The 576,716-nt window shown below is 35.4% G+C and overlaps 1 protein-coding gene across 2 annotated transcripts; it reads right to left on the bottom strand.

The window, feature by feature from the left end:
- Positions 1-236,284: 236,284 nt before the first annotated feature.
- Positions 236,285-492,524, bottom strand: LRFN5 (leucine rich repeat and fibronectin type III domain containing 5). 2 transcript variants are annotated; one of them, XM_033428422.2, is made up of 7 exons: positions 490,496-492,524; positions 416,565-416,655; positions 373,165-373,339; positions 250,973-252,377; positions 247,583-248,295; positions 241,702-241,745; positions 236,285-236,673 (listed from the first exon to the last, which is right to left on the bottom strand). In XM_033428422.2, exons 4-7 carry the CDS (start codon positions 252,355-252,357, stop codon positions 236,656-236,658), a joined length of 2,160 nt encoding a protein of 719 aa, XP_033284313.1. In that variant the 5' UTR covers positions 252,358-252,377; positions 373,165-373,339; positions 416,565-416,655; positions 490,496-492,524; the 3' UTR covers positions 236,285-236,655. The 2 variants fall into 2 exon arrangements, with proteins under 2 accessions (XP_033284313.1, XP_004270052.1); XM_004270004.3 differs by lacking the exon at positions 416,565-416,655.
- Positions 492,525-576,716: the final 84,192 nt, after the last annotated feature.

Raw genomic sequence — 576,716 nt, 5'->3', positions numbered from 1 at the left:
GATTAGAAATCAACACTGTTATGGGAAAATGAGCATAAAATTTGCTAACAGCTTTTCATCACCTACATTACGCATAAATACCAAAACAGTCATACATGTGACAGAGAGTATCTGCTTAGTTATCACAGTACTGAGATTCTCAGAAGTTTTTCATTCTAAATTTCATTTCAGAGGAACATCAAAATAATACAGCAGTAAAATTAAATAGCAATGAAAAATAATGAGAGAGGGGAAAGGCTATAGTTATATAAGCAAGAAAGTGTTAGAATGCTTTTAAGCGAGATTAGATATGCAATACATGGAAGGTCAATGAGGCAAATAGAAGTTGTACTAAAAGGCATAGATTTCAATATTGCCTGAACCTTTTTTGTAGGTGGATATAACGAAATCTACAACAGAAAGAGATAGGAAGAGGAAGAGATTATGTTTGAAAACATATGCTGATTGCATTTACCATGATTTCAAAAATAAGATATCTTTAAAAATGACATTGAACTCGTCATTATTAATGACCTAGTGTAAAATGTTTTCAAATTAACAATTATTTCTCTTTATTGTCCAAACCACTGCCTATAGGCATTTAACGCAGAATCATGTTATAGCAAAATGTCTGAATTTGTCATCAATCATCATCTTTGAGCTTCCATACTGTACTGATTCTCTCCATGAACACAGAGACTGAATTCTCAATATTTATTTAAATTGATATTATTTGCTGCACACTGTGTTATTCTAGAGAAAAAATTTTCAGTCACATATAGGAAAGTAGGCAGCTGATACTAATTCAAAAATACATTGGTAACTGAAAATCATTTTCATAAATGTTTTGATGCCTGTCTTTGGAAAATATACAGATTGCAGTATACCACCCTTTGAATTATATTTGAGTTTGTTCTCTGTAGTTACCTGATAATTAATAAGCTCTAGAGACATGGATTTTTAGGACAAAATTCCTACTACAAGGATCAGCTACACTATTTCTATTTGCTTCAAGACATAGTTGTGGTCTGCGGTCTAATTTTATCCTTGTCTGTATATTTCAAATCAATATTTGTCAGTATCGGTAACCATCTACATGCTAGAATTCTAATTTTTACCAGATAACAATATTTGCCAATTTCCCTGTCACCTAAAAGTCCACTTACCATGTCAGGCAGAACTCCTTCCTTAAAAAAGAGTTTGAAAATAATTATGATCTTTCATTTTTGCTTTGTATTTGTTTTTGCACCACTACTTTTAAAATTGAAGACCTAGTCTCCTTGATAAAATGTTTAGACTTAAATTTTAATCCCTCAAAATAAAACTTTCCCCAGGTCATGAGCTGTGAAAATATTTGATTTTTTTTATACACATAGAATTGAAAATAAGACTAAAATTGGAGCCCCTTACTTCCAAGGAGATGATTGTCTTTCTTCCAAAAATATAAATTATTTTGATCTAGAATTTTCTTGTCACTGTAAGAATAAAAAAAAGAAAAAAAGAATATAAAATACATAAAAGTACAAAAATATAAAAAAACATACAAAGCATTTTTGGTGTAGATTTACTGTGGAGAAACTTTGAGGAGAACACGGAAAAATATTTACTAGACGAGTCAAATGCAAGAAAATTAAGCTGATGTTAAATTTGATTTACGTTCCTCTAATGTGGGAATTATTACTGGGAACTCCGTGCAGATAAATAACTTTTCTGACGGTCCACAGTTCATTTTTCAAGGAATCTAATGAAACTAGCTCTTAAAAAAAAAAAAAAAAAACTACTGAAGAAAATAGTGTGCCAGAAATGACTTGTGTAGCATGAACATATTTTCCTTAACAAAATAAACAAATATATGGTCAACACTAACTTGGATACTGTAGAGAATAAAAAGTCTGAACCAATAAAAAGATACCAAGTGGAGGGCTTCCCTGGTGGCGCAGTGGTTGAGAGTCCGCCTACCGATGCAGGGGACACGGGTTCGTGCCCCGGTCGGGGAAGATCCCACATGCCGCGGAGCGGCTAGGCCCGTGAGCCACGGCCGCTGAGCCTGCGCGTCCGGAGCCCGTGCTCCGCAACGGGAGAGGCCACAACAGTGAGAGTCCCGCGTACGGCAAAAAAAAAAAAAAAAAAAAAGATACCAAGTGGAGAATGATTTGTAATTAATACAATTTTTTATCTTGAAATATAAATAACATTATGCACTGCCCCCAAAGTTAACCAATTCAGGTACTAGTTACCTCCCCACGTAATTCTGTTAATTTTTAATCATTAGGTATTTGATTCTTCACTGTTCATAAAGGGCTGTTAATGACATATTACCTAACTAAAGTCAGAAGAATACAACAGATAATTTTTGGAATCAGTGATTCTATAAGTAGAAGTCATTTTAAGAATTGTTTAGTGGATTGATACAAGTAATTTACAATAAACACATTAATTGCATATAGGGATGTGTGTCATGTTAGGTAGATGGCTTTGAAAGTTATGAGGTGTTGTTTTTTTTTTTTTGCTGTTGTTTTGTTTGAGAGTAAATAGAGAGCCTCTGTCACTGGAGTTAGGTGTGTCAGAAAATAGAGATAATATATAGACAGGTAGTGAGAGATTATCTCACAATAATTTTGGTAACTGAATGGAGAGTGTCAGGATGCCGGGTTTGCTATTTAGGTGATTTTCAAAGACTAGATGACACAAGGAAGTATACCATGCTTGGCGTTAGGAAGAACACGCCATGAATAATACCTGATCTATGACGTGAAGCTCTAGCTGTTGCAGAGAAAGGACAGGCATATGTTCAGTTACCCAAAGTAGATGTGCTAAGTGACATAAAAAGGTAAACCAAGGCCTCAGGAGAGGGGTATAAGGTGAAATAATTTATCTTGAAAAATGGAAGATTTTTACGGAGAGCGTGGCATTGGTGAAGTGTGCCGGAGAATATGTGGATGTAATTATTTACGGAATTTTAGGTAGAAAAGCTGTAAGAACAGAAATATGGATAAGAAAAATAAAATCTAGAGTATCATTAATAGTAGCAAGCCTGTACTGCTAGATATTGTCTTTGTGTTTTTAAAGAAATGGCCATGTGAACCAGAGCCAATTCTAGCTTGGTGGAATTCTCTGGTCAAAAATGAAATGTGACAAAAGCAGAAATGAGGTTTCTCATGTAGCTTGTAAATGAATAAAAATACAATCTCTAGTCATGTACTTTTTCTTGTTTTTGTTTCCACTGCTGGATAGAGTGGTCATGATGAAAAAAGATATCACATGAGCAAAGAAAATCAAAAACAGGAGTAAGAGGATATTTTTGTGATAGACAGTTACAAAAATAACCACAACTATGAGTTAAAGATATGTACTTAGGTTTGCCTTGATGGCAAAAAGCACGAGGCCTAGGGGATGGTACTCAAAATCATGCTTACTTACTTCTAATTTAAAATGAATGTATGTATCAGTTTTCATGCTTTCAAGAGATTCTGGTCAAAAATAAGTGACTTGGAGTCAGAGGACTCTTTAGAAAGAAACTTCCCAGAGTTTGGTTTTGATAAAGATCTCCAGTTTTTTGTTTTTTGGGGTTTTTTTTGTGGTACGCAGGCCTCTCATTGTTGTGGCCTCTCCCATTGTTGAGCACAGGTTCCGGACGCGCAGGCTCAGCAGCCATGGCTCACGGGCCCAGCCGCTCCGCGGCACGTGGGATCTTCCCCGACCGGGGCACGAACCCGTGTCCCCTGCATCGGCAGGCAGACTGTCAACCACTGCGCCACCAGGGAAGCCCAAAGATCTCCAGTTTTGACAAGATAAAGATATCCTGAACTTATCACCCCTCTCCCATAACACAGCCCAGTGCATGTGCAGATGAATATCTGAGCCCAAATGCATCAGGCTGTGGGACTTGGGGACAAAGGGAACTGCTGAAGATATGCTGATGATTACACTGCTTTCTGTGCTTAGAATAACAAAGTTCTTAGTCTCTGACCCAGGAACCTTGTTCCTTATGCCAATATCCATGAAACTGTGGCAGGTGGGTTTGTCAGCTTGCAAGTAAGGTAAGATACCAGACCCTTTGCAGTTCTTTATGTGGAACTAAGAGGATAAGTGAACTGGTTCCTAAGAGTACCCAATACACCCCTCCAGACCCACTGATCAGAGTCTCTGGGGGTAAAGCCTGGAAATCTGAAATATTATCAAGCTCCTCAGGTAATTCATACAAACATACTCCTTTAGCATCTCAATTTTAGTACATTATTCATTCTGTCAACTATTCAAACTAGATAATGTCTTTTTCTGTCAAAAGTGTAGAAAATCAGTGAATGCAGATTGCACAGAGGTTGGCACAGTACAGACAGCAGTATTGCAAAGTGAGGGTCTCCTCTGTCTCAGAGTTTAGCAGTTGTTAGACTTTTAACTAAGAATTTTTAACAAAGAATTTTCCCTAAGCCCCTTGTCCTCTGTTGATACGGGTAGAGTTCTCAGACTGATGCTGGAAATGCTCACTTGACAGTTCTTAGATATGGCAAAGTCATTATTCTCATTTACTTTGACCCAATGGCCAGAAGACGTGAATCTGATAGACACAAATTTTTTCTGATTTAATTCACCTTTTAAAAATTTCTTTCTCTCTCCATTACCTTGTTGCACATACTCCTGCTTCCTCTAGTCTGGAGTTAAATCATCCTTCTATTTTTCTATTTCCTTCTAGAGACTTTCTGCCCTGTCACAATTCAGTACTTTTGCATATCTATTTTATCCACTGTGTATGTATGTTTCGCTCCTGTTTACAGAAATTGGGCAACACCCAATCTACAAATAAAAAAATATCTTTATCAGAAGGCCTGAAATCTAAACAAGAGTAGGAATTCCTCTTACCCATCAGAAACTTATCTGGAGAAGGTACACTTGATGTTGTGGAGTCATATGTCAAGTTATTGTTCCCAAAGGAAAACCCGGGAGATGAATACTGCCTATTGCTGTAATAGGAAACCAATCTACTTAGTGCCCTGGATATTCAGATTGCTTATTCCAGCCACCTGGGTTGTCACCCCTAAAGCAGTTCTTCTATAGCTCTTGTTGACTTCAGTGGCTTTGAAATTAATAGACTGTTATCAATAACACATTTACAGTCTGCAATGGATAAAAAGGGATCATTTAAACATATTTTGGAGAAGAGCACACCGTATTTAATATAGTGTGGTAAAGCAGCACTAATGCCATCTTTCAGTGGTTCTTGCCAATTAAGTTGATAGTAAGGGTCACAGTGGTCAATGTTTATATATAAGGAATTTTAAAACCATCGAGGGCATTATCCAGTATGATCAACCCTCACAAAAACACTATAAATGAAACAAAATGAAAAAAATCCTGGAATGAATTTAAAATACTTTTAAGGAAAAACTGTTTCTGTATAAGGTCAATTATGTATTTCCTTTTTACCACCTACCAGGTTCTCAAGTTCAAGGTCTGATTTTTTTTTTTTTTTCAAATTCATGCTTTATGTTGCTGTGAATAAGTGAAAAGAAACATAGATTTTTGCTGTTCTATCTTTTTTCAAAATATCACTGGGCCTTCCTTAATCATTCATGAACTACTCAGTATTTATCATCTTGGCAGAGAAAGCAACATAGTTTGAGTTTACAATTAACTTGTTGGAAGTAAACAATCTTTAACCATCTTTACATCCTATCTAGACAGGTGAAAGGATAAAGAGCACAGAGTTATTAATAAGTAAACTGATCACACTTATAGCTTCCTAACATGGTAGAGTCTTACAGCAGAATGAAACAGACCATGAGATGTTTTTAATTCAGTGTGTTCTTATAATAGATTAATCACATATTCTCAATTAGGAAAGTGAGGAAATGGAATGGGACTTACCCCAAAGATTATAGTAAGTTGCATCTTGTTCTTACTGCTTTGTAGTTAATGGCATTTTATTTTATATAAAAGAAACATGAAAAATACAAATTTTCCCCAAATACCAACATATAGGAAATATTTTCCATTTACTTTATGTGATGTATCATATGTCTATCATGTCTTCTAAGAGGAGCAATGATTAGAATATTCTCCAATTTTAATTCAATAACTCTACTTCATGATTTAATTGTCTACAAATTTTTATGTTTTCATAAGAAAGATCCTTTAATTATACTAGAATTCATTTGAACAGAAATGTCCATATTACAACATTGCTAAACCTTGGGTTTTAATCTATTGACATTTAGATAATGAGTCAACAGATTTTCCCATCTAATATAATTCGATCATGTTAATAAGATCAACATAGGCAATGTTAGATAATTATTTTTAAGAGGTATTCATTAAAAATACATACCTTCTTAAAATATCCATTTATTCATTCTAACTTAATTCTATAAAGTCTGCTTATATTTTGTGAAGTATAGTAAACTAAGAGTTAATCATCTGCGTTCTGATGTCAGGGGTTGTATCAAGTAGACACTCTATAACTTAACAGTAGAGAAACCTCAAATAAATCACTGAAACTCTGAGTTTTGGTTGCCTGATATGTAGAAATAGTATAAGAAAAAGTGTTTCCCTCCAACGATAGTTTTAAGGCTGATGCCTGTGGTTAGTAGGGGGTTCTATCACAGTGCCTGGCATTTGGTGATTATTAATTATCATCAATTGGTATTTTTAACCTCATTGAGATGTATGAGCTAAAATTTTTCTAAAGAAAGAAATGGGGGAAGACAAACATGGATTTAGGAAAAAGGCTACAAATACAGATTCCAAGGACTTAAACTCCTGCTCTATGAAGGTCATGTGTTTACTTCACTCTGGGAAGCGAGGAGACCTCCTCCTTAGTCTTTCTTAGGCTGTTACTTTGAATAGTAGTCCAAGCTGAAAAAATACATAATTATATTTGGTAATGTATATTTCTATTTTCTAAAATATAAATTGTAGAGTAATACTTAAATTAAAAATTCACACGTGGGCTTCCCTGGTGGCGCAGTGGTGGAGAGTCCGCCTGCCAATGAAGGGGACACGGGTTCGTGCCCCAGTCTGGGAAGATCCCACATGCCACCAAGCGGCTGGGCCGGTGAGCCATGGCCGCTGAGCCTGCACGTCCGGAGCCTGTGCTCTGCAACCGGAGAGGCCACAACAGTGAGAGGCCAGCGTACCACAAAAAAAAAAAAAAAAAATTCACACGTGTGCATATTAGAAGATAGTCTACAAAAATGAAAGTGGGTGTGTTAAGGTGATAATGTTTACAATGATTTATCAAAATTGCTGTAATGGTCTTACGTGATTTCCTTTCTTAAATAATTTTTTTATAAAAACAAATATTTCAGTGCCCTCTTATCCCCTAATGTTTATAAAATATCTTTCAAATCTTAGGAACTTTAAGAGATTAATATAATACATCTAATCTGTGGAAAGAATAAGTCTAAGCGTGAACAAGTCCCTATTCTTCTAACATCATGGAGAGTATTAGCTACATTAAAAAAAACTATTAAAATTCATAAAAATCCATGTTTTCTAAGGAAAAGAGTGAAGTTTTAGCATATCTCACATTCAGCATGGGAGAAAAAGATCAGCAAAACACCTGCCAAAATGCATTTTATCTGTTTTATACTTATCAGTTTAAGAATCTTTTATATCATAACTTATGTTGAATTTATGATTCAGTTTGGACTTAACATAATATCTGGAGCTATATAAAATAAATAGAGTCAGAGAAATCATGTGAGGAAATGTTTTCATGTAACACAACAGAACCCCTGAAAGACAAATAAATGTGTTTAGGCAACTATCTATTTTTAGCCTATAAATCTGAAAAGTGTACTCTTATGAAACATTCCCAGGTATCTCTTGTTATATAAAAATGCACTCCTTCTCAATGGTTTAAAACAGTAACAATCATTTGTTTTGTTCCTGAGTCTGTGGGTGACAGGGCTCAGCTAGGCACTTCTCACTCAGGATGGCTCATACAATTGCCATCCAAAGGTGGCTGGAGTTGGGGAGATGCTGAAAACTTTCCCACTCATTTCCAGCACCTGATCTGGGAAAATCAAAGAGCTGACAGTAAGTACAGTGGGCCCTGTATATCCACCATTTCATGTAAGGGACTTAAATATCCATAGATTTTGGTATCCACGGGGGCTGCTGGAACCAGTCCGTGGATACCAAGAAACAACTGTACTTCTGGGGCTTCTCTAGCACCTCTCTTATCTCTGGATGGTCTTACCACTCCTTGCAGGGTAGCAGGACTTCCCATGTGGTAGCCAAAGGATCCCAGAGCAAGTGTCCCAAGAGGGATCAGCAGACTCTTCATTCATGACCTTATCTCACCTGTTCTTGGAAGGCACACTGCATAACTTCCACTGTATTCTGTTTGCTGAAGTTATCAAAAAGGGTTCACCCAGTTTTAAGGGGAAGGGACATTGTTCGTGACTTTTGTTGGAAGGAAGGTCAAAGAATTTGCAGACATGTTTTTAAACTACCTCTGAGACACCAATCAGCTTTATAGGATTAGACAGCTAGTACAATGAAAATGTGAGCTTGCAAAAATCCACAAGCCATCGTCTTTCAGAAATTGTTTCATCTGAAATGAGTCACTAAACAGCAATGTTCAGTCCACTGAAGCAGGATTTTCAGTGAGTTCCTAATGGTTGGACTCCTCAGCGTGCAGCAATTTTACTGAGCAAGCTAGTTCCTATCACCTGATGCTTCCTCTGCTTCCTCAGCAGCTGAGGCATCAGTTGTCTTGAATTTCACTTCCATTCAAAGCAAATAATGTGTTATTGACGGTGAGACATACATGCTTGGCATTTAGAGATCCTGCAAGGCAGCTGTTTTGTTTCTTTCAACATTAAACTGATTACAGAAGATTAAATATAATATTAGTTGGAGACCAAGCAACACAGGACTTGGCAGACTGTACAATTAGAGTTTTTAAAAAAGTGGTTAAAGAATATTATCCTTAGTCAAATGGCAAAGTGTTCTACAGAGTGGATTTTTTACAATGCAACCAACATCTGAGCAAAGTAACTATTGATATTTTTTTTTAAGTTGGCTGCCATTTAAATGGAGCAATTAGTTAAAGACAGAATAAGCAAAAATCTTGCAATGCAACTGCTGTTGGTGCCCTGTGACTAATTTAAATCTTTAAAAAGACACAGATTCTAAGTCTCTGGAGAAAAAGCTCAGAGGAAATTTATCAGGGCCGGTGTGCCTGAAGTTACAGGAGAAAAAAAGCTCCCTCCAGATCTGCCTTTTAAGGCTAATAACATTCTAATTATAGAGAGAGTATGGTTGCCGCTACCAGCTGAAAGCATTTTGTGGATTTAAAAAGCAAACTGAACTGAAGAAACACAGCTAAAGTAACTGTAACATCTGTGGTTCTCACAGATTTATTCAGCAGAAACCAAGGTATCCATTAAGGTGACCCAAACTATGAGGGGGTTATGTTATTTCAGGTATGATTAATAAATCATCATTTCACACATGACTATAAAAATGATTTATCCTGGACAATATCCCTCATCTTCTGGAAAATATCAAAAATTTAAAATCACTTCAAAGAGTTTCAGAAATAATACCTCATTATGAAGTGCTCCTAACAAACTTAAAATTTAATGGTATTGCCTCCTTTTCTACATTTGTTACATTTGACAAGTTGAGATAATTACTTGACTTCCATATTCATAATTACCTCTTATGCTATGGAGTTATTTTCAAAACGGAGTTTTCATGACTAAAAGCGTTACTCAGGAGTTCTTCATTTTAAAACTTGCTCTTAGTCTTAGACTATCCCTTGTCTTCTAAACTTTGCTTCCCTCATAATCTGTATGAGAAGGGCAGTTACATAATACAAAATGATGAAAATTTAAACCAATCATGAAATAAAAATAATCATAGTATTTATATATAAAACATTGTAAATGCTTCTTCCCTCTAAATGTGACATTGCAAACTGAGGGTCTATATTACATGGAACAAGAAGAAAGGATTAAGAAACCAATGATTCACTTTTCAGAGAACAATTTACGTGCATTGTTTCTACCTTGTAAAATGAGTTTTGGGATGTAAGAGTGGGACCAAGAGCAGAACTGAGGACCTAGACTCCTTTCCTGGGAAGCGAGAAGGCAACACTGAAGATTCTGGTAAATGTTGTGAGTTTTGACCCCTTTGTTCTGAGTTCTATATTTAAAGGATATTGCAGCAACGTGGTTGGACCTAGAGATTGCCATACTAAGGAAGTACGTCAGACAGAGAAAGATAAATACCATATGATATTACTTATATGTGGAAACTAAAATGAGAAAAAAATGAACTTATCTATGAAACAGACTCACAGACATAGAGAACAGACTTGTGGTTGCCAAAGGGGAGAGGGAGTAGAGGAGGGATGGATTGGGAGTTTAGGATTAGCAGATGCAAACAATTATATACAGAATGGATAAACAACAAGGTCCTACTGTATGGCACAGGGAACTATATTCAATATCCTGTGATAAACCATAATGGAAAAGAATATGAAAATGAATGTATATATATGTATAACTGAGTCACTTTGCTGTACAACAGAAATTAACACAACATTGTAGATCAACTATACTTGAATAAAATGAATTTTAAGAAAGTCTAAATATATGATTCTTTATATATTTTACATGACAACTTTCAAAATTCTTTACAAAAGGCACTGTAACTTGGTCACATTTTTTTTAATGATTAGAGGATATATCCAGGTTGTTGGGGAAATATAGTTAAAAACAAAATCTTATGACCCTGAAAATTCCACAAAGGTAAAAGAAAAAGATGTTTTGTTATTGAATAAGCATCAAAATCTGAATGTGATGCACAGCACAGGCAATTCACTAAAAGATTGCAAAGACAGAAAGCCTTGCTCTGCTCGAGAGTCCTGCATACCCTTTTATAGATCCAAACAGACACTACTCATTACATGTATGTTCAAGATACAAAACTAGTCCTCAAGTAAGAATTTCACAGCACCAGTTCTCACACAGTTCATCCCAAATTCCCTTGGTAATTGAGGTGACCATCTGTGTTAATTGGCTTCAACCAAAGGGGAAAAAGACAAAAAACTTTTCATATCTTTATGACAAAAAGTAGTTTTTCACTTGGAGCAAGGGGGCTACAAAAGTTAGGCTCCTATCCTCCCATAGAGACTTGGAGGTAGGGGAGATGGGGGTGGGAACAGCCTTGATGATTTCAAAAAACTGGTTCCCAGGACGCTGAGAAAGACACTTCTGAGTCCTAGAGCTAACCAGAGACCTATTTAGCTTCTAAAAAGATTTTCATACATTTCTAAAACCTAGGAAAGAACTTAGAAGTTTTCTAAAGTAAATGCTCTAAGAAAATGGAAGGAAGGTCTTTTTCCGTATTCTTAACAGGAAGAATTATGCCTCTTTATTTGTATTTGCCCTTACAAGGGAAAATGCATTCTTAGAACTGAGAGAAAAATGACCAATTATATGGTACAAATTCATCATTTATGGATGAAGGGACTAAGAACCAGAGGATTAAAGTGATTTTCTCTGAAAGGATAGGCCCCGATTCTCACTCCAGTGTGCTTTCCAGTCACCATGATTGCCTCAAGCAGGTTCCTCAACCACAAGAAGAAGAGATACCCCTAGAGTGAATTGTTCCCTCCTGTTTCATCACTTTTCTTCCAACTTTAAGCCTCTGCTCCATACATGAACTCCCCAATCTCCAATGCTCATACTTAATGCTCATGGTAATAGTACAAAATGGACAGACATACTCAGGCCCAGGTCTGTTCTTCCATTGGTTATGAGTTATGGCAGTAAAATTCCACATACTGCCAACTTTACAGGTGAACTTTAGAATGTGGGAAAGTAATGGAAATGGAAAGTCATACAAAGTTTTCTAATGCATATAGATCTTCATATTTATTCCCACAAAATAACTGATTACAAAAGACTCAACTTCATCTTACCCAAAGCAGAACAGTTGGTGCTCTCTATCGTGATGCTGCCACACCAACAACTTTGAGTTGTCATCCTCAGAGAGAAATTTTACTCTTACTATAATTATAGAAAGAAATGTAGGTTACCTGAATAGCAAGTATACGCATCTTTACATGTCCCTACCACTTGATAAATAAGAGGTAGAATCCATAAATTTAGAGGATTACTTCTGAATTTTAAAAGTCCTATTTCATCTTGGCTACATATGTTAAGAAGCCATACTTTTCTTTCGCTTTAAAGGGTTCCAGACAATTTTATAACTCTCCACCCAGCCACTGGGTTATTTAATGTATAATGCCAACAAAGCCACTAGTGTGGAACAAATTTACCTTAATTTCTCAAGTGTATATACATTATTTAAATGATCTGTCAAAAGAGGTATGGTTCAAACAAGGGCAGTATAAACTCACTGATTTTATTTAAAGTGAAGAACTGGGTCTTTTGCCAAATAGCCATAAAATGAGAGCCAAAAGCAGTACTGGAAGACAAACCTAATAAGTTAAAAAAATACCGATCCTCATAATGATGTAATTGTTTTTAATAAGCTGAGTTCCGTTTATAAAACCTGACATAAAAAGTAAAAGAGTTTGGAGTGATTGTTAGACAGTGCCATGAGCCAAGGAATACAGGCAGCCTCTAGAAACTAGAAAAAGCAAGGGAATGGATTTTCTCCTAGAGCCTACGTTGGGAAGGTAACCCCACTGGCACCTTGAGGTTAACTCCACAAAATCCATTTCAGACTTCAGATGTCCAGAACTGTAAGATAACATATTAGTGTTGTTTCAAGCCACTACATTCATGGTAATCTGTTACAGAAGCAATAGGAAACCAATATATTGTAGTAATGAATCCCATATTTGCCCATTAAAATTACCAAGCTGGTTACCATCATGGGCAACTCATTCTCAGTTCCACTCAATTCTAGAAATCAAGATAGAGAGCATGTATGTCAGAATTTTCCCACCTAAGGGGGATTGATAGGTGCTATGATATTTATCTACCAACTTGTACAAATCTTTTGTTGAGGGTAGCTCATGGGTGAAGGGACAGTATTGTAAATATCCCCTTGTGGTCTGACGTGTGGTTTATGGATTAGGCTCCCAGGTCAAAAAAAGCCCTGAGGCAAACCAATTGCAGGGGCTGACATTTGGAAGACAGGCCAGTGTACATGAAAATAATACAGGCACATGCAGCATTTAGTTCCACTCATGCCCTACATTACATTTACTCTATCCTGTCATTGATTATTCAAGGTAGTGGCTAAGTACAATTTCTTGGGGGAAAAAAAGGACTTTGGAGGGTTTATGTGACAACTCCTTTTTCTGCTTATCTACTGCCACAATGTATCCAAAAATATTAGGCAAAAGACAATTAAAATTAGTGAGATCCTTGCTGTGCTACATAATAGAGGCAACACTTCTGCTCCAGCAACTAGGACTCTGGTTCAAGGGGACCAAAATATAAGGGATGGGAGGCACAACCTTAAGTGAGAGGCTGATTGTGGTTTCCAGTTCAGTCTGTCCTCTGATACAAGGGAAGAAATTTTCTTTCAGCATGGTCACCAAGGCCTTCTGGTTTTTACACCATGCCCTAAGTTGTCAATTCCTTCCATCCAGGCTTCAGTGACATTTAACAACCAAAACGGTTCAGTCCTAATATTCACCACTGACCTCTTCTCCCTCAAATGCCAGACATACTGAATAAGCTAGTACACCTCATTTACTAGTAGCCACAAGTGTCAGCATTTTAATTCTGGTAGAACATCATGCCAGGGCTTATCACACTGTGGTGTTCTTACAGCCTTCTGGCTAGGGAGTGAAGTGATGCCATTCCAGAATTCTATCCTGAGAATCTGCTTCCTACATTCAGTTTCAACAACAATTATCTTAGCTTGGGTTCCCCCAGAAGGTGACCCTGTGACAAATATCCAAATGCAAGTAGTTTATTTGGGAAGTGGTCCCTGGAAACACCGAGGGTAGGAGCCAGGAAATGAGACAGGGAAGGGAGAGGAAGGCAGCTAGTAAAGAATGGATTAACAAACAAGTTACCTCTATGGGCATGGAGCTCAGTCCAATAGAGAAATTCTGGGAGCCTGTGTAGAACACAGGATTCAGGTTATCCCACTGAGGGGCAGTTGCTTGAAAGCTGCTCCAGGCATCACTAATTCTCTGTACTCTGGGCTGACTAAGCTTGGGGAGAAAGCTCTGCAGTGGAGAGAAAATTCTCAGGCAAATCAAAGTCTGTGCTCAAAGTTAGAAGTTTGATCAGTGTGCAAGGAAATGTTTAAGGATGATGACCAGATCTGCTATAGCCAATAATGCTGCTTCCTAAAACCTGCCAGTATAAACACCACCTTCCCTTGGGGATTCTTCTTCCTCTAATCCATCAACATATTGATAAAAATAACATATATAATCTTCTCTGCTTACGAATACAAATATATTTTTGTCTTTAATTTTTTTTGAAATTCCAGATTCCACACAAACGTCCTGAGTCCATCTAGAAATAGAGACCATTATTCCCAGCCCATTTCTGTGTTAGATTATCAGTGTAGCTATATCAGTATAGAAGTGTTAATCTAACCCTAAGCATACCTGCTGAACTGGGAATCACACATTGCCTGTGGTTACCTTGGAATTACAGGTTAAACTGATATCTGAATTTACCTTTACCAAGTTTCTTTGCTTCCTTTTCCAACAGCAGCAGTGATCTTACCTTAAACACTTTCTTTCTATCTACTTTTCCAAGACACTGATGGCTATAGAGAGTTTATACTAGCTGGGACCTACTTTGGTTACTGTGTCAAAAGCATAAGTAGCTGTTCTTTAGGAGACCTACATTTTTACTTTTTTTAAAAAAATGTAGTTTAACATTTGCTATAATAGAAATAGACTTCCTGCAGTGCCATTCACCAAGGTGGCTACTGATTCCAGTCTTTTCTCAAAAGCACTATAAGATACATTGACTTGTTGTCAAAATTCTTCCTTTTCAAATATTTTTCCAACCTTCTGAAACCTCAAAGCAAATATCAATAACCTACAAATACACAAAGATGACCTTTGGAGGACTCAAATTAAATATTTCTTTATTTTTCATGAAGGCTTCTCAACCGGTTTTATGAGATTGTCATTCTGAAAAGGTATTGTCCTTTCAATTTGTTCTCTAGCACATATATAAACAATTTTTTTGTATTTACATTTTGGGTATATTTCCATACAAATGCAAAAGAGACTAGAAAACATCTAGCTTTTTAAAATTTCAAGATGATAAAAATAATATCTTTCATCTATAGCAACTCAAATCAAATTTGGGGTTGGGTAAGTTTTTCTTCCTGAAAGCTTTCTCTTATGTACTGAAAATTTTAAATACAATCAAATCTACATGATGATGAAAGATCTGTGGAGTTTGCATATGAATGCATGATAATTTTTCCAGCTCAGCTAATAGTTAACCAAATAAATACACTTGAGTGGTAATATCTCCAGACTAACACCTAATAAACATTTGCTAATGTAGTTACTATTGAAATACAAATTTTAAAACATAATTACTAATAGCATATATGGTAGCCTGAATAATGTCCCCCAAAGATATCAAGGTCCTACTTCCTGGAACCTCTGAATGTTACTTTACATGGCAGATACGGAAAGACAAAAGACAAGGAAACAGATTTTCCTGCAACCCTCCAGAGGGAACCAGCCCTCCAATACTTTGCTTTTAGCATCATAAGACTCATTTTAGACTTCTGGTCTCCAGAAATGTAAGATAATAAATATGTGTTTTTTAAGCCACTAAGTTTGGTCATTTGTTACAGCAGCAATAAGAAACTAATATAGCACAAAAAGAAGTTATTCTGGGGTAGCAAAAAAACACATGATTTTAGTTGCAGAAATTTTCTTTCAAAGAGATGAAATTCCCAGAATATTTGAGTAAAAATGACTAGAACTCTGAGGAAAACTTCAGTTATAGAAAGCCTTCATACCTAACCTGTTCCCCTAATATCTTTTGTGACTGAAAATCTGGTGTTATCATATGGCCTAACCAGTGCTGATTTTAGGCAAAATGATAAAAATTGATTACACGTGTCTTCTACAACTTTTTCAGCCATCTTCTCTATACAGGCTACGCGGTCTCAATTCACTCTTTACCATTTTGTTCAGAAAGGATATGATACATTTATTCTCAGGAATACGCAATGTAGTGATGCCTGGCTTTTATTTTAATATAGGTCATATCCTTACCCTAGAATGGTGGAGTGTTTGATTATTTTACTGAGAAGTGGCAGACATCTCTGATTAGAGTTTTCCAAGGATCCCTAAAATCACATTTAAAAGGAAACTGCCAAATCTGCATCGATTCAAGTCCACCTAGGGCCAAATGAAGCGAGATCAACTCACAGGACCCTAGGTGATCAAGAGTACAAGAGATGTATTGCAGAAGCAAGAAATTAACTGTAAAGGCTTAGGTCTTAGATTTCTATCTATAAGTTACAGAGCCCTGACTTATTTCTTTCCTTCTGACAAATGTGGACCCTAAGAGAGTAAATTCTGGAAGAGTTTTGATGTCATATCAGGAAAAGACGACAGGTACAATGAAGAATAAGGGTATGAGCGGCTGCTTCCCAGGCCTAAGCTTTAGATAACACCGTCTCAGCCAATGAGGTGCAAGAGCATGCTAGATCAAAACGAAGTGTTTAGGATGGACTAAACCTGATGTTTTACTTCTTTATTAGTCCACAGTGGGTGGCATTGAAAGGTAATAAGGAAAATGGAGAATTTAGTAGGAGAAACTCAGGAAGGAGAAAGTAGATGACAAAATAAAATTCTAAGTAATCTTTATATTGTGTGACTTTTTGTTATAAGGAAGAGATGTGAACCAGTCTGTTAGCTTATACCATGGGGCTCATAATAGATTCATAACAAAAAGAATTATGAAAAATCAGCACCTAATGTGCCATTTAAAATTACCTTGAACCTGAGGAAATGAGGTTTATCTGACATTTTCTAGTTTCTATAAAGGTTTATTTTACTTTAGGTATATGGATAGGAGGAATAAGAATTAGGAATCAATGTGCATAAATTAGAGATACTCCAGGTTGAAACCAGCAAGTTGCTATAAAATGCATAGATCTGAGCATAGAGATTCAGGAGTTTTCTGGAGAAGGTGTTGTAAGGAAAGATGTGCTTTCATTTGGAGGGTGGAAACTACAGAATTTCAGAAAATATAGACTAGTTGGGGATTTTGTAATAAGGAATCCACATAGTTCTCAGGTGTTTTAACCCTTAGGCCTCATTTCTCAGTTCCAGTCTGGTTTGCTATATTCTTTACTTTGGTTCCCAGATATTAAATTTCATTTCTTTTCTTCCATTCTACCTCTTCTTTGGTCATATCCAGAAAATGAAGGATCAACTAGTAGGAAAAGAATAAAATCAAGGCAAAGCCTTAGTTCTCAATTTTCAGTGAAGTAAAAGAACTACTTAGTCATGCATTTACCTCTGCTAGCTAGTGGTCTAACACCTGCCTGAGAGGTTTATTCTCCTACAGAATCCACAGGGGAATTATGAGCTTGAAACTAGAAGGTGTATTTATAGATGTGTCCATAAGAATGGAATATATTGGCTCAATGCTGTATATACCTGGCATTGACATTGTAATTATTTGTTCCCTAGTCATAGATGGGACATTAGATTTTTTTTCAGAGAAGAGAATTATAAGAAGCTCTAAACATAAAGCAGGTCATATTATGACATGATATAAATCAGGATGGAGGATAGGAATTAAATCCAAAATGACTAAAGGATTCCAAGAATCTAGTTGTAATTCAAACAGTTGGGATAGCAGCCCTGGACAGAACATTTTCCAAATTTCAAGAGAAATTTGTATGAAGACATAAAAGTTTTTAAATGACACAAACTAAAACCTTTTACTTATAACCAATGTCTAAACTGTAGCAGAGTTTATGAAAATGACTGGTATTATGCTTCATTTCACCCCAAGAAGGTAAAAATATATTTAGTCCTCCCATTCCATTCCCAAACTATTTGAATACTATTAAGCTTTGTCATCAACAATCCACAAGAAAATTAGCAGTTTTACATATATTATGAATTTAGTTTAATGTGAGGTTATATGCATACTATTCTCATCCACTGTTCCCTAACTTCCTCCAGAAGTCCCACCTCCAAATATTCCTTAAACTTCAGAAGCAAAAACTGCATGGGAATTTTTTTTTTAAATAGATTGATTGATTGATTTAGGCTGCATTGGGTCTTTGTTGCTGCGCTCGGGCTTTCTCTAGTTGCAGTGAGCGGAGGCTGCTCTTCCATGCATGTGCGGGCTTCTCATTGCGGTGGCTTCTCTCGTTGCAGAGCATGGGCGCTAGGCACGAGGTCTTCAGTAGTTGTGGCAAGTGGGCTCAGTAGTAAAAACCAGCAGGTAAAACCAGTCTCTTAATCTACGCAGTGCTTTAAACATTTGCCAAATTAGGCTGGGCCTAAACCAGTGGGGGTCAGAGGTGGGAGACCTTTAAGCCCCTGAGGCCACTTCCTCTGAGCCTTTGTATCCAGCTGAGGCTAAGGAGGTGAAAAATTTAGCCTCTCAAGATGTTTTGACAATATCTTAATGTTTTTTTCAGAGACCTTCAAAATGGATCAGAGCACAGTATATTTTTCTATTTAGTTTACCCCAAGGCCACACTGTACATTCAACTAAGTTACACACCACTTTGTTTTTTATTTCTAATTATGTCAGCTAAGTAGTACAACAAACTCACAAAACAAGGTAATACAATGAGCACAGGATTGTCATGTAACTAATACATGCACACGCTCTCTCCCCGGCCACACACACTTGTCAATCTACCTACTTTCTATCTAGTGTGAAATGCCTCAAGTTTTCTAAAATTTTATAAAAACATAAGGGAAACATTTCCATTCCTTGATTCTCCTGTAAATCACTTTCTTGGTGATTTCATCTGTTCGACATGACAAAAACTCTGGAATTGGTATCTCGAAACCAGACTACACTACTAAAATTTCAACTCATATATCAATCGCAGTGTCTACGTCACATCTACATTTGGATGCCTAACAGACCTCTCAGATCTGACGTGCCTGTGGTCAGATTTGTCACCAAAGTGATCCCCAGTGAATCACAGCCCCATTATTCATGCCTCTGGAGGTCCCTGCCACATGGAGTTTGGGTGGGGCTGTGCAATATGTTTAATCCAATAAATGCAGAAGTAGTAGGTGGTGCTAGTTCAAGTCCTGAGCCTTATGAAGGCCTGGCCAGTTCTGCTTTTGTGCTTTTGGAGCCATAAACCATCCATCAAGTGGTCCAGCTACTATGCTGAAGAGACCAAGTAGAGAGACCACATGAGAAAGCCACACAGAGAGAAGCACACCTGGACACAGTGTCCCAGATTTCCAGCCACCCATATCAAAATACTAGACATTTGGGTAAAGCCATATTGGACATACCACCCCCAATCATCATTTGCCTATATCCTTAGGAGAAACTCAAAACATGACGGTCCAAAATTCATACGGCTGATCAGTCGTTCCTCAGAATTATGAAAAATAATCAAAAGACTCTTTTAAGCCAGCATGATATAGGGTGTTATTCATGTAGCAATCAGTAACCTTACCTGGATGCCTAAAGTACCTTCTCATTTGGATGCTTAAGAGACATTTTTAATGTGATGTGCTCAAGACAGAATCTTCTCCCCAGGCTTCCACACCCAGGCCTTTTCATCTCAGTTGATGGCAACTATTATTTTTTCTCTGTTGCCTTTAATTTCTCACACTATAATCTGTGAGATTTTTCTTCTGCCTCTATTTTCAAAATGTATCCAAATTCCAACGACTTTCTTCTACATTCAGAGCTAACACCCTGTCTTAAACCATAATCATCTTTACACTGGATTACTATGATAGCGTTCTAACGAATTTCCCTACCTTTACCCTTGGCCCCTGCAGTCTAATCACAACACACAGCGGTCAGGGTCATCCTTTCAGTAAAAAAGTCATAATGTCACTCTTCTCCCAAAAATCTCACTGCAAAAACCAAAGTTTATAGTGGCTTAGAAAGTTCATATAAGCTATCCCCGCCTCCAACCTTTCTGATTGTATTTATTTTCCCCACATTCACTCTGCTCCAGTCCTATTGAACCCCCTAATATTCTTCAAACTTGTCTGGTGCATTTGGAACTCAGGGCTTTTTCACCAACTCGTCTGCCTGGAATGCTCTTCCTCTATATACTTACAACACTAATTCTTAACACTCAAGAAATGTTCAGGGGCTTCCCTGGTGGCACAGTGGTTGAGAATCTGCCTGCTAATGCAGGGGACACGAGTTCGAGCCCTGGTCTGGGAGGATCCCACATGCCGCGGAGCAACTAGGCCCGTGAGCCACAACTACTGAGCCTGCGCCTCTGGAGGCTGTGCTCCGCAACAAGAGAGGCCGCGATAGTGAGAGGCCCACGCACTGCGATGAAGAGTGGCCCCCGCTTGCCACAACTAGAGAAAGCCCTCGCACAGAAACGAAGACCCAACACAGCAAAAATAAATAAATTAAAAAAAAAAAAAGAAATGTTCAAATGCCTCCTTCTTCATGAGGCCTACCCTGAACACTATTAAAATTGCATTCTTTTCCCCTAATACTACTGATACAAATTCCCCTTATGCTACTTCTTTTGTCTTTTTCTCCATACCACTTATCCAATATACTGAACAATTTATTACAGTGGTGGCTTTTCTGTCTCCTTGCTAGAATGTAAGTTAACTAAGGGCAAAAATCTGTCTATTGGCTCAGTGATACTCCCATAACACATTGTATGGCACAAAGTAGGCAATCAATAATTACTTGAATTAAAATGTGAATCAGTGCCAACATCTACAAAACTAAAATATTTGCAAACATGTTTCCTCACCTAGGTTTCTTCCTAATCTATTGAATTATAGCCAGAGAAGTATCACTCAGGTGTCTAGATGATGATTGAATTTCAACCTATGAAAGGCATTTTGGAATGTGAAGAAAAAAGACAGTTTTGAAAGACTATATATGAGCTGTTTTCAGTCAGATTTTTTTTTTCTAAACTTGAGGTGTTTTAGCAATTTTATAAGAGGAAAAGTGTTATTCACTGGGAAGAATTTAAGATAAAAAATATACCTGTATGTAGCACAGTTTCATGTTCTTTTAATATCTTTACAAATCATAGGTTTCCTACTAGATCTGAAAGTCCATGAAGACGATGGAAATATATGCATTTTTATTTCTCCTCAGAGTTAATGCATTAATCTCCCCAGATATGTAAGCTATAAACATCCCTGAAATGAAAGAGTGAATAATAGTTTTATACAGGGGATCAGGCTATTCACTCTGGGAAGTATGGCACTAATAATAAGAGAAAATAATTAAAAGGAAAAGTTTAAGTTCAGAAAACATTTTAACACGCAAGGTTAATTTTTAAAGATAATACATAGAGGAAAAATAACACAAAGGTATAGACAGTCAAATTCATCTAGTTTTAATATTAGAAGTTGAATGTATGTGTCTGCATTTTAACGATCAGAGACAAGTGTAAAATATTTTGTATTATAAATGTTTGTCAATAAAAATGTACATAACCTAAAGTATGTACAGATCATAAGAGTACAGTTCAATGAATTATAATGTGAAGAGGCTCTAGTAAGCATCACTCCGTGAATTTATAGAATGTTACCAGAACCCTAGAAGATGCTACTGTTTTACTGTTTTTGAACTTTACCTACATGGAATCACAGTGTGTTTCCTACTATGTCTCACTTCTTTGGCTAAGTATTACATGTGAAATTTATTCATGCAGTTGAGTTTGCTCTAGTTTATTGATTTTCATTGTTAAATACTGTTTAGTATGAACATATGGCAATTTATCCACTTAACAGTTGATGAACATTTGGGTTCATTATAAATTTGTTAAGTATAAATAATACTGCATGAACATTCTTATATGTCTTTGGTGCACATGTACCCAAATGTCTACTGGGTATTACAGTAGTTGCTGTGGTCTGCTGCCCAGATCCCCTCTTCAAAAAACTGAAGTGCTCATCATTCTGCCTATTGCTGGAAGAATTGACAATGAACAGTTATCAGATGAGCTCTTCTTGGAAACTCGCCATTCATCGACATGAGCTGCCTCCTGTGAGGTCAGGTCTACTTTTCATCAGCAGCCTGCATCCAGTGATTAGATCACATGTAGTTATAAAATCCTGGCAATAGAGCTCAAATTCTGGACAACTCTGAAAGGCCGGTGCACATCCAGAACTCCACATAGGGTGAAGTGGAGGTTTTTGTTGCAAACAGATTGCAGTTCAACTCTTTTTCCTCTGCCTGTACCTGTTTCTTTTGCTTCTTCACAAATGTTGATACTGAGAGCAATCCTGAATAGACTTCTTGCACACAAATGTCCACATCATAGTAGGCTCCCAAGGGAATGCAGTTTCCAAATGGTTGTACCAATTTACAATCCCCCTGGCAGTGTATAATTCTGTACCCTCTATCTCACCACCAACACCTGGAATTGTCCTTTTAAATATATTTTGTAATTTTAAATGAAGTTTTTAAAATTAGTAATGACTTTGGTGAATCACACATGAAATCAATTCATTTAGTAAAATAAAGCTCACTTACTACACATGCATTCAGAACTCTTGACCATTTTTAGTCAGTTGCTGGATGGTATTTATTGTGTGTACATTATGTCAATATTTCAAATTGGGTTGTTCAAATCTATATTCTTACCAAGTTTACTCTTTGTATGCTTGGCAGTCACTCTCTTGGCAGAGAGAGGTTTGCTAAAGTTCCTTACTGTTGTTATATAAATCTTACGTATTTTGAGACCATGTTGTTAGGTGAATAAAAACAACTATCATTACCTATTTATGATGGTGTTCCTTTCTTTAAAAACCTAATTTGTGTGATATTGGTACAGTGATAGCAACATTCTTTTGGATTATTGTCATTAGTTTCCTTTCACCTCTATACTTCAATCTTTTCTGAATCTTCATATTTAACATATGTCTCTAGATAGTGGCCCATTTTGTTTTTGTTTTTGTTTTTTTGCGGTACGTGGGCCTCCCACTGTTGTGGTCTCTCCCGTTGCGGAGCACAGGCTCTGGATGCGCAGGCTCAGCTGCCATGGCTCACGGGCCCAGCCGCTCCGCGGCATGCGGGATCTTCCCGGACCGGGGCACGAACCCGTGTCCCCTGCATCGGCAGGCGGACTCTCAACCACTGCGCCACCAGGGAAGCCCAAGATAGTGGTCCATTTTGTATATGGGCATGCCTATACACTTGCATATGTGTTTTACCTATTCTGACAATCTGTCTTAATTAGAATGTTTAGCATTTTACTCTTAATGTAGTTCTAAGTGTATTATGCTTTATATCTAGCTTGTTGTTTTTATTTGTTCCTCCTGGCCCTGCATTTCTAGTTTTCTCCTTTCTTGTCTTATGTTGGATTGAATATTTCTTTTAGTGTATCTTCCCTTATCTTAGTTTGATACTAACCCATTTACTATTCCTTCAATGGTTTCTCTAGATTTTGCAAATTGTAGCTTTAATTTATAAAACTCTAATATAATCAGTGTTTTACTTCCAATCAAATGCAAGTAACAAAATACTTTAAGTTCATGTGTACACCTCCTGATTTACATACTAGATTTGTCCTTTAATACATTTTATAAAATAATCACACACTGCTTCCTTTTTATCAGTGTAATAATTTTTAAATTTTCCAATACATTCAACTTTTTTATTCTTTAATGTACTTCTGAGCTTCCATCAAGGATCTTTCTTTCCAGCTGAAGAATACTCTTCATTATTTCCTTTAGTGAGGATTGGCTGGGGATAACAGTTGTTTCATTTGTCCAAAAATAAATTTATACTTAAGTTTTAAAAGGGTAAAATCAAGATAATTTGTATAAAGAAAAACATAATATCTCATAGATATACATTTTGATTAATTAATTAATTTACTAGATACTTCCTTGCATCCAGCACTCAGGTTAAAAAACAACATTGTCAACATCCCAGAAGCCTTACATCGTACTTTTTTCCAGTTGCTACTATCCTTAAGAGTAATCAGTGTGCTAATTTCTCACACCTTTTTTATGAAGTTCAACAAAGGCAAACTAATATATCATACACAAAATGTATCACAACTGATTTCTTTGGCTCTAAACTACCTTTGTATAATTCACTCATATTGTGTATGTAGTTATGGATCATTATTCCTCTTTGCTATATAGTATTTCATTGTATGATTATAGCTCTATTTATTTATTCTACTGCTGATGGACATTGGTCAGTTTTCAGTTTGCATATTGTATTGGTTTGATAGGGCTGCCGTAACAAAATGGAGGCTCGGTGGCTAAACAACAGATATGTGTTTCTCACAGTTCTGGGGGCTAGAAATCTAAGATCAAAGTTCTCGCAGGTTTGGTTTCTCCTGAGGCCTCTCTCTTTGGGTTACAGATGGCCATCCTCTAGGTGTGACCTCACGTGGCCTTTTCTCTGTGTATACTCCCCTATGTCTCTTCCTTTTCTTGTAAGAACAGCAGCCATATCGCATTATGGCACTATCCTTATGACCCCATTTAACCTTAATTACCTCTGTAAAGGTTCTGTTTCCAAATACAGTCATTATGTGGATGAGGACTTCAACACAGCTATTTGAAGGAAACACAATTCAGTCCATAAAAAGAGGTATATTACAAACTGCATTTTGGACATTCTTTTACATATTTTGGTGATCATACATACTTATTTATGTTTGATATATTGCTAAAAAAGGAACTTCTGGATTATATGATATCCGAATATTCAGCTTTAATTGATCTTCCCAGTGTTTCAAAGTGTCTGTAACAATATTCTTCCCACCAGAAGCACATGAGAGTTCTGGTTGCAAAACATTCTTAATCTACGTCCTTCCTATACAGTCTCTCCTATTCAGATTCCAATTACACCTGTTTCAGGCTTTTCTACTATTCCTGTGATAAACAGACTTCTAGGATGGCTCTGTGATTCTCATTTCCTTTTATCCATATCTTTGTGTAATTCCTTCCTCTTGAAGGAAGTGGAAATTGACTTCCTTCTAGACAAGAGAATATGGCAAATGTGATGGAATAGTCACTCCCATTATGATGTTACATTATGTAACACTTCACCTTAGGGGATGAGAGCAAGAGATTCTTCTGCTGGCCTTGAAAAATTAAACTGCCATATTGTGAGGAAGGGGCCTCCTGGGACAGGGCCACGTGGTAAGGAATTGGCAGAAGATCTCTAGAACCTGAGAGCAGTCTCTAGCCAATATTCAGCAAGAAATACGACTTCAGTCCTATAGCAAAGTGGAACTGGATTTTGCCAGTGACCACATGAACTTGGAAGAGGATCCAAGTGTTACAGAAAAAACACAGCTTGACTAATGCCTTGAGTGCAACCTTGTGAAACCCTGAGCAGAGGACCCAGCGAGGTGATGTTCACACTCTTGACTCCTAGCAACCGAAAGATAATAAATGTTTAAAGGCACCTTTGTGGTAATTTCCTGTACCAGATAACTGATAACTAATAGAATTCCATGCATTTCTTACATTTTTAAATACTTTTCATCCATTTAAATCTAGATTGCTTCTATGCTGATCTTTAACTCACTAGTTTACTCTTCATAATGCCTAATATCTGTCAACACAGCATTTGAGCTCTTGGTATTTTAATCACAGTTTAAGGATATATTAATGGGTTATATAAACCTAAGTTGTCAATTATTTTCTTTCAGCACTTTATATCAACCTATTCTGTTCTGATCTCCATTGCTTAAGGCCTCAGTCCAGTCTCATTTCTGTACCTTCAGAATACATAATTTTGTTTTGCCTGCTTTGAGATTTTTACTCTTTGGTTTTGCTCTTTGGTTTCCCTAAGTGTTATATGCCATTATGTGGTTTTATTTTTATTTATCTTGAGGATCTGTGGCATTTATTGATTCTTTGACTTGATATTTAATTGTTTAAATTTTTTCCTTACCATATTCTCTTTCTCCTCTTCTAAGACCTTAAGTGCATACATGTTAGACTTACACTGTACCCCATATGTCTTTTGCACAATTTTTTGTATCATTTATCCTTTTTCTTTCAATATTTTCTTCTGATATGCCTCACACAGTACTTACTTGCTTTTCAGCTATGGTGAGTTTTCTGTTAATTAACCTATTCATTGAATTTAAATTTCAATTATTGTAGCTTTCAGTTCTAGAATTTCCATTTGGTTCTTTTCAATAGTTTTTAGTTCTTAACTTAAACTCTCAATTATGTCTTTTATTTCTTTGATCATTTTAAGCATTTTTATCTTAAATTTCTCTAGATTTTACAACTGAAATTCATGTTTCTTTGTATGCCTGATTTTATTGAGTACCAGCCATTGTATATTTTTTAAATGTAGAGATAATTTGAGGTTTTAGATGAAGTTATCTTCATATTTTTGGGCAAGCATAAGAGTAGAGATTTACAGTGACAGTACACATTAAGCCTAGTGGTTAACCGTGGTTGCTCCTCCTTGGCCGGCCTACTCCAAATATTGCCCCCAGTGCTTGAATCCTTAAGAATACTCAGGTTTTCTACTTCTCAGACATGATTTTGGAACTGAAAAAAGCCTTGAACTAAAAGTAACACTAAATGCCAGAGTTCTTTCCTTTTTTCTTATACCTTGTCTCCATAATAGTAGTTCTTCAACACCTTTAAGAAAAATTAAAAAAAAAAATAATTTCCTCCAACTTTCCTAGCTGCTCTCAGTGGAGAGAGCTGGTTAAAACCACATTGTCTGCCACTGTCAGAAGTAGAACCTTAAAATAAGTATTTTAAAGAGCTCAATGACCAAATAATTATTCTTAGAAAAAGCTATGTATTCCAGGATATGTAAAATAATTTATTTGGTCCGGGTAAATAGGTAGCTGAAGCACAAAATAAGACATTAAAAGTTTTGGGAACGACTTGCATGTCTTGATAAGTGAAAATCAAAGTAGAAAATTCAACACTGTTGAAGCAAAAGAATGATATTTTCAAATATAGTTGTATAAAGGAAAAACATTCATATAGAGTGTTGTCCATTTATTCGCTTTCATAAGGCTCTACACATTTAGTCTCGGTTACTTTATAAACAATTTCAAGAAAAAAAGTTCTTCAGTATACCTGAATAATCCTTTCCCGATCAAAACAATATATATAAGTAATTAGAATGTTCTGTATTGAATGTTCCGCACATACATTGTAGTTAACATCAGACCTTAGAAATGTGTAGAAAACACATCTAAACTCTGATTTTTTCCTCTTAACCTTGTACACATATCAAAGCTACATGGGACAAATAGAAAGAGAAGCGAATCAAGTATTGATCATTTTAGGGCTCAAAGGATTCTAAAGTGGATAGCTCAACATTTGATTGAATAATTCCCTAGGGCATGACAAAAAAAATAAGTGAAGTGACTGCAGGATTTAGCTGTGCTGTTTTCTTTGATAAGTGACCTGTTCTTTGTAATAGTAGCACTTTGAACTGTTTCAGAGCAATTTAATAGATATTATCTTTTTGTCCTCAAGGTAGAAGAACAAGTATTATTTCCAGAGAGGTTAGGTGAATTGAGAACATCACAGAGCAAATTAGTACAGAAATTAGAAATAAATTCTTCTGATTTTGTGTTTTTCCATTATACCACATTTCCCCCCTGTAATGTTAGATGATGCATGACCAAATATTTACATAGAATGGTGAGAAAACTATTTTAACTTTCCCTTATACACAAACTCTACTATTAAAAACACTTCACTGCTTGTAAAAAAATATCTTGATACACTCAATCAAAACTTCAATGTGTTGTTCTCAGCACAAACAGCTGTTCAAGTATAATTCCAAAGGGACAGACAATATTACAAAGACATGCTCTAGAGTATCATAAAAGGAGAGATGAGGGAGGCAAAAGAGGGAAGAGCTGAAGCATATCAGGAAGGCAAGACAATTTCAGACGCCAATGGAAAGGCTAGAAAGTTGAAGTATCAGGTCTATAATATGCAGACTTTCTACAAAAAATCTAACTTTGGACTGTTCAGATTCTTGCAATAAAGACTTTCCCCTGCATCGGCAGGCAGACCTCTCAACCACCGTGCCACCAGGGAAGCCCTCAATAAAGACTTTTATTGGTTTGTTAGCCTTAATCAATATATCATTCTCCTGAAATATTCAAACACATTAGAATGACTTGGTTTCTTTAATGGCTCCCTTCATTCTTTCAACAATGAAAGTTATTTTTCTAGGCATGTGGGATGTATAAGCTCAAACTGTCCGATATTCTAGTTCTTTCTTTCTTCTTTTTTATTTTTGTTTACAAAGCCATCAATTGAACATCATTATATTATGATTTTATAAAGTCAATATTTGGATTGGCCATGTAATTGCTAAAACTTTGCTATTTTTTTCCTTACATCAAAGAAATTCCACATGCAATAATATTTCTTCCTAACATTATGTAGAAGATCCTGTATTGAGAATTTATTCAGTTAATCTAAAAATAGACTTATTCTGACTACAATATTAAAATAATTTCCTTGGTATATAGTTCTAACTTTACACTTTTTTTCCCTCTAGTTGAATGGTGAATGTGACTTTATTTCTATCATTACCATTGAGAAATCAATTGTTTGCCTACGAAGAGTGAAAATTAGTCATTTCTTTTTGACTGTTTTAAAGATCTTTTTACTTTTGACTTTCTGCAGTTTGACTATCATAATCTGCCATTGAGGTTATTTTCTAATTATATTTTTAGTTCTGGAAATTGGTTCTTTTTCCAATATGCTTGGCTATTTGAGTTGCCATTTTATATTTAAACTCATTTTATTTTATTAAACTATGAAATACATTTATAAGTGAATTCTATAATATTATACAATAATAGAAATGCAATCTCTTATGCATGATTGTGCAGTTGGTTATTTCTCTGGACTCTGTCAAGGTGGTTTATATTCCCATGTGGTTTTTGTTTGTTTTACTGTGAACCTTATCTTCCTTAAACTTTTATCTGTGGGTTTCTTTAAAGCCTGTATGTGAGATAACTCCACTGAGGATTTGTTACTGTTTGGAAATTTAAGCCACTGTATGCTAAACTTTTGGCTGGGCGTTGTTTAGGACACAGAGAAATATAAATTCCAGAGGGTTCCGGTTCAAGATGGCAGTGTAGAAAAATCCTGGACTCACATCCTCCCATGGACACACTCAGTCTACAGCTACATATGGAAAAATTTCCTCTTAAATTAAAGCCTGGCTCAGTGATGCCGACACATCAGGCAAATGAGAAGCTGAGGATTTGAACCCAACATTGGATGTTCCAACTTTTAAAACATAAAACAGAGATGAGCTCCTAAAAATATAACTTGGAAAACCAAGGGGGCTCCTGTCCAAGATGCATAAGACTGTGGTAATCTGAAAAACCACTCTAAAAGCCTCGCTCACACAGCTCACCAGACGCAGCTGGTTGTACCAAGACTCTAACTGAAGGAGGCTGAACTGCTTATGTTAAAGTGTCAGCCTGAGGGGCACGCACACCTAGGAGCCTGCTGGAACACTCTCTGGGGATAGAGAGTTGCAGGCCCTATATTTTCACTCTCACTTTGCTGTACTCCAGAGCACCAGTATCTCCTGGAAGGGAGCTTTTACACATGTCTGGTGCCCCAATTTTTGCTGCTTCTGCCTAGGTGACACTTCTTGAATCCTGGCTGGAAGCTGTGTTCCTGGTCTCTTGGGGCTAAAATAATGGATGTCACCCAGAAAGAAGCTCACACCCCTGTCTGGCAACCTCATTTTTCCTTCTACTGTTAGGGGATACTTCTAGATCACCTGGCTTTGTTGGCCAGCAGGGCTTATGCTTGTTGTCCAACAGTATGCATTTTCATACTTTTAAAAGCTGATGTCTAAATGTCTGGCTTCCAGTCATATTGAATCTAGATGCTGAGATCCTCCCCTTTGGGACAAATTACTGGTCTTGGCATATCCTCAACTCTTGGGAGCTATTACAAATATAATGGCTGCTTGGACTAGCACTAAGGTTTGAGAGAAAGCCAAGAGCTGAGGAAGGGTTGAAGACAAGCTTCACCTCCTACATGAGGTCTTTCCTTCAAGACTGGGAGAGATGGCTGTTTCATCTACAGTATAGACAACAACACAGAGTGTTGAACTAAATAAAGAAACAGAAGAATATGTTCCTAATTACACAAGATTAACCTCAGGGAAAAAAGAATGTTATGACACAAAAATAATTTACCTGATAAAGAGTAAAAAGTAATGGTCAGGACGGTGCTCATCAAATGGGGAAGGAAAATGGATGAACACAGTGAGAACTTTAACAAAGAGATAGAAAACATAAGAAAGTACTAGATAGAAGTCACAGAGGTACAGAATACAATAACTTAACTGAAAAATATACTAGAGGGGCTCAACAGCAGACAAGATGAAACAGAGGAAAGGATCAGTCAACCCAAAGAGCAGTGAAACTCACCCAATCAAAACAGAAAAAAAAAAAAGTAGCTTAAGGAACTATGTAGAAGGAGGGGAGAGAGATAATGGGGCAGAAATCTTATCTGAAGAAATCATGGCTGAAAACTTCCCTAAACTGGGCAAGGAAACAGACATCCAAATAAGAGGAACTCAAAGAGACCCACACCAAGACATTAACTTTTGATGTTTTAATTACAAAGACAAGGAGAGAATATTAAAATCAGCAAGAGAAAAACAACTTGTTACACACAAGGGAATCTCCATAAGACTATGAGCAGATTTCTCAGCAAAACCCTTGCAGGCCATAAGGCAGTGGCATAATATATTCAAAGCACTGAAAGAAAACAACCACCAAGAATTCTTTACCTAGCAGTGATATAACTCAGAAGTGGAGAAATAAAGAGTTTTCCATACAAGTAAAAGTGAAAGGAGTTCATTACCACTAAACCAGCTTTACAAAAATGTAAAAGGGACATCTATAAGATGAAAAGAAAAAGGCAGTAATTAGTAACAAGTACACATATGAAAGAATAAATCCTGCTGGTAAATGTAAATATATAGTAAAGGTAGTGGATTAATCACTTATAAAGCTAGTATAAAGGTAAAAAGACAAAAGTAGTAAAAAGAACTATAACTACAATAATTAGTTAAGTGATACACAAGATTAAACAATGTAAAATATGACATCAAAAACAAAATGTGAGGGAGGAGAGTAATCATGTTTATCTTTACAATGAGATCAAATGTAAGTTGTTATCAACTTTATAAATTAAGATATTATAAATATAAGATATTCTATGGAAGCCTCATGGTAACCACAAAGCAAAAAACTATTCTAAATACACAAAAGAGAGAATAAGGAATACAAACATACCACTGAATAAAGTCATCAAACCACAAAGGAAGAGAGCAAGGAAAGAAAAGGAATTACAAAACCATCCAGAAAGCAATTAACAAATGGTAACAAACACATACCTAATAACACTCACTTTAAAAATGAATGGACTAAATTCTCCAATCAAAAGACAGAGTGGCTGAATGTATTAAAACAACAACAATAACAACAAAAAAAAACAAGACCCAACTATATGCTGCCTATCAGAGAATCACATAAGCTTTAGGGACACACATAGACTGAAAGTGATAGGATGGAAACATATATTACATGCAAATGGTAATCAAAAAAGTTGGGATCATCATACTTATATTAGACAAAATTGACTTAAAGCCAAAGACTGTAGTAAGAGACAAAGATGGGCATCTCATGATAAAAGGGTCAATCCAATAAGATATAAACTTTCTAAGTATTTATGCACCCAACACAGGAGCATGTAAATATATAAAGCAAATATTAACAGGCCTGAAAGGAGAAGTAGACAGCAATACAATAGTAGTAGGGGACTTTAATATCCCTCTTACATCAATGGATAGATCATCCAGACCCAAGGTCAGTAGGAAATATTGGCCTTAACAGATATGTCGGAACAGATGGATCTAACATATTTACAGAACATTCCAATCAAAAGCAACATAATACACTTTCTTCAATTGCCAGAACATTTTTCAAGATAGATCACATATTAGGCTACAAAACAAATCTTAATTTAAGAGGACTGAAATTATATCATCATCTTTTCTGAAAACAATGGTATGAAAGTGGAAATTACATAAAGAAAACTGGAAAATTTACAAATATCTGGAGATTAAACAATGTGCTACTGAACAAAAAAAATAGGTCACAGAAGAAAACAAAACCTTGAGACAAATGAAAATGGAAATATAACAAACCAAAATTTGTGGGATGGAGCAGAAACAGTTCCAAGATGGATGTTTATACTGATAAATGTCTACCTCAATAAGCAAGTAAAGTCTAAGCCAACCTAACTTCACACTCCAGTGAGCTGGAAGAACAAAGACTAAATTTAGTAGAAGAAAGGAAATAACAGATATCAGAGAAGAAATAAATGCAACAGAGACAAAAAATTAAAAAGATAAAGAAAACTAAGAGCTGGTTCTTTGAAAAGATAAACAGAAGTGACAAACCTTTAACTAAACTCACCAACAAAAAGAGATAGACAGGACTCAAAATTATAAGTGAAAGAGGTGCTACAATTGATACCAGACAAAAATAAAGTATCATAAAGGACTATTATGAACAGCTATATGCCAACAAATTGGACAACCTACATGAAATAGGAAGATTTCTGGAAACACATCACCTATCAAGATTGAATGATGATGAAATAAATCTGAACAGACCATTTAGTAGTAAGGAGATTGAATCAGTAATCAAAAACCTACCAACATACATAAGTCCAAGATCAAGATGGCTTCACTGGTGAATTCTATCAAAGATTTAAAGAATCAATACCAATTCTTCTCAAACTCTTCCAAAAAATAGAAGAGTATGGAACTCTTCCAAACTCATTTTAAGAGGACAGCATTACCCTGATACCAAAACCAGACAAGGATGTCACAAGAAAAGTTACAGCCCAATATTCCTGAGGAGCATAGATCCAAAAACCCTCAGAATATTAGCATACTAAATTCAACAATACATTAAAAGAATCATACACCATGATCAAATGGGATTTCTCCCAGTGATATAAGGATGGTTCAATATCTGCAGATCAATGTGATATACCATATTAACAAAATTAAAGATAAAAACCATATGATCATTGCAATAGATTTAGAAAAAGTTTGGCAAAATTCAATATTCATTTGTAATAAAAACAATCAATAAAATGAATATAGAGGGGATGTACCTCATACTGTAAAAGGTCAAATGAAAAACCCACAGCTAACATCATACTCAGTGTTGAAAAGCTGAAAGCTAAGGTATCCTTGTCTAAGATGAGGAACAAAACAAGGACGCCTACTCTTCTCACTTTTATTTGACATATTATTGGAAGTTCTAGCCACAGAAATCAGCAAAGAGAAAAAAGACATCCAAGCTGAAAAGGAAAAAGCAAAGTTGTCATTGTTTCCAGATGGCACTATATACATAGAAACCTCTAAAGATTTTATTAAAGAAACTGTTATAATCAAATTCACTAAAGCTGCATCATACAAAAATCAATATGCAGAAATCTATTGCATTTATATACAGTAACAATGAACTATCAGAAACAGAAATTAAGATAATAATCCCATTTACAATTGTATCAAACAGAAAATACCTTAGAATAAATTTAATCAAGCTGGTGAATGATCTGTATGTTGAAAACTTCAAGACATTAATGAAAGAAGTTAAAGAGAAAAATAAATGGAAAGATTCTGTGCTCATGAATTGGAAGAATTAATCTTGTTAAACTACCCACACTACCCCAAGGAAGCTACAGATTCAATGTAATGCTTATTAATCTCAGTGGCATTTTTGACAAATAGAAAAAACAATCTGAAAATTTGCATAGAATTATAAAAGACCCCAAATAGCCAAAGCAATCCTGAAAAAGAAGAATAAAGCTGGAGGTATCATGCTCTTTGTTTTTAGACTGTATTACAAAGCCACAGTAATTAAAACAGTATGGTATTGGCATAAAAAGAAACACACAGATCAAGGAAACAGAATAGAGAGCCCAGAAATAAGCCTATTCTTATATGGTCTATTTTTTTAAAAGTAGTCAAGAATATACAACAGGTTAAAGAATCTCCTCAATAAATGGTGTTGGGATAACTGGATGGCCAAATGGAAAAGAATGAAACTGAGTCACTATCTTACACCATGCACAAAAATTAACTCAAAATGGATTAAATACTTAAATGTAAGATCTGAAACCATAAAACTCCTAGGAGAAAACATAGTAAGCTCTTCGACATAGGTTGTGGTGATAGTTTTTCTGAATTTGACACCAAAACCAAAAATAAACAAGTAGGACTACACCCCCACAGCAAAGGAAATAATTAAGAAAATGAAAAGACAACCTACCAAATGGGAGAAAAATATTTGCTAATCGTATATCTGATAAGGGGCTAATATCCAAAATATATAAATATCTTATAAAACTAAATACTAAAAATAACCAATCTCATTTTAAAAATGAGCAGAATATCTGAATAGACATTTTTTCAAAGAATTCGTACAGAGGACCAGCTGGCACATGGAAAAAGTGTTCAACATCACTAATCAGGGAAATGCAAATCAAAACCACAATGACGGACTTCCCTGGTGGTGCAGTGGTTAAGAATCTGCCTGCCAATGCAGGGGACATGGGTTTGAGCCCTGTCTGGGAAGATCTCACATGCCGTGGAGCAACCAAGCCCATGCACCACAGCTACTGAGCCTGCACACTCTAAAGCCCGCGAGCCACAACTACTGAGCCCACGTGCCACAACTACTGAAGCCCACACACCTAGAGCCTGTGCTCTGCAACAAAGATAAGCCACCTCGATGAGAAGCCCACACACCGCAGTGAAGAGTGTCCCCTCTCGCTGCAACTAGAGAAAGCCTATGCGCTGCAATGAAGACCCAACACAGACAAAAATAAAGAAATGAATAAATAAATTTATTAAAAAGAAAACACAATGAGATACCACCTTTCACCTGTCACAATGGTTATCATCAAAAAGACAAGAAATAAAAAGTGTTGGTGAGGATGTAGAAAAAATGGAACATGTGCACTGTTGGTGGGAATGTAAATTGGTACAGCCACTATGGAAAACAGTATGGAAGTTCCTCAAAAAGTTATATTAGAACTACTGCATGATCCAGCAATTCTACTTCTAGATATTTTTTTTTTAAAAAATGAAAAAACTAACTCAAAAAGATATGTGCCCTCTGCATGTTAATCACAGCATTATTTACAATAGTCAAGATATGGAAACAACCTAAGTTTCCATCAATGGATGAATGGATAAAGAAAATGTGATATATATATATATATATATATATATATATATATATGGTGGTATTTATATATATGGTATATATATTTGGCGTATATATGTGGTATTTATGTACGTATGAATAGAGTATTATTCAGCCATAAAAAAGAATGAAATCTTGACATTAGTGACAACATGGATGGACCTCAAAGGCACTATTAATTAAGTAAAATAAGTCAGACAGAAATACAAGTATTGTATGATCTCACTTTTATGTGAAATATTAAAAAACACAAAGCAAGAAACTAAGCTCATAAATACAGGGAATAGAATGGTGGTTCCCAGAGGTGGCGGTGGGGGATGGAAAAATGGGTCAAAGAGGTTAAAATGTAAAAACTTCCAGTTATAAAATATGTCATGAGCAAGTAATGTACAACACGGTGACTATAGTTAATAACACTGAATTGTATATTTGAAAGTTGCTAGGAGTACATTTTAAAAGTTATGACAAGAAAAAAATTGTAAGTATATATAGTGACAGATTTTAACTAGATTTATTTTGGTGATCATTTTGCAATATATTTAAATATCAAATCATTATGTCATACGCTGAAACTAATATATGTCAACTACACCTCAATAAAAATACATTGAAATACTTATAATAAAAAAGAAAGCATGCAATGTACAAGATTTAATATATTATGAACCTTGATAATGTAAAAGGATGGTACAGCCAAGAGCAGTGAGAAGGCATAAAAATGGACAGAGGAAAGTTGAAGTTGAGGGGTGATTATTTCCTTATTTTACATAACAGGGAGTTGGGTGGTATTATCTAAAGTCAGGTAAAAATAGCAGTATATTAGAATAATAAAAACAGGCAATAGTAGACTTCAAACTAGTAAAATTCTAAAATTGAGTGTTAAAACTGGTGGAGACATTGTTTAAAGACATAAAGAATGAGTGGTCTTGAAGATGGAACAGTAGAAATTACTGAACAGAAATAGATTGCATTAAAAAAAGACCCTCAGAAACCTGCTGAAAAATAAAAGATCCACCATTCATGTCATCAGAGACCCAGAAGGAGAGGAGAAAGAAGGTATTACTGCACAAGCGTTCAAAGAAACAATGCATAAAATTGTCTAAATTTCGCAAGTGACATAAATGTACATATTCAAAATGCTGAGCCAACACTAACAGGATAAACCTGAAGGAATCTGTGTCAAGACATTATAATCAAACTTCAGAAAAGTAGAGACAAAACAAATTCTTGAAAGCAGCCAGATAGAAGCAACAATTTACCAAGGGGAACATTTTTTGAGTTGCAGTGGATTTTTCATCATGAACTACAGAAGTCAGAAAGAAGTTTCAAAGCATTTTAAGTGCTGAAAGAAAAGTTGCGGCAACCCTGAATTTCATACCTGAAAAAATTATCCTTGAGGATTGAAGGTCAAATAAAGACATTCTCAAATGAAGGAAAACTTCGTTTGTCATCAAACAACTCTAAAAGAATGGCTAAATGAAGTTCTTTAAGCAGAAAGCACATGATAAAATAAGGAGTCTTGGAATGTCAGGTCAGAAGAAAAATGGGAATAGCAAATATAAGGGTAAATACAATGAATTTTCACTCTATTAATTATGTTTGATGGTCAAAGCAAAAACCATTATATTATTGGAAGTGCAGGGAAAAGAGAATCAAAGGGATACAACGTTTCAACACTACACAAACTCGTAAAATGTTGATACCAGTAGATCTTTGTGATGATGAAATTGTTCTGTATCTTGATTGCTGTGGTGGTTACACAAACCACTACATGATAAAACAGCATTTATGTATATATACACTGTACCAAATTTACTAGTATTTACATTGTTCTGTATTTACGTAGGCTGTAACCATTAGTGGATACTGGGTGAACGGTACAAGGGACCTCTCTGTCCTGTCTTTGCAGTTTCCTAGGAATCTATGTATTTAAAAATAGTTTAAAATAAGAAAATTAATATTTTTTCCCTATGGAATTATGCACTCCTTATAAATGTCCTAAGATAAAAGTCTTGTAAATCTCTGCATAAAGCATGTTAACAAAACATCTGCTTTCATTTGATGCTGAATACCAGTGTGTGTCAATTCCTAGCAGTTGGCCTTTACTAGTCATTTGTAGGTCATTTCCCAAGTGCCAGACACTGCTCTAGTCACCATTTCAACCGGATTGGTTAATGGATATCATTTGGTTGGTTTCACAGTTAACCCTTTGGCTTTAAGTACTTTCAATACTATGAGGGCATGACTTATGTATCTTGACTCCTAGGTATTTTCCTAACTCATTGATTTTCAAACTGTTTTTCTTTGATACCTACATGGTCTTTGGAGCGTCTCAGAAAGATGGATTGAGTTTCAGGGTTCCAACTCTCACCACTTTATATTGTAAACAAAGAATTTGTGTATATATATTTGCATAAGATATATTGTGAAGAAAGAATTTGCTGCTAAAATAGAAAGCAAAAATAAAACTATTTTTTAAACCAAAAATGCTAATAAAAGTCCCTTTTTTCTGATAACTATTTTCCCTGAAGAGTGAGTGGGAGATACATATTAAATGGGTTAGCTTGTCTTATCTCCTTTCTGATCCATTCTCCTGTTTTCATATCTGGTAATTTGATAATATCCAAATCATTTTTGAAACAGCTCTCTCTTTAGTACAAGCACTTTAGATAACGATAAAACCAACTTTTATTGGATTTTACGTTTTATCTTATTCTTAGTACCCAAATCAAAAGGAGACTGCCATTAGTTGCCTAGGATGGCAAGATTTAAAACCCTGGATCATTGCAATGAAATCCAGAATTAAGTTATGAGATAAAATTAGATGCCAAGAACTAGGAGAAATAGTGACAGTCAAAGCCTGCTCTTGGTGAAGAGGTCAGAAAGGTGATGGATCAGGTGCCTATTTCTTAGTAGAATCAGAATGGCGTTGATGGCCAAGTCCCCTGAAAGGAAGTCAGCCCCTTTGCCAGACATACACAGATCAACCTGGAAGTATCTGAACACCTTGAATCATAAGCCACTAGATGGGATAGATTTAGAAATCTTTTTCAGTATTGCTGTTTTTCTTGTAAATTCTGAAGCCTTCCAATTCACCTAAAGGAGCAGATGCAAATTATACCACTTTTGTTTCCCTCTCGGTAAATGACTGTCTCAAAATTGAAATAAATAAGCCACATATAAGTTTCAACTGAGTATCTATGGTAGTAAGTCATAAGTTATTTTCTTGCCTAATGGGAGCAAAACATTGATAATTAAAGTAAGAGATGCAATTGTAAATGATCAAAAAAGGAAGAATATGAAATTATAGACAGATTTTTAAATTACATATTAAATAGTAACATAGCCTCGGACATATGCTTCAGAGTGATCTATATCTTGAACTTTTGTGGAATTTGTACATATTCTTATTTTAAAAGTTAAATAACTATAAAATATGCATTATATTCTATAAAATGTAAATGTAAGACTTTAAAAATGTAATATTTACCAGGCACTTTACTATTTGTAACAAAGCACTTTCACTTTTTTCATCCCATTGGTCAGAACAAACTTTTGATGGAGTTATAATTAATCACATTTTAGAAATGGAAATTGACTGAGTCAGGAAATGGCTTGCCCATAGAAACACAGCTATACAGTGGTAAACCTGACCCAGGGCCTCATTTTTGTGCCTGGAATTCTCATATTCTTTTTAATCTATCAAAATATATGAAATATTAAAAATGAAAATCAATAAAACTATAACCTGAGTTTACCTAATAATTTTAAGCACATATGTATAAAATCAAATAAAGTTCTTTAATGTAGACAGCATAGAAAATGTTCAAATTGGGTAAGTCTGGGTAAAAGTAAAAAAAGAAAAAATAAGCTGTGTTTGGGTCAATGTTGATTACTATACATCAATGAACTGCAGGACCAAAAATAGTTGAAGTAATGCTGCTTGCAAAAGGAGTAAAACATGAAACTGCAGTCAAGAAAAAAAAAATGACTCTGTCAGTTTGCTAACACCTTCCATGTTTAGCAAGCTTGCTTTTTTTTTTTTTTATTAGCTAGAACTATACATGATCCTAGACTGAGACTATAGCAAGCAAAATGAACATCACTGGAGGATAAAGGAAACACATGAGAGTTAGTGTATATTAAGGATCATGAATCTTGAGCTCTTGTGACTTAAACAGGTCAAAAAATAAAATATTGATTGACCTTTGGTTTAATGTCTTGCAGACTATTTACTGGTTCAATGAAAGTTTTCCTTTATTTTCCTTCTCTCACAGCACTGTTCTAAATCATAGCTCTTCCTACCTTAAGCCTATAGCCTAACGATTTAAAGACCTGGAGGCCCAGAAATAACACAAGAGAACAGTAGGTAGAACAGAAATACATGGTGATATTTTCAGAAAAGAAAAAAATGAGTTAACTTCTATTTCCATCTTTTACCCAGACTGAGCAGAGACAGAGTTAAACTTCATCTTTACTGAATGAGAGATGTCCACAAATCTAGAGTTTTAGCAATTAAATGCTCAGTGTAGAGTGAACATGGATAAAACAAAAAGATTAAGAACATTAAGGGTTTTGTTTTAAAACACTGTGTGATCAGAAATCTAAAAAGTAATCATCTCCACATTTCTTAATCAGCAAGATTTTCATATCTGCAAAATGCTCATAGTAGTTGTACTTATGAATATAGTATACTTAGCAGTGGCTGGCCCAAAGGAAGTGCCTGATAATTGCTCTCGTCATCGTTACTAATAGGACTGTATCTGTCAAATATAAGGCCTGCTATAAAAAAGGAAAGTGTTAATCAAGAGCTAAACATATAGAGATCTTCAGGATCGTAGAGGAGTAAGACATGGAGATCACCTTCCTCCACACAAATACAACAGAAATACAACTACGTGTGGAACAGCTCCTACAGAACACCTACTGAACGCTGGCAGAAGACCTCAGACTTCCCAAGAGGCAAGAAACTCCCCACATACCTGGGTAGAGCAAAAAAGGAAAAAACAGAGACAAAAGAATAGGGATGGGACCTGCACCTCGGTGAGGGAGTTGTAAAGGAAGAAAAGTTTCCACACGCTAGGAAGCCCCTTCACTGGCGGAGATGGGGGTGGCAGGGAGGAAGATTCGGAGCCACGGAGGAGAGCACAGCAACAGGGGTGTAGAGGGCAAAGCAGAGAGATTCCCGCACAGAGGATCAGTGCCAAACATCACTCACCAGCCTGAGAGGCTTGTCTGCTCACCCGCTGGGATGGGTGGGGGCTGGGAGCTGAGGCTTGGGCTTCGGAGGTCAGATCCCAGGGAGAGGACTGGGGTTGGCTGCGTGAACACAGCCTGAAGGGGGCTAGTGCACTACAGCTGGCCGGGAGGGAGTCCGGGAAAAAGTCTGGAGCTGCCGAAGAGGCAAGAGACCATTGTTTCGGGGTGCGTGAGGAGCGGGGATTCAGAGCACCGCCTAAACGAGATCCAGAGATGGGAACGAGCCACAGCTATCAACGCGGACACCAGAGACAGGCATGAGACGCAAAGGCTGCTGCTGCAGCCACCAAGAATCCTGTGTGCAAGCACAGGTTACTATCCACACCTCCCCTCCCGGGAGCCTGTTCAGCCCGCCACTGCCAGGGTCCCTCCCGTGGTCCGGGGAAAACTTCCCTGGGAGAACACACAGTGCACCTCAGGCTGTTGCAACATTATGCCTGCCTCTGCCGCCGCAGGTTTGCCCCTCATTCTGTACCCCACCCTCCCCATGGCCTGACTGAGCCAGAGCCCCCGAAACAGCTGCTCCTTTAATCCCGTCCTCTCTGAGCGAAGAACAAATGCCCTCAGGCGACCTACACGCAGAGGCGGGGCCAAATCCAAAGCTGAACCCCAGGAGCTGTGCGAACAAAGAAGAGAAAGGGAAATTTTTCCCAACAGCCTCAGGAGCAGCGGATTAAATCTCTACAGTCAACTTGATGTATCCTGCATCTCTGGAATACATGAATAGACAATAAATCACACCAAAATTGAGGCAGTGGACATTGGGAGCAACTGTAGATTTGGTGTTTGCTTTCTGCATCTAATTTGTTCCTAAATTTATGTTTATCTTAGTTTAGTATTTAGAGCTTATTATCATTGGTAGATTTGTTTATTGATTAGGTTGCTCTTGTCCTCCTTTTTTTTTTAATATATATATATATTTTTTTTTCCTTTTTCTCTTTTTGTGAGTGTGTATGTGTATGCTTCTTTGTGTGATTTTTTCTGTATAGTTTTGCTTTTACCATTTGTCCTAGGGTTCTGTCTGTCCTTTTATTTTTTTAGTAGTTTTTAGCACTTGTTACCACCGGTGGATTTGTTCTTTGGATTGGCTGCTCTCTTTGTTCTTTCTCTCTTTTCTTCTTTCTTTTTTTTTTACTAACTTTTAATTTTTTTATTTTTAGTAATTATTTTTTTATTTTAATAACAATTTTATTTATTTTTTCTTTCTTTCTTTCTTTCTCCCTTTTTCTCTGACCTGTGTGACTGACAGGGTCTTGGTGCTCGAGCCAGGTGTCAGGCCTGTGCATCTGAGGTGTGAGAGCCGAGTTCAGGACATTGGTCCAGCAGAGACCTCCTGGCTTCATGTACTATCAAATGGCGAAAGCTCTCCCAGAGATCTCCATCTAAACAATAAGAGTCAGCTCCACTAAACAACCAGCAAGATACAGTTCTGGACACCCTATGCCAAACAACTAGCAAGACAGGAACACAACCACACGCATTAGAAGGGAGGCACCTAAAATCATAATAAGGTCACAGACACCCCAAAACACACTACTGGACGCAGTCCTGCCCACCAGAAAGACAAGATCCAGCCCCACCCACAAGAATACAGGCACCAGTACCCTCCACCAAGAAGCTTACACAACTCACTGAACCAACCTTAGCCACTGGGAGCAGACACCAAAAACAGCAGGAACTATGAACCTGCAGCCTGCGAAAAGGAGACCCCAAACACAGTAAGTTAGGCAAAATGAGAAGACAGAGAAAAACACAGTAGATGAAGAAGCAAGGTAAAAACCCAGTAAACCAAATAAATGAAGAAGAAATAGGCAGTCTACCTGAAAAAAAATTCAGAGTAATAATAATAAAGATGATTGCAAAATCTTGGAAATAGAATGGAGAAAATACAAGAAACGTTTAACAACGACATAGAAGAACTAAAGGGAAAACAAACAATGATGAACAATACAAAAAATGAAATAAAAAATTCTCTAGAATGAATTGATAACGCAATAATTGAGGCAGAAGAACGGGTAAGTGATCTAGAAGATAAAATAGTGGAAATAAATACTGTATGGAAGAATAAAGAAAAAGGAATGAAAAGAATTGAGGACAGTCTCAGAGACCTCTAGGACAACATTAAACACACCAACATTCAAATTATAGGGGTCCCAGAAGAAGAAGAGAAAATGAAAGGGAGTGAGAAAACATTTGAAGCAATTATAGTTGAAAACTTCCTTAATATGGGAAAGGAAATAGTCAATCAAGTCCAGGAAGCACAGAGAGTACCATACAGGAAAATCCAAGGGGAAACATGCCAAGACAAATATTAGTCAAAGTATCAAAATTAAAGAGAAAACATAAAAAGCACTAAGGGAAAAACAACAACTAACATACAAGGGATTCCCCATAAGGTTAAAAGTTGAACTTTCAGCAGAAATTCTGCAAGCCAGAAGGGAGTGGAAGGACATATTTAAAGTGAGGAAAGGGAAAAACCTACAACAAAGATTACTCTACCCGGTAAGGACCTAATTCAGATTTGACAGAGAAATTGAAACATTTACAGACAACAAAAGCTAAGAGAATTCAGCACCACCAAACCACCTTTACAACAAATGCCAAAGGAACTTCTCTAGGCAGGAAACACAAGAGAAGGAAAAGACCTACAATAAAAATCCCAAAACAATTAAGAAAATGATAGTAGGACATACATATCAAAAATTATCATAAATGTAAATGGAGTAAATGCTCCAACCAAAAGACATAGATTGGCTGAATGGATACAAAAACAAGACCCATATATATGCTGTCTACCAGAGAACAACTTCAGACTTAAGGACACATACAAACTGAAAGTGAGGGAATGGAAAAAGATATTCCATGTAAATGGAAATCAAAAGAAAGCTGGAGTAGCAATTCTCATATCAGACAAAATAGACATTAAAACAAAGACTATTACAAGAGACAAAGAAGGACACTACATAATGATCAACGGATCAATGCAAGAAAAAGATATAACAATTGTAAATATTTATACACCCAACATAGGAACACCACAATATATAAGGCACCTGCTAACAGCCATAAAATGAGAAATTGATAGTAACACAACTATAATAGGGGATTTTAACACCCCTCTTTCACCAATGGACAGATCATCCAAAATGAAAATAAATAAGGAAACACAAGCTTTAAATGATACATTAAACAAGACGGACTTCACTGATATTTATGACATTCCATCCAAAAACAACAGAATACACTTTCTTCTCAAGTGCTCATGGAACATTCTCCAGGATAGATCATATCTTGGGTCAAATATCAAGCCTTGGTAAATTTAAGAAAATTGAAATCATATCAAGTATCTTTTCTGACCATAACGCTATGAGACTAGATATCAATTACAGGAAAAAAAGTGTAACAAATACAAACACATGGATGCTAAACAATACACTACTAAATAACGGAGAGATCACTGAAGAAATCAAACAGGATATCAAAAAATACCTAGAAAGAAATGACAATGAAAACATGAAAACCCAAAGCCTATTTGACGCAGCAAAAGCAGTTCTAAGAGGGAAGTTTATAGCAATACAATCCTACCTCAAGAAACAAGAAACACCTCAAATAAACAATTTTACATTACACCTACATCAATTAGAGAAAGAAGAACAAAACAACCCCAAAGTCAGCAGAAGGAAAGAAAACATAAAGAAGAGATCAGAAATAAATGAAAAAGAAATGAAGAAAACAATAGAAAAAATCAATAAAACTAAAAACTGGTTCTTGAGAAGATAAACAAAATTGATAAACCATTAGCCAGACTCATCATGAAAAAAAGGGAGAAGACTCAAATCAATAGAAATAGAAATGAAAAATGAGAAGTAACAACTGACACTGCAAAAATACAGAGGGTCATGAGAGATTACTACAAGCAACTATATGCCAATAAAATGGACAACCTGGAAGAAATGGACAAATTCTTAGAAAATCACAACCTTCCAAGACTGAACCGGAAAGAAAAAGAAAATATAAACAGACCAATCACAGGCACTGAAATTGAGACTGTGATTAAAAATCTTCTAACAAACCAAAGCCCAGGACCAGAGGGCTTCACAGGTGAATTCTACTAAACATTTACAGAAGAGCTAACACCTATCGTTACCAAACTGTTCCAAAATACAGCAGAGAGAGGAACACTCCTAAACTTATTCTACAAACCACCATCACCCTGATACCAAAACCAGACAGAGATGTCACAAAGAAAGAAAACTACAGGCCAATATCACTGATGAACATACAGGCAAAAATCCTCAATAAAATACTAGCAAACAGAATTCAACAGCACATTAAAAGGATCACACACCATGATCAATTAGGGTTTATCCCAGGAATGCAAGGATTCTTCAATATACTCAAATCAATTAACGTGATACACCATATTAACAAATTTAAGGATAAAAACCGTATGATCATCTCAATAGATGCGGAAAAAGCTTCGGACAAAATTCAACACCTATTTATGATAAAAACCCTCCATAAAGTAGGGCATATAGGGAACTTACCTCAACATAATAAAGGCCATATATGACAAACCCACAGCCAAAATAGTTCTCAGTGGTGAAAAACTGAAACCATTTCCACTAAGATCAGGAACAAGACAAGGTTGTCCACTCTCACCACTATTATTCGACATAGTTTTGGAAGATTTAGCCACAGCAATCAGAGAAGGAAAAGAAATAAAAGGAATCCAAATTGGAAAAGAAAAACTAAAATTGTCACTGTTTGCACCTGACATGATACTATACATAGAGAATCCTAAAGATGCTACCAGAAAACTACTAGAGCTAATCAACGAATTGGTAAAGTAACAAGATACAAAATTAATGCACAAAATCCTCTTGCATTCCTACACACTAATGGTGAAAAATCTGAAAGAGAAATTAAGGAAACACTACCATTTACCACTGCAACAAAAAGAATAAAATACCTAGGAATAAACCTACCTATGGAGACAAAAGACCTGTATGCAGAGAACAATAAGACACTAATGAAACAAATTAAAGATGATACAAACAGATAGAGAGATATACCATGTTCTTGGATTGGAAGAATCAACATTGTGAAAATGACTACAGTACTCAAAGCAATCTAGATTCAGTGCAATGCCTATCAGTCTACCAATGGCATTTTTCACAGAACTAGAACAAAATATTCCACAATTTGTATGGAACACAAAAGACGCTGAATAGCCAAAGCAATATTGAGAAAGCAAAACGGACCTGGAGGAATCAGGTTCCCGGATTTCAGACTGTACTACAAAGCTACAGTAATCAAGACATTATGGTACTGGCACAAAAACAGAAATATAGATCAATGGAACAGGATAGAAAGCCCAGAGATAAACCCATGCACATATGGTCACCTTATCTTTGATAAAGGAGGCAAGAATATACAGTGGAAAAAAGACAACCTCTTCAGCAAGTGGTGCTAGGAAAACTGGAAAGCTACTTGTAAAAGAATGAATTTAGAAAACTCCCTAACACCATACACAAAAATAAACTCAAAATGGATTAAAGACGTAAATGTAAGGTCAGATACTATAAAACTCTTAGAGAAAAACATAGGCAGAACACTCTATGACATAAATCACAGCAAGTGCCTTTTGGACCCACCTCCTAGAGAAATGGAAATAAAAACAGAAATAAACAAATGGGACCTAATGAAACTTAAAAGCTTTTGCACAGCAAAGGAAACTATAAACAAGACAAGAAGACAACCCTCAGAATGGGAGAATATATTTACAAATGAAGCAACTGACAAAGGGTTAACCTCCAAAATTTACAAGCAGCTCATGCAACTCAATATCAAATAAACAAACAACCCAATCCAAAAATGGGCAGAAGACCTAAATAGACATTTCTGCAAAGAAGATATACAGATTGTCAAGAAATACATGAAAGGATGCTCAACATCACTAATCATTAGAAAAATGCAAATCAAAACTGCAATGAGGTGTCACTTCACGCTGGTCAGAATGGCCATCATCAAAAAATCTAGGAACAATAAATCCTGGAAAGGGTATGGAGAAAAGGGAACCCTCTTGCACTGTTGGTGGGAATGTTAATTGATACAGCCACTATGGAGAACAGTATGGAGGTTCCTTAAAAAACTACAAATAGAACTACCATATGACCCAGCAATCCCACTTCTGGGCATATAACCTCAGAAAACCAGAATTCAAAAAGAGTCATGGACCACAGTGTTCATTGCAGCTCTATTCACAATAGCCAGGACATGGAAGCAACGTAATTGTCCATCAACATATGAATAGATGAAGAAGATGTGGCATATATATACAATGTCATATTACTCAGCCATTAAAAGAAATGAAATTGAGTTATCTGTAGTGAGGTGGATGGACCTAGAGTCTGTCATACAGAGTGAAGTAAGTCAGAAAGAGAAAACCAAACACCATGTTTTAACACGTATATATGGAATTAAAAAAAAAAAAAGGTTCTGAAGGACCTACGGGCGGGAGCAGCGTAAAGTTGTAGATGTAGAGAATGCACTTGAGGACACGGGGAGGGGGAAGGGTAAGCTGCGATAAAGTGAGAGAGTGGCATGGACTTACATATACTACCAAATATAAAATAGATAGCTAGTGGGAAGCAGCCATATAGCACATGGAGATCAGCTTGGTTCTTTGTGACCACCTAGAGGGGTGAGTTTGGAAGGGTGGGAGGGAGACACAAGAGGGAGAAGATATGGGGATATATGTATATGTATAGGTGATTCACTTTGTTATAAAGCAGAAACTAACACACCATTGTAAAGCAATTATGCTCCAATAAAGATGTTAAAAACAAAAGAAGCTAAACATATGTAGTTACTTCTGCCATCTATGGGGAACGTTGTAATTATTTAGATTGATGATATAAAAATCTGTATTTATTCACCTTCTCTTTGGCATATTGGTCAATGGAGAGTGGGATATATAAAAATCTTTAATAGTTATTGTGTCTTGTGATTGATGATTATTAGTATAGCCCACTAATTAGTTCAAGGATACACAGAAGTGAGTAGCCATAGTGTGTAGGAGTAGAAAGTTAAATTGTGAAATGAAGACTGTAGAACCTAGTTTCAGTGATCTTCAGAGGGATAAGTATTCAGAAAATTATAGAGGAAGGCCATACGTGAAGGGAGTATTTACAGGAAGAAAGAAAGTCAAGCAATCTAATAATGGATAAATCCACAGTGCCCCAAAACTCAAGAAAATTCTGCCATGTGCATACACACACAGAGAGACACACACAAACACAAACCTTGGATGAGTTATGTTTGCCAAGGGAAATTAAATGCAAGATTCATGTCTCATCTGGAGCTATCAGCAGCAGAATGGTACACAGCTGGGGGGATTAAGTGATGCACTCAGTGATTCAATTTTATAGAAGCAGACATTTAAACCTAGAAGTGACTCAAAGAAAACTGCACCCTTCTCTGTCCTCCCTATACAATCTCCAGCATGACTGGAAGATCTCCAAATACCCATCAGCACACAATATGATTTAAGGTGATTTATTTGGACACTGAGGAAGAGTATCTTAGCTGGCATCTGAATTTTACTATCATGATTGAGTGTTTAAAATAGTTCACCTTGTATTCCTATAGTGGATGGAATTCTTCATCGTTTGTACTCCTCTTTCAAAAGTTCCAGTCATTGGTAGTAGTCGATTTTTACCTCCATTCTGATGTTTGTGTTTGTCTTTCTAATGTTTCCTGAGTAATGTAGGAGTGAGATTTTTCCCTGTTTCTGTGTCTCATTTACTGCTGTTGAGAACACCTTTTACTCTTCTTTCCTACTTAAGGCAATGTTATAAATATCAGGCCATTTGTTATCTTTTAGATGTGTTTGTATGTTTCATTATTTTTTCAACATATAAAGTCTTAAATTTAAATTGCTATAGTATTCAATTATATGAATCAAGAAAATGATTAAAAGGTAAGTGTATTTCTATCATTCTCTGCCATTTCATCACCCCAAAACCTAACCCCCTTTGATTGTTTATGCTACCTCCTTGAACTTCCCTGACCAGTTATTATTATCAAAGGAAATACGATTTGCCCTTTCACACCCCCAAAATAGTAACACTGTTAGTACAGGGACAGAGGATTTCATTATTTTTGAGTCCAGCCTGGCAGAGAAAGAGGCATGCAGTGCTGACTTGAATACCCAGGGTAGTGGAAGAAATGAAAATAGAGGAGCAGTACCAAGCAACATCAGGCGGTGGAGGATGGGTTAGCCAAGCAGAAGGAACATCAGATCTAGGCTAGTGAGGCTCATGAGTTCCTTAAGGAATGAAGAAATTGAATTGAGCGAGCAGAGCCTCAGCTTTAATGAATTTCCCTAGAGACTGTATTCCTTAATAGCAGTACAAAATTCTGCTCCAGGTTAATTCAATTTTGTGAAATATTGTGAAGAGACTAAGGCACAGGGAGACCAATAAAGCTTCATAGTTTCAGGAATTGAGATATAAGGTGTTACATTCATACATTTACTTGTTCAAAAGAGGTGAAGTGAATACCTACCATGTGCCAGGAATCACTCTAGAATTTTAGGTATGACAGTGAGTAAAATAGATGAGAACAGAAAAAGATTCCCACCTTCATGGAAATTATAGTTGTAGGAGATTAACAAAAAAAAAAGATGAAAAAAGGAAAGGGTAAAATCCAGAGCATTTTAGATGCTGCTGAGTCAAAGGAAAAAAGTGAAGAAAGGGATCAGAAGTGTTGGGGGCAATGCACTATGTATTGTGATTAACGTAATTCCTAAACTCTGACTACTGGATTAAATCTTAAGTGCTGATGTACCTACTGTTTATCACTTACATATCTTCTTTTGTTGTAGCACATTTCATAAGAAAAGTGTTTACAGAAACAAATTTATGGTTACCATTAGGGTTTGTCAATTGGTTCAGTTCTCTATCAAGTTTATATTTTATAAAAAATTGTTGACCTGCAATACTGAAGACTAATTAGAAGGGGGCTACATTGAAAACAAGGGATAATGAGTACACAAAATAGAAGCTCAAGTGATAACCAATATTTTAAGGACTGAAAGCAAAAATAGAATCCTCAAAGCAAGCAGAGAATTAATGACCAGAGTATTAGAAAAATGTAAGTATGTGAGGGGTAGGGAATCCCCAAAGGGAGGTACAGTTTCAAAATTGAGGAAGTGCTTAAGAGACACAAATGCTGAAGCATGTTCATGTAAGGAAAAAATGACCAAAAAATAATAGAAATTAGTCAAAATGAGGTAAGTGGGATCACTGGATTTGGCAATGTGAATGGACACCTTATGGAGAGTATTGCCCATCAAATTGTGGGACTAAAAAGAAGATTGCAGGGTGTCAAGTAGTAAATGAGAGTAAGAGCAACAGATAATAAAATACATAAAATTTTAAAAAGAAATCTATAACATGTACGGCAATATTCAGTTCAAATAAAGTATTTATCTTTATAGTATAGTCTGAAGTCAGGGAGCCTGATTCCTCCAGCTCCATTTTTCGTTCTCAAGATTGCTTTGGCTATTCGGGATCTTTTGTGTTTCCATACAAATTGTGAAGTTTTTTGTTCTAGTTCTGTGAGAAATGCCAGTGGTAGTTTGATAGGGATTGCATTGAATCTGTAGATTGCTTTGGGTAGTAGAGTCATTTTCACAATGTTGATTCTTCCAATCCAATAACCTGGTATATCTCTTCATCTATTTGTATCATTTTTCATTTCTTTCATCAGTGTCTTATAATTTTCTGCATACAGGTCTTTTGTCTCCTTAGGTAGGTTTATTCCTAGATATTTTATTCCTTTTGTTGCAGTGGTATATGGGAGTGTTTTCTTAATTTCATTTTCAGATTTTTCATCATTAGTGTATAGGAATGTCAGAGATTTCTGTGCATTAATTTTGTATCCTGCTACTTTACCAAATTCATTGATTAGCTCTAGTAGTTTTCTGGTAGCATCTTTAGGATTCTCTATGTATAATATCATGTCATCTGCAAACAGTGACAGCTTTACTTCTTCTTTTCCAATTTGGATTCATTTTATTTCTTTTCCTTTTCTGATTGTTGTGACTAAAACTTCCAAAACTATGTTGAATAAGAGTGGTGAGAGGGGGCAACCTTGTCTTGTTCCTGAACTTAGTGTAAATGGTTTCAGTTTTTCACCATTGAGGACGAAGTTGGCTGCAGGTTTGTCATATATGGCCTTTATTATGTTGAGGAACGTTCCCTCTATGCCTACTTTCTGGAAGGTTTTTATCATAAATGGGTGTTGAATTTTGTCAAAAGCTTTCTCTGTGTATCAATTGAGATGATCATATGTTTTTTCTACTTCAATTTGTTAATATGGTGTATCATATTGATTGATTTGCATATATTGAAGAATCCTTGCATTCCTGGAATAAATCCCAAAGCTACAGTAATCAAGACAGTATGGTACTGTCACAAAAACAGAAATATAGATCAACGGAATAGGATAGAAAGCACTGAGAAAAACCCACGCACATATGGTCACCTTATCTTTGATAAAGGAGGCAAGAATATACAGTGGAGAAAAGACAGCCTCTTCAATAAGTGGTGCTGGGAAAACTGGACAGCTACATGTAAAACTATGAAATTAGAACACTCCCTAACACCATACACAAAAATAAACTCAAAATGGAATAAACACCTAAATGTCATGCCAGACACTATCAAACTCTTAGAGGAAAACATAGGCAGGACACTCTATGACATAAATCACAGCAAGATCCTTTTGGACCCACCTCCTAGAGAAATGGAAATAAAAACAAATAAATGGGACCTAATGAAACTTAAAATCTTTTGCACAGCAAAGTAAATCATAAACAAGACAAAAAGACAACCCTCAGAATGGGAGAATATATTTGCAAATGAAGCAACTGACAAAGGATTAATCTCCATAATTACAAGCAGCTCATGCAGCTCAATATCAGTAAAACAAACACCCCAATCCAAAACTGGGCAGAACACCTAAACAGACATTTCTCCAAAGAAGATATACAGATTACCAACAAACGCATGAAAGAATGATCAACATCATTAATCATTAGAGAAATGTAAATAAAAACTACAATGAGATACCATCTCACACCAGTCAGAATGGCCATCATCAAAAAATCTACAGACAATAAATGCTGGAGAGGGTGTGGAGAAAAGGGAACACTCTTGTACTGTTGCTGGGAATGTAAATTGATACAGCCACTATGGAAAATAGTATGGAGGTTCCTTAAACAACTAAAAATAGGACTACCATATGACACAGCAATCCCACTACTGGGCATATACCCTGAGAAAACCAGAATTCAAAAAGAGTCATGTGCCAAAATATTCACTGCAGCTCTATTTACAATAGCCAGGACATGGAAGCAACCTAAGTGTCCATCAACAGATGAATGGATAAAGAAGATGTGGCACATATATGCAATGGAATATTACTCAGCCATAAAAAGAAACCAAATTGAACTATTTGTAGTGAGGTGGATGGAGCTAGAGTCTGTCATACAGAGTGAAGTAAGTCAGAAAGAGAAAAAGAAATACCATATGCTAAAACATATATATGGAATCTAAGGGAAAAAAAAAGGTCATGAAGAACCTAGGGGTAAGACAGAAATAAAGACACAGACCTACTAGAGAATGGACTTGAGGATATGGGGAGGGGGAAAGGTAAGCTGTGACAAAGTGAGAGAGTGGCATGGACATATATACACTACCAAACGTAAAATAGATAGCTAGTGGGAAGCAACCGTATAGCACAGGGATATCAGCTCTGGTGGCTTGTGACCACCTAGAGGGGTGGGATAGGGAGGGTGGGAGGGAGGGAGATGCAAGAGGGAAGAGATATGGGAACATATGTATAACTAATTAACTTTGTTATAAAGCAGAAACTAACACACCATTGTAAAGCAATTATACTCCAATAAAGTTATTTAAAAAATAAATAATTTTTTTAAAAAAGAATTTATCATAGCATTTGTATAAATGAGTTGTTGCCTAATGGCACTAATTTATTCATAGTGGACTCACAAATTGTTGTTTTATCAGATTTCACTCAAACTGTTGAACATCTACTATATGTATATACTGTTCAGGACTTAAAGATACAAAGGTGAATAAGATAAAGTCTCTTCCTTCTAGGTACTAATTGTATAGCTAGCCATCAGTGGTAAGGATGAGCAAAGAGCAGTTTATTATGCAGTGTAAAATATAGCTGTATAGAAAATACTCTGGGAGCATTGAAAAATGTGCTTAATATTTTTGTGTACTATAGAATAGGCAATTATTTAACTGTGATTTGAAAAATAAGATTTTTGCCAGACTTAGAAGAACGTGTCAAGAAAAAACAAATTCATACAAATGAAAGTGCATGGAGTGTTTGAAAATGGCAATTAGAATAGTTGGACCCTCTATAAGGTCTATGATATGTGCTTGTGTGTGCATGCATACGTGTGTATGTGTGCTGAAGTTAGGCTTAGGAGAAATCAGTAGAGGTAAACTGAAGCCTGATTTGTGAAAGCTTGAATGACATGGTAAAGTGTTTAATCTAGTCAAAATGTGGAAAGTTATCAGTTTTTAAAGTCAGGACAATGGCATGACCAAGATTGTGTTGTAGAAATATTCTTCTGGCAGCAGCTTGGAAGAGGAATTGAGGGAAAAGCAGGAGGTGGAGCTGGACTGTAAACAAGGAAACCAGTTGGAGGCTATTTTAACATTCCCATGAAAACCTGAATGCATTGAACCAAAGCAATGGCAGTGGGAATAGAAACTAGGGAACATAGGGGACTTCCCTGGTGGCTCAGTGTTTAAGAATCCGCCTGCCAATGCAGGGGACACGGGTTCGATCCCTGGTCCAGGAAGATCCCACATGCTGCAGAGCAACTAAGCCCGTGCACCACAACTACTGAGCCTGCTCACCTAGAGCCCGTGTTCCACAACAAGAGAAACCACCGCAATGAGAAGCCCACGCACCACAACGAAGAGTAGCCCCCACTCACCACAACTATAGAAAGCTCACGTGCAGCAGTGAAGATCCAATGCAGCCAAAAATATATTAATTAATTAATTTTAAAATATATATATAACAGCAAAAAAAAAAAAAAGAAAGCAGGGAACATAGATTAAAGAGGTATATGAGCTTGATTCAAACTGTGTTGGTAACTGACTGAATACTGGGGATGAGCAGCAAGGAAGATTACAAGATACTTGAGGTTTCCTACCTACTCCCAATTAACAGAAGAAAAAGATGAAGGCATGCTTGCTGAAAGAAGAGTGAGGACAAGATTATAAAATCATTTTTAGATAGAGTTTTGATTATAAAAATAATTTGTCCTATGTTGAACATTTACAATATAAAAGGAAAATAAGGATAACCTGACCCCCCAAAACGTCATGATGGTTAAAATAATGTTAACATATTTAATCTAGCTATTTTCTAGGCATAACTTTTAATATAAAGTCATACAACATTTTGTATCTGGCTTATTTTTTTTAAGCCTGCCACAATAATTCTTTGTAACCATGCCTCATATTTCTACATATTGAGGTTTAATAAGCCATATTCCCCTTCTAACATTAACACTAATGAAAATCTTGTACAAAAGGATTTGTTTACATTCAAGATTAGACTTCGAGATTATTCACACTGAAGATTAAAGATACATTTGTAGAAGTCAAATTATCCAGGTAAAAGAATTAAACACAAAGGAGGCAAGTGATGTACATGTTAAATATCCTTCCTGGAAGTACCTGACTTTTCTTACACCAACATGAATTGGAAGTTCTTTCTCACTTTTTTTTTTTCACTTACTAATTATTAGAATTTAAAAATTCAATATTTGAACATTTCAGTTTTCAATTTCAGTGACGCTGATTTGAGGTTGAATTTACTCATATTTACTCAATTTCCCCCCAATTATCTTTTATTTTTGTTTTTATATTGATTTGAAAGATTACTTTGTTATATAACTTTAACCCATTTATTGTCTTTTATATTTTCTTATACATAAAAGGATTAAAATTTAGGTTATTATTTTTGTTGTTGTTTCTCTCAGGAGTTTTAATAAAATGAGAAGAACAAGATCTTTACCTCATCTAAATTTCAAGTTTGCTTTTTTCAATGGATATTTCACCCTTGAATAAAGTGTTAAATTCACAGAAGTCACATGTGTTAAGATTATAGGTTTCATATAACTGAGAAAAGCCTTTAACATTCATGCATTTTTTATTCAATTTTACTTGATTATATTTAATGTCTTGGTTGATAATTATGGATCATTAAGCATATGATTATGATTTACATCTATTTAGATATTTAATATATAGCATATACTAGACTCCACTGTAGACATTTTGATGTTGGCCATTCTGACCTGTGTGAGGTGACACCTCATTGTAGTTTTGATTTGCATTTCCGTAATAATTACGAAGCTGAGCATCTTTTTATGTGCCGTTTGGCAATCTGTATATCTTCTTCAGAGAAATATCTACTTAGGTCTTCTGTCCATTTTTGGATTGGGTTGTTGGGTTTTGGTATTCAGCTGTTTAAGCTGTTTCTATAGTTTGGAAATTCATCTTTTATTAGTCACATCATTCCTGCTTTTTAATCTTAACGTGGAAGATAATGCAGTATGGGTAGAAAATAATTTTGGGAATTCAACATAATTTATCAAATTCTAACTGCTACTTACTAGATTTAGGCAGTTTACATAAACGATTTCAACCCCATTTCATCATTAAAACTGATAGCACAAAACCGCTCAAATATGACTTTTTAAGTATGTTATTATCTATAAGAACATGAAACATAGCAGGTATTCCAAAAATTGCCTTTCTACAATATTTCTTCCTTTCTCTTTCCCTGAAACATTTCTAGCAAGGGATGAAGAGTCTCAACTAAACAATAAGTGATTATAAGATGAATTTAATTTCATCATCAATTACCTGATTTGTTTTAAGAGTAAATAACCATGGTGTTAAGAAATGTGGGCACCTGTCCATTTCATATTTATTTATGATTTCAGTATCAGATATTGAATATAAAAAGAATTTAAATAGTTTTTCAATGTATTATTAATCTATTTAATGAGTGCCTTCATTCTTTTATTCTTTCATCCTTCCTTTCCTCCCTCACCCCCCCCGCAAAAAAAAAAAATCAATAGAATCATTGACTCCTTGTTTTTATCATCTCAGGAATCCAATCTGCTTTGAAATTTCTTTTGACAGTTAATACCAGATTTATTTTTAATTTTTTTAACCACCATAATGATTGCAGACAGTACACTAATTTTGTTGGAGTCAATAACTGAAGTCCAGTGGGAATGATTTTAGGATTTTCAATGTTGGTGGTAATGTATCAATTTTTCAGATGTGGCCATTACATGTTGCATTCATCTTTTTTTTTCCTACCAGTTTTTCAACTTCATAATAGAAATGTTTCATTTTGCCTTAAAATAGAAGTGATGGGCTTCCCTGGTGGCGTGGTGGTTGAGAGTTCGCCTACCAATGCAGGGGACACGGGTTCGTGCCCCGGTCTGGGAAGACTCCACACGCCGCGGAGCGGCTGGGCCTGTGAGCCATGGCCGCTGAACCTGCACGTCTGGAGCCTGTGCTCTGCAATGGGAGGGGCCACAACAGTGAGAGGCCCGCATACCGCAAAAAAAAAAAAAAAAAATAGAAGTGATATAATGTCAATCCCAAACTCTGTAACTATGCGCCCCAGCCCCCACCCTTCACTGCTATATTTAAGATGGATAACCAACAAGGACCTACTGTATAGCACAGGGAACTCTGCTCAATATTATGTAACAATCTAAATGAGGAAAAGAATTTGAAAAAGAATAGATACATGTGTATGTATAACTGAATCACTTTGCTGTACACCTGAAACTAACACAACATTGTTAATCAACTATACTCCAATATGGAATAAAAAGTTAAAAAAAAATACCATGGTACATTATGCTAAGTGAAATAAGCCAGTTACAGTAAGACAAATTCTCCATGATTCCTATCATATGAGGTATCTAGAATGGGGGGAGGGGGAAAGGAGAGTTACTAATCATAGAACAAGTTTTAGTCAAGCAAGATGAATCAGCTCTAGAGATCTGCTGTTCAACATTGTACCTACAGTCAACAATAACATATTGTACACTTGAAAAATTTTAAGAGGGTAGATCTCATGTTGTGTTTCCACAATAAACTTTTTTAAAAAAGGAAATTAGGGCTTCCCTGGTGGCGCAGTCATTGAGAGTCCGCCTACTAATGCAGGGGACATGGGTTTGTGCCCCGGTCCAAGAAGATCCCACATGCCATGGAGCGGCTGGGCCCGTGAGCCATGGCTGCTGAGCCTGCGCGTCCAGAGCCTGTGCTCCACAACAGGAGAGGCCACAACAGTGAGAGGCCCGCGTACCACATAAAAAAAGGAAATTAACGTTGGTACATTACTAGGAGATAAAATATATTAAAATATTATATAGTGTCTGGCCTTACGTTTAGGTCTTTAATCCATTTTCAGTTTATTTTTGTGTATGGTTCTGGGAGTGTTCTAATTTCATTCTTTTACATGTAGCTGTCCAGTGTTCCCACCACCACTTATTGAAGTATATTCTTGCCTCCTTTGTCAAAGATAAGGTGACTCTATGTGTGTGGGATTACTCTGGGCTTTCTATCCTTTTCCATTGATCTGTATTTCTGTTTTTGTACCAGTACCATACTGTCTTGATTACTGTAGCTTTGTAGTATAATCTGAAGTCAGGGAGCCTGAATCCTCCAGCTCCATTTTTCTTTCTCAAGATTGCTCTGGCTATTTGGGGTCTTTTTTGTTTCCATACAAATTGTAAAATTTCTTCTTCTAGTTCTGTGAAAAATGCCATTGGTAATTAGATAGGGATTGCATTGACCATGTAGATTGCTTTGGGTAGTATAGTCATTTTTACAATATTGGTTCTTGCAATCCAGGAGCATGGTATATCTGTCCATCTGTTTATGTCATCTTTGATTTCTTTCATCAGTGTTATATAGTTTTCTGAGTACAGGTCTTTTGCCTCCTTAGGTAGGTTTATTCCTAGGTATTTTATTATTTTAGAGGAAAACATAGGCAGAACTTTCTGTGACATAAATCACAGCAAGATCCTTTTGGACCCACCTCCTAGAGAAATGGAAATAAAAACAAAAAATAAACAAATCAGGCCTAATGAAACTTAAAAGTTTTGCACAGCAAAGGAAACCATAAACAAGACAAAAAGACAACTCTCAGAATGAGAGAAAATATTTGCAAACAAAGCAACTGACAAAGGATTAATCTCCAATATATACAAGTGGCTCATGCAGCTCAATATCAAAAAAAACAAACAAACAAATCCAAAAATGGGTGGAGGACCTAAATAGGCAATTCTGCAAAGAAGACATACAGATGGCCAACAAATAAATGAAAAGATGCTCAACATCACTAATCATTAGAGAAATGCAAATCAAAACCACAATGCGGTATCACCTCACACTGGTCAGAATGGCCATCATCAAAAATTCTACAAACAATAAATGCTGGAGTGGGTGTGGAGAAAAGGGAACCCTCCTCCACTATTGGTGGGAATGTAAGTAGATACAGCCACTATGGAGAACAGTATGGAGGTTTCTTAAAAAACTAAAAATAGGACTACCAGATGACCCAAAAATCCCACTACTGAGCATATACCCTGAGAAAACCATAATTCAAAAAGATACATGTGCCACAATGTTCACTGCAGCACTTTTTATAATTGCCAAGACATGGAAGCAACCTAAATGTCCATCAACAGATGAATGGATAAAGAAGATGTGACAGATGTTTACAATGGAATCTTACTCAGCCATAAAAAGGAACGAAATTGAGTTATTTGTAGTGAGGTGGATGGACCTAGAGTCTTCCATACAGAGTGAAGTAAGTCAGAAAGAGAAAAACAAATACCTTATTCTAATACATATATATATATATAGAAACTAAAAAAGCCATACTGATGAACCTAGGGGCAGGACAGGAATAAAGACTCAGACATAGAGAATGGACTTGAGGACACTGGAGGGAAGAGGAAGCTGGGATGAAGTTGAGAGTAACATTGACATATATACACTACCAAATGTAAAATGAATAGCTAGTAGGAAGCTGCTGCATAGAACAGGGTGATCAGCTTGATGCTTTGTGATGACCTAGAGGGATGGGATAGGGAGGGTGGGAGGGAGGCCCAAGAGGGAGGGGATATGGGGATATATGTATACATACGGCTGTTTCATTTTGTTGTACAGCAGAAACTGACACAACATTGTGAAGCAGTTATACTCCAATAAAGATGTGGGAATAAAATAAAAGAGAATGCAACAACAACAAAATATATATATGTATATACATATATATATACATATATACATAGATATATATAATACCATGGGATAGGTAACTAGCTTAAAAAAATAGAAGTGATAGACCTCTACTGTCTAGTTTTCACTGCTATATCTCAGAAATTCTTTGATATAGAATGAAGCATGCTTAAATGATTAAAGTTTACTGTGACCCCATGCAAGAAATTGAGTCAAGTGTATTTGTTTTGCTTCACTCCTGCCTTCCAGAATGTCTACCAAAGTAAGAATAACATTACTGACATTGGTATCATTTCTAATAAGAATACCAAGAAATTCTTAACTGCTTCAAAACATAAAACATAAAACTCAAAACATAAGAATCCTGGCCTCATAGAGTTTATGTTCAAGTGTAGCCAAGTTATGATTAGGAGACTACAGAAAAAAACAGACAGATAGTATAATGGACTGGAGGCTGCTAATTACTGAGGAAAAGGTACAGTAGGGAAGATGGAAAGAGTTCTGGGGAGGGAAAGGGTAAGCAATATAAACAGGGTGGTTGGGGGAGGTATCACTGAGAATTTGTATTTGAATAAAAATCTGATGGAAGGAATGAATTTCAGATAAGCGAATACCAGGCAGAGGGAAAGGCAAGTAAAAAGGCTCTGAGTGTTTGATAAAGTCCAAACAAGTGAGGCAAGCCTGGCCTGAATGACAGAAATAGGAGATACAATGAATAAGAAACATAAGAGAGTCATCAGAAATGTAAAATTTATGTGTAGGGCCTTGAGGAGCAATTGCTTTAACTGGGAATGACCTGAAGTCATGGGAAATATTTTAGTCAGGAAATGGGATGATTTAACATTTAACAGTCTTTTGGGCTAGTGCACAGAGAACACACTGAAGTGAGCTACTGCTATGATCTGAGTGAAGTGGTGGTATATTGGACCACATGGAGTTTAGACTAATGAAAGAGGTAAAGAGAAGTGATTGGAAAGTCCAGCTCAGAAGTGTTTATAGATGGTATGTGCGGTGTAAGAGAAAGACTGACTCCAAGTTTTGGCTCGAGAAAGTAAATATGAAATTGCCATTAATTTAGAACAGATAAGTGGATGAATAGGTTTGGATCAGGGAGATCAGGAGCTCAATACTAGACATGTATATATATAAGTACATACATATTCAGACACAAACTGGAGAGGAAAGTTTGTTTTTTGTTTTTGTGTTCAGTAGCAAAATCATGAGCTTTGAATTGAAAATGCTAAACTTTACCATTAGTTAACACTTATTAACTTCGTGACCGCAAGTGAAACTAAACTTCTGTCCCTCACTTAAATGATCTGGCCAAAGAATATAAAGCCATACATTTTTTATGTAATAATACCAATAACCATATTTGACTTTTACAGTGAATCTGTATGAAGTGGTTTTAGTACTTAATAGCCAGATTCCAAAATGACCCCCAAATTTTCCCCTTTCTGGCATTCACACTCTCCTGTAGTTCCCCCTCACACTGTACCAGGATTTGTCCATGTGATCAGCTGCGTACAATGGAAGTGATATATGTTTATTCTCAAAATTAGGTTATAAAGACTGGCTTCTGTCTTGGTTACTTCTGTCTCTGTGTTAAGTCAAGAAAATAGCAAGTGACATGCCAAAATTCAAAAGAAAATATTAAATACTAATTGAAATAAAATGTTCTAAAACGTCACTAGAGAAAGCATAAAGTAAATGCCAAAATTCTGTGATCCACAGTGGGATTATTCCCTTGTGATGTTGCTGTACAATATTTGTTTTAGTTTTGTCCTATTGATTTTTTAACAATATACTCTTCAATGCTACTTCAGACTCCTTCACAACTTTGTCAATCTCACACATCCATCTGTACGGTTCTGGCTTGTGCTACTGAGCAGCAGTCTGAATTTTTTCTGGACTTACAGGATTATTATATAATGTGAGTTGCTGAAAATAGCTTATAGACTTGTAGTACTACATTTTTAAGAAAATAAGGTAATCAGTAATCAAAAACCTCTCAACAAAAAAAAGTACAGGACCAGATGTCTTCACTGGTGAATTGTACCCAGCATTTAAAAAAGAATACCAATTCTTCTCAAACTCCTTCAAAAAATAGAAGAGGGAACATTTCCACACTTATATTATGAGGCTAGAATTAGCCTGATACCAAAACCAGATGAGGACATCTGAGGACATCATAAAGAAAATTCTAGGTCAACAAATCTGATGAATATAGATACAAAAGCCTTCAACAAAACATTAGCAAATTGAATCCAAAACTATGTTAAAAGGATCATACACCACAATCAAGTGGGATTTATCCAGGGATGGAAGGATGGTTCAACATCCACAAATCAATGTGATATATTACATCAACAAAATAAAAAAATAATTACCATAGATGCAGAAAACGCACTTGGCAAAATTTAATATGTACTTATGATAAAAACTCTCAAAATGTGTATAGAGGGGACATCTCTCAACATAATGAAGGCCATGTATGACAAGCCCACTGCTAAAACATACTTAAGAGTGAAAAGCTGAAAGCATTTCCTCTAAGTTCAGAAACAAGACAAAGATTCCCACTCTCACTAATTTTATTCAGAGGATTTCACTAAATAGTGAGTTATCAACATTATGTTTAGAACATAACTTACTGAATAAAAATATAAAGAATTGCTTTTCTGTGACAATATCAAATAAACATAGGAATGTTCCTATTACACAGAATATTCAATACCTATTTCCTGATGTTATACTTCTGTCAATAGATATCCAATAAATTCTATGTTTTACAGGTAAATATTCAGAGGGTAATTTGTACTTGGCCTATATAGTTAACAGTATTCACAAAATTGCATTATTTCTAGTAGGAATTATGTGAAGACATATATAAGCTATATACTTTAAAATTTTGGAAACAGAATATTAAAAATTCACAGGGCCACAAAACATAATGCATACAACACAAACGATAAAAAAGCATTTTAAAAAAAGAATTCAGAATAATGATAGTAAAGATGATGCAAAATCTTGGAAATAGAATGGAGAAAATACAAGAAACATTTAACAAGGACCAGGAAGAACTAAGAGCAAACAAGGAGTGATGAAAAACACAATAAATGAAATTAAAAATTCTCTAGAAGGGATCAATAGCAGAATAACTGAGGCAGAAGAATGCATAAGTGACCTGGAAGATAAAATACTGGAAATAACTACTGCAGAGCAGAATAAAGACAAAAGAAGAAAAGAATTGAGAACAATCTCAGAGACTTCTGGGACAACCTTAAAGGCCCCCGTATTCGAATTATAGGGGTCCCAGAAGAAGAAGAGAAAAAGAAAGGGATTGAGAAAATATTTGAAGAGATTATAGATGAAAATTTCCCTAATATTGGAAAGGAAATACTTAATCAAAACAAGGAAGCACAGAGAGTCCCATACAGCATAAATCCAAGGAGAAACATGCCAAGACACATATTAATCAAACTATCAAAAATTAAATAAAAAGAAAATATATTAAAAGCAGCAAGGGAAAAACAACAAATAACACACAAGGGAATCCCCATAAGGTTAACAGCTGATCTTTCAGAACAAACTCTGCAAGCCGGAAGGGAATGGCAGGACATATTTAAAGTGATGAAGGAGAAAAACCTACAACAAAGATTACTATACCCAGCAGGGATCTCATTCAGATTTGACGGAGAAATTAAAACACTTACAGACAAGCAAAAGCAAAGACAATTTAGCACCACCAAACTAGCTTTACATCAAATGTTAAACACATTTAGCAGGAAACACAAGAGAAGGAAAAGACTTACAATAACAAACCCAAAACAATTTAAAAAATGGTAAAAGGAACATACATATTGATAACTGCCTTAAATGTAAATGAATTAAATGCTCCAACCAAAAGACAAAGACTGGCTGAATGGATACAAAAACAAACCCATATATATGCTGTCTACAAGAGACCCACCTCACACTTACGGACACATAGAGACTGAAAGTGAGGGGATGGAAAAAGATATTCCATGCAAATGGAAATCAAAAGAAAGCTGGAGTACCATTTCCCATATCAGACAATATAGAGTTTAAAACAAAGACTATTACAACAGACAAGGAAGGACACTACATAATGATCAAGTGATCAATCCAAGAAGAAGATATAACAATTGTAAATATTTGTGCACCTAACTTAGGAGCACCTCAATACATAAGGCAAATACTAACAGCCATAAAAGGGGAAATCAACAGTAACACAATCATAGTAGGGGACCTTAACACCACACTTTCACCAATGGACAGGTCATCCAAATTGAAAATAAATAAGGAAAAACACAAGCTTTAAATGATATATTAAACAAGATGGACTTAATTGATATTTATAGGACATTCCATCCAAAAACAACAGAATACACTTTCTTCTCAAGTGCCGATGGAACATTCTCCAAGGTAGATCATATCCTGGATCAAAAATCAAGCCCTGGGAAATTTAATAAAATTGAAGTCATATCAAGTACCTTTTCTGACCACAATGCTATGAGACTAGATATCAAATATGGGAAAAAATCTGTAAAAAATACAAACACATGGAGGCTAAACAATACACTATTAAATAACAAAGAAATCACTGAAGAAGTCAAAGAGGAAATCAAAAAATACCTAGAAACAAATGACAATGAAAACACGTTGACCCAAAACCTATGGGATGCAGCAAAAGCAGTTCTAAGAGGGAGGTCTATAGCAATACAATTCTACCTTAAGAAACAAGAAACATCTCAAATAAACAACCTAACCTTACACCTAAAGCAATTAGAGAAAGAAGAACAAAAAGACCCCAACGTTAGCAGAAGGAAGGAAGTCATAAAGATCAGATCAGAAATAAATGAAAAAAAAATAAGGAAACGAGAGCAAAGATCAATAAAACTAAACACTCGTTCTTTGAGAAGATAAACAAAATTGACAAACCATTAGCCAGACTCATCCAAAAAAAAAGGGAGAAGACTCAAATCAATAGAATTAGAAATGAAAAACGAGAAGTAACAACTGACACTGCAGAAATACAAAGTATCATGAGAGATTACTACAAGCAACTATATGCCAATAAAATGGACAACCTGGAAGAAATGGATGCATTCTTAGAAAAGCACAACCTTCTGAGACTGAACCAGGAAGAAATAGAAAATATAAACAGACAAATCACAAGCACTGAAACTGAAATTGTAATTAAAAATCTTCCAACAAACCAAAGCCCAGGACCAGAGGGCTTCATATGCAAATTCTATCATATGCAAATTCTAAACATTTAGAGAATAGCTAACACCTATCCTTCTCAAACTCTTCCAAAATATAGCAGAGGGAGGAACACCCCCAAACTCATTCTACAAGTCCACCATCACCCTGATTCCAAAAGCAGACAAAGATGTCACAAAGAAAGAAAAGTACAGGCAAATATCACTGATGAATATCGATGCAAAGATCCTCAACAAAATACTAGCAAACAGAATCCAACAGCACATTAAAAGGATCATACACCATGATGAAGTGGGGTTTATCCCAAGAATGCAAGGATTCTTCAATATATGCAAATCAAGCAATGTGATACACCATAATAAAAACTGAAGGATAAAAACCATACTATCATCTCAATAGATGCAGAGAAAGCTTTCAACAAAATTCAACACCCATTTATGATAAAAACCCTCCAGAAAGTAAGCACAGAGGGAACTTTCCTCGACATAATAAAGGCTATATATGACAAACCCACAGCCAATATCATCCTCAATGGTGAAATACTGAAACCATTTCCACTAAGATCAGGACCAAGACAAGGTTGCCCACTCTCAGCACTATTATTCAACATAGTTTTGGAAGTTTTAGCCACAGCAATCAGAGAAGAAAAGGAAATAAAAGGAATCCAAATCGGAAAAGGAGAAGTAAAGCTGTCACTGTTTGCAGATGACATGATACTATACATAGAGAATCCTAAAGATGCTACCAGAAAAGTACTAGACCTAATCAGTGAATTTGGTAGAGTTGCAGGATACAAAATTAATTAGCAGGATACAGAAATCTCTTGCATTCCTATACACTAATGATGAAAAATCTGAAAGTGAAATTAAGAAAACACTCCCATTTACCACTGCAACAAAAAGAATAAAATATCTAGGAATAAACCTACCTAAGGAGACAAAAGACCTGTATGCAGAAATACTATAAGACACTGATGAAAGAAATTAAAGAGGATACAAACATATGGAGAGATATGCCATGTTCTTGGATTGGAAGAATCAACACTGAAAATGACTATACTACCCAAAGCAATCTACAGATTCAATGCAATCCCTATTAAACTACCACTGGCATTTTTCATAGAACTAGAACAAAAAATTTCATAATTTGTATGGAAATACCAAGGACCCTGAATAGCCAAAGCAATCTTGAGAACGAAAAATGGAGCTGGAGGATTCAGGCTCCCTGACTTCAGACTATGCTATAAAGCTACAGTAATCTAAACAGTATGGTACTGGCACAAAAACAGAAATATATATTAATGGAACAGGATAGAAAGCCCTGAGATAAACCCATGCACATATGGTCACCTTATCTTTGATAAAGGAGGCAAGAATATACAGTGGAGAAAAGACAGCCTCTTCAATAAGTGGTGCTGGGAAAACTGGACAGCTACATGTAAAAGGATGAAATTAGAACACTCCCTAACACCATACACAAAAATAAACTCAAAATGGATTAAAGATCTAAATGTAAAGACAGAGACTATCAAACTCTTAAAGGAAAACATAGGCAGAGCACTCTATAACATAAATTACAGCATGATCCTTTTGGATCCACCTGCTAGAGAAATGGAAATAAAGACAAAAATAAACAAATGGGACCTAATGAAACTTAAAAGCTTTTGCACATCACAGGAAACAATAAACAAGACAAAAAGACAACCCTCAGTATGAGAGAAAATATTTGCAAATGAAGCAACTGACAAAGGATTAATCTCCAAAATTTACAAGCAGCTCATGCAGCTCAATATCAAAAAAACAAACACGCTGATCTACAAATGGGCAGAAGACCTAAATAGACATTTTTCCAAAGAAGATATACAGATTGCCAACAAACACATCAAGGAATACTCAACAACATTAATCATTAGAGAAATGAAAATCAAAACTACAATGAGATATCATCTCACTCTGGTCAGAATGGCCAACATCAAAAAAGCTACAAACAATAAATGCTTGAGAGGGTGTGGAGAAAAGGGAACCCTTTGCACTGTTGGTGGGAATGTACATTGATACAGCCACTATGGAAAACAGTATGGAGGTTCCTTAAAAAACTAAAAACAGAACTACCAGATGACCCAGCAATCTCACTACTGAGCGTATACCCTGAGAAAACCATAGTTCAAAAGGAGTCATGGACCAAAATGTTCATTGCAGCTGTATTTACAATAGCCAGGACATGGAAGCAACCTAAGTGTCCATCAACAGATGAATGGATTAAGAAGATGTGGCACATATATAGAATGGAATCTTATTCAGTAATTAAAAGAAACGAAATTGAGTTATCTGTAGTGAGGTGGATGGACCTAGAGTCTGTCATACAGAATGAAGTAAATCAGGAAGAGAAAAACAAATACCATATGCTAACACATATATATGAAATCTAAAACAACAAAAAAAATGGTCATGAAGAACCTAGGGGCAAGACGGGAATAAAGACCCAGACTTACTAGAGAATGGACTTGAGGATACGGGGAGGGGGAAGGGTAAGCTGGGATAAAGTGAGAGAGTGGCATGGACATATATACACTACCAAACGTAAAAATATATAGCTAGTGGGAAACAGCCGCATAGCACAGGGAGATTAGCTCGGTGCTTTGTGACCACCTAGAGGGATGGGATAAGGAGGGTGGGAGGGAGACGCAAGAGGGAGGAGATATGGGGACATATAACTGATTCACTTTGTTATAAAGCAGAAACTAACACACCATTGTAAAGCAATTATACTCTAATAAAGATGTTTAAAAAAATGAAGAATAACAATTTCTTTTAAGAGTTAAATTATCAGATTCTAACAAGCAGAAGTGTATCCTTGGGTAAGAAAATATAGTAGCCAAGGGAGAAAATAGAGCATTGCTTTACACGTAGATTGTAGCTCTGTTTTCTTTGGCTTCCTCAGATTGGTGTTAGGTATGGCAGAGCCATGCCTCCTACTGTAGAACTCACAGGAGGTCAGATATTATGACTCCCTCCTCCCTTTCCTAAATTTTGTGTCATAAACTTGGGAACTGAAAGTTCCACTGGAGATTTTAAATAAAGAATGAAACCATGCAAAGAAACAAGAAAGTTCAAAAGTCATACCCTTGAGTTGCATTCCCTTGAGTTAGTGACACTTCTACTTCCTTTCTGTGTTCCATTTATTGAAATTTTATTGCATGTTTATCAATTCCACCCTTTTCTTTGTCGTAGTAAATTAATATATTTTTATTGCATTTTGGTGGAGTACTGCTAGACAAAGGAAATAAGTATGTATGGGAGATAACTACAATTAAACAGTCTCCTATATATGAAGTTTCTATCCTTATCATTTAAATATTTTCTGTTATCAATAAAAAACTTGTAAGATAATTTTAATCACTTTATTATTACATCAAATGGGTATAAAATATTTCAGTACTTAAACTACAAGTGTTGGAAGTTTTTGACTGTTGGACTTTTTTTTTTTTTTTTTTGCGGTACGTGGGCCTCTCACTCTTGTGGCTTCTCCCGCCGCGGAGCACAGGCTCCGGACGCGCAGGCTCAGCGGCCATGGCTCACGGGCCCAGCCGCTCCGCGGCATGTGGGATCTTCCCGGACCAGGGCACGAACCCGTGTCCCCTGCATCGGCAGGCGGACTCTCAACCACTGCGCCACCAGGGAAGCCCGGACGTTTTTGATTGTTCATAAACTCCTCCACTAAATGTGACATTAGGTTGGTTATTATTGTACATAAAGGGTTTCTTATGAAGAAAAGTATACTATGTGCTTAAAAACAAAGTTAAGTTACCAGCAGAGTATGCATAATTGAATGATCTTGATATGTATTGCCATTTCCTTCTCTGAAGAATTTTGTAATTTCCACTGCTACCCTAAGAAAGTGCTGCGGTGGTCAGTTGTGTAAGGTGATGCTATAAAACTCTATGGGGAGTCATTCCCATTATGGTCTATTTCAGTGGAATCCACTGGAGACAAAAAATTCCAACATGGAATTCCTTCTGATATTAATTTGTGAGGTGAACACCTAAATGGTCAATTTCTTTCCAAACAGATATTCAACTGTCACAGAATCATTTATTGAATAATACTTTTTCTTGTTAAACATAAAATAAACACAATTTTTTATTAAACTTATATATAAAATAGGTTCATTCCTGGGTGGGCAAGAATGACCCCCAAAGATGTCAATTCCTAGAACCTGTGAATGTGTTGCTTCACATGGTAAAAGAGACTGATAATTAAGTTAAAAAAATATTGAGATGAGGAGAATATCATTGACTTTCAGGCATGCCCAATGTAATCACAAAGGTCCTAATAATAAAGAGAAAGATGTAACTACAGAGAGCGACAGACACAGAGGAAGGGGCCATGAGTCAAGGAATATAAGCAGCCTCTAGATGCTAGAAAACGAATGATACAGATTCACCCCTCAAGCCAGGCAGGCAGGCCTGGAAGCCTATTTCAGACTTATTAACTCCAGAGCAGAAAGAGAGTAAGTTGTTTCAAGCCACCAAACTCATGACAATTTGTTACAGGCTCAATAGGAAATGAATACACTGTGTTATTAATTCCATTCCATTAAGTGGTACTGTCTAAGTGCTCTGAAGGCACACTATACTTCTACCATCATAGCAATTAACATCCGTTATACTAATTGCCTACTCGCTTTTCAATGCACCCAACTCCCAACACAAAGCAAAATATGGTAAGCTCTGAAGCAAGATCTTCTCCATTCTATACTTTATTTTCAATGCCCAGTAAAATGTAATACACATTGAGGGTAACTAATATTTGAATGAATGAATTGATCGCACTTTTTGATACTGTGAAGGTATTTTTTCATAAATTTCAATTTTTTATTGCTAACCTTAAAATACAACCTAAGCCATTTTAAAAGTTCTATAAAGAGGAAATAATCATTGTAAAGAAAATTTGTAGAGAAATGTTAGAAAGGTTTTATTTATATGCTAGATTTTATTATTGGATCAAATGAGACCATCAGAAAGTTTTGTAATTACAAGGTAGATTTGTAGCCTTCTCATTGTTTGTTTTCACTGATTTGATTTTTTGCATTTTTTTAAGTGAGGTAGACTATAAGAAATAAACTCATGCAAACTTTCCCTGCATGTGTTATTGGAATTTGTCTTGCCCTCTCATTGCTAAGGAAGTTTTGCTCTTTTGGCACTGTAATTGTGTGCTTGTTAGGTGTGGGCTGTGTTTCGCTTGGGGTTTATTTTGTTATCTCTGGCACACAAGAAATCTCCAAGTGATCATATTTCCATTTTCATTTTATCCACCATGAAAGATTATATCTAAGTTGCAACTCAAATTCAGTAACTATAGAGGACATAATCATTGTATAATTATAAATGCAGACTCAACATTTTCTTGAACTTATATTTAATATTAAACTATGTACATTATAGTTAAGTGAAATAATTTGTTGTCCAAAATAAAGACTATAAAATAAACTCCAAATTGAATATTACTGTAAAAAAGAGCTTTTGATGTCTACAGTTTGGCTTATAACTAGCCACTTTGCCAGATGTCTTAATTTTTGACAGTTTCACATTTTATTGGTTTCTAGATATGCACTTTTACTTACTGAATGATAATCTGAACGCATTACCTATTTTTATACCTTATTGTTTTAGAATTTGTGTTTAAGATAAATAATAGTGAACACAATGGTGATTTTTGTAAGCTTTGTAGAGAAACTCTTTTATGGACATCCATTTCTATTGCAAAACATTTATATTTACATTTGATCTTTAATTTTAAATGCTGTCCTAGTTCAAATGTGATCTCACAGGGGAAAGGAATAATACCTCTATTATTTTATTCAGCAAGCATTTACAGAACTCGGATCATAAGTCAAAGACGGTCAACAAATTCAGTTAAAAGTAACTGTCACTTCTCACAGGAAATTCACAAGCTACTTGACAATTGCAATACAGATTGCTGTGATCAACATCACTGATAATACATCTCAGATTATGGTTCTAATCCTGGACCAGCAGGAGAGCAGGAAGGTATAGAAAACTTTTCCTTGAATCCATCCTGTTTTAAGCTATATGTGCCATCGCTGTACTGTTCACAGTAATATGGCTGATTAACTGACAGTAAACTTGTATAGTAATATTTTTCCTGTAATAAAATTTAAGACTCTAGTTATCTGAGAGTTTAACTGTGAAAAATTGAATGTTAATTTTTTTCAATTCTTTTTCATTTAGAATTACCTGCTGATATCAGCCCTGATATTTTAACATGTTCATTTTTGGAATTAAACCAAAGAGAACAAGTATTATCATGGCAGCTTTACAAATGAGGCAGATGAGTATCAGGGAATTTGGATACTATGACCAAGGTTACATAAAATTAGAGTAGTTCATAGCATTTATATTGAACTATTATCACCATTCTAGATACTAATTATTTATTTACACTCTATTTTGCTTACAGTTTCCAAATTTATCTCTGTACCTACATAGTTGTTTCTTGAGGGAAAACTATGTTACATATACAAGTATGTTAAATATATAAATAGTGAATACACATGTAATATATACATATGATTATATACATAGGTATAGATATAAAAACACTTCCAGTTGAAAACAGTAAATGTCAAAAGCTTGTATAAAACTGAATTCCTCATTTGCTCCTCCAGACCTGAGCCACCTACAGTCTTTCTCATCTCAGTTATTGGCAAATTCATTCTTTCACTTGCTGAGGCCAAATCTGAGTCAACCTTGGAGTCTCTATCTCACACTTTGTACCCTTTCGATAAGAAAATACGGGGGACTCTATATTCAAAATGTATCCATTATTCCCAACACTTCTCACAACTCTGGTCCCCATTGTAGTCTATCTTCAAGAGAACAGCTATAGTGATCCTTTAAAAAAAAAAAACTATATCAGATTAGGATACTCCTCTGCATACAATTCATCCTTACTCCATAATTCAGTCAGAATAAGAGCCTCTTCAAGGCCCTGATCTTTCCTTCCCTTCCATCTGATAGCGTTTCCTACTATTCTCTTAAGGGTTCTGTGTTCCAGCCGTAACAGCTTATCTTACATTTCCTGGGACCTGCCAAGCATGTTCCCATCTTCAGGCCTTTGCACTTACTGACTCTGCTTGTACCACTCTGCTCCCCGATATCCAGATGCTAATTCCCTCACCTCCTTCAAGTCTTTGCTTAAATACTATCATTTCAATCATCATATGTAACATTGCACCTACTGTCGCATAGCATTTACCTGGTCTTTTTAGCACTTATTTTGAAAAATACTATCAAGTGTATAGTTTAATATTTTACATTGTAACTGAGGAGACATAGTAAGCTTCTTAAGAGCAAGAATTCTGATCTGGTTCCTTGACATAGCCCAAGGATCTGAATTGAGCTTGGCATAGTTAGGTTCTCTATTAGTACTGTATGAATAAGTGAATTTTAAAAGGTATTGTAATGTGGTAGTGCCTACTGGTTCCAATTCTGAAATAGTGAACATTTTAACAAAACATGATAAAGAATTCTCTTGGGAGATATTTTCTGAATGAAAAAAACCTGAAACAAGTATAGATCATTCTTTTAATGTTAAATATACAAATTATACTCATCTGACAATTTATAAAATTAAATCTTTTATATTGCAATAATTGGACTCTGCCCATACTTCAAATTTTCATCTCCAAATACCAAACTGAAAAAACTCATACAGCCTACTACCTTAGGAAGGTAAAAAAGACACCACTTGGTCCTTTCGATCATATAATCCTTGACCGTTTAGTTTCATGCAGTTTCAATAGCCATGTCTGCCAAACTGAATACAGAAAATCAATTCTACCTCCTGCCGTTGCTGCTCAGGACTATATCACTGAGCCTTTGAAAGGACACCTTCTCAAAAACGGCATGGGGTAAACTGCTTCCTAATACAAGTAAAACAACCTTGACTCTGAACATTACTTGGGGGTGAATCTAATTCTTCGGGCTCTTTGCTTCATTTTGAAAGAATTTTTCAGAGTTATAGATATAATCTCTCTGTCTCTCTCTCTCTCACACACACACACACACACACTCACACACACACCTGAAATAGGATTTTGGCTTACACTGCCTATAACTTTGCATTTTAAATCCAAGTACGATTCTTAAAAAATTGGCACAAATCATCCCTCCTCTTGTTCTTCTTCATTTTGCAACCAGAAATAACTGGACTTAAAGCCCTTACACTTATTCATGACTGCAAAATATGATTTGCCCTCTGAAGTGTATATTTCTCATGAAGGCCAGCAAAGCTGAAGTATTGACTTCTGCACTTGTTTGCTGTGGTTGTTTCCTCCTCAAACTCCATCATAATCATGCAGCTGTGTGTGTCTTTGAAAGCAACACACACTGCTTTTTATTTGGGTCGTTTAAAAGAAATTTGCCAGTATTAAGATGTTTGACTAATAGCTATATTTCTCAAATTTTCAAAAGCAATTCTGTCCAGCTGTCAGTTTTTAGTTTATTTTAAAAAGGAATATTTTTGCCACACACAATATCAACAGACCATGTGATAAAACTCAAGACCCATACTAAGAAAAATTCTACGTAAAATACAAATAGAAAATGAATACACTTAATTTAAAAATAAAAAGCAAATATCTTAATTGAGAAGACACTATGATAACCTTAAAATTAATAAGATAATTTGATAAAGTATCTGGCTCCAAGATCAGTATTAAAAATTTTTTATTCTGCACTATTTTAGCAAAAAATACTAACTATGGCAAAGGAAAACATTCAATTAAAATAACAATCAAAAGTTAAAACACTCGGGCATTAACTTAACAAAGAAGATATAGGACCTATATGAAGAATGATATTAAGAGATGCAACACATTATCTGAACAAACGGAAAGGTAGATCATGTTCTCAGATGAAAAGTCTAAATTTAAAATTGTCATTTTATCCTTTTAGTATACGAAGTTAGTAAAATTTCCATTTGAATTGCAATTGAGTTTCTTAGAATTGGGTTAAATGACCTTAAAGATCTTAGCCCCCAAATAGCTTTAAGAAATTAAAACAAAAGTGAGGGTCAGTTTGTCATGTGTCAACACACCTTATGAAGCCACTTTCATCACTTGGTAAGGGCCAAAGAACAGTCAAACATTGGGAAACTGAACACTTTCATCTTCCATTAGATAGAAAAATATATTCCAGTCTGTTTAATGAATTAGATGCCAAAAATTGAGCAAAAGAATCTTGCATGGAAAACTAAAATACTAAATTTATAATATAATAAGTACCTTACTTCAACACTACAAAATTATAAGCTACAAAGTGAACATGTGTAAGTGTTCTTTTAAAACTGTTTATGATGTATTCTCCACTATTATGGTTAAACAAATTTTTTAACATCTTTATTGGAGTATAACTGTTTTACAATGGTCTGTTAGTTTTTGCTGTATAACAAACTAAATCAGCTATACGTATACATATATCCCCATATACCCTCCCTCTTGCTTCTTCCTCCCACCCTCCCTATCCCACCCCTCTAGGTGGTCACAAAGCACTGAGCTGATCTCCCTGTTCTATGCGGCTGCTTCCCACTAGCTATCTATTTTACATTTGGTAGTGTATATATGTCCATGCCACTCTCTCACTCCCTTCCAACTTACCCTTCCCCATCCCCGTGAACTCAAGTCATTGTCTACATCTGTGTCTTTATTCCTGTCCTGGCCCTAGGTTCGTCAGAAACTTTTTTTTTTTTTTTAGATTCCATATACATGTGTTAGCATATGGTATTTGTTTTTCTCTTTCTGACTTACTTCACTCTGTATGACAGATTATAGGTCCATCCACCTCACTACAAATAACTCAATTTCGTTTCTTTTTATGGCTGAGTAAGATTCCATTGTAAACATGTGCCACATCTTCTTTATCCATTCATCTGTCGATGGACACTTAGGTTGCTTCCATGTCCTGGCTATTGTAAATACAGCTGCAATGAACATTGTGGTACATGACTCTGAATTATGGTTTCTCAGGTTATATGCCCAACAGTGGGACTGCTGGGTCATATGGTAGTTCTATTTTTTGTTTTTTAAAGAACCTCCATACTGTTCTCCATAGTGGCTGTATCAATTTACATTCCAGCCAACAGTGCAAGAGGGTTCCCTTTCCTCCACACCCTATCCAGCATGTATTGTTTGTAGATTTTTTGATGATGGCCATTCTGACTCATGTGAAGTGATACCTCATTGTAGTTGTGATTTGCATTTCTCTAATGATTAGTGATGTTGAACATCCTTTCATGTGTTTCTTGACAATCTGTGTATTTTCTTTGGAGAAACATCTACTAAGGTCTTCTGCCTATCTTTGAATTGGGTTTTTTTTTATTTTTGATATTGAGCTGCATGAACTGCTTGTAAATTTTGGAGATAAATCCTTTGTCAGTTGTTTCATTTGCAAATATTTTCTCCCATTCTGAGGGTTGTCTTTTCATAACGTGTAAGGTTTCTATTGCTGTGCAAAAGCTTTTAAGTTTCATTAGGTCCAATTGTTTATTTCTGTCCTTTTATCCATTTCTCTAGGAGGTGGGTCAAAAAGGATCTTGCTGTGATTTATGTCCTAGAGTGTTCTGCCTATGTTTTCCTCTAAGAGTTTGATAGTGTCTGGCCTTACATTTAGGTATTTAATCCATTTGAGTTTATTTTTGTGTATGGTGTTAGGGAGTGTTCTAATTTCATTATTTTACATGTAGCTGTCCAGTTTTCCCAGCACCACTTATTGAAGAGGCTGTCTTTTCTCCATTGTATATTCTTGCCTCCTTTATCAAAGATAAGGTGACCATATATACGTGGGTTTATCTTTAGGCTCTCTATCCTGTTCCATTGATCTATATTTCTGTTTTTGTGCCAGTACCATACTGTTTTGATTACTGTAGCTTTGTAGTATAGTCAGAAGTCAGGAAGCCTGATTCCGACAGCTCCGGTTTTCTTTCTCAAGATTGTTTTGGCTTTTCGGGGGTTTTTGTGTTTCTATACAAATTCGGAAATTTTTTGTTGTAGTTCTGTGAAAAATGCCATTGGTATTGTGACAGGGATTGCATCGAATCTGTAGATTGCTTTGGGTAGTATAGTCGTTTTCACAATGCTGATTCTTCCAATCCAAGAACATGGTATATCTCTCCATATGTTTGTATCATCTTTTATTTCTTTCATCAGTGTCTTATGGTTTTCTGCATACATGTCTTTTGTCTCCTTAGGTAGGTTTATTCCTAGGAACCTTATTCTTTTTGTTGCAATGGTAAATGGGAGTGTTTTCTTAATTTCTCTTTCATATTTTTCACATTAGTGTATAGGAATGCAAGAGATTTCTGTGCATTAATTTTGTATCCTGCTGCTTTACCAAATTCACTGATTAGCTCTAGTAGTTTTCTGGTAGAATCTTCAGGTTTCTCTATGTATAGTATCATGTCATCTGCAAATAGTGACAGCTTTACTTCTTCTTTTCCAATTTGGAATCCTTTCATTTCTTATCCTTCTCTGATTGTTGTGGCTAAAACTTCCAAAACTATGTTGAATAATAGTGGTGAGAGTGGACAAGCTTTTCTTGTTCCTGATTTTAGAGGAAATGGTTTCAGTTTTTCACCATTGAGAATGATGTTGGCTGTGGGTTTGTAATATATGGCCTTTATTATGTTGAGGTAAGTTTCCTCTATGCCTACTTCCTGGAAGGTTTTTGTCATAAATGGGTGCTGAATTTTGTTGAAAGTTTTTTTTTGCATCTATTGAGATGATCATATGGTTTTTATCCTTCAATTTGTTAATATGGTGTATCACATTGATTGTTTTACATATATTGACGAATCCTTGCATTCCTGGGATAAACCCCACTTGATCATGGTGTATGATCCTTTTAATGTGCTGTTTGATTCTTTTTGCTGGTATTTTATTGAGGATTTTTTCATCTATGTTCATCAGTGATATTGGCTTCTACTTTTCTTTCTTTGTGACATCTTTGTCTGGTTTTGGTATCAGGGTGATGGTGGCCTCATAATATGAATTTGGGATTTTCCTCCCTCTGCTATATTTTGGAAGAGTTTGAGAAGGATAGGTGTTAGCTCTTCTCTAAATGTTTAATAGAATTCTCCTGTGAAGCCATCTGGTCCTGGGCTTTGGTTTGTTGGAAGAATTTTAATCACAATATCATATTCAGTGCTTGTGACTGGTCTGATTATATTTTCTATTTCTTCCTGGTTCAGTTTCAGAAGGTTATGCTTTTCTAAAAATTTTTCCATTTCTTCCAGGTTGTCCATTTTATTGGTATAGTTGCTTATGATAATCTCTCATGATCTTTTGTATTTCTGCTGTGTCAGTTGTTACTTCTCCTTTTTCATTTCTAATTCTATTGATTTGAGTCTTCTCCCTTTTTTTCTTGATGAGTCTGGCTAATGGTTTGTCAATTTTGTTTATCTTCTCAAAGAACCAGCTTTTAGTTTTACTGATCTTTGCTATTGTTTCTTTCATGTCTTTTTCATTTACTTCTGATCTGACCTTTATGATTTCTTTCCTTCTGCTAACTTTGGGGTTTTTTTTATTCTTCTTTCTCTAATTGCTTTAGGTGTAAAGTTAGTTTGTTTATTTGAGATGTTTCTTGTTTCTTTAGGTAGGGGTGTATTGTTATAAACTTCCCTCTTAGAACTGCTTTTGCTGCATCCAGTAGGTTTTGGGTCATCGTATTTTCATTGTCATTTGTTTCTAAGTATTTTTTGATTTCCTCAGTGATCTTTTGGTTAGTAAGTAGTGTATTGTTTAGCCTCCATGTGTTTGTATTTTTTACAGATTTTTTCCTGTAATCAATATCTAGTCTCATAGCATTGTGGTCAGAAAAGATACTTGATACAATTTCAATTTTCTTAAATTTACCAAGGCTTGAGTTTTGACCCAAGATATGATCTATCCTGGAGAATATTCCATGAGCACTTGAGAAGAAAGTGTATTCTGTTGTTTTTGGATGTAATGTCCAATAAGTATCAGTTATGTCCATCTTGTTTAATGTGTCATTTAAAGCTTGTGTTTATTTATTTATTTTCATTTTGGATGATCTGCCATTGGTGAAAGTGGAGTGTTAAAGTCCCCTACTATGATTATGTTACTGTCGATTTCCCCTTTTATGGTTGTTAGCAGTTCCCTCATGTATTGAGGTGCTCCTATGTTGGTTGCATAAATATTTACAATTGTTATATCTTCTTCCTGGACTGATCCCTTGATCATTATGTAGTGTCCTTCTCTGTCCTTTGTAATATTCTTTATTTTAAAGTCTATTTTGTCTGATATGAGAATTGCTACTCCAGCTTTCTTTTGATTTCCATTTGTATGGAATATCTTTTTCCATCCCCTCACTTTCAGTCTGTAGGTCTGAATTGGGTCTCTTGTAGATTGCATATATATGGGTCTTTTTTTTGTATCCATTCACTCAGTCTATGTCTTTTAGTTGGAGTATTTTATCTGTTTACATATAAAGTAATTATCAATATGTATGTTCCTTTTACCATTTTCTTAATTGTTGTGGGTTTGTTATTGTAGATCTTTTCCCTCTCGTGTTTCCTGCCTAGAGAAGTTCCTTTAGAGTTTGTTGTAAAGCTGGTTTGCTGGTGCTGAATTCTCTTAGCTTTTGCTTGCCTGTAATGGTTTTAACTTCTCCATCAAATCTGAATGAGATCCTTGCTGGGTAGAGTAATCTTTGTTGTAGGTTTTTCCCTTTCATCACTTTAAATATGTCCTGCCACACCCTTCTGGCTTGCAGAGTTTCTGCTGAAAGATCAGCTGGTAACCTGATGGGGATTCCCCTGTACGTTATTTGTTACTTTTCCCTTGGTGCTTTTGATATTTTTTCTTTGCACTTAATTTTTGATAATTTAATTAATATGTGTCTTGGCATGTTTCTCTTTGGATTTATCCTGTATGGGACTCTCTGTGCTCCCTGGACTTGATTGACTATTTCCTCTCCCATATTAGGAAGTTTTCCACTATAATCTCACTAATCATATCATTCTTCCCATAACCGAGACATGGAACCCAGTATGCTTTAATGATCTTAGATGCTGTGGCCCTGTTTTCCTTCATTATCCTCCTGATTTCATCTTCTATTCACTCTGTTTAAGCTTCACTGGGACACCTCTGGTAGTTTCTCACCTTATGGCCATTTACCAACTGTTTTCTCTGTGTTACATTTTTTCCAGTTATAAACATGGCTTGCTCCCTCACCTCCTCTAAGGCTTATCTCTATGTCACTTTCTCAGGGAGGCCTACTGTAACACCCAATTTAGAACTGCACTCATCATACCTATCCCCATATTTACTATTTACAAAAAAAATTCCATATAGGTTTTAAAGGGAAAGGCAAAAATAGAAAATATGAACATCTACATATCTGTATGTCCTAAGAAAAGAGAACATGATTGTCATTAGACTTCAAACCTCAAGTTATAAAAGAAATAAAACTTCTGGCATCATAAATTTAAATATTTTGTGACAATAACCCCATAAGCTAAATTAAGAGACATTAAATTTGACTTTTACTCAGGAGGTAGCTGAGGTATTAATAGCCACAATTTGCAAAGAAATTTTTCAAATTAAAAATAAAACAAAACAAGTCCAATAGAGCATGGACAAAGGTTATAGATAAGCAATTTATAGATTAGCACAAACGGCCAAATAAACCTATGAAACAACAGGCAAAGGCAGTGTAGTCAGCAAATGACATCCCTTCAATTCTATCCCGTGGAAGTAAAATTACTTTGTAAAGATTTAACAAATGTATTCATGCACATTGCTATCCTTGGAGGATAAACCTAGAAGTAAATATTAATAAGGGGGGTGGGAGGGAGGGAGACGCAAGAGGGAAGACATATGGGAACATATGTTTATGTATGACTGATTCACTTTGTTATAAAGCAGAAACTAACACACCATTGTAAAGCAATTATACCCCAATAAAGATGTTAAAAAAATATATTAATAAGGGAACATATGAATATATCTTGGTAGGCACACACTATAGAATATTCTGTAGCCATTAAGAAAAGTGAGTTTAATACTCAAGTTGACTTGGTAGAGTTTTCATGAGTCTTTGTTGAGAAAAATAAGATGTAGAAACATAATTTAAGTTTGGTCGATTAATGGCTAAAAACCTACGTGTGTGTGTGTATGCATACATTTGTGTATAAGTGTTGTATATATATAATGTATGTCATATATAATACCAATTATATATATTTATATAAACATGAAGTTAATAGAGTAGTATGCATAGTACATTAACATGGTTCATAGAGGTGTATCTGAAGGTGAGTTGCTAAGGTAAATGGATTGCTGATATGGCAAAACAGTAAGGAGAGAGGTGGAAATAGATATAGGGAAAAATGAATATATCTAAACATGGAAAGTATGATTCATTGTTGAAAGCATGTGTGTATATTTGCATGACATTTTAAAAATTTTAAAGATGAGAAAGTTAGGCTTAGAAATATAAACATTAATATCAAAAATTAGTTGTTACCAGGTGATCTTTGAAGTACTTCTTCAAAGGAATACTCTTGATCAATATATTTTAAGTGAAATGATGAGTAAATGAATGTATTGCAAAGATCAATGAGAAACATGAACTAACAGAAAATAAAAAGCATATCAAACACTACAAAACCAGCAGACAATGATAAAGACTCATCATGAGGACATAACAGAACTATTCACTCATGTATCATAAAATTTTCACCAGTATTGTAATGAATAACAGTTGATACTTGTTAAACCTCACTCAGACATGTTTTCTATGTATATATACTTATTATTTTATATGATGTTCATATAATATACAATTTCGTTCCAAAGAATGAATTTAGATATTTCAGTGAGTTAAGTCTGATCTTATAATCCTAAATTCTGGATTCCATTTGAAAAACACTTAAAGCTTTGTTAAGAAGTATAACATGACCACATGCATCAAATGACCTCTGTATTCACTTACCCTTTGCCACGCTTAGGTTTTTAACTTTTTTTTTATGTCCCATGTATGTATCTTATATCTCAAGCTCAATGTATTTATCACTTTTAAAAATACTCTCATGCATAAATAAAGTCATTTATTATTTTGGAAAAGCATTTGTTTTAATGAACTCCAGTTCCAAAAAAAGTCCACATATACTTAAGTGACAATCTCATTATCTTAGAACTCAGAAAGATATAACTGAATTCTGAAGACATCAGTTCAATGTATTATTGGTTAATGAACCCTATACTGAAATAATTAGCAAGATGTAGTACTGGCATTTAATCAAAGTATGGCATCCTGAGTCTTATTTAGGTTGTTGATTCATTGCAAAACACATACAACAGAAAGTTTCACGCTGAAATAAAATTTTTCATAATACTCATAAGCTCACCTGCTTAACCCACTGTTGACTATTTTGCTAATTACTAATTAGCTAAAAATGCTCAGCACTATTAAGGGTCACATTTAAACTCACTGGCAAGTAATTGGAAGTTGAAGAGACTCTTACTCTTCTTTCCTTCTCCTTACAACTATTACAATTAACACCAGCTGAAAACTATTGTCATTGAAAAATGTTATCCACCTGCTGACAAAACTTCAATGACTACCCATTGTGTGTTCGAGTGAACTCCACAGCTAAACATTCACTGCTCTACACAGCTACGATTAACTTGGCAATCTTATTTCCACTGTTAGATCTCATGTACTTAGTATTCACTGGTCATACCCTATTCATTTCAACCTTTTAATCTTGCAGTGGAATTCCTTAATGCATGATTACCCACTCCTTCTGTATCTGATCCTACCTATCCTCCAGCTGCAGCTAATATGTAATTTCTTTCAGGAAGCTGTTTTTCTGCCTTTTGTCCATTGCTGCCTATGGATAATCCTCCTTTTTATTCTGATAGATATTTGTTTTTATCTCTCTTAAAGAGGGTTTCATATTCTGCTCTTTAATCCAACTATCAGCACAATTGCTTTAGTCCACCCCAACTAAACTGTAAGCTCCTGGAACAAAGTTATCCTGTTTCACCCAGATTTGTATTATATCTCACATAAGGCCTAGTTCAGTGCTGTGCATCTACTCAAAAGTCAATGATAAATGTTTTTCAGGACTAATAGAAAATTCTATTCTAGAATGCCAGCAAATATCTGGGCATGAAAAGATTAATGGACATTGAGTAGGGGTTCTGAGTTTCTTAGTATTATTAATTAAGGATTTTTTCCAGATCATTAAATTTTGTATAGCATTTTACTGTGGAAGAAAACACACTTATATCAACGCCTATAAATTTGTAGATATTGTATTAGAATTATAGTCTGCTTAATTTATACACAAGCTCCCATGTAAGTTATTTTCTGTGAGCTTAGTTCAAAAACTGTAAACAAATTTGAAGTTATTACTGTGACAAAGGTAAAATAATGATAATACAAGCTAGCCAAAATGGACCCAAGTTGTGTTTCCTCCTGACCAGGGTAACAGATGATACAGAATTTAAATTTAAAATCATCACCAAATTTTACACGTTTGAAATTTTAATAATAGGTATGAATATTTCCATGACATGTTATATATAGTAGCAGGGGAAAGATGTACTGAGTATCCTGGCAGACACTAGAACAGACCATTAGACCCTCATGAAAATTCTATGTGCTAGATATTTTCACTCCTTTTGCAGATGTGGAAAAGGGAAATTATACTCAAGGTCACACAACTAATGCATGACAGAGCCAGGATTAGGTCCCGAGTCAAAATCATATCAACCCTCTTTGTACAGTTTTTAACACACCTGGCCTACACCATGGCTGGCTTCTTAGCTTTCAGGCCTCAAGATGACCACTACCTAGTCAGAGAGACTGTCTCTGGACACGCTGGTTAATAGAATCTTTAGGGACGAGGGGAAGATGGCGGAAGAGTAAGACGGGGAGATCACCTTCCTCCCCACAGATACACCAGAAATACATCTACACGTGGAACAACTCCTACAGGACACCTACTGAACGCTGGCAGAAGACCTCAGACCTCCCAAAAGGCAAGAAACCGCCCCCCCCCACCACGTACATGGGTAGGACAAAAGAAAAAATAATAAACAGAGACAAAAGGATACGGACGGTACCTGCACCAGTGGGAGGGAACTGTGAAGGAGAAAAGGTTTCCACACAATAGAAGCCCCTTCGTGGGCAGAGACTGCGGGTGGCGGAGGGGGGGAGCTTCAGAGCCACAGAGGAGAGCACAGCCACAAGGGTGCAGAGGGAAAAGCGGAGAGATTCCTGCACAGAGGATCGGTGCCGACCAGCACTCACCAGCCCGAGAGGCTTGTCTGCCCACCCGCCAGGGCGGGTGGGGTTGGGAGCTGAGGCTCGGGCTTCGGTTGGAGCACCGGGAGATGACTGAGGTTGGTGGCATGAACACAGCCTGAAGGGGGCTAGTGCGCCATGGCTAGCCGGGAGGGAGTCCGGGGAAAAGTCTGGACCTGCCGAAGAGGCAAGAGACTTCCTTGCCTCTTTGTTTCCTGCTGTGTGAGGAGAGGGGATTAAGAGCGCTGCTTAAAGGAACTCCAGAGACGGGCACGAGCCGTGACTAAAAGCACGGACCCCAGAGACGGGCATGAGACGCTAAGGCTGCTGCTGCCACCACCAAGAAGCCTATGTGCGAGCACAGGTCACTCTCCACACCCCGCTTCCGGGGAGGCTGTGCAGCCCGTCACTGCCAGGGTCCCGGGATCCAGGGACAACTTCCCTGGTAGAACGCACAGCACGCCTCAGGCTACTGCAACGTCACGTTGGCCTCTGCCGCCGCAGGCTCGCCCCGCACTCCATACCCCTCCTTCCCCCCAGCCTGAGTGAGCCAGAGTCCCCGAAGCAGCTGCTCCTTTAACCCCGTCCTGTCTGAGTGAAGAGACACCCTCTGGGGACCTACACGCACAGGCAGGGCCAAATCCAAAGCTGAGCCCCTGGGAGCTGAGAAAAAAGAAGAGAAAGGGAAATCTCTCCCAGCAGCCTCAAAAGCAGTGGATTAAAACTCCACAATCAACTTGATGTACCCTGCATCTGTGGAATACATGAATAGACAACGAATCATCCCAAATTGAGGAGGTGGATTTTGAGAGCAAGATTTATGATTTTTTCCCCTTTTCTTCTTTTTGTGAGTGTGTATGTGTATGCTTCTGTGTCAGATATTGTCTGTATAGCTTTTCTTCTACCATTTGTACTAGGGTTCTATCCATCCATTTTTATTTTTTCTTTTTCAAAAAAAATTTTTTTTCTTAATAATTATTTTTTAGTTTAATAACTTATTTTATCTTACTTTATTTTATCTTCTTTCTTTCTTTCCTTCCTTCCCTCCTTCCTTCATCCCTTCCTCCCTCCCTCCCTTCTTTCTTTCCTTTCTTCCTCTTTCTTTCTTTCCTTCCTTCCTTCCTTCCTTCCTTTCTTTCTACTTTTTCTGCCTTTTATTCTGAGCTGTGTGGATGAAAGGCTTTTGGTGCCGCAGCCAGGAGTCAGTGCTGTGCCTCTGAGGTGGGAGAGCCTACTTCAGGACACTGGCCCACAAGAGACCTCCCAGCTACACATAATATCAAATGGCGAAAATCTCCCAGAGATCTCCATCTTAACACCAGCACCCAGCTTCACTCAACGACCAGCAAGCTACAGTGCTGGACACCCTATGCCAAACAACTAGCAAGACAGGAACACAACCCCAACCATTAGCAGAGAGGCTGCCTAAAATCATAATAAGTCCACAAATACCCCAAAACATGCAACCAGATGTGGACCTGCCCACCAGAAAGACAAGATCCAGCCTCATCCAACAAAACACAGGCACTAGTCCCCTCCACCAGGAAGCCTACACAACCCACTGAACCAACCTTTGCCACTGGGGACAGACACCAAAAACAACGGGAACTACAAACCTGCAGCCTATGAAAAGGAGACCCCAAACACAGTAAGATAAGCAAAATGAGAAAACAGAAAAACACACAGCAGATGAAGGAGCAAGATAAAAACCCACCAGACCTAACAAATGAAGAGGAAATATGTAGTCTACCTGAAAAAGAATTCAGAACAATGATAGTAAAGATGATCTAAAATCTTGGAAATAGAATAGAGAAAATGCAAGAAACATTTAACAAGGACCTAGAAGAACTAAAGGTGAAACAAGCAATGATGAACAACACAATAAATGAAATTAAAAATACTCTAGATGGGATCAAGAGTAGAATAACTGAGGCAGAAGAACAGATAAGTGACCTGGAAGATAAAATAGTGGAAATAACTACTGCATGGCAGAATAAAGAAAAAAGAATGAAAAGAACTGAGGACAGTCTCAGAGACCTCTGGGACAACATTAAATGCACCAACATTCGAATTATAGGCGTTCCAGAAGAAGAGTAAAAGAAAGGGACTGAGAAAATATTTGAAGAGATTATAGTTGAAAACTTCCCTAATGTGGGAAAGGAAATAGTTAAGTCCAGGAAGCACAGAGAGTCCCATAAAGGATAAATCCAAGGAGAAATACGCCAAGACACATATTAATCAAACTGTCAAAAATTAAACACAAAGAAAACATATTAAAAACAGCAAGGGAAAAACAACAAACAACACACAAGGGAATCCCCATAAGGTTAACAGCTAATCTTTCAGCAGAAACTCTGCAAGCGAGAAGGGACGGGCAGGGCATATTTAAAGTGATGAAGGAGAAAAACCTGCAACCAAGATTACTCTACCCAACAAGGATCTCATTCAGATTTGATGGAGAAATTAAAACATTTACAGACAAGCAAAAGCTGAGAGAGTTCAGCACCACCAAACCAGCTTTACAACAAATGCTAAAGGAACTTCTCTAGGCAAGAAACACAAGAGAAGGAAAAGACCTACAATAACGAACCTAAAACAATTAAGAAAATGGGAATAGGAACATACATATCGATAATTACTTTAAATTTAAATGGACTAAATGCTCTCACCAAAAGACACAGATTGGCAGTATGGATACAAAAACAAGACCCATATATATGCTGTCTACAAGAGACCCACTTCAGACCTAGAGACATATACAGACTGAAAGTAAGAGGATGGAAAAAGATATTCCATACAAATGGAAACCAAAAGAAATCTGGAATAGGAATTCTCATATCAGACAAAAGAGAATTTAAAATAAAGATTATTAGAAGAGACAAAGAAGGACACTACATAATGATCAAGGGATCGATCCAAGAAGAAGATATAACAATTGTAAATATTTATGCACCCAACATAGGAGCACCTCAATACATAAGGCAAATACTAACAGCATAAAAGGGGAAATCGACAGTAACACATTCATAGTAGGGGACTTTAACACCCCACTTTCAACAATGGACAGATCATCCAAAATGAAGATAAATAAGGAAACACAAGCTTTAAATGATACATTAAACAAGATGGACTTAATTGATATTTATAGGACATTCCATCCAAAAACAACAGAATACACATTTTTCTCAAGTGCTCGTGCAACATTCTCCAGGATAGATCATATCTTGGGTCACAAATCAAGCCTTGGTAAATTTAAGAAAATTGAAACCATATCAAGTATCTTTTCCAACCACAACGCTATGAGACTAGATTCCAATTACAGGAAAAGATCTGTAAAAAATACAAACATATGGAGGATAAACAATACACTACTTAATAATGAAGTGATCACTGAAGAAATCAAAGAGGAAATCAAAAAATACCTAGAAACAAATGACAATGGAGACGCGATGACCCAAAACCTATGGATGCAGCAAAAGCAGTTCTAAGCGGGAAGTTTATAGCAATACAATCCTACCTTAAGAAACAAGAAACATCTTGAATAAACAACCTAAACGTGCACCTAAAGCAATTAGAGAAAGAAGACCAAAAAACCCCAATGTTAGCAGAAGGAAAGAAATCATAAAGCTCAGATCAGAAGTAAATGAAAAAGAAATGAAGAAAATGATAGCAAAGATCAATAAAACTAAAAGCTGGTCCTTTTAGAAGATAAACAAAATTGATAAACCATTAGCCAGACTCATAAAGAAAAAAAAGGGAGAAGACTCAAATCAATAGAATTAGAAATGAAAAAGGAGAAGTAACAACTGACACTGCAGAAATACAAAAGATCATGAGAGATTACTACAAGCAACTCTATGCCAATAAAATAAACAACCTGGAAGAAATGGATGCATTCTTAGAAATGCACAACCTGCCAAGACTGAATCAGGAAGAAATAGAAAATATGAACAGACCAATCACAAGCACTGAAATTGAAACTGTGATTAAAAATCTTCCAACAAATAAAAGCCCAGGACCAGATGGCTTCACAGGTGAATTCTATCAAACATTTAGAGAAGAGCTAACACCTATCCTTCTCAAACTCTTCCAAAATATAGCAGAGGGAGGAACACTCCCAAACTCATTCTATGAGGACACCATCACCCTGATACCAAAACCAGACAAGGATGTCACAAAGAAGGAAAACTACAGGCCAATATCACTGATGAATATAGATGCAAAAATCCTCAACAAAATATAGCAAACAGAATCCAACAGCACATTAAAAGGATCATACATCATGATCAAGTGGGGTTTTTTCCAGGAATGCAAGGATTCTTCAATATATGCAAATCAAGCAATGTGATACACCATAATAAAAACTGAAGGATAAAAACCATACTATCATCTCAATAGATGCAGAGAAAGCTTTCAACAAAATTCAACACCCATTTATGATAAAAACCCTCCAGAAAGTAGGCATAGAGAGAACTTACCTCAACATAATAAAGGCCATATATGACAAACCCACAGCCAACATCGTCCTCAATGGTGAAAAACTGAAAGCATTTCCACTAAGATCAGGAACAAGACAAGGTTGCCCACTCTCACCACTCTTATTCAACATAGTTTTGGAAGTTTTAGCCATAGCAATCAGAGAAGAAAAGGAAATAAAAGGAATCCATATTGGAAAAGGAGAAGTAAAGCGGTCACTGTTTGCAGATGACATGATACTATACATAGAGAATCCTCAAGATGCTACCAGAAAACTACTAGAGCTAATCAATGAATTTGGTAACGTAGCAGGATACAAAAATTAATGCACAGAAATCTCTGGCATTCCTATACACTAATGATGAAAAATCTGAAGGTGAAATCAAGACAACACTCCCATTTACCATTGCAACAAAAAGAATAAAACATCTAGGAATAAATCTACCTAAGGAGACAAAAGACCTGTATGCAGAAAATTATAAGACACTGATGAAAGAAATTAAAGATGATATAAATAGATGGAGAGATATACCATGTTTTTGGATTGGAAGAATCAACACTGTGAAAATGACTCTACTACTCAAAGCAATCTACAGATTCAATACAACCACTATCAACCTGCCACTGGCATTTTTCACAGAACTAGAACAAAAAATTTTGCAATTTGTATGGAAACACAAAAGACCCCGAATAGCCAAAGCAATCTTGAGAACAAAAAACGGAGCTGGATGAATCAGGCTCCCTGACTTCAGACTATACTACAAAGCTACAGTAATCAAGACAGTATGGTACTGGCACAAAAACAGGAAGATAGATCAATGGAACAGGATAGAAAGCCCAGAGATAAACCCACGCACATATGGTCACCTTGTCTTTGATAAAGGAGGCAGGAATGTACAGTGGAGAAAGGACAGCCTCTTCAATAAGTGGTGCTGGGAAAATTGGACAGGTAGATGTAAAACAATGAGATTACATCACACTCCCTAATGCCATACACAAAGAGAATCTCAAAATGAATTAAAGGCCTAAATGTAAGGCCAGAAACTATCAAACTCTTAGAGGAAAACATAGGCAGAACACTCTATGACATAAATTACAGCAAGATCCTTTTTGACTCACCTCCTAGAGAAATGGAAATAAAACATAAATAAACAAATGGGACCTAATGAAACTTAAAAGTTTTTGCACAGCAAAAGAAACCATAAATAAGACCAAAAGACAAGCCTCAGAATGGGAGAAAATATTTGCAAATGAAGCAACTGACAAAAGATTAATCTCCAAAATTTATAAGCAGCTCATGCAGCTCAATAGCAAAAAATCAACAAACCCAATCCAAAAATGGGCAGAAGACCTAAATAGACATTTCTCCAAAGAAGATATACAGACTGCCAGCAAACACATGAAAGAATTCTCAACATCATTAATCATTAGAGAAATGCAGATCAAAACTACAATGAGATATCATCTCACATTAGTCAGAATGGCCATCATCAAAAAATCTAGAAACAATAAATGCTGGAGAGGGTGTGGAAAAAAGGGAACACTCTTGCACTGCTGGTGGGAATGTGAATTGGTACAGCCACTATGGAACACAACAGTATGGAGGTTCCTTAAAAAAACTACAAATAGAACTACCATATGACCCAGTAATCCCTCTACTGGGCATATACCCTGTGAAAACCATAATTCAAAAAGAATCATGTACCAAAATGTTCATTGCAGCTCTATTTCCAATAGCCCGGAGATGGAAACAATCTAAGTGTCCATCATCAGATGAATGGATAAAGAAGATGTGGCACATATATACAATAGAATATTACTCAGCCATAAAAAGAAACGAAATTGAGCTATTTGTAATGAGGTGGAGGACCTAAAGTCTGTCATACAGAGTGAAGTAAGTCAGAAAGAGAAAGACAAATACCGTATGCTAACACATATATATATGGAATTAAAAAAAAAAAAAAGAATGTCATGAAGAACCTAGGGGTAAGACAGGAATAAATACACAGACCTATTAGAGAATGGACTTGAGGATATGGGGAGGGGGAAGGGCAAGCTGTGACACAGAGAGAGAGTGGCATGGACATATATACACTACCAAACGTAAAATAGCTAGCTAGTGGGAAGCAGCCGCATAGCACAGGGAGACCAGCTTTGTGACCACCTAGAGGGGTGGGATAGGGAGGGTGGGAGGGAGGGAGACGCAAGAAGGAAGAGATATCGGAACATGTGTATATGTATAACTGATTCACTTTGTTATAAAGCAGAAACTAACACGATTGTAAAGCAATTATACTCCAATAAAGATGTAAAAAAAAGAAAAATAGAATCTTTAACTACCACTCTGCTTAATTTCTATGACCCTGGTTTCTTTCACAATATTCATGACTTCTTACTGTTTTGGCTCTTATAACAAAATACCACAAACTGAGTAGTTTATAAAGAACAGAAATGTATTACAGTTATGGAGACTGGAAGTCTGTGATCAGGGGCCAGCATGGTCAGGTGAGAGCCCACTTCTTGTCGGTCACAGATTTCCCATAGAAGAGGCAAGGGAGCTCACTCAGGCCTCTCTTATAAGGGTGTTAATCTTATCGATGAGGGCAGAGCCCTCAAGACATACTCACCTCTCAAAGGGCCCATCTACTGATAGCATCACATTGGGTATTAGGATTTGAACATGTGAATTTGAGGGGGACACAAATATTCAGACCACAGCAATGACCATCAGTATCTTACTTGTTTGTTTAGTTATCTGGTGTCTATATCTCCCAAGGAAACATAATATCCATGAGGACAAGGACTATTTTTTTGATCACTGCTACACCCGCAATGCCTAGACCAGTGGCTATGTTGACCAGCAACACTAATATCACCTGGAACTCGTTATAAATGCAAATTTGTGGGTGCCACCCAGGTCTACTAAATCAGAACCTCTAGGGAAGGGATTAGTAATCAGTGTGTGCTGTCTCAAGCCCTCAAAGTTATTTTGATGCTTGCTGAAATTTAAGAACCACTCGTCTAGAATAAGGCTTAATAAATGTGATGGGTAAAAAACACATATGAATGAATTTAAGTAACATAATAAGTAAAAATTTCAAATATATGTAACATAATAATATAAAAGAATATATTATGAAAATAAAACAGTAAAATAGTATAAACTAAACAATATCGTTTGTATATAATTGATTGAGATATATGTTAATACCATAGTTTTTTGTTGTTGTTGTTTTGCCTATCTCCCTCTCTTTAGCCACTGGGAATTCTAAGAAAAATAAACTTTGTATCCTTACAGGTGATTAGTCCCAACTTGAACAGACCAGATTAAATATGTAATTTCTGGCTCAATCGCTTGGTCTTAGTTTTCTTTCAAGAAGTATGAAGTTATGTGCTTCAGCACAGAGTGTGAAAAAATTAACCAAGCCCTGTTCTCAGTCCTTCTCATAGGCTGGCATTTGAAAGGCTACCTTTCATAAGATTGTTGAAGAACTGGTAAGGAATACCTGCATGAGCATCCCTGAAACTTGAATTCTGATGAAGAATGAAATTAATTAAATATACAGATTCAACAAGATTTAAATGATTTATGTGACTTCCTCCTGAAGCAGCAGATTCTCATTATAATAAAATTAGTTGAATTTCAAATTAATCAAGCAGGTCAATTACAAGACTATAGGACCAGCTAATCAGCTCCATCCTTGGGAAGTAGAATGAAGTTAGTTTTATAAATTATAAGGAAAATGATGAAATGCTTCAGTTCTGACACACAGAGCCCTTGCAGCTCAGTGCTTCTCTTCACCAATATGTCTTTACTGAATGATACAACATAGTATAATTATTTTTCTCTTTAATAAATGATGTAATGGCCTTATACATCACAAATATGGTATGGGATCCTATGTCTAAATTTAAGATAGGCTTTGAAAATAAAACAGTTTAAACAAGAATCAGTGTGCCAGAATTCGAACAGCTATTTGTCTATTTTTCAGTAACAGGCAGGCAGTGTCAACTGTAAGCAAAACGACTCGTTATTCTGAGTCTAGAAATAATTATATATGATGGCAATGATTTAGTATTCATTTAAGATATCTTGGTGAAGTATTTTTATCATCATTTGCAAATGAATAACGCAAAATCATCCAGGTTAGGTAATAAGAATAAGAAGGCAACAATATCTATGAGTTTGATTTTGTAAGGATTTTCTACCCCTGAGGTCTGCTCTCTTTGGGAATTTTCATGTTTTCCTGGAGTGTGAGTGCTGTACCCAATCACACCAACAAGGACTCCTTCAACACAGCCCCATCTCTAACAGTATGTCACCTCCACACCCCAGAGGCACACACTCCGTCTCAGTCAGAGTAACAAGGTCTGAAGAAATTTGAGAGAATCTTTTATTGTGAGTGGCATCATCACATTTTTTCTCTCTTTTTTTAATCAGTATGAAATGGCCTTTTATTTTCTTTTTTTAATTAATTTTTATTGGAGGATAGTTACTTTACAATGTTGTGTTAGTTTCTGCTGTACAGTGAAGTGAATCAGCTATATGCATACATATATCCCCTCTTTTTTGGATTTCCTTCCCATTTAGGTCACCACAGAGCACTGAGGAGAGTTCCCTGTGCTATACAGTAGGTTCTCATTAGTTATCTATTTTATACATAGTAGTATGTATATGTCAATCTCAATCACCCAATTCATCCCACCCTCTTTTTCTCTATTTCTAATGGGAAATAAAGTTTTAAATGTTTGTATATAAAGTATTTTTACTGTTACGTAACAATTATTTCTCACAAATCCCTTTTCTTCTTTACTACACATGACATTTCTGCATGTACACCCATTCAGTGACCAATTTTTACATTCCCAACACCTTCAGCCGAGAGGAGTTAGCTACTGCTAACTCCAGTAGGATTTCAGGCAATTTCAGGATAATATGAAGGTACTGATTTTGTTTCCATTCAAAATGCTTTACTGCCAGTTTGGATACACTGACTATTATATGATGCCAGGCCTTGATAGATTATTTGGAGTTGATACCTGTCACAGAATGTATTCATTTCTTTTTCATTAAATAAATTTAATTGAGTTACTTGCTACCAACTTGAATACTAATAAAAGTAGAATATTAATCACTTGCCATAGATTCAAATTTTGAAAGAGTTGTCAATATAACTTACCTCTTATCTTAAATACAATATATATATGTATAATTTATGTATATAAATTTTAAAGAGCTAATTTAGTCATGGTACTTTAAAAAAAATAACAGTAAGTACACCAGCTGTGAGGTAGTTGAGCAGGAGGTATTTAGTGGAAGATCAATTCATCTGTCTTGGCACCAACATGGAAAGGTTATACATGTTTCCTGCTTGTACTACACACACACACACACACACACACACACGTCATACATAAACAAACAACTTGAAGACACTCCAACAATCTCACCCAAAAGCAGACTAGATGCATTGTTTTAGATCATTTGTGGAAAGGGTCCTGCATAAATCAGTTAAATAAATCTCTTCAAACTTGACTAAAAGTGTGTTTACTTTCCCAGCAATAAGCTTTGAAAATGAAATCTCAAATAAAAATATTATACTTTAAAACTTATTTTTTCCAACAATGATGTAACTTCTTAGAAATGATTTTAAGACACAAAAATAAATGGTTATTTCCAGACACAAAGAAATAAGGGCAACTGATATAACAGAATTGGCAAGTACATCACTGCATACAAAATATTTGTGGTTCAACAGGACAACATTTTTGTAGCTTTTAGCAAACATTTATTTCACACTTACTTGTGTTAAGGGCTTATGCCTGGGATACACTGATGATCAAGATTCACAGGTTTCCTGGCTTTCTTAATCTTACGGTCTAGTAAGAAAGAGAGAACCAAAAAAAAAAAAAGTTTCTAAATATAACTTTATGGGAAATAGGTGATGTAAGTAAAAAGAAAAAAAAAAACCTAAAACAAAAAAAAGCAAACATGTTCATACCAACTAAGAAATAAGTTTGATCTGACACCATAAAATTTCCAGAAGAAAACATAGGCAGAAAGCTCATTAACATCAGTCTTGGAAATGATATTTTGGATTTGACACCAAAAACAAACATAACAAAAGCAAAAAAAAAAGAAAAGAAAGTTGGGGCTATATCAAACTAAAGAGTTTCTGCACAGCAAAGGAAACCATCAACAAAATGTAAAGGCAAACTACTAAGTGGAAGAAAATATTTGCAATCATTCAGCTGACAAGGGATTAATATCCAAAGTATATAAAGAACTCATACAACTCAATAGAAAAAACTAAACAATTCAAGTTAAAAAATGGGCAGAGTAACTGAATAGACATATTTTTTTTCTGAAGAAGACAGACAGACAGCTGACAGGCACATGAAAATATGCTCAACATCACTAACCATCAGAGAAATGCAAATCAAAACCACGATGAGATATCACCTCACACCTGTCAGAATGGCTATCATCAAAAAGACAAGAAATAACAAATGTTGTTGAGGATGTGGAGAAAAGGGAATCCTTGTGCACTGTTGGTGGGAATATAACTTGATGGAGCCACTGTGGAAAACAGGATGGAAGTTGCTGAAATCATTAAAAATAGAACTACCATATGATCCAGCAACTTCACTTTTGACTATTTATCCAAGGAAAATGAAAACACTAATTTAAAAAGGTATGTGGTCCCCCATGTTTATTGCAGCATTTTTTACAATAGCCAAGATATGGAACAACTTTAGTGTCTACCAATGGATGAATGAATAGTGTGGTACAGACACGGCTTGTTTTTTTATACTTTAAACTGTGCAATAAATTGTGCTTCACAGATAATGTATTTTCTACAAATTGAAGATTTGTAGCAACACTGCAGTGTCAGATGATGGTTAGCATATTTAACAATGAAGTATTTTTTTTAATTAAGATCTGAACATTGTCTTTTAGACACAATGTTATCACGCTGCTAATAGACTACAGTACATTGTAAACATAACTTTTATAAGCACTGGGAAACCAAAAAATTCATGTGATTTGCTTTATTGAGATATTCACTTTATTGTGATATTCGCTTTATAGCAGTGGTTTGGAACTGAACCGGCAATAACTCAGAGTTATGCCTGTACACACACACACACACACACAGCAGAATATTATTTGGCCATAAAAAAAAGAATGAAATTTTGCCATTTGTAACAACATGGATGAAACTTGAGGGCATTATTCTAAGTAAAATAAGCCAGGCATAGAAAGAAAAATACCCTATGATCTCACTTATATATGGACTCTAAAACAAAATAAAACAAAACACAGAGTTCATAGATACAGAGAACAGGTTGGTGATTGCTGGATGTGGGAAGGTGGGGAGTGGGAGAAATGAGTGAAGGGGGTCAAAAGGTATAAATTTCCAGTTAAAAAATAAGTAAGTCATGAGGATGTAATGTACAGCATGGTGACTCTAGTTATAAATACTATATCGAATATTTGAAAGCTGCTGAGAGAGCAGATCTTAAAGTTTTAATCACACAAAAAAAATTGTAACTAAAATATCAGGTCATTTTTACAACAAACCTTTTGCCCTGAATTGACAGGAAATAATTTTTTTTCTGGAAACAAAATAAATTAATTTAGAGATTTCAGAATAAAACAATAGGGATAGTTTACATACATCTCAAAATTATTTGCTTTTTACTTTGTAAATGAAGTACCCAGCTGTGTTTTAAAATGATTCTTTTGGACAAAGTAACTATACATACAACTTCTCACAAATTCATATAATCATTAAAGTTAGAAACACCTGAGAAGCTTATAAAATCATAATCTTCCAAAACCAGTTTCTGTTTGAGGCAAAATGCTTTCTGATAAGAGCACATTAAATTATTTTTAAAAATAAAGTTTATAAAATGTAAATTATCCTTCCTTATTTCTTTGACTTGAGTCCAACTACTTAGGTTTTCAGGGAAGAGCTGATGTAAATGAGAAAATCGTTTCCACAAATCTTAGCCCAGATGATTGTAGCTAGCTTTCTTTTTTCCAATAATGCTGAGAAATTATCATGAGAAAAAAAGTTCAAGCATCTACAGTAGAATAGGAATAATACTGAAAATCTTCTGTGAATGAAGACTATTTCTTTTCAAAAAGTGTACAGAAGAGTGAAGAATAAAATGAAGCAGTAATATGAGGGAAGGCACAGATCAGTTTCCCAGTTTCACTATAAAGGGTTTGACAAAAGAGCAAGTTACCTGTAAAATGCATTTTCCACATTTTACCTCTTTTCTAATCTATAAAATAATAAGGTAGCTGTAAATATAGGGTGTTGTAAAGAAAATGTAAAAAGAAATAGCATGTAAAGTATTTAGAACAATACATGATATAAAACAATGGTTATTTACTGAGCATATTGTAATTAAGCAACTATCTTAATACTAGATACAATCTATCTACTCCCTTGTTTTCATTCTCCCTAACAGAAATCTAGCTTTATTAGGATATCCACACTTTTCTACTCCCTGCCTTTGAACATTTGCTGCCAAGTGACCAGTTCCATCCCTAACCTCCTGAGAGATTTCTGATTGATCTGAAGCACTCATGGAGTTCTATTTTACCTGTCAGTGATTGGATTGGCTAGGAGTGAGGAATAAAATCTGTACAGTGACATGTTAGTGTAATTCTAGGAAAGGTTTACTCATTCTTTTTTTTTCTTTTAATAAATTTATATTTTTTAATTTTTGGCTGCACTGGGTCTTTGTTGCTGCATGTGGGCTTTCTCTAGTTGCGGCAAGTGGGAGCTAGTCTTCGTTGCGGTGTGCGGGCTTCTCACTGCGGTGGCGTCTCTTTTTGCAGAGCACAGGCTCTAGGGGGGTGGGCTTCAATTGTTGTGGCTCGCGGGCTCAGTAGTTGTGTCTCACGGGCTCTAGAGCGCAGGCTCGGTAGTTGTGGTGCACAGGCTTAGCTGCTCCACAATATGTGGGATCTTCCTGGAGCAGGGATTGAACCCGTGTCCCCTGCATTGGAAGGAGGATTCTTAACCACTGCACCACCAGGGAAGTCCCAAGGAAAGGTTTACTCATTTTTTCTTGTTGTTGTTGGTACGCGGCCTCTCACTGTTGTGGCCTCTCCTGTTGTGGAGGCTCCGGGCGCTCAGGCTCAGCGGCCACGGCTCACGGGCCCAGCCGCTCCGCGGCATGTGGGATCTTCCCAGACCGGGGCACGAACCTGTGTCCCCTGCATTGGCAGGCGGACTCTCAACCACTGTGCCACCAGGGAAGCCCCAACTCATTCTTAAAAAGGATACATTGGAAATGATTGCCTCTGAGCAGTGCCGATTCAGTATGAAATGCCTAGATTGGGGGGAGGGGTAGTAATATTGTAAACACAGGGGGAGGCATCTTTTTATGGAACTTCTATTGAGGTTGCTAAAATGGGCAAATGGAAAGAACTTGGGACTTTAATGACATAACTGTACCATATTTTATTTTAAGTTGTATAAAATAATACATTTCCTATTTGTGTAAGCCAGTATGAAATGGAATGTACTTTTACCAACTTAAAACCACAAACATCTGGGGACTTCCCTGGTGGTCCAGTGGTTAAGACTCCACACTTCCACTGCAGGGGGTGTGGGTTCCATCCCTGGTCATGGAACTAAGATCCCGTATGCCAGGTGGCATGGCCAAAAAAATTTTAAAAATAAATTAAATTAAATTAAAAAAGATGTATATTGTGTGAAAACAGTTTTAAAAAACACAAACATCTGAAGTAGTACATTATATTAGCAAAAATATATATTCAATACATATGAAAATTAGCATATATCCATATGTAATGAATACATTTTATAGTCTTCAAGTAAAGAGATCACACAAATATAATATTGGGATTTGCATTAGCCTGAATTCTTAAAACAGTAGTGTTACTGAGACTATTTTAAAATGTATACGTGCTTTAAGTAGGCTTAATTTTTAGTAATGGAGACTATTCTTTAAAAGTGCAAAAGTCCCTATTGGAAGTCATTCATTCTCACCTATAAACAACATAGTTCTTAGACTTTTTTTTCAAATTCAACAATGAATTCTTTTCACTGAGCATAATTTTCTTGAATAAGGAGTGTTCAGAACTTCTGATAGGCAACATGACTGGATCTAAACTGAGAAATACATAGTTTAATTCGTAGCTAGAAAACCAACCACTGAGTCTAATTGACCAGGGCATAAACTGCATTAAGGGTAATCTAAAGCCATGGAAGCAGCAAGCCTAATGAAACAAAGCAGTGGGTAGAAACAGTTAAGTGTGTTTTTTTTCCTTTTTTTTCTTTTTATTTAATTGAAGTATAGTTGATTTATAATGTTGTGTTAGTTTCAGGTGTACAGCAAAGTGATTCAGTTATACATGTATATATATTCTTTTTCAGATTCTTTTGCCTTATAGGTTATTACACAATATTGAGTATAGTTCTCTGTGCTAGACAGTAGATCCTTCTTGGTTATGTATTTTATATATAGTAGTCTGTATATGTTCATCCCGAACTCCTAATTTATCCCCTCCCCTTTCCCCTTTGGTAACCATAGTTTATTTTCTATGTAGATGCTAGATAGATAGATAGATTCTTTTCCTGTATAGGTTATTACAAAATATTGGGTATAATTCTCTGTTTCTTTACAGTAGGTCCTTTAAATGTACTTTACCTTTGTGTTGGGGTTCCATTTTATAGAATTCTCTAGGATGACTGTTCACCGTTCCTTCTTTCTCATTGCATAAACTGACACTCAGCTTTCCTTTGTGACACTCTCTTGGAGGCGACTCATTCTCCAACATTTTGCATTCTTCAGGATCTGATAATAGGATCAGTGTCTTCTTCACTTCTCAATGTCACTTCTAGATGATCCTCTACCCTTTCAGAAACCTCTGCTTTAAGACTTCCACTCCAGCTAAGATAAAGCAGCCAGCAGCAAGCCAAAGATCTAGGCGTGTATGGGAACTATTGCCATTTGATAAAGAATATCTACAAAAATCTTACTGAATTTTATTCTTGTCCTCCCAGTACCACAAGACTTCTAACAATTTTGTTGGAAACAGAGGGAGATTGAGAGCGTTGGGGGGAGGGGGACTAGACAACAATTAGAAAAAATGAATATGATAAAAAAAAAAATAAGTGAATCTGATTATATGGGAGTGCCTCTGAGGCTGTCAGAATTTGGGAAGACAGAATCCTAAAGCCATGAAGAGGTGAGTAAAAATGTGTAGCCACATATTTTGTCCTCTCATTCACCAATTCTGGGCATGAGGCAAGAGTCTGAGGATCTGGGCAATGAGCCCAGGAACAGGGATTATACTAAGAGGCAGAGAAAACGGCAGAGCTTTGGCAGTGTCACAGGGCTAAGGAGACAAAAATGAGAGATTTGAAGTGTCCAGATTGAGGTGGAAAGGAGAAGAGAACACCTAAGCCCAATGCTCATCTGGTTTTCCATAGCAAGATTTGTACTGAATTCTGAAACTGTCCGATACACAAAGCTAAGAAGCCAAACAGAAAACCTTAAGAGAGCAAAACAAAAATGTTGGAAGTCTTGTGGTACTGAGAGACAAGAATAGAGTTCAGGAGGTTTTTCGTAGATATTCTTTATCAAACTGTGAATGTTTCCCTACACTCCTGGATTTCTGAGAATTTTAATAGCAAATGGATGGTGAATTTTATCAAATGCTTTTTCTACATGGACTGATATAAACATATGATTTTTCTTCCTTAGCCTATTAACATGGTAGATTACACTGATTTTTGAGTATTGAACCAGTCTTTCATCCCTAGAATAAACCCTATTTGGTCGTGATATATCAGTATTTTTTATAATACTATATAAAATATAATAATATATTACTGAATTCAATTTGTTAATATTTTGTGGAGGGTTTTTACATATGGATTATTCAGGAAAAATGGTCTTTAGTGTTCTTTTTTGTACTGCTGTTGTCTGGTTTTGATATCAGGGTAATACTGGCCTCATAAAAATAAGTTGGAAATTGTTCCCTTCTCTTGGATTTTCTGGAAGAGACTGTGGAGAATTGATGTTAATTCTTCTTTAAATTTTCATACAATTACCCACTGAAACTATCTCAACCTGGAGAGTTCTTTTTAAGGAGTTTTTAATTATGATTGCAATTTCTTTAATAGTTCTAGTGCTCTTCAAAGTATTTTTTTTATGTTGTGTACATCATTGATAGCTTGTGCTTCTAGAGGAATTGGTCTATTTCATCTAAATTGACAAAGTCTGTGTATAGAGTTGTTTTCATTATTCCCTCATTAACCTTTTCATGTCTGCAGGGTCTGTAATGATATCCTATGTTCATGCTTGATATTGGTACACATTTGTGTCTTTCCTTTCTTTGTCAGTCTTGCTAGAAGGTTATTAATTCTATTGATATTTTTAAAGAACCAGACATTTTTTATTCCACTCATTTTTTTTTGTTTTCTTACTTTCAATTTCATTTGACTGATATCTAGCTTTTATTATTTCCTCGTTCTTCTTTTTATAATTACTTAAAATAAGACATAGATAATAGATGGAAGTCTGAGACATTTCTTCTTTTATAATATATGAATTACTGCTATATATTTCCCTTTCAGATAATGGAGAAAAAACTGGCAAGAGTTATTTCAATTTTATAGAAAGATTTTCAAAGCAACTCTTTCAATGAATAAACATCAACATGCTACCTCTAAAATTGCTATTATAATTTTACACATAAAATAGAACTTTGAAATAGCTTAGCTACTAGAACTGCCATTTAAGTACACTCAATATATCAAAATATGAAAGAATGCCTACTATATTCAGGACACTGTTGGGCATATAATAGTGAATAATAAATTGTTCCTGCTTTAAAAGACTATCGACTCTTTTTTTTTTCTATCTCCAAGGTATATTCATCTATTTCACTCTCTATCCATTTCTCTATTCACAGAACTCATATAAAAATCTGCAATAGCTTTCTAATGCGTTCCACTGTTTTACAGTTTATTCTCCACACAGCAGTAAGAGTGTTCTTTTTAAAAAAGGGGATAGGGGAAACAATATGGGTTATGTCACTTCTTTGCCTTAATTTTGCCAATTATTTTGTATTATATTTAAAATAAAATCCAATTACCATCCTATGACCTAAAGAGCACCAATAATCTGGTCTTGCCTTCTTCTCAGAAGAATTAACCTTCTTCTCAGAATTAATCTTGTAATTAAATTAATCTCGAATCTAGTAACATTCTCTTCTTTTTATTTCTCTCACATGGAAAGTCTTAGGGTCCTTTTACTCTGCTGTTCCCACTCCCTGGAACACTCTGACTTCTAATATTTGCCAGAAATCTGGCAACTTCTTTCACTCAGGGCTCATCTCACCTCAGATATTTTCTGTTTAGAGAGGCCTTCCGTTGACCATTTAATCTAATTTGGCCCTTTAAGACATCTTCTCTAACACAAATGTTTGTTGTGCTTATAACTGTTAACAATATTTTAAATCATTTTGTCCATTTAGTTGTTTTAATTACTGAAATTCTGTCTCTTCCATTTACCCTTTCCGTCTTTCTCATTTCTGTAATCTTGGCACTTAAAGCAGTTCCTTGTGTGAGATTAATACTCAGTAAAGATTAAATACAAGTATTATGCAGAAAAAGAGCCTACGCAAAATATTACAATGCAAGGCAAAATGTTATAAGTAAAATAAATGTAAAGTATTATCAAAGCACACGTACAGACTGTTGATTAGGAGGAGTGTGTTTAGAGTTCTAGTGCCGTAACTATTAACTGTGACTCTGAACAAATTAATGAACTTTCCTGTGACTTTGTTTCCTTATCAGTGAGATAGCAGCAGTAATTACACCATAGGGTTTTGTGGTTTAAATGAGATTTTACTTGTGAAGCACATGGAATGGTGATTGGCATTAATAAGGCCTCCATAAATATCCTGTACTATTAACATTAAATTTTTATATGTGTTATTATTATCATTAATGTTATCAAATAATAGAGAGATCCTTGGAATTGAGTAAATTAAAGTTTCAAAGAGGTTTTGGCATTTGAAGATAATATAAAAATTTGATAGGAGGGTTATAATCATAAAAGGAAGAATAAATGAATGAATGAATGGTGTTATATACAACATGTATATATCTCTATTTACAAATGTAACTTACATGCATATTTATATCTACCTATATACCATATGTCACAGGATACAAAATGCTATACAAAGCAAAACACTTCAATCATACCAATTCTGCTTAGGTAAATTCTAAGAAGAGAACATAACAAAATTAAACCCATAGGTCATTATTAGTCTATCTGCTATTTGGGGAGGAGAGGGGAAAGCCAACAACATAATTGGAATCAGGAGATATGTAATACTTCTGTTTATGCCTTTCCTTACTGTGGAACCTTGAGCAAGTAACTTAGGCACTAAGATGCTTCGTTTCATTATTTAAATAATAAAATAGCACTAAGAAGATGTACCCCACAGAATTAATGTGGAAGTTAAAGATATTGTACAGGTTAAAAAATTTAGCAGATGATAGAGTGAGTGACCAAATAGGCACTGGCAATAGTTTCACAGATGTGAATATGTACTAACCTTCTAGTAGCAGATAAAAATCAATGAAATATTTATCTTATTTTTATAATAGCTGAAAGATTGCATTGAAAATAAATTTCTACACACTACTTCATGTAAAATATTGATAGATAACTAATAAGGACCTACTGTATAGCACAGGGAACTCTATTCAATACTCTGTAATGACCTGTATGGGAAAAAAAAATCTAACAAAGAGTCGATACATGTATATGTATAACTGATTCACTGTGCTGTACACCTGAAACTAACACAACATTGTAAATCAACTATACTCCAATTAAATGATTTTTAAAAAGTATGTGTGTTCCATAAACAACAAGGATTTACTGTACAGCACAGGGAACTATATTCAATATCTTATAATAACCTATAATGGAAAAGAATCTGAAAAAATATATATATATAACTGAATCACTTTGCTGTACACCTGAAACTAACACAATACTGTAAATCAACTATACTTCAATTTAACAAAAAAGTATGTATTCTTCCATACCTTGTAAACTAAAACAACCCACATAACACAACATTTGCTCCAAAAAAATAAAATAAAATAAATTTCTACAAATGTTCTCATATCATCTTGTTATATATTAATATTGCAAAGAGAAAGAGAGTAAAGGAAGGAAAGAGAAAGAGACAGAAAGTGCAAACAGACAGGGAAGGAGAAAATAGACATTTGCAAGTATGCTCTTGGGATAGACAGGTAAAGATAATCTGATCTAAAATAGATGTTCAATAAATATATAGCGTTAAAAAGTATGATTTTATCTTGTTCTCATGTTACTAGCAATACTTCTCGTCTTAGTAGACACAGATAGCTTAAAAAGATTATTTGTATTGTCCAAGTTACTCATTAAGATGCTCATTTCCTTTTGAATTGTTCAGGAAAAAATGCAAATTTGTGTTTTAATCTCTCCACTTATTTCTTTTATTTTTTGCGGTACGCGGGCCTCTCACTGCTGTGGCCTCTCCCGTCGCGGAGCACAGGCTCCGGACGCGCAGGCCCAGCAGCCACGGCCCACGGGCCTAGCCGCTCCGCGGTATGCGGGACCCTCCCGGACCGAAGCACGCACCCGCGTTCCCTGCCTCGGCAGGCGGACTCCCAACCACTGCGCCACCAGGGAAGCCCATAATCTCTCTATTTTGAAAACAAGCTATTACTGCATTCTATTTTTGAGAGGACAAAAATAACAATGTTCTGACTGAATATCTCTATTTACATTTCTAATAGAAAACATAACTATTCTTTTGTCATCTTTAACTTTGAAATGGTAGCAACTGATAGTGAGCAAAATGCATATTTAAAAGCAAGATATTTTCTACAGTGCACTATGCCATAATTTAAACAGTTATGGTTTTATCACTGAATAAGCTGAAACTGTACTCATTCAATGTAAGGCAATGAAAATTTTTTGAATTTGTTTTTATTTTGGCTAATAGGACTACCAAAAATGAATTCTGTCCTCTGAAGATGCTACTGTGAGGGAATATGGCCACATTCATTCTGATTATACTGATTTAGAATTATGTAAACAATACTACTTAACAATTTTATACAATATAAGATCAGCATCTTGTTCCTTGTTTGAATTTCAATATGGTCAAATGAAGAATGGTTTAATAACATCTAGATACTAATCTAATGATTTTTCATGGAAATAATTGGACTATTTGGAGAGTTAAAACTCTGAGATCAATTTTGTACGTCTCAAGATGTATTTGTATATTCTCAAGGACTGTATAGACATGGTCTGCACAACAAAAATAATTATTCTACAGATTTGTTATTCTATTATGTTAGCAGTCATACAGTAGATTGCTAACATGCAGAAACAAGGTCATAACTTTTATTTTGTTTTTCTTCTAATTCTCTTGGCTTGTACTTTCCAAACAATGTTTAAAAAATAGAGGCAAAAACAGGCATCATAGTTATGTTTATTGGTTATCTTGCTGGTATTATACTATTAATATTATATTTAATAATTAGCTATTGGAAATGAAAAGTATCTAATGCTCTAGAAGGTATACAAATGAATATCTAATGCTCTAGAAGGTATACACCTCTACTTCAATGTGTTGTGTGTTTAGACTCGGCTCTATCCTGTATTTGACCTTACCAACAAAGACATATAGTCCATCCAGAGAGGAGTTCCAAGAGAAGGCATGTATCTCAGGACAAAACCCCTCTGAACAAACCTATATAACTCCTTTCTGTGTGTTTCAAATGGGACCATCCTATACTTTAGAATTTCATTTTGAGCTTATAATGCCTGGTAAATTATTCAGGTAAAAACTTCATTGTGTAGTATCCTCACCTTTGCTCCTGTGGATCCGCGCAATCTGTGGGGCGATGTGCATCAGTTTAACCAACATCTCAATGCCTTCTGTTCAGTGCAGTCTTCCTTCTAAAGAATTCCTTTCTGATTTTAACAGATGCCTTCTGGAGAAAATGTTTTATCCAGAAGGGGGGACTTCTTTCATTGAAGCACCGTTTTTGTCCAATTGGCAAAATGTTTTTCTCTGTCTTGCAGACTGCCATGCAAGTGGCCACCTACTCCACTTCCTGATTTGTTCTCCATGGCACAAAGGGTAAGTTCTCTGAAAAGAGGCAAGGGACATTTCTATACCTTAAAGCATGTCTGAATCAGGCTCTGATTCTAACTTTGTGCTTCTATGGTTGTCATTTATTCTTAGACAAAAGTAAATCCTGAATGGATATTATATATATATCTAAATATTAAAATTAATTTATAGGTTTTGAAAACAGGGGTTTGTAGATTCTGAAAAATCAGAAAACAAAACAGGTCTATAAGAAACTTTGAATTTTTATTAGAAGTTTGTGTTAGCTAATGTTGAATAAATCATAATAGAGAAACAGTGTTTCTGTGTAAAGCTGAGGAAAATGATCTGTGAAAAATATTTATGTACACGGCCATTCTATTCCATTGAGGTACAATGCAGGTGAGTATGAATTTGGATTCCAGTTGTTGCTAAGGATAAATACTCTTTATCCTACATTTTGATGGGACTAGGACATTTCTCCTATCTTAATTATAATGATTATAATCTGGTTCTACAGTGTCAACAAAATATCCAGCGCTGGGATTTTGCCTGTTGCTGTATTTGCCAGACTTTGCTATAAATCTCTGCAGCCGTCTCATTGTGTTTGGACTGTGATTGCCTTGTCATTCCTGCATTCTGACTGCAAAACACTAATCTCCTAAATTAGAAAATAAACACTTTCAGTTATAAAATACAGAAATGGTCTTATAGTATGCAAAGCTGGCACTGTGGCACAATTATAATTAATGCTTTGTCTCTTTAGACCAGTAATGATGAGTCAGATGATTAAAACAATACACACTGTGGGTAGGAAAACTCACTATATAAAAGTGGGAATTTTAAAATATGATCTATCTTCAAATTCCAGAATTTTGCAAGAAAATTTCATTCCTTCCTGGAAACTGAATGTTGATTGCTGAATTACATTCACTACACTTCTCCATCCAACATCATTTTCTGAAAATTATAATCTCATGTGACACACAAAAATTTAACACAAAGGTGATATTTTTGGATATACACTTTTACAAATAAGAAATTATCATTATCTTACTATTCCTCAAGTTCTTATTCTACTTCAAGCACTGCTCTAAGAATCTACCTGCATTGCTTTTTAATTCTCCTAAAAAAAGTAGGACATGCATGCTATTTATATACTAGTACAGATGAGAAAAGTGAGGAAAACAGATAATTAAATGTTAGGTTGAGCCATATGATATTATTTTGTAATTTAAAAAAATCCAAATATCAGCAGTTTTCTATGGCTCAAACTAACATAGAAATCAACATCAGCCAGGCTGCAAGTGACACAGTCAGGATACAGACATGGACAACCTGGCTCCTGACCAGGGCCAACTCTTCTAACATTAAGGCTTTGCTGTTCTTGGTCTTTTGTTGTTTCCTGGAGTCCCAATAAATCCCCTTCTTATCTTGGGTACTCTCTGGACCTACCTTCTTAGATATCTGCAAATTCTTTTCTGTCTTCTTTCAAAAACTTCTTTCTGACTTTGAATATATTTCCACAAATATTTACTGAATATCTACAAGTTATAAGGAAATTACAGGAAAGCTCATTAGACTTTCAGGTCATACAGACCTCTGTAATTTGGCTCTACCACAGGTCTTTGGGAAACTTATAATATTTTTGATCCTCAATTTTATCAACTATAAATTGAGAATGATAATGCCTGTTTTGAAGGACTCTGATAAGAATTAAAATTATAGAGAAAATAGAAGAAAGACTTAAAGAAACCAAGCTCATTTTATGAGGCTAGAATAATCGTAATACTAATACCAGGTAAGTACAATGCAAAGAAAAGAACATTATAGACCCATTTTACCTTTGAACTGTAATTCAAAAATCATAAATAAATTTAAATTAATATTAATTATTGATTAAATAAAATATTATATTAAAAATTTAAATATTAGCTGACTAAATCCAACAGTGTTCTAAAAAAATATTACTTTAGAATCAAGTACCTTTACATTTAAAATGCAAGGACATCTTAACATCAGAATAAATCTAATGACAATTTACCACATTAATAAGTTAAAAGTGAAAATCATATGACTACCTCAATAGTAGTGGTAAAAGTATTTTATATGCTCCAACACATATTTATGATGAAAAGTCTTAAAAATTAAAAATAAAAAGGAATGTTAACTTAAGAGTATTTACTAAATAAAAGCATAGCAAATATAAGATGCCCAGAATCATCACTACTGTTTAGCATAGTACCATTATCCCTGAGCACCAATATTACAGATGAAAATATCTAAATATTGGAAAATAAAATGACTCAAATTAACAAATGACTTGAAAATCTTTATAGAAATCTATGTTCAACAATTTTTTTATTATCAACAAAATAATTCTGCAGGGTTGTTAGAAATAAAATCAACTAATATAATGTTATAGTATCTCTTTATACCATAAATAACAAGTAGAAAATGGTTTTTATGATATCAGTTATAGGGATATTAAAAGACCTTAAAACTCTAAAAGGACATGAAAGATCATAAAAAAAAATACAAAGAGGCCCAAGTACTCAAGATATGCCTTACATTGAATGCAATCCCATTCAATATTGCAGTTTGATATTTTTAAGGAATTTAAAAAAACTTATTATAAAATTTATTTTAAAAAATAAAGACCCACAAAGAGCTAACTTAACCTTAAGAAAATTTAAAAAGAAGAGTAACAGGAGGAATTGCTTTATCACACATTAAAACATACTACAAAGCCATAATAATAAACATTGTTTAGTATTGGTGTACAAACAGAAAGTTATCTACTTAGACAAATAGAGACCTGAAAGAATGAACCTTAATATATGATTAAAATGAACCAACAATCCAATGATGAATGTATAGACTGCTCAAGGCATTGCATTTGGAAAGCTGGCTCATTACATGGAGATAAAATGAAACCCCTATCTAATACCACATTCCAGAGTGAACTGTAGATTGACCAAAGACCTAATGTGAAAGATAAAATTATAGTGCTTATAGAAGAATGAAAGAAATATCTAGAATCTGGATTTTTAAATAAATTTTCAAATATCAAATCATTAAAAATAGACACATTTAAAATTATAATGTTTATAGAAAAATGTAAGAAAGTGCCGGATCAAAATTTTTTAGCAAACTCAAATATACACATCATTAAAAATAGTAAAATTTCATCAAATCATAATTAATTATTTCTGTTCCATTAAAACACCACTATCAAAATTATAGAGACACAATGATAGGAGAAATTACTGTACATATTGCCAGTCAAAGGGGAAATACAGTATTCACTGTGCAAAAAAAGGATATTATAAAAAGGCAAGTACAGAAGAGGATTCCTTTTTTAAAAAAGCTAATAGTATATGAAAATAAATTCAAAATTATTATCAAGTTAATGACTGTTAAATAATTAACAATGGGATATCATTTTATACCTATTTGATTTGCTAAAGTAAAACACTGGGAAATGTCTAATATTGGCAGGATGAGAAACTACAGGAATTATTATGATTTGCTGCTCATGGACCCTGGGCAGCCATTCTGAAGAACAATCTGGACCTATGTGATCAAATTAAATACAAGCATATGTTATGGCCCATCAACTCTCTACCAAGGCATATTTTTCCTCAAGAAATTCCTACATAGCACCTTAAGAGGACATGTATAAGTTGCTTATTACATAGTTGCAGCTCACCTTGCATTGAAATGAAACTATGTAACTTATTCTAAATAACCACAGGAATGTAGGTAAAAGTGCTGTACATCACCTACTGACATGGCTTCTAAACTGCTCATGAAATCCTCTGGTTGCTTTTTCTTTGCTCATTTACAGGACACATGCAGAAAATCCAGTGAAAGATTTAAAAACTACTAGATACAATGAGCCTGCTAGACGAACATTAAAGAACTGATAGATTAAATCACCAACCACCGGGGTGCAAATCCACTCACTAACAGTCCCCTGGGCTGTGGTATGTGTGAGTTATTTTCTGAACCACTAACATTTAGCACATTATTTTTACCTCTGCATAGCCTAGCCTACCTAACAAATATGGGGGAGGGAGAGAAAACCATATAAGAAAATAACCTACAGGGACCAAGTAACATTACACAAACTTGGTGATAAATTTTAGTTGTAGCTTAAAGAATGATTAAGCTTTGGAGTTCTTGTCACTACAAAGAGTTTTAGTTCAAGGTAACAGCCTTTCTAAAGGATATATAGTATGTGAGTTCATAGTAGAAGGAAGAAATAACAAGTACACTAATATTTGTGTGCACAATTGGGATACGTTCAGTACAGTAGAGAAACATGGCTGGAAATCATGATTGGTCCAGATCATAGCAAAAATATTAAAATATTTTAATTCTTTGCTATGGTTTAATCTTATGTTTTGGTTAGCTATTGCTGTGAAATAAACTACAACAAAATTCAACACAACCATTTTATTCTGTTCACAATTTAATGAGGCAGGAATTTGGGAAGGACTTGGCTTGTTTGTTCATATCTGATCAACATGGGACCAGATGGAGCAGCTAAGACTGCAGGTTGCAGTTCCAGTGTATCTTACTCACTCATATGTCTGGAGCCTTGACGGTCTTTCTCTCTCTCATAGTATCCTTCGTCCAAGGTCTCCTCACATGCCTTGGGCTTCACAAAGCATGGCAATTTACACTTTTTACAAAGCAACTTGCTTTCAAGACTCAAAAAGTATAAAATTACAGGCCAGTTAAGGGCCTCTCCAGGAAGTAGTGCAGCATCAAGTCTACCTTATCTGATGGGTCAAAGCTGTAATACATACTAGATTCAAGTGGCTAAAGAAAGAGACTGGTTCTGATGGGAAACAGGCAAGGTCACATGAGTAGTGAGAAATACTGTTTTGTAAACATTTCTGATAAATGACCATGGCCATTAATAGAGAAGACATTAAAGGTTTTTGAGGATAGAAAGATCTTAACACTTATATTTTACGACTAAAATCTCTGGTTAATTGTGACAAAGAGATTAGTGGCAAAATACAGAAATAGGGAGGAGGGAGGGAAGAAAGAAGGCAGGCAAATTAAGAGGATATTACATATATTCCACATAGAAGTGGGTTGGGGCAAAGACCACAGTGATGAAAAAGTGTAAGTACAGGAACTACAGTGCAGGAAAACAATATTTTTTATAGAGTGAATGTGAAGAAGTTGGAGAAGTGAAAGATAACTTAAATTGTTTTTTATAATCTGGATGATTAAAAGAATAGAACAGAACAGTTGATTGATGTAGAGACACTTGGGAAAGAACAAGTTTGTTGGATCCGAAGTACTGTTTAAACAAAGAATGTTGCTGTCAAATTGTGCAATTGGCAACATAGGTCCAAAGATTCTACTGAGATGAAAGTCATCTGTAAAGGAGTGACAGTTAAGGTCATTAGACTAGATAAAAATCACATATGGGTAGAGTAATGAGAAAAAAGACAAGGCCTAAGGACAAAACACCTACTTAACTTTTTCAGCCTCTGTTTGGATGAAGGCTTTGAAGTTTTTTAGGTCATATTAATGTTGATTAATTTGGACATCAATCAGTCCTTGGCTACACAAAGCGTTTTAATTCTAATTTACACACCTGAGGTGTTTTCATGTGAAGTTATTTCTAAATTTTCTCAAATAACTTACCTTTCGAAGGCTATCATTTCTGAATCCAAGGTCTTGTATTACTTCAGAGGACTGTTATTAGAACATCATTATCTTGAAATTTTCAACTAATTTTTGTACTATTGTATTTGGCTTACAACAACTGGAAACAAAGCAAATTTTAAAAAACTGACTGGTAAGAAAAGAGTTAAAGTTCCAGATTTTGTCTATTATGATTCATGAAAACCCAGAAAAAATAATCAAACTTTATCATGAAAGTCATAAGTGATAAGCTTTTGAGGATTTTTATATGGAAGGCTGTCATGGTCTCAACTCTGTTTCATGAATCAAGAAAACTTCATTTACTTTTTACTTGCATTATAGTTTTTGTTCATCTTACTCTTAAAGTTGATTTTTAAAAGACTTTATCATCCTTTAAATATGTTTTTCCAATTGTTACTCTAATATTCTTGGAAGTCAGTATGAGAAAGGGTTGCGGTGAAAATTAGCCAGCATCATATGAAGTGGAACTTCAAAGCAGATGCGTTTGAAGCATTGAATTCAGATATTTCCTTTATTGACCATGTTTGTTTTAATAATTTTTATTATAGCTTAGACTAATGCCTGTTTCAAGCATAGTGTATCAAGTATTTCTGGCAATAGAAAGTGAATTCTGTATATAATCTAGAACCGATTTGTCTAAATTTCAGGACTCTGAATGAAGTACAGATAAATAACATGAAGCAAATGCTTATGTATGGTTAAAAAACAGTTTCTCAGAATTTCCTAGAGTTGCAGGATTTAATGTTAAAAATGCTTAATGTGCATTCTATATCAGGGATTTGATGACAGGAAAGATGGAAAGGTATTAGTGAAGTCATTATGGCAGGTACATTGATAAAATGTGATGACATATAGCCATTTAAATAATGAAGAGGAGAATATAAATTGAAGTAAAAACATTTAAGTTATATAGTTAATGAAAATATGGTTACCAAGTAGTAATTCTAGTTCAAGATGACTAATTGAACATGTTGAATGTTCCTTCCAAAATGTAAAAATGAAAACAATTAATCACAGCATGGGAAACAAAACCAATGCCACTAGCAAGGAAAGAAGAGAACCTATTTTGCAAGACATTTTCTTGATGAATACTTTAATATGTCTTAGATATTTATTTCTCTTGGGAGTGGAATTGTTGAGTCATGGTAAGTTCACATTAAATTATATAAGTAACTACCAAAATATTTTTAGAAAATATGTATGAGTCCCAGTTGCTCTATAGCCTTACCAACACTTGCTATCACAAGTTCTTTTTAATATTAGGGAATCTAATGAGTGTATAGAAGTGTCGTATTTTAGTTTTAATTTACATTTCTCCAAAGAATAATGAGGTTATTCACCTTTTATGTGTTTAATGTCCATTTTTATATCTTTTTTATGAACTGTATGTACAAACTTTTATCCATTTTGAATTGAATCATGTGTCTTCTTATTGAGTTATAAGAATTCTTATTATATTTGAATAGAAATGCTTTGATATATATGATATATATAATAAATATTAAATAGAAAATGAATATAAATATATAGTATTAAATAATGAATATTAAATACATAATGAATATTAAATGTATAATGAATATTAATCATATAAGTATAATGTGTGAAAATATGAAATACATATGCATTTTTCATACTAAGGGTATCTTTCAAACAGAAAACAGTTTTTAGCTTGATAAAGTGAAATGTAACTTTCTTTTTATAATTAGTGTTTTTGGTGTCCTGTTTATAAAATCTTTGCTTCTCATAAAGTCACATATATTATCTCTTATAAGATTTAGATGTTGGCTTTAAGCTTAAATGTATACTCCACTTTAAGTTAATTTTCATGTATGGTGTGAAATATGAGCTGAGGCTTGTTTTTCACATATCCGTATCCAGATATTCTGGCACAATTTCTAAGGAGACTACCCTTTCCATATTTAATTCCTTTGGTAACTTTGTCAAAAGTCAATTGAGAATATATGTGGAGACCTGCTTCTGAACTCTTTTTTCTGTTCCATTATTCTATATGTCTATACTTATAGTACTGCCAAATGTGTTAATTATTTTAGCCTTATAGTAAGTCTTGAAATCATGTGGTTTAAACATCTAACTTTGTTCTTTTTCCAAAATTTTTTGGCTATTTGACATTACTTGCATTGCCACCTATGCTTTACAATCATCTTGTCAATTTCCACTAAAAAATTGATCTATGGATCAATTTAAGAAGAACCAACATCTTAGTAACATTTAGTCTTCCAATCCATGATCAATGTATTTCTCTCAATATAGTGATACATTCTTTATTTCCTTTAGCAATGTTTTGTATTTTTCTGCAAAAGTTCTTTTACATATTGTGCTAAATTTTTTTCCTATTTCATGCTATTGTAAATAATATTTTAAGTTTCATAATTCAATTGCTCATTATTACTACAATTATATATATAAGTAGGAATTTATCACAGTGTAATAATATATAGAAATGCACTTGATTTTTTTGTGTATTGATATTTATTATGCAAACTTGCTAAATTCACTTACTAGTTCTAAGTAGTTTTTTTGTAGATTCATTAGGATTTTCTATGCTAAAGATCATGTCCTCAAAGTTTTTATATGTATACATTTTCAATATGTATTCATTTTATTTTATTTTTTTTTGCCTTATTAAACTTATTAGGACATTAACTGCAAGGAAAGTTGAATAGAAATGGAAAGAAAAATCATACTTGCTTAATTTCCTATCTTACAGAGAAATTACTCAATTTTTTACCACTAAGTATTTGTTTAGTTACAGGTTTTTGAAGAAGTCCTTAATCAGCTTCTGTTTTTAATTTACTGAGAGATTTTAGTCATAAAAGAAAGTTGATTTTATTAAGTGATTGTCTACATATATATGGAAATTTTATATAATTTTTTCATTATTCTTTTAATACTGAAATTCATTAACATTTTTATGTTCAAAGAATTCTCTTATTCTTTCACTATATGAAGAATGTATGATGAAATCCTCCTTTCATTCCTAATAATGATAATTTTGATCTTTTCTTTTTTCTTGATTAGTCTAGCTAGAATTTTACTAATTTTAATAATCTTTTAAAAGAAAGCTTTTACTTTTACTAATTTTGTTTGTCCATTTCTTCTTTCATTGACTTTTACTCCCTTCATTTTATTTCCTCCATTTGGTTTATTTTGAGTTTACTTTTAGTCTTCTTTTTCTAATTCTAAAGGAAGACGTTTAAATAATTTAAATCATTTTTTTCTTGTTTAATATAAATATTTAATGCTACACATTTTCTTCTTAGTATTGCTTTAGCATCATTCCATGAACTTTAATGATGATGTTTTTATTAACGTTTAGTTCAAATTTTTGAGTAGGAAAGGGAAGCCAAAGAACACTTCTAGATGTTAGAGCAATCAGGAAAACACATAGATACATGAAAGAGAAGGAAAGAACATGGAACTCAGAGCCTAAAATTCCAGTAGAAATCCTAACAAGAGTTCCCAAATGTAATATCAAATGAAATGGAGGGTAGAAAATAAAGAATTATTGCAACATATAATCAGGAGGTGAATCACTGAATAAAGAAGGAAGAAAAACAAAGAAAGAGGCTATAACAGTAATACTCCAGGTGAAATGGGATAAAATTCTAGGTCTGGGCTATGGCTATGAGGGTAGAAAAGAGATGACAATAGAGTCCTTTTTAAGGGAAAACAGAATTGTATTCTCATTTGTTTAATACCTTAAACTTTATTTTTATTCACTTACACTGCTACCATTATTATTTGCTCAGTTTTCATTCTTGCATGTCAGATCTTCTTTCTTAATTTTTCTCTCTTTGAGTATATCCTCTAAAAGTTATTTTAATATTTTTGTCTGAAAATATATCCTTTAGGACAGATTTTCTTAAAGTAATTTCTGAGGATACTGGGATACTTGAGACCATTTTAAAGAACTATCTTACTATTTTCTCACATTTTTGTACCTTTCTTATTGTATTATATTGATAGTGCAAAAGCAATGATGAGGACGCCTTGGCAAAAATCAAGGCATTGACACCAAATTGTTCTAGAAGCCATTGTATTCTTCACCTCTATATACAGCTGTAAATGTTAAATGCTAGATTCACTTTAAGATGTCCTTGATAAAGCATTAAATTATGAGCCCCAGCTTTCTCTTGAAACTACAAAATTGGTAATCATGTGTTAAAAATGAGGCATTAACCAACAAGGATATAGAGAACAGAAGAGGATAAAATAGCAATAAAACATTAAGATTTAGCGAGTAGATAGATATGTAGTACCTCCCTTAGAAAAGTTTTTTAATCTTCCCTTTTCTTTCATGGCCTTGACTGGTCAATTATTTAGTAAAATATCTCTCAGTTTTGATTTGAATAATGTTTTCTTGTGATTAGATAGGGACTGTTCATTTTGGCAAGAACTTTACAGGTAATGCACCCTTCTCAGTGTATAAATACACGATACTGATATGTTCTATTATGGCTAATGTCAAATTTGATTACTTGGTTAAGGTGTTGTCTGCAAGATTTACCTATAAAGTTATTCTTTTCTTTGCATTTAATAATTAAGTCATGAGAAGTTTCAGTGACACTATATAAATGTCTTGTTTCTCATCATAATTTCGCCAACTAGTTTTATCATGCAACAATGGATTTTGCGTGCTACAATTATTACTGTGATGTTTGCCTAATTATAGTTTTCTATTTTAATTATTTCTACATTTATTAATTGGAATTTTATTGTAGGGAAAAGTTGTCCCTACTCCACAATTTATTGGTTGATTGACTCATCTCGTTAATATCAATTTGACTTATAATTACTTTATTATATGGGTTCCATTTCAACTCTATCATTTATTTTGTTTCTAAAATTGTCTGAGCTTTGGTCATTTGTAGCTCCTTCATATTGGCTCCTGTGTCCTTTAAACATGCCTTCATCATTTCTGGAACACACAGTTACTTCCTGGCACTATAAAACATTTTAATCTCATCTTACGTTTCTCTGGCTCTGCTCTAGAGTCAAGTATTTTCTCTACAGATTCCTGCTTCTTTTATTTGAGAACAGCATTGGGCACTATGCATGTTTACTGCTAATGAGTTTTCATGCCTTTTAGGCCCCCTCAGTGGACAGAACATTATATTAATACATGCACATAAACATATCTACATTTATCTATCAATCCACCTATAGATAGATAGATAGACAGACAGACAGACTGACTGAGCTTGTATTTCTATGAATATCTCCAATTACAATCCAACAAACAGGGTTCATTCCAGACTCCCCATTTTCTTATTTGCTACTTTTTCTGTGACAGTAGAAGCATGGTTCTCATTATCTATGCTTACATATTTCTTAAATCCGAATATACCAAGAAAGTAGTTTTAGAACTGCTAGCCTATACCTCTATGAAAAATAAATTTAATAACTACACCATAATATTTTTATAGTTATTTTTGTCTTTAGCCTTACAGTTTACAGTCAAAATACTACTTTTCAATATTTCTTAGCTTTGTTCTTTTCTTCACCAATCCCTTCAGTATATATAACATATATTTGTATTACATTATTATATTTGTAATAAATGAGCTTTCTGCTCAATATTTATATCCCTTTTTTAATATAAAAAGTGTTACATTCTATATAAACCCTTACTTTTTTCAACTTAGCATCATATCCTAGAAATCACTCCATTTCAATTCATAAAAATCTTCCTCATTCTTTTTTACAGTTGCATAGTAATCCATTCTTTAGATATGTCATAGTTTATTAAAACACTATCCAATATATGAGCATTTAGGTTGTTCCAATTATTTGAGATACTTCAAAATGCTGAAATAAATAACATTTCATTGAGCAATTTTTTTTTCAGATTATGGGAGATGTATTATCATGGTAGATTCTTACAAGCAGAATTGCTCTGTCAGAGGTAAGCTTTCTCAGCAATTGTCAAATTTCCCTTCAGAAGGATTGTGCTGTTTAATATTCTAATACACAATTTATAAAACAGTCTATTTCCCTCCAAAAATGTATGGTCATAGTTTTAGATTTTCCAACTATTTTGTTAGCAAGAAAAGTTATTTCAGTATTGCTTGATATGTATTTCTCTAATTGTTAACAAGTTTGGAAATTTTGTCACGTCATCAGTTACTTTTACATCTTTCATTGAATTGAATTTTCATGTGTTTTGCACATTTTTCTCTGTGATTTTTTTGTGTGTGTGTGGTACTCGGGTCTCTCACTGTTCTGGCCTCTCCCATTGTGGAGCACAGGCTCTGGATGCGCAGGCTCAGCAGCCATGGCTCACGGGCCTAGCCGCTCCGTGGCATGTGGGATCTTCCTGGACCAGGGCATGAACCTGTGTCCCCTGCATCGGCAGGCGGACTCTCAACCACTGCGCAACCAGGGAAGCCCTGCTCTGCATTTTTTATGTAATTAAATTTATCATTACTTATTATCAAAATCTTTAGATTTGAGTCATACATAAAAAAGCATTCATCCATGTTTTCTAGTAGCTGTACAGATTAATTTTTTTTAACATTTAGATCCCTAATAAGTTTGGAATTTATCTTGTGCATAGCATGAAACATGAAATTTATTTACCTTTTATTCAAAATGGTTATCCAGTTTCCCCATACCATTTACTACAAAGCCCATTTTTCTCCCTGTGATTTGAGTGGCTAACTTTATCATATACTAAATCTCCATATATACTGGAAACAATTTCTTTTCTACTCCATGGATATACTTATAACTTCAGTCAGCAGTGTTACTATTATTTTTAAATCATATATGTATTATATACACAAACACACATATATTATGTAATATTTATTTCACTAAAAATAAAAGTAGCAGGATGGCAGGTTAATAAGATGTGGAGATCACCTTCCTCCCCACAAATACATCAGAAATACATTTACATGTGGAACAACTAGCAAGACAGGAACACAACACACCCCAGTAGAAGAGAGTCTGCCAAAAAATAATACTAAGGTCACAGACACCACAGAACACACCAACAGACATGGTCCTGCCTACCAGAAAGATAAGATCCAGCCTCATCCATCGGAACACAGATACCAGTCCCCTCAACCAGGAAGCCTACAAAACCCACTAACCCAACCTTAGCTACTGGGGAAAGACAACAAAAACAACGGGAACAACAAACCTCCAGCCTGTGAAAAGGAGACCCCAAACACAGTGAGGTCAGCAAAATGAGAAGACAGAGAAACACACAGCAGATGAAGGAGCAAGGTGAAAACCCAACAGACCAAAAAAATGAAGATGAAATAAGCAGTCTATCTCAAAAAGAATTCAGAGTAATGATAGTAAAGATGATACAAAATCTTGGATATAGAATGGAGAAAATACAAGAAACGTTTAACAAGGACCTAGAAGAACTAAGGAGCAAATAAACAATGATGGACAAAACAATAAATGAAATTAAAAATACTCTGGAAGGAATCAATAGCAGAATAACTGAGTCAGAAGAATGGATAAGTCACCTGGAAGATAAAATAGTGGAAATAACTACTGCAGAGCAGAATAAAGAAAAAGGAATGAAAAGAGTTGAGGACAGTCTCAGAGACTTTTGGGACAACATTAAACACAGTTGGAATGCAGTTAAAGTTAAAAATTTCTGTAATATGGGAAAGGAAATAGTTAATCAAGTCCAGGAAGCACAGAGATTCCCATAGAGGATAAATCCAAGGAGAAGCACAACAAGACACATATTAATCAAACTATCAAAAATTAAATACAAATAAAAAATATAAAAAGCAGCAAGGGAAAAACAACAAATAACATACAAGGGAATCCCCATAAAGTTAACAGCTAATCTTTCAGCAAAAACGCTGCGGTAGGACATATTTAAAGTGATGACAGGGGAAAATCTACAACCAAGATTACCCACCAAGGATCTCATTCAGATTCAACGGGGAAATTAAAACCTTTAGAGACAAGAAAAAGCTAAGTGAATTCAGCACCACCAAACCAGCTTTACAACAAATGCTAAAGGAACTTTCTAGGTAGGAAACACAAGAGAAGGAAAAGACCTACAATAACAAACCCGCAACAATTAAGAAAATGGTAACAGGAACATACATAAAGATAATTACCTTAAATGTAAATGGATTAAGCGCTCTGACCAAATGATATAAACTGACTGAATGGACACAAAAACAAGACCTGTATATATGCGGTCTACAAGAGAACCACTTCAGACCTAGTGACACATACAGACTGAAAGTGGGGATGGAAGAAGATATTCCATGGAAAACAAAAGAAAACTGGAGTAGCAATTCTCATATCAGACAAAATAGACTTTAAAATAAAGACTATTAAAAGAGACAAAGAAGGACACTACATAATGATCAAGTGATCAATCCAAGAAAAGATATAACAATTGTAAATATTTATGCACACAACATAGGAGCACCCCTATACATAAAGCAAGTGCTAACAGCCATAAAAGGGGAAATTGACAGTAACACAATAACACTAGGGGATTTTAACACCCCACTTTCACCAATGGACACATCATCCAAATTGAAAATAAATAAGGAAACACAAGCTTTAAATGATACATTAAACAAGATGGACTTAACTGATATTTATAGGACATTTCATCCAAAAACAACAGAATACACTATCCTCTCAAGTGCTCATGGAACATTCTCCAGGATAGATCATATCTTGGGTCACAAATCAATCCTTGATTAATTTAAGAAAACTGAATTTGTATCAAGTACCTTTTCTGACCACAACGCTATGAGACTAGATATCAATTACAGGAAGAAAAGTGTAAAAATACAAACACATGGAGGTTAAACAATATGCTCTTAAATAACAAGAGATCACTGAAGAAATCAAAAGAAAATCAAAAAATAGCTAGAAACAAATGACAATGAAAACACGACGACCCAAAACCTATGGGATGCAGCAAAACCAATTCTAAGAGGGAAGTTTATAGCAATACCATCCTACCTCAAGAAATAACAAACATCTCAAATAAACAACCTAACCTTATACCTAAAGCAATTAGACAAAGAAAAACAAGAAACAACCCAGAGTTAGCAGAATGAAAGAAATCATAAAGATCAGATAAGAAATAAATGAAAAAGAAATGAAGGAAACAATAGCAAAGATTAATAAAACTAACAGATTGTTCATAGAGAAAATAAACAAAATTGATAAACCATTAGCCAGACTCATTAAGAAAAAAAGGGAGAAGACTCAAATCAATAGAATTCGAAATGAAAAGAAGTAACAACTGATACTGAAGAAATACAGAAGGTCATGAGAGATTAATACAATCAACTATAGGCCAATAAAATGGACAACCTGGAACAAATGAACAAATTCTTAGAAAAGCACAACCTTCCAAAACTGAACCAGGAAGAAATACAAAATATGAACAGACCAATCAAAAGCACTGAAATTGAAACTGTAATTAAGAATCTTCCAACAAACAAAAGCCCAGGACCAGATGGCTACACAGGCGAATTCTATCAAACATTTAGAGAAGAGCTAACACCTATCCTTCTCAAACTGTTCCAAAACATAGCAGAGGGAGGAACACTCCTAAACTCATTCTAGGAGGTCACCATCACCCTGATACCAAAACCAGACAAAGATGTCACAAAGAAAGAAAAGTAGAAGCCAATATCACTGATGAACATAGATGAAAAAATCCTCAATAAAATACCAGCAAAAAGAATCAAACAGCACACTAAAAGGATCATACACCATGGTCAAGTGGGGTTTATCCCAGGAATGCAAAGATTCTTCAATATATGCAAATCAATCAATTTCACACACCATATTAAAAAATTGAAGGATAAAAACCATATGATCATCTCAATAGATGCAGAAAAAGCTTACAACAAAATTCAATATCCATGTATGATAAAAACCCTCCAGAAAGTAGGCATAGAGGGAACTTTCCTCAACATAATAAAGGCCATGTATTACAAACCCACAGCCAACATCATTCTCAATGGTGAAAAACTGAAACCATTTCCTTTAAGATCAGGAACAAGACAATGTTTTCTACTCTCACCACTATTATTCAACATAGTTTGGGAAGTTTTAGCCAGAGCAATCAAAGAAGAAAAAGAAATAAAATGAATCCAAATCGGAAAAGAAGAAGTAAAGTTGCCAGTATTTGCAGATGACATGATAATATACATACAGAATCCTCAAGATGCTACCAGAAAGCTACTAGAGCTAATCAATGAATTTGGTAAAGGAGCAGGATACAAAATTAATGCACAGAAATCTCTGGCATTCCTATACACTAATGATGAAAAATATGAAAGAGCAATTAAGGAAACACTCCCATTTACCACTGCAATAAAAAGAATAAAATACCTAGGAATAAACCTACCTTACGAGACAAAAGACCTGTATGCAGAGAACTGTAAGACACTGATGAAAGAAATTAAAGATGATACAAACAGATGGAGAGATATACTATGTTCTTGGATTGTAAGAATCAACATTATGATAATGACTATACTGCGCAAATCAATCTACAGATTCAATGCAATCCCTATCAAACTACCAATGGCATTTTTCACAGAAGTAGAACAAAATGTCACAATTTGTATGGAAACACAAAAGACTCTGAATAGCCAAAGCAATCTTGAGAATGAAAAACGGAGCTGGAAGAATCAGGCTCCCAGACTTCAGACTGAAGTACAAAGCTACAGTAATCAAGACAGTACGGTACTGGAACAAAAAACAGAAATATAGATCAGCGGAACCGAATAGAAAGCCCAGAGATATACCCATGCACATATAGTCACCTTAGTTTTGATAAAGGAGGCAAAAATATACAGTGGAGAAAAGACAGCCTCTTCAATGAGTGGTGCTGGGAAAACTGGACAGCTACATGTAAAAGAATGAAATTAGAGCACTCCCTAACACTATACACTAAAATAAACTCAAAATGGATCAAAGACCTAAATGTCATGCCAGACACTATAAAACTCTTAGAGCAAAACATAGGTAGAACACTCTATGACATAAATCACAGCAAGATCCTTTTGACCCACTTCCTAGAGAATCCTTTTGACCCACTTCCTAGAGAAATGGAAATAAAAACAAAAATAAACGATGGAACCTAATGAAACTTAAAATCTCTTTTTTTTTTTTTTTTGCGATACGCGGGCCTCTCACTGTTGTGGTCTCTCATGTTGCGGAGCACAGGCTCCGGACGCGCAGGCTCAGCGGCCATGGCTCACGGGCCCAGCCGCTCCGCGGCATGTGGGATCTTCCTGGACCGGGGCACGAACCCGCGTCCCCTGCATCGGCAGGTGGACTCTCAACCACTGCGCCACCAGGGAAGCCCCGAAACTTAAAATCTCTTGCACAGCAAAGGAAGTCATACACAAGATGAAAAGACAACCCTCAGAATGGGAGAAAATATTTGCCAATGAAGCAACTGACAAAGGATTAATCTCCAAAATTTACAAGCAGCTCATGCAGCTCAATATCAAAAAAACAAACACCCCAATCCAAAAATGGACAGAAGACCTAAATAGACATTTCTCCAAAGAAGATATACAGATTGCCAACAAACACATGAAGGAATGCTCAACATCACTAATCATTAGAGAAATGCAAATCAAAACTACATGACGTATCACCTCACACCAGTCAGACTGACCATCATCAAAAAATGTACAAACAATAAATGCTGGAGAGGTTGTGGAGAAAAGGGAACCATCTTGCACTGTTGGTGGGAATGTATATTGATACAGCCACTATGGAGAACAGTATGGAGGTTCCTTAAAAACTAAAAATAGAACTACCATATGACCCAGCAATCCCACTTCTGAGCATATACCCTGAGAAAACCATAATTCAAAAAGAGTCATGTACCACAATGTTCACTGCAGCTCTATTTACAATCGCCAGGACATGGAAGCAACCTAATTGTCCATCGATAGATAAATGTATAAAGAAGATGTGGCACATATATACAATGGAATATTACTCAGCCATAAAAAGAAATGAAATTGAGTTATTTGTAGTGAGGTGGATGGACCTAGAGTCTGTCATACAGAGTGAAGTAATTCAGAAAGAGAAGAACAGATACTGTATGCTAACACATATATAGGGAATCTAAAAAAAAAAAAAAAAGGTTCTGAAGAACCTAGGGGAAGGACAGGAATAAAGACACAGATGTAGAAAATGTACTTGAAGACACGGGGAGGGGGAAGTGTAAGCTGGGACGAAGTGAGAGCATGGCGTGGACTTATATATACTACCAAATATAAAATAGATAGCTAGTGGGAAGCAGCCGCATAGCACAGGGAGGTCAGCTCGGTGTTTTGTGACCACCTAGAGGGGTGGGATAGGGAAGGTGGGAGGGAGACACAAGAGGGAGGCGATATGGGGATGTATGTGTATGTATAGCTGATTCACTTTGTTATAAAGCAGAAACTAACAGAGCATTGTGAAGCAATTATACTCCAGTAAAGATTTTTTTAAAAATAAATTTTAAAAAAGTAAAAGTAATTTTTGAAAGCTACAGCAACCAACCAATAAACAAAAGCCAGAGAGCCACTGCTTTTCTAAACTTAGGTAAGTATTCAATACATATTGAAACAGTGTTAATAAAATGTTAACAGCGGATTTCTTCCTGTAGTCATTTTATTTCAAATGTCTTTGTTTCTAATCTGAGTGATGTATATTCATTTTCAAAAGAAATCTTCTCTTGTTACATGATATCATTATTTAGAGCAACAGCAGCTGGTCTTACTGAGCTCACTTGTGGTAAAATTCTGAGCATATGGCAATTTGAACTGCAAGATACATATTTTGTTTTGGAGCACAATGTGCATAACTGGACCTTTTTGAGACTAATAGAACTTTACACTCTCAGTTCATTAGCTTCAGTGAAACTTAATTATGTTTTTACCATCCAACATTAGGGATAAGTCCATATCTACACATGCAAACTAAAGTGAAGGTATTAGGCAAACATCTGGAAAATTTGAATATAAAAGTAATGCTATCTTCAACAAATGAATATTCTAAGGGGGCTTCTTGGCAAAATCTGCCGGTAACTGCCTTAGTTTTTTATTTGACTTAGCACTTGCAGCCACAAACTAGTAAAATATATTTGTGCAGTTGATTAATTTTATTTGTCAAATCTTTAATACTGCTTCATATAATATACTTTTATTATTGTTGAAATCGTAACTGATGTTTATACCAATTAAAATGTACTGATTAAAATATATTGAGGGGAAGAAAATATTAAAAATTAATTAGACATAATGTAAATTAAAAATACCTTGCCATTTCCAAGCACTTAAATCAGCTCAGAGTAGAGAGTAAAATTTCAAAATCTCCTCAGCCTTTGGGAACATACAACAGAGAAGAGTAAGATAAAACTACATACAAAAAAATGTTTTCAACGATTATAAAGTAATAATTAATTAGTTATTTTATACATAAGAAATAGTAAGTGACCAATATTTGAATTTGAAAGAATTAATATACTTATAGGTTGAATATAAATTTATATTTTGGCTTACAGACATGTTGCATAAAGTAGGAGATTCGACTGGAAGTAGTCAAGCTTTGGAAGGTCATATTAGGATAAACTTATAAGAATATAAAAATGGTGTGGTTCATCTCAATTGTATTATGACATTTGGAATACAGAAAACATTCTTTACAGAAGGCAGCACAGACCCTTTGAAAATAAAATATGTTCACATATTTTCTTCAAACACAATATATTCTGCCATATTAAAAGTACATTTATGTGTAGCTAATGTAAAAAAGTAATAAACAGAAACCTCAATTAAATAGAGTTGGGAGACCAGAAGGGAGAGCTCTCACATGGTGTGACTATCACATAAACCAACTGGAAAAAGAAAGACTCCTCTTCTTTCCTGACAAGGACACAGCCAATGAAAAGCCATGGGCTCTTTGTTTCCTACAGCTCTCCCAACTTCCTTTTCCTCTTTATAAAAGTATTCTTGGGCTTCCCTGGTGGAGCAGTGGTTGAGAATCTGCCTGCCAATGCAGGAGACATGGGTTCGAGCCCTGGTCTGGGAAGATCCCACATGCCGCAGAGCAACTAGGCCCGTGAGCCACAACTACTGAGCCTGCGGGTCTGGAGCCTGTGCTCCACAACAAGAGAGGCCGCGATAGTGAGAGGCCCGCGCACCGCAATGAAGAGTGGCCCCCGCTTGCCGCAGCTAGAGAAAGCCCTCGCACAGAAACGAAGACCCAACAAGCCAAAAATAAAATAAAATAAATTTAAAGTATTCTTTCCGCTTGCCATGGGGGAACTCTCATGTGGCTCACCATGGTTGCAGACCTCAACTTATAATTCTCTGCAGATCCCAAATAAACCCATCTTTTCTGGAGGAATACCTGGCAGCCTATTTGTTTAAAGTCAACGCTAAATTGTTTTTGATGTTTTTATTATGGTCAGATATACCCTTTCAAACCTTTCATTTTTAATAATCAAGGATGTGTATTATTTTATCATACATATGTTTTGAGCAAAGAATGGATAAAAAGAAAATGTATTTCACTGAGTCTAAGAAGCTTAACTATGTAAGAGGTAAGTGTATGAGTTTTATAATGAATTAATGTTAGTTTAACCATCAGCCCTTTGAAAGTAGTATTTGGGAAACAATATTACAGTTGACAGTAACACTTTTGCTGGCCAACTAAAAAGGTTGAAATAGTTGTCAAGAAGGTCCATTTGCCACTGCTGAGCCAAAGGAAAAGACTGAATATTTGAAGCACCATACTTCTGCCTGATTTGAATGCACAGAGAAAAAGCAGATATTCTAAAGCAACCAGTGTTTCACTTGAGGTAAAACTCAAAGCTTACTTTGGTTTTAGGATGTAAAAGAATGGTTAAAGTTATCTACTGCTGCATAAAAATTACCCCCAAATTAGGCACTTAAAACAACAATAAACCTTTCTCATTACACAATTTCTCTGGGACAGGAATTCTGGAATTGCTTAGCTGTACAGTTCTGGCAGTTTCTCTTACAAGTTTTGTTAAAAGATAAAATATTAACAATTTTTAGAGTTCATTTGAGCAAAAATTGATTCAAATTGGGGAGCATTCAATCTACCATATAGAAAGGAGCTTTTTGAGATAAATAGGGGAGGTTTAAGGATCAGTAAAAAAGGATAGGTGGGCTATGAATTGTTTCTAGGGCCACATTTCTGTTCCTGTAGAGACTCCATTTGTAAGAGAGGTACAGTTGTTTCTAATTCCACAAAAAATTAGGTGGCAACCTGAATGATGTCAAGAGGCTGACACACTCATCCAGCTGCATTATCCTCAATTTGAATCTTCATATCAGGGAGAAGATCTTCAACTAATACAGAAATCAAAAATTCCTATGTTATAGATTTAGAGCCGTGGATCATTGGAATGTTTCAGTAAATCCTTCCACAAAGGCTTCAGAATGCTTCTCTTTCCCTCTGGGTACACAGTTTCATTTTAACTTGGGGGAGAAGGTCTAAAAAATGCTCTTGTCAGGTTCTAAATACTAGCTTCCAATTTAGACAACTTCTGACCATACAGCTACTAAAAAGAAAAAAAAAAAACACCTTACAAATATCTTGTCAGGTTTTCAGCTGGGACAAACAGTAAATATTCTGGGCAGTATTAAACAACATTTAGATGCGAGAGTCATCCCTGAAAAGGATATATAGGATACTACCCTCCCAAGATCCAGAGTCAATCCCAAAGATAATCAAAATAAAGAATAACTTGGGGCAGTTCTCCTGACAGCTGAGTCTCCGGTAGGACCTCAGCTGCACATGGAGTGCAACGTACATTTTTGTCTGCCTATATATTGGGGGCCCCCAAACTGCTAGTTGCCAAGCCAAGTTCTCAGGACACAAAATAACACAAATAAGAAGGCAACTGTTGTCCCTGGGAGAGAAAGGATTGACAACCAATGGGCACCAAAAGCAAATTCACAAGTCAGAATTCAAAGATCTAATCTTTACAAATGTTTTTTTGTTTGATTGTTTTTGTTTCTTGCCAACACTCTGACTTCAGAAAAGAAAGGATAACATAAAATTTTACCTTCCTCTCAGGCCAGGAACCACAGATCTGGAAAACCCAAGTCTGGAAAACCAAAGTCTGGAAAACTGACTTTTGTAAGAATTCTCACCCTTTGCCCACTTTTGCCAGTTTTCCCAGGATCCCATTTGCAGGCTCCAGAGAGAATGGGGTGTCCCAGTAGGTCTCATTCTGATCACCAGAAACTGTAGGAAAGAAAAAATAATTTCCCCCCTATGTGCCTGGCTTAGACCCCTTTTTCTCTAGGGCACTTTGTAAATGAATAAGCTTATCTAGGTTAAAAGCTGTTCATTGTGGCCATTGTAATTCAAGTTTATCTTTGATATGGTTAACGTGCTTGCTTAGCCTTTATAAAATTTTCTTCACCTGAGGCTTCACACTAGATACAGTCCAGTTTAAGTCAGACCCAGACCAACCCTGGACCCTGTCCAGTTTCTAAACTGGATTCAGTTCAACCCCAGACCCAGTTTGGTTTCTAAGTCGAGCCCAGTCTGACTTTAGACTTAGTCCTTTTCCAGTCCCAATCTGGTTTCCAAGTTGGACCCAGTCCAACCCCAAACACAGTCCAGTTTCTATGTTGGACCCAGTCTGACTCTAACTGACTTCCAGACCCCATCCAGATAAAGAAATGCTCAAATAAAGCCTGAAATCTCATATGCAAAAGCTAGGATGCTAGAGGGATTTAACTCACAACCTCCAGAGGCAGTAAAAAAAAAAACAAACAGTGAGCTCAAGGGGTTCAAGAGGTACTTATACCTGGTTACTCCCTGTTCCTGGGGGTCATCGGAGGCCTGTGGTTCTCTCCTCTGACCCAAAAGTTTATCAAAAGATAAACTGAGGCATATTGAAAATTTCAAGATTTTATTTGAGCAAAAAATCTTTTTGAATTGGGCAGCATCCAATCTAGCAGATGGAAAGGAGCTCCAAGGAGCTATGAAAGACTTTTATAGGCAGAAGGGAGCAGGCATGGGAAGTTATACCTGCAAAAAATCAGGTTGGTTAGAGCAAGGTTGCTTTCCTTTAGGGGACTGCAGGGGTCTTTCAGGCAGATGACCTACCTGATGCTGATCAGGTGATTCCTGATTGACTGGTTTAAGATTCTATTTCTGGGACACTCAAAACTGTAATTAAGTCTCAGTTTCATGACATGGGACTTAAGAATAAGTGATTCCATGTGGGGCCTGTTGTCTTGTTTTTAACAGGTTGTAGTCAAGATATTAGCCTGGACCACTAATGTGAAGGCTTGATTGGGGCTGGAGGATCCATTTCCAAGATAGCGCACTAAAATGGCTGGTAAGGTGATGCCAGCTGTCCTCAAGAGGCATTAGTTACTACCATGTGGACCTTTCTGGCAGACTGTCTGAGGATTTTCACAAAATAGCAACTGGCTTTCTCTAGAGCCAGTGGTCCAAGAGAGAGCAGGGCAAAAGCTACAATGGCTATTTTGACCATGCCTCAGAAGTCACACTCTTTGACTTTCTCCATATTCTGTTACTCATTCAGGCCAGTACTATTCAAAGTTGGTAGAGACTATACAATGTTGTGAATACTAGCAGAAAAGAATCAATGAGGTATTTTGGAAGTTCCTACCACAGGTTGGGTGTTCAAGAAATCAATGTTATTATAAAATTTCTCTATTTATCACAGAAAAAGTGTAAAAAAATCCCTAAAACCCCAAAAATTAACTCTTTTCATCACTGTTTTAATTAAAAGTAGGTAATCATCAAGAAAATGCTTAATAATATGGTATGTTTTCTGAAATATTAAGGTGGTAAGAGAGACTAAATCATTAATTTGCAGTACTTATATTTCATGAATTGTATGTTTAGGAGTCTACTGATTATACAAATGTACAGCTCTAGGTATAAAAATGTTGCCCACTTAAATACATGCACATTGCCTCTATATCATAGCTGCCCTACTTAACTAGAACTATGAAGGCAAGTTCTTTGTCTTTTATTACTGCCTGGCCCATAGCACCTCCATATTGCTGTACACAGAAGGCACACAGTAAATGTTTGCTAAGTTGCATTAAAATTTTGGGACAAATCTTCTGAAAACAAATACATGAACATCCATGCTGGTCTTGCTAAAATGTATTGGCATTCAATAGCATGCCTATACAGACATTCAATACAAAAGTGTCTCAATGCCTGGTTTTTGTTGTTTTCAAACTGATTTGGAGATGGGCAAGTCTTATCCTAAGCAAATTATGGAGCAAGCAAAATTACTCTTCATTGCACTGATCTCCAAATCTTGGCTTATTTTTCCTTTTGTGGTAATCTCTCTCTTTAGTTGGGCTTAAAATTCATCTAAGGTGAAGAATTGTTTTGGCCCAGAGTCATCCTAATATCAAGCCCTGTGTCCTTCATCAAAGTCTAAAAGAATCTGACAGATCTATTTGTGAGCCTTTTGCATTCTCAGGGGGCTCTTTTTTTCTTCCCCAGGGGTGATTTTTCCTCTTCAGATACCCAGTGTTCCCTTTTCTTTAGCTACCTCTTTTGAACACAGAGAAATTCTGTCACTCTATCTGTCATGTTCACTTGTTAATTGGTGGATTTTTCTTTTAAATAAAATAGTTGCTGCCAATGTGTTACCTAAACCAGACAGTGCACTTCAAATGTTTCATCCCTGAGTGGAAAGTCTGATAGAATCCTTTAAAACATTCCTGTCAGCCATGGGAAGGTATTAAAATGGGTTATTCCAAGGTGTTTTCCAGCCAAAAGACACATACCAGGAAATAGCTTAGCCTGGGCTTCAGAAAGACCATTCTGGCTGCCACAGCTGCTGAAGACCTAAGTTACAACCTCTTCAACAGCCAGGATATTCCATATGCTGTCTACCTCTCACAGGTGTGTCATGCAGATCCTGTCATGACTTTCACACCTTTCTGTTTTGCCTGGCCAAGATGTAGGAAGCTTGCCCCCTTCTCTTCTAGACAAAGATCTTTTAAAAATACTGTGATTTTTAAACATTCTTCTACCTCTTTCTAAATTGATGATACCTATTTTCTTGCTTTCCAGATTACTTCTACTTCTGGTATTGAGTCTTTGAAAACAAAACGCGTTGTTGTGATGTGGCACATCTTCGTTAATAGATGTAATAGCACCATACCTATCATGAAAATAAATTATAAATATAAATGCATGCTAATTAATCAATCAGAAACAGTTACTTAGGTCTGAAGATTTTTTCCTGTGAAAATAGCAAACATGATAAACTTGGAAATTATTATGGGGTGAGAAAAATATAATAATACAAAAGAGATTAAGAGATAACATTTTCCAGCTGGATTTAGATCCAAGTAAAGAGAAAGAATTAGGTTCAGATAATGCAAGTGAACTGCCCAAGTGGATGTAGCTAAAAGTTTGAGCTTTATGTTCTGAAACATCCCAAATCACTACTTATCAGGTTCTCAATAATTTTCAAAGTATCTAAGATTCATGTGGAGACGGGGAGAGCAAGAGATCCTGAACTGAGTATTTATGTATGTAGAAAGGAGGGCCAGGAAAACCAAAATGAATGATGAGCCCACAAATAAGAAACAGTGGGGCCAGCCTTTAGCTATTGCCGTAAGAGGCCTAGGTCTATCAGTCAAGCAACGCGCAGAGGGGCTGCTATGTGCCAAGCTCTGTGCTAGGTTCCTACTCTCTCAGGTTTTACAGTCTAACAGAGATACAGAGAACCCAGAGACAAAATCAACCACAATACCTTCTGACAATACAACATAATGAAAGAAATAAGAATATAAGAAAATAGTTCCAACATAAATTATTTTTGGAAGCATTTGAAGAGAAATATGTGTTTGTACAACTAAATTATCAGAGCTTCAGAAGCAAGGCATCCAAAGAAGGGAAGCGGTGTCAAATATATTAGCAAGAGCTCATGTTTTAAGCCTTTCCTGAGAAAACAACTAATGTCTGTTTTTTTACTTCAATGTGGGGGAAAAATGGTAATCTTATGGACAATCATTTTCCTGACTTTCCACTTATGAAAGTCTATAATCAGTATTAACTCTTTAGTGTAACTGCCAAGAAACCTAAGTACAGTAACTTGAACAGCACTAAACATGGGTGCCTCCTAGTTTAGGTCAATCCAAGGGTGGTGAGCAGTCCCCAACACTGCGTAGCTCTTAGCACCATTTCTGAGCATTGCATTTCCTACTATGCAGCAAGTATTACCTGCCCATAATCTGTTTAGATGTTGTTCCTCAGGGCAGGGAACAATGAGAATTTCACATCTGCCCTCTGGTTTATTCCAGTGTGAGGACAATCAACAGCTAAGACTCCCTCCTAAGTGGGGAACAAAAAAAGAGAAAAAAAAGAAAAAACAGAAAAAATAGAGTTGAGCAGTACTATCCAACTTAATTTTCAGTGATGGTGGAAATGTTCAGACTTTATGCTGCCCAACAGAGTAGTTACTAACCACATGTGGCTACTGGACAATTGAAAGGTGACTAATAAGAAAAAAGAAGTGAAGTTTTAACAATTTAATTTTAATCAATTTACATTTAAAGAGCCACACATGGCTCTTAGTCACCTTATTGGACAGTGTGGTCTTAGAGGCATTAAACGCATAAAAACTAGGACAGTGATTCTCTGAATGTGGTCTGGGGACCTCTGAGACGCTTGGAGAACCCTTCATGGGGCCACAAAATCAAAACTATTTTTTATAAAAAATACTAAGAGGTTATTTGCTATTTTACTTCCATGCTTTCACAGTGACATTTTTCAGAGGCTACATAATGTACTATGCAGCAGAATGAATGCAACAACAGATCTGAAAACCCAACTAATTTTTCTTAAGCCAAACATTAAAACCAATAGAAAAAATGCAAAACAATGTCAGTTTCTACTTTTAAAAAATATAGTTATATTTTATAAAAGAATCTGTTAGCATATGTGTTAGTTATTTAAATAAATATTAAATAAATATATTTTAAATTATAAATTTTAATTTTTCATATGGTAAATATAAATAAATTATGTCACACAAACAAATCCCTTTGGAGTCCTCAATAATTTTCAAGAGTATAATGGGGTCCTGAGGTCCGAAATTTGAGAATAACTAGACTAAGAAAACCAATAATTTCACTGTCTTTTTCTTTTTTTGAGAAAAGAATTCCTTGTATGTTTAACAAAGTTTTGGGATAGTTTGCACTGGGGGATCCCTTGAGTATGACTGGGAATAGTCTAAAGCATCTTTAAATGTTTCCTGTAGCAATCAGTAATCAGCATCTCCTCCTGGGTCAGACTATATTTTAAAAAAAGAACAATTTTCCCATAACAGCCAAGCTACTCTGGAAGATGTCAGGCATACAGAGAATGAAATGATTTGATTTTTTTTAACACCAGTAAATTATCCAGCATCAGAATATCTGGTTTAATGAAGAAAAATTAAAACATATTAATTCCAGAGTTTTACAGGCACATCTATATCGTATGTAGATAGAAAACCATGCTATGCACTGTTTTGCACTGAATAGTTCCTGTACAACTAACACTCTTTTCTGGCCATGTACTGCCATCATGGACCAGAAAAACCACACCCTATTTAATGACAGCTTCAATTCCAAATTCAAATATCCATAGTCATTTTGCATGGAATATTCTCTAAATGTGCACCAATTGCTTTAACTGCACATTTATGAGGCTCCAAATTACTTCATAAAGTACTCCATTAATGAGTTAAATGTTCTACTTCTCCTAAAAAAGAATTACTTGTCTTTAGTTAAAGCTTGTGCTACCCTCTGGAAGTTTCAATTTTTGTTTTCCACTACTGTCTACAGCCCTGAATACACCCGTTGAGCTCTCTGATCAGTAGGGATTTGGGGTTATAAAACACCAGCTCTTGTTGATACATCCTGTGAAGGAGCCTCTAGATATCAACCTTACTAGTATGATACTGCCCTTAGACTTGAGCAACAGAGGCCACTGTCTGGGCCTTGCTGTATCAAAAGTCTTATTTTGGACTTACTCTGACCAACTCTGCACCACCAACCTCCACAGGAAAAAGAGTTGCAAGGTCAAGGGATGTATCCACCCCAAGAATGCATTCCCCATTTCTATACCATTCATACCAAAGGTCTCAGAATTATTTGCACAAATGACCCAAACCTTGTTTCTAGGGACCTTTTCTGGCCTCTCCCCTGAATCTTTCATGCCAAGGATGGTATGTGTATCCTTAAGCCCAGGGGATAGCCAAGGGGTCCCTTTAAGACCCAAGAGGTTTATAGGGTTTGAATACAGAGTTTGGGTGTTCAAGTGAAAGTATACATATAAATATCCGAGAGGTCCTTCCCTGTACCATATGGAACTTGATGTGGGAAGTGAAGGGGGAAGGATGTGGGTCATGAATACATTCTAGCATGGAACTCAAAAGAGTTGGAACTCGAATGATATGATATGTTTTAAAATGGTTTTTCTGAATTCTGCCTTGAGGGTAGAATTTGGGTTTATAGTAAATAGGACAGGCTGAGTCATGCTGCAGTGATAAACATCCGTAAACCTCAGTGATTTACAACCAGAAAGCTATTATTTGTTCTACATATATACTGCTCGTCAAAAGGGGGATAAAGACCATTACAGTTACTCAGAAAACCAAACCAATGGACTTGCTTCCATAACCAGAGTTTAAAGACAAGATATGACAAACATGCATTAGATCTTTAACCTTCTGCCCCTGAGTGACGCTATCATTTCTGCTCACATTTCACTGAACCGTGCAAATCACGTAACCCTGACTACATTCAACTGAGTAAAGAATTCCAACACTAAAATTTGTTCAAAGCAAGAGAACAGATTTTTTAGAATTCCTTGGCTCACCAACATTCTTCCCTTTTGGTCACAAATATTTTATTCACTCCCTTCCCCACATGCAAAATACCCTCATTCTCTTCCTAAGAGGGAAAACTCAAAAGTCCTGTCTAATACGATTATCAGATTAAAAAGCACAAAATCTAGTGTGCGTATCTATATAAACCTAGATGTGCCACTTCTCATCTACAGACCTAAGAAATATAAACAAAAAAAAAAACACAAAAAAAGTAATGTGATATACCCTCGCTACCCTATACCTGTTGGATTCACAGAAGAGGAATAGAATGACTGGAATAAACATTCCTATTTAGGAAGGGGAAAGATGGAAGGATGGGAGGAGAGGGGCACCTAGAAGCCACTGAACCATGGAAATGCCACACTTCCATTGAACAGTCATTGTGAGGGCTTTCTCCCTGAGAGTAGTTCTCCAGCCTATAGTTCTCAGGGGCCCTTGGCTCTGACCTTTATACACTATCCTCATTGGATACTTCTGAAGAAGTTATAAGAAAATGTGCCTTCATTGAGACCTGAGCAGCTTTCTGAGTTTCCTTTACCCTTAGAAGGTTTGAGACCCAGGAACTATTCTAAGTCTTTAACAGTCACAGTTTCACAGGCTGGTAGTTCTCTGACAGTGCAATTCTCTCAAAGATAGTCATTTCATTCCTATTTATTTTCAGTCAGTCAGCTCTGTGTGTCAGTCATCTCACTCACAATTCTTTTGCAGATGTGCCCTTCTCTCTGGACTTAATTGTGTGTATAAACTTAACAGATACCCTGGGAGAAGCACATTCCTAATATTTTTCTCTAGGCCTTCTAGTTCAACTGAAAAGATTTACTGGGTGAATAAACTCATTCAGAGATTTAAAAATGTGTCTGATGGTCACATTTTTGTTTTGGCCTTTACTGCTGCTATGCTGGATTTTAATTAGTATTTGTTTTTTAAAGGCCTTCACAGTTTTATTTTACTGCATGGAAATGGAAACCAGTTGGGTCTTTATTCTGCAGGTCTCCACATTTCTGAACTGTCTTTAATCCCTTTCATTCCTTCTTGTAAGTCAACCAATTATTTTATCTCTTTCCTGTTGTAACATGTCAAAATGAAGTCAAAAGTAAGAAACTCAAGTTACTAAGGTCATTTGCTTATTCTTTTGTGAGAAGCTACAAACCCACTGGGTTCAATATTCACTTTCCATGTTACCACAGGTTAGAATTTTACCACCACATAGCACAAATCAGCATCTGTCTAATAATATTTCCTTGACACCTCTACCCATGGCCATAACTAATGCCAAATATTTTGGGGTTTTGTTCTTGTGTTTCTGGCACCTTCTGGAAATATTTCTTTATCAGTCAGGATAGGCAACATTAATCTGGTTGCCAACCTGAAAGTCTGAGTGGCTTAAAGCAACAAAATTTATCTTTCTCTTATCCTACATATCTACCCAGAATTTGCAGTGGAGTGGAGCTTGTCATATGAACCCTGGTGAGTGAATTAAGGCAGCTCTATCAGTCACACTGGTTAAGGCTATTGCCCAGAAAGGATACATATCAATATTTATACATTTCACTGGCAAGTAAGTCACATGACCAAAATGTGAGTTTAAGTGGGGAGAAAAGTAAATTCCTACTAAATGGCCAATGTGAGAGACGTGACATTAGCAAAAGATCCTAATGAATACCACTGTGAGCAAGGATGCCACAAGGGAGACCATACAGAAAGTTACTGAAAAAAGTCAGGCATAAGATGGTCCTGGCATGGACCAGGGAGCATTATAGATGACAAGAAGTCCAAGTCTGGGTAAATTTTGAAGAGAGATTCAGTAAGTTTTGCTAATGAAATGGGGGTGATAAAGAAAACTAAGAAGTCAAGAATCAATCTAAAGTTTTGTCCTGAGCAAATAGGACAGAGTTGCCATTTACAGATATGAAGAAGATGTGAGAGAAGCCATATTGGGAGGTAATATCAAGAATTCAGTTTTGTGCATTTTAATTTTGAGATGCTTACTCTGCATTCAGTTCTATACACGTGTATGGGGTTCTGAAGAGAGCCTCTTCTCCTATGTTGGCTGTCTGGTTATACCTCCTCTTTAAATCTGAAACTGCATGGATCACTCTTCATCTGTTTTCTCAGTGTTCTTTTATCCACACACATTCCAATATTACAAGATTTATTATGTATTCCTACATTCAGTGACCCATAATACCTGCCAGGCTACAAGCTAATGGCATTAATTAAAAGTTCCTTATTATGTTCTCTTTAGAAAAATTGATCTCAAGGAAAGCAATCATTCTACAGCACTCTCAAAAGTTCTGGGTTATTTTTACACTATTAAACATGATTTCCTTTTTAAGCAGATCATGTCTCACTTATAAAGACAGAAAAATGCTCCTATATTATAACAACCCTTTTTAAAACACTTAGGGGCTCTGGAATTATCAAAATCAAATATGCCTTAAATGTCTCAGAAAACTTGAGCGCTTCTTGGGGTTTTTCACAGGGCTCTTTTAGCAAATGTGAAAAAACATTATTACCCATCCTACTGGCAATGATTATATGCAGCATGAAAAACAAATTTTAGTTGATCTCAAATAGAATGTTAACTCAATCATGCCTTTCAATTCTGGACACACATTTGCAGAAGTGGGATTATTGGGTCGCCTCCACAGTCCCTTCTGCCAAAATCAAGTTTTAGCACACTATTCCCCAGATTATTGGAATCTGCTTGTAGTCAGTATAAAAAACTGCAGCTTTGTAAATTTTTGTACAGGGACATAGATCAAATGTCACTCCAGTGGCTAAAAGTGATAGAAACTCTATTTATTATCCAGTTCCAGTTTGAATTAATGTCCCATAATTTCTGCTCATACATTTTTACTGAGCCTTCACCAGCCTCTTAAAAGTGCCTGAAACTTCTATGACACAGCTCAAACTCAGTTTTAGCCACATTCCCTGGGGTTCCACTGGCTTTGGTCTGGAGCTTTTGCTAATTTCCCAGCATCATCACCCTGTGGATGTTCACATTTTTTTTCAACAATAAGAAGGGATTTCTTGGTTGGATGGACTCAGAGCACACACTCATTTTGTCTATATCAGAAGAAAGTAGTCAAAATCAGTGGTAACATTCTGAGTCCTACAGAGCTTCACCCAATTCTATCTCAGTTTGAAACTCATAATTTTCTAATCCCCACTGTCTTCACCAGGGCTGCAATTGCACCAAAGCAACACTTAGTGTCTAACTCTCCCCTATGCATGAAGATGAGAACGTGGGTCAGAGACCTCATTCCAGCCACCCAATCTCATTTTTTATTTTGTTGTATTTTATGTTGATTTTCCTTAACTTTCTTCTCCTACACTGAAATTTGAATAAAATCAGGCCTTTTTGTTAGTTGAAGTTGACTACCATTTCCCTGGCCCTAAGCTGCTCATGTAAGCATGTGTTTGATCTTTGGTTTTAATGTCACTTATTTCCAGTACAGGCCACAATACTGGGGGAAAAAATCTAATCTCCTAAAACTGCAAGTTCTTTTATCCTTTCTCTGCTGGGTGCTGAAAAACTTATGCTTCCACAGAAATTTCTATCCTGCAGAAAACTTGTTCTAAATTCAGCAACCAGTCAAGCACAGGTGCAAAAGCCTTCCCAGCTCTCACCCTATGTTCCAACTTAAAGGATCTATCTCTGCATTACCCAGCTGTGTATCTCAATCTCTAAGGTGTTTTATTCTTTCATCTTTCCCCAAGGGTGTTCAGTATGCAGCCCAGATTTCTCCTTTCCAAGCACACCTCTCAACCATCTGAAAACAGTCTGAACTTTCTGTCATGTCATACTAATAATCACTCAGACATCTTTCCTTCCCCAGGAAAAAACAAAAACCACCATTCATTTCATATTAGATAAGAGGGATACATGAATCATCTTCCATCAGCAGTGTTTCTCCAATATTTCGGAATGGGACTCATTTCTAACACTATGAACCTAAGTTCCTGTGCTGTGCAGGAAACATCCTTTTTTTTTTTTTTTTTTTTTTTTTTTTTTGCGGTACGCGGGCCTATCACTGCAACGTGGCCTCTCCCGTTGCGGAGCACAGGCTCCGGACGCACAGGCTCAGCGGCCACGGCTCACGAGCCCAGCCGCTCCGCGGCACGTGGGATCTTCCCGGACCAGGGCACGAACCCGTGTCCCCCGCATCGGCAGGCGGACTCTCAACCACTGCGCCACCAGGGAAGCCCCGGAAACATCCATTTTTGATGTTATTCTCCGCAAGTGGGTCTGCTGGAAATGACCACCATCTTACACAGAGAAGGGATGTCCACTGCAGTTGCTACTTGTTCTGGCAGACTCCCTCTCCTGAGTACTATTCACAAAGAGTTTTGATGCTCTCCTTGACCTTCATTAAAAGTATACTTTAATTCTAGCAAGACAGACAATAGGCACAGGTCAGCAAGCCAAGACAGTAACTCTTGCCTATGGCCCTCCAGTTTTAAAAGCTTAAGATAAGAATCATATGCAACCTACTATTAAACAAACATGCCAGCATATGAAATCCAGAGGACGTTATAATAATAATAATAAACACAGTGTATCATGTTCCAGCACTACTTAAGTATTTTACATTTATTAACTCATTTAAGCTTCACAGCATCTTGTGAATTTAATCCTGTTATTTACCTAGGAAACTGAGGCAAAGAGAGGTTTAGTCATCTGCCCAAGGTCAAGCAGTTGAGAAGCAATAAAAATGGGATTCCAAAGAGACACATGCATTTTCTATGAAGTTGCTTTACAATCCAAATGAAGTCCCCCTTCCCCCAATGGGCATCAGGGAATCTGCCTATTCAGATCCCCTCCATCCTATGCCATTCCACTGCTTAACCTGTTACAGATACCAAAGTTCCTGTTTGCAGGCAATTCATTTCATCTATTTTTTTGTTGGATATTTGTTTCTTTGATGGAGCTATTGGGTTTGACCTCACTCAGATTTGATCATCCATTTCTCTTGCTATTAGTTACTACCTCTTTTCACTATCTTATCAAAATCCACTGAAAAGAAGAGGGAGGTATGGGTTGAAGAAACCCTGAACTGCCGCACAAAACTATCAAATATATGAGTGCATTTATGTGTATCAAGTGATTTGTCCAAAGTCACACAGTAAATAAGTGGTGGAGTGGAGCTTTGACCTCAGGTGGAATGGCCTCCACATCTGAGCAGTTACTCTGTAATAGAATCTACCGTATATGGTGGTTACTACATGTACAGCTCTTAGAAAAATACCTGACATATAGTAGGAACTCGGTAATTTTCACAATTATAATATTAAGGTGTGATTATTTGGTTGGCTTAAAAAAATATCATATTGTACCTCTTTCTCTGCATTTTCCTTGCATGTTTTCAGCTGCCCTTCTTACTTTCTCTCACACTGACAGGGAGCTCTGATTTTTCAAGGATATTCCACAATGCATTATCCAAATTACTGAAGCAATTCTGAAGGGTTACCTTGTGAAAGGATAAAGCCCAAGCTCCCTAACACCTGACTTACCCTAACTTCTGCAGCCTCATTTCTCACCAGTATCCTCACACTCTAGAATACCTAGCCATATCTTGGCCCCCTTACCCCTTACTCCTCCCAAAGCTGACACCTACCATCCTTCTTTAAAACACAACTCAAATGGCATGACCCCTGGCCCTGCCTCCCATGTAACCAGGACTGAGTGAAGACCCTTGCCATGTGCACGCCTTAGTGTATGAGAAAGGCACTTAATATTTCCCCTGGGGCTTCCCTGGTGGTGCAGTGGTTGAGAGTCCGCCTGCCGATGCAGGGGACACGGGTTCATGCCCCGGTCCGGGAAGATCCCACATGCCGCGGAGCCGCTGGGCCCGTGAGCCATGGCCGCTGAGCCTGCGCATCCGGAGCCTGTGCTCCGCAACGGGAGAGGCCACAACAGTGAGAGGCCCGCGTACAGAAAAAAAAAAAAAAAAAAAAAATTCCCCTGAAGCATGTATCATGCTATACAATAATAATCTGCTTATTTGTTGAACTTTCCATAAGCTCTTGTGCACTTCTCTGAGGCCAGGTATAGTCTGTTCTGTTTAGTATCAATAAAAGTCCTGACACATGGTAACAAGCAAAATATATTTATGGAATGAATGCATAAAAATTATTTAATGAATGTATTAAAATTGGTTCTATGGAAAAAACCCAATGTGGATGCTGGAGCTACAGTCTGGTTTTTTTTGTTATTTGCAAAGCTGAGTAGTCAATTATTGTTATGTAGCACTGAAGTACGCAGAAGGAGGGTATTGCTACTCAGAAGACAAATTCACAATCACTACCTGTGGTAGGTGAGCAGAGGAGACAGGATGCTGCCAGGCAAGGTCAAGAGATGAGCAATTTATCCTGGAGCTAAACGTTTTAAGAGAGATTTTCCATGATAGAGATAGAAATAGAGATGTGGGGTGAAGGGATGAGAGTGGAAAGGGAGAGAGAGGAGAGGAAATAAGGGGGGAGGGGAAAAAGAAAGGAAGTAAGGGAAGATGAGAAGGGAAAGAGGTAGGGAGGGAGGGAGAAAGGAAAGGAGGGGAAAATATTAAAAAGAAAGCTCTAAAGGTGCAATGGATGACAGACACAAGTATATGTTAGGATGAGGTAGTGTATCAGCCTGAAAGAGAGAATAACTAGGACTGTTTGGGAAAAAATGATTCTACAGAAGAGCCTAGTCAAAAAATATTTTTTTCTTGTTGTTTCTTTTATAAGAGTCTCTGTGGCTAAGCAAAGTCAATACTACAATGTCAGTGTCTCTCTCCCCTTTTCAAAGACAGTGCAGGTGATTCACTGAAATCACAAAAAGTCCTTTCTATGTGCCACACATGAAACAGTGAACAAGAAGGATACAATCTTTTCTTTAATTGTATTTATAGTTCAGCCAGGAAGTGGGAGGTATGAATTATTTATAATGTTCCAGGCATAGTGCTATGTTCTTTACATGCATTTTCTTCATTTAATTCTTAAAATAACCCACAGTACTGGTGTTATTGTTACATCCATTTTTCTTTTTTTTTCTTTTCTTTTTTTTTTTTTTTTGCGGTACGCGGGCCTCTCACTGTTGTCGCCTCTCCCATTGCGGAGTCCGGACGCACAGGCTCAGTGGCCATGGCTCATGGGCCCAGCCGCTCCGCGGCATGTGGGGTCCTCCCGGACCCGGGCACGAACCTGTGTCCCCTGCATCGGCAGGCGGACTCTCAACCACTGCGCCACCAGGGAAGCCCAACACCCATTTTAAAGAAGTTGAAAATGAGGCTTAGAGGCAACAGTTCTCAACCCCTGCTGAACGTTAGGAGAATAAAGGGGTCTGTGAAGCCAGAATCCAACTCCAGAGGTTAAGATTTATTTGACCTGGAATGCAGACTAATTATTAGTATATATTTTTAAACTAGGCAATTCCAAAATGAATACAATTTTGAAAACTTTTTTTATAGGCTTAGTTTATAATTTACCCAAAGTTTCTTTGCTAGTAAGTGGTAAGCCAGGACTCAAGACCCAAGTCCTTCTGATACCACACTTATCCTTGCTCCTTTGCTATGTTCTTATGCTAACATCAAAAGACAGTAAGAATGGAGCACTGTAGGCTGTTCATTGAAACAAATGCTTATTATTGGTTTATGATGATTTGGAATATTTGGAAAAAATGTATTAGTAGAATGGTATTGAAAGAAAGACATGCTAGACATAGGATAATATATTTCTCCTGGTTCCATGAGGAGGCTTGAATCAAGTTAAGGCTAGCGTTGCCACATAGTAAGCTGCTTCCTTCATGCCAAGGAAATTCCTGACACAAGAGACCCATAAGTGACATTTTACTCTATGGTCACCACCCTCTCTTCCCATCCAACAGGATATGAAATTGCATGTGCTCAGTGCCCTTTTTCATTCCTGAGTTTTAAGTGAAAAGTTCCAAGTGATACATTTCCAAGTGGTTGTCAAGAAATCCTTGATTGGGATACATTACAAGAATCTAATGGGAATAAAATAAAGGTTCCAAGGTAGATATTTTAAAAGAATGAAGTTTCTTTACAGGAATATTACGATTAAGAATGAAATTGATATCACATTTGGCAATACCACCACCAAAGATTCGACAACAGTGTAGAAATGCCTTCACAATTCTGGGGACAACCTGAAGGCATATAAACAATCTAGAATAAGCAAGAAAGATATTTATTTAAAACGTTTAATTTCTATTTGCCAGTTAATAAGAAGCATTAGGAGACTGATTCAACAAAACAGTTATTTTTGAAAAAGGAAAAGACATAGGGCTCTACCTAAGTTGGCTGTCCCTGAATCTGGCCCTGCCTCTAGTGGATATTTGCCTGAACTCTAACACAGGAAATGAACAAAAGGGATACCCAAGATGAGAGATCTGGCCTAGTGAATAAGCATTCATTTTGGGAATAAGAGCACCAATGGGTCTGAGAACATATGTGCAGGAAAAATATTGAACCGATAAAGTATTGGATGAATTTAAGCATTTAAAAATTATATTGGTAATATTTTAAACATCTGTTGGCACATTTGGGCAAGTAAAGCACAATGTTCATAGAATATTAAGTAAACACAGAACAGGTCAACTATTAAATCTAGAAAATGAAAATGTAAAAGAAAAAACTTGCACATATTATACATTACTATATATTATATAATATATATGCTATTTGGTTCAGTAGTGAATATCTACAAAATTATACCAACTTAAACATTGACTATTGATTTAATCAAACATTGTGAGAATGGGAAGGGGAAAAAAATAGGGAGGTCAAAAAAGGTAAATACTTATCTACTATAAAGTGAAGTTAATAAACATCTAAAACTAATAAACTGAGAAATATCATCATTATATGCATAATTTGAAACAGAGCAGTAAATAATAGAAGTGAAAATCATTAGAATCTCTAAAGAAAGGACCAGTATTATATTGAATAATATAGCATATATACATTTTTTGTTTAAATCCTTTTTATTATTTTTTATTATGTGCATAGGTTTCTTTAATAAATAAAATTTTATTTAACATAATTTAAAATATAAATCTCACCAGAAAATCATGGGACTCAATTGCTTCCTGAGATTCAAAGTCAGCCAAATTTTAGATCATTAGATAATGGGGTATTCAGAGACTGCACTGTTAAAAGTCTGTCAATTGATAGACAAACCCACAAACAAAAGAAGGGACAACTCTAAGTATAGACAAAGTAGTAACAAAATTGAATAGTCAATAAATGTTCATGACTGAGACACATAACTCATCTGTACTGGAAATACAGAATTTATGTAGGGGTAGAATAACAATACTAATGATAGCAACTAAAATTGTATACACTTTACAGTTTGCAAAGACCAGTTACATGTTATTTTACTATTTAAAATGCAATAAAAAATGTAAAGAGAAAAATGAGCTAATATGTGACAATAATTCAAATGAAGAGAGTAAAAACCAGTCAACATTCTTCTTTTGTTTCAATCATGTCGGTGTTTCAAGCCAAAAGCCTTCTAAAGACTGAAGTATTTGGATAATTTATTTATGTATACAAACTTATTTGTGAAGAGAATACATAGTCACAAACTCCCTTTCCCACTTGGATGAAAAAGAAAAATAAAATTAATTAGAAGAGATGAAAGCCCTCTAATGTGTGGCTAAATTACTCACTCTCCTTCTAATCTGAATACTAAATCATTCATCTCCTCTACATCTATGAAGGTTTACAATACAGTCTCCAACCACTTCAACAATATGTTGTGGCATCCCCCTCAAAAATGGTCTAAAATGGCTTTACTCTCAGTTACAGCATTTGGGATAGCCTTTGCCATTTGATTTCTGTCATCCTCTATAGGCTTTATTTGCATACATTAAACTGAATGAGATATTTCATATTTTTCAAAGTGAACTTGAACCAAATAACTGGAATGGAATGAAATTCTTTTTTCTTTTCCATTTCCTATTTCAGTGTCTGCCATGAAATATCAGGTGGCCCGTTGTGCACTTTGCTAGAGTCCAATCGAGGGCATCAAGCTGTTCAGCAACATGCAAATGAAATTCCCCTCACGATTGTGTTTTCCTGCACTTGGTTCAAGAAAGATGACAATGAAGTTTCATGTAAAGCCTTGTCACTGAAATATCAGGAAATTCATGTTTTTATTTCTCATAAATTTCTGGATGTGTTTTGAAACCAGAATAAATATCATTTATAAGAAAATTATTAAAAATTCCAGCTGTGAAATTGAAGAGGGAGAAAAATCCTGACTCCATTTAAAAGTCAAGAAAAGTGAATTCAAATTCTTTTGTTTCAAAATTGATCAAAACTGTGTTCTTAGTTATGGAAAGTCCTCCTCACGAGTCATCCACCACCAGAATCAAGAAAATATCTAAATAGGAGTTTAAAGTTCTAGTGAGAGAAGTCACTTTCTATTTTCATAGCACCTGAAAACAATGTTTAATGTGTCATTGTTTATTTCATAAGCTTTGTTCAACGTGCAAGACAGGAAAAATATGGAAGACTGAACACATCTCAGAAATCTTTCTACCCTACCAGAGCCCTGTCAACTAAATTCTCAAAGCTAAGGATGGGCAAGAATGAAGCCACCAATAAACTTATTCATGTCTGGATGCCCTAAGGGTCATTTAAGTCCCACAGAGGTTTCTGGACAATGATGTCATGGAGAGTGACAAGTGGTGTTTAGCCATCTTGCCTTGTACAGTTTCAGAACATTTCCACACACACCCAGGAATGGCAGAAGCAAGATGGAAAATAGTGGTCATGGACAGGATTTAGGAATATAAGAAGAGCCCACTATATGTAAAGTAGCATAGGCCATACAACTGAAGACGAACAGGAAGAGTACAGTGCCTTAAAGTAAATTGTTTCTATTTATCTACATTTAGCAGGATTGCTTAACTTTGATATAAATAGGCATGGTTATGTCAACATTCATAAGGCAGAATCAAGTATAAAAAGAAAACATTTTTACCATTTTATTTGTCATTGAAACATTTACATTAGGGATGTAAAATTGATGATCCTATGCATGAAAGTGAAAGATCACCAGTGTCTAAAAACCACAATACAATTAATATTTTATTTCTAAACTTAAACATATTTGAGATATAACTGAGGGTATAACATGCCAGGAAACCTCTCCCATCACACACACTAAAAGTACAATAAATAAATAACACAACAGTGCATACACTGAACTGTGTTTAAACCACAATAGTTACTACCAAGGAAAATACAAAATAAAAAATGTATTGAAATAGAACAAAGCACACCCAGACACACACACTTCAACTAATCTGAAACGATAAACATTGAGGGCCCACAAAATAGATCATATTAAACATGTTCTTTTCTAAAAGATGTTAAGATAGATTGCTTAAATTCAATTAATCAGTTACTGTCAAGTACTATTCCACACAAAAAGAAAGATCATTAAGTTTTGAAAAAGGACAAGCAACTGGGTATCTTTTGGTGCCACAAGAGTCCTGATGCAATATATTGGGGGAAATCTACTGATTCTCTTTGCTTTAACTATCCATTACATCCTAATATGGGGCCACTCCATTCTAACATAGTGCCGCTACAGCTGTGGTGTACTACTACTTATTAACATATGATCTCAGGCAAATCATTTAATCTCTCTTAATCTCTGATAAGTGGGACTAATGTAATTCACAAATATACGTAGTCTTGCTGAGGACAGAATTACATGTAAATGGTGAAAGTATGTTACATAAAGCCTATTGTCAAGTAGGTGATGGAGAAAAATATTCATTGAGTTTAAACCTATTATACCTTGCTGTGAAATTCAAAGGTAAAATAAAAGGGTAACATTCCAGATCCAACAAAAGTAATAAGGAGACACTCAACAAATGGTAGTTTTCACCATAATGTTTATCATACTTTTAAAAGATATGATCACTTTCTTCAATTAATGAGGAAGAGACAATGCTTATTCTTGGAAAATTAATGAAAAATAATAGCTAATAAGTAGTATTTAAAAACTACACATGCTACAGAAATTCAGAGAAGAAACTTTTAGTTTCAGTTGAAATAATTAAAGCCAGTTACTCAGGTATAATAACTATCAACTTCAGAGTATTTTACGTGTTCTAAATGTAGGTTCCATCACTAACCCATAGGTGCCCACACTAAAATCCTGAATTTTAAAGAGACTCTTCCATACGGATAAGTTATATCTGAGTCTATAAAATTGGAAGTTCATTCATTTTATGTAACTTCACAAGACAAACTAAATAGAAATCCAAGCTAGGTATGGGCAAGTGATGTGAGTGCAGAGAAGCTAAGCAGCAGAGGAAGCATTTCTTAAATTCATCAGAAGGTGTGAAAAATGTTTCATTTGTTTCCAACCATGTGTTCATCCTTTGAGGATACTGACTCTAGAGTGTGACCTTTTGGCTAAGATTTATCTTCAATTTGCTTTGTTTGCCTTCAAATATTAGTTATTATTCTTTTCCATGTGAAATATGATTAAGTTGCAAGTGATATATTTTAAAATATTGACTGCTATTAATATACCTTCTTCCTAATATTTATTACTGTTAATGTCCACCAAACATCAATGGGTGACAAGTTTGTGTTCATTGAAAGAAAAAATAAAGTTCTACCTTTGTATAAAATCTTAATCCATTGAACTCTCAGGATCAGTATAAAAATATATTAAGTAAAAATGCTACTGTTATATTTTATGTAAGCATTTTCAGGGGTTGGTGTAATATTAAATCATAATTCAGAAACATACTCAAATGACATTCTTTCTTATCAGCTTCCAGGTAAAATGAGTCCATGAATATAAAAAAAAATTATCTGTCCTTAGAAATCAGATGTTCTAAATAAACATTCCTCAGGATTGGAAAAGTTTCTATGGAGTCAGGAGAGATAAGGAAGATGTGTGAGAAGCACCTCCATCATTCACCATATGCCTCTTCCTTGCTGTGCAGCAAAGACCCCTTGATCTCTAACCTGTGCGGTCTCCATCTCTAGAGAAGCTCTCTCCACTAAAGACTATAGGAAAAGTCAAGCTCTACAAAAAGTCCTGCTTTTATGCAAAGACCTATCTCTACTTACTCTCAATATTTTGTAGCTATCCACTGGAGAGAAAGCTTGTTCTGGAGCATTTGTCAAAAAAAAAAAAAAAAAAAAAAAAAAAAAGAAGGTCGACCTAGCCAACTAAACTCCACAGTCAATCATATTTTACACCCCTATCCAGAGAAATCTAAGTCTGAAAGCTACCACAGGAGAGCTGATGAAATCATACCAAACTGGGTATGTTAGAATTTCCAGTTGACCTGCTATTGTGTTACTTAATGTGTAACATAACCACTATGTGCTATTCCTCCATGCTTTTAATCCATAAGTACAATGATAAAATGCATCCAGTAAGGTTATTATGAGAATTGAGAAAATACATGTGAAGTGATTAATGTCAGATATTGCACATGATAAATATTTAATAACTATTATTTTAATATTGTTATTAATGTTATTTTAGAATCTTATCATCTCCATAGTTGTACATTGTAAAACTTCCTTTCAAAATATTTGCAATAATATATACATGGTCACTGACATAAAAGACTACTATTCATCTGTCTCAGACTTAGAAAGGTGAAATTTGGTTACATTCTCTTCCTCACTAATTCTTATTACAGAAAATTTATTTAATGGGGGTCCTTTTATGAACATTATTTCCCTGTATATTAGAGAGATTGATTTTGCATGATATCTTACCTAAGCAGTGGATGAAGGATATATTCAATTCTGTCATAAAAGATGTCATAGATGTAAACCTGAAAACTGTATGACTAGAAAGAAAGAAAAAGAAACAAGGATACTAATTTAAAAATATTTTTAAAAATGAGGCAAGAAGAATAATTTTATGTTCTAAAAGAAAGCTTTTTACTAAAAGCTAAAATATGACTACAATATGGCAATTCTTTTTTTTTTTTTTTTTTTTTTTTGCGGTACGCAGGCCTCTCACTGTTGTGGCCTCTCCCATTGCGGAGCACAGGCTCCAGATGCACAGGCTCAGCGGCCATGGCTCACGGGCCCAGCCGCTCCGCGGCATGCGGGACCCTCCCGGACCGGGGCACGAACCCGTATCCCCTAGCATCTGCAGGCGGACTCTCAACCACTGCACCACCAGGGAAGCCCTATATGGCAGTTCTTGAAAAGGTATATTGAATACCTTTTCGAAAATGTAGAGCTACATATATTTACCACTTAAAATTTTGACTAAGTATTAATTATTTCTAAATGATAACATTAAAAAGTAATATTTATCATAAAATATATAAAATTGGGTACTTATGTAAATGAAAGATGAAGATAACTAATATATAGTTATACCATGTTTTACTACTAAATGTTATAGAGTATACACATACACACAAACACAAATATTAAAATAGTCACAATCTTTCCAATTCTATCAGTACTCTCATATTACAAAAAATTAGACAGAAATTAGTGCAGCGTATATACTTCAGTATGCAGTTTGTTATGTATATTTATGTGCCATATACCCATATTCTTCTTGGAAACTTTCTCTTTATTATGTGAAAAGCTTTATTATGTGAGCAAATACTAGAGATTAAGAATAGAGGATCTGGGGACTTCTTAATTGCTCATAGCATGACTTTAGATAAATCACTTGAATTTTCTGATCATCATTTGTAAAATAGGGAAAAATAATACCTTTCAATTTAAGTGAGAAAATAAAGTGCTTGGTATACTGCTTATACATGATAGTTGTTCAATAAGGGTAGAAGTCATATTGCATTAAAGCCCACCCTAATGATTTCATTTTTAACTTCATTACTTCTTTAAAGACCCTATTTCCAAGTATAGTCACATTCTGAGGTAGTGGGGGTTAGAATGTTAACAAATAAATTTGGAGGGGACACTCTTTACTCCACAACATTTATTTAATTAATTTTAAAAAACATGGTTTAATTTCTCATAGTTAAATTCCATTATATATTTTATATTTATTTTTTCTTGGAATTTAGTCTTTGCTTTAATCTTTCATAGCATCCACATGATGAAATTCTTTCTTTGATCATAATCAATTATGTTGAGACTAGTCATTCTTTTATGAAAATCTCTTTCATAGAAATAGAACTGACTTTTCACTTTCTCTCTGCTCTATTAGAAATATACCTAATTTAATCATAAACCAATTTTTCTTTTTACAATGCAATCTATTGCAACCTTCAAAAAATTGTTTTTTTAATGATTGACAAAAGTTATTTTATGTGTCCCTATAATTTTAATTTCATTAGGTATGAGATTTCTTGACAGAATACTTTGTTTGCCAATCATAAGCTCAAAGGCCTATTTTTTAATTTTGTGTATAAATTTTTTAAAAACAAGTTTGAGAATAATATGTATGTAGGTATAAAAAAAAGCCAGCAGAGATTGGAAATGCATTATAAACATATTGGCATTATATGCAATTATACTGGATAACTAGTTAAGAACTAGTTAAGAAGAGTTCAGTTCTGATTTGTCATTATAAAGGGACATAGAGTATATTAAGATACAGGCAGGGATGACCAAAGACAGAGTGGACATGAAAGTTACTTGTGCAAGGTCTCAAATTCTCTGAGGCTGTACACTTTAAATTCTCAATACTTTATAATGAGATTACATTATATATACAATCTTTGCATTTGTGTTTGATAAGCATTATTTGTAACATGTAAACATTCACAATTTTATGGCAACTTATTATATTTTAAACATGTCAAGTACCTAAAAATAGGGAAATTGTTTAGAATTCTTCCTATCTCTGTGATGCACTCATGTTAGCTGTATGTATGCTTAAGGCTATAAGAGAAACAAGGAAGTCCAGTAAAAGGTTTAGAACATCACACTGGGTTCCAGCATGGGATATGAGCCAACCTCAAGAGAAGTATAAATAATGCATTTATTTTAAAAATCATTTTACACAAACAATAGAAAGCTTGGTCTTGTATTATTATTATTCTTTTTGAATACTAAAGACTTATAGTATTTTAAAATCTATGATGAAAATAATTTTCCACATTTAAAAATTGTTCTTTTTAAAAAAAGAAGAAACTGGTAAAAGTATTAAAGAGTTGTAGAGTTGAGAGAAAGCAACATAAATTTAAACTTATTTTTTAATTTTTATAAAACTCATTCCATGGATAAGTGTGCTAAGGCATATTCATTCAAAGAGCAGGTAGTCCATGAGACCTATTAAATCCACCTCCTTTCTCTGCATTTGTGGACTTGGTTGCCACTTCTACTTGTAGACTACACTCTCCCTCCTCATTAGTTCTAGCCACCCCAACCCTCAAGGGTTGGGCTACATCCCATTTTTATCCCATTCTATGTTTAAGATTCAGTTTGACCGCACCATCTCCAGGAAATTTCATCTCCAGAAATTAACTTCATTCTACAACAATTTAGTTATCATAGTACTGTTCCTTTAAAGTATTAAGTGCTAAGTATTCCCGAATAATTTAAATATATATGGGGTACAAGTTAACCATTTTCATTTAAAATAATGCCAATGTAAAATATATTAAATTCATAGATTTTGAAATCACTGTCAATCAAGTTTCAGATTACCATGACATGTTAATCAAAGGAAAATATAAATTGATTTTATATACAAGTGTTCAGGACTATATTCATTTATTCAACAAATATTTATTTTCTCTGATTATTTGTTATGTGCTATACACCATGCTAGAAGTTGGGGAAATATTTTTTATTTACAGTAAAAATAAGGGAACTAGAGCAAACAATAATTTAGTTCAAAATAAATTAGCAACTTAATATATGGTACACTCTTTACTTGTTATTATTATATTAAAAGCCTGTTATTCAATAAACTTTGACATCAAAAGACTTAGCATTATGGATTACATCAACAAGAAGAGATTGTTCTCTGTAATGGTCTATAGTTAGGCCATTAAAATTTCTGGGCCAATAAAAGATTTTTATTCTAATAGTGAACATTTATTTTAAAAGGATAAGGTACAATTTAAAGGTTAAATAAATTAACTTCAGTATTTATAGCAATAATAAGAATATCAATATTTACAAATGCTTATTTCATACAAAGGATAAGCCAAGGAAAATACATGAATTATCTCATTTAATGTACATAATAACCTAGCTTCTCATTTCATATTTAGAAGCTAATTAATCTGCACATACATATATATGGATATAAAACAACCATGTTTATTTTTCTCCCTTGCCTACTATATAATAACCATTTCATATATACTTTTCTCATTGAAGAAGAAACAACATTTTTTAAGTAATTAAAATATCACATTTTCTAAAGAAATTATCTCTGGCTCACACTTAGGCATTAATAACTTGGGATGCATAGAGGAATCAAGTGGTATTTGATCAAATCATAAATCTCACTGAAGGCATTGAACTTTTAGAATTTGAATGGTGGGTGAAAACAGCTAAGGAAAAAAGGTCACCATTTTTTTTAAAGTGTTTAAAATGGTATTTCCACTGGTAAAAGCATAACCTGGGAAAAATAACAATACAGTAACTTTTTCATTTATATGAAAATGTTGTAATTTATATAGCTACTGTTATTTACATTGTTTTAAAAAGAACAAGCACTTAAGCACTAAATGAATTTAAAACATCAATTCCACTTAAGAGAATAGGAAAGAAGAGCCAAGAGTTTGTGGGAAGGTATGCTATAGTTTTATTTGGAAAAACTGGAAACAAACTTTACACTTATTTTGCTTTATGTTAATCAATATAGATATGCTCATGAACATAAAATTACAAAGATGATAAGTGCTATGAGTGAGAGTTACAGGCACTATGGAAAGTATAAAATGAGAGAATATTGTCTGGATGGTTAGGGAAGGCTCCCCTGAGGAAGTAGGTTTTAAATTGAGATTTGCAGATTGTGCTTTCTAGGTAAAAATAAAGGTTAAAATTTTTCTCTAAAGAAGAAATGGAATATGAAAAGTTGTATGACTTCAAGGACTTGATTAGAAGGAACACAAAGAAGGCTATTATGTTTTAAGTAGAGCAAAGAAGGGGGAATGACTAGATGAGCCAGAAGAATAGAATATTCAGAACCGTGTAGACCACATTAAAGAATTAGACTACAAAAACCAATGGGAAACAATGGAGATGCTTTATGAACTGACATAATCAGATTTTTTATTTGATAAAAATCACTCTGAAGGAAGCAAGATTGGTGATGGTAGACCAGTTAGGAGATAAAAGATGGTGGGAATGAATTTCAAGAGAAGTGGATAGAAGTGAGATAATTTAGGAGGTAAAATTCACATGGGGAAGGAGTTTGAATATGCAATGAGTGTGACTGAAATGTCAGTTAACTCCTAGGTTTTCTGGCCACTGAATGTTTATGTGCCTTAATGGTACGCAAGAGGAACCTTTCATAATGCTGAAAAGGCAGAGAAATCCTAAATGTGTGCACAGCTAATAACAGGGCTTGAAATACATAAAGCCAAACTTAACTAAAGGAAGAAATAGAGGAATCCACAATGAGGTGAAAGGTAGAGACTCTAACACTGGTTTTTCAATAACTGAACCAACAGGCAAAAAGTAAGTGGGATATACAGCTTAGTGACTGACAGAAGATAATCCCTGAAGGTAAGGAGAGCATTTTTGGTGTAGTGATGTTGGCAGTAATAAGCATATGGATTCTTTAGATAATTTAGTGATACACTGATTATCTAAAGGTCTTCACTTATTTTCATTTTCTGTGTTCTGATCTGCTCTTTTGCTGCATTTAAGGTAGACATCAACTCTGAAAATTCCTAGAATTACAAGATAACACTACTTACCCCAGGAGGCTGGGACACAAAAAAAGTTAACTAACAAATCAGCCTCAAACCAGACTCAAAGAAATCATCCAAAAAGGTTAAAAATAAAGTATTACCTTATTAAATCAATGTAACTCTATGGGTATCTCTTTAATGAGCTAATATTTGAAAAGAATCTGAATGAAACAGATTGATTTTTAGTATGATAAAGATGTTTCAACTAAGCAATTGAAAAATATCATTAGCAACACAGAAGTGTTGGACAAAGAGTACTTCCTAGCCCACAAAATAGCAAATTAGCCATAATTACTAATAATAGTATATGTGAAGGGGAAAAAAGACACTGTGAGAAAGGACAATTATCTATAATAAGATGTAGAAAATCTGGCAGTCCATGAGGTACAACAGGTGTATTATGTCAAGAAATGGGCAGACACAAGAGACACTGATCTAAGAAACTAAAAGTGTTTCATCAGGGATTATCTCTTGAAAGGCAGAAAGGATAGGATTCCCCATAACTTAGGAAAAATATTCCTCAATGCTATCAGTTCATCATTTTTCTGCTCCAAATCCATGCTCATACCCTGCTTACTTACTCAGCTTCCCCTAATATCATAGTGTTAGGAAAGCAGGTGCCATGCACACTGATTCTCTATCTGGCTTGAACATTTAACAAATTAGTATTCTGTTTTAAGTACTGGTTTCACATATAGTATGCTAACAGTGACCTTTCTTTGCATGACTACTCACCTATGAGTATCCCAATTAACTTTTTGGAAGATTAACTTCTGTTGGACAACACTGATAATTTACAGCCTTTTAAGACTATTGACTGGTCATTCTTTAAATGAAGGTCTTTACAATCAAACTAAGATGAGCCTTATTATTGGATGGGTGGACAAAAAAAAAAAAAAAGATGAGAGTGGATCCAATTCTTCTATTCCCATATCCTTGATATTAGGGTAGAAAATGCATTCCTCTAGGCCTGCTTATCCAGTTGTCTGGATATGGTTGATCACTCCTTTGCTATGCCACTACTACTTTCTCTCCCTTCCAGAGAAAGCTGGAGGATCAGAGACATAGATCAAGTCTCTGTCCATAGAATGGCTTTAGGCAAAGAACAGCAGTTTAGAGATTGTTAGGACTCAGAAATTTATAGTGACTCTCCAAACTTCTCTCCATCACATCAGAACTGATTTCTTACTGGTCCCTCTTCACCAAGGCAGTTACTTCAGCAGTTTGTGTGTGTGTGTGTGTGTGTGTGTGTGTGTGTGTGTGTGTGTGCATGTGTGCATGTGTATGTGTAAGAGAAATGGAGAGAAACCAGGGTGGAACATAGAGGTATGAAGGTGATTCAGAAGAGAAGAGCTTTTCTGAATCGACCTATTTCCTCCCAAGCAAGATTACAAGATAGAAGTCTCAATACCATTGGCTCAAATACTTCATCTTCCACCAGTTAAGCTCAATATTATTATAGCCTTAGTCTCCATTTATAAAAATGGAATAAACATCTAATACAAAGTATTTTACCATTTTACTAAATCTTGATATTAAATAAGGACAAGAATTATTTTTAAGTTTCTATATTTCTAATTTCAATCAATGTTTGTGCAGTTAGGTGAATTGACTGCTTAACTGACCATACTCAAATGTTAATATAGAATCACTGCCCATTTTGATGATGGTGGAAAGAGCCTCATCTTCTCCTATTTCATTAATGACTTGCATTAAAATATTCAAGGCAAGCTCAGAAAATGTAAGTCATGTGAATTTGGGAGGCATGATGACAGAATGATGCTCCAAGATCCTGACAGGTTCAAATGATGGGCCAAATTTAACAAGATGGATATAATCAAGATAATTATAAGGTTACACAAGGGATATCTTAGGGCCAAAAACCTAATTGCACATAAATGACTGGAAAGAAATGTGGCTTAGCAGCAAAAATACTGCAGAAAATTATAAAGCAGCTTAAGAGTTTCAACTGATACACTCTCAATATTAGTTGTCAATGCTGTGAGGTGAACATAAAAGCAAATTTCATCTTTTTATTTTTTGACTAAAAACAAACACTTATAACTTGATACTTTTTAGGGTTACCATACCGAGGTTATTTTCTTTTGTTATACAACCTGCCTTTTTAAAAATATTTAAGACAGAAGGAAACCCATTCAGACAAGTATGATAAATTAATAGAATTATAAGGCTTGAAAATGTTATTAAAATAGTTGAAAATTTCTGGATCTTTATCTTAAATGAAGGGATTTGTGTGGATAAGGTACTGATACTGTACAACTTTAAAAGAGACTAATAGGTAAAATCTTCAAAAAAGAACTAACTTTAACTTCTTTTAAAGTAAAAAAGTTCGGCAAATATTTGTAGATTGCTCACTATTTGCCAGGTGCTATGTAACTGAATCTCAGAATAGTTGTTACTTTGCTGATCTGACTATATCCAAAGTCTCTGATAACTTCAATTATCTTTTTTCTTATTATAGAAAGTTTTTCTAACTCTCATATGGGCCCAAGTGTTAAATGAGCCAGCTGAAAAGGCGATGTGTTTCCAAATACTGGAAATGTTCAGTCATGGGGTGAAAAACCATTTGCTATTTAATGAATTCTACTAAAAATACCATTCTCCTAATTTATCATCGTTACATATACAGTTCCTTTTAGTTAAGTGTGCTCAAAGCATCTCCATAAAGCTGCAGTTCTTTGAAGATTTTATGAATCTGTCATAACTAAACAAAAAACTACATTCAACCAGAGCAAGTGCCCAGAGTTAAGCCCTACACTAATGTTGATTCACTACTAACTGAAAATAGAAATTAAGGAAAAATAGACAATTTAAACTTTCAGCCTTCGCAACCTTGGTCAGAGAAACTCTGTAGCTATATATATGTATGTGTGTATATATATATATATATATATATATATATATATATACACACATGCACACATACATATATATATACACACACACACATATATATATACACATATACATACACATATATATCTCATACATACATACACGTATGCATGTGTATTCACTAGGATTCCTTCATAATTCCTTATTGTAGATGGTAATAATTATGATGCTTATAGATTATTTAATATGTGCCAGGTACTATAATTCTACTTATATTAACTAACATATTTAAGCCTCACAACAATCCCATGAGGCAAGTTTTACAGATAAAGTAACTGAGACATACACATCACTATATATTAAATATATAAACAAACAACAAAGACCTACTCTATAGCACAGAGAACTATATTCAATATCTATAATAACCTATAATGGAAAGGAGTCTGAAAAAGAATATATATATATATTTATATATACAGAAAACTGAATTACTCTTCTGTACACCTGAAACTAACACAACATTGTAAATCAACTATATTTCAATAAAAAAAAATTTTTTTAACGTTTCTGTTTTCAAAAAAAAAGTAAAAAGGACATAGAGATAATGAATTACTGTTGAAGGCCACACAAATAGAAAGTGCCCAAACAGGATTTAAACCAAGATGTCTTAAAGCTGAATACATGCTCTTAACCACTAAGGATACTGCCTCTCATAATTGTATGTCTTGGTATTCAAAATAACATATAACTTTAGATGTAAATACCTTAAATTTTGAATTTTAGTTTTCATTGAGTGAGCAGGTAAAAATCTAAATATTTAATATACAAATTTTTTAAATAATATAATTTATTTTGGATAAGTGCCAAGTATTTTGTTTTATATTTTCAGCCTTAAACTTATCTCCTACTGTCTTTATTTATTTAGCCATATGATATAGAATATCTTGTGATAATGTGTATAATTTCTACTAACCTATCTTATAAAAGTCTAATAAGATAAAATATGCTCAACCTAAATACTCAAGTCCGTATATGCTATACATAATAGAGAATTTTCAACAGGAATATTATAAAGTCTCTGCATACAAGAAGCATGGTATCTATTTGGGTAGATAAAGCTTGTAAAAATATTGCAAATCAATGTTAACATGCTGTAATTATAGAAAAGTACAAGAATAGAACAGAGTGCTTTGGGGAGGACATGTCAGGCACTCAGAGGGAAATGGTCCAGTGAAACTTGAGCAGTGTGTCAACTGAGAAAGGTTTTGAAAAATGAATATGGGTTTAGCAGCCAACAGAGACTTTATGCATAATAGGAGGAAGGAACTGTGTTTACAAAACATGATGGAATGAAACAGCTGAGTGAGCAATGGAAACTGTATATGGTTCAGTATAAGAGTAAAGAATGAGGAAGTCATAGTGGTGCAGGGCATGAGCCTGCAGAAACCTGAAGAGACTAGGCAACATGTGAGGAGGTACTAACACTCTATCCGGTAGACAGTGAAGATCCATACTGTGTCCCAGTTAGGAGAATGATATGTGGATTACTCTGTGGCTATGGCGTGTATGAGCTGGAGGTGGGGACAGGGGGAAAATCTAGCAGTAGTAAGAGCAATTATGAAGCTATGCTACTATTGTCTGTATGAGGGATGTTGAGGGCCTGAACTTAAATAACTGTAGGAAACATGGAGAGAATGGGAGTTAAGGAAATTTAAGTAGACCCGGAAGACCTGGCTTAGATAATTCGGGGGATGGTTGTACCACCAAATAAGATATCTGGCTTGGGTAATTGGAGGGATAGTCGTGCAAATAAACAGTTTTAAATATATGGCAAATTATTGTTTTGGTGGGGAAAAAAAGAAAAGACAAGCTCAGTACTAGAGTTTGAGGCAAACCTTGTGTCATTCACGAGAAATTTTAATATGTGAATCTGGCACCCAGGTGATAGATAAAATCAGTATTTCTGAAGATGTGGTTGATAATTTAAAATTATGCAACTTATTGCAATCACCCAAGCAAAGTAAATGAAAAATGAAAAGCCCCCCAACAAATATAAACTTATACACCAATGCAAAATTGATGATATTATTATTAAACACTTGCACAATGGGATTGATAACAGAAGAGGTGACTAATCCTTGGCTCCTTTGGCAGAGACAATGCTGCTATAATAATAATAACAAAGTACAAGTCTTAAGTTGCAGATTGAAACAGATGATGAGACAGGTAATTTATTTTGCTCAAATTCAGGCTTACCCTCGGGTTACCAGGGAAGAAATTGGAACTAAATTACTATGAGATTTAGGTCAAAGAAATACCATGAGCTCTTTTAGGGCAGAAATTCACTGAATTTTTGTGGACAGCCTACATAATCTTTTTTTTTTTTTTTTCACTTTATAGATCAGGCATGAGGAGAGCAGATATTTTTCTATTCGAACTAATTTATCCTGAAATGTTCCCCTATCAGCTTAATACTTCATAAACATTTCTTTTCAGTCCACAATGATTAATTAGAAAATGTCCAACTGCTACAGAATTGGTCAGACTGTACAAGCAGACAACACAATAGGATCCCAGTCACTAATATCTCATAGAATAAAGCTGTTCATTTAAAAAATAATAATAAACTCTGAACTGCTTAGAAAACCCATTGATGGACTTATAAAACCATATTTTCATAGAGTTCCCTTGCTTCTAGGAAGCAAACACTGTGATCTTTACAGAGGATGCCTTTAGTTCCTTCCTACAATTGTGTTGTTGACTAGTCCTACTACCAGAGTTAAACAGCTTCATTTGTGTAGCAGCCAGTTCTTTACCAATCAATGAACAAAGTATCTGTGCTTTGTAGTTTGTGCTTTATACTGTCTTACCTCTTTCAGCAACTACAGAAAAAAGATACAATGCAATCTTAGGTAGCAAATGTCTAAAGTTTAGTTGAAAAACTAAGTCTGCATATGAATACACATAAGAGATAGGTAAAATCAATTCCTATCTCCACTGAAAGTTCCGTGGAGAAAGTTCAAAAGACAACTGGAATAGCCAAAGAAAGCTTTGTGGTGGAGATAGACACTGGGAAAGGTTTGTATGATGTAAAAGGAGAGGAAAAGAATAAAAAAATCTCAGTTAACAACTGATCAAATGTTTTCAGATTATCATATTATGGTGGGTTTTAAAAGCCAGCCTAGGGAATATATAGTTAATGCAATAAAATATTTACATTTCTCAGTTTAATTTTCTGAAGATTTAGTTTCACCTATGAATAACTTTGTTTCCCCCTAAAAATTACAGTGCAAACTCTGCTCCATGTCATACAAATTACTCTGAGATCTAAATTTTATCTCTAAATCATAATTCATATTTACTCTGGAACAGTCAATAAATAATTTACTAATAACTTCGTTAAACACAATATACCCTAAACATCTTTAAAAGTTTGCCCAAGATTTCACATTATATGGACTATGTTCTTAAAATGTCCAATCTATAAAAATTATATCATCAGTAAAATTTCAGCTCTAATGCCACCTATACTGTTAAAATTTTCTTTTCTATAAATTATAATTATTTATTTCCTTTGATGTGAGATATGTATGTATATATTTATATATTTGTATGTATGTGTATACACTTATGTATACATCTAATATAGCATCCCTTAATTCAGCTCAATAATTCAACTGGAGGTTTGTGTGTTAATTTCCTCTCCTACGTTATAAACTTAAAGACTCATAATATTTTAAAGTTATTTTCTATAGCCTATAATGCTTAACACAAATTTTTCATGACAAGAACTGAAGAATATTTGTTAAAAACACATACATATATATACAGACATAGATACACATATATATTGGGTTGGCCAAAAAGTGCCTTTGGCTTTTAAGTAAAAACAAAAGACACATTTTCCATTTCACCAAGAACTTTATTGTACAACATATTCACCCTTTTGCTCCACTACCTTCTACCATTTTTCAGGCAACTTCGTAATTCCATCTTCCCAAAATTTTTTATCTTTTTGAGCAAAGAACTGTTCCAGGTACATTTTATAGTCTTCCAGGGAACTGAAATTTTTTCCATTAAGAGAATTTTGTAAGGACCTAAATAAATGGAAATCTGAAGGTGCAATGTTTGGTGAATATGGCAGATGAATCAGAACTTCCCAGCCAAGCTGAAACAGTTTTTGCCTGGTCATCAAAGAAACATGCGGTCTTGCATTATTCTGATGGAAGATTAAGAGTTTTCTGTTGACTAACTCTGGATGTTTTTCATCAAGTACTGCTTTCAGTTGGTCTAATTGGGAGAAGTACTTGCTGGAATTAATCATCTGGTTTTCTGGAAGGAGCTCATCATAGAGGACTCCCTTCCAATCCCACCATATACACAACATCACCTTCTTTGGATGAAGACCTGCTTTTGGTGTGGTTGGTGGTGACTCACTTCACTTGCCCCATGATCTCCTCCATTCTACATTGTTGTACAGTATCCGCTTTTCATCACCCATCACAATTTGTTTTAAAAATGGAACATTTTCATTGTGTTTAACTAGAGAATTGCATGCAGAAATACAGTCAGGAAGGTTTTTTTCACTTAACTCATGTGGAACCCAAACATCAAAGACATTAACATAAACAAACTGGTGTAAATGATTTTCAGTGCTTGATTTGGATATTTTGAGTATGTCAGCTATCTCCCGCATGGTATAACGTTGACTGTTCTCAATTAACATCTCAATTTGATTGCTATCAACTTCAACTGGTCTACCTACCCAACTGTGGAGTATCATCCAGTGAGAAATATTCAGTATGAAACTTCACAAACCACTTTTGACACATTCGATCAGTCACAGCACCTTCTCCATACACTGCACAATTTTTTGTTGCGTTTTGGTGGCTCTTTTACCTTTCTTGAAATAATAAAGCATAATATGCCAAAAATATTGCTTTTTTCTTCCATCTTCAATATTAAAATGGCTACACAAAAATTCACAATTTTAATGTCTTTTTTTAAATGCACACTCATATGACAGCTGTCACAATCTAAGAAAATTGTTTTGAATGAAGTTAAAGACAACTAAGTGCTACTAGAGCCATCTTATAGAAAAAAACAAACGAATATTTTGGCCAACCCAATACATATATACATTTACATTCAAAGCAGAACTTAATTCATGATCAACTTTTTCCATAATAGATTTTAAAATAAATCAATATGGACTTTACCAACTGAACTGATTATGATGACAACTGATTCAGATAAATCTATGATGTTTCAGAGAGCTAGGAAGACATCACAGTTCATAATTCCCCTTTCATAGAGGAAAGTTAATGGTAGGAAGTTTTTTCCCAGAAAAGTACTATAATTTCCAGCTGTTTGGCATTTAGGTCTGGGTTTGTGATTGGTTTTTGCCAATGGAATAAAAATGGAATTGATATCTGTTAGTCCCTGGTTTTAGAGGCAGGTGTTCCTTCTCTATGATCTCCTTCACTTTCCTTCCTCAAGCTGGAAACTATCATCAAAGCCTTGTGGATACCAAAGCTGGGTCCAGAGAATTCTCATGTGGACAAAGTGTAAGCCTCACCTAATCTTTCAGGGAAACTTTGAGTGTAAATTATACTTCACTGGACAGTGCTGGCCTTTTATATTTCCAAATCGATCCACCAGTCAGTAGTTGGCTAAGGACTACCCATGAGTGATATAACTCCCCCAGGCACTTCTGACTCTCTGTGGTAGGCACGGTGGTTCAAATAGCTCTTGGATATTTCTAAGCTACAGACCTTAGAATCAAAATAACACAGAAACTGACTCTCTGTGTATATAGGCACAGTGGTTCAAGTAGCTCTTGGATATTTCTAAGGTACAGACCTTAGAAGCAAACTAACACAGAAATTACCGTTTACATAGAAATGGTAAAAGAGACCTGAGGGCATCTGGGCAGAGCATGGATAGCATCTGCTACACATATTATGTAGACAAATCTCATCTGGCCACTATGAGCATGACTAAGAGCTCAGGTAGTACCTAATAAACCTTCCTACTCAGGAGAAGGTTCTAATCAGATATCAAGGATCTTCTTTATACCATTCTCAGAGCTATTAGGAAGACCAGAAATAATAACTGAAAATGATTGAAGGCATGGCTTTTCGCATTCACAGGCATTCGTATAGATATACATAGGAATAGATCATGTGAATCTACCCCAAAAGTAGCACAAATGGAAATCATTATTCACGGATTACTTCTAGTAATGGAATCAATTCTACCTCAGATCCCTGAAGAGGGGAGGGTTACCATTTAAGCCAACAGAGATTTTAGACATCCCTGTTAGACTTCTGGATTCATTTCTAACAAAAATAAAACTTAACCTCAAAAATTCATAGACATATGAAAATTTAGAGGGTCAGATGGTTCAAAATTAGTCTAGAGAATAAGGATTGGAAAGCATGCCCTTTATTTGCCCAAAGGTAGAAGAAATTTGAGACTTCATTAGCAATTATTTCATCAAAGAGTGACTACAACAGTATGAGTGACAGCAACTTTGAGTGAAAACCCACATAAGTCATGCCAGATACAACATCAACAACAGCAGGAGAATTAACAACCAGGGACTCTTCCCTCAATGCTAAACACTTGGACATAGTTGTGACTTCAATAAGGAGTCTGGTGATGGCACCAAGCCAGGAGCAATGGCAGCCTCAGAGGCTGAGAGAGTAGCAATAGCGTCTAGAGGAAGATTTCAGGAACCATGTTGGTTAGATTCCCAGTCACATATACATACATGGATATTTAGAGACTTTCAGAATGATGATAACAAGGCATTTAAAAAAATCATTGACTGGAGGACCTTCAAGATGGCAGAGAAGTAAGACTTGGAGATCACCTTCCTCCCCACAAATACACCAGAAATACATCTACATGTGGAACAATTACTACAGAACACCTACTGAATGCTGGCAGAAGACCTCAGACTTCCCAAAAGGCAAGAAACTCCCCACATACCTGGGTAGGGCAAAAGAAAAAAGAAAAAACAGAGACAAAAGACTAGGGACAGGACTGCATCTCAGGGAGGGAGCTGTGAAGGAGGAAAAGTTTCCACATACTAGGAAGACACTTCACTGACAGAGACGGAGGGTGGGCAGGGGGGAAGCTTCGGAGCCACGGAGGAGAACGCAGCAAGAGGGGTGCAGAGGGCAAAGTGGAGAGATTCCCACACAGAGGACCAGTGCCAACCAGCACTCACCTACATGAGAGGCTTGTCTGCTCACCCACTAGGGCAGGTGAGGGCTGGGAGCTGAGGCTCAGGCTTCAGAGCTTAGATCCCAGGGAGAGGACTGGGGTTGGCTACATCAACACAGCCTGAAGGGGGCTAGTGTGCCACAGCTAACCGGGAGGAAGTCCAGGAAAACCTCTGGACCTGCCCAAGAGGCAAGAGACCATTGTTTGGGGTGCACAAGGAGAGAGGATACAGAACACCACTTAAAAGAGCTTCACAAATGGGTGCAAGCCGCAACTATTAGTATGGACACAAGACAGGCATGAAACACTAACACTGCTGCTGCAGCCACCAAGAATCCTGTGTGCAAGCACAGGTAACTATCCACACCTCCCCTCCTGGGATCCTGTGCAGCCCTCCACTGCCAGGGTCCCATGATTCAGGGACAACTTCCTGGAAGAAAACAAGGCATGTCTCAGGCTGTTGCACTGACACGCCAGCCTCTACCACCACAGGCTCATCCCGCATTCCGTACCCCTCCCTCCCCTGGGCCTGAGTGAACCAGAGCCCCCTAATCAGCAGCTCCTTTAACCACCTCCAGTCTGGGTGAAGTACAGACACCAGAGGGCGACCTACATACAGAGGTGGGGCGAAATCCAAAGCTGAACACCAGGAGCTTTGTGAACAGAGAAAGGGAAATTTCTCCATGCAGCCTTAGGAGCAGCAGACTAAGTCTCCACAATCAACTTGATGTACCCTGCATCTGTGGAATACCTGAATAGACAACGAATCATCCCAAAATTGAGGCAGTGGACTTTGTGAGCAACTGTAGACATGGGGTTTTCTATATGCTACTGACTAGTTTCTGATTTTTATGTTTATCACAGTATAGTTTTTAGCGTATGTTATCATTGGTGGATTTGTTTACTGGTTTGGTTGCTCTCCTCGTTTTGCTTAATTACTTTTTTAAATTTTTTTACTTTAATAATATTTTTTATTTTAATAACTTTATTCTATTGCATTTTTTTTCATTCTTTCTATTTTTTCTCCATTTTCATCTGAGCTGTTAGGTTGACAGCGTCTTGGTGCTCCAGCTGGGTGTCAGGCCTGAGCCTCTGAGGTGGGAGAGCTGAGTTTAGCACACTAGACCACCAGAGACCTTCTGGCTCCACGTAATATTGATCAGCAAGAGCTCTCCCAGAGATCTCCATCACAACACTAAGACACAGCTCCACTCAACAACCAGCAAGGTACAGTGCTGGAAACCCCATGCAAAATGACTACAAGAAAGGAACACAACACCACCCACTAGCAGAGAGGCTGCCTAAAATCATAATAAGTTCACAGACTCCCCAAAACACACCAACAGACATAGTCCTGCCCACCAGAAAGACAAGATCCAGCCTCAACCACCAGAACATAGGCACCACTCACCTCCACCAGGAAGCTTACACAACCCACTGAACCAAATTTACCCACAGGGAGCAGACACCAAAAACAACAGAAACAATGAACCTGCAGCCTGCAAAAAGGAGATCTGAGACATAGTAAATTAAGCAAAATGAAAAGATAGAGAAACACACAGCAGATGAATGAGCAAGGTAAAAACCCACCAGCCCAAACAAATGAAGAGGAAATAGGCAGTCTACCTGAAAAAGAACTCAGAGAAATGATAGTAAAGATGACCCAAAATCTTGGAAGCAGAATGGATAAAATACAAGAAATGTTTAACCAGGAACTAGAAGAACTAGAGAGTAAACAAACAATGATGAACAACACAATAAATGAAATTAAAAATACTCAAGAAGGAACCAGTAGCAGAATAACTGAGGCACAAGAACGGATATGTGACCTGGAAGAAAAAATATTGGAAATAACTACCACAGAACAGAATAAAGAGAAAAGAATGAAAAGAAATGAGGACAGTCTCACAGATATCTGGGTCAACATTAAATGCACCAACATGTGAATTATAGGGGTCCCAGAAGAGGAAGAGAAAAAGAAAGGGACTAAGAAAATATCTGAAGAGATTATAGTTGAAAACTCCCTAATATGGCAAAGGAAATAATCAAGTCCAGGAAGCACAGAGAATCCCATACAGGATAAATCCAAGGAGAAACATGCCAAGACACATATTAATCAAACTGTCAAAAATTAAATACAAAGAAAACATATTAAAAGCAGCAAGGGAAAAACAACAAATAACACACAAAGTAATCCCCATAAGGTTAACAGCAGATCTTTCAGCAGAAACTCAGCAAGCCAGAAGGGAGTGGCAGAACATATTTAAAGTGATGACAGAGAAAAACCTACAACCAAGATTACTCTACCCAGCAAGGATCTCATTCAGATTTGATGGAGAAATTAAAACCTGTACAGAACAAGCAAAATCTAAGAGAATTCAGCACCACCAAACCAGCTTTACAACAAATGCTAAAGGAACTTCTCTAGGCAGGAAACACAAGAGAAGGAAAAGACCTACAAAAACAAACCCAAAACAATAGAGAAAATGGGAATAGGAACATACATATCGATAATTGCCTCAAATGTAACTGGATTAAATGCTCCAACCAAAAGATGTGGACTGGCTGAATGGATTAAAAAACAAGATCCATATATATGCCATCAACAAGAGACACACCTCAGACCTAGGGACACATACAGACTGAAGGTAAGGGGATAGAAAAAGATATTCCATGCAACTGGAAATCAAAAGAAAACTGTAGTAGCAATTCTCATATCAGACAACACAGACTTTAAAATAAAGACTATTAAAAGAGACAAAGAAGGACACTACATAATGATCAAGGGATCAATCCAAGAAGAAGATATAACAATTGTAAATATTTATGCACCCAGCATAGAAGCATCCCAATACATAAGGCAAGTGCTAAGAGCCATAAAAAGGGAAATCAACAGTAACACAATAACACTAGGGGAATTTAACACCCTGCTTTCACCAATGGACAAATAATCCAAAATGAAAATAAATAGGGAAACACAAGCTTTAAATGATACATTAAACAAGATGGACTTAATTAATATTTATTGGACATTCCAACCAAAAACAACAGAATACCCTTTCTTCTCAAGTGCTCATGGAACATTCTCCAGGATAGATCATATCTTGGGTCATAAATCAGGCCTTGGTTAATTTAAGAAAACTGAAACTGTATCAAATATCTTTTCCAACCACAATGCTATGAGAGTAGATATCAATTACAGGAAAAAAAGTGTAAAAATACAAACACATGGAGTCTAAAGAATACACTACTAAATAACCAAGAGATCACTGAAGAAATCAAAGAGGAAATCAAAAAGTACCTAGAAACAAATAACAATGAAAACACGATGAACCAAAACCTATGGGATGCAGCACAATCAGTTCTAAGAGGGAAGTTTGTAGCAATACAATCTTACCTCAAGAAACAAGAAAAATCTCAAATAAACAACCTAACCTTACACTTAAAGCAATTAGAGAAAGAAGAACAAAAAATACCCAAAGTTAGCAGAAGGAAAGAAATCATAAAGATCAGATCAGAAATAAATGAAAAAAAATGTAGGAAATGATAGCAAAGATCAATTAAACTAAAAGCTGATTCTTTGAGAAGGTAGACAAATTGATAAACAATTAGCCAGACTCATCAAGAAAAAAAGGGAGAAGACTCAACTCAACAGAATAGGAATGATAAAAGGGAAGTAACAACTGACACTGCAGAAATACAAAGGATCATGAGAGATTGCTACAAGCAACTATATGCCAATAAAATGGACAACCTGGAAGAAATGGACAAATTCTTAGAAAGGAACAACCTTCCAAGACTGAACCAGGAAGAAATACAAAATATAAAGAGACCAATCAAAAGCACTGAAATTGAAACTGCGATTACAAACCTTCCAACAAACAAAAGCCCAGGACCAGATGGCTTCACAGGCGAATTCTATCAAACATTTAAAAAGACCTAACACCTATCCTTCTCAAACTCTTCCAAAATATAGCAGAGGGAGGAACATTTCCAAAGTCATTCTATGGGACCACCATCACCTTGATACCAAAACCAGATAAAGAGGTCACAAAAAAAGAAAACTACAGGCTAATCTAACTGATGAACACTGAGGCAGAAATCCTCAATAAAATACTTGCAAACAGAATCCAACAGCACTTTAAAAAGATCATACACCATGATGAAGTGGGGTTTATCTCAGGAATGCAAGGATTTTTGATATACATAAGTCCATCAATGTGATACACCATATTAACAAACTGAAGGAGGAAAAACCATAAAATCATCTCAATAGATGCAGAAAAAGCTTTTAACAAAATTCAATGCCTATTTATGATAAAAACCCTCCAGAAAGTAGGCATAGAGGGAACTTACCTCAACATAATAAAGGCCATATATAACAAATCCACAGCCAACACTGTTCGCAATGGTGAAAAACTGAAACCACTTCCACTAAGATCAGGAAAAAGACAAGGTTGCCCACTCTCAGCACTATTATTCAACATAGTTCTGGAAGTTTTAGCCACAGCAATCAGAGTAGAAAAACAAATAAAAAGAGAAAAAAATAAATAAATAAAAATTTTAAAAAAATTTTTTTAAAAGAAATAAAAAGAACTCAAATTGGAAAAGAAGAATTAAAACTGTCATTGTTTGTAAATGACATGATATATACATAAAGAATCCTAAAGATGCTACCAGAAAACTACTAGAGCTAATCAATGAATTTGGTAGAGTAGCAGGATACAAAATTAATGAACAGAAATCTCTGGCATTCCTATACATTAATGATGAAAAAGCTGAAAGAGAAATTAAGGAAATACTCCCATTTACCACTGCAAAAAAAAGAATAAAATATCTAAGAATAAACCTACCTAAGGACACAAAAGACCTGTATGCAGAAAACAGTGACACTGATGAAAGAAATTAAAGATGATACAAACATTTGGAGAGATATACCATGTTCTTGGATTGGAAGATTCGACATTGTGAAAATGACTATACTACCCAAAGCAATCTACAGATTCAATGCAATCCCTATCAAACTATCAGTGGAATTTTTCACAGAAATAGAACAAAAAATTTCACAATTTGTATGGAAAAACAAAACCCCGAACAGCCAAAGCAATCTTGAGAAAGAAAAATGGAGCTGGAGGAATAAGGCTCCCTGACTTCAAACTATACCACAAAGCTACAATAATCAAGACAGTATGGTACTGGCACAAAAACAGAAATACAGATCAATGGAACAGGATAGAAAGCCCAGAGATAAACCCACGCACAGATGGTCACCTTATCTCCTGTAAAGGAGGCAAAAATTTACAATGGAGAAGACAGCCTCTTCAATAAGTCATTCTAGGAAAGCTGGACAGCTACATGTAAAAGAATGAAATTAGAACACTCCCTAATACCACACAGAAATAAACTCAAAATGGATTAAAGAACCAAATGTAAGGCCAGACACTATAAAACTCTTAGAGGAAAACATAGGCAGAACACCCTATGACATAAATTACAGCAAGATCCTTTTTGACCCACCTCCTAGAGAAATGGAAATAAAAACAAAAATAAACAAATGGGACCAAATGAAATTTAAAAGCTTTTGCACAGCAAAGGAAACCATAACCAAGATGAAAAGACAACCCTCAGAATGGGAGAAAATATTTGCTAATGAAGCAACTGACAAACGATTAATCTCCAAAATTTACAAGCAGCTCAATATCAAAAAATCAAACAATCCAATCCAAAAACGGGCAGAAGAGCTAAATAGACATTTCTCCAAAGAATACATGCAGATTGCCAACAAACACATGAAAGAATGCTCTACATCACTAATCGTTAGAGAAATGCAAATCAAAACTACAATGAGGTATCACCTCACACCAGTCAGAATGGCCATCATCAAAAAATCTACAAGCAATAAATGCCTGAGAGGGTGTGGAGAAAAGGGAACCCTCTTGCACTGTTGGTGGGAATGTACACTGATACAGCCACTATGGAGAACAGTATGGAGGTTCCTTAAAAAAGTAAAAATAGAACTCCAATATGACCCAGCAATCCCACTACTGAGCATATACCCTGAGAAACCATAATTCAAACAGGGTATCACAATATTCATTGCAGCACTATTTACAATAGCCAGAACATGGAAGCAACCTAAATGTCCATTGACAGATGAATGGATAAAGAAGATGTGGCACGTATAAACATTGGAATATTACTCAGCCATAAAAAGAAATGAAATTGAGTTATTTGTAGGGAGGTGGATGGACCTAGGGTTTGTCATACAGAGGGAAGTAAGTCAGAAAGAGAAAAACAAAAATACCTAGTCTAACACATATATATGGAATCTAAAAGAGAAAATATGTTCTGAAGAACCTAAGGGTAGGACAGGAATAAAGACGCAGATGTAGAGAATGGACTTAAGGACAGAGGGAGGGGCGTGGGTAAGCTGGGACGAAGTGAGAGAGTGTCATGGACATATATACATTACCAAATATAAAATAGATAGGTAATGGGAAGCAGTTACATAGCACAGGGAGATAAGCTCAGTGCTTTGTGACCACCTAGAGCAGTGGGATAAGGAGGGTGGGAGGGAGACGCAAGTGGGAGGGCATATGGGGATATATGTATACGTATAGCTGATTCACTTTGTTATACAGCAGAAACTAACACAACATTGTAAAGCAATTATACTCCAATAAAGATGTTAATACATATAAATATATATATAAATATAAATATATATATATAATTGACAAAAACCCTTCCTCAACTTTAAAAGCAATGAATGGAAAGACAGAAAATTGATTCCCGTGTGATTATTTATTGACTGTGAAAATAATGTAGCATTTCAACAGTATAACTAAGGCAAGGAAGGGTAAGAGCATCTGACAGTGTTGATAAAAATGGCAATGGAAAAAAAAATTTGTTTTTCACAAGGGTAGCCAGAAGATATCTTGGAAAACAATATTGTTCTAGGAGACAGAATTGTCTCACTTTGAACTAATGAGACTGATGAGATCACAAGGGAACTATTAGATTTTCTTAAATATAGGGCTCTACATATAGGATTAATGAGAATCCAGAACAAATGTAAGCCTCAGGAAAAGATATGAACCTCTGGGGCAAAATATAGCTATAATGGCCAGATGAAAATCTCTATTCTCTAAACTTCAAAACAGTGTTCTTTCAAGTATAATACTATTCATTGTTTTCTTTGATTTTGGTTCTGAGGAAATGGTTTGCTTAACCAAAGTGAAACAAAATGTAAGCTGGTAGGCAGTGGAAATAACTTGTGCAATTTTCTTAACCCTATAAGTTTGCTTTCCTTTTTCACATCAACTTTCCAGAAGGGAAAGCAAGAATAAAGTATTTTTTATTTTAAATCTATCCATATTAATATATCATTTTTTTCCAAAGTGAAATGTAATCACAATTTCTTAAACTGGATTGTTCAGCTTGCAATCATATATTAATAATATTATGTATTATGTATGTTAAGATATAATGTATAATATACATTATGTTTTATATATGTTAATAATATTATGAATGTATTATATTCTTTTTCCTATTAGAATCAATCTGGAAGATAGAATCATGTATAAAAACAGTTATTTTGACACTAAAATTCTTAGGACTTAATTCTCCATACTTATTTTTTACATTTCTTAGAATTTCTTTTTTTAATTGAAGTATAGTTGACTTAAAGAATTATATTAGTTTCAGGTGTACAACCTGATTCAATATTTTTATACATTACACAGCATATGAAGTTATTACAATATTAAATTTTCTTCTTTATATTAGTTATAATCACATATATTTACCCGATAATTTTAGGTTCTGTTTGTCTTTATCATTGTGAATCCTAATAGTATCATGCATTCATGGACTCTCTGACACCTTATTTTCCTATTCTACTCTACAAATCTTATAACTTTATACTCAATGATTGAATGGAATTAACCATTCTTTATGAGCAAAGCCTTCATTAATTTAGAAAACTATTTTTCAAAATTAATAGGTATTTGGATTTTTAAATACAGTGACTAAGATTATTTTAATATACAATAATTTACATTATACTTTTGTCAAAAATATATATTTATGTAATGTAGGTTATTACATAATAATATAGAATATAATATATAATAATATTTTATATATCACTCTTACTCATTTGTATCATAAAGTATTACTATATAAACAGAAAAATTTAAATGACAGAAATTTGGTTAATCTCAATGACAGCAGCAATTTACAATCAGATAGTGGATTTTATATATGAAGTATCTAAGCTCATGTGAGACATATCTGTAATTTGTACAGTATTTCTATTTTTAGGAATCCCTGTCCCCTTCTAATATTATTATATGGGAATCAGAAAACATTTATGGTCACTATGAATTCTGCAGTTATCATCCAAGGCCAATCAAATTTCATCTGCATCTCTACTTATTTATGCTCCTTCTTAGGCAAGGCAATATGTTCCAGAGGGTACAAAATTGGGTATTGAAAAGTTATCGCAAAGAGCTTGCGATATTAAAGTTTTACTTTAAATCAACTCAGGAGAAAGTGAAATAGATGAATTAAAGATCAAAAGAAAATGATATTACACAGCTTGGAGCTCATTTCATTAAAACTGTTTCATAAGATATCTACTCTGAAAGTTTCAATGACCCTGAGTTACATGTCAGATCACCTACTCCAAGCATGAGAGATTGAACTGAGCATGAGATTGGTTGTTTGGAGACTTTTCTTTTTCTGAAACTAAGATACTTCAGGCAAATCAATTCACTTTTGTCTAATATGAATTTCCACTTCTGCTATCCTTAATTTTATACATTGAAGAATTTGTTAAAAAAAAAAAAACTTTCAATCATGAAGGAAAACACGTTGCCAGCATTTTTAAATCTTGCAATATTGTTTTTATCTTGAGAGTTCCCTTCCCACTCTTTTTCCATATCTCTGGCATTTTTGTGCTGTTTGGCAATCATCCAAAAATTCCAGAGAATTCAGGTTTTATTGCACATATTGGATCCTCTAACAAGTCTTGAAGAACCCACATTTTTATTTCAAATAATGTAAGGATATATGCTTTATCCTCATCTCTAGAGTCATGTTTAAAGTGTGACTCTGGCACTGAGTCTAAAGTCTAGACAGGAGATGTGTTTTTAAATGGGGTGCTCTAGCTAAAAAGGTGTAAAGGAAGGAGATATCATTACACAAATTAATCAGTGTTGCTATCATTTGTCTTGAGAACGTAACATTTCTGCCATTTCTATATTCTATTTTCCATGCATGGTAGGTGTATTTGGAATGAGAAGGAAGACTAGGAGAGATTTTAGTAAAGTTTGACTATGCTAGAGCTCAAAAATCATTGCGAATTCCTCACCTTCTGAATCATGTTTGGACCAGGATATCATCTAGCTCCTCTGTCATAGGTTAGCACCATGTGGCTAAACAAATCTATGAAGCTTCAGCCAGTCAAATATTATTTGTCATAATTTACCTTAATGAAGAGTATAGGGCTTCCCTGGTGGCGCAGTGGTTGAGAGTCCGCCTGCCGATGCAGGCGACACGGGTTCGTGCCCCAGTCCGGGAAGATCCCACATGCCGCGGAGCAGCTGGGCCCGTAAGCCATGGCCACTGAGCCTATGGGTCCAGAGCCTGTACTCCGCAATGGGAGAAGCCACAATAGTGAGAGGCCCGTGTACAGCAAAAAAAAAAAAAAAAAAAAAAAAGAGTATACAATTTTCTTTAAAGAAGTGAACATGCTTCTTTAAAGAAAGAAGCATGGTATATATGGTATATATTCTATACCATAAAAGTGCTTTAGTCAAGTGGTTATATAAGTCCAGGTGACTTGACTGGCTTTTTCCTTTCCTGTGGAACTTCTGTACCAGAGCAGAAAACTGGACTGTGAATGTGGGATGAAAAGCTATCATGGGGATTCCAGATACAAGTGATTACTTATTTTTCCTGTTAACTAGAAAATGTCTTCATCTATGTTTTTTTCTTTACAAAGGGAGTGGTATGCCAGTGTAGTAGTAAAATATTATGAAATTGAATACACCCAATTAATGTTTTACCAGATCATGGAAGACCCCTTTCTTATTTCTAAGAATAATATTTTTGGCTTACTTAGAGCTTATAATTTGTTCAAGTGGACTTGCCAATAGTGTGTATGTGAATGTGTAAACACACACATATCTTTTCAGTTGTTGCCTAGCCCTTCTAATATTTGTAAATATCATCAGAGATCACAATAAAATGAAGTTTAGCAAACATTCACAGAAGTGGAAAAAGCCCTCGAGTTGTCATTTTTTGTCCTATTTACCAAGAAAATTGGAATTAAACCATCCATCTGTTTGGCTTCTTTAAAGATCTTATCTTATAGCTCTTCAGAGGAAAGATCTCTTTGGATACCTTTCATTTGTTTGAGAAATGATACTTTCAAAATATTTCCTTTATGTTTTAAATATTTTTTTCTTGAAGTTAATTTAATTTTTCCTTTATGTACTCACATATATGTACCTTTGTAACAGATTCAACATTTTATGTACTTATTCAACTTATTAAACCAAAGTATACTATATTTAAGCATGAAATTCAAAGTACACTATATTTAAGCATGATATTACATCTTAATATTTGTTCTGTCAAAGATATAAATGTATTTAATGTCAGTCTTTAATGTTGTTGTCCTTATGAACCTATTTCAAGACGTTACACTCAATTCTCTTTCTTCATTCTTCATTAAAGTACTATAAACTCTAAATGTGCAGTGATAATCCAAGATAATGCCTATTTATTACACCATTGGCAATGAAACTGACATCTCTTCATATTGTTAACCTTATATTCATTGACATCTCTATTCTTCATTTGATCAGATACAACAGGCTATAAAATGGAGATCAGTTAGAAGGATATTTTCAGAGATAAAATGAAACTTCTATTACAAGCTTAAAAGGGAGCATAGGCAAAGATATGGCTAAGAGAAAGCTCATAGTGTTTTAGGACATGACGGCATAGACTAATGACTAGCGATTGGGGGATACAGAGGCACATGCAGACAGTTTAGGTCAGTGAATCCTAAATAATCAAAAACCATAAAAGTCATTATAATTCATTTGAATTTAACTATACCAATAAAGAGGATTTTCCTTTTTTTCTCTGAGAAATAAAATCATACTCCAGCTGTATGATGGATGGGCTAGAGATATAACAGAGATGTTAACAGCAAGTTGTCTTAGGAAACCATTACTTTTGCAAAATTTTACCTCTACTCTCTTAGGGTCTTCAGCTGCATCTGAGAATTAAATTGACATAAAAGAGATTAATAGGAAAAATGTATACAAATTTATTTAACATAAGTTTTTGGTGACACAGGATCCTTCACAAGGAACTGAAGTTCCAAAGAAGTGGCAAACCTATATGCCTTTACAAAGTTTGAATAAAGAGAGGCAATTGTTGAAAAGTAACCAAAATATATGGGGTGGCTAAAGGAAGATAAGAGTTATTTTAACAAGATCTGCTTGTACAGAATTCTCTTGGCCTCTACACCCTGTCTCTGCTGATAAGAATGTTTCTTTCATCCTCTAGAGGGAGGACATTTTTCACATGGGAGTTTTATCTCCTGCTTTTAGAAAGAAAAGGGGAGGTCAGAATGCTTTTCTAATACCTGCTGTTTTTCATATGCTTTTAGCTCAAAATAATCTTTATGCCAAAGGGACATATTTTGAGGTGGTATATTCTGCCACCCTGTACTTTAGTAGAACACTTTACAAAAGATAAATTAAGAAAAACTAGGGGTCTGGCTTAGGGCAGCAGCAATGCAAGTGAAAGGGAGAAGATATGTGAGACAGGTTGTAACTGTTGTTGTGATTACATGGGGTAAGAAAGATTAGATATAGTAAATTATTACAAAGATTCTAATATAAAAAAGGAGATTAGTTGCTGTCCTACTAGTTAGGATTTAGAAGGCAGAACGAGTAAATGACTACCTGTAAAATATCTTGCTGGGGTTTTGATTGGGATTTCATTGATTTTATAAATGAACTTGGGTATAATAGACTGGGAAATGTTTTAAAATCACATATCTGATAGAGAATTTGCATCCAAAATATATAATGAACTCCTTAAAACTCAACAATAAGAAAACAAAACACCAGGGTATAGAGAAAAATGAACCCTTCTACACTGTTGGTGGAAATGTGAATTGGTACAGCTGCTATGGAAAATAGTATGGAGGTTCCTTAAAAAACTAAAAATGGAGCTACAATATGACCCAGCAATCCCACTCCTGGCATGTAACTGGAAAAAATTAAAACCCTAATTCCAAAAGATTCATGCACCCCAATGGTTATAGCAGCACTATTTACAATAACCAAAACATGGAAACAACCTAAGTGTCCATCAACAGATGAATGGATAAAGAGGATGTTGGACATATATACAATAGAATATTACTCAGCCATAAAAAGGAATGAAATATTGCCATCTTCAGCAACATGGATAGACCTAGAGAATATCATACTAAATTAAGTCAGAGAAAGGCAAATATTATATGCCATCACTTACATATACATATATATGTGTATATATATATGTGTGTGTGTATATATATATATATATATATATATAACTGAATCACTTTGCTGTACACCTGAAACACAATATTGTAAGTCAACTACACTTTAATTAATAAAAAGCAAAAATCCAATTAAAAGTGGGCAGAAAATCCAAACAAATAACCTCAACAAATAAGATAAGCAGGTGGCAAATAAACATATGAAAAGATACTCAATTTGTCATTGACATTACAAAATGAAACAACAATGAGATATGACTACACATCTATTACAATGGCTGAATTTCAAAAATCTGATAATACCAATTGCTAACAAGGATGCAGGGCTACAGAAACTCATTCATTGTTGGTGGAGATGCAGAATGATACAGCCACTTTAGATATAGTTTAGCAGTTTATTACAAAGCTAAATATAGTCTTATAATGTCATCCAGTGATTGTGCTCATAGGCATTTATTTAACTGGTTTGAAAAATCTATGTCCACCGAAAAACATGTACATAAATATTTAGAGCACATTTATTCATAATTGCCAAAAATTTGAGGCAAACACTTTTTAAGAGGTGGATCCTTACACGAACGTGGTATAATCCATACAATAGGAAACTATTCAGTGAAAAAGGAATGAGTTATCAATCCATAAAAATACACAGATGATTCTTTTTTTAAATTAATTTTTATTAGAGTGCAGTTGTTTTACAATGTTGTGTTAGTTTCTACTGTACAGCAAAGTGGATCAGCTATACGTATACATATATCCCCTCTTTTTTGGATTTCCTTCCCATTTAGTTCACCACAGAGCACTGAGTAGAGTTCCCTGTGCTATACAGTAGGTTCACATTAATTATCTATTTTAATCACAGTATCAATAGTGTATATATGTCAATCCCAATCTTCCAATTCATTCCACCCTCCTTTCCCCTTTGGTATCCATACATTTGTTCTCTACATCTGTGTCTCTATTTCTGCCTTGCAAACCAGTTCATCTGTACCATTTTTCTAGATTCCACATATATGTGTTAATATACGATATTGTTTTTCTCTTTCTGGCTTCCTTCACTCTGTATGACAGTCTCTAGGTCCATCCACGTCTCTACAAATTACCCAGTTTCTTAAATGCTTGTTGCTAAGTGAAATTAGTTTGAAAAGGCTACATACTGTAGCACTCCATTTAGCTGACATTCTGGAAAACAAAACTGTAGAAATGGTAAGTGATTGCTAGGGCTTTGGGAAGAGGGAGGTTTGAATAGGTGAAGTACAGAGAATATTTCAGAGCAGTGAAACCATTTATGATACTATAATCATGAATACTGACACTATGCCATTGTCAAAACACACAGAACCTTACAACACAAAGAATAAAACCATATATATGAAAATATTTTTTAAATCATTTAGGAAAGCACAGAGAAGCAGGGAATTCCAAGACAGAATACAGAATGTTACAAAAACAACTAACCATATTACAAATGAATGAAATAATTTCACTGAAGGGGTAGGGGGAAAATGTATTGACCCATGTACTTTTAGAAATAAGTAGTAATAGTAAGACCAAAGGTGAAAGGAACTGTACATAAACACTCTAACTGATAAAGTTGTGCCCCATGGGAGAACAATTACCAATTCTGAAACCACTGTACATGTATACTGGAATTTAAAATTTAAGTAAATAAATGGCAGATGATTGAAACCAGGTTGCTCACTGTAGAAGTACAAGGATACAGACAAGGAAGAGGAGAAGGCTAGAACCATCGATGTGGTAATGAGCTAAAGTCAGTTGAAGTTCCATATGAATTCATGTTAGCTTAACATAGATACAGATGGTTACATATAGAAGTACTTATAGATATGTGTATATACAAAGGTTAGTATACACACATATATATACTTGCCCTGGCAGCTGAGAGGGCCTAAAACCAATAACACACTAGTAGTCTTAATACCATTCTCCAAGAAAAGAAACCAGGGCTTCTTGGAGAAATAACTGGTTTTAGGACTGGGGCAGGAAATATACAAGATAAGCCTGTAGTATCTTTCAGTATCTGAAAGTGCTAAACACACACAAATATGATGGGTACAGAAGATACAGCAGACATCCCCCAATGGTCAATGATTTCAAAAAATGAAAAAAAATGTAAAGTACCTAATATATATAATAAGTATATATGAGTCACACTAAATAATTAAATAAAATTAATGTGGAGAATAAACAGAAATCCTGTGCAGAGAAATTCCAAATATTTTATGTAGATACTCTGAACTCAAAAAGGTGAAGCATATTTCCCACTCCTTATGTGTGGACTGTGAATAGTAAGTTCCAGTGAAAGTGTATATTATGGGAAAGGGGGAAAAGATAAGTCACAATAAGTACATATCATGATTTGATGCAATGAGAAGGGCACTTTATCTCTGTGGGATCCTCCCCCCAAATCTATAACCCAAAATATATAATCATGAGAAAAGGATAAGGAAAATCCCAAATGAGGAATATTCTACAAAATACCTGACTAGTGCTTCTCAAAATTGTCAAAGTCATTAAAAATAAGAAAAAGCCTAAGAAACTGTCATAACAACTAGGATCCTAAGGTGACAGGAAAGACTAAATGTGATGGGATAGGAACCTGGAACAGAAGACATTTGGTAAAAGGTAAGGAAATTTTAATGAAATGTGGACTTTACTTAATCTGTATTGGTGAATTTGTTGTGACAAATTCTCCTTACTAATGCAAGATGTTAACAAGAGAGGAAGTTGGTTGTGGAGCATATGAAAACTATCTATACTACACTTGCAACTTTTCTGCACATCTAAAACTATTCTAAAACAAAATGTTCATTAAAATGAAGAAAATGTTATACTAAGTTTATCCCCTCCTAATGAAGAATAAAATCAAAAGTTCCATGCTAAAGTGAGAATGTATCCAAAACCCAAAGGATCTTCACATTGAAACAGGATTCACTCTCCAAATGGTTGAATGAAATCTGGTGCCAGATGTTTAAAAATTATGCCACAACTAAAGATCTCACATGCCACAATGAAGATCCTGCATATCGCAACTAAAAGATCTGCATGCTGCAACTAAGACCCGGTGCAGCCAAATAAATAAATATTTTTTTAAAAGTATGTGAGACAGCAAGGTCAACTTTCTCTACTAACTTATATATGTAGCTTCAACTAAGTCCTCTTCTTCCCCAGTATAGTTGTTCTCAGTCAACCCAGCAGCCTGTCTTCAAACTAGAGTTTCAACATTCCTTCTTCAAAGTAGACCTCTTGATATAGAGTCTGAATAAAGTAAATGAGTTATAAGAACTAATTGTTAGTATATCATAGCCAATATAAGATCTGAACAAAGCTATCCATGCTAAATATAATCAAAATATAAAGAAACACAATGAACTTCCATATTAGGATACATGGGGGTTAAATATCCTAAAATTTTTTTAGCTGAAACACAGATAAACTTGCTACATAAAATAAAGTCATTGTAAATGATTGGATAAGACCTCAAAAATGTAATAGGATTTCTCTAAGGCTGGGAATACAAGAACAGAGGATAAAAGCCAACAATGCCTCTGACAAAATATCCTGAGGATATCCAGAAATCTGGAAGGTCTAAATATTCTGTGCCCCATGTAGAGTACAAAATCACAATGGAAAACACTCCATATAAAGGTGGGATATGGAAAAATTTGCCCAACAATTGCAGACTGAAGAGAAAATTTTCTTTCTCAGTCTTAGTTTTGTGGAAGGAGAAGAAAAATGCCTCCTTTGAGACTAGAAACATAGTATGTTGACAGAGTTTGGGAAACAAAAATCAGATTATCTGTGTAGCCTGAATCCTTCAAAATAATTCCATTTTAAAAAGAAAGAATTTAAAGTATAAACATCTGGTTAGATGATTGGCAAATGCACAACACAAATTCTCCATGGAATAAGGCCCTCTACAACAAGACTGTGGAATCAGGGAGTACTCATGAATGGAACTGTAACACAATAGGACACACACTTAAAAGAAAATATAAAACCTAACAAGTGCCAGTCAAGAAAAGTAAGAAATAGCAGATAATTCAAATAAATGAACCAATCTCCCACCTAATTCACCTAATAAAATGATCAGGTAGAAAATGTTAAAATAAGTATGGCTTAAGGAAATAGAAAAGAGAATGCAACATCCAAGCAAAAACCAATGATCAGGACTTTTTAAAATAAAAACTATAGAAACAAAAATTAAAATTCTAAGGAAATATTAATAGACTAGACACAACTCAAGATAAAAATATGAACATATTTCAGAATTCTTGAATGAGATCATGGAATAGAGAGTGGAGCAGGGAGAAAATATGCTGAGAGAGAAATGGCTGAGAATTATTCAGAGTAGATTCAATGGCAAAGATTCTTCATTTCTGGAAAGCTAAGAAATCCAAACAGAAAATAAAAATAAACTCAGAACATTTGCAGCCTTGCTGCAAAACAACACACAGAGAAGAGTCTTAAAGTAGATATAGGGTGAATAAAAAGATAGACTACTTCAAAAGAACTACATTGACAGTTACAGCCATCTCAACAGCAACAGCAGAAACCAGAGGCAATTTCTTCAATGTCGTATGAGAAAATGTCAAACTAGAATCCTTATGCCAAGTAAATTATTTTAGAAGAATGATTGTGAAATAAAAACAATTTATATATATATATATATATATATATATATATATATATATAAACAACAAAAGGATTACTATCAAGAAGCTCTCACTAATAGTTTCCTAAGAATATACTTCAAAAATAAAGTTCTGGGAAGCAAAAAGGATGAATAAATTTTTAAAAAATTTTTGTAAACATGAAGTTAAACATAAGCAAACTTTTACTGTATATATCAATAATAATATTTGATTTATAGAATAAAAAAGAGATAAAATTAAACGGTGAATAACAATAATAGGGGTGATCAGAATTACAGCATAGTGTATTTCAAATTAATGCAAAAATATTACCTAACTTTAAATGTTTAAGTAGGCATGTTAAAAGTTAATGGAAAAGTATAGAAATAAAACACATATCTTTCAAAACCCTAAAAGAGAAAAATGGGAACTGGGCAAATAACAACAATAAAAACCTAATTTAAAAGATATAGAAAAAAAAGCCAAAATATGATAACCCCCAAATCATACAATAGAAATAAATCCATATATTTTAGTAATTCAAATGAATATAAACATACTATTTTTTCAGTTGAATGCATAAATTATTATTTTAAAAAGTACTAACCAAGAAAAGCAAGTATAATCCTAATAAAATCACACTCCTATTACTTCTCTTCAAAGTATACAATTCTATCCAGCAGAGTTTGACAACTTAAACAAAAAACAAACAAACAAACAAAAAAGGTAAAAATTAGAATGAAAAAACAAAATTGTTATTATGGGCAGATGCTAAAATTGTCTATTTGGAAAACTCCAAATAATCTATAAATTGTTTTGGAATCAAGAAATATGACTACTGTTACTATCTGTAAGATAAGATCTGTAAACAAAATACACTATTTATACTAGTGATAGAAAATGCAGTTTATAGAATTTATAGTATTATTATATGTCATAATTTAAAATAACAACAAAGAACATAAGGTACTTCCATGAGAAAAAATTTGCAAAAGTAAAAAGAAAATTATTAAAATTTTAATTCAAAGATATTGAGTTACAAAATAATTATATTTTTATAGATATTGTAATAAATTATAAAGTCAATATTTCTAAATTTATATGAAGAGTCATTGTAATTCCAACCAACATTCCAACAAAATTATCATTGACTTGACAAGTTAAACTAAAATTACATGGAAACCCCAAAGTCAAAGAATATTCAATACATTTTAGACCAAAAAAAAAAAAAAAAAATTGACCTAGAAGAAATAAAGACCTTACAAAAAGAACACATTATGACATCATGTTGAGATTTGGATCAAGGTTGCAGAGTAAGAGGACTCAGAGATCACCTCCTCCAATGAACACATCAAAAATACATCTACATGGGAAAATTCTCACTGAAAACTAACTGGAAACTGGAAGACAGACTCCTTTACAACCAAGACTGCAAGAAAGATACACACGTACTTAGGGAGGAAGGGAAGAAAATCAGGTTGTGACATGTGCCCCTGGGAGGGGACTCAAAGGAAAAGTGAGATTACACAAGAGGACCCCAGCCTTGGGAGTGAGCAGTTTAAGCCACAGATTGGATGTCCCCATCCTGGGATCCTGTGAAGAGGAGGCAAGCCTCCTTAGCTGGTTGGAGGACTTCTGGGACTAATAGAAGGACTGTGGGAAGCTTGAACTCCACTCAGAGGAGTGTGTCTGTGCAGGACTGCCCCCAAGGAAGAGCTGAGAGAGGTCTGTTGGGTTTCCTGCAACTGTCTCATTAAACATCCCAGCACAATCCTAACAAATGGTCCAACCCTGCTCACTCTCTGTCACAGTGCAGCACTGGATGTGGGGTGCACATGACCAGGGAAAAGATTGGACTGTGAGATACAGAGGTGACCAGGTCCCTGGGGAAGGTGTGCTGGTGGCAGCCATTGTTGGCACCTAGTCAAGCAGCTCCTCAAAAACAGCCTAGAACTCTGATGGTGGCAGCTTCACCACAACTCACCCCCAACACTTGCCGAGAAGCCACAAATGTCTCATCTGCCCTGCAAAGATTTTCCACAACAGGGTGGGGGCAGCAGAGGCCACTGACAACAATTGACTATGAGGAACAAAGGAAACTTGTACCTGAGGGTGTTTCTGAGCAGAGCCACAGGTGCTGGCACAGGTAGGTCATTGAAACTCTGCAACGAAAATGAGCAGAGATCCCACACAAGCCCCACTTGCTTCCTTACTCCCCTGCAATGGGACAAGTGTTCCATGCAGGGAGAGAAAAAAATGCACACTTAAAGGGAACAGAGCCAACTCAACCCTGAACCTCAGGGCTTCTTCTCCATCAACTTGGGATTAGACCCTAGGTCTGACCTTAGGTCTGACCAGTGAAGGTCGCTGAGCAGAGGGGAAAGCCTGCATCACACCAGGTGCCAGCTCTAGCCCCTATATCTCTGGCACCACCCCCTTTTAAGGTGATAGCTATCAGCACACCCTGAGGAAAGATGTGACCTGTAACCATATCAAATCTCTCTCCCATCAAAAGCACTGGGCACACAAAGTTTGTATAGGGATGTTCCCACATAATATCACCCCTTCAATACCACAATAGGTAACTGTTTCACCTAAATTCATAGAGGCAGAGAAAGTTAAGCAAAATGAAAAGGCAGAGGAACTACTCTCAACTGAAGAGCAAGAGAAAACTCCTGAAAAAAATAAATAGTAAAGTATAAATAAGGAATTTACCAGAATTCAAAGCACTGTTAATAAAAATATTAACTTAATTAGGGAAAAAAATTGGTATACATAATAAACACTTCAATAAAATTAGAAAATACTAAAAAGACCCAATTAGAAATGAAGAATTAAATAGCTAAAATAAAAAACACACTAGAAGGACTAAGATGAATAACAGACTAAGTGACACAGAATACATAAGTGATATAAGTGATCCAAAAGATAGAATAATGGAAATCACCCAATCATAACAGCAAAAAGAAAAGCAAGTTTTAAAAATGAAAACAATTTAAGAGGTCTCTGGAATAACATTAAGCATATGAACATTCACATTATAGGGGTCCCAGAATGAGAAGAGAGAGAGAAGGGGATCAAAAAAGTGTTTGAGGAAATTATGGCTGAAAAATTTCCAAACCTGAAGAAAGAAACAGATATCTCAGTACAGGAAGGACAGAGGGTCCCAAACAAGATGAACCCAAAGAAATCCACACCAAGACATTTCATAATTAAAATGGCAAATGGTAAAATAAGGAGAAAATTCTAAAGAGAGCAAGAGAAATAGAAATACTCATATACAAGGGAATCCCCATAAGGCAATCATCTGATTTCTCTACAGAAACTTTGCATTCTAGATGAGAGTAGCATGGTATATTCAAAGTGGTGAGAGAGAAAAACCTGCAACCTAAGATACTCTATCCAGTGGGATTATCAACTGAATAGAAGGAGAGACATAGAAATTCTCAACAAACAAAAATTTTTTTAAAGTTCATCAATATTAAACCTACCTTAAAAGAAATGTTAAAGGGTCTTCTCTAAGTGGAAAAGAAGTAAGAGTCTATAGAAAGGGACAATCCCAATAGGAAAGTCCAATATATACTTATTTAAGTATCAACCACTTAAATAAGCCAGTGCATAGACTAAAGACAAAAATTGTAAAAGGAACTATAACTATAATAAACAGTTAAGTGATAAGCATGAAAGTGTAAAATTTGACATTAAAAACACAAAACGTAGAAGAGGGGAGTAAAAAAGTGTAGATCTTTTGAATCTGTTTGAAATTAAATGATTACCAGTTTAAAACAAGTAGACAAAGTTACGGGTCAATATATACGAACCCCATGGTAACCACAAATCAAAAACCTATAATATATACACAAAAACTAAACAGAAAGGAACCCAAGCATACTACTAAGGAAATCATCAAACCACAAGGGAAGAAACAAAAAGAAGAAATATAAACAGAGAAGAACTACAAAAACAACTAAAAACAAGTAATTAAATGGCTATAAGTACATACTTATCAATAATTATTTTAAATGTCAAGGGACTAAATGCTCTGATCAAAAGACATAGGGTGGCTGATTGGATTTAAAAAAAAAGATGCTTCTATATGCTGTCTACAGGAAATTCACTTCAGAGATAAAGGCACACATAGACTGAAAGTGAGGGGATTGAAAAATATATTTCCTGCAAATGGACAAGACAAGAAAGCGGGGGTGGCAATACTCCTATCAGACAAAATAAACTTTAAAACAAAGGTTAAAACAAAAGACAAAGAAGGGTATTATATAATGATAAAGGGATCAATACAAGAAGAGGATACTACACCCATAAACATATATGCCCCTATTACAACAGCACCTAAATATATAAAGAAAATACCAACAGACATAAAATTGGAAATTTTATGGTATTGGAAATTGGAAATATTATGGTATTATTGATAATAATACCATAAGAGTAGGGGACTTTAACACCCCACTTACATCAATGAACTGATCGTCCAGACAGAAAAGCAATAAGGCAACAGTGATCTTAAATGATACAACAGACCACTTGGACTTAATAGATATCTATAAGATGTCCAACCAAACTAGCAGAATACACATTTTTTTTCAAGTGCACATGGAACATTCTCCAGGATAGATCACATGCTAGGCCACAAAATAAGTCTCATTAGTTTAAGAGGATAGAAATTATATCAAAGCAGGTTTTCTGACCACAGGGTATGAAACTAGAAATCAATTACAGAAATAAAAATAGGAAAAGAACAAACACCTAGAGACTAAGAAACATGCTACTAAAAAACAATGGGTCAATAAAGAAATCAAAGAGGACATAAGATAATACCTGTGACAAATGAAAACGGAAACAACTGTTCAAAATCAAGGAGGTGAAAGACCTATATTCTGAAAATAGGTCTTTTTCAGAATATTGATGAAGGAAGCTGAAGATGATAAATTAAATGCAAAGATATACCATGCACTTGGATTGGAAGAATTAGTAATGTTAAAATGGCCATACGACTCAAAGCAATCTACCGATTCTATGAAACTTCCATCAGAATCCTCATACATTTTTCACAGAACTTGTACAAATAAGCCTAAAATTCGTATGGAACCACAAAAGACCCTGAATTGCCAAAGCAATATTCAAAAAGAAAAAAAAGAAAGAAGAACAAAGGTATAGGTATCAGACTTCAAACTATACTACAAAACTATAGTAATCAAAACATCATGGTACTGCCACAAAAACAGATATATAGGTCAATGAAACAGAAGAGATCCCAGAAATAAACCCATACAACTATGGTCAATTTGTCTGTGACAAAGGAGGAAAGAATATACAATGCAGAAAAGACAGACTCTTCAATAAGTGGTGATGGGCAAATTGGAGAGCTACATGTAAAATAATGAGATTAGAACATTTCCCCACATCTTATACAAAAATAAACTCAAAAATGATTAAAGACCTAAAAGCAAGACCTGAAAGCATAAAACTTCTAGAAGAGAACATGGGCAGAATACTCTATGACATAAAGGGTGGCAATATTTTTTGGATCTGTCTCTTAAGGCAAAAGAAATAAAAGCAAAAATAAAAAAATGGAACCTAATTAAACTTAAAAGTTGTTGCACAGAAAAGGAAAGCATCAAAAAATGAAAAGACAACCTACAGAATGGGAGAAAATAGTTGCATATGATATGACTGACAAGAGGTTAATATCCAAAACATACAAACAGCTCGTAACACTCAGTATCAAAAAACAAACAAGCCAATCAAAAAATGGGCAGAAGACCTAAATAAACATTTCTCCAAAGAAGGCATACAGATGGCCAAGAGGCACATGAAAAGATGCTCAACATCACTAATTATTAGAGAAATGCAAATCCAAACTACAGTGAAGTATCACCTCACACCAGTCAGAATGGCTATCATCAAAAAATCTACAAACAATAAATGCTGGAGAGGGTGTACTACTGGTGGGAATGTAAATTGATAGAGCCACTATGGAGAGCAGTATGGAGGTTCCTTAAAAAACTGCAAATGGAATTATGACCCAGCAATCTCACTACTGGGCATATACCCAGAGAAAACTATAATTCAAAAACACAAATGCACCCCAATGTTCACTGAAGCACTGTTTACAATAGCCAGGTCATGGAAGCAACCTAAATGCCCATCGACAGATGAATGGATAAAGAAGATGCGGTACATATATACAATGGAATATTACTCAGCCATTAATAGGAACAAATTTTGGTCATTTGTAGAGACGTGGATGGACCTAGAGACAGTCATACAGAGTGAACGAAGTCAGAAAGGGAAAAACAAATATCATATATTAACACATATATATGGTATCTAGAAAAATGGTACAGATGAACCAGTTTGCAAGTCAGAAATAGAGAAACAGACATAGAGAAAAAAACATATGGACACCAAGGTGGGAAAGGTGGGGTTGGATGAACTGGGAGATTGGGATTGACATATATACACTAATATTTATAACTAATGAGGACCTGCTGCATAGCACAGGGAACTCTAGTGTTCTATGGTGACCTAAATGGGAAGGAAATCCGAAAAAGAGGAGATATATGTATACATATGGCTGATTCACTACGCTGTACAGTAGAAACTAACACAACATTGTAAAACAACTATACCCCAATAAAAATTTAAAAATAATTTTTTTAAGTCTACAAATAACAAGTGTTGGTGAGGATGTGAAGGAAGGGGAACACTTGAACACTGTTTTCTGGGAGTGTAAATTGTTGTAGCCACTATGGAAAACAGTATGGAGACTCTTCAAAAAAATTAAAACTAGAACTACTATATGAGCAGCAGTTCCACTCCTGGGCATATATCCAGAAAAAAATAAAAACAGTATTTTGAAAAGATATATGCACCCCAATGTTCTTAGTAGCACTATTTAACATAGCCAAGATATGTAAGAAAGCCAACTGTCCATCAACAGATGAATGGATAAAGAAGATGTGAGATATATATATATATATATATATATATATATATATATATGCATGCAATGGAACATTACTCAGACATTAAAAAAAAATGAAATTCTACCATTGGCAGCAATGTGGATGAACCCAGAGAATGTTATGCTTAGTGAAAGAAGTCAAACAGAGGAAGACAAATACTGTATGTATGATATCATTCATATGTGAAATCTAAAAGTAATACAATGGTGATATAGATAGCAAAATAGAAACAGACTCACAGATATAGAAAACAAATGAGTCGTTACCAGTGGGGAGAGGGAAGGGAGGAAGGGCATGTCAGGGATATGGGATTAAGATACACAAACTACTATGTATGAAATAGATAAACAACAAGGATATATTGTATAGCACAGGGAATGATACCCATTTATCTTGTAATAACTTTTAATGGAGTATAATTTGTAAAAATACTGAATCACTATTCTGTATACCTGACTCGTATATTATAAATCAACTATACTTCAATTTAAAAAATGGTGAAAGACCACTGCATTAGGCTTAAAATTCAGATGTGATAGAAATTATTAAAGCAAAATTATATAATTATTTATACAATTAATAAAGGATTACCTCCTTAAAAAAAAAGGCATGTGTTATGATACTGACATGGTCATGGAGAAACAAATAAATGGCATAGAACAGGAAGCTAAGAAAAACATCCAAACATGTATAAAAGCTTGATATATGACAGAGGAGTCATTACACGTGGAGAAAGAATGAATTATTTAATGTGTTGATGGGACAAATGACTATTGATATAGAAAATAAAAACAAAGACCTAGGAAATGCCATGTATAGAATTTTATATTAATATGTAAATTCACAAATAAAAAAGGAAATACTTTAAAGAAAATATAGAGGTTTTTCTGCTTGATTTTTGGAATGGGAAGGATATCTTAACAAGATACATGATGCATAACCATAGAAACACAGACTGAACGTTTTGACACTGTCAAATTAAGAACTCCTCTCAATAAATAGATACCACAAAGAAAAATGAAGTTATAAGCCACTACCTGGAAAAAGATATTTTCAACTATTATAATAAAGAGTAAATATATGTAAAATTTCTCCTTCTTATGAAATCAGTTTCCCAAATATCATCTCCTTAGCATTGAATATCACTTAGCATAGAATAGATTGCTATTTTACATGGTATCAAAGTAAAAATGACAAATCCAGTTGTGGCAGAGCAAGGTATAAACATTTAGGAAGTCTAAAACAATCTAATATCGTAGGCCAAATATTAGTAGCGGATTGATTGCTATTCTCATCCAATGTAAGAGCCTGTAATCTATTAACATACTGCATATGGATTTCATGCTCTAGTTTATGGATGGGATTGGAAATCATTTCCTCCCTAGTAACACAGAAAGTTAGTGGTGTATATGATTTGATATCTGTAGATTGCATAGCAACACATTTCCTAAGTACTCCTGATGTGAAATTTAACTTGAAAATTACATTTGTATGCTCTAGCTCATGAACTTGACACTATTCTGAATATCACCATAGGTAAGTTATTCTCTGCATGGTATGGCTTTTGGAAGTTAATTAGAGATACTACATGATATCAGCTCCTTGTGAAATGTTGAAATGGAGATATGATACTCCTCAGGAAAACATTGTTCTGGCAGAGAAAATGAATAGATTTGTAGTTGATTTGTATGCTAGTGTTTGAGGTAAGGGTGAATGTTTCAGAGACAATTGCAATCATTTGCTCCTAGGTTCTGTGTCTGTTGTGACCTTCCTCCAGTGACTATACAATTGATAAAGAAGTTACAGGAATAGGAATTTTGAAGCTAATGGTAATTAAGAATAAAGGTAATGCCAGTAGCTCTGAGGGATCAGAGATCGAATTTCTTTTTAAATAAAAAAAGCCACTCTTACAAATCATGGCATATATAAGGCTGCATTGTACCTGATTCTGTTCATCTATATCTACCACTATACCATAAGCTCCATGAAACAAGGACTTTATCAGTCTCAGTGTCTGTTACATGGTAGGCACTCAATAAATATTTGCTAAATGAGTAACTGAATGATTAAATGAAATGATCTTTTCTCCTTGATGAACAGATTATACAGAAGCAAATATAAGGTTGACCAAAATAAGACAAAGATTCTTTTTTCAGTGATCTCTACTAGATATGCTATAATCAAATTTGCATTCTTAGAGCAGCATCAAAACACACTGCCAATAATGCTGTGGAAGGGGAGACAAGGCATTTAGGATTAGAATTATTTTTTTTAATTATTTAAAGTAGTGTTAAGATAAACAATGCAGTTTCAAAATGCTGTAACCATAAATGCCATGAAAAAAGTGAATGATTATTAGATATGGTACTTTGAGGCTTCTCTTTACATTGCAGTTTAAATGAGGCCAGGTAAGTGCAAGTTAATTATACAAATTTTACAAAGTACTCTTCAAATAATGGTGTTTTCATTTATAAATCACACTAAAAAGTGTATTCATATAGGCAGAGCTTCACAGATTTCATCATATTTCCCAAATAAACATGGTATAATTACATTATTGACCAGAAAATAGTGTATATTATTAAGTCACTCAATAAAGGATAATTTAGTGCAAACCTCCACAATAAATAGAATAGTAAAATAGACCACAGAGATTACACAAAGCACATAAATGTGTTTTACACATGTACCACCTAAAATAATAAATTCAGCATATTAAACAATTGTTTTCATTTTTATTTTAACGATTTGACCAAAAAGAATATTCAGTATTCCGATAACAATTATTATAATTTTAACATTAAAATTTCACATTTTGAAAGAGAATATTCTAGGGTACTATAAAATGATATTAAACTAAGTTTGCTTAGAATTATTTTTTCCAAGGAATAAACTCTCTCTATTAATCAAAAGTGTTCAAATTATTTCTAAATACTTCCAAAAATTTCATGGTTATGTCAAAACTGTAGTATAATGCTCAGTGTGCATTTTTTGGTTATATTGGTGGTATTGATAATGATGACAAGCTTTAAAATGTCTAGAGAATAATCAAATCTTTCTTCTCTTTATTCTTTCCTACCAATCTATTTTATACCAAAGAGTCTTAAAATAATATGTTGGGTATCAGAACTTCAGTCTTCATTGGAAGAACATAAAAGGAAAACTACTATCAATTTATTTGAACTTTTAAGGAGATTCTAAACCTCTTTAACAAATGTTCTGAAGTATGCAGAAATATTCCAACAACATCAATTGTCATTGGGTCTTTTTTTCTTCCAGTTATATTGAGATATAATTGACATACAGCATTGTATAAGTTTAGGTTGTATATAATGTGACTTACATACATCATGAAGTGATTAAGCTAACATTTGTCGTATGATGTAGATATAAAATAAAATAAAATAAAATAAATATTTCCTTGTGATGAGAACTCTTAGGATTTACTCTCTTGACAATTTTCATATATAATATATAGCAGTATTAATTATATTTACCATGTTGTACACTGGATGCCTTGTACTTATTTACCTTATAACTGGAAGTTTGTACCTCTTGACCACATTCATCCATTCCTCCCTCTCCCCCACCTCCTCCTCTGACAATCACAAAATTAATCTCTCTTTCTACAAGTTTGTTAGTTTGTTTTTAAGTATAATTGACCTTTGACACTATGTTCGCTCCTGGTACACAACACAGTGTTTTGATATTTCGATACATTTCAAAATGATCACCAGGATAAGTCTAGTTACCATCTGCTACCATACAAAGATATTACATAATTATTGACTACATTCCCCACACTGTACATTTCATACCATAACTCATTTATTTTGGAGCTGGAAGTTTGTACCTTTGAATCTTTCTCACCTATGAATCTTTCTCACCTATTTCTCTCCTCCTCCGACCCCATTCTCCTCTGGCAACCACCTATTTGTTATCTGTATCTATGACTATGTTTCTGTTTTGTTTTATGTTTGTTCATTTGTTTGGTTTTTAGATTCCACATATAAGTGAAATTACACAGTATTTGTCTTTCTCTATCTGACTTATTTCACTTAGCATAATACCTGCTAGGTCTATCCATGTTGTCATAAATTGCAAGTTTTCATTCTTTTTTATGGCTGAATAGTATTCCATTGTATATGTATACCACATCTTCTTTATCCATTTATCTATTGATGGGCACTTAGGTTGCTTCCATATATTAGATAGTTTAAATAATACTGCAATGAACATAGGGGTGGATTTATCTTTTTGAATTAGTGTTCCTGTTTTCTTCAAATAAATACCCAGGAATGAAATTTCTGGGTCATATGGTAGATCATTTTTTTAATATCTTGAGGAATCCCCATACTGTTTTCCACAGTGGTGGCACCAATTTACATTCCCACAAAACAGTGTACAAGTGTTCCCTTTTCTCTACATCCTCAGTAACACTTGTTATTTCTTTCTTTTTGACAATAGCCACTGTGACTGGTGTGAGGTAATATCTCACTGCAGTTTTTATTTGTATTTCCCTGTTGACTAGTGATATGAACATCTTTTCATGTGTCTGTTGGCCATCTGTATGTTTTCTATGGAAAAATGTCTATTCAGCTCCTCTGCCCATTTTTTAATCTGATTGTTTTTTCTTTTATTGTTGAATTGTATGAGTTGTTTGTTGTATTTATATATACTAACAACAAACTATCAGAAAGAGAAATTAAGAAAACAAGACTATTTACAATCCCATAGAAAATAATAATTTACTTAGGAATAAATCTAACTAAGGAGGAAAAAGACCTGTATTCAGGAAACCGTAAGACACTGACGAAAGAAACTGAAGATGACAGATGACACAAATGGAAAGATATACTGTGCTCACTGTTTGGGAGAATTACTATTGTTAAAATGACCATATTACCCAAGGCAATCTACAGATTCAATGCAGTCCCTATCAAAATACCAATGGAATTTTTCACAGAACTAGAACAAATAATTCTAAAATGTGTATGGAAACAAAAGAACCCAAATAGCTGAAACAATCTTGAAAAAGAAGAGCAACTTGAGGATATGGGGAGGGGGAAGGGTAAGCTGTGACAAAGCGAGAGAGAGGCATGGACATATATACACTACCAAACGTAAGGTAGATAGCTAGTGGGAAGCAGTCGGTGCTTTTGTGACCGCCTGGAGGGGTGCGATAGGGAGGGTGGGAGGGAGGGAGACACAAGAGGGAAGAGATATGGGAACATATGTATATGTATAACTGATTCACTTTGTTATAAAGCAGAAACTAACACACCATTGTAAAGCAATTATACTCCAATAAAGATGTAAAAAAAAAAAGAAGAAGAGCAAAGCTGTAGGTATCATGCTCCCTAATTTCAAACTATACTATATTTTCAAAGCACAGACACATAGATCAATGGAACAGAACAGAGAGGCCAGAAATGAACCCATAGTTACATGGGCAATTAATCTAGAACAAGAAAAGGAAAGAATATACAATGGGGAAAAGACAGCCTCTTCAATAAACAGTGTTGGAAAACTGGACAGGTACATTCAAAAAAATAAAACTGGACTACTGTCTCATACCATATACAAAAATAAACTCAAAATAGATGAAAGACTTAAATGTAAGACATGAAACCATAAAACTTCTAGAAGATAAGAAGTATACTCTTTGACATGAGCCTTAGCAATATTTTTTGGATATGTCTCCTCAGGCAAGGAAAACAAAACCCAAAAAAACCAAATGGGACCTCATCAGACTTAAAACTTTTGCACAGTGAAGGAAACTATCCACAAAATGAAAGGGCTGCCTACTGAATGGGAGAAGATATTTGCAAAAGATATATCTGATAAGGGGTTAATATAATGGATAAAGGCACCTGAACTGTGGACATTAATTAGGTAATGCTCAATCAGTAGAGAAGGGAAATAAAACATTTCCTTCCTTGTTAGGTAAAATTTATATTGGTGACTTCAGGAAAGGCAGATTAATTGAATAAAAATATCAGTTTACTTTATATTTTATCATTTTACCTTTTATTCAAAGACCTTATCATTTGTAAGGTCTTTAGTATGAGCCAGGCACTATTTTATGTGATTTAAATTAACACCACATCAACAGAGTGAAGTAAGTATCATTATGCACTCCATTTCAAAGATGGGAAACTGAGGTACAGAGAAATTAAGCAACTTTCCCAAAGTTACATGTATACAAAATGGAAGAGCTGAGATTCAGACCCAGGCAATCTGGTCTGGAGCCCAAACTTTAAACAACTAGGTATATGACCTTTGCACTGAATTAGACTGATTTGAATTGAAACAGCTTGAGGGGGGGTCTGCCACTAGCGTTATACTGTGAAGGAGGCAAAGATGAATAACACAAAGCTTCTGCCCTGAGGCCACTTTCAATTTCACAGATGTTCATAAGTACTGAACACTTAGGAATGCATTCACAGATTGTTGGCATGCAAACTGTCTTTTTATATAATGTGCTATACTACACCTCTACATGTTTTCATTTCCCTTCTCTGAATTCCTTAGCACTAAGTGGCCTGGATTGCTTATTTTAGCACCTAATCATCTCCTTCCTTTTCCCTATTAATTATGTACAGAATCATTCAATCAGACAACTTACTGAATCCATATGGTTTAAAGGATTACAGTGACATTATTTTTGTCTTTTCTCAACCAGAGGTCTTCAACCCAGGATCCTGGAGTATATAAAGCATTTATAAGGGATCAGCATGCACAGTTTCAATGGGATTGATTTCTAGATTCTCATATTCTTTTCATTTGTTTTTTTAAATTTATTTATTTATTTATTTTTGGTTGCGTTGGGTCTTCATTGCTGCGCACAGATGTGGGTTTCTCACTGTGGTGGCTTCCCTTGTTGCGGAGCACGGGCTCTAGGTGCACAGTCTTCAGTAGTTATGGCATACGGGCTCAGTAGTTGTGGCTCACAGGCTCTAGAGCGTAGGCTCAGTAGTGGCGCATGGGCTTAGTTGCTCTGCGGTATGTGGGATCTTCCCAGACCAGGGCTCGAACCCATGTCCCCTGCATTGGCAGGTGGATTCTTAACCACTGCACCACCAGGGAAGTCCCTATATTCTCATATTCTTATATACCTTTCTTAAAATTGATCTGAGAACAAACTGAAATTCACAGTCTGCTCCCACTGTACACAAATTATAGGCATACCCCTCTCTCATCCCTAATATTAATAAGGTAGATTAACCTGAGCTTTAAAAAACTCTAGGATGCTAAACAAAATGATATATTTAAATATTGATTATAAGAGATTCTCCTAAACTCCTTCTTCTCTTTATACACACACACACAATAAGCACATAATATAAACACACACACAGAATTTTATATTAGAAATGGATATTTTGACCTATGTGTAAAGGAGTATATTCAGGATAAACAAAGCATAAGTTACTGATGATCCTTCCATAAAATGTTAATATTTAGTATGTTTTGCAGGACTACTAAATTCTGCAAGTTTTGTCAGACAAAGTACATTGAATTTTTTTAGGTTTGTTTTTATTCAATTAAGTACTTAACACTGACTTTGTAAATATATAAAATTTTTATTACTATTTTAATGTATTTTCAAGTTTTTTAACAGTTTGAAATGTATATTTTCTATCTCTTAAAATTAAGAAAAGTATTAATTTTGCCTTATGATAAAACACTTTAGATTTGAGCTAAAAATATGAAAGGAAGTACATCGTTTTCCCAAATTTGTTATAGGTATGCAGTAAAAGAACAGAAGAGGTAAAATTTAAGACAGCCTAGAGAAGCTATTAGTATAGAATTTAAGCTCTTAGATAACAGGATTCCTATGAACCTACAGTAAACTCTTATAACTGAATCTCCAATTTTTAAACTGAGCATGTGTGCTTGAAAGACATATGAAATACTAGATTTTTTTTTAAAAAAATAGTCTACCCCACTGTAAACATTCCATAGTAACTTAGTTTTGCCGTGAATTAAATGTCCCCTAGGATGGCAATGGATGATAAAAACTTTTCTCAGTAGCACTGAAAGAATATATATATATTTTTGGCCAAACAAGGTTGTACAACATTCACAGAAGTTCTGTGTTTATACATGCACAAGACTTATTTAGCTCCTGAATCTGTAGGTTAACAATTAAGGTTAGGCACGGATGGGAGGTCCATTTGGTCTTGGCTAAGGAGACTCATAGACTTGAGTGTTTGCTAGGAAAGCTGGGGCACTCATCTCTTTCCACATGTCTTTCCTCTGCCAGTAGCCAGTCAGGGCATGCTCATGGCAATGGAAGAAATACAAAAGAGCACGTAGAAACACTCGAGGCCTCCTGAGACCTTGACACAGAATTGGCAGAAAGGCATTTACTTCCACCTTATTTCACTGACCAAAGCTAGTCAAATACCAAGCCCCATATACAGATGGTTCTATAAAGTTGTATAGCAAAGGTCATGGTTATAAGAGTGAATAACTGTAATGGTAATAAGGGCCATTTACTGCCATTCACCTCAGATGTATACAAGATTACACTGTTTTTCCTTATTATTTTCACAAAATAGTAAAATCTCATATAGTTTGCCTAGATGTTAGCTTGGACACATTTTTAAAAGCTTTGAATTAAAGTGACCATATCCTGAATGTTCTTACCTCGGGCGGGGTGCGGGGAGACACCAACCACACTTTATATAGAATCAGGAATTTCTAATCTATACAATTCAATATACAGAATAATTAAAATATATACTACCATGCTTAAAGGGAGAAAGACCTCACATTGCAGGTAGGGCCTAAGGCCAATTTGACTATTCTTCTTACTTTTTATATTTTCTGTATTTAATACCTTTCCTATTACAAATATGGAGCTTTTTTTCTACTTTCTTATTAATATAATGAATATGTATTATAGATATAATAGAAAAACTATGGAGAAATAATCAGAAGATGAAAATGAGTTAATTTTAACACCAAACCTAAGTCTTCATTTCCCTGAGTAAATTTCTTAAAATGAATGATCTTTCATTTTATCTTCTCTGTTCTCAGATATATTAATTTACGTAGCATATTAGCAGCATAAGAGGTAGCAATTTTTGTGACTGGTAATGTTAACCGAAAACTGTGTTTTTGAGGAAAACTCTGGAAGAGGAGAGTTTTACATGTATTTGTGGATGTCACAGTAATTTTATTGTTTAGCAAAAAGAAAACGTGGTAAATTATTTTTTAATCTATGGATAGGAAAAGCTTTATGTGATATCAGTTAAAAATGTCAACAACGCAAGGGAAATTGTGTATTTAATAGGGCATCAATTACCAAATTTACAAAGTGGTCTAATCAGGTTAAGATAGAGACATGGCCTTTGTCTCTACAAATTTTTTTTTTTTTTTTTTTTTGCAGTACGCGGGCCTCTCACTGTTGTGGCCTCTCCCGTTGCGGAGCACAGGCTCTGGACGCGCAGGCTCAGCGGCCATGGCTCACGGGCCCAACCGCTCCGCGGCATGTGGGATCTTCCCAGACCGGGGCACGAACCCGTGTACCCTGCTTCGGCAGGCGGACTCTCAACCACTGCGCCACCAGGGAAGCCCCTCTGCAAATATTTAAGGCAATTGTTTTAAATCCACTGTCATTGGATAGTGAATCATCTTCCATTTCCCCCAGAAAATGCATTCTTTTCTAGCTTCAATATCCACTAAAATTTAACATTATACTATTCTATGAACACATATTTGATGCCTTCCATATAAAAATCACTGGACTAGACATTTAAGATAAAAAAGAGGGGGCAGGGGGCTTCCCTGGTGGCGCAGTGGTTGAGAGTCCGCCTGCCGATGCAGGGGACATGGGTTCGTGCCCCGGTCCGGGAAGATCCCACATGCCGCGGAGCGGCTAGGCCTGTGAGCCATGGCCGCTGAGCCTGCGCGTCCGGAGCCTTGCTCCACAGCGGGAGAGGCCACAACAGTGAGAGGCCCGTGTACCGCAAAAAAAAAAAAAAAAAAAAAAAAAAAGAGGGGGCAGGAATAAGCAATGACCTCCCTCTAAAGTTGCTTACAAAGTATTAAGAGAAATGACTTGTATGCAAATAATTAGAAGATACACGTCTATTTTTTTTATAAAAGAGAAATAGATAAAGTTGTCTGGGACTTCTGAGGAGGGGCAATCATACAGCACTACATCAAAGCCATTATTGGTTGTCTTGGAAAATAAATGTAATTCAGTCAGATAAGTAACACGTGTTTTTAAGTATCCCCTAGGGCCCCAGTAAAGTGCTAGCAACTCTGATAGAAAACAAAAAGACAATCACAGGGATTTTCCTCCATGATTTGCCTCTCGTAACCCAGAGAAAGACTCAATGCAGTACACGATATAAGTGCATCAGGGCTAGGGAAAAAGAGTTCAGTGGATCCTGGCAGGAAATGCTTCATGGGAGATAAGAAACCCAAAGTGAGGTTGGAAAGACAAGGGAAGACAATGGCCATGAGGCAAATTCAAGGACATGAGCAGAGAAAGAGAGTTCCTAATGAGCACTTGTGTTCTGGGAATAGTGAGCAGATATTTATTTTTATAAACTTCTTTTTGGAGGACATGAAGATAGGATAAAAATTTATTATAACAAGGGAAAAGGCAGACAAAAAGAGACAATGGAGTTTAAATAGTAAAATTTGGTTCAAAATGTAATTGGGAGCCTTTGTAGTTTCATAAACAAGTCAAGATTTGTTTGGCAGCTAAATGCAGGATGGATTGTAAGAGGCAGAAAGAGGAGAAACAGATGTCAGGAAAAATTCAAATGCTTTTGTCAATAGTCTATATTCCATTCTCGCTCCCCTTTGAGGAATGAAGGATTTATTTCCCCATCTGCTGGGAGCACTGCAAGCAGACAAGTCTCAGTGCTCAGACCCCCTTTGGGGATTCCTTCAGTAAAACGGAACCACCCTGCCAAACATCACACCCCCTTCCCAGGATGGCCTGCATCCAGTTTCTTGCCTCAACTGGGGAGATCTCTGAAGGGTCAGGCCATCTTCAGACCACCCTGGTCAACTGAGGCTTTCTGTAGACTACATTGCCCCTTAATTTTTCCTCAGTCTAATCCCGCTTCCTTCCCCCTTCTCTTCCACAGATTGTCTCAAGGGCACCCCCCAACAGACCTCCTGCACAATAACCTCCATTTTGGAGTCAGTCACAGGGAACCCAAGCCGTGAACATTTTCTTTTGCTTCTCTTTACAGAACTGTAAAACTGTTCTTTGAGTTACATAACAGTGCCAGAACAGACGTGATAATAGCGCTTTGGCAATCACGTTCCCCTGTTGCTTGTTCTTGCCTTGAGGAGCTACTGTTACACTGACATCAATACTACATACTTCCACAGGGCACAAAATCACGAAAAAACAATGGCAACAGCTACGGCAAATGTTAAGATAGTTTGTTTCTCATTTTTAAACAGTGTTGAGCGGCTATATCTTAAATTTTTGGCCTCACTGCATTTACCTCTGAGCCCTCTTTCCTTGCCAAGAGGACGTTATTTAAAAGAAATTTAAAGAACATATAGGCAGTCGCCTCCTGTCTTCAATGCACCTCCCAACCATCAACATCACCTCACCTCCACATCCCACGTCGGGTCGTCCCTGTTTGCTGAATTACTCACTTTCTGACCCAACTCTTCCTTATTCAGCGATGATTAATTAGGCCCATAAGAATTGTGGGAAAAGAACACAGGTGTTTTTCGTTGGTTTTCTCTGTAATAGGTCCAGAGGACTTACCACTTTATTGTGAGTTTTAATGGCAGCACGCATTAACAAAGAAAACTAAACGAGTTTAAATGCCCTATTTATCTACTCATGTTCACTTTTTCAAAAACAGTTATTTTATGTTTTTGAAAAAATGAACATGAAACCTGCCTTAAAATAATGTTTAAAATGCTGTATTTTTCAAAATGTATTTATACTAAAATTTTTTATTTAAATCACCTGACTGATAGGAAACATGATGAGTTTTAATTAAAGTACTGGAGAGACCAAGGTGATACTTAAGATGAGAGATAAAGCAAGCATACCTAGGGCAACTTGTTTTCTACCCATTCAAGGATCAGAGCTTGTAAGGAACGAGAAAAATCCTCATTTGTCTCAAAAGTTGCTTTTTCATTAGCTCATAACTGAAGAAAAAGCCACATTTTTGGATAAGTGCAAATTCACAAGCAAAGCTAAGAGGTCACAACTTCTAACATTTAATTCATTTAGAAGGAAAATGCTCCAATTAAAGTAAGAATGGTTCAGACTTTTTTCAGAGTCAGAAAACACTAGCCTGAGACTCATGCAGCAGACGAAGTATGGAGAGCATAATTAACCAATTAAATCCTCATTTCCAGGGAAGCACCCAGCTGAAGTAGTTAAAGCCAGGAGGGGCTATTCAACGGACTGCCTTTTTCTATTAGACATTATAAATTGATTTAATAGTTCCAAGTTTATGCCAAAAGACTTATGGAAGAAATGCTTTTGCCATATAGATTTTAAGCTACGTTATATTGCTAATTCTGTCTCTGAATATAAATCGAAACCTAAATGAGTCACTTTTATTTATGCAGAAATGTACCTAAATAATGTTTTTAGTAAATTAAGTAAAAAGTAGTATTATTTTTATTATCATCTCAAGTTAGATGTTTGAGCTAAGTGGCTCAAATGATGTTGAGGAAAATTATCAGCTTTAAAAATGCAGGCTAATCAGTGAAAAGCACTCCATTGTTTCCTGGTAACCATTAATGGAAATGCTCTTCTACTGGGAAAAGAAGTAGTAAGCTTTTACGATCTAATACCTAGGCTGATATTAACTGAAGAAGTCTAAACTTCAGTAGCATGCAAATAAAATATAATTTTTCTGAGACTATCATGGAGAGAGATAAAAAATCGGCTGTATCTTATGGCTAACTTCTTTTAAGTTTTCAAAAGTGATGAAAAATAATCAATGAGGTTTCAAAATATTTAATCTCATTGCCAAACACTGTTTTCTGTCAGATGCTGCCTTTTCCCCAACTTCCTAATCAGCTTCACTCTCTGAACCTCTGTGCCTGAAATGATCGCTTGGTTACTGATTCACGTACCTCAGTTGTAGGGGTTCAGAACAAGCATCTCCAGGATGTGCCACTTTGGCACATATGGATTATTTTGAGCTAAAAAGCAAAATAAGAGAATCTACTGCCCCTCCTTTAACTATCTAGGAGAATTTAAATTGGGGATTTTTCCCAGAAAAAGTTATTACCAGACATAAATTTTATCTAATTGGCCCCATCTATATATGGCAGGGCAAACATCTAATTATCAAACATCTGCGCTTCTTATCTTCCCGTGAATAATTTTTCTGTCCTTGGAAGACTCAAGCGCCTATCCCATTTCTTATCTCAGAATGACATAAATACCTTATTTTACCTTTCTGTCTTTGAGCCTCTCATGCATGTGGGGTCTCTGAATCTTTCATGTACGTGGCATTCTCTTACATACAAAATTAAATTTGATTTTCTGCTGTTAATCTGTTTCATGACAATTTAATTCTTAGACCAGCCAGAAGAACCTAGAAGGGTGAGGGGAAAGGTTTCTTCCTCCTAGCAGTCATCACTCTATAATGTCTTTAACATTGGAAGTCTCGTTTTTTTTACTGGTAGTGTCATTTTTTCCTCAAATGTCCTTACTGTTCTAATAAACACTTTTTATTGGAATGGCTTGTAATTACCATGAGCAATACAAATTTGACTAATGCTCCGCACCTTTGAACTTGCATATTTACAGTCTTTTTAAAAAAAGTAAAATGTTGCAGAAACAGGGCTCTAAGAAGAAAATAATTCAAACATGCCAAAAGGATTAAGATCACAGGAAATAAACTAATAAAAACTCTAAAATATTCTCTTGTTTACTAATATCTTCATTCCCTTACAAGTACCGACTCATACTTATATGGATTTTATCCTCAAAATAGCTTCTTCTAGGCATAGTTATATAGCACTTTAGTTTATTAGAGTAAATAAAAATTTACTGCAGCTTTACTTATAACTCCTAACTGTAGCCTACTAAAATTGTCAAATAATATATTTAGATAATAAAAAACATGCTTATTGAGAAATATATTATATCTGCCATTATCAGTGTATAATAATTCTATAAAAAGGACAACACAAAGTTAAATGATTGATTGCAAAAGGATGTTTAATAATCCCAAAGTAGTTCAAGAAACATCACAGAAAAAAAAAGAAACATCAGAAAAGTTCGAGAAAACCATAAATTAAAAAAGCATTTAATTTAAAATATAAGGCCATAAGCATTTTCATTTAAAAATATCTATTTTTACATGTAATTTTCTCTCTTTTTACAATTTCTACAACCTAAAAATAGACACTGCTTTGTTAAATATCTGTTTCTACTAGATATGGACTATTTCTTAGTAGAAGTTCAATATGTATTCATTGACAGTGATGAGATCTACTGAGTTTCTTGAAGTCCATGTGTTTGATATGCATTTCTCTGGATACACACTGGATATAATTCAGCTTTGCAAAGATCAGACGACTCTAGAAGCGTTCACGCTCAATCTCCTGGATCCCTAGAGCAGCAAAGCTCTACCAGCAGAAAGAGCAAGGCACAAGAAAGCCACCTGGGGAGCAGTACAGTTTAGGTCTAGGTAGTTACAGCCTGAGTAATAGCAGGGTGCTTGCTACGGCAGCAATTTCGTTTTCTAGCCCTCTGGAGCCAGCAACAAGCAATAGATCAGACTAGCCACCAAGGAAATACTCCTGTTACACAGCCCTCCATATGGCAAGAAAGGCAAAAATAACCATGGATAGGAATCAATCTCTTTTATGACATCCATTGGAAAACCAAAGCAATATCATATGGTACAAGAATAAGTAACCCACCTTGGGAGAAATGCAATCGTATCAACTCTTTGAAGCATGAAAACAGCTCGGTGGATCTTTGGTTGAATGATACGTGGCTCCTAAATATTCTGTTGGGAGAAGGATATCTCATCCAGGAGTGAATTGCTTTGCATCATTATTTTCTAGATTGAGTTGTGGAAACAATGCTGTTTCAGATTACTCTCTGTGAAATGGGTTTAAAAAAGAATGTATGCTCATTTACATATGTTTGGTATTCAGTTGCTAATGTGTCAGCATTCTTTGCAAAAGACACTCATTTCATTTAATGAATTCCGTTTTTATAAAGGGGTTGAGTCTATTGAATACTTAGCATTGAGTTAGCTTAACTGAGGAATTATGCATCTAAAATTCATTTTCTTACAATGACTGTATTTCAGTTTCTCAGTGTTAAGCAGTCATGTATCCAATAAAAAAATCAAACAAGTAAAACTGTGTAAAGTGAAAATAAATTTTATCTGAAATGTTCCCAATGATTACATTTTGGATATCATAACCACATTATAAAAAGAATAAACCCTCTTACTGTAATGTATTAAAATCTATGCAACAGGCGAACATGGGAGGAAAGCTAAAGGCCCCGTGAAATCAGCAAAGAGATGATTTTACCTCTCCTCCATTCAAAGCCATGATTGAGGCCAATGAGGACGTATTCAACTGTTCTGTCCACTGAGGTGATTAGGGAATGTTATATAGAATTCCAGGGAATCAAAGGGACAGAGTGCCTTGGATAAGCAAAGTGAGCCCCAATGACTTAAAAGTGTCTAGGATAGTAAATGGAGAGTAGAAAGGATTGGAATGATGATAGATATATTTTTCAGACCAGTAGAAATGTCCTCTGTACAGGTAACACCTCTCTCTGGTGTTAAGAATCAATAAGTAACAGTGTTATTTCCTCAGTTTTAACACTTAGGGACATGGTTGTAACGACGAAGAGAATAACCATCAGGGGAAAAAGAACCACAAAAATAAAGTAACTTGGTTCTATGCAGAGGTGATACTTCTACATTTTTGGCAAAGAGAGAAGTCAAAGGAAGGACTGATGGTGTGTATGTTCTTCAATTATTTTACAAAAGCTTGAAGCAGCTGGATATTTGAGAATTACACAGTCATTGCTACCAGATTTTCTGTATTTGGGGACAGCTGTAGTCAAGGCAGCTGATCTAGTAACCTCTGTCTCTACAGCTCAGGTGAGATATTTCAGAGGGGTTTCCAAGCCCAGTATCATTCCTTGTTCTGAGTTCCACAACCATACGTTTATGTTATGTCCATTTAAATTATTGGAAAGTAAACAAGAAAATCCCAGCAGCCAGTAGGTACTAACTGCCTCTGTTGGATACTAGAACATTAGACATCATGTTAATCTAAGTGGTTTCAGAATAATTGGGTGGTCTGTTCCTGATAACAATCAAACAAAAGATAATCTTATTGTGAATAAAACTAAGAAGGTTTATACATTTTTCCAACCATAATCACAAGAAATATGTTGGGGGGGGGACGTTAAAAGGTTTTCACAGAAATATTCAGAAGTATTTTGAGGCATCAGCATTGGAAAATCATTCCTAAGCTTAACTGTATTGGGAGTAGCCTCACATCCAGCATTTTGGTATTGTAGGGGAGTAAAAGTTGCCACGCAAAAATGCTTCTTTGGCATGTGAATTATTTTGAGCTGAAAACAATCAGGGCCCAAAAAACTCAGAGAGAAACTTTGACTTTTCCCTAAATTCTTAAAAGAATTTAGATAGAGGTCCTATTCCAGGAACAGAGCTATAACCAGAGATATCTGCAAAGAATATGGGTGAGGTGTGGTGGGGGACACTTGGCAGGGCCTAGAATTCAGATTCCACTCTGTGTCCCATTGCCTCTGCGAGGCCCCCAAACACTGGTTTACCAAACAATTTCTTTTCCGTCTCCATGTCAATTGCCTTCCTCCCCTTTGAAGTCCCAAACCACTACCTTCAACATCCACTTTTGTCTTTACCTAAAGATGGTATTTAAGGTGTAGGGTTTTGGCCTTTTTGGTGAGTTACCCAGTTATCCTGAGTCTCTCACATGTATACCTGTTATTAAACTTTTGTTTGATTTTCTTCTATTAATCTGTTGCATGTCAATTTAATTTTTAGACTAGCCAGAAGAAGCTAGAAGTGTAGAGAAAAATTTCTTTCTCTCCAACAGTATCCACTTGAAGTTTAGCAGTGACAAAATAGATAAGAAATATCAAACACAATTTACTTCAAAGATGAAACTTCATCTCACAAAGAGACTAAACCCATTATTACTACATACCTTTGTGTAGTAATAGTGGCAGAAGAAGCAGCAGGAGGGAGAGAAGTAATGGTATAACATTAATAATAATAATAAGCAAATCCAGGCACTATTTTAACCACATTATGTGTTAATTCATTTAATTCTCTGCCTGGACTGCAGGAACTACTATTGCACTTTTTCAAATAAGAAAATTTGGGCAAAGAGAATAAATAAATTGCTTAATATGACAGAGTTACATTGTGTCAGAGTTGGGATCTGAACCTTTGCATTCTGATACCAATGTCTCTAGGAAAGTGCATGATCTGGCTCAGATGTGTGTAGATGAGCAGAGAATGAGGGCTTCAGTGTGAGTAGAGACAGATCCCAAGATGTCACATAACTGGCTGATAACCTGAAGTTACTAGAAACAGTGAAAATGGACTCAAAGTTAACAGTAGATACCATTGTAGTGATAGTTGTCAATTACTTCTACATAATGATTTTGACCAGGATTTGTTCTTAGCACAAATTTGTATCTACCTACTCTTACTCTGTGTTGTTTACTAGTCATTGTCACAATCCACTGAGTTTTTGAGCTAAAAAAATTAGAAAGTAAAATTACAATTTACTAGATGTCACACAATTGTTTAATTTAAACTCTAACACAAAGCTGACATTTGTGTGTGTGTGTGTGTGTGTGTGTGTGTGTGTGTGTGTGTGGCTTACTGCATCTTCTTAAAATATACTCTCTGCAAAGTATACTTCTAAATCATATTCTGAAATTTAAGCAGCATAAGTTCCATTGACATTAATGGAATCTGCCCTGTTGAAATACCACATGATGCCCTGCAGTCTCAGCGACCAATATGGCTTATAATATATTGATTCACTCATTTCTGTATGAAGCTGCATCAGAAGAGACAACTAATGCACTGTTTTGCCTAGTTATATTATTTTCTGCTTCAAGGTCAAGGACATTATATATTAGCCATGATTCTATGGCCATGGAGTAAATATAGAATTTAATCAATACAAAATCAAATTCTGAAGTATAAAGCTACTAACATGCAATGTTTCCTTTCAGGTCTACAGATATAAGAAGCTTTCCTTAAACACTTCTACCTTGCTTAAGAACTGCCCAGATTTCTGTATTACGTTTCTCTGTTCCTAGTAGTTATAAAATTGTATTCATTAAAACACAAATTGCTTGCAATACATTAATAGTGATTCAAGAAATCTATTTGACTGTTTTTTTACTCTATTCAATTTTTAAAAGGAGATGTAATTAATTTCCTCTGAGGGATATTAAATCAAATACATACAGAAAAATCATTAGAGTACTAAGATTGCAGTCAGGCACACCAACAAGTATGTAGGTTGAATGTCTTAGCTGAGAATTAGATGGATTGGGAAGCATAGGGTTAGGAATTTCATTAAATCTATTTCTAGAGAGAAAATTGTTTTAATGTTAAATATACCTATATGAACCTTCTAGGTCTATGAATGTCAAATCCCTCAGTATAGCATGAGGAGAGATGAGTGAAAGATGGAAGGAGAGATGGAGTTCAACAAGTCTCTGCTGCTAAGAGTAAACCCAAGGCCATAACCCTGTTCCATACACAGGATTGATTTTAGGGAAACCTCAGAGAAAAAGACCAACAACTTGATTCCTGTAAGCCATATTCATGTCTTATTCCAAGGTTCTTCTGCATTCCAGTCAGTATTTTAAAATACTAAATAAGGAACTTAGTAAGCCTATTAGTTGAACAACCACAAAACAATGATTTCTTATGCTGATAACTGAATTGTGATGGATTCAAAGTACCAAGTTAAAAAAAACAACAGTAAAAACATTAATGGAAACATAATTTTCAACAGTAAAGCCACTTTCTTGATAGTTGCCTACCATATTCATTTATAGCTAGTGGGAAGGAGCCACATAGCACAGGGAGATCAGCTCAGTGCTTTGTGACCACCTAGAAGGGTGGGGTAGTGAGAGTGGGAGGGAAATGCAACAGGGAGGAGATATGGGGATATATGCATATGTATAGCTGATTCACTTTGTTATAAAGCAGAAACTAACACACCATTGTAAAGCAATTATACTCCAATAAAATGTTTTAAAAAATGTCAATTTGTGTATATTTATATTAACCAAAGGATTCTTAAAGGTACCCGAAAAACAGGGAGACACAGTTTTCCAGTGTTTTGAGGTCGGGATGACCTGTTGAAAATGTATATATAGTCTTATTCAGTGAGGGATTTCAACCCTAATATACCCCTGTTGTAGATCTGCTTATGTGTGCATGAATTAAATATCTATTAATATATGCATAAACTATTGAAATTGTAACACAGTTTCTCTATCTGTGGTAATAGGGCATGGGCATTAAAAAAAGATATGTATTTGATGCATTCAGGGCATATAAAAAGTTTTTTAATTCAATTTCTTCAATAGTTTTTCCTAAGAAGGATATACATTTAATAGAAAAGATTTTAAAAAGTTATTTAAAGAGTACTTAACAAATTCCCTTGGTCATTCGTCTTTAGTGCTTAATAGCTATCCAATCTAAATACTCTATCCTTCATATTATGTAAAAAATTCTCTATACATGGTTGAGCCAATTTATTCTTATCTCCCACTGAGAAAAGAAAATCTGCATTCACAATGTATCTGGAGATCCTTCCACTTCTCAAATGCCCCAAGTGAAACAGAGGTATTTTCTCCATATAGCCATAGTTTCAAGAATTCTCTAATTCTAACAAGTTATTTTCTAATTTAGTTTTCTTTAGAGTTATTTTTATGGGTATAATATACACTCTTTAATAATTATTTAAATACAGTTTATTTTAAAAAATTAATATCTAGCATAGTCTTCTATGAAAAATCACAACTCCACAAGATTTATTTAAAGGATGTGTTTAACATTCTCCCATGTTTATAGGAACTATTGTCAGTCTCAGGGAAAAAAGTGCCTTCTCTCCTGAACACAAACTAAAATGTACAAATCAAAATCACATCCAATTAAGAGAATGATGTGTCAGTTTCAGGCAATTACTTTATTCTTCTAGCTAGCAAAACCTGATAACTGAAGCTCTCCCCTTTTTCCTAACTCTACTTCTATCCCTCTGTAGCTATATGTCTCAATACTTATTGGCCCAAATTCCTTAATAAATTATTTTTTTCATATATAGTAAAGTAATAATAACTTTTAAATGAAAGAAAACAAATTTTTAGGATATAAACATGCTTCCCAAAAAACTGTCTTAACCTTTAGGCTCTATATAGTATAAGAGCAACTCCATAATGAATGGGTTCCTAGGTACTTGTAGCTTCCAGAGTGGATCAATTCAATGACCTTACAATAACTATTTGAAGGGTGTGCAATAAGTAATTTTAAGAAGATAAGAATGATGCCATGGAGTTCTCAACTGAGTGGTGTGTGTGTGTATAATCAGAGGAAAGATCGACAGGGGTCAGAGAATGGATAAAACCTAAACAGGCAGAGTCGCCTTAACTTTACTATTTTTATGTCATATGTAGATGTTCTCTTGTTTATATGCAAATGCCTGTCTTCCTTAATGTGGTTTTGCAAGCATTTGGCTTGGAAGCAGAAAAGGAGAGATTATGGGAAATTAGAAGAAAACATATAGTCAGGCATTTTGTGTGTCATGCTACGTACTAAATGACATATGCAGCATACTCTCATTTTAATACAATGAGCCAATGAGGCAAAGACTATTCACAATTGAAAATCTGGGGTCTAAAAACTCTTCAGCAGTCCCACACCCTTTTGCCAACCTATCTGACTTGGAGGTCAGACACCCCATTCAACCTTTAAAATATAAGGTGACATTTCTGAGTTTCCTTAGTTCTCTTTAGAAAACATGAAAAACTTTTTCTTAAGAGAAAAGATTCAGATGGAAGACATATTTTGTGATCCTGTTGAAATTGATCTAAGACTAAATGAAGCTGATTTTCCTGTGTGCATCATGGAATTCCTTTTTTTACTTAACAGACACAGTTGACAGTCTCAACATTTACTAATTTTATTTCTCTCACAACTAAGATATTATATATTTTCTAACATATGTTTCCAGGATGCTCCTTTAATAAAAATAATAAAAATAACAGTCCTGTCTCTTCCTTTATAGTTGTTACAGCACAAATCCTTTAAACCTCAGGGTTGGGGTTATTATCAGGCTTGAAAAGGAGGGTCATTTTCCCAGTCCCCAAATCACACACTTGCATCATTTCCTCAGCAGCCTTAAGTACAAATCACTGCGTGAGTATGAGCTACACAAGCTGGGGCTTACGGGACACATAATCAGGAACAAACAAGCTGTTCTGTACTGATAAAACGTTATAATAGGAGTCTGATGAAAACCTCAAGGTTTCTTGCAGAGACTTCAGAGATATGGGATTCTGGGATGATAACCATAAGTGCCAGAAAGCAAGGCAAGGGAAAAGAACATGTGTCTTTTTTGTCATGTCCAGTATTTAAGCATCTTTGCCACAGTCATCTTTGCTGCAAGCATTTTTGCTGTAAACAATTTTTGTCACATACTTAATTGGCTACAAGGCAATTTTGTCATAAAAGACACAATAACTGGTTGATAGTTTGGCTTCAACTGGTTATTGTCAGCAATGCTACTGATGGCTTTATGGAGCTGACAGATGGCGATAATTTGCCCCCGGAGTCTTTTTTTTTTTTTTTTGAAACTCACTACATTGGAAGAGAAAGAGGTAGCGGGCCTTGAAGGTGCAGAGTTGAACCCACATTATTTCCTATAGAACTTTAGACCCTCTGTCGATGGACATGTGACAAAATGCTAAGAACAAACTACAGTGTGGAAGGCTTTCACAATGCCATAGTAAAATATGCATCCTAGTATTCAGAAACTGATACCTCTCTTAATGAAGGAAGGAATTTTAATTAGAAAGAAAGTGTGATGCCAACTGAGGAGGAGAATCAGCAAGCAAAAAAATGTGTAACATTACGAACCAAAGACTTCAAAGACAAGTGCTTAGTTACAAGCCACAAAGTAAAATCAGTTATTTGCAAAATATTGTCATGAATCTACACTTATTCTAAATGTATTGAAATATTTGTATTTTGCAATAAAGTCTTTTTAATTTTGTCATTCATTTTCATGTTTCATTATGTCCTTTCTTATTTTATTAATGTCCCTCTTTTATTTTTTTGTTCTTTCTGTTTATGGTAAATCTGCCTAATGGCTCATTAGTTATGCAACAAAAATGTCTATGGCAAAGATGCTTATGGCGAAATTACCTATAACCTATGTTGTCATAGCTCTCTTTTCTAAATAGGAAACAGATGGCAATAAATAAAATACAAGGTGGGTGTATCCTGAGGTATACTTTTCTGACTACTGCTCTTGTATTTCCTTCTACACAACACTCAAGAAATTCCTGGATTCTACCTTCCCCATCATGAAATCCATGTTCAGGTTCATGGATCATCCATACTCTACATTTTGTGACCTTCCTGGGAATCCTTCCAATGAGTCCTTATTTTGCATCTATTTAATCATTGCTCCAGGTTTATCCTCAGCAGCATCATTCAGAATACGTGAGAATAAGAAAAGGTACAGAAAGAGAAGTAAGGATGTATTTTAAATGCATTTAATTTCATCTGCAATGCCCCAAATCCTTTCATCTTGAGGAGTCACAATTTAATCTAAATATAGAATGCACCTAAAGCTTTAAATCCAATAATTATAAAGAAGGAATCCTATCTCAGAATATCTGTGGATATTTTGCTCTTTCTGATACTAATAGAGTGTTTGTCAGACTATCCTACCTCCCTAACTCGAAAGAAAATACGATGGGTAGAAAAGATTAAAATAAGTTGCTAGTTTAGCAATGATTAATTCATCTATTAAATAAGAGGTACATTTACCTATGGTGACAAGGGAAACACCAACAACCAAATGATGAGTAGTGTTGGTATATGCTGATTCAGAGAACATAGCAGCCAATGGCTGCTATCAGAGAAAAGATGGTAAAGAATAATATTTTGAGGATTATAGCTTTCTCTTTTTTAATTAAAAATACATATAAAATTGAATTTGTTCTTCATAGAGAAGAAATAATCAAACTGGCATAGAATTACAAAAATATATACTAAGTAGTCTTTAGAAAAACTTTAAGACTTTCTATTAAAACCTATATATACATCAATTTCTTAGAAATAAAGTACAGAACTAATAACAAATAGTGTTACAGTATTTAGGGATAACATTTGTGAACCAAAATTATGAAAAGTAAACAATAGAAAGTTAGTATAGGTATGATTATATCTTAAGGCCCATTTTCTTAAAATGAAGGCTCAAATAACCTAGAACAAAATAATAAGCCAGCCAGGGGGAAAAAATAAACAATTAACTCTTAAAATAATTGACCATAACTTATCAGTTACCACATTTTCTGCCCCCTAATGTAACCAATATATCACTTGTTCTTCGCTCAATTATAAAGTATATCTTCTACTTTCTTTCAGTTGTATAAGTATTACATTATTTATAATGCTGTTAGAGTTACCATATCTCAAAAAGTAAAAACTACATATAATAATAGAACATTAGAACATTAGTGATTATAATTAGCATCACTATGCTTAGGTACACAATCAGTTTTCACAATTCTTTTAAAATTTTATTTTTATATATAATGGGAAATAGTGCAATACTGTATCTTCTGAGAGATCAATATGTGTTCTATTTGTGGCTCTTACTAGTTAGTTTTATTTGTAGTAGTTGTGTTAGTAATAGCAACAGTAGTATGCTTCTTCTTCTGTTGATGAGAGAAGGATACTTGTGAAAGATATTTATACATGACATTTTCAATTTCACATTTTGAATTGCTAACATAATTGATTTTGTTATTACAATAAACAAGAATGATTGTTCAGTGAAATGGAAAAAAACTTAAATTTGCTACATTATTCACATGGGTATGTGTAGATATAGAGATTTCTCAGATATATGTGTATTCACATGTATGAATATGAATAGAAACTTTTACAGAAAAAAATATTTGTTTGAAAAACTGAAGCCATAATCTTTTCATGTGGAATTTCCTTCATTACCACAGTCTGGAGCTGTAGGCAAGTTATGATTATCAAAGAAGTCACATTTTTGCATTTCTTGACTGTAATGGTTTTCCAATTTCCAGCTGCCACACTGTTGAAAGCCTCATCCCCTGTTGCCTTCCACAGTAAATCATGCCAGATTGCTCAGCACCAAGCTCTATAATTTGAATCTCTGGGCCAAAACATTTACTAATGATCACTCTTGCAAATAGGAATAATCAATAGAGCTTACAATTGCTGCACTGGTCTGGTTTTTAAAAGCAAGCTGCTTTTCTGCAGCTAATAATGTTCCATTTTAAGCAAATACAATCTTTTCTTTGGCCTTTTCCTCTAAAAATTAATTTGTGCCCCTATAATGCAGTCACAATTAATTTATTTTTTTAAAAAGACGTCCTCCTCAGAGATAAAAAGTGAACTGAATTCCATAGACAAGATGTTAATGCTGAAATAAAAAGCTCAAAAATATAAATTTTGAGCACCCGAAAGAGTCTAAAGGAGACTTTAGACTTTTTGTCTATTGTTTCCATTCAGTTAATTAAAATTTTCCCCCTTTTAAATTTTTTTCCTATTTTCTTCTATAGTTTTCATCTTATTTTCTTCAATAAAATATCAGCTTTCGGGCTTCCCTGGTGGCGCGGTGGTTGGGAGTCCACCTGCCGGTGCAGGGGATACGGGTGCGTGCCCCGGTCCGGGAGGATCCCACATGCCGCGGAGCGGCTGGGCCCGTGAGCCATGGCCGCTGAGCCTGCGTGTCCGGAGCCTGTGCTCCGCAACGGGAGAGGCCACAGCAGTGAGAGGCCCGCGTCCCGCAAAAAAAAAAAACAACAAAAACAGCTTTCTTCTTGTATATAGCATATAATAAAAGGCCTATCAACCATCTGAAAGACTACAATGTATTTAAATGAAAGATTCTGTCCTATTTTTAAGGGTCCATTCAATTAAAAGCTGCTATCACTATTATGGGTTAAAGCCTGTTAAATTCCTGTCGATCCTGAAAAGATCAAAGTAGTTACGTGCTTCCTCTTTGTTCCCTGACTTGACTAATCCTGACACTAAATGTGCCATTGATTAGGACACTGTCATTATAGGGACAACATACTAATCAGCTGATTGTTAACGGACATAATTAGATCATTCACTGCCACATTAAATATAGGAAAATTCTATTCCCATGATTTCCTCCAGAAATTTACTTAATTCATTCTTATTTTTATGTGCTTTACAGATTGAAAATTGCCATACAAATAGTAACTTTCTCCTTTATGCCAACTTTCTTTCAACAACAAATTTCAAAAGCAAAAGGAGCAATGAGTTAAAGCTATAGGCAATATTTTTTTGAGAAGCATGCTATCACTTAAAGGTAAATAAACCATTTTAAACCAAAATGTGGTAATATCTTTCCAAAAATCTGGAGTGGGACTATACTGCCATGAAAATTATTTTTTCTCAACCTTCCAGGTATCTTTTAGTTATTTTTAAATTATAATTTTGCTATTTAATCCATCAGTAAAACTATAGTATAAAATTGAAAGGAATTTTATAACACCAGGTTTTCTCTAACAACCTATTTCCATCAAAGATCCCTACTTTGATCTCAAACCATTTCTACCTTAATGTCACAGATCATACACAATTAGACATGAACATTCGAGTTACTCCACATGAGCTGCTTATATTTGAATTGTTTAAAAGTTAGAAGCCTTTTCAGAAAGAGAAAAACAAATACTGTATGCTAATGCGTACATATGGAATTTAGAAAAGTGATACTGATGGACCTAGTGGCAGGGCAGGAATAAAGACACAGACGTAGAGAATGGACTTGAGGACACGGGGAGGGGGAAGAGTAAGCTGGGACGAAGTGAGAGAGTGGAATGGACATATATACACTACCAAATGTAAAATAGTTAGTGGGAAGCAGCCGCATAGCACAGGGAGATAAGCTCAGTGCTTTGTGACCACCTACAGGGCTGGGAGAGGGAGGATGGGAGGGGAGCTCAAGAGGGAGGGTATATGGGGGTATATGTATAGATATATCTGACTCACTTTGTTGTATAGCAGAAACTAACACAACATTGTAAAGCAATTAACTCCAATAAAGATATATAAAAATTTTTTTAAATTTTAAAGAGAAAAAAGTTCAAAAAAAACAAAAAGACTTTTAATGAGATATTATCTCTGCCAACTAGTATCTTCGTTTATCTAATTCTTTGTGAACATAACAATGTCAAGACATGCTTGGAAACTAAAAAATACATCTAGGAATATTTTATATATTGCACTGACATACTATTTTCTTTCCTTCTGAATGTTTCTCTCAATCACTGCTTTGGAAATCAAGCAGTAAAAAAGAGTTTTGAGTTCCTACAGCCATGCTTCCCATCTCAAACACAAACAATAACTTCATACATTATCTTAGTTAACCCATACAATAGTCTTGGAAAGTAGACATTATTATTCACAGTTTACTTTAATAAAACTAGGGTTCAGACTTTAAATTACTTGCCAAAAGACACAGAATCGAAATACCAAATCCAGTCCTAGAATTTAAGCTCAGCACTCTCCAATGCCCAGTATCTTGTCTTCCTAGTCGAACAAGCTGCAGACCCAAACAATATGAGTCAGATTGTCTACATAGTACATGAAGTGGGCCCTGGTTATAACAGCAAACATTAATCCAATAAGAATAGATAACTGCATTGCATAAGCCCCTTTGCATTCACCACAACTTCAAAAATATCGAAATTAAGAGACGACTTTAGATTTTAGTTTTCATAGCTGTGAGTACATGTACCTGTAGCCAAAAGGCCAAGGACTTTTTAGAATCTCCTAGAACAGACTCATTTTTGCATAGTGTAAGAGTCACTCTTATACGAACCAAAGAACATCAAATGACCTGGCAAGAAAAAATTTTAATGTTATACTATTTTTAATTTTTATTGCTGATATAAAAGTATAAATATTAATATAAAACTATTTATGGAAGAGAATAGTCTCACTAACCTAAATACATTATATTTTATAACCACTACAATTGTATTTCTGAATATATTTTTAATTTTTATTGATCAATTACTGATATGATGAATTTCTTTGGTGGGATTATTGTGCCTGTGGACATATTTAAATGAGGTATTTTAAATAATGTATTTTTCATACATATATTTTGCAGCTTACCAGTTTTACTGGGAAAATAAAGTCAAGTAGCCCTCCAGTCAAATGGAGAAGACTGTTTAAAAAATGATGTAAGCAAAGAGGCATATTCACTGAAGAACTTAAGGTGATTTCATTATAGCCATAAACCTTTAACCCTGAAGAGGAAAAAACAGACTTGAAGACTACATCTACAAAAAATATTAGGAATCCAGTTGACAAGTTCTACTTGAAATATAATTAAACTCACCTGTGACACAGTAGGTTAGCAACTGCTGCAAAAAAGTGGTTTTTAAAACTGGTAAGATTTTGTTGTTTAAGGATGTGCATATAGTTAACACAACTGTACTGTACACTTAAAAATTGTTAATATGGTAAATTTTATGTTATGTGTGTTTTATAAAACATTTTAATAAAGAAACTGATAAGATTTCAGTGTTTTCAAATTGATTTTAAAGATGGAAACAACGTAAGAATCTAAGATTAACCCAAATTAAGAAATAAATCCTAGCTCAAGATTATTCTTGGCATGCTTAGTAAATAGAGTTATGACATTATTTTAACAAAGTTTACAAGTGTAAATGCATTTAACACAGAATCAATAACAAATGCTGTCAATTCTCATGGTTTACTGTAAAAATATGCACTCTAATTTAGTTTGAATTTTTAGTTTTCATGACATTGCAGTACTATTAATAGCCAGGATATGGAAGCAACCTAAATGTCCATCAACAGAAGAATGGATAAAGAAGATGTGGCACATATATACAATGGAATATTACTCAGCCATAAAAAGGAAGGAAATTGAGTTATTTGTAGTGAGGTGGATGGACATAGAATCTGTCATACAGAGTGAAGTAAGTCAGAAAGAGAAAAATACCGTATGCTAACACATATATATGGAATTTTAAAAAGTGGTACTGATGAACCTAGTGGGAGGGAAGGACTTGAGGGCATGGGGTGGGGGAGGGGAAGCTGGGATGAAGTGAGAGAGTAGCATTGATATATATACACTAACAATTGTAAAATGGATGGCTGGTGGGAAGCTGCTGCATAGCACAAGGAGATCAACTTGATATTTTGTGACAACCTAGAAGGATGGGATAGGGAGGGTGGGAGGGAGGCTCACGAGGGAGGGGATGGATATGAGGATATATGTATACATATAGCTGATTCACTATGTTGTACAGCAGAAACTAACACAACATTGTAAAGCGTTTATACTCCAATAAAGATGTGGAAAAAAAACCACGGAATATTTTGTTTGAAAAACAAGAGTATCACAATCTAAACAGGACTAACAATGTCATAAATAATAATAGAAAACATAAAGAAAGATATTTAAATGAATAACAGTTTACTTAAAGATTAAAGAACAGCAATTCTTTCTTGGGATTTTTATAACACGAGGACCCAAATCATGACAGTATGGATCCTACAATTTGAATATATTTGATCATTTTTGCTTTTTGTAATATTTTTCTTATAAGCAGCAAACTTCCTGAACATCGTTATTATACTAAATTAAGTAAGTCAGAGAAAGACAAATATCATATGATATCATTATATGTAGAATCAAAAAATGATACAAATTAACTTATTTACAGTATAGAAACAGACTCACAGACTTCTGAAAACAAACTTAAGGTTACCAAAGGGGAAAGTTTGGGGGTAGGGATAAATTAGGAGTTTGAGATTAACATATACACACTACCATATATAAAATAGATAAACAACAAGGACCTACTGTATAACACAGTGAGCTATATTCAATATTCTGTAATAACCTATATGGGAGAAGAAACTGAAAAAGAATGGATATGTATATATGTATAACTGAATCACTTTGCTGTACACCTGAAACTAACACAACATTGTAAGTCAACTAAATTCCGACATAAAAATTAAATTAAAAAAAAAAAAGGGACCTCCCTGGTAGTGCAGCAGTTCAGACTCTGCTCTCCCAATGCAGGGAGCCCGGGTTCTATCCCTGGTCAGGGAACTAGATCCCACATGCCACAACTAAAAGCCTGCATGCCGCAACTAAAAGATCCCGCATGCTGCAACAAAGATCCCGTGTACTGCAAGCTGAAGACCTCGCGCAGCCAAATAAATAGGTAAATAAATATTTTTTTAAAAAAAGAATAAAGAAAATATGTACCCATAGCATGAGTTGTTTTCTAGGTGACAATATAATTGTTAATAACGAAAGTGTGATTTTTGTCTCTATATTTTTCTTGGCTTTGTACACTGGTTGGAACTTCCAGCACATTATTCATTATAAAAAGAAGGGGTGGGCATCTGTGTGTTTGTACATGAGGTTTTATTTTAAGGACGATTTATGTTTAGATTTTTGTGATATCAGTATTCATAGTTGAAATTGGTCTATAGTTTTATTCTCATACAGTTTTTTCTTCTACTTCTCTGACTTTGTTATTCATATTATTCTTAACTTATGAGTAAAAGAGTTCCCTATTCTTCCATTATTTGGAACAATTTATATCATGTAGATTACCTACTTCTGGAAAATTTGGTAGAATCCTTTTAAAAAATCATGTGTAGTTCATGTGTACAAATACTTAAAGGTCATTATTGTTTTTATTTTTCCCTATCAAGTCAATTTACATAATTGCATTTTCTGTGACAACTCTTTTTAAGATTTCAACTTTTTCTTTTTTTGAATTGAGATATAATTGGCATATAACATTATGTTAGTTTCAACTCAGTATCATACAACTGATTTATAATATTATTTTGTACTTTAAATTTCTACTATTCTATATATTATTTGTAACTTCCTTCCTCTTTTTTGATCAATCATCCCAGAGACTTTCCTATTGAATTCCATTTATTAAAAAAACAGCTTTGATTTTCACATATTAATCTCCTTCCATGCCTTTCTATCAATTTATCATGTTGTTCTTTTTGCAACTTTTTAAACTATATACATTAATATTCAGTGTTCCTTACTTTCTAATACACAAATCTAGTTGCATCCTAGAAATACTGAAATGGTATATGTAGTCATGTGTCTAATTATTTATGAATTTTCTTCTATAAATTATTTTGGGCTATATTTTAAAATTTCTAAAAGTAAAGTGTTGTCTTACCTTTTCATTATTGAGTTCTAATAATACCATTGAGATAAAAGATCATATTCTGTTAAGCTCATTCATTTAGTCTGTGCTGAGACCTCATTTGTGTTTTAATACATTGTCAATGTTTCTAAATATTCCATGTATGGTTAAAAAATTGTTTTCCTAATTTTTAGTCCAAGTTTCTACATATGTCCTCTAGATCAGATTTGTTAATTATGTTACTGAAATATTTTGTATTCTTGCTCAGTTTTGTCAATTTTCTTTATTTGTTGTGAATGGCATCTATTAAAATGCTCAAATCTGACTGTGAAATTTTCAGTTTCCACTTGTCAGTGTTGAAATGTTTGCTTTATAACGTTGATATTTAATTTTAGCAATATACAGGTTCAGAGCAGTTTTATCTTTCTGTGGAATCACAGAAATTATCTAAGTAATTCTTCTCTTTGTCACCAATTTGCATACACATATAAATAAACAATGGTTTATATACACATATACAAAAAATGTCTGTATATATAGTTTTCTATATTCAATATTTTATACTCTATTCTATTCTTTATCTCCAAGTATATATTATGCCTAATATACACTGCTACATATTATGATTATATATTATAAATAGCATGTATTATTATACATACTTATATAGATGAATTTCTAACATCTTATTTTGAACTTTGAATTTGATATACCTTTTCTCTTATTTCCCTTTTTGCCTATTTAATTTACAATGTTTGTTTCATTTTCTATTATTTCCTCTACTGCTTGGCATTTAAACTTTGTGTATTTATTTTTGCAATAAGTATGTTTACATTTTCACAGCTATCTTTGACTTTGGAAATTTCTTAATTGAATCACCATCTCTACTACCTTCCTTCTGAATAACAAAGTTAGAGTCGTTTATTTTTAATCAACTCAGTCCTATTTTATTTATCTCCATTTACTCCCAAGTTGGTAGTTATTATGATTACTTGTTTTTTACAGTTTTTGATTGCTCAGATTTACTCATATACTTAACAAGTAATTTGCACAATATCATTTCAAGCATTCCTTTCTTTCATTTGGATTCATTTTCATTTTTCTATGGGTATATGACTGACAAAACATTATTTTTTTAAAAAAATGTTTTTACCTTATATAGAGCTTACATGTTAACTAAATGAGATATAGAAATTTAAGTTGACACATTTTTACTGGTTATTTTGATGATATCATTCTATTTCTTTGGACTATATTTGAGGTAAAGATTCCTAAAATTAAGCTCAATAATTGTTCCTTTGTTGAAAATCTGGTGTTTTTTCTTATTTTTTGTTAATACTTTTTTCTTATTATTGTCTTGTAGTTTTACTAAATGTGTAAGGATATGACTTGATTTATTTATTCACTTATTTTTGAATCCTTCTCTGGACTCATTTTGTCTTTTCCTGAAGTTTCTGTGTTTGCTTCAGCCAAGAGCTCCCCTGACAATACCATCCTGGGATGACTTTTAATGTTGTTTCCTCATCCTGGAGATTCTTCAACCACAAAGATTCTGAAACTCAGTTTTTGTTTCTTAAGGGAGATACCCACACCTCTACCCCCCACCCACTTTCCCACAAGCCAGGGAGAAACAACTTTTTGTCTTTTGCCTGTAACAATAGGCAGATATTTTCTGGTTCTTCCTTTCTTGATATTACAATCTTTTAAGTGTTCTAGATTATGCAGTTTCATATCCTGCTTCCTGTTTGGTTCTGACCAAAAGTCTTTTAACCTGTGCTTGTGTATGTAAACACCCAAGCCCTTATACAACATGGTCTGATGATCACTCTACCACCTCTGCTATGACAGTTTGAAACTGCAGTTTCAACAGCAGTTCCTGGGCTTACCACATTTTAACTTTATTTTATTTTTTATTTCTATCAAAGTAGCAGTTTCTAACTGTTCCTGATATTTCATTGATTTACTATATTAATTGCTATATTTGATTCAGCAAGTCAGGCATTTTTAGGTAAAATATGTGTAAATGTCTTAATCCACTATTCTTCTAGAACCAGGATTGAATAATTTTATTATTAATGAATAAAATGATAAATGCCAGTTTACTTCACCTCAAAATTTAGCTGTTTGTGTCATTACTCCAAATGATATTTTTCAATAAAATAAAACCTATGAAGACACTTAAAACATTGGTTTTAATAAATTGATGTGATATTTAGAACTCATGTAATTTACATTTAAAAATAGCATAGAAACATATTAATAGTGAGAAAGTCATTATAATCTTAATAAACTTTTTTAACCTTACTAAAATATTGTCACTAGAGTTTATACTCCTTTAGCAGTCATAAATCTTTTCTCCACAATCAAATGATGTTCTTGCTTGTCATGACAGGAGTGATAAAATTCTGGATGGCTCACTGTATCTGATGTTTCAATGACTTGTTAATTAATTCTACTCATCTCAAACACATTGACTGTATCACTGCTTCATTTCTTCGTCATACTAACTTATCTATTATAACGATAGTTTCATTATATTTCAGCAGTAAGATATACTACTACTAATAAAGCTAACATCTTAACAGTTGAGCACTTACAGAGTGAAGTAAGTCAGAAAGAGAAAAACAAATACTGCATGCTAACACATATATATGGAATCTAAGGAAAAAAATGGTTCTGAAGAACCTAGGGGCAGGACAGGAATAAAGACGCAGATATAGATAATGGACTTGAGGACACGGGGAGGGGGAAGGGTAAGCTGGGACGAAGTGAGAGAGTGGCATGGACATATATACACTACCAAACGTAAAATAGATAGTTAGTGGGAAGCAGCCATATAGCACATGGAGATCAGCTCGGTGCTTTGTGACCATCTAGAGGGGTGGGATAGGGAGTGTGGGAGGGAGATGCAAGAGGGAAGACATATGGGGATATATGTATATGTATAGCTGATTCACTTTGTTATAAAGCAGAAACTAACACACCATTGTAAAGCAATTATGCTCCAATAAAGATGTTAAAAAAATTAGGGATTTTACAATTGAGCACTTTCAATTGTTTGGCACTGTTATAAACATTTTAGTGTTATTAACTTATTTATATTTCACCAGAAACAAAGGAAACATTTTCTGTTAATAACTCCATGTATTAGACAAGGAAACAGAGGTAAAAAGAACTTATCTCATCCAAGTTCACACAGGCAGTAAGTGATATGTTTTCAAATTCAGACACATTGGATTCCAGAGACAGTATCTTGAAAGGTGTGCAGTATTGCTCCACCGTTCAATGCCATGCAATGGCTAGGGATATCTGCAGAAATTACCTTGCAGTTCAAGTTGACCAATCAAGTTACAGGGAATACAAAAAAACAACAAAAATAATAGCATCTTCAATTTTGAAGGTTACCCTTAAATTTAATAAGAAATGTACAGAATCATAAGAACAAATTATAAATCTTAACCCAAAGACAAAAGACTGGAAGAAATCACATTATGTTTCTGGACTGTTTGACTCAAACATATAAAGACATTTCTCCCTCAATTCTTTTATTGATTCATTAAGAAAAATACAAGTTAATTTTATCAGATAAATGTATAAATAAGCTTTCTATATGAACTTGCATTTAAATATGTAGTATAAAGTTAAATAATGTGTCTCAAGAACAGAAAATTTGATATGGCATTAGTCAAATTGATACAATGGAATCGAATGTGTGTGTATGTATGTTAGTATGTATATACAGTATTTGGTTTCTGAAGCCTAATTTAAAAAAAAATCAGTGAAGAATGGAGAAATTATTCAGTAAATGGTACAAAAAAAGAAATTTTTTTAATTTGGCAAACTAAAAGTATACTCTTCTAGCATTTATGGTGAAACAAATACATATTTTAGATGCAGCAGAATGTTAAATGTAAATTTCTAAATAATTTAGCAAGTTAAAGAAAACATTGTTGAATATTTATTATCAAGATAGAAGTCTCTAAGCATAAAAACAAACAAAAAACTATCCAGACAGTAATTGATATATTCAACTACATATAAATTACAACTCCACTATTTGCAAAATACCATATGAAAGTATAAGGCAAATGACAAGTTTAGGAAATATGTCAATATCCATGATAATGAATTTTTGATATTTTGTCCAATAGTCCCTAAAAATCAATGCAAAAATAATGAATGTCCCAATAAAAATGTGGAACAGGTATACGGATGAATAAGCATGTAATAATGACTAAATTCATTATTACTTGAGGATCTACCCATATAATTACAGCACATTTTCAAGACTAGAAATTGATCAAAAATCTTTTCCTTAATGATAATTCTCCATGTCAGTGAAGGTTTGGTAAGATAGGCCTTACTGCTGTTAAGATAACTTAGTCCAACACTTCTCAGTGCCATTTTGGTCATATGTGTCAAGAACTTCAAAATGGCAATATTCTTTGGCTACTGATAGGAGTTGTAAAAACTTCTCATAGTTCTGTTTATACCACACAGAAAAAGAGAAAACACCTTAATGAAATATATAGGGGTATAGTTTAACTATAATGCATTTATTAAAAATTGATTCTATGTAATATTTTTTATATTTTCAAAGAGTATTTGATAAAAGGGGGAAATACTTATGATTCACTGATTCATGAGTTGAGGTAAACCAGGTACTACATGATATACAGTAAAAAGAAATGTACTTTGTGCCGAGAGGGAAATTATATATTTTTTTCTTTGAGGGTGATAGTTTATTCTGTGCTTCCTCATGGTGTCAGAAAAGGAGGGGATAAAACTGGAGAGAGGGTCTATTTTGGAGGTGTAGGGGCTCCAGTGAGCTTCCTTCCAGAGGCCAACAGGGCCTTAAGGTGGCGCTTAGGCTGTTGCCCTGGAAGTCCTGCAGGGTAAAGGTGGCCTTCAGGTGACACAGGTTAGCAAAGACTCCAGGTGGACATAGGTGGGGTGGGATGCTTCCTTCAGCCAGAAACAGTAGCACTGTCTCATTTTGATAATGTAGTGTTTACGTTTGGATGATGTTATCTCTTTTCCTTGTTATAGATTGCATTTTTTTCAGAGTAATTCTGTTTTGCTGATTTAGAGTAGTGTTAATGTAAAAATCCAACTTTAGGAAAAGAGGATGCCTGTGTTTAAGAAACAGATTTGGTACATTCTTATGTTTGCACCTGGATTTTCATACAATTAAGTGAAATTATTACCAAGTATGTGGGGTCTATATTTATAAATACAATGATGATGATTTTCATTGCATAAATTAACTAGTTAATTCAACAAAGAACCTGGTCAATTTCCTTAAATAAAATCAGATTATTTGATATTATATCATTTGATTAATTAAAAGCATTCTAACTACTGTTCTGTTTCTCCAAATTTATCTTTAGATAAATGCCTAATTAGTGTAACGTAGATATTTAGAGAGAGAAATTATTTTGATGACTTAAAAAAAACTACAGGAACTTCCCTGGTGGTCCAGTGGTTAAGACACTGAGCTTCCATTGCAGGGGGTGCAGGTTTGATCCCTGGTCAGGGAACTAAGATCCCACATGCCATGCAGTGAGGCCAATTAAAAACAAAAACAAAACGAAAGAAACAAAAACAAACAAAACTACAAAAAATGCTATTTCCTTATAATTTTGATGGTTTATTTTTGAGTATTTGAAAGACATATTAATTTTATTTACTCATTCAAAAAATATTTAGAGTTCCTACTTTGTGTCATGCATACATTTATACAGGTTATTAATCACTATGCTTAATTTAGTAACTTATTTGCCCTCTTTTGAAAATGACCACTTTCTGTGGTCACAAGCTCCCCAAATGGGGGAAAATGTATGCTTCATTTAGAAATAAAATAAGTTATTAAGCATTAAGTGTTTCCTTTCCCCTTTTAAGTTAGCAATTTTGAACTCAGATAATTTCAGACTATTTTATGGTGGTGATACTTTTGATTTGAATTTGAATTGAAGTTTATTCAATCGAAAAACCTTCTCCAAGAGTGTCCAGAAAGAATCCTGTGCATGCATATGTACTTACCCCATCCATTTACTCTGTGGCTAATTATAAGCAGTTTAATACCTCTAAATTAACATAACAGCTGTTTGCCTGAGCTGATTGCTGTATATCTGGTGACTAATGAGTAGGTTAAGTTCAATTTAGCCTGCCGCTGGGATCTAATCTATCTACAGGTGGTGTTAGATCTAATCAAAAACAGTCTCTCTAGGGCCATGAAAATTTCACTAAAACTTTTACCAAATTTTCCAGGCAGTTTTATATTCCAAAAGCAAAGTCCTTACTTGTTGGTGCAGGACACATTTAAGGCCTCTAACTCCTATCTCCTGAACGGGCGTAGTCTTCTGAACAGATGGCAGTGACAACAAAAGACGACCCCATCCCCATTCTTGGATACAGACATTTACAATAGTTTCAATTTTAAATAAAGTATTTTGAAAAACACAGCCTCGTGTTTGTGCTTTAAACAGATTGTAGCCTTTTATGCCCTCTCACAGAGAATTTCTTGAGCTGCCAGGGAGCACTACCAAGAATCTTACAGAGGTGGCACCTAGTCAGATTTAAGAGATTATCCAAAGGTGACAAGAAGACATTTGAGATACACTTGATTACTCAACATTTCTACCTATGAGTCTATGTGTACCAATGAGAATAAGGCTCAACCCACGATACTGATAACAATATAAATGTATTATTACCAAATGAAGCAAATAAAATAATACCAGAGTATAATATTAGGGATTACAGAAATTTATATATGTCAGCTATCTCATTCTGAATAAAGCTTTCCAACCAAACTAGGAAAGATAGTGCTGTGTCACCTCCTCATAGTGAACCTAGGATTTCCATGTCTATAAAATTAATGTTCTATTTTTTTTAATTGAAGTATAGTTGATCTACTGAAACATTCTATTTTTGAAGACAAAGGTTCCAACTGTAATTTAATGCTGAATACATTTATAAGTCACGCTAAGTGCTACTAGACCACACTTACCACTAAAATCATTTCACACTTACTGGATGAAATAGCTACTTCTCTAATATACTTGATTCCTGGCTCCAAACACAAAATGCTAAACTGTGGTTTTTAAAACTTTATAAATTATTTCTATGGTGCCATAAAAAGTCATCAGAGTATGGTCTAGTGGTTTATGTTTGAGAGTCAGAAGTCTTGAAGTATATTCTTTGCTATGTAAATGATTGTTTGGGTTTTTTTTTACCTTCTAGGAAATCAGTGAAATAACCAATAGTCAAATATAATTAGCTTTGAATATAGCCTGAATATACCACACTAAGGCTTTTAAATTAGGGAATCTGTTTCAGCACACCTTCAATATTTTTCATTCTAGGACACCACACTTTGAAAGTTCAGGAAAGAAAATGTAAGATTAAACAAAAATTACAGGTAGAAAATATCTACTGTTATCTGAGCACAAGAATAAGCCCTAGAAAACACAGAGATACCTGGGAAATTCATCACTTTTTCAGTTTTAGCATGCCCTTCATGTATTGTCTCTACATCAAGGTATCCTGTACTATTATATTGTTGCTTTTTGGAAACTAAACCTCTTTGTGTATGTTCTTACATGCCTGGCTTAACCTCTAGACTACTCAAAATGACTATCTCCTATCAAAATTTAGGTGTCATGTGGCTAATTTACTGAAATTTGTTTTGGGCCTAGAAATATATTTTCCTATCATGCTCTTTATCTTAGTCACCATTTTCCCATTTAAGAACGTTTGACACTTTTCTAATCTATACTTGCCCTTAGATTCCACATAAAATAAGCAAATCCATCCTATAGATCCATTCTTCTCTTATTTTCTTTAACATAGCTCCTCTTCCTATCCACACCCACTGCCCTTGTCTCTATATTTACATACATAAGTTCATAGATCCAATTCCCTACCTGCTCTCCTTGCCTAGGGCTTCTCTTCTTAACTAGTTTATTTTTAATAAGACAGTCAAAATTCTACTTTCATTTACTGTTTATAGATGATCTTTGCATATCTTTGTGTTATTTTATCATCTACTATGTTTAGTACATTTAATATTTCTCTTATGCCTACATTTTTGGCTACTGTTAAATTATAAGAATTATAATCAATGGCAAAACAATTAATTAAAGATTGTAACACTAATAGAGTTACAAAAGCATCAACACCAAGAAAGAACCATATAACCAAATGAGAGAAGAAACAAAGAACTAAATAGCATGTGATTAAGTCAAATTTATATATCTTGAAATAAAAATAAGAAAATATAGTTTAATATGTTATAAATCACAGAGTAAATAGAACAATTTAAAGAAAATTTCATAGACCTTAGGGTAAAAAATAAAATTGTTGAATATTACATTAAAATTTACATTATGGAACAGAAGCAGAATAGAAGTAAAAACAAAAAGATTAAAAAGAACAAAAAGTTAGTGATGGTACAAATAGGATATTTCTCAGAATTCAAATATCTAGCACACTAGGTAAAGATAAGTTTGCCTTATTTATTTCCCTCAAATAACTAGACATTAATTATTCACTATTTGATCTTGCCTCCAACCTCAAAGTCTCTTTGGAAAGAAATGCTCCTGTATAGACAACCACTGATGCTAATTAAATATATAAATTCAGTATACCTGATGCATTAAAAAACATGGTGATCTAACATTCAGATGTTGCTTTTAGAATATAACGTTTTAGAGTAGATTTTATGCTTATAAAAGTATAGTGTTAAAAGGTACATAATAGAATTACTATTGATATAGAAACTTCATATTACTTCATTAATTTAAAAGAGTGTTAGAATATTTGACCATTTTAATAAACTAGATGGCATTACTATCATTAGACTATTTTCTGAATTTCTAAAGTTGATTTGATCTCTTCCTTGCATCAAAGTCTTATATTAATCACAATTTTGGTCATATTTTGGGATCTGAGCAAATTTGAAATTCTAAGCGATGCAATAAGTGTGACTAACTTGATACTTGTCTTTGGTAAACTTTAATGCTAACTCCATATTCCTCTCCTGTGAGCTAATGCTCAGAATAATGATGGAGGCACTGTAACAAATGTCTTTAGAGATAAAATAATTTCATATTTTTTTGACACTGGGAGTTTAATTTATCAGAATATTAAATTTATGTAACAAAACATTGCAACCAATCCCCTGACAGTTTAGCATAAAAGAGTGAGCTGCCCTTTTATAATCAGTTGAAAATGCATGCCTAGAAAAGGACAGTCACAGATAATTTTTTAAGTCACTCATCATGAAGACCAAATGCTGTTATCTGTGACTCCTACAGGCCAGTGGTTCTCAGAGCCTTGATCTCTGATCACCTGCTTTAAAATCACTTATAAGTGATGGGTGGAGGATGCCAACTATTAAGATACTCTGGTTCCACACAGATTTCCTGAAGCAGGGGTGAAAGCCAGAAATAGACTTATTTATGATATAATTCTGACATCCACTAAAGTCTGAGAAACAAAAGTTGTAAGAGACAGTTCAGTGTCATTAAAAAAAAACCCACTGAAAATGCTCTTTCAAAAAAAGGGTTTGTCTACCCTTTAATATTCATTCTTGAATAACAGAAGAGAGAGTGAAAGGATAACTGTGCCTACAAGTAGAACTTAGAGTAATCCAATTGCATTGTTTCAAATAATCTGCCCAAAACAGAATTATAGTGTTGGTGTTTAGTCATTAGAGATTTAATTTACCATGTAAACAAGTTAAATGATTTTTTGATTACAAGATCAGAGAAATAAATGATAGTGTATTTGCATCCAAATAATAAGCCTTGCAACATTTAATTTCCCATACTATTGGATATTATATCTTAAAAATAAAAATAAACAAAATAAAATTATCATTCTAGTTCACTGCTATTTATTCAATCATTTACAGGGGATCAATAGAAGAAAGAAGCAGAGCACTAAAAGGGCACCAGCATAAAATTATTGGAAAAAATTCCTATTCTTGAGGTACTTAAAGTAAGATGAGTTTAGATTTATTTATGTTTTACAATGGCAGTTTATTTCTTTCCTGATTTAATAAAGTAAAATGCCAATTAGTTCTAACAAAAACAGTAAGTAAAAAAAATTATGAAAAGCCCACAAAAAATTGAAATATATGGAAATGTATACAGCCTGTTTTTGCTATTCAATATAACAAGGATGTGTGGATTAATTCACTTTACTCAAACTCTTCAGTTCAGTCAGTGCAGCCACCATCGAAAAGGAAGTGGTAAGCAATTTTTAACTAGATCTAGGGAAAAAATTGAGTAAATTAATCATAGAGGGGATGACAGACAGGTATATTATGTGAAGATTTTAGTGAGTTCAGAAGAGAAAACAAGACATTTATTCTAAAGAAGAGCAAGAGCAGGGTGGTTAAGCACCCGAGAATGATGGTTTAAATTACTGTATATAGTGTACTTTTATACAGTGTATAGTTACATACATATCGCCAGTATCAAAGCTCCAAATCCTTATTGCTATCATCATCATTTTTTACATGTTAAATAGGTTCCGGTTACCAGTTCCAATGGGGGAAGGGGTAGGCGGGTGTTTCCTCCACACAATCAAGCAATTCTATCCAGACCAACTGGGTGCCCTACAATTCAACTCAATTCTGAAGTTTATCTACATGCAGATTCCACAGGTTAAGGGTTTAGTCCTACAAGACTGCAGCCTCCCCTTCAACTTTAGACGCCAGTCCGCAGTGTTGTCACCTGAGCTTCTGACTAACCAGCTCAAACTGGAGTTTCCAATGCCCCCCTCTACCTCAGGATGCCGATCTCAAACCAGGTCATTACCTGTATACCTGAGCAACCTGCTGCAGATCAGAGGTTCCCACGACTCCGTCCTTGGGTTCCATTAATTTGCTGGAGCAGCTCACAGAACTCAGAAAACCCTTTAATCACTAGATTAGTGATTTATTATTAAAGGATATAACTCAGGAATGGCCAGATGGAAGAGGTGCATAGCACAAGGTGTGGGGAAAGGGCATGGAGTTTCCATGCTCTCTCCCAGCGTGCCTCTCTCCCCAGATCTCTGCGTGTTCACCAACCCAGAAGCCTGCCCAAACCACTTACTTCTGAGCTTTATGGAGGCCTCCCTCATTAGAGAGGCATCAAGTGATTAAATCATCGGCCACTGGCAAACAATTCAACCTCCAGCACGTCTCACCTGCCAGAAGACCAGGTGTGGGAGCGGAGGATCGGATTGAAAGTTTCAAACCTCTAATCACAGAAGTGGTTTTACTGGCAACCAGCCCTCAGTCATTAGCTGCTGGCAAAAATTTACTCATTAATTTAACAAAAGACACCCTTTCATTCTCATCACTTAGGAGATTCTAAGGGATTTAGGAGCTCTGTGCCAGAAACTGGGAAGAAGACCAAATATATATTTCTTATTATAAGTCACAATATCACACGTTAAAATGGAAGTGACACTTTATGCTACTCATCTTTCCATCACTCTCAGTGTTAATCACCATACTCTCAGATACCAAACTCAGAAATATGTAATCCTTTATAATTATTTAATTCTCTTTGTTTCTCACAGTATATCTATTATGCTTATAGTGCATATATTATGTCTTATTTTAGAAATTGCTGTTTATACTTCTATTCACTCTAATTAGCTCTCTTAGCCCAGGAACAAAATTTCCTATGATACTTAATAGATTGATTTAATATGAACATATGGGTGTTCAAAGGTCACCTAATCTCTACTCTATCTCAATCACCTAAAAGATTTAGAAGCACATAATTCTAACAAATATTATGTTTATTTAACAGATAAATGTATGTTCTATTCGTACATTTTGTATCTTATTATTACGTCTGTTTGTTAGCTATTACCCTAATCGCACCACAGAAGAATTTCACGCATCCTTATAGCTGAATCCAAATCTGCCATTCCTTCGTTCTTTCTGTATAAAGCTGTTGTTGCAATATATTTATATAGCAAACATATATGATTTGTTTTTGTATATTCAAAGCACTATACTGACCATTGTAAGAGATCCAAAACTGAATACGACATAGTAGCTGATCTCAGGAATTTCACGTCTAGAGAGGAAGATATACATTTCTATAAATAACACAAGGGGACATGAGGTTGGTGAAATTGGCTTGAGTTGATGTTGGTCTGTACTCTGTTCCCACACAGTTGTCCTAAATTCCTAAGAATATAAATTCCTATGTAAACATATGTGTGCTATAGTCTTAATGTTTGTGTCCCATGTCCACCTCAAATTAATATGTTGAAATTTTAATGCCCAAGATAATAGTATTGGGATGTGGTGGGCCTTTGGGTGATGTTCAGATCATGAGGGTGAGGCCCTCATGAAGGGGATTAGTACCTGAGAAAATAGGTTACAGAGAGATCCTAGCTCCTTCCACCACATGAGGACAGAGTGACAAGGAATCAACTGTAAACCAGGAAGAAGACATTAACCAGAATGCAATTATCCAAGCCACCTAGTCTGTGGTATTCTTGTAGAGCAGCTTGAATGGACTAACACAACTTGTCTACACATTAACTTACCACCTAAATATGAACATTTGGAAGGCCATTGAGTCATCTATTTCTGTATCCCCTGTGAATAGTAACAGACCCTGGACAAAATAAATGTTGAAAAAATGGTTGCAGAATTGAACAAGTTTAATAAAGGGAGTCAAAGAATTTGAAATCTTCCCTTTGATAAAACAGATGGGAGATTCCCTGTGAACAGTTCCTAAGCCACTTCACTCAAGAATTCAAATGAAAAGAAGTTTCCAATCACATCCAATTAAATTTTCATATATAAATTGTTAAATATGATAAGTTATGAATCTTAATGCACCAATTTTATTTTCTTAACTCAAGCCAGAAAAATAATTTGGACGTACTTTATTGTTTTCTTATTTTAACCTTTGTACATGTCATACTCCCTAAGGATCATAAAATGCTATATTATGCCATATCTTTATAAGTACCTCTGATACTTCTTTCTTTAACAGGAACAACAACAAGAAGACAGCTTAAAACAACTCTTTCAAGCAGACATCATGAACCACAATCAACCTGCATTTGAGCTACCATAATATATTTATTGTTGACTTTTACATGTATTCACAAATGTTATGCTACTGTAGGTTGTGAGGGATTTATGCATATAAATAACAAATTCTTTTGGAAAGCACTATTGATTTATTTCATTTGTGGTCTCTTTTAATTTTTATGCTGGTAGTCAGATCATAAGGGCAGCTAGAGAGTTGTTTATGACTTGCTTCAGTAACCCATAGGAGAAAAAATTCTTTGCTGGTGATTTGATTAGGCGGCATTTGGGAATGCTGGTTTGTGGGAGCAGCCTCTGAGAGTTTGGTAGTATGTTATTAACATACTACCAATATTAACAGAGAGACTGGCATATGGGTTAGTTGATAAGACTCAGGTGGGTGATGGATATTACCCTTAAAACTGGATTCCAATTAGGAGGACAGAAATGAAAGATTAGAATTAGTAAATACCGTAAGAAGAGAAGCCAATGATAGTTTAGGTTGGAAGCAAGGGAAATAGATGTGACAAGTTTACATTTATCAAATGAGCCTAGTGAATTTAAAATAAGTTCATTCAGTTAACAATTAGGATAATCAGATATGTGATACCGAAAATATTCTAAGACCAATCATGTCATCAAGAGAGTATAACTTATATATACCAGCAAACAATGTCCCAAAATATATGAAGCTGGCAGAACTGAAGGAAGAGACATTTCTATAACAATATTTGGAGACTTTAATAAGTCACTTTGAATAATGGACAGAACTGACCTTACAGAAACAGAAAGAACTATAGGAGAATACTAGGAACATAAACAAATTAGATGGCCTAGGTGAAACTGACAAATTCTTAGAAACACACAAATTACCTAAACTTACTCAAGAGGAAAAGAAAAGCTAAACAGACCTATACTGATAAAACGTTGAATCAATAATCCAAAATCTCCCAACAAAGAAACTCCAGCACCAGATAGATGGCTTCACTAGTGAATTCTACCAAACACAGGATACCAAAGACAGAAAAAAAATCACAAGGACATAGAACTATACACCAATATCCATTGTGTATAGAGATGTGAAAAACCTTAACAAAAGACTAGCAAAACAAATGCAACAGCATATTAAAAAGATTATACATCAAGACCATGTAGAATTTAACCCAGGAATGCTAAGGTGACTAAAGATAAGAAAATCAATCAATGTAATACACCACATTAACAGAATAAAGATACAAACAACAAGAACAAAACAAACAAACAAAGAAAACCCCCAAAACTACATGATCACCTCAACTCTGAGAAACACAAAATCATTTGGAAAAAACACAACACTCTTTCCTCATTAAAAACACCAGAAAACTAGAAACAGGAGGGAACTTCCTAGAAACAGGATAAAAGCCAGTTTTGAAAAATCCACAATCTATGTCATATTCCTCTTGAAAGATTGAAAGCTTTCCTCTAAGGTCAAAAATAACATAACAATGCCATTTTCACCACTGCCATTCAATATTTTACTGGAATTTCTAGCCAGAGCAATTAGACAGGAAAATAAAATTTAAAATATTCTAATAGAAAAGAAGAAATAAGCTACAGTTGTCCCTTGGTATCCTTGGGTCTTTGGTTCCAGAACCCCCTCTGGATACCAAAATCCAAGCATGCTCAAGCCCCTTACATAAAATAGTGCAGGATTTGCGTACAACCTTAGCATATCCTCCCATATACTTTAAATTATCTCTAGATCACTTATAATACAATGTAAGTGCTAGTAAAGAGTTGTAAATATAATGTAACTGCTATATAAATAGTTGCCAGCAAATGGCAAATTTAAGTTATGCTCTTGGAACTTGCTAGAATTTTATTTATGTTTAAAGATATTTTTGATTCATGATTGGTTGAATCCAGATTCAGAAACAGTGGATATGGAGGACCAACTGTATCTCTATTCACATGTGCCATGATTCTATATGTAGAAATCCCAAAGAATTCACAAGAAAGTTACTATAGCTAATAAACTAATTCCACCTAGTTGCAAGGTACAAGATTAACACCCAGAAATCAGCTGTTTTTTTAATACCAGCTATGATAATATATCCACAAAGATAATTAAGAAAGCAATTCCATTTACAAGAGCATCTAAAAGAATTAAATACCTAGGAATGAATTTATCCAAGGAAGTGAAAGACTTGTACACTGAAAAGCACAAAACATTGTTGAAAGAAATTAAAGACAGCCCTTGTCCATGGATTGAAAGACTTGATATTGTTACAATGTCAAAACTACCCAAGTCAAAACTAGAACGTGATCTACATGTTCAATGCAATCTCTATCAAAATTCCAACTGCTGTTTTGTGGAAATGGAAAAGCCAATCCTCATATTCATTTGCAAGGGGGTCACAATAGGTAAACCATCTTGAAAAAATAGAACAAAGCTGGAGGACTCACACTTCTGGTTTGAAAAGTTAAAAAGCGACAGTAATCAAAACATTGTGGTACTGGCATAAAGACAGACATATAGACCAATGGAGTAGAATATAGAGTCTAGAAATAAATGCATACATCTATGGTCAGTTGATTTTTGACAAGCCTGCCAAGTCCATTCAACGAGAAAAGAATAGTTTTTCAACAAATGGTGTTGGGACAACTGGATTTCCACATCTAACATTGGAGCTTTACCTCAAATCATATACAAAAATTTACTCAAAATGGATCCATCATCAATACATAAGAGCTAAAAATTATAACACTCTTAGAGAAATACATAGGGGCAAGTCTTTACGACCATTGATTGGTTAATGAATTCTTAGATATGACACCAAAAGCACAAACACAAAAGAAAAAAATACATAAATGGACTTCATAAAAATTAAACATTTTTGTTCATCAAATGATAATACCAAGAAAGTGAAAAGACAATCTACTGAATGGGAGAAAATAGTTCCAAATGATATACCTGAGAAGCGTTTAATATTCAGCATATGTAAAGGATGGTTTCAACTCAATAACAAAAGGCAATCCAATTAAAAAATTTGCAAAGGACTTGAGTTGACATTTCTCCAAAGTAGATATACAAATAGTCAATAAGGATATGAAAAGAAGCTCAATATCATTAGTGATTAAGGAAATGCAAATCACTACCATAATGAGATAATTTACACCTACTAGGATAATTATTAAAAAACTGAAAATTACAAATGTGGAGAAATTGGAACCATTGCACACTTGCACATTAGTGTAGTGAATGTAAAATGCTGTAGCCACAGTGGAAAACAGTTTGGCAATTCTCAAAAAACTCAACATAAAATTATTACCCACTCCTAGGTATATATCAAAAAGAATTGAAAACTGAAACTCAAATATATACCTGTGTACCAATGTTCTTTGTAGTATTATGCCCAGTGCCCATGAGGTAAAAACACCACAAGTGTCCATCAGAAGATGACTGAATAAAAAATGTGCTATATATAGGATTAAATATTATTCAACCTTAAAAAGAAATGAAGTTCTGATATATGATTCAGCATAGATGACCTTAGAAACATTATGATAAGTGGAATAAGACAGACAGAAAAAGACATTGTAAGACCCCACTTAAGTGACATATCTAGCATAGGCAAATTCATAGGCAGAGAAAGTTGATTAGAGTTTACCAGGGGTTGGTGGGAGGGAGAATAGGTATTATTGATTAATGGGTACAGATTTTGTATTTGGGGTGATAGAAACATTTTAAAAATAGATAGTGGTGATGATTGGACAGCATTGCGGATGTAACTAATGCCAGTGAATTGTACACTCTAAATGGTTAAAATAACAAATTTCATGTTACATATATTTTCCACATAAAAAATCTAGTGTAGAGTTTCCCTGGATATTATACTTGTATACCAAACAAAATAATCATATGCTAGGGACTTTTACTTTGGTTGGACATAGTACATTCTCTGTCACTTGCATTTTTAAATAATTGCATATGCTTTGATACACACACTCACACACACACACCCATTTCATAAGTAGACCCATGAGATGTCAGATACATAAATTTTGGAAATAAATAAATAAATAAAAATGGAGTAAGCTCTTAACACATAGAAAGCAGAATATAGGAAGAAATAATCTGAATATATTTTGGACAAAAAACACCAAGAATGTGTCACAAAACATTCCATATATATGAAACAGGATATTATGTATTTCTAACAGACAAAAACTTGTACAAACTAATCTGAGAGTTATTAAATTACAATAAAATAGGAAATTAAACTTATTTGAGTTTTCTTTCCATGTATAAGTTATTCCTTTCAACCAGTAATCATATTTTATTACTAATCTTCAATTCTACAGATTATGGATTTCAAAATTCATGATTGTAGATTTTCAAAATTTTAATTATGGTTTTCAGTCAACTTTCATGCTTCACAAGCTGTGTTTATATTGCACTCTAAATACTTTTGATTTTCTTGTGTGTGTGCTTGATATGCTTTATATTATGTATAAGATGTCACAAATTGAATTGACAAATATTCATACTAACTATGTTATATATTACCAGTTAGTTTACTTCCAAAATTACTGAGGAATGTAGAGTAAGAGAAAAAATGGTAGTGGTTTTCAGTGCATAGCCAAGAACCTTACAGTGAGACTTTTTACCATACATTTCTTCACCCCTTTATAATATGCTCAGCTAAAAGAAACTGTTTCCACTTATTCTAAAAATATTTTGTCACATTTTTGCAAAACTTTTACTTGTGAATGATCATTAATCCTATTTAGTTATGGGTACACAATTGTGTTCTCTTAACCTCATAGTATAAGAAGTAAATATCTATCCATAAAAACAACTGATTATTGCACACTTACAGGTTCAGAGACTGTGCCTAAGTATTCCTCAACAATATTTGAAAGAAAGAGAAAATATGTACACTATGAGTGTTGTTTGAATTTGTGCATAAATGAAGTTTTAGATTTAGGTATAGGTGACGCAGAGTGAAGACTTGAAGTGATTAAGTACAATTTTAGTTCTAACACACTAAAAATCCTGTTCCTTAGAACACAATAGCATGAATATCCTAAAAAGATGAAGGGGTCAGACTATGTTCTTACCATCATCAAGAAAAACAATAATTGGGCCAGATGGGGTGGAGATTGGGGCAAGTGGAAGGTAAGGATAAATAGGAGAATGTCCTTGAAGAAAAGGTTGCAGGTTTTCCCAAGAGAAAACTTAAAAAGTTAAACTCTGCTCTGAACTCTAGGAAAGCCATTTCTGCTCCTGTCACTATATTTCAGGAGAAAATTTGTGTACGACAGGAACAGATTCACAGAGGCAATGCTCATTGTCCAATTTGTCTCCTTTTTGTCACCATAAACATTTATCCATGCATATATACACTTAACACACATGTAAACAGGATTGCTCTGGGCATTTGAGTCAAGAAACAGAGAATGAAGTCAGTTGCCCAAGGTCACAAACTAACTACATTTCAACTCAAACGTGTTACTTCTGTTTCAATTGTGCATTGTGTGTGTCTGGGAGTAAGACTGAGTGCGTGTGTGTGTGTGTGTGTGTGTGTGTGTGTGTACCCACAGGTTTTAATTATGTCTAGTGTAGTTCGGCTCCTGAGCACAGATTCCAAGTGCCATCTAATGGCTGACATTCTGTAACCTCTCTGGACGGTTGGATATTTTTAACAGTCTAAGAGATGTGGAATGGTTAACAGATTAACCTACATTTCTCAAAGGCAGTTTTCTGGATTTTTTAGTTTTAACTAAATTTTTAAAAATTTAAACTACATATTGCTTTTAACGATAGACAACTACCAGAACTGTCAAGGAATAGAAATAAAATCTCTCAAGTTTGCGAGAATCTGAATTCAATTGCTAATAGCAATGCTACTAAAATATTTTTAATCGAACTTATTGCTTACACCAAGTACAGTGATACATTTGCATGCATTTTCAAATTTTACAGTAATATTAATCCTTTGAGAATATGGAAGAGTAGAGTGGGAATTGGTTAAATTCACTCATCTCTGGGTTTGAACTCAGGCCTGCTAGGTTTGAGTACTACTGCTTAAATATGACTGTATTAACATATATTAGCCAACAAAAATATCTTACTCCTATTCATGCTGGTGCTAAATAAGACGTATGTTCTTCTTTGTTTATTCTGGAATTATATATATTTTTATCTCCAATGGAAAATTGGAGAAATGGGCACTTATAATGAAACATAAGGCCTTAAATTATTAAAACCTCTTTGCCCTTGCTCTCCAGAAAAACAATGAATCAATTTGGATTAATTACAATATGCCTACCTTGATACTTTCTGAAATTCCACTGGAAGAAGAGATCCCTCATCCCTTTCGGTCTTACACTGAAGCATAAAATTGCCGTAAAGCTGTTTAAATAGTTGTACTGCTCTCCCATAGAAGTGGGTGCACTTCAGTCATGGAAGAACTAGTTCCAATATTATAAAGCAATTTGTGATCCCCTAAGGTTTTTGTACTACATAGATGTAAAATAATATTATTAGCTCCTACAATCATCACTTCACCATTCACACTTGAAGCAACTGAGGTTTCCACAAATCAGGCAATGTGCAAATTCTGTCATAGTAAAACATTTATTTGTTAAAGTGATATAGATTATTCAAGATTCTACAGTCTTAAATCATGGATGGCAATGTAACATGGATTGATACAGAACTCGATGCCAATGTAGGCTTTTTTCTTTCCTTCTTTAAAAGAAAATACTTGTAGGTCAGAAGAAAAAAAGTTTTGGTTTTAAAAGGGGATTAACCATGGTCTGATAGAGCCAGTTCCGCGTGATCAGAGACTTCTGCTTCAGCTCCTGTGGACAATTTCTTCTAGGACACCAGTTCAACAATTAGCCTTTGTGAATTGAAACAGTTTTAAATTTTGTCTGGTAAAAATATCAGTGGCAAGTTTTTTCAGGAGAGAGAGAAGTGGTGCTCTTCAGATTAACTCCGGCCTCTGAAATGAAAGAAAAAGAAAAAGAAAAAAAAGAAGAAAGAAAACACACAGCTAATAAGATCACTGGGCTAGCAATCTAGAAGTTACTGAACTGTAAGCACCCAGGTAGGAGCTTATTGCCACAAAATACTAGATATATTTCTGGATACTATTTAGACATGCACATCAGCACTTAAAATGTTCCCTGGTAATTTCAAATTATTGAATATATTAAAAAAATCTCATTTTAGAAAGGAATCTAAATGTTTTAAGACTAAATAGTTATGCAAGTCAGAGCCAAATTGAGGAATGGCATTTTTCCTTGCTTTGATTTTCACATTTATATTCTCAAATTAAGAGAAAAAAAGTTACTTTATTCATTAATGCATGCTATTCAGGCTTTAACAAATATTCACATTGGCTTTTTAAATATGAACATTTTAGATCAAATTTGTTCATCATATCTAAAACCTATGTGATCTCTACTTTTTTAATATATTCTTTTGGAAGCTTTGTATTATATTAAGGTTTTATAAAGTTTAATTATACATTTACTGATAGTGAAGACAATAAATTCATCTACATTAATTAGTTCTTCACCCACAGAACAAATAAAATAAATGTGAAAACTGACAATAACTCACAAGCAAAGGCATTTCATAGTTAACATGATTTTGAAAGAAAATCATATAAAAAACAATTTAAAAATATTTAAATAACAAACTGTGAAAATGTTTTTTCTCTAACATGGGTTCTCAGTACTCATGACTTTCAAATATGTGTATAAATTCTATACTTCAATAAGATAGAAAATAATTTTTGAGAAATATACAATTGCATAATATGAAATAGAAGTAATTTTTCTCCTTTCCATTCAAGAACAACTACATGTTTACAATTTGAGGGTTATAAAATGCATGGAACAAATGAATGATGAAAAATAGCTTCTTAACTTCAAATATTCTATATCAAAGTGTTGATATAGGACATATTTGGATAATTTTGTGTGGTAAGGGTAGGCAAAATACTATAGAGATATTTTACTTAAGAAAATATTTCAAAATAGTTAATCGGAATAAGTGAAGTTATTTTTGAGATAAACGATAATTTTTGAGAATTACTGAACAAAGAATCACTGGATGTTTGAAGATTGTTAATAGATAATAGATGTGTATCTGATTTTTAAAAAATAATTACTTGGAAACTACTGAAATATAGACATCACTAGCATACTTTACCTGGAATATTCATTCTAAGGAAAACATTACAAAAATCACTTTAAACTACAATGGGAAATAGCTAAATTCCTCGCTATTGGATTCACAGCACAGCTTATTTTGGTGAAATTGGTTATCAACAAGATTTTTATTTATTTTTGTATATCCAGTAATATGTTCCCTTTGATTAAAAAAAGTGATTGTACTACACCAAATTTCATTTCAGGAAGTAGTAATATAGAAAAGACTAAATATACCTAGAAGAAAAATATTGTGGACAGTATAATTAGTTTGACTTTGGAAATAATAAATCCTTCCAGAATAACAAACTTTCTTTTAATATCAAGTTAATGATTCTATAAGCTGACATAGTTTAAAGAGTTTTTGGTTCAATTTCACATTACATAATAACATTAACAAACTGTGGGATTATGGTTTATAAAAAACTTGTTATTTTGAAGATTAGGAAATAGCAATCAGTTTTGGGAACAATGGTGTGAATTTGTCTGCCCCGAATCTGCCATTATTGAAACGATGACGTAATATGAAGTTGAATAAAAATTTTATATGTAAGATTCAAAATAACACTTTTTACTTATCAATAAACAAGCATAATGATTCCATAAAGATCTAAATGTGGAACACAAAATTACAAGAGCATCACAAAGAAAAAACAAGATAGACTATAATAACTATGTTAAAATGTTATAAGAACTAAAAATAATGAATTTGGGGTAGGTTCAGGATGTTTTGTCAATGGTCCTCATTTGACAGTGAAAGGGTACCATGCAAAACACTGCACAATCTTATCAATGGTACTACAAATAAAAGGAGAAATTAAAGCTACGCCAACATTAGAGGAAGAAAAATATACCCCGACATTGAATGGATCTGGGAAACTGTTATTGCTTTTACTCTGAATGTAATTAAGACCCATGAGAGATTTTTTATCTTTATAGTTAGGATATCTAAAAAGAAGGAAATGATTTCTAAAGGTCATTGCTGACACTAGGGTTCTATATATTTTTTTTCTGATTTTCTGTAATGTTCAAATAAATACGTCAAAAAGTATGCTTTAATTATTATAAAAATAGTTAAATGTTTTCTACAATGTCTATTCTATTACTCATTATTATTTTTATTTACAATGTCTATTCTATTACTCTTATATTTTTTTTAATTTACTTGAAGGTAATATCATAGGTGGAAGAAACCCTACAGAGCCAAATATTTTATATTGGCCATTCTTGTTTGTACAGAAAACATTGGAAACATATCTGAATCATATACACACATTTGTTTTGCTGCTCAGCTTTTAGTTCATACGATTTCCAAACTGTGTTTTCCCATAGTTGTTTTAATATTGCTGTTTATTTCTAATCAACACTAACTCTTTATTCACTTATATATTAATAGTTTGTCTAAAAGAACTACTACTGTCACCTAGGAAACATTTTTTTTAATATATTAAAAATGTGTTTTAAGTTTTTTTGCTTATTTTATTGTGTATATACATAAGGAACATTTTGATCTCCATATAAGGCAATGGGCAATGTCCAAATGTTTGGAAAATATATTTTGCCACTGGGTGGAAAAAGACATGTGTGTTACCATCCTACAGGGAATATAAACTTAAACTAAAATTGTATAATCCTCCTTATCCCACTACCACCTCCCCACCAAAAAAATAAGAAGCTCTGAGCACAAGGAACCTCTGACAGCTCTCTACCTCACTTCATTCACAAGGTAAGGTACTGCTGACAGTGTGAAAAGCCATGAGAAGACTAGCACACAGGTCACAGTCTCTTCAAAGGGACATTACTGTTTGGTTGTGTTGACAGTTGTAGAAATGATAAGCCTGCTATTGCAGAAATCATTTATCAAATAACAAGAATAGTTGCACTGAAGTCATATGGTGACTTAAATCTGATAACAGAAATGTAGCAAGAAATTGGCTAATGAGTAAATGATGTATTACCACTAAATTTTGTTAACATTCTTCTTTGCCTGTGGATTTATTTTTCTAGCTAATGCTTGTAGAAAGAAAAAAAAAAATAGCCAAAGCATGGAGGGAAAGTTGCTATGACATTATGACATAATGTTTCAAAAAAGGAACTCAATAAAGACTCAGCATAAAATTTTAAAAACAGGTGACATATTCTACATATGCACATTCACTATGAAATCTAATACAAACATACATATGTACACATGAATTTACTACATACAGAAACGACAAATCACTGAAAGATTATGCACCAAATTATTAGTACTCGTATCTGGGTGGTGGGTTATGACATATTTACATTTATTTTTTTATTTTAAGCTATATTTTCCAAAGTTCTCTAATACTAATTACTTTGGGACAAAGAAAAATTGCTATTAGAAATCTTATGTACTTATCACATTGGCAAACCTTTTGCTATCTCAAGTAGCACACAAACTCCCAAGGAGATTACTTTTCTCTAAACTTGACTTCTAACACTGTGGTAAAATAAGGAAATAAACACAATAATATGTAACATGCCCCACAAAATATGAATACTTGGAGAATTGCTTTAATTGGTAATTGAAAGATGATCAGATTGATTCTCCTGCTTCCAAATCTTGATAGAACATTCAGAACCATTCTGGATCATGCTTCTGATAGGGGAAGCTTGACTTTTTAATTCCTTTCTAAGGATATTCTCTTTCAGAACATCCAGGTGTCCAAAGTTATATGATAAATTAACGTTTTCAAATCAAAGACAGAGGGAGACAGGGAGGGAAGAAAGGAAGAAGAAAGAAAGGGAGAGAGGGAGAGAAAGAAAGGGAAGGTGGTAGAGAAAAAAGGCACCTTCGTGCAGGTCAGTTCAATTCTATTAACACCAAGTACGTGCCCGACTCTGTGCTATTGATTGTTTCTAGTGAGCCATCTGTTTGTTTTTTTGCAACATAAGAATGGGACCCTAAATTCAGTAAAGAAATGATGAAAAACATTTTGTTTGATTTGGGAATAGAATTCTTTAGGGGAAACCCAGAACGATGGTCCAAGTTATTGTTATCTTTTAAATAAGAAATGGTTAAAAAAAAAAAAAGACCCTTATTTTTACTATCAACAAATAAATCAATGGCTTTTTCTAAGAACCTTTAAAAGCAGAATATTTTTTCTGTGCCAAATCTTAAGCAAATGGCTGATGCATCCAGATGTTTGAACAGATTGCTAAAGTGTCATTCTGCTCTGGAAACACACTTTCTGATCCAATTAAAATGCAGGAATCAAATACTCATTTGAAACTTAAAAAAGAAAGAAAGAAAAGAAAACCAAGAAGAGTAATTGGTTGTTGACAAAAGGAATACCATGAACATTTCATGTGTTGTCTTTTGTTCCATTTTATAGCGGCTTCATTCATTTCATATACATGAAACACTTCTGTTCATCCACTTTCGGTGAGGCCTAATATATTATCTCAGCTTCTATTAGAATGTGGAGCTCAAGGATAGGAGTGAATATATTCTTATCAAGCTACTGTCTTCACATTGGGAAATATTTGTAAAAATACATATGATATCATGCGTGACTACAAATGTGACTCCAAAGTTACACTAGTATTCCCTTTATTCTTACAATGTGAATCAGAAATATTTGGTTAACCAGAAATATGTCTAAATTTAGGAACTGGAAATTCACTTAACCAAACTGAACTTCACTGTTTACCACTGAGCATTGAGTAAGTTTTAATGGAAAATTTCAACAAGTTACATAAACTAGCAAAATAAAAATTAAAATTCATTTATAAAAGAATATACCCACTTAAGTGCCAAAGCATGTGACAGGTAACAAGAATCTCACCTGTGTCTCCTGGACAGTCTGGTCAACATTAGTCGGCAAAGCATCTGGGAATAAAATTTTCAGTGTCATGAACAATTCATTTTTTATGAAACAGACCTTAAAATACTTCTCACTGAAACCTTGATAAGATTCATCTTAACAAAGAGTTATCTGCACATTTTTTTGGATAACAACTTACCAGTTATTGGGTTAATTGCAATTGATTTTATAATACTTCATAGTTCTCTATGGCTATTTCCTGATACATAATATTCTAAATGCAGAATTTTTAAAAATATTGTTCTAGTTACTAAAATGAGTAGTTATCAATACGGAATGCACGTTTCCTGCAAGAGTTCAATAAGAGAATCAGGCTTCTATTCATTTTCCTTACTCAAAGTTAACATTTCGACCACAGAGTTGCATATGATCAACATGGAAAGATACATCAAGGAAAAACAATCCAAAGCAGGAAATGTAGTTTTACCATATTCACCACGCAAAGTATAAAATAATAATTTGCAATATAAACCATTATTCAATAACCCCCAAGATAATAATAGCATGTTTTGCTGAATACCAGTTTATCCCTATATAAAACAGTAATGTTCTAAATGCAAACATTCTGCCTTCAAATGTTCATATGTATATTCCAATTGGCTATAAATGTTTAATATCATTAAATAGCCCTGTACAGTACACATTCTATTTCCTCCCAAATGTCCTATTTTAAAGCAAATACTCTAGTCATTAAGAAGGGACACAATTATAAGAAAAAATTAGGTGTCTCAGGAAAATGTCATTCTAAGGGTTCACAGGTGAGTGTGATGAGAACAGTACAAAATACTTTTTGATAAAACCTCCAGCATAAATATTCATATAAATTTACAATGACCTCTGGAGATTAGGTTTTACATGAAAGCAATAACAAGACATGTTCACATTATACAGAAAAAAAAAACTAGGCAATTACATTATGGTAGAGCCCACATAGTATATTCCATAAGTCCCTTCACGTTGATGGTAACTTTAGATCCTAAATTTTGACTTTGAAATAGCTGAAAAAATCAGAAGACAGTGGTACACTGATTATTTTATATTGAATATTTATGATATTTGATGAAATTGCAGATGCATTAATATTACCTTAAAGAGGTAATTTCATACTTTAATATACTCCCAGTTACAAACTGTTACTTTCTATGTCCCCCTTCAGATAACACCACGATTAGGATGACTCGATCTCAGTAATACGTTTACCATTCTTTATTCTGTACTGCTAAAAGGATGGTTTCTGTTGCAAAAAACGAACAAACAAACAACCTATCCCAAACCTGACAAAACTAATTGTATTTGTAATCCCAGCATGTATTGATCTAGCATGGGAGGGAAAGGACTGAGTAATATGAAAGACAGAGCTCTGAAACAATTATATTTAAAATTCCAGTCATTAATTTTGGTTATTTTCTCTCTCCTCTATGAAATTTTAAAAGTGAGATATTTTTTATCCATAAATTTACCTCAACTAACACTGAACACACAAACACTATAAGGTAAATTGTCATTATGATTATTAGTGTTTTATTACCAATGGAGGAAGATAAGAAAAATCCTATTCCCATCCAATCCACCTCTGGGCTGAAGTACTTTCCCCAAAACACATTACACACACTCACACACAGAAGCTTCCACATATGCTGTTGAAGTGGAAAGATTCGACTCTTCCTGAGACTCAAGGGAAGGCTGAGCAAGGGAAAGGGGGTACATAGTCTTCATTCTGTCTAAAATAAATGAACACTGCTTGCTTATCATTATAAAATGTAGTTGGAATTCTGCCACACCGAGAAGAAAACGGGCTCGTATCTGCAGTCTTCTTTGGAAGAAACACCCCATTTACTTTCACAATTCTTGTACAAGAAGATGCTTTATGTTTTTGAAATTTTTTAAACTACTGGCATTTTAATGATTGTTTTTAACTTTATTATTATGAATAAACAGAGGGGGAAATACTAAAATTTAGGAAGTAAAAGGCTATTGATGTGAACTTTGTGATAATTGTTTTATTAATTTTTTAGTTTTATAAATGAATATTAATTTCCTTACAGTAATATAAGCAAATAAAATAGTTAAAATTTAGTTTGGAAGTACTTTTTGAGTGCTTTAAGGCAAAGCAGAAAATACTTCATGAAATAAAGAAGATTCCTGTAGACAATGGAAGACATATAATTTAAAAAAATTCTTTAAATTCTTGTGGAGAAAGTATGTATCATTCAGGTAGTAAACTTGTTATGTCTATAGGTGGCTTACAATAGCTCAAAAACTTATATTCTAAAACTTTTTTAGTGAACTATATCTGCAAAGTAGCTAAAATCAACTGTCTAAAAGCATAAAAAAGCTTACTGTGACCTCAACTTAACTAATACATTTAATGGTTAGAAAAAAAATGTAGAAAATGTGTTGTTCTCAGCAAAGGTGTTATTGTATCTAATTTAAATGATTGTATTTAATGTACCTCTGTGCTAATCTATTTGTAAACTAAAAATAAATAATATTCATCAAACCAAACTTCATTACTTCTTAGGATTTTGAGCCTACTTCAGATGCTTCACTATTCCTTTATGGAACTTATCTATTATATATACTTTTCTTTAAAAAGACCTACTTTAATAATAGTTTGATATTTTCAAATTGGGGGACAATTATCCAAAACAAAAAGTAACACAGAAATACATATAATTTTAAAAAAAGTTTGGAGTAAATATCTGTAAATATATTATTTGTCAGTTTGTTAGTGAACAAACTGAAACCATAGTGTAAAATGACTAAAAATTAATGAAGAATAATTAAGAACAAGGAAGCAAAAACAATATATACAACCTATACACAGTCAGCAACAACAAACAGCAAAACCATATGCTTTGAATCACATATATGTAGTTGGTTAAATAAGGAATGTAAGAAATGACAGAAAGAAAAACAACAAGAGGGACAGAATTTCTTGCTTATAGTAATATAATATCTGGATCACAAATCTCCATTGTGCTAATTAATCAAAGTTCTTAATATTGAGCTTTCTTCCCTGGCTCCATTCACTTATTTATTCATCTATCCATTTGCTCATTCATTCATCTGAGTAACTACTGCATTTTGGATATTATACCAGGCACCTTTAATCACCCCCAACCTTCCCATAGATTTATCTTTCAGCCACTTCACACTGAAACTGCCCTGAGCAAAACATTTTTCATATACTTATCAACAACACCAAATAACATCTGACCCTCTTGATAGGCCAAGTTTTGTTCACATATTTTGTTCAAATATAAACTTTTTGAAAGATAGGAACACAGGCCTTCTTAACACCTGTAGAACAAGTGTTCAAGCATTTGGTTAATTCACCCTAAAAAGAGTCTTGTAAAAGCAATAAAAATTTAAATGGTTTAAATGGCTTTAGTCAAACAGAATAAAATTTCACATGATTAGATATTATGAGTTCTAAATGTTTATGAGAAATAAAATATATTTAATTAAAGTTTCATTAGAAGCATAAGCAGGAAATTGATTTTTAAAAATCCAGGCAACTGGAAAATAGAACATAAGTTAATCAGTAGCTTGGAGTAGACACACTAAGCTGCTGCCTGTTCTGTGTGATTTCAGCGCCCCCTTGACCACAATGTTCATTGTGCCAGAGATTCCTTGTTTGGGGATTCATTTCTTTAAGTTTTGAAATCTTTTATATATTCAGGATATTTTAATACTATGCAGGTAAAAACTAGGAAGGTGAAAAATAATATGCCTTTGTCAATCAGTACTTCATGAAGAATTAAGTAACTGGTGTTAATTAAAAATGTTTAGTTGGGATTAGAGCATTATTACAGACATAGTGTTGAAAATACACTTCACTTTGAGCAATGCTTTGATTTTACAAAATAATACCATACATGTGATCTCATTTATTCTTTACAAGAACTATATACCAGGAAGGCTGATTATATTTTAGAAATGTGAAAGACAAACTTCAGAAAAAGAAGCAGGGCAGGGAAGGCATTTAGGAAACACCTAAGGTAATGAAAGCCCATTAGACAAATTTTTTCATGAGTTGCTCAGAAAGTCATCTCTAACTGCTTTAATCTAATCCACTTTTGAATGTCATTACGATAAATCATGTATAATATGTGCCTTGGTCAAGTTGAAATTAACTGAAAATTTTATAAATGCTTCCAACAAGAGGAAATTAAACCAATAATGGACATTCTTCACCTGTGTTTTAAATGGTATTTCAAGTAATCTGAAAGAGTTACTAAACTTTTACTGTGTGTTTAACTTACTCCCAGGGAGTAATTTACATAAAGTCCGTATCTTATTATATTATGGCTAAAATTTTTTGTGCAATGTTCCCACATGAACCTTATTCTCAAAAAAAACCCCAAAAATAAAACAATAACAAAAAACCCCCAAAGTCCTGTTTACTGATCTTTAATTAAACACCATTAAGTTACCATATAATATTGTAAAAAATTTCAGCAAGTAGATAGAACATTTCTCTATAGACCTTGATTTCAGTGACTGTCCAAGAATGTCATATTATCAAGGAGCAATATTACTGTCTGACTAAATTAAAAATCCTTTTTTAAATGACATATTCCCACTAAGCTGTATAATTTCTAATTAAATTTCATCACAAGTTTTGGTTCAAATAATAAATATATTTACTCAGAGAGAAACATTCAAATTCAGAATTACAGAGCAGAAGGCAAAAACGAAACTACTATCTGGTTAATGAGCAATGACTTTATATTGCTTATAAATGTAATAAGAACTCTATTAGAAGATTTTTATTTAACTTGGTGATAAAAATAAATATTCCTTTGATAAAGGCAGTTTTGTATTTTTGTTTCCCTATTTAACTTGCATTAAGAAAAATATAAAGCTCATTTGGTCACCAAATGTGTACTGAATGAATGAAAACACCTTCATAAGCCCAGGCAGATGCATATGACTTAAAACTGGCCTGTGACTTAAAACTGAATTGGCATTTTTTGCCAAATGAAAAATCAATTGCATTTTCTTCTGCTTCCCACTGAAAAAGCTGTGTCATAGATGAGAAATATCTTAGACCCATTAAGGCACCTGAACCAAGAATGTTGATTAGAAGGGTACTTATTTTAACACTGTCTGGGTATACTTGACTATTTTATTTTAAACAACATGACAACACAGAGCTGTTCTCTAAAATATTTGCCTAAAAACAAACACCACTGTCATTGAAAGAAAATATACAATCTACTCATTGAAAAATACCAATCATCCATAGGTGGTACTTTGTAAGACTGGAGGAAATATCATTATTTATGCAAGACTTTTTTTTTCATACGACAACTTTTATTTTGTGGTCTGCTATTGCAGAACCTGGTAGCTGGTCCTAGAATGGGGAAGGCACTGCTGTCATGCTTTTTCCCTAAACAATTTTATATATATGACCTTCATATATACATGGATATATATGAAGTTACTTCATATATATCCATGTATATATGAAGTAACTATACCCTAGAGGGTTTATATGCCATGGCTCTGTTAGCCATGAATCAGAGAGATAAGACTGGGATTTCAAATTCCAATTTCCTATGTGAGTTCTCAAAATAATTTTTTCATTAAAAAGAAATAATAGGTTACACAGTGCTTTCCAATATCCACTCAGAATTTGAAAGAGTTGCTTTTCCACTATGCCCATCAGAACTGTTGGACTGAATTAACATCGCATTCATAGACATGCTTCTTTTAGAAAACAGTCCGCATGTGTTCGGTGAGTTAATATAATAATAGCATTCCTTTAATTCTCCATTCAGGGAGTACCTGTGCCTTGCTCTGGATCTCTCAGCAGGCAAAGTGAGAAACTTACTTGGCTTTGAATGTGCTCTTTTAGATGTGGGTCCCTCTGTGCCAGAATCAGGAGGTCGACTAGCTAACTGCAAGGCAGTTGAGTTGTTCCTGTTAGTGTTTTGGGTCTCAACATTTGTGACAGCTTCACTCTGTGGTTCGGTACTTGGCTTCGTGCCAGTCTTTCTTTTCTGCTTTTGGGACACAGAAGTACTTGAAGTCCAGGTAGGAGGCAAAGCAGAGGTAGTGGTAGAGGAGTCCTGACTTGAACAAGTTTCTGAACATTGTATCACATTGTCATTGGCAACTTTAAAACACTGGGCATTCTCTTCGTGTCCCACAGCTTGTTTGGACATGGACTGGGGCAGCGTCACACTGCAGCCTTGTATTTGAGCCCCATTAGTTTGAGAGCAGACGTTGCTGACCTTGGTGACCTTGTGTTGCCCATTATTGTTACAAACCTTATACCGGATCATTAGAATGATGATGAAAACCAGCACAGAGGCTACGATGATTCCACCAATAATAATAATCATGGTGCCTCCCAAAAACTGGGACTGCATGAAATGGCACCGCACATAATCGTCTTCCGTAGTAAACTGGATGCAACCCACGACTCTTGTGGCAGTGAGGGAAGTAATGCCATCATCATATATTGCCAAGACACACAAGTCATACATAGTTCCAGCAGCCAGGTTATTGACAAGAAAAGTTTTGCTCGTAGGAGGTATCATTCTGAGGGACAATGGAATTTGTGTTAATATTAAAAACAAAACAAAACAGATATACACACAGTCATTATGACTTTAGTTCTGTTTCATTTTAGTACTCATTAAGATAAGAACATTTATAACATATGAAATATGAGAAAATGATCTAATCTTATATTTACCCAGTTAAAATGGCTAAAAGTAATTGTTGGATTCTGCATCATATTAATGGTGCCTGCACTATGTCTTGACAAGCTTACTAATTACATAGCTTGGCAAAGCAGAATTCCTAATAAAAGCCACTGCTAAAAAATCATTTATGACAAATTACTTTTGAAAGGTGTGACTGTGACACTATCTGACTACTAAACAAATCCATTTAGCACTTACAACACCTCTGTGACTAAAAGCCAATTTGAAAGAAGGGAAAACACTGACAATCACATTAGAAACCAGAATGGAAATGAAATTCAGAGTATTTCTTTTTCAAATCAGTTATAAGCTACTATGGAATGGTACCCATTAAATCTATCTTTAATAACTAAGATAATTACTAAGATTAAAGTACTTTATTTACAGATCTCAACCCTCTCTTATGTCTTCAACACTTGGTTCCCAGTATGCTTTTATCTATAAATGAGGTTGATGCGTAATATTATCCTAGAATCATGAACAGGGCAAAGCTGTTGACCAGAGCATAAATCCCTTATCCTCCCCATTGTGCGCCGATGAAATTACTTTCACAACATAGTTTGTAAAGTTTGATAAGAGTTTAAGACACCTCTGAATCCACTGTATCACTAAAGTCTTCTGTGGCTCCTATTCTCCACTACCATTTTCTACTCAGTAGCAGCCATATATGACTAAGATTTAATTTGGAAAATAGGCTTGAAACTCTCTTTTTTCTCTGAAAGAGTTTTAGAAATTTCAAGACTTGGCAATGCTAATCTATTATATAACCTAAATAAAGTGTTCTAAATGTACCAAGAAACTTTTAGGCTAGAGTATGTATTGTGGTTGAGATCACTACCATTTAGTGAGTGCATAAGAAATGCCAGGCATTACTAAGCACTTTATATGCATTATGATTTCATTTTTACAATGACTTATGAGGTAGGCATTATCACCATTTTACACATGACAAACATTAAGGTCAGGAATTCAAGCAATTTCCTCAGGGTCATAAGAGAATTTACTTGTCATGGAAGGATTAAAATCTTGGAATTTGGAAAATAGAAACTGACCTATTTTACAGAGCTAACGTTTAAAGTATATAGAATGTCTAGTACCTACAGGAAAGTAAGGGGTAGGGGTAGATGCTCATCTTTGACAACGGGTTAAATAATCCATAGCCTAAGTGAAAAGCTGAGTATGACAACAGCAAACTACTATATGCTAATATACACGCATCGCAGTCTACATCCCCATACATTTAGTGATGAGAGGAATATTAGAAACCATTTACTCTAATCTCTTCCTTTTAAAGATGAGAAAATTAAAACTCAGCCAAGTAGAACCTTGCCCAGCATCGGTCACATGGTTAGCTAGGTCAGTTTTGTTTTTTCCTACCAGCCCAAGCTTATTTTTAAAAAAAATTTCTCTCATTTCCATACATGAGCAAAAATCAAATTATCTTCAAGAATTCATCTGGATATATAAAAACTGATTTGATCTTATTTCAGAAAAGCTGAAAGGCAAAATATATATATTTGTGTATATATATACATATATATATATATACACACACACACGTGTATACACATGTATATTTCAAAGCCATGATTTTACATCATTTCCTAGGAGTAACAATAGTCTATCATGAGTAAAATTATATGGAGAGGTAAAAACGTATATTTCCAACTGAAAATTGGACAAGATGTGACTATAAATCAATGAGGCTGAACTTTAGAAAAACATACCAGAAATTCTTTAGTCAGATGCAAATTCTCCACCAATATCCTTACCCAGAGATTACATATTTAACTCCACTGATACTTTCACTGCTCAAAATACTTATAAACTTTCTCTTTGGAACTGTCTTAAGAACCAGTGTATATGAGACAACACACACACACATAACTCAATCACTCAAAAAATCAGTCTCATTATTTTATAGTTACATCCTATTTTTGACCAAAAATGGCAATACCCATCTTGATCACCCACCTTATTCACAAGACTTGGCTCCAAATGGCTTTTGCTTGTTTCCAAAATTCAAATTCACCCTCAAAAGACGAAGATTTGCCACCACTGAGGATATTCAAAATAGTATGACGAAGGTTCTAAAGATAATTCCAAAAATGCTTTGAGCAATGGCAGCATTATTGGGATAATAGTATAGCCTCCCAATGTGACTTCCTTGAAGGAAAGAACACTCATGTGGATGTGTAAGTTCTGGTATGTTTTTGAATTTTTAAGATAAATCAATCTTGTTCTCTGATAGTCACATCTCTTAGATGAGGGGGAAAAAGTAAGTAAGCATAATATTAAATATAAATTTGAACTCTCTGAAAATAACAGCATTCAAAATATTTCTCCACATGTATTCACCTTTCACAAGCCTTACATTATATACTTTAAAAAGTGGAGTACTTTAATTACAACACAGAGTAGCACTGCTGATTGAAAAAAATCAGTAGTAGATTATCAAGTCCTACACTAAGATGCACAGCAAGTACAAAAATTTGCTTAATTTTTCTTACCTGTAAACAAGGGTGTCATCATAAGTACCATTGTACTGGATTTGAAACATACGTATTCCCGGGATATTTCTTTGAAAATTAAATTTAAGCAGTGCCGTAGATGATGTTGCTTCTGCCACCACAATTTTATCTTGACTGATTTTAGTATCACCATTACTAGTGCTTGCATTAGAACCTGACTTAGTAGAAGTTGAGATATCTGAAGAACCAGGATCAGGCTCATGGATATGGTTCGTACTGTTTAGTAAGTGAGGGAGCTTAATTATATGAAGATCCACCATTTGTGTTGCTTCCCCAGCAGGATTGGAAGCAATGCAGGTAAAAGCTCCTGTATCCTTAATAGTTGTTATAAGAATGTCAAGTGTTCCATTATCATACACCAGAGATCTTGTTGCATTTGAAATAAGCTTCCCTTCAGGAGAAATCCAGTGAATTGCAGGTTCGGGGTCTCCCCTGGCTTTGCACCTCAGGGTTGCCCTCTGACCCTCCAGGACTCTCATCTCATGTGTATGACGAGTAATGAGAGGAGGCTCACACAAAAACTCTTCCTCAGGAATTGACCAAAAATAGCGGCCAGTTAAAAGTGCTGGGGAAGCACAGGTCTCCAGGTCATCTTCTCTGGACAGACGCCTCAACCACAGCAATTCACAGTTGCAATGCAAAGGGTTTCCACCAAAACTTAATGCAAAAGTAGATGGGCTTATGATTCCTGAGGTTGCTAGGACCTGAGCTCGCTGAAAGAGAGGGTCAGGTGGTAGCTTCTGTAATTTATTTGATGTTACATCTAGCCGAGTCATCTTGTGCAAGTGGGAGAAAGTCCCCTTAGGAATGTTATCAATCATATTGTGATCCAAACTGAGGGTGTGCAAGCTAACCATCTTCTCAACAGCATCCCATGGTATTGTTTCTAAATTATTATAGGACAGATCCAGCTCCTCGAGGGCAAAGACATCATCAAATGCTGTAGAAGAAATTAAAGTCAGCTGATTGTTGTTCAGTATCAAATGATGGAGATTGGAAAGCCCACTGAACATATCATTTGTAATTTTAGTCAATCTGTTGCTATTCAAATGCAATGCCCTCAGATTCCGTAAGTCAGCAAAAGCATGAGGTGTAATAAAACTTATTGTATTCCTGGATAGAGTCAGGTCCACCAAGCTGGTCATATTGGCAAAATCTTTCCTTTTAATATTTGTAACAAAATTGTCTGCCAAACGCAGTTCCACAGTTCTTCTGTCAATGTTTGGTGGCACAAACAAAAGCCCTTTCTTGGCACAAAGGGTTGCAAGATTAGGAGACAAAATCTGACAGACACAACGCTTTGGACAGATCTGAGCTTTCACTGCTATGCCAATGAAAAACAGATAAAAAAGAAATTTTTCCATTGTAGATCAGTTTTAAGAGCCTATAAGAGAAGACACAAAATATAGTGTTAGCATCCAGTCATTTGAGTGAAGTTCATATTCCTACTAAAATAATCTTTTTTATGCAAATTAGAATATAGAACCAATTTATTCACTTGCTTATTTAACCAAATATAAAATATTAACTCTGTATTGTCTGTGTAGTACACCCTAGGATAAAAAAAATATACCATTCATGACCTCATGAGATTTAAAATCAACTGGTGAAAACAAAGAAGTCAACAGATTATTATAATTCTGTCAATTAAGTGCTATTTTTGAAATATGTCCAGGGCACTCCCTGGGTTCACAAAAAAGAGACATTCAGCCCAGACTGGAGGGTGGGAGCTCAGGAAAATTTCCACTAAACCTCCAAAAGACATCTTGTAAATTCAAAAGCTTAGACATATTTAGAGATTTGCAAGTATTTCAATTTACTAGTCTGAGCATAAACAAAAAGAGACAATATTTGTATTTGTTAACCTTGTGGCAAGATACTTGAAAGTAATTAATTGTTAATTAAATTTTATTCATCTTTACGAACTATCTTGAAAATAGTACAACCTCCACATCCTAGCTGCAAATACAGGATCCTGTTCTCAAATATAAAAAAGGCTGAAAATTTACCACAAATGCTCTGAGCTCCTTAACTATTAGAATGTTTCATGTGATATAATGTGGATTTTTGAAGATAATTTATGGAAAGCAGTCATCAAAATACTTGACAGTGAGTCCAAGATGTCATATTCCATTTTCCTTTTCTGAAAAAAACTTAGTGCACTTGTATTTATTCAAATTTATTTTTAAAAAACTTGACAGTTTCATTTCTATCTTGATCTTAAGTATTTGCTCTTGAAAATAATCATCAAAAATAACAATACTGGGCTTCCCTGGTGGCGCAGTGGTTGAGAGTCCGCCTGGCGATACAGGGGACACAGGTTTCTGCCCTGGTCCGGGAGGATGCCACATGCCGCGGAGCGGCTGGGCCCGTTGAGCCATGGCCGCTGAGCTTGCGTGTCTGGAGCCTGTGCTCCACAACGGGAGAGGCCACAACGGTGAGAGGCCCGCGTACAGAAAAATAAATAAATAAATAACAATACTAACGCATACATGATTAAAATTCTCAAAAAGTACGTGTAATTTTCAACACCAAAAGGGAAAACAGCTGCAGAAAATCACTTAAATGTTTAATTGATGAAAATATGAAATACATAATTATTCTAGAAATGATGCACCTAGTTTTCTAAATAAAATCTATTCTTATAGGTTTGATTTATTTTATGCCTATTTTATGTCATATTAAATGTGGTTGTAATGAATATGAACTGTCATTCTCAGCAAATGAAATAGTCTTACTCTTCTGTTCATGACAGAATAACTAGTACTTAGCCTTTCAGTAATAAGCAAAATTTAAAAAAACAAACAAAAAAAAGAAACTGTACAAAAATATGTAAAATGTCTGTTTCAGACATTGGAGAAAAGGAAGCAGAGAACTGTGTTCCTTGAAAAAGTGAATTAAAAAAAATGAACCCTATCATTGATCCCTAGAGACACTTTCCAAACCACATCACAAGGAGGGAAAACAAGGCAAAGCATGAAGAGTCTTATTCAATTGAAGAGAACTGAGATCGGAATGCAGAGTCTCAGGTGGCTTGACTTTATGGGGCAAAGTACCAGAAATGAGAGAGTTATCAAAAGAACACCAGTAATCTCTGTACATAGAGACAGAACAATAGATACTAACTATACTGAAACACTGATGGGGGAAAAAGTGAACAAAAACTCAGTGACTTGTGGAAAAATATTAAAAAGTCAAACATACATATAATTGGAGTATTAGAAGAAAGCTGTAATGTAGAAATATATCTGAAGAAATAAAGGCAACTTCTTTTTTTCAAATTTGTGATAAAAAACAACCCGAAAAATCCAAGCTGAAAACAAGAAAAACCCACAAAGACACAACACAATCAAATTGCAGATAACCAAAGAAAGAGGAAAAACAATCTTAAGAGCAGTCCCTAAAATAGGACACATTACAAAAAGATATGGTGAACAAAATAAAAATAAAAATAATGTCTGACTCCTCACTGACTTCTCTTTGGGAATAAAGCAAGATGGAAGACAATGAGAAATCTCTTTAAAGAGCTTCCAGAAAAAGAAAGGCCTGCCAAACTGGGTGGGGGTTTATATATTCATAAATTATGAAAGTAAAATAAAAACGTTTTGAGAGAAACAAACTGAAATTTTCATTACCAGAAGAACTTGAATCTTTATAGATGCATAAAAAGCAACAGAAATGGTATATCTGTGGGTAGGTATAAAATATTTCATTGTGTTTTAATATGTTTATAAATAGTACTCTGGTGTGGATATAAACAGTTACAAAAAACATTCACACCCTAACAATTAAATAGGCTGGATAAGCTACAAATTATATATTTTTAAAAATAACAACATCATAATGCTGAAAATACAAATAAACTTAATGGAACTATATTCCACATAATGACAGTCCTTGATGAAAGAGAGGATATACAGAGGTGTCCCCCTTCTTCCCCCATCAACAGAAAAGTAAATAGAAGAACCCACCTGGCATAAATTGGGGTGAGGAGAAACCAGCCTAACTTTTAATAAACTTTTTAAAAAATATCTTATTGTTTTAGGGCAGTATTAGGTTTACAACAAAATTGAGAGGAAGGTACAGAGATTTCCCATATACCAACTACTCCCACACATGCAGAGCCTCCTCTATCATCTACACCCCTTACCAAAGTGGTACATTTGTTACAGCAGATGAATCTACTTTGGCGCATCATAATCACCTAACGTTCATAGCTTACATTAGGGTTAACTCTTGGTATTATACATTATATATGTCATTAGATATGTCAATATATAATGACATATATTCACCATTTTGGAATCATACAGAGTATTTTCACTGCCCTAAAAATCCTCTGTGCTCTGCCTATTCATCTCTCCTCAGCCCTTCCCTGGCAATCACTGATCTTTTTACTGTCTCCATAGTTCTGTTTTTTCAAGAATGTCATAGAGCTGGAATCATACAGTATGTAGCTTTTTCAGATTGACTTCTTCCGTTTAATATGTTTTTAAGGTTCCTCCATGTCTTTTCAAGGCTTTGCAGCTCATTTCTTTTTAGCACAGAATAATGTTCCATTGTCTGGGTATACCACAGTTTATCTACTCACCTACTGAAGGACATCTTCGTTGTTCCCAAGTTTTGGCAATTATGAAAAAAGCTGCAATACACATCCATGTACAGGCTTTTGTGTGGACATGTATTTTTTACTCCTTTGGGTAAATACCAAGGAATGCAATTGCTGGATTGTATGGTAAAACATGTTTAGTTTTCTAAAAAACCATCAGAGTGGCTGCACCAGGAATGTGTGAGAGTTCCTATTGTACCACTTCTTCTTCAGCACTTGGTGTCAGTGTTACAGATTTTGGTCATTCTAATAGATGTGTAGTAGCATTTCATTGTTTTAATTTGCATTTCCCTGGCAACATATGATGTGGGATATCTCTTCATATTTTATTTGCCATCTGCATATCTTTTTTTGGTGAGGTGTCTGTGAAGGTCTTTGACCCATTTTTAATCATTTTTTAAATTACTGAGTTTTAAGAGTTCTTTGTATATTTTGGATAACAATCCTTTATCAGATTTGTCTTTTGCAAATCTGTTGTATGTAAAAAAGCACCACCACACCTGAAGTCATCTAGGTTTTCTCTTATGTCATCTTCTAGGAATTTTACAGTATTGTATTACTGTGATTCAGTTCACCACAGTTTCAAATGCTTTGAGAGCATGGTTGGGAGTTTCCTATTCAGTAAGACATGGATTTTAGCACTAGAGTGGTTTTGGAGCTTTATAACTCTGTTTCCAGCTTTTTTCTGGTTGCCAAGGAGAACTCCTTGATCTTTAATTTCACCTCTGGATTTCTTTGCTTTGCACTCTAACTGAGCTATCCTACAAGCTTTTCTCATCTCTTCAGTGCCATGCCAGGCATTCTGTGTTTGAAAGTCAGAAATACCTCTATAGGAGGAAAGTGACTGAACTATCCTTTCTCTCTCTTCCCTCCCCTTCTCTCTCACCCTCTCCTCTCTCTCATAGCTAAAACCCCTGAGTGACTTTTCCTTTCTGTTCTTTTGCTTCTTATTCATTCTTCCAAACTTGAAAGTCTACATTGCCTGGAGGATTCATTTCAATTTTCCTTTCCTTCCTTAATTCTTCCTCTTTTTTTTCCTTATCTGAAAATGCAAAGTACCTAGGAAATTGTCTCATAAAAATAGAGGGCAGAATGGTGGTTACCAGGGGCTGAGGGGTGGAGGAAGTGGGGAGATGTTGTTTGAGGGTACAAACCTGCAACTAGTAGATAAATAAGTCCTGGAGATCTAATGCACAATGTAGTGATTACAGACAACCATACTGTACTATAAACAACAAAGTTGCTAAGAGACTAGATCTTAATTATTCCCACTGCAAAAAAGAAATGAGAAGTACGTGACACGATAGGAGTGTTAGCTAATGCTACAGTGGCAATCATATTGCTATATCTAAATGTATCAACACATTTTTACACCTTAAACTTACAGTGTTATATGACAATTATATCTCAATTAAAAAACATTTTGGGGCTTCCCTGGTGGCGCAATAGTTGGGAGTCCTCCTGCTGATGCAGGGCACATGGGTTCGTGCCCCGATCCGGGAGGATCCCACATGCCGCGGAGCAGCTGGGCCCGTGAGCCATGGCCGCTGAGCCTGCGCGTCTGGAGCCTGTGCTTCGCAACGGGAGAGGCCACAACACTGAGAGGCCCGCGTACCGCAAAAAAAAAGAAAAAGAAAAAAAAAAATTTGAAGTCCTAGCCTCAAATACTCGTGAATGTGAGCCTATTTGTTAGGTTTTTTGCAGATTATCAAGTTAAAGTGAGGTGATTCATGTAGACCCTAACCCAATATGATTGTGTCCTTATAAACAGAGAAAATTTGGACACAAAGATAGACATGCACAGAAGGAAGACAATGTGAAGCACAGTAAGAACATCATCTACAATCCAAACAACTCTGAAGCCTGCTAGAATCTAAGAGAAAGGAATAGAACAGATTTTCCCTCACAGCCTTTAAAAGGAACCAAGCATGACAGACACCTTGATTTCAGACTTCTAGCTTCCACAATTGTGGGACAGTAAATTTCTGTTAAAGTTCGTGGTACTTTGTTATGGCAGCCCTAGCAAACTAATACAACATTCAAAACCATTTCCTGTAACAGAAGAATTTTGGATATAAAACAATACATACTGTAAACTTCCAAGTACACCTGACCCTTGAAACAACACAGGGGTTAAGGGCACTGACCCTTTGCATAGTCAAAAATTTGTGTATAACTTATACTTGGCCTTCTGTATCTGCAGTTCCTCTACATCTGTGGTTCTGCATCCTCGGATTCAACCAACTGTGAACTGTGTAGTACTGTAGTAAGTATTTATTGAAAAAAAAACTGTGTATAAGTGGACCCGCACAGTTCAAACACTTGTTGTTCAAGGGTCAACTGTATACATGTATTTAGAACAGGCAAAGCTAATGCATAGTGATAGAAATCAAATCTACTGATTGTGGTTGCCTGGTTGGAGGATGGTAGATTGACTGGGGAAGAGTACAAAAAGATTGGGGGGGCGGGTCATGGAAATATTCTATATCTTATTTGTAATAGTAGTATACATTCATCAGAATTCATTGGCTATACACTTGAAATTCGTGCATTTTATTTATGGCAAGTTTTCCACAACAGAGTTGGTTAAGCTTAAAAGAGGAAATATGGGTTTTCTATTATATTTCCAAACATTGGTTTCAAAGGAAGAAGAATTTATAAAATGACAAGTTATTGGTAGTTAATCAGAACTTAGTCATAAATATTTTAGAAATACATATTTTCTTAGCTCTATCATATATCTTCAAAGATGTGTTTCCGTTCCAAGCCAAATTATGCACCCTATTTCCTAATCTGATTTACTCCCTCAGGTAACATACACACTGCCTGATGTAATATCATCTCACTGCTGATAAGGTGATTTACTAAGTAGCAATAGGTTTAGAATAAAATGTGCACCACTTTCTTAACTCTGTGTTTATTTTTTAGGTGAGACCTGTAAGTAATAACAGAATCATATGAATTGTGATCCATGAGCATTCCCATGTTATCTTAGGACAAGGTGGAAATTTCAAAGTTTGTAAAAAATAGGAGATAGGAATCACATAAAGAAGCAGAGTTTCACTTCCTACAAGTTCAAAAACTAATTCTTGACATATTTCTTAAATTAATATAATACCACTTGAAGAAAATGAATGTGACTGGAAGAGTGGAGTAGTTGTCAGTTTTGCTGGAATTCATAATTTAAACATTTATAAAGACCATTGAATGGACCTAGAGACTGTCATACAGATTGAAGTAAGTCAGAAAGAGAAAAACAAATATCGTATATTAATGCATATATGTGGAATCTAGAAAAATGGTACAGATGAACCAGTTTGCAAGGCAGAAATAGAGACACAGATGTAGAGAACTAACATATGGACACCAAAGGGGGAAAGGGGGGGATGGGATGATTGGGAGATTGGGATTGACATATATACAGTAATATGTATAAAATAGATAACTAATAAGAACCTGCTGTATAAAAAATTAAATTAAATTAAAAAAAACATAAAGACCATCAAACACAGTATCCTCATTTTTCTTTTGTGTATATATATATATATATATATATATACACATATACACACACATATATATATATATTCCTTTTTAGATTCTTTTCCATTATAGGTTATTACAAGATATTGAGTATAGACACTATCCTCATTCTTATCTAGTTAAGTGAAACTCTTTCAAAACATTATTCGTCTGTTGCTTTATCTAAATAGTTAAATGCAAACAACAAAGATCCCTTTTTAATAATAATATTTGAGGGGGGCTGTAACTCAGTAAATAGTCATACAGTTACAGCTCTTTAGATAATATTTACACACCTCTATATTATATGTTCTCTCAATCTAGTTCCTCTCAGACACAAAGTGACACATTTACAAAGTGTCTATCACACACAAACTGGAAAATCATTTTCCAGTACTGCATCCTTCTTTCAGCCCATGGCTATTACATAACATATGCTCAAGAGAATCAGTATTTATTTGGCAACAATAACAGGATATAAAAGCAAATTTAGATCTTACATCCAACTGAGAATATAATCTATTCTCTGCAGAAACCAGTATGGTACCAATTTGTATGTTGAGTTAAAGGAAAGCTATCTGGCTCCTCAGGAGCTGCCTTGCCATCTTTCAGCAGAGCTCTACCAATTCAATTAGTGCCCCTCTGCCCAGGCTAATGCCTGGGAACAGATGCTGATGCCTGCTGACACTGATGAGTTGTTTTAGGATGTGTCAAAATGGTTACATTATGGCAAATGATATTTCACAATGTAGTTTAGATAATGAAACACATTTGGTACTCATTTCAAATATTTTAGGTTTTCCCCCTAATTTTTATTCTAGAAGGACTATAAATGATAATATTATAATTCCATTCTCTGCTAAAACATGTACTGAAGATGTTGCAATTGAACCTGTTAAATTCAGGCCTAAAAATATGACAAATATAACCTAGAACAATAATCCTTTGGTCTTTGATTATAATATTTGCTAGAAAAATTCCTAAGCACATTGAACATAATAAATTTTTAAGATTCACTCACACATCCATTCACTCATTTTTTTTTTCATTTTTTTAATTAAGTTCAGCAAGATTTATTTAGCTTCTGTACCATCTACAAGGTGCTTTGCTAGAATCTAACAAGCTTAGAAGGCTGGGATCTGATTAGATAAACACATTCACAATTAGTATAATAAAAGGCAGACGGTAAAATATTTTTATTTACCATACATTTTGATATTTATATTTACACAATTCAAATGGGTCTGTGAGTTAAAAAAGCATCCTATAATTTTTGTTCTCAACATATGTATACATATATGTATTTTTAACTCATCATGGCATATGTGTATATAAACACTTATTATTTACAGTAATGGACAAGAGGCCAGTTACTTAGATAAACCAAATTAAAAAAAAAAATAATAGTTACCATTCACAGAGCACAGGTAAACATGAAGGAAGTAATGGTCTTTTTATTTTATAGATGAGGAAACAAGATTGAGATGCTAATAAATGATAATTAAACCAGATTACTAAATGGAATGTTTGCCATGCTCTATTTAACTAGTAGATGTGCAAATATTTCATCACTTCTCTGCTTTTAAAATTAAGGTGAATGCTACATAGAGAAATGTTTTATTTCTTTTATAAATTTTTTTAATATTAATTTTGTTAGCTTACATTAGAAAGCTAAAATGGACTTGTTATGCAATGTACTTATCATACCAAATCTCATTTAATCCTTGCACAACTCCATATAAAGCAGTTATCTTTATTCCCATTTTATATGATGAAATAAAATTTAAGAAACTTAAGGAATCCCCTCAAGGTCATACAGAAAGTAAACAAAAAGGTAGCTTTAAGATGGACATACATTTACTTCCAAAACCCATACTCCTTCTAGGATAAAATGATGTTTATTTATATTACTTATATTGTGTTTTCCAGATTATGCAGCACTTGGACATAAAGGGTTATTAATTCCAACAGTGATTCCTAAAGTTCTTCAAGTGACTTACTCACTTTTTTTCCTGGTCTCTTTCATAATCAAATTACATTTAAAAGGTGCTGGCAGATTACTATGGTGGAGACTTAAGAGCATATTGGATGACAACCCAAATGACACATTTAACCATTCATTTTTCTTTGGTGCGTTCAGATATGACTGAAGTTACCCAAATACTTAAGTCCATAATGCTAAGTATTCTTTTAAGAATATAAATTCTACATCAGAAAGGAGAGTGACTTCTGTGTATAATGAGGTCTCAGTATTCTCCCAGTGAAGTGGGTTGAGTTGTCCCTTTTCTTGCCCATTTAGGAGTCTGCCTGCAGAGACTCTATAATGTCACTGACTGTCCATGAATCCTGAGAGTAAATACTACCAGTAACTCTGAAGGAGAATGTATTCTCCCTTGCAGACAAGCCTGGGGAGAGAAAGCAGCCTAGAACAGGCCAGTGCTAAGAGGCTGTGAAGGTTTACAAAAATGCCAGAACAGCAGTAGTTTAGAGTTGAGTAAGTTGGCATAGGTGACAAGTGGTTTCCTAAAATGAACTGATTGTAAGCATTCCTTATGGATGTTCAGATATAACTGGGAAGTATTTGGGAAGGGGAAGGGGGGATGTGTGTATAAAAATGCAAAATAATTTATATTTAAAACTTGCACTAATTAAGTGCCTATAAGGGACAGGTACAGGTATAATTTATCTGGGGAGTGGATAGTTATTTGTTTAACAGAAAATTTGATAACCTACTTTGTGTGTGAACGGTGAATACCCCAAGGCATGGATTTTAAAGGGGCAATGAAACAAAGGATATATACCCAGGAGTGGTATTGCTGGGTCATATGGTAGCTCTATTTTCAGTTTTTTGAGAAACCTCCATACTATTATCCACAGTGGCTGCACCAATTTACATTCCCACCAACAGTGTAAGAGGGTTCTCTTTTCTCCACATCCTCACCAACATTTGTTATTTGTGTTCTTTTTGGTGATAGTCATACTGACCAGTGTGAGGTGATATCTCACTGTCGTTTTGATTTGCATTTCTCTGATCATTAATGATGCTGAGCATCTTTCCATGTGCCTGTTGGCCATCTGTATGTCCTTTTTGGAAAAATGTCTATTCAGGTCTTCTGCCCATTTTTAATAGGGTTGGTTGTTTTTTTGATGTTGAGTTGTATGAGCTGTTTATATATTTTGGGTATTAAACTCTTATCAGTCATTTCACTTGCAAATTATTTTCTCCCATTCAGTAGGTTGCCTTTTTGTTTTGTAGATAGTTTCCTTTGCTGTGCAAAAGCTTTTAAGTTTAATTAGGAAAACACTAATTCGAAAAGATACATGCACCCCCAATGTTCATAGCAGCATTATTTACAATTGCCAAGATATGGAAGCAACCTAAGTGTCCATCAAAAGACGAATGGATAAAGAAGATGTGAGATATATATATACACACACACACACACACACACACACACACACACACACAATAGAATACTACTCAGACATACAAAAGAATGAAATTTTGCAATTTGCAACAACAAAGATGGACTTGGGGGGGGTATTATGCTAAGTGCAATAAGTCAGACAGAGAAAGACAAATACTGCATGAATAAAACAAACTAGTGAATGTAACAATAAAGAAGTAGACTGACAGGTATAGAGAACACACTAGTGGTTACCAGTAGGGAGAGGGGAGGGGCAATAGAAGGCTATGGGATTAAGAGGTACAAACTATCAATATTATGTATAAAATAAATAAGCTACAAGGATGTGTTATACAGCACAGGGAATATAGACAGTATTTTGGAGTAACTAAAAATGGAATATAAACTTTAAAATTGTGAATCACTATGTTGTACACATGTAACTTATGTAATATTGTACATGAACTATACTTCAATTTAAAAAATAGAAAAAATAACAAGGGATATCCAAATTCCATGTTTGACAAAATAAAAGTTCTCTGTGTGGAACAGAAGAGAGGAGAGATGACTGATGGAAGCACACAAAAGGAGAAGAGTATGTAAAACGGTGAAAGGCATGTGGCTTTCAGATAAGGAAGTTCTCAGATAAAGAGTATCTTGTTAGCTGGGCTATCATATTGCTGCTCTCTATCAACTTCAAAGCTGAAGAAGTGTGCTTCCCCCCGTATCAATGCCTTGTGGAAAACATCAGGGTAAAAATGTTCCACATCTGACTTGGTACTGAATGATGAGAAAACTGAATCTCAGTGAAGGTCTGAAAACATTACTCTTTGAAGACTCCAATCTGAATTTAATATGCTCGTTTCTCTTTCTGTTGCATCTTATTGCAGGTAATCAGGTTTCAATGGACACAGGGGAGAAAGGTCTAGGATATAGAATATTATCACAAATGTGAATGCAATGAAATCAACTATCCTGTCATTGCAGAGTTGTAGATGACCTCTGTTTTCTTCCAATTTCCAAGAATACGGCAGCTCCCTTCTCAGAATTCACCTTGCTTTTATGACAACTTGAAAGAACATCAAGAGGGTTATAATACAAATTCGAATGCCATTTGTGCTTCAAATCTAGTAAATGATTTAGTGCTTTATCTATTCTTCTTTGGAATTCTGAAAGGTGACTCTCTGAGTCTTTGAGATGTCATGCTATCCATTATGTTTCAGTTTGCCGATGCATGTTATCCATTATGTTTCAGTTTGCCGATGGTGTTTAACATTTCATGTAACTAGTCTCTGTGGTTATATTGGTGCTATTGTGCTGTTGCCATAGCAATTAAAGAGGCACAGTTGTGGAGCAATGCAGACAGAACGATCAGCACAGAGATGCTGTTTGACACAATTCAGGCCTCTAGAAATCTGGATAATTCTTCAGGAAAAAAATATGGTTTAGACTTTGTCTTGATATTATTGTGGGCATTGAGGCAGCCAAGTTATCACCAATGGAAAATCTAGTTGAAAAGCTGAAAAAAATGGGAGAGGAAAGAAAGGCATACACATACAGAGGAAGTAATGCATTTACTGAGGGTTTATATACAAAATATGTGTGTGGGTGGAAACTTCCGGCAGTACTCCTACAGAAATGTTTTGACAAACTGACACCATATGGAAGCTTTCATGTCTCTAAAAGCATTATGTGTTTTCTCTCTCTCTCTCCTCCCCCTTTCTCATTCTTTCTTCTCTATTCCTCCCTCCCTCCCTCCCATCTCTCTCAAACACACCCACCCTACTCAGTCTTTTTGGATTCTCCTATTTTTTGTATTAACATTGTTTGGCCCTTTACAACATAATGATCATTTCAATTTGATGTTATGCATATTTTAAACAGTAATATAATAATATTACTACATAAAAAGTCCATGCCCAGTTACATTAAAAAAATTATAAATATAGCAGATAACTGAGTAAAGGATACAAAGAGATGATTCACAGAAGCCTGGACCTTTCCTGCTGTCTTTCTATATTGAACTGCCAACGTGTCCTTAATCTTTAAAAAATCTCAAAATTGACATGTCTACAACTGAACTCCTAATTTTCTCTCTCAAATCTGCTTTGCTCCTACTATAGTACTTTGCATTGGCATCCCATCTCACTTGGAGAAAATGCTCAGGTTTTTATACTGGACACCAATTCCTACATGGTGTGGTTACTACTGCTTCTCTGATTTCAGAACTACTATGGCCCTTGTTCACTTAACTCTTACCAGATTGGCCACTTTGCTCTTTCTTAAACACACTGGCCAAACTTTTGCTCAAGACTTTTCATTCTCTTTCCCTTTTTTCTGGATCTCACCATCTATCTTTAAGAGTATGTGTAGTTTCAACCATCAATTCCTTCCAGTCTTAAATGTCACCTTCAGAGTGGGACCATCCTATTTAAATTATAAGCCCTCTTTCTTAAATCCCTACTTTATTTTCCTCCATAACAATGACCATCATCTCACTATCTATACATTTTGCTTATCTTTGTCTATTTTGTGACTCACCAAATAAAATGCAAGTTCTATGAGGGCAGAGATTTTTCTCTTTGGTTCACCATTGTATCCTCAACACCTAGGGGAAGGGTTGGCATAAAATGGGCTCTCAATAAATATTGGGTGAAGGAATAATTTGGAAATCCAACTATTTAGCAAGTGTCTGAGAAAATTTTCAAAGTTTTTAGTAATTGAAATGTGAACAAAAATACTGTTTTGTAAAACAATTATGGTTTTTTAAATTATAATATCAGTGCTGGTGAGTATACAATGAAGAGATATTCTCACACATTGCTAGAGGCGGTAGACATTTAGAATTTTATGCCGTCTAAAATGAAAAAGGTCCTGGAGGCTAGGGAAATAGATAAAATATAGAATGGAAGAATAAGGGAAAAGTACAGTATTGGCAGGCTTTGACAAGGGAGAGAACTGATTAATTCAGCAGCCTTGAATTATGAGGGAAATGATGAATTAGGAGCATTATAGGATGTTTTATTGTACTGGGGGCCATGCAGTCTCCTCTAATACTCCCAAAGAAAATCTTAAGTAAAATTTGCATGATTTGTAAATGCTCCTGCATTTGGGGCTTGTGTTACCTATGCTACCCTTGCTAGCCCATGCCTGAAGACAAGTGTAAGAATCAAATTTATTCACCTAACATATATGTAAACTATTTAACAAAACCACTGGCTTATGATAGCTGTTTCATGAGTAGAAGCAGCAGCAGCAGTCATCATGGCAGCAGCATAGCAAGCGATAACAACAATAATAATATTGAAAAGCCTATCATCAACTTTATGGCAAATTATAATACATCAGTTCAGTTACTTTTTAATCAAGCCATTAAATGTTTATTTTAAGAATCACAAAGAAGTAGAATTTAGACAGGTGTGTAGAGAAAAAACAGGATAAGCAATCATATATATATATATACACACACACACATATATATATACATCCAAGCCTGTATGGCTATCTGTACATGTATATGCACGTGTGTAAGTACTAGTTCCCCTTTCGATATCCATTCTTCCCTTTAGTAACAGAATCCCAATTTTCCCTGGTATATTGTTTCCCAGAATGAACAGTTTATTTTCCAGCTTCTTTTGCAGGGAAATATAATCATGTGAGTCACTTATTTCCCATGAGGTATAAGTTAAAATGTTGACAAGAACTTCAGAGAAGGTATCTTAAAAGGAAATGACTGAAATGAGATGTACCCTTACTTGTCCTTCTTCTGAACTACAATTTTAATAGGATGCCTGGAACTCTAGCAGCCAACTTAGACATTGAGGTGACCTTGAAGATGGGAGTCAGGAGTCAGGATGATGGAGGAAGACTTCTTGATTATCATGGCATTGCTCTACCAGCCCTGGGTTACCTTCTAGCACGTTTAAACTACTGTTTTGAAAAGTCTCTTCTACTCACAGCTAAACTAATCTCAACTGGTTACAGTACAATTTTAAAAACATTAAAGCACCAGGTATAAATATTCTAAAAATGCCTAGAAAGAAACATACATTCAAGTCTATATATCTATAGATGTTTCAAATATTTTAAAACATTGTATGTAGTAAGTACATATTTCCTGTAAAATAACAAACAGTTAAAATAACTTGGATTATTTTAATATTAATTCATATGTGTTAGCAATGAGTCATATAATGATAAAAATTGTCTATTAAATTGAGAGATTTTTGACAGGTATTGCTCTGGGCTATAACAAACCCCACAGAATTACTAAAAACAAATATTTTATGATGATCAAAGTGAGTAAACACATTTAGTACACATCTGCCATATATCAGTGGGTAGATACTGTTTATTCAATCCCTGAGGCACTGCTTGATAGTACGTTAGTTATGAAAGTTCATTAATTATTTCAAGCTAACCAAAGAAAATTTTATAAAAATTAGGCATTGGGTCAACTACAGATATTCTCTAACTACGAGAATGTAATGTAAAAATAGATTTCTGTCTTGGTCATTGACTAAATGTTTGTAGTAAGTGCTAGTATTGGCTTACTTCCTCAATCTTGGCTTGAGTAAGAGTGGATAGGGTGACATTAACTAAAATATAGAACACAGGAAAGAAAAATGGTTGGGATGTGATGCGAGACAATGAGTTTGGTTTAAGATAATCTATCTATAATCTATATCTATAATCTATATCTATATCTATAATAATCTATATCTATAATCTATATCTATAATCTAATCTATAATCTATATAATCTATAATCTATATCTATAATCTATATCTATATCTATAATAATCTATATCTATAATCTATATCTATAATCTAATCTATAATCTATATAATCTATAATCTATGAGTTTGGTTTAAGATAATCTATTCTGTTTAAATCCAGGCTGGATATATTTTGAAATGAACAAGATATTGGTATTTAAATCTGTGAGCATGCAATCTCTGAAGGTTATGATAGATATGGCTGGTTTGCAGACAATGGAAATGAATTATTTTAAATTTCTTGACAGCATGCTATCATCTACATTTGGGAGCATCTATCCACTGTTATTTTATTATTTTACAAAATAATGACTATTTTTTGTTTCATGATTATTTTCATGTGTCACCTGCCAAAGATTTTGACACAGCATTTTTTTAAATGAGATGACTCTAGTGTCTAATATTTGCCTTTAGCATTTTGAAAACTGAGCTAGACGCCAAGTAGTTATTTAATAATGTGCCTACCCTTCATTTTTTCCGGTTTCTAAGGACCACTGGTTTATAGCTGAGAAAACTGAGGCCCAAATATTGTTCAGATATGATTAGAGTTTTTGAACCCTTAAAAACTATGAATGCAGAACATAAATATATTCCAATAATCTAGTGTTCAAGTGAATTATAATATACTTCATGTGTGAATGTAATACAGTCATGAAACATCTTTACAATAGATCGTTAAAAATAACAGGAAAATATGTTACAATATGTGCTAGGTAGAATTCTAAGATGTTCTCTTTATTAGCTCTCCTAGGCGCATGCCCTCCTGTTTAATCCTACCACTGAGTGCAGTTAAAACTTGCAACTTGCTTCTAACCAACAGAATGAGGCAAAGGTAAAGGGACTTTCCATATATTAATTATTTGCCTTAAAGTTAATAAAAAGAAGAATTATTCTGGGAACATGACCTATCATGTGAGCCCTTTAAAAGAAGGTCCAAGCTTTCCTTGAAGTTAGATGCCTCAAGTCGAAGAGACTGTCTATCCATTGCTGGCTTTGAAGAAGTAAACTGTCAAGATTCTACAGCAGTGAGGAAATGCATTTTACCAACAACCTGAGGGCACCTGGAAGTGGTTCTTCCCTAGTTAAGCCTCCAGATGAAAACTCAACACAGCCAACAATTTTCCTGTAGCCTTATGAGACCTTAAACAGAGGATCCAGCCAAGATGTGCCTAGATTAACCTATGGAATCTCTGAGATAATAAATGTGTACTGTTTTAAACCACCAACTTTAAGGTAACATCACAGCAATAGAAAATTAATACAAAGTATTTAGATTAAAGAGTGGGAGGAGACCTTCAAGATGGCAGAGGAGGAAGTCATGGAGATCACCTTCCTCCCCACAAATACATCAGAAATACATCTACACGTGCAACAACTCCTACAGAACACCTACTGAACGCTGGCAGAAGACCTCATACCTCCCAAAAGGCAAGAAACTCCCCATGTACCTGGGTAGGGCAAAAGAAAAAACAGAGACGAAAGAATAGGGATGGGACCTGCACCAGTGCGAGGGAGCTGTGAAGGAGGAAAGTTTTCCACACACTAGAAGCCCTTTCGCGGGCAGAGACTGCGGGTGGCAGAGGGGGGAAGCTTTGGAGCCACGGAGAGCACAGCAACAGGGGTGCGGTGGGCAAAGCGGAAAGATTCCCGCACTGAGGATCCGTGCGGGCCGGCACTCACCAGCTTGTCTGCTCACCCGCCAGGGTGGGTGGGGGCTGGGGCTGAGGCTCGGGCTTCGGTCGGATCCCAGGGAGAGGACTGGTGGCGTGAACACAGCCTGAAGGGGGCTAGCGCGCCACAGCTAGCCGGGAGGGAGTCCGGGGAAAAGTCTAAGAGGCAAGAGACCATTGTTTCGGGGTGCACGAAGAGAGGGGATTCAGAGCACCACCTAAAGGAGCTCCAGAGACGGGCATGAGATGCTAAGGCAGCTGTTGCAGCCACCAAGACGCCTGGTGCAAGCACAGGTCACTATCTACACCTCCCCTCCCAGAAACCTGTGCAGCCCTCCACTGCCAGGGTCCCGTGATCCAGGGACAACTTCCTCAGGAGAACACACGGTGTGCCTCAGGCTGGTACAACGTCATGCCGGCCTCTGCCGCTGCAGCCTCTGCCACCGAAGCCTCGCCCGGCATCCGTACCCCTCCCTCCCCCCGGCCTGAGTGAGCAAGAACCCCTATGCAGCTGCTCCTTTAATGCCGTCCTGTCTGGGCAGGAACAGACGCCCTCAGGCGACCTACAAGTAGAGGCCAGGCCAATCCAAAGCCGAACTCCAGAAACTGTGCGAACAAAGAAGAGAAAGGGAATCTCTCCCAGCAGCCTCAGGAGCAGCGGATTAAACCTCCACAATCAACTTGATGTACCCTGCATCTGTGGAATACCTGAATAGACAACGAATCATCCCAAAATTGAGGCGGTGGACTTTGTGAGCAACTGTAGACTTGGGGTTTGCTAAGTATGTGACTGACTGGTTTCTGGTTTTATGTTTTTCTTAGTTTAGTATTGAGTTTATTATCATTGGTAGATTTGTTTATTGATTTGGTTGTTCTCTTCCTTATATATATATATAGATAGATAGATAGATAGATAGATAGATATAGTATTTTTCTCTTTCTCTTTTTGTGAGTGTGTAGGTGTATGCTTCTTTGTGTGACTTTGTATAGCTTTGCTTTCACCATTTGTCCTAGGGCTCTGTCAGGTTTTTTTTTTAATATAGTTTTTAGAGCTTATTATCATTGGTGGATTTGTTTTTTGGTTTGGCTGTTCTCTCTTTCTTTCTTTTTTATTTTTTTATTACTCTTTAATTTTTTTATTTTTAATAATTACCTTTATTTTTTATTTTAATAAGTTTATTTCTTTTTATTTCCTTCCTTTCTTTCTTTCTCTCTCTTGCTCTTTCTTTCTTTCCTTCCTCCCTCCCTCCCTTCTTCCTTCCTTCCTTCCTTCTTTCTTTCTTTCCTTTCCTTTCCTTCCTTTCTTTCCTGCCTTTCCTTCTGAGCTGTGCGGCTGACAGGGTCTTGGTGCTATGGCTGGGTGTCAGGCCTGTGCCTCTGAGGTGGGAGAGCCAAGTTCAGGACATTGGTCCACCAGAGACCTACCCGCTCCACGTAATATCAAACAGCAAAAGCTCTCCCAGAGATCTCCATCTCAACGCTAAGACCCAGCTCTACTCAACAACCAGCAAGCTACAGTGCTGGACAACCTATGCCAAACAACTAGCAAGAGATGAACACAACACCACCCATTAGCAGACAGGCTGCCTAAAATCATAATAAGGTCACAGACACCCCAAAACACACCACTGGCTATGGTCCTGCCCATCAGAAAGACAAGATGAAGCTTCATCCACCAGACACAGGCACCTGTCTCCTCCACCACGAAGCCTACACAACCCCCTGAACCAACCTTAGCCACTGGGGGAAGACACCAAAAACAATGGGAAGTACAAACCTGTAGCCTGTGAAAGAAGACCCCAAACACAGTAAGTTAAGCAAAATGAGAAGACAGAGAAACACGCAGCAGATGAAGGAGCAAGGTAAAAACCCAGCAGACCAAACAATTGAAGAGAAAATAAGGAGTCTACCTGAAAAAGAATTCAGAGTAATGATAGTAAAGATGATCCAAAATCGTGGAAATAGAATGCAGAAAATACAAGAAACATTTAACAAGGACCTAAAAGAACTAAAGAGCAAAAAAACCAATGATGAACAACACAATAAATGAAATTAAAAATTCTCTAGAGGGAGTCAATAGCAGAATAACTGAGGCAGAAGAATGGATAAGTGACCTGGAAGATAAAATAGTGGAAATAACTACTGCACAGAAGAATAAAGAAAAAAGAATGAAAAGAATTGAGGACAGTCTTAGAGACCTCTGGGACAACATTAAATGCACCAACATTTGAATTATAGGGGTCCCAGAAAAAGAAGAGAAAAAGAAAGTGTCTGAAAATGTATTTGAAGAGTTTATAGTTAAAAACTTCCCTAATATGGGAAAGGAAATAGTTAATCAAGTCCAGGAAGCACAGAGAGTCCCATACAGGATAAACCCAAAGAGAAACATGCTAAGACACATATTAATCAAACTATCAAAAATTAAATACAAAGAAAAAATACTAAAAGCAGCAAGGGAAAAGCAACAAATAACAAACAGGGAATCCCCATAAGGTGAACAGCTGATATTTCAGGAGAAACTCTGCAAGCCAGAAGGGAGTGGCAAGACATATTTAAAGTGATGAAAGGGAAAAACCTACAACGAAGATTACTCTACCCAGCAAGGATCTCATTCAGATTTGATAGAGAAATTAAAACCTGTACAGAACAAGCAAAATCTAAGAGAATTCAGCACCACCAAACCAGCTTTAAAACAAATGCTAAAGGAACTTCTCTAGGCAGGAAACACAAGAGAAGGAAAAGACCTACAAAAACAAACCAAAACAATAGAGAAAATGGGAATAGGAACATACATATCGATAATTACCTCAAATGTAAATGGATTAAATGCTCCCACCAAAAGACATAGACTGGCTGAATGGATACAAAAAACAAGACCATATATATACTGTCCACAAGAGACCCACTTCAGACCTAGGGACACATACAGACTGAAAGTGAGGGGATGGAAAAAGATATTCCATGCAAAGGGAAATCAAAAGAAAGCTGGAGTAGCAATTCTCATATCAGACAAAATAGACTTTAAAATAAAGACTATAAAAATAGACAAAGAACGACACTACATAATGATCACGGGATCAATCCAGAAGAAGATACAACAATTGTAAATATTTATGCATCCAACATAGGAGCAACTCAATATAAAAGGCAAATGCTAACAGCCATAAAAGGGGAAATCAACAGAAACACAATCATAGTAGGGGACTTTAACACCACACTTTCACCAATGGACAGATCATCCAAAATGAACATAAATAAGGAAACACAAGCTTTAAATGATACATTAAACAAGATGGACTTAATGATATTTACAGGACATTCCATCCAAAAACAACAGAATACACTTTCTTCTCAAGTGCTCATGGAACATTCTCGAGGATAGATCATATCTTGGGTCCCAAATCAAAGCTTGGTAAATTTAAGAAAATTGAAATCATATCAAGTATCTTTTCCAACCACAATGCTGTGAGACTAGATATCAATTACAGGAAAAAAATCTGTAAAAAATACAAACACATGGAGGCTAAACAATACACTGCTAAATTACCAAGAGATCACTGAAGAAATCAAAGAAGAAATAAAAAAATACCTAGAAACAAATGACAATGAAAACACGATGACCCAAAACCTATGGGATGCATCATAAGCAGTTCTAAGAGGGAAATTTATAGCAATACAACCCTACCTCAAAAACCAAGAAACATCTTAAATAAACAAGCTAACCTTACACCTAAAGCAATTAGAGAAAAAACAAAAAAAACCCAAAGTCAGCAGAACAAAAGAAATCATAAAGATCAGATTAGAAATATGAAAAAGAAATGAAGGAAACAATAGCAAAGATCAATGAAGCTAAAAGCTGTTTCTTTGAGAATATAAACAAAATTGATAAACCATTAGCCAGATGCATCAAGGAAAAAAGGGTGAAGACTTAAATCGATAGATTTAGAAATGAAAAAGAAGTAACAACAGACAATGCAGAAATACAAAGGATCATGAGAGATTACTGCAAGCACTATATGCCAATAAAATGGACAACCTGGAAGAAATCGACAAATTCTTAGATAAGCACAACCTTCTGAGACTGAACCAGGAGAAACAGAAAATATAAACTCACCAATCACAAGCACTGATATTGAAACTGTGCTTAAAAATATTCCAAGAGGGCTTCCCTGGTGGCACAGTGGTTGAGAGTCCGCCTGCTGATGCACGGGACATGGGTTCGTGCCCCGGTCCGGGAGGGTCCCGCGTGCCGTGGAGTGGCTGGGCCCATGGGCCGTGGCCACTGGGCCTGCACGTTCAGAGCCTGTGCTCTGTGGCGGGGGGGCGGGGGAGGTGGGGGGGTGGGGGGGGCACAGCAGTGAGAGGCCTACGTACTGCAAAAAAAAAATATTCCAAGAAACAAAAGGCCAGGACCAGATGGCTTCACAGGCGAATTCTATCAAACATTTAGAGAACAGCTAACACCTATCCTCAAACTCTTCCAAAATATAGCAGAGCGAGGAACACTCCCAAACTCATTCTACGAGGCCAGCATCACCCTGATACCAAAAACAGACAAAAATGTCACAAAGGGCTTCCCTGGTGGCGCAGTGGTTGACAGTCCGCCTGCCGATGCAGGGGACATGGGTTCATGCCCCAGTCCGGGAAGATCCCACATGCCCCGGAGAGGTTGGGCCTGTGAGCCACGGCCGCTGAGCCTGCACGTCCGGAGCCTGTGCTCCGCAACAGGAGAGGCCACAACAGTGAGAGGCCCGCGTACCGCAAAAAGAAAGATGTCACAAAGAAAGAAAATGACAGGCCAATATCACTGATGAACATAGATGCAAAAATCCTCAACAAAATACTAGCAAACAGAATCCAACAGCACATTAAAAGGATCATAAACCATGATCAAGTGGGGTTTATTCCAGGAATGCAAGGATTCTTCAATATATGCAAATCAATCAACGTGACACACCATATTAACAAATTGAAGGAGAAAAACCATATGATCATCTCAATAGATGCAAAGAAAGCTTTTGACAAAATTCAACACCGATTTATAATAAAATCCCTCCAGAAAGTAGGCATAGAGGGAACTTTCCTCAAGATAATAAAGGCCATATGTGACAAACTCACAGCCAACATCGTCCTCAACAGTGAAAAACTGAAACCATTTCCACTAAGATCAGGAACAAGACAAGGTTGCCCACTCTAACCACTATTATTCAACATAGTTTTGGAAGTTTTAGCCACAGCAATCAGAGAAGAAAAGGAAATAAAAGGAATCCAAATCGTAAAAGAAGAAGTAAAGCTGTCACTATTTGCAGATGACATGATACTATACAAAGAGAGTCCTAAAGATGCTACCAGAAAACTACTAGAGCTAATCAATGAATTTGGTAAAGTAGCAGGATACAAAATTAATGCACAGAAATCTCTGGCATTCCTATACACCAATGATGAAAAATCTGAAAGTGAAATTAAGAAAACACTCCCATATACCATTGCAACAAAAGGAATAAAATATCTAGGAATAAACCTACCTAAGGAGACAAAAGACCTGTATGCAGAAAATTATAAGATACTGAAGAAAGAAATTAAAGATGATACAAATAGATGGAGAGATATACCATGTTCTTGGATTGGAAGAATCAACATTGTGAAAATGACTCTACTACCCAAAGCAATCTACAGATTCAATGCAATCCCTATCAAACTACCACTGGCATTCTTCACAGAATTAGACAAAAAAAATTCACAATTAGTATGGAATCACAAAACACCCCAATAGCCAAAGCAATCTTGAGAACGAAAAATGGAGCTGGTGGAATCAGGCTCCCTGACTTCAAACTGTACTACAAAGCTACAGTAATCAGGACAGTATAGTACTGGCACAAAAACAGAAATATAGATCAATGGAACAGGACAGAAAGCCCAGAGATAAACCCACGCACATATGGTCACCTTATCTTTGATAAAGGAGGCAAGAATATACAGTGGAGAAAAGACAGCCTCTTCAATAAGTCATGCTGGGAAAACTGGACAGGTACATGTAAAAGTATGAGATTAGAACACTCCCTAACACCATACACAAAAGTAAGCTCAAAATGGATTAAAGACCTAAGCGTAAGGCCAGAAACTATCAAACTCTTAGAGGAAAACATAGGCAGAACACTCTATGACATAAATCACAGCAAGATCCTTTTGGACTTACCTCCTAGAGAAATGGAAATAAAAACAAAAATAAACAAATGGGACCTAATGAATCTTAAAAGCTTTTGCACAGCAAAGGACACCATACACAAGACAAAAAGACAACCCTCAGAATGGGAGAAAATATTTGCAAACGAAGCGACTGACAGAGATTTAATCTCCAAAATATACAAGCAGCTCACGCAGCTCAATTTCAAAAAAAAAAACAACCCCATCCAAAAACAGGTAGAAGACCTAAATAGACATTTCTCCAAAAAGATATAGATATTGGCAACAAACACATGAAAGGATGCTCAACGTCACTAATCGTTTGAGAAATGCAAATCAAAACTGCCATGAGGTATCACCTCACAGCATTCAGCATGGCCATAATCAAAAAATCTACAAACAATAAATGTTGGAGATGGTGTGGAGAAAAGGGAACCTTCTTGCACTGTTGGTGGCAATGTAAATTGATACAGCCACTATGGAGAACAGAATGGAGGTTCTTTAAAAAACTAAAAATAGAACTACCGTACAGCCCAGCAATCCCACTATTGGGCATATACCCTGAGAAAACCATAATTCAAAAAGATTCATGGACCACAATGTTCATTGCAGCTCTATTTACAATAGCCAGGACATGGAAGCAATCTAAGTGTCCATCGACAGATGAATCGATAAAGAATAGGTGGCACATATATACAATGGAATACTACTCAGCCATAAAAAGAAAATAAATTGAGTTATTTGTAGTGAGTTGGATGGACATAGAGACTGTCATGCAGAGTGAAGTAAGTCAGAAAGAGAAAAACAAACATCATATGCCGACACATATATATGGAATCTAAACAAAAAAAAAAAAAATGGTTCTGAAGAACCTAAGGGCAGGAAAGGAATAAAGACACAGACGTAGGGAATGGACTTGAGGACACAGGGAGGGGGAAGGGTAAGCTGAGATGAAGTGAGAGAGTGGCATTGACTTATATATACTACCAAATGTAAAATAGATAGCTAGTGGGAAGCAGCCACATAGCACAGGGAGATCAGCTCGGTGCTTTGTGACTACCTAGAGGGGTGGGAGCCACAAGGCGGAGGAGATATGGGGATATATGTATATGTATAGCTGATTCACTTTGTTAGAAAGCAGAAACTAACACACCACTGTAAAGCAATTATATTCCAATAAAGATGTAAAAAATAATAATAAAGAGTGGGATATAAATTGGATATGCAGTATGATCACAATTATTTAAAAAAAAAAACTAAACTAAAAGTGTAAATAATGCTCGATAGAATTCTGATTCTAATAATGTTGGGCTAAATTATATGGTCCCTTTTACTGAGTATAATTTAAAAAGCTGAATGAAATACTCATGAAAAGGTTTAAAAAATCTCCATAAAATTAACAAGGCAGTAAGTATACCAGATTGAATTTTAGGAAATGTAAGATCTCACAGAGATAAGTTTACTTCTCAAAAACAGTTCCGGGGCTTCGCTGGTGGCGCAGTGGTTGAGAGTCCGCCTGCCGATGCAGGGGACACGGGTTCGTGCCCTGGTCTGGGAAGATCTCACATGCCGCGGAGCAGCTGGGCCCGTGAGCCATGGCCACTGAACCTGCGCGTCCGGAGCCTGTGCTCTGCAGCGGGAGAGGCCACAACAGTGAGAGGCCCATGTAAAAAACAGTTCTGTCCTGAGAGATTTTTCTGATCATGAATATAGAGACTTCCTAATAGGTCAGAGGGCTGCACATGTGCTCAGAAGGCATGCAGAAAAATGTGTTCATTAGTGTTATGTGTAACAACCCCAAACTGGAAAAAACCCAGTTGTCCATCCATAGTGAAATGGAAATATACATTGAAGTATTTAAACAAGGGGATACTATAAAACAATGAAAACAATTGAGTACTGCTGCAGGGAACTACATATTGCTCATGGGCATAATGTTGACAAAAGAAGAAAGATACACATGAATAAACACAATAGACTCTATATAAATTTGAAAAACGAGGGACATACTCAAAAGGGGATAGAACCATAAAGAAAAGCAAGTAAGCGATTAACATAAAAGTCTGGATTATGTTTATTTGTGAGGAGATGGAGGGGATCTGGTCTAAAATAGGAGCAGACTGACAGAGGAACAGACCACATGGGCATTCATATTATAATTACTCATTGTACTGCACATGTATGCTTTTTGCACTTTTTAGTATAATCTATTCCACCAAAAATGTTTTAAAATGGTTAAATATTAAAAAGTAGTCAAAATGTCTTGTGATTAAAAATAGTCTTTATTTAAGTACATTTTCTCTTTTAGGCCAAGTAGGTACCACTTGGCAATAGGAATGGCATAGGAGTGAAGGATGTACTCTAAAGATACATTCTAGCATGTTGTACTCCATTCATGCCATGCTTCCCCAGATGGTGAGCACCTGAAGAGCAGGAACGTATTTTATGTGCCCTTTGGAGAAACCAGGGAGAAGCCAGAAGAGCTAAGAACTTATTCTGGTTTTGTTATATAAGTGAATGACTACAACTACTATTATTACTACTAAAATTAGAACTATTATTGCTCTTGCTACCATTTGCTGATTGCTTTCTTTATGTCAAGAACTGTGCTAAGCTTGAGGGAGCATGATGATATAAAATATGAGCCAACGGGGCTTCCCTGGGGGCGCGGTGGTTGAGAGTCCGCCTGCCGATGCAGGGGACACGGGTTCGTGCCCCAGTCCGGGAAGATCCCACATGCCGCGGAGCGGTTGGGCCCGTGAGCCATGGCCGCTGAGCCTGCGCGTCCAGAGCCTGTGCTCCACAACGGGAGAGGCCACAACAGTGAGAGGCCCGCGTACCGCAAAAAAAAAAAACAAAAAAAACAAAAAAAACAAAAAAAACGAGGCAACGAACATTTTTTTTTGTCCTGCAATACTTTAATCCCTTTATATATTCCCTTGCCCATTCATTCCCCTGTCCACTTATTTAGAACCTTGTCATCTACTGATTAACGGGTAGACAGAATATAGAGAAAATGTAAAGAGAAATAAGGAAAAGTTAATTTTTACCTTGAGTTTTCAAAGCTCTATGTCTTGATAAAAATTTTGTTAACTCACCCTATCTCACCTAGTTTGTCGTTGCTTTTTAGTTTTTGCTTTCTGTCTTTCTTTTTTTGTCATACTGGAGAATGATGAAAATATTCTGGCCTACAGAAAGAGCACAAAGACAAATGTGTACATAGAAACAGTACCTCCAAGGTGAATATAAAGAGAAAATTGTAGTAAAACACTTCTAGTTTTCACAAGTTGAGGAGGGCTGTCCTACATTTTCTGCCTAGATCTCTGGAAGACTTAGTTCCCAAAAAAGTTCTCTTAGCAATTATGGCATGAGAGGTATAAAAAGGTTATGTATCAGAGACAAAGAAGGCACCAAAGTAATACACCTGAGTACTGTAAGAGAGCACTTCCAAGAGGCCTCTGGGGGTGGGGGTGGATGGAGAGAGAAAGGGAGGAAGTGGGGAAGGGAAGGTGAGAGCTAACAAGTATAAAGGGTCTATATGAGAGAATTCAGTCAATACATCATTGAACAAACAGGGATAAAACATCTAATAAGTGCTAATATCAGGTTTGTTATTATCTGAGACTTTTCTGGGATGATGTATATAGTAAACACCCATGCCTGCGTGGGTTAATATTAAAAGACTTGACTCCTTATCCTGATAAAAACTTAGTTGGCACTCTGGAGAAAGAAGTGGAAGGGAGTAAAAACTAAGATGTGAGTAGGTTAAAATATGGAGATTTCATAATGTTGGTATTATTATAATCACTGTAAAACTAAGAGACAAAATTTCAGGTAAATCATCAAGAGTCACAGGGCTATTAAAAAGTATAGCTACAGTTACAATCACCTTCCTAATGGAAGGTCACATAGATTTAACTCTATGTTTTCATCTAAACGTTTGATGGTTTTAGGTCTTACATTTAGGTCTGTGATTTTCGTGTATAGTGTATGGAAGTAGATTCATCCTCCATTTTTTCTCTTTATCTCTTCCTGGAAAGCCTGACAATTACAGATTGCATTAATAGGCTTTCTTATGCTCTAGCAGACCAGAAAGATAGCACCTTTGAAGGAGTTCCTCATCTTTTGCAAGCTCAGGGAAAATATGGCTGAGGACAAAGTCCAGGTTATGGTAATGCTCTACTCTTGGCTCTCTGGTGGGAAATACTTTTCACCCCAGTTTATGGTATACCTGAACTTATTTAGCCCAAGGATTTCCAGGAGATATAAATAAACTGCATAAGCAGGTTTATTAGACTCCCATGGTACCAACTATTATTGCTTAGCTGCCTCTTTTCTTCAACCTGCCCTGATAACCTCATGCAGGGTTTCTTATTATTATAAAAGGGGGAAAAGTTTTGCATTTTATTGCTATTTCTATCTTGATATTATTAATTACAATATATGGAAAGATCAGTATGAAACAGAAAAGCTCCCTTATGGAGCATATCACATAATTTAAAATTATCAAATCATTAAAAGGTTGCATTTAAGTGATAAACTGTGAATGTACCTTATTTTAACATATTGTTATCTTAATCTCTAAGAACACTAACATAGACAACTATCCAAGCTGTCTCTCAAAAGATCTATGAAGGGCTTCCCTGGTGGCGCAGTGGTTGAGGGTCCGCCTGCCGATGCAGGGGACATGGGTTCGTGCCCCGGTCCGGGAAGATCCCACATGCCGCGGAGCGGCTGGGCCCGTGAGCCATGGCCGCTGAGCCTGCACATCCGGAGCCTGTGCTCCGCAACGGGAAAGGCCACAACAGTGAGAGGCCCGTGTACCGCAAAACAAACAAACAAACAAAAAAAGATCTATGAACAATCCCAATTAATGATTCTAGAATATTACCTAGATCTTATTATTAGATAAATAATATTAGATTGTGTTACTATATGAACCAAGTGTGTTATGTATGTTGTTAGGGAGCACTTTAAGTGGCTAAATTGTAGGGCATGTGAATCAATAATGCTGTTCTAAAATAATGGTACACACAAAAAATTTTTTAAATCATTAATGGAAAAGTCGAAACAGAAAAAATTCCAAATGTTGTATGGTTTACTGCTTGAAAAGTGGCAAAATAACTTATTTAGTTTTCCTATAATAAATTAAGACTACATGCTGTACAAGAAAATAAAATAAGATACAACAGAGAAGCTAATAGAGGAAAAAAAAGGAATCATATAAAAAGCTTTTGATTATCTCAAGGGGAAAATAATCAACCAAAAAGAAGACTAGAGCGGAAAGGAAAAAAAAGAAATAATAAATATACCAAAGAAAGAGAAAAAAATACTAATATGATATATTTAAAGCAAAATCTATCAGTATTTACATCAAATTTAAATAGAATAAATGCTCTGTTAGGGGTTGAACTGGGTTCCCCCAGAATTCATATGTTGAAGTCCTAACCCCCACACCTCAGAATGTGACCTTACTTGGAAATAGGGTCATTGTAGATATAATCAGTTAAAATGAGGTCATACTGGCGTACGATGGGCTCAATCCAATACAACTTGTGTCTGTATAAAAAGGGGAAATTTGGAAGCAGACTCACAGAGATAACACCAAATGAAGATGAAGAGAGAGACCAGGGATGCTTCTGCAAGCTAAGGTACATCAAAGATTGCCAGAAACCACCAGAAGCTAATTGAAAGGCTTAGAATAGATTATCTCACAACCCTCAGAAAGAAGCAACCCTGCCACCACCTTGATCTCAGACTTGTAGCCTCCAAAACTGGAAGACAACAAATTTCTGCTGTTGAAGCCACCAGTTTTGGTACTTATCAGGTATTTTGTCTCAGAAGCCCTAGCACACTAATACAAACTCCAATTAAACAAATAAGTTTGTCATTCTGGACTCAATTTAAACTTTATGTTGCTGACAGGAGACACATACACAATATAAAAATAGATAAATGCTGAAAAGAAAAGACCAAAAAATCTTTTCATATGCAAATGTTAAAAAAAGCTATATTAATATCAGAAAACATGACCCTTTAGTCAAGAAAGCATTACTAGAGAAAAAGGATACACTTCAGCAGGATGAGGCAGCAATTATAAAACTGTATAGTTTCTTAACAATGTAGCCTCAAAATGTAGAAAGCAACATCAATAAAGTCATAATCATCAGATATAATTTAATACTATATCCTCTTGTGTACAAAAGAATAAACAGAGAAAATAAAAATAATCAATAAGAATATAGAATAGTTGAAAACATGATTCACTAGTTGCTCTAATAAACATTTTATACACACATACACTCTTTGTGTATATAAAACACAACACACACATACACTGTGTATACACATACACAAACACTACACTCTGTGTATCAGCTGAAAATTACACATTTGTTAAACACAGAAAATATTTTTAAAAATCAAATATTCTTTGAATTAAAACAAGTCTATAAAAATTTCAAAGGACTGGAATTATCCAGAATAATTTTTTCAGACCACAGTGCTTTAAGTTAGACATTAATAAGAAAAATATATCTATAAAGCCTGCATGTGTATGGAAATTTACTAGTATACTCTAAATAAACCGTGGGTCAAAAAATAACTAATAATGCAAATCAGAAAATATTTTGAATTAAATGATAATGAAAACTCTAAATAGGAAATCTTGAGGGATACAGCTAAAATCGCAAAGAGGGAAATGTATAGTTGTGAAGACATATTTTAGAAAATAAAAAAGACTGAAAAGCACGGACTAATCTTCATTCTTAAGATGTTTTAAAAGGAACAGCAAATTAAGCCCAAGGAAAGTAAAAGAAAGAAAATAATAAAGATAAAGGCAGAAATTTTTGAAATAGAAAATAAATATACAATAGGAAAGTTCAACAAACCAAAACTCTTATTTAAAATAACTATTAAAAGTAAGTTCCCACTATCAAGACTGATTAGGGCAATAAAAACGGATGCCATTAGAGATAATAAAGGTATTTTTAAAAATATGAAGCTATTAGAATAACTGGAACCATACATTTAAAAATTTACATGACATCAACAAATTTTAGAAAAATATAATTACCACACCAGTCTGACACAAGATATATTATAAAAAATTTGAACATATCTATCATTATTAATGAAGTAGAATCCATAATTAAAATCCTCCTACAAGGAAATCTTCAGGAACAGATGGTTTTACTGATTAATACTTCCAAACAAGTAAAGGAGAAATAATAGCCATCTTACACACTCTTTCAGAAAATAAGAAAAGAAAAAAAACACTCAATTTATATTATGAAGTCATCATAACATTAATGTTAAATACTGATGAGAATGTTATTAGAAGAGAATTATGAACGATATTGATAAGGAACCATGGGCAAAAACATTCTTAACACATTATTAAACTGAGTTCAGCCATATATGTAATGATAAACATAATGATGAGTTTGGACTGATTTCAGGAATTCTTTTTAACATTTCAAAATCAGTCAGTGTAATGTTTTAACAGAGTAAAGGAGAGAAACATGTATCATTTCAATAGACACAGTAAAAAATTTAGATAAAATTCAACACCCGTTCTGATTTAAAAAAACAAAAAAACCTTCTAGACTAGGAATATACAGGAACTACTTAACCTAATAAATGGTATCCTAAAAATATTATTCATGATGAAATACTGAATGTTTTCTGTCTGAATTAAGTAACAAGATGAGGGTGTCCATTATCACCACATTTATTTAGCAATGGACTGGATGTTCTAGACAGTAAAATAAACAAGAACATAAATAAAAGGTGTAAATAATGGAAAGGAAGAAATAAAACTGTTATTGTTTGCAAATTGATAATGTACAAAGAAAAGCTAAAGCCACAGATAAAAATATACCATTTGCAATAGCAGGAAAAAAAGTCAAAGACCTAGGATTATATTTACTGAAAATGATGAAACAAAATAAAATTAATTCACATCAGAGCTATTGCAGCCCTTTATCCACCCAACAAGTGTTTGATCACTACTGCAATCCAAGTATTCTGTTAGACATTGGAAATACAGAGATGAATAAAACAAAGTCCCTCCCCTCAGAGAGCTCTAGTAAACATGAAAAACAAAAGCATTCATTAAAAATGTAGTACAGAATTTGCTAAAATGAAGCTGGTTAGAATTTTGCTGCACAGAGTGCGTTTCATGAAATTTGAACATCAAAATACAAGATAGTAATGGTTTATAACTAGTTGAGTAAAATAGGAATCCATGAGTCAATGCTGATAATACTAGTAGAAATGAACAAATGTATAAACAAGTTGGGGACAAGGAAACGGTGTTCCTTATAGTAGTAGAAGGTAAACTGATAAACGCAGAAATAATAGTAAAGCTAGAAAAATCACCATTAAGCTAACATCATGGTAATAACTGACTCAGGCAAAATCAATAGACGTTAAAACAGTGGGTGAAAGTTTGATAAAAAACAGAATATTTCCACAGTCTCAAAATATCTCCTCACAAAGCGACTAATTTAAAAGAGGTATGTAGTAACTTTATAGTGAAGAAAACTGGTTAACAACTTCTCAAAAATATATAAAAATCAATATCATGCTGCTGAACTGTTCTAGGTTAAAAGAGACTAAGGAGACCTGAAAACTAAATGCAGTGTGGATTGGACCCTGGACCAGAATTATTTTTTTCTATAAAGGACAATATTGGGATAGTGAGTTTTAAAACCTTCTTTAAAAAAGTCCATTAGCATTTTTCTTCAAATGTATTTCAATATAAATTCACAGGGATTTCACTTTGTAGTGGATGTCTGTTGCTTTTTTTTTTTTCTTTTTCCCCAAGCATTCCTTCCTCTTTCATCTGCTAAAGAACTCCTCCATCTACTGGAGAAACACCGCTGTCACCCCAGGTGGTTCTGGGGAAATGACTAGTCACAATACTCTGCCCTGGACAAGGGCGAGCATGTGAGCCAAAGGAGATAAATTTGGGTCATCTGCCTTAATTATCCAATCTTGAATGAAAATGGAAAGGAAACTCTCCCTTTCCTCATTTAATTTTGAAATAGCAGTTTCAGCAACTTTCTTAAATAGAACAGAAAAAATATGCTGAGAACCAGCAGGAAAAAATATGTTGTAAATCTTGGTGTATGCTATAGAAAAATGTCCACAGTAAAACATTAATTAAAAAAGGATTAACTTCAGGATAATCTACTTTGCTGAATCCATTTATATTAAAAAATGTTTCTGTGTGGCTACATATATTTTTGTTTATATAGAAACAGGTCTAAAAGAATATAAGTATAAAACAAAACTTCTAAGATTGGGAAAGAGAGAAAAAAAAATCACACTTTCACTTTCTAAAACCCTGTAGTGTTTGAAATATTTACAACTATTTTGTAAATAAGGCAAATGCAATAAAAGTAAGGTTTTTTGTTGTTGTTCATTTCTGTCTCTATGAAATGTACAAATTTTCTTTTAATGCTAGGTGTCTTATGCCTTTAAATTTCCTGGATTTTTTGTTTTCTGGGCTGTGGTAGAGCTTCTGGGCTTTATTTGTCTTTCTAGACAGCTGGCATTGTACTAAGGTGATGCTGGCAGTAAGAACTATCTGGTCCCACGGTCCCTGGAGTCAATTACGGAACACTTGGACAAGATTCAAGCCGAAGAATGCATGATGACTACATCATCCCCATGTACAATCCATGTGTCTTTGTCTAACTGTGAACCACAGTAGGTGGCTCCAAAACCCAGTGCATAAAGTAGGGTAGGGTGACTGATGTGACAACTGGTTATAATATAACAGAGACCTGACATAAATAAGAGGAGATTTTTTTTTTTTTTTTTTTTTTTTTTTTTTGCGGTACGCGCGTCTCTCATCATTGTGGCCTCTCCCGTTGCGGAGCACAGGCTCCGGACGCGCAGGCTCAGAGGTCATGGCTCACGGGCCCAGCCGCTCCGTGACATGTGGGATCCTCCCAGACTGGGGCATGAACCTGTGTCCCCTGCATCGGCAGGCGGACTCTCAACCACTGCGCCACCAGGGAAGCCCATGGAGAGATATTTTTAATATGATGAAAACAGTGAGGTAGTATTAAGGTATAAGAGCAATTAAAAATAAAATGGTGTGATTTTTATTAATATATTATTGGAGGTAAATTCAGATAAAACTTTAAAACTGTTACTTTTGTCCTAAGTAATTCCTGCCAGGATAGCCTTGAATTTCTGTATATTTGGATAATGCTTGAATATCTTCTTTCTTAAGTAGAAAACATTTTTTGTAGACTTTTATTCCAGAATTTGAGCCCATTTATAGCAGTCATTAAATATGGCTATAGGTAAGCACAGTGATTGCTGAAAATGTTTTCCCCTCTGGGAAACACAATAGGTATTTGTGATGTTTGGCATAAGGCAGGAAGGAGTGGCCACTGTCTGTCTGTTATATTAAAGTTGGAAATATGACCTCACCAAACGTTGGGGTTTCCTCATGAGGTTACTTCTGTTAAACACTTGTCCTCCCTCTCAACTGGATGCAAATGTATGTAGTTTCACTAAGAATTGTATTTGGAGAAAGTTAAATTTCATGAGAGGATACCTGGAAAGTTAATATAACTTTGGGGCTAATAGAATCATTTGGAACAACTCTCTGTAACAAGTTACTCCTAAATATAATCTAATTTCTGATGTTATACAACTGATAAAAGTTTCCTAATCCAATGGTATGCTGATGATGGCTCTCATTGACTACTAAATGACAATTATTCAATTTTCAGGAATTTTGAGAGCTGATTCACCTCACATTTGTAGTTAGATATTGGCCCTGATGTGAATAAGTACACCATAGGAATTTACAAATGCTACAGATCAGGGCTCCTCCCCCATCCACCAGACAGCTATGAAACCTTCTCAAAACACTACTGTTTAATAGCCTGCTAGTTAAATGGTCTTTGTTTTGATTTACATCATCACTAAGACCACATGGATCATTACTCTAAGACAGAATTTGTACAGAAAACATAGAAGCAGGAAAAAAAATAAAAAACAAACTAGGGAGAACGATGTTCGGGAGTTGAGGGTCAGCAGAAAGTATTAAGAGGAATAAACCACGTGAAATTCCTGAAAAGCCCAGATAAGACTGTGGTTGAGATAAATCCACTGAAGTTTACAACTAACAGTTCATTAATTTTTGTTCAATAGTGGAAAGAAAAAAGTTTGCAGTGGAGGGGGACCTTCAAGATGGTGGAGGTGTAAGATGTGGAGATCACCTTCCTCCCCATAAATACATCAACATGAGGAACAACTCCTACAGAACACCTACTGAACGCTGACAGAAGACCTCAGGCTTCCCAAAAGGTAAGAAAACACACACGTACCTGGGTAGGGCAAAAAAAAAAAAGAAAAGAAAAGAAAAGAAAAAACAGAGACAAAAGAAGAGGGACGGGAACTGCACCTCAGGGAGGGAGCTGTAAAGGAGGAAAAGTTTCGACACATTAGGAAGCCCCTTAGCGGGCGGAGACGGGGGTTGGGTGGGAGGGAAGCTTCGGAGCCACAGAGGAGAGCACAACAACAGGGGTGCACACGGCAAAGCAGAGAGATTCCTGCACAGAGGATTGGTGCCGATCAGCACTCACCAGCCCGAGAGGCTTGTCTGCTCACGCACCGGGGCGGGTGGGGGCTGGGAGCTGAGGCTCGGACTTAGGAGGTCGGATCCCAGGGAGAGGACTGGGGTTGGCAGCTTGAACACAGCCTGAAGGGGGCTAGTGCACCACAGCTAGCTGGGAGGGAGTCCAGGAAAAAGTCTGGACCTGCCTAAGAGGCAAAAGACCATTGTTTTGGGCTGTGTGAGGAGAGGGGATTCAGAGCACCGCCTAAATGAGCTTCACAGATGGGCGCTAGCCATGGCTATCAGCTCAGACCCCAGAGACTGGCATGAAACGCTAATGCTGCTGCTGAAACCACCAAGAAGCCTGTGTGCGAGCACAGGGCACTATCCACACCCCACTTCCGGGGAGCCTGTGCAGCCAGCCACTGCCAGGGTCCCGGGATCAAGGGACAACTTCCCTGGGAGAACACACGGCGCGCCTCAGGCTGGTGCAACGTCACGCCGGCCTCTGCCACCGCAGGCTCTCCCCGCATCCCGTACCCCTCCCTCCCCGTGGCCTGAGTGGGCCAGAGCCCCCGAATCAGCTGCTCCTTTAACCCAGTCCTGTCTGGGCGGGTAGCAGAGGCCCTCAGGCGACCTATACTCAGGCGGGGCCATATCCAAAGCTGAACCCCAGCAGCTGTGCGAACAAAGAAGAGAAAGGGAAATTTCTCCCTGAAGCCTCAGGAGCAGTAGATTAAATACCCACAATCAATCTGATGTACCCTGCATCTGTGAAATACCTGAATAGACAACGAATCGTCCCAAAATTGTGGCTGAGGACTTTGGAGCAACTGTCGACTTGGAGTTTGATGTCTGCGACTGCTTTGCTTCTGATATTTATGTTTATCTTAGTTTAGTGTTTAGCACTTGTTATCACTGATGGATTTGTTTATTGGTTTGGTTGTGTTCTTCTTTTTTTTATTATTATTATACATATATATTTTTAAATATTTTTTTCTTTCTTTTTCTCTCCCTTTTCTTCTGAGCTGTGTGCCTGACAGGCACTTGGTGCTCCAGCCTGGTGTCAGGCCTGAGCCTCAGAGGTGGAAGAGCCAAGATCAGGACATGGGACAACCAGAGACCTCCCGGCCCCACATAATATCAATCAGCTAGAGCTCTCGCAGAGATCTCTATCTCAACGCTAGGACCCAGCTCCACCCAACAGCCAGCAAACTCCAGTGCTGGACACACTATGCCAAACAACTAGTAAGACAGGAACAAAACCCCACCCATTAGCAGAGAGGCTGCCTAAAATCATAATAAGTTCACAGACACCCCAAAACACACCACCCAATGCAGCGCTGCCCACCAGACAAACAAGATCCAGCCCCACCCACTGGAACACAGGCACCAGTCCACTCCACCAGGAAGCCTACACAAGCCACTAAAACAACATTACCCACTGGGGATAGACACCAAAAACAATGGGAATTACGAACCTGCAGCCTGCGAAAAGAAGACACTGAACACAGAAAGTTAAGCCAAATGAAAAGACAGATAAATATGCAGCAGATGAAGGAATAAGGTAAAAACCAATCAGACCAAACAAATGAAGAGGAAATAGGCAGTCTACCTGAAAAAGAATTCAGAGTAATGAGAGTAAAGATGATCTAAAATCTTAGAAATTGAATGGAGAAAATACAAGAAACGTTTAACAAGGACCTAGAAGAACTAAAGAGTAAACAAACGATGAACAACACAATAAATGAAATTTAAAATTCTCTAGAAGGAATCAATAGCAGAATAACTGAGGCAGAAGAACCGATAAGTGACCTGGAAGATAAAATAGTGGAAATAAGTACTACAGAGCAGAATAAAGAAAAAAGAATGAAAAGAATTGAGGACAGTATCAGAGACCTTGGGGGCAACATTAAACACACCAACATTCGAATTATAGGGGTCCCAGACGAAGAAGAGCTTGAGAAAATATGTGAAGAGCTTATAGTTGAAAACTTCCCTAACATGGGAAAGAAAATAGTCAACCAAGTCCAGGAAGCACAGAGAGTCCCATACAGGATAAATCCAAGGTGAAACATGCCAAGTCACATATACATCAAACTATCAAAAATTAAATACAAAGAAAATATATTAAAAACAGCAAGGGAAAAGCAACAAATAACATACAAGGGAATCCCCATAAAGTTAACAGCAAATCTTTCAGCAGAAACTCTGCATGCCAGAAGGGAGTGGCAGGACATATTTAAAGTGACGAAAGGGAAAAACCTACAACCAAGATTACTCTATCCAGAAAGGATCTCATTCAGATTCGATGGAGAAATTAAAACCTTTAGAGACAAGCAAAAGCTAAGAGAATTCAGCACCACAAACCAGCTTAAAACAAATGTTAAAGGAACTCTCTAGACAAGGAAACACAGGAGAAGGAAAAGACCTACAATGACAAACCAAAAATAATTAAGAAAATAGTAATAGGAACATACGTATCGATAATTACACTAAGTTTAAATGGATTAAATGCTCCACCAAAAGACATAGACTGGCTGAATGGATACAAAAACAAGACCCATATATATATGCTGTCTACAAGAAACCCACTTCAGGCCTAGGGACACACACAGACTGAAAGTGAGGGGATGGAAAAAGATATTCCATGCAAATGGAAATCAAAAGAAAGCTGGAGTAGCAATTTTCATATCAGACAACAGACTTTAAAATAAAGACTATTACAAGAGACAAAGAAGGACACTACATAATGATCAAGGGATCAATCCAAGAAGAAGATATAACAACTGTAAATATTTATGCACCCAACATAGGAGCACCTCAATACATAAGGCAAATGCTAACAGCCATAAAAGGGGAAATCGACAGTAACACAATCATAGTAGGGGACTTTAATACTCCACCTTCACCAATGGACAGATCATCCAAAATGAAAATAAATAGGGAAACACAAGCTTTAAATGATACATTAAACAGGATGGACTTAATTGATATTTATAGGACATTCCATCCAAAAACAACAGAATACACTTTCTTCTCAAGTGCTCATGGAACATTCTCCAGGATAGATGATATCTTTGGTCACAAATCAAGCCTTCATAAATCTACGAAAATCAAAATCGTATCAAATATCTTTTCCAACTACAACGCTTTGAGACTAGATATCAATTACAGTAAAACAATCTGTAAAGAATACAAACACATGGAGGCTAAACAATGCACTACTAAACCAAGAGGTCACTGAGGAAATCAAAAAATACCTAGGAACAAATGACAATGAATACACGACAACCCAAAACCTATGGGATGCAGCAAAGCAGTTCTAAGAGGGAAGTTTATAGCAATACAATCCTACCTCAAGAAACAAGAAAAAAATCTCATATAAACAGCCTAACCTTACACCTAAAGCAATTAGAGAAAGAAGAACAAAAACACCCCCAAAGGTAGCAGAAGGAAAGAAATCATAAAGATCAGATCAGAAATAAATGAAAAAGAAATGAAGGGAAACAATAGCAAAGATCAATAAAACTATAAGCTGGTTCTTTGAGAAGATAAACAAAATTGATAAACCATTAGCCAGACTCATCAAGTTAGAAAGGGAGAAGACTCAAATCAACAAAATTAGAAATGAAAAAGGAGAAGTAACAACTGACACTGCAGAAATACAAAGGATCATGAGAGATTAATACAAGCAATTATGCCAATAACATGGACAACCTGGAAGAAATGGACAAATTCTTAGAAAAGCACAACCTTCCGAGACTGAGCCAGGAAGAAATAGAAAATATAAACAGACCAATGACAAGCACTGAAATTGAAACTGTGATTAAAAATCTTCCAACAAACAAAAGCCCAGGAAAAGGTGGCTTCACAGGTGAATGCTATCAAACATTTACAGAAGAGCTAACACCTATCCTTCTCAAACTCTTCCAAAATATAGCAGAGGGAGGAACACTCCCAAACTCATTCTGAGGCCACCATCACCCTGATACCAAAACCAAACAAAGATGTCACAAGAAAAGGAAACCACAGGCCAATATCACTGATGAACATAGATGCAAAAATGCTCAAGAAAATACTAGCAAACAGAATCCAACAGTACATTAAAAGGACCATACACCATGATTGAGTGGGGTTTATCCGAGAGTGTTTGTGATCAAAGGAATGGATTTCACTTTGTTGTTTTGTTTCTTTTCGTTTTTAACATAGCCCAGCCCTACTAGGCTGAGGAAAAGAGCCAAAAGAGAATGAATGAATCTATGATGGAAAAAGTACTTGTTAGAGCAAAGCCTCTGTGAGGCCAACAGGGGATGAAGTAGAGAGCATCATCTGATCAGCAGACAGGAAATAAAGAATGAGTAACATGCAGAATCAGATAGTTTGTTTGGAAGCAAAGGTCGAGAGAGTGTGTGTGTAATGGTTTTTTTCTTGAAGAGGAGGTGACACATTCTTCTGACCTCATCCAAATGTGGCATGGACTGGGTGATGCTTGGAGAGAGCGGAAAACATTTGGAACAGCCCCTGAGGTTGCTGAGTGACGACACTGCCTAAGGAACAGCTGAAGTAATGAGAAGATCGTGTTCCTGCTCTTGTATTGCCCTTGGTTGCTTCTCCTCCAATTTATTCTTCAGCTCGCTTAACAAGGTGATGTTTGAAATAGAAGACTCACAATGTCACCTCTTAGGATAAAAATATTATATTTATAAGATAAAGTTAAACTTTCTTCAAGTGTACCTCTAACCTATTTTACTGCTTTCATTTCCCCCCACTCCTTGCTGAGACTCTAAACTCTAATCACCCTGGCTGTCTTGTTCTTTGACCAATCATTCTGGCTCTTTCATTTCATTTCCAGTTGAAATATCCCTTTTCCATTCTCCTCCTGCCTAACATTCTCAACTTTCAAGTTTTACCTTAAATGTTCTGATCTCCACAAAGTCTTCACTGACATTCCTGAGCATAAACTGCTATCTCATTTATCTTCTAATAACACTCTGTATAAGACCTCTTCTAGAGAACTTGCAAGACTGCATAGTAATTTGTTTCCATATTTGTGTTTCCTTCTCAATTTTGGGTATGCGTCTTATGCACCTTTTTATCACAATACCTACTGTAGGCTGTACCACAGTGTTTACCATGTGGAATATACAAAAGAAACATATGTGTAATACATTTAAGAATGAATAAATAAATGAAGAGTTGCACACAGTAGTAGAGCCCTAGCAGAAGAATCAGAATTATAAATAGCAGCATCACCAACTATAAATAACATTAGTTAACTGAAGGTGGAAAAATGATTAGCATATGTACTGCACAAGCAGAATCTTTAGAAATATATTTTCTTCAAGTTGTATAATTCCATTTATCTATTTCCTAATTATTGTACCACACAGACAACAGGATTAATGGCATCTGTCTCTTTTTTGTTTCCAGGGAAACGGTATGATTAAATTGGTTAAAATTATGGGCTAAATTTCTCAGGCTCTATCAAAACATGTCTCTGTCACTGAATTCCTGTAGTACCTTGAGCATGTCACTAAGGCTCTCTGTATCTTGGATTTTATCTATAAAGTGCAACTAGTAAAAATGATATGCACTTCAATTAACTGTGAAAATAAAATACACATATAAAGTACTTAGATAAGGTACTTTGCACATGTGTTCATTAAATGTAAGCTATCATAATTAGCCATTAATAACTAGGAAAGGGCTCAAGAATAGCTAGAAGACTCATTAACAGAGTTGGACAAATTCAGTGCCATGGTGTTCAAAATGTGTTCAATAAATGGTTCAGAAAACAAAAGTTTGAAATATTGGCATACCAGGGAAGCACACTTCCCATGGTTCTTCATCCTATTATTTCACTGAGGGAAAGTGCTATGTATTATTTAAATTTCTATCTCCAGCACAGTGTGCCTAGTACAATGCGTAATGGATAATACATAATCAAGGAATATCTATTAACTGCATGAATTGATAGGTTAAAATCACACATTCAGTATCTAAATTTTGACCATGTATTTATAGAAAATGATTCTCTTTGTTTAATGAGTGGATCCCTAACTGTGGTCAGTAGTAGTTTCACAAAGAGAGGCTATTTGCTATATTAGCTACAAGAAGAAAATCTACAAACAATAAATGCTGGAGTGGGTGTGGAGAAAAGGGAACCCTCTTGCACTGTTGGTGGGAATGTAAACTGATACAGCCACTATGGAGAACAGTATGGAGGTTCCTTAAAAATCTAAAAATAGAATTACCATAGGACCCAGCAATCCCACTCCTGGGCATATACCCAGAGAAAACCATAATTCAAAAAGACACATGTACCCCAATGTTCACTGCAGCACTGTTTACAATAGCCAGGTCATGGAAGCAACCTAAATGTCCATCGACAGACGAATGGATAAAGAAGATGTGGTACATATATACAATGGAATATTACTCAGCCATGAAAAGGAACAAAATTGAGTCATTTGTAGAGACATGGATGGACCTAGAGACTGTCATACAGAGTGAAGTAAGTCAGAAAGAGAAAAACAAATATTGTATATTAATGCATATTTGTGGAATCTAGAAAAATGGTACAGATGAACCAGTTTGCAAGGCAGAAAGAGACACAGATGTAGAAAACAAACATATGGATGCCAAGGGGGGAAAGGGGGGGTGGGTGGGATGAATTGGGAGGTTGGGATTAACATATATACAGTAATATGTATAAAATAGATAACTAATGAGAACCTGCTGTATAGTACAGGGAACTCCATTTCGCTGTACAGTAGAAACTAACACAACATTGTAAAACTACTATACTGCAATTGAAAAAAAGAAAAAGAAGAACCAGGTAAGACAGAGAGTGTCTTAATGCACACATGCCATGTTCCTCTCCTTAAAAAACTACTGAGATTTGACTTTTTAATTATGATAAATAAAATTTTCAATTTCTGTGCTAACACAACAATCTCAGTCAATACATTCATGGAGGGCAAATGCCCTTAGAGCACAAAATTAACTGTCGGGAGATGCCTAGCTATCAGGGTAATAAAGGGGGAGACAGAAAGGGTTACAGGTTGATTTCTAAAATACTGCTAAAAGAAAATAATTATTGAGAATTTTCTAAGGTGTATCTACAAGATTTCTGTACACTAAAAAAGAAAGTCTACTGTGATAAATAATTTCATAAAATACATTTTTATTTGGGGTTATATCCTAAGAGGTAGAATAGTTTTTTGGTAAAAACATCTGTTTTACTGAACTCTTTGTGTTGTTACAGGTAAATAAAAAATTTATTTTAGGCAGTAGGTCTAGTTAAACATTTATAGAAATGTTTACTCAGCTTGCTAACAGTACTCATCAAGAGCTCTCTTAGTGGAGAAAAATCCCTTTGGAGTTAAATTTTTCAAAGTGGAAATGTGCATGGGATGCTAAGTGGTTAAAATATTTAGCTGTATCTTAACAGACAAAAAACACGCTTGTATCTAGGACACCCTTGCACAACTGTACAAATGAACATTGTCCTCGTGTTGCTTTAGGCTTGGAATAGAAAGTATAATATAAGGAAAAGTTATGTCAACCTAAAGGGTAGCTAGATAAATCCAGTGGTATTAAAATATCATACACTCCAAATTGCCAAACAGTAAGGCTCATTATCTACTTCAAAATATACTGTCTCATCACTCTACTGCTCAAAAACCTCCCATGTCTCCTGGTTTATTACAGAATAAATCTATAATCAGCATGATATTCAAGGCCTTCACAATCTGTCCCTAATACTGTGTGTGAATTATATCCTACTATATAACTTTACTCACCCTACACTTAAGCCAAACCAGCTCTATTACTTTCGGTCATGCCTTTGCTTACCCTGCCATCTCCTTCTGGAATACACTTTCTGCAAAATTTTGCCCATCAAAATCCCATTCATTTTAAGAGTGTCAGCTGAAATGTGTTTTCTTCTATGAACCTTTCAAGCACTGGGTTTAAATGCACACTTTTTTTGAACTTTGATAGAATTTTATCTGACTTTCAACTGGAGCATTTAATTAATTCATGTCTAGAGTGAAGGATCCTTGCAGACAGACAATTCATAAGACAGATACTTGATGAGTGCATGCTATTTGTGAAACATTGTTTTATTGAATGGAAATGTGAAGATTCCAAGGGCACTTAATGTAAAATCTACATGATAATTAGGCTCTCCTGCACAAATCAATCCCCTTTGATTATCTCCATTAAAACACCAACAACCCAGAAGCAATCAAAAGGAAACTGCCTCATCTTCCCATACAAAAACTACACATCAACAATATACTCATATTGTACATTTATTCATTATTACTTCCCTTCAAATACACTGATTTCCACAAAGACCAAACCCTTCTCTTGACTTCTGAATTCTGGATTTTCTTCAAAGACATAATTTTAAGAGTTAATTCTTTTTCTTACATTCACAATTTTTGTCTATCTCCACTAGGTCATAGCACACAAATGTGTTCTAGTGTGTCCTTATTATAAAACAAACAAAAACTCACTTTATCCTGGAGTAGTCACTTTACTCCTTTGTGCCTTAGCTTCCCCTCAGGCAAAATGAAGATGATAATAGTGTACACACTACATGGTTGTCATGAGGATCAAATAGGTATTCTAAAAGAGTGTAAAATGCTTAGAATATTGATTGATTGAGAATAAGGATACAATAAATCATAGGTGTTGCTGTTACTTTTGTTATCATCACTACCATAGCTATTCTGTCTCCTATTCTACCTGACACCTAAACACTGCTGTTCCTTCAGGATCCAGAGCCTTCTTTGAGCTTCTCTATTCTTATTTATCTACATTCTTACCCAAGTAATCTCACCATTACCCAGGGTTTGAAATAATTTCTGTGTGTAAATTATATGTGTGTAGTTCTGACTTCCAGTCTGACTGCCAGTCTGAGTTCCAGACCCTTATGTCTACTTGCTTCTTCACATCTACATTTAGATGTTTACTAAGTATCTCAAATATACCATATCCAAAATGGAAGCCTGATTTAACCCAACAAATCTGTTCCCCACAACCCCATCTTCTCCACCTCCGGTGCTAAAAAGTTATCTTGAGTCATTATTGTATTATTACCTTTCCCATGCCCCATGATTCAATTCAATGGCAAATCCTAACAATCTACACACAAATAAATACATCCTGAATTTATACACTTGTCTTTATGTCTATTGTTACTTTCCTAAACCAAGATGCCATTATATTGTGCCTGAAATACTGTTATTTCCTACCAAATAGTCTTTCTTGCTATCTACATTGGTATTCCACTCACTGTGAGTGAGAATAGAGACAAGCACAATTGCCTTCAAAGTAGTACTTGTTTTATAAATTAATGAAGGCAGTTGATTTAAAAACTTTAAATTCATTCTGTTGAATTTTTAAAAATATTTACTTCAAATCATCTCCATTCTCAAATTGGGAGATAGCAAATTCAAGAATGCTATGACATTGGCTTTATAAATAAATCAGCTTCTTTATCCATATTAATTTCAGACCTTTTTTCTAAGACTAATACTAAGCTTGCATTAAGGTAGTTCCTGTAAATAAAGAGACATATTAACATTCCTTAATTACCCCACAAGAAATAGTCTGATGAAAAGAAAATGCAATAGTGATTTCAGTAGCAAAAAATAAAAGCAAGTCGTTTTCTTTTGAAGCATTTTACTGGAAAGTGACTAGAGTATAAGATCAGACAGAGGAGTCATGGTACTTATCCCAATATGATAATTCATTGGTGACAGTAAAAACCTGCAAAGAGTTTCATGGTGTGGTCAAGGACTGACAAAGAAGCAATAATCTCTAAAAGAATGTTAGCATAGAAGTTTTTTGAAACCTGTGAGATAAGAATAGAGTTTTGACAAGGGGCTTAGAATTTAATCGGGAAAGTTAGTGTGAAGGCAAAAACTTATTTTCAAAAAGGACAAAGTAACTATTCATCTCAGGTAAAAGTATGTCAAAAGGAAGGGTAGGAGATATGGAAGAAACAATTTTTTACATCAGTATATGGTATCTGAAAGTCTAGATGTCTTTCAAAATCAGCTGTACATATTTTTAAGTTGTTTGAATTAAAGTTAGGAAACAAATTTAATTGTGAATTACCTCATAACTAATGAAAAGAAGCCAAGGAAAGGAAAGGAAAATTTATATGACTTACATGTAAAGGAAAATTTACATGACGAATGAAAATTCATTTGTCATAGATTATTAATAATTTTACGTTAATGTTGATGACAGTGATGGATTAGAAAGTTGTCTTCCTTTAGATATGCATCTTTGATTCAGAATGTAAAAACATTAAAAAAAATAGATACTTTTGATTACAATATCATTTATCAACTCCTGGGAGTGGATTAATGATTTCATCTTGCTCATAGATAGGGGTACTTTTGAGTAGGATTACATTAACAATAATTAGTAAGGGGAATGTTGACAGCTGTGTATTGATCATTATGATTTATAGTAAATGACAATTTAGGGGAGTATAGATGGAGCCACAATTTGCACTAGCAAAGAAATGTAATGTGGGCAAAGCTGGAAAGAGAAGATGTTATGATTGCTACAGTGGTTCTCTTCCCTGCATTAAATTACAGCAATGCTGACAAGAATTGCCACTGCCAGAGAATGGGGATCAAGTTAGGCATTAGTTTTTAAGTGAGAATTGGATCATTAATAAAACATCCCAATTTCAAACTTTCCTCAGGTGCAACAGACCCATCAATTTTGGTTTATTAAGTATGTGGAAAGGCCTGAGACTGTCAAATACTTGGACTTAAATTTGTAATTCTAATAAACTACCCAAGTAATGTAAATTTATGTTTTCTAATCAACTTCGCTATGGCATTTGGTACTTCAAGCCACCCAATCTGTTTATGAAAATTAAACTAAAAATTACATTTACAGTATTTTTATTAAATAACCCTTGTTGTGAACAGCTTCGGAAAATGAAACAACTGCCATAAGTTTCCATGTTAAACAGATGTACCTGTTTAATTTAAATTCATTTATGTAAAAATTACCTTTATACATGTTTTTAATTTTTCACGAAATTATGTTTCCATATTGGGGAACCTTTGCATAAGTGTTTTATGCAAAAATCTAAACACCATATGTAACATAATCAAAAGCCCAACTTTTTACTCTTTGGCTCTTACATTTAAAAAGATATTTGGCTTTAGGTTCAGTATATTTATCATATATCTGCAATCACATTTAAAATATTTTCCATATAAACTGAGTAGTATGTTTTACAGAATGTAATTTATATGTTAGGATTCTAAACCTGTTTTGAAAAGTCTCTGATAAGAACTGTTCTCTAATTTTATTTTACACAATTTATACTCTGTGTATTCAGGTGCTGTTTTCACAGTTTAATTACAAGCAGTAGGTATACCTACATTATTATAACTTTTCCTTGGAGTAGGAAATATGGTGTACCACAATATCATTACTACAAAATAGCTCATCTTTTTGAATTTACAGGAAGCATATTTGAGCAAGAAAGGCAAGCTCTTATGGTCCACAGCTTTCACCAATGTATTTATTATTACTAAGTCTGTCGGCAAAAATGAGGGACACTTTTCTCCTCCCTTCCAAGTATACCCCCGTCCTCCACCCAACTGTTTATCGTAAAGACACGTAAGATGTTTTCATCCAGTGTTACTTCAGTAACACTTATTTTTCCTGAAATACTAAAATAACACTTAAAGAGTAATGGCCATAAATTGTTTTTCCTAGGTACAACTTTCAGGAAGTGGGCTTAGATAGAGACAGGGGGCAGTGTACAGATCAGAGGAGGCTCCATAAGAATGGACTGCAAAAATAATGGCTAACTGATGATCCTATAACAGACTGAGGTGATATGAAAAAGATAACTAAATTACTCACTGAAATTAATCCAGTGAAGAAAGAAATGAAATAGCTGTATCATGGAGAAATTAAGTGTTATTCCTTTTAATATGCTGCTTAACTCTACTTCTCTTTTTGTTTCTACTTTAATTAGAATTAAGGTTTCTGTGTGGTACTTAATCCTATAACATGTGTAGCACTAAGAGACAGTAATATGACCTGGTAGTAATAATAAGTGAGAGATTTCAATATGGAGCCTTAAGTGCAGGTGCTTTGAAAGTGACAATATTTTTCTTCAATGCAAACATCTTTAAGCAAGAACACTCTTCATTCAGTTCTGAAGTAGATTTATATGCCTGGATTTATCTATTCAGCACCTTAACCCCGTCCTCATTCTAACCATCACTTTTATTAATCACTCATTAATCACACCTTTAATAAGCACATAGTATGTGTATGTCATATATAGTACTTGAAAGATCAAGAGCTGAAGATCAAAACATAGGTAAATCATTGTTTCCGCTCTCATTCTTTATGTGTGTGTGTGTGTGTGTGTGTGTGTGTGGTACGCGAGCCTCTCACTGTTGTGGCCTCTCCCGTTGCGGAGCACAGGCTCCCGACGCGCAGGCTCAGCGGCCATGGCTCACGGGCCCAGCTGCTCCGCGGCATGTGGGATCTTCCCGGACCGGGGCACGAACCCGTGTCCCCTGCATCGGCAGGCGGACTCTCAACCACTGTGCCACCAGGGAAGCCCATCCGCTCTCATTCTTGAGAACTCACCATCTAATTTGGGGAAGCAGTGGAGGTATCAGTCATATAATAAATAACTGCAAATTTAGAATGAAAAATGAAATATCTTTTCTTTATTAATAAAGTCTTCTTTTAACAAAGTTGACTAATCACTTGACCAACAAATATTCTCAAATCTCTTAATAGATTTTAATAACCACTTATCAATGAAAAATAAAAAATTTAGCAGTGAGGAAGGGAGGGAAACTATTTTACAATTTATTAGCATATATATATACCACTTCTCTTTGAGCCAAGACATGAACAAAGTAAATTCAAATCAACAGACACCCACTAAACAACTGAAAAGGATGAGAGCACGTAATTCCATCCAGAGGAGAGAGGGACATCTTCATAGAGATGGTGACGTTTGAGGTGGTCCTGGGAAAATGAATAGGAGTTTATCACTCAGAATAAAGACAGTGGAAGAACATGCAGAAACACAGGGAGATGTGAAGAAGCAGGTGAGCAAACCAATGCTCACAGGGAGATCCACCTGTGGTTGTAGTGTAGCATCTGCAGATATCCAGAAGGGCCTTCTTTCCCACACTAAGCACACCTGATGTTCTCTTATAGGTCACAAGGATTTGTTGGAAATGCCTTAAGCAAAAAAATCAAATCAGTATTTTAGAGGGAAACATTCATCATTAAACAGAATACAGTTTGGGGAGAGGTAAAAATGGAGACCTGGAGATGGGTTAAGACACTCTGTCAATTACTAGTAGTGGGAATGTGGAAACATTATTTCACCTTGGTTTTCTCATCTGTGAAAGAGGGATAATAATTCAGAAGAAATAACATATATAAAACAAATAAAATAGAGTAAAAGCACCAGCAATATTTTTTAATACAGCAATAGAAAGCAGTAATAGTGGTGACATAGCAAAAAAAATTGATACTAAAGAGTCATGTTCAATGTTTAGATCAAGGAAAATAATTTCTTATGAATGATGTTAAGAGATCTTACAGGGCACTTAAAAAAAAAAAGTTTCATGGGGCTTCCCTGGTGGCGCAGTGGTTGAGAGTCCGCCTGCCGATGCAGGGGACACGGGTTCGTGCCCCGGTCCGGGAAGATCCCACGTGCCGCGGAGCGGCTGGGCCCGTGAGCCGTGGCCGCTGAGCCTGTGCGTCCGGAGCCTGTGCTCCGCAACGGGAGAGGCCACAACGGTGAGAGGCCCGTGTACCGCAAAAAAAAAAAAAAAAAAAAAAAGTTTCATGTTCAAGTATCTTTGCAGAGCCTTGGGTTAGCACAGCTAGGTAAATATATTTTCTGTGGGTATCTCAGAATCTCTTTATATTAATGCATATTATGACTCCCCACAAGCAAAGATGGCGGTCAGAGTTTCCTAAGCTTAATTAAACAGTTTTTAAGGAGTACCAGGCTCACTTTTAAGAGAAAATCTAGTATGATCTCAGGAAGCTTATGAGTCTGAGGGAGTTGGAGGGAAAACAGTATAGGTCCCAAGAAAGACTCTAGCTTTAAAGAAGAATAATTATTCTTTTTTTTTTGCGGTACGTGGGCCTCTCACTGTTGTGGCCTCTCCCGCTGCGGAGCACAGGCTCCTGACGGTCAGGCTCAGCGGCCGTGGCTCACGGGCCCAGCCGCTCCGCGGCATGTGGTATCTTCCCGGACCAGGGCACGAACCCGTGTCCCCTGCATCGGCAGGCGGACTCTCAACCACTGCGCCACCAGGGAAGCCCGAATAATTATTCTTGAATCACTCTTGTCTGGATATACTTTTTAAAACATTTTTGTGAAGGTTGACTTTGAAGTTTAATATTGTGGTAGGCAGAAGAATGACAGCCACAGTGATGTCTAAGCCCTAGTCCCTGGAACCCATGAGTGTGTTCCCTCACATGGCAGAAGGAATCCTGCAGATTGAAGAAAAGTTATGGACCTTAAAATAGGTATTGATAGATTTTCCTTGATTTTCTGAGACCAAGATTATCACTTGAGTCCTTAAAAGCAGAAGAGAAAGGCAGAGGGAGATCAGAGAGAGATACAATGACATGAGAAAAGGCAGGAGAGATGTGAAGCTGAAAGGGACTCGCGCTGCTGTGCTGACTTTGAAAGATGGAGGAAACAGGCCACAAACCTCAAAATGTGGGTGGACTCTAGAAGCTAGGGATGGCTTTGACTTGACAGCCAGCAAGGAAATGGGGAGCGTGTTCCTACAACCTCAAGAAACTGAATTTTGCCAACAATATAAATCAAAGAGGAAAAGGAGTCTTCCCTAGATCCTCGAGAAAGGAGCACAGCTTTGCAGACAACTTGATTTTACTCCACTCGGCCTTCTACCTTTAGAAACACACACAGAAAAGTACAGAAAACAGAAGTGTGCCAATTGACACACTTCCACATATTAAACACATTTATGTAACTAGAATCCAGATTAAGAAACAGACCACTTTCCCCAGTTATACCACTATCCTGACATCTAACATAATAGTCCTGTCTGGTTTTGAATTTTATGGATATGGAAAGATATAGTATGTATTCTTTTGTGACCTCTTTCCTTCAATATTGTGTTTATGAGATTCATCCATGTCCTTTCATTCCACTCTCATTACTATACAGCATTACATTATCTGGATGTCATATACTTTATTTATGTATTCTATTGCTGCTGGGAACTTTTTCTAGATTTTGGTAATTTCAAATATTGCTATGATGGATATTCTTATACTTCTCTTTTTTTAATATATGTAAACACTGTTGAGTTCATACTGAGGAGTGAAATTGCTGGATCATAAAGTATACGTGTATGTTTATGCACCCACATCTTCAGTAAGTACTTACAAATAGTTTTCCACCATTGTTGTACCAATTTATACACCACTAGTAGTGTTTGAATACAGTTTTGGTCTTGCTAGATTTCATGACTGCATAATTGCTTAGCCAGTAAACACTGAATGCCATAGTCATCTTTACATCTTACTAATCTTATCACAGTTATAGAAGGAGCTCTGAATTAGCTTTCAAATGTTGTTGGTTATCTTTCTGAAACAAATCCTTTAACAAACATTATGCTCTTGAGATTCAAGCTTTCTTATTAGTTTCAGCTCCTGATGCAGAGACAATGTCCCTCTGGTTCATTAGTCAACAGTAATTTGAACAAGTAGCTGGTAATAAAAGTCACTGAATACCTTAATTTCATATAAGAATGCATGAATTTATATATCTGTTTTCTTTTTTTAAAGAAACAGATTTTTTTTAAAAAGAGTGTGGGAAAAATAAATAGTTTAGGGAAATATATTAGCAGTAGTTGGCTACGTATAAGTTTGTGAGCAATTTTTTATACTTTTTATAGTTTTGCACTTTTCAATTTTTCTATTAGTTGATAACTGATAAAATATTTGTTGCTAGTTGTATGCAATAACATCAGAATTTAAAACTACATTATATGAAACCGAAAACATATCTTGAGAAAGAACAAAGCTAGAGGTATCATGCCCCCTGACTTCATACTATACTACAAAACTACAGTAATCAACACAGTATGGTACTGGCACAAAAACAGACACATAGACAAACAGAAAAGAATAAAGAGCCCAGAAATAAATGCACACACTTATGGTCAATTAATCTATAATAAAGGGGGCAGAATATACAATGGAGAAAAGACAGTCTCTTCAATAAGTGGTGCTGACAAAACTGGACAGCTACATGTAAAAGAATGAAATTAGAATATTTTCTAACACCATATAAAAAATAAAATCAAAATTGATTAAAGACCTAAATGTAAGACTGAAAACCACAAAAATCCTAAAAGAAAACACAGGCAGAACATTCTTTGACATAAATTATAGCAACATTTTCCTGGATCTGTCTCCTAACGGAAAGGAAACAAAAGTAAAAGTAAACAAATGGGACCTAAGTAAACAAAAAAGCTTTAGCACAGCAAAGGGAGCATTGACAAAATAGAAAAGACAACCTACTGAATGGGAAAAAATATTTGCAAATGATATGACCCATAAGGTGTTAATACTGAAGATATATAAACAGCACATACAACTGAACATTAAAAAAATAAAAAATGGGCCAAAGACCTGAATAGACATTTTTCCAAAGAAGACATACAGATGGCCAACAGGCACACAAAAGATGCTCAACATTGTTAATCATCAGAGAAATGCAAATTAAAACCACAATGAGGGGCTTCCCTGGTGGCGCAGTGGTTGAGAGTCTGCCTGCCGATGCAGGGGACACAGGTTTGCGCCCCGGTCCAGCAAGATCCCACATGCCGCGGAGCGGCTGGGCCCGTGAGCCATGGCCGCTGAGCCTGCACGTCCGGAGCCTGTGCTCCGCAACGGGAGAGGCCACAACAGTGAGAGGCCTGCGTACCGAAAAAAAAAAAAAAAAAAACACAAGGAGATATTACCTCACACCTGTCAGGATGGCTATCATCAAAAAGACCACAAATAACAAATGTTGGTGAGGATGTGGAGAAAAGGAAACCCTCATACACTGTTGGTGGGAATGTAAATTGGTGCAGCCACTGTGGAAAACAGTATGGAGGTTTCTCAAAAAAACTAAAAATAGAACTACCATATGACCCAGCAATTTCACTCCTTGGTATTTATCTGAAAAAAACATAGCCTATAATTCAAAAAGATACATGCACCCCAAAGTTCATAGCAACATTATTTACAATTGCCAGGATGTGGAAGCAACCTAAGTGTCCATCTGTTGATGAATGGATAGAGAAGATATGGTGTATATACACAATGGAATACTACTCAAGACACAAAAAAGAATGAATTTTTTCCATTTGCAACAACATGGATGGGCTTGGAGGATATTACGCTAAGTGAAAAAAGTAAAACAGAGAAAGACAAATGCTGTATGATATCATTTATATGTGGAATCTAAAAAATACAACAAACTAGTGAATATAAGAAAAAAGAAACAGAGTCACAGATATAGAGAACTAGTGGTTACCAGTAGGGAGTGGGGGGAGGGGCAAAGTTGGGATAAGGGATTAAGAGGTCTAAACTACTATGTATAAAATAAATAAGCTACAAACATACAACAAAGGGAATATAGCCAATGTTTTATAATAACTATAAATGGAGTATAACATTTAAAAATTGCGAATCACTAAGTTGTACACCTGAAACATAATATTGTTAATCAACTATACCTCAGTTAAAAACTACATTATATGATATCCTTGACTAGAACTAGGTTCTTTCTTTACATTTCTGTATATCAGAATTCTGTGTCAGGTTTAGAATCACAGACCAATCTGCAGGTTACAAACAGATGTAGAATATTGGGAATATAGAGAAAAAGAAGAAAAAAAAAGAAAATATAAACCTTATATGTGAAGAATGCTCTAGTTTAACTATAACATGTAAAATATGTAAATATATATATATGCATATAGTGGGGAGATGATATATATTGTACATATTGTATGTGTATATAGTGTGTGTGTGTATTTATATAGTGTAAATATATGTGATAAGTGCAGATAATCAGTTAAACACATAAAATGATTTCTATTAAAAGACTGTTAAAGGTGTTTTATAATCTCCTTTAATTTTGTCATGTCCTTAAGTAATATTTTAAGTATTATGTATAATGACTGCCTATTAATCCATCTTCTAGCTTAACCATAATTGGATAACAATACTTATTATTATCTATAAATGGTTTTTCCAAAGAGTTACTAAAAAGTGCAATATTTCAGTGAACCTATGAAAAAATAAAATGATCATAAATTTTAAATAAAATTTATTTTCATAAAATTTATGATCATCCATTTTAAATTTCTTAGGATAAATTCCTATAAGTAGAATTTCTGTGTTAAAAGATAAAATTTATGATCATCCATTTTAAATTTCTTAGGATAAATTCCTACAAGTAGAATTTCTGTGTTAAAAGTTAAGCATGTGTTTAGACTTGATGCTTATTTCTAGCTTGCCCTTCATAAAGCCAAAGTCTTTTAATTTCACATTTTAAATGTGAAAAATAAACCATATTCAGATCCATTTCTCCTTAAACATAATTAATTTTATTTTAAAGAAGATTGCTAATTTTACCCTTTATATAACAATTCACTGCCATTTTGAAAAGAAAGAATAAAAAAAAAAGGAGTTACATGTAGTGGAATCCTTGTGCTGGCTTGTATTAGTTTGCGAGAAACAACTAGGAAATTTTGAAAGGATTATTAACCTCTTAGTAGCTTGAAAGCGTGGTAGGGGTACCTACCTCAAAAATATTGGCAAATGTTACAAATTAAGCTCTACTTTTGTCTGAGAGCCAAATTACCAGCATACCATGATTATGCGTAAGCACTGGCAGGGTAGTTAAGCAGTAAAGGATATGATTTTGGTATCGCTAAACTGTGTTTAAAAAATTAGAAATGATTTTTAATTTAATCAGGAACTTAAAATATGCCCATTTTTCCACATCAAAATCACTATGAATAAGCTGGGTCTAATGTACAAAATGTGACTAGAGTTGACAACACTGTATTGTATAATTGAAATTTGTTAAAAGAGTAGAATTTAAATGCTATCATTAAAAAAATAGTTAAATTCATGAGCTGATGACTGTGTTAATTAGCTTGACGGGAAGAATCCTTTCAGAATATATACATATATCAAATTATCACTTTGTACGTTTTAAATATTTTACAATTTATTTGTCAATTGACGAAGCTGAAAAAAAATGTATGCAGGTACTTAGTCCTTTCCCATAATAAACTGCAGTCATCATCATGATGGATGATGACAACTAAAATTTCTCCTCTACATGGCAAGTGAGCAAAATGGAAACATTCTTTGAATTAATAAATCTGCATGAATTCTATTGTACCATGAGCAGAGGGAGAAACAGAAAAAAGTCATTGTGAATTATATGTTTTGAATATATTCATTAACTTGAGAGTTGAATTTTGACACTGTGAGAGTCCACATTACTCTAATTATTAGCATGGCCAAAACTCTTTCATGAGTTTATCTATTTTCCCTCTGTTATGAGTAAACTGTTCATCTTCATTGTTCTTTTAGCTATTAGTCCCTTAGTGTTTTTTATTACTTTGCATAAGCTATTTGTACAACAAAGACTATGAAGATTTCATCTTCACTTGCTACTTGTTGCAAATATCTTTCCATATCTGATTTTTCAAGTCATTAATTCATTTTTTATTGATATAATTGACATAAAACATTGTATTAATTTTAGGTGTGCAACATAATGATTTGATATATGTATATATTGGAAACTGATTACCATAATAAGTTTAGTTAACATCCATCAATACATATAGTCAGGAAAAAATTTTTATGATAAGACTTTTAAGATCTACTCTTAGCAACTTTGAAATATAGTCTGCCTCTGTATTTGCAGCGATTCAACCAACCATGGATTCAACCAACCAAAAATCAAAAATACTTCAAAAAATAATTCCAGAAAGTTCCAAAAAGGAAAACTTGAATTTGCCACATACTGGCAACTATTTACATAGCATTTACAATGTATTAGGGTATTATAAGTAATCTAGAGATGATTTAAAGTATACAGGAAGATGTGCATAGGTTATATGCAAATATTATACCATTTTTTATAAGGGACTTGAGCATTCACAGATATTGGTATCTGCAGGTGTTCCTGGAACCAATTCCCTGAGGATAAATACTAAGGGACAAATGTTTACTTCTTCCTTTCCTATTTGAATACTTTTTATTTCCTTTTCTTTTCTAATTGCTCAGGCTAGAAATTCCAGTACAAGATTGAATGGCCGTGGTGAAAATGGGCATCACTGTTTTGTTTTTTATTTTAGAGGAAAACTTTCAATCTTTCCTCTAGATGATGAATATGATGTAGACTGTGAATTTTTCAAAACTGGACTTATAGCATTAAAGAAGTTCCCTTTTCTTCCTAGTTTCCTGGTATTTTTATCATGGAAGGATGTTGCATTTTTTTTCCAAATGATTTTTGTGTTTCTTTTAATTGAGACTTCATGTGGTTTTTATGGTTTTGTTGTTGTTTTTGTTGTTTTCCTTTATGTTGTTGCTGCAGTGTATTACATGGATTGATTTTTCTTACGTTTAATCACGTAAGCATTCCTGGGGTAAATCCTACATGGTCATGATGTATAATCCTTTTAATATGCTATTGCATTTGTTTTGCTAATACTTTGTTAAGTTTTTCTGCATCTCTATACAAAATGGATATTGATGTATAGTTTTATTTCCCTTTAAAGCTTGTATCTGGTTTTGGTATCCGGTAATGCTGGCCTCCTAGAACGAGTTAGGAAGTGTTTCCTCCTCTTCTATCTTTTGGAAAAGCTTGAGACAAACTGGTGTAAATTCTTTTTGAAGTGTTTGGTATAATTCAGTAGTGAAGACATCTGATCCTGGAGTTTCTTTGTTGGGAGATTTTGGATTATTGATTCAATTTTTTATTGTTATAGGTCTGTTGAGATTTTCTTTCTTCTCGGGTCAGTTTAAGTAATTTGTGTGTTTCAAAGAATTTGTTAATTTCACCTAGGCTATCTAATTTGTTGATGTTCAATAATTTCTAGTATTCTCCTATAATTCATTCTGTTTCTATAAGGTAAGTTCTATCAATTATTCAAAGTGACTTATTGAAGTCTCCAAATATTATTATAGAACTATTTCTCTCTCCAATATTGTCAGTGTTTGCTTCATTTACTTTGGGACATTGTTTGCTGGTATATATAAGTTCCAAATGTTATACACTGTTTTGATGATGTAACTGGTCTTAGAATGTTTTCAACATTATAATCTGATTGTCATCATTGTTAACTGAATGAACTTATTTTGAGTTCACTAGGTCATTTGATAGATGTAAACTTGTCACATTAATTTAACTTGCTTCCAACCTAAACTATCACTGGCTTCTCTTCTTATGGTATTTACTAATTCTAATCTTTCATTTCTGTCGTCCCAATTGGAATCCAGTTTTAAGGGTAATATCCATCACCCACCTGAGTCTTATCAACTAACCCATATGCCTGTCTCTCTGTTATTAACATACTACCAAACTCTCAGAGCCTGCTCCCACAAACCAGCATTCCCAGATGCCACCTAATCAAATCAACAGCAAAGAATTTTTTCTCTCTGTAGGTTAGTAAAGCAAGTCAAAAACAACTCTGTCTGCCCTTATGATCTGAGTACCAGCATAAAAATTAAAAGAAACCACAAAAGAAATGAAGCAAGAGTACTTTCCAAAGTAATGCATAACTTATCTACATGTATAAATCACTCACAACATTTAATAACACAACATATATGAATTCTTATAAAATTCAACAATAAATACTGTAAATATATAATTATAGCACAAATGCAGGTTAATTGTGGTTCATGATTTCTGTTTTAAATAGTTGTTTTAAGCTGTCTTTTTGTTGTTGTTCCTTTTAAAGAAAAGAAGCATCAGGGGTACCTATAAAGATAGGGCATAAAGTAACATTTCATGACTTCTAGGGAGTATGATATGTGCAAAGGTCTAGAATAAGAAAACAATAAAATGGGTGCAAATTATTTTTCCAGTTTGAGTTAATAAAATAAATTTGGCACAATGAATCATAAATTATCATATTTAACAATTGAAATATAAAAATTTAATTGAATGTGATTAGAAACTTTTTTTATTTGAATGAATTTCTGAGTGGAGTGGCTTAGAAAATGGTCTCAGGGAATCTCTAACCCCTAAAAGCCCTGTATTTTATTTCAAATAGAAGATTTCAAAATGTCTGACCCCTTTATCAAACTTGTTCAATTTTGCAACCACTTTTCAACATTTAATTTGTCCTGGTTCTGTTACTATACACTGGGGATACAGAAATAGCTGACTCAATGGCTTCCCAAATGTTCATATTTAGGTGGTAGGTAAATGTGTAGACAACTTGTATTAGTCCACTCAAGCTGATCTAACAAAATACCACAGACTGGGAGGCTTATAAATAGCAGAAATTTATTGCTCACAGTTCTGGAGGCTAGGAAGTCAAGATCAAGGCACCAACATGGTTGCATTTTGGTGAGGGTTCTCTTCCTGGTTCATAGCTGATGCCTTGTCACTGTGTCCTCAAGTGGTGGACAGAGTTAGGGCTCTCTCTGGAGGCACTTTTCTAAGTCACTAATCCCATTCATGAGGGACCCACCCTCATGGTCTAAGCACATCCCAATACTATTATCCTGGGCATTAGGATTTCAACATATTAATTTGGGGTGGTGGTGGGGACAGAAACATTAAGACCAATAGCACACATATGTCTATACAGGAATTTATATTGTTAGGGATTTAGGATAACTGTGTGGAAGCAGAGTACAAACCAACCCAGAACAAGAGAAAGAAACAGAGCTCATTACAATGGTGCTACTTAAGATGAAAGAAGATATTTAATAATGTCCCCAAATCATAATTCCAGTTACAGAAACACAAGATTTTATGATCCTATTTTGAAAGTACACTCAGTACTTCATCACATCAACTCAAACCACTTTCACCAAATTCAGTACCCTTGTGTTATTTATAGAAATATGTATCTTCGTCTCTAGTCTTGAAATTCCTGAGATCAGCTACTATGTCCTAGTCAATTTTGGATCTCTTACAATGCTCAGTACACTGCTTTGAATATTCAAGATAAGTCATATATGTTTGCTATATAAATATATTGCAACCACAGCTTTATATAGAAAGAACAGAGGAATGGCAAATTTGGAGTCAAACTATGAAGATGTGGGAAAGTCTTCTCTGATGAGATTAGGGTAACAGCTAACAAACAGAAGTAGAAATAAGATACAAAAAGTTCCAACAGAACCTCCATTTATGTGTTAAATAAACATAATAGGGCTTCCCTGGTGGCGCAGTGGTTGAGAATCTGCCTGCTAATGCAGGGGACACGAGCCCTGGTTCGAGCCCTGGTCTGGGAAGATCCCACATGCTGTGGAGCAACTAGGCCCGTGAGCCACAACTACTGAGCCTGCACGTCTGGAGCCTGTGCTCCACAACAAGAGAGGCCACAACAGTGAGAGACCCATGCACCGCGATGAAGAGTGGCCCCTGCTTGCCACAACTAGAAAAAACCCTCGCACAGAAACAAAGACCCAACACAGCCAAAAATAAAAATAAATTAATTAAAAGAAAGCTCAACATTTAAAATTTGCTCTAGCAAATTAATTGAACCCAGAGAGAGGGTCCTGGGAACCTCTGATCTTCAGCAGGTTGGTCAGAAGTACAGGTAATAACCTGGTTTTGGCTTGGCATCCGAGGTGGAAGGGGTCGTTGGAAACTCCAATTTGTAGCAGGTCAGTCAGAAGTTTGGGTGACAACACTGGGCTTGGGACTGGCGTCTAAAGTTGAAAGGGAGGTAACGGTGTTGTAGGACTGAACCCTTAACTTGTGGAATCTGATGCTATCCCCATGCAGATGGACTTCAAAATTGAGTTGAATTGTAGGGTACCCGAAGATATTGAGGGATGACTGCATACAACACAGTGTTGTTCACTATAGTTACTATGCTGTATATTTCATCTTTAAGACTTATTTATCTTATAACTAAAAGTTTGTACCTCTAGCCCACTTTCACCTATTTCAAGCCCACACTCCAAACACTGCCTCTGGCAACCACATATCTGTTCTCTGTATCTGAGTTTGCTGTGGTTGTTGTTTTCAGATGCCATGTATAAGTGAGATCATATAGTATTTGTCTTTCTGTCTAGTTATTTCTCCAAGCCCATACAATGGAATATTATAAAGCTATGCAAAAATCAACTATTAATATAGGCAAAGCATAAATGAATCTATAAAATATGTCATTGAAAAGAAGAGATCAGACACAAAATAATGCAAACCAGCTAAAGCCATATGTGAATATGCACATGTGAAACCTTCCCCTCGCCCCACCTCAACACACAGACAGACAGACAAACATACTTAAGCCAGTGAGATACATGAACTTCTTGGAGAGAAAAACAAGGTATGGGTCTCCAGAGCCCTAACTTTAGAGTTAGCTGTCTCCATCCAGTAAAGCTATTTTTCTTCTTTGTTACAAAATATACTTCCAGAAATTTCCTTTTCATATTCAGGTTTTCCAAGTATGACAATAAAAGATAACATCTTTTTATATTTTCTAGCCTGGCCTATAAAATATTGATATATCACAAAGGAGTTCTTGATTTATTTTTAGTTCTTCTACTAATTTAGCTAGTTATATATTTATAATTTATATATAGTTACATATTTGCCATTGTGGAAGAAATTTTTTTCATTTTCATATTGCTACATATATATATACCATTATCTATTGGAGTTTCTGGAATACCTACATATTTCTTGGATACTAACATTCTGGAATAAAACATAAATTCTGACTACTAAAATAAGTTACCCGCACATCTATCCTCTGTATTTCTATTACAAAAAATAAAAACAAAACATTTATCAACACTGAGTAGATTCCTATTTTAAATGAATCAAAATAATTCCATCTCAGCTTTGTATACTAAATGGATCATGCATTATTAAAACATTTAATATCAGCAAGAGCTAATTGTGTAAAATTAAATAACAATGTTTTTCACTTAGAATTATTTTAGTTGCCTTCCAGCCCCCTGAAGGATAAGACTTTTTTGGCTCTCTCAGCTGGCCTATAATAAATGGCAAGGTTACAACTTTCCCTACTTAAGGGATGAAGGGAAAAAAAGGATATTCATAATTGATGCATACAGAAAATACTTATGCCTGAGAGTGCTATACCAGAGTTCTTTAAAGGCTATTTTAAATTGCACTTCAGAACCAATAAAAGATTTTACATTCTACATCTGTAATTTTGATGTTTTGTGCATATTATTATAGTGAAATATTTAATAATTATGATTAAATAATAACAGAAGTTATTCCATGGCACCATTGCCTGAATGTCTTTCTGGAATAGCTTATTTGAAAATAACCACAAAAGAAATTCCACTAATAGTACTAATCTTAATTTCTTTTATAGGAGAAAAAAGACATTTAGAGATAGTCATTAACCTACATATATGTTGCTTGAATTCCTTAGCGGCATACTTTTTACACTGGTAAGAAAAAAGGCACATTAAAATTTTGTAACTTCTTTAAGGCTATGTACTTGGCCTATTAGATTGATCCATTTTTGTCTATACCTTTCATGACATGGTGGATCGTTTAATAAGTGACTGGACATTTCTCTCTAGCAAGCATGGTTAATGCACATTCAGAGTTGCCTTCCAAAGTTAATGCACATGCCCAAATTACCCCTCTGAATAATCATGAAATTAAAATTACAGATTGGGGTTATATGGATGAATGAAAGAGAGGAAGAATTAAGAAGCAACAGAATGCCAGGATAATGTGACTACCGCAAGAACAGAGAGCCTATCTTGATTTGGTGATTCTCTGCCTGCTCCTCTCAAAGCTATTATCAAAGGTATTATCAAAGCTGGGAGTATGCGCACACAGCATGCTTTAGCAATACCGGCTGGGTAGGAATTGAATTAGCTGAAGCCAGGGGAGTTAAATGGAAAGACCTCAGCAAGGGTATGGCAATAGGTTCATAAAGCATTTAGATCAGGAGGAACAAAGCTGATCATTGTTAAGGTCCCTCCACAGAAACAGCTACGGTGAGTTGAACTATTTTTGTCCACACATTTTCCAGCTACTCTTACCATAAAGTAAAACACTTTAGCCTAAACGTGTAGTCCTTCCTCTCAGAATGCATACACCTTGAGAGAAAGATGTGACCTTGCTAGATGGAAAGCATGGGATAGCATCACCAGAGAAAAAGGCAGATAGTTGTCATCTGGGTTGCAAGGACTAGGAATAAGTACAATAGGTGAATGTAGAAAGAGAGATACCATACAGATAATACAGCCATTGCTATTGAAGTTATTGTTATTGCATTATCTTAAGAATTACACATTGCTTATACAAAAAAAAGTCTGGAAACATTTCGCTGTTCATGAAGCCCTTTCTTTAAAAAAAAATCTGTTAAGTTAAAAAATCTTGGCTAGGATATCACATCTATTCAGACACTCAGTAAAATCATTCACTTTGCTTTTCGCTCTAAAAATTATTTTCCTCATATATGAAAGAGGGGGAAAGCTGTTAATAGAACAGTCTGAGAAAATGGAAATTTTGGAAACATGACATTCTGACAAATTTATGAAATTGAAACTCTGTTCTGTAGTATATAGAATAGACTACTTGGAACCACCAAGGCCATTCAGAGGAGTCTGACATAATTCAATATTGAAACCTGAAGCTACAGAAAAAAGATTAAATAAACAACAAATTGTATTCTCCAATAGCCTGGCTCCTCTAAGAAAAGAAAAAAAGGACAGTATTCGAAAACTGCTTTCCTTTTACTCTCCTGAAAACAAGTGTTTCCAGTTATATGTTTAGTGGTAATTGACCAAGAACAAGCTCACACATTCACGGTCACCAATATTTTTAATGTCATCTTTTACATGTCAACCTTTCTCACATCAGTCTAACAGTCAATTTTACTTTCCTTTCCTTTCCTTATACGCGTTCATTCATTTGTAAAGCACTCATTACTTAATGACTTTTTCGAAATAGTGCCATGTTATGCCTATTAAATAATTATTCAACTATTAAATAATTTAGTTTAATCTTACTTTCTTACATTTATTTCTTCACTTCTTCCATTCCACCATCTTTTTTTCTTTCAAAACCCTAAGGAAGGGAACAGGGATAGACACAGGAACTATCTTCCTGGAAATTGATAAACATTATTGCTCCCACTCTTTTTATTTTAGCTTAAATTATTTTATTTTAATTCTTTTAATTTTAGTTAAATTCCTTATTTTAACTTTGTTCATGGCTCTAAATGCAGAGAGTAGGAACAAATTCACAATTAGGTTATATGGTGTTGGCAGGTAATGTAATAGGATGCTAGAGGAAAGAATAGAATAAGGACCTTTCTCCCTAGATTTGTAGCTCTCATACAATATGGTGCTATTCCATCCCAGTCCTATTCCATTGAAGCATCTCACCCAGGTATCTCATATGCCATAATCTATATTTTCCAAAATCAAATGCATAATATTAAAATATCATAATAGTTGATATATTATTTGAAAAAATCATCAAAGGAGAGGTATGCCAGAGTCAAGTTTTCCTTTGATTTGGTCTTAACAATACATAATAACAGATAGATTAACACAGTTCATATTGGTGTCAAAGGATTTTTAAAAATCTCTATTACATTATAAGTGCACTAATGATAAGCTTACACCTACTCGTTTCCCTTTTTTAACATTTTGATGTGCTTTACAATGTAAAAATCTCAACTACTGGGACTTATAATCTTCTCAGATTTGCATGATTTTCTTCTTCAAATACCAAATATACTTATCTGTAAGTATGCCAGCACTGTGTGTATGCCCATGCCCACACACATACAATTCCTACATTTTCAATATTGAGTATATTTGTGAAATACTGGCCCACGGGACAGAATTAAATTAGAATTATACCAGCAGTTAATTTTTATTGGTCTGCATTACAAGCTTCAATGCTGAATATCATTTTATAAACTCCCAGATAAATTATTTTAGCTATTTTAGGGCAGCAACTCTTTAAACACAGTAATTCATCTGTATGACAGAGAGGTTGCACATGCAGGAAATAAATTTTAAAATGTGCGACTGACAAAATAACTTTAAAAAAGGCCCTTATTCCTTTTTTCTGACCTACCCTGCTCCATCTTTATACAACAAATATTACTCACTGTTGCCTATTACATGTAACTTTATCAATATATTTATCTCTAAAGTAGGTTGTTAATTTGTCCAGATTTTATAACTTTCAGTTAATAACTTCAGTTGTTCCAATCTCATTTCTGAGTGAGAGCTCTCCCATCCACTATCTCAGGACAGGTCAAGAGGTCCAAGATGCAGGTGGACGTCAATTCTATCTTTACGTGTCTTTCCATGTTGCCCTCTTTTAAGCCCTAACACTTCACCATTGGGCAGGGTGTTGGGCTGCAAAAAAGTTCAGATTTGTCTTAACTGCAGGCTGCAGATGCCTCTTTAACTAACACTAACTTGTCTGTTGAGGCCATTGGTGTAAGCAAGATATTTTTCAAATACTGGCCCTTTTGTGGAATATGTGTGAAATTTCTTCAAAGACCCATCAGGACCTCCCCACTTCCCAGTTCCCTGATTTGGAAAACCAAGTGGAATCAACCACTACCACCTTTCGACTTCCCAGAGCTTTCTGCTTGGATTTCCCTTCTTCAGAGCAATCCTCCTTAGTGGGAAACTGGCAAAATCACTCAAGGCTGATCAACTTCCCAAGTAACCACTAGGCTCAAAGAAAATTCACCCATTCTAGTCCAGTCAAATGGAGGGTTACATATTGCTCCTCTGTCATTACCACTCTGTGCCTGGCTGCCTCTTTTCTCCACCCTCCTTAGAAAGGTACAAGCTGGAAAGAAAAATCACTGATTATACATATATCTAATAAGGAGGGAAAGGGTTGTTAAAAAAAAAAGGGAAAAGAGGAAGTTATATTGAAATATATAAATGCCTCAAATCAACATGCTGGACACTTTTAACGTATATAATGTTACATGTCAATTATATCTCAATGAAATATACATATATTATATATATATATTATTTATATATATATATACACACATATTCACTATAAAAGAAGAGAAAAATAGCCTTCAACAGCTTGAAGACATTTGAATCTCTAATAAGAGTGAGTCTGTTTAGGTGCAGTAGTATACTCATACAGAGACAAAGGAACTACCTCCTAGAATAAGCAACACAAATCCCACAAGGCCAAAGATTCTATTAGCAATCTGAGTAAGAGCTGATGCCAGGTGTTGCTGGATTGCTTCAGAATATGAGGATAGTTAGAGTCCCTTTTTCTTCAGCTTTGGGCCCCACTCTCCCAATCAGAGGCAACCAAAATGTTCCTTTTACTATCCTACAACAAATATACACATGCATATTTATAGACATATAAATGCACAATGCAAATATTTTACATATATGTGTATATATAAACATCCACATGCATACATATGTATGTGTATATCAGGTATGTATTTCCCTTTACTTCATGCATTCCAAATGTGTTTGCTTTCTTGTTGATTGTATGTAACCAATTACATTTGCTGAGATCGCCAAAGAAAAGAAATGCCTTTTTGCCAAACGCATGTATTAGAAAACTGTCAGTCAGTACTACCCCATTTGTCCAGAAATATTTATGTTACAGGAGTAATGAAAGCATGAGTATACAAAGTTTGAGTTCACAGAAATGTATACCAGTACCCTCTCCCCTACTCCAAAGTAAACAGCTTTTATTCATAAGGTTCTTTTATATATTTTGTGATTTTTTCATGATGGAAGGTTATATAATTTCTGAGCTCATTTTGAGATTTATATCTTTACAAAGAGGACACATTATTATATTTGCAATACAGCGAATTCTGAGGATGACTGAAAGCCACATTTTCAAAGATTAAAAAAGCTTTTTTAACCGCATTAAAATTATTTTTTGATTACATGCTGTTTATGGATGACCCATTACTTTCATCTAGAATCATTACTTTGATAGGAACTCCAAAGATTTCCAAAATCTTTTCCTCTCCAACTCATTTATTCACCCATTAGTTTTTAATACTCCCTTGACTACTTTCACCCCTATTTAAAGTCATGAGGTCTATTTGACTTCAAAGTACTTGACAGGTGTTCTATTTCCAAACATAAGCATCTGTTTAAATTGTTCAGACCAGAGGTTTATTTGAACTTGCTTACTGCACAATTCTGTGTCCTTATACAAAAGAGGATATATTCAATTTTTAGCTTACAGTTACAGCAGAGTGAACTAGTGAAATACAGCGATGGGTAATTATTTACCCACACACCCCTCTTCACTTGCTAAAATGGAGCTTAACATGTCTAACACTTCTGGCCTCAAATTTCTTTTCCATCTCAATAGGGCATTTGAAGTCTAAAACTGCCATATGTGTTCATTCTTACATCTATACTTCATTTTATTTTAGTCTTTTTTAAAGTTTTTTTTTGTTAAGAAATAATAATAAGTAATGACGAAAAAATTGGCTTCCATGCTTCAGGTTTCTAAAATTTCCTTCTATTCAATACTTTTTTCAAATTTCTTCTTCTAAATTATTAAAGACCCATACTCAAATATCAGTCCCTTTACACTATTTAACATGATTATCCTGTAACTGGGTAAAGATATAAAGGGTGTACTTATTAAATGTTAAGGTGAAATAAAAATGTAAACTAATGCACTGTATAATTTGCATACAGCAGATCTTGGCAGACTCTGAGGATAGGTCAAGGTTAATAGGATTAAGTGTCCTAACTTTAGTTGGGTTCAAAAAGCAAATATAGATCTCATTCAGTATGGTGATTTGAGTGGTTGGGTTTAACTCCTTTAGCACTGAAATACCCAATGAAATGATAAAATACAAATAAATACATAAATAGTTTAATAATTAAGCAAACCAACAAATATAAATGAAACAGAAAAAGAACTTAGAAAATAACAAAAAACTTTGCAAGAGATACTGAAGAATTTTTGGTTACCAAACTGAGGCCTAACTACCTAACTATACTGAAGCTCCCTGAAAGCAAATACTTTTAAGGCATAAAGTGGAGCATCACTCCATTGAATCCCATTGACATCCTTAGCTCACAGTGTGGATCTGGAAGCAAGCACAGGCCATGCTGAGGTGTGAACATAAATGTTCTTCTCAAGTTCCTCTCTGCTTTGCCTGGAGAGCAGGACACTACTGTCCTAAAGTAACACACATATATAAACACACACAAAACATTATCCCCTTGTAAAATATATGGAGTATAGTTTTTTAAACAAGCATCTGCCTCAGCTGTCAGATTCCCAATTATAAGTAAATACTGACACAATTTCACCTTGTTAAGCCTGCTCAGAGAGTCAGGAGTTCAAAGAAATCTAAGCAACTCTCTCTTGATAAAGAGATTTATGCCAAGGAAAGGGAGAAACTAGGAGAGAGTTATCATATGAAAAAATAACTCGACAAAGAAAGTAGAAAAAGCGAATGATAAATTGGATACTGCCCCAAAGCCAAGAATGGAGTATACATGGCTTGTTCAGTGAAGTGCATCAGATTTTCTTTGTTCTTCATTGAAAATCACAAACATGGAGGGCAGCAGGTGTAGCATTAAAATACCACTCAAGGGTGACCCTGAAGGACAGTGGTGAAGGAAAATCCTTCCAGTGGGCAAAACTCTGAGCAGTGCACCTGGCTATAAATTGCCTGGGAGGAGAGAAGAATAGAGGTATGAATTTTCTCTAGCTCATGGGTAGTATCTAACATTTTGGCTGGACAGTTAAGGATTTGGAAAAAATATCATGGAAAAATTGGTAACAAGAGATTCTGTAGCACTGGTTTGTAGACAGACTTCTCTGGATGGGTCCAGGGAATGAATAAATGTGTGTCATTTGTGGATACCCAGTAGACAACACCTCAGCAGAGGATCTTAATAGTCAGGTAGGTGGCTATGATGACTTTTTTCCTGTGAACATTAGTCAGCCTCTTTCTCCAGGTCCTTCCATCCCTATGAAAAAAAGTTGTCACAGCGTCTATAATGCTGTAATGTATAAGTTTATCAAAGTGAACTTCCACTTCCCAAGGACTGTCTGGCTAGAGACACTACTGAATGATCAAACTATTAGCACACTATCAAATATCAATGATAAACCTCTGCTTTTGGCTTGATTCCCTGAGAGGGGACAGCCAGTTACCTGGTGACAACTTGATTATACTGGATCCCTTCTAAAACAAAAGAGGCAGCATGTTGTTCTCACAGGAACAGATATTTACTCTGGATAGAGACTTGCCTTCCCTGTCTACCGTGTTTCTTTTAAAACCAATAGTTCACTTTACAGGAAAAAAGGTTTGGCTATGGGCTCACACTCTTGGAATTTACTGATATTACAGTATATGCCATCACCTTCAAACAGCTGACAAGGTAAAAAAAAATGGGATGACGATTTAAAGACTCACAGTAATGGTGCTCCCTGTGTGGTAACATATTGGGACTGGGCAATGTCTTCCAGGATATGAGATACGCTATGAAAAAGTGACCTATATATGGTACCATTTCTCCCATATCCAGGATTAACAAGTCCAGTAGCCATGTTGTACAAATGTGAAGAGCTCTTTTTTGCTATTGCCGCTAGTGAATCTCTAGTGAGAACTTTGCTCATCACTACAACTCTGAGTTCTGATAATTTGAGTCTTAGTTCTGAAGGGAGGACTATTTCTCCCCAGGGTCACAACAGTGGTTCCATTAAACTGGAAAATGAAAATGCCACATGGTCACTTTGGGCTTCTCATGGCAGTGAATCATCATGCACAGAATGGACTGATGATACTAATCATTAAGGGAAGTGGGATGGGTACTCTAGAGTGGAAGTGAAAAAGAGTATGTCTGGAATGGAGGAAATGCTACTGGGAACCTCTTAATGCTTTCATGTGCTGTGATGAGTCAATAGAAAACTGGAACAATCCAATATGGACAAGACTAGCAATATCACAGATCATTCAGGAATAAACTTGGCTCAAGTATAAAAGTCTGGGTCACCTAACCAGACTGGAATTCCTTACTGGCTGAGGTGCTTGATGAGGGCTGCTACAGACTTAACTGTGTCCCCTAGAATTCATATGTTGAAGTCCTAACCTCCAATGTGCTGGTATTTGGAGACGGGGCCTGTGGGAAGAAATTAGAGTAGAATGAGGTCATGAGAGTGGGGCCCTCATGATGGGATTGGTGGCTTTATAAAAGGAGGAAGAGAGAGAAATTGCACTTTCTCTCTCTCTCCATATTGTGAGGACACAACAAGGAGGTGGTAATCTGTAAGCCAGGAAGAGGGCTCTCACCAGGAGCCAATTGCCCAGCACTTAGATCTTAAACTACACAGCTTCCATAACTGTGTGAAATAAATGCCTGTTATGTAAGCCACCCAGACTATGGTATTTTATTATGGCAGCCTGGGCTGACTAAGACAAGGGCAAGGGGAAAATGTAGTATGTAGGGTAGTGCAAATGCCACCTTGGACCATATGGACTAGTTACAGAAGAAAAGGACTGTGGTAGTTATATTACATAAAATGGAAAAAAATATGAATATATATATATATAATATTTTTATGTGTGTATATTCAATTGAAGGAAGAAATACTCATAAGGATATAGTCATTTTTCTGTAACTAGTTGTATGGTCCGAGTTGATAAATAAATAAATAAATAAATACATAAACACATGTATACACTTTTATACACACATATTTGTGTATATGCACACACATGCATATTTCATACATCATGCATTTATATTTTGTATATATATATGTATAGTATGTGTATATATGCATGTAGATAAGTACATACACACAATTGTTTCCTTTACTCCTTCCCCTATTCATAAAATGTGTTAAGAATAATTAACGTATTTCTCAATTTTTAAGTTATAAGCTATGAAAGGGTGATTGTGACTCAGCTAGAAAAGGAATGTACATTATTCAAAGACAGATAAAGCGACTTGTATCCTTTTTGAGGGAGAAGGTTAGTATGTTCACAGTTTATGTGGGATAGTTGTATGGTTTTTCTATCACTTTACTCAGAAAGAATACATTATGAAGAAAGTGCAATACAAATGCCAAGTTTTCAATGGTGATTTTCAAATGTTCAAATCTATAAACTGAAGCTACTTTTTCCAGAATTCCTGGCATGGATAAACGGTAGAGGTTGTCTGAAGGGAAATTTGTGTGCGTCATGGAAAGAAGAAATGAAGTGACAGCTATTACTGCCTGAAGGTCACTGTGGTGAGAGGAGGGAGAGACATGGCAGAGGTTAGGGTGGGTCCAGCTTGTCTCTGCTGCTGCCACTCCAGGTCCAACTCCTCTTGCCAAAAACTGACACTGCTGCCAGCAAGCCCACACCAGAAGAAGCATCAACAGACTTCCACAGACGTATCCACCACCTTCTCTTATGGTTCCCCTCTGGCTGATAGAAGTGCCCAGCTTCCCAGCTTCCCTGCCACTCAGATCTATCCAGCTGTGCCAGGACTGCAGAAGTGCTAGTCGGTGACTGTTCTCTGACTCTCCAAGTGCCTTTTCAGTATTTTACCTCCTAAAATACATTCCTTATCCTAAAGTACTCATAGTAGTTCTGCTTCCCTTATCAAATACTGATATAGAAGGTTACATATATAAAGTACAATAAAGATAAACCTTTCATAATATTCTATATATCAAGTACTGGTATTAAAATAAAAGATAAAGCTGATAAGAAACATGAGAAAAAAAATTTTTAATCTGAAAATTCTTTAGCTTTGATTTTTAAGGATCATATTTATTTAAACTAAATTAGAAATTAAAGTTTATGGATATCGTTATATATCTATCTATATACATACACACAATTGTATGTGTGTATGTATATCTATATATATTGATCACAATATAGGTCCAAAAGAAAAATTTTCCCAAATCAACACAAAAGCAAAACAAAAATGTGTGGGCCACACAACTCCAATTCAATTCAAAGGAGACAGATACAAATACGAAAAACATAAACTAAATATTTGGAAGTTAATAATAATAACAATAATATATAACTCTTTCATCTAAAAAGCAATAAAATTTCTACTTACAAAATATTTATAAAATAAATATAATTGGGACATTTCTCAAAGGCGAATTTATATACTCAGAGATATCATTAGTGATAAATCCAAAGCTCTAACAGTTTCATGAATAATAATAAATAAAATATAGATGAAGTAAGCATTCAACTAAATACATTTTTAGAACCAAAGAAAATAATTTATGAAAGAGGATTTTATAAATGTTAGAGGAGAATTTTAAGAAATTATTACAAAAAAGTATAGAATCAGAAAATTCAAGAAATAATTATTTAGGAAAAAAATAAGAAAATAATACCTTTTGAGCCCTAATCTAATTGAGGTAAAACTAAACATACACACAAATATACAATATTTTAAACGAGCAAGGGAATAAAATCACTTAAAGGGAATTTTAAAAATAAATGAGGATGTATTTGAAATTACTAAATAATTTTTTTTTCCTTTAGGAAGACAGTAATTATCGGATTAATTCAGAAAAATGTAAAAAGAAAATTAATAAGCAAATGGTCATTATGGAACTGGAAAAATGTTGGTAACACTCAACCTCTTATTAAGATGACTGGCATTTATTTTTGAATACTTTACATACTTGTATAACCTCTAAAAGGCTAACAATTTCAATGCCATTTCAATTTTCTGTAGAACAGAAAATAAAATATTCTATAAAAATTGGTTGTTATTTACCACTGGAAAAAGTAATTTAAAAAACATACAAATAAATGTAAAATTATAAATGTGATATGTGCCAGCACATCTTACAAGTGACGATAACAGGGCAAGTGGACTTAGTCGAGAGGTCAAGAAAAGATTCCCTGAGGAAGTGATTTCTAAATATAGTTAATGAAGTTAAAGAAACAATATGTGAAAAGTTCCCTTGTGAGGAAAGAGGAATTAAAAGAACACTAGTTAGGCAGGTATTGTTGAAGGATTTGGAGTTTAACCTAAATGAAATGGCAATTAAGTGAAGGAGTCTGAGCAGAGAATATTATAATCACAACTGCCTTTGAAAACGATCACTCTACAATACAGAAAATGGACTGGAGGAGTTTGCTGAGAATGAAATAAGGTCACTTAGACAAGTATTACAATTGTCTATTTGAGAGATCATGACAACATGAGATGGTGAAAAACACCTGTATTGGAGAAACGGTTTTTAGGTAAAAATTACAGAATTTTATTGTGTACTAGATGTGAGGGTGAGGAAGAAAGGTGTCAAGGTTGACCTCCCAATTTCTGATTTATAAAAATGGATGGGGAGCAATGTGATGGATTCTGGGATGATACTAAGAGATAATTCACTGAAATAGAACACAATGGAAGAGGACCTCATTTGGTGTGGTTTGATGGTATAAAAGAAGTAAAGACAACGTTTGGCAAAGAGGAGAGGATGGTGAATGAATTCAATATTGGATATGAGTTGGAAATGCCTTTGAAATAGTCAAGTGGAAATATAAAGCAAACATCTAGCAAAATGGGTCTGAAACTCAGTGGAGCATTCTGAGTCAGAAAAAAATTATTCTTGAAATAATGATAACTGGATAACAATCAAAATCTTAGAGGTAGAGCAGACTGCCTAAAATAAATGTATAGAATGAGGTTAGAAAGCTAAGACTTTTACTCAGAGGAGTTTAATATTTAAAGCCTTATAATCTGAAAAGAAAATGAAAAAGGAGCAACCAGAGACACAGCAGAGGAACAGCCATGCAAGCTGATGGAGGAAATAGCTTGAAGAATGATGGGGTGCTCAGCAATGCCAAATGTTGATGGGACATCGAGGGATAGGAGAACGGAAGTAAGTTTATTATATAATTTCTCACAGGATTGCAGTTTTAGTAATGTGATAGGAACAGAAGCCAAATTTTAGTTTAGTGAGGATTAAAGAAATTAATAGGACTCTTTCAAGAATCTGGGCTATGAAAGGGCATGATAACTTGTGGGAGATGAAGAATGAAGGACATTTTTTTTCTTTTAATTGTTATTAAGTATGATATTCACCCAGGAAAGTGCACAGCTCACAAGTGTATATCTTGATGAATATTCTTCTTGTAAAACTAGAGGCATAGTCAGGATCTAGATAAAGAGACAAAACATTACTGACATCTTAGACACCTAACTGACGACTCCTAAATTCTAAAAGCATAGATTAATTTTGCTTGTTTTTATACTTCATAGAAATAGAAGTGACTATTGGGTGCTTTTTTGTGACTGTTGTGAATAAAACTTTTTTTAAAATAAATGGAAGATATTTAACAACTTATATGCCATGTGTTAAAGAAATTCTGTTGAAAAGAAGCTTGATGAACAAGAGGCAGAGGAAGAATCAAATTATTGGTAGAAGCACTGGCCCCAGGAAGGGGTAAGTGTGTCTCCTCTATTTCAAAGTGGGGATTGAGAAAAATCTAGGCAGATGTAGGCAGATTTTTATTCCTAAAAGTGAAAAGTTGAGGGAATTCTCTTCTGATGCTTTCTATTTTTTTTTTCTGTAAAGGAGAGAATATCTACGGAATTGGCAAATTTGGTAGTGGTTTTGCTCTTCTGAGGTTTACAGAGAATGAGAGAGGTTTGAAATGATTGTGCTAGAGAACCAGAGACAGTGTTAATCAGATAAACATAAATCAGCAGGCGGTATTGACAATTCGTCTGAAATTGGTAATCATGAATTTTACATGAAGAAAACTATAACATTTTCATGAAATACATTTTAAGAATAAATCAGTAGGAAGTTATGACCCCTTCACGGATGTGAATATTCATGATCTCAGTGGCCTTTTTGTTAATATTAAAATTAATTAATACAGTTCTCTTCAAAAATGTATTTATGGATTTTGTTTTTGTATTATCTTAAAGGGAATGTAATGAAATGAGTCTAGGTTCACAGAACTAATCTCTATCTTCATGAGGTATAGAGCATAGTTGAACTGACAAGTATTAAACATGTAATTATGCAAATGATTAATATAAAAGAAACTTGCAGAATGCTTTAGGAGTATAAAGCTGGGAGTGATTATATTATCAAAGTAAGAAGCTTTCTGAGGAAGTGAAATTTAAGCTAAATGGTGAATCAGTAATAGCCAAGTTGTAAAATGTGGAAGACAGATGAGTGAGGAGAGAGGGAAGAGTATTACAAGAAAAGAGATCATGTGAAAGCCCTGTATCAGGAAGTACTTAGAGCTGTAGAACAACTGAAAAGGGGTTATTAATCTAGTGCTTGTTGTAAGGAAATTGCATGAAATGAGGCTAGAGAGTTATAAAGAGGTATGGAGAGGCCATAAAATGAAGCCCATGGTAAGCATTTTCCATTTTAAGAAAAATGATGCAGTAGTTTAATTTGGGATTAGAGAAAGGCATGATATTACAGTACTCAAAGTGTGAAATGGTAGTGTCCCTGACTATCATGATGCTGACAGTGAAGCTTGAGATTCAGTGGATAGATTTGGGAACTAATTATAAAGGAGACTCAATAAACTTGACATTATGTTTGAATGGGTAAGGGAATGGAACATTGTCATGGATGACTTTTAGGTTTCTGAATCGAGCAATTGAATGGATATTTTGAGAAAAGTGAGAAAAAGAATAAATTGGGAGATTGGGATTGACATATACAGACTGCTATATATAAAATAGATAACTAATAAGAATCTACTGTATAGCAATCAGGGAACTCTACTCAATACTCTGTAATGGCCTATATGGAAAAAGAATCTTAAAAAAGAGTGGATATATGTATATGTATAACTGATTCACTTTGCTGTACACCTGAAACTAACACAACATTTTAAATCAACTATACTCCAGTAAAAATTTTAAAAAGAATAGGTTTCAGAAGAAAGATTATGAGTTCATTACTGGACATGTTGATTTTGGGTGTCCCTGTTAAAGAAATACTTAGTGGGTATGGAGTAAGAGGGTAGATATATGTATTTGGAGAAGAGAGGTTCCAATAGATGAGTTTTTCTCACTCTGTTACTGTTCAGATAAATTTTAATGAACATCATTTACACCAAGCTCAAAAAGAAGATGCCATGATGATTGAAAAACTCAACGATATATCTTGAGGTACCATTATCTAAAGAAAAGGCAAAGAGAGTATATGAGGATTGAAATAAAGGGATATCTTGGTTTAGTTGGCAAAAGATGACTTATGTATCTAGGGCCTTAAGTGTAACATTTTTTCATCCATAATCTGATCAGTTTATTTTTAGGTTACAAATTGTGGAGAATGAAAATGAACTAGATTGTGTTAGCGCTACTGCCTTCTCAAGCTAATCTGATGCCTACAAAATAGATGATCCATTTGAATTTCAATACCTGAACTATGACAATTATTTCTTTAAGCAAACACATCTTATTGGATTAATTAACATTTTACAATAACAGGAAAAAGCAAAGCAAAAGTTCTGTATTTAGGTAAAAATAAATGGAAGAAACCATATTAAATCTGAAACATTTTCTGCATACCTGAAATCTAAAATGTATAGTCTGTTCTGCTGATATGAAGTCTATGACTAGAGAAAGATGACCTAAATATTTCCCTTTGACTTATTACAAGACTCACTTCTTTTTACTGTGAACAGATATAGTCCTCTTGCAACATGAACTAAACAGTGAACAAACACTAAGCAGAACCTTGAAGCAAGTGCAAATTTGAAGCAAGTGTAAATATTGAAACTTTTGAGAAAAAAAGCATATAATCAAGGAAATTGGCAAGGAAGAGCATGTCTATTATTTTTTCTTTTACTGCAAAAGTAAAGTAAGGGAAGGGAAAGATATAAACTAGAACTAGATCCTAAACTTAGAAATACATAAGCAATACAATTTGCTGATAATTCAGAAAATTATTATACACAAATAAATCATTGTTAAAAGGTTCTAAACTTTGTTGGAAAGATATTATGATCTTACTTAAATATAACTTGTGAAGTTTTAATTTGCAAAACAAAAAGTTGGCCTATGGTTTTGTTATAATTTTAGGAATTTATCTGGAGAAAATTTTAAAGTCAGATGGTATCTAGGTTATTGAGGGATGGTTAATGAATGTCATTCATTTTTTCATTCCTTTTTTATTTTTCTTCAATACATTTTGCTCCTATTATTTGGCAATGTATCTGGCTTGGTATTTTCTACAGTTCATGCAAATATATGCCCTCCAAATATACACGTTTCCAAGTAGTAAAAGCCATAACTTTTGAAGAGATATTTCTATCTTTCTTATGCACTTATATTCATATTCCAATATTTCCTACAATTTACTTCTTCATGAACATTAGAAATAAATACACAAATCTCTTTTTATGCAGCTGAGAAATGTAAATGCCATCATGAGCTTAGGTCTTAAAAGCTCTGCTTTTATTTTATCTGTCATGCAAAATGCTAGCATGTTAACAGAAAAAAGAAACTCTAAAATGACCCTAAACTTCATAAACTAAGGAGAAACAGACTATGTGTAATTCAACACTAATAAACTAAATATTAATCTTAATTAATTTCTATGCTTCAAGCAGGGATAATTTTGTTCTGATTTTATGTGTTTTAATTTCAGATTTGTGAATTAGGTAAAGCTAATTCATATTTCTGAAACTACTTAGGAGATAACAGAAAATTACCATGGCAAAGTCAGACTTGATCTGTTTAACTCATTGTGAATCAAAACTACTAAATTTTTAAACCAACTTTCTCTCTGTCTCTCATAAATATATACATACATACATGCATACATACATAAATACAGAAATAAATAAAATAAGAGAAGTAATCATCAGAGCATAGGGAAAACACGGATAGACCTATGCATGTGGTAGAAGTGTTAAATCTAAATAAAGATGATTTCAAAGAACACCAGGTAAAGAAAGAAGATAAATGTATTATTACATTTAGGAAAAATAAAAGATTATAGAGACAAGGAAGAGTGGTCTCAGGGAACAATACTTGTTTGTAAGAATATTAATGCTTATTACAGATATAATAACAATTTTAATATTTTTTAAAAATCTGGGGCTTCTCTGGTGGCGCAGTGGTTGAGAGTCCGCCTGCTGATGCAGGGGACACGGGTTTGTGCCCTGGTCCAGGAAGATCCCACATGCCGCGGAGCGGCTGGGCCCATGAGCCATGGCCGCTGAGCCTGCGCGTCCGGTGCCTGTGCTCCGCAACGGGAGAGGCCACAGCAGTGAGAGGCCCGCGTACCGAAAAAAAAAAAAAATCTGGGGAACTAGAGGGAGGGGAAGTGAGGAAAGTTGTAGAAGAGCCAGGCCACAATAAACCATGATGAGAAATTAATAGATGATATGTAAATTTGAAAAATAATGAGTTGTAATATAAGAATATCATCATGCATAAATACAGAGACAAAGAATAAGTAAAATATCTCTGATACAACAGGACTGTGGCTTGGGTAGTGATGGGCCAGGGAACTGACATATTCTGCTACAATCTGCATTTTGAACTACCTATATATCAATATATTACTTTAATAAAACAAACATTAAAATGATTATTCTGAACTTTATAGGAATAATTAAATGGAGAAAGATAAAACAGTCATGATAACATTTATAGGGTGCTTACTGTATACATGAGCAAGGTTTTGTGAGTACTAACACATGGGATTCCCATAAAACATTACTAATACCAGAAAGACTAATTAGAAGGTCATTGCAGTTATCTATGTGACAGACAGCAGATGTTTGAATTAGGTAATGGAAGAATAAAGGGAAATTAATTTTTCACAGTTAGATATACTTTGGAGGCGTAATTCATAATACTTAGTGATAGATTAAAAATAAAAAAGAGAATATGTAAAAAAAGTGATAAAAAGGGAAAATGAAAAATATATCTCAGTTTCCTAGTTTGACCAATAACTCAAATATTAAGGGTCAAGTCTTTAGTTTTTCAGATTCTCCATAATCTGCCTCCACAATAACTTGTAAATATCACTTGCAAAACACTTTAATATTTTCAAATTGGGTTCTTACTAAATCTAAGCATAAACATCCTGTCTCTTGCCAAGCTCTGAATCACTGTACCCTGTTAGCCACTGTTACCAGGGGCAACACTTGTGAACTCAGACTCAGGCATCCCCAGCTACTAAGTTGTTAAGATAGACCCAGGAGGAAGACAAATTTTATAATAAAAAGGCTATGGCTAGTACCAAAGGAATAGGAACAATGGTACATTAATAGGATGAATTGGTGTTTATTCCTTTAAGTGCAACTAGACTATGTGATTTTAAGAAAGAAATTAACTTTCCATGGCATGAAATTAAAGAGAAAACTGGGTGCCGGTATACCTCACTTTATTGCCCTTCGCTTCATTGTACTTTGCATTTATCTCGTTTTCTGCTAATTGAAGGTTTGAAGGTTTGTGTCAACCCTGCATCGAGAAGGTCTAACCTTGCAATTTTTCCAACAGCATTTGCTCACTATGTGTCTTTGTGTCACATTTTGGTAATTCTTGCAATTATTCAAACTTTTTCAGTATTTTTATATTTGTTATGGTGATCTGTGATCAGTGATTTCTGATGTTACTATCACAAAATTATTATGACTCCTTGAAGGCTCGGATGACCGTTAGCATTTTTTAGGAATAAAGTATTTTTAAATTAAGGTATGCACAATTTTTTAGACATAATGCTATTGCACTTTTAATAGACTACAGTATAGTATAAACATAACTTTATATGCACTGGGAAAATCAAAAAAATTAGGTGACTCACTTTATTGAGATATTTGCTTTATTGCAGTGGTCTGGAACTAGACCTGCGATAACTCCAACATATGGCTATACTACCAGTCTTTGTAGATAGGGTGTACTGGAGTCAAAGCACCCAACATATTCCTGCCCAACCCAGGGGATCAGAGCTCACCTTTCCAAATGTTGGAACTGAGAAGAAGCCATATTAGGTGGCTAAGAATGAAGAATTAGGATACAGTAGTAAGAGGCAAGAAATATTGTACAATAATTAAGCATTCTGTGTCATTTTCTCATTTGTAAAATGAGATGATTTAAAAAAAAAAAAGAAAACCTCCCCTCCTGGGGTTGTTGTGAAGACCAAAAGAATAAATAAAGGTCTTTGAATAGTGCTTTACTTACTTCCCTCATGTTCCCCTAAAGCAGCAGGCTTTGGAACAACACAAGAAGGACTCTGGTATCAAGTTACCTGTGAACTTCCCATTCAGAAGAAGTGAAATGAATACCAGATGGGGCAAAACCCTCAAGTGGGAGCCCTGGAGAAAGCACAGTAAAGACTGAAGAGATTTAATTCAGGTCTTCCAACTCTGTACCACCCTATTACACCTTCATCAAAAGAATTGCTTGATCCAATGTCAAAGTTTAATGTATGGTGATGTTTAGGACTGAAGGTCTCTGGCTTCTAATAACCTGGGGATGGAAGGGGAAACTTTGCCCTTCCTCCCAGATTATTTGGCAGAATAAATTACAGGCTAGGTAATAACTTCCTATGCCTGGGAGATCATAGCACTGTTTTCTCTCCTTAGTAGGGCAGAAAGGAAAATCTATGATCCAAATATCACCTTCAGGTCTTCCCAATGCCCTCTTTGCTACCTTCTTTATCTGCTAAAATCCCACTCCTACTGTATATTCCAGATTAAAAACTATCAGCTTCTCATAGTTTTTAAGTTATGAAGAGACCCGAAACATGGGCAAAGTAGGGCAACTTGGAATGTAAGTCAGAAAGTCTAGATTTTGGGTTTTCTGTCACATGCTACTTGAGCAACAGTGATAGAGCTAACGATTTTGACTGGCAATTTCATCATCTGAGAAACAGGAATAATTAGGCTCCTGAGATTTTGAGGGATTCCATTTTGTGATACAAGCAAACTGAGTACCTGGCTTATGGTAGGATTGTCTTTCCTGGTCTATCTGGATCCCCACTGATTTATTTTCCTACTTCTGACTTTCTATAGTGCCTTTAGTTTGCACAAGAGAATCTATCATTTAAGTAGGCTCTATAACTATCTCTGTCTCGGGTTCCCTATGTGCAATTTCTTATCTCCCCAACTGCATTATAAGCTATATAATGGGCACAGACTATGTTTTCTACTCTGTTGATCCTTCGTGACATTTAATTCAAATCTATTGCTATTGCTCAATTAGTGCTTATTAATTGTCTTATATATGACGAGTAGCCCTTTCTGGACCAGACTAAGGAGGTCATAATAAGAAAGGATTAGAAAATGTCTTATATATGACGAGTAGCCCTTTCTGGACCAGACTAAGGAGGTCATAATAAGAAAGGATTAGAAAACATGCTCTAAACATCAGCTTTCTGAATCATGTACACAATCAAATGGATGGAATTCTTAAGATAACTGCTTTCTGTTACAAACTGAAAACAGATTGGAGTGGAATAGATGACCAGTAGAGTTTAATATCCAAAATCAGCTTCAAATTATATCTGCATATGTGACCAGCACTAGGAATAAAACTGTTTCTAAGAATGAGAAACAACTTTCCTATTTCATTTCTTATCACTTTCAACACACATACTCTACTCAGCATCCTCCACTTGGTTTCTTCAGTTCACAAGTAACTGTGTTTGTACTCTTTCTAGTCTGGAAGATGGTTCTTCTGTTTCTTCAAATAATCACTCCTTTCTAGAACTAGGTCAATACAACCGCCATAATGAAAGTTTCCATCACTCCTTCAACCTACACGTTCTCTTTTGAAAGTATATTGATCTCTACTAAGTAGAACAGTGCTCAGAAGTAAGTTGTTTAAAGAATTGTTTTATGACATCAATTTTATTTACAAATTTTATTGACTATTCATAGTATCAAAACCACTTTGTTCAAGCCAAAAAAAAGATAAATTATAATCTCTGTTAAAATAATATATAACAGTACAGAATTTAGAGAAGGGCCTTTCTTCAAGTGTGATAACTGCAATAATTATGTGTAAATAACAATTATAAAATATGGTAAATAAACTTGATGAGTAAAGTTACAATGACTTTGATTAAGAGTAGATGATACAGACTACTATGCCTTCAAAGACAAGTGACTATAAATTCAAAGACAAGAAATTAGAAACAATTGTTTTTACTTCCTAAAGAGCATAATATGAAATGTTCTTACTTTCTTCATGATCCAACTTTAACCACCAATAAAGTAAATTATGCTTTTGCAAACTGAAATAAATCTTTCAAAAAGAGTATTTAGTTCTCACTGATACCTCAAAATTTAGGAAAATAGTTTTAATGTGTCTTTATTTTTAATGACAATGTAGATAATGCATAAGTTCAATAAAAAACCTGTTCTAATTTATAAACATATAATTGAACAAATCAACTGTTCAAGCAAGGTCATTTCTGGTGTGTCATATTTGAGAACAATTTTGATTTTACCAAGGATGATAAGCCCACAATTAATAACAAGGGTTTTATTTCAAATATGGAAATAATGCCTACAAAGTTCTTCCCAAGAAACTGGAATGTGTTCTATGGCTTACAAGTATCCAGGGTTGCAGGTAGTTATGAAAGTCTTCCCAGTAGGCCAGGAAACCTAACAAATATTGGGGAACCTCAAGGAGAAAGTAATGCCCACACTTGTAGATCTGAAGGCAAAATCTGATGAAGATCAATATCTTAGGTTTGGTTTTCTGAAATCTTTAGAGTAACAGAAGCCATTGAAGTAAACTGTAATAGAATGTCTTTTCATTTGTATGCTTGGTATGCAATGATGTCACAAAGCTCAATCATCTTAGTGAACTGAAAGCTTATAAAAGCAAAATACTTTCGTTGTAAATATAATTTTATTATTAAAGAGAAATATACTACGGCTGTGTGACCGTTGAAATTTATATTAGTTTATATCTCAGTTTACTAATTCTGCTATCTAGACTTGGTGGTCATAGTTTTATTTACTAGTACCCCTGGTTTCCTCTAGATCATGAATAAAGAGATTATTAGTAATTCTCTGATATTCTTGCTTTTCATCCCTCTCATATTTATTAATTCATTATCTCTTACTTGGGAAAGACTCATATAAAGAGTGTATAGTATTATTTATATATAGTCATATATACAATGAATGAAACTGTATATAAATATCTCTGTCTCTCTATCTATCCATCCATCCATCTATCATCTACTTCCTATAAATCTAGTCATCATTTTTTGAGTAATATTTAAATATTTTACTTGGGTTTCCTTGATTTAAAAAATAAATGCTGTTATAAAAATATAGGAATATAAAAAATATTAAGGGAAATGTAAATATAAACCATAATCTACCATCCAGTGGTAACCACTGTTAATAGTTTAATGAATATACTTATGTCATTTATATATTATAATAAAAATAATGGAGACATATTCTAGGCCATAAGATAGTTAAACAGTTAGAAGCATAAACTCTAAAATCAAACTGTTTTAGTTCACATCCCAGCTCTGTTGCTTGGAAAAATGTGATGATGGGATGCTACTCCTGAGTCATTTATTTTTCCCACCTTGATTAGGAAAATTAATACTACCTACCTTATAGAGTTGCATTAATGCAAAGTTATTTACTGCAGGAGGCCAACTATAATCTGCAACCTTGGTTTTAAACATCTATCCCACTCAAGCTTCCTGGCCACTGAATTTTGAGATTTTGCCTCCTTATATTCCCATACCCACACACATGGGCCAAGAAAAAAAATTTTTTTCTTGTTAATTTCTACCTTCATTCAAAGCTGTGTATCAAGGGGTTCAATTCGTTATTAACCTGCCTTTACATTCTTTTCATCATTTGCTGCTCCTCTGCTCTTGCATTAACCTAAAAATACACCAAAAGACCTCACATAATCCCGTGTTGACATGCTGGCCTGTACCTCCTGGCTTTTGCATTATCCTTGAGATCTTCTTGAAGCAGAGTTTAGTTCTCATTTACTCTAGTTCCAGTACCTAGTACATGCTATAGACTAAGTAAATGTTGTTGAATTTATTATCATCAGATATTTTTCACATTCTTAAGTACCTGGCTTCATTTACAGTACAAATGATGAGGCACTGACCCTAGTTTATTACTTAAAGGTACTTAGAATACTGGTCATTTTCATATATAATCACTGCAAAGCTTTTAGTTGCTCAAGGTCCACCTTAAGTGCCATCACTTCTAAGAATACCTCTCTGCTTACCCTAGTGGTAATAGTACAATGAAACAGGAATTGATTACCTTGTACATTTTCATGTATTTGTCATTTTTTCCTAACAAAGCAGTAAACTCTTTGGCTAGACAGATGGCTCATATGTCTGTCTTCCCCAAATGCTGAACACAATGAAGGCAGTCAAATTCAGAGGTGTTCAAGTTACCTAGGCTGATTTAGGTACACATATATCTAACTGTACAAGCTTGCTGGGGTTTTTTTGGGGGGGGTGGCGTCACAACACGCAGCTTGTGGGATCTTAGTTCCCTGACCAGGGATTGAATCCGGGCCCTCAGCAGTGAAAGCATGGAGGCTTAACCATTGGACCTCCAGGGAATTTCCAGCAAGGTTGCTGCTTAAGCTTATCTTATGGCTTGCTTGAGGTATCACTTTGCTTATATCTGGGACTTCTGGAAGTCTAGTCTTGACCTTTGGTCAAAGTATGGCCAAGATGATCTGGTTTAGTGCTTTTTTCTGTGCAGTTTAAAGTGTGATACTCTCAAGTTGGCACCCAAGATTAGCTTGTCTATATTGTTTAGGGGTATATACCAATGGATCAATGGTTTATGCCTGGTTGAACCAGCTACACAGTCTGGCCTGGCTGCAAGGCCAGTAGTCTATCAAAGGTCACATTGAAAACTTTCATCTGGGCTCCCTGAAACCAAGATTCTTTATCCACATCTTGGTGATTCTTCATTTTTGAAGAAAAAATCATGCTGTGCAACAAAACAAGCACCCTGAAGACCTGCACCAGGAAACTAGTCAGTCCCAATTATGTGCCTGCACTTTCGTCCTGGGTCCATTGTACCCTATATTTGAATAAAGTGTTATGTGAGTAGGTCCAGAGGAGTCTTGTGAGAAGTTTCAATGATCCAAATCTGTGTAACTGATGGGGTTTCCCTTCGATATTTTATTCTTTGTTTATAATACATAAGAATAAAATTTTAATCTAATATTCCTGATATGTTTTTCACTTCCAGAATTACCAATCTGGCCAACATTTCTTCCTATATAAAAGGCTCTGATGTTTGCTGACATCCAAAGTAATGCTTCAGGGACAAAGCAGGCACAGAATTGTGCTGTAATCTAATTTTTATTTAAATTGAAAATACAGATGCTATTTATTGCTTTTCTTCTGTAGCTAATCTTAGTAATGTTATCCCCCATCTCCTTCTTGAATCACATTGATCTCCCATCCTCCCTCTGTCCGCTGTAAAACCATTGCCACCACTAACAGTCTAAAGATATTTTTAACCCAAGTAATAGCTAATATAATGATGATTTCTAGAACTAATGAACTGACATTCAAAAACAAGAAATGCACATCTCTATCCTGAGTTTTTATTAGTTTTAGAGCTAATGTCAATTTCTGTTCAGAACACTATAAGGCAATTAAATGTTAGAAAATAAATGAAGAGAAAAAGGCACTCATTCATTCAACAAATGTTTTGACAACTTGCTGTGTTCCAGGCACTCTTCTAAGCTTATCACTATAAAAATGGTATTGTAAAGCAATGACATAATTAAAAATGTATGCATACAAATCTTCTATTCAATGAGTTGAATTTTCTTTTTCGATTACTTTATATATGTAGTTTTGAAAAATAATATAAATAAAACTTAAAAACTGTATCTCCCCTAGGGGTAAGACAGGAATAAAGACACAGACCTACTAGAGAATGGACTTGAGGATATGGGGAGGGGGAAGGGTAAGCTGTGACAAAGCGAGAGAGAGGCATGGACATATATACACTACCAAACGTAAGGTAGATAGCTAGTGGGAAGCAGCCGCATAAGCACAGGGAGATCGGCTCGGTGCTTTGTGACCGCCTGGAGGGGTGGGATAGGGAGGGTGGGAGGGAGGGAGACGCAAGAGTGAAGAGATATGGGAACATATGTATATGTATAACTGATTCACTTTGTTATAAAGCAGAAACTAACACACCATTGTAAAGCGATTATACTCCAATAAAGATGTAAAAAAAAACCAAAAAAACAAAAAAAACTGTATCTCCATTAGCTATCAAAAATAAATGAAAAATACTGAAAGATATGATCTGTCCTGGTGATAATTCATGCATGCTATAATTTATTAGTTTAATAACCTGATTTTTACATACAAATAATGGTATGCTATTTGGAAACCACTAATTTCTTTTTAGTACTGTCTTTTGTTTGTTTCTTTGTTTGGTTCTGTTATTTGGGAAGGTATATCTTAAAAGCTTCATGTTATCTTCATGCCAATACTAAGGCACACTTGTATTATTAAATAGGACATGAGATACTCCTATAAAATATATTTTCTACACCCAGAAGAACATAAATAGGAAAGGATTATGCCCTCCAAAAATTAAGTGTTGTTAACATTTGTCTGTAATAACGTCCAATTCCCTTTCCTTTTGTTTTCTGTCCCCATCTCAGTGCCAAATATTTCTCGACCCCTCTCAGACACCATCTTCCCACTTCATATATTGGATTAAACAACTTAAATAATAAATAAATGATATATTTTGGAGCCTACGGTTACAGGCAAGGGAGAAAAAAAACCCACATCACTCCCTCTGAATATAATCTTCACTAAGACATTAGCCTGATTTTTTCTTAACTGAAAGCAAATAATCTCATTTTGCAACTAGAACTTAAGGACCTGAAAACTCAAGGCTAAGAAGATGTCATCTTAGCCTATTAAATTATACTATGCTTAAGGCTGACTACTAGCAATTTAACACGGTGGCAGGATAACTCCAAAGGGGTGGAATGATGCATAAAATCAGTCCCCAAAGATTCCCATCTTAACACCATTTCACCTCATTTCTCCACCACAAGACTCTCATGATTTCCACAGTCTAGGGATTTAGAGCCCATTCTCCCTCTGCTTCTTCACTCTCAGTGAGGTCCCTCCCAGTTCCTTGTTTTCACCACGGTTTCATGGCAGGCAGTACCCCTGGGGGATGTCAAGGACCTGGCAAGTCTGACACTCCTCCTTCCGCTCACTCTGTGGCAAGTGCTTCCTTCCTTCTGCAGGGTTTAGAGCATTCTCTCATTCTCAGAGCAATATATGCCGTCACTACCAATCATTCAAAGCTGGCACCGTGAGAAAAAACCTATTTACCATCTCTAACACACTCTGTCTGGTGCTTCAAGTACCCCAACATCTAGGATGATGAACACAGGCTGTGAGCTTTAAAGTTCCTCAAGGACCCATCATGTAGAGAAGAAAACGGGTGTGGGAGAAAACTAGAAAATGCAAGAGCACTGATGGAGCACAGAAAATCTTAACTCTGGAGTGACTGTCAACAGGAAGGGAAAAGAACACTTTGTAAGTACAAGGGCTCTTGTTTTTAAGATGTGTAGCTTGTTTCCTTGTAGGTGGGTGCAATGACTGAAAGTTCAATATTATTAATGAATATTAATTTCAGAATGAAAGACTAAGAAAAAAGACAAAAATGTCTTTGTGGGATTTTTATTGTTAATAATTGCATCCTTATCATTAATCAGGAGCCTATATTAAGTGCTTTATAAACATACATGTACTTAATCCTCATGGCAATTTTTCAAGGGAAGAATGCTGTTCCAATTCACACAGCATTTATAGCTAAGTGGTAGAGACCAAATTTAAATTGTATTAGGTGCCAAAGTCAGTATTTTTCCTACTCCATCGCCAATCTTACCACATGTAAGTTATTTAACACTCATATCTAATTGATATGGTTAGATATGGTACGATAATGCCATTATATATCAATACAAAAGTGTCACATTAACTTTGCTGTAGTTTATTGCAAAGTTTAAATACTACATATAAATATCCAGTCCTTCTATTTGATTCATAATTCATAATGTTCAGTGTTTGAACTTTACCTCTTTTTTTTTCATGATCTTGCTGTTTAGAAGTAACATCTTTAAAAGCAGAAATCTGCCTCTCCTTTTATAGCACTTTGGCAGTACCACTGATTTTTCTACAATTTTCTCCAAGTTGACACCGCCATCCTTTCCTTAGGGGACTCTTTAATGAATTAGGGGGAACCTAGCATCAAAATTTCTATTCTGATTTTATTGTATACATTTTTTCTACTATGTATTCCTGTATTTAGAAATTTTTAAATGTTACTCCATTTTTAATAAATTATTGCTTTAGTTTGCATTTCATGTTTATATACAGTGCAATTAAACCCATACAAATGAGGCTAGTGATGTTATTTGTCTTGCCTGTATCTCTAGTGTCTAATGATGTGCTGGGCATATAGAAGTTGCTAATACATTTTTGTTTAACTACTGAATTTATCCATTCAATTATTAAGAAATATTTATATTGAGAAGTCATGATCAGAATATACTATTTCTTTAAAAAGAAAATATGAAACTAGATAATCGACATATGGTTGCACATCCTCAGTTCTACTAACCTTAGGCTATTTTTACTTGAGAGAGTCTTGCATTATGAGGCTAAGATACTAAATTATTTATTACTTTTTATTTAAGGGCACTTGCTGAGGATGTTTTGTTCCTAGCTGTGATCAGTATTTTGGGAAACAACATTAATCACACATAAATCCTGCCCTTTAGGACCCTCCAATTTAGTGGCAGCTGAGTGGGGGAGAGATGGAAGGATGTAGACAAATAATTATAGGATGAGACATGACTTCAAATTTTAAATGAGCCACATGGCACACCTTAAGGTGTCAGATTTTTGAAATGCTCTTTAGAAACTATAGCTGGTTGCAATAATAATTGATATCACAGGGTTGCTGTTAGTATTAAATGAAATACTTTGTCCAGTATCTAATAAATAATTGAAAATGAGTACCTATTTTATTTCTTTCCTTTCCTTTCCATCGACTAATTCATAGCCTGAGATTCTCATTTCTATACAATCATACAGTTTATGAAAAAGAATGTTTAGGCCACAAACACAACCCATCATTTAAAAACTATAAGACAACTACGGTAGAAACAGCAGCAAGAGCCACCCTTTCCTAACTTGCAATTCCAGTAGACAAACACGACCCATAAGCATTTACCTCCTCACCTGCCCTACCGTAAAACTGATAGTAAATTCATTTAGAAAGAAATCTCTCCACAGTGATGAGGAAAATAGGTCTGAAGCCATCAGCAGAAAACATATTTTAACAAACAGCAGAAAAAAAGTGGATGAAGGAGATTTAATGTCTATGACCCAGAGTAGCAGAAGCTGCAGAAGAGAAGGATTATAATACCTGAAGGTGAAAGCAAGAAGTCCTTCAGAACTCCAGAAAAATAAGTTGTACCTGGAAATATTAAGAACGATGGAGAAGAGAAGTAAAATATGAAGTAGAAACAGGGGCATTTATTGTAAGTTTTTATTTGTTTCAGTAATGTGCTCCTCCTACCCTACCCTACACACACACACACACACACACACACACACACACACACACACACACACACACTGCTTAGCACATAATGCCTGGCAGCAACCCACCCTACAACTCCCCAGGCAGAGTACTGAAAGGGATTTCCTAAGAAAATAATAAATAAACTCTCTTGGAAGAATTAGAATAGTTTTTTGGTTATTTGTACTCCACAGAAGAGATCTTCATATTCTGACATTTAGTGGCCCCTTGACTCAATGCAGCAGTCAGCTGTCTCCACTCACCCTCCAGCCAAGGGCACTAGTCAATAAGCTTGGATCAGGTACAGTGTTCTCAAGTGGATTTATACTTCATTTTAAAATTTGAACATACAACTAAGTTTCCCAGGTCATCTAAGGAGAAATCAGAGACCAAGTTAAAATAAACACCAGAAAAGGGAACAAAAGGTAACTACAATGAAAAACAGCCACACATCACAAAACTTCAATATTAGGAGCCTCAAAGGGATTAAAATAGATATTACATGGATAAAAATTAATATGATACCATGATAAATGAATAGATACAACAATGAGCATATATAATATGTTCAAATATAAGAAAATCAACAGAATTATGTGATAATGTCAATAACTGACCTAAACTTTAGAACAAAACAAAGAAACAGGCAATATAACAGATGTAAGAGTCACAAAAGATTTATGTAAAATTTTAAACTCTAACAAGACAAAGTTTCAGAAAGGAAAAAAAAATAGTGAATTAAATAATTAAATCTTAATAAAAGAGAATTCCTGTTCCTAAAGATTCCAACATTTCTGATTGAAAGAACCTGCTAAATGCTCAACACAATGCATGTAAAAATATATATTCTTGGACCTGATCATTAGGAAATTGCTAGTCTCTCTCTCCCACACCATGATCAACTGTGAGAGAAGTAATTGTGCCTACCTTGCTCACTGCCCTGTCTTGAGCACACAAGATGAAATGTAGTCAGCACTATTTATTGGATGAATGAATGAACAGTTCTTAAAACCAGAAATTCTAGAGAGTAAAAAAGAAGACATGCCACATGGGTATTGGACTCTAATCAGCAACACTGGTGCTAGCAAGAAATGGGACAGCTGGCCTTCAGGCAAACCTACAAATTAAGTAAGATTATTCTCAGACATGGAAGAACTCACCAAGGCTTCCTTTCTAAAAACTTTCTCAAGAAGTATTTGAAGATTGCTGCAATAAAGTGAGTAAACCATAAACCAAAATAAAGTAAAACCTATGGTCCAAGAAACAAACCGATCCATTATTGTTCCAACTAGATTAGTAATTAAGAGAGGTTCCAGGATAGTAGCTTGCAGCAGGCCTAGAGAGCAGTAAGTCCAGGATGAAGCAGGACATAGATCTGTCCAAGAGAAAAATCATCTGTGAAAAAATTTTGATGATCATAAATAACTTAAAGATGTGAAGATCTAAAGAATGGGATAAAAATGAAATACAATTAAATGACCAGGAAAAGCAATTAGTTTTAAAAAACAGGAAACACAAACACAGTAAAATTTAAAACTGATAAGCAATACGTGTACGGTATAGCAAATAAAGTACAGCATTTCTTGTAAAAATATTTTTTAAAATAAAATAAAGAATTTGAGTGGGACAAATGAATGTCACTGAGATATTAATTTTCTCAAAGATAGAAAGATAGAAAAGTTTGCACAATTTATATATTGCCATTTAAGTTTGCAAAATCCAAAAATTTCCTTTGGAGGTAAATTTAACAAATTCTAAATAGAGAAGAATAAATAGTCTCACTTAGATAACAAACATTTTTAAAAAAGAAGAGTAAAGATAGAGCACTTTTCCAATAAAATATTAAGAAATATTATCAAGCTATACATATTTAAAATAGAATAATGGTATCATAAGATTCAAAAAGCTAATAAAAATATATTCCAATGATCAAAATGTATCAAAGACCTAATTGTAAGGTCAGATGTTATAAAACTCTTAGAGGAAAACATAGGCAGAACACTCTTTGACATAAATTGCAGCAATATCTTTTTTGATCTACTTCCTAGAGTAATGCAAATAAAAACAAAAATAAACAAATGGGACCTAATTAAATTTAAAAGCTTTTGCACAGCAAAGGAAACCATAAACAAAATGAAAAGATAACCCACAGAATGGGAGAAAATACTGGCAAACAAAGTGATCGACAAGGGATTAATCTCCAAAATATACAAATAGCTCTTGCAGCTCTATGTCAAAAAAAGAATCTAATCAAAAAAAAATGGGCAGAAGATCTAGACATTTCTCCAAAGAAGACATACAGATGGCCAAAAAGATGCTCAACATTACTAATTATTATTAAAAGTCTACAAACAATAAATGCTGGAGAGGGTGTGGAGAAAAGGGAACCATCTTACTGTTGGTGGGAATGTATATCCACTATGGAGAACAGTATGGAGGTTCCTTAAAAAACTAAAACTAGAGCTACCATGTGATCTAGCAATCCCACTCCTGGGCGTATATTCAGAGAAAACCATATTTCAAAAAGATACTTGCACCCCAATGTTCATTGTAGCACTATTTACAATAGCCAAGACATGGAAGCAACCTAACTATCCATCAATAATGAGTGATGTTTATGAATAATTTATATTTTCCTCACATTTTTGTGCATTTTGTACAATAAACACACATGACTATTACAATCAGATAAAATTGCATTTTTAGAAAGTTGAAACATCAGTCTTCTATTGAAATAACATAAGATAAACAAGGAGTATAAACACTTCAGTATTATTAAACCAAACATACACACAAGAAGAGGAAAGGTCAGATATGGGGCATGGGTGAAGTATAGAGTGATGAGTAAAGTACAAATCCTTGGATGCAGAGTCTGAAATTCCTTGAAAGCTCTAGAGAACTATTATGTTCTTTTTGGTGGGGTCATGACTTGAATAAACTGTCATGTTAGAAATAAAACTCTGGCAATGATGTTACAGGGATAGACTGCAGAAAAGAAGACCATTCAAGAGGGGTCACATTTATAAATATAAGAATTGATACAGCAGAGCCAAGGCAGTGGAAGTGAGAATGGTGAGGATGAGTAAAATCAATAAACTTGGTGGCAGATTAACTACAGAAGTGGACGACAAGAGGAGTCTCTAATAACTCTATTTCTGGCTGTGGCAAAGGAATGCAAAGGCAGAAGATTTTCAAAGATGAATTCAATTCCAGATATATTGGACTTGAGGACCATTTGGGACATTCAAGTGTATATGCTCCCCCCCAAAAAAACAATATCCAGGATAGAAATTTATCAAAAATTTCTGGCTAGAAAGTAATTAGTTACCAGTCTTCTTGTGCTTAATCCACATTCCTCATTGGCAGAATCATCCTTGGGCAGCATGATCAACTAGTTCTAATCTCTTCCTTAAAAGTAGGGTGACTGTATACTATGGTTGTGTCTAGGTGAGTGCCAGTTGATGCCCATTGCCTCAGCATACTGTCTAGATTAACATTTTTCCAGCTAAAAGTGCCCCAGTTTGGAAGATAAATTGTAATGTTACCCTACTAGAAACCAGTGGTCCTGTGTCAGAGTACTTATGCCAATAAAATCTATAGGTCCCTTGAATGAATACTTGAGCATTAGAGACAACAATAAATCCACCATGATGTGGGCAAATAAGTCTTTTTTAGTAAAACTGTACTTCAAAATTTACAATATTATGAATTTTTCTGGGATGGAAGCTATTTGAAGAATACGCTCATTACCATGCATAGCATTTTTGCATATTCCAGTGCACAGAGAGAATTCTGAATCATTTCAAAACTGTGTGCTTGATGTGTTTTACTTACAGTTTTGGAGAGTATTTTACACTTATCATATGTGCTGCAAAGGCATAATCTATTGTTCTACCATATTGGATAACCAAAGTTAAAGGAACTGTATTACATTTTATGATGTCTTAAATTCTAAGACTCATCAGGAATCACTTCTTAGTTGATAAGTGATATTCAGAAGGCTTATCTAGCATAAATTGTTGGGATAGCCTCACCTTTGAATAAAGGATGGCCCACAGATAGTATCTCATTTCTTTCAGCATTATGACCTGGCAATTGAGATAAAATAAATCTCTTAATGGAAACACAGTTCTGCAAAAGGCACTTTTATCAGCAATAAACCCAAGACAGATATTCAGTGACACTGTTAACAGAAAAAAAAAATTATATATATATATATATATATATATATATATATATATGTATACGCGCAGGCTCAGCGGCCATGGTTCACGGGCCCAGCCGCTCCATGGCACGTGGGATCTTCCCGGACCGGGGCACGAACCCGTGTCCCCTGCATCAGCAGGCGGACTCTCAACCACTGTACCACCAGGGAAGCCCAACAGAAAATATTTTTAAAATGAGATGACTGTGGGAAAAGCTACCAATCTAAGTATTAATTAGTCTAGAAACTTCTTTACCACATCAGAACTGAGTAAATATTGGGGGCAAAAGAAAGTGAAGTAAATGTTAATCTAACATGACAATACAGCATATGAGAAGGTTTAATCATTATTACCAATTATGACCTATTGATCTCACTTTTTTATTGGATATGACTGGTCACTGCTTAGAAGAAAGGGCATCCATGAGACTGGCAGATAACTACATCTGAATACATAAGACTGGTAAATAACTACATCTGAATTCTTCTCTTGATGTGGACTGATCATCTGTATTTCTAAAAAGGATGATGCATGACAGATCTGTTATTATCCTACCTCCAAATTACTAACGTATTTTATATACAGTGGTCTGAGCATCTAAACTATAATTTCAATAATGTTAGAATGGTTTCCAAAAGACATTTAAAAGAAAAGAGGTAATCAAATGTTCAGTTTAGGCAAAAACACATAATGAATTGGCTCATAATGTTAAATTTTCAATTTGCCTACAGGCTAACACATGTTAAATCTATTTGCACCAAACAACATAGCCTCAAAATATATACAGTCAGCCCTCCATATCCACAGCTTCTGCATCCATGGGTTCAAACAACCAGGATTGAAAATACTGGAAAAACAAATTCCAGAAACTTCCAAAAAGCAAAACTTGAATTTTCCATGCACTGCCAATTTTCACATAGCATTTATATTGTATTTATAAGTATTTACATAATATCTACATTGCATTAGTTATGATAAGTAATCTAGAGATGATTTAAAGTATACAGGAGGCAGTGTATATGCTGTATGCAAATACTACACCATTTTTTATAAGGGAATTGATCACTGCAGATTTTGATAGCCATGGGGGATTGTGGAACCAATCCCCTGGAGATACTGAGGGATGACTGCACAGCAAAAACTTTGCCAATTTATATGGAGAAATAGGTAATTCTAAAACAATACCTGGGGATTTTAACATATCTCTCTGTATTACTGATAAAATACAAAGAAAAATACAAAAACAGATTTAATCACATGATGAATAGATGAATCCAGTGAACACATATGATACATAACACCCAACAATTATAAAATATATAGTCATATCATGCACTCAGAGATCATTTAAAAATTTGACTATTTACTAGTCTATAAGGCAAAATCTTAACACACTTCAATCTGGAATCATAAAGACTACTATTCCTGACCAAAATGAATTATTCTTTAAATCAATCATAACTATTATAAAATAAGAAATACTCCTAATCAAATTATAAAATATAATATAAATAAGAAAACATTTTGAACTGAATGTTGATAAAACTGCGATTAATATCAAGTATTGCAACTAAATCAGTACTTTAAAAAAATTAGCCTATATCTATGTATCATTTAAGAACTAAGACTGAAAGTTAATTAGCAAAAAAAAAAAAAATCCATCTCAAGATACATCTCAACTAGTTAGGAAAAAATACATCAAAGTAAATTACAAGGAGTAGCAGGAAGAAAATAATAGCAATAAAAATTGAAATTAATTGATTAGAAAATAAATATACCAGAGAAAATGTCAACAAAATAAACAGGTCCTTAAAAGCCAAAAGACACACCGTTCTGAAATAACTGGTAAAATTTAGAAAGAAAAAAAGATAAGAGGCACACATAACCAAGATCAGGAAAGAAAAAGGGAACACTACTACTAAAGATGCAGATATTAAAATTTAGCTTAAAGATATAAGTTCCTAGAAAAAAATACATCTCTCAAAACTAATTTCAATGGAAATGGAAAACCTGAATAGTCCGATAATCACTAAAGAAGTGAAATTTGTAATCCCAAATCTTCTCACAGTGAGAATTCCAGGCTGATACATCATCACTGTTAAGTTCTACAAAGCTTTCAAAGAAGTAACTTCACCCTGAAATCAACACTTCTAGAAAATAGAAAAAGAGGGACTATTCCCCAAAGTATATAAAGCAGCATAACCTTTGAGAATATGGAAAAAATGATTATTGGATAACCTCAGTAATAAACACAGATTATTAATACATATTAAATATTTAAAGAAAAATATTAGCAAACCAGATTCAATAAAACGTAAAAAAGGATAACATTTCATGGCCAATAGGTTTATCCCAGGAATGTAAATCTTCTTTAATATTATAAAAAAACACGTATGCTCATCTTAGTAGATGCAAAAAAGAAATAATAGATGATATACACTAATCATTAAGGCTAAAAATTAAGATTAGTAGCAAATTAAAACTAGAAAAAAACAGCACACATAATATTTATAGTGAAACATCTAATGTAGTCTTTTTTCAGATAAAGAACAAGGATGTCTTCCATTACTAATTCTATGTAAAATTCTACTGGAAATTTTTATATTAAAGTAAGGCAAGAAAAAGTTAATTAAATAAGAATTGTAAAAGACAAAACAAAGCTATCACTGTCCATAAATGGTAGTATAGTTGAGAGCAGAAAGTATACAGAATCTACAGATCTAATTGGATTCAAGTGAACAGCCCCCATCTTACCTGCCTCCTCTTAGCAAAAGTAAATCCTACACATGATCTCATCTACTGAGATTTCATCCATATACTCAAATTATTTTTACAATTTTTCATACCCAATATTTGGAAGATAATTTTTAAAATTCAGCAGTCAAATAAAAGGGCAATATTTAAGCACATAGAAAAAAAGTAAAAGATACAATTGCAAGACATGCAAAGTCATCAGAATATTTGATTTATCACTGATCAGACACAGACTTTAAAATAAATTTAATTAATATGAGCTAGAAATTAAGTTAACAAAATTTAGGATTTTGGAAGAAAACTAGAATTTATTAAAAACTTCAAACATAAATTCCAGAATCAAAATTTAAAATTCAATAGATGGGTTTAATAGGACACTACCCATTTTTAAAGAAAATCTATAAATTTGGAAAACTGTACTTAAAGAAAATATCTAGATTAAATATTAAGAGGAGCAAGAATGGGGAATCCAGAAAAGAAAATTAAGAGATATATGGAACATGACGAACAGATATACCATACATATAACTGGAGTCCCAGAAGAACTGACTTCCAGAACTCAGGGAAGAAGCACTACCCAAGGATATAATGAACAATATTCCTTAAAGCTGGTAGAAGGTATCAAGAGATTTAAGAAAACCTATGAACCCTAGCATAATAAATAAAAAGTATAACTCACTGTCTTAGTCTACTCAGGCTGTCATAGCAAGATACCAAAGACTACGTGGCTTAAAAAACAAAATTTTTTCCAGTTTTATTGAGAAATAATTGACGATTTTTCACCACATAACTTTAAGGCATACACTGTATTGACTTGATTTACATGTATTGTGAAATTACTAAAATAGGTTCAGCTAACAACCATTATTGCATAAAGATACAATAAAAAGAAAATAAAGGAATAAAGAATAAAGGAAAAACTTTCTTTTGATAAGAACTCTTCAGATTTACTCTATTAACAACTTTCCTAGGTATCATACATCAGTGTTAGCTGTAGTCATCATGCTTTACGTTACATCCCTAGTACTTACTTATAGATGAAATTTGTAACTTTTGATCACTTTTCTTCAATCCCCCTCCCCCCACCCTCTGCCTCTGATAACCGTAAGTCCAATTGCTTTTTCTATAAGTCAGAAATTTATTTTCTCACTTCTAGAAGCTGGAAGTCCAAGATAACGGTGTCTGTGTGACCAGGTTCTGGTGAAAGCTCTCTTCCTGGCTTGTATGGAGCCATCTCCTCAAACTGAGCAATCTTTCTGGTGCCTCTTCATACAAGGTCACGAATCCCATCATGAGGGCCCACCCACAGGACCTAATCTAACTCTAATTACTTCCCAAAGGACTCAACTCCAAATACCACCAAACTGGGGGTTAGGGTTTCAACATATGAATGGGGCGGGGGACACAGACGTTTAGTCCATAACATTTACTTAGTTGAATCATAAAAATCTGATATGAAACAAACACAAGAAGAACATCTAAACAGGAATAAGTAACTACATATTATATTCCTTTAAATCAAATAAATAAAAGGAACAATGGAATCTAGAAAACAATAAAATGAAATATCCACAAGCCTATAAAACTACGCCCAGTAAATTTTGCTTCAAAAATTAAGATAAAAATAGAGCTTGCTCTTTCCAGCAATGATGAAGTAAACAGAACTGATATGTTCTCCCACCTTTTAAACAACTAGAAAAAATGTATAAAGATACAACATTTTTCATATATTGGACAGCAGGTAGCATAGAAATATAACTCTTTTTTTTTTTTTTTTTTGCGGTACACGGGCCTCTCACTGTTGTGGCCTCTCCCGTTGCAGAGCACAGGCTCCGGATGTGCAGGCTCAGCGGCCATGGCTCACGGGCCTCGCCGCTCCGCGGCATGTGGGATCCTCCCAGACCAGGGCACGAACCCGTGTCTCCTGCATCGGCAGGCAGACTCTCAACCACTGCGCCACCAGGGAAGCCCAGAAATATAACTCTTGAAAGAAAAATTGCAATAAGGTTATCCTTCAAATCACCTCAATTTTCTGCCTGGAGGCAGTTTCTAGGTTGTAACACAGGGAGGAGTGACCCAAACAGTCTTCCTGAGAGTGTGGAGACAGATCAGAGTTCAGGGAGGTCAAGGGTCTACAATACATATGCAGATACCAGAGAAGAGGGAGATACATAGGAAAGCTCCAGAGATCTCCACAGAGATGCTCTTGAATGCACCAGTCAAAAAACATAAAATTGTGTGGCATCCAGTTAATAGTTACCAGAATTGTAAAAAAGCAAGAAAATATGACCCCAAGCCTGGAAAGCTCAATCAACAGAAAAAGATGCAGAAAAGAAAGTGATGATAAAAATAGCATACATTGGGACTTCCCTGGTGGTGCAGTGGTTAAGAATCCGCCTGTTAATGCAGGGGACACAGGTTTGATCCCTGGCCTGGGAAGATCCCACATGCCGCAGAGCAGCTAAGCCTGTGCACCACAACTACGGAGCCTGTGCTCTAGAGCCCCCGAGCCACAACTGCTGAGCCTATGCACCACAACTACTGAAGCCCATGCACCTAGAGCCCGTGCTTCACAAGAGAAGCCACCACAATGAGAAGCCCATGCACTAGAACGAAGTGTAGCCCCCACTTGCCACAACTAGAGAAAGCCCGCCAGCAGCAACGAAGACCCAATGCAGCCAAAAATAAATTAATAAATAAATTTTTAAAAAGCAGATACTGATGTTCAAACAGCTATAATAAAGATGTTCCATATGCTCAAAAAGTTAGAGGAAAACATGACTAAGATGAGGAGAAAAATGGAAGATACACAAAACAGACCATAGGAAACCTCTAGATATGAAAAATGCAATATCAAAAATAAAAACATGCAAGATGATACTTATAGCAGATTAAACACTGCAGGAGAAATATTTAGTGTATGTTAAAATACAACATTTTAAAACTACTCAAAATGAAGCACAGAGAGAAAAATGCTAACACAGAAACAATGAGATAAACAAAAACAGAAAAGAATAAAATATGCACAGAGCACCAGTGACCTGTGAGACTATCAAACACTCTAACATATGTATAGTTGGAAAAGCTGTCAAGTGAGAGATAAATTTGAAGAAACTATGGCTAACTTATTTCCAAAAATGATACAAAAAAATCATAAACTAACAGATGGAAGATACTCAACAAACACCAAGCAAAAGTAATCTAAAAATCTACACCAAGACAAAATTGAATCAATTTTCAGCAAAACAGGGATAAAGAGAAAAACTCCAAAACAGCTACAAATACATGCACATTACATATAGAAGAAGATAGGCAAGAATAAGCATATAACTTTCCAGAAACTGTAAAAAAGAAGACAGTGGAGAGACATCTTTAAAGTACTAAAATTAAAAAAAGTAAATTTAGAGTATGTAAAAATAACTTTAAAAATTGACAATCAAATACTATTGGAACAAACATAAGCTTAAAAATTCGTCACCTGCAGACTTGTACTCGCAGAAATGTTAAAGAAACTTCTTTAGAAAAAGGAAAATGGTACTAGATAGAATGAAGGTATATAAATGGTACTAGATAGAATGAAGGTATATAAATGGTAAATATGTAGGTAATATAAAATTTTTTTTTTTTTTTTGCTGTACGCGGGCCTCTCACTGTTGTGGCCTCTCCCATTGTGGAGCACAGGCTCTGGACGCGCAGGCTCAGCGGCCATGGCTCATGGGTCCAGCTGCTCTGCAGCATGTGGGATCTTCCCGGACCAGGGCACGAACCCGCGTCCCCTGCATCGGCAGGCAGACTCTCAACCACTGCGCCACCAGGGAAGCCCATATAAAAATATTTTTATCATTGTTTACCTCTTTAAAATATAATTGACCACTTAAGATAAAAATAATAACCATGTGTTGCAGAGTTTATTACATAGGTAACATGTTATATGTTATATGTAAAATATATGTTAATGTTATATGTAAAATATGACAAAAATGAACCAAAGGATGGGAGTGGGAATATGGATATAAACCACTGTACAGTTCTTGCACTATATGTGATAAAGTGTAATATCATTTAAAGGCAAATTTTGATAAGTAAAATATTTATGTTTTAAAATCTAGAGCAAACTCTGAAAAAAATAAAGAAGTACAACTATATAATTAAATAAGGAAAATAAAATAGAATCATAAGAATATTCCATTATTCTAAAAGAAGGCAGGAAGAGAGGTAAAAAATGAACCAAGCACATATGAGATAAATAGCAAAGAAGAAACAAAATGGAAAATAAAAACCCAACCATATCAATAATCACATGAGCTATAAATGACCTGAACACTGCAATTAAAAGGAAAATTATCAAACTGATTATAAAAACAAGACCCAACAATATTTCCCCTAAAAGAAAGCCACTTTAAATTTGAAAATGTAGGGGGCGGGGGGGGACCTTCAAGATGGCAGAGGAGTAAGACATGGAGATTACCTTCCTCCCAACAAATACATCAAAAATACATCTACATGTTGAACAACTCCTACAGAACACCTACTGAATGCTGGAAGAATCCCTCAGACTTCCCAAAAGGCAAAAAAATACCCAAGTACCTGGGTAGGGCAAAAAAAACAAAACAAAACAGAGACAAAAGAATAGGGACAGGACCAGCACCTCTAGGAGGGTGCTGTGAAAGAGGAAATGTTTCCACACACTGGGAAGCCCCCTCACTGGTGGAGACGAGGGGTGGGTGGAGGGGGAAGCTTCAGACCCACAGAGGAAAGCACAGCAACAGGGGTGCAGAGGGCAAAGCAGGGAGATTTCCACACAGAAGATCGGTGCTGACCAGAACTCATCAAACCAAGTGGCTTCTCTGCTAACCCACTGGAGTGGGTGGGGGCTGGGAGCTGAGGCTCGGGCTTCGGAGGTCAGATCCCAAGGAGAGGACTGAGGTTGGCTGCGTAAACAGCCTGAAGGGGGCTAGTGAGCCACAGCTAGCCGGGAGGGAGTCCGGGAAAAAGTTTGGACTTGCCTAAGAGGCAAGAGACCACTGTTTCAGGGTGCACGAGAAGAGGGGATTCCTTCCGGTCTGCCACAGAAGGCAGAGCACCACCTAAACGAGCTTTAGAGATAGGCACGAGCTGCGGCTATCAGCTCGGACCTCAGAGACAGGCATGAAAAGCTAACACTGCTGCTGCAGCCACCAAGAAGCCTGTGTGCAAGCACAGGTCACTATCCACCACCACCTCCCGCCCCCCACCCCGGGAGCCTGTGCAGCCCTCCACAGCCAGGGTCCCATGATCCACGGACAATTTCCCTGGGAGAACACACAGCGCGCCGCAGGCTGTAGCAACATCACACCGGCCTCTACCACCACAGGGTCTCCCCGCATTCCAATTAGAACTACCGGATCCCTCCCTCCCCCCAGCCCAAATGAGCAAGAGTCCCCTAATCAGCCGCTGCTTTAATCCCATCCTGTCTGGGTGGGAACAGATGCCTGAGGGCAACCTCCATGCAGAGGTGGGGCCAAAACCAAAGCTGAACCCCAGGAGCTGTGTGAACAAAGGAGAGAAAGGGAAATTTCTCTGTGCAGCCTCAGGAGCAGTGGATTAAATCCCCATGATCAACTTCAATATACCCTGCATCTGTGGAATACCTGAATAGACAACGAATTTTCCTAAAATTGTGGACTTTGGGAGTAACTATAGACTTGGGGTTTCGGTCTGTGACTGATTTGTTTCTGATATTTATGTTTATCTTAGTTTAGTGTTTAGCATTTGTTAGCACTGGTGGATTTCTTTATTGGTTTGGTTGCTCTCTTTTTTTTTTATTCTTTTTATTATTTTAATAATTTATTTTGGGCTTCCCTGGTGGCACAGTGGTTGAGAGTCTGCCTGCCGATGCAGGGGACACGGGTTCGTCCCCCGGTCCAGGAAGATCCCACATGCCACAGAACAGCTGGGCCCGTGAGCCGTGGCCACTGGTCCTGCGTGTCTGGAGCCTATGCTCCGCAATGGGAGAGGCCACAACAGTGAGAGGCCTGCGTACCACAAAAAAAATTAATAATAATTTATTTTAATTTATACTTTTATTTATTATTATTACCATTATTATTTTTCTTTCTTTCTTTTCTACTCGCTTTACTTTTGAGTCGTGTGGCTGACAGGGTCTTGGTGCTCCGGGCTGGTGTCAGGCATGAGGTTCTGAGGTGGGAGAGCCAAGTTCAGGACACTGGACCACCAGAGATCTCCCACCCCTTGTAATATCAATCAGCAAGAGCTCTCCCAGAGATCTCCATCTCAATGCTGAGACCCAAATCCACCCAATGGCCAGTAAGCTCCAGTGCTGGACACCCAATACCAAACAACTAACAAAACAGGAACACAATCCCACCCATTAGCAGAGAGGCTGCCTAAAATCATACTAAGTTGACAGACACCCCAAAACATATGACCAGACATGGTCCTGCCCACCAGAAAGACAAGATCCAGCCCAACCCACCAGAACACAGGCACCAGTCCCCTCCACCAGGAAGCTTACACAAGCCACTGAACGAAACTCACCCACTGAGGGCAGACACCAAAAACAATGGGAAATATGAACCTACAGCCTGTGAAAAGGAGACCCCAAACACAGTAAGTTAAACAAAATGAGAAGACAGAGAAATACGCAGCAAATAAAGGAGCAAGGTAAAAACCCACCAGGCCAAACACACGAAGAGGAAATAGGCAGGCTACCTGAAAAAGAATTCAGAGTAATGAGAGTAAAGATGATCCAAAATTTTGGCAATAGAATGGAGAAAATACAAGAAACGTTTAACAAGGACCTAGAAGAACTAAAGAGCAAATAAACAATGATGAACAACACAATAAATGAAATTAAAAATTCTCTAGAAGGAATCAATAGCAGAGTAACTGAGGCAGAAGAGCGGATAAGTGACCTGGAAGATAAAATAGTAGAAATTACTACCACAGAGCAGAATAAAGAAAAAAGAATGAAAAGAACTGAGGACAGTCTCAGAGATCTCGGGGACAACATTAAACACACCAACATTCAAATTATAGGGGTGCCAGAAGAAGAAGAGAAAAAGAAAAGGACTGAGAAAATATTTGAAAAGATTATAGTTGAAAACTTCCCCAATATGGGAAAGGAAATAGTCAATCAAGTCCAAAAAGCACAGAGAGTACGATACAGGATAAATCCAAGGAGAAACACTCCAAGACACATATTAATCAAACTATCAAAATTTAAATACAAAGAAAAAATATTAAAAGCAACAAGGGAAAAACAACAAAAAACATACAAGGAAATCGCCATAAGGTTCACAGCTGATCTTTCAGGAGAAACTCTGCAAGTCAGAAGGGTGTGGCAACACGTATTTAAAGTGATGAAAGGGAAATACCTACAGCAAAGATTACTCTACCCAGCAAGGATCTCATTCAGATTCGATGGAGAAATTAAAACCTTTACAGACAAGCAAAAGCTAAGAGAATTCATCACCACCAAACCAGCTTTACAACAAATGCTAAAGGAACTTCTCTAGGCAGGAAACACAAGAGAAGGAAAAGACCTACAATAACAAACCCAAAACAATTAAGAAAATGGGAATAGGAACATACATATTGATAATTACCTTAAATGTAAGTGGTTTGTAAGATTAAATGCTCCAACCAAAAGGCATAGACAGTCTGAATGGATACAAAAACAAGACCCGTATATATACTGTTTACAAGAGACCCACTTAAGACCTAGGGACACATACAGACTGAAAGTGAGGGGATGGAAAAAGATATTCCATGCAAATGGAAATGGAAAGAAAGCTGGAGTAGCAATTCTCAAATCACACAAAATTAACTTTAAAATAAAGACTATTACAAGAGACAAAGAAGGACTCTACATAATAATCAAGGGATCAATCCAAGAAGAAGATACAACAATTGTAAGTATTAACGTACCCAACATAGGAGCACCTCAATACATAAGGCAAATGCCAACAGCCACAGAAGGGGAAATCAACAGTAACACATTCATAGTAGGGGACTTTAACATCCCACTTTCACCAATGGACAGGTCATCCAAAATGAAAATAAATAAGGAAACACAACTTTAAATGACACATTAAACTAGAGGGACTTAATTGATATTTATAGGACATTCCATTCAAAAAAAGACAGAATACACTTTCTTCTCAAGTGCTCATGGAACATTCTCCAGGATAGATCATATCTTGGGGCACAAATCAAGCCTTGGTAAATTTAAGAAAATTGAAACCATATCAAGTATCTTTTCCAACCATAACGCTATGAAACTAGATATCAATTACAGGAAAAAAAAAAACTGTAAAAAATATGAACACATGGAGGCTAAAAAATACGTTACTAAATAACCAAGAGACCACTGAAGAAATCAAAGAGGAAATCAAAAAACACCTAGAAACAAATGACGATGAAAATATGATGACCAAACCCTATGGGATGCAGCAAAAGCCGTTTTAAGAGGGAAGTTTATAGAAATAATATCCTACTTCAAAAAACAAGAAAAATCTCAAATAAACAATCTACCTTTACACCTAAAGCAATTAGAGGAAGAAGAACAAAAAACCCAAAGTTAGCAGAAGGAAAGAAATCATAAAGGTCTGATCAGAAAAAAATGAAGAAGAAATGAAGGAAACGAGAGCAAATATCAATAAAACTAAAAGCTGGTTCTTTGAGAAGATAAACAAAATTGATAAACCATTAGCCTGACTCACCAAGAAAAAAAGGGAGAAGACTCAAATCAACAGAATTAGACATGAAAAAGGAGAAGTAACAACTGACACTGCAGAAATACAAAGGATCATGAGAGATTAATACAAGCAATTATGCCAATAACATGGACAACCTGGAAGAAATGGACAAATTCCTAGAGAAGCACAACCTTCTGAGACTGAGCCAGGAAGAAATAGAAAGTATAAACAGACCAATCACAAGCACTGAAATTGAAACTGTGATTAAAAATCTTGCAAGAAACAAAAGCCCAGGACCAGACTGCTTCACAGGTAGATTCTATCAAACATTTAGAGAAGAGCTAACACCTATCCTTGTCAAACTCTTCCACAATATAGCAGAGGGAAGAACACTCCCAAACTCATTCTATGAGGCCACCATCACCCTGATACCAAAACCAGACAAAGATGTCACAAAAAAGGAAAACTACAGGGCAATATCACTGATGAACATAGATGCAAAAATCCTCAACAAAATACTACCAAGCAGAATCCAACAGCACATTAAAAGGATCATACACCATGATCAGTTGGGGTTTATCCAGGAGTGCAAGGATTCTTCAATATATGCAAATCAATCAATGTGATACACCATATTAACCAAATGAAGGATAAAAACCATATGATCATCTCAATAGATGCAGAAATAGCTTTTGACAAAATTCAACATGCATTAATTGTAAAACTCTCCAGAAAGTGGGCATAGAGGGAACCCTCCTCAACATAATAAAGGCCATATATGACAAACCCACAGCCAACATCATTCTCATTGATGAAAAACTGAAATCATTTCCACTAAGATCAGGAAGAAGACAAGGATGCCCACTCTCACCACTATTATTCAACATAGTTTTGGAAGTTTTAGCCACAGCAATCAGAGAAGAAAAAGAAATAAAAGGCATCCAAATTGGAAAAGCAGTGAAACTGTCACTGTTTGCAGATGACATACTATACATGGAGAATCCTAAAGATGCTACCAGAAGACTAGAGCTAATCAATGAATTTGGTAAAGTAGCAGGATACAAACTTAATGCACAGAAATCTCTTGCATTCCTATACACTAATGATGAAAAATCTGAAAGAGAAATTAAGGAAATGCTCCCATTTACCAGTGCAACAAAAAGAATAAAATACTTAGGAATAAACCTACCTAAGGAGACAAAAGACCTGTATGCAAAAAACTATAAGACACTCTGGAAAGAAATTAAAGATGATACAAACAGATGGAGAGATATACCATGTCTTGGATTGGAAGAATCAACATTTTGAAAATGACTATAGTACCCAAAGCAATCTACAGATTCAATGCAATCCCTATCAAACTACCAATGGCATTTTTCACAGAACTAGAAGAAAACATTTTACAATTTGTATGGAAACACAAAAGACCCCAAATAGCCATAGGAATCTTGAGAAAGAAAAACGGAGCTGAAGGAATCAGGCTCCCTGACTTCAGACTATATTACAAAGCTACAGCTACATTAATCAAGATAGTATGGTACTGGCACAAAAACAGAAATATAGATCAGTGGAACAGGATAGAAAGCCCAGAGATAAACCCATATACATATGGTCACCTTATTTTGATAAAGGAGGCAAGAATATATAATGGAGAAAAGACAGCCTCTTCAATAAGTGGTGCTGGGAATACTGGACAGCTACATATAAAAGAATGAAATTAGAACACTTTCTAACACCATACACAAAGATAAACTCAAAACGGATTAGAGACCTAAATGTAAGGCCAGACACTATAAAACTCTTAGAGGAAAACATAGGCAGGACACTCTATGACATAAATCACAGCAATATCCTTTTTGACACACCTCTTAGAGAAATGCAAATAAAAACAAAAATAAACAAATGGGACCTAATGAAAGTTAAAAGCTTTTGCACAGCAAAGGAAACCATAAACAAGACCAAAAGACAACACTCAGAATGGGAGAAAATATTTGCTAATGAAGCAACTGACAAAGGATTAATATCCGAAATATACAAGCAGCTCATGCAGCTCAGTATCAAAAAAACAAACAACCCAATCCAAAAATGGGCAGAAGACCTAAATAGACATTTCTCCAGAGAAGATATACAGACTGCCGACAAACACATGAAAGAATGCTCAACATCACTAATCATTAGAGAAATGCAAATCAAAACTACAATGAGGTATCACCTCACACCAGTCAGAATGGCCATCATCAAAAAATCTACAAACAATAAATGCTGGAGAGGGTGTGGAGAAAAGGGAACCCTTCTGCACTGTTGGTGGGAATGTAAATTGATACAGCCACTATGGAGAACAGAATGGAGGTTCCTTAAAAAACTAAAAATAGAACTACCATACTTCCCAGCAATCCCACTTCTGGGCATATACTCTGAGAAAACCATAATTCAAAAAAAGCATGTACCACAATGTTCGTTGCAGCACTGTTTACAATAGCCAGGACATGGAAGCAGCCTAAGTGTCCATCCACAGATGAAAGGATAAAGAAGATGTGGCACATATATACAATGGAATATTACTCAGCCATAGAAGGAAACAAAATTGAGTTATTTGTAGTGAGGTGGATGGACCTAGAGTCTGTCATACAGAGTGAAGTAAGTTAGAAAGAGAAAAACAAATACCGTATGCTAACACATATATATAGAATCTAAAAAAATAATGGTTCTGATGTACCTAGGGGCAGGAGAGGAATAAAGATGCAGATATAGAGAATGGACTTGAGGACACAGGGAGGGGGAAGGGTAAGCTGGGATGAAGTGAGAGAGTAGCACTGACATATATACACTACCAGATGTAAAACAGATAGCTAGTGGGAAGCAGCTGCATAGCACAGGGAACTCAGCTCGGTGCTTTGTGACCACCTAGAGAGGTGGGATAGGGATGGTGGGAGGCAGTCACAAGAGAGAGGGGATATGGGGACATATGTATACATATGGCTGATTCACTTTGTTATACAGCAGAAACTAACACAACATTGTTAAGCAATTATACTCCAGTAAAGGTGTTAAAAATCTTTTTGAAAATGCAAATGGTGATATTACACATTCTCCATAAAAAGAGCTTACCGTTTAAAGAAAAGATTTTTATCAAAGATAAGTCCTGTCTCTGCGCCTGTGAGAAGTGATTCTTAACCACTTGAGCCATATTTAGCTTTCTGACTCACCTAATGCTGCGGGTGGGGTGGGGTGGTGGTGGGCAGCTGTGACACCAAAGAAACACTTGTGAAAGTCAGCCATGAGTCACAGCTCACCTGAAGACAGATTTAATCATAAGATTATACAACACTTTTCTTTCTCCTCTTGTTAGCACCACAACAGAGGTCTAGTATAATAAAATTGGATTACAGCTGAAGTAGCTGTAAGACACAGACTTTTTCTGATGAGGAGTACTAAGAGAAGCCTGTAGTTAGGGGAGACAAAAACAAATACTCCAAAAGAATCTGAAGCTTCTGGCACCCATAGCTACAGCAAATACTAAACAAATTCATCTCTAGCCAGATGAATATAAATCCTCACATTAATGTCCCACTTATTTCAGGTCCTATTATGCAATGCAATGTATCTGATGTTTAATAAAAACTTACAAGATATGGCAAAAGGTAGAAAAAACACAGACTGAAGAAACAAAGCAGGCATCCGAACAAGACTCAGATATAACATATATTGTAGTTATCAGAGAGAGAATTTAAAATAACTATGTTGAGCTAATCAAACTTCTAAGCTCTTGCACAGCAAAGGCAACCATAAACAAAGAGAAAAGACAACTTATGGACTGAGAGAAAATATTTGCAAATAATGTGACCGACAAAGGCTTAATTTCCAAAATATACAAACAGCTCCTACAATTCAATAAGAAAACAACAAACAACCCAATCAAAAAATGGGCAGAAGACCTAAATAGACATTTCTCCAAAGAAGACATACAGATGGCCAACAAACACATGAAAAGATGTTCATCATCGCTAATTATAGAAGAAATGCAAATCAAAATTACAATGAGGTATCACCTCATATCAGTTAGAATGGCCATCAGTAAAAAGTCTGCAAATAACAAATGCTTAACAGAGTCTGGAGAAAAGGGAACTCTCCTACACTATTGGTGGGAACTTAAATTGGTGTAGCCACTATGAAAAACAGTATGGAGGGTCCTCAAGAAACTAAAACAGAGAGTCACCATATGATCCAGCAATCCCACTTCTGGGCATATACCCAGACAAAACTCTAATTCCAAAAGATACCTGCACCACTGTGTTCATAGCAGCACTATTTATAAATAGCAGCACAAAATAATGCCATTTACAGCAACATGAATGGACCTAGAGATTATTATACTAAGTGAAGTTAAGTCAGAAAGAGAAAGAACTAATACCATTTGATATCACTTATATGTGGAATCTAAAATATGACACAAATGAACATATCTACAAAACAAAAACAAACTCACAGATATAGAGAACAGACTTGTGGTTGCCAAGGGGGAGGGCTGGGGAGGGAAGGACTGGGAGTTTGAGATTAGCAGATGCAAACTATTCTATATAGGATGGATAAACAACAAGGTCCTACTGTATAGCACAGGGAAGTATATTCAATATCTTGTTTTAAACCATAATGGAAAAGAGTATGAAAAAGAATATATGTGTATAATTGAGTCACTTTTCTGTATAGCAGAAATTAATACAACATTGTAAATCAACTATACTTCAATAAAAAAGTAAAATAACTATGTTTAATTTGTTAACAGTTGCAAAGGAAAACGTAGACAACATGCAAGAACAGATGAATAAGTAAGTAGAGAGCTGACAACTCTAAGAAAGAATCAAAAAAGAAATGATAGAAATAAAAAACAATATAACAGCAAAAAATGCCCTTAGCAGACTCATGAGTAGACCGAACGCAGTCAAGGAGAGAAACAGTAAGCTTCAAGGTATGTCAATAGAAATGTCCCAGACTGAACTACAAGTAAAAAAAGAATGAAAAAAAGAAAAGAAACAGAATATCCAAGAACTGCAGGACAATTTCAAAGGATGAAACACACACAACTGTAAAATCCAAGGAGAAGAAAGAGATAATGGAGCAGGAAAAATATTTGAAATAATCCTGGCCAAGACATCTCTAAAATTAAAGACAAACACCAAACTACAGGTCCAGGAAGCTAAGAAAACTCCACACAGAACAAATACCAAAACAATCTACACTTAGGCATATCATATTCACACTGCAGTAAACTGACTTAAGGTTTGATGAGCTCCATTATCATGATCCATTAAAATCTAAAACTGACTTCCACAATAGAAACTGCATAACGTTCATTATCAGGAAAATGATGAAAAGGAAAATTGTGCTTCCCTAGTTTGTAAAAGTGCATGTACCTTAAATTGGTACTTACCATAAAATTACTTAGTACAAACATCATACACTATGACAAAACATGAAAAACAGTACTCTTAAAGGAGAGAAAATATAAGAACAGCCATGATCACCATTTGCATTCACCGGTATAAGAGATCCTAACCTGTTCAATTAGATAATGGAAATATAAGTGAAATTTTAATAATGTTATTTTATAGATATTATCAATAAAATTGTATAATTTCAAGAACTACAAACTAATAAAGCCAGTAAGAATTCAGCAAAGTTGCTTAGAAAATATAATGATTAAAAAGCAACATTACTATACAGACACAATCAGCTGAAAATGTAACGTTTTAAAAGTCCATTTGCAAAAGCACAAAATCTTGTAAAGAAATAAAAGAGAAATGCAAGACATATAAGGAGAAATGTATACAACCTTATTATAGGACCTGTAAAAGGTGATTGATAGATATATATACATTAAAAAATTGAAAAAATATTTCTTCCCAAACTAAAATAAAATTAGAGTAAATGTGACGCCAGTAAAATTTACATGATTTTTCATCAGACTTCTCTATGTCCAAAATTGAAACAGAAGAATGAAGAATAAAGAGCCAACATTGGCCAAGGCAAGTGTGAAGGAGGAATGGAAGGAGTGGATTCATTCATCCTACAATCCATCAAGACGTAAGTAGAATAATTAGATTACAGCATGGTATTTGTGCAAGGATGATGAATAGAACAATAAAATAAAATAGAAAATCAAGAAATATATCTATGCATATATGAAAGCTCTGTGAATGGCAGAGTTAGAGTTTCTATTCAATAGGGAAAGGATAAATTATTCAATAAAAAACAATATCAGGACAGTTGGTTACCAGCATGGAAAAAATAAAATAGAACTCCAAATATAATATAATTTCCACACTATCTAAAAAAATGTAAAGATACTTTTAAAATATTAAAAGAATACATAGAAAAATATCTTTATTTCTTCAATAGCAGAGAACAACAGCTTAAACAATGCAAAACAAACCCCACAAAGCACACACACATATATCAAACCAAAAGAAACAATTGATAATTTTACCACATTAAAATGAAAACATTTTATCTGGGTAAGGAGTTCCTGAGATAATCCCTTTTCTAGAGCTTGGGGTCCTTTGTGCATATCTCTCTTCGTAAAAATGATTTACTTCCTTTGGTCACTGCACCGTCCCTTAAAATTAAAGACTGAAACTATTAAATATTTTAAAAAGCTGATGAAACTTGATGACATTAAAGTATGTTGAATTAAGGCATGCATACTGTGTGTGAAATGTTAAATGTGGGGCTTCCTTGGTGGCGCAGTGGTTGAGAATCTGCCTGCCAATGCAGGGGACACGGGTTCGAGCCCTGGTCTGGGAAGATCCCACATGCCACGGAGCAACTAAGCCCGTGCGCCACAGCTACTGAGCCTGCGCGACTGGAGCCTGTGCTCTGCAACAAGAGAAGGCCGCGACAGTGAGAGGCCCGTGCACCGTGATGAAGAGTGGCCCCCGCTCGCCGCAACTAGAGAAAGCCCTCGCACAGAAACGAAGACCCAACACAGCCAAAAATAAATAAATTAATTAATTAAAAAAAAAATGTTAAATGTGTCAGTAGCACTTATATTTAAAAACTACCTCTGGGTTACTAGTGTAGGTAAGCCCCAGAATTCTCATAGACCTACACTAAATAAGATCCAGGAATATTCTCAGCTGATACCATAAAAGAGGGTGCTTAATGGCCATCTCTACAGTACAGTCTGAGGCAACATAATCTCATCCAGTTCACCACTATTCTACTGGTGGATCCTCTGATGGAAGTGCTATTTCCCTTGAGGATGGGAAAGGGTCAAGCTTCCTTGGGCATCTGAAAGCTGCAGGAACAATTTCACAACTCTCACTCTCCTTTGACTTTAGTGTATGCAAACCACTCCTGAATGTTAATAAATATTAGCTATACACCTCCCTCTTAAGCCCTGCTGAGTGTCAAGGTTCAGACGCAGACATTGAAGCATGCCTGTTTATGACTCATACCTTGTGAGGTTGTGTCTGATTTAGGAAGGAAAAATCTTATTCCCCCCTCAACCCCTGAACCTAGAATATTAGTCCTTAATGAATACAGTGTAACATTATGAAAGTGAAAACACTAGCCATAGATTATGGGCAATATGTGTGTGACCCAAAAAATCCATGAACGACTATAATGCAAAATATATTTTTAAAAACTACTACAGGGGCTTCCCTGGTGGCGCAGTGGTTGAGAGTCCGCCTGCCGATGCAGGGGACGCGGGTTCGTGCCCCGGTCCGGGAAGATCCCACATGCCGCGGAGTGGCTGGGCCCGTGAGCCGTGGCCGCTGGGCCTGAGCGTCCGGAGCCTGTGCTCCGCAACGGGAGAGGCCACAACAGTGAGAGGCCCGCGTACCGCAAAAAAAAAAAAAAAAACTACTACAATCTGGTAAGAAAACAAACCCTAATATAAAGATTAGCAAAGGGTTTCACCAAAAAGAAACTCTGAAAGGCCAATAAACTCTTGCACAGATTTTCAATGTTACTAATATATCAAATAATTTCAAGTTAATATAAGAATGAGAAAGCAACCCGTATCAAATATGGCAATTCCAAAGTAATAGACACAGTAATATTTCATAATATCTAAGGAATTTATTTAAAACCTGAAACATGGAAGAAAGTTCCACAATGAAACTATTGAAATGTTTATACTGGGTTTTTTTTTATTAAGACATTACTTTTTAAGAGCAGTTTAAGGTTCACAGCAAAACTGAGGAAAAGATAGAGATTTTTCATATACTTACTATTCCCTGCCTCCACACATGTATAGACTCTCCTATTACTAATATCCTCAACTAGAGTGGGACATTTGCTACAATTGATTAACATAAAATTGACACATCATAATCACTCCAAATCCATAATCTACATTACCATTCACTCTTGGTGTTTTACATTCTCTGGGTTTGGACAAATGTATAATGACATGTACCCATCATTATGGCGTCAGACAGAGTATTTTCACCGCCCTAAAAATCCTCTGTGCTCTGTCTATGTACCTCCTACCCCCAAACACATAGCAACCACTGATCTTTTTACTGTTTTCATAGTTTTGTTTCCAGAATATCATATAGTTGGAATCATGCAGTAGGTAGCCTTTTCAGATTGGCTTCTTTCTTTAGTAATAGGCATCCGTCAATTAGGAATAAAACTACTATACAAATCCATGTGTAGTTTATTTGTGTGGACATAAGTTTTTAACTCTTTTGGGTAAATAGAAAAGGAGCATGACTGCTGGATCATATGGTAAGAGTATGTTTAGTTTTGTAAGGAACAAGCGAACTGTCTTCCAAAGTGGCTGTACCATCTTGCATTCCCACTAGCAGTGAATGAGATTCCTGTTGCTCCACATCCTGGCCAGCTTTGGTGTTGTCAGTGTTCCAGATTTTGGGCTTTCTAATAGGTGTGAAGTAGCAACTCACTGTTGTTTTAAGTTGCATTTTCCTTATGACACATGATGTAGAACATTTTTTCACCATCTGTATATCTCCTTTGGTGAGGTACCTGTTAAGGTCTTTGGCTCATTTCCTAAACATGTTGTGTTTTCATTGTTGAGTTTTAAGAGTTCATTGTGTATTTTGGACAACAGTCCTTTATCAGATGTATCTTTTGAAAATATTTTCTCCCAGTCTGTAGCTGGTGCTCTCATTCTCTTGACTTTGTCTTTCAAAGAGAAGTTTTTTTTTTTTATTTTTAAAGAAGCCCAGCTTATCAATTATTTCATTTATGGATTGTTTCTTAGGTGTTGTATATAAAAAGGCATCGCCATACCTAGTGTTATCTAGGTTTTCTCCTATATTATCTTCTAGGATTTATAGTGTTGTATATTACATTTAGGTCTCTGATCCATTTTGAGTTAACTTTTGTGAAGGCTGTAAGGTCTGTGTCTAGATTCTTTTTTTTGTTTGTGTATGTCCAGTTGTTCCATCACCATTTGTTGAAGAGGCTGTCTGCTCCATTGTATTGCCTTTGCTCCTTTGTCAAAGATCAGTTGACTATACTTATGGAGGTCTATTTCTGGGCTCTCTATTCTGTTTGCCTGTCCACTGACCTATTTGCCTATTCTTTCACTAATACTACACTTTCTTGATCACTGAAGCGTTACAGTAAAACTTGAAACTGGGTATCGTCAGTCCTCCAACTTTGCTCTTCTTCAATATTATGTTGGTTATTCTAGGTCTTTTGCCTCTCCACATAAATGTTAGAATCAGTTTATGAATATCCACAAAATAACTTGTTGGGATTTTGACTGGGATTGCATTGAATCTATAGGTCAAGTTGGCAAGTAATGGCTTCCTGACAATATTGAGTCCTCCCCTCCATGAACATGGAATATCTACTTTTTTAGTTGTATGTTTATACTGTTTTTATGTTTTACTTGCATGAGATCCTTTTATATGCTCTGGAATTTACTTAATCACTTAAATTATTAAATTACATCATTGTTTTTGTGATACAAGATAACTTGTATAAATTTAATCAAACATTATGAGGTTTATTCTTGTTTTCAATTTTTTAGTAAACTTCTATTTATTCAGAATGATTATGAAATGCTGGTTAATTTACATTCTAGTGGAGTGAAAATTCCTATACGTCCTAAGCAAAGATTATTAATTTGCAAGGAATTGTAGCGTATCAAAACACATCAAATACAAAAAAGAGAAATAAGATATAAATCTCTATAACTAACCATTCTTCATAAAGATTTCTGGTGCCTTGGAATTGCCATTCTTATTATTTTTAATATATTTGATCTGTGTAATTTTAAAGTAAATCCCTTATATTTGCTACTTCTCATACGAGTATCTTGCATAAAAGTGCATTGCAAAATGTATAAATAAGTGGTCTTTTGGTTTATTTGGAGTAGGTAGACTACAGTTACTGTTTTCTTAATATCTAGACATTTCTGAAGGTGACTCAAGAAATAGCCTGTGAAACAAAAGCATAAAAAATAACTATTTGGGAAAAATACCTGCCTGAGTCTAGAGCACAGACTTGATAATTTCTGAGGTTTGAAATATATGAGAACAAAATATTACCTGTCACATGGGTATCATGTGGCAAAAATAATGATAAGGATACTAACAAGACTGGGTAAGGATAAGTTAGACTTAATGACTGCTAGATTCTTACTTGACATTTTCTTAAATATCTTCCTTATTTATCATTACTTTTCATAATGGAACAGTATAGATCTCTTTTCATAAATATCCTTGCACAACTGCATGAGGAGTCATATATATGGATTTTCTCCCCAAGTACTAGAAATCAGGAATACCACCGTGAAACTACCAATAAAATGTAGCAGAGCATTGCTGAAGAGGTTTAAAGAATCTCTCTATACCTTTAATAAAAGTTCCTTGTATGTTAGGATGAATAGAGGACAAATCCAAGAAGTGATTCAGATGTTGGATGTCTGCAGGCTCACTATTATGTCACTCATTTCCTGGATACCAGTTTCCAGACTGAGGATATTTACATATAACTGCATCAATTAAATCCATGAATGACATAGGTCCACTCATTATCACTGTAATTGTTATATATAGAGTCATCCTTTAATTAAACCTGATCTAAAATTTTGAGATTCTACCATTTCATTTCAAGACACATATAAGAAGTATTGAAAAGTGCTTCAAAATATAACCCTGATAAAATGAAAACATTTTATTAAATTACATATAAAATGTTTTGTCAGAATTTCCTTTTCAGTCCTCTCCTTTGAGTAGAGAATTCTTATTATAGAAAAGTGTATCTTTCTGTCTCTTTAAAAATAATGAATGCATGTTTTCAATTGTGGACTATTTCTGTGTTAGAATCATTATTGTGGTAGGTATTGAAATAATCTAAAAGGCACTCATTTGCCTGTGACAGAACTCTATCTTCAAGACATAAAAAAGTAAGCAGGTATTAAAAGGCAATTTGTTTTCCAGATATTAAACAGTATGTTAAGGCTTCAGGATTTAGCATAGTAATCCATATTGGCATGCAAGTGATCAAAAAGAAAGCCAGATTCTTATTATGGATTTAGAATTGCCCGACATTGAGAAGAATAGACAGCTTAAAACAAAAGTTGCTTTTACCTCAGCAACAGAGCTTTCGCCTCAGCTGTCAAATCTTATGCTCCTGATCTTTTACCATATAAATACACAGAAAATGTGTTTTATGTCAAGTAAGTTATACCTTTAACATTCCTAATAGTCCATTAATTAATTAAACAAATGAGATCAAGCTACCATCCTGCAAGGTCACAGTCATCATCCATCCAGCTTTATATATGTAACCAGGGGTGATGGAAGAGGTTATCATAAACATCACCTCCTGCTTGTCTGCATCCCCAATGGTGTGCTTTATTTATCCCCTCTAGGTGATAAAATATCTTTAGCACCACTGATGCTCTTAAACATTCTAGGTACCAAATACTTTTGTGTCAAAACCATATTATCTAAGTTAAGTGTATTATCTAAGTTAGCAGTTTTCAAAATCAAGTCTCTAGGTTTTCTTATATTATTAATGTTTTCAGCTGGTAATGATATGTCTCTGAAGTCCCTGAGTTTTACACATCTTTCCATGTAGTTCTAAGCATACATTTCACTATTTCCTCCCTTCATATTATGTCATTAGCAATATTAAGTTAGTGTTTATGACCAATATAGCATACACATATTCTCACAGTCTGTGAGTTTCTTCCCATGGTAAATCATGAATTTTTTGCTAAAAGAAGTCTTTGTACTGCCAATTTTTTCCTTTTCTGTAAAGTCTCCCACACACTGTTGAATATTGATGGAGAGATGCCTCGGTTTACCCAGAGAATTCCAAATCTGACATATGTTAAAACACCCTAGTGCAGAGCACAGTGATATAAGGGAGGTGAACTGCATAGTCAGTGGAACAGGGTGCTCATCACAATAAACTGGGTAAGGTTGGGTCCATACAAATTGGATTTTTTCCAATGGGTTTCATAGCCAATGCTCTGCAATTAAGACTGTTGCCGTGCATCTAATGTCAGTTGCCAGGAGTACTCTCCACATGACATCAGTTTCTTCTGGTCCTAAACGTAAAGTAATCATTATCTCCTAAAGCAAAGCATTTATTCAGACCACTTCCCAGGACTCCTCACAGTAAGAGCTGTAGTGTTAGCAACTCACAGGGCCAACACTAACAGTAGGCAGAGAGTGCAGAGGCTTTTCTAAATCAAATATTGCCAGCTAAGACATTTTAAATTTTGGTGTCAGTACTTAAGGGCTTTGGGGAGAACTTGCATTATCTCTCTAGCTTCTGGAATTTTTACCTAAATGAGACAACACATCAGCACATTAACAATAGTCCAAGGTTGAAACCTATCTCTGAAGCCCAGACAAAATCTACTTCTGGTAAGAATTACATTGGCATAATCTCAGATGTAAGTAAGCTCTTTTTACACTGAACATGACTATGTGTAGCTTTTCATCACTGTTTATCTTTTGCTAGTTCTTTCTGCATTGTAATACTCTTACCTCTCCTACTGATTTATAATTATTTTTAGACAAAAATTTCAGTCGGATTCATTTGTACCTGCTTCATAACAGCAAGGACAGGGTCTTGATCCATCACTTATTAAAAAACAAGACACTGAAGAATGATGCTGAGGCTAAAACGGGGAGAGGGTGACAGGATAAGGGCACTGAAAATTCAGACACCTGCTGTGAATGGTGAGCATGCAGTAAGTTGGGGTCAATCTCTGACAAAAAAAAACCGCAAAAACAAATGAAGAGATCTAATAGTTGATACTTAAAAATTTTGTTCCAGTTGATGTCCTTGGAATCTTTCTTTTCTAAAATAAAAGTAAAAGAATGCTCATGTTTTACATGATAGAGAGAAGCTTCCTGTATCTTACCAACCAATGCCTTGGATTTAACACTCATATTTAAACATTTGAACATTCATATTTAACACTTACCATTATTAGTATAGAAGTAAAATAAGTTTATGCCACTACTTGCAATGCTATTAGTTCTAGAAATAAAGAAGTCTGGCTCTTGTCAGGTAAATCAGAGTTTAAGGAACTTTATAATAAATGTCATGACAGTTGTAAGGAAAACTGTCTCAATAAGTCACTAAAGAAAGGCAAACAACAAAATAACAATAACAAAAACCCCAAGTTGGCAGAAAGGCAAAATTTAAGTACTAATTTTCCAGTAACATTTCCTGTCTGTTATAATTTTCTCTCCCTGATACTCCAGTGATTTTTTTTTTTTTCGGATCTCAGGGATTTTTCTCTCTTAAAACACAGACACACACACACACACACACACACACACACACACACACGGGGCGGCGGGGGATTGGGGGGGAACTCTATGCCTGTGTTCACAGTGCCTAAAGGAAAAAAAGGGGTCACAATGTTGAGCAAAATGGACATGGATTGTGACCTTATAGTGCTTTCCATCTGGAAGGGATATCAGTATTAGTCAGACAACTGTACAAAGAGATATAACATGTTAATGAATTACACTTATATGGTGCTATGAGACCATATAGTTGGGTTGGCCAAAAAGTTCATTTGGGTTTTTCCATAAGGTGTTACAGAAAAACCTAAACGAACTTTTTGGCCAACCCAATAATAAAAGGATGATCTCATCAGGCGGAGCAAGAAAAGCTTCCTTCAAGAAGCAACTACTGTGTTGATATACTAGGCAAAAAGGAGATGGGAGTGGTGATCTGCTTAGGGAGAAGCAACCATGTACAAAGACCTCATTGGAGGTCACATGACAGGAAAGAGGAACTGAAAGGCCTCTGCATCTACAATGCAGGGAAAGATGAGTTGGAGGCATTTAAAAAAGTGCTAACCCATGGGAGTGTGGTAAGCCAGGAAAGGAAACTTGGTGAATGTTCTAAGGGGAATGGTCTTCAGAGAGGTGTGTCACCTCAATTTTGTATTTTTTAAAGCTCTCTATGGAGAGCAGACAGAATAGATGCATCAGTGGGCGTGAGCAGGTAATTCAGGAGGCCTCTGGAGTAGTCCAGGGGAGAAATTATGGTAGTTGGGACCAGGGTACTGATGGTCCCAAATGAAGACAAGTGGATGAATTCAAGAATAAATTTTGGTAGGGAAATATGACCAGATTAGGTGACCAAATTGTGGAATAAAGGAGAGGGGTGAAAAGAGGTTTCTTATTTTTTCTGGTACATGATGATGTCATTTACTGAGCTCAAATCCATCAAAAGAGTGTATTTGTAGAGATGGCCAAGAGCTTAGCTTGCAACATGTTAGATTAAGGCACTGAGGTGATTAGGTATATCAATTTGGAATTAACTGGCACTAAGTACGTAAGTGAGAGTCATTAGCAAGTTTGCTTTCTTTGAGAAATTTTTTATTCTCCCTTCTTTTAAAATAAGCACTGCATGATATAACATGTTTACTCTCTGCTCTACCTGTCAGAATTATTGAACCTAATTCATGTAACCACTTTAGCATATTACTTTGTCCTATCAATAACACTAATTCTCTATCTATGTTTTTGTGGCTCAAGAATCTGGAATGATTTCAAGTATATACATACATACCTAAAGATATTAAGCATAAAAGAAAACTGGTTGAGAGCATATTCAAATTTTTAAAGCTACCTCATAGAAATAATATAATAATCAAATAAATTAATGTTTATTAAAAAGTACTAGAAAGTGTCAAATGATTATAAGTTGGTCATTATTATGATGAGGGGCTAAGCCACTGTCAATAAATGTTATCAGAGTTGATAATTTACAAGTCTTAAGTGTAGGGGAACTTTTTTCAGAAAAATAAGTGTTTTAAATATTATATATTTAAAGTCATTAAGGATACCTTAATATTTAGCAGGCATACTAGCCTTGTAGAGTTATTATCATTGCTGTTATGTGTATAGTAAACAATCTTTAGATAAATATATACATACCTATATATTTACACAGGCATGCACATTTCCTATTCAGATATTACTGTTTTTCCTTTAAATTTATCTGTGCTTTAGCTAAACAAGAACAGCAGAAACAGACAGAAGTACTACTTACTGGCCAAGACTAATTGAAGATGCCACAATGAGAAAAATAACCATCATAGCAACCACCACCATCTCAACTGTCCTGTACTAATAACAAACAGGCATTCCATTCCCACATTATTTTACTACTTCTCCATATTTTACTACTTCTCCATTCATATTTTTTGCTTCCACTAAGAAAGTTCCCAGTATCCCATTTAGTTTTTTAAAGGGATTTTAATGGATGTGCTATGAATTTTCAATGAGCTATTTGAAATTTGAGGAACCTAATTAGGAATGTATTTACTTTCTCTTTTTTAAATGTGATTAATTCCATGCAAGACTTTCAGCCTAATGTTACTCCAAAGAAAGAAATTAATAGGGAAAAGGAGACTCTACTTTTACAGACTAATGGCCTGGTAATTAAAAAAACTGAATTAAGCATTAACTCAGAAGTGTCCTTTTCAATATATAAATTATTTCTGTTTAGCCTTCTATTGCCAGGTTAATTAAGTAAATCCTCTGGCCTTGATTATAGCTATTAGCAAATGAAAATGTAGTTGAATTCACAAAGTCTTGTGATTTACACTAGGGAATCTATGTCAGTAAATATATCCCCTTGGCTAACAGCTTTCATAAAGTCAGATGCTTATTTAGATAAAGAAAAATAAATAATGTTTCCCTTATCTGTGGAAAACAAAAAATCGTTAATTATCTAATTAATTGTTTGGGCAGATAAATTCTCTGGGATTTCTTGTGACGTTGCCTTTAAGAAATAAACCCAATACATTCCACATCTTCATAATGTGTGAAATCACCTCAGGCTCAGAGATGATCCTCAATTTCCTTAAGAAAAGTAAAAGGTGAAAAATTTAGAATGTCTTCCTCAAGTTGTTTTATTTAATAAAAAGCTCAAGGACAAAAGCCATGAAAGCAATTCTTAAGAGAAATGAATAAATCATGTACAAAAGGACCACAAAGTAATAAAATATACATAGAAAAAACCTACACTAAAATAATTATTTGTAATCTATCTTCTGTATACTCAGACTCATCATTTTATGCTACAGTTATAGTTATAATGAATTAACCTCAATATAACCTAATATATCCTTTTGTTTATGTCTTAAAAGTAGTCCTTCTATATTACTTTGAGTACACTAGCAACGATATACTGGCTGCCTGTTTTAAATCTTATACTACGTAGCACCCTGATTCATAAATTCTTAACAACAGTCTCTATATTCCCTTAAGGACACAGACCTGTTTGTTGCTGGCATTTTAAGCTGTAATATATTGCAAAATAAAACTAAGCTTATTAAGTATCTCCTACCCATTCCCTTCAAGGAAATTTCAATTGCCAAGCACCTAATTACTGAGAGACAATCTAGGCTATATCAAACTTCTGCTCCCTATACAAATGCACGCAAAATCATTTTCTGTGTGGTCACTTTGTGATACAAATATACCCTTAACAGCAGCAAGGGATGCTTATATCAAGTGTTTGGGAGAAGAAGGAAAAAAATAAACATGTCAAATTTGAACCAAATAAACTAGAAAAATGGCAAAATGATAGAATCTTATACATGGACCAGGAAAGTCTAAACTTTTCCAAATAAATTGTCTTTATTTTTTAAATCCTGAGAATATAGTCATGTAATTGATGTGTTTACCTGATTTATCCAGTAATTAGAAAGCCAAAAGATAAACATGTAGCTGGGAATTTGGTTTTGGGTAGTACACAATACATTATGTTCTATAATTTGTAATCTGTCCCTCTTTTTCATTTTATTATCATACATGTGATTTCCCTTTTCCTTAGTTTTTCCATATGCATATTTATAGGCTGCCATAACTCTCCTTCAGTGACACAGAGAACATATCATTCAGTAAATCAACCAATCAGGAAAAGTGCTATTTCTAGCACCAGTCGCTTACCCTCCATGTAGCACTAGAAATCACAGGCCTGGAAAGAGTACTCGATTTTTAAGAATCAAAAAACCAGGGATTTTATTCCATCTTCATAACTCATTAGCCAAGCAACTTTGAGAAAATACTTGGTCATTCTGAATCTGTTTATTCATGTGCAAACATTATTATTTTAATCTCTCCCTTGTGTATGCCTCAAGGCTGCAAATATGACTCATGATAACACAGGTGAAATAATCTCAAAAAAAATCTGCAGATTCCATAAATATATAGGTTAGCAACATACAATGTGGTAGACTTTGTATTTCCAGAAAGACAGGACTCAAAAAATAAACGAAATAATCAGTGATGAATAATGCTGGTTTTTAATTTGTATATTAATTTGCAAGATTTCTATTTAGCCTCCCCTAAGCGTTTTCGAACCCACTGGCCAATGATCAAACTGAATGCAAGCAACTTACTTCTGGAGTCTGAAGAGTTCCTCACTGTTGAGAAGGAGTCAGCACTCGGCCTGGCTGCTGCAGAAGACGGACAGGGTGAAAGCATCTCCAAAGTTGATTCTGAGGATGGTGACAGAAGTAAGGTGCTCAGCTACTACATATCTTCCCAACACCTGGCAGAATGGTTACGGGGACTCTTCAAAGGAGACAAGCACAAAAAAAGTATATCAAAATATGCTTATGAAGTATCTTTGAAAAATATAGTTGCTGTTAACTGTGTGATCGATTTCAAACTCTATCAGGAATATCACTAAACAGAATTTAAATAGATTTGCATAATAAGGCTTTCCAGTGGAATGTGCAATATGCTCTGATTCCAATAGATATGACAGCAGTCTGCTTTTCATTTTTGGAAATTTTCTTATCTCATAATTGAAAACAGTTTAAACAATCAAAAGATACATCACAGTTCAATTTTCTTTGTATATCAATTAATTAAACTTGTAGGCTAATGTTAAACAAATTGCGTAAGTCAACAAATACTAATCATCACCTACAAAGTACCAGATACCTGACGCTGGGGATACAGCAGTGAATGAATTGCATTAGTTTTGCCCTCATGGAGCTAATGGTTTTGTCATGTTCCCTGTTTTTTCTTAAATAGGGAAAATCCATTTATGTCAACCCATATGTCGAGGGAAAAAATACAGACGTGCCATTTATATTTTAACTTCAAGTCAGCAGATTGCTGATTTCTACCTTTCTGAGGGTTCTATGTCAATTTAAATAATAATCTACCTAGCTCTATCAGACACAATATTTAACTTTCTTTCCCCTAAGATGTATATAATAGTACCAACTGATATTCAATCACTGTCATTTTTAATGTAGAAACAGGCTGTTTTAAAAAATGTTCTTGAAATGAATAAAAGCATTTTGATTTTATTTTGGCTATGGCTTATTTTATCTGCAGAGGCAAACATGAGGAGTGATACAATTCCAAAGGGTAAGAATAAAAAACAGACAGAAGATGACACAAGGATGACTCGGGTTTCGTTTATTGTTACTGCTATCTCCATTTGTGAAGATGTATGAATGGTCTTATAAAGCCAGAATTTAAGAGGGTGATTACATTGTCCTGACATACCCAATAATTAGGACTTTATTCAAAAAGAAAGTTAAACTATTGCTAAATTAATACGGAATTTATTCCGAAATGCTAAAAATCAATATACAGATAAATGGTAAATTTGAATAAAAGTACATTAAACTTTATTTATTTCAAGTTATTTTTATGAATCTGTGAACCAATCCTATCTATCTTTAAAATTTATATTTATCATGAAAGATGTTATTATAAAATTATAGAATAAATCAGACACAACCCCCCCACAGATATAAATCAATCATATGCCAAACATCTGAGATACCTATTGTCTGCCTTTTCATTTATTTCCTTCCATGAATATTTTAAACTAAATTTTACATTTATATATACATGGTAATAATATAAGAAATCCAAAAGTAAAAGTAAATCACCCTTTAAAGCAAGATATATCCCCCTCAGAAAGAACCAATTTCACATTTCAGAACATCCTCTCAGAAATATCTCATGCATATATAAGTGTGTGTGCATGTGTAGATTTTTATACATACATAAGAATTTTCTATGCTGTTTTGTCCTATTCCTTTCATTTAATATATCATGGCGATTATTCAATTTCTACCTTCTATCATCACCACCATCCATTCCATCAGTCAATATCTATCATATGAATACAACATAATCTGCTCATAATATGTCCCAATTGAAAATTATCATTTCCAGGATTTTGTTATTATAAAAATGGTATAACCAACATCCATGTATCCATGCACATGTGTGATTGAATAATATATTAAGTTCCTGGTATAAGTATAATAAGTTCTTAGAACTAAAATGTTTAAGCCAAAGAAACCTCATTGTTTTTGAAACTCTGATTATTTTCCCTTCTCTGTAGTAACGAGGTAGTATTTACTACTACAGCAAGAATAAATGTGAATTTATAATTACTTTATATTAGTGCATTAGGATAGCAAATTATAAGTACTTCCAATTATTATGCTAACCAAAAGGGAAAAATAGGATCGATGATCAAGGGTATTTCTGTCTTCATTTTAACATGAAAAGCATAGAAACTAATACAATCCCATCTAATTGAAATTCCCCAGAGAAAGTTCTTTATATGTATGGTTACATAATTTATTAATGGTAACATTTTTCTTTGGTTATACTATCTTTTATTAAGAAATTACGATGTGTTAGCTACTAAAATAAATGTGTTATCCAAATCAATTCTCTCAGGAATCAAATGAGATAAATATATATTCATATACAATGCTATACAAAATAAAGCAGGGATAGAGCTAGTACCTGGCAAAGCTGGAGGTTTCACCAGGGCCATCTCACTCCAAATCAATGCTCTTATATCTCATAATGTAAGTGAGGATTTCAGAAAACCATTACAGATTCTATAGTAAACAAACCCCAAAAAAGGTGCTATTTCTTTTTTTTTCTTTTGGTCCATGTATTTTGTTTGGCAAGAACAATGCCGAAAACAAGAGATTTTAGATTGGGATTCTAATAAAGCAATTTTCCCGTGTAATCTCATAAAGATTTCCTTTTCTTCATGACAGTATGTTGAAATAAAACATCTTAGAAGCAATTCTAGGGATTCCCTGGTGGCACAGTGGTTGAGAGTCCCCGGGTTCGTGTCCCGGTCCGGGAAGATCCTACATGCCGCGGAGCGGCTGGGCCCGTGAGCCATGGCCGCTGAGCCTGCGCGTCCGGAGCCTGTGCTCCGCAACGGGAGAGGCCACAACAGTGAGAGGCCCGCGTACCGCAAAAAAAACAAAAAAACCTGGAAATCACTTCACATAAATGAGTTTTTTAAATGCATAAATATTCAGAAGGATTCAGATAAATACTATCACTAAAGCAAGCTTGCCTCATCACCAGCACTGCTAAACCCAATTTAAAAATTAAATTAGAGACCCTGATTGAATATGGAAATGCATTTGTGTTATTGGATAAAAGTGTCATATCATGTACTTAGCTATAGGAAAATGTTTACAAATTATTATACACATCCAGGATCATATGATAAATAAATTAATGCACCACTAGAGCATTTATTCCTTAATGTAAATGTCACATGGTAAATGAGAACAACTAATCATTCCTTTCCTCTAATTGCAAGAGTTCAGCAGTTAAATAAAACATAAATCCTGGTGACCTAAAAATTTTATTACTGCATTTGCAATTTCCTGTTAACAACTCAAGAAAATAACTTCAAGTGATGCTGTATTTCAATAAGATACAACCCAAGGTGAAGGGCATTTTTGGAAGGGGCAGAGGGTGGGTAGAGGTGGTTGTTGGCTTTGCTTTTTTTTTTAAGGAACTGAGTCCTTCCCTAAATTTAATAATGATAATTTAATATAATGGATCTTTCATGATAAACAGCAGATACTAAACTAATAACTGATTTAGTGAAGAAACCAAATGCATTATCCCAATTTGACTTTAATCTTAAAGTTTATTTACTAGATTTTGTTTGCAAGAGTCTTATACAAAAATAAATAAAATAAATGTAAAATAAGGCCCAATGAAGATTATAGAGCTAATGAAGTATTTTTCCTTGCATAACTAATATTTTCTTACATGACAGAACCAAAATAATCCAAAATAGTAACAAAAAATACTTCAATGTATAAATCCTTCACAAGATAAACTTTCTCTGCTAAGAGTTTCCTTGAAATTTCTTTGAATTTCAAAGTTCAGGAAACATTTTTTTTTTTTCCTAAAGACAACTTTGAGTGGCACATCTTATCCCTTGGTGAAGTGAGAGAATTGTCCTTTTACTTCTTCCTGTCCTAGATCACGGTCTGTTCTGACAATATAAATGTCAGTCCTGCTCTGTTCCCTTGGACACAGGGAAAAATAAAATGCAACATTCTTGTTGCTCATAGTGATTAGGGAAAAGTCAGCAGACAGATACTATGGTCACATAATCTTCATGTCAGTGTGTCATCTTGGTAATGATCTTTTTCAAGTAAGAGAATATCGGTAAGTTCTTATTAATACAATGTTGAACTATATGTATCTACATACAGTGTTTCATTCTTTCCTCCTTCACTCCTTTCTTCTTTCCTGTCCCCCCATTCCTTCCCTCCCTTTCTCCTTCCCTCCCTCCTTCTATTACTTCCCTGCCTGCCTGTCTTCTGTGACTCTTGATTTACTTAAAACTTTTGTCTCTTAGTTTTAAAGTGGTTATAATAATCCCTACATCATAGCATCATTTTGAATGTTATTTGTGTATTACACATATGCACATACTTGTGGATGTGAGGAGTGCAAGTGCCCAAATACTATAACTTGCCAAAAAAAAAAAGAGGCTTTATATTTTATATAAAACAAAACCCTCTACATTTCAACCTATTTCTACCTGATTCTGCCCTCTTTCCACTTCTTTCTTCAGAGTACCAACAGAGTTTCATATCAGGTTGAGATATCAAGTTTTTAACATTAGTCCATACTGGCATTGGTGCTTTGTCTCCATCTGATCTCTGACCATTTTGTTCAGTGATGCACCAGTTTACTTAGACATTCTATATATGCAGGTTCTCATCCTCCCCCTACTTTTCCTCCCTCCGTCCTTTCACCTCTTCTTCCCCTCCACACACACTTCCCTTTCTCTCCTTTCATTCTTTTCTTTCCTCTACAACCTCACCTCTTGCAGGTGCAATCAGAAATGAGTTCATAATGAAAGCATAATACTGTACACATCCCCTGAACATAAAATTTTTTAAAGCACATTTTAACAGAATTTCAAAACATGTATATATTATACATGTACTCTCTTCAAATTCTGACTTATGTAGAAATCTGTAGAAACCAGATTATTTTTAATACGCAGATGAGAAAGTGCATGTCCCATATGCTTATTAATACTGATTATACAAGTAATACATGAGTACACTTCTTTTAAAATTAAATATAGTCGATAGGAGTTAGGGATGGGGAGGGAGGCAGCTGTGGGTACAAATGCGTAGCAGGAGGTATTATGGTGATAGAACCGTTTTGTGTTTTGACTGTATTCATACATGCCTACATATGTGATAAAATTTAGAAAACTAAATATAAACACACACAAGTATATGTATACCTGGTAAAATCTGAAAAAGGTCAGTGGATTAGAGCAATGTCAATTTATTGGTTGAGCTATTAGATTTTATATTACAGTTATGCAAGATGTATCACTGGGAGAAACTAGGTATAGGGTATGTAGGGATCTCTCTGTATTATTTCTCACAACTGCATGTGAATCTACATAATGGTACATCATGTGTCTTGGAATAACCCTTATGAGGCAACAGTATCAGGCTACAATCTCAGCATTTATTAATAGAAAAGGAATATCCAGAACACCAATTTAACAATTTCAGTAAATTATTCAGTCCTTATTAAACTACATCTTGAATACAGTGTCTCCAGGAAAACTAGAAAAAAAACCTTAAATCCGTTAGTCAATGAAAGTACAGCATTGTTGCTTGTGTTGGGTACCAGAGCACATCAGTGGCATTACTGTAAGGGACAAGAATTAGGTCTTGCACCACTAATGTGTATATGGTAATTTATCCAACTGCTGTGTGCCTTGCTGGGCTGAGGTTGAACAGAGTCTCTCTAGCTGCTCTTACCTGTATTAGCCAAAAAATAAAAGAAAATATGGATTTCTGGTGCTTGGGAAATATGAGGTGGTTTAAAAGAGTGGGAGGAAATTCTGCGTGTACGGATAGGAATCATTCTGTGTTTTTGTTGTGGTAGTGGTTGTTTCTTTGTTTTTAATTCATTACCTCAAGCTCTATTCAAAATGCTAAATAAACTATATTAAAAAATAAATCTACTTGAAATTTATAAATCCAAAGAAGTGAATTTATGGTCTAAGTAAATTCAACTCACACACAGGCATACTAGATATACAGTGTATTAGAAATACCTACATAGTATATATGCACAGTATATTAGAAATATCTACTTTATGCATATATGGATAAAGTAGATATTTCTAATATGCACACCCTCATGAGTATATATGAGAACACTGTATAAATAAAAACGTATGTAGACAGATTGAGCATGCTTTATAATGGTCACAATAAGAACATTATAGCATATATACTAGACGAAAGTCAATGAGTTGAATAGGAGGCTGTAAATCCTGGGCAACTGTTGAGCAATTTTAAATTAGATTCACAGTGGCTTAAAAGAAGATTTTGGAGCAATCTCAGAAGAACCAAGGACCACCTGGAGATTGGAAGTTGGAACCACTGCAAACATGCTAATAGGCAATATGGGTACAGAAAATATCTAGAAGCATGAGGAGTACTTCCTTTGAGCGGGTGGGTGGGAAGGACTTAAAGCCACATTTACAAATACAGGGAAGAACTAAGAGAATGGAGTGAGAGGTATCACACTTATGACGTACCCCTAATGGTACATCATGTGCCTTAGCTCTCCTATTGTCTTACAAGCTTTTTGAGGTCCAGAAACATCATATGGGTAACTGCATGCCCAGCAGCATCAAGCACACTCAGATACATAAAACAGATACTCAAGAAATACAAATTAAAACTTTTTCAACTGCAAATAAAGGAAAATCATATACTAAAAAACTCAGAGAAGTTACCTCTTGTGAAAGTTTCTAAGAGAAAAGATGACTCAAAAAGCGAAGAAAATCCTAAAAGTAAAATCCAAATGATGCAATTAGAAATGATGTGATGATAAAGAGGTAATTGGAAAGAAAGTTAAAGAAACCATGAAGACTGTACAGGAGGAATTCCACATAAGGTCAGATTATAAAGTAGCATGTATAAAAGACAGAAAGAAGGACACAGAACCAAAGATGAATATAAAATAGTGTTTGCAAAGCACTTTCAGATACATAATTTCATTAGAGAGTAACCCTGCTGTCCTTGGTCTTTTCTTGTTCAGCATTTTGACACTGACTTGCAAAAGTACATAAGAAATGGTGCTTATTAAATCTGTGAATCCATGACTGACCCAAAACTGGGATTTAAAAATGACTCCATAGGTTTAATGGATGAGCCAAGACCATCAAAATGAAATATAATAGAGCCAAAGGTAAAGATGCTTAGATTCAGGAACTAAACTATTAAAGTGCAGGGTGAGGGATAGATCTTTAAAGACAGTTTATATGAAATGCACTTAAAGGTGTTAATTGTCTCCATGATCCTAAGGGTCAACAGTTTCAGGGCTGCAATCTCAGCATTCATTAATAGAAAAGGAACATCCAGAACAAGTTTAATAGTTGCAGTGAATTATTTGGTCCTTATCAAACCACATCTGTAATACAGTGCGACTCATTCTGAATTCTGCTGAAAAGTCTGGAGACAAATACCCAAGGAAACTACGGCCAATCCAAACCTCTGCAAATAAAAAATGGTTGAAAAATAAAACTGGAATTTTATCTTGGGAAAGAGGTAAGGTAGAGGGAAGATATCTTCAAATATCCTTTGTAAGGGGTGGGAGAAGGGGGTGTTAATGCCAGAGAACATGATTTGAAGTGAAGGATAAGAGCTACATTAAGAACATGCAATTAACATGAGGATGGGCTGCCCTGGAGGCAGTGAGTTCATTGTTTGCTGAGAAGTTCATCCTATATGGATATCAAAGATGACATTCTCCCTCCACACCTCCCCCTGCCCCCCGACACGGCTTGTAGGATTGCAGGATCTTAGTTCCCGACCAGGGATCAAACCCCAGGCCCCAGCAGGGAAAGCACCAAGTCATAACCACTGGACAGCCAGGGAATTCCCCAAGATGACATTCTTGTGTGGGTTTTAAGGTTGGAGGGGATGGTCATGAGGATACTTCCAAGTATTACTGTCCTTACAGGACTGCCTCTAATAAGGCAGCCAGGTTTACGCTGGCCCTTCTTCAAAGGCAAACTGATTTTCCTGCACCCTCAGAGTGCAGCTCTGCTTGGAGAGAGGTCTCTTTCAAAGTGATGAGATAAATACATGTAGGTATCATCACTAAATTTATAAGGGGATATATACTTAAGACTGAATATAAATGAGAAATTTTACCTCATTCCTTAGGACTATCAAGAAGCAATATGTTTCTGCTCGAACACAGATGTGTATGGGGGAGGTACAGTTTTAATTATTTTTTCAATATGTTCTAGTCTGTGATTTTCACATTTGACCAAGGGAACTGTAACTTCCTTTATAACTCTAAAAATATGTGCATTTGAATTTTACTATTAATTCACTATTTTCTATGAACTCTGAACTCTAAGTCTCTGAGCAAGAGCACAATTTGATTTTCTTCTTTAGTGACTGCATGCGTTAGCCTGGTCCTGCCTAGGTGTAACTGAGCTCAGAGCAAAATAAAAGCCAAGTTTAATATTTTATTTGTGTACTTTATTATTTTCAAAGCTTTTCTACACATTATTTAGGTTGGCCTTCAAAACAGTCTTAAAGAGGCAGGTAGCACTGTTATCTGATGTCATTTCCTAGGCCCAGATGTAAACAGTCATTTGCACTAGGCCATGCCACTATCTGTAGTAGAGAATCTCTGACTCCTTATGAGTCTCTTTCCATTCAACTCTGTTTTTCTGATTTATATAAAAAGTTACACAGGCACAAGAAACTTCAACCAAGTCGTGTCAAAGAAGAAGGGAAGGGGCTTCCTGGTGGCTCAGTGGTTGAGAGTCCGCCTGCCGATGCAGGGGACACGGGTTCGTGCCCCGGTCCGGGAAGATCCCACATGCCGCGGAGTGGCTGGGCCCGTGAGCCATGGCTGCTGAGCCTGCGTGTCCAGAGCCTGTGCCCCGCAACGGGAGAGGCCACAACAGTGAGAGGCCCGCATACCGCAAAAGAAAAAAAAAAGAAGAAGGGAATTGATAGCCCTAGAAAGGATGTGAGTAATAAGAAATAAACTGGAAATTTAATTCATAGGAGTCAAATTGGTAAATCACTTATGCACACTTTTTCTAATTTATTTTATAGCTAAGCTCAATATATGTTTAAATTTATCTCAACATATCAAAACTGGATAAGCTGAACAGAAAATATATTTTAATATGGAAATGAAAGTTAGAGACATAGTTTCAAAATGTGCATGTATTCATACTGATGTTGGCTTGAAGTTACCATTTTTGAGACTGTTTTATTAAAATATATGTTGGTTTCCCAACCTGCCACTTCTTAATTAATGTAATAATTTAGTGGTAGTGAACACTCAAAATTAGGATGAAAATTTTCTCATCTTATCAATAAGGTTCTCTTGACTTACAATCTTCAATAAGGTTTTCTTGACTCATAATCTTAATATCCTAGTTCTGTTGGCACTCATTCCTCACTACCTTTATTGTAATTCAATATTTCACTCTCACCTGCATTAATACAACAGCCTCATAAATGGAATCCATGCTCCTGTCTTATCACAAGACAACATATCCTCCATATTTTCATTTCACCACCACCATAAAGATTATCTCTATAAAATGCAAATCAAATTGTGTGTCACATGTAAAATTCTAATATGGCATACAGTCCCATAAGCATCTGTCTCCCACCATTCTTCATGCCCTAAGCTGTATGCATATTAACCATATCCCTTTGAAGACAACTTTAAAATCTCTAATTATATTTACAAATCCTCAAACCAACTCGCCTTTTGGATATGTGAGGCCTCTGCATAGGATGCTTCTTCAACATGGAATATCCTTATCCCTCTTCTTTGCCTAGCTAACTTCTTATCTTCTAAATTTAGCTCAAATAACTGAGACTAAGAGGGAAACAAATTAAGAATGTGTTACATGATCAAATTGACATAACTTATAATAATAATTTATAATAACTTATAACAATTTAAAAAATTATTCTGGCTAATGATGGCTAATGTGGAAGAAGATAAACCAATTAGGAGATGTTTTCCTTAGTCCATGACATACATGAGATTTTTAGAATAGGATGGTGGCAGAGGCAAAATGGAACTTAGTACAGATCTGTAGGATGCCAAGCCTGTATAAGTATTGTGCTACGAAAAAACCAGCATTTGAAAATTATCACTTACAAGCTTTATGATTATGGGAAAAGTCATTTTACCTAAGCACCAATGATCTCATCTATTTTACATGAGAATTAAATGAGATCATGTAAGTGAAGTGTTTCCACAAAAGCCTGGAATACAGCTGGTAGTCATAGAGGGGGCTTACCTTTGAAAAGTATCAAATCTGGTAAGTTTGAGGCTAATTTTAAAAGTGGGTGAGCACTTCAGATATTGGATACAAACTTATAGAAAAAATGGCTCCCTAAATTCATATTAAACTGAAAGCATGACGTTTTAAGAAAAAGGTTTAGATAATTTTAATCTTGAGCTAAAGGAAAATAGAATGACAAGACCTGCAGTCTGTGTGTGCTCAGATCTTAGTTCGTCACACTTTCTGTTGTTTTGTTCTTGGATAAGTTAATTAACTTCTTGCATTATCAAATATTTTTGATAAAAAGGAAGGCACTAGGCTATATAAAAACAATATTTCTTCTCATTTTTGAACTGAACATCTAGATAACAAATGCCCAGTTTGTGCAGGGTATCCTATTGGGTACTACTCACGTACAAATCAGTGGTGAACATTTTGTTCAATTAACATACAAAGATATAAATAGGAAATTACCAAACAATCAGAACGAAAGGCAACGTCAAATTCTCCGAAGAATTTGCCAAACAATATCATTTTGGGGGTTTATGTTAATGAAAAATATACTTTAAAAGATATTCATACACATATATTTATAATGGTAAATTGAGGAATAGGAAAGAACTAATGTTCAAAAACAGAAAAATGGTTAAGTGAAAAAGAGGTGACTAGAACAATATGTTCTAACCTTAAAAGTGAAAATTATATAGTATGTATTAACATAAAAAATTGGAATGTTAGCTTTAAAAAAAATCACAAAATACTACCCATGTTATAACTAATCCTATACACCAAGTCCACACTCAAACTGTATTTCCTCCGATAAGACTTTCCTGACTCCTAAGTTTGGTTGGTCCATCATATTTTAGGCTCCCTATAATATAAACTTAATATTTATGATACTTTATGTCTATTTACCCATCTTCTTGCAAGATCCATGCACTATCCATCTACCGTACCGTTCTCAGAATTCATCAAAGTACTCCAGGCTTACAAGTCACTACAATGTTTGTAAATTTAACAAACTTTGCTAAAAGTAAGTTTGCATACAGCTAAGAGCTTGAAGGGAGTTATTGTGGTTAATATCTGCTGAAGTGGTAGTAAGCAATTAGGACTTTATTTTTCAACTATAGAGTTTAATTAGCATTTCATAACCTTTGTACAATAAAAGGTCAACATCAGCAGTCACTTAAAAAAAGAGTCTATTGCTTTCTATGGATTTTTCTGTATACATAATAATGAATAGCACTGATGATTAAAAAGACAAGTGTAATGTTCAAATATCAGAGACAGAATTCGGGGCAAAAAGGACTATAGATTGGATTAGGAAGATTAATTCTCATGTTTTAAGACAATTTATAACTACTGCAATTTCAGCAATTAAAATTGTTAATATTCTTTCAGAAAACTGTCTCATTGAGAGAGTTATTTTTCACTTATTTACAATAAAATATTATCTTCTTAAAATTTTTCCATGATAATCATAGATGTTTAAAAATGTATTACTCTAAAATTATTGCTAAATATTTAGAAAAATGAACATTTTACATGGAGAACTTATAACTATAGAATTTAAAACTGGGTTGTGGAAAAAATCCCTTTAATTAAAAAAAATCATCTCTTCCATAGAACTATTTATCAACAGATGTTCAAATATTATTTAACAAAGATAATAAATTATTGAAGTTACAAAAGTATTTTCATTCAAAATAATATTCTTTCTTGTACTTAATAGGTAACTCTTGCTGTTAAAAAAAAATGAGGATAAGGGATACAGTTTTTGATAGTTTGATTGAATGATTAATTGCAAAAAGTTGGCTTACTATTGGAAACCTTCGTTCTAGATTTCTAACTGCAATTTGTATTCATTTTTAAAAGATGCCATATGTGAATAAACAGTTAATTCATGTACTGAACTGAAGGGGAGCTTTTAAGCTAAAATGGATGGGTCTTTAGAATTGCTGGTTAGTAAGTTCATTTTTCGAAAGGCCTCACAGAAACAACATACTTGATCAATTTTTGATGGAGTCATTAAAATTCAAGTTGCCATTTTTGTCAAAATGATAAAAATGTCTTTCATCTAAAATGCTCAGACATTCAACTGAGTTAGGAACATCAGAACCAAGAGACTCATAAAATATTTTGGCTTCAAGATAGAAGACAGCTATAAAATTTGGAAACTTTCCCAATCCTATGCAATAGATTTGATGGATTCTCTTAATGATGAAGAATTAAGAGAGACAGAAGTCTAGAAAAGACTACATTTCTTAGATGCAAAGGAAATCTGAGAGTTAACTAAAGGACTTAAAAACATTTATAAGGATCATACAATATCTTTCACTCTTATTAAAAGATAGATAGGGATATGGGTTTCAATTTATTTTTATAGTTGAACTTTTGCGGGTGACCTTTTGAAAAGGATAAACAGAGGTGTGTTTTTCCTTCTCTGAGAGTCTTGGAGTTCATTAAGATGACCTATATGAGGCTCAGATACTGTTAGACATTTTTGGTGAGTGATTCTATTTAGTCTTTTATTTTACTCTGGATTATAGATTTTTTTAGTTGTTAGTCTGAAATCTCAGAGAGGTAGTTACAGCCATTTTATTTGTGTTTTCTTCAAAAAGAAGCAACAGCAACTAATTCTGTCTGCATGTACTTTTAGTGACTGCTGACCCTGCATGTTTATCCAATAAATGTGACTAATGACAGATTTCCCAAAATGAGGTACAGCCCTTTAGATTCTGTAAAAGCCACACACAGAGGAATGACACTGCCAATATCACCACCAGAACCTTCCCATTAAGTGAAGACTGAACTGAAAATAAGGATAGGCCTATGTTACTGCAGTGCCATGAAAACAAAGCAGATGCTTTGCCTGAAATGAAAAAATAAAAGCTCCTTAGGGATGTTCCAATAAAATTTTTGTGTGATTAAACCTAGAAGAAATTCCTAAAGAAGAACTTAAGGAGAAACAAAAGTGATTTTCTTGGGAAACAGATCATGACAAAATTGCAGAAAAGGCCAAAATGAATTTAGATGGTTTTCTTCCAATAGACTTGTCATCCTCTCAATAAACCCTAAATTCTACAAGGAACTTTTTCCAAAACATTCTGGAAAAAAAGGTCTGAGGGTCTCTTAACACAGAGATGTTGAAAGAAAAAGCTTGTTTTGGTACTTCAGAAAAAGCATTTAATAATCACCCCCTGGGTAAAGATGTAAAGAGGGTGAATTTTTCTCTTTAATCTTTGTCTTTCGGCCACCTTTCCCTTTTCAGTATCCATTCCTTAAATCACAAGACAGTAAATATCTCCATACTATCCAGGAATCTGAAATTCAATCCCAACTGCAAGTGGCCTTTCTGGAGTGAGAGAGAATAACTGCATTTGAGATCATTTGGCCACAATCCCAATATATGCATAATTAAACAGTTAAACTATAGTGTATGCTTTATACGTTTGAGCCTTATGTAAGAAGAAAAGGTAAAAAACAGAATAATTTGACAAAGGAGAAGATGGTGTGTCAAAATCTAAAGGGCCTATAAAGATAAGTGACTGATTCCTGTGATGGCTATTAAAAGTCAAAAGTGTAGGAAAAAGGAATGAAACTTCTTTTGGTTGTGAAGAGGGTATGACCAAGTAGAGTACACTACTGCTCATATATAATTACACGAGCACTTCAGGCTTTAGTTCCAACATCATAATGCCCTTATGGAAATTCATGCATTATAGACATTCTTCTAGTTATTATTACTAGAATGTTCCTGAAAGGATGCATGTGTGTTGCTTATTCTAATGCACAATAGCAAGAATCACACTTCACATTGTATATTTGTTATTTAACAAAGATTGAGCTCTACCAAACTATGGCGTAGAAAAGGGAAATTTTTATTGACAGAAATCGTGGCAGAAAAATGAAGGCATTATATAGGAAAGAGATGCAATGGTGAAAGTTCCAGGGATTCCTTTGAATAATCATACTTATAAAATGGCATAACTGGGGGAACAGATATTGAAAACAATGACTGAGAGAAGCAAAGACTTACTTTTGAGTTTCCAAAAGGGACACTCTTATAGCCAATAGCAAGTCAAGCTATTTAAGTAATGTGGTGCCTTTTTATCTAATTAATGTATTATGATTATCAGTCATACTTGATACCATAGGCTTGGGTTTCTAAGAGTAAGCATTTTTTTAATAACTAGGTAAAAGCACTATCAAATAAATAACTTAGGAGAAATTTCAACCAACTACATCATAATTTTCTGTTTAGAAAATAAAAGGTTAACATTTTGAAGTTAGTTTTTCCAACACGTTTTTTTCAGCCTAACATAAGAGAAAATAAGAATATATAAAATTGGGTATTTAAGAGTAAACTGATTATTCCAGAGAAGAAAAGACTGTGTCTTCAGTATACAGGGACCTAGATGTGTCCTATGAAGTAGATTTACGTTTCCTGGCATAGCTTAAAAGACTTTAAAAAGTAAAGCAATCTGGTTCAGTGGAGACCAAGAAATAGTATTTGGCCAAACTCTCTGAAATAATTAAATGTGGCAATTCACAGTAACCGAGGCAAATATTTACCAGCTCCTGACAAATAGATGGGTTGAGGGTAAGAAAGGTATAAATTTTAAAGATGTTCTGCTCCCAAAAGCATGGCGTAGCAAGTGGGGAATAAAGGATGACTTCTGGGTTTTAGTTTTGAGATAACTGACTAGTCTCCATGTGTCAGACAATGAAAAATATCTGGTAAGGGTTAAAAGAGACAGGAAGATATCTTACTCTGCCAGACCTAATTACCACATTATATGTAAGAATGAAGCTTGTGAATCAAGATGCAGTCAAATGTCAACTGTTTCCAAACAACAGATGAAGCCATGCAAGCAAATGGGAGTTCAGAAAACAGGTGTTAAAACACTGGGTTCCAAAATCAGATAGCCCTGGCTTCTTATGCTGACCATACCCTTTAACAGCAGTATTACTAGGGAATAATCTTTAAGCCTCCAATTTTCATCCCTAAAATGTGAATAGTAATTCGAGGCATCTTGTTAATGTGGTCATAAAACTTAGGTGAAAGAATGACTGCAAGGCTCTGTACCTGACATATATGTGCTCATTAAAATATCATAACTACTGCTGACTTCATTACTAATACTAAACTACTATCTGCTATGAAGTGAGAAAGGGAAAGGACAAAGCCCCAAGGCAATATATCTCAGGGGTGTTCCACATCAATGAGGTCAATAAAAGTAACAATTCAGGACTGTTGAAAAAAGAATAATCTGACAAGATGCAGGAAAAAATAGGGAAATTTTGTGCTAGAAAATCTACAGGGCCTTTGAAAGTTAGTAACTGATTACTGAGATGTGAAATAAAAAGTTCAAAGGGTAGGAAAAATGAATTAAGCTTTTATTATGGCTATGGAGAAACAGTGAATTAAGAACTGATATGATGATCATATGGTGGATAACAAGATTATGTGAACAGATGAAAGTAATTATCACAGCAATAAATTCCTGAGTTTCATTTATTGCATGTTATATATTAATGATAATATATTCCTGAAAATATGCTTATGATTTTAAGTGTCTCAACCATGTTTACTTGGATTATGTCCACTCTCAGCAATAGAAAGAACAAATTTATAATGTCCTATAAGAAGCAATTATGTGTAGTTATTATATTACAGAAAGATAAAAGAAAAAATCGGCCATATTGCCACTTAAAACATGTTGTAATTTAATATGTCCTTGTGCTTTTAATTAGTATAAGTCAATTCATGTGAGCTTATGAATGTTATTTTTTTAAATAACTTTATTTATTTATTTATTTTTGGCTGTGTTGGGTCTTCGTTGCTGTTCACGAGCTTTCTCTAATTGTGGCGAGAAGGGGCTACTCTTCGTTGCAGTCCGTGGGCTTCTCATTGCCGTAGCTTCTCTTGTGGAGCACGGGCTCTAGGCGCACGGGCTTCAGTTGTAGTTGTGGCACATGGGCTCACAGTTGTGGTTCGCAGGCTCTAGAGCGCAGGCTCAGTAGTTGTGGCACACGGGCTTAGTTGCTCCGCAGCAATGTGGGACCTTCCCTGACCAGGGCTCAAACCCGTGTCCCCTGCATTGGCAGATGGATTCTTAACCACTGCACCACCAGGGAAGTCCCATGAATGTTATTTTTAAAGCCCTAATGGAAATTATTTCAGGCTTCTGTGTAGCATATTAGAACAAATCTTAGCTAAAGGTTTCAGCTAACCGATAGTGAACTATAAATGTCTTAATCTGTTTCAAGGGTTTTTAGTTTGTAATTTGGTGGCCTCAAAAGAAAAATGTTACAAACATAAAAGGCTACTTCAGTCTTACTATATGTGACATATTAGGTATGGCTTTCAATGTTTTGAAATCATCTGAATAAGATACTTTTTTAAAAAATATATTTTCTTTTAACAGAAGTTGTCATTAGATTTTCTTATTATATTGTGGTAAGAACACTTAACATGAGATCTGCCCTCTGAATAGAAATTTAGATGTATAATACAGCAGCAGCATCGACAGCACAATGTTGTAGAGCAGATCTCTAAACTTAAGCATCTTGCCTAACTGATATTTTATACCTCATTTCCCATTCTCTCCAGCCCCTCACAACCACCATTCTATTCTATGCTTCAATGAGTTTGACTATTTTACATACTTCATACAAGAGAAATCATATAGTATTTGTTCTTCTACGACTGGCTTATTTCACATAGCATAATTTCCTCAAGCAGAATTTTACTGAAAACTTCTAGCAAAGGTTTTTTTCTACTTTTGGGGTTTTGGGGAGGGATTTGCTTTGTTTGGTTTATCTTTTGCCTTCTCTTTCAATATTAAGCATATATATTGAGATATATACTGATATACCTTTAAATGTATTCTATATATTCTCTTCCAATATTTTATATACACATAATACATAATAAAATCTTAAAGGACAAAAAGAGTAAAAGGATTTAAACAAGAAACAAAAAGGTATGATTAGAGAGACTATGAGAGAATATGTTAAGTTGAATTACAGGTAAACTGAAGGTTATAAGATTACTGAATTAAGCGGTGCCATGATTAGAACAGTAGGTGAGGAATAAAGGTTGTGTGTGGGTGACTTGAAATAATAGCTCATAATAATAGGATAATTTCAACAGAAATTTCTTAAAATATGCATATGTATAAGAGATATAAAAACACCACACACTATGACTGTAAAAGGATGTTACCGTCTTGGGGTATTTTTGTATTTTTAAGAATCATATACAGGAATATCTCATTTTATTGCCCTTCACTTATTGCACTTCACTTTATTGTACTTCACAGATAGTGCATTTTTTTAACAAATTGAAGGTTTGTGGTAACCCTGCATCGAGCAGGTCTGTTGGCACCATTTTCCAACATCATTTACTTACTTCATGTCTTTGTATCACATTTTGATAATTCTTGCAATATTTCAAGTTTTTTCACAATTATTATGTTAGTTATAATGATCTGTGATCTTTGATGTTACTATTGCAATTGTTTAGGGTGCCACAAACTGCACCCATAAAAGATAGCGAACTTAACTGATAAATGTGTGAGTGTTCTGACTGCTCCACTGAACTGCCATTTCCCTGTCTCTCTCCCTCTCCTCCGGCCTTCCTATTCCCTGAGACACAACAATATTGAAATTAGGCCAATTAATAACCCTACAATGTCTTCAAAAACACAAAGTGTTCAAGTGAAAGAAAAAGTATCACATCTCTCACTTTAAGTCAAAAGATAGAAATGATTAAGCTTAGTGAGGAAGGCTTGTGGAAAGCCAAGATAGGCTGAAAGCTGGGACTCTTGCGCCCAACAGTTAGTCAAGTTGTGAATGCAACAGAAAAGTTCTTGAAGGAAATTAAAAGTACTAATCCAGTGAACCCACAGATGATCAGATGGTGAAACAGCCTTACTGCTGATACAGAGAAAGGTTTAGTGGTCTGAATAGAAGATCACACCAGCCACAATATTCCCTTAAGTCAATGCCTAATCCAGAACAAGGCCCTCGCCCTCTCTTCAATTTTCTAAAGGCTGAGAGAGGTGAGGAAGCTGCAGAAGAAAAGCTTAAAGCTAACAGAGTTGGTTCATGAGGTTTAAGGAAAGAAGAGTCTCCAAAACATCAAAGTGCAAAGTGAAGCAGCAAGTGCTGATGTAGAATCTGTAGCAAGTTATCCAGAAGATCTAGCTAAGATCACTAATGAAGGTGACTGCACTAAACAACAGATTTTTAACTTAGACAAGAGAGCATTGTATTGCAAGAAGATGCCATTTAGGACTCTCACAGCTAGAGAGGAGAAATCAACACCTGGCTTCAAAGCTTAAAGGACAGGCTGACTCTCTTGTTAGGGGCTAATGCAGATGGGGACTTGATGTTGAAGCCAATGCTCATTTACCATTCCAAAAATCCTATGGCCCTTAAGAATTATGCTAAATCTACTCTGCCTGTGCTCTGTAAATGGAACAACAAAGCCTGGAAGACAGCACATCTGTTTACAACATGGTTTACTGAATATTTTGATCCCACTGTTGAGACCTATTACTCAGAAAAAAAGATTTTTTAAAAATATTACTGCTCATTGACAATGTACCTGGTCTCCCAAGAGCTCTGATGGAGATGTACAAGGATATTAATGTTGTTTTCATGCCCAGTGATGTTGTTTCCATGCCCACTAACACAACATCCATTCTGCAGCCATGGAGCAAGAATAATTTCAACCTTCATGTCTTATTATTTAAGAAATACATTTTGTAAGGCTATGGCTGCCATGATAGTGGTTCCTCTGATGAATCTGGGCAAAATAAGTTGAAAATCTTCTGGAAAGAATTTACCATTCTAGATGCCATTAAGGACATTTACGATTCAATGGAAGAGGTCAAATATCAACATTCACGGGAGTCTAGAAGAGAGTGATTCCAATCCTCATGGATGAGTTTGAGGGGTTCAAGACTTCAGTGGAGGAAGTAATTGCAGCTGTGGTGGAAAGAGCAAAAGCATAAGAATTAGAAGTGGAGCCTGAAGATGTGACTGAATTGTTGCAATCTCATGGTAAAATTTTAATGGATGAGGAGTTGCTTCTGATGGTTGAGCAAAGAAAGTGGTTTATTGAGATGGAATCTACTCCTGGTGAAGATGCTGTGAAGCCTGTTGAAATGACAATAAAACATTTAGAATATTACGTAAACTTAGTTGATAGAGCAGCACTAGTGTTTGAGAGGACTGATGCCAATTTTGAAAAAAAGTTCTTCTATGGGAGGTAAAATGTTATCAAACAGCATTGCACACTACGGAGAAATCGTTTGTCAATCCATGTGGCAAACTGTATTGCTGTCTTATTTTAAGAAATTGCCACAGCTGCCCCAGACTTCAGCAACTACCTCCCTGGTCAGTCAGCAACATCAACATCCAACATCAACACTGAGGCAAGACCCTCCACCAGCAAAAAGATTGCTACTCCCTGAGAACTATAGCATTTTTTAGCAATAAAGTATCTTTAAAGTATGTACATTGTTTTTTTAGAGATAATGCTATTGCACACTTAACAGACTACAGTATAGTGTAAGCATAACTTTTATATGCACTGGAAAACCAAAAAATTTGTGTGACTTTTACTGTGATATTTGCTTTATTGTGGTGGTCTGGAACTGAACCCAAAAAGTCTCCAAGATATGCCTATATTTAAAAAGCTATCAGCTTAAAAATAATAAAGCACTCATTCAAAATCTTCTACCTTTGCAGAAATGGAAAGGCTGAAATAGAACAAATAAGATGATATATTTCAATAAGTACATAAGCCCTTTGAAATGATTTGACTGCCCAAAGACAGGGTAAGAGTAAAACAATGAAAAGAACACATTTTTACAGATGGTGTTCTTTTTGCTTTTCGTATGATGAATAAAAGGAAACTATTCTGCTGGTTCATAATTCTGGAAGTCCAGAGGAAAGGCAGTTCTGAAAAGTATTTGAAGACCCTGGCTCTTTCTAGTCTGATGCTCTGTACTCTGTAGTGCAGTGTTAGGCTTCATCCTGAGGCTGCTTCTTCCGTGGTTGTACAATGGCTTCTGGAAGCCCTTGCTTTCTCAATTCTGTCTGCTGCATGGGAAGTGGCATAAGCCCCTCCCTAATCATGAAAAGGACCTTCTGCCAGTTTTAATGGCCCGATGTAGCTCACATGTCCACTCATAAAGCAGTAGTGGAATGTCAATCACTGATGTGCTTAAAGGTGGGTTTCTGAACCAGTTGCTAACAAGACATGTGGAGTTACTACCTCTGCCTTAGATTAACTAAGGTTAAGCTGTAGAGCTTTGGCCAATCACCAAAATGGCTATACAATCGGCCAGAGGTGAGGTGGATTTGAGGAAACCAACCATAATGTTAACCTAAAGGAACCCTTCCCATACAAATGTGGTATGATAAATACGTATACAAATATTTGAATTCTGGAAATTGAGCATTTTATGTTATGATCTTTAGAATGTACACTATGGTTAAGTACCTATAAAATACAGGCTTAAAATAGTTAATAATAATGAACACTTCTGCCTGTTGTTAGCGAAAGACATATTTCTCTGCCCTTTCTAATCCATGTCAAACAAATCAAAGAACAGGTTTATAAACTTGACATTTGATAATATGGTTGGCTAATTTCAATAAGCTCAATGGTCACTTATGCTAGTGATACTTCAAAATTGCAAGGCAGAGAAGTACATATTCTAGAATTACATCCCATAGCCATCTTATTGTGGATCAACTACTTCAGGCATTTAAGTCTAATAAAGTAGATATCCTTCTGACAGATGAGGAAGCTGAGGCTTAAAAAGGCCAAGTAACTCCTCCAAGGTCACTGAGTTAATGAAACAGATCCAAGACCATAGTCAGTTCTCCTGAAATGAATCCAACTATCTTTTGCTATATGCATTGCAATGAGTTTACGTTTTATCTATGCCTAATAAGATGCTTAAAGTGGACACTTTCCCTTTCATTTTTGAGAGAGGTCACAAAAACTGAGAATAACACCACAGTGACAAGCATCCCCATATTCCACAGTGAGCAGATAGACCATGAATGGAGTACTTGTGATATTAGTGATCTAAAATATATGTAGTAACTTTTGGCCTATCATCCTTTTCCAGGCTAAGTAAGAGGTTTGAAGCTGAAGAAATGAACAGAGAGATTTTTGGGAGGAATTTGTAGGAATGTTGTGGCATTTCCTCTCTTTACATCTCATATAAGAGAGGAGGGAGGTGATTCCCTGTCTCTTACGATGAGGAGGGATCATCATTCATTACTGCTCCAGAGATCGGCCCATGCCTCTTAAAGTTATAGGGGAGGCTGAGACTGACACTGGACTGCAGCTTGGAAAATTCCAAAGGTAAGAGGCTATAAGGCTAGCATTCTGGCTAGGGACACAGAAAGTAGAGTGGGTTATACTTCTTTCAATTATGAGTCAAACGGACCTATTTCTAGCTGATCAGATATGAAATACTTGGTAGTGAACAAGACTGGATTTATTTTAGTTTACCCAAATATAGGTAACAGACAAATATCTGGGGGCTAAAACAAGAATACCATGGCAACCCAGACGAAAAGCATCAACTCTGTAATATTGAGAGAAAGCAATATCCTTGATTAGCTTCTGAGTATCTCACGACAAAAGTCAGCTTAGAATACCCCCAATGCCAGAAAGTACCCATACCAGAGAACATCGCTACCAAGAAAGTAAAGTTCTTCCTCATCTTCAAGTCTCTTCCCTTTCTGAGCTCTAGTCTCAGATTAGGAACCAGGAAACAGTGAGCAGGGGAAGAGAAGAAAGGATGTGGGAAAAGACAAAAAGCTGAATACAAGCGCCACTCTGCCTCCTAGTTTCTAGCCTGAAATAAGACTGAGTTGTAAGAGAGGAGAAAATTAAATTTAAATAAAAATGAAGAATTTGAAAAATATATTAGACTGGCCATTTAATTTCTGAAATTAGATAGTTATTTTAAGTAAAAGAGCCTGTAAAGCATTTATATTATCTAACAGTGACTGAAGAAGTTGTGGAACTTGCAGGAGATTCATCCAAATGGAAAGACAACACAGCCCACTTTGGGGCATTAGGAGAAAAGAGTAGTTCCTGTAGGAGTGCACCATGCTGAGCATTGTGCTTTCAACATACTGGTACCATACACCAAAATACTAACAATAATAATAATAACAACAACTGCCTTATATTTGAACAAATCACCTTCCAACTAGTATATATGTAGTAAGTGTACTTCTTTTTAGCAGTGACTAATGAAGCTAAAGAACTAAAGTTTGGGGGTTGCAAAACCTTGGTGCTTGCATGTTCTAGTTTTGCAGTCTTTGATCCATTTACTTAAACATTTATATCCTCCATTCCTTCATGTGTAAATAAGATCAATATGCTTTCCTTTAATATAGTTTTCTCAACCAAATAGGACTTTGTCTGACAGAGGATATTTGGCAGTATCAGGAGATATGCTTCGCTGTGACAACCGGTACGTGTTACTGGCATCTAGCAGGTAAAGGCCAGGGATGTTGCTAAACATCCTACAGTGCACAGGACAAAATCCCACAACAAAGAATTATGTGGCCCCCAAATCAATGTTGCTGAGGTTGAGAGAACCTGCTATTAAGCAGCGCCTATTAGAGTTATAAAATATTTAAAATGTCAACTTCAGGATTTGACACAGAATAGATATTTAATGAAGACTAGTGTAACCCTTAGGATGGATATGATTGAAAGTAATGAAAAATATAACTTACACTGACTTAAAATAAGAAAAATTTTTAGCTGACATAAGAGAAGCTGTGGCGAGGATGGGCATCAGCAGGGTTCAAAGACTCAGAAATGTCATCCTGGACCCAAGTTTTCTAACTCTCCTTAGTGCGCGATGTTAGTTTTACTCTAAGGCTGGTCCCTCCTCACCATATAGACACCAGTGAATTTGAAGCTACACATTTTGGGGTTCACATCTAGTAAGAGATAGAAAATATCACTTTCATAGTTCTCAAACACAAGAATATTCTGTCCCACATGTGCCCAGCAAATTTGTCCTCTACGTGCATTGACCCATTTAAGCCTAGTCTGAGCCATTCCTGAATCTATCACTGCAAGACAGAAAGATCAAACGTTTGGCTTAGTATGACCAGGTGGGGCATAATGGAAAGTGAGATGAGAAGAAAGAAGGACAACCATAATATCCAGAATGGCTAGCTAATATCATTACCATTTTCATCCTTCTTTACAGACACCTTAAAACACTAATCTATAAGCTTAAGAAACAGTATCATGGAAAAGCGTCAGAAAATGATCACTGATATCATGAGATTGTGATTTTTCCCAGAGCAATACGTATAAAGCAAAAAAGAATAGGATTTAAAAAATAAATTGGGGGGCTTCCCTGGTGGCGCAGTGGTTGAGAGTCCGCCTGCCGATGCAGCGGACACGGGTTCGTTCCCCGGTCCGGGAAGATCCCACATGCCGTGGAGCGGCTAGGCCTGTGAGCCATGGCTGCTGAGCCTGTGCGTCCGGTGCCTGTGCTCCGCAACGGGAGAGGCCACAACAGTGAGAGGCCCGTGTACCACCAAAAAAAAAAAAATAAAATAAATAAATAAATAAATAAATTGGTTTGGCAAAAAAATAAAGGTCAAAAGAAGGAGGGAGAAAATAGAACTCGAAAAAGTAATTTCATCAGAACAAAGACTTCATTGAGGGCTATGACTTGAAGGAGAGAAGTCAGGGAGAAAACTGACCAGGAACCAAGGAGAATTATAAACTCATCTGCTTCTGAAAGAATAGTCTCTACCTGCAAATTAAGACCAAATGTGAGATATGATGTGAGGTGCTTTTGTTAAAGGAGGAGATTAATAAAGACCAGAGAGACAGAGCTGGAATTCTGACCTTTGGTATGGAGCCGTAAAAAGCCATTCTGATTCCTAAGTTATAAACCTCATTTAAGACCCAAGATAAAGTCAATTAAACATTCTATAGGAATGGATTGGAGGATAGAATGTTCTGATGACTCAATACAGAGGAAGGACAAAAGAGGAAAAATTTTTAAATGTCAAGGCTCTGGTTTTAGAAGAAATCCTCTTTGATTTTTAAGCAAACCATTTCAGAATGGTAATGAGGAGCCATTTACATGCGGAAGCACTAGATTTGGGGGATGTTTTCTCTCTTGTTTATTTTTCATTCTCTTTATTTCATTATATTATTTAATGTATAATTTCCTTCAACTTTTAGGTATGTAACTCATGAGTTTGAGAATTCTGGAAATCTGTCTGCCTCTATATATCTTTCCCCACCAATATTTCATACAACCCCATTATTCTATGTCTATGTTCTGGGAGTTTGAGGAATGTATCAGGATAGTACTGTGAAAAGTTCTGAAAACACATGATGATGTTTAGCGTATTTGACCAAACCATCTAAAATACCACTGCCCCTGCATCTTGGAAAATAACAAAAGTCTATCTAATCAAAATTAAATTTCTATTAGAGTAAAACATTAGTTCATTACAGCAAAGGGAGAAATTTAATCTGAAACTGCTACCCAGGAATACTTTAGATATAATAAAGACATGGTTATAAATAGTAAAGACAAGCAACTATTCTTGTATTATAATTATGTCTCAAGTATTATGTTGTAGGTTTTGAGGGTAAAAAAATTAATAATATATTAATGCTGTACTGGTAAAACTCTTGATTTAATGCAAATCCTCAAGGAGGGGCATGACCAATTATATGTGGGCCACTGAAAAGACAGAGAAACAAGCACCCATTTACATACTATCTAAAGAAAAAAAAAATATGACTCTCAAGCCCCTGTTCCTCCCCATTCCATATCTCACCCACATAAAGTAACCATGTTCTAGAATCTTACGTTTTCCATTTCTATTATAGTATTAATTTTGCACATTTATGCATTTAGTTATAGTTCATTTTCACCACTGCATTGTATTTCCCTGTATAAATACACTGCAATTTACATATTCATTGTTCTGTCGCTGGACATTTGGATTATTCTGACTTTTTTCTATTATAAGAAATGTAGCCAAGAATGCTCTTATCTCCTCATCCACATTCAGTAGAGCTTCTCTGGATTATATCCCTATAGTTGAAATTATCATATTATAAGGTATGCACATACTCAAATTTACAAGGTAATAACAAGTTGTTTCACAAAGAGATTGTACCAATTTACCTCTCACTAGCAGGCAAAATTATAAGCATTGTTCTATATACTCTAACAACTTGATTCTGGATGTTTTAGGGTCTGCCAACTTTGGTGGTAGATTTGAAATGGTATCTCATTTTGTTTTTAATTTATATTTCCCTGATTACCAGTAATATTGCATGTATTTTTATAGATTTATTAACCATTCTTATTTCCTCTTCTGGAAAATATATATTTATGCCTTTGGCCATTTTACAGGGTAATTCTAAAGATTTTATTCTGTGTATGGGGTATTTTTCACATATCACTGATACTAATCCTTTGTTAGTTACATATACAGTTACATATATCTTCAAGTATATATATATATTTCTTTCTTTTCTTTTTTGCGGTACGTGGGCCTCTCACTGTTGTGGCCTCTCCCGTTGCGGAGCACAGGCTCCGGACATGCAGGCTCAGCGGCCATGGCTCACGGGCCCAGCTGCTCTGCGGCATGTGGGATCCTCCCGGACCGGGGCACAAACCCGCGTCCCCTGCATCAGCAGGCAGACTCCCAACCACTGCGCCACCAGGGAAGCCCTTCAAGTATATTTTTAATGAAGACAAGTTTATGGCTTATCTTTGTACTTTATAAAATGTTTAGATTTTTAAAATCTTAATTTTACAGGAGTCAAATTTCTCAATATTGTTCTTATGGTTTGTACATTTTTCTTTATTGTTAATGAATACTTAAATATTTTCCTTTATATCACAAAGATTCTCCATTATTTACTTCAAAAGTTTTAAAAGATTTGTTTTTGCACACTTATGTCTCTACTCCAACTGGAATTTGTGAACAGTGATTCATGAATAATGTAGTCACAAATTTTAAATATTTTCACATGCGTAATCAACTGTTCTTAAAGCATTATTAATAATCCACTCTTTCCCCACCGATCTGCAAAAATACTTCTATCAAATACTTTTCATATTTGTGTGGATTTGTCTGTAAATCTCTATTCTTCATTGGACTCTTTCTTGAATATCTCAGTGCTAATGTCACATTAATTGCTAAAGTTATATAACAATTGTTGCTATTGGGTATGGCCAAGACATAAACATGTTCATTTTTTAACTATGTCTTGGTTCTTCTTGATCTGTTTTGTTCTACATTAATTTTATAACTGTCAAGTTTGATAACAAAACCTATTATAATTTTTGTTTGGAATGATACAATCTACAGATCAATTTTAGAAGAAGGTATCTAGGAACAATACTAGTACAAAATTCAAACTATTTTTCTTGGAGAAAATTAATGATTCTTTGAGAAAACTTTCTTGAAAGACATTAGATGATATGGAAAAAGAGAGATACTTGGTTTATAAAACAGTGTTAAGACTGTTTTAACACATATTAGATTATCTCAAGCCATCCTTCATGTCTCTCAATATCTCATGTATATTCCATTTCTACTGTCCATTGTGTAATTTCTTCAGTTCTCCCTTCAACTTCACCAATTCTTTCTTTTATTGTGTCTGATCTGCTGTTGATTGAATTATTACTTTCAACATTTTTCTCATTTCCTGAAGTTTCACAGGTTCTTTTTCTAACCTGTCTGGCTGTCTGGATACCTTTCATAGTCTCCTATTCCTAAGGATTCTCTTGATTCAGATAGGTAGATGATAGATAAATATCTCCATTATGTGTGTGTGTGTATATACACACACACACACACATACTGGTTTTATATATACATTCTGGCATCTAAATATGAAAACAGTGAGAATCTGATTTTGTTTTCTATTTGTTTCTATTACTTCTGCTTAGTTCTACTGTCTCATTCATTCATAGTGCTTTTCTTCTCATATATTTTCTGATGTTTTATTATGAGTTTATGTTAATGAAACCTTATCTGTGAAATTATTTCAGTCCTCTAGTTAAGGAGGGTTTCTTTAGAGAGAAACTATGATTGCTTCTGCCAGTTGTCTATAAGCACTACCAATGAGGAACTAATTTGAAAATAATTTATAGTTTAAAATTGCTTTGAACCAGAAGTATGATAAATTCAGGTCACAAATCTATTTTATATATGGTATTCATTTTGAGGTTTTGAATTCTCAGGAGACTGTATTTATTGACATCTCTCTCATAGCCCCAGGGCTAAATTCAAGGCAGAAAAGTGCTTGTTTTTATTTTTCTCTCTGTAAAGCATCTTTTCTTACTTCTCTTACTCACTAAGCATGTTACTCTCCAGGACTCTGGTTTTAGATTGGCATTTCCTATGAGTCATCCCATCTATATGTGTCCTGGCTTTGTCTCCTGTCCCCAGCACTGGATGTACCCATCTAAAAAATGGAAGCTCAAAATTTTCCCAAGAACAACCAGCAAGTTTATAAATTGCTTATCTCTATAGGTTCCTGTTTTCACTTTATTTTTATCCTTTAGTCAATATCCATTAGTTTCCTGAAACTTTTATGTACGTGTATGTGTGTATGTATGTGCATGTGTGTCATATTTAATCAGCATTCTTTTTGTTTACAGTAAGATATTTTTTCAGGCTATCCGGTCTTCCCTTTTGACAGAGGGAAACTCATAAACAAAATTTAAATATATATTTCCCATTGTTATTTTTGAGTAATTTTCAGAATTAAGAATCATTAAATTATAGATCATTAAATAAATATGAGTCAAATAAAAATGCATCTTATGCTATACTCGTTTCTGGCAAACTACATTACCTACTTAAAACAGTGTCTTATGTTATTATTCTAAACACATTTGCATTAATAGGAAACCCTCTACTAAGCACACGTTTGGCAGAATATAACCACATTAGCTATTTCAAAAAAAGATTCAGAAAATTTATGTAAATGCTTTCTAAAACTCGATCCTGAGGTACTTTCATAACCCGTGATACAGGAATATGTCATTAATGAAACTTCATTAATCTAAGGTCCTTTCAAAATGTTTGTGAACTAAGGTTCTTGATCAGGATCTAGAATTATTACATACTAATGTCAACATTAATGTATTGATGCTTTCATGTAGTTTCAAACTGGAGAAGAGAAATTACTTATCTAATGTGTATGTGTGTGTGTGTGTGTGTGTGTGTGTATAACTGCTTTAAAAATGTTTTGCCTAAAAACAAAATTTATCTATAGTTTTTAACAGTTGTAAATTATGCAATGTACTATTTTTTAAAAATAACAACTATGCATTCTCTCATGATATTGGGGTTTACAATAGGTAATAATTTATATGTAATACCAGTTAATCTATCCTCAGAGAGAGAAATGTGGACTCAGAACCTGGCTTTCAACCCTATGGCTTGTTTTGCCTTGCTTTTTGGTTTTTGGTTGTTGTGTTTATTTCTCTAGGTATGTTCACATTCAATGATAAAGTCACTTAGGCCAGAATAAACCATATTTTCCTTTATAGCTTTATATTGGGGTAAATCTTACATTTTCATATTTAGGTAAAATTGAGATATATCTACTTAGTATTCTTAAATAAAGCTAAAATAAGCTTATATTCTCCTTTAATTTTCTCATTATATTATTTGGATACATATACATATGTATATGTAGATACATATACATATTCCTAAAATTATGATTACTTTCCAAAGAAATACAAAGTAAATAAAAACAGATGGCATAGAGTGACATTTTTCATGTACAAAAAGGGATTCAACACCATAGTCAGTGCTATAGAAAGAAATGATAGCTGAGATTTTTAATAAGTATAAAACATTTCTTTCACACATTTGGGAACTATTTAAAGAAAAATATGAGAAATGGAGTTCATAAATGAGACAATATATGAAGTATTTTCCCATTGATACATTTATGAAACAATGTGAAAAATGAAAAGTGATTTCAAATTCTAATCCTCAGAAACCCAAGGGGTTTTCACACTGGGTCCAAAAATATACAAGAAATGTCTGGATCATCTCACTTAACAGATAAGCAAGGAAGATCACTGACATCTAATCAAAAGGACTTAAGAAGTAACAAAAGGAACTTTTACTAGCCAAATTTGGGGCAATTTAAGCATGGTGGTACTTAAGAAGTAATTAATAAAACCAAAAAAAAAAAAAAAAACCCACACATTATGTTTAGAGGATGCCAGGAAACCAAAATATTTGGATGACTTGTAAACTAAGGGAAAGAATCAAGTATTTATTTTTCCTCTACAAGAACTGTACCTAAGGTAACAGATATTTGATGAGAGTTGTTTTACTTTTAAGTGATTTTCAGCTAACAGATGAAGAAATAATGATAAACCTAAAATATCACCACTTTGTAATGAGATAATGAATCTAATGAAATAATAAAATAATGAATCTCCATAACAACCAACAAAATTTAGTGAGTAGCTGATAGATAACTGTATAACAGATGTGTCAATTTCACAATACTTGAGAGCTCATACTTGAGAGAAACCCAGACATCATGTACTTCCTGATAAAAACAAGTGGAATACACAGGACAGTTGATGACTAATACTGGCCAAAAAAAATGTGAACTTGAATCTTATCCAGATCTATATCTAACTACCTGTTTACAGAAAATACAGATAACAGAAAAATATGTGAAAAAGATGGCAACCAGCAAAATCCATAATGTGGGGATCTATAAAGAACAAAGCAGCCTAGTGTCTTCAATTAATTCATTGCAAGGAGGAAGAAAGGGAACAAGAATTCACAGATTAGAAGATACCTAAGAAATAACAACTAATTGCAATTTGTGGAACACCTTTGCATCTTGATTAGAAGAAACCAGTCATAAAAAAAACTTACGAAGGAAATATAAAAATTTAAACACTGATTGGATACTTGATTATATAAAGATAGTAACAGTATTTTTTTAGGTGTTATAATAGTAATGTGGATTTGTTAAAACAAAAAGTCCTTGGGCTTCCCTGGTGGCGCAGTGGTTGAGAGTCCGCCTGCCGATGCAGGGGACACGGGTTTATGCCCCGGTCTGGGAAGATCCCACATGCTGCGGAGCAGCTGCACCCGTGAGCCATGGCCGCTGAGCCTGCGCGTCCGGAGCCTGTGCTCCGCAACGGGAGAGGCCACAACAGTGAGTGGCCCGCGTACCGCAAAAAAAAAAAAAAGTCCTTAACCTTTAACAATGCATGCTCAAATATTTACAGATGGAATAATATGATGTTTTAAAAATATTAAGGTTGTAAAAAGAGATTAGGTGGATAAATGAAATAAGATTAGCCATTTGGTGATAATTATTAAAAGTGGGTAATATGTACTTAGAGGTTCATTATACAGTTCTTTAATTTTTTAAATGTATGCTTGAAGTTTCCTGTAATAAAATAACAAAATTATTTAAATATAATGTAATATGATCCCCATTAGGAATGTTTACCCCTAAAATGACAACTTAATAGTGAAAAATAAATTCTAATATGAAATGTTTTACTATCTAATCCTCTACTTAATTGACAGTCTTTTTGATACCAAAAAATGGTTTTGATAAGTTAACTATATAATTTGTAATGGTATTTATATATGTCGTCTTATTTATTACTCAAAACAGTTAACACATGTAATATTTAAACATGTGCAGATGTTTAGTTTTTGAAAATCTATAAATTTGGTGAAGTGCTACCCAGTTAGTTATTTAGGAACCAGCAAACTTTTCTGTAGAGGAACAGACAGTTATTATTTTAGGTTTTGTGGCAATGCAATTTGTCACAACTACTCAACTCTCCTAATGTGGCAGAAGAGAACCATATATGATACAAAATGAATAGGCACAATCATGTTCCAATAAAACTTGATTTACAAAAATAGGCAGTGGGCTGGATTTGACCCATGCACTGTAATTTGCCAAGCCCTAAAAATTATGACCTCAGACCACTATGAATGTTGACAAAAGAATAGGAAATATATAAGAAGAGAAAGTCCAGAAGTAGATTCCAGTATACATGAAAAGAAAATAAATGGCAAGTGTGGTACTTTAATTCAGTGAGAAAAAAGATGATGAATTTTATCATTTTAATCCATAATGGTAACATACCTAATATCCATTAAGTAAAAGGATAATACAGAGTGAAGTAAGTCAGAAACAGAAAAAAAAATACTGTATGCTAACACATATATATGGAATCTAAAAAAAAAAAAAAAAAGATAATTTAGAACCTTAGCCACCCTTGGATATGTCTGATAGATATGAAAAACATTTAAAAATGTATGTACATATTGGTTACATATTTAAATACACAGAATAAAGCAATAATATTCTTAGAAAACTTTATATAATCATGTACATCCAATGATTCGGGAAAAGCTCCTAACCAATACAAAAAACTTAGAAGAAATGGAGCTATTTGACCGTATGAAAATTAACAGTATTACGCAGTAAAATATTACATAAACAAATTCTATACTTAGACCAATATTTGCAAATGTAGGTCGCAGGGAAGTACCTTAAAATTAATAGAAAAGATCTTTTTTATGCATTGTTGGATTTGGTTTGCTAATAGTTCGTTGAAATACATGCATCCCTATGTTCATAGCAGCACTATTCACAATAGCCAAGACATGGAAACAATTTAAATGTCTATCAACAGAAGAATGGATAAAGAAGATGTGGGACATATGTACAATGGAATACTACTCAGCCATAAAAAAGAATGAAGTAATGCCATTTTCAGCAATACGCGTGGACCTACAGATTATCTTACTAAGTGAAGTAAATCAGAAAGAGAAAGACAAATAACATATGATATCACTTATATGTGGAATCTAAAATATGACACAAATGAACTTATCTGTGAAAAAGAAACAGACTCAAAGACATAGAGAACAGACTTGTGGTTGCCAAGAAGAAGGGGATGGGGGAGAAGGATGAACTGGGAGTTTGGGATTAGCAGAGGCAAACTTATATATAGAATGTATAAACAAGGTCCTACTGTATAGCACAGGGAACTATATTCAATTTCCTGTGATAAATCATAATGGAAAAGAATATGAAAAAGAATGTGTATACATATTTATAACTGAATCACTTTGTTATATAGCAGAAATTAACACAACATTGTAAATCAACTATACTTCAATAGAATAAATTTTAAAAAATTAAGAGAAAAGACAATCCAGTAGCAATATAGGAGAGGATATGGGTGGCAGAGAATACCTGTGGCTTCCTAACGTATATTCTTGCCTTCTTCCTTAGTAACAGAAACCTGCCTTTAAACTGGGCACCCAGTCAAAAGCAGAAAGAACTACATTTTGCAAACTACTTCTCTAAATATGTGCAGCAATACCTACCTTTGAGCCAGTGTAATATACGCAAGAAAAATGAATATGTGCATTTAAGAAAGATTTATTTTAAAGTTAAGGAGCAAGCACTTATTCCCCTTCTTCCTCCTTCCGAGTGTCTGGAATTTAATAGCTAAAGTTCCAGCGCATGATAGTGAACCAAGTAGAATGGCATGGCAGAGCACTCAGTAGACCCGGAACCCAGATCACAGCAGAAATCACCAATACTTGCATTTTCTACCCTAGATTTCTTTTATAACAAAGAAAATCACCTGTCTGTATGGTTCATTGCACTATTATTTTCAGTGTTTCATTTAATGCATCTGAATCTAGCTCTAATCAACAATAACAATTCATATAAAAATAAAATGAAGAGCCAATAAGCACATGAAAAGACGCTCAAACTCAAATTAACAATAAAGTATTAGATAACATCCATCAGACAGAAATTTACACAGTTGATAACAACAGCAGATGGCCTGGATATGAGGGCACACTTGCATACTGCCAGAGGACTGTGAATTTTGATAGCCTTTTTAGAAACCAAATGGATAATATTAACAGACTCTTTGACCCAAAAAGCCCTCTCCTGGAAATCTATGCCAATTCAAAAAAAAAAAAAACCCAGAATTTAAGGATAAAGTACATGATCTTTGTTATAGTATTCTGTGGTGGAAAAAAAATCAACGGAAAAAAAGTATTATCAGTAAGTGATATCAATAAGTATATGGATGAATAAATAATACCAAATTTATTATGTGAGGAATTAAAAGAAATAAATTGGAGGTATACTAGTTGACATGGATGGTTTCTACAAGGTATGCTTAAATAATGAATGTGTATCCTATGAACCCAGGGTTATAAAAGCTAACAGTGATAACATATAAGTGTGGCGTTTGGGTATGTTGATAGATATGAAAAACGTTTGTACTGTAGAATACAGAAAAAAATACATGTATAGACTACACAAAGATCATTTAATTATAAATATGTAAATCCACATATGTATATCATATATATGATATATGAGCACAGTGAGACATATGAAATTATAAACATATTGTCACATCTGGGGCAGGGATAGAGTCTGATGTAGATAAAGATAAGTAGAGCTCAGCAAAGAGGAAAACAGGGAAAAAAAGGTATTATCCCATTTGAAAAAGGGTCAATACAATGGCTTATATAATACTATCACTGTTGTGTCTCTGTGCGTGTGTGTGTGTGTGTGTGTGTGTGAAAATGATGTAGGAATAATTGCCAAAATACTAATGGCTATTGCAGAATGACTACCAAAAGTATTTTATGATGCAAAATATGTATTATTTTTATTTAAGGTCATTAACCTCAAAATGCATTAGTTTTATTCCTAAACAATCAAAAAATTACCTTAGTTATCTCAAGAATTCTCACAATCTAGAACAAGATACTTGAGAACTGGCAGCTATGATGACATCAATATTCATGTAACATTAGTATATTTGCAGTCTCCAAGAAAGCAACTGAGGCCACAGATGCTGCTTTGAGTAGTGTGTTATGCTTTTTTGGTTTTGGGTTTTTATTTACTTATTTTGAAATTTTAACCGAATAAATTTTGAGGCTCATTTGCAATTATATTAGTTAATTTATAAGAAAAATTGTTACTTTCTCCTTTTGAAATGATACAGCTTAGTACTTTAAAATGCTTCTAGAAACAAACAATTGAACTAGTCAAGCCCCATAATAACTTATCCTTATAAGTAATGGATGATACAGTTGACTGCCCTGCATACATCACTTCAACAATGTACATCTCATATTTAGCCTTCACTCTTTAAGAGCATTTGAATCATGAGCAGACAGAAGCCAGAAACCTAATTACTTGCAATAAGCTTATTTCTCCAGAGATGTATCATATATTCCAGCTAACATAATAAGTATCTTCTTTATTTTCTCTCTTAAAATATTTTTAGAAGAATATTTATTCCCTGATGTGTACATAACGAAGGAACTAATAGGAAAGTGGCATGATCCTTCATACTTCATACTTCATGGTGGCTACTAGATTTTAAAATCAGCGAAGGAAGTGAGTTTGTTAAAAGGAACTTGTCTTAAATATGGACAATGGATAGGACTATTTGCAAACCTAGGAAACAAGCTTACAAATTAATAATAAGTTGCTTTTTTAAAAAGTACAGAGAATAAGATATATCTCTAGCAACTGGTAAAATGTATGACAATATATTTTGGACACAAGGATAAAGAGAATAATATCAAGTATAACAATAAGTCTAGAAAAAGGAGGTGAAATTCTCAGTGGAGGCTAGGTCCAGCAATATGGTACCAGATGTAAAGTACTGAGATGAGACAATGGGGGGAGGGGGAATTACATGGCTACAATGGAAGTTGTAAATAATCCCCCAAACTACACTTACGGAGGCTGACATCTAAAAACGGCCTCCATACATAGAGAATAAAAGAATACTCTTCACTTAAATCCAAAGAAATGCAATCCCATAGTCATTTGGGAAGGTCTATTTTGGCCATGGTTGGCCAACAGACTTCTTTTTTAAATATACTGTCCTTCATGCACTTCTTATGGAGATATGACCTCCTTGAATATAGAATATAGACAGTCATATTTTCAGGGTAGAAATTTCTGGGGTAAATAATGGCACTAACTAGACTGGAATTACGAGCAAACCAGATACAGATTTTTGAGAACCTCCCCATCCTCATGCTTTGCTTCACATTGTTACCATGAGCATTAAGTCCTATTAAAAGAAAAATTCCCCCCCAAAAGTCCAACTGAAATATTAAAAGTTAAGTGATATCCCCCAATAATACTTATACAATAGGGATTTTAGAAAACAATTCAGGGCTTCCCTGGTGGTGCAGAGGTTAAGAATCCGCCTGCCAAAGCAGGGGACAACAGGTGCAAGCCCTGGTCTGGGAAGATCCCACATGCTGCGGAGCAACTAAGCCTGTGCACCACAACTACTGAGCCTGTACTCTAGAGCCCACGAGCCACAATTACTGAGCCCACGAGCCACAACTACTGAGGCTGCGCTCTAGAGCCCGTGCTCCACAACAAGAGAAGCCACCACAATGAGGAGCCTGCGCACCACAACGAAGAGTAGCCCCCGCTCGCCGCAACTAGAGAAAGCCCACACGCAGCAACTAAGACCCAACGCAGCCAAAAATAAATTAATTAATTAAAAAAACAAACAAACAATTTAACTTAAACATAGACTGGCCCCATGACAGATAAGCACCAGCTAGGTGACAATACTTTTCAGGGCTGGGGCAAGGTTCTCCAGAAGGCTGCATATGTTTTAAGTCAAGTGTCCAACATATGGCATTGTTTCTCCCATAACCAGGATTCACAGGTCCAGGAATCACAGGGCAGAAATGGAAGTGGCACCATTTACTATTACCTCTAGGGACCCACTAGAAAACTTTTTGATTCCTGTTCCCAAGACTTAATGCTCTACTAGCCTGGAGATCTTAGTTCCAGAGAGAGCAATGCTTCCGCCAGGAGATACAACAATGGTTCCATTGAACTGGAAGTTAAGACTGCTACCTGGCTATTTTTGGCTGCTAACACCTCTGAATCAAGCAAGGAAAGGAGGTACAGTGTTGGCTGGGGTAAATGATCATGAATCCCAAGGTGAAATTGGGGTAGTACTCCACAATGGAGGTAAGAGAGAGTATTTCTGGAATACAGGAAATCCCTTAGCATGTTTCTTAGTATTACCATGACCTGTGATTAAAGTTATTGAGAAGTACAACAACCCATCCAAGGATGACTACTAATGGCCCAGACCCTTCAAGAATGAATCACCTTACTAGGTAATTAACCATGACCATCTCAGGTGCTTGCTGAAGGCAAAAGGAATATAGAATGGATAATAGAAGGAAGTAGTTATAAAAACCTGCTTATGACCATGTGACTAGTTAAGGAGGAGGACTAATTATCATGAGTCTTTCCTCCTTATTTTGTTATGAATGTTTGTGTGTGTATATATACATAACTAAGCAAACAACTTTTTTTTCTTTCTTCTATTATCCCCTTATCATGTAACATAAGCTGTACTGACTTTATATCAGTATTTAAGTATCGTTAATTTTACATTATAGTATTCAAGTCACAGGATGTCCAGAGAAGAGTAAACATCATTCAAGGACTTTACATCCTCATCTGGGGGGAGGGACTAGTGTTTTCAGTTGTATGTAGGATAGTTATATCATGTTAGGTGAAATTATAACCTTGTTATTGTTCCTGTTTGGAGATTAAGTATGGTTTAAGGTGATGCATATAGGTGCCAAGTTGACAAGCAGTGGTTGTCACTTGTGATGGTTAATTTCATCTGTCAACTTGACTGGGCTAAGGGATACCAGATAGTTGGTAAAACATTATTTCCGTGTATATCTGTAAGGTTACTTCCAGAAGAAATGAGCATTTGAATTGGTGAACTGCGTAAAGTAGATGGTCCTCCCCAGTGTGAGGAGACATCATCCAGTCCATTTCAAACCCAAATAGAAGGAGGACAAATTCCATCTCTTTGCTTGAACTGAGACACCCATCTTCTACTGCCCTCAGACACTGGTACTCCCAGTTCTTGGCCATTCAGACTCAGATCAGAATTTACACCATCAGCCCCCTGATTCTCAGACCCTTGGACTCAGACTGAATTACACCAGCAGCTTTCCTGTTTTGCCACCTTGCAGTCGACAGATGGTGGGACTTCTTGGCTTCCAAACCATGTAAGCCAATTCCTCTAATAATCTCTTTTTATACATATCTGTATACTTCCTACTTATTCCGACTAATACACAATCGGTCTTTAAAATAAGACTGGCCTAATGACAGATTAAAAATCAGAGTTTCCATGGTTTAATTTACCATGACATCCAGCAGACTGGAAATTGTTTCCAACCATGAACAAGTAAGTACTTTTGAAGACTAGTTTAAGAGCACAAAATCACCTCAGATTTACTTAAACAGAATCTCAACGTGACTATCTAAAACATTTGGAGGCTGGCTTCCAAGAAAAATCTCCTAATATGAAAAGGGGTGATAAACCTTACATGTGATTGGATCAGAAAAGTGGAAAAGATATTACTTTAAGCTTTTCAACCATAGCACTAAGGTAAAAGAGAGCCTCTTCCAGGTCAAGTGACACTAATCTAGCTCTTTAGATCACATATACTGATTAAAATTTCAACCAGAAACACATTACTTTGGGACCTAACTTGATGCCAAAATGCCTTCTAAAATACCACTTCTCAATGTGAATGTACCTCAGAACCCTGTGCTCTAGGGACCATGTATGTATCATGCAGCCTTGCGGCTAACCATGTCTGATGTCCCATTTTCCCACATCCATGTGAATCATCTATTACCAGACTTTAACAACCACTATGTAGATGGTTAAGTAAGTTTCATTAATAGAACACATGTCAGACTGATCGGAAGAAGTCACCTCATTTTCCGTGGAGACAGTAAAGATCTTTAAAATGATGTAAATTGTACTTAATTCTAAGCATAAGTAGGGGCTCCATCTAGTTCTAAGCAAAAAGGAATTAAATATTAAGGCTGGTCCCTAGGAGAGTCAAATTTGGAAATATTTCACTTTCCACATATACTGAAAGACAAAAAGATATGCAATCCCTTATGACCCTGAAGATGGAGTAATGCCATCATAAACACTTAGGCTAGCAATAAGCATAGGGAAAACACAGAAAGAGGAAGAAAAGTACAGGTTTGTCCCCAGGAGAGTCAAATCTGAAAATGCAGTAGCTCTCCTATATTAGATTATTAAAAAGATGTACATTCTCCTCTGACCCCAGAGAATGGAACAGTATCAATCATCTACATTTAAGTAGGCAAAAGGGAGATACAATCTCCATTCAGGTGTCCTCCCTTTCTCCTACTTCAGAGAGAAGACTTGGAATTGAGCAGAGGAGAAAGCACTTCAGTATGAAAGACACTCCACATTGATACACTGAGTTTTAATTCAGGTAAGAATTAAGTATTCTGAAAAGTCAAAGAGGGGCTTAGATATTGTTTGCAGTGTCTGTTGTAAGGTATAGGATATGCACCACCAATTTTAATTAAGAAACCAAAATACATGAAGGTCAAAGTTCTCCAAAGAAAAACTCTACACTATCAGAATGTGAAAAAAAACTTTAAATAGTCATAATAATGCTGTTAAAATTCTGACATCTACTATACCACATGGCAGCATCATCTTTGGAGAAGGAAGTGTGCTGATTTCCAAAGACTTTTACCATGAAATGATCACCAAATCTGGGGCATTTACTCTGGGAAACATGCACAGTATTCTAGACAAGTATTTATAAATAGTCATTCTCCCAAAGGAAATATGACAAGAAACAAAAACTGCTGTGTGTTGCTGCCCTTTTAAAAAAGAAAACACTTTAGCTGGAAAAGAGCACTGTCTTACTGTCACTGCTCTGAAGGCCACTCAGTTTAATGGAAGAAATGTACTGAAAAAGAAAACTGGTCCAATAGATTGTAATAATTAATGCAATTTTTACAAGCAGACAACAAGTTTTTCTTTCATGGGCCTGGAGAATTATTTGATTGTTCAGGAGTAAAAGCAAAAAAATCCATTGCTAGTTTGTGGAAAAGTTTTCTTCTAAGGAGGAGCCATTTTGAGGCAACTATTAATTATATTAAATTTCTCATCACAATAAAATCAGATGGTGTATAAATCAGAACTCATCATCAAATATCACTACCTATCATCCATATTAAATAGATTGGAAGAAATAATTCAAGTAATTAAAATAATTAAATTGTTTAATTGCTAACTAATTATACAACTATATTTCATTTGTAGATAAATGCTGACATCATCATCAGCCTTTGGTGGCTACACTACAGTCTTAAAATATTCCTGATTTTTAAACCTGAATTTTCATTTCTTTCTTCTTTAAGTCTTACCAGGAGATCTAAAAGGATCTTCCAATAATTAAATCAGACATTGGAATTTGACAAAAGTACAAGACTATCATGGTTTGAAAAGGTAGCTGGCTTACTTAGAGTCTATAAAAATATACTTTGAACTATTTCAGCTTGGGAGAAGTGAGCTGTTTCATCAAGTTCTTTCTTCCTCTCAGTTGAGAGATAGGAAATATATATATTTAAGTACCATTGTCTATTCACTTGCCTCCAGGGAGCACTGTGCAGATTAATGTGATTATGCTTATAAAACACACTGAGCCATGAATAGAAGCTGGCCTATTTATAATCAGAATTCTAGTCAGTATATATGTGTTGTGCCAATTTTTTATGCGATTTAATTTAAGTGTGGACTGTATAAGAGATGCCTGATTTACTGTTTAATCATTCTCTTGCCAATACTCCTCCCTCCCCTCTATCTTCATCCTTGTCAGTCACTTCACCACTTTGCCACCTTCACTACTACTGGATGCCTCTAATCTCTGATTTTCTGCTATCGTTCTCAGGTATGCTATCAGAGTGAGCTATGTATGCTCAGAACTCCTACTTTGTAACTACCATTTCAGTCAAGTCAGTCTCTTTTGTGACCTTTCAAATCAACTGAGTCCTTTTTACCACCAAACTTTTACCATTTTCCATCTCCACCTTTTTTTGCTTTAGTAGAAACTTGGCATTTCCTAAACCTGAACAGCCATCTTGCCCAAATGCTCATTATGAAAAGGCCATATTGTCTCTCCTGGCTCCTTATGGGAAAGAAGATGGTAAGGGTGTGCTTCCTGATAGCCAGGTCACTTCTCATTTAAAATATTGGCAATAGAATGGAAATGACATAGACTCCCTGTGTCACCTTGAGCAAGTTACTTAACTTCTTTGAGCTGTGGTGTCTTCATTTGTAAAATAGACAAAACCTCAGTTTTTTCCTAGGCTTCACTGACTTATGTTTACAAGGATGGAGTCATGTTAATAATAATTACCAAGATTTTATCTAGATTCTCCCTCGCCTGCACATGTAGCATCTTTATCCATCTACCAGATCAGCACACAATCTTAAGAATAAGTCTTATATCTACTTGTGTGCAAGTCTGTTCTCCTTGACATTGCCACTGTTCTACTAGGTTCCACTTCAATTAACTGCTTGGCCAGGTATCCCTAACTTTAAGGTGGAGTGCTTGTTAAAATTCAGTTTCTGAATCAGCAGACCTGGGGTGGGGATTGAGGTTCTGCTTTTCTGAATGTTCCCAGATGATGCTGAAGCTGCTGGTCCATGGGCCAAGCTGAGAGGTCCGACTTTCAGATTAGTGTGCTAAGCTCAACTTTTCCCTCTTATGTCTACGATGCTATCACCTGAGCCTTCTCAATAATGGATCGTTTTGGTGGTCTGTGTCCAAAGAGTTGAGGGACTTTAATCTCCTCATCATATTGCTCATTTTTCTGAGTATTACACTGTTTACTGCAACAGGCTTTCTCTCGGCCAAAAGGAAACACATGGATCTATGCAGCTGATCTGGGGACAGGTCAAGGTTTTACCTATCAAATCAGAACCTCCCATTTGATAAATAATGGCTTTTGATGAACCTATGTTGACCTGGAATCTTCTTTGTTTCAGGAGACATTCTCGCCCAAGAGAATCCTTAATCCTCCTTATAAATTATCTTCCGTAAGTTCTGCCCATAAGGTCACCATATCTTTGCGGACTGGGCTTTAGTAGTAGGAAATACTTTAAATAGAAGATTAGAGGCCCTGTGTTATAATAATTACTTCCAAGAGTTGTTAAGTGGATGAAAAAATATGTACACCATGTAGTTCACAGTGTATGTTCAGTTAGTGTTACCTATTCCTATTGTCCATCAATGTCTAGCACTTGAAGTGATAAGTATCCAAAAAACACTTCCCTTAGCAGAGTCATAGTTCTACAGTAGTAGCTAGCTGATTAGCAAATCCTAAATTTAAAAATGTGTTTATTCATGTATCCAGCAGATAGACGTTGAGTACCAAATATGTTATCAGGGATATACCAGGGGGAAAATGAGATAAAAACTGCTGCCCTTGTGGAGTTAACATTCTGGAGGGGGGATTACAATCAAACATTCATTTTACCTTTTTGCTTTGCATTACCTATGAGCAAAGTTCCTGTCTATAGTAAGCCCTTGGGGTGTACACCTAAGGCCTTATCAGCAAAATCACTGCCATTATTTCACCACTACAAAGAACAGGAGAGGTCGATCATCTTATATTCTAATCCCAACCGTCTACTAAGAGATTTGTTTTCCCAGATAAGTAATTTACCTTCTTGATTATGAGCCTCCTCATTTAAAAATTATGAGCATTGGACTGTATTAGCTCTAAATTCCTTCCCAACCCTATTAATCTATGATATTATTATTATACTACTCTTCAAACCCTCAACTCTTGGATCCATTTTTTTCTCCCTCCTTGACAAATTCAAGAGCCAGCTTATGTGCTTCTCTTCCATCCCACATTTGCAAATATCTATACTAACTTTAATAATCACATTGTGGAGCTTCACAGCATCGTGGTTTGAAAACACTTCTCTCCTTCAGGCCATTTATGATAATATTCACTCCACATCAGTCATCTACACCTTGCACAACCATGGTAACTTGACATCTCATACTGTATTCCTATCCCAAGGTTTCACACATATTTTCACTCCCATACCTCACAAAGTTACACATTTACCCCTTTGCATTCATTCATCAGAAACTTCAAACTAAAGTTCCTTCTAATTCACTCAACTCACCGGCTCTTTTCTAGCTACCCGTGTTTCCCCTAAAATGGATGGTCAGCCATGCAATCCTTACTCCTGTCCACAACTAGGTTCTGTAATACTATCAGCAATAGTCACCATTCCCTTTCTACACACATTCATCTACTTCTCCATTCCCTGGGCTGCAAAGCATAGATGGAGGAAGCATCAACACCATGCATCTATTCCACCAGAAATTTATGTGTCTAGTAGCAAGCAGAATCTTAATGTTGCTTTAAAAGTTCTTTAGTAATGCCTTACTGATTACTTTTTTCCTGATCTGTTAATACTCTCCTTCTTTTTCTATATCTTGACACATATTCTTCCTATTTTCCTAATGTGAAGAGGCCACTGATACACTTTCCCCCTTCAGTTTTTTTCATCCTTAAAACAGACAAAAATGGTTCTTTTTCTCTTTACATGGTTTACTCCCAACTTTAATGTTCTTATTTTATTTCTTTCAGTGCTCTCTGTAATATTCCTCCTTGCCATTGCACTGTTGACTATATCTGCATATGAAGTGCAAGTCATTTCCTGATTAGTATCTGATATTGACTCAATAACCCTGTTCTCTGTAAGGCTCTCTTCCATGCAATATTAATGTCACAAAAGATAGGTGAGGAAATGCATTCATGAAGTATGTGGAGTTTTACACCGACTATGACCAAAGGCAGTTGGAAATAAAACAGCGCTCCGGTACCCTAGAAGTTCCCTAATCTCATATGTCCTATTAACTCTTTTAAAGACGAACCAACTTTTTCCTGAAATAACGGTACCTTCATGAACTACAGATTCTCTTCCCCCAAACTCCCCCCTCATATTATTTTGACATGTTGCTGCTCTGTAGCTAGAGTTTGTCTCATTTTCATGTGGATTTTTAAAAGTGGTGTCCTTATCTTGATGAGGGGCAGTTACTAAGGCAAGTCAAAAAGAAGCATGAGCAGGTTACCTTTAGCAAGACTCTTGCTCTACTTGTATCATACAACTGAGTTCCAGCTCCTCACTGCTCTGTGGTCTTCATACCAGCAGCATTTCATCACCTGGAAGTTTGTTTGAAAAGCAGAATTTTAGGTCCAACCCCAGAGACTTACTAGGGTAGCCTTACCACCCCAGAATCTTCATTTTATCAAAATATCTCAAGTGATTGCTGTGTACATTAATGTTTGAGATGATTCATTTCTCCTTAGCTCTCTGGTGGTAAAAATGAAAAAAGAAAAATTTGCAAGTCTGTCGTCTACGTTTTTCTGTTTTGTCTTTTCTCGAGCTCTCAACTTATACTCTAATAACTTTATCAGTTTTATCCAGTGTTATTTCTACAAACTAACTTTGATTGCTTCTCCATTTTTGATACAATAGATGCTTCTGACCAGTACTGCATACTCAATTCCTTGAACAGTTTTAACCAGCAAACATTATACCACGCATTCACACACTGATCCTATATAGATGATTGCTGCCAATATATTGTATTGCCAATTATCTCCTAATTTATAAACTGTAGACAGTGAAATCATATAATTTAGGAATTGGAAGGGATGTGGAGATCATAAGTCTAACTCCCCTTATGATGTCTGGCACAAAGTATGCCCTCAATAAATATTTGCTGAATAAAATTTTAAAAAGATATAAAGAGAAAACTGATTTCACAAAGAATAAATGATTATCTCTCAATAACAGAACAAAGACTAGAATCCAGCCTCTGAAATCCTCCCCAGGTCTTTTTGCCTTTAATTTTCTAGTTCAGTCTTCATTCTCTTCCATGTCCCTATAGCATTAGATCCCAACATTGGCTGCAAAAGAGAACCACCTGGGGAGCTTCAAACATACTGATTCTTGAATCTCAAACCTACAGACTCTGATTTGGTCTGAGGTATACAGCCTGCAGAGTGGGGTTTCTAAGATTCCCCAGGTAATACTAATAGGCAAGCAAGGTACAGAAATATCACTCTGCAAATTTTTAAAAATGATAAATCTGATGAAGTTCCTAGGTGAACCGAAAGCTGCTTGCTCTAGCAACACACTTCAATAAGAAGATTCTATAGCATTTGACAATGTTAACTACCTAGTTCAAAGAAAGTGTTTCAGAATGTAAACTATCCAGGTTCTCCTATACCCTTCCTTCCCTTAATTTTTCATAGGTTACTCTTGCGTTACACAATTTTTTTTTGAAGTATAGTTAATTTACAATGTTGTGTTATTCTCAAGTATACAGCAAATTGATTCCATTATATATATGTATATATATATATTTTTTCAGATTATTTTCCATTATAGGTTATTATGAGATATTGAGTATAGTTCCCTGTGCTACACAGTACGTCCTTACTGTTTATCTATTTTATATATAGTAGCTTGTATATGTGAATCCCAAACTCCGAATTAATCTCCGCCCCCCGCCCCCAGCTTTCCCCTTTGGTAACCATAAGTTTGTTTCTATGTCTGTGAGTCTATTTCTGTTTTGTAAATAACTTCGTTTATATCATTTTTTTTAGATTCCACAGATAAATGATATCATATGATATTTATCTTTCTCTGACTTATTTCACTTAATATGATAATCTCTAGGTCCACCCATGTTGCTGCAAAAGGCATTATTTCACTTTTTATAGATGAGTAATATTCAATTATACACACACACACACACACACACACACACACACACACACACACACCGTATCTTCTTTATACACTCATCTGTCAATGGACATTTAGGTTGCTTCCACAACTTGGCTATTGTAAATAGTGCTGCTGTGAACATTGGGGTGCATGTATCTTTTCGAATTAGAGTTTTCTCTGGATATATACCCAGGGGTGGGATTGCAAGATCACATGGTAACTCTATTTTTATTTTTTAAGGAACCTCCATAGTGTTCTCCATAGTGGCAATTTACATTCCCACCAACAGTGTAGGCAGGTTCCTTTTCTTCCACACCCTCTCCAGCATTTATTATTGTAGACTTTTAAATGATGGCCATCCTGACTGGTGTGAAGTGATCCCTCATTGTAGTTTTGATTTGCTTCTCTAATAATTAGTCATACTGGGGCTTCCCTGGTGGCGCAGTGGTTGGGAGTCCGCCTGCCGATGCAGGGGACACGGGTTTGTGCCCCGGTCGGAGGATCCCACATACCGCGGAGCGGCTGGGCCCGTGAGCCATGGCCACTGAGCCTGCGCATCCGGAGCCTGTGCTCCGCAACGGGAGAGGCCACAGCAGTGAGAGGCCTGCGTACCGCAAAAAAAATAATAATAATAATTAGTCATACTGAACATCTTTTCATGTACTTATTGACCACCTGTATGTCTTCTTTGGAGATATGTCTATTTAGGTCTTCTTCCCATTTTTTGATTGGGTTGTTGATTTTTGTTTGTTTGTTTTTTTAATTAAGCTGTATGAGCTGTTTGTATACAGTAAGTCCCCTACATACGAAACTTCAAGTTGTGAACTTTCAAAGATGTGAACATGCGTTCGCACATCCAATCACGTAAAGCGTGAGTGAAATTGCAGCCTCTCCCTCCTCCAGTTAGTAACTCTTCTTGCTTGTTCACTCAATGCCAGCTCCCGTATGCCAGCTGTTGCACTGTACTACAGTATCTTTCTAGGTACTGTAAGATTAAAAATGTTTTCTTTATTTTTGTGTGTTTGTTTTTTATGTATTATTTGTGTGAAAAGTATTATAAACTTATTACAGTACAGTACTACATAGCCAATTGTGTTAGTTGGGAACCTAAGCTAACTTTGTTGGACTTACGAAAAAATTGGACTTACGAATGTGCTCTCAGAACAGAACTCATTCATATATAGGGGACTTACTATATTTTGAAAATTAATCTCGTCAGTAACATCATTTGCAAATATTTTCTCCCAGTCCGTAGGTTGTCTTTTCATTTTGTTTATGGTTTCCTTTGCTGTGAAAAAGCTTGTAAATTTAATTAGGCCCCATTTGTTTATTTTTGCTTTTATTTCCATTACTCTAGGAGATGGACCCAAAAAGATATTGCTGCGATTTATGTCATAGAGTGTTCTTCCCATGTTTCCTTTAGGAGTTTATAGTATCCATTCTTCTATTTAGGTCTTTAATCCATTTGGAGGTGTTTTTTTGTATACAGTGGTAGAGAATGTTCTAATTTCATTCTTTTACATGTAGCTGTCCAGTTTTCCCAGGACCACTTATTGAAGAGACTGCCTTTTCTCCACTGTATATTCTTGCTTCCTTAGTTGTAGACCATAAGTTGTTGACCATAAGGGAATGGGCTTATTTCTGGGCATCCTATCCTGTTCCATTGATCTATATGTCTATTTTCATGCCAGTACTATACTATTTTGATTACTGTAGCTTTGTAGTATAGTCTGAAGTCAGGGAGTGTGATTCCTCCAGCTCCATTCTTCTTTCTCAAGATTGTTTTGACTATTCAAGGTCTTTTGTGTTTTCATACAAATCTTAAAAATTTTTGTTCTAGTTCTATGAAAAAAGCCATAGGTAATTTGATAGGGATTGCATTGAACCTATAGTTTGCCTTTGGTAGAATCAACATTATTGATTCTTCCAATCCAAGTACACAGTATATCTTTCGATCTGTTTGTGTGTATGATGTTAGCTGTGGGTTTGCCACACATGGCCTTTATTATGTTGAGGTGTGTTCCTCTATGCCCACTTTCTGAAGTTTTTATCATAAATGGGTGTTGAATTTGTCAGAAGCTTTTTCTGCATCTATTGAGATGATCATATGGTTTTTAATCTTCAATTTGTTAATGTGGTGTATCACACTGTTTGATTTGCGGATATTGAAAAATTCTTGTATCCCTTGATAAATCCCACTTGATCATTGTGTGATCGTTTTCCTGTATTGTTGGAGTCAGTTTGCTAGTATTCTGTTAAGGATTTTTGCATCTGTTTTCATCAGTGATATTGGCCTGTAATTTTCTTTTTTTGTGATATCTTTGTCTTAAGAAATGTGTTTTACACAGTTCTCAAATTTGCCCATCACCTTAGTGTAAATTTATACCCTCCTCTGTTTTCAAATAAAACATTAAGTATACAATGGAATATTACTCAGCCACACAAAAGGAAATGCTGACATTTGTGACAACATGGATGGACCTTGAGAGCATTATGCTAAACTGAAATAAGTCAGACAAAGAAAAAAATACTGTATCATCTCACTGATACGTGGAATCAAAAAATAAAAACTTTTTTAAAAACCCTCCTAGAAAAAGAGATCAGATTTATTGTTACCAGAGGCAGGGGGTGGGAAACTGGAGGTGGTCAAACGTTATATACTTTCAGTTATAAAATATATAAGTACTGAGGTTGTAATGTACAACATGATAACTATAGTTAATACTGCTGTATGACACAGGAAAGTTGTTGAGAGAGTAGATCCTATAAGTTCTCATCACACAGGAAAAAAACATTTCTTTTCTTTTTTTTAAATTTATGTGAGATGAGAGATGTTCACTAAATTTATTGTGGTGATCATTTCACAGTATATGTAAGCCAAGTCATTATGCTACACACCATAAACTTATACAGTGCTATATGTCACGTTAGTGTCAATAAAACTGGATAAAAGGAAAAAAGCAAAAAATATTTACAACTATTCCCTTCATACACAAAATTCTGTTTAATTTTTTCCCCTAACCTCTACAATTTTCCAGGAAACCAGTATCTCAAAATATGTGTTAAATTTTGATAATTTTATGATTTCTCTGGACTCATTCCCTGCCTTAAGAAATGACATAGCCTAATTCTACTGTGATAAATCTCCTACTGCTTTTTTTAACTTCAGAAATTTTTAATAACTCACCTTGTCTATAATATAGACAAAGATTGAGACACTCTTTAAAATATCTTATTCTGTATATAACAGTTATTCCTTAAGTTGGAGGACACAGAAAAGTTGAAAATAAAAGGATGGAAAAAGATAACTCCCCCACCAAAAAAAGCTGGTGAAGCCATATCAGAAAAAGTATATTTTCAAGCAAAAGGCTTTAATGCAGATAGAGTAAAATTTAACAACAATGAATCAATACACAAGGGAAATATTAAAAAATAGCAAAATCTCAGCGTTTAATGATATAGCCTTAAAATATTTAAGCAAAAATTTATAGAACTCAAAGGAGAAACAGACGAATCCATAATCACAGGGGCATATCACGTCTCATGGTAATTATAAGATAACCAAACAAAATTAACAAGAAGACTTCTACTTCTGATTGCAAGAAGAATGTTCTTTAAAAGATTATTGACTTCTTAAACCAAAGTATAATAACAATGTATTTTGGAGTTTATAGAACATGTTGATGTAAAATACATAACAATAATTGTACAAAGCATAGAAAATTATATTGGATAGATAGTATGATGAATGTTAAAGATTGGCATTAAAGATGAATCACAAACTCTAAGGCAATCACAAAAATATAACAGATGTGTACTTGCAGATAAAAAGTCAATAGAGAAAATAAAATGGAATATTTAAAAACGTTCAGTTAATACAGAAGACAAACAAGGAGGAACAGAGACACATAGAAAACAAAGAACACTCTAATTAAAGGAGATCTTGTTAGACAATAACAAGCTAAAAACATAGGTTGAAAATAAAAGGATTGAAAAGAGAATACCTTGCAACTACTAATCATAAAAGGCCTCTCAGGGTGAAACCGTAATTTCAGACTGAGATATAGGGGAAAGGGAGCCTTTAGCTTCTTGGCTGCTTAGGCTCATAGTAGGGCTTCCATAACATGGAGCTGAGTGGTAATGGGGGTAATGGAGCTAGTCGTGGCTCAAACGCCACAGTCTCTCACTGTACTTACAGAGATATAGTAGACATTATTGAATGGATGTTTCTCATTTGCTCTATGCCCTCAGGGTAGTTTCCACAGACATTACATTGATAACATTTTGTAATTTTACTTAACTTGTTTTGCTGGGGAGTTTTGCTCCTTACTTCATCATCCTGGAAGTCAATAAACCACCGTTTATTTTTTAAAGCACTAATTCCATTTGGTCAAATGTGAAAAATCAAACAGGACTATTCCTTTAGGCCTTAAAATTGTGAGTTACAATGAATAACAGATTCGTAATAATCTTATATACTTAACTCATCAAAAGTAGCATATATTGCATTGAAAGCATGGAATAGAAGAAAAAGACAAGATATATGCCCATAACATGATGGAATATCCATTATTGATAGAATAGAATATTATTAGTTTCATCCCTACATATTAAACACATATGGGTAAAAACAAATTACTAAAAATGGTTCCTAATATTTTGTGGGCCTACCACTTCTCCTGGAGAAAATAAACATATTCATACACCGCAAATTCTATAATTTCAGAGGCTTTGTGGCCCTACTGAAGCCCATCCACAAATCTCAGTGAAAAAATTCTTGTATTCAAGAACACCCAATTGAGTGTCACATAAAATAAAAAGACATTCATTTAGGTTGCCAGGATGATGAAGAGACTTTTTTCAAGTTGGGTCCAGAAGAGAGGCACAACATGTAAAAAAATTGTTGCTTTATTCATTCTAACTATTTGTGAGACAAGCTTGAGTACCCAGGCATTAGATAGAATAAAATAATTAAAACATGATCTCTTCTCCTGGGAAGTATTTGATCAAGGGCTAAGTGAAATTTGCAGTCCAATGATATTAGGTGCCTGGCTGAAGGGCAAAGAGAAGTCTGTGTCTAAAAGAAGGCATTTAGGGACTTCCCTGGTGGCGCAGTGGTTAAGAATCTGCCTGCCAATGCAGGGGACACGGGTTTGAGCCCTGGTCTGGGAAGATCCCACATGCCACAGAGCAACTAGGCCCATGAGCCACAACTACTGAGCCTGCACTCTAGAGCCCGCAAGCCACAACTACTGAGTCCGCGTGCCACACCTACTGAATGAAGCCCGTGCGCCTAGAGCCCATGCTCCACAACAAGAGAAGCCATCGCCATGAGAAGCCCGTGTACAACGAAGGGTAGCCTCTGCTCGCTGCAACGACAGAAAGCCCGTGCGCCGCAATGAAGACCTAACGCAGCCGTAAATTAATTAATTGATTTTTAAAAAGGCACTTAAAGTGCGATCTGAAGGAAGGACAGAATTTGAATAAATGGAGAGGAGAAGGAATAGAATCTTACATGAGACACAGAAGAACCTAAGGGAGGAGTCAAACACAACCTTGAGTCTTCAAGGAAGAAGGGATAAAAATAGCTAATATTTGTAGAGTACCTACCACATGTCAAATACATTTCAAAAACATTTTACATGTATTAACCTCACTTAATCCTAACAACATCTAGTGAAGTAACTACACTTATCATCCCAATTTTACAAATAAGGACACTGTGGCATTAGAGAATAAGTATTTCCACTTGGTCAACTAGTAGAGCCAGAACTTGAAAATAAATTGAACTTCTGGTTTCCAGAAACAGTAGCTTTAAGAATAGAGGAAATAAGTCTGGGTAGACCATGCACATGGCTAGATGTTGAATAAATAGGTTTTTAATCAAGATTTGTCTCTGAAGTATGTGATTTCTCTTGCACATATCGTGAGTTATTAGAGCTTCCTGGGTTTGGAAGTGATACTACAAAGTGATGCTTTAGAAAGATTTATTTAGTAATCTTGTTTGCAAAGAGGTGGATTGTTGAAAGAGGTACTGGAGTGAAAGAAACAAGGATTAATTGCTTGAAGAGAGACTAGGATGAACAAAGAGAAATAAACAAGCTAAAGCAGCTGGTATCTAAGATGGAAGGGCAGCAAACAGAATTGTTAGGAGTGGGAAAAAGGAGAAATTTTTTTTTTTTTTTTGCGGTACGCGGGCCTCTCACTGTTGTGGCCTCTCCCGCTGCGGAGCACAGGCTCCGGACGCGCAGGCTCAGCGGCCATGTCTCACGGGCCCAGCCGCTCTGCGGCATGTGGGATCTTCCCGGACCGGGGCACGAACCCGCGTCCCCTGCAACGGCAGGCGGACTCTCAACCACTGCGCCACCAGGGAAGCCCCAAGAGAAATATTTTAAAGAGAAAAATGCTAGTGAGTTACTCTTCATTTTTAGGCTAAAATAACTATTAGTTTCCCATTAAGTTAATTTTTAGACTTCAGAAAAAAGTCCATATCCTCATCTTAATTATCATTAAGAACTTGATCTCTTTTTAAATTATAAAATTTCGTGATAATAGTAATCACTTTTCATGACTGTCAAATATTACAGACATTATATTTTCAAGGTATTCTCATGTTAGAAAATGAATTCCCTTTGTAGCAAAGGATGACCTTTACAGACTAATAATAAATTTTTAAAAAGTAGATATTAATATCTTCAGTTTGAAATTCTCATGTTCCATTTTGCTAACACTTTTGTCCTTGAAGAAAAGGCAGTTCAAACTTTTTTATAAAATAATAAAATAGAACCTTTTAAAACTAAAATAGAACATATAAGCAACGATAATGCAATGTAATAGAATTCATCATCATTGAAGTACTGGCTAAAAGTTATAAAATAGAAAACTCAGTCCATTTCTCCCACTACCTTGCTTTCTGACATTATGCAAATGTAATCTTCCTGGGTCTTATTTTGCCATCTGCTAAAATAAAAATGATGAACAAATTTCAGGCCTGTCCAGTGAGGAATTATGATTTTATAACTCAATGAAATAAAACCAGAGATGAAATTCAAAACAATAAACTTCAGAGGCCTAAAGGTCCACTATGCCAAAATAATAAATGAAATTAATAGTGTTACAGATGGCTTAAAATGTAAGTTATAGAAATGTAAGTTTTTATTTTGAATTTCCCAAAGGGGTACTTCCCCTAATTTATCTTTTTTATAATTTAATTTATTTATTTTTGGAGTAGATAAAGGATTTATGCTATTCATAAATCAAAAACATACACAAAATTATACAGCAAAATTTTCTTTCTAATCCCTATGCTCATACACCCAGTCCCCATATGACACCTTGAATAATATGTATTCTTCCAGAGGTTCTTTATATATTTGTGTGTATTGAAATATACTTTCATTGGACTGCATTTTTGCATTATGCTATTTACTTTACGGACTGGACAGTAACTTGAATTTTAACTTAACAATACAGTTTGGTTGTTTTTTTCTAATCTTTATATAGATAGCTTCCTTATTGTTTTTTTTTTTAAATTATAAGAGTTGGAGAGTTTTCCATTGTATGGACATACCTTAATTGATTTAAATATCAAACACTATGGAAATTTAAGTTGTTTCTGCTATTACAATAATGCCACAGTGAAAATTTCTGTACAAACATTATTTCACGCATATGCAACAACAGAACTAAATTCCCGACAGAAGAAATGTCTGGGTTAAATTGTGCATGTAGTTTTAATGTTTATAGATCTTGCAAAAGCATCCAGCATGTGAGATATACTATTTACATTCTCACAGGCAACACATCAGAGTGCTATTTTACTACCAATAACCATACCAGTAGCATAGGTTTAACAGGCTTATGGATGTTTGTCAATCCAAAAGATTAAAAACTTCTGTGTTGCTTTAATTTGAATATCTATTAGGATTCTGAGGGATATTACAAGTAGGATTAGGACATAATTTCCCTTGTAAAAAAGGCATTTTACCATCTCTTTTTATGAAATGATTGCCCTTTTGGGAAGGGTTTAATTTTTGTCTTCTTGATTTCTAGAAAATCTTGCAATATTAGCATATTTCTGTAATATGAGTGGCAAATAATTTTCCCTGTCTTCGCATTTGATTTTGGTACTTTTGCTATACAGGTTTTATTCTAACATGACTGATTTTTCTAATGTAGTTTTTCTTCCATTTATGGGCTCCAGATTAGGAGTTATGGCTATAAAGCACTGTTCTATTTTAAGGTTATAAATTTTCTCAGGTTTTCTTTTTTTTTTAAATTAATTAATTAATTTATTTATTTTTGGCTGCGTTGGGTCTTCACTGCCGTGTGCGGGCTTTCTCTAGTTGTGGTGAGCGGGCTTCTCATTTCAGTGGCTTCTCTTGTTGTGGAGCATGGGCTCTAGGTGAGCGGGCTTCAGTAGCTGTGGCTCACGCGCTCTACAGCGCAGGCTCAGTGGTTGTGGCGCATGGGCTCAGTTGCTCCATGGTATGTGGGGTCTTCCCAGACAAGGGATCGAACCTGTATCCGCTGCATTGGCAGGCAGATTCTTAACCACTGTGCCACCAGGGAAGTCCCAGGTTTTCTTCGTTATGTTATTAAGATCTCATATTTTACATACAAATGTTGTGTCTAATTCATCTTGGTAATGGTTTGAGTTATAGATTTTTTTTTTTTTTTTTTGGCTAGTTGGCTACCCATTTCTCACAACACTATTTACAAACTAGTTATTTGGCTCTTTCAACAAAATTACATATTATATTACATAGTTGCCAAGATTATTCATCCTAATTTTCTACTTTTTTCTTCTCTTATGTATTCAGGGCATAATTGCTTTAAAAAAAGTAAGCAATTACCAAGATACATATGCATATATAACATTTATATTTATATTTATACATAAATGGAATTTTCAGAAGAATATAAGCCAGAGCTAAGCACAACAGATAAAGTTAGTGGTACTGAATGAAGATAAGTGCAGGGTGTCCTTGGCTTGGTTATCCTTCAGGAAATAAAATTCTTATGCAAACTCTAGCTGGTATCCGGTAAAGACACCTGTTATAAAATATTTATTTCTAACCTGAGAGACACTAATTCTAATGTGTAAGTTTAATTACATTAAAAAATCATTCTCTATGATTTTAAAAGCTGTCTTGGGCTTGGAGAGAGTATTCTTTGTGGAAAATTGTAAAGCTATTTGGGACAGTGGTAAAGCCCAAAAGGGCATATGTAATTAACAACAGACATTTTTTAAAACTACCTTCTAAGAAGCTCCTGTTGATCCAGGATTTGTTACTAAAGTAGGTAGTAACGTGAGATAGGAGAAGTGGTACAACATGAGGGAAGGAGAGACAAAGAAAACACACACATTTAATCGCCCAAGGTAAGAGAGTAAGGACCTTTGGGTGAAATTGAGTGTTGAATGCAAATTTCAAGTTCTTGAAGATTGATCTGTAATATAGTCTCTTTCTTAAGTATCCCCTAAAAAATTTTTCAATCTAAATTATTTTAAAAAATCATTAAAAAGGATGTATTTTTGCGATTTCTCTAATAATAAAAATGAAGAGTTAAATGCAAAAAATGTGTGGATGAAAAATGTTGCCTGCCATATCAGTACACAAAGGATGTTGCCTCCATCAAGCCTTCAGCCACTGTAGCCATCCCCCAACTGTGCACCCTGAGGGGATTCAGGATGGAAAAAGCAGGACACTGGCCCTAGACAGTTAAGGTGCATATCAATGGAATGATTTCAATGAGCCCAGATTCTTGTATCTTCCCATACATGGAAAAGTACAAAATTCATTAATTTGAGTTTTCTTTAACAGTAATCTTTTGATGTTCCGACTACATGGTTTTTACTGCAAAAACTCCTGTGTATCCTGGCTCCTCTCTTACCTCTTTGGAGCAGTCCCACAGGGCAATCTAAGAGGCTGTCTTCTGACCTTAAGTCCTCAGAAAATCCGCGGAATAAAACATAATTCTCAACTTTTAGGTTGTGCACATTTTTTCAGTCAACAAATAAAATAGTTTTAATTGGATCAACTGATACAAACTGCTGGTATACTGTCAATAATGGCTATTTATACAACAATCATTATATGCCAAGCACTATCTGAAGCACCTCCCTTGAATTAACTCATTTATTCTTCAAGTAACCAAATGAGCTAGATACTATTATTGTCCCCATTCTATAAGTGAGGAAACTGAAGCAAAAGAGATAAAATAACTCGCCCAAGATTCTATAGCCAGTAATAATCCAGCTGTGCAGTAACAGAATGAAAAGTGACAGCTTCATCCCAGGTTTGGCATGCGGGGATCTAGAATAGGCTGTAGAAACCAGCTGCAGAGCCCTAATGAGCACAGCCAAGATGCCCACTGCACATTACTAAAGGGACACTGCATGTTTAAGAATCACAAATCACCAACTGTAAATGGCTCCAACTGTCAGAAGTCATGCTCAGTAGTTGTCAGTGTAAGTCAGAAGTGGAAGGAACAGGATCTAGTCCCAATTAAAAGAAGACTCAGAGAGAGCAAACAGGCCACCAGTAATCTAAACCTAGAGGGCTAGGAGGAGATGTTAGCTAAAGAAAGACTATTACAGATAGAGATCTAGCTTTTCAAGCTGGGCCCACAATAGGAAAAATGGAATGCTCAAATTTGTAAAAGAGGTAGGGGTTGATGAGCCCTAAGGAAGAACCAGCACTCCAGATTCAGGAAAGGGGCAGGGACTGTTAGCAGCCACTTCCGAGCTCTCTTAGAGCTATATTCATCCCTGTCCAATGTGATAGCCACTAGCCACATGAAACTATTTAAATTTAAACTTAGATTAATTAAAAGTAAATAAAATTGAAATTTCAGTTCCTCCATCACACTCGCCACATTTCAAGTGCCGAACAGCACAAATGGCTACAGCTACTGTATCAGCACTGCTAGAGCATAAGAACTTTACTCCAAATCCCCCTTACTGAATATAGGGTGATTTCATTCTTTACTATTGTTACAATTTCACTATAATTTTACCTCAAATTTTAGCAAAAATTGACTCAATCCTGATGCGTGTAGTATGTATAGTCATGAGAAATTTAGGGATGCAGAGTCAGAAAAAACAAAGCAAGGAGTGAAATGGAAGCCTACCTTGCAAATGGAAGCCACATCATCATCCTTTAAACTAACAGTCCGTTCTGTTTCGTTTCCCTTCATCCTGACTACCCATGCACTCCAGAAGTGGCTAACAAGCCCTTCCAAAGAAGGGCTTGGAAAGGTTTTAACAGGAGCTAGAATTTTTTCCCGGCCTTTTTGTTTCCCTTAGCTGGACAATTCCTAAGCCACAAAATGGAAACTTTAAAAGAATAGAATCCACCTACAAAAGGAACTCTTCTATCTAGTTGAAAACTCCTCCAGCTTGCATAAGTCATGATAATAATTTGAAATATTTATTAAGGAAACTAAATACTAATTTAAATCCCCTTTGCTGAGTAGTGTAGCGCAGCACAGGATATTGTAAACACTCTTAAACATCAGTTTCCATTTCTGAAAAATGGGATTAAGACTAATACCTTCCACTATGGCTAGGATTTTTTGAGATTTCTTACAATGAGAAACTCTTTTAAATGATCTCTAATGTCCTGTAGCCACAATTACTATTCAGGACTTCAACAAAATAAGAAAAAGAGGAAACACGAATCCATCACTGATCAAATTTCTTTCAAAGGCACCTGAAGAAATCCAAATAAAATAATTTTAGAACACTTGGAATATGTGACTTTGGTGACTTCTCAACTCCCTTCAATTAATGTTATAATAGTAATACAGATTCTTCTTATGTGAACAAAACAGAATGCTAGTTAAATAATGTGAGAGATGGTCTCTTAAGAAATCTTCCTGTTTAAAATAAAATACCCATGAACTAATATATAGTCAAACATAATACTAACATAAAATATACCTTGATAACAAAATTGGTAACTTCAATTTTATGAAATATTCAGTCACAGTGGAAAAAAAAGATATAAAAATAAATTTAACATGGTATTACAACTGGATTTACCTTTCCATCTAGAAATGGACAAATATAAAAGTAAGAAATGTATTCCGTAATTTAAGTGAATAGTAGGTATCAGTTCTAGATAATAAATTGAAGTGGGCATTTTTAAAAGCATCACTGTTCTCCTCTACGAAGGAGCTTAAGCTTCATCTCATTCTTGGTTTCTAAAAATAAAAATTGTACTCGACATTTCAGAGCTAAAAGAGGCAAGAAATAAAGAAGGATCCGGTAATGGTAAAGTTCATTTGCCCTCAGGCTGAAAATCTCAAACATATCTTCCTTGTGTGATGCTTTTCTTGTAACTATGATGTTTATCCTTTCTTACCCATGTAAAATGTGTTTCACTGCCTAATAATTAACACTGACAATCCAAGGAATGAGCACGTGCTGGGAGGAAATGCCCAGGTGGGTTTTCTTCACTAGATGAGAGAGATTAGAGATTTCTAAATCCCACCCAATTACATTGTCCTCTGAACGATACCTCTTACCTCTCCCCTTTGTTAGCCCCTTAGAGAAATTCCTAATACAGTTTTCTTCCCCGTTTTTTCTTTAGTCTTGGTGCACAAAATTTTCCCTATGAGAGAACATTTTAGTAGCTGCAGTCATCGTCTTATACCTGGCCACAATTACCTTCCTGCATAGAACAATACTGGAAACCAGTCAACATGAGGATTCTGAGACAATTTGTTCTCTAAAAAATGTCAGAAAAGGAAGTCAAATTTAAGAATGTGCATTTTTAAGCTTTCTAGTCATTATATATAATTATGTATTATATATGATATATAATATGATATTGATATAGTAAGCAAAAATATATATTTCAAAGAAAATAAGCATTATTTTGTAAGCCAAAGAAAGCAAAATGGTTTACTAACACATTACCATATTCTGATCAGCTAGCTGAAATAAAATCATTGGTACCCAGACATTTGGCAGTTAACCCGCAGATAGAATTACTGTCATCACACACAACTTGTCTTCTCATATATTGATTTCTGTGGACCATATCTCAATTCAATCAATACCAACACATCAGGAGAAAGAATCCAATCAGAAAGAATTTTTAAAAGACTGTCTCACAGTAGAAAAACAATTATTTTGTGATTGAATGAACACTGCATAAATATTCCTAAGGGCTTTAAGTGTCATTGGGTTACGAGAAAATTCCAGAATGTTTCACACCTTAAATAAATTAAGAACTTATTTAGCTAGCTCTCACACTAGTGAGATTCAAACTTATTAATTTTAGTAGTAAATACTGCCAAGAAAAATCACCACCAGGACAAAAGCCACACAATGATGGCCCTAACAACTGAAGATTGCTTTAAGCAAAATGTTCTAATATGCTGTTACCTTTTACAGTTAGAGAAAGAGCATACATTTTGCATTTTAAATATAGCTTCTTTATTAACTATTTTTAATATCATTTTAAAATTAAGCTAAAGGCATAACATCACTCATATAAAATTTAGCAACTGCCTGTGAAAGAGAATTTCATGTGTAATTTTAACTCCCCCATGTCTCACCTACAGATGATTCGCAAACTCCAGTAAGGAGCACTTGACTTTGTAGTTATGTTTCTGGGAATGATAAGAGGGTGAGATGAAGGAGGATATTTTCACAGCACTTATAACACGCAGGACTATTATGTGGGAAAAATGGGGAGAGAGAAAGGAGCGGAAAACATTTTATCATGACTCCTACTGTGAACAACTTAATTCCAATCCAAACTAAACCTATTTTTGGTGCTTAATGTGTATGCATCAGTTATATCTCTCCCATATGACATAGTTTTCATTACAAAAAAAAGTTTATTGGATTTAAAGTTTTTAATTCATCTTAATATTTAAATATAATCCCTGTATAAACTAGACTGGGCAGGTATTATTTTCTTTTCTTTTTTTTCCCTGAAACTAGCAATCCTTCTCACCCACATTCTCTAACTCTAAGTTCACGGTTTCATGTGCCACTTCATGTGCATGGAGACCAGCTAACAGAGTACATAAGAAGAAATCCCTGCCAGAATCCCAGTAGACCATCAATGTACAACTAAGATGAGCTGCCAGGTTATGCTGGAAAATGAAGAATGACAATTCTTATAAAAGCAGCTGCTGTACATATGAGTAATGGTCTCAAAAAGAAAATTAGACTCTACTCAAGGTGATCCTTCCCTATTCTTTTTTTTTTTGCTGATAACTTGATCTTGCTAGTACTCTTCCCTCTCTATCCTTACATAAAGGGTTCACAAAAGATACTACAGAGATTAGAAGGTTTGTTTTTCCTCCATAGATACCGTTACAATTTGCCTCCTATCAGGTCTTGCAGTCCTGAGGCTCTACACTACATCTCCCAGTCCTCTTTTCTTGGTGATGCAAGTGAGTCCTCTTCTACCAGGAACAAGTGTAACTACCTACCAGGGCTCTGAACATTCTGCTCACCATTATATTCCCTTCACAATGATAAACTCATGATTTTACTTTCAACAGAAAAGTGGTTTGATTACACCCCTTAGCCTAACAAACTAGTCAGTAATTTCTTCTAATAGAAAGATCCTATAACTTTGGCAAGTTACTCAACATACACTAACCTCAGATCGCTCATCTGTTGGAAGAGAATGATAACGTTACCTCTCATGTTTCTAAGAAGATGAAATTAGATTAAACTGTGTGCAAACAATTTCAACAGTTCTTGCAGATCATAAGTGGTCAATAAATGCTATCTATTTATAATTAGAGTAGAAGTAGGAGTAGGAGTAGTAAACTGACATTCTGTTTACATTCAGTAGTAGTAAAAATGGCATTTCTTATGTTCTTATCAATGTACAACTACATACCATACGTGGAGGCCCTCTAACTACTAAATGCAAAATATAGCAGATAGCTGGCAATATAAGTCATGGGTTAATTGTTCTGGGACAACCTGGTTAAGCCAGGAACTGTTTCCCAGAATTCCTTTCCTCATGTTTCCCAGGTTAGAGGTAGCCAAAAGCTGAATTTCCATGAGACTCAGAAAGCAGAAGTGAAGTAATTCCCATAGCTCCCTGACAGTCTTTTTTGCAGACAGATATGGTGACAAACAGATGCAGAGATGCCTCATGGGTTCCAAGTAGTTTACACTCCTCTGCTCTGCATACAGCTCTTTTTCCTAACTGATGGCTCTTATGACCAACTGCAGCTCCAGATCCACAGCAGATGCTCCACCGTGAACCCACAGATATCAGAGCCACACAGAGACCTCCCAGTGAACTTGCCATTTTTGGTCACACTTAGGCAGATGGATGTGGTTGGTTTCTGGGATTTGCTGGTGAGTGATTCCTCCAACTTTCCTTCCAGAATTTTACTCCCCCAAATCTCCCACAATTGTTTAAGGTCTAATTCTTATAACTCCATTTTCCCATAATACTCATGGTGGTAAGTGTGATTTGAGGGGCTAAAGTGTCTCAAAATCTCTTTTCTCAACATGCTTATGGTTGCTATAACAGTCATGATTTGGTATTTAATAAAGAAGACAGTTAAAAAGTTTAATATTATCTGGCATAAAAATTATACTAGTATTAGAAATATAAGGTGTGTGATAGAAGCTTAAGAACTATGTCTTAAGCTACCTTTAGGTGAGAACCTAAAAGCTTTTTATTAAACTGAATGACATGACATACTTTAAAATGCAGTTCTGCCCCATCACATCCCAGCTCTGTGAAACTCAACAAGCCACTTAACTACTTTGAGATCATCTTTCTTCATCTCTTACTTGGAGATATCCGCATCTTTAATAATAATATTGTTTGTAAAAATGCATGGTTCATAGAACGAAACCAGTTAATATTGTGTCAATAATATGCTAGACCTTAGTGAGGTAGGTTTAACTCCTAAATAAGCAGTTCAAAAGTACTTTTTTCTTAGCCTTTTTGGGGGATGTGCTTCAAATACTGGAGGTTCCTAAATGTTTAACTGTTGCATAATTTAGATCATATTAACAAATTAGTACAAACCTATAGCCTCAGAACTCAAATAAAAGTTATTTGGGGGCTTCCCTGGTGGTGCAGTGGTTGGGAGTCTGCCTGCCGATGCAGGGGACACGGGTTTGCGCCCCGGTCCGGGAAGATCCCACATGCCGCGGAGAGGCTGGGCCCGTGAGCCATGGCCGCTGAGCCTGCGCATCCGGAGCCTGTGCTCCGCAACAGGAGAGGCCACAACAGTGAGAGGCCCGCGTACCGCAAAAAAAAAAAAAAAAAAAAAGTTATTTAGTAACTAAGCATGTAATCCAAAGTATTTTCTGACTTTCCAATCAGACTACAACATAAGCCCTCCCATATATTTCCTGTTAATTCAAACAAAATATAAAAATAAAAATCCTTCCTTGACTTAATCATCTTCCTATTTTCTGTCTTCCTTTCATAACAAATCTTGTCTACACTTGTTTCATCTTCACTTCCTTTCCTCTTTGTACTAGTTAAAGCTTTGCAGTTGGTTGTGCCCCTACCACATACTGAAATATATCTATCTAGTTCACTGGTTTTCAAACTTCACTGTGCAAAATAATCTCTTGTATTTCTTTTAACATCTTTATTGGAGTATAATTGCTTTACAATGGTGTGTTAGTTTCTGCTTTATAACAAAGTGAATCAGCTATACATATACATATATATATATCCCCATATCTCCTTCCTCTTAGGTCTCCCTCCCACCCTCCCTATCCCACTCCTGTAGGTGGTCACAAAGCACGGAGAGCTGATCTCCCTGTGCACTTGAGGACACAGGGAGGGGGAAGGGTAAGCTGGGATGAAGTGAAAGAGTGGCATGGACATATATACACTATCAAATGTAAAACAGATAGCTCCTGGATTTTTTTTAAATTGAGATCCTTAAGCCACATAACCCCAGAGATTCTAATTTAAAAGTTCCGAATTGGACGGCAGGGTTCTGAATATTTATCAGCACTCCTAAATTGTTCTGATGTAGGTGGTTAGGAATAATGTCATGAATAGCTAACACCCAGATCAGTGGAGACTCCTCAGTTCTTATTCACATTTGACCTTTCTGCAGTATTTGACACTCTTAATGATACCTCTTTGAAATTACATTTTCCCAAATGCTCAAGGCCCAAGCTCTTGGAAAAGCTGGCTCCCCCAACAAATCGTTTATTAGCGAATTCATTAAAGTGAACTACAGACAACATCATCTACCCTAAGTATTTGCTGGCTGTTGGATGTAAAGCTTCAGTGGCCTCAGGCCTTCCCTTATTCATGTCTTTCATGGGATTCTCTTCCCATCCCCATTTCTTATAGTCTTAGCCTACTATAAAATAACTTATAAAAATAATGATGAGTATTTCCTGAATGTTTATGATGGGTGCTAAGCACACACATTATCTCCTGTAACAATCTCATGTGTCATGATTTCCTTCATCACAGTGTTTTTGTTTTTTAGAAATAGTTCCTCCTACTCAAACTACTCTCATTGCCGGAGAGCCCTAGTGCCATTCCCCACATTCTACTACAATCCATGAAGGTCACTTTCTTTGGGATGCTTTTCCTGATGACCTGACACTGTCCACTACTGGGGGCCCTTGCCCTGTGCTCCATATCACCTAACACACTGTAAGACGTTGATGTGATCTGTCACTACCTCTAACCAGTGGGCTTCTTGAATGGTAAGGGCTGTATCTATCAGCCGAGGGCCTGTCAGTGAGGCTAGCTGAATGGCTTATTTCTTAATTAATTAAGGCTAGTTATCATTATTTATGTATTTAACCTTGCAACCCTTCTAGCAGAATACTGTGCACTATTTCACAAATTGTTGTCCTTAAACAATTTGCATTCAAATCACCCTGGATAATTGTTAAAACAATAGTTTCCTATGCTCCTAGTTCACTAGAGCATTATTTCTGAGGTTCAACCCAGGAATATTCATTTTGATAGGCACTTTAGATGAGTCTTATGAATAATAAAAGTTGAAAAATATTATTTGAGTTGGAAGAGTTCTTACTGAGATTGAAGAGACTTGTCTTCTGCTAGAGACAATAGAAACAACTAACATGTATTTCATGAACAAACCCTTTAAGGAGACTAGATTTTAGTTTCATTTAGAAATAGGGGATTAGAATAAATTATCTACAATGTCTCTCCTATCTCTAAAATATTTTTGGTTTTAATAAATTGGAAGAACTAGGGATATACTTGCAAGTAAATTTCTTCTAAGCCATATGAAGTTGGTGTCTATCTTTTATACCTCATAGGAATGAATGAGTACACAATCATTTCAAATCAGACCAGGATGCAAGGGACATAATGGCAATGAATTCAAGACTGGAGCTAGAGCTTTTCTTATTGTTGCAGTTAGGTAGAGAAGAATGGTAACAGGTGGTCAGACTTGGCCAAAGTATCCTAATTTCTTTAATTTTTAATCCTAAGTAGTTCATAGAGAAATATTACCAACAGATTTTTAAAGAGTGTAACCCTTGGACCACATGCAATGGAATCAGAGCTCTGCTTAATACTGTAGTTTCCCAGGTAATGCCCACCACCTACTGAATCAGAATGTTTGATCAAAAATAATTTCCTTACAAACACTGCAGGTGACTTATTCATCTACCATTTGAGCACCACTAATATACACAATCTAAGTAGTTAAATTGAGATATACAAGAATAATGAACAAATTGCTCCAATGTCTAGAATAAAACCATAAATAAATCCTCTAAGGTCTTATGCAAGCCAGTCTTCTGAAAATGCACAGAAAATGCTTTCAGTTACGTGGACTAAAACAGCATGTCTTCTGACTTTAAGAGTGGGAGATTCAAGGCTGTGGGCCAGGATAGAATTATAATGCAGCATATAACTACTGCCTTACAAATGTTCAAACATTCTGATCCAGCATAGCTTTGGGTAGAAATAGAAGCACTAACAGGATATAAGAGATGACCATAAAAGAGAGGCGTTAGGGGCTAAGAAAATAAGACAGACCATAATACGCAGAGAGGCAGGAAAAAAGAACAATTAAGGAATGGGATAATGAGTTAAGTAAGGGAAATCAGTTTTGCTGAATTAGATAACCTGGCTTTGATGCTAAAATCTGTGATTAGAAATCATCTGATTAGTTAATAAACAAAAATTACATTATTAGAATGTAATGGCCATTGATATACCATATACAAGGGCATAGTTGATATTAAACTAAGAGTAAATAGTAAAATAAAGATCTTCCTCCTTTTGCAAAAGTAAAAATAAGCAATGGGAAAAATTTTATAAGGCATTAAGGTGTTTGGGAAAATTATACTAAAACTTTCAAAGCTGTAGATGTAATTCAATTTTTTAATAAGATAAATACAGGTCATTGGTTACATATGTAAAACTTCCATCAGTCCATTATAAGTTATTCATATCTATATATGGTAAAATTTGGATATGTTAGAAATGAATTCCATGCTGCAGATTGAAAGGAAAATAATTTGAAAAATATAAGTTCATAGACGTTACTTTCAAGAGAGTAAGTGAATGACTAAAACATCAATGAATTATTATTCACCATTTTCTCTGGAGAAAGTTGCATGTATTAATTAAGTCATGATTAAAGGAAGATGGTGTAAGTGCCAATCACTCACTTATCAGAAATGTATCAAGTAAAATTATAGTTTAATTTTCCCCCTTTATAATCCTATGAATAAAAATGCCTGTCTCTATTTATTGGAAAAGTATTCTGGTATTTTCTCAAGGTCAAATTTCTCTGACAAATGTGTTTCCAATATTTTGTTCAAATTAAAAATATAAACAACTATTGTCTGCATTGGGTCCAAAATGATTTATAGATCCCTGTGACATGACTTATTCTTTCAGCATGTGGCTCAAAAAAAAAAAAACTTTTTTTTTTTAAGCTATAGGACTTAAGACTTTTTTGTTCCTTTAATTAACTGTAAGGTGGTTTTAAATTTTTGATTATTTAGAGTTTTGTAAACAATTAGACTATATATGAATTTAATAATAAAGGCTTGAAAAATGTAGATAAAGGTTTTCTTTTCTTTTCCAAATCTGGTTTTCGACATCCTCTTTCACCTTACCAAGGCAATTCCTATTCCTATTCTCTATGTGAGAGAAAGCAAGAATATTCCTGATGACAAATATATTTAAGATTCATCAACAATTCCACAGAATGCTTTCACAAAGAGGGGAATTGGGAGGGAGGCTTATTAAGTTATTTCATACGTATTTCAAGCCTTTATAACAAGGCTTTTAAAATGACGATGGGTATATATGTAAATTTGGTTTCATCATGTGATAACAATATTGCCTAACAAGTTATAAGTGCTTAAATATTTTAAATGACTTTAAATGCCTTCTTGCATATTTTGAAGGTACCTATAAATATCAAAGGATTTTAAAAGCCATTTGTATCTTAGTTACAAAGGGATTTTTCAAATTACCTTATGAGCGTCTTACCAAATGCAACAACGATTTTTTATAGAGCCTATTTCTAAAATGCTGCGTTTCTGATGTCCTTCCAAGATAGGTCAGACCAGAGCACTAATTCTGGTGACAACCATAGGAATCTCCCATTTGTTTTTACATAAATTTAAGGTAAAAATGAAATGCACAGTGCACAAGCTTGCTGAACAGATGACATACATATCCTCCAAACCTCTACTGAAAATATGACTGTGAAATTATTTTGTAAGTAACCTCACTTCTTCTCCATAAAACATTTATAAAGAAATGCAAATGCTCAAAAACCATGTTTTTTTTCTGCTAATTAGAACAGTTCTGGTACCAAATGACCAAATTTCATAATGAAAAAAATGTAGGTATGAAATGTAGATACAGATACAGATGAGAGACCAGAAAACAAGGTTGTATTCCTGTCTCTTGCACTTATTAAGCAAATGACCCTGTGATTTAGTCTCTCTTGGTCTCAATTCCCTTTTCTATTAATTAGGAATAATAAAATCTGCCTAAGAAGCATAACTCGGGACTTCCCTGGCGGTCCAGTGGTTAACACTTCACCTTCCAATGCATGGGGTGTAGGTTCGATCCCTGGTAGGGGAGCTAAGATCCCACATGCCTCATGGCCAAAAAACCAAAACATGAAACAGAAGCAATATTGCAACAAATTCATTAGACTTAAAAAAAAAAGAAGCATAACTCAGTGGGTGAGAATAGGATTTTTAGTTTAAAATTAGCCTACATAAAGAAATACCTGTGAGTAGTAAAATAATATAAAATGATGAACAATGGTGGTGCTATGTATTCCTACCTGGCTTAGGAAAAAACATACAGGTTTTTTTCCCAACTTCAGTCTCAGTAAGAAACTAACAAGTGAAATATGATAAAAAGCCACACTCTCAGTTCCTCAGTGTTCTTTCCTCAATTTTTGTTTAAGTGAAAAGCTTTATAACTCTCCCCTCCCCCGGCAAAAGAAATGCTTTTTAAGTTCCAGTAATTATTAGACACTAGATTTGCTGAGCATTGAAGTCGTAACAGTCACATTTGATAGCTGTCCGTTGGAAATATCTAATATGCACTAAGGTATGGGGCACTCTTAAGTTGAATGACTTAGACACAAGTTCTAAACTGCCCCCCACTACACTCCATTCCTGGGCCCAATATTCATCCTGAGTGGAAGATTTGGGTTCATTAAATGTTTTTAAAAGTAGTTCAGTAGAGCTGCTCAGGTCTCAATAAATCCCAAACTGTGAAGTAAAAAACGAAAAAAATCTCACCAATAAAATCATTCAAATATTACCAAACAAGAATAAAACTCACTGTGAATAACTAATACGTTCAAAGTCATTTTTTTCATGTCTTTAAGTGGCTCGGATTAGCATAAAAAGCCTTCTCAGAGTGTAGGCAACAATAAAAACTGCAATAACTCATACTTTGTAGTGACTTTTATTTTTGAATCTGGATATTCTTTAATTTTCGTGATAGTTTTGGGAGGTAAATATCATTATCCTCACTTCATAGGAGATGAAATTGAGAGATTAGTAATTTGCCCACAGCTACACAGTAAGTGAACTATATGCTGATTTCAGTTCTAGGCATTGGCACTATAATTACTGCCTTACTAAAATTTATAATGCTAGATGGTTAGCGCTTGACAGAAAGAGCATTAAGGTGACAGCCAAGTGAAAATCGCAAAGTCAAAAACATGAAAACAAACATAAAGACATAAAGGAAAGAGTGGAAAGTAACTGACAGGCATTTAAAAATAATAAGCTAATATTTATTGATTGCTCATCATGTGCTAGGCACTGTTTGAAACTGCATTATGTGAACTAACTGTACAAATCTTATCAGAGACCCAAAATTATTAGTCAAAACTGTAAGTCATCTTTGATTTCTTTCTTTTTCCTATTCTCCACATCTAACGCAGCAACAAATCCTGTGGTCTTTAGCTTTAAAATACAGTCTACTTGTAAATTTTGGAGATTAATTCTTTGTCGGTTGCTTCATTAGCAAATATTTTCTCCCATTCTGAGGGTTGTCTTTTCATCTTGTTTATGGTTTCCTTTGCTGTGAAAAAGCTTTTTAGTTTCATAAAGTCCCATTTGTTTATTTTTGTTTTTATTTCCATTTTTCTAGAAGATGGGTCAAAAAGGATCTTGCTGTGATTTATGTTATAGAGTGTTCTGCCTATGTTTTCCTCTAAGAGTTTGATAGTTTCTGGCCTTACATTTAGGTCTTTAATCCATTTTGAGCTTATTTTTGTGTATGGTGTTAGGGAGTGTTCTAATCTCATACTTTAACATGTACCTGTCCAGTTTTCCCAGCACGACTTATTGAAGAAGCTGTCCTTTCTCCACTGTACATTCCTGCCTCCTTTATCAAAGATAAGGTGACCATATGTGCGTGGGTTTATCTCTGTGCTTTCTATCCTGTTCCATTGATCTATATTTCTATTTTTGTGCCAGTACCATAATGTCTTGATTACTGTAGCTTTGTAGTATAATCTGAAGTAAGGGAGCCTGATTCCTCCAGCTCCGTTTTTCATTCTCAAGATTGCTTTGGCTACTCGGGGTCTTTTGTGTTTCCATACAAATTGTGAAATTTTTTGTTCTAGTTCTGTGAAAAATGCCAGTGCTAGTTTGATAGGGATTGCATTGAATCTGTAGATTGCTTTGGGTAGTAGAGTCATTTTCACAATGTTGATTCTTCCAATCCAAGAACATGGTATATCTCTCCATCTATTTGTATCATCTTTAATTTCTTTCATCAGTGTCTTCTAATTTTCTGCATACAGGTCTTTTGTCTCCTTAGGTAGGTTTATTCCTAAATATTTTATTCTTTTTGTTGCAATGGTAAATGGGAGTGTTTCCTCTTTTTTTTTTTTTTTTTTTTTTTTTTTTGCAGTACGTGGGCCTCTCACTGTTGTGGCCTCTCCCGTTGTGGAGCACAGGCTCTGGACGCGCAGGCTCAGCGGCCATGGCACACGGGCCCAGCCACTGCGCAGCATGTGGGATCTTCCTGGACCAGGGCATGAACCCATGTCCCCTGCATCGGCAGGCAGACTCTCAATCAATGCACCACCAGGAAAGCCCGGAGTGTTTTCTTAATTTCACTTTCAGATTTTTCATCATTAGTGTATAACAATGCCAGAGATTTCTGTGCATTAATTTTGTATCCTGCTGCCTTATCAAATTCATTGATTAGCTCTAGTAGTTTTCTGGTAGCATCTTTAGGATTCTCTATGTATAGTAACATGTCATCTGCAAACAGTGACAGCTTTACTTCTTTTCCGATTTGGATTCCTTTTATTTCCTTTTCTTCTCTGATTGCTGTGGCTAAAATTTCTAAAACTATTTTGAATAAGAGTGGTGAGAGTGGGCAACCTTGACTTGTTCCTGATCTTAGTGGAAATGGTTTCAGTTTTTCACCATTGAGGACGATGTTGGCTGTGGGTTTATCATATATGGCCTTTATTATGTTGAGGAAAGTTCCCTCTATGCCTACCATGCAACTCAATAACAAAAAAACAAACAACCCAATCCAAAAATGGACAGAAGACCTAAACAGACATTTCTCCAAAGAAGATATACAGATTGCCAACAAACACATGAAAGAATGCTCAACATCATTACTCATTAGAGAAATACATATCAAAACTACTATGAGATATCATCTCACACCAGTCAGAATGGCCATCATCAAAAAAATCTAGAAACAATAAATGCTGGAGAGGGTGTGGAGAAAAGGGGACGCTCTTGCACTGCTGGTGGGAATGTGAATTGGTACAGCCACTATGGAGAACAGCATGGAGGTTCCTTAAAAAACTACAAATAGAACTACCATATGACCCAGCAATCCCACTACTGGGCATATACCCAGAAAACCATAATTCAAAAAGAGTCACGTACAAAAAATGTTCATTGCAGTGCTATTTACAATAGCCAGGACATGGAAGCAACCTAAGTGTCCATCATTGGATGAATGGATAAAGAAGATGTGGCACATATATACAATGGAATATTACTCAGTCATAAAAAGAAATGAAATTGAGTTATTTGTAGTGAGGTGGATGGACCTAGAGTCTTTCATACAGAGTGAAGTAAGTCAGAAAGAGAAAGACAAATACTGTATGCTAACACATATATGGAATCTAAGGGAAAAAAAATGCCATGAAGAACCTAGGAGTAAAATGGGAATAAAGACACAGACCTACTAGAGAATGGACTTGAGGATAGGGGGAGGGGGAAGGTAAGCTGGGACAAAGTGAGAGAGAGGCATGGACATATATGCACTACCAAATGTAAAACAGATAGCTAGTGGGAAGCAGCCCCGTGGCACAGGGAGATCAGCTCGGTGCTTTGTGTCCACCTAGAGGGGTGGGATAGGGAAGGTGGGAGGGAGATGCAAGAGGGAGAAGAAATATGTATATGTATAGCTGATTCACTTTGTTATACAGTAGAAACTAACACACCATTGTAAAGTAATTATACTCCAATAAAGATGTTAAAAAATAAATTAAAAATTAAAAATTATAAAATAAATAAATAAAAGAAGAACCAGAGTTCTAGGAGACCCAGCTGATAACAAGAGTGTGATAGGGAAAGAACAAAAGTGGGCCTCATTGTGCCAGAAGGTAAGGAAAGGCTGGAAAACTGAAGGAGTTCTGGCAAAAGGACAAATAGACTTAGTAGCTATCATATGCAAAGCATCATTCTGACTGCTCTCCTAAAATCATATGCAAAGCATCATTCTGCCTGCTTTCTTCAAGTCCACTCTGCAAAGTAGGTATATTAGCCTAGCATACAGCCATGTGTCCGATACACAGCAGATGCTACCACACAGTCTTTACCCAGTGGAATGACGGAAAAGGAAACTGAGATTACAGTAGGTATAACACATTGAATTCATAAGTCCACAGTGATAATCAGGGAGGGAAAGGAAAGAGAGAAAGAAAGAGAAGGAAGAAAGCGAGGGAAGGAAGGAAAAAAGAGGGAAGAATGGTGGGAGGGAAGAAATGAGAGAGAGAGGGAGTATATAGGAAAGGAGTGATGTAGGAACAATCAAAATAGAAAATAACCACTTTGCAATGAAATTTTAATACATATTTCAGGCAAGGTTCATCAATAGGATAAAAAATTATTGGAGAAGCAGATTTTCACACATTCCTAAAACATCAACTCACCACTTACTTGTAAGTGACAGAGGGGAAAGGTAGCTTGTACCAATGGAGAAATCAGTCAGACATCACCATAACTACGTAAAGATGTGACATCACCAATAATGGGAAAAACTAATATCACAGGTGTCCAGATGCAATACTCTATGACAAATGTTCAACTTGAATCTAAGCATGAGGAAATGATCAGAGAAATCAAAGCTCAGAAATACTCTGCAAAACACTAGCTTGACTCTTCAAAACTGTCAATGCTATCAAAAAAATATTTTTTAAGGCAGAGAAAGTGATCCCAACAACTAAACGCAATGCATGATCCCTGTTTGGTTCCTAGATTAGATTAAAAACTAGCTATGAAAAAAAAAAAAAAACTAGCTATGAAGGACATTATTAGACAATTGAAGAACTAGAATATGCACTATATTTTAGATAAGAGTATCATATTTGTGTTACATTTCTTGCCTTGCAAACTATTATTTTTATATAGGAGAATGTCCTTGTTCTTAGGAGAGACATGCCCAAGTATTTAGGGGTCTTGGGTCATGATGTCTGCAAGATCTCATCTGGATTAGCAAAGAACTCTTATCTATAGCTAGCTAACTATCCATCGATCTGAGCAAGAAATAGGGAGAAGAAGCTAACGTGACACTAGATTATTATATTAACAATTACTAATCTAGGTAAAAATTTATTGGGAATTTATTGTATTTTTTCAACTTTTCTGTCAGTTATTTTTTTTTCTCAAAAATAGTTGGGGAAAAGTCTATCTTCTGAGTTCCTTGACCCAATTCCAATGTGTGTATGTGGAAGACTCCCCAAACTAACAAGTAATTTTCAGACTGGGTGCCCTAAAATTCAATTCAATTCAATTCAATTCTGACACTATCTACCATGGAGATAACATCACATTCCACGGGTTAAGGGTTCAGTCCTATTATACAAGACTGCCCTCCGCTCCCCTCACACCCACCTGCATTCCCACCATACCCACACATCAGCACCAGTTGCAAGCCCACGTTACCTGTGCTTCTGATCAACTGGCTATAAGTCAGAGGTTCCTAGGAACTGCTCCTGAGGTTTGATTAGTTTGCTAGAGCAGCTCATAGAACTCAGAGAAACATTTCACTTACTAGATTACCAGTTTATTATAAAAGGCTATAACTCAGGAACCACCAGATGGAAGAGATACATAGGACAAGGCAGGGGGAAAGGGCTCAGAGCTTCCATGCCCTCTCCAGGCAGGCCACTCTCCCAGCACCTCTAGCACCCTTCCGTGTCCACCAACACAGAAACTCGCTGAACCTTTCGGGTGTTTATGGAGGCTTCATCACAGAGGAAGACTGATTAAACCATTGGCCACTGGCAATTGATTCAACCCTCCAGCCCCCCCACCTTCTCCCCTCCCCAAGGTCAGGGGTGAGACTTAAATTCCCAACCCTCTAAATCACGTGGTTGATTCTACCTGGCAACCATTCCCCTTCCTTAGACGGGGTCCAAAAGTCACCTCATTACCATGACAGGAGACAACTTTAGTGCTTCTTAACACTTCAGAAATTCTAAGGGTTTTGGGAACTCAGTGTCAGAAATGGGGACTAATACTAAATACATAGTTCTTATTATTACTCACAAAATCACAGGCTACATTCTAAAACCATAAGAAACATCGAAACATTTAAAAAACTTTAAAAAGTAAAGGTAATTTGTTGCCCCAGGTCCACTTGTGTTAATAAATGAGTTTTTTGGCCCCCTGCAATTCTTCCATTAAAATTCAAATTATGTAGCTTTCCTCCATTGTTTACATTGATTTTCACAAACAGAATCTGAATACAAAAAAGTATCAGTAATGATGGTAAACTTTGAAGATTACACAATGACTGAAAGTAGAATTTGTGTCAAATCCACATTTTTTCCTACCACTGGGATTCTCCTAAATATTTCAAGCTTGTGAATGGGATCTCAGGTTAAATTCTAGGATAGATAGTAATCTATAGTACACTAATGTTAGTGTACACCATAGTACACTAATGTTAGCTCCCAGAGCACATCATACCTCATGTGCACTTTAATCTCTGACCTAAACTGTAAGGGTTAGATTTTCCACGTGCTATATGAAAACACCTATTTAAGCGCAGCATCCCCTCAACAGTACTATAGTTAATGTTAGTAACCGTTCATTCTGCAGTCGTATTTTTCTCTATGTCAGCTTTTTCTGAGTCTAGTTATTTCTCAAAAAACGCAAGTGTGTATGCTTGTCCTCGTGTGGCAGAGACAACAAGCTACTCAAGTAGTAATTTTCTCCTTCATTTGCAGAGTACAGAATTGTTGCCGGGAAGCAGCTACCTTGTCAATAACTGTATTTCCCAAACCCCTCTCTTTGCACCTGGCCCTCACCTTGTATCTGCTAGGTCCATATGACTGCTCTCTATGGAAAGTGAGCAATCCCTTCCAGACTGAAATTAGGTATCACTACACAATTGTCCTCAAATTGGCTCTGTTCTTTGGGCAGCTAAATGTAGCAGGGGAATCTAAGGAGACCCTAGAGAACTAAGAAATGTTGGAGAAGCAAAGAAAGGACCCGTGGGTCAACACTAAGAGGAGAGTCACCCACCCAATAAACTTCCATTTGACATTATGTGCGTGAGAAATAATTTTCTATTTTGTTAAGCCTTTGAGACTTGAGTCTGTTACGGCATGTAGTGTTAAATTCACTATTACATGTAGAAATCAACTGACAGCAAACTTTCCCCAAGAACCACCTATACTAGCTTAGGTTTCCTTACTAGATTTGCTTTCTAATACCAAGTCTTCCCTGTACAAAATACTAATCCAACTTAATTTTTTTGTTTAGTATCTACCCTCTGCAGTTGACTATAAGCCTCATGCAGTCAGGAGTCTTGTCTGGGTTTTTTTTTTTTTCTTAACTGTATTCCCAATACCTAGGCTAGGGCCTGACACACATAGGCATATAATAAGTATTTCAGAAATTAATGAGTGACTGTTGATCCCAATAACATTTCTCTCTACTTGCAAATAGAAAGGTAAATAGGAGAAAACTATTGATAGCCTGTGGGTGAGGGTGATTTCTGACTTTGGGAAAACAGTGTCATATCCTGAGTCATTTCAGAGTCACCTTATGGCATTTCTACGCTACTCAATAGTATTATGGACACATATGCGCGCACGTGCACACACACACACACACACACACATACACACACTACAAATCAACTCCCAATTATCTCTCTTCCTCTTTTCTCCCAACTATCCACCCAAAGAGGCTCATCTTATGAAAGTAACATCCCTTTCCTCTCATAATTGACTGGTTCTTATCTTATTTCTAAAAAAAAAACAAAAAAATCTTGAGAGAAAATTTGCTGGTTCTAGTTAATAAGTTTAACCCCCAAAGCCAATATATGTACTAGACTGGGTACCCCCCAACCTCAGGTGGACCAACCATATTGGGGAGGGATAGCTTTAGGGGTAGAAGGGCTTGGTACGAGTTACAAAGGAAAGAAACCACCCTGGTAGTTTAAGCAAAGGACATTTATTACAGGTTATAAAATGGCTTACAGAATCACTGAGTGAGCCCAAGAGGCAGATTCCAGGCTGGGCCTCCAAAACTAATGCCTCATACTTGGGCACCAAAGAAGTTGCTGCTCCTTCGGTTATCAAGAAACCAGCTGCTGGGGGTGGGAACTGCCAGCTCCAGAACCACTTTTTTTTCTATCACCATCTGTACCAGCAGAACGATGATGGCCTTGCCTTATTCCCTATGCCTTCCTCTCCTTAACTCAGTTCCAAATTCAAGTCTTACCCAAACCCATCTGACTGACAGAATCTAAAAGATATACAGAAACCCTGTTGAAATTTGCCTGGGTAATGTAGCTTTTAGTCTTCCAACCTTTGCAGTATAGGAAGGGCCACTAGAGGGAGGTTTGCATAGACAATGAATGAAGCAACCCATGTCATGACAGACATCTTGACTGGCCTATGTTCTACAATGACTTTAAAATCACCTCCAGTCACAGAAAAATCCAGAAACTCTTCCTCCCAAAGTCCTGCTCTTCTTAAATCAACTCCTTTACGAGGTATACATTCTCCCAAGACTACAACCAACCTCCCTGAAGGTTCATTATAAGTTTTTCCTTCCTTGAAAAAGTTTCACCAGTCACAGGTGAGATTGCTACCTGATATCTTAAATAACATCCAGCCCTAAGGGCCAGAGATATTACCATTATGCCTTATGTCTATTCCCCATTCAACTCAGTCACCACCGGAACACCCAGTCTCCCCAACTACCCAACATTAAAACGCTAATTCTTGTGTTCAAGAAACCTCCAGCCCTTTCCCTCACAAGTCTTATTACTATTCCCTTTAAAACTTGCTCTCTAATATCCTAAGTTTCTCTGAAACTCACTTCCACTCACGAGTCCTTATTACTCAGACACCTGACTGTTCTCTTCATGCTTCCCCTGCCACCTTCTCAAGAAGAGGTTGTTTTGCTTCTCCCACACATAGAAGGAGAAGTAAGTTGAATACGAAAGGCGTAGAAGTGTCCTCTTTGCTCTTCCTTGATATTTTTGAACTATCTCCTCCCTCTTTCAAAATCCCAGCTCCTTTGAAATGCTTGACATCAGACTTTTCCACTCCATGTCCTTCCTAGTTTTCCTCACCTTCTGACATTCTTATTACATCTGTCATTCAGCGATGATTTTGGTTCCTAACAACTGAGGCTCTCACCATCCTTAGCTACATTAAAAGTCAGGAATATGATCCATCTAACATCATGGGCCTCTCACTTCCTTGATATTCTTTGTCTCAGTGATATTTTCTTCTACTTTACCTCAGTTCCCCATGCACATGGTCATACAGTAGACCCTGTTATCACTGGTAACAGCACCTCCTATCTGACTGTCACATATAATCTTTCCAGGTCACTTATTCTAAAATGACCATTCAAAAATTTTCTGATCTCGTTGAGGCCTCTTCTTTATCATAGCAGATTTTCACTATTCATCACCTCCTTCATGTCTTCACATACCTCTTGCTCAGCCAAGATTCAATGGTTTAGCAGCATTACTTGCCTGTACATATCCTGACCTTCTTTGTTACTCTGTGTACCCCTTACAAACACACAACCCAAGAGCCACATGCAAAAGAAACTGGACCACTAACTTATACCATATACAAAATTAACTCAAAATGGATTAAGGACTTGAAGGCAAGACCTGAAATCTCCTAGGAGAAAACATAGGCGGCAAGCTCCTCAACATCAGTCTTAGCAATGATTTTTTGGATTTGACACCAAATGCAAAGGCAACAAAAGCAAAAATTCACAAGTGGGACTGCATCCAAATAAAAAGCTGCACAGCAAAGGAAACCGCTGACAAAATGAAAAGGCAACCTACAGAATGGGAAAAATACTTGCAAACCATATATCTTGATAAGGAGCTAATATGCAAGATAGGTAAAGAACTCATACAACTTAATAGTAAAAAAACCAACAGCCCAATCAAGGAATGGGCAGAGGTTCTGAATACACATTTTTCAAAGAAGACATACAGATGGCCAATAGGCACATGAAAAGATGTTCAACATCACTAATCATCAGGGAGATGCAAACCAAAACCATAATGAGATATTACATCACACCTGTCAAAATGGCTATTATCAAAAAGACAAGAAATAACAAGTGTGGGTGAGGATGTGGAGAAAAGGGAATCGCTATGCACTATTGGTGGTAATGTAATTCGTACAGCCACTGTGAAAAACAGTATGGACGGTCCTCAAAAAATTAAAAATATAATTACCATATGATCCAGAAATTCCACTTCTAGGTATTTATAAAATCAGTATCTCAAAAAGATAGCTGCACCCCATGTTCACTGCAGCATTATTTACAATACTCAAGACATGGAAGCAACCTAAGTGCCCATTAGTAGACAAATGGATAACGAAAATGTGATACATATATATATTTATAGATAGATACACACACACACACACACACACACACACACACACACACACACGCACAATGGAATATTATTCAGCCATAAAAAAGAATAAAATCTTGCCATTTGCAATAAAATGGATGGACCTAGATGGCACTACACTAAGTGAAGTAAGTCAGACAGAAAAAGATAAATACCATATGATCTCATGTATATGTGGAATCTAAAAACAAAAAACAAACCAAAACAAAATCCAAGCTCATGGATATAGAGAACAGATTGGTGACTGCCTGAGGCAGGGGGTAGAGGGTGGGTGAAATGGGTGAAGGGGGTCAAAAGGTACAAATTTCCAGTAATAAAATGAATAAGTCTTGGGGAAGTAATGTACAGCATGGTGACTATAGTTAATAATACTGTATTGCATATTTGAAAGTTGCTAGGAGAGTAGATCTTGAAAGTTTTTATCACAAGAAAAAAGATTTGTACCTATGTATGGTGAAAGATGTTAACTGGATTTATCATGGTGATCGTTTTGCAATACGTGCAAATATCAAATCATTACATTATACCCATGAGACTAATATAACATTACGTAATTATACCTAAAAAAAAAAAGCCCAGTAGCTGACCATTACTGGTTCACTCAGCAGTACCAATCACAACTTTATGACCACATGGTTCAAGGAATCCTTTAACAATGCCAGACTGCTCTACTACTACTACACTTCTCTAGTAAATTCACTTTCCCACTCTCTAGTAACTTATAATGCCTTGAGTTCCTCAAGTTTCCTAGACTTTTTCATCCCAACATCCTCAGTTGATGACACCACTGCTTAATACATAAAGATAATAAATGCAACAAAATGAGGATTCTTTCATTTGCCTACCACTAAATTCTTTCAATTCACCTACATCTCTATCTCCATAATATTCCTTCCATCGTGTTACCATGAAAGAAGTGCTTCTACTCCTATCTAAGGCCAACCTCTCTCTCCCTGTCCTGGATTCCATCTCTTCTTGAGTAGTCACAGAATTCCTTCCTGAAGTATTCCTATCTCTCTTGTATTACCAATTTCTTGTTCTTTACTGGATAATTCATTGAACCACACCAACCAATGTCACCTAATTTAAGCTACATCCACAGACACATACCCACGAGCATAAATTCTCTGGAATCCACATTTGCTTCCAGCCAAAGCCCACTTCCCTACAGTAGTAAAAATCTTTAAACGTGTCTACCCTGCCTGTACCTACTTCTTCACCTTACATTCTTCATTAAATGTATTCAAATAGGGCTTTATCTTCATCACGCCAATGAAATGGCTTTTAATGAGAACACCAAAGACCTATATTTCGCCAAAGCAAATGAGAAATTATCTGTTCTCATCTTACCCAACCATTCAGTAGAATTTGACACAATTGATTATTCCCCCTTCTTAAAAACTTATCTAGGTTCTCCAGACTCTTGAGTTTCTTTTACTTAATGCATAACTATTTTTCACTAGGACCTCCTTCTCCTCTAAACCAGGAAAATTTGCAAGGTTTTAACACAGTCCTAGAATCCCTTCTTTTCTCTTTCTGTACTCAACCTATGTGACCTCATTCAGCTCCCCATGACTTCAAATGCCAAGTATGTACTGATAACTCTCAAACTTATACTTCTTGCCTGGATGGAAACTTATCCCTGAGAATAAGATTCATATCTAATTGTCTATCATCTTGTCCATTTCCAATTTCCCTTGTCAAAAGAGTACTTGTTATTTTCCCTCCAAATATACCACCCAAAAAACTCTCAGTAAGTGACACCACCTTTCAACAGCTACAAAACCAAAAAAATCTTAGATTCATCTTGGCTTATTTGTTTCTCCTTACACCACATACCCAATCCACCTGTTACTCCTGTCAGATATATCTCCAAAATATATCCCAAATTTGGTACCTTCTCCCCATTTCCACTTCTCCAGCCCTTCTCAAGTCCATCTTCTCCTCTTGCCTGTATCACTGTGGCAGCAATTCTATTGGTCTCCCCGCTCCTTCTCCTGCCTCCCTTCTGAGCAACAGTGATCTTAACTTCTTGTTTGGAGGTCAAGTACTCTCCTGCCTCAAATCTTCAATGAAATACAATTATACTTAAAACAAAATCTAAACTTTTTAGTGCAACCCCCAAATCTTTCTATAATTTGAAGTTCTCTCTGAATACAATCTCTCCCTCCACTTACTTTGTTCACTTCGTTTTGATCACCATCATTTTATTCCTGCCTTTTAACACCTGGAGATCATATCATTCTAAAGGGGTTTGCTCTTGCTGTTCTTTCAATTAGAGAGGCTTTCTCATTAGTAAGGTCATAGAAATCAAATTTCATCTCAGCAGAGACCTTCCCTGACCCTAGTAGATACCAGCTTCAGTCACTCTCTACCATATTTTCCTATTTTATTCTCTTGGTAGCATATAAAATTCCTAAATTATTTTATTTATTGGTTTGCACATTCATTTACTGTCTTCCCCTTTCGAGTGTGAACTCTCTGAAGGCAGGGGCTCAATTTCCTTAGTTTATTGTTATCCCAAGTAACTACATCAGTGCCTGGCTCACTCTATAATTACCTGTTGACAAACCCAGTGATTTAACAATAATTACATATCACAGAACCTAAGATGTCTTGCTCTATAATCTTTATATTTTACAAGTCTGTACCTCTAGGAATATCAAAGAAATGACATGACTTTATAAACATGCTACACTAAAATATGACATGGAAAGATTTCAATTGCCCATGTTCAGATAATTTATACCATTTCAATATTTTCCTGCATGTTTCTTAATTGAACATATTAACAAAACAATACCAACAGTACAAAAGATTCATTTGCTCATTTATACAGTCATTCATTCCTTCAATTTAGTGTGTTCTGCTAAAACTCATATGTTAAACTCCTAACCCCTAGTACCTCAGAATGTGACTGTCTTTGGAGATAGGGTCATTAAAAAGGTAATTAAGTTAAAATGAGGTCATTAGAGGGTCATTCATAGAATATGACTGGTGTCCCTAGTAGAAGAAGAGATTGGGACATACACACACATGTGATGACACAGGGAGGAGAAAATGGCCATCTACAAGCCAAGGAGAGAGGGCTCAGAAGATACCAACCTTGACTTCTAGTCTCCAAAATTGTGAGAAAATAAATTTCTGTTGTTCAAGCCACCCAGTCTGTGGTACTCTGTTAGGTCAGCTCTCATAAACTAACTGACAGCTGAGAATAGCAACCAGGTAATATAGCATGCTTTGCTTGGTAGTATCTGTGGCTCAATTACACCTTCTGAAATTAACCACAACAAAAATGTTAAGATTTATACAGTTTAGTATTTGCATATCTATTTATAGTCTTTCTAAAGGATGATGTATTCTAGCACCACTTGCCAGATGGCTCAGATAAATACCTTTATGGAGAGATTAAAGATCCCTGAAATGAACTGCCTGTACTATTCCTACCTGCTAGAAGATGTGGAAAGCTAATGCATCTTTTTTTTTTCCCCATTTCAACTCTTTGTGTGAGTGTAAATGTCAAAATTTATCCATTTATCTTTTTGTATTACAGCTGGCTAATTCTTATTTAAAGTATTTTTTTAAAAAGCTCACATCACAGATTTTCTCAGGGAACATCTCAAAAGCACAGCTTGAGAGTATTCTGCTCTTGAGATTTAGTCTTTGCCACAGAAAACTCCAGAGTTAAAGAACTACTATCTCAAGTCAGCTGAGTGACTCTGCATTATACTAGCATAACTTGAACACTCATTAAAAAGTTCCACTTAGTTTGAACTAAGGAAGTTCCAACTGGTTGTAGTTGTTGAGGATTCATGAGAGTGCTGTGACAGCAGATAATTTACACTATTTGCTCTCTTTCCATAAGCCAAGTTCAGAACAAATTCTCTGCCTTCATGTCTAAATAAATGAGACAATACTTATAAATAACCTTATCTTTTACCAACTGCAACTTAATATTTGCTTAGTTTATATATAAAAAGCACAATTTAGAGAATTAAAATAATTTATAGGCCCAGTATCATTTTTGTAAGATTTTGGTGTAAATTCCTCTAGCCACTAAAATCATCTCTCTCTCCCTTTCTCTATTTTATTCTTAATGGATTGTATTTATATTTTGGACATGTTGATTTACGTATCTGATAGCCACACTATATTCTAATGTGTGTGTATGTGTTTGGGTGTGTGTATGGCAATGTACTTTAACTTAACCATAACTGACATAATTTGTTTTCCTCTTCTTTTTTGTTTTATAAATATTCCTCTATAAATGCACACTTTTTTTAAGTTTTCAATTATTTCTTGATGGGATATTACTCGGTGTGGATTTTCTGAACCAAAAGGCTTGCTAATTTCAAATTTTATACATACTATCAGGTTGTCCTTGGAATGGCCTAATCAATTTATCCTCCAACAAAGAGTTCATATATATTCCCATTTGCTCACAGATTTGCCGCCACGGGGTCACATGTTTAATTACTAATGAATTTGGTTATATCTTCACATTCATTAACTTTGACCATTTCACCTATTATAAATCACCTAATCATTTTTGGTTTTTCTATATTGTCTTACTTCTATTTATATTGTGGATATATTAAACCTTTGACTCTCATCTACACTGCAAATTTCTTTTATCAGTATATAATTTGCTAACCTTGTTTTTGTTTCTTTTTATCAAAAAGAAAAAGATGATGTTTACATAATGAAACCTTGTAGTATTTTTCTTAGTGATTCTTGCCTTTGAGTTCTACAAAAGTAAATTTATTCACCTCATTTTATTCTAGTATTTTAATAGTTAAATACTTAACATTTGGGGTTTATTTTGATGTATGTTGATAAGTAAATATCTTACCTTAAGTATTTTTCCAAATTTAAAATTATCTCAACATTATTTACTAAATAATCTATTTTTCTCCATGTTATAAAAATTATAGTTTCAAAAGCAAACTGTCATTACTTACTTGGGCTTATTTCTCTAATAACAATTTAGTCTCATTAAATTCCTTGTCAATTTTGTGACCAATATTTTAATTACATGTTAGAAGTTGACAGGGCAAGTTTTATATTATTATTCTTCTTTACCATAAATTTCCTGATGTATTCCTTCAATGTAAAGGTTTATTCTCAAACAAAATTGGGAATTATTTGGTCATGTTCCAAAATAACGATGCCATTGTGTTGACAGCGCTGGGTAAATGGATTCTAATGAATGCATAAAAGTATTTTGAAAGAAATGACATCTTTACAATATTGATATATCATTTTCAAGGGACTTATGATGCAACTTATTTAGGTCTTATTAAATTTCCCTCATGAAGTCTTATAGTTTTATTTATTAAGTTCTTGTACATGTCTTATTAAGCTTATTCTTAGATATATTATGCTTCTGTTACTCTTTTGATAACACAAGTGTTTTATTTTCAACTGATTAGTGCTGATTTTTAAAAGTAGGCCACTGAATCATACATATTTATATTATGACCAGGCATATTGACAAAATTCTAGTATTTCTAATATATTTATTGACTTGGTGGGATTTCTAGGTTAACTTAAGATTTTATCCTCAAAAAGAACAGACTTAGAGAAATATGTTACCTGTACTTAAATGGTTCTCATTTCAAAGAGATAGTCCTTTTGAATACCTCCAACAAGGCATAGACTCTTCTAATGGGTAGAAGTAGCAAGATTGTTGTTTGGGACTTAAAATATGGAAAAAACTTTCTAACGAGCTTTCCAACAATGTAATCATATAAAAACAACAGCTAAGTGTCACTGAGAGTTTTCTTCCAGGCACGGTGCCAAGCTTTCCATGCATCATATCTCTTTTAATCCCCTTAACCACACTGAGAGGTAAGTATTATTACTAGCTTCATTTTACACTTGAAGAAACTGAAGCATAAAAAAGGCTAAGCTCTCTGATCTGTCAAAGGTAGAACAGATATACCCAGCCGGACTGAGCCACAGCAAAAGCTCTTAACCATTACACTATCGTTACCTTGCTGTCATTGTTCGAAAGGAACTAGAAGACCATAAAAAAGAAATAATGCTTTAATTTGGAATGGCAAAGATGATCCTTGAAATTTCTTCCCATCTCATTTTTAAGATTCTCTTATCTCGTGTTCTTTGCGGAAAATAAACCCGTGTCTTCAGCCAAGATTCTCCCAGGATTCCAGCATCCATCTGTCCTGGTCTGCAATGTCTGGGAATTAAAGTATCAAATACATACTGACTGAAAGTTGTAGGATGTAGGGGAAGGATAGAAAATACATGCTGACGGCAACATCCTTACACATTTTGCTTAGGACGATACTTGTTCTCCCTTGCATCACAGGGTTCAAAAGGTAACCTGAACTTTAACCTCTGCTAATACACACACACAAACACACTCGCACTATCTGCCTACCCCATCCTTCCACAGTATGTGGTGTGGTTTATGATATGTAATGAAACTGATGGCATCCTGCATGTAGTAGGACATGAGTTATTTTATAGATTATACATTATGCATATTATCTATTATATAATACAATCTACATTTTATCGATTATGATGTTATAGAAGCATTAAAAAGCAGATTCAAAGAAATTATTTTCCTGGGTACATGACAGATTTCAACAGTGAGTGGAAGCAACATAAATGGTCTTTTTCCTTTCTACATGTGCTAAGATAAAGATATGTTATTAAAAGAGATTCAACGACCTATTAATAAGACCTGGAATGTGCCTGCGTGCGTGTTCACAGATACAGATGATTTTAAGTACACTATAAATCTGAAACTCATACATGAAATGTCTGAAGTATTAAACTGTTTACAATCATTTTGTCGGATTTTTAGGATATCAGAGCAACTGTTTACTCTATAGTCTTCAGAGATTTGCAAAAATAAGGCAGCCAACTGAATAGTACCCGAAACAAAACACCACTTTTCGGTTTTCAACAGCGACTTCAAGCAGGAAAAGTATTCTAATTACTTCTCACTTCAATTTTCTACATTAGTAATTTATCTTTATGTCACCACCCGTTATATAAGACAATCTGCTAAACTGTGCATTGGCTACAGTGGTTCTGAGGAGGAGGATATTAGTTTTGGTGTATTCAGTGGAGAATTCACTTAAGACTGTGACAGGAAGAGATTAGAAGGGCAAGTGTTCCAGGCCCAGGAAAAACCTGAGCACAGACACAGAGAGGGAAATATGGCTTCCTGTGTATGGAAAGATGAGAACAGCAGGGCAGCTAAAACAGAGGTTTAAAGAATATATGGGAGTAATAGTAAATAAGCTTGAGCAGGAAGTGTGTGTGTGTGTGTGTGTGTGTGTGTGTGTGTGTGTGTGTGTGTGTGTGTGTGTGTGTGTGTGTGTCCCAGTGCGGAGGGAGAGATCCTGCTCAGGGAAGATAGTTTATGAAGGAACGCGAAATGACATTATTGAATTTGCCCTTTTTTAGTGCATACGGAGGAGGTACTAAAGATAGAACCAGGATCTTAAATTGACCCAATGATGCAAAGTTAATTTTCAAATATATTAGAACATTTAGAAACTGACATACATAATTTTTGAGTGGGTTAGGGGAAGTGTTTTAGTTTCAAAAAGTACTCCTGAAAGGAAATAGATTCTAAAATATCTTCCCCCTCAGGAGCCTCACAGGATATTCCATATATCAAAATATATAGCTTTAACTGCTCTAATATGGATTCAACATTCCACTGGTTTCAACTGTTTAGTCTCTGTTTCATCATCTTTATTTACTCAAAATGTTCTGAAAAATATAATGAAATTAAGAATGTTTTTAAATTCATAGTGATACCTTATTCTCTTGCTTTATTTTATGAAGAAATCACAAATCCATACCTGTGTAATCATAAATTTGCTTACCAACAAAGTATCTGTGGAGTCAAAAATACATATGATTTCCCTAAGCACTACATTTTGTTCCTGAATTATAAACTAGTTAAGGTATATTTTTAATATTGTGCTTAGTGTGACTGTCTCACATTGATTATTTATGTAAGGCTCTTAGTCCATTTTTATTATTTTTGCTAAACATATGGTATAGATTGTGACAATGAAGTATAAAATAACAGCATACAGGTATAACAAGTTATTTGCATTTAAGTGAATAGTGGTTTAATCCAGCTAATTATGCTTCTCTAACCTTTACCTAGCATTCAAAACACCTGAAACATATTATGTACAATTCTGTACATATTGTACATGTACAAGACAAGTACAAGATAGTATGATTTCGTACATATTGTACATGTACAATAAGACGTGTTCCTCCGTGTTTTACTCACTCCAGAGTTCAAGATGCTAAGAAAAAAAAAAAAAAGAAATACAAAAGACAGTTTCTAAGTAGCACCTGAGGGTCTGTATATCATGAAGCAAACTATCAGTCAGCACTGGCAGTCACCATTTGATCCACGTCATCAGGAATGTGGGAGACAGGGCTAAAGTCCTGGAATGTATGCCAGTTCTTCACGATATTCCATGTCTCTTGGCAGGCAGCCTGCTTTGACCTTAGGATGGGAGAAACTAAATAACAACGAGGAAGCACCTGACTTAGCCAGTAGCTTTGACCTACACATTACCTCAATCTGCACAAAAACTTTCAAAGCTCTGTGAACTATTCACATATGCTGTCTCATCTTTTTCTGTATCATCCACTGAGCTATAGGAAGACTAACATTATCACCACCTTCCAAATGGAAAATGTGAAGTGCAAAGTGATGATATGGTAAGTCTGAGAAAAACCAGAACTCAGGTTATAACACAAAGAGCCCTTAGCTCTAGAATCTGATTTTTCCACATGTCTACTAGCCAGGTGTACTTTGAGGTAACATGGATGAGTCAATATGCATATCTATTTCAACACAGTGTTGGAGGACAGAAGTGTTATAAGAGTTATGATGGGTAATCTGCTCTTATAGTGAATATAACACTTGTGATGTTTTCCTAATGCTATAAACAAATTCGAATTGTAAGACAAGGTTACACAAATGTGTTTTTTTGCAATGAAAATTATTTTGCATTTCTATTAAGCTATAAATCAATAAATATCAGCACATGAAAGAAATATATTTTTGGGAATAAAGCATGGTTTGGGGTCAATTTCAGTAACTCCAAGGTATTACAGAAATACACTTACAGTGATCAATATACATTTTTCTTGCTCAAGAGGCTTTTATGCTGATGCCTTCATTTTCAACAAGGGAAAATATGTTGCACTATGAAAACAAAGGGAAATTGGTTGATTTTTGTGACTACCGTAATGTTTCAAATCTTCAACATCTGATATTTCAGGGCAGTACAATTATCCTTCACCTTTCAAAATCTTTTAAATCTAAATCATAAAGCCATTATCAAACCACAAGGAACCATGTGAATATCTGATTTGGGGCACTACAAATCTAATAATTATCACTTTGGCAGCATATTTGTGGAATTTAAGGAGCAATTTTGTGTTGAATTTTGTGTTATCCTCCCAAGCAAACTAAAAATATCCATATAAAAATGGTTAAAAAACCATGTCATGTTAAAAGTACTGATGTTTATATGAAATGAGAAAATAGTAATCTTATTAATATAGCATGATGTGGGTACCACTGAAAAATATATTATCATAAAATAGCTAAAATTTGCAATTGAAATTAACCAAAGTATTACTATTCCTAACCAATCAATAAGTAATCAAAAATAGTACAGGTCATATTTTCTTAATGATGATGAAAGTGAAATATCAATTTACTTCTTTCATACATTGTTTGAAATCCACAATCAAATGCATTCCCCTTCTCTAGAGTACTTTAAAATAACATTTGAATGTATAGTTAATATTTCATATGACCCATCCAACGTCCTTTTCAGACCTTCAGAATAATGTTTTCAAATGTCCTCCAAAGGGATCATCCTGTCTCCAGGAATGATAAAATCTTTCTCAAGTTACTGTGCTGTGGTTTTACATTAGGAGGGGAATGTCTGCCGACATTTCATGTAATTTGCACTTGAGAGACAGTGAATTATTTTTTATTCTTGGTCTACTCAGCCATCCTCTATCTTTGAAATACATAAAGTTCTTTGTGTCATTTCTTCAAATACTCATCCTTGAAATTCTAACACCAGGGGATTCAGATACGGTTCCTAAAGTAATGCCCTGTATATTCTATATAGTTCTGAGATTTTTCATCTTTTACTGACACAAGCAACGGAAGATAAAAATAGGTCATTTAGATAGAGAAGCCTAGAAGTATGTAAGAGGTTCATGTGAAATCATGAAATATGAGACAAGGGGCAATGAAATTTGAGGAAGAAACTTCTCGGATAAACTTTTAACTTGATACTGTTTGTCTGTTATAGATGGTAGGTGCTTTGACAATAAAGAAAGTTCAGACTTATCTAATTATTATACTCAAATACAGGTTAATCCGTGACTTTGATATACAAATTTAATAAAAAATGAAATGACCTACTTTCGTGTATGCTGAGGGCATTTAATTTTTCATGAGCGCTCCACATGACTACCTCTATAGTGTCCTAATCTTTCCTGTGTGTTGTTCCTTCAGAGATATAAACACAAGTAAAATGTGATATAATAAAGGTCATAATGGAAACAATTAGAGGACGAAAATGCATCATCACTTTGCTTATCCAAAAGCAGAGGTTTTCCTTTAGTGTAGAACTGCATAAAAATATAGTCCTTTGAGGTCTTAAAATTTTGGAATTATTATGGGTTTCTAACAATAACTTATCCTCACTTGGTTTGGCATAAAAAAAAGTATGTCTTTATATTAACAGCCTAAAGCAAAGGAAAAATGGCACTCCAATCTACCTCACCCTGGGACACTATATTGATAAAGCTTACTTGGAATGTCAGGGTCTTCAGAGTGATGATTAAATATGTTTTCACTTCTGACATTTCTATTACCTCAGTTTACTTTTCACCTGTGATCCCAGTGGATATGCCACCAATTAAAGAATGTGCTGGATCTTGCAGTTTTATTATAAAACTAGTTATCTCTTAGTAATTTCTCGATATAGTAGCCAGAATTAGACATTATTACCCATATTTGTCCAGTCCTCCTACATTTTTTCATTTCACCTATAAAATATTTTTTTCTCACAATAATCCTACAAGATAGGTGGACCAAGTTTTATTATGATCATTTTATAAATAAAAAACCTAAGGACTGAGGAGGTTAAATGATCAAAGTACAACAAGTTAGTTTCAGAGGTAAAGACAGAATCCAGGTACCCAGTTTTGAGGAGAATGCCCTTTCTACCAAGGCTATCCACTCAACCCTGCAGAAAAAGCAATTCGTAACACTGTAGGAGAAAATATAAGACTGCATTATATTGTTTGCAAAAGGAATCAGAGACAAATTCTCTGAATCTGTGATTTCCATATTAGGCTGTGACACGGTCTATAAAACATATTTACAGATTGTCCATCCTTTGAGGGCCAAGACTGCCTCATTTACCTTGCCTTCCCAGTGCCTAGCAAAATACCCAGTCATAGAGGAACATAATGGATTCCTGCTGTTGAACAAATGGTTCATGAGCTCTGTCTTTAGGGAAACAAATATTATTTTAGCATTTCAAAAGAGGCAGAATAATAGTAGGAATCAGAAGGCTCTAGTTCCATTTCTGTCACTTTTCAAGTATGTTTTATTGAACAAATTCCTTATCTCTACTGTAAAGACAATGATACCAACCTTTTCTACCTCACAGCATTTCTTGAACTAATGTGAGAAAAATGCTTTCTACGAGATGCCAAAAAGATATACTAATATAAAATATTTTTCTGTCTGTATCTGAAATACCACATATATTTTATTATTGATACTGTATTTCCAGAAGCATATTTTAAAAGCTTTAATAAAAATATTTAAGACATGTTAATATATTTAATTATCATTACTTCCAAGCTTTATAAAATTTAAACTTGCTTATAAATTATATAATTTAGCTTATGTTATAAAAATGACATGTTTTATATAATTTGGGTTATATTAATTTTAAATCTAACTTTTAAAAACTGAGATTTGTTGGAATTACGTCTTTTAAGAACCAGGAAATCTCTCTCAAGGAATATTAAAGTTTAGTAAGGAGAATTGATGTACAATACCAGAACTGCAAAATAGAAGTTGCTAAGTCAGATATTTTTAAATGTCTTTTTTACATTTAGCAAGAGAAAGCAATTACAATATTATATGGAATGTGGTTTGAAGTCTATATTTTCTTCACTAAATGGCTTTCATCATTCAACCTATCAAAAATACATTTAAGCAAGTATGTGGTGGGCTGCCTTACAGTAATTTCTGGCAATAGCCCCCTGACAGTGTAGAGTTGACAAATAAGGAAATACAGATACCCCCCACTGCATTCTAATGAGAATTTGACAGCTTGTGGTCAAGGCAACCTTGGTTCCTAACTCCCTACCATTTTAGTTAGGAGGAACAACTTATAGCTGGTGTAACATGAACACAGAATAGCATTTATGAAGTCCTCTCTACTAAGGGCAGGAATTGCAATGGTCCAAAGTCCTCAGGATTACCTCATTTCTGTGTGCTGAGTAAAGCTATCTGGGTCTTATTACCCATGTGGATTGAATGTTCTCCTATTACAGCAGCATCTATTTAGGGTGGAGCCAGTCCAGTCACAAAGGGCCATGGTAAAGAGGGTCTGGTGTAGATACCACAGGCAAAAATGGGTCTGAAAATAAGGGAAGGTTTTAATCTTCAATCTAAGGCAGTATACAGAGAACAGAATTTGGATTTGAAGCAAAACCTGGAAAAATTCCCTAACGCAAATTTACGTTTGAGAAAGAAACCTTTTTGGGTACCCAGAGTGGAGACTCTGGGCAGAGAGAAAATGTTCAGGGTGTTGAACTGACTTGACAATTTGATCCCACCCACAAAGGTCCTAAAGACTCTCTTGACATTGTGAAGAATGTGATCATATCCCTGGGTCCTCAATAAAAAATGCAAATCCAGCAGCATCTGCACTTTTGATCCCTGCCCTTAGACACAGGCTGCAATTTTCCCTTACACCTAAGTGACCTTATATATCAAAAAACTCTAAATGAAGTGTAAAAAGCTCAGAGCAAAAGAATAACATGGAGCCACCAGGCAGGCCTGGCCCTTGACTGAGACAGACCCCAAACTGGGTAAACAGAATAATTCTAGTCCTGGAGGCTTTGCTGGGATAGCAGGCTGAGGGTAGTGCATGCAAATTCAGAATGAAGCTCTTTAAGAATTAAGAGACTAATATGGACAGAATCTCAATCTAATTAGAGTCTCTTGATTTGTTATTATTATTATTATTAGACTCTTTTTCCTTTAGAAAGGAAGAAAGCAGATTTGGAAAAGGAAAAAAAAAATTCCTGCCCCTTCCCCCATCCCAATTCTGGTAGTTTTAAAGCGTTATATGATTAAAAGAAAGCAAAACAAAAATCTGAACATGCCATGCTGAAAACCTCATAATTCCACTATCATAAGATGCTGAAAGTACGTGAACAGAGAGCAGATCTCCCTAATTGCAATCATGGAATTAAGCAGCCTGAGGTACACCTCCAATTGATGACCATAACCTGAGCACCTTGTCTCTACAGCCTATGCAATGGATCTGTGCTGAGGGGCTGCACAGGCCAGAGCAAATGCCCACAGTCAGGAAGAGGGTGGGAGACCCACAAAATGAACCCCTATTTGGACCAAGAGTTTACTGGACTCAAAATCTTGACACCTGAGTATTTGGGTTCTTTGGCTTATAAATTTTCAGGTTAATTATATGTACTAGCCGATAGAGCCCTGTGAATATGCAAGTTTTGTATTTGTCCTTAAAAATAATTATGAAAATTAAGACACTTTAAAAAATACCATGGTGCATTCTAATGCTTCTTGGATTTGAAGGATGTATCTGAGTCAATGTTCAGAATTCAATATGGTTTTTGACCTTTAAAATATAATTTATTGGGAAGCAATGGGTTCCAATTTCACTGCGAAACAAAAATAACGCTTCTCTAGGTCCTAAAATCATAAAAATATTAACATGCTGCCCTTCTATACTTGTAATTTGGGAGCAACTCGTACTTATTTGTGAATAGTTTCTTAAAGGGAGTACAGCAATGCATTTGTCGGATTATATACCACATTTAACAATAACTCAAGGGAGTCTTGATCCAGTATAGGTAGAAAAGTGAAATAATAAAACTCACTTTCAAACATTTCTCAATATGTCACAGACAATCAAAACTGAAAATGATAAAGATGAAAATGTACCCAAATCCGACAGCTTAAAAGGAAACAGATCACCTTGATCAATTTAAACACTGGCTCTTTAGTTATATACTGGAACATACAGTTCCTAGAGTCTGTCTTCAAAATATATTATAGCTAATCATGCCCTAGAAGAAAGTCTCATATTTCAGTGTCTCAGGAATTTTATCTATACAGATAGTGTTTCATAGGGCAGGGGTCCCCAACACCGCCCGCCCCCTGCCCCCGGGCCATACCACAGGAGGTGAGCGCTCGGTGGGTGAGCGAGCGAAGCTTCATCTGCCACTCCCCATCGCTCCCCATCGTTGGCATTACCACCTGAACCATCCCCCTGCCCCACCCTGTGGAAAAACTGTCTTCCAGGAAACCAGTCCTTGGTGCCAAAAACGTTGGGGACCGATGTCATAGGGGATTAAAAAATTATCCATTATCTCCCAATTACATGATTCTACTATTTTACTTCCACTCTTAAAGTACAGATGATCTAGTACCTGACCAAAACAGCACTGTATGCCCTTTCTTTGCATTAAGCTATTGGCCTTTATGGCTTCTTGAATGACGGGAGACTCTATGGGGAGAATCTGCATTAAACAAAGGGATATCTCTGGATGGGTCTATTGCTGGAAGAACATCCCAACTTAGTGACACTTTTTTGGTACTGTTAAAAAGATGAGTATGATCTCTAATCTAGCAGGAGATGCTGAAAGATCTAATTTCAGAAAAGTGAGAAGCATTGGAGATTCATACAGATCTATAACTGAGTGAGTGTAGTGGAGCTCATTATAGTGGATGCCCTTCACACACTGGACCCAGTTTTGCTTAGTTTTATTGAGAATCATTACAATGTGATCCTGAGTTTATTTTATATCAATCACTGGAATACAAAAAATCCAGTGACATTAAAAAAGAGTGAAAGCCAATGGGAATAACTGAACTTAGAGGCAAGCCAAACCAATACAATGTAAATAATACAACAATAGTTAAGTAGGACTGATAATTTTGAAACACAGTGGAGAAGATTACATTATTTTCTATTTCTTCACATTCCTCTCCCTAGGAAAAGATGTAATTCAGTCACACTAATTGGCATCTAACAGCTGTTCATTGGACTGCTAGCTGTAAGACAGGAAAAAATTTGCTACATACATATATACGTGTATATATTATATATATACATGCATATTAGGAAGATGAGGCCTATGTCATTATTTTAGGGGTCATTATTTTCTACGTCATGTAAATAGTTTTTATTTTATGAATTTTTAAAAAGATTCTTAACTACAGAAGGCAACATTTACAAAATTGCAGAGAACACTTTTGACTTTTTAAAATGTAAGTGAATAAAGGAATATCTTAACTTACACTCATGGCATTGCCACACAAATGTCATAATTCCAAAGATTTTTATGGAATTGGACCTAATCCTAAAAAATGAATGCAGAATGAACCCACACTGACGTCAAGTCTGTTCACAACCGGTATCAGTGGAATTTTTCACTAAACCACCCTGGCCCACGCTAAAACCAGTATCTAAAAGTGATCCTTAATTGAGTATTTAAACATATTCAAACCTATTTAAAAGTACCTAAAGCATTTTAAAATAAAAGGAAATAAATATATGTTAAATACAAAAAAAATTAAGAAAATAAATACCATCCCCAAAGTAGCACAAAAGTCTATAATCAAGTCGCGATATTGGGGTATGAAAGAAATTGAAAAATTAAGCAAAGTTTTTAACTGGAATTAATTTCCATAGTAATTTATTAGATACAGATGGACTTCAGCTATATTATTTTACATATATTGTGGTAGTACATCCTTTGTCTTATTTATCAATTAAGTAATTTAACCTGAAAACTGACACAATAGTGACATCATAATAGTGACCATTTATTGTGTTCTATTATGTTTTAGACATTGTGCCTAAAAGTGTCATCCACTTGTGTCCTGAAAACAAGCCTGAACCCTTGGGGTTAATAGCTTTAGTTTACGGATGAGATATTATAGTTCAGAGAGGCTACATTAATTGCCCAAGGTGACAGAATTTGAAATCAAGTCTGAGTACAAATCCCATACTTTGTCAACTATAAAATGAGAAGAATTTGGTAAATTGAGTTAAAATGCATGATTTTCACATTTAATGTTTATCAGATTATGAAAGTAATATCCTAGCCATCTAAGCATAGGAATTTTAAAATAAGTAAAAGAAAATCAACATGTATTCTTAAAAGAGATGCAGATAAATACAAAGAAAAAGATACCTATTCATCTAACACTATTAACATTCTGATGTCTTTATTGCCAGTCATAATTTTTCTTCTCTAAGAATACAGAGAGATAGACATACCTGATATTCTCTTATTATTCAACTTCTCTGCTTCCAAGTACCTCATATGTAAAAATGTAACAATAATAATACCCACACTTCCTAGGGTTGTTATGAGGTTTAAATATGGATAATGAAAGTAAAGGGCTTAGTAAAGTATGTGGCACAAGATATTACTGTAGAAAAGAAAAAGTAATGGTAGCTTGGAAGATAAAGAAAGATTTTCCAAAATTCTCCAAATTGTTTTCTTTGTGATTTCTTATCCTTTTAAACATACTTCTTTATTTTACAAAACGAATCCTTTTTAATCTAGTCACTTCCTATACCAAAACCATGGTTCAATCCTCCATCAAATCTTGATGGGCATAGCCTTTTGTGCTCCCTAGCTTTCCCTGTGTCCTTACAGTCTATTCAAAGGCAGCAGCCAGAGCGATACTTTATAATATTAGTCACTTCCTGTCATGTCTCTTCAAAACGCTCCTTGGCTTCCTATCTGAAAGTCAAAGTCTTTAGGCTGACCCTCAGGACTTACTTCTCTCTCACCTTTATAGAGACTCTTCTGCTCACTCACTCCTCTTTAGCCACAAGCTCCTCCTGACTATTTTGTAAACATGTGGAGCTTGCTGCTGCCCCCAGAGTTCTTGAACTCACTATTCCTTCAATCTCTGTTCTTCTCTTGGATAGCTTCATGACTTATCCCCCCACTTATTTAGGTCTCTGAAAAGTCTCCTCATCTGAAAGGACATGTGGAAGCCGTCCTTCCCGATTCCACACCCCATATGGTATTTTCAATATTTTCCTTCATAGCAGTTATCATTGCCTAATATTTTATATTTTTATTTATTTATTTATTGTCAAACACCTCTGCCCAATAAATAAGCTTATGATAATAGGGATTTTAACTTTTTCACTCATTGTGTCCTTGACTGATGCCTAGTAGATAAATATTTGTTGAATAAATAAATCAGCAGAGGCTTCTTACAGTCATGGAGTTCTGAAATGGGTTCTGAAGTATCAGTTGAATTTGAACAGTCAGAAATGATACAAGAGCAAGTGCTCCAGGAAGAATAAGCCCAAGGAAATACAGAGTGGGGAAAAAAGGCAACAGAGTCTGTGAGAGCAAAATAATTCAGTTTTACTGTTGTATGCAGCGTGAACGGAGGGGTAGTCATAGTTGAGACTAGAGGCTGGATCTTATTGGGATTTGAGGGCCATGAATGTCAGAGAGCAAGTTTGAATTTAATTTAATAAGCAATGAGGGACCTCTGGAAGTTTTTGAGTAGGGAAAATACATGACTGAAGCTCGTTAGGAAGATTTATCTTGCAGGAATATAGTACGGATTAAAAGAGGAAAGACTATAAGTAGAGAGTTTACAGCTTTATATGAACCATTCCAACCTAACTCACTCCAACATTTGACAAGTCAGAAAAGACTTTCAGATTCTAATTTGTCTTCCAGTTAATGTCAATGAATTAAGAGTAAAGGTCTTTACTATAGAAGATATAGTATCAAACATCAAAGGAAAAATCCCAAGAAAATACAAGGTATGTAATTAATATACTTTTTTAAATGACAAAAGAAAACCCAAGTAGAGAAATATATGTCCAGTGATTGAAGCAGGGGTATGTCTTATATGACTAAGATATCCTACTGTCAAAGAAAATTATCTGTTTCCACTTATGTCCCCTCAAAAGTATATGATGCAAATGCTTTCAAAGAAATGAGGCTCTTATCACTATTTGATTACTGTACATCTGAATTAGCAGCAAATAAATCATAGCTATACTATATAATATACACCATGAAATTAGAATTTCTAGGTTCTGAGAATATATGGTCTCATTAAACAAATGGGAAGAATATAAAGTGATCCATCTTAAATCCATATATTTCTCAAAAGTAGCCTTCAGAAATCCCTGAAAAGGATCAATAATTCAAATTATAATTTTGAAGTGATAAATATTTGTAGTATTTACTGAATTTACATGATCTAACAGCCAATTCAGAATGATAATTATATATCTGAAAGAAGCTATTGCCTTAAACTGATTTAACTCAGAGAAAAATTTTTCTGTAATTTTATTCAAGATATGTATATAGGTCATTTCTAGTTCTCTCCAGTATTTCTTTATTGAGAAAAGGTCTTCAAATATTACTCTACAGTATATCTTTAGCTTAATATCAACAAGCTTGGGAAAAATCTCTGAGAAAACTGTTGCCTTCTTTTGTGTCACCACTACTGCTTTTACACATAAATGAGTACTTCATTTCAATAATTCAATAAATCAATTCAGTAATTTCAAATACTATTCTAGGTATTTGGATTACAAAAAGTAAAAATATGTTAAATATGCCAAAGGCATCAAAGTCTATCTAGTATATGTGAAAAGAAGGATAAGTGAATGATTGAACTACAACGCGATATGATGGGAGAAAATGCTCTGATACCGAATGGCCACTATATAGAAAAGCAAAATTCTCAGAAAAACCTCTGCTCAAAGATCTTGGGACGGAATCTGTACAATACAAAGCTACATTGCACAGAAACATGGAAACCCACCTGACACCTCCCTAGGACTTATGATATGAGGGCAGCATGGGAACAAAAATGTGATGAGATCCTCAACTTTGAGGCATCAGAGAAGCCTTCCCCAGAAGGAGATTCTGGAAATACTGTTGGATAAACAATTTGAGGATGATGAGAAAATGATATTTTAGGCAGAAGGAAAGGCAAAATCAAAGACATAGAAACATGAAAGAGCTTAGTATGTGTAGAGAACTCCATAAATAGTTCAGCAATACTTGGACAGGATCTTATGCCAGCTGTACTGACTAGAATTAGGAAAGTCCATTCAGAGAAATAAAGAAATAAAAAGGTGTTTATTTCACCTAAATAACGTGCAGGAAACTCTAGCTGTGGAGTGAGCTGAAGTAAAACAATGTAATTATTTTACAAATAACAGGGAAGTCTTTCAAGGCCATAAAGCAGCATGGAAGCGTAGCCCACCAATAAGTGATCACAAAGTTGATTGAACAGTAAAACTCCAGGCTTCTGTTGTTGGATAAATTATCTGAGGGTGTAATATAAGAAACTACCATAGAGCAGTAAGTTTTTAATTAATGGGAAATACTCTTCAAATAAATTTCAAGCCAGTACTTGAGCCAGAGCAGTCTATTTTATCTAAAATACAAAGAAAAGCAGGAAAATCCTCAGACTTCATGAATAACTGCAGAAAGTATCTTTTTGCAAATACAGAGACACATGGCATCTTCAACATATAGATATAATATATATAATATATATTTTGTATATATATATTCCTGTAAATACATTTTTTACAAAACCAGCTGGTGATGAATCTAGTCATTTGAATTTTACTAGTTTACAGACTAAATGAGAATTTACAAGTCAGAACAGCAGCCCAGACGTAACAAGCTAGTCCAGCATGTGCCATCATTCATACCTAGGGAGCAAGGGCTAAGACCCATAAGACAGTGAGCCTGATGGATGGGATCCCACCTTACATGTTCCCAGAGCGCACTGAACTTCCTGTGTCATAACAGTCCTCACACATGTGAAGCAACTCTATTTCTTTCATGCAAATACCAGTATCAGACAAATTGAATCCATGAATTCCTGAGTATCTTTCTCCCTGCTACTCTGTACATTCAACACAGGCAACAATACTATTTCTCTTGTTTACGGCTGACTCTTTAGATCCTACCACTACTTCTAGTAAATGTAGAATGTTATCAATATATATTTATGAATCAGTCAGTGAATTAAAGATGTAGCACCCGACAACAGAAAAAGAGAATTGTTTCCTTTATCCACTCTAATAAATGGTTTCATGGAGGCCTTAGTGAGAAAAAGTGAGATATTGTTAAGAAGAAATGAGAGCTAAAAAGGAACTTAAAATTATAGTCAAGATTCAGCAATCCAGAGTTGGGAGACCAGATAAGCTTCACCTTTGACAGAACAGTCCCGGCATAGTGCACAGACCTTTTTTGCAACAAATATTAACTCAGCAACTTTGAAATAAGTAATCAGATAAGTATCACTAAAACCTAGAATGTTAAATACTGAGAAAATATTAATTTTTTATCTGTAATGAGTAAAATTAATTCTTATAATGCAATACTCACAATCATAGATTTCACAAATGGAAACTTTAAGTATATTTAATTGTTTCTCTCTCGAGAGGGGGAAAATATATATAATTTCAAGTGACATACATAGAGGCTTTTAATCTAGTATTCTTTCCTCAAGTCTCTGAAATTACAAGGTTGTTTAAAACAGCAAAAAGTGTCACTACGAGACAATATTCACTAATGAATATTCACTTATATAAATATTAACTCCATTCAAATATCTCTCTCCACTTAACACTAGTATAGATAGATGGTCAGATAGATCAATATAAAAATAGCTATGTCTTTGACCATGTTGTCTACTTCTTTATCATCACTTTTGCATTATAAATGTACTGCATTATAAATTTATTTTATTTCATTTATAAAAATTAGAATTTCATGAAGTCAATGAAAATGATGTTGAATAACCACTAGAATCAAAAGCATAGCTCCTGAAAATGATCTGGCAGAATGAAACCACGTGATAAATGAAAAAATATCTGCAAGATGCTTCAAAATAAATTGGTTTACTTACCGAAAAAATTAAGAAAGGCCCTTGGGAAAATTATTTTTTTAAAGCCTTAGTTTGTGTGTGTGTGTACTTTTCTTCTGTTTTTATTTTCCTCGGTTTTTTTTATCCCCAAAATTAACCTCCTGGGAGGGGGCAAGGGGAGTGATTGCTAATGAGTATGGATTTTCTTTTGAAGGAGATGAAAAATTTCTAGAATTAGATAATAACAATGGTTGCACAACCTATGATTAACTAAAAATCACTAAACTGTACACTTTAAAAAGGTGACATATATATGGTATGTGAATTATATGTCAATAAAAAAGTGGAAAATAAATTATTAAAAAATTAACATCCTTGGAGTTCTGCTGTGAAAGGTAACTGTGAAGTAAAAACTATTCTTTTCTGCTCTTGATCAATATTGTTTGAAAACGTGCAGAGGAATGATAAGATTTGAGTGTTTCTTTTGCTCTAGGAATATGCATAGTTATAAATATACTTTTGTTAAATATGAGATAAAATAATTTTCAAAAGGTTAGCTTCATTCTTCTGTACAAAATCCAAATAAAACTTTTATCTCTGTTAATGTGGAATTTAGTGGCACTTTTAATTTCCATTATCAATATTCTAGACTGGTCTCCTAGCAGGACCTCCTGTCTCCTTTAGTTTTGTTTTGTTTATTTGCTTAATAAAATGGAAGCAACTTAAATGTACATCAACAGATGTATAAAGAACATGTGAGATATATATACAATGGAATATTACTCAGCCATAAAAAAGAATGAAATAATGCCATTGGTTGCAACATGGATGGACCTAGAGATTATTATACTAAATGAAGTAAGCCAGACAGAGAAAGATAAATATCATATGGTATCACTTATGTGGAATCTAGAGGAAAATGATACAAATGAACTTATTTACAAAACAGAAATAGACCCACAGACATAGAAAACAAACTTATGGTTAGCAAAGGGGAAGGAGGGGAGAGATAAGTTAGGAGGACAGGATTAACATATACACACTACTACGTATAAATAGATAACCAACAAGGACCTACTGCATAGCACAGGGAGCTATACTCAATATTTTATAATAACCTATAATGGAAAATAATCAGAAAAATATATATATACTGCAAAAAATATATATATATATTTATAAAGAATATATATAACTGAATCACTGATATTATAAATCAATGATACTGAAATTTAAAATAAATAAATTGGAATAAATTAGAAAACAGTTTATTTTCAAACTACATTAAGATTATAGAAAAAAATTTTTTTTTAAATTTAATGATGCAATCATTCATCTACATGACAAACACTGCACTGGAGTCTGATGCAAACAAGCACCAAACACTCAAAATTTCTATCTCCAGGAACATGAAGCTATAGACTTAAATAGAGCCCAGACTGAAATTCCTTTAGGGTGGAAGTCAAAGTTTCCTACTATTTTAGGTTAAATTAAATGTCTAGGTTTTATAGATACTTTCTTCCCAAAACTGTAATAATATAAGGCAGAGCTGAAACACTGAAGGAACTGAATGTTTTTGGCATTTCATACTGTTAGTGAGATTCCCACTAAGAACCATACATTGAGTTTGTTTTACACAGTGTAATCAACATTCTAGATAAGCTGGGTTGCTAAATTTCTGAAATTCATTAATAGAAAATAAATTTGTAATATCATTGATGTTTTGACATATAAACATTCAATAGTATAAGTTTAGCATATAGTGGCATTTCATCATTTATAAATATTCATTTTTAATTTTATTTGATCTGTAATAGTAATGGCTATTAAAACTTTATATTTAAGCTTGTAATTATTATAAGTCATTAAGTGTATGTGATAAAAAGTTTCAAACACCATAAAAGGATAATATTGAAAATCACCCAGGGGGAACCACCACCTACTTTTTGTGTATATGTATCATTCCAAGAATGTTAATTCATAAATATGCATTTATGTGTATCTGCACATGTGAATGTATATTTTAGATACATACACATCTACATATGTGTATGTACATTTTAAACATACATACATCTGCATGTATGTATGCATATTTTACATATATACATCTGCATATGTGTATGTCTATTTTTACATACGTACAAAGAGGATAACATTATAGTCACCATAACTTCCACTCTTATGTAGCCATATATTTTGGACAGCTTTCTTTATCAACATATATAGATCTATTTCATTTAGTTAAAGAGCAGCAAATATTCTGTCAAGAAACCTGCTTACTATTGATAAATACTTAGGTTATATAGTATTTTGTAAAATATATTTTTGCTATTATAATTCATATTGCAATTAACTTTCTTATATATTTCCTGTATAACTATATCTATGAGACAAATTTCAAGGCCATACCTTGATCCTGTTTAACATTTAACAATGTGGGAGTACACTACAGAGTACTCTATAGCAAAAAGCAGTCTGTACTATTCTCTCTGGTTCATTAATGCATCTCTAAATATCCATCACTTAATCATGATGAAGATTACAAAGCAATTTGTATCTTAGAAAAATATGAATGAAAATGCTAGCAAGAAATAAATCCTTAGAGTTGATTCATTAACAATTAAACTGGCAACTGATTAACCTGTAATTAAGATATTTTGTCTGCAATTAGTCAATTTTTTTTTTTTTTTTTTTTTTTTTTTTTTTGCGGTATGTGGGCCTCTCACTGTTGTGGCCTCTCCCGTTGCGGAGCACAGGCTCCGGACGCGCAGGCTCAGCGGCCATGGCTCACGGGCCCAGCCGCTCCGAGGCATGTGGGATCTTCCCGGACCGGGGCACGAACCCGTGTCCCCTGCATCGGCAGGCACACTCTCAACCACTGCGCCACCAGGGAAGCCCAACTAGTCAATTTTTAAAGAACTAAGACAAAGAAATGGGGAAAAAAAATCAGTAGGGGCATTCTTTATTGATTCAATCAAAAGAACAAAAAAAAAATGGAATGAAAAAACTACAAGTCTTTTTTTTTCTGTGTGTGAACTGTGAGAGAACTGTTTCTGCTTTGTTGTTGTACTTGTTCCTTTCGTTAGACTCCTCACACCAATTAAGGTTCCCAGCAGTGATGTAGAGTAACAGTATTTCATAATTTAACCACTGCTTAATCAAAATGTCCCTTTTAGTCTGTCACTGGTTACACTTCAAAAAGCTCAGGGTTACCTCAATTAAAAGTGACTCTTTAAAGCACTTTGCAGATTTGGTGCAGTAACATACAATGAGTGCTCTACTTGGATTGAAAAAGACAGGGAAGACAGTACTATTTTTAACTCTCTTGCTATATTCTATTTTTGCTGATAACCTTCCAGCTCAATGTTTTTCCCCTCTGTAGAATCACCTGAAGAGACTGCAAATGATATGATGTTACATTACAGTATATCCTCCTTGTTCACTATTATGAACAATCTATTGTCAATTTTAATTAAATAATAGCAACGATACTTCCACAAAAAGACTAATTACAGGAAACCTAACCAGTCATTCAAATTTCAATCCACATTGATTAAAGTGCAATGTCTTGGACTATACTTAAAAGACTAAATATTCTAAAGTATGTGTAGGTAGTAAAATATATGGATTATGTGCTACCCATTGTGAAGTAAGGGACAGAAGTTACTTCAAACTCTGGATAGCTGAAGCTCGAGGTATTTGACATCAAAATGCCTTATATATAGTTGCCAGGAAACATTTCCTTCTTGGTAATTCAGGAACTTATTGTTGCATATGTAATTGATTAAACTAGTTACATTACACTAGAAGAAACAGGAACATTGGCTAGCCACACTGCATTTTCTTCAGAGGTTGCCACCAGCTTCCTTCCAATGAAGAATGCAGAATTATCATTTCACTATAATTAATTTTAGAGTATTCTGACCAAAAGTTGACTGTGAAAGGAATGATTCCATCGCCACTATGTTGAAGTAAGCTAAAATGAAGGTAACTATCCAAATTTTAAAGAATGGATGATACCTTAAGGAGCCTGCCCAGTGCAATTAAAATATAATAGAAATATGGGTAGAGATTGCCTATAGTTATCAATTCAGGCTAAACAGTCAGGGCTACATTTTTTTAAATTTCTTCATGGGTTTTATAACAAAGACACTGAAAATTGATTATTAAAACCACTTAATAGAGGGTGCACACAACAGTAACTCTCTTACGTTTTGTGCTCCCTACAAAACACAAGTGTGTTTGATTACTTTTCCGATGTGCCATTTAATAGGAACTCAAACACACAGAAATTTTTCAAAATCCCACCGGCATTATTTTTGTCTGTTTTATTCCTCAAATGGAAGTTTCATTTAATGAATGGTCCTGTGGGAATTGTGATGAGCCTTTGGGGTGGCGGGGAGGCTGAACTTTAACAGCTGAGCTGCTCTGATGCTAAAGCAAAAGCTCTCAAACTGACCCAGGTCACCCCATGCCAGGGCTTTATTACTTGCTTCCTTCAACTGAAATCACACTGGAAAGTCAATACAAAATGATGGTCTATCCCAGTTACAACAGTTCATTATTATCACCTATAACCTTAAAATTAAATTATAGTAGAGAGTTAAAAAGGAAGTGGGAGAGACAGTACTATCAAGAAGAGAGTATGGCTTCAAAAAATGGTTAAATCATAATGAAGAATGCTACCCTTCAGAAGGCTGAAAGACAGATTATGAAAACGAATGCAAAAGCTTCAACAATTATTCAGCATTTGTACAATAGCTGTTTTACAAAGAGAAAAAGAAGCTACCTGAGACTTTATTTTAATTATATTTAAATTCATTCATTATCATTTTCTCTTTTATAATTTTATTAAACTTTATTTCAAAATTGAATAAAATATTATTTTTCCAAAACCATTTAGCTTCGAAATTATTTACAATCTTCTTTAAAGTGCGATAATTACAAATAGTACAATATACAGCATGCTTATTAATGAAGACTTAGAATTTGATAAAAATAAATAAGCTTATGTGGATACGTGTGTGTGAGTGTATACTCAAATAGCCACTTACTGTTCTATTATAGTAAGATGAAGCTTGTCTTATTCAAATAATGTGTTATTTAACCTCTCAATGATACAGATGCAATTTTTCTTTGTAGGTAAATTCTATTAGACCCACTCATTTCAAAGATTTTCACAGTAAGTCTGTGGCTTTACAACTTTAAATTCCCCCAAAATAACAAAACTTGCTAAGAAATCTTAAAGCAGTGAAGGGGAGTAGAATATGCCACCCCAAAATATGCCTCTTTGGCATAAAAGTTTATTCTTGGTTTATTATTTTAAGAAACGGCAGACATAGGAAAAGCTCTGAATACCTAGAAGTTACCCTTTAGTAAGAGACATTTTACATTTAGGAAGAAAATATCCACCTGTAAGAGTGTCTCCCTCTCTGTACCAGGAAGGAAGAGGAGGGTGACTAAATCTCTAAAAATTTATCAGTGGAGAAGGTGCCAACTTAGATCTACATAACAACCATATCCTTGTTTACTGTGCTTTGCCTGATAATCTCCCATAACTGGCCTCCCTCCCTCCAAAATCTTTTGTTTTTAGCTGAAGATGGTCTTTGAGGTGACGGCTTGGGCCATTTAGGGGAGTTACTCATTTTTCCTGGGTATTGTCCATGTATATAGGACGTATACATGTTATTAAATTTCTGTTTGTTTTTATCCTGTTAATCTTTTTATTTATTACAGGGCGGTCTCAGCCACGAACTTAGAAGAGCAGAGGAAAAACTACTTCTTCCCCTATAGCATGAAACACTGATTATCAAAGCCAAATATTAAAATTTCTCTAAAGCTGTATGGGCTTTTGAATTTCACATGGAAGACAGGAGAGGGGCTTTCCATGGAAAATAATTCTGAAAGAAAGGAAAGGAGGGAAGCATGGAAGAAGGAAGGGAATATAGGAGGAAGGAAGAAGTAAATGAAACAAGCAGTGATCTGACTCCTTCTAACCAAGTTCCAAGTTCAGAGATGTTAACAGGATGCAAGTCAAACAACCAGGGTTGAAAACAACCAGTTAAAGGACCTTATTCAGATTGTCAGGAAGCAATTCCTCTTCCTTCCTCCTTCCCACCCTTTCTCCTTGCTCTTCTCCCTTATCTACCCCTGACTTCCCTCCCTCTTTCTTGTCCTGCTCCTTCTACCTTTGAACTTCAACTTCATAGTGTGATGATATGAAGCTAAGTTAATCCACCCTTCCAAATCTGAGAAGGGATTAATAGAGAGAAAATAGAGCCGAAAGTGGGATCCACGTTTTTCAGCTATTTTAATCCTGAATCAAGCTATACCTGAAGATAACCCTGCTTAAGGCTATTGGTTGTATGAACCAAGAAGTTCCTTAGATGCTTGAGCCAGTGTGGGTTGGGTTTTCCACTTGCAGCTAAATGAGTTCCAAGTGACACAACCCTGTTTTCCAGCCTTAACTTAAGGTGCTGAAACCAAAAATCTTATGCTGAAGAATGCTGATGAAACAGCCTGAACTCTAACAAGCTTTGGATCCTCCTATCACTCTGTTTGTCTCACTCTTTCACCTGCAGGTCTCTCCTCCTTGGATTGCTATATAATCAACACATGATTTCAACTTACAGTGGCAAATCATGTCTTCAAATTGTTACTGACAGTACTAATTCAGCAAGAATGAGTACTAACTCCATTTACACACAGCTCACATGGACTCTCTCTCCATCCAAGAAGCACAGATTCCCACAAAACCTATTACCCCATCAAGGAAAATTTTGTACTATGTGCTTTGAATCAGTTTGAAAGAGTTGATACTTCTCATTCCCTGTATAGACTGTATTTTGTAGAGGGAATATGTGGACAGACAAGATAGGGAAAATCTTAAGAATGACATTACATTTTTTTCAAGGGCTGCTTTTTTTAATATTTCAAAAATAGTGATTTTTTCTTTTTCATAACATTAAAGTGTAAATAACAATTTACAGGAAATGACTATAAAAATGAAACTAATTTCTTCCCATTATTTTAGAAAAATAGATTTTTGTGCTATAGAGCCACATTCCAAAACAAATATTTATTAATAAATGTACATATCAATTTTCAAACAACACCTCCTGAGTGCACATTTTGTACCAAGCATGATTTCACTGAAATTCTCTATTTTCCTCAAATATTGCCTAGAATCTGCTTCTTTTTTGAATATACTTTAGAGATAATTATTTTTTCCATGTTATCAATTGTAATGCTATAGACATCACCTCAAATTGAATAAACTATTTCTCCAACATCACTGGAAAAATTTGGTCACCAATTACACATATGGATTTCTCCATTTATTTTGATCCCAATAAAACAAGAAGTGCTACAGTCATATAGTCATATGGCTACTTAGATAAATATTTCAATTTTCAATTAATAAAAATATATTTGAAGAAGTACTAGAACTATTAAAGAGGCTACCATGAGTTTAAAAATTTCTCAGCACAAATTAGTCTAAACAACCACAAAATCAAGTTTCCTAATCAGGAAAATAAAAAGAAAGTTACTAATTTTCTCCTGAATTCATTGAACATGTCCTTAATAAGAAAAGCAGATAGGCCACAAAGCCAGTGTTACACACACAGGCCCCGTACAAGATACTTTATCTAACTTTTGGGTTTGTAATTTTATATATTTTTCTCCTCACAAGCTCCCCCAAATTGTATAATTTTAAAACTCTAAACAACTTGCATTGGTTGTGCCTATTAGATAAGTGGTAAAATAATTATCTTCAGTTTTCCTAATCATGTTCTAAAAGCCATACATCATTTGAGATGTTTCTCTTAAAATATTATTCCAGCTAGTTTAACAATACTTATTCTAGATCTATATGAAAGTTTGCTTTTTTGTTAATATTTTTTTAAAAAAACTTCTGCTTTCAAATGGGAAGCAAAGTATTGCCTGATATTATCTTAGAAGATTCCTTCAATTTGGGACCTCAACAAAGTAAAGTAGAAAGATGTTTGCAAGCTGACAATCTACTCAAACCAAATATTACACTCTGATATATAAAATACAAGGACATATATTTTGCTAGTGCTGTTTGAGCATTCCATCATCTGCCAGTTAATGTGTGAAGTGCTGGGAATGCATTATTCCTCACAGTAGGCCGTGGGAGGTCAACATTCGCCCCATTTACAGATGAGGAAATTGATACTACCATGCTAAAAAATTCAACTTTAATGTATATTGCAACAAGTAGCAAATAGAATAGGTACTTGATTATTTTAGAATTCACAAGCAGAAATTTCAAATGATTAGCACAACATATATTACCTATCTTATATTAAACTTTAAAATCACAGTAAGATACAGGAGAAAGAAAATGTAAATAAAATATTTCATATTCCACACATTCCAGGGAGACTTTCAAATCCATAACAAAACATCTTTGTAGAAAATACTGAGGTGAATGTGATACGCATTCTCATGCACCCCCCCAATAAATGTATCTCTTTTACCAAAAGTAAAAACATTGAATTTGACTTTATTCTTTTTGTAATTATGTCTTTTTTGCAAATAAATAGTAATCAGAAAGCTAGAAAACCATTATAATTGCACTGCCCCATGGCCTATACTCTGCACCTTATTATATCTATAACAGTATATCAAATTCCTGTAGAGTAATTTGATACATAAATGAGAACATTATTAAATAAAATGAGGTGTATATGAAGTTCCAGAATAAAGTAATTGTGCAATCTAGATTTAATTTACAGAAGAAATGAATAGTAAATATGAATCACTAAAACATAATTAGAAGGTAAAATGAAATCTTGGAGAAATAACAAAATGTCACTCTGAACCAAACCAAGCCCAAAGGTAACTTGAAGAAACAAAGACAAATTCTCCCTCGTGCTTTAGGTGACTAGCATGATCCCTAGCGTAAGAGGACAACCTTTTCATGGAAGCTTCTCTAAGGCAGGTGATAAGTGGCTATAATAGAAAACAGGCAAATCAAAATTAATTTTCACATACATTCATCCATCTTAGGAAAAATCAATCTGATGAAACTTGAGGCATTTGAGGAATCAGCCAATACTTCCAACGGCTTAAGAAAAAAATATACTTTTCTTCAAAAATCCATGAATCCAGGGCTTCCCTGGTGGCACAGTGGTTGAGAGTCCGCCTGCCGATGCAGGGGACACGGGTTCATGCCTCGGTCCGGGAGGATCCCACGTGCCGCGGAGCGGCTGGGCCCTTGAGCCACGGCCGCTGAGCCTGCGCATCCGGAGCCTGTGCTCCGCAACGGGAGAGGCCACAACAGTGAGAGGCCCGCGTACCGAAAAAAAAAAAAAAAAGGGGGGGGGGGGAAACCCATGAATCCAGAGAGGGAGGGGCAGCATGCCTGAATATAGTAGATATTTAACAAATATTTGTTGAAAGAATTAAAAAAAAAGGAGGCAGGGTTGTTTTCCAAAATAGGCATGGTGGCTGGCTATGTCCCATCACCCAAGGCAGGCGGGTGGGAGGCGGGTGGTAGTTGTCTCAGTTATCTTTTCCAACCATCAACTGGAGCAGGTTCTTCTGCTACTCTCACCTGTGATCACTCATGATGTTACTATAATTACTTGGAAGCTTAATTGTATCTGGATGGTGTAAGATGGCCTCATTAGTATGTCTTGCCATTGGTGCTAGAGATCACTTGGGCCATTTACCTACAGCAGGGGTTCCCAGGCTTCTTCGCATGATATTAACATTTCTCCAGAAGGTTAAGAGTGAAGGATACATGGTCTCTAGAGGATTTGGCTTGGAAGTTACACCATATTACTTCTGCCACAACTATTGTTCAAAGCAAGTTGCAAGGCCAATCCAGATTCAAGGGGAAGGTAAACAGACATCTACTCTCAGTCGGAAGACCTGCAATGGATTTGTGGTTATTCTGAATTCATCAAGGGAGGTAAGAACGTAAATCGCAGATGGGAACAGACCACAGGGCTTTCTCTAGAAATGGTCCATTCTGCCAACAGATACACCAAGAATTAAGTATCAGATTTTGGCTAATGTCAGGCCCCTCTGTCACTGAAATAATGCACAGAAATTTGGATACAAGGTGAAGAAATGAATTTGTTATTTGACTTTTTTCTGACCCCATCCCAAAGGGAGGGGGTATCTGGGGCTAAAGCCTGAAGCACTCATTAAGTATTGCAACAGCAGCCTGCACACAGAGGCAAGTGGAATGTAAAGCACAATTAGACACATGCAAAAGTTTTAATGATAAACAGAGTGATCTCCAAGTTCCATCCAGTCCTAACATTTCACAGAATTTTCTGATTTTTCTATACTAGGAAAAGCACTAAAGGGAACAATTTTTTATTAATTACCTAGATGTACCAGGCAGTTTATAATGGCTTGCAAGTCCCTTTTGCAGATGGGAATTGGGAATTGAGTAAATCACCCAAAATCACACAGTCTTGTTTAGCAAAAAATAATAATAATTATTATTATTATATACTTATATTCCAGACTCAGGACCAAACATTCCCTTCTCAATGCAAACAGCTAGAGAATCCCCTAATGGATAACCATAAAGTCTTTCAAAAACCTCCAGATATGAAACATGGCAATTCATAGAGTACAATAAAGGGAAAAGAAATTGAGAATAAGATGCATATTCAGAAGATAGCCAGCATCCTTGAAAGAGGTTAAAAACACATTTATATAATAATAAACAAAAAACAGCTTTAAGAGGAGAAAAGGGAAATCTACATATAGCAAATATAGCATCTTCTTTAGAATCAGAAATATTTGTATTTGAATTCTAGCCCTATTGTCTGTTAGTCATATAATCACAGACAAGGAAACTGTCCTCAGCCTCAGACTTGCTCCTCTATAAATGTATACAATCATGCCTAAGCTGAAGGTTATTTCATGGATTAGAAGAAAGTAAAAACCAACAGTGTATGCAAAGGACATTCTCAGAAAGTGATGATGACGATGATGATCCTGTTCACCATCATCATCATCATCTAATCATATATTATGCAAGATACATTAGCATCTTTCAGTGCTTTCCACATAGTACATGGAGACATTAGCATCTTTCAGTGCTTTCCACATAGTACATGCAGGAAAACTCATGTGCTTTCCTCAATAGAGAGGATCTTAGAATTTTAGTCATCCTCAGACTCTATTTTACAAAAACAGCTAATAATCTTACCACTCTGTCAATAAATTTCCAATCAGTCCGTTAAAAAGGAAAACAGACCCACTGAAAAAAGATGTTAGCTATATGAGAACAAAGAAAAAAATGTTTTTAATCATACACAGAAGATAAAGGGAAGGAAAAGAAGTTGGGGAAAATTTAATATCAGTATAAGCTGCCTTAAACATGTCATGGGCTGGTCCCCAAGGGCTTTCTGCAATCACCAACATATACAATGAAGACATGAAGTCATTAAGAAAAGGTTAACTATATTCAGAATTAGTGTGTTAATTTTAATAACTATCAGCATTTCCATTAAAAGTAAACATCTAAAAAAAGCATTTCTAAATATGATGCCTCAAAAGAATAACATTCAAGACCATGGAGAATGGTCAAGAAGGAGAAGACTCATTCTACAAGGATACCAGATAAAGGGAGTTTGACTATTTCCTTTTGTATTCAAATAATTTTCCCTTTGTTGGAAATTAGGAGGTGACCTCATATGAAGGCTGGGGAAACTACTAGGAGCCTAAACATGGACTTTATTCAATAATGGAGGAGGTAACACAAATTAAGTTAGTAAATATACTAGAAATCAACATCATCTAGGTTTAAGGGTAAGTTAAGAGTCAGAGATATGAGAATACCATCAAGACTGACTCGGGCCTAGGGCTACCTCACTAAAAGAATATGTGTTCCTCACTCGAGATTTCAGCTTCCCAGAGTGGTATCTATGCCATTTGGGCTTTTGTGTCTCAAAGGAGAAATGGCTAGCAGAGTATCAAAGCATGAATTAAATAATGAAGAAATATTTGGTAAACGGATCAAAGAACGGGCCTTGAATCATTCTTGTCTAAATCACAGAGCCAACCCATAAAGTTAGGGCGAGGTGAAAATCCACCTTGTCTTACTCCATTCCATTGTTTCTCGTATATATTATGAACACCAACACTGAAATTTATATTACTTGTCTCAATATTTAGTGGAGAAGATTTAATTAATTTGAGCACTAGGAGCAAATCATGTGATGTGAATGTTGAAAGTGTGGTCTCAGGCATCTTTACTAGTGCCTAGACTCAGAATGGCAAATACTTTAAATCTTGTGACAAAACTTGAATTGACAAGTCGTAGCATCTTAGAGATACATGTTCAAGACTTGTCCAGGCTCAAAAGGGAAGAAGTCATTGATCAAACAGTAATATCTGACAGGAGTGCTAGATGGAGGATTACTGCATGTACCTGGCTTTCTCCAGTGTCAAGAGTAAGGAAACAATGGCCCTGCTCAACTCTACGCTAGTAGACCCACAGGGCTTGTTGGTGCTGGTAACATAATTCAATAAGAAGCAAGAAAAAAAATTGGAGCCTATCTCAAAGAGGGTAATGATGAAGATTTATGATAGCTAAAATTTACTGAGTGTAAAAGGTAAAAGGCTTGAAATCATGACACGTAGAAAACTGTCCCAAACCTGTTTAGGTCAAGTTATGTTTAATCATAAGCAGAGCAATTGTCGGTTAGGGATCTTGAGTAACTGAATTTAAATATTTGAGGTACTGTTACTGGGAATTAGACTTATTGTGTGTCTCTCCTCCCATATTAAAATTAATCAGAAGCCACAGGATACCAGATTTTGGGTTCAATCCCAAAAAGGAATTTTATGATAAGATTATACAAATTGGAATAATCTACTTTATATGGAGTAATTTTGGGAATCACTGAAGGTATCCAAGCTGAGTCAAGATGACCACATGGCAGGAATGCTTTCCAAAAAATTTAAGATTGAATGGATGTCAGAATAACTCAGAAGTTGCATAATGCCAAACTCATCAGGGGTTAAAATGAATTTAAATTTGAATGTCTTGGGTAAATCAGGCACTCTCCAGTATAACAGAGATCCTACAGCCTACAATTTCTTAAAGCCAGCCAGATTTCCTGCTTTACATCTTCTGCTTGATCTCTGAGCACACTGGACTGCACGACCCCTGGTTTGGGTGACCTTTAGCATTCCCTGGAATCCTGAGCATCTATGGCCCCAAGAATAGGCTTTGAAGTCATTCAATTACCACTTCTTTTAGTTTTCTCCTTTACCCTCATGATAGCTAATGATGAGATGATAATGATGATGGTGATGATGATGATGACTACAGCTAAGTGTCTTTTATTATTAGCTTCATTTAGAAGTGAGGACACTAAGACTCAGGTTATAAGACTCGCTCAAGGTTATACAGGTCTGAGACACAGGTATATGAAATCCCAAAGTTCATGCTTCTAACCACTGTGCAATACCATTGTCCACAAAACACAGTTATGATTTCCTGATTTCCTCTGTCTTCCCTACTACAAAGCATAAAATATCAAAACAGAATTTTAAAATATCAGTTATTTTCAAGCTATACACTTGTTTATATCTTTCATGTTACTAAGAAAATAAGTTTCTTGAGGTCAGCATCCAATGTCTAGTTACATGTTGACAAAGTGCCTGACATTTGAAGAGTCAATACAAGGCAAATATCCTACACAATTACTATAAATAACCCCAAATTTTCAATTTAAAGGTAGGCATATTTCTGTTAAGTGAGGCATTTCAAATTAAAATATATGTGAATACTAGTGATATATTAGTGAATATTAGTGATATAATGATAACTCTATCCATGTAGAATAAAGCATATGTCCTGAGTACTCAATTCAGTGTTCAATGTTTCCCTATAAAGTATATGCATTTTAACGCTGCTATACAAATGCTTTAGCACTAATAAGACAAGTGCACATAAATCACTTGGTAACCTAACTTTTACACCATGGGAAAAAATAACAAAAAGAGCTAATTATTGAGAAAATACCACAGCCTTTACTTCCAAAGAAGGTACAAGAAAGTTAGTTTTCATGGTTACAGAGTTGATATGTTTCCACTAGTAAATCACTTTAATGCAAACATAACTTTGGAAGTGATACCACTAAGATTCATGATTACTTCAAGACAGGAAATGAGAAGTCAACATGGGTGACAGAATCTGGAGAGCAACTAATATATGTCCTTTAGGTCTCTTTAGCAACTCCTTAAAAGAGCTACAAAGGGCAAAGTGAAAATACAGTAATGTAAACAGCACTGTTTTGGCTTCTAACTCTTGATTAAGTGTACTAGTTCTAATTGAGTATCTATTGAACTAATTGGCATTTTCTTTTGTTCTTTTTCTAAGAATTCAGAAACACTCTCAGAGCTGGTGAAAGGATCCTACAACTTTATTCCTGTATCTTGTTACTTTTCTGGAGAGTTTTTTTTGTTACAAAATCTAAAATAGATTCACCATTCAGTGGTAATTCTTAATTGTTCTTCATAAGGATTATAATAACACCGATTTCAAAATATTTCATTGGAAGCTTTTTAAAAAGCAATAAATTACATATATGCTCCTACAAAGAAAAGAAGAAAAGCATGAGGTTTACAATTAGACAGATTTTATTAAAAGATATATTTTCTAAGAGCACTTAAATTGGTCAATTGGCATTTTCCTCCCAATGTGACCAAGTTTGTAACTAAATAAACATAGGCTATCAAAGCCAATTTCCGAGAAACCTTACGGATGTAGTTTGTAGTTTAAATAAAAAACCCTTTTCATGTGACTTACTTGTTATCAGTAAAGTGACAGAGCATTTATATAACCATGTAATTCCTTTGTAATTTTCTATCACTTGTTAACCATCTTCATAATTAGTATTAAATTATGTCATAGATCAGTAAAAAGCATTCTGTCAGAATAGAATCTATCAGAACACTAAGATGGAAAAGCTTAAAAAACAGCACTATATCTGAATTAAATTCTTTATTTTTTCTAGCTCTTGTTATACTTACATAAAACAGGAGTTTTCATAATAACATATAATTTATGTTGATAGAGCATAATAAAAATGGTACACCTCTAACCAGAATAGCTTCAATACTTATAAACATAATACTTCTTAATTTCACAATGAGCACACCATGTAATGGACAAATTATACCGCCTTAGATTTTAAATAGTCCTCAATGATTGAAGGATGCCACAGGAATAAAAATGTGGGCTGTAGAAATATAATAAGTAGTCTCACTCTCAAGGTTTATTGAACAAGGCAGAGCTATGCACATGTGTGTCAGTGGAATGATTTAGCAAAATTACCAGTTAGTCATGTATCCTACAGGGTCACAAACACATCTATTAAAAGGCCTGAATTTATATCTTTACTCTTCAATGAAACATAAAACTCAGAACCATTTATACTATACACAAAACTCTGAAAGTAATGCCAGTATATTACATTTCTGAGTAAACAGAAAATAAAATTCACTGGAATGAGTCAGTAGATTAGCCAGTTAAGCCATCAGAAACTTTCAAGTAGCTTTCTTCTTCCAACCTTAAAATTGGCAAAAATACTTAGCAATCTTATTTATAGTAAATTTTCCTTAAAATAACTGGATATGATATAGAACTATGTTATGATATAGATATATCTATATATAGATAGATATAGATATATCATATATAGTTATGATATAGATATATAATAACTAAGTTATGATATAGAACTATGATGTAGTAGTTTTATGTAGAGGCAGGAACACTGTTAGAAATCTGCAGGCATTTCATCCCAACCACATATCAACACAGCAATAGTATCAGCAGAAAGCAAGATCCTAATTTCACCAGCTAGAAAACTCAGCAAAACTAAGAAGTCTAAAGTGCTTCAAGAAGCAAGAGGAAACAGAACACTGGTTTAAATGCACAAAAGGGAACTTATGGTCATTCATAAAAAGATAAAAGGCAGTTATAACATATGATGGTCATTTAAACACCAGTGCCATAATCAGACACTGCTTTAATACCAGGAATACACTGAATGACAGACGAGATAAAAATACTGGAAGAGGGGATAAGGGTGGGGCAATCTTGCCTCAAGTTACCACAGCTCTTGCTACATACTCTTATGGAAAAGGAAAGAAAATCACCTCTGGCTGGTATCAATCAGAGATATATTTGATGAACCCCTCCCAAAACACATAAGCACAAGAATCTCATTTCAAAACTCAGGTGTGTGTGTATGTATGTATGTGTGTGTGTTCATATATACATCACATGTTTGAGGGAGGAAAAGAGGTATGCGAAGCACAGAAGACTGGTGTTGCTCAAGGTCATTCTCCTCTTGAAAAGAGAAAGTGAAAAAATGACAAAAAGGAATGGTCTCAAGGACAGGAGCTAAATGACAACTCCTTTCCGCCTGCCTATATGCTCACATCTGTGTCCATGGGTATCCTAGCTTTCCTATTGTTCTGCCCCTCTTGTTAGTGACCACAAGAGAGCTGACAAGGAAGGAAAGTTTTTCTAGGAAATTTTCTATCAATACCTGATAGTCTTGACCTATTAGTGAGTCAAGCCAGCTCTAAGTACAACGCTGACCAAGGGCAGTGGACTCAGATCCTCAAACTGGTTTGCACCTCTCTGTCTCTCCAGACAAGAGAGAAGAGAAGGGAGGCAGAAGGCTCCATTTTTTAAGGAACTTCTATACATGAAACTCTATGCTAGGGGGACTATCTGGTTTTGACATTTCACCTACCTCCAGTCTGCACCAATGAATGGCATTTTTAAACATGAATCACACCACAATCTATGTTTAGGCATCTGATCACTCAACATCCAGTTAATACATTTGTTTCAACCTTCGCAGAGGATGAGGGCACAAGGACAAGACTTAACCTGCAAAGGACTGAATCCTTAATGAGAAAAGGCCAGGGTGAAATGAAATGAGGGACATGGAGAAAACACAAAATTTTCCCAAGTACTAATATTCTCCACCAGTATCCCATCCTTCTTGGGCACCCTCTAAACAGGGATGGCTTATTTGCTAACAAATATTATGAGTATGCTATAAGTTTCTGTTGTAATAATATTCTGAAGAAATCTGGGGGACAAAAAGGTATCTCTGTCAGATTTTTAGTATACACAAATCAATTTTCTGACTATGATTTTCTGAGCAATAGGAGAAATACAAATAAATTCACTAAAAGAGAAAAAGGAAATGATGAAAGAAAAGAAAAATCCTTACCTAATTCCTCTCAAATTCAGTTATTTTTAGTCTTTATGTATGCAGGCAGTACCCTTTTCTTTCTGAGTCTTCAGAAAGTAGAGGGGGGACCTGCTTTTCTGTTAAAGTCGAGTTATACTCCCTATTCTTTCTTGGCTCTCCCTAGAGCTCAAAGTTACAGAGCAAATCTGTCTAAAGAGTGGCCTTCAACTCCTTCGTGTTTATTGGAGTTGGGGTGCGGGTAGGTAGCAGTCTTTCCAGTGGTATTTCAACTGGAGGTAAAACAGGAGTAGAAATGACCTGATTAAATCCAGGAGAGCAAGAGGGGAGAGAAGAGAGGAACAAATGGAGGCCTAGGAAAAGCACACTTCGTTTCAGGTTTTGAATCCTGAGAAATCATGCAGTATGTGAATATCAAGGCATTTTTGCAGCCAGCCAGCTTTCCTTCTATGTACTTGAATATTCATTTACCAAGAAGGGAGATGGGGCTGCAGGCGCAAGGAAATCGGGCAGGACCTCACTGCCCACCCCCACCCCCACCCCCCCACGTGTGTCTCTCCACTTCCTCCGTCTCAAATCCAGGCAGCCACCTCTGCCATGATGCGCCCGCTGTCTGCCAGGGGGCCCGCTGAGCTCTCCCGCCCGGCCCCAAGAAAGTGTCAACGCGGGCCTGGCAGCTGCAGTGGCGGAGCCCAGCCCCCAAGCCCGCTGCAAACACGGCCTTGTAGCACCACCAGCCTGCGAGGGCTGAAGCAGCAGCCGAGCCCAATCTCCAGAGTAGTCGGGGACATCAAGGCGCAGGGACAGCGACAGCAGCTAGCTAGCGACCGGCTTGTAGTCCGCAAATACCATCATACGGATATCTATTTTAAAAATGCAGCGGGCGGAGGAAAAGCAGGCAGCGCCCCTCCACTTTCCAAGCGGCTTCAGCAAAGAGAAACCCGCGGAGCAGTCCCAGTCACTGCTTCCAGGAGCAGGGCACCGTGCGCTCGGCTGAGCCAAACCCTTGGTTGAGTGCAGCGAGCAGGCAGCTCCCAAAGGCGGGAGACAAACGAGCATTCCCTAGCTGAATTATTCAGACCGCCTTCACTGTCTAATAAAACATTGATGAGACTACTTTGGAAGTGCTTTATTTTCTTAATCCTAATGCCCTCGAGAAGGGAGAGAAATTTTCTGTAGGGGACGCAGAGGTGATGGGATAGAAAATGAGAGAAATAAGGTGCGAAGGTAAGAGGCTTTGGAAGTTCACTAAATTTGTTCTGCCTCAGCCGGCTGTGGGAATCTCCATTTTTAACATATCAGACCCAATATGTTAATTAGGCAGTCGCAAATCCACCCTACTCCTTGTAAATCAAGGCACTGGCAAGAATTTTCAAAATACACATTATACAGAGACAAACCAAAAAAAAAAAAAAAAGCAGAACAAAATAAAAACAAACCACGCGCGTACAAGCCCCTCTCCACAAGCGAGACAATGCAGCTGGGGACTGAGGTTGTGGTTTTAGCAGCGCTCCTCTAGATATGGATCTATTTTGCTACATAAAAGCAACCCTGGCAGTTAAACACCGTATCTCAACACATACACCCGTGGCAATGAATTCCCTTCCACTCAAAGCAAGTTCCAAGAAAACTCTATTTCGAATTAAAGTCTCCAGATGCATAATTTACAACTACTAAAGGATCTGGCAAGCTCGTCGACAATCAGGAAAACAACCTGGCACCAGAGGAAGAGAAGGGTCAAAGTGATCCCTGCCTGAAACGATGGGTGGAAACCAAACACCCTCTCACACTCCACAATCTGGGGAGGGTTGGATACCAAATGGTCCGTGGCAACCATAGCCTGAAGAAAACACGGGACTTTAATCTCTGGCATCTTCAGACAGGTTCAACACGCCTAGCTTCCAAAAACATCACTTAGGGTGGAGCGTATCCATATTTTCTTAGCTTTCACTACTAGATTAAATGCTCAGGTATAGATTTATATTCCACCTACTAGAAATTATATTACATCACAGAGCGCCCTTGAATATCCAGCCCTTCTTAATGATTTTCAAAACATTAATAAGTAAAGTAGCCTGCAATGCAGATAAGACACTAGAAATAAGATCAGAGGGAAACTGGGTGAGGCGGGAAGTCGTTTGCTTGTTACCTGGTGCCTCTAGAGGAAAGACGGGCGTAGGAAGACTTTCTGCCCGCAGGTACAATCCCGGCAAGGTGTTTCCAGGTGGCTTTCACAGTCGTACGTGGGTCTCGCTCGTCACTTCGCTGCCCTTTGCCATAGCTCAGCACCCGCATCCTAGGGAGTCCGAGAGGCGGCTCCTGCCACTGCCGCCGTTGCCCGCAGGTCGCGCTGGGCGGGGGATCCGCGGCGATCGCCCCATGAAACCCGCGTTTCTGCACCCAGGAATCGGGCAGAGGTAGGGCGGCCGCGCACGCACACACAGAAACACACTCAAACACACACACACACTCGCAGACAGGCGCGCGCGCACTCGCATTCACACTTGCACACACACACACACACACAGTACAGCACGGGGAAGGAAAAGCAAGGAGGTGACTGGTCCTTCTCACGATCGGCTTCGATGCCCACAGGACCACGGGCAGCAAAGAGAGTGGTCTAGCATAGCGGTTCTATCACGTTTCCTTCAAGTTCTCCTCCAACCCAAATCCACGTAATTCAAGAGCTGGTGACATTTTGGTGGGGAGGCAAAAGAGCCAGGAACCAGCAAGGAAGAGTCGAAGAGTCGGGGATTTTGTTAAGCAGTTTGAAAGGCAATTCTTTTTACCTTGATTGTGCAGAAACCAGCTCGACAGGCTGAACTTTTGGCTTCAAATTATGTCGACCGAAACGTAAATATCCTTCGGGCCAAGACAGGAAGGTCTAGATGCACAGAAACAAGACGGCTGCAAGAGCCTCTGGTGACCTTGTGATGTACCTGTAAGCAGGTTAATACTGGCGCTTTCCAAGCCTCTGGGTAAAGCGATCCACACACAAGGGTCCAAAGCTGAGCAGCCCTTCCGAATCCAGACTGGAAAATGGGTCTGGGCGTCCTCCGCGCTCTGCGAGAAGCCAGGCATCGAGGGGGACCGCCGAGTTAACACATTTGCTTCTGGGCAGTTGTACAAAAGACAGTCAAATGCATCAGATAAGCGCGCGCACACATACACACACGCCCTCACGCACGCTACTAAGCTGGAGAGAGCTTACAAAAAAATAGATGCCAAGATGACTTCAAAAGGTAGAAACGATCCAGAATCTTTCCGGAAAAATGGAAGGGCCAGCAGGAAGGTTACAGACATCTTCCCAGGTCTTTCATTCTTCCTCTCTCTTATGAGTGTTGTGCGTGCGTGTTTGTATTTCCAGAAGGTTTCCTTGGTCTGCCCCACCCCCGTCCAGTTGCGTTTTTTTTCTCCTGATATAAACCGCCCGTGCAAAATGGATTATATGGGTGGTTTGTGCTCACAACCTAGAGCTCCACAACCTCTAGAATCCTAAGAGAGCAGCCAGCTGCAAGCCATTGCCATCCTTGAGGGAAGAACAAAAAACAGGCGCAAACACACGCACCCCCGCGCGCACGCACACAGAGCCCTTAGTTCGGACCGCTCTGCACACCGCGGCAGTCTTCCTACGCGCCACTGCACAGTGCCCCGCCCGCTGCCCGCGGCTTCCGGGCGAGTCCGCGGCTCAGGCGAGAGACTGGCGGCCCGACTCCCGCGCTGTGGTTGTGGCCCGGGCGGGCCCGGCTTCCGGGCTTCCCGAGCCGGCGTGTTTGGACGACTGCAGCCGCCGGGCCGGGAGGAACTGCGCCCCGCGCTGCAGCATGGAGGCGGTGGCGGCGGCGGGGCGCGCGGCGGTGAGCCCGACCCTCGCCGCAGTGACAGGAGCTGCCGCGCCGCCGAGACTCCGGGAGTCAGGCGAGACCCTCGCCGGGGCCGCCACGCCTCCCTCCGCGCCTCGGAGCCTGGCGAGTTCCGGGCTGATTTACCCAGGGCTGGAGTAAAGGGCCAGCCAGGCGCCGGCAAATCCCGGGGCAGGCGAGGCGCGGGGGCGGTGCAGGCAGGGGGAGGGGAGAAAGCAGAAAATCTGGAGCATGAAGGCGAACTTTAGGGGCGTCCCCAGTCTCTTGCGACGGGGGGACTTGCTGACCGCCCACTGCCCCACGGTTACGGGGTAAAGGAGTATCACCGGGTCAGGCTGTGACTGCTTATGGCACAGGGAAAAGTCATTAGCTATAACCCGCCAGGAATATCTGAGATGGAGGACTGCTGACCTAGGGGTCTCAGTCGCCTGCGACTGGTTTCCACCGTCCCCTTAGTAGTAGGTGGTAGTTTACTTACTAATCGATGGGCGCAAAAGCTGAAAAGAATATTATATTTGAGAATCAACTCAGTTGAGCATCAGACATTACCAGTACTGCAGTTGGTCACATATTAGTATGTCAAGGGCAGAAAGTAAACCCAATAGTCGTCACAAGCCAGACCAGGCCACTAACGTTACTGGGACAGGGAACAGGTCTGAAGCAGGAAAGAGAAGAGGGATGGGGAGAAAGCAAGACAGGGCCCCGCCGGCGGAGGTCGACTTTTCTCGCCACAAATCCTAGAATTACTCTCCTCGACCCTACCCTCCCTCCAGCCCGGAAAAAGTCTTTCTCCTGGGAACCGCGAGTGAAATCAGCTGTTCCTATCTCCTGAGCCTGGAAATCCTGTCACTTCTCTTTAACCGGTTCACCAGCACTTGGTCTTCGGCCCCAGCGAGGAACTCCCTCTCAGCTCGGATCTCTGCTGGCCCCGAAACCAGTCTGAACCCAAAGAGAATGTAAGAGTTGGGAGTTGCCGAAGGAAGCTGGCTAATGAGGGCCTCTTCCAGGCCTACTTGTCAAAGCCACGTGCCAGTGGCCTCCTAGGATAGGGCGTTCTCGAATTTGGCTACCAATAGAGCTCTCCCAGGCTTCAGCGTTGCCCTGCGGGTGCCCAGACGCGCTCACACCCGAACACACCCACGGGCTCTCCCAAGCGCGTACACGTGCACCCACGCGTAGGCAGGACCCACACAGCTGCCTCTTTCAGGAGAGGACGCGAGGGGTGTTGGCGCTTGAGGTGGAAAGTGCTCTCGTGTCTCCTCCTTCCTCTTCTTCCTCTCTACGCCCACCGGGCTCCAGGTCCAATCCGGGGTTTAGGAATCCGCGCAACTCTTCCGGAGGCTTTGTTCCGAAGGAGCTCGGCTCAGGGGCCGCAGTTCCTGCTGCGCCTCCTCCTTCCAGGTTCGCTGGTGGCACCGGGTCCGGGGCTCTGGGGCGAGTTCCGCGGAGCCCGGGTGGCGCCGGACGATTAGAGTTCGAGAGCTGGTGGCAAACTCGCGCAGCAGCGGGTCTGCGTGGCGACACCTCCGACACCTCAGAAAAATAAACCAAAGGGACACCAAGGACAAATACATCAGCGGACACCACTGCAGGCCAGGAGACTCTCCACTAAAACCATCAGCGCTGCCCCTGTGGCTTTTTGTCCCCTGAAGTGAAAAAAGGTTTCCGAAAAGTCCAGGGCAAGAACCTGCGGCGAAATAAGTTCAGGGACTCTCTGAGAAACAGGGAGAGAGAGTGCTTCCATCTTCGTTTCACTTTAAACTTGGCCGCTTCTCGGACTTCACTGAGGGGCGGCGGCGGAGCACCAGCACGGACCACAAGCAGATACGAGCGAATACTTCCAATACTTTTGGACGCAGGGGTGACTCCTTTTTCCTTAAGGATTTTCCCACTTGCCCCCACCCTTCCCTACTGAGCTGATAGGAACCGCTGAAGACCAGGAGATAAAGGTTTGCAGTTTCCCCTGGGGACCAAAGTATAGAGAGATGTTGAATGAGAAGCCCAAAGACCTTGCATTGCTGGAATAAATAACTTTTCTTTTTCGTTTTCTTTTTTTTTCTAGTGCTCGGACCGAGGTGAGGAGAGGGTACACTTAACCAGCTGTAAGAAGACGAGAGCTGGAGTTCAGATATCTTCCTGGGTGCTAAGTAACGGGGTGTGTGTGTGTGTGTGTGTGTGTGTGTGTGTGTGTGTGTGTGTAATCAACGTCTCTTTAGGGAGTAGTAATGTGTAACTTTCCAGTATTCTTTTCTGTTGCAAGCCCTACCAAGCTCACAAAACCATCCTCTCTTCCTTTAGTTTAGCCTTCCCGTTGTACATTATACGTTATATTTGAAAGTGCTTTCACCATTTCATCTTATCTCAAGAAAGCACTCGCTGGTAAAGTCATGTACCTTTCACTGTCCAGGTACAGTATTTGTTTCTTTCCCTCCTATACAAGCTGATTAGAGTTCACCAGTAGGGAGGAAGAAACAAGCTTTGTTTTAGCTTGACAGTAGAGGTGGGAAGACTTTCAAGGAAAGGCTAGGATATTCTTTCCCAAAGGATCTCAGAGTTAATAGAGGGTAATTTTTCTTTCAACCAAAGGAAAAAAAGGCCTCTGAAAAAAAAAGAAGATGGCAAGTTCTAGTTTGCCTACATAAGTATTGTTGGCAAAACCAGCTTTGAAATTGGTGTACTTTTAAGTGTCCAAAAAATCTTAGTTTATCCCCAAATCCAGTGTTTATGTCGTCATTTTTAAAATTACGTTAGGCTTCTTTCTCGGCCCAATCATTTTTCCAAGGACCGCTGGTCATAAATATTGGACTGTGTTTTCCCAGAATAATGCAGAATTTGAAAAAAGTTGTGTTTTGCTAATTTCAGACAATAAATGGAAATATGAATGATTTACACTTAAAATGATGAATACCAAAAGGAAACCTGAGTTTCTGGTTATATTATTATTTATCATTTTTTCCTAAAGCAGTGAGAAAGGCATGACTTACACTGTTTTAAAATTGTTTTCAACAATTAGTCTGCTTACCTCATGAATTTTCTTATTTCTGTGGTTTAAAAGTGTGATATATTGTCGCTTTAGTTCATTTTTGGTTTGATGTATGCTTTAAAAAGCGTTTTAAAATTGGAATTATCTCCATATTTTCTGGGTGATGAACTGGTATTGTGAGGAGCATTTGATTCTTTTTCCTAATATAAAGTTATCTGTAAATTCAAGACTGGAAAATGATGTGAAGAAACAACAGGGAAATACAAGTTTCTGAAATGAAGGAATAACTTAAAAAAAAAAACTTTGTTAAAATATAATAATTGAAATCCAACATCAAGCTTTTTAAAAATCACTATCATAGTTGTGCCCCATGTATTTTTGAAATGTAAAAAGAGACCTGCTTATCTTAGAAACATATTTTTGATGTTGTACCTGACTATAAAGTCCTAAGATACAAATTGTGATGGCAATTAGATCTTACCAAAAACATGATTCAACTGGGCTCTAAACAGAGTTGCAGACCCAGCATATTTCTGTCCTAAATAAACAGATTGCTCATTTATGTATTTTGGATCTCCCCAAAATCAAATTTATTTACTATTTAATGTATTTCTGAGCTACAAAAGACATTTTCCCTTTTATTTTTAAATAAAAATAAATTTTTTATTTTTATGTGATTTTTTAACTTGATCTTTTGTAAAACATACATTTATTTACTTTCCCTTCCTCCTGAATCTTTGTCATTTTTTTTAACTTTTATGGATCATGATAATGGCATACTAGGTGATTAAGATCTACCTCATGAAAGCTGTGCACTAAGAACCCCATAAATTACTGGACGGAACTGGTCATTTCTTATACTAAGAAAAGTATTTTTTAAAGTTTAATTTGTAAAACACAAACATAGTGATTTTTAAAGACAGTGTCATTGGCAAAAATTGTTTGTGACAGCTCAAAGATAAGAGGTTATTTCAGAGATAAACATTGCTGGACAGGTAAGGCAATTCTTAGGCAAAATAGCAAGTAAAAAGTAAATTTTATGTAAATACTCATCCATCTTGTCTTACTTTTTTGCTTAAATTCTGGTATTAACTCCCTGTATTTGTCTAGGGCTTCCATTTAGTTACCCAAAAGTCCCCAAGTACAGCATCCTACCTAGGAATATCTAACCCAGAGAAGATTGGTATGATACTGGGATCTATGTTCCTATCTTCATCAAAACCTCCATTTAGTCATATTAGATATATCTTATTAAATTTTTAAGGGGAAAACATCATATAATGCAATTCAAACTAAAGTGTCAGTGTCTAGCAGTTTACCCACTTCAGAAATGTGAAGCCAACTTAATTTCTAAAACGTAGAATTTCTGGCAAAGTGTGTTACATATAAAGTGAGCAAAGACACCACAATCATCTTTAAATTTGTATACAGGGTTGAATGTTAAGTATGGTACTATTTTTATCTATTTTATTTTTTGAAATGCTATTAAACAATTATTCAAACCTATTTTTTAACCTTGGAAAAAACATTTAGAAAGTTTTATATTTATATATCCAGTTAGTATTTCAGGAAAACTTCCACTTGATCTTGAAACTTTATTTTATAATGAAGCCAGTCATCTCATAATTATCTTAAAAACAAAAGTTTGTTTACTGTTCTTATGATTTATAATTACTGGTAAGCCTACCAAGTCATATTAGATGGAAGTAATAAGCTGTCAAAAGTCTATGGACTTAACTTCTTCAAAACGCATATATTACTCTCAATTCTGCAAAACCTGATGATAAACTATAGAAAAAAGCATTCGCTTTTAAGCTTTACTTTACAGATTCTGTTTTCTAATATTTCTTTTTCTCGAGTCTGCCCCTGAATTTCAGTCAGGTGGCCACAAGTCGGCAGTAAGGTGACACTCTCACGTGATTGAGACCAGACCACAGGGTTTGGCTTTCTTATAAACCACCATAAATTTTGAAATAAGAATTAATTTCTATTTATTTTATAAAAGATGCATTTTCATTAAAATAAATAATGTTGGATAAGTTTTATCAACATAAAAGAAGGTAATTTCTTTTAGCACAATGATTTCTTAACATAAATTCCAAAGGCGTGATTAGGTGATTTCCTCCGAATCTTTTTCACCAGTTCTCCTTTAATTAAGGTCTCTTTAGGACACTGAGTTACTTCTCAGGCCTCTGCTCTTGTTTTACATCCTAGTCATTCTGGTCCTTTGACTGGCTCTGAGTTCTTGACTAGCTTGGTGTTAAAGCTCCTTTGGATTCATTTCTCAGCCATAATGGCTCTAATTTCGTAATGAAAGCAAACCCTTTCTGTGATTGCTTACCACCAAACTTATTTCTCCAGACTATGGGCTTTCTCTGCTTGCAGTTCGGTTCATTCCCTGGAAATTCATTGAATGCCTTGTTTTAGCCAGTGTCCTGCACCAGGCAGTGGGGAGAGAAGATTAAACAAGATTAATTCTCTTGGTCTCTGTCCCCATGATAGAGTTTACTATTTAGTGGAGGTTATAAGACTAACAAGCAGATTAGTACAATATGACCTTGCTTTAATTTCACCAACAGCAATTTGCTATGAAGTCCAAACCTTTTGTTAGGCCTCGGGAACCCATCCCTATATACTCTAATGATAGTTTCTTCACTGCTCTTAGTTTCTAATTTGTTTTTCTCATATTCATTCAAACTGTATTGAAATATACATACATAGTCCTTTATTGAAGATCAACACAGCATATTCGATAAAATGTTGGGATATAATACACATAGGTTTGAATCTTTGTTCTGAAATTCACAGCATTACCTGTGGAAATCATTTAACTCTACCCTGAATCTTTAACTCTTTTGTGTGTAAAGTGGAAATTATAGTACTTAGATTTGGGATTGATTGAGAGATTTTAATAACTTCACCTGTATAAACTACCCAGTACAAGCAAGTACTGCATACGTATCATTTCTGTTCTTTGCCATTAGTTTATTTCAAATTATGTAATGAATAGCCAATTTCACTGAAAGGATATTATAAATCTAGATTCTCAGAATAATCTGTGTTTTTTTAGTCAAGAAAATTTCCTCATAAAAGTGAGATAAAAATCCTCAGGAAGATGCCTAGAACATTCTGCTAATATTATTTTCCTTCATATTAAATATTCTGTAATTTTGGTGACATTATTTACCAAAATCTTGAATACTCAAGTTGCTCTCTTTAGATACTATTCAGCTTCAAAATGTATTTTATAAGTTTAGTATTAGTTCCTTAAATTCCCTCCCCTTTAAGAGAGCTACAGAAACCCATTTTCTTTTTATTGCACTATATTGCTATGCAGTGGGATTGTCCCAGTTTCTCTAAAGTGAATTTGTATATTGGCAACATTAACTATTATCCATCTGTTGTATCTTTTGTTCCTGAATGGATATGCCAAAAACATAAGCAAAATATTGTCTTATTTTGTGTTAGATTGGCATGTTTTAACCTTTTGGTAATATTATAAAATTAGAGCCTTCTTAAAATTCCAAAAGAATACACTGTTGAACAATTAACATGATAACTTAGTGATTGTTGGGACATATCAGATATTTTATATTGGTTTTATTAGCAACAGAATTTAGGAGCTAACAAAAAGTTAGATGGTAAATCATTGTGAAAAATTATGTGAGATTGCATTCTTTCTATATGGTTTTCAAAACGTAATCAGCATTGATTATACTTAGCTTTTATCATTTTACAAATTTGGTAATTTGCTACATTTTCTGGTAGAAATTTTTCAAGACTCTCTTGATTTCCAGTATTACTAATAAATGTAGCCAAAAGTGTAAAATCTTCGGCATTGAATTCATTCATTCATACATTCATTCACTCATTTTCTATATGTTATACTTCAAGATTAGGCTCTTCCTGTCCTTGACTCCATGTACTAAGAGATGTTATTGTTCTCCAGTTTTTATTCATACTAAAAGGGACAATATATCTTGAAAGAAAAAAAAAAGGAGAGGGGGAAGCAAAGAATGAGGGCAAGTTGTAAAGCTAATAATATTTAGAACTACAAAAATAATTCCCTATATGTTGTCTAGAAATGCTTTTTCTCAGTTCAGACATTAATTCCCTATTTCCAAAAGCATTTTCATACTATCCCATTGAGACATTTATTTCATAGACTTTAAATAAGATGCAGATAAATGTAAGATTTATAAGAAAGACAAGTAGAATTATGTCAAATATGCACATATCCTTAGCCACATATAATGGATCTTTATAACATGTTAAAGGTTTTATTTTTCACTTTGTGAGTAGAGAGTTTGAAATGCAGTTTTAAATCTTAACTTTGTTTTAAATGAGAAAATGCTCATAATGCAAAAAAAGAAAGTGTATTAATTTTGAAAGACGGACATTTGTTTGAGGCAGTGAACTAGAGTAAGACAGTTTCTTTTTCTAGTGACCTCATCTTGGAGACCTTGATTGGATTCAGTAGTACTATACTTACTCATTCATTTAGAAAATTGCCAGTGAGCTATGAGATGGATTCCTCAACCTCCTGAACTCATTTCTGCCTATTGTATTCTGTCTTTATACTATGCCACTAGCTTCTCTTTCCTGCTTTTGTTATTTAATCACTTCTGATCTATTCTTGACAAGAGAATACCATTTTGTAGGTAAAATGTATGTCTGTTTTCTAACACCAAGCAACATGGGAATATTCTGCTTAGAATTGGAGAATTTCTGAGTACTTCTTTGAATAGTTAGGAAAGAGGCTTCTTGAAAATTTTGCAGAAAATACCCAAATTGGAAATTACAATGACTCTGAAAATGTTAAAGAACAACAACAATATGTGTAGACTGGCTATACCTAGGCTACCTTCTGTAAATGTGAAAATATTCTTCTTTATAAAAATATGCAAGGAAAGTTTACAGTCATGTAACATATCCAGTTCAAGAGGCAACTATTTTGAAAGCTAATTTTACTTTCCTTTGAACATTTTTCTGTTTTGTGAAATGTATAAACACGTAGTTACTTTCTTTATGGGGTTTTGCTTTGACTTTTATGTATAAAATCTCTCCCACTGGGGTTCATTTCCTATTTTGTGCTTTGGTGCAATGGATCTGTGCCATGGCTGCACTAAGAAGCAAATGCTGGAACTGAAAGGCAACAGCAGTGAGGAGCCCAAGAGAATAAATCCTGGATTTGAGGAAAGTTGTTAAATTTTGCAAAAGAAAGTGACTGAACACCATCACAGTGTTCCCAATTGTTCAACCATCATCCAGACAGCAAATTCAGTGTTTCACATTCTATGTAGATCACATTTACACAAGGTGATAACTATTTTTTAAATATAGTGAATACAGAGACTTCCTTAATTTTTGTCTTTTATCTTTTCAAATTTAATATTCATTCCCGTATCACATAAGTGTTTAGGAAGATAATGTACATATGCATAAGATAATGTGCCAGGCTTTCTTAAAACCATTTATTTGGTGAGTTCAAACAGATCCTCTGTTATTTTCATGTTAAAAAGAGCCATATACATAAAATTTACATGGAACAGACTGTTCAATAAAGGTATAACATATTTATTTTTAAATCTATTTTTGTTTTATTTTTTTCTAAGCTAGTAACTCTGTAATGGGTGAAACAGAATATCTGACTTTAAGAAACTGTAGTCCATGAAAATAACAAATCCTTTATATTTAGCAGTCACAATGCAAAAGCAATTGACGCTTTGCTCCATTTTCTGTTTCTGGTAGTGTTTTTTTTTCAGGCTTTTAACTGCATCAACTGATGATGAAACATTCCCGGAACACAACCTATTGGAGGTTACCTTCAAATGAATAAACACGTTTTCTATCTCATCTGAGATTCTGTTGTACTATATCTCTCATTTACTAAAGATAAAAATCAAATATTTAAAATTTACATTAATATATAGCCCCTATACTTTTATAGGTATGTTACTATAATCAAAATGTTTTGTGATATTTCTACCTAGGAATGGAGAAATGCATTAATATATTTTAATTTATGTTTATATAAGCAGTAATAGATGCTTTTAATAATATAAGTAAGCATGCTGGCCACTAATGATTACTTTCCAAATTATTCTTTTTATTAATATTTATAAATGTTTTGATTTTCCAAGAACAGAAATTTAGAGTTACGAGGGGATTTATAGATTAGCTATTTCAACTGCTAATTTTAAGTTAAAAAAACCCTGAAAGATAGAGATCTTAAGCTAACTTTTCAAGCTTCATAGAGTATGATCTAGTGATCTTACTGCCTCCTTCTCCCACTCTCATATCTTATTAGTAAGTCTCCCCACATTTGGATAAAAGGAGTTGGTTTAAAAATACTTGTGGAAAAACAGAAATATAGATCAATGGAACAGGATAGAAAGCCCAGAGACAAATCCACGCACATATGGACACCTTATCTTTGATAAAGGTGACAGGAGTGTACAGTGGAGAAAGGACAGCCTCTTCAATAAGTGATGCTGGGAAAACTGGACAGATACATGTAAAAGTATGAGATTAGATCACTCCCTAACACCATACACACAAATAAGCTCAAAATGGATTAAAGACCTAAATGTAAGGCCAGACACTATAAAACTCTTAGAGGAAAACACAGGCAGAACACTCTATGACATAAATCACAGCAAGATCCTTTTTGACCCACATCCTAGAGAAATGGAAATAAAAACAAAAATAAACAAATGGGACCCAATGAAACTTAAAAGCTTTTGCACAGCAAAGGAAACCATAAACAAGACCAAAAGACAACCCTCAGAATGGGAGAAAATATTTGTAAATGAAGCAACTGACAAAGGAATAATCTCCAAAATTTACAAGCAGCTCATGCAGCTCAATATCAACAAAACAACCCAATCCAAAAATGGGCAGAAGACCTAAATAGACCTTTCTCCAAAGAAGATACACAGATTGCCAACAAACACATGAAAGGATGCTCAACATCACTAATCATTAGAGAAATGCAAATCAAAAATACAATGAGGTATCACCTCACACCAGTCAGAATGGCCATCATCAAAAAATCTACAAACAATAAATGCTGGAGAGAGTGTGGAGAAAAGGGAACCCTCTTGCACTGTTAGTGGGAATGTATATTGATACAGCCACTATGGAGAACAGTATAGAGGTTCCTTAAAAACTAAGAATAGAACTACCGTATGACCCAGCAATCCCACTTCTGGGCATATACCCTGAGAAAACCATAATTCAAAAAGAGTCATGTACCAAAATGTTCATTGCAGTGCTATTTACAATAGCCAGAACATAGAAGCAACCTAAGTATCCGTCGACAGATGAATGGATAAAGAAGTTATGGCACATATATACAATGGAATATTACTCAGCCATAAAAGGAAACAAAACTGAGTTATTTGTCGTGATGTGGTTGGACCTAGAGTCTGTCATACAGAGTGAAGTAAGTCAGAAAGAGAAAAACAAATACCATATGCTAACACATATATATGGAATGTAAAAAAAAAAAAATGGATCTGAAGAACCTAGGGACAAGACAGGAATAAAGACGCAGACGTAGAGAATGGACTTGAAGACACGGGGAGGGGGAAGGGTAAGCTGGGACAAGGTGAGAGAGTGGCATGGACTTTTATATACTATCAAATGTAAAATAGATAGCTAGTGGGAAGCAACCACATAGCACAGGGAGATCAGCTCGGTGCTTTGTGTCCACATAGAGGGGTAGGATAGGGAGACTGGGAGGGAGACGCAAGAGGGAGAAGAAATGGGGATATATGTATATGTATAGCTGTTTCAATTTGTTATACAGCAGAAACTAACACACCACTGTAAAGCAATTATACTCCAATAAAGATGTTAAAAAAAGTGTGGAATTTGAGTAGGAAAATGTAAACTGTGATTCTAAGAAATCATAGTAATATATGTCACAATTTGAAGTGCTGTGAAGAAAACCATTAATTTAAATGTGGGTGTTAAATTAATTAAACAAGAAGACCATTAGCCTAAGGTGACTCTAATGCCTTGATAGCCTACACAAGCAAACCAAAACCTAAAACAGAGCCAATGTCCTCCAATCTAAGAAAATGAAACTTAAGAACAACCAGTCACCAACACCCAACTAGGCTTTCCCAAATAAGGCAACTGCTTAAAACTGTAGCCAATCAGATAATTTCTGTAGTTTGCTTCCACATCTTCTCTGTAAGTAAATCTCCCTGCCTCCTGTGCGTGGAGTACTCCTAACCGCCTCTGGTTTAGTGCTGCCCAATTTGAATGATGCATGCTCAAATAAACTCTTGAAAAGTTTAATGTGCCTCAGTTTATCTTTTAACATGAGCTGCTTGATATTTAAAATTGAATTTTGTAGTATGAGCTATAATAATTCTAAAGTTGCCCTCTTTCTCGAAGAGAAAGTGAATTAGATTATGGATTAACACATAGACCAGTAGTCAATCATTAGGCTCCAGGAACCCAGATCTACTTTGGATTATACCAGTAATCTCTTAAGTTTAGTCAGATCATAATAAATAAATAAATGCTGCATAAATTATGAAATACTGCTCTCCATCAACAATGAATTCATGTTCTAAAATGAAGGAAAGGCATTTAGATAAGTAAATGATACAGAGTGGATAAATGTGTATGTGTGTATATTCCAAAGAAGGGAATAATCAGCTCTACTTGCTAGATCAGGGGAGATTTGCAAATGTAGACAGTGGAGTTGGGTCTGAAAAGATAAGTAGGAATGGTCAGGCAACAAGTTAGAGAAGGGTATTCTAGGCAGCAAGAATAACATGAGTCAAATAAAAGTTAGAGGACAGCAAACCCTCAAGATGAATTAAAGTTGGCCAGGTTCTGGACAGAGAGCAGTTAGCATGCTCTGCTTAAAGGCATTTACTTCCTCTGGTAGTCAGCAAGGAGCCATGAAATGGCACATGCAGAAGAATAATAAATATGGATTCCTATTTTGTAAAGATTGGTCCTGCAACAGTATGAAAGATAGAGGGATAGACGACTGAAGGAGATGGAGGAAAAAGAAAAGCTCTAATGGAAAACTGTAGTACTTTAGGTGAGAAGAGGGTATGGCTATGAATGGGGGAAAGAAGATTGGATTCAAAAGTTGTTAAGAAGTTAATACTCATGTGGCCTAATGGCCAATTTGATCACTGTCAGAGTAGACTAGGTTGACTCTTAGACTCAATCAAACTTTACTGTATCCATACAGGAACATCTCTATTATCCCAAGAAAAGATCGTACAGAAGAACTCAGGAGTTATAAGAAAACAGTGCGGCTACCCTATCCATCTTTTTCACTTACTAGTGTAACACTTTCTCATTTCTACTGCTCTCTTCACCTGCGCTTTAATGAACCTTTCTCTTCAGACCAGCTTTTTTTCCTGCTTGATAATTAGAGAACATTACCCACACGTGATCATCTCACCCACTGCTAATACCACATTCTGTCTGTCTCAACTTTAGTCCCCAGAAGAGAGATAAGACTGGTCCAGCTATACTCAGGGGATGGGGTAATACGCCTGCTACTTACTCAGCAAACAGCCATGGGAGCCAGACTCTAAGAAGAGATATTCTGGGTCTTCTGAGAAGTGGGTCTAGATACAGGAAAGAACATATTGAAGTCTCTAGTCCTCCAATATATGGATGTAGAAAGAAAGCCAGTTTGGGTGGGAATAATTAATTCGGTTTTTACATATGAGAATAAGACGGTTGAAAGAAATTCTCAGGAGGTATTTGGATACAATTTGAAAGGCATTAACTTATAGGTGACCGTTAAAATCATGGGATTAATTGAGAATACATGAATGAGAACATCTGACTAAAGATGGACCCCAGTAGTATAGGAATAGCCAAGGAATTGATGAAAATAGAGATAGGAAGAAGTTGAAAAGGAATATATGTTAATAGCGAGTTGGAGAGAATGCTATCAGGAAAAGTAAGGACACAAGAATTTCAGGAAATAGATTGGAGAACAGTAGCAAATGTTGCAGAGAGACTAATAACAGAGAGTGAAGTCAGAGGAGATTTATGGTGCATCACTGGTGATGTCAGCAAGAATATTTTCAGTGAAGTGATAGAGCAGAGCAGCCTCTTCTTTCAGTGGGTCAAGGAGAAAATGGTAAATAAGAAATCTAAGACAGGATTTTGGATCATTCATTCACATGAGAAGAGTTAAGCGCAGATGGAGGGGGTTGAAGTCAGATTCCGTTAAGAAATAAAAATTAAAATACAAGGAAAAGAGTTAAAAATGCTAGAGCAAGATACCCAAGATACCCAAGATATCCATGAGGGATTAGCCCCATGTAGAAGAAACTTCTTTCTAGGACCATGACGGAAGCTGGTTCATATTGCCTTGTCTAAGTTCTTCTATAAATATTTACCTTAATTGTTGCATGACTTTTCTTACTGATATTTTTAATTAAATTGAGGATGATGGTATAGAGTAAAAATACTGAAATATCTGTCGTTTGAGACGCAAATGTTCTATGATAGATGTATTATAAAAAGCTATAAAATAAATATCTGTAAACAAACTAGTAGCCAACTGATATTTTATATTATTTATTTTTTTTTAACATCTTTATTGGAATATAATTGCTTTACAATGGTGTGTTAGTTTCTGCTGTATAACAAAATGAATCAGCTCTACATATACATACGTCCCCATATCTCTTCCCTCTTGCGTCTCCCTCCCAGCCTCCCTATCCCACCCCTCTAGGTGGTCACAAAGCACTGTGCTATGTGGCTGCTTCCCACAGCTATCTATTTTACATTTGGTAGTGTATATATGTCCATGCCACTCTCACTTTGTCCCAGCTTACCCTTCCCCCTCCCCGTGTCCTCAAGTCCATTCTCTACGTCTGCATCTTTATTCCAGTCCTGTCCCTAGGTTTTTCAGAACATTTTTTTTTGATTCCATATATATGTGTTAGCATACGGTATTTGTTTTTCCTCTTTCTGACTTACTTTACTCTGTATGACAGACTCTAGGTCCATCCACATCACTACAAATAACTCAATTTTGTTTCTTTTCATGGCTGAGTAATATTCCATTGTATATATGTGCCACATCTTCTTTATCCATTCATCTGTTGATGGACACTTAGCTTCCATGTCCTGGCTGTTGTAAATAGAGCTGCAATGAACATTGTGGTTCATGACTCTTTTTGAATTATGGTTTTCTCAGGGTATATGCCCAGTAGTGGGATTGCTGGGTCATATGGTAGTTCTATTTTTAGTTTTTTAAGGACCTTCCATACTGTTCTCCATAGTGGCTGTATCAATTTACATTCCCACCAACAGTGCAAGAGGGTTCCCTTTTCTCCTCACCCTCTCCAGCATTTAGATATTTTAAAAAACTAAATAAATGACCAAAGACAACATAAAATTTTACTTAAACAAAAAAATCAGAAAAACAAAAACTGTTCAAAGACACGTTAGTTTTTCTGTCACCAGCTATCACAACTTTTACGAGAATTCAGATAGGTAAAAGTTTTTCTTCTAAAAGCACACAGAAAAATGTTGATTTTTCCAAAACAATACTTTATGAAGAAACTTAAAATTATAGGATAATAATCTCAAAACTATTTTTATTATATTTCTAAAAGCAAAGGTGCTATGGTTTATTAAATAGATAACAGCTCAATTCACTTTTCAAAGATCTGAGTAATTTGTCCGTGTCACTGTGGTTAGCCTTGACAAAGTCAGTATTTAGAAGACTTTCACTTTTAGAGCAGTACTTCTCATAGTGTGGTCCCTGGACCAGCATCTTGTTAGAAATGCAAATTCTAGTCCCAGATCTACTGAAACAGAAACTCTGGGCTGGGTCCCAGGAATCTTTTAACAAGTCTTCTGGGTGATTCTGTGCTCCTTGTCTTTTGAGAACCACTGTTTAAGGTGGTTATTTATCTATAATAACTATTATAGATGCAAAACAGATATTCCAATTTTATGTTAATTTTATTTAAATATTAAACAGTTTTTATTAATTCTGTTTAAATTACAAAACACGTTTTATTTAAATACTAAAGTCCATCTATTACTTCACTGCATATTTGAATTAAAAAACACAAGAAAATCACTTTAATAAACCTGTATTTTATTTAATTTTATTTTATTTGAGTTCTCTCTTTTCTCCATTCTAATTGTACTTGTGCCTTTAGCTTACATTAGTTGTTGATGTTTAGCAAAAATGCTTGAAGTATGCAAAAAATTCTAATACTCTGTGTATATTCACAAATATATATTTGCATCAAAAATAAAGTTGTAGGGCTTCCCTGGTGGCGCAGTGGTTGAGAGTCCGGCTGCCAATGCAGGGGACGTGGGTTCGTGCCCCAGTCCGAGAAGATCCCACGTGCCGCGGAGCGGCTGGGCCCGTGAGCCATGGCCGCTAGGACTGCACGTCCGGAGCATGTGCTCCGCAACGGGAGAGGCCACAACAGTGAGAGGCCCTCATACGGCAAAAAAAAAGTTGTAGCTTTAACAACTATATTAAATTAGTTATTGCATTAATTTTAAATTTTTCTTACTTTCTCTTGAGAACTAATTTCACAAGACTGCAGAATCTATGGAATCAATTATGTATGGCAACGTTTAATTTCATGGAAGATGAAAAATCATGGACTTTTCAGATTAAAATTCATGTATTAGATAATGGTTCTCATTTACCAAATGTAGTTCTGTAACAATTTAGACGATATGAGTATAAAAGCAAAAACAGATGTTCTAGAGAAGGAGATATGTCCATGGAAGAAGGGTCAGAGAGATGCAACATTGATAGCTTTGAAGATGGAAAAGGACCACAAGCCAAGGAATGCAATCTCTAGAAGCTGGAAAACAACTGGTGGCCTTATAAGAGGAAGAAACCACAGAGGTGTCTCTCAGCCATGTGAGGACATAGTGAGAAGGTAGCTATCTGCAATCCAGGAAGAGTCCTCACCAGAACCTGACCATGCTGGCACCCTGATCAGATTTCCAACTTCTTTAAAAAAAAAAAAAAGTTCTATATTCTGTACTTGCATCACAGACCCAGATAATTGACAGTCCGAGAAATTTCAGGAATTTGGGAAATGTTTCACAGAGCGCACAGCAAAAAAAGGAAATCTTGATGCTGAAAAATACTTTATAGGTTTGGAATTACTGCTGGCTAAAGTGTGCTGGTAAATGTTTAACAACCAAGGAGGATTTGGGGAAAGGAGGAGAAAAGGTCTGATACACAATCTTTATCAATCTTTGGTTTAAATAATTCAAGCTTGATTTCAAGCTACCATATGAGATCAGTGACCTAGCCAATGAACTGGTGACAGCATACAACTGGCTACAGGGTTCTAAAAGTGTCCTCACATGACTCCATTGTTAAATATTCAATTGCTGTAACCAGTATATTTTCTGCCAAATGGTCTCAAGAAATCTGGGTGGTGGTGTCTTTAGGAGTGGGAGAGTGATTTTCCCCAAATGGAATCATGTCTTTGATGTTGATTTTTTTTAAAAAATCTGTTTTACATTTAATAGGCTGTTGAATACCTACTTTATAAAATGAAAAGTACCTGCAATTCTCTTTTATTCTATTCATTATTATGAGTTTTTTATGTGGTGAGCTTTTTTTTTTCTGGCTCTCATAAAATTTGTGTTTGCTTCATACTGCTAAATATAGGAGAATTCTACAGTATATAGGGCCTGATAAAACTTTGAAAGTTGAACATTTTAATTCATATATTATATAAAATAATTTACATATATTAATTTTATATATGTAGATGCAATTTTTTATGAATTTCAGAAAGAAAATCCTTTTACCTGTGTTGTCTTAAGTAAGTAATTTTTAGGATTTTTAATTGAATTATCTATGTAATCATTATTAAGGATACCTGAAGTAAGTTACTTAGTAATTACTTCAGCTACTTTGCAAGACTGAAAATGTTGAATAAATATTTGTTTAAGTATTGAGTCAAACTAATTTGAAGAGAAAACCTGAATATTGTTATTAAGTTATCAAAATGTAAGAAACCTTTAAAAAAGACTTTTCAAGTACAAACATCACTTTTAAGCATATAAGAAGATAAAATTATATTTTCCTAGAACATGTTAAAAGGACATAAGATATCCATGATATTTATTAATCTTTATGAGATAACTTTTAAATATCATGGTCACTGAGATATTTTCAGTGTCCTGTAAGGATTTTATTTTCTCAAAGATCATGTAGAAATAATGAATACTTTTGGAACAGTTATATCAATGATAAGGTTTCTCTTCTTTGAAAGAGTTAAGAAAATAGAATTAACAAAATAAAACACAGATGTCATTAATATTATTTATCAAAAGAAGAATTCCAGTCTATATTCTTCAGTCTGTAAGATGGGGGAGCCAATTCTGCCAGTTCTGTTCCTCTAAGGGTTTTCCTTTGATTAAAACCATTTGTAGTAAATGATGACCCAAGCCTTTGTAAATGATGTGGTTATGGGGTTATGGTGTAATGAAATTGTATCTTCAAAGGGGTTTCAATTGCTAGACTTATAAAATAGTAGCCTACTAGTAATGCATTTAAAGTGAGGCATCAAGTCTTTCTATAACACCAATATGCATTGGTTAATATCCCAGTTTTGGACTAACACTTATTAGGCTTTACATGGAAGAGACTGTTTATCATCAAAAGTAAGTGCTCTGCTGTTCTTTTGTTATGCTTCCCCTTAAAACACTGATAGACCTGGCAAGTCTCTTAATCCCCTTAAGGGTAAGAAGGAAGAAGAGGAATGCATTACAAACTTAACCTTGAGTGAATCCAGGTCAGGAAAACAGAAGTAGAATGTCTTAAAAATCTTAATTGTACAATATGAATGTTGAGAGGAAGAAAAATATTAACACTAATAACCTAAAGTCTTGCTAAATTAAGTTGAAAACCTAGGCATGAGCGACCAATAATATCTCACACTTACATAACGGAATTTTTTGTTACAGAAAGAATTTTCATGTTACTTTATGGCCTTAACATTAGCTCATGTTGTACACATGAGAAAATGGAGGCAAAGGAAAACTCTTTGCAGTATGCAGTTACTTTTCTGCCTTATCTTGGTTCTAGTAGAAACCCCTTGAAGTAAGACAAGTGTATATTAGCAGCCCTGTTCTGTAGGTTAAAAAACTGAGGTGCAGAAGAATTATTATTTTCTTAAAGTTACCCAGTTAATTATCAGCAATCATGGTGCTCTATGAATATTGATTCTTTTATCTTTATTCAAAAATATGGGGAATATATAATACCTGCCTATCTAACTTAAGATTCTTAAAGATAATGTGTATGAAATTAACTTCTAGTTATGAAATGTGATTAAAAATTGTTAGCTCTTGGTTTCTCATTGCCACGATAAGTAGCTGATCATCATGTATATTTTATGTATAATTTATTTAAGTTTTAAAATCTTTCACTGCAACTCTGAGTATAGGTATACCTTGTTTTATTGTGCTTTGCTTTATTGCTCTGCACAGATATTTTGTTTTTTACGGATTGAAGGTTTGCGGTAACCCGGCATCAATCAAGTCTATTGGTGCCATTTTTCCAACAGCATTTAATCAGTCCATGTCTCTGTGTTACATACTGGTAAATCTTGCGAAATTGCAAAATTTTTCATTATTATTATATTTGTCATGGTGATCAGTGATCTTTGATATTACTACTGCAATTGCTTTGATGTCACAAACTGCACCCATATAAGATGGAGAACTTTATAAATGCTGTGTGTGTTCCGACTGTTCCACTCACAGGCTGTTCCCCAGTCTCTCTCCTTCTCCTTGAACCTCCCTTTCCCCTGAGACACAACAATACTGAAATCAGGAGAATTAATAACCCTACTATAGCCTCTAAGTGTTCAAGTGAAAGGAAGAGTCACACATCTTTCCATTTAAATCAAAAGCTAGAAACAGGAACTCCCTGAAAGTCCAGTGGTTAAGACTCCATGCTCTCACTCCTGAGGGCCCAGGTTCAATCCCTGGTCAGGGAACCAATCCCAAGATCCCATGAGCCATGCAGTGTGGCCAAAAAAATAAAATTTCATAGAATAAATGCAACCCCTTTAATAAAAAAAAAGTTAGAAATGATTAAGCTTAGTGAAGAAGGCTTGTGGAAAGCCAGGACAGGTGGAAAGCTGGGACTCATGTACCCAGCAGTTAGCCAAGTTGTGAATGCAAAGGAAAGTTTCTTAAAGAAAATTGAAAGTACTAATCCAGTGAACCCATGGATGATAAGAAAATGAAAGTGTTATTGCTGATATGGAGAAAGCTTTAGTGTTCTGGATAGAAGATCAAACCAGCCGCAACACTCCCTTAAGCCAAAGCCTAATCCAGAGCAAGACCCTAACTCTCTTCAATTTTATGAAGGCTGGGAGAGGGGAGGAAGTTTCAGAAGAAAAGTTTGAAGCTAGCAGAGCTTGGTTCAAGAGGTTAAGGAAAGAAGCTGTCTCCACAACATCAAAGTGTCAGGTGAAGCAACAAGTGCTGATGTAGAAGCTGCATCAAGTTGTCCAGAAGATCTAGCTAAGATAGTTAATGAAGGCAGCTACACTAAACAACGGGTTTCAACTTAGACAACAGAACCTTGTATTGCAAGAAGATGCCATCTAGGAATTTCATAGCTAGAGAAGAGAAATCAATGCCTGACTTCAAAGCTTCAGAGGAACTGGCTGACTTTCTTATTAGGGGCTAATGCAGCTGGTGACTTTAAAGAAGCTAATCATCCTTTAGTATTTTGAAAATCCTAGGGCCGTTTAGAATTCTTCTAAATCTACTCTGCCTGTGCCCTACCAGTGGAATGACACAGCCTGGATGACAGCACACCTGTTTAGAATGTGGTTTACTGAATATTTTAAGCTTGCTGTTGAGACTGCTCAGAAAAGATTTCTTTCAAACTATTACTGCTCACTGAGAGTGCACCTCGTCACCCAAGAGCTCTGATGGACAGGTACAACTAGATTACTGTTGTTTTCATGCCTGCAAACACAGCATCCATTCTACAGGCCATGGATCAAGGAGTAATTTCAACTTTCAAGTCATTCTTTAAGAAATACATTTTGGAAGGCTATAACTGCCATAGACAGTAATTAGTTTGATGAATATTGGCAAAAGCAATTGAAAACCTTCTGGAAAGTATTCACCATTCTAGACACCGTTAAGAACATTCAGGATTCATGGGAAGAGGTCAAAATATCAACATTCACGGGAGTCTGGATGAAGTTGATTCCAACCTTTATGGATGACTTGGAGAGGTTCAAGACTTCAGTGGAGGAAGTAACTGCAGATGCGGTAGATACAGCAAGAGAACTAAAATTAGAAGTGGAGCCTGAAGATGTGACTGAATTGCTACAATCTCATGATAAAACTTTACAGGGATATTTTATACAACATGGGAAATAGAGCCAATATTCTGCAGTGGAGTATTTGGTAAATGGAGTATATCCTTTAAAAATTGTATAAAAATAAAAATAATTTTAAAAACTTTAATGGATGAGGAGCTGCTCCTTATGAGTGAGCAAAGAATGTGGTTTCTTGAGATGGAATCTACTCCTGGTGAAGATGCTGTGAAGATTGTTGAAATGACAACACAGGATTTAGAATATTACATAAACTTAGTTGATAAAGCAGTGGCAGGTTTTGAGAGGATTGATTCCAATTCTGAAAGAATTTCTACTATAGGTAAAATGTTATCACACAGCATTGCATGCCCAGAGAAATTGTTTGTGAAAGACAGAGTCAATCATTGTGGTAAACTGCATTGCTGTCTTACTTTAAGAAACTGCCACAGCTGCCCCAGGCTTCAGCAACTAACACCCTGGTCAGTCAGCAACATCAATATCAAGGCAAGACACCCACCAGCATAAAGATTATGACTAGCTGAAAGCTCAGATGATGGTTAGCATTTCTTAGTAATAAAGTATTTTATTAATTAATTAATTTATTTATTTTTTTGGCTGCATTGGGTCTTCGTTGCTGCGCACAGGCTTTTTCTAGTTGCGGCGAGTGGGGGCTGCTCTTCCTTACGGTGCACAGGCTTCTCACTGTGGTGTCTTCTCTTGTTGCAGAGCACGGGCTCTAGGCATGCGGACTTCAGTAGTTGTGGCACACGGACTCAGTAGTTGTGGCGCATGGGCTTAGTTGCTCCGCGGCATGTGGGATCTTCCAGGACCAGGGATCGAACCCATGTCCCCTGCATTGGCAGGCGGATTCTTAAACACTGCACCAGCAGGAAAGTCCCCAAAGTATTTCAAAATTAAGGTGTCTACATTGGTTTTTTAGATATAGTGCTATTGCACCTTAATAGACTGCAGTATAGTGTAAACATAACTTTCATATGCATTGAAAACCAAAAAATTCATGTGACTTGCTTTATTGTGATAGATACTTTATTGTGGTGGTCTGGAACTGAACCCACAATATCTCTGAGGTATGCCTGTACACAGAAGAAAATAAAACTTCCAGTGGAAGGTGCTTTCAAGGTAGGGTCACTGTTTTTTCTAACAGAAATGGTTAATGAGTATCTTCTCAGAATGGTGCATGGTGAAAAAAATGATAATAGTTATTCATTTCAGAATCTCAAGCTTTTAATTTAAAATTACATTTATCCAACTCTATTTGAAAAGGAATAACTGCTTCTTCATTGTTAACCGTGACTAAAATTTCACTACCAATTAATGCAAAGAAAGCTACTGGAAATAATTTTAGTAATAAAAACACCTGAATACTCATCATGAAATATATGGGCTGATTTTAGGAGTATAACTAAATAGATAATTCAAGCTTACATGTAGGGCCACCACTTCTCACAATGTGTGAATGTGTATGTGTGTGTGTATGTATATGTATATACTCAGACTATAGAGTAATATAATTTTCCATAAAACATACATTAACTAATCCTTACAATAATTCCCCTAGATGATCTGACCCATCAATAAAATGTTAGACATATTTAGAGACTTGGATTGTTTTACTTTGTGTGTGTGTGTGAGAGAGAGAGAGAGAGAGAGAGAACTGGTGTCAATTTTAAAAGCCCAAGATACACAGTATAGGATAGTGGTATAATCACGAGTTTAGAAATCAGACCTGAAGTTTTATTTACTATGTCTGCCACATCTCAACTGTATAACTTTGGGCAAGCTGTTTAACTTTTCTGAGTTTCTTAATCTGTAAAATTTAGGTGACAATAGTCACTGCACACAGTAGGTAGAAAGATGAAATGAAGTAACATCTGTGGAACACATAGAGGAGCACCTGGCATAAAATATGTGCATAACATAAAAGTACATTAAAACATTTTTTTTTAATGTTAAGACATTTAACATTTTTAGGGCTTCCCTGGTGGTGCAGTGGTTAAGAACCTGCCTGCCAATGCAGGGGACCTGGGTTCGAGCCTGGTCTGGGAAGATCCTACATGCCGCTGAGCAACTAAGCCCGTGTGCCACAACTACTGACCCTGCGCTCTAGAGCCCATGAGCCACAACTCCTGAAGCTTCTCTGCAACAAGAGAAACCACCGCAATGAGAAGAACATGCACCGTAATGAAGAGTAGCCCCCACTCACCACAACTAGAGAAAGCCCACACACAGCAACAAAGACCCAATGCAGCCAAAAATAAATTAATTAATTAATTAAAAAAATAAACTATTATTTTAAAAAAATTTTAGTGTTAAGCTCAAATGTATATGGTTTTGCTTTTTGTTGTTGTTTTCATTCAAAGACTTTAGAAAAATTATAAATTTATTCTAAACCCATAAATTAATGCTTTAGTCAGAAAGGTCTCTGACCCAACCACAAATATTAATTTAGTGTATATCTGACGGAACCATAATTTTCATTCTTTAATAAAAAATATGAAAGTGAATGCTACTACTAGTATTTTCTTGAGGTCTTTAAAAACATTACTTTTTTTTGTTTGTTTAAGACTAGATTACCTTGCATTTTGTTGAATCAGCAAGAAAATACTTTAAAAAATTCAGATATAAATATCTGGCATCCATTTTAGATAAACCAGCCTCAAAAATATGTTTGACAAATGTCTACCTCCAAATCTTGCCCCAACTTGCTACTTTATGGTGAATAGAGCTTTAATCATTGGAGGATCTCTGACATCTTTACTTTTATTTATAACTCCACATATGTGTCTATATTTTGTGCAGTAGGAAAGACATTAGCTATTTTTGATCCTAAATGAAATTCTCCTGTCGATAACTTTTCCATAGTTAACAATGGATAGAGGTTAAAATTGCAGGTTGTACTATAACGTTACTGAAAGTCAAATCCTGGGACAGGTTATTTAACCTCTTTCTACCTCAGAATCCTCTGCAATAATAATAGTATCTACTTAACAGGCTGTTATGATTATTGAATGAAGTGACACATACCAAGAGCCTAGAATAGTGCTTGGTAAATAGTAAGTGTTCAATTAACAGTAGCTATTATTTTTGTGTAAGAAAATAACACATAAGAAATCACTTGGGTGCAGAGATTTCAAGAGCAAGTTTTGAAGTTAAGGTTAGTCAGCAATCACTGAGGGTATGAGCGTATCTATGTTAGATTTTCACATCATTAAAATTAATTATGTAAATTTCCTATTTTTTTTTTTTAACTCAAAGTGCTTTCATCTAAAATGGGCTTCTCTCCCTTTCTATTGTATAGGTAAGGCGATTGATAGGTGGATAAGGTTATATCATGGCTCTCTGGAGATAATATAGTTTTGCTCAGAGGCAGAATTGAAATGAGGATATATCATTTCTGGGATCAGATCATTATGCACAACCTCTTAAAAGTTGAAAAATATCGGAAAAATATCTGTCACATGCATTATTAATTCCTTAACATGCTAAGGCTAAAATGAGACTTTACAGAGTAAGGCAAGAAAAGATACAGAAGAAAACTTTTCCAAAAGGAAGAAGTAAATTAAAGTTTTTCCCATAAGCCATTAAATCTACCTGAAAATAGATAAATGGAGAAAAAAACCCACACACCAAGAAAACAGAGGTTTGAAGGGAAGAGCAATTAGCCCAAAGCCACAAGAAAAAAGTATTTTTGTTTGTTTGTTTTCAAAGCAATCAAATCAGGTTCTGAAATAGCTTTTCCATTTTCTCCTTCTTAGTGAAAACAAACATCACAGAAATCCCCATGTGAAAGGAACACTGAGCAAATTTGCATGTGCCCACAAACCAAAAGCATTTGAATGGGGCACGCAACTTATTTTAAATGTTATCAACTTTTGCTTATTAAAACACTTTATAACCCTTTGTGGTTAAAGAATTCTTTAAACTGTTTTCAGATTAATAAAAATCTTTCAGAGAAAGGATAATTATTAGCATGTATATTACTGGTAGCTCCTTATACCATGTGAGTATGCAAAGAATTATGACTGGATTTGATTTTAACTTTCAAATTGATTATGAAATTATAATCAATTATTTAAAAATATTTCATATGTTTAACAGAAATGAACATGTCGTGAATCCATATATATTTTAATTATATATAACAAAAAATATCAGGTTACTTGTGTACAAGTATAGATTCTACAATATACAGAAAAATTAGTTTAAAATTCCCCACCATATATTTCAAATCTAAATTTGAGACCAAAAAAGGTTTACAATATCATGTTAAATGAAGATACATATGTGTGTACAAATATATGTGAACTTTCTTTTTTAAGATTAGAAAAGTAAACACCAAAATAGTAATTATTTAAGAGTATTGTTAATTATGGTGGATTTTTAAACTAATTTTTACTGATCTGATGGTTTAAATTGTCTCATTTTTATATTTTATATTTTAATGCTCTAGTTGTTTCTTTTACTATTTGCTTTTGAGTTATATTCTTAATGGTTACCCTGGTGATTACAATTTACATCTTAATTGAAAATAATTTAAATCATATTAATATTGAGTCAATTTCAAAGATATAAAAAATTGCTCCAATGTAGTTCCATCTCTCCTCCCTCTTTGTACAATTATTGTCACACAAATTACATCTTCATGCATTATAAGCCCATCAACACAGTTTTTAAAACATTGCTTTAAGCAACTGTATTTTAAATCAGATAGCAGAATAAAAGAGTTGCAAACAAAAACTACATTTATAGTGTCTCTTATGTTTTTCTGTATAGTCCCTTTACCATTGCATTTAATTTTTTGTGTGCGCATTCAAATTAATATCTAGTTTACTTTCATTACAGCCTGAAGAACTCCCTTCCAGGGCATGTCTGCTAGCAATAAACTCTCAGTTTTTATCTTGGAATGTTTAAATTTCTCCCTAATTTTTGAAGAATAGTTGTGCAGAATATAGAATTTTTGAACTGACAGTCTTATCTTTCAGCACTTTTAGTACATCATCCCACTGGCTTCTAGCCTCTTTGATTTCTGAGAAGTCAGCTGTCAATATTATTGAAAATCCTTTGTATGTGATGAGTCACTTTTTTTCCTGCTACTTTCCAAGTTCTCTCTTTGTACTTGTCCTTCAAAGATTTGATTATGATATATTTACACATAGATTTCTTTGAATTTATCTTACTTGGAGTTCACTAATCTTCTTAGATGCACAGATTAATGTTTTCCATTAAATTTGGGCCATTTTCAGCCAGTATTTTTTCAAATATTCCTTCTGTCTCTCTTCTTCAGGATCTTTCATTAAATGTATATTGGTATGCTTGATGCTGTCCCATAGGTCTCTGAAGCTCTGTTCATTTTTTTCATTCTTTTTCTTTCTAGTCCCTTAAAATAGATAATCTCAATTGACCTATTTTCAAATACACTGATGCTGCCTGCTCAAATCTGCTATTGTTATTCTCTAGTGAATTTTTTATTTCAGTTATTATAGTTTCAACTCCAGAATTCTATTTGATTCTTTTTTATAATCCTTTTATTGATATCTTCTATTTGGTAAGAAATCTTTCTCATACTTTCCTTTCGTTCTTCATACATGATTTCCTTTAGTTCCTGGAAAATGTTTAAAATAGCTGATTTAAATTCTGTTTAGTAAGTTCGACATCTGGGATTCCTCAGAGGCATTATCTATTGACTGCTTTTATTCCTGTATATGGTTCATACTTTCCTCTTTGCATGGATCATATTTTTTGCTAAAAGTGGACACTTTAAATAATAAAACATTCCAGATCTGGAAATCAGAATGTTCCCCTTTCCTGGGGTTTGTTATTTTTGCTGTGTTTGTTTGGTTACTTTCCTGAGCATATACTGTAGAGTATGTATTCTTTGTCATATATGCTACTGATGTCTCTGCTTGTTTCAGTTAGTGGTCAACTAATGATTGAACAGAGATTTCCTTCAGTGCTTTGAACCAGTGAATCTCCTAGATATTGCTGAGGGGTGCTGTGTTTATACTGGGACATACCATAAATACTCTGTCAAACAGTCCATCAGTCTCTCTTAGTATTCACTTTTTGCTTGTGTAGATCCTTAAGGTCAACTAGAGATCAGAGATTAGAACATTCTCAACTCTTTCCTTAGCATGAGCACGATCTTGCACATAGATACAGCTTTCTAGATTCCCAGGAATGTGTTGGAGTTTTTAAATGACATATCATTCCCCAGTTTTCCCTTTTACTTTTTTTGATCAGCCTCTTATTGGCCCCAACTTGAAATGCTACCTAGGCAGCTATGATGACTACAGTTGACCCTTGAACAACATGGGTTTGAACTGCCATGTCCACTTATATGTGAATTTTTTTCAATAAATACATACAGTACTACATGACCTGAGGTTGTTTGAATCTACGGATGTGGAACCACCAATACTAAGAGACTTGAGCATCTGCAAATTTTGGTATCCATGGTGGGTCCTGGAATTAATCGCCTGCAAATACAAAGAGACGTCTGTAATTGTTTTTGACAAATGTTCAGAGGATGGCTGTTTCACAGAGGCGGGCCTAAATCACATCAAACAAGACATCCCTTGTGAACGGAGCTTCTTAGTAGCTGCCAGACAGGTCAAATAGTGACAATTCTCTGGAGGTTTGGGGGCATTCCAATCCTGTTTTGTGTCATCCAGTAGCTTCCAAGTGGCTGGTTTTCACAGCAGTTATAACTGCCACGCTGTTAGTTTTCAAGGCTACTGCAGAGCTGGAGAGGCAAGGAATGAGATTAAGGCAGTAAACATACCTTGCTGCTTGTATTGAGATTCAGCCATTTTTTTTGAATAAACACACTTTAGATTGTTGCAGGTCTTTAGCTGATTTCCAAAGTTCTGAAAATGTTGATTTCAAAATTTGTTGATTTTGAAATTTTTTCCAGATTTTTCCATTCCTCCAGTCACATGCAGGAATGGATTTTTGAAGGTCTATATTCTGCCATTTCAGCATTGGCCCTCTTAGGAACCAGAATTGTAACCTGGATTTCCTGAATCTAAATCCACGCATTGTCTGAAAATACCATTTTTCTCCACTACATGGTGTTTATTTGGATAACTTCCTCCCCCCAAACAATGTCATGACAACTGCCTACCCACCTGTCTAAGTATGTCTCTGAAAAAATAATCTTTTCTTGGATTCCATATTGAGATGCCCACACTATAGCAGCCATTCTGGACATGAGAATTACAATTCATACTTAAGCGATGTAATTTTCACTTTTTATTTCTTCTTTACCATCACATTCCAAGGATGCCTGATTCTGCATACTCTGTCCTCTCCCTTATTCTGAAACTGGGGTCTCATACAGAGTCCCCAAGACTTGTTGATAAAGGAGTAAACTATTGGTGGATGGGCCACAGAATGTTCGACATGACATGCTTGCACAGGCCAGAAGGGCACTTGTGTCTCACTGAGGTGTGGCCCTGGAAAAGCATTCAGGAGAGAAATCCTCCCAGTGGGCAGGACATCCAGTAGTACACCTTGTTGTCTACTTTGTTGAAAAGCAAAGATGGCTTGAAGTTAGCACCCACATTGCTTTGTGAGGATGATTAGGTGGTGTAGGACTTAGAACTAACATTAGTGAGAAGGAGGTTCGTGGAAGTTACAAGTAGATGGATCGCTCACAATGGGCATAGGCCAAGAACCTGATACTATTTGACCATATAAATACTCACACATAAGGTCTCCAAAATAAACAGGGAAAATTGCCTACTCAGTGCTTTCTCTGTAGGGTCATACAAATGACCGCGCTAAAGATAGAGGCTATTCATGCTACTAAAACTTTCACCTTGACAAAGCTAACTTGGCTACTGCCCCAGTTAAGTCTTACCTTTCTACGAGGAACAATCAATACTGGGCCCCAGTGGGGAATGTTACCTTGAAGGGACCTGCATGGCACAGGAAGTTTTATTACATGGACCCATTCCCTTGAGTTGGCCTTTTGTTCTCACATGTAAATAGATGTATCCTGGATTAGAATTTATTTCTCTTCATCACGTCTCTGCCAGAATCATCCTCTGAGGAATTTCTAACTGACTTGTACAACACCATGTTACGTCACAAACTATCACTTTTTAAAATAATTTCATTTGACTGTAAAAAGAAAATAAGACAGTTATGGTAATAGTTAAGAGACAGTGCCTTGTCAGTGTTGAGTTACACTCTGGCAGCCTGTGATGTATGCACTAAGCCAGTGAATGATATAAAATATTTTCTCCCCATAACTAGAGTATATGTTTGAGAACAAAGGGATAGAAATGGAGATGGTAACTCTCACTCAAATATGTGGTGATCTCTTGGCAAAAAAATTGCTTCCCATCCCTATTAGTTTGTGGTCTGCTGGTGTACAGATTTTAATGTCCATGGAAAAATGCTCCTACTGTGCTCTGCATGGCCCTGAATGAATAGGTACAATAGGGGTTTTAGGTGTTGACTGGGGTTAAAGTCTTTCCCATCAAGAGGAAATGATATGGTGCTATAAAACTGGGCCAGGAAAAGTGTGAACAGAATCTAGGGCATCCCTGAAATCCCATGTTTACATCACCATCAGTGGTAAATATTAGAAGAAGAATATAGTCAGGACTACAAAGGATTCTGATTCCTTAGGAACGAAGGTTTGAATCACCAAATCTCCATCCTAAAGCTGTGAGAACTGAAGCATTGCATAAAGAAGGGGAATTTTGAATAGCTGGTAAAAAAAAAAAAAAAAAAAAGAAAGACAACAAATAGCCATCCCAGTCTTGTATTCAGTTGCAGAAGATAAGGCACTGGACTTATCAGCTATGTATATTTGATTTTTTTTAATATTTTGGCTAGTTTCCCTGTTTCTTCTTATCTCATTTTTCCACCATTCTATTTGTGGAGGTTTTATGTATAATCTACATGGCAATATCTATAATTCTACATAAAATACAGTATATCACTCATTACTAAATTGAGAAATTTGGTAAAGTTTCTAAGATTTGTCTATTTTTGAGGAAACAGAGGGTTAATATTTTAATTTTGCTTAAAACTTTGTAGTATAAATATCAGCAAAGTGATATTGTCTAACAACTACAGTTTTATTATTTAAAAAATATATTATGCCTAAGATAAAATGGTTAGGCTGTTTTTTCAAAAAATGCTTCCAACTGTAGTGGTGTGTGTGTGTGTGTGAGAGAGAGAGAGAGAGAGAGAGAGAGAGAGAGAAATAGAGAATGGGGGACATTACTGCAGCGTTAGTCATTTTAAAAATTCACTTGCTGATATTTATTTATTTATTATTTTTATTTAACATCTTTATTGGAGTATAATTGCTTTACAATGGTGTGTTAGTTTCTGCTTTATAACAAAGTGAATCAGCTATACATATACGTATATCCCCATATCCCCTCCCTCTTGCATCTCCCTCCCACCCTCCCTATCCCACCCTTCTAGGTGGTCACAAAGCACCTAGCTGATCTCCCTGTGCTATGCAGCTGCTTCCCACTAGCTGTCTATTTTACGTTTGGTAGTGTATATATGTCAATGCCACTCTCTCACTTCGTCTCAGCTTAACCTTCCCACTCCGCATGTCCTTAAGTCCATTCTGTACGTCTGTGTCTTTATTCCTGTCCTGCCTCTAGGTTCTTCAGATACATTTTTTTTTTTTTTAGATTCCATATATATGCGTTAGCATATGGTATTTGTTTTTCTCTTTCTGATTTACTTCACTCTGTATGACAGACTCTAGATCCATCCACCTCACTACAAATAACTCAATTTTGTTTCTTTTTATGGCTGAGTAATATCCCATGTTGCTTTTCTTTTAAATAAAATGTTAAGAGATATATCAGCAAAAACTTTGAATTTTGTGACTGCTATTTATTTCACCATGAGTCCTGAGATATAGAATTTGACATGTCAATATGCACTTAGGAGATCACACTTAAAGCAATATTTCTAAATCTAATAGATTTTGAAATTTAAATAACTTAATAATTTGTGTAATAACTAGTAACTTTTGATCATTAAAAACTACATGGTTTGGCCCTTTTCAACACTAAATTAGAATCCATAGTGGTGGGGCTTGGGCATCTATCTATTTCTACAAATTCTACAGGCTCTTGTTACTACTAATCCTAATGGAAGATTTCTAATTATAATGTCTAAAAATTTGACACAAGTTCACTCAGGTTAGGAAAAGACTTCTTTTCATACAGTTCAAAATATAATTTGAGTATAGGTATGAAAAGTCTATTCACCTTCTTATATGTATGTATGTGTTTTAAAATATTTATTTATTTATTTGGCTGCGCCGGGTCTTAGTTGCAGCCTACAGGGTCTTAGTTGCCTTGTGCAGGATCTTTAGTTGCATCATGTGGGATCTAGTTCCCTGACCAGGGATCGAACCCGGGCCCCTGCATTGGGAGCATGGAGTCTTAGCCACTGGACCACCAGGGAAGTCCCTTATATGTGTTTATATAAGGGATACATAGAGAAACTCTAAGCTATATAAGGACATTAGTTGTAAGTGTGGATATTCATACAGAGCCAGTCTTCAGGATGTGTAGAAAATGCACATGTACATGTATCAGGTAGATCTTAGGAGATTGTGCACAAACTGACCCTGTGATAGTATCTGATGTTTTCACATTACTCACTCCCTTAGGCTTAGCTGAGAGTAGAGAGATTTTAAACTATGAAATCTTATTTCTGTTTCAGAAACCAAAATTCTGTTTCAGATTATACAATTATGCATCAGTAGTGAACCCAACCCAGCACGTTAAGAAGGGAAACAGGAGGAATAAAATGTAGAGCAAAGGTATTAGTGAGAAGGGCAAACTGGAGTAAGAGCCTGAATTAGGAAACCCTGGTTTAAGTAATACAAGTAGATTCCTGGAGCTGGAGAGATCAACTGATGGGGGTGGTTATCATGTACCAAGTATTACTAAGCAGAAACAAATTATTCTCAGATTGAAATGACTAGCATTCTATTGAGACTTAAACAGCAATTGAATTGAAAAACTTTTGTGTTTACATTTACTTATGCACACACATTCAAATAACATGCATCAAGAAGTTATCATTTGACTTTTGCAAGCAAAGGGGTCAACCTCATGCATGGAGATAGGCAAGTTCTACAGTGTTTTGGCAACTTCATCTTATCAAGCCGTACCATTTCTTTCTCTTCCTCTTTGAGAAATTTATGTCTCCCCTAGGATTTATATTACCTTGAAAGATTTTGTGGTAAACACCAGTGCAGTTCTGTGTCTGAAGAAACTGTGAAGGGGCTCATTTGTTCTAAGATAGTAAGGTCCCAAGCAAAACAATTACTTCTTCCGTTCTTGGATTCTGAGATTTTATTTCTTTTTTTTTGGTTGTTAAACAAAACAAAACAAAACAAAACAGTTTAGACCCTAATAACTAAAACAAGAAGCATTTTATTGCACTTATCTAAAAGGATACAATTATACATGTATTCTCTTAACAACCATCTAAATTTTTTTGGTAAGCAATCATGAATTTTCAGGTGTGTTTCTTATCTACCACTGGTACAGAATCTTCCAGACATTCAGATTTTCTGTGCTCTGGAGCACAGGATTCAGAGGTTGAATCCCTTCAGTTGAAGTAGTAGAAACCAGAAAAATTCATTTAGTAAACTAATATTTATTGAGCACAAGGTGTGTGTCAAAGATGTGGCTCAATCATGGACTCCTGTGAGCCAGTCTCAAAGGCACAGGAGGAATGTCTAGTAGGCTAGGATGGTACTTGGAGGCACGTGTCAGGAAATAGTCTTGAATTAAGATATTTCCTCATTATTTCTCAAATAAATTTTAACATATTAAAAAAAATCAAATATAATGTGCACGTGACTAAAGAAATAATATATTTATTGAGGTAAAGCAATGGAGGGGAGGATTTTTTTCTAGCCTGAAGCCAAATACCATTATTTTAATACAGCATTTATGTGACTCCTCTTCACATTATTTATTTCCCTTGGAAAATAATACTCCCTGTTTTTATGTTATCAGCCTAGTTTCTAAGCACTAAATTTATTTTAACAAAGGATTATATCATCTTATAGGATCATTTTATCATCTGAAATCTGTAGACTAACACTGAAATAATGAAGATAATACTATTTATTAAACCTATATCTTAATGGCCATAGAAACTGATATCTATTAGAGGTTTCCTGAAAGTCATGGTTTTTTTCCTTAAATATCTGTTATCTTACTAGAAAAATTTCTGTAAATAGAGCTACTTTTTGAAACCAAGGATAAAAGTATAGTACTATAAATATAATTTTAACTCAAGATTAACCTTTGTCCTTAAATGAACCAAAATTTGTTACCAAAATTTTTACATTTATCTCATTGCGATAAAGCAACATGACAATAAGTGTAATAGAAAAAAGAAGAAAGATACTCACAATTTCATTACTTTAACACAACTCAGGATTATACTCTAATCTCTGCCCCTAGCTATAATTCATTTTCAAACTGAAAGACATGTATATTTAATGACAAAATCTCCATATATATTTTAATTATTAGTTAGAAGGAAATGTTCACAGTTAGCCAGTTTAATGAATTTTATGTCACTAGTTGTTTAGTGATTTTATTTCCATTCTAAGTGAAAAGATGCAATCCCACCATTAGAAAATTATGAATACTCTGCCCGAGTGCCTTGCAAGTGCCACGTTTCATTTCTAAAATCCAGTCTGGATTCTGTGTTGACACTGCCAGGCAGCTTTAATGAAAATCATCTCCCAGGCAGCTGCAACTTCCACTTCAGTTTTAGTCACAGCAGCTCTCCTGATTAGCCCCTACAGGAGCTGCCACAAGGCTGAACCCAAATCTGCTCTTCAGAGTCACAGACATGCAGAACACAAGGCCACTGTTATCAAAATTCATAAACGCAACGTGATAACCTTTCTGTTTGGCTTAATCATTTTGTATGCTCAGAACAGCCATAGATGTTCACATAATATGCATTGTCTAAGAACTTTAAGCATAAGGCTAGTAATTTATTATGTGAGATTTTGCCCACTAATGTTATACAATGTACAAGAGCATGGAGAGTTAAAATAACACCAGAAACCATAGCCACCTAAGGTTTTTATTCTAATCTTTTATATTTAATGACACGTACTCATACTCTTGGTCTCCTGCAGGTTTTCTGTATAACTCAACAGGTGCAGGATATGCATAGTTCGTTCCAATTCTTATGTAGAAAGGGCACAGCATGGAGGTGAGGTTTTACTTAGAATAAATTTTACCATCAAAGAGTTTAATTCAACAGTCCTTATGCTGGAAGAATTTTTTATGAACGTGCAAGGTTTTATTATGATACAGTTGTAAGTTTGTGCTGTGTTTGTCCCTTCTGATTTAACTTGCTATAAGGTCTTAGATTCCGACTAGTTATTCTGGACTGAAGGAAAATTTTTCATCCTTGGGTGTGTGACCATGAACGTGGTCACATATCACGATGTGGTCACATACCTGACCATGTATTTGTGTGTGCGTGCCTGTGCACACTCAGCCCATAAAGTAAGGTGGGATCTCAAGGGAGGGACCTAATAAAACCGGGGTCAAAGGCATACAAAAAAGTGACAATCATGCGAGAGACTACATGGGTGGAACATTTTTAGGATACCAAAGGAAAACAACACAATGGCTTGGAATGGGTAGGAAAGATACATGAAAGAGGTAGCCTCTGTGTATTGAACTGAAAAGATGAGCACAAAAAGACCAAAGAAGCCTTGGCAGGAATTTATATGTCATCTCGACATGCCAGTAAATAGTTTTACACAAGTCTCAAATAACTGGAGGTCTTATAAAAGCTCTAAGTCAACTCCCCCATCCCTCCACCCTCAACACACACACATTTTGGTGAGAGATGGAGAAATCACTTGAGCTAAACTACACAGCACAGGCAATTATATGTCCGAGAAAATCCTAGCCCCTGGGCCTTCCCAGGGTGTGGAATGGGTATAAGTAAAATAGTAATAGAAGCTGATTTTTATTGAATGGTATTGCAGGGTCAGGTACTGTTTTAAGAGAAAGCAGCAAAGAATATAAATTTTAAAGTGATATGTGGTAATGAAAAACGATGGGAGGCTGAGTACCCTCCAAGGAAGAAAATGGGGAAAGTCATGTTAAGATTTGTGAGTGATAAGGCGAGTGAGGGAAGACAGAAAAGGGACAACCATGTCAGAAGAATGGGAGAAAGGGAGGGAGACGGAGAGGGAAAGGGAAAGCATGGGTGTGGTTCCTGAGTCCTCCCAGCAGAACTGAGGCTGAAATGCCCTCTGGGTGGGGCAGCACACAGAGTTTGAGCAGGAGTGGAGTTTCTGTGCAGCCCCCTGATCGACAGTGATCACAAGCAGAATTGAGGTCGCTGTATAAAATAACAATATTGTATACAATAACAACACAGGGCTCAAATCAGACACAATGTGGTTGGTAAGGAATGGAATTTGCATTGAGAAATAGAGAAGTATTTCTTGATCCAAACCATCTGCAGATGAGTAAATCACAGGAGAGGGACAACTGCCTTCTAACCTGATTTAAGCAGTATTTCGTTCATAGCTGATTAGTGTCATGGATGCTCCAGTGAGAAGGGTCTAGACTCTGGAGGGCACTGAAAAAGGAGCTCTCACAAAGCAGGTAGCAATTCAAGAGTTTTGCAAGAAGCTTTAAGAAGGTGAGATCAGTAATGTGAAACAATGTTTAGAATTATGGGAGATGAAGAAAACACTATTTATTTAGAGACTAGAAGTTTGTGATACCTACTGTATAGTTTCAACATACATATAGTTTCAACATATTAAAGGGAGTGAAAGCAAGTAGAAGGAAATGAAGGAAGAGGAAATTAATTCAGGAAGCTAAATTCCCCAATATGATCCTTGCCAGTAAAAGAAAGGAAAAATAATACTAGTGTGTTTTATAGGGAAGCAGAGGCAAGATAAAATGCCAGTGGGAAAAGAGAATTAGATGATAGTATAGTAACTCTTTTTTTTTTTTTGCCGTACGCGGGCCTCTCACTGTTGTGGCCTCTCCCATTGCTGAGCACAGGCTCCAGACGCACAGGCTTAGCGGCCATGGCTCACAGGCCCAGCCGCTCCACGGCATGTGGGATCTTCCCGGACCAGGGCACGAACCCTTGTTCCCTGCATCGGCAGGCAGACTCTCAACCACTGTGCCACTAGGGAAGCCCCAGACAGTATAGTAACTCTTGAAGTCAGATGGGTCGAACTTCAAAGGGTAAGAAAATCCTTCTGGAACAAATAGCTCGGCTTGGCAGACTTTTTGGAAGTAATGAAAAGGAGTCTGAACTAGCAAGAGGAATGTTAAATAAAAGTCCCACAAGCAATTTATTGAGCATCTAATAGCACCAAGTCCTGTTCTAGACATTGAAATTCCAAGGCAAGTCAAAATTCTTGTAGGTCCATAGATTAAGGAAAGGCTGATAGAGGAGGCATGGTTAGGTACAGAGTGAGGTGGGGGGACATGGGGGGATCTAATCCAGGCTGCAGTTGGGGAGGGAGGTCATGGCAGATTTCTGGATATAAATACTTAGATCTTCATGGAGGACTTCTCTCAAGAAGTTCAGGGATATGGGTAGTTAGCAGATAATATCTATGTAAGGGAAAATCTAGGTTTCCTTAATATAACTTTCAGTGTTCCAAGGTTACTAAGGGAATTATCTATGTTGAGGTGTAGTGGCCCTTCTAACCTTACTTTCACCCTGTAAAAAGATAAACATTTCTCTTGGAGGTCTCTCACTAATTGTAGTTTTCTCTACCATATTGACCTTAGGGCTTATGGTCCTCCCTTGATATCAAAATACCCTTCATCACATGCTCCTAGTACGCTGTAGACCGAGCTAAAATCTCTACACAGGAATTTACTAAGAAATTTATTAAAATAAAAGGAAAATAAACTCAGAGTAGCAGTCAACAAAGACAGCTGGTTTTAAAATATAGCTTTCTCATCTTCAGCTTGGGACTTTTGTCTTCATATGGCAAGGACCATCTTTTAAACACTTGCATCTAGGATAACTTTTCCTCTGCAAATCTAAGTCCAAAGCATAAGGCCCAGAGAGAGAAAGGTGACTTTCTTTTCTATATAAATTACACCATACACAAGGATTAATACCAGGACTAATACAAAAGAATATTAGAAGTGACTTCATCCCCTTTCTAAGTCCTATGTCAGATATATACACAGAGAGTAGCAAGGGGATCACCTTTCTAAAATAGTCTTTAAGCAGAGAGTGGGGATCAATACTGGGATTCAGCAACATGATTTCTAAGAAGATGGATTAAACTAGGTAGCACCACCTCAGCAATGGAGATATTGAACTATTACAAAACAAATCACAGCCAAGACTCAGTTACTGCCACTGAAGGATACCAATGAATTTGATCACAAAGAATGAGACAGGAATGCGATGCTAGAAGTGAGTTTAAAACCACAGCAGGGAGGGAATTCTGGAATGATGGAGTAAGGACCCTAAAAATCTGCATTTCAATAAACCAATGAGAACAATAGCAAAAGCTGTCAAAGTCAGCCTTTTCAGAACTCTGAAAATTAATCAAAGGCTTGCAACAATTCAAGGAGCGTTATTCAAAAAGAATAACCAAATCTTGGCAATCAGGTCCAAATGGTACAGAATAATACCCTTGAGCCAGGTTGGCAGAACAATTTTATTTAGTCCTCTGGGCCAAAACTTGGCCAGACCATTCTAGAAGTAGGTTAGTTAACATACATAAAGCATCAGCACTGGTAAGTATCACTGAATTTTTCCCTAACAGTAGACTTTATCCTAATACCTAGCACAAAGCTGGGCACACAATTACCTTTTGTAGAAAAAAAAAATGCTTATATGAATAAATGAGTGAATGATGGCCTGCTCTAGTTTTGTATGAATATTATCTGACTGACTTATTTGTAGAGAAAGTCAGCAAGATGAGTCTAACACTTGCCATTTGGGATCAGTTACTTAAAACTTCTGAACCTTAGTTTCTTCATGTATAAATTGAGATTGATAAAAACAGTACTGCCAGCTTTGTGCAGTAGCAGTATCATACACAGTAAGGTTTATCCAAGGCACAATCATTGCTAGTTGATAATAATAGTACTGCTAACAATAGATAGATAGATGGTGTTATTGTGAGGGCTAAGAGATAATGTATGTTGAATGCCCAACACAATGCCTGGCACAGAACAGATTTCAATAAATGTTTCTTAAATGAATAAATAAATGAATATATGAAAAAATAAACATACAAGATTCCTTTCTGGGGAGGGATAGCTTGAGTATAGAGCCACTTTCTTGCTGATCCACTGATGTACTGGCTTCTTTACCTTCTTAATATTCCCTTACTAGGTATAAGACTCATCCAAGGAGTGAAGGAATTCCCTTCAGGTTCTTTAAGTCAGGTTGGAAAACAGGAAGAAGAGGAATAAAAAAGAAATGAGATTGAATAAGGAAATATTCAATTTGAAAATATTCAATAAGGGGTGAAATATTGTCAGCTTTGAAAGGGGAAAGACTTTAAAACAATATAGAGGGAATTGAAATAGAAAAAATATTTTAATGTAAAATACTAACACATATAGTTCATAGGTTTTAAATATATCATAAAAACTCAAGGAAAAAAATTGTCCATATTGTTATTTAGAGGTGAATGCCTTTGTTAAAGTTTAGTAATAAAATAACAATAATGACCAAAATTTAAGCATGGGGTTCACTGTGTGCCAGTCACTGTTTAAAGGCTTTAGGCATTTTTACTTATATACGCCTCACAACACTAAGATACTGTTAGTTTTGCCTTTTGATAATTAGGGCAACTGAGGCATGAAGAGATTAAACAACTTGCCCACATGTGCTCAAACTAGGGCTAAAATTTGAACCTAAGCAGTCAAACACCAGCACTTTTTCACAAAATTCAGTCTTGACTTGGAAAATTTACATTATACTTTAAGTCATTACATAATATATCTTTTTATAGTGTTTTATGAAAATAGAGGCTATGTGGAATTATGATTGACACTGGAAAAAGAAATAGACTTAAGCTTGAGGCCCAGAAGTGAGACTTGTACTACAAAATATTTTCTACAGCTAACTATGCTTCTGCCCTCTTGTTCACGCTAATCCCAGAATCACAAGCAACTGCGGACACAATTGTGTATGTCTCTACTTTCATATTTGATGGGGTTTGGGATCTTTTCTACTTCAGCTCCAGGCATTTTTTCTCAGGAAACATCTTATGAATAGAAATATGTGATGTGTTAGGAGAGAAGGGCTGTAAGGAGATATAACTACTTCTGAATTGATCGATGTTGGCTATGTAATATGGGACTGGTAATTTAAACTTGATTTACCTTTGTTTCTTTGTCTCAAAAATTAACACACCACCGTACTGTATTATATGATTCAAGGTTGCTAAGTGACCAGACCTTAAATGTTCTAATCACAAAAAATAAATGATAATTATGTGATGTGATAGAGCTGCTACCTACCTCTGTGGTACTGATCACACTGAATATATGAATGTGTCAAGTCAACATATTGTATGCCTTAACTTACACAATGTTATATGTCAATTATATCTCAGTAAAAAAATGCATTGAAAGGAAAAAAATTAACACATCAGACTGTGCCAGTCTGATTCCTCTGAGCTGTAACAAGTCATGGCTGAGAGGAATACCCTTCATGCTCCATCCAGAGCTTTCTGCCTGTTTAGTTGCCTTAGTTCATTTACCTCTTTGTGGCTCCTGCTGTCACATACTCTTAACTGAACTGTGCTATGACTTATTCGTCAGGTCATTGTTTTCCATAGGGCTGTGTGATAAATGAAATAATTCACAGTTTCTGTTAGAAGGCCTCCCTACTCTGGCTTACAATACAGCCTTCTAACAAGATTTCTGTAAATCTCGTGACAAGAATTTCTAGAAATTTCTCTTCAAAAGTTTGCTTCTTTTTAAATTTGTTGCAAATACTTGAACTTTAAGAAATTCCATTTCCTTTACACTATATGAAACATACTGAAAATATGTATGCTGTATTTCTTATTATAAAATCTTTCCCCTGGGGTAAAGTAGATGCTAGCTATGATAATGTTTTGTTTTACTTTAGAAAAAACACAATAAGAACATAGATTTCTAATCTTACTTTTAACAAAATATATGGTTGGAAAAAGATGGACTCAATAAAATACCATAGATTAATTAACATAAGGTTCATATATTTCTATTGTTAAATAGTCCAAAATTATATCAGTTCAACATAAGGGTAGGCAGAGAAATTTGATCTGAAAAAATTTTCAAGTGGAAAAGAATTGTGACTTGAAGTTGATAATGTCTCTTTTTCAAGTGCCCATAAGTACAGCTCTAATTTTAAAATGTTTCTATACTTAAAAGACATGACGAGGGCTTCCCTGGTGGCGCAGTGGTTGAGAGTCCACTTGCCGATGCAGGGGACACGGGTTCGTGCCCCGGTCCGGGAAGATCCCACATGCCGTGGAGCGGCTGGGCCTGTGAGCCATGGCCGCTGAGCCTGCGCGTCCGGAGCCTGTGCTCCGCAAGGGGAGAGGCCGCAGCAGTGAGAGGCCCGCGTACAGAAGAAAAAAAAAAAAAAAACACATGACTAACTCACATTTTGATTTTTTAAATGTAAACTTTTATATTGAGAATGCAAATTTATGTGTTTTAATTCTTATCTTATTTTAAGATAGGACAAATTTAGTAGAGAATTCTTTCATCTTGGCAAAAAATATAGGGAATTTATCTCCCTTAGTATCTAATTCTTTTGAGGCGAAAGTTCAGTGTGAAAGAATAGTTATGTGATAAAACTATGAATAAAATCCTGAGCTTAGTCTGAAAAGAAACAGTGAAATATAACAGATTTACTGTTATTTTGCATGTTTAATCTGTTGGGAAATATTATATGAGAACTATGCTACTATAATTATTAGTTATCCAACCATTTCTTTTATACATTTTTAGTACACTCCTCTTACTGTATCAAAAACAATCATTATTTTTAGGTTCATCAAGGACAGTTGGGGAATCCAGAGATAAAATGGTAAAAGTAGAAAATTATTCTCATATAATTGTGTCCTTCTGGTCATTCTTTCATTCAATATGTAATTTTTAACCCTCTGCTTTTTCTAATCATTATAAATACCAAGTCAGCACTGCTGAACTTAAGGAGTTTTACATTCCAGTCAGGGGAAAGGAATGGATAAAAAACTAAGGGTGCTATGATAAGAGACCACAAAAGACGATGTGGTCTATTCTTTGGGAAAGGTGAGGAGCACACATAGAGGTGGTAACACTGAGCATATTTTGATAATGAACTGCCAGACTGGTGGTGGTGATGGGGTGGAGAATAAGAAGACTACTCTATGGGAAGGGCATAGTGTGACCAAAAGACATGGAGACCTGAAACACCATGGATCATTAGGAAAAGGATTGAGGGTGGGAGATATCTGTATCTGTTGGGGACTAGCGTAGGGTGGCAGTGATGGTAAAGTAGAGGTAACTGGACAAAGCTCAAATAATGGTCTCCCATCGTCAGGTACTTCGCTGTTATGAAGATATGAAAAGGTTTTAGGCAGAAAAGTAACTATTCACATTTGTATTTTAGAAGATCACTCCAACAACACTGTGAACAGTAGACTGAAAAGGTTAGCCTAGAGACAAGGGCCACCAAATTGTGTGTTTTGCGATGAATTAGTTGTAGGTGATTAGGAGGTGGTGACTACTTGGCTAGTATCCAAATTTCTGGGTGTCTGGATAGATAATGAGATGTTGAATAAAGGTGCAGTATCATTTTGGATAAAAAGTAATCTCATTGCATTTTATCATATTGAGCTTCAGGTACCTATGATTTATAAAAGTAGAGATGCCTACAATGAATAATGATTAATAATAATGATAATAACGACCTGGAAGTTGTTGATAGACTGAACCATGTTGTGCAATATGTCAGGAAGAATATATAGAATGAAAATAGGAAGGTTAACTAACCATTAAATTCATGTTTAAGAACTTACATAAATTATTTTATGTTTCTGGAGTGTTTTAATATTCTTATCTAAATAAGCACAACTGCTAATATAGGCTTGAGATTTTCAGAATGGCAAAGTATACTTGCTACATTTGTTCCTTTTACAAGTATTCCAGGCTTATGTAAGGTGACCATATGGTAAGGATTATATTTGTCAATTATTCAGAAATTGTGCTTAAAAGGCAATTGTGCTTAAAGACAGAAATTAGGACATTCAGGTTAAGCTAAATTGAATATTTATATATATATATATATATATATATATATATAAATAGTGTGTAGACATAACTTCTTAATATGAGTTTTCATTTTAAAAAATCAAATAAAACAGAATTTAAGATTGTTTTCCAGATGATCTAATTCAATGTGATACTTTCTTCTTGAAAATAAATAATACTTTAAATTTTCAAAATACTGTCTCATTCACTGTAACCAATAGACTATCACCCCATCCTCAGGAGAGAGATAGGGCATTTATTATTTCTATTTAACAGAACAGAAACTGAAATATTGAGAGGTTAACTGGTTTGTTCAAGATCACACCTTCAATAAATGACTTAAGTGTAGGAATTCTAACTCATTGCCCTTTTGAGTTTTCTAAAATATTACTCTGGCCCTCTTTGTTTTCTTGTTAAGAGATAGATTACAAATATTTATGTATTTATAATTAGACATTATTAATCACAATTATTATTATTCTAAAGTTTTGATATACTGCAGCAGCATATGTATGCAACTTGGCTGATTACATAAAATACATGAGTACATAATTAGTTAACATGAGTATTAATTTCTGTATTGGATACTTCCATTTGTCCCTCCAGTTCTGCTCTCTGCCCTCTCCACCCTACTTTCTGTCCTAGGAGACCAACCTGTATAGCTAACATCGATAGGTTCCCACCCTCTGACTTACAGTTGAGTTAGGCCAATCTGAGGCACAAGAAATAAGATTAAAAGGCAGGAGGATAGAAATATAGGGTCAGTAGTTCCCTCTTTTTCGCATCCTCTGCAATTACCTTAGGCTGGTATGTCTAGTGACAGAAGGTCACTTCTTACTCAGACTGGCCTTTTCTACTCAATGCTCAATCCCTCCCGATTCCAGCAACCTCTCCCTTCCTTCATCCACACAGGACGAGGGGTTGTAACAGCTTGAGACATATGCTCTAGTCCTTGGGGTTCCCCCACCTTTTCCCATGCTTTTGCAGCTAGTTGCTTTACCAATAAACCCTCCCCAGATGATCCTAATTTGAGTGTGCCATCTATTTGCTGTAAGTGCCAAGCATAATGTAATCTCTAAATCAAGAATGACTTTTATCATTATTAATTCCATTTTTGAAAGAAGATCTTTTCTAGAGATCATCTATTCACAAAAATAAAATACGATTCTAAAGCCTCCTTAAATAATTTGTTGGTAAAATGAGGAAGTATATAAATAAATAAAATAGGCATTTTCAATTATTTAAATGAATATTTAAATAAACTCACTTAAAATAGTCCAAATATTGTAAACTCATTTCCAAAAATAAACTTTCTAAATATTGTATGGCAATATCGTCTTCTTAGTCTATTGCCTTTCTAAGTCTTTTATATTTTCCAAGCATCATTTGGATCAGATTAGGAAAACAAATGACTGCTAGAAAATGGTCAAGTTGTGCTTGAGATTCATTTATCAACAAACAGGATCTTATAGCAAAGGCTAGGATGAACAAGCTCTTAATCTGTCAAAAACCTCTATATGATGGGCGGCTTGATCATAAGAATTGTTCAGTGACAAAGGTTTATCATAGAGAATGAACTGTTGAGTCACACAGACTTGGCCTAGAACCCTAGCTCCAATAGTTAATAACTGGATGAACTTAGGCAAGTCATTTGACGTGTTCCATTGTTTATAATAAGGTAGATAATAGGACTGACTTACCTTGCAGTGTTGTTGGGAAGATTACATAAGGATGAAATGAACGGCAGTGCAGTGTATTGGGAAGAGCATAGGCTTTGGAGTCAAAACAATTTATGTCAAATACTGGCTTTTCCACTTCCTAGTCATGTTCCCTCAGGGAACTTAGTTACTTAACTTCCCTAAGCCTCAGTTTATCTATCTGTTTAAAAATATAGGAAAAAAACTCCTGGTTTACATACCCATTTTAAGAATTAAATAAACAGAGTTATATGTAGTAGAATGGGGTTTGAACTCAGCAAGACTCCAGAATATAGGGAACCTATATATCCAAGACCATTCTTTTATGTTCCAAGAAGGCAGACTCTCACATTGATTAATCATGCGGACTCTGATGTCAACCTGCCTAGGACGAGTCCTGGTTCCATATTCACTGCTGTTGTGACACGTTCTTAAGCAAGTTACATAATCTAACCCTCTGTGCTTAAAAAATGGTTATAATAATAGTATCTACCTCTTAGAATTATTGTGAAAATTAAATAATGTCTCTAAAGCATTTGCTATAGTGCTTGGCATATTTAGTGCTCAATCAATGTAATACACATATAATGACTAAAGATGTTATTCAGAAAGTTAAATAAATATGGAGGAACATATATCTGTCTTGACTCCCAAGAATATTATTTCTGTAATATCATCTTTTTTTCCAAGTAAAAAGGAGAATATATAAAGATACATAATTATGTATAATTAACTGTGAACTTTGGGCTAGTAGAAGTATTATATTTAAACAACATATTTGGAAAAATATAACCATTTGAGAACTAACATTGTGTAACTACACACACACACACACACACACACACATACACACACACACAACTAAATTTAGATTTGTTCAGATTTAGATTCCCTAAGAAGAAAGGATTCTTTTCAACCCCCAGTAGAAACTTCTGAAATCCCTATCATTTTCCTTAGCTCTTATGGGAAACACAAACTGGTGATAAACCTGACGTCTCTGTGGCCAGGTTATGAGTCTATGTGAGATAATTTTCATCACAAAATAATGATAATGCAATTCCTGAAACTCCATTTGGATTCATCTTTTACCTTACAATATTTCTTTTAATAATGATATTTTGAGAAGTTTAGAAGTGATTAATTGTGAAATAAATCTATCTCTAAGAGTTCCAAAGTTGAGACCCTTCACATATATGATATTTATACTTAGATCAAGAGAACATAAAATGCAGAATGATATCTCTCCTTCTAGAGCTTTCTTTTAATTACTGTTCACCTCTTCCCTTTACAGCCCCGTGAGTAGCTGCTCTTTAGCAATCTGAGTAACCAATCTTCAGTAGGCATCTTTTGTAATTTCAGTCAGTCTGCTTTCATTTCCTGTAGCCTCTTCAGAATAGGGCTCCACATCTTTGTGTTTCTTGAGTTGTTTTCTAGCTGGTCTATTATGATTCTCTGAGAATTTTTTAAAAAGTCACTTCTTTGTATTTGTCCAAAGATATGGTTTGGATACTTGTTGAATGAATTTCTAGGCCATGATTCTGGTTTTATCTGCAATATCATGATTTATATGGATGTAGATATTTGCTATATTCTAAACACAGACCTTGTCCAGGGATTAATAAATGTCAAGTCTCCAGGGCAGTCTTGAGTGTTGTAAGAGCCTGATGACCAAAGTCTGAATTGGTTGTATTACCAAGAGAAGTAACACTACAGTTTAATGAAGAGATAAATAACTGAATGTTTAAAAATGATGCTTGATTGTAAAAGTTTAGGGATAAAGTACTTGACAAAAATAACATCTGTGCTTTATAATTTTTAATTGAGATATTCAAATACACCTAATAGCTAACCTAGACTCCTAAGAATCCTGATTGATACCACAGATTGTCAGTTATAAAGTAAAAAACCTTATGTATTTTAAAACAACAATACATTTCCATTTTTTCCCCCAAAGAAGCTTAAGAGTAATTGCAGAGAGACTTATCTAGAGGTCAGCCTACCCCTAAATATCCAACCAACTGCCGTATAAAGTTAAAACATCTGACAAGTCTTGGAGCTAGTTTAATTGTGCCAAGCATATTTATGACCTTAACAATAAAAACTTGGAAAATGTCATTTAGTTTATTTGGCTTTTATGGATGTTGTCTCCAACATTAAATATTATATGGGCTGTAGATGGATGGCAGCAATAATTAAATAACGTTTTAATATTTGAAGGCCATAGACTGCATCAATCTCCAGTGTTCTCTTTTGTTAAATTAGCTATATAGCGATGGGTTATACTAGTTCCTATGTATATTCTACAAATGCTTTTTTATGTGGAACTTCCCAAAGCCTTGCAAAAGGAAAATTCAGTCATAATTGAGTCAAAGAAAATGTTAAATAATTTTGATAAAGATACCCTTTCATAAGTAATATTTCAAATGGAATTTCAATCAAGTATATTTGCCAGGAGTTTTATAATTTTGTAAAGCTCATATTGACATGATATAAACCTAAATATATACATGTAAGTATTAAATCATACCCCTGATGATTTAATAGAGTGCCTAGCACTCTACTTGTAAGATATGAAGCACTCTTCAGGTAACAATCTTAATACTTACCACATTGCAATAACACTTCTTCCTGGTACTCTCTAGTTTAACGAGGGCTAGACTGTGAGATACTTGAGCAGAAAAATTTTTATCTATTTAAAAAAACTAACAATAACAGCTGAACTTTACATGGCAGCTGCTCATCTGCTATGTTCTAGACACTATTCTAGGTGCCTTGCATATGTTAACTCAAAATCCTCATGACGCTTTGAAGGCATTTTTATTACTATTAGCATCAGCTAATGTGTTACTGATGAGGGAACTGAAGCACAGATGAAGGAACTAGATTCCAAGGAATTTGCTAAAGGCTCACAGCTGATTAAGTGTCAGAACCCAGCTGGTACAGCCCTGACATCTGTGTTCTGAACCAGTGCAAAATTCAGTGCCTGCTTCTTAGTGGTTTGCTTAATTTGGGTTGAACCAAAATATGTAACTTAGTATTTCCTGATTATAGTTTGCAGAAATCTTTGCTTCTGGATCCAGAGGAATAATTTTGGAGCTACCACTTGGAGAAACTTCTCTTTCCTTCTGTTTATTTTATAGGAGGAGAAGGTATTAATTTCCTTTTTCTCTTGAAATTATAGACTTTCATCTATAGGCTTATGAAAATCGGATTCTTGACTGGCAGTTTGTAGAATTGGTTTGGTGTCTGTAGTAAAGATCATTATATTTTACCATAACTTGCTTTCAAATGCCTCATTCAACTGTGCTTACTTTTTACATGCCTGAAAAAAAATGTTTAAGGTGCATTAGAGAACACATTTAAGAAGTTTTATGATAAATTTATTTGTAAAACAAGATATCTGGCATCATATTATGAACTGTTTTGTAGAACTAGTCACATATTACATTTTGCTAAACTTAGGTATGATTATATCACTGATTGGCTTTATTAAGTCTCAAGTCATGTTTGTATGTATTTGGTGGGATAAAGTACATTCTCTCATTGTGACAAACTGTGATGGGTGATGTTATCTCTCTTCTCCTCCATTAATGGAATTCAGCCATACTTGACATTTTAATTGTTGCATCTTCTCTTAAATAATATGCATCTCTAACATACAGTGAAGCTCTTAAAGCAAAATAATTTAGAAATTGGTTTGATTGAATAGATTTTTTTAAAAAATTCTGTAATTGTTCAGGACTTTACATACATTAAGAGAAATCTATTATTATTAGGTGACATAGCTTGGTTTAGTTTTCTCAATAAGGGCAGCATTTAAAGTTTCTAACTCTTTCTGGGTCTAACAATAGTTATGTGTTATTTTCATGTTTTTATTTATTAGTATTTAATGTGGGAATTGTAGAAATTGTAAAGTTTCCATTGAATTAGTAAAATGTACTCAAAACCTACTTCTAATATAGGTTGTTATTAAATATGCACATTTTAAAATAATAAAACAAAATTTCAATGAATATTTATTTAGTGCCTACAATTTTGCTTACAATAGCTTCTTGCTCCATTTACTTAACATTTTTATAATGCCAATTTTTCTCCAGATCAGAATAGCACTTTCAAAGCTTTCCAGTATTCAGCAACTGTGACATTTATATTTTCACAGGCCCCTTGACCTTCACATGCAGGTCCAGTTCTCTTATATTCTCAACAAGGAATAAATGCTACCAGGCTGGCTAAGAACAATCTCCCCAGGTTGTCATACCTGGACATCTGCCTTTATCTCAGTTCTGGTATCCTTGTCCTGGTAACTGAGACAGAACATTAGGCCTTTGAGGAATAATGTCTACTTTGTTTCTGACAACTTTTCCTCTTGGGGCAGCATAGTATAATAGCAAAGAGGGCCGATTCTGGGGTTCAAAACCTGTTCTACCACAAAGCCTGCAGGTGGTCCAAAGTGAGTCCCTTGACCTCAGGAAGGCTATACAGGAATATGCCTTTTGGTCTGAAGGACAGTCCTATCTCCCAATATGAATGACCACATAAAGACATTTGTTCTTTTCTGAACTTAAGTTCAGTCCTCTAAAATGTGGGGATGATGTTTGTTAACTTGAAATCTTGTTCACAGGAAATATGTGATTATACCTATGGTACATAGTATGCACCAAACAAATGTTAGTTTCCCATCCTTTCCTGTCTCTCATTTATTCTCTAACATTAAATTTGGATGGTCTCATTGTTGCCCTGTGCATGACTATGTTCATAGTTGCTGACTCATTCATTTTTCCTCCTCATTTAAAATCTTTCATTATCCTACAGATATATTCACAAAAGTGCAATAACGACTTTATATCAAGAATGCTTATTATGTTTTTTGTAAATAATAGCAAACACCTAAAAACAATTAAATGTTTATTTATCAGTATGAAGCTGGTTTAATAAAGTACTGTAAGTGTCTTCAGTAGAAAACTTCCTGTTAAAAATGTATACTAATAATATGTAGGAATATCCAGGATATAGTAAATAAAACAGGTGGAGCACAGAGGATTTTTAGGGTAGTGGAACTACTCTGTATGATACTATCATGGGGGATACATGTCATTATAAAATTGTCCAGATACACAGAATGCACACCACCAAGAGTGAAACCTCATGTAAACTATGGACTCTGAGTGATTATGATGTGTCGGCATAGGTTCTTCAGTTTTAATAAAGGTACCACTCTGGTAGGGAATGCTGACCGTTGGGGAGGCTATGCATGTGTGGGGACAGGGGATATACAGAAGATCTTTGTACCTTCCTTTCAATTTTGCTGTGAAGCTAAAACTGCTCTAAAGTATAAACTCTGTTAAAAGAAAAAAGAAACAAGTGGCAGAACACTGTTACGTGAAGAGTGCCAAAACCATTAACAGAGATTAACTCTGAGACTAGGTTCAGAACACTTACATTTCACTTCATGCTCCCCCCTCTTTTTTTATAAAGAAGTTCAGTTAAACAGTTCTAAAAAAAAAGTCGTATTTTATTTTAATCATGTGTTCTTACAAATGATACTTTTCTTATTACTGAATGGGAAGACTAAATTGCAAAAGATTAAATAAAGTTTAGGGTTGGCAAGGAATATAGTCACTTAGTTCCTTGCTAGTGAACCATAAAGTCCATTCAGTTTTAGAAGATAATTTGGCAATTTTTTCACAATTTAAAATATGTATAACATCTGACCCAGCATGTCTATACCTAGAAATCCTGGGATAAATCCTTATAAATTTTACAAACATCTGTATGGATTTATACATATATTCTCAAAAGCACTTATCAGAGTTTGCTCTTATCAATTGTGAAAAGGAAAAACTGAAAACAATATGAAGGCCCATTAATAGAGTTAAGTAAGTTATGGCACAAATGCAATAAATACAAGACAACAGCTAACAAAATAGGTAGATTGTACATACTACCCTGAAATAATGTCCATAATATATTATTGTGAGAATAAAGCAAATGGAACCTGATTTAGTAGAAACAATTAGTGAAAATATTATGGAATTGTACTGAATTTAAGGCATCATTGCCTCAAGGGCAGTGAGTGCTGTGCATTGTTTTTATAATTAATATTTTGAAAGACAATATTTTGCTGCCTGCCTCTGTGTGTCCACTGTCATCACCCTGTCTGTTGTCTGGTCACCTTAACCCAGATTAGAGAAGGAAAGAATCTGGAGGTGAAGGTCTCTAAGTTTACCTTATTTATCCTGCTTTCTAAGACTTGAAACTTCCTGCCAAATTATTGACCAGTTTATACTTGAAGCCCTCCATTGAGACCTCACTAAAACTGGTGCAGCTCCACACATTGCTAGGCTTGGAAGTCCAAGATCAAGTTGCTGTCAGGGTTGGTTAATGGTAAGACCTCTCTTCTTGACTTGCAGATGGCCAACTTCTTGCTGTCCCCTCACATGGCCTTTCTGCTGTGCATACTCAGAGAGAGGGAGAGAGAGAGAGATCTCTCTCTGGTCTCTCATTCTCTTCTTATAAGGACACCAGTCCTATCAGAATAAGACTTCATCCTTATGACCTCCCTTAGCATTTCTTACATCCGTATAAGGCCTATCTCCAAATACTGTCACACTGGGGGTTAGGGCTTCAACATATGAATTTTGGGGGACACAATTCAGTGCTTACAAGCAATTTCTAATTCATAGGGCCCCCATGAGCCTTAAAGAAGCTAACCCTGTAAAGCACTTGGTATGATATAAGCACTCAATTCATTTTAGATGGCAATGTCTTTATTACAGCTTTGGTTATGATTATTCAGGTAAACAACAAATCAAAGTCTTATGTTACTCTGGGTTGCTCACACAATATTTTCCCTGTACTCTGAAAATTATGTCTTTCTTTTTGCTCTTTTTAGGCTAGTCCCTCACTGTTCTATACATAATAAAATCCTTGTTTTTTTCCTCTGTGAGTTTTTTTCCCCCTTATATCGTTCTTTACCTAGTGTCAAATAACAAATTGGGACTTAAGTAAGGAGACTTTATTTGGAGACTAATGCAAGAGTGGGAAAGGGATGATTGCAATAGGGTGAGGGGAACTATTGCAATAGAACACTCTAACCATGAGATGTGCAGTGTTTGGGCAGAAAAAGGCTTTTCTTTTATAGGGAGGGGTAAAGAAAATTTGAAAGACCCTGAATAGTGGAATGCGTGAGTGGCATGATCACATAGTTGGTTAAAGAATATCTTCCCTTGAGTTAGCTGATTCTTAGGAGAGTCCCTTACAGAGGGGTTGTATGCTAGTTCATGCTGAAGGGGGATCAATGTTCTGGAATCTTGAGGAAGGAGAGGAACATAAGTTTGGACAAGTCAAGTTTGTGGACATTTTGTCCAGATTGGTCAATGAAGCAAACAACTCAGCTGATCATTTATGAAAGAATAATTCAGAGGGTCTGTGTCTGGCTTTGCCATAGGTGAACAGGAGAGCATGCATGAGTATTATCCAAGTTGTATGGGGAAGGTGATTCTTTGAAGTAAACTGTTTCCTAGGAAAGAGTGGCAGTTTTCTTAACAGTCATAACAGGTAGGTAAAATGTAATGCTGTCACTAGAAGTATTGTCCTCTCTCCCTTCTACCCATAAACATCTTAATTCCTTTTAAAAGGTCTGTGTCCTCCATCAGGCCTTCTAAAAAACAAAAAACAAAAAAGCTATTCTAGTTTATATAAACCAAACTCTAGTTTAAATTATGGACAGTTAAAATTGTGACTCCCCATTTTTTTCTTTCATGACTTCTCAACTAGATCATAAGCTTCTTGGGAAAACTTTTGATTTCTTATCTCTCATCATCCTCTTTACATGGTGGAGGCACATATGGATTTCAGTAAGACCTGATGAATGGCTGATGATACCCAGGTTCACTATTCTTTTTTCCTGTAAGTGTGTGGGTTCTAGAATCACCCACACCATGTAGGTGTGAAAGCCCACTCCAAAACTCCCTAGCTAAGTGGCCTTGCTTTCACACCATGTAGGTGTGAAAGTCCACTCCAAAACTCCCTAGCTAAGTGGCCTTGCTTAATTTACATAACTATTTCATGCTAGAGTTTCCTCATTTATAAAATAGGGAAAAGTATTAACTCTCATAGGTTGTTGTATGGATTAAAAGTGCCAGATCATTACCTGTCACATTGTAAGTACTCAATAGTTGTTAGATATTATTATTAATTAGCTTTTGTAATGTTATAATGACTGAATTTGAAAACAGAATGGTGTTATTTTCCCTAACTACCAGATGATGCATGGAATTGGTGTCACTGTATTCTATAAAAATATTTTTTTCAGAAAGCACTCTATTGTGCAAGACAAGCAGATTGTTTCTACTTATACTCTGAAAAAAATCTGTCTCCTTTTAAGGTTATGGATATGTTCTTTATCTCCTGTCTGTAATTTATCACATAATATCACACTATGACATAATACAATAACCCCTAATATAATCATTACCCTTATTACTGGGGTCATACCACATATCTGACCCTCTTGGTCATCTGGCTGTTTGTCCAGTCTTCCAAACTCTACCTGGTGGTTTATCCACTTGAGAACTCATCCCTGTGATTCTTCCCTTTCACTTGGCAATCCATCGGTAAACCAGTTGATAAATTTCATTTAGCTCATTTTTCTACTCTGGATTCCTGACCATAACCACCATGTGTAATTCATTCTGATATACTTTGCATAGGACAATATATATATTTACTCAGTTCACCTTCTAATAGTGATAAAATAATATAATAACACAGAGTAGAAAAGGTAAGACAAAATTCTTTAAAAATAACATAAGGCAGAGGATAGATAAGTAACAACAAATGCTGACAAAGATAATGCAAGCTATTTGGCAAAAGCCTGGATGAACTAAAAAATTGTTCTTGTCCCCCGTAGTTAAAAAATAAAGGGGAAATAAAGAAAAAAACTAAAAACCACAAAATCAATCAGAAAAGTATTCAAAAGCTAATTTCATTTTTAAGCTTTCTAAATTTTTTCTTGTTTATTTTTAACAGTTTTTTCCCAGAAATTATTTCCCATTGGAATCAAATCTACATGAATTTTCTCCTAGAGGTTTATAATTTCTTATTAACAGAAATAGCAAGAGAATGTGAGTATAGTACAATTTTCCTTTAAGGAATAATTTTCTGATCATTTGTAAAAGATTTTCTTCAAATATTTCTGCCAAAATATTATATATCCAGTTTGCTGTAAATAGAATGTCTAATTAAGAGGACCTAAAGATGAATATTGATACTTTATATTTAAATGGTCCTTAAGCATTTAAAAGATAGTTTTATAGGTAGTTTTATTGGTGTCTGGCAGCAATCCATTGAGATCAGCAGTCTGGGTTTATTATTCTCATTTACAGATGCGGTAACTGAGAGTCAGAGAGGTATACCCTTGGATTACCAATAACATCATGCAAGAGCTGAATATTCAGAAAAGAATACACAAAAGGACACAAGTTCATATTTTTTAAAAATTAAAAACAGGGGGAAAGAACTTATATATTTAATTTCCTTTTCCCCCCTCTACAAATCCATTGGACTCCATCTCTCATTTTACAGATGAAGTACAGAGGTAGAAAGAGACACCGACACATTATCTTGTTCCTGTTTTGAACTGTCAGTTAACGGTAAACTCAAAGGATAACTCAGCTCTCCTGACTGTCTAGTAAAACTTGGAAGTCCATTTTTGAATACAGGTTGTAGACATGCAAGTCATTCAATTCATTTTTCTTAAAATAATTCTTCCTCTGAAATTTGTCAAAATGGTTTGTGAAAGAAGGTAGACCTTCAAAAATGTTTGGTACTGAAAAGCATGAACTTGAACTATGTAAATCACTTTAAATATCATACAGCTCATGGCTGACTGCTTTCTTTATTGTTATATTAATGATTGTGATGAGAATAATAATGAAGTCTTCTACCACACAAATATTCAATTGCCTCTAATATATTTTAAAAACTTCTTATTAAAAGAGTCCTTTCAAAAAATATATTTCTAAGAGCAAATTCTGTTTTTATTTCTAAGACATTATTGCTCCAAATGAGGAGAATTACTGCCAGGTTCCAGCCACGCTCACATTATTAGAAAGGAATCAGTCACAAGTTTCATGAAATTGCTTTTTTACCAGTCAATGAGAAACTACTGTGAAAAAAGGCCATTTTAAATTTTTTGTTTTCCAGGATTAGTCTTATATTTTTAATGAAGCCTTCAGTCTATTTTGCCAAAATACCTATTAGGAGATAGGAAAAGCATTGTTTTAAATTCTGTATGAACAATGACCATGCCCCCAGTGAAAGATAACGGTACATTTTTCATCGCTCTCTAGGTGAAAGAAAGCACTCACTTCCACTAGAAGGAGCTGTAGTTCTCAGATATGAAGATACAAGGGTGACTTTCGAGCTGAGGTTATATTGATGCCTGACCAGGTCTAGGCACCATTTATTTCCCTAACACATAAAAACACATTAAAGTGCTTTTGTGGGGTTTAGTGGTGAAGAGGAAGGAGGAGAGAGAGGCAGAGAGATTGATATTTGACCTGTGCTAAAAGTACATTAATTTAAATATCAGTGTCTACAAGGAAATAAAGTATATGTTATTTTTTGTTGTTGTTGTTTTAAATAAGATTACTTGAAGATTATACAGCCAAAACAAAAGTAGTTCATTTGTTGTTTCTAAGTTTAAGACTAGTAGACAAAAATAGGATCATGTTTTTTATGTATATGTTCATATGGCCGGGAATTTTTTTTTTTTTAGCGTGAAGTTATTTATATGTGAATGCATGTCATATGGCATATACTATTTACTTGTGACTAATCTCACACCCAATCCTAGTTATACGCAGCTCTACACCTTCTCCATGTCCATAGCAGGTGACTGAACATGTTTGGGGAAAAAGACATAACTATGTCCACTGACCTCACTTTAACTTAATGACCACAAGCCTACATGAGCCTCTAGTACTACCTAGTAAATCTAATACATACGTTTCCTAGTTCATGCTCCCAATCTTAGACAACCATGGTTGCCTCTTTTCTCCTCTATTTAATTTTCTAGCACCTCTTTCCTCCTCCTTCACCCCCTGTAGGTGATCTTCCTTTCTGCTTCAGTGAGAAAAATGAAAGAAAGGGAATGATTTCTACATATTACCAATCTACCCATATTCTCTTTTGCCTTCTTTTCTGGAATTATGGATAAACTGCCGATTCATATGTATGAACAACCACTCATTTCATCATACTGGCTCTCATCCATTTAAGTACAACACTGTATCAAAGTACATCATTGTATCAAAGTGCTCCCTCTCCTGCATTGTCAACTTTTCCACTCTGTTGAGTCATTCTTGTGATCATGCAAATATCATGTAATACTATCCTTTTTAAAACAAACAAAAACCTTGAGCACACATATCCCTCCGGATACCACTCAATCTCTCTGTTACCTTTAAAGAAAAATTTATCCAAAGACTTGTCTACATTTGCTATTTATAATTCCTTTCTAAATTGAAACTTCTTAATTAGACTTTTGTTTCCACTTCTCTTTTGCAGATTTTGTCCATATCACCAAAGACTGTCATATTAATTTTCAGCTTTCAACTCATTTGATATACAGGTTCTCATCTTATGGATGTCTTGACTTCATCACTTTCTCCTTAATACATGATCCTGCCGAGATTCTTTTCTATTTTCTTCCTACTTCACTTGACATTCCTTCTTAATCTCATCTATGGGTTCCTTCTCATCTCCCTATCTTTTGAATATTGCTGTGCCCCAGAGTTCAGTTGTGGATATTTCCTTCACACCCTCACTCTCTTGATGATCTCATCATATGGCTTTAAATACCACGTATGTTAAGAACTCCCAAGTCTAGAACTGTAGCCTGAACTTCAGCATTGTACTTCTAGTTGTCCATTCAACTTCATAGAGTTGTCTAATGCACATTTCAAACTCAGTGTATTCCCAAACTCCTTGTTCCACAACTTTTCCCCTTGTGTTCTTCCCACAGTCTTCTTTATCTCAGTAAATATAACTCTTACAGATGCCTTACAACATTCTTACAGATATAACTTACAATCTTAGGGTCCTATTTGAATCTTTTTTTAAAAATCACACTCATAAATCTGTTAACAAATGTTACAATTTACATCTTCAAACCATATATAGAATCTGACCATTTCTACAACATCCACTGTGACTATCTTGGTCCAAAATGCTATCATTTCTCTCCTTGCTTCTTCACTTTTCTTCTTAAGTTTCTAAAAGCACAACACCAGAGGTCCTATTGAAGCATATGTACGTTGATATCACCTGTATTTTCCAAATCCCCTAATGACTTCCCATTTCTCTCAGACTAAGCCATAGGTTTTGCTAGACTAGCCTACAAGTGCCTTCTGGAACTTCTGTACTCAATCTCCTATACTCTTCCCCTCACTCCTTCAACTCTAGAATGCTGGACTGATTCAGCATGTTATTTATTGAGTTCCTACAATGAGGTGAGCACTTTTGAGATACTATGGACAAAGCAGTAAACAACTTCTGGGGGCTTCCTTGCATTTCCTCAGAGCTAATATACACATTACCAGGAGCTTTGCATTTGTTAGTTCTGTCTGGAATACTCTTCACCATATGTCTACATGGATGGCTACTTTCTCTCCTCTGGTCTCTGCTGTAGTAAAGACTACATTCATCTCACTTCTTCCTTTCCATCCCATAGAAGTATACCCTACAATCATAACCCTTCTTTGTTTTTCTTCATACCATTTATCACTAACTGACATGCTTTGCATTTCATTGTTTAGTCAATTATTTCATATTTCTACCTATTAGACTATATCAAAAATTTTATGGCACTAAAATACAATAGAATAGAGAAAGGAAGAATAAATATAAGCTATATTTTAAACCAGGGTTATAAATAACACAGGTATAAGGTTATATTTATTACAACTTCTTTCATTTAAATATATGTTATTTTGTTTATATACCATTTTCACCAATATTAAGACAACAAAATACTGTGGGGCTTATTTGGGATCACTTGTGAACAATAATTCTTCATTAACAAACATGTTTTACTTGGCTTTTTAAAAACAGCAGAATAGTGCTGAATATAATCTTTCTGATTATTTGATTATCAAAATATTATCAAAATTCGAGCACTGTGCACACAGCCAAAATATTGTCTATGCTAATTAAGAACTGGAGTCCTTTCTGGGAGGATCGAAGTGGCTCTCAACTCTATTCATGGACACGGGCCAACCTTAATCTAGTTGTTGGCTGCATTCATCACCTCAAAATATTCCTAATGTAGTCTAATGCAATCAAAGTCTTTATTTCAGTGTATATTTATATTTTGGTTTACTTGTTACAACATGTCATAAAAATCTCTTAAATAATTTTCAGACTTTGTTGTTTAAAGTAGTCATCTATTCATTAGCAAAACAGAGAAGATTGCTTGTGAGGCTAATCTTCCTGAATTTACCCATCTCATTGGAGATATGTGATCTGTAATTTGATAAACCATCACTAATCTGAGATAGGGCTTTGAAGATGCAGAACTTAGACTTCTTCCTAGTCTTGTTATCTAAGTAATGGATAGTGGACTATTGTTTTATAATATTATTTTAAACTATTTAAAAATAAAGCTCAAAAATTACATTCATAACACAAATATTGTGCCAATGTACTCTAACATATTAATTAGTCCTTTAGCACTTGATGGAAAAATGTCCCCAATTTCTGAACACAGCATGGAAGATCTTTCAAAACATGCCCTCAATCTATCTTTGCAGCCTCAGCTAGGGGTGATTTTGTCCCCCAGAAAACTTCTGGCAATGTCTGGGGATGTTTTTATATATCTTGGCTTGTGCAGTGGGTTGATTCTGGCATTTAGTGTGTAGAGGCCAATGATGCTGCTAAACATTCTACATTGCACAGGACAACTACCACAACAAAGAATTATCTGGCCCAAATTTTTTTTAATAAATTTATTTTTATTTATTTATTCTTGGCTGCACTGGGTCCTCGCCGCCGCGTGCGGGCCCTCCCCAGTTGCGGCGAGCGGGGGCTGCTTAGCAGTTGTGGCACACGGGCCCAGCCGCTCCGAAGCATGTGGGATCTTCCCGGGCCAGAGCCCGAACCCGTGTCTCCCGCATCGGCAGGCAGACTCCCAACCACTGCGCCACCAGGGAAGTCCCTGGCCCAAATTTTAATAGTGCCAAGGATAATAAATTCTGCTTCAGGATATGCCCACATGTGTTTTTACTCTATTTCTATTCATACGTAATAGGTTTATCATATTTGAGACATCTGAATAGTTTTGCTAAATGCCAGCATTATGTTTAGGTTTTTTTATGTTATAAATTTTAATTACTATCATCTTCATTTTAATAGGACTTATCAGGACTTAAAAATCTAAGTTTCCAGATTTCTCTTGCCCTCCCATGCCTTTGCCAGCTTAAGAGTAGAAAAGAAAGAATGAAAATTATGGAAAGATCACACAGTTTTATATTACACTGGCCTACATTAAACAAACAAATAAAAACTTGTAACTGTCTTTTCTACAACCTTTTCGGCTTCATGTCTCACCTGGTTGTTTCCATCATAGAAGACAACCTCCAGCTTTACTTGTTTCTTTTAGATCAATAGTTTCATTTATTTTAGTTTTTTGAAGATTTACCAGATTAAAAAATTTTTGAATGTAACATTAAAAGGTTTTGAAATAAAAATATAAAATGTTTTAACAAGACGAGTCTAGAGGAATAAACCAGAGAATAAGATTAGAGCAAGAAGACTGTGGGACAGAGACTGTATTTCTGACCTGGTGAAATGAGCAGGAGAAAAAAGGGAAGGAGAAGGCTTTCATTATTGCTCTCACTTACACTTGCTCCTCTAAGCTCCCTGCCCACACCTGTCATGGTACATCAAGTCTTTTCTATCCTATGTTTCAAGTTTTCTGAACATAGGATTTGTTTCCCATGATTTTACTCTATTTCTCCTCTGGCCTTGGTACATGCTGCTTCTTTTTACTGGAATATCTTTTTTACTGTTGTTTGTTTGTCTGTCTCCCCCCCCCTTATCCTCTTACCTCTAGAAGCCTTTCCTGATTGCCCACACCTCCCAAAGGAGATTCAAGTGCCCTTCTTGTGCACTCCCTTAGCCCTCTGTGCTTGGCCCTAACAGAGCACAGAACACAATTAATTATGAATGTTTACTTGTTGATCCCCTCTGTGTCTTTCCCTCAGTGCCTAAGCAATTACTTTCTGAACAAATGGATCAAAGAAACAATAAAGAATAAATGAATAAAGTCATGGTTAGAGTTTTGCAGTCTTCGGAGATACTGGAGATTGAACTTGAGAGATACCTAAGAAGTTACCCCACCCTTCCAAGCCTGGGTGAGAGTTAAACATCCAAAGACTGAAAAAAAAGTCAAATATCATTGTGTGCCTTTTATTTTTCATGTGACAGTATGTCATTGTTAGTTGTGCCACTGAATTCCTATTTAGAAGAATGGTCAGAATTTCAGTTCGTTGTATCCCAGGAGTTAACAAAAAATGGTTGTATTCTATTTATGACACTAATTACTTGGAAAATATATGTAAAATGTAAGTTATAAGAAAATTACATAAAATTAGAGATAATGAGCAGATTCTCTATAACTACATCCTTGTGAAGACATTTGTATTCATTAAAAAATGTAAGAACTCAAAGGGAACTCAGGGATCATCTAGACTTTTCCTTTTATCTTACAAAGAAACACTTCCATGGAAAAAACAAGACATATTGAATGGTTGGAGACACTTGGAGGAGAAGGAACTGCTGAATACTTCTAAAGATAGGAGCTGTTCTCAAGACGGCATGCCGCAACCTTGGAGTGGCTCAGTATCAGATATAGCGAAGGTTTTTGACTTCTTATCCTAGTAGTAAACAATGTCTGGGAAGAACAACAACAATAACAATGTCTGAGACTAAAATCAAGGAAACATTATAGTGGAATAGGATATGGATTGTCCTGATGGTCTGCACCAAACAGTTTAACTCCTCAAAAATTGCTTCTGCTCCTGAGTGTGGATAGGAAAAGAGATTCAAGTGGGGGACTGACCTCTTCCACTGACCTGTTCTTAAGCATCCCATATAGGAGCTGTTTGTCCCAGGCTCAGTGGTAAACAGCTAAGATTAACATTTGGAGAAGCCAAAAGTGAGCACAGTGGAAATGTGGTAAAACCACGTGCTGTTTTCTGGAACATAATCACGCCTCCTTCTGGAAGCTCTCAGCCCACATCTCCGCACAAAGCCTGGGAAGGCTTCACGTGGAGAAGTCTTGCCCTTCAAGTAGCAGTGGTGTTTCACTTTTATGAAAGTAATGTGAGGAGGCTCATCTCTCAGGGAGAATCACAATAGTCACGCAAGAATAAAAAGAAGATAGCAGCTGAAGAAACCAATCTTGTTTCGAGTCAGGAAAAAGAAAGGCAATTGGGAAGACTGAAACACAGAATAAATGTGGTTTCTATTTTTTATTTTTCACACTGAACTGGGCCTGAAGGTGGTAAAATATAATCATGCCCAAATGGTGATAACTATAACTGCATTTCATGATTCTAGTGCCCTAGAACAACATTTCTAACAAAATATTGCCTTAGCCTAGTTTATTTTTGAAATAGCCAGAGAAAACAATGGTCAGATTGTTGGATGTTGGCTACATGGTGTGTTGGTGGGATGGTCTGATTCAAAGAATATCCATGGTTGAGGTAAGAAGTCTTTGATGACAGCAGAGCAGAATATATCATCACCTACAATTCTGCCATGTAAGGGAAGAAATCTAGGAGATAGGGTTTAGCATGAAGTTTGCTTTCCCTTGTGGGAAAATTATGTATTCCTTTATAAAACAAATGCTCTGTCTACTGGCATAAAAGGCAATATAAATGTTTAGCCACATCAGGTAAACTGAAGTCTACAATATGATCTTAAAATTGATGGTGTTTTTCTAGAATTTTTCTAAACTGTAATAGGAAATATAGGGTTTCTCTTTTATTAAAAAAAATAGCCTTCTGAAGGTGAAGTTTATCAAAGTAAGAACAAAGTCTTCAATAGCAATGTGAAGATGGAAGCTACTTGTGTAACTGAAAAAGGAATGAAACTTACAGTTTCAGGTCCTACATGTCATTACCCTAATCCTTACAACAAGAAAAACCTGTACGAACTGAAAATCAACAACTTTTCTTGGATGCAACAGAGATATGAGGTTTCAGGACAAACTGCCATCTTGAATCTGGACAGACAGGTGGATATGGAGAATCACAGTCAATATACACTTGGGAAAAAAATAAAACAGGCAGGAACACTTAAATGGTAATCTTGATATATCGCTGGAGGCTGAGTGTGGACTAGCATGATAGCTAGAAACGCCTGGGGACTACAGTCTTACGGGGTCTCTCACATTTTCATGGCCTTTTCATTAGAAATCCTACAATGTTTTTATGGTAAGGATCTGACAAATGTATCTTCTTGGTTCTGGCAGGGGAAAGGAAAGTGTAATCATGGTGAAACACACCCGAAGTGTTCTACTTTCCAGGGGAAAAGACTTTATCAGAGCCCTATCTCAGTTGGGAGAGGGGACAGGAATTCCCACCCACTTCAGCCTCCTCTAGGCTTCTTGTGCCTCACCTAAGGGAAAATAAACCTATATCATCACAAAAATACCAGCTAAGGTCAAAGCCAAGACACATAGGCCCAATAAAATACTGAGATTTAACCATAAGGTTTTGTAGAAAGCTTCGCCTGTCCCACATTGTAATACCACATCAACAGGACACCAGTGTAAGAGTGGATTATGGATGAAAGAACTGCAAGACATAGACCTTCCCTGAGGAGTATACAGGGAAGCACAAAGTCAGGAAGGGACACAAACAAGAGCACTACAATAATTGAAAGATGCTGGCCCCTAGAGCTAGCTATATTAAACATTAAACACAGCACAACTCCTAGTCAGGTCAATATAAATGCTTATATTAATGGTCTTTTTTACTTCAGTTTCTATTACTAAATACATCTTTATTTCATCAACAAAAAAACAATTACAAAACATGCCAAAGAAAGACTTTGAAAGAAATGCAAGGAAAATACAGTCTGAAGAGACACTGGAAGCATCAAAATTAGACTAAGATATGACACAGATATTGTAATTATCAGACAGGGAACTTAAAATAATCACAATTAATATGTTAAGGGCTGTAATGGAAAAAGTAGACAGTATGAAAGAAATCATGGTTCATGTAAGCAGAAAGATGTAAACTAAGAAATTATCAAAAGGAAACTCTAGATTTTAAAAACATAACAAAAGAAAAATACCTTTGATGTGGATTCTTCAGGCTGTTCAAGGCTAAGGAAAGAAAACAGTGAGGTTGATGGTGTGTCAATAGAAACTTCCCACACTGACATGCAGTGAGAAAAAAAAATTTTTAAATCATAACACAATATTCAACCACATGCCATTTCAAAGGATGTAACATATGTGTAGTTGGAAGAAGAAAGAGGCAATGAAGTAGAAAAAACATTTGAAATAATAATAGCCAAAAATGAACACCTACCAGGATAAATACCGAAAAATCTGTACACACATATTGTATTCATACTGCAGAAAACCATAGACAAATGGAAAATCTTTAAAAAAGCCAGCAAAATAAAATATCTTCTCTATATAGAAAAGAGGATAAGAATTACAGAAGACTTACAATCAAAAATGATGCAAACAATAAGAGAGTAAAGTGAAATATTTAAAGTGTTAAAGGAACCCCCCACCACCAACAACACAGAATTATATATCCAGTGAAATAATCCTTCAAGTGAAGGAGAAAAAGGCTAAGATAAATAAAAACTGTGACATCAGACCAGTCCTGCAAGAAATGTTAAAGAAAAATTCTTTAGGGAGAAAGAAATGATATAGGTCACAAACTTGGTTCTGCACAAAGAAAGGAAGAAAATCAAAAAAGGAATATATGAAGGTAAAATGAAATCTTTTATTTTTCTCATTCTTAAATTAATTAAGTTGCAAAGTGGTCAAGGACCAGATATACTATAACAGTGTCTATACTGTAATCAGTACAAATCTCTGCCTTTTGTTGACACAGATTTGCTTATGGAGCTTTTGTTAAAATAAACTTTAATTCCTTTAAAAATAATAATAGATATTTTTATTCAAAGTAATAATAATAACAATGTATTACATTGTTATTAATTGTTACATTGTTATCAGTGAGTACAGCATATGGATAAGTACAGCAATGTCAAGAAGGATGGGAGGGAAAAATTAGGAATATTCTGTTATAAGGTGCCTGCACCACAAACAATGGACTCTAGCATTATCTGAAGCTAGGCTTAGTTAGACTAGTAGATACATTATAATGAAAAATTTAGTGAAAAAACTAAAAGTTTCTTTTAAAGTATATTTGATAAGAGATAAGATAAATGGAATTATATAAAATATTCAGTTAGAATCAGAGAAGGCAAAAAAAGAGAGGGTAGAGAGATGAAACAAAGAGGAAATGTAATAAATAGAAAACAGTTAAAAACATGATAGATGTTAATCTGACTCTGTCAATAAACACTTAAAATGTGAAGGGTCTAAATATGCCAATTAAACAACAGAGATTGTCAGAGTCTGTAATAAAACAAGACCCAACTACATGTTGTATACAAAAAAACAAAACAAAACAAAAAATCAACAACAAAAAAACCCCAACCTACTTTCAATATAAAGCCTGTGATAAATTAAAAGTAAAATGATAGAAAAAGATATATACCATGCTAAAACTAAACAATAGAAACCTGAAGTAGCAATATTAATTTCAGACAAAGCAGAACTGAGAATAAGGAACTTTATCAGGAATAAATGGAGGTATTATGCAATAAAAAATGGGTCAGTTCTCCAAGAAGACAAAACAATCCTAAAAGTATATGTTCCTAACAAGAGTGTCAAAATATATGAAGTTAAAAACTGATAAAACTGAAAGGAGAAATAGGCAAAGCAACTATTATAGTTGGATACTTCAACAAATCTCTTTCCAAAGTTATTAGACCAAGCAAGCGGAAAATCAGTTAAGGATATAACTGACCTAATTAGTATTATCTGTCAACTTGATCTAACTGACATTTATGGAATACTCCATCCAACAAGAGCAGATTACACATTCTTCTCAAACTCACGTGGAATATTCACCAAGATAGATCACATACTTAATAATAACATGTACCTTAACAAATTAAATAAAAATAGAAATTATACAAAGTATGTTTTGAGACCATAATGAAACTATGATTTCTGTTGATGAAAATAGATTATCAACAACAGAAAGATATCCGGAAATTCCGCAAGTATTAAAATTTTAAAAAGCACATTTCTAAATAATACATGAGTCAGAAAGTCTCAAGAGAGGATACATTATGAACCAAACAAAAATAAAAATACACCTTGTAAAAGGATTCCTTAGGGGGAAATATATAGTACTAAGTATAATTTAGTAAAAAAGAAAGATCTGAACACAATGGCTTAAGTTTCCTGTTTAGGAAACTAGAGATAAAAAGAGATTTAAGCATAAAGCAAGCAGAAAAAAATTTTAAAAATTAGAGTAGAAATCAATAAAAAATTTAAAAGGAAACAGAGCAACAAGAACTCTTATTCATTGCAAAATGCAAAATGGTACAGCCACTTTGGAAGTCCGTTTGGCAATTTCTTACAAAACTAGACATACTGTTACCATATTATCCAGCAATTGTACTCCTCAGTATTTACCCAAAGGAGTTAAAAATTATATCCACAGAAAAACCTGAATATGGATATTTATTCATAATTGCCAAAAATTGGAAGCAACCAAGATGTCCTTCAGTAGATGAATTGATAACCTGTAGTACATCCAAACAATGAACTACTATTCAGTGCTAAAAACAAATGAGCTATATCAAGCCATGGAAAGAAGAGAGAAGACACACATTACCAAAATTAGTAATGAAAGGAGCTTTGTTACTATTCATCCCATGTACATTAAAGACTACAAAATAATACATGAACAACTTTATTCTCATAAATTTGATAACTTAGGTTAAATGAACTAATTTCTTGGAAGGCAGCTATGCTTACCACTAAACCACCAACACTGCTTTAAATGCACTAATTTCTTAAAAGAAACAAACTAGCAAAACTCATACAAGAAAATACAGATCATCTGAATAGGCCCATATCTATTAAAGAAATTGAATAAATAATTATTAACTTTCCAAAATATATGCACTAGGCCCATGTAATTCCACTAGTGAATTCTACCAAACAATTGAAGAAATTATACCAATTTTCTAAATCTCTTCCAAAAAATAGAAACAGAGATAACATTTCCTAACTCATTCTGTGAAGTCATTATTATTACCAAAATCAAATAAAGTCATTACTTGAAAGCTACAGACAATATCTCTCACGAATATAGAGACAAAAATCAACAATAATTAGCAACTAGAATAGAACTATTTATAAAAAAGAATTATACTCATGACCAAGTGGAATTTACTCCAGTGATGTAAGGTTGGTTTAATAGTAGAAAATCAATCATTGTAAACCACCACATCAGCAGGCTGAAGAAGAAAAACCATAGATCATAGCAATTCATGCAGAAAAATATTAAAAGACCCAACACTTATTCATGATATTAACTCTTAGAAAACTAGGAATAGATGGAAACAACTTGATAGAGAACACCTACAAATAATATCATACTTAATGGTGACTAAACACTTTCCTCCTAAGACTAGGAAAAAGGTTGATGTCCTCACTTACCACTCCTGTTGAACATTGTACATGAAGTGCTAACTAGTGCAATAACACAAGAAAATGAAATGACAAAGATTGGAAAGGAAGAAATACAGCTGTGTTTTTTCACAGATGACATTTATGTAGAAACTCCAAAACAATCAACAAAAACATTCTAGAATTAATAAATGACTTTAGCAAATTTTGCAGGATGCAAGGTTATTATATAAAAGTCAATTGTTTTGTTATAAACTAGTAGCAGTGAATAATTAAAAATTGAATACAAAACAAAATGGCAAGAAGAAAATGAAACAGGTATACATCTAATAAAGTATAAACAGGATCAATATGCTGAAAACTAGAAAACATTGATGAAAGAAATTAAAGAGGATGTCAATAAATTGAGAGATATTTCATGTGTTTGGATTAAAGGATTCAATATAGTTAACATGTAACTCTTCTCAACATGATCTATTGATTCGATCCATACAAAATCCAAGCAATCTATATTATAGATATCAACAAATTGTTTTAACATTTATATGTTAAAAGAAAATACCTAGAATAGCCAGCACAATACTGAAGAGGAATAAATTTGGATGACTCACACTACCTGCACTAGATTTCTCTTGCCTCTATAACAAATTACCAAAATCTGGGGGACTTAACACAATGTATTTCTATTGTCTTAGAGTTCTAGAGTTTAGTAGTCTTAAATGGGTCTTGCTGGGCTAAGATCAAAGTGTCTGCAGGGCCATGCTTCTTCTGAAGGCTCTAGGGAAGAATTCATTTCTTTCTCTTTTCCAGCTTCTAGAGAATGCTTACATCCTTGGATCGTGACTCCTTCCTTTTTCAAAGCCAGCAATTTTTTGTCAAGTTATTTACATATTGCATCACTCTGATACTAACACTTCAGTCTCCCTCTTTTACTTATAAGAACCATTATGATAGTAATATTAAGTGCATCCAGATAATATAGGATAATCTCCTCATCTTAAATTTACTTGTTTGTGACTTTTTGTGGTTAGAGGATTGCAAATTTCTTTGTATTTTTTTAAACAGCTTTATTGGGGTATAATTAATATTTTTAAATTTCTCATATTTAATTTATACAAATTGATGTGTTTGGACACATGCATACACCCTTGATACATCACCACAATCCAAGTAATAAACATATCCATCACATCCAAAAGTTTCCTTGAGCCCTTTGTTTGTTTTGCTTGTTTTCTTGTGGTAAGAACATTTAATATGATATCTACCCTCCTAATAAATTAAGTGTAAAATACCTTACTGTTAACTACAGATACTATGTTATACAGCAGATCTCTAGAAATGATTCATCTTGTATAATAGTAACTTTTTACTCATTGAACAACAAATCCCCATTTCCCCCTCCCCCAAACCATGGTGACTACTATTCTATTTTCTGCTTCTCTAATTTTGACTATTTTAGATACCTCATTTAAGTGGAATTATGCATCCTTCTGTGGCTGACATTTCACTTTGCATAATGTCTTTCAGGTCCATCCATGATGTCACATATGATAGAATTTCCTTCTTTTTTAAAAAGGCTAAATAATATTCCATTGTATGTATATACCACATCTTCTTTGTCCATTCATCTACCCATGAACATTTGGGTTATATCTAACTTGGCTATTTTAATAATGCTGTAATGAACATGAGAGTGCAGATATCTCTTTGAGATCATGATTTCAATTCTTTTGAATATATACCCAGAAATGGAATTGCTGGATCATATGATAGTTCAATTTTTAATTTTTTGAGAAACCTCTATACAGTTTCCAACACTTGTCTCTTGTCTTTTTGATTATAGCCATTCTAACAGATGTGAGGTGTTATCTCATTGTGGTTTTTATTTGCATTTCCCTAAGGATGAGTGATATTCAGCATCTTTTCATGTATCTGTTCACCATTTGTATGTCTTTGGAAAATTGTCTATTCAGATCCTCTGCCTATTTTTAATAGGATTGTGTGTGTGTTTACCATTGAGCTATATGCATTCTTCGTATATTTTGGATATTAAATCTACTATCTTTGAAAGAAAAACTGATAAGTTAAACTTTATTAAAACTAAGAACTTCTATTCTATAAGAGACACTACCAAGAGAACGAAAAGACAAGCCACAGACTGGAAATAAATATCTGTAAAACACATATATGATAAAGGACTTATGTTCAAAAAATACAAATTAACTGTTAAAACTCAACAATAAGGAAATTGATAAAAAATTATCCCCAAATCTGAACAGTTACCTCAATTTAAAAATATATAGGTGGGGAAAAAAACATGTGAAAATATGATCAACATCATTTGTTGTGAGAATTCAAGAGTCAGAGACCATTGTTAGAATAGCTAAAATTCCAAGCCCTAGCAATACCAATTACTGGCAAGGATTAGAGCAACAACAAATGCTCTTTCATTGCTAATGGGAATACAAAATAGTACAGCCACTTCGGAAGACAGTCTGGCACTTTTTTACAAAGTTAAATAGAGTCTTATGATCTAGCAATTTCATTCCTAGGTATTTACTCAAATTATTTGAAAACTTATTTCCACACAAAAACCTGCACACAAATATTTATATCATTCAAAACTGCCCAAAACTGGAAGTAATTAAGATGTCCTTCAGTAGGTGACTGGATTACCAAACTGTCATACATTCACACAGTGAAATATTATTGTGATAAAAAATGAGCTATTATTCCACAAAAAGACATGGGTGAATCTTAAATGCATATTGTTTAGTGAAAGAGGCCAGTATGGACAGGCTTAATGTATGATTCCGATTATATGACATTCCAAATCAGCAAAAATAGAGACAATAAACAGATTCATATTTTCCAGGAGTTTGCTTGTTGGAGAGGTAGGGTAGTTTGAATAAGTGAAACACAGGGGATTATTTCAGATGGTGAAACTATTCTGTATGATACTGTAAAGTTGAATAAATAACACTATGCATTTGTCAAACTCTTTAGAGTTTTATAGCACAAAATGAGAACCTCACTTTATGCAGATAAAAAAATCATTTAGAAAATTGAATGACACAAGGATAGAATGCAGAATGTGATGGAACACCTTAATATGTGAATCAATCATATGAAACAGCCTCAATGAAGAGACATAAGGAATAGGCTGCTGACCTAATAACGTTGGAAAGGAGTGGATTTTAAAATGACTCAATGCAAGAAAAGCTGTACAATAACACTGTACTCTAATGGATCAACCCGTTCTCCTCAGGGTACAGGCTAACAATTATGATACTGCTTATATTAGTTTCTAGGGGCTGCCATAACATGTACTATAAACTAGGTAGCTTAACTTACAGAAATGTATTATCTCACAGTTCTGAATACCAGAAATCTGAGATCAAGGTGTACTTAGGGCCATTCACTTTCTCTGAAGTCAATAGGGAAGGTCCTGCTCCAGGTCTGTCTTCTAGATTCTGGTAGTTCCTTGGCTTGTAGCTGGGAGATGTTTACTCTAATCTTAACACGGTGTGTGTTAGAGGAGGTCAACAAGAAGATGAGACTGCCAGTGGACCCAGGAGTTGGACCCAGGCCATCTGAGGCTCCTCATTCCTCACTTGTCCTTGGAATGTACATTCGGCCCAGCATTCCCACAGTGGGAACCATTTTCAAGGATATAGCCTTGAGAAAGTAATACGTTATCGACACCATCTGGATGGTATATGTGACTGAACCCAATCAAACCTTTCTATGTAAACACTTAAGATTTTGGCAGGCAGGTGTGGAGATCTACTCAACTTATCACTGTCCAAGACAAACCTTGCAAGTAAGTTCCCTTGCTTTTTAAAATTGCCACCTACCAGTCTGCAGTGATCTGCCTCTTTCTTTGCTCTGTCCTTGCCTTGTGTGTATGGGGGCCAGTTTCAGATTTTACCTGGGAATTCCTGAGGTTTTGAACCAACAGTGTTTTCGTTGTGTGTTTATCTGTGCCCAAGTTTCCCCTTTTTATAAGAATCCCAGTCATAATGGATTAGGGGATCTGCTGTACTCCAATATGACCTCATCTTAACTATATCTGTAACAACCCTATTTCCAAGTAAGATCACATTCTGAGACAAGGGGAGGAGACCAGAAGGATCCAAGGGGGATTACTGGAAACAGTATGAACTCTTTTTTATCTAAACATACATGCAAATGGTTACAGATATACTCCTCCCTCAAGGAGGTCAAGCATACCTCATTTCTTAAGTGTGAATTATTTGTAATGATTTTATTTTAAACAGTACAGCATGGAAAGGGGAAATATCTTAAAAGTGGAGAAAACTGATAAACACCATCTCAGCCTGGTGATAAAGGTTAACATAGTAAGTCACATATGCTATACACCCTTGATATGGTGTGATGAAAATGGCATTTTATCTCTGCAGTCTTCTCCAAAACACATAAGCCCAGTTGAATCATGATAAAAACAACAAACTCATGATAAAACCCTAACTGAGGCAAATTCTACAAAATTCTTGATCAGTACTTCTAAAAACTGTAAAAATTATTAATAATAAGGATATTCTGAGAAATTACTAGAGCCAAGAGGAGCTTAAGGAGACATGATAGGTACACTGTAATATCTGGGTGGGATCCTAGAATAGAGAAAGGACATTATGTAAAAACTAAGGAACTCTGAATAAACTATGGAATTTTAATTAATAATAAAGTATCAAAATTAGTTAAGCATAACAAATGTACCATACTAATATAAGTTGTTAATAATAGGGGGAACTGGATGTGCAGTACAGGAAAACTTCTGCATTCACAATTTTTCTGTAAATTTAAAATTATTCTAAAATAAAAAAAAAACATAATGGTCTTCTAAACAGGAATGCATTGTTTGCCTTAGGCTTATAACCTATTCTATCATCCTAAATCCTTTTCCTCTAAGGCAATTAAAGATAATTGCCTTATCATGTATTTCTACAGCCTAGTTACTATTTATGGAATATAAATTCATAATTTTTATCTTTGTTGCTTTATTAAATTTGAAAGGTAATGCTGTTACATTTTCTCCTTTAATGTAGTTCCTACCTCGTAGTGAAATAAACTTCCCTATTATTCCAGAAACTGAATACTAGATTAGGAAGTACAGTCAGATGTTTGTCTTGGCCTGTTTACCAAGTAGACATTTGACTTGGATGAATCATTTGGCACAGGAGAAATTATTTCTAATTTTTTAACCTATCTTTTAACTTTTCTTTATATAAATCCTATACATATATGCATGTACACACATTTAAATTACATATATTAAATTATTTAATGTCATATATACTTGCCTCTACAAACTCATCATAATTGGTATAAATTCAGCTAAAGCAAAGGATCTTAGAATTTTGCTTACTCTGTGCAAATGTTTAGGCCTTTTGAAATATTAAAACTAATGCAGATACTTCCAATACAATGGCAGCTAAATTGAGTCCACAGATCCCAAACAAGACACTGCAGTACTAAATGACCTCAAGTTCAATAATTCTACTAAATAAATAATTGATTTTATTTAGACTCATGAATCTCAGTGTAGTCCAATACCTTTCTAAAATTTCTGTATTTCAGAAAGCAGAAGGGTCCTTCTGCTTTGACACTCTGATATTTACTGACCTGGCTATTCATGTGTTCAAGAAATACACGAGTATCTTCTTGAGGAGGAGTGTTGTTGGTGCTGGGCATATAAAGATAAAAAGACACTGGTCTTGCCAAATTTTATACATGGACCAAAAAACCATGTATATATGGCCACAAGATCCCTGTGATCCTGTAATTATTATTTAGAAGTTTCCAAGGTCATTAAGAAAGCAACATAAGAAAATGCATTTGCAGTGAGGAGGACAAAACACATCTCTTCCACAGTTAGTGATTTTTTTTTTTTTTTTTTTTGCTTCATGCAGCAGGGGTTCCATATAAGTGATATTTTCACAAGTGGGCCTGAAAGAAATCTTCGTCTTTGGAAATATAAGAAAGATTCTCAAGCCAAAAGGGGACAGTAGAGGGCATGAATGCATCAAAGCATCTGTTTTTCCTTAACAGGCACCAGCTTCCCAAAATCATAGTCCTTTTCCTTCAATAACTCTTTTAAAAGGTAAGTGTTTAATAAATACTCTTTTTTCACGGCAAAATGGTAGGTTTTAAATGGTTCTTCTATGTATAATAAATTTAAGCATGATTAGAATTTCCACTACATTCCAAAATAGGATTTCTCTTTTGTTATCTGGACCCAGGTATTACAAATTCTAGTACTGGTTATTTCTTTGCCTGACTAGTTATCTAGCTTTAATTAAATACACAGTTAATATGTGAAAATTAAGTGTTATAATTTTCACAAGATAGTAAGAAGAAAAATACCATTTTCCATTAAAGTAATTATATGTTTTTATTATAATATAATTCTACTTGAAAATATTTTGGTATATTTACAACAGTACTATATGAGATAGCATCAAATAGCATCATCATTATGTTCTAATAATAGTAAGAAGAATGATCACTTTCTAGATATTTCTGTTTTTCAGAAAATTATTATTTTTTAAATTAATAGTTCAATAAAATTGCATCTTACTGGGTTCACAGTTGTGAGTCACTTTAACTATAGTGAAATAATACTTAGTATTTTTACCCAAGTAGGCAAAACTTCCAAACTGCAATTACTTTTAATCTCATACAGACATTTTATAAAAATTAGATGAATTATCTTCTTTTACATTTTTGCTTCTAATTTTATCATAAATTATGTATATTGCTAGAGTGTATAGCAGAAAACACATTATTATATCTTACTTCTGATTTCTTAATGATAGCTTTAATACCTTAGCTATTTATAGTTATTGGTAATTTTAGACCATCCAGCTGATGCTCTGTTGGAAATGTGAGGAAAATATTATGTGGCTTTAAGGAAGAAACCACTGGATATGACCATGTTATTATTGGAAGACTTTTCTCATTTTGCATTAATTCCAAAGCTATTTAAATCCTTCTTGGAACCATTCTTTCAATGTGAACTACTATCAGGTTTTGCCATTTAAAGTTAAATCCGTTTAGTAAAAAGAGATTTTAAATATACTCTGTTAAATCAACTATCTTTGTACACATCTCCTTTTCCTATGTTCATAGACTAATATTTTTACTTTCTGTTTCTCTGGTGGACAGTACCTTGAAAACAACATTAAACATTTGAAAACAAGTGTTCTGGTTATTTCTAAGACATCCTCTTCATCTAACCCCAGCTCTGCCACCTGCCCCCCGACTCACAGTGAAAAAGAATACTGTATAAGGGGATGCTTTTCTTCTGCCTTTTGCAACCCAGGTCATCCTAGACATGAATGATTTCTAACCATATGTTGGACACACATCTCTGGATCAGATTTTCCCATTACTGGCTCCACTGCATTTTTAACAGATTGCATATCATATCTGCACTCTGTCATATCCCCTAGTTCACACTTCAGCACAGTGCTCTGCAAACTTAATGTGCAGTAAAATGCAGATTCAAATTCAGTAGTTTCAGGATGGGATTTGATATATACATTTCTAACAGGCTCCCCTGTGATACTAATGCTGTTGGTTGGAGAACCAACTCTGTGGTATTAAGGCAAGTGTATCACATTAAACCCTGAGGAAAGCTTAAAGAAATCTGTTTAACTTTCACACAAAGTCTTGTTTTGTTTTTTAACTAGAACAATTATTTTTTCCTCCCTGGAATACTTCCTGGAGCTAATGTTCCATGAAACACATTCTGAGAAATGTCGCACTGGATTAGTAGTTCTCAGCCTTTAGTGTGATTCAGAATCATCAGAAGAGCTTTGATAAAATAAAGATTTCCTTCCCTGCCTTAGAAGTTTCTGATTCAATAGAATTGATGTAGGACCTGAATAGTCACACGAATAAGATCCTCTCTGATGCTAACACTTCTGATCTGGAGACCACACCTTGAGAATCACTGCTTTAGTTTCCTTAGGTTCTGCACCTGTGGCAAGTCAGATTACCAGAAATCTTCAACCCTATTTCAATTTCTTTAACGCTCCATAGAAATTTCCTTAGGGCTGTGATTTAACATTATGCCTTAGTTTCTTTGAAGGTTATATGAAAATATCTATATGGATAATATGGAATATCATTTTATAAATATCTTGTTGAAAGACTACCCAGTACATAGGTCAGTGTTCTTTAAATAAGAAGAAATATGAGATATTCTTGTTAGTATTTTCATCTAGAAAAAAATTCTCATGACAGGACAGAAAATTTTATTTATGAGAGTACTTTCATACGCATACACACACACACACACACACACACACACACATACTCACACACACACATTATTTCCTCCTCTCTCTTTTGGGACTTGATTCTTATTCTGTCATTTTATATATTGGTTGAATGTTTAATATATATATGTTTTATGCCATACTTCTCATATTCTTTGAAAAATCAACAAAATAAAATAATATACCACAACAAACTTACACGTTTATTTATCGCATTACACAACATTAGTATAACCCAAAATCAGAAGAAATGTTATTTCAATGCTATTTCAAAAGCTTATTTTCTCAGAAAATATACATTTAAAATATTACAGTTAGTGGAAAAGCTATAGAGGTCTGACTTGTAGAGATTTTGATTTTTAGCATAAAAATTATATTATGTCATTGGAAGGGAAACATAGCATAAATAATTAAAATTTACTTATACATTCAAGAAATTCCAAGTTCTATCCATACATTTTTTTAAATTAAATTAAATTAATTAATTAATTTATTTTTGGCTGTGCTGGGTCCTCGTTTCTGTGCGAGGGCTTTCTCTAGTTGTGGCGAGCAGGGGCCACTCTTCATCGCGGCACGCGGGCCTCTCACTGTCGCGGCCTCTCTTGTTGTGGAGCACAGGCTCCAGACGCGCAGGCTCAGTAGTTGTGGCTCACGGGCCTACTTGCTCCGCGGCATCTGGGATCTTCCCAGACCAGGGCTCGAACCCGTGTCCCCTGCATTGGCAGGCAGATACTCAACCACTGTGCCACCAGGGAAGCCCTATCCATACATTTTTGGTTGCAGAATAAGTTAACTACACTGAGTACATTTCTTACCCCATGATCTTAATCTTGAGGAGAACTAGGATCAAAAAGAGTACAACTACATTATCAGTTTGTCTAGCTAACAGGGTCTGAAGATTACATTACTCACAGCCCCTTGTATTGGTAGGAATTCAATAGATACTAATGTGATAATATGAAGATGAACACAAATTCTTTGCTACTCCTCTACAAAAGTAGTTTTATACTTTCTATTTGTAAAAGATACCATTGCCAGTGAATATATTTTTTCTTCTTTATGAAACTGAATACATAGAAATTATGAGAAATAAAAAATTTGTCACCTCACATTCTTCAGTTTAGTTACTGTTTAGATGTTTAAGAAGCTGAGTGTATCACTCTTCAATATTTTACCCTTAGTCAGTGGCTGGATATTAGTCAACTGAGTGGCATTACTTCTATAAAATAAACATTTTGATTTAGGGTGTTCTCCTACTTTGCAAGGAAGTAAAGTGTTTTTTCAAAAAATAGATAACATTACTGCTTAATAATAAAAATTATATGTAGTAGTTTAACAGTTTTTGTTCTTTTATGTTAAGGGGGGATTTATCAGTTAAACTGCTTGATCAGTCTTAAAAGTGGCAAAGCATTTTTAGCAGTGTTTTTTTTACTGCCTTCTAAATATGTTTTAAGATTTACCACATGGAAACTTGTCTAGCTGGCACCTGTCAATCATTCAGAAGCTTTACAATAGGCATCAGGGTACAGCATGAAAAAATAATGTGTTGCAAGCCTTAGTCTTTAGGTGCGTGGCATAGCAGATGAAAACCTTTCATAAAACAATGAGAGCTGGTTATTCAGTGAAAGCAATTGTGGTAACTTTCAGACAGGAAAGCCGTTCATCTGAAAGTTGAAAGCAGCTTTTACAGTTCCTCTTGCATTACTGGTTTCTATCTCAGGGTAGTTGTTCAAAAATAGTATGATAGGCAAAGAGCAGAAAATAATCAGTATCAAAGACAGAAGCAAAGAGAAAAATAGACAAGAATCCTGGGAGACATTGACAAGCAGACTTCAGTGTTAGCCGGGCTGACCTCAATTAGGCATTTATCTCACTTGTGTAGAATTTTATTGTATATTACTTGTGTAATTAGGAAATGAAAGCTAGCTACCTATCCTGAAAACTCTGCTTAGTGGTCTAGAATATTCAAGGTATGCTTTCCCTAGGTTTTTATTCTCCAGACTCTTTTTAGAGTTTTTAATTTCTACATCCTCTCACTCATGTAAAGAAATCATTCCTGGGCTTCCTTGGTGGCGCAGTGGTTGGGAGTCCGCCTGCAGATGCGGGAGACGCGGGTTCGTGCTCCGGTCCGGGAGGATCCCACGTGCCGCGGAGCGGCTGGGCCCGTGAGCCATGGCCGCTGGGCCTGCGCGTCCGGAGCCTGTGCTCTGCAACGGGAGAGGCCACAGCGGTGAGAGGCCTGCGTACAGCAAAAAAAAAAAAAAAAAGTCATTCCCCCTAAATTTATGCAAGCTAAACTTGGGCTATTCCTATTACAAAGGAAGAGGACAATGACAAGAAATGCAAGTGTGTTTCTAGAAATGTAGTTCCCTAAGTATCTGTGATAATTTATCATGCAACTTCAAACTTATTGTGTGATCTACAAGTAGAAAATACCAATGTTGTACTTTTTAAGAAATTAAAACATTGTTATCTTGCCTTTGAAAGAAAATGTATTCTTATTTTTTCTTTTGTGTCTTTAAAAATTTTTTTGGCATATAAGTAGACTTTATATTTTGAGAGCAGTTTTAGGTTCACAGCAAAATTTTGTGGAAGGTAGAATGATTTCCCATAAAGCCCTGCCCCTGGTACAATGGATAAATCTACATTGACACATCATTATCACAGGAAGTCTATAGTTCACATTGGGGTCACTCTTGGTGTTGTACATTCTCTGGGTTTTGACAAAAAATGTATAATGATATATATCCACCATTACAGTATCATACAGAATAGTTTCACTGTCCTAAAAATCCTCTGTGCTCCACCTATTTAATCCTTCCTTCCCTCAAGCCCTTGCAACCTCTGAACTTTTTACTATCACCATAGTTTTGCATTTGCTAGAATGTCATATAATTGGATTCATAATATGTACCCTTTTTAGATTGGCTTCTTTCATTTAGTAATATGGCTTTAAATGTCCTCCATGCTTTTCCATGGTTTGATAGCTCATTTCTTTTCAGCACTGAGTAATATTTCATTATGTGGCTATACCATTGTTTATTTATCTATTAACCTACTGAACAAATTGGTTGCTTCAAAGCTTTGGCAATTATAAGTAAAGAGGCTATAGACATCCATGTGAAGGTTTTTGTGTGGACATAAGTTTTCAATTAATTTGAGTAAATGTCAAGGAGATTGATTGCTGGATTGCACAGTAAGAGTGTGTTTAGTTTTGTAAGAGACTGCCAAACTGTCTTCCAAAGTGCCTGTACCATTTTGCATTCCACTAGTAATGAATGAGAGTTCTTTTTGCTCCACATCCTTATCAACATTTGGTGTTGTCAGCGTTTTCATCTTTGGCCATCTTAATAGGAGTGTAATGGTATCTCCTTGCTGTTTTAATTTGCAATTTCCCAATGACATATGATGTTGAACAACTTTTTATGTGCTTACTTGTCATCTGTATATCTTCTTGATATACATTGGTCAGGCCTTTTGCCCATTTTTAAATTGGGTTGTTTGTTTTTTTATAGATGAGTTTTAAGGGTTTTTTGTACATTTGGGGTAATAATCCTTTATCAGATGTATTTTTATAATACTTCCTCCTAGTCTGTGGCTTGTCTTCTGATCTTCTAGACACTATACTTTGCAGAGCAGAAGTTTTTAATTTTAATGGAGTCCAGTTTATTATTACTTTCATGGACTATCCCTTTGGTGTTTTATCTAAAAAGTCATTGTCATACCCAAGGTCATGTAGGTTTTCTTCTAAGTTATCTTCTAGGAGTTTTATAATATTCCATCTTACATTTAGTTTTATGATCCATTTTTAGTAAACTTCTGTGAAGGGTGTAAAGTCTGAGTAAGATCCATTTTTTGCATGTGGATGCCCCGTTGTTCCAGAACCATTTGTTGAAAAACATTTTTTCTTTATTGTATTAACTTTGCTCCTTTGTCAAAGATCAGTTGACTATATTCATGGGGGTCTATTTCTGGTCACTCTTTTCTGTTCCACTGATCTACTTGTCTATTTTTTTTCTCACAAATGCTACAGTGCCTTGATTATTGTATCTTTAGAGTGAGTCTTGAAATGAAGTAGTGTCAGTCCTCCAACTTTGTTCTTCTCCTTAAATACTGTGTTGGCTATTCTGGGGTTTTTGCCTCTCCATATAAAACTTTAGAATCAGTTTGTCAATATCCACAAAACAACTTTCTGGGATTTTGACTGAGATTGTATTGAATCTGTAGATCAGCTTGGGAAAAACTGACATCTTGTTGAGTCTTTTTATCCATGAACATGGACTATTTTTCCATTTATTTAGTTTTTTTATTTTTTTATCAGGGTTTTATAATTTTCTTCATATCAATATTGTACATACTTTATTAGATTTATACCTAAATATTTTGTTTTTCTGGTTGCTAACGTAAATGGCATTGGGTTTCTAATTTCAAATTGCACTCGGTCATTTCTGGTGTAGAGGAAAGTGATTGACATTGGTAAATTAACTTTGTATTCTGAAACCTTGCTATAATCACTTACTAGTTCCAGGAATTTTTTTGTCAATTTGTTTGGATTTTTAGACAATCATGTCATCTTCAAACAAAGATAGTTTTATTTCTTCCTCTACCATTTGCATATCTTTTATTTCTTTTTATTGTCTTATTGCATTAGGTAAGATTTCCAGTACAATGTTGAAATGAAGTGGTGAGAGGGGATGTATTTTATTTTAGTGGAATATCCCCCATAAATTTTGAAACATTACCCAAGTAAAAAAAAGAACTTTCATGCACTTTTGTTCCAAACACAGCAAAAAATGTGGTTCACTTGACAAGTTCTATATCAATTATTGAATCATGCTGCTCAGGAAGACACCAGACCTTTGGGAAAGCAGAAATAGAAAACACAGCTGAGACATTTGGTAAGAATTACTGAGAAGATGGTAATTACATTAGTAGAGAGAAGATTTCAAAAACATGAATTTTGAAAAAAAATCAAGAGGTTTAACTATTATAAATAATATACAAAAGATGAATACAAATAAAAATATGCAGGAAACTACTAGAAATATGAGCATGAAATTTAGGAGAGACATCAGAAAGGAAATGAGGATATATGATTTATTCACCTGGAGGACATGGGTGAAGTTATGAGAAAAGATGAGCCCACTATATAAAGAGGAGAAAAGAAAGAGAAGGAGAGAGAAAGTGAAGAATGAGATAATGAAGAAGGGAGATAGAATATGTTGGTTCAGAGGTATTTTTCAGAGGAAGCGACTCACTCAAGAGAAATATACAAGGTTTTAGAGAAATGATATGCAGGAGAATGTGGTGTCATTAAGATGGCAGAGACACATGGGTTAGGTGAAAAAGGGTACAGAGACTGGGTGATATGAGAATGACAACTGGAGGAGAAACCTTGACTTCACTCTTGATTAGTAGAGCCTATCTCTATAAGCACATCTCATGAGTTTAGGTGGGTTAACCATTCATCAAGTACAATGCATACATAATTTGGATGAGTATATGTACTTCAAATACAATAGAATGTGTTGGTGTTGTATACTTATCAAATCAGAAAATAACAAAGTACCAGACTTAATGGAATTCAATATGCTAGAATTGAATTCTAGGCATCCAGAATTCTAGGAAACTGATTATAAGCTTAATTAATGGAACTTGATTTAGGTTTTACATGATAAATATTGTTTGGTTATATAGGAAGGACAAAGAGAGACTTTCCAAAGAACTGGGGGAAATGGTTTCGGGGAAAAAGCTGAGCAAAGACACATATACTAATGAAATGATCAAGGATGTGTAAGAAACAATAAAGAGGTAAACTTGGTTGATATGGAGTATCTATGCTGAGAAGTTTTGAGAAATAAGTTTGGGTAAAATATGTACTCAGAGAATGTAAAAGTCTTTACAAATATAACTAAAGATTTTGGATTTGTGGATAGAAGAACTAGCTCTTATTGAGCACTCCTTGATATGGAAATATGTGATTTGAAAGATGATTTTTTGAGAGCTTTTCAGCAGAGACTGGTGATGGTGTTGGTGAGGCAGGGATAGGAAGTCAGGTTCAAGTGTGAAGCAGAGATTGGAAGCAGAGAGATTAACCAAACTCCTAGGGAATTGGTTCTGAAAGGTGGCAGCAATGGGAATGGAAGGTAAATGATAAATATTTGAGAACAAAATGATTTCTAGGAAACTCTAGGCACCCCACCTTTGGACACTAACAAAGGTAGAGCCCCAGATCTGCTCTCATGCTCTCTCACTCTCTTTACCTGAGAACTCGCTGTGTGACCCATGAGCATACCATATACCAGCAGTCCCCAAGGTTTTTGTCACCAGGGACCGGTTTTGTGGAAGACAATTTTTCCACGGACTGTGGGTGGGGATGCTTTCGGCACGATTCAAGTGCATTACATTTATTGTGTGCTTTAGTTCTATTAGTATTACATTGTAATATATAATGAATTAATTATACAACTCACCATAATGCAGAATCAGTGGGAGCGCTGAGCTTGTTTTCCTGCAACTAGATGGTCCCATCTGGGGGCGTGGTTGGGAAGTAATGCTCAAACTCTTTAGAAAGCTGAGATAGGTGATCATGCACCAGCTGGGAGAAAGAAGGCCCTGGCTCAGTCTCTTTCAAAATCTCTGCTAATGTTTGAAACATGTCAAAAATCCCAATGTTCACTTGTCACCCCCATAATTCCAGTTTGGCTTTGAATGCAGCCACTTTATCTGCCGACTCGAACACAGTTGTCATTCTCCCTTGAAGTGACAGATTGAGTTTTGTTGATAAGGTTGAATATGTCACACAAGTAAGCAAGTTTTGCAACCCATTCTGTGTCACTGAAATGTGCTGCCAGTGGTGACTGTTTTTCTAAAAGGAATCTCTGGAGCGGCCCCCATAACTCAAAAACTCTGGCCAGTGATCTACGTTGAGAAAGCCATCTCACTTCTGTGTATAAGAGAAGACGTGTGTCCATCTCCTCAGAGAGCTGCATGAACAGACATGAGGACATGAGTTAATGACATGTACTTTAATGTGGTTGATAATTTTAATCATATCCTGAAAAACATTGTTAAGTTCGGGTGACATTTTTCGGCTAGCCAGCATTTCTCTATGGATGACACAGTGCGTAGACTCACATTCAGCAGTGACCTCTTTGACCTGAGTAGTGAAATCAGAAAGACGTCCAGTCATGGCAGCCGCTCCGTCTGTGCATATACCGAAACAAAATGACCAATTCAGTTTTCCTGATATGTATTCATTCTCAAAGACTTGAATAGGCCTGCAGCTGTGGTGTTGGTTGGCAAAAAAAGTGCACCTAACATATCCTTATGCACATCCTCCTGAAAAATATATCGCACAAAAACAAGCGCTGTTGCCTTATTGTCAACATCGGTAGACTTGTCAACTTGTATTGTGTACCACGGTGACTTATTAATCCTCTCTAACAATTGTCTCAATATCCTCTGCTATTTCGTCAATGCATCTAGTCATGGTGCTAGCCAAAAGAGGAACATGTGCCACCTTTTAAACTGCAGCCTCTCCTAGAAGTTCATGACAAATGTCCTTAGCAGCAGGCAGGATCAATTCTTCACCAATAGTAAAGGGCTTCTTAGCTTTAGCAATGTGGTTAGCCACTAAGAATGATGTTCTCAGTGCAGACACACTTGATGTGTCTTCAATAATTGCTTCAACACTTCAATAATTTCTTCTGTTCTACAAAGAAAGGCTTGTCTTTTAATGCAACATGCTTGGTCTCCATGTGGTGAAGCAGTTTTGAAGATTTCATGGCTTCGCTGGATAGCCACTTGCCACATATTATACAAAGCAGGCTTGAAGAATGTGAATCACGTGTTCCAATGAACCCTGTTGTAATTTAATAGGACTCAATATTTTCTTTTAATGCAGGTTTCTTTTTGTTGGCAGTCTTAGAGAGTCTTCTGCTGTCTCATCATTGGGTCTTTCCCCCTTTTCAAAGAAGCTCTCCAGCGACGTTTGTTTTTCACTCATTTTGGCTAGGGCTAGCTTACCAAAATGATGACTGAGACAGTGCGCAGTGTGGGAAAGAGGCGTGGATGATTTACATTATTTCATGTAAATGAAATAATGTGCCGGCCACACTCAGACTAAAGTAAGTGTCGGATTCTGACTTAAAGCCTGCCACCAGATGCAGCTGTACAATTGCAGTACATCAACTCACTTGCCACTATAAAGCCTGCCACCAGATGCAGCTTAAATGTCACTTACCACTCACTGACTGGGTTTTGATATGAGTCTGCAAGCAATTGATTTACTATGGTCTCTGTGCAGTCAAACCTCTCTGCTAATGATAATCTGTATTTGCAGCCGCTCCCCTGTGCTAGCATCACTGCCTCAGCTCCACCTCAGATCATCAGGCATTAGATTCTCATATGGAGCGCACAACCTAGATCCCTTGCATGCGCAGTTCACAGTAGGGTTCACGCTCCTATGAGAATCTAGTACAGCTGCTTATCTGACAGGAGCTGGAGCTCAGGCAGTAATGCCAGCGATGGGGAGCTGCTGGAAATACAGATGAAGCTTCGCTCACTTCCCCGCCACTCACCTCCTGCTGTGTGGCCTGATTACTAACAGGGGACCCCTGCCTATACCCTCCAGGACTTGTGATATCACAAGAGTGATACATCTTGTCAAAATTTCCTTTTTGCTGAAGTACATCCTGCAGTCATCAGAACCATGAGGGTCAGTCCACCCACAACTTTGGCCCCAGTGGGGAAAATGTCCATGGGAGCTCCCTATGAGAAATATGGGCCAGGTGACTGCCTCAGGCATTCCTAGCCCAGAACATCACTATCAGTACAACACAACAAAGACAGCCACACAATTTGGTGTTCCTGCTCTATGAGAGGAACTGAGGTGCAGCACAACTTATCCACTTTCGCTACGCAGCAATTGCAGGACATAGCTCAACATTGCCAGTGAACACACCGTGGAAAGAATGAGCAACTCTACAGTAAGTTCTGTGTATTTGGGGCCCAATTAAAAACAAAACAAAACACTACAGCTCTTTTATTGACAAACATAATACATATGTTTTCTCCCATAAAGGATTACAGGGCAAAAGGCTAAGATTTTCAAGATTCCAAATGGATTTGTGGACTAAACATTCCTCTTATTTGAGTTGCTAAGCATGAGCTGGATTCCTCTTGTTATTTTTATTTTTTTTCTTTTTCTATAGCAAGATGTCTCGGTAGAAAAGGAGACATTCAGATACTCATACTTTTTTCAAACCAGTCTGGGGGAAATGTGAAGTGCAGTTTAATATAACTGGAAGCACACTGCCTTAGGAGCTAGAAAACATTTCTTCTAGATCTAGCTTTACAATAACATTTTTTCACTTAGGTTTCTTGGATTTCAGCAAAATGAGTGAACTGGATTAGATCAGTGATTTTCACACTATGCTCCCTAGAAGCTCAGAGGTCCGTGGGATTCCAGGAAAGGGGGGAGGGGGAAAAGGAGGGCTGCAGGACAATGGTACAAAAAGGAGAACTGTGAGGATTCTGAGCTTGCCACATCCACTCCTGACATAGCAACAATGATATGTTTTATGTATTGAGTTTCCTCATAACAGTATATTAAATATACATTTCATATTTAATTTTTATGAATATAAAAGTAATGCATTAATTCTGTGGGAAATACATTTAAAAATCAGTACTATATAAGGGAGAAAATAAAAATCACACAAAATCTTTTTTTTTTTTTTCTTTATTGGAGTATAATTGCTTTACAATGGTATGTTAGTTTCAGCTTCACAACAAAATGAATCAGTTATATATATACATATGTTCCCATATCTCTTCCCGCTTGCGTCACCCTCCCTCCCACCCTCCCTATCCCACCCATCCAGGCGGTCACAAAGCACCGAGCTGATCTCCCTGTGCTATGCGGCTGCTTCCCACTAGCTATCTACCTTACGTTTGGTAGTGTATACATGTCCATGCCTCTTTATCGCTTTGTCACCGTTTACCCTTCCCCCTCCCCATAGCCTCAAGTCCATTCTCTAGTAAGTCTGTGTCTTTATTCCTGTTTCACCCCTAGGTTTTTCATGACTTTTTTTTTTCTTAAATTCCATATATATGTGTTAGCATACGGTATTTGTCTCTCTCTTTCTGACTTACTTCACTCTGTATGACAGACTCTAGCTCTATCCACCTCATTACAAATAGCTCAATTTCGTCTCTTTTTATGGCTGAGTAATATTCCATTGTATATATGTGCCACATCTTCTTTATCCATTCATCCGATGATGGACACTTAGGTTGTTTCCATCTCTGGGCTATTGTAAATAGAGCTGCAATGAACATTTTGGTACATGACTCTTTTTCAATTATGGTTTTCTCAGGGTATATGCCCAGTAGTGGGATTGCTGGGTCATATGGTAGTTCTATTTGTAGCTTTTTAAGGAACATCCATACTGTTCTCCACAGTGGCTGTATCAATTTACATTCCCACCAACAGTGTAAGAGGGTTCCCTTTTCTCCACACCCTCTCCAGCATTTATTGTTTCTAGATTTTTTGATGATGGCCATTCTGACTGGTGTGAGATGATATCTCATTGTAGTTTTGATTTGCATTTCTCTAATGATTAGTGATGTTGAGCATTCTTTCATGTGTTTGTTGGCACTCTGTATATCTTCTTTGGAGAAATGTCTATTTAGGTCTTCTGCCCATTTTTGGATTGGGTTGTTTGTTCTTTTGTTATTAAGCTGCATGAGCTGCTTATAAATTTTGGAGATTAATCCTTTGTCAGTTGCTTCATTTGCAAATATTTTCTCCCATTCTGAGGGTTGTCTTTTGGTCTTGTTTATGGTTTCCTTTGCTGCGCAAAAGCTTTTAAGTTTCATTAGGTCCCATTTGTTTACTTTTGTTTGTATTTCCATTTCTCTAGGAGGTGGGTCAAAAAGGACCTTGCTGTGATTTATGTCATAGAGTGTTCTGCCTATGTTTTCCTCTAAGAGTTTGATAGTTTCTGGCCTTACATTTAGGTCTTTAATCCATT

Source organism: Orcinus orca, chromosome 2, assembly GCF_937001465.1.
Source record: "Orcinus orca chromosome 2, mOrcOrc1.1, whole genome shotgun sequence".
Classification (NCBI taxonomy): Eukaryota; Metazoa; Chordata; class Mammalia; order Artiodactyla; family Delphinidae; genus Orcinus; species Orcinus orca.
This window is presented reverse-complemented; position numbering and strand designations above follow the sequence as displayed.

Excerpts from the sequence above, each read along its gene's own strand:
- LRFN5 (XM_033428422.2), bottom strand. The coding sequence starts at position 252,357 with ATGGAAAAATTTCTTTTTTATCTGTTTTTCATTGGCATAGCAGTGAAA. Across the intron at positions 248,296-250,972 it reads GATGACACCCTTGTTTACAG|AATGATACCTCCTACGAGCA; the intron begins GTAAGAAAAATT and ends ATTGTCCCTCAG. Across the intron at positions 241,746-247,582 it reads AAGAGCACATTCAAAGCCAA|ATGCTTTGCCGACTAATGTT; the intron begins GTAAGTTTCTCA and ends TTTTATTCCCAG.